The sequence below is a fragment of the Apostichopus japonicus genome, chromosome 11 (genome assembly GCF_037975245.1).
Source record: "Apostichopus japonicus isolate 1M-3 chromosome 11, ASM3797524v1, whole genome shotgun sequence".
NCBI lineage: Eukaryota > Metazoa > Echinodermata > Holothuroidea > Aspidochirotida > Stichopodidae > Apostichopus > Apostichopus japonicus.
Genome location: NC_092571.1, coordinates 19324407 through 19870389, shown reverse-complemented (window position 1 = coordinate 19870389; position 545983 = coordinate 19324407). Strand labels below are relative to the sequence as shown.

The following is a 545983-nucleotide window of genomic DNA, read 5'->3' as shown; positions in this document are numbered from 1 at the left end:
CAACAGCACTTTATTGGTTGTTTACCGTGTGAGAAAAGTGTTAAAAACTAACCATGAGTAAAACGCAAAGAATGGAATTCCTAAGCCCCCCGTTAGTGGTATGAGAATGTCCGAAAAGTATAATAGACTAATTTGAAGTTCTAGTGGAGTGGTTTCTGTAGGTTGCAACTAATTATGTTCCAAACATTTAGCTTATAGAAGCTTAGCAATTGTGGACTACCTTGACAATTCAGGTTTTTTCAATTTTATATTCGGAAATAAAGACTGCACTGAGTTGGACCAGAACGTGAATGAAAGGAACACTGAAATAGCAAAGAGTCTCCGAGCTCATATAGGAACCCTCTCCCACTTAGATTGCTACCCCTCCCCCACACACACCCATTCGGCCCTTCCTGGTTACGCCTATGTCTTTGAATGTCATCTTAAAACACAATACAAAAGATTAAAGTATTTATAAGCGCAATCATGCGTGTAGACCTGACCTTATGTATAGCTTATATACATCAGAATGCATATTGGTCTATGTTTTTTTTCCTTTTTCTTGGGAAGACCCTAGATTCCGCCCCTCCCCTTCCTTCCCCATCACTTACATTCGAGTCGATATCAACGACCCAATGGCCACACACTCCTTTAATAATTCTGAATCCGCCCTTTTCCTAATATGATTAATATAATGTCATAACTGGAGCCTATACCACGATTCACATATTGACATTGCTGTTATTGTTGAAACTTTTCAAGTACCTACGGAAGCGTAGAAGGGACATTGCATTGACGAATTACCAACTTGACAAAACGACAATTATCTGCAAATTGACGAGTTGACGAGATGGTAACGTGACAAAATTCAGAAAATTGACGTTTTGACGAGATAACGGATCTCGTCAATGCATCAATTTTCTGCAAATTGACAAGTTGCACACTTACTACCATCACGACAATATGACAAAATTCAGAAAATTGACGTTTTGACGAGATAACGGATCTCGTCAATGCAGCAACTTTCTGCAAATTGACGAGTTGCACACATACTACCATCTCGACAAGATGACAAAATTCAGAAAATTGTCGTTTTGACGAGATATCGGATCTCGTCAATACATCAGTTTTCTGCAAATTGACGAGTTGCACACTTACCATCACGACAAGATGACAAAATTCAGAAAATTGACGTTTTGACGAGATAACGGATCTCTTCAATGCAGCAATTTTCTGCAAATTGACGAGTTGCACACTTACTACCATCTCGACAAGATGACAAAATTCAGAAAATTGACGTTTTGACGAGATAACGGATCTCGTCAATGAAGCAATTTTCTGCAAATGGACGAGTTGCACACATACTACCATCTCGACAAGATGACAAAATCCAGAAAATTGACGTTTTTGACGAGATAACGGATCTCGTCAATGCAGCAATATTCTGCAAATTGACGAGTTGCACACTTACAACCATCTCGACAAGATGACAAAATTCAGAAAATTGATGCATTGACGAGATCCGTTTTCTCTTTAAAACGTCAATTTTCTGAATTTTGTCACGTTACCATCTCGACAACTCGTCAATTTGCAGATAATTGTCGTTTTTGTCAAGTTGGTAACTCGTCAATGCAATGTCCCTTCTACGCTTCCGTAAGTACCGGTATAGTACAGAGGTTAAGGAACTGTAACAACTAAAGTGCGCCACTAACTTGAGTCTACACATGACGTACACAAAGGCAACGGATGATATTCAACCGTTATTCGTAAACAGCAATTCAAATAAGGAACATCTGTTTGGAAAGAATCGGATTAATAGAAAACGGTTAAAAAAGAATAACTACAAAAATGTCGTCTTCAGTAAGCCCAACTCCTAGTTCCAGCAGTAAGTTGACTTTTGTTCTCTTTTTATTATGCGTTTGACTAATGAGCAGACAATGAGCAGACAATTTAGTCTAAATTAGAAAAAAAAATAAGAAATCTAAAGGTTTACTGTCAACTCCCATATTCTGGCTGTGGTTTACCTTATCTTTAAGAGAAAATATGGAATCAATAACTTTATTCTAAGTTTCATGAAATTCTTAAGGCAAAATGAAGAATTCATAAAGGCCCCGGTGACATATTTCCCTGCGGCCCGACCAGGCTTCAGCGCCCTGCTACCCAGCTATCAGCCTGAATGATGTCACGGTAAAAGAATTAATGTGAAGTACAACAAAATAATTCGAAAATTCGGTTACTTCGAAAAATAATTGATTTTTGTTAGTGATAGAAATCCCCTGCCTTCAATTCCACAAACGTGTTATTTATTTCTTTTCTACGATTGAGGGGATTGGCTTATACGATTTTCTTTTTTGCGTATCGGTCAGAGAATAAACTACCGCAAGGCCTCTGTGTAAATAAATCATTGATATAAAATTGCTAATGTTTGTTGGTATGTTTTGTTCAATATAATATAGCAGTTCGTGTTTAATTAATTATGCAATTTAAAAACTGTGATTATCAAACGCAATAACAAGGCATTTAGCGTACTGAATGAGCTACAACCTTCGATGACAGTCACGAAGGCCTACTTTAGAAGTTTTGTAAGTTCCATAATTTGATGTGATTTTTCTCCAATATTAAGTCTTTCACTTCATTTTGTTTAAATAATTCGCGAGAAAACAATACTATCGGCTAATATGTAGCTAACGATCCTTGATAAAAGTTGTCAACATTTTACAGGTTTGTCTCGGAGGTGTAACTAGATTTCTTTTTGAAATGGGATCCAGTACTTTTCTAGGAGCCAGGGCGAGTACTGCCCGAACTTCTTTGTTTAGAATGACAAAAACTCTGCCAAAAAATATTGGCGGTCTGATGTTTCGTAAACAGTAGCAGCCAATGCTATCAGAAAAAAAATCATATCAAAAGTTAAAAAGCTATATATACACCCCTTAAATGATCAAATAACTAGCTGCAACATATTGTGCTAACGGCGCTCTAAGATTCACACCCTTTGTGCTGATGGGTGGACTATAGTTCAAGATTTTAGAGTACAGGGCACGCTGCATGAATGACATGTTCATCATAGGTCATATAATACCTTGACTTATCTACCTGTTAAACCATGGAGCTATCTGTTTATAGCTCCATGCAGGTTAAACTAACCTGCCTGTGTCTTAGCTTTGCTATAGTTTTCTCGGCAGAGATAATTTTTAGTTAGGACGAGGAACGATACCTCAGTGTAAGCCTTAAACCTCGGTGCGGCGTGGCGCGCCTTGCACTCTGTCAAGTGTTGCATATCATTATGTTAATTGTGTCTATTGGTTCTTCCAGATCACAATAGATTATTTTGCTCAAATCTATGAGACGCCAAGATAAGACCAAAATAGAATCAATGAACGTTGAACTTAGCTTTGCCTAATTGATGCACTCATGCACTCACTATCGGTACACTAGGCATTTGGGGTTGGCCTTATAGCGATTCAAATGTCCCTACGCTTAGCGTTACCGCTGTTATTATAAAGTCATAGCTGAGGTAATGTGAGTTGTAATTTAATGCATGTTTTTTTTTTGGTCTTTTGGATCAACATTATGACTCACATCCTATTTATACGCACATGCACTTTACAATAGATTTAAATAATCGTCTTGTTCACGGAAGAAAATAAAAAACATGTCATTTCAATTCAATTCTCTTATTATCCTATCTTACATAAGATATATGAATCATACTCAAATGGGTGTAACGGATTTAGAAAAGAAGCTTACTTTTGCGCAGTAATGAGCAACACTGCCTCAATTGTGATAAGAAATTTGACTTGAATACAACTGTGTAACAACAAGTAGGCCTACATACGAATGGAGTCAGAAGGGCCCGTGGGGAGGGGGGGGGGTGGATGTGTGGGTTCCGGGTAAGAGTTTGTTTCCCGGAAATGTTACTAAAAGAGCGACCCGTTTGACATCCACAATTGGATACACATGCCAACCCTTCCCCCACCGTCCCCGCCCGCCCTTGCGGCTTGCCTGACATGCGCTACAAAATGTCTTCCAACTTGGAGTGGGTGGGTGATAACGTGAGTATTAGGCTTATACCACAGGTCACCTGAGCCCGTTCATGTTTACTGGCGTTTTTATGAACAGGAAATAGGCTGATAAACGTCTCACCTGGCTACGTGTTTTGTAAAGTTGGATTTGGAGAGAAATATTCTAATGGTGTTTACCAATTTGAACTTCTTTTTACAACTGAGAATCGTCAACTTATCAAGGACCATACCATCTAGACACAACAGACTAACAATTCTTCAAAGTTAACTTATCAAGGAGCATACCATCTAGACACAAACAGGCTAACAATGCTTCGAAGTTAACTTATGCAGGAGCATACCATCTAGACACAGCAGGCTAACAATGCTTCAAAGTTAACTTATCAAGGAGCATATACCATCTAGACACAACAGGCTAACAATGCTTGAAAATTAATGGAGAATATTCTAAATAAAAAGAGATTCGTCGTAAAATATTATATTTCTCGTTTCTTTTAACCTCAAAATTCTTCGCAGTATCGATGGCTTACATTAGCATTTTTTCTATCACTATCATATTTGTTTGGTAGCATTGTAACAAAGGTATAAAAGGTTTTGTTCACTTCATGCTTGGAGTGAGAAACTACATAGCCTATAGGCTATGAACTTAGTCACCTTTACATTATATACAGTGTAAATGTGTTCGTCAACAACTCTGTGTGCGTAGGGATCATATAAAAAGCTATAACTGTGATTCATTGGTATCGGTCTACGTTATACAACAACATGTTGGTGAAGTTTATTTAAACCTATAGAACACCCTGTAGAATATTTAGTTTGGTTTTACAGCATCATATAGTATGAACCATAATACATACGCCTACACGGATGTTAACCTTTTGATCCTTGGAGGGATATGTTTCGATGAGCCATCTCTGTTGTCGTTCCCTTTCCTTCCCTCCCCTCCCTCCCCTCCCTTCCCTCCCCTCCCCTCCTCTTTTAAACGATCGACAGCATTCAACAGCACTATCTAGTAAACGTAACTTCTGGCTAAGACAACGCTATAGATTCTGTTAGAACCAATAGTACATAAAACGAAACCTAACCTTGTCGTGTTTACTTGACAAATATATAGATAATTTTGATAAAACAGGTAGTTTCGTTTTAGTAGAACCACGTGTCCTGTAAACCCGCGCAGTTGGTAAAAGCGCGAATAGGATAAAAGGAAAATGTATGCGAACATTGGTGCCGAAGAGTATTAATTAAACCGAAAGTAACGGTGTATATATATATATATATATATATATATAGTCTATTCATTAAACATTTTTTTCTCAATCATTGACAGAAGACTCAGCATATTAGTCACTCCATGTATCTTTTTATCATTATCATTTTTATTATTATGATCTATATCAAGATAATCGTGAGTCATTCAAAAGTATCACAAAGTCATCAATTCCTTAAAGGGTCACTTTAGGTACGGTATTAATTTTGATATATTGAAGTAGTTACTGATTAAAAGAGTTATTCTGTTATAGATTCAGTGTGTTTTCAATTCGAATATTTTTGAACGTTGGCAAGAACGTACTATAGAACTGTTTCTTTTCAAGGCTTTTTGTGTTGTTTTAGTTTTTGTGATGTTAGGTGGTAACAAATCTGTTTTGCATGCATATGAGATGTTATATTTTGCAACCCAGAAATGATAGTCGAAAGTGTTGAACGGGTTAATAGAACAAAAGTAGAAATGATTAGTAGTACACAATTAATGTTAACCCTATTTTCTTTTTACTTAACGGAAAATTAAGTGTGCCAAAAAGGAAGCATGTTAACATATTTTCCATTGTCCCAGTCTGGGCTGTAGACTCACCTGATCACACGATGTAGACCTAGTTGTAGGCCTATAGACTTTAGCCCAATTGAAACAAAGCATGATTCCATATTACCAATATAGCCTACATTCACGAGTTCTGCTCATGCAGCCAATGTACATAAGAAACACCTTTGCACCTCGTTGCCCAAATCGTACGCTTGCAGTAGTCCAAAATGGCGCGCACACTTATTACTTTACAGACACACCATATCACCTTATCATATATAAATGAGGAAAGCAAGCTACAAAGTCCCGAAATGGTATACAGTTATTTGATATCATAAGTGATTTTAATCATCGTAATTTGATTCTAGTCGATTGTTGCAGTATAAATTATGAAGATCTCGGAGTATCATGACCGACTATACATTCAATCATTAACAGAAATAAAGTACGCAGGTAAAGATAACAGGAGCTAAGTATAGTGTGCTCACATGAATATCATCTTCAACATACACGAACGTTCACGGCGTGCACGTTCTAACCTAACAACTTGTGTATTATTCTTAACGCATATCTCTCCAGTTCATGCTAGGCCTATATCAGTTTGAAGTTATCCATCACGTTCACCAAAAAGTTGTAGACGATTCAGTGACTGAATGTTCCTAACAAAGCAAAGTGACTAGGTTAACGTGTAGCCTACACACACACGACACAACTATGAAGGGCCCTAAGGCGAGCCATGGACCCGACGCCCTATGGAAGAGCGCTTCGCACCCCCGCGGCGCTTTTGGCACCGTTGGGTCATTCCAACCTTAAGCCCCCATGAATATGCTGGGCCCCCGAAATAAAAGTCTAGCTACCTCCCTGAAAGACTCCACCCAAAAAATAATGCGTATATATATATATATATATAAATATATATACATATATATATACGTAGGCTATATATATATATATATATATATATATATATTGTGAGTTTATATTGTGTCCCCCACCCCTTCAGAAAGTGAGGGAACTTGCCCCCCTGTCCCCCATGATTGATGCCCCTGCCAAACACGACAGCACCCCCTCCAAAATAGGAGGCAGTCACCCTCCCCACATAGGGTTCCTATATGAAACCATAACTCGTTTTGACTTTCGCTAAATTCATAATAATGCACCACTTTCATAAAATTTTGCTAAGAAATTGGCCGTGAAAATGAGGATTAGGAAATATACTTTGAAACTGGTATATAACTCCTTGTTATAAAAGATTACGTCGCATTTTGAGCCCAATTTGTATACATGGTCTGTTTTACTAATAGCCTATACCCGACGAACCTCAGCTACAAAACTCACTATCTATGACAAAGTGTGTACTGCATAAAACTTTCTACGTATAGGCCTAACCTACACGGATGTTAGTCATTGCATTTCTCATATTACTAGACAACTTTAAAATTAATAAACTGGAAACCTTTATCCGAACTCCGAATATTTGATCGATAGCGGATTTGGTCCTTTTCGTTGTTCTCTTTTGTTCTCTTTGTAAGTTATTTGCTTTTCTTTGTTGCTTTTCGATAAGAATAGAGCTACTGTGAACAAAGGCTGAAAGTCGAGTCATTCTAAGGGGAGTTTTAAGAAAAAGGTGGAATATTTTATTGACAATACTGAGGTCTCACAAATACTCACAAAACCATGAATCATACTCAGATGCATGCATGGATAATATAATATAACATTATAATATAACATATAATAGAATACTATACCCTTTTAATATCTCGTGATGATTAATATGTAAGATATGAATCTATGGTTCCCAGGTACGCTATTCTTCCAATATTACCAAGTCCATATACGAAAGCTATACGATGTATCCACCATAGTACATAACTCATGTCATTATTGACACACCTCACGTCACCATGGCAACTGAGTAAGCGCGATCGGAGTTAAAACGAAATCAATTGTGTTTCAGTAAAATCTGGTTTAATGAACAGTACAATAGATCATGGCAATATATATATATATATATATATAAATCACATTCATCGCAATTAGAAACACACCTGAATTGCATTTTCCGTAAAAGATAGCTATATTGTGTAAAAAACAAAAAGCATTTATATGTAGCATAAGCAAAAATAGGTAACGGAATCGTGCTCTCTTCAACCAGTTCTAAAACCGAAAGCCGGTGATGCACTAAAGTTAGGTCAGCTAAAGCAAACGTTTGAGTCTTACTCAAGTAAGATTGCACTTGATAAAGCCTAACTAACGCATTAAATATTCTCACAAAGTAAATGTTATTAATGAGCGAGTGATTCTGAATTTTACCGTGGCGTTCCTATAGGCATTTAGTATGTAACTGCTTTTACATCGCATGCTGGAATTTAACAACACACCAGACTTGTAGTCTGCACGGGGCTCGATTGATGACTCAAGAGCCTCTCATGATTTGAGATCTACTGGTGGTAACCTATTTACACTTCTAGCTGATAACGAGGTGTGAGCAAACTCCCGTGTAACCGCAAGGTCAGCTTGACACGTGCATGAGCTTGAACCCTTCAGTTTGACCCCTTTAGAAAGGTACACACATTTACGGACATAAATTTAAATCAATATATCTTGATAGAAATATGTACCAAAGTGAAAAGTGGTTAATTGTTGCAGTTCGGTCACTCCCGAGGAAGTCTCTATTTCCAGCATATTTCATGTTTTCATTCTTACATTGACCTTCATCGTACCAGCTGAAACCTTTCTATATTTCATAAGGATATGATGTAAAGAAATGCTCACAATTGTATATTGATGTTGACTTTTACCATACAGTTTTATTTACAACGAATCGGACCAGAAATGGTGATTCTATTACAATCCGTTTTATGCTACAATAAATTACCACAGACAAATGAAACGGGTTTAATACAATAAATGGGGATGAATACTGTGACGCATTGTTTCATTCCAAAACACCATTGGAAAACTAGCAATTTTTCCAGTGGCAGAGCTATGGGTATTGGTCAGGGGGCGAGAATGGTCGGTAGGGGCGCTTTCGACACTATCTAAGCGGAGCGCCACCACAGGTTGGCGCGGAGCGTACAGAAATTTTTTGAGTAAAGATACTCACTAAATCGCCGGAAATGACCCTTTCCGGGCCTTGCTAATTTGTAGATAATATGACAAATGTCAATAGGTAGATGAGAGCGCAATAAAAAAAGTCAATAATCGCAAATAAGTAAAAAGGGGTAAAAAGCTGAAAAGGGCGACAGCAGTCCATTTGAGTCCGTCAGGGGGGTGGGGGGGGGGCGGATGCCCCCCTGACTGTATGGACGCTCCGCCACTGAATTTTTCAATGATCGCCTACACCCCTCCCACTTGCACCTGCCTCGTTACTGTACTCCATTCCTCTCCTCTCCTTCGCTTCGATCTTAAACTAAGACTGAAATGATTTTCTACGTGTGAGTATGAGCCCCCCACCCCTCCCCCTCCCCCTCCTCCATAATAACCATCCTCAAATTCATTTCAGGAATGGTTAGTTTGTTTACATGCGTAGTACGACACCATATTATATGGTTGCCATGGCACCCGGTTGTCGTAGAGTTATCAGTAGAAAGTGCTAATGGTTTTAAATCGTTATTCGTTCATCGTTATTAATGAACCTGAGGACGAACATGGTAACACACATTTCGGCTGCATGTTGCAGTGAGAATTGTAAAGTTGTATAACTAAATGTGAAGGCAGAGAACGATTAGAAGCGACTGGTGATATGAGGTTATGTTGTGTTTGTTCTGAAAGGGAACGACTGGTGATAGGAGGCTGTATTTTGCTTTGAGAAGAAAACCTGTAAAAGCGAACTGTGAAGAACAGTCAAAACTAAGAACTAAGAACTTTCTACATGATAATTATACAAGAACCAGATGGCCATGACAACAATCTGTGGTTGTTTTGAATAATGCAACAAAGTTTATGTGCTCCTGAGAGGATCGTCACTAAGCACACTAAAATTACTAGTCCTTGAAGTTTAGGCGGGAATCAACCATAAAACATTGACATAACGATGTGTTTGACCATCAGAAGTAATTTGTTTGATTTAATATAAAATCCGAAAGAAGGCAATTGGTCAAAAATAAACAACCTTTACTTGAACTTGACATTTAAAAGTATTGCAATTGTAAATATTTCAAAGGTTAAGAGTTAAAATAAAGGGCAAAAGGTATTTTATAATCTTCTCAACTGTGGCGTATCCAGCAGGTTCTTTATGATTTCTGTGTCTTTCTGAGTTCAGTTTTCTACACGTTAAATTTACTATATAGCATTGTCTAATGATAGTAAAGAGGGATCTACTGCCAATCTTTTAACTACCAAGTATTCAGTTTGTTAACCTTTTGAATACTTCTATTGATATAACGCTAATTTTTTCATACGTTTGCTTTTAGGTGCCGGTATCATGACCACCACAAAAGCTATAACCACTACCCTACGAACTATGACATCAACACCTGGACCCAGTGGAGGTAAAAAATAAGTTAGTTTAATTAATATTCTACAGGTTGTCTTATTAAACATCTGTAGCGGGATCGATATTAGCGAGGGATAAATGTTTGCATATTTTGTCTACTGTGCGAATCATCATCATCGTCATCATCGTCATCATCGTCATCATCGTCATCATCGTCATCATCATCATCATCATCATCATCATCATCATCATCATCATCATCATCATCATCATCATCATCATCATCATCATCATCATCATCATCATCATCATCATCATCATCATCATCATCATCATCATCATCATCATCATCATCATCATCATCATCATCATCATCATCATCATCATCATCATCATCATCATCATCATCATCATCATCATCATCATCATCATCATCATCATCATCATCATCATCATCATCATCATCATCATCATCATCATCATCATCATCATCATCATCATCATCATCATCAACATCACCATCACTATCTTTATCATCACCATCACCGTCATCGTCATAGTCTTCGTCGTCGTCGTCGTCGTCGTCATCATCGTCATCGTCGTCATCATCGTCATCATCATCATCATCATCATCATCATCATCATCATCATCATCATCATCATCATCATCATCATCATCATCATCATCATCATCATCATCATCATCATCATCATCATCATCATCATCATCATGATTATCATCATCATCATCATCATCATCATCATCATCATCATCATCATCATCATCATCATCATCATCATCATCATCATCATCATCATCATCATCATCATCATCATCATCATCATCATCATCAACATCACCATCACTATCTTTATCATCACCATCACCGTCATCGTCATAGTCTTCGTCGTCGTCGTCGTCGTCGTCATCATCGTCATCGTCGTCATCATCGTCATCATCATCATCATCATCATCATCATCATCATCATCATCATCATCATCTCATTATTATTTATACCTTTTGGAAGTGGTGGGCTGGGTGAAGGGAATAGGCGAGGTGGGGGGGGGCGTGGTGTGCCGGACAGGAAAAATCACCTGACAGCGCCTTATAAGAATATATTTAGTTTAGACTTACGTTACATGAATTTGCCTTCAGAGAATTTTTTCATATTTTACTTTATTCAATAAATTTGTTTATAATTAAGGATTATTTTCGTCGTCTGTTGTCTTTACAGGTTTAGACACTTGGGTGATTATCATCATAATTGTAGCTGGTATTGTCGCCATTGTCCTGTGCCTCGCCGTAATCATCAAATGTATGAGAACCAGAGATAGAAACAACAGAGCTCAATTGGCCAGCGGTGGAGAACATTAACCATAAATAATGTTCACACATTTTTAATATGTATTTTTAAATGTTAAGTGTCGTAAATGGATAATCATCTAGCCACTTCCTCAAAGATGCGTTTTGCATAGAATTTGTTACAATTGTTGGCACCTGGAGTAAAACAAATAGTCCACTGAAGTCTGACAATGAATAACAAATTTCAGGCGTCAAGTTCGAAGGATTTTAAGTAAAATGTATCAAACATTACATTAAATTTGTGAGCTTAAATATACTTTATGCTGATTGGACCAAATGGGTAATAACTCGATAATGATAGAAATCTACAAATGTTAATCGCGTAAATCTATTCTCTTGATAGAGAGATACCCAAGTATTTGCAAAGAATACATCATTTGGTCAGACCACTGCAAAATAACAATTTATGTAAAATACAACTTTGGGGTGTACTTTCTAATCTGTTCTTCTTAATCATCATTCTGTGTTCTTCTGTTTTTCTTTTCTGAAGAATAAAATGAAAAAATCATTCATTTTGCGAATTTACTAAAACAAAGATGGTTTAAAACACCAAACATTATCGAACAAGTCAACAAACGGCAAAGGATAAATACCTGTAACCATATCAAGAAACAATTCCGAACCATGGTTTGAACACAAGACACAACCATAATGGGGAGGTTGAAATGTTACATTTCAATATCGACGTCGGTCATATATAACATTCAAGATATTCAAAATCATATATTGGTCGCTCCAAACTATGCTGGGCAGTAGAGGTGGAGGGGTGGAGTGGGGTGTTGGGATTGGTTAGATCGCTTTTAAATCATAGTGTGTTGGCAGGCGTTAGTCTATTCATGTTACTAACCACGATCCTCATTATCTTCAATCATCTCGGGAAGAGTGGAATACCAGCAATTTACTTAAATAAGTTTTGTGAATAAAGTTGGAAGTGCGTATGAATCTTTTGTGTACTTTCAATTTTATGAAATATCGCCAAAAAGTAGCCTACTAATGTGCATGTCCCAGTGTTAACTGTACGCTTCTTTGTATGTAATATATGTAAGCTGTTCAACATAGCGTTAGCCTACATGGTCGCCTAAGAGATGGGAAGGGGGTTGGGGTGTTGGCCTCTAAAAACGAGAGATATTTTCATAAAGATATTTTTCCGGAAAAACTCTTCCCAATGCATTTGGTCAATACTGTTTCAATGTCAATCAAAGAAGATACACGTAACGAGATTACGTACCGATTTTCAAATGTTTTTGACATTTTATTAATCTCTTCTAAAAAAATTGCTTTCCATTCGTATGTTTGTTCTTTTGTCGTTTAACGCTGTTAGAGTTGTTTCCAGATCTGTAGATTAAGTCGCCCAATCCGTGTGATCAGCGGGGACAATTTTGTAATGCAATGACCCACCGCGTATTGCTGCACGGGTGTGAGTGCAACGTTGCAGCTACTACTGACGATCTAAATGTGTATAAATAATGTTATTGAATATACGGTATCATGTACGATCAATGCTGTAGTGACGTAGTCGGCAGACGGCTCGCAAGTCTGGTCAAGTATATAGTTCCATATTTTAGGCCCATGAAAGACAATAATAATGATCGCTAGATTAAATATGCAAATTTAGACAATTAAGACATGATAAAACAACACGTGATCTAGTAGACAAGATGGAATGATATATATACTCCCCGACAACTTGTTCTTTACCTAAATATGCTTGGAACTACCAAAAATGGTCTTACCACTTCAGCGATCCTGCTCTTGACAACAATGGCCCAGGTATTAAAGCCGTTAATAAGCTGACAAGTATCCTACACTCTACTAAATATACCATCTTTATTAATACTGTAGATTTACCCGTTCAATAATATAGTCTGTTGTATCCATCTTACTTTTTTTGATATACGCATGCGTATTGCGCCTGGCATGAGTGAAATAAATGTTCCTTTTTTCTACATATTTTCTCTGTTTGATGATATTGTTTTTTATTCGTGTCTGGTAATCATCCACATACATCCTTTTCTAATTCTACTTATCCTTTCCTTGCTTTCCTTTCTTATAAATATTATGTCCTTTCCATTTTTGTATTCTAAGTTTCCTTAAAGTAGCGTAGAACGGAGAACGACGGCTCCTTCAGTATTGTACTCCACTTATTACATTCCATTTCCATTCGCTGGACAATATTGTAGCGGGCTCCAGCCAAGAAATAACATAGACATCAGATTTGGTTACGGGTTGGTATATTTCTCTAGAAAACCGTCAAAACTGAGAAGAAGAAGTAACAACCTTTAAATTTACAATGTAAGTGATTCGTGTGATTGGTAAACTTACTATACTGATTTAACCTGAAAACCTCAATACATGCAACACAATAAATCATATATATGCAATCAAACTCAAGGACATGTGCAATTAAGGAGTAGGCTAGTTCAATTACAATACAAACGAATAAGATTAAGGTGTTACCACTAAGATTCACTCACACTTGAACCTATACAACATAATATGTAGGCTACGGGACATGACAGTGCGTAAGCACACACAGTAAACAATATGAATATACTTCCACGATAATAAGCTTAGGCCTTAATATATTGGCACACTGAAATCACAGAGAAAGATAGCCTTACACACTGTACTATACATATTAACATGACTAGGAATGCAATACTACGGAGAGCAAGTACACAATTTAGGCCCAAGAAATAATACGAGGAGCCACAGTAAGACGATAATCAAACATTTCTGATCTTAAAGTTTACAATTAATAATATGTTGCAATCATACCTTATGTCTTCCTTCAGGGACTGAACCCACTAAATTTAATGAATGAAATGGTATTGACCATTCGTATACTGTATATATCGTTTTATCGTTAGTAGCTGTAGCAGTAGCATCAGCGTGGTAAACTACATAGCAACAACAAGATAAGTTTATTTGTGTTGGAAAGGAAACAGTGGAACGCCGATAGGGCAGAAAATAGTACATTAATCAACAAACAACTCTAGGGATGGCGACTGTTACACTCCCACCAAATTACTTATTAAAACAATCACACTTACAATGGCAGTAACAAGTTGACCTACAACTTGAGAAAGGAATTTAAACTCAGTCGCCAGGTTAAATACAATATTACAACTTTAGAGTACATACAATGTCCCAACAAGATTTATGGTGACTTAAACAAATAACAAGAACTGGTATGCAAATTAAACCAGAACTCCTACAGAAGTAAGTCAAAAACTAGAAATAATACAATCTTACTAACTCTACCATGAGAACACCCTTTAAGTACAAAATATGTCAATGACAACAACAAACCTTCATACATTATGTCTCATGAGCCAGAGAGAGATCTCTCTCATGTTCCACAAGGAGAACAAGTTTTTGAATAGGACGTTCCAATATGGACAATTTTTTCCTAGGTTGTCCCTTTGAATTTAAATCTCTGGACCCAACCTTAACCCAAGCTCTCCTCACTAGACCATCTTCACTGGCAGTAGTTGATACTATAACACCAAAGGGCCACTTCATGCGTGGAGTGTCATGATCCTTGACAAGGACAACGTCACCGACTCTCAGGTTTCTCCTTGAAAGACTCCATTTTCCTCTCTCTTGCAAGGTTTGGAGGTATTCGCTCTTCCATCGAGACCAAAACTGTTCTGAGAGGAACTGAACTCTACGCCATCTTCTTCTAGCATACAGGTCTTCCTTTACAAAATGTCCTGGAGGTGGCAGGGCAACGGTGGGCTTCATGGTAATCAGATGATTTGGTGTCAGAGGCGGTTCAGCAGAGGGATCTGTCATATTTGCTGGTGTTAATGGTCGGCCATTAATGATTGCCATTGCTTCATACAAAAAACATTTCAGAGAAGCATCATCTAAGCGTCCAGGGTACAAGGCTATGGTAGCGTTGAATACGTTCCGGACTGATCTGATCTGGCGCTCCCATACACCTCCAGCATGACTTGAATAAGGAGCATTGAATACAAAATTACACTGCTTCTGAGTCAGGTAGGCTGTCATTTGGTTAACATCTAACTCTTTCAAGGCAGCTCTCAACTCATTGTCGGCTCCAATAAAGTTGCTTCCATGATCACACCTTATCTGTGTTACTGCACCTCTAATGGCAATAAAGCAACGTAGTGCATTAATAAATGCGTCAGTAGACAGATCTTCCACCATTTCAATGTGAACAGCTCTGGAGCAGAGGCAGGTAAATATCAACCCATAGCGCTTGAATTCCTTGCGGTTCTGTTTTGTGATGAAAGGACCAAAGCAGTCCATACCACAGAAGCTAAAGGGAGGGGATGGCTCAACACGATCCTCTGGCAAATCTGCCATCTTCTGCTCTTCTACAGGTCGTCGAAGCTTTCTGCAAAGAACACACTTTCTAGTGAAGGTAGCTACTGTCTTACTTCCACCAAGGATCCAATACCCTTGTCTTCTGATTTCGTTAATTGTCTGACCTCTTCCCTGGTGTTTGGTCAGACTGTGGCAGTGGGCAATGATCAATTCAGTCATGTGTCCATTTTTAGGCAGTACTACAGGATGTTTCTCATTAAGTGAGAGCATGGACTTTCTCAAACGTCCTCCGACTCTGATCATGCCATCTTGAATGAAAGGGTTGAGGGTGAAAAGTTTGCTCGTCGACGAAACATTCCGTTGCATCTTCAGTGCTTGTAATTCTTCCTTGAAGTGTTCTTGCTGAACAATCTTAACCACAGAGACACAAGCTTGATTGATTTCTTCAACTGTAAGAGACACACTGCCAGTCTCTCTACTAGCAAGTCGTCGAATCCTGGCAACAATCCTAGTAAGTCGGCTCCAGTTGGAGTACTTAGATAGTCTCTCCAATATATCACAGGCTCTTGTGGCTTGAACACTCAGAGATTGGGCTCTTACTTCTGGATCTCCCATGATAAGCATTGGTTCTATTGAGCAATCTGTGACAGGATCAGCACTCCAAAGAAACTCTGGACCAGTGAACCAGTTTGATGAGAGCAGTTCTGAGACACAGAGACCACGTGAAGCGTGATCTGCAGGGTTTTCTCTTGTAGAGATGTAGTGCCACTGGTTAGGTTCCGTATGCTCCTTTATAAACTGTACTCTGTTTGACACAAAAACATGGAACCTCTTCGCATCATTATTGATGTAAGCTAATACAACTTGGGAGTCACACCAAAAATATTCACTGTCGATATGCATGTGTAGTTCTTGCTTCAACTTGATGCTGATCTTTACAGCAACTACGGCAGCTGTAAGTTCCAAACGAGGAACTGTTACAACCTTAGTCGGAGAAACTCTTGCCTTTCCAATCACCAGAGAACAGTAGACATGATCTTCTCGAATGAATCTCAGGTAAGAGCACATTCCGTATCCATCAGTGCTCGCATCGGAGAAATGGTGCAGCTCAACTCGGGTGGCAGGCCCAAAGTCAAGGGGTTTGTAGCATCTAGGAATGTTGGTGTTCTCTAAGTTAAGGATATCACTCTTCCACTTCTCCCACCGTGGACGCAATTCATCAGTGACTGGCTCATCCCATGAAGTGCCCTGTTTACACATCCTTTGCAGAATGGCTTTCCCTTCCAGCACAAATGGCGCAATGAATCCCAGAGGATCATAAATGCTCGCAACTACTGACAAGATTCCACGACGGGTGTCAGGGCGTTCTTTCAAACCAATCTGGAATGTGAACGAGTCATCTTCTATGTTCCAATGTATGCCAAGGGTTCTCTCAACAGGAAGCTTATCTCTGCTTAGGTCAATGTCCTGAACGTCTGTCGCACGTTCACTGAGTGGTATATCTTCGATGACAGAGCGGTCGTTTGAAACAAATTTGTGGAGTCGCAGATTTCCCTTAGAGCACAGTTCACAAGCCTCTTTGATGAGTTCCTTGGCTTCTCTGGCATTCTTCACACTGGTGACCCCATCGTCAACATAGAAGTCCTGACGTAAGAATGGGGCAGCCAAGGAAAATTCTTCTTCAAACATTCTTGAAAGATGCTTCATACCAAAATTGGCACATCCAGGTGATGATGTGGCACCGAACAGGTGGACATTCATTCTGTACTCTAGTGGTTCCTTCTTAGTATCGCCTCCCTTGTACCACAAGAATCTCAGGTAATCTCTATCTTCAGGGCTGACGTGAAACCTATGAAACATCTTCTCTACATCACACATCACTGCTACTGGGTGCCTGCGAAACCTACATAACACTCCAAACAAATTGTTGGTGAGATCAGGACCACACAAAAGATGGTCATTTAGTGAAGATCCTCGATATTTTGCTGAACAATCGAACACAACTCTTAACTTGTTAGGCTTCTTTGGATGGTATACACCATGATGAGGAATGTAGTAGACTTCACCGGGTTTCCCTCTGTCAGCAACCTGTACAGCATCACCATCCTCCAGCATTCCTTCAACAAACTTTACATAGTGTTCCTTGTAGTTGGGATCACCATCAAGACGCCTTTTGAGGTGAGACAGTCTGATTGCAGCTAACTTGTAATTGTTTGGCAGGTATGGCCGCGACTTGAAAGGAAGAGGCATCTCAATGTGGCCTTTCTCATTTACTGCAACACTGCTCTCTAGAATTTGTAAAAACCGTATGTCATCCTGAGAAATGCTGTTACTTTCATGCTTCGAATCATTGAAGTCTGATTCAAACACCTTTAGAATATCCCGAAGAGTAACTGGTGGGGCTTCCTTCAGACTGATGCGATGGCAAAACCCTGTTACCTCTGTTGAATCAACTGGTGCAAGACTTCCTACCACACTCCACCCTAAGTCGGTCTTGACAGCATATGGTTGATCATTCTCACCGGTGATAACTTGGCGTGGAGCAAGGGCAGCAGAACAGTTGTAGCCTATTAACAGCCCTACTTCACAGTCCATTAATGGTGGCATTTCTGATGCAATGGATGCAAGATGATTCCAATTTTTGGCTGTCTCACAAGTGGGAATATGATTCTTGTCTAAAGGGATAAAGTCTGTTGTATACGTAACTGGTAGATCTATGCATTTGCTAGATGTATATCCACGAACTCTGAGACGCTTGGCTCTTTTGCTTACAACTGTGGAGTCCTTGCCTCTCATCGTGGTTAATTCCAGCTTCACTGGATCTGTAGGTACTAACAACTCTTCACAAATGCTTCCATCTATAAAGGTACTGTCACTTTGTGTGTCCAGGAGCGCATAAACCAGCTTCTCTGTTTGAGGACTACTAATGCTAGACACCCACACTGGTAACACATTTGTTGTGCTTGAGTGACCATGATATGTAGTAAGGGCCACAGCAGTATCCGCTTCCTTAGGTTCTCTCTTTACTTCCTGTGTAAATACCCTTTGGATCTTATCATTGTCATGCAAGACGGTGGGATGACGTCCCTTACATTTTTGGCATGAATGACGGGATTTGCACTGCTTGGCAAAGTGGCCGGTACGTAAACAGCTATAACATCTCTTGTGCACCTGGATAAATGAGTTTCTCTCATCTATACTCTTGTCAGCAAACACTGTGCAGGATGATAGGTAGTGCTCTCCGTTGCAAAAGGGGCATGTTTTTGGCTTTTCTACAGGTTTGGCACTGGAGCTGGAATATCCCCCCTTTAAATCATCATTAGGATGTTGAGACCATCTGTTTGGAGACTTTCCAGCATCTGTGACTAGAGCACGTGAAAATTTCCTCTTCTCCACTTGAAATTTACTATCACAGGCTGACTCTGATCTCTTAACTGCCAAAAATGATGCAATTGGGTTGCATACAACTCTTGCTTCCTTCTCAACAAATGATACGAATTGCGTGAATGTAGGATAGTCATGACCCTCATCTAACCCCTCTGTCACTACTCGACTCCAGCGGCTTATCGCCCAGTCAGGAAGCTTTGCTGTCATTTTTTGATTCTCCTTGCAATCGTTAAGAATGCTAAGACCCTTCACATGAGGCATTGCATCACGGCAGCTGTTGAGGAAGTCTGCATATTTCTGCAGTGCAACATTGTCCCTAAGACCAACCTTGGGCCATTTATCCAGTCTGTCACGAAAGGCTTCTTGCACTTTGAAAGGGTGACCATATCTCTTCTCCAATGTCTCCCATGCTCTTTGGTAGTCACTTTCGTTACTTCCATAGAAGCAACCAGCAATAGATTCTCTTGCCTCTCCGGTCACATATTGCTGCAGGTAATAAATCTTTTCTTCTGCACGTGTTCCCTTATTTTCAATGAGCGTCTTGAAACTTCTTTTGAAAGTCACAAATTCAATTGGATTTCCAGAGAAAGCCTTTGGGGTTGGCACGGGTAGACGGCTGCGGTCCATGGCACTTGTCAGAGCCTGTGCCAATGAGGATTCACTAACTGGATTATTTATTGACTCACCACCGAGAGCATGACCAACTGATAACTCCTGATAAGGTTCACCATCATAGTGAGGAACTGGGTTAAAACTAGCAGCCAAGGGATTCAGACGCACAGGTTTATCAAGGCATATGTCTTCTGGGTCCTCAGCAGCTTCTGACAAAACTTCACACTTAGCTTCAGCAATTCTCACAGCTGCATCTGCTTGCATAGCTTCCAACTTCATTTTTTCTTCTTCCAAATTCATTTGCATTTGAAGGAGTTTTGATTTCTGATGTTGCTCCTCCCTTAAGGCCTTTGCAGCAGCTAGTTTCTCAGCTTTCTCTGCATCTGCCTTCGCCTTCATTGATGAAATGGTGGATACTACACTCATTCTAGACTGCACAGATTGGTCACTGATAGACTCGCCAAATACGGACGGGTGAGCACATTTCAATCCTCGTATTTGTTCTCTTTCTTGGTGTGTATCAATCTCTTCAAGCCTACGTTGTGTTAGCACTTCTGTCAGTTCCCTCGAAATGGCACAACAATTGTCGACCTTGGACACAGTGACCTTGTCTGGAACATTAATCCTTCTGAGCTCTTCATAGGAAGTCACTACTGAGTCTTGAAGCTTCTTTATGGTGGATTGGAACTCAAGCAGTTGGTCGAGGGGCTGTATCTTTCTTAGGGCCTTACGAATCTCTGAGGCACGCTGACGCCACTTCTCATATGAGGCCTCTACTCTATAATTACGTTGATGAATTTCTTCATCAAGATTCTGTTGAGCCTTTTCTGTTAGCTTGCGATCTCTAATTCCTCTGCGTACTAAGCTGGCTTCTGAATCATCTTGTGGGTTAGGCTGATTCTCAAGGTGACTCAACTGTGGCTCTAGTTGAGAATCCATAGCCTCTCCCTCAGGCTCATGTTTGTCTTTACCTTGCTCAGACATTGAATTTCACTGATACAACTTCAGCAGATGCCAATCTTAAACTTCGGATAAGTTTTGACTGTAGCGGGCTCCAGCCAAGAAATAACATAGACATCAGATTTGGTTACGGGTTGGTATATTTCTCTAGAAAACCGTCAAAACTGAGAAGAAGAAGTAACAACCTTTAAATTTACAATGTAAGTGATTCGTGTGATTGGTAAACTTACTATACTGATTTAACCTGAAAACCTCAATACATGCAACACAATAAATCATATATATGCAATCAAACTCAAGGACATGTGCAATTAAGGAGTAGGCTAGTTCAATTACAATACAAACGAATAAGATTAAGGTGTTACCACTAAGATTCACTCACACTTGAACCTATACAACATAATATGTAGGCTACGGGACATGACAGTGCGTAAGCACACACAGTAAACAATATGAATATACTTCCACGATAATAAGCTTAGGCCTTAATATATTGGCACACTGAAATCACAGAGAAAGATAGCCTTACACACTGTACTATACATATTAACATGACTAGGAATGCAATACTACGGAGAGCAAGTACACAATTTAGGCCCAAGAAATAATACGAGGAGCCACAGTAAGACGATAATCAAACATTTCTGATCTTAAAGTTTACAATTAATAATATGTTGCAATCATACCTTATGTCTTCCTTCAGGGACTGAACCCACTAAATTTAATGAATGAAATGGTATTGACCATTCGTATACTGTATATATCGTTTTATCGTTAGTAGCTGTAGCAGTAGCATCAGCGTGGTAAACTACATAGCAACAACAAGATAAGTTTATTTGTGTTGGAAAGGAAACAGTGGAACGCCGATAGGGCAGAAAATAGTACATTAATCAACAAACAACTCTAGGGATGGCGACTGTTACAATATTATTCAGACGGTATTTCATTTTAGAGAAATACCACAAAAATTGAGTATATAACCAAGAGGAGCAGGTACGAAAGAACAGCTCCCTGCAGAAGCTTTAATTTTCGTTATAGAAAGAACCACTGAACCACCTGACGTTTCGCCGACTCCCTCCCCACCCCTTCCTATAACCACCCCTTGCGCACCCCTCCCTTTCCCTCCCGATCCTCTCCCCCTTTCCCTCCGAACAGCTGTTTTGACAGTCCATATAATTAAGTTACCATTTTGCAGTCCACCCCCCTTCCTTGCCCTTAAATTTCAAGATAGGTGTGACTCCTACGGGCTGTATGTATGTCTTTCTTATCTGAGGTACAGAAGGCAATGGCATAAGCTTGTTCTCATCTTGATACCACCGATAAATACAGTATATTATCATGTTTCAAAATTAGTTTGTTTACTTTCGTTTTGAGACTTCGAGGTTAAGTCAGGTCAAATGATTGGTTCAGCGCTTTGACTGAACAATTAACAAGAAAGTATAAGAAATTTAAATCAACTACCCTAAATATGTTTCGAAGGAGGTATAGATGTAACATCGAAATTGCTAAATGATGAGTTAGAGAGAACAGCTCCCTTTAACATCTCACCAAAGACAAAGTAAGACAATACATATTTGTTGTCCAGTGACATTGGTTACACATTCACTGCCTTGTTCCGGGAGGCGAGTTTTTTTTATGCAGGTAGGTTCGTACCATTGTGTATATTGAATAGCCAATGACAGCCAATTTCATTTTGACGTCATCAAACATGCACGTGTCACTCGCTCTAAAGCAGTAAGATTTGTAAACAATGTCAATCTGATGCTGTATGATCATTGTGAGTTCGAATCCCACATCTGCCGAAAATTTTTGTTGTTGTCATTAGTTCGTTTTTATCTTTTATTTTCTCCCAAACCAAGCATTTTTTTGTTCAGAAATCTATTTCATTTTTATTACTTCCCAAGTGCAACCTTTACTGTGAACTCAACCAAGAGCCGTTGATACTTTTAAAGGTGGCAGCACCTGTCTCCTCATGGAATATCAAATTGGTACTGCATGGTCCAGTCAACTGCACAGAAAATTTCCTCAGTTTGACAATGCATTTTCTGGTTGACACTAGCTGACAATTTTTGATTTGCCAACTGTCTTACGCACCTATGTTATGATTTACTGTGCGTCTTACCCAAGCTCCGATTGCCTTTCACACACTGGGAAAGACTATGGGGGGCTGCCTTTCTTCTCTTAAGCAAGACACTAGATTTAAGATCTCCAGATTTCCTTTTACCGAGGCCATGCTCATGCTCAGTAGACCGCTTTGTGGGCCTCCCACTAGTGAGACACTTGCGACCACCAACAGACATGTTCTTTCGCCGCGCAACTGCTGTTGGTTGCACCCCAATTCGTTTTAAACCTGACAACCGATTTCTTGTCTTATTCTTTTGCGGAAAGACACCAGAAAGACCTGCATATTTGCCAAAGGTCATGAGGGCTGACACTGTAGCCGAATCAGTCGACAACTTTTCACCATTCTTACCATTCAATGTACACAATGGTACTATAATAGTAATAATACTTTGTGTCAACTGCAAATTTCGCAAAACTACTCCCTGAACAATTCGTATGCACAAAGATACGTTAGGAAGATCACTAAGATAGGAAATTTGTGGCAAAGAATTCTTACCAGGTTTCCAAAATTTTGGAACGAACACAGATTTCATATTAAAAAACTAAAAATGTAGTCGGTGTATGGCTAAAGCTAAAGGAATAGCTTCGCTAGAGATTACTGCAGCATTGTTGTTGCATCAGGCTAGCACGTCAGGTTGAACTTATCGACTTTAAATATTAAGTGCTTCATGCTCAGGCTAGCACGTCAGGTTGAACTTATCGACTTTAAATATTAAGTGTTTCATGCTTTCCTTGTCATATTTGATGACGTCAAAATAAACTTGGCTGTGATTGGCTATTCAATATACACAATAGTACGAACCTACCTGCATAAAAAAAACTCGCTTCCGGGGAGGAGAAGCAAACTGATGCATATCCTATTGTCAGAGTTGTTAACGACTTTACCACTATCAATCAAACATCCAAACAAAATGATCGATGTTAATCACAATTACAGGGGAAATCCACTAGAAGCAAATAAGGTCCATTTTATTTCGTATATTTATTACACTTATAGCAAAATATAGATGATCATGCATGGTTATAAGATAGAACGGACGGGTGGGGGTATATACATTACCCCCCCCCCCCTTCAATATCACACAAAACATAAACGTAGTTATAAGCACAAACTTGCATGTAGGACCAGATTATAGCCACAAGAATGCAACATTACATGTCTAACATTTTCCTAGTTTAAAACCAGCTTCAACGATCCTAGGGCAACACCCCTCCTTTTTTAAAATTCATGGATCCGTCCCCGGTAAAAACAGTAAGTAAAAACAGGTAACCAAGCAGCAAAAATATAGTAACAACTATGACCCAAGTAAAAACAAGTATAACCCAAGTAGAAACAAGTATTAACACTCAAGTATTGAAACAAGTATATCCCAAGTAGAAACACGTATTAACACTCAAGTATTGAAACAAGTATAACCTAAGTAGTAAGAATAAACCAAGTAGTAACAGGTATAACCCAAGTAGTAACAAGTATTAACACTCATGTATAGAAACAAGTATAACCCAAGTATAGAAACAAGTATAACCCAAGTAGAAACAAGTGTTACCCAAGTAGTAACAAGTATAACCCAAGTAGTAACAAGTATTAACACTCATGTATAGAAACAAGTATAACCAAAGTAGAAACAAGTATTATTACCCAAGTAGAAACAAATATAATCCAAATAGTAACAAGTATAACCCAAGTACAGGAACAAGTATTATTACCCAAGAAGAAACAAGTACGAACAGGATAATTGTAGTATATTTTTGGCGTGACGGAAGAATAGTAAGAAACCCTGGTTCGCTTTTGTTTAGACATTCTCTCTCTTAAAACTTCAAAACCAAGACGAGCACACCAGCTGTAGCTTACTCAATAACTGGTCACATTTTCTTTTGTCGAAGTAGCAGTTGTTTACCCATCGGATAAGGAAAGCTATATTAACCATAGTCTTCTCTTACACCAGTTTTTGCCATATTCTTATAGACCCTATTTAGACCTGGCTCATATATTCCTATAACCTTAATACGCACGACACTTCCCCTGTCACCCCTCCCACCACTCCCCTCCCTCCCCACCCCTAAAGAATACTGAAGCATCTGAACTCCTACCCTTTTACATTCTATTACCTGACGCGAGACGTTACACCGGTTAACAATACAGATCAGGTACTGTTCTATATGATAGCACCAATAAACAAAGTCACAGCATGTAAGTTAACATCCAATGCATTCATAGTAATGTTTAACTTTTTTAAAGTACTTTGTAACCGTCTGTGTGTTTGCTTTCGACAGCTGTACATACAATGTTCAGACAAAGACTGAAAGCGTCAGTTCGCTTAGTATAGGTCAAGTACAATTCGGAATTACAACATGTCCATCCTTCAAGAACAAATCTGTCCCATCGTCTGTCCTAACACCAAACCCTAACGTCCACCCCACCAAACGCTCCCATCCTTACCCCAAACTATGGTAAACGTCCTTAAAGGATGTAATGTATTGGTCGTTTCTTAGTGCCCAACCGGCGTTCGTAAAATGGAGTTACAACATGGCGTTATCCATAACCAGTCATTGAAGTGTCACCTCTCCGTTGTTTACTACAATATCGACCATATTACAAAGGATGTCGTATAAGGTCATGAACAAAAAAATTGTTTGATCTTAGAAAAAAATCAAACTTGACTTAGAAGAAGCGTAGTGCAGGGACTGTGTGATCATTTAAAAAAAGCTGGTTTGGGCAGTATGAGTCTCATGTGGCCATAACACCTCTTCGAGTAACATAAATTCACTAAGCTGCAGTAAGCCGACTAATAGGCCTATAGGACCACAGGATGCTGACATTTTGGGTACAGAATTTGGGTCATAATCGTAATTAGGAAAGATTTGACAATTGTATCCTTTCAATGAAACGAGGCGTTGGTTCTCTCTATATAGTAGATTGTTTGATTTTCAAAACTAGGCTTGATAGCCCCTTATTTCCATATCGACAGACTAAGCTAATGCTAAAGTTGTACTAGAAGTTTGTACATCAATTTAGAATTTGCTGTGTTCTGTATATGGTCTTGGGCCGTTACATCAATCACACATAGCAATGTTTAGTGGGTTCAGGTTTCTTGGTCTATTAGCATTATAGTACATCTACCTGCACAGGACAAGGTGAAGTTATTCATATCATGATAACTTCTAGGACAAAATTGAAACTTTGATGTCATGGGATTTGATTAGGCAAGTTTACTGCTAAACATAGTTCTGTTAAAAATTACCGCTAAAACTGACCTCGGATATATAGTGTTCATATATGACCGCCGGTATTTTTTCTTGGCGTATTAACAAAGCGCCACCAATACGCTTTTAGTACACCCGACGGTGCCAAAATCACGGGTATCAACTGAGTTTATTTGTACTAGGGGTTTGAAAGTAGAGGGCAGTCTTGCGTATACTCAAGCAACGCATGGAACACAGCTCAGTGCCTGCTACTTAGATTCGCACCACAACAGTTTGTTGTTTCTGATGGACAGGACTTTGACCAGAGCATGCGCAGTACGGTATTTGAACTTGCTACAAGTATCCAAAATTTAAAGAAAACCCAGAAGTGAGGCAGTAAGATAACATGAAATATCAGCAATAAATAAGTTCAATGAACAGAGAAAACAATTCTATCTGTGGTTTTGTGAATTAGATTTCCCAGCCTTTATATCACAAGATTCACTGTGCCAAACTAGGGATACATTGATCAATAACTAAGGGAGGAGTAGATTGTTTTAGTCATGTAAATAATGCCCACTAATGACCTCAAATGACCTTGAAAAATGCCCGGAAACGTGACGTCATTTATGAATTTTAACTCTTACCAAAACTCATTCCAATTCAGCCATTGAAGCTAGAAAAAGAGTATTTGATGACGTAATACATTCCTGACATTTCTGCCGCTCAAGCACAATTACTTACTGGCCATACTGGCCTGAGCGCGGCTCCATGACAATTTGCATAAGAACCTTCATCATATTCTCTATACTTGCAACAGACCATTCAAATGAAAAGGGTTACCGCCCCTCAAAATGTATAGTTTTATCAATTTAGCTTTGAGAAACTGCGTTCATTACAAGTCATGGGTTCTTTGGACAAAGTTAATGGACATGTCCATTTCACTGAAGGTGAAACCACTCGTGAGCGACACAAGTATCAACATGGGATAAAAGAATGCAGTCTTTGTCAGGAATTCTCAATGAGCGGCCCACGGACCAAATCTGTCCAGCGAAAGTAGTTAGTACGGTCCGTATAAAAAATGGATAAAACAATATCTTGCACTTATTGACTTACGAAGATATTTAACGCCTTAGATTTGCACTCTACCAGCCTAGCCCGTACATTGCTCATTCGCGGTATGTCGATATTTTTATTGTCTCGCTCTTTGTTCCAACCAATGTTTGTTCTGGCTATTGTATTGTAGAGAATTAATTGAGCACCTCTGGTCTATGTAGTAACATGCATACAATGCATCAAACATTCCGCAAGAACATATTTTTTTAGTGTTATTGAAGAAGACCGTAAGTTTATGACATCATCAATTTGATTTGCGTTACTATTCCCGATAGTTACAGTTCTTACTCCCATCCCCGACATACAGTTCGGCGTCATGGAATCATAACAAGTGGAACAGAAAGTCAAGAATTACAAGGAGAAATATGATTGAAATCAACTTTGTTTGCTATTTCCATGAATTGATAAAACAACATTTATTTATTGACAATATATGTCATTTCCGACTTTTATTTATTAAATTATCACAGAAGGGAGAAAACTCTTCGAAAAGAATTTTCCACGGATTTTTGGTTACATTTCGCTCCCGCAATTCCTCCTCCCCCCCCCCCCCTCGTAGTGCACAGGCCTCAATGTTAACCTTGGTCATGTCATTGCACACTAAACCAAGCAAGTGTCACATGTAAACTTCAAACTTGTCGTGAACTTACAACAAGTGTATATAACGAAGATGATTTTTTCTTTCGGTCAATAATTTGCTTCATCATATCTCCAAGTTATCTTTCAAATGATTCTCATATTTCAGGAATAAGGATATGTGTCATAGAGAGATAAATCTTCTTCCTTGCGAAATGCATGATGAATGTATAGATGGGTTGCTATAGATTAAAGGGTTTTGACTTTTTCTTGATGTATATGGTAACTTGATCAGTTTTGCTAATAAATTAACAAAAAAAAATGAAAACAAGAATTATTTTCCTGTAATATGTTAAAGCACACACAAACCCAACCATCATGATCTATGTGATAGAGATAACTGACATGAACAACTCTCTCTCTCCCTCCCGCCCAACCCCCCCCCCCTATTCCTCCCTCCCTCCCTCTCCACCTCCACAGACAGGAGACACAAATCTAACCATCATGATTTATCTATGTGATTGAGATAACTGTCAACAACTCAGGACAATGTTATTCCATTTGGGAGATATCACGTATTTAATGTTTCTTCAAACACGAGGCTGATGACTTGATCAAGCCTAACTCTGACGTCATCGAACCACACGTATGTGTTTAACTCTTCTACGTTTTTCTTTATTAACTTTTCTTTATTTTCTGTAATGGAGAAATGGTTTTCAAATGATGAGTCTATAATATTGAATGTTTTAACATGGCCTAATGGTTACATTGGTTCCAACTTCAAAAATGTTAACATTCTGCCTTGAAACTATGAAAAGAATCACAAAGAGTGGGTAAAAAGTTTCAGATCTTGTAGCCCTATGACATCACAGATTTACAACATGGCAGCTCCCTGACATGACCATTAAACTAGGATATCTTCCAAACGAAGCATGGTTCTTTTTAGTTGTTTGGGGAGTTCCTTCTTCACAAAGATCCATGTTATATAAGACAAAGATAATGAACGGGTGTAATGCCCTATAAACTATTAAGAGGAAGGAAATGTATTAGAAAACTTAGCATGCAACTTCTTACGCCTATTCTTAAAAAGCAAAAACATAAATATATGTCCTTGTTTGAATATGTAGAAGAGGAAAATCATTCGCCGTAGCGTGGAACTCTTGAATTATGGCGGAATAATGTGTTAGTTTCTTCTTTGTCCACATATGGGCGGCATTATCATATTCTCACATGTGTCTACTGCTTACTCTCAAGGACTTAAAGCACGAAAAGTACTTGAACTTTAAACCCATCATGATAGCCTGGTCTCGATCTGTAAATGTTATAAGCAAAATTAACGCAGGCTTGATATACCGACGTGTGCAATTATTCGTATACTTATGACAGATATATCGAAAATATATATCGCATATATATATATATATATAAATGAAAATCATAATGAGTTGGAAAATCAAGAACAGTTGAAAAACTTCCAGCCTCCACCGGGATTCGAACCCGGGCCTCCCGCTTTGTACGCGGACACCCTAACCAACTAGGCCATGGACGCTGGTTGTTGTATTTCCAGAGGTTCGAAACCGGTAAGGAAGGTCGTAATTCCACTGTAGGCGTTTGTCACCTGTATCGAACAATACTAGTTCTGTTTTTGGTGACATATTTTGCCTTACTCTAGAGATCAAACATGATGCTAACCAACTCGAAAATCATCTGTGATTCCTAAAGCCGGATCTCGAAAAAGATACTTTGAACAGACTTTATGTTAATGAAATGGAGGTAAACGGCAAAGGCAAATGAACATATATATATGAAAATCGTAATGAGTTGGAAAATCAAGAACAGTGAAAAAACTTCCAGCCTCCACCGGGATTCGAACCCGGGCCTACCGCTTTGTACGTGGACACCCTAACCAACTTAAGACCCACTTAATATGATTCATTGTTGAATAACATATACAAATGATTGTACATCGTAAGGTAGTTATCCAAATAAACAGCAAGGTTGCGTACCACAGGATTGGTATTTATAACTTAATCCAAGGGCGTAGGAACCGGGGGGGGGGGCTGGGGGCGCCAGCTCCCCCAGTGAAAAATATGGGAGGGCGGAAGTATCATTCCGCCCCCCCGCTCAGCAAGTCAGAAAACCCCTTTTTCATTTTCAAATCAGAAAAATATCTCATTTGGAGCACCAAATTGCATCTAGGGCCAGGTGAAAATGCAAAATTATTTACAAAATGGAGTGGGTGTTGAAGTGTGCTATATTGCACCAAATTGCATCTGAGGCCACCTGGAAATGCAAAAAAAATCCAAAGGGGAGGAGGACACCCCGTCCCCTTAGACCCCCCAGGCCGGCCATCAGTCTTCAGCCCCCCCCCCCCACTCAAAAGTACCTTCCTACGCCAATGACTTAATCACCAATTCGGAGTGAAGGATTCACAGCTTTAACTGAGTCAATTGACGTATACCGACTGGCTTACTTCGATTCCTCGTCATTTCATATAGTAACTGGTTAGAGTTGTAACATGAATTAAACATTAATGAAAAACAAAAACCTTGTTTAAGCTTGCAATTTACGAGTTACTCTGGGCAACTACAGTACATATAGAAGGGTATAATAAATAAGTTAAGATATTGATTTGAACGACGCAACTGACAAACGTTCAACAACAACAAAAAAAGAAGCTCGCTCCCTATCACTGATTGTAATTTAGTTTTCTTTGTTGCTATTATTCTTTATCTTGGCAGTAGCTAATAATTTATATGTCTTATATAGAGTAGGATTAATTGTAGGAAGTAAGTTGTCCACACGGCGGGCCATAATACGTTCATTTTCTTTTGTTGTTGTTCGTCTTTCTTCTGGACTATGACCCTATCATTTGTGAAAGATTAATCAAATCGGCGGGAAATGCTATCGACACCCTGATAAAGATGAAACCAATATATTATGCGACGGTTTTTCACTAAAAGCTGTAATGTTATGCTCAGGCTGGTGAATACCATAACCTATTTGTAAATAGCGCCTTAATCTGCCTTATGAGAGATCCTAGTATACATGCATGTATGGTTGCCTACGCTCCTGTTAAGTCTTTGAGTACACCCTTTACAATCATAAAGATTTTAATCTTTACTACGAAGGAGGAAAGCTTTAATATCTCAGTGAAAAGCCTTAAAAACAATTTGATGACGAGTTAGTTATAATCCACAGGTGGACGCAATATATTATGACCCTTAAAGAAAGGATTAGTTTCTAGAAGCATGTTTTTAGCATGTAGTGCCAAATTATCTAATAATAATAATATGAGGCATTTACCTTGATAAAGATAACAGGAGCCCCTCAGACACGTAGCCACAAGTGGAGGGGGGGGGGGTTACGGGACCCCAAATTGTTTTTGTTTTCAAATTTCTAGCTCAATAAAGAAAGGTAAGGCTGTGTACAAACAGAAACATGGAAAACAAATGTAGGTGGAAAAGATGGAAAGATTGTATCTTTTGGATTCTAAGCCCCCTGAGAAAAGCAACATTTCTGAAAGGGGAAGGAGGGGGGGGGGGTCCTCCTGTAAATGGGGCCAATTTCAAGGTGAAACACTTCCAGGCAGGACATGCCTAATTTACGTTTTCGGGTTTCTCCTGGAATCTTAATATATAGGGAAGAGGGTGGGCACAGGATTTCAAAGGGTTTTTTTTGGGGGGGGGGGGGCGCGAAAATTCAAAATTTCCCTTAAAAGATTATGATGTGGGGTTGACCTTTTATGGAACGGCCAGAGGCCAATGAAGGATTTTATAAAGGCAGGGGCTTCACTGGGGTCCGATCTTATGTAGGGGGTGCTAGAGCCCACCCCCAGAAAAAATTAAAGTCTTCAACGTCAAATGGCGCATTCGGAGACATGAGAGTAGGTCTGTACGCAAGATTGTTCTATAATAATATAATATAATAAGTAGGTAGGGATCTGAATCTTTATGGATGGGCCAGATGTGAATGAACTACTTTATAAAGTAGGGATACTACGGTGGGGTGACTGAAGCCAACTTCAACGTATGGAGTAGTAGGGGAGGGGCTGTCTGCGGGTCCGCTCCCAGAAAACAAGTGAGATATAAAAGTCAAATGGTACATTCTGAGACATATTAAGACAATAATTTCGGTTTTATAAGTAGCTATAAAAGGATGGTTGTGCTAATACATTATAATAAATTCAAAATTTCCCCTGACTGATTAAGGTATGGCCAATGATGGTTTTTATAAAGGCGGAGACTGTACTGAAAGCCGTCTCATATGTTAGGGGTTGGGGATCCTTCCCAGGAAAAAAAAACAATAGATGTCAAATTTAGGTGGATTCTGAGGCATATTTAGACAATAATTATTTCGGTCTATATAGAAGTAACCCTAAACGCAACTTTGTGTAAAGTTGAAAAAAATGGAACGGTTCACTCGTAATAGTCACATATTCCCCGACTGAATTACTCTGCCCGTCTGACGATCCCAAGTGCGGGGGTGGGGGCATATCCCCCAATTGTGAACACTACTGGGGTGGCAATAATGTAGTGACCCTGGTGGGCCTCAAAGGTTGGAAAATATGTAGGACTTTCCCCAATGGATTTGAAATGGGTTTAAAATAACGGATGCAACCCTAAACGTATATAGGTCACTTAATTAGATTCATGAGTACGTTATCCAGTTTAACAGAAATATTTTACTTAGCTTGTTAAGAATGATATAGTGGTACAACCCAAATCAATTGCATGTTGTAATAATATTCATGTTAGCAGTTTATCCGAATCAAAAGTAAAACTAATCTACGTGGTGGACAGCACTCTCTTCTTCCTCCCCGTTACAAGTCTTTCTTTACTGGCACAAAACTTTGAAACAAATAAAAAATTCAATAATATTTACTAAAATAATACAACAGAGAGCTGTCCCAAATAAATAGCCATATTTGGGATTCTTAATATATTGCAGTGAGGTGCACGGGATTATACGGTCAACATATACATGGCGCTGTTTCAAAACAGAAAAAGTATAGTTCTGGACAGCTCGGTAGATCTAAGGCTCTGGTTATAGCAGTATATAATCTCTATACGATTCGATAAAAGAACTCTAGTGCTGAACAGAGCCGTCTATATACGGCTCTGTTGCTGAACAGTTACGTCTTTATATACGGCTCTGGTGCTGAACGTTGCAAAACGCCCTCTATTTTTTAGTTTAAAGTGCAGGTGTTTGGGGAAGTTACAGTGTATATATGATTTTATAACCCTTTCAACAAGTAGCATCACACAGTAGAGAGAGAGAAGGAGAGAAGAAAGAAATAGAGGCAGGGAGTAAGATTGGAGAAAGCGCCAATATTCTTCCATTTTAAACGATAGCTTAGTGGGATTTAGCTTTGTCTAAAGATTTAGCTTTACTAATCTACTAATCCAGCCTGATTTAATCATAGTATATTTGTGGCGTTAGGAGGCCCTGTTCACGTGACGTTAACACAGGAGTACATGAGTTATCTTTCTGTTTATTACGAGTTAGTCTTGACATCTCCGTACCAATGACTGTGTCACTTCACGTCCAGTCCATCCAATGGACGATAGTACGCGTGATCCGGTATCGGACAACTAATTTCACAGGCTACTGATGAAGTTGAAGCGACCAACTCGACCAGGTTCACTGTTGTACTACCATGGACTACGGAGTGGTTTCGAAACCAGCACTCCAAACCAGAAGTGGATTGGCCTGTCGGCAAGCCGGCTCGGAAACGTGTGCGTCACTGCACTGGGTTCGATGACACTAGGGGTTAGGTGGCGGAAACGCTAATTTCCGCTCGGTCACAAAACAGCTAGCTTCGTCCGTGGCGCTGAATGTGCCGGTTGCTTCAGCACCACCTGTTGAATCACTGAGCCGGGGGCAATTGATATTGCAGTCCACCCTGCTCACAGCCAGACCACATGAAAAAAATCCACGGAAGAACTCCACACAGACGAAACCTTGAATAAGTCAAGGTCCTAGTGTTTGTCTGAATATAGAAGCCTGGGAGGGAAGTGGGTGGGGAGGGAGGGGTCTTTCTGCTGCACTACGCCAGTCATTTTCATTATGTTTACCGTGATTACGAATCTCCGTGATAGGCACGGAATGGAAAAATCCATCCCCCTTCCAGCAGCCCCCAACCCTCCAGCTTCCAGTTTGATTTGCTATTGTGGTAAATATCGCCATCACATTCCATACCTTTGATAGCATAATGGTGATAAAAACACTGCATATTTGGTTCCTACGTCCAACATGCACATATAGAATGTATCAACCATCCATTGGTGTTAAGACAGGACCCTCTCGATAGGTCAAGGGTCGCGGTACATCCTTTAGAAAGCCGAAACCAACTATCATTATTGTAAATACATATGCCAACGGTGTGCAATCAATCAGATCCTATAAACTCAATCACACGAAGCCTTGATGGAGGTATATATATAGTAGGTAGATATATTTATGGCTCATCGATGTTGGAAACTTTCTGTGACGTAGAAATATTTGCTATTTCCAGTCGATGCCAGTGAATCATGATAAAGTAATAAGGGCGCACAAATACCTGTCCGAGTCTTCAAAAGTTATAGAACTCAAGAAATGCTATACTACATGTGGGGTATATTGAGACGTATTCTTTTAAGGAGAAGTTATCCACTGTAGAGCCTGTGTACCTAAACTGATCCATCATTATCCCCAGTGTCCGTAGTGATGCCCTCTTATCCCTTGTCACTTTACTGATCCACTCTTATCACCAGTCTCTTTGCTGATCCACTGTTATCCACAGTCACCTTACTGATCCACCTCATATCTTTAGTCTCCTTACTAATACACTCTTACCCCAGTCTCTTTGCTGATCCACTCTTATCCACATTCACCTTACTGATCCACCTCATATCTTTAGTCTCCTTACTGATCCACTCTTACCCCAGTCTCTTTAGTGATCCACTCTTATCCACAATCACCTTACTGATCCACCTCATATCTTTAGTCTCCTTACTGATCCACTGTTATCCCCAGCCACCTTACTGATCTGTTCTTATCCACAGTTACCTCACTGATACGCTCTTATCCCCAGTCTCTTTGCTGATCCACTCTTATCCACAGTCACCTACTGATCCACCTCTTATCTCCAGTCACCTTACCGATCCACTCTTATCTCAAATATCTTTGCTGATCTGTTCTTATCCCCAGTAACCTCACTGATCCGCTCTTATTCCCAGTCTCCTTACTGATCCACTCTTATCCCAGTCTCTTTGCTGATCCACTCTTATCCCTAGTCACCTTACTGATCTACTCATATCTTCAGTCTCCTTACTGATCAGCTCTTATCTTCAGTTATCTTACTGGTCTACTCGTATCTCCAGTCTCTTTACTGATCCACTCTTATCCCCTGTTACCTACCTTACTGATCCACTCATATCTTCAGTCTCCTTACTGATTAGCTCTTATCTTCAGTTATCTTACTGATCCATTCTTATCCCCAGTCTCTTTGCTGATCCACTCTTATCCCCAGTCACCTTACTGATCCACTCTTATCCACAATATCTTTGCTGATCTGTTCTTATCCCAGTTACCTTACTGATCCACTCTTATCTCCATTCTTTTTGCTGATCCACTCTTATACCCAGTCACCTTACTGATCCACCTCATATCTTTAGTCTCCTTACTGATCCACTCTTACCCCAGTCTCTTTGCTGATCCACTCTTATCCACAGTCACCTTACTGATCCACCTCATATCTTTAGTCTTCTTACTGCTCCACTCTTACCCCAGTCTCTTTGCTGATCCACTCTTATCCACAGTCACCTTACTGATCCACCTCATATCTTTAGTCTCCTTACTGATCCACTCTTATCCCCAGCCATCTTACTGATCTGTTCTTATCCACAGTTACCTCACTGATCCGCTCTTATTCCCAGTCTCTTTGCTGATCCACTCTTATCCACAGTCACCTACTGATCCACCTCTTATCTCCAGTCACCTTACCGATCCACTCTTATCTCCAATATCTTTGCTGATCTGTTCTTATCCCCAGTAACCTCACTGATCCGCTCTTATTCCCAGTCTCCTTACTGATCCACTCTTATCCCAGTCTCTTTGCTGATCCACTCTTATTCCTAGTCACCTTACTGATCCACTCATATCTTCAGTCTCCTTACTGATCAGCTCTTATCTTCAGCTATCTTACTGATCTACTCGTATCTCCAGTCTCTTTACTGATCCACTCTTATCCCTAGTCACCTTACTGTACCACTCATATCTTCAGTCTCCTTACTGATTAGCTCTTATCTTCAGTTATCTTACTGATCCATTCTTATCCCCAGTCTCTTTGCTGATCCACTCTTACGCCCAGTCACCTTACTGATCCACTCTTATCCCCAATATCTTTGCTGATCTGTTCTTATCCCAGTTACCTTACTGATCCACTCTTATCTCCATTCTCTTTGCTGATCCACTCTTATCCCCAGCCGCCTTACTGATCTGTTCTTATCCACAGTTACCTCACTGATCCACTCTTATCCACAGTCACCTACTGATCCACCTCTTATCTCCAGTCACCTTACCGATCCACTCTTATCTCCAATATCTTTGATGATCTGTTCTTATCCCCAGTAACCTCACTGATCCGCTCTTATTCCCAGTCTCCTTACTGATCCACTCTTATCCCAGTCTCTTTGCTGATCCATTTTATGTTCAGTCTTATAACTGATCCACTCTTATCCCAGTCTTCTTGCTGATCCACTCTTATCCCTAGTCGCCTTACTGATCCACTCATATCTTCAGTCTCCTTACTGATAAGCTCTTATCTTCAGTTATCTTACTGATCCATTCTTATCCCCAGTCTCTTTGCTGATCCACTCTTATCCCCAGTCACCTTACTGATCCACTCTTATCCCCAATATCTTTGCTGATCTGTTCTTATCCCAGTTACCTTACTGATCCACTCTTATCTCCATTCTCTTTGCTGATCCACTCTTATCCACAGTCACCTACTGATCCACCTCTTATTTCCAGTCACCTTACCGATCCACTCTTATCTCCAATATCTTTGCTGATCTGTTCTTATCCCCAGTAACCTCACTGATCCGCTCTTATTCCCAGTCTCCTTACTGATCCACTCTTATCCCAGACTCTTTGCTGATCCATTTTATGTTCAGTCTTATAACTGATCCACTCTTATCCCAGTCTTCTTGCTGATCCACTCTTATCACTAGTCGCCTTACTGATCCACTCATATCTTCAGTCTCCTTACTGATCAGCTCTTATCTTCAGTTATCTTACCGAACTACTCGTATCTCCAGTCTCTTTACTGATCCACTCTTATCCCTAGTCACCTTACTGATCCACTCATATCTTCAGTCTCCTTACTGATCAGCTCTTATCTTCAGTTATCTTACCGAACTACTCGTATCTCCAGTCTCTTTACTGATCCACACTTATCCCTAGTCACCTTACTGATCCACTCATATCTTCAGTCTCCTTACTGATCAGCTCTTATCTTCAGTTATCTTACTGATCCACTCTTATCTCCATTCTCCTTACTGATCCACTCTTATCCCCAGTCTCTTTGCTGATCTGTTCTTATCCCCAGTTACCTTACTGATCCACTCTTATCCCCAGTCCCCTTACTGATCCACTCTTATCCCCAGTCCCATTACTGATCCACTCTTATCTCCAGTCATGTTACTGATCCACTCTTATCTCCAATATCTTTGCTGATCTGTTCTTATCCCCAGTTACCTTACTGATCCACTCTTATCCCCAGTCCCCTTACTGATCCACTCTTATCCCCAGTCCCATTACTGATCCACTCTTATCTCCAGTCATGTTACTGATCCACTCTTATCTCCATTCTCCCAACTGATCCACTCTTATCTCCATTCTCCTTACTGATCCACTCTTATGACCAGTAACCTTACTGATCCACTCTTATCCCCAGTCGCATTACTGATCCACTCTTATCTCCATTCTCCTTACTGATCCACTCTTATCTGCAGTCCCCTTACTGATCCACTCCCATCTCCAGTCTCCAGTCTCCATACTGAACCTCTCTTATATCCAGTCTCCTTACTGATCCACTCTTATATCCAGTCTCCTTACTGATCCACCCTTATGCCCAGTCTCCTTACTGATCCACTCTTATCCCCAGTCCCATTACTGATCCACTCTTATCTCCATTCTTCTTACTGATCCACTCTTATCTCCAGTAATCTTACTGATCCCTTCTTTTCTCCAGTCATCCTTGATCATATACTTCCCTCTTCTCGTGCAATTTTGACCGGTCTGTTAGGGGTTGAAGGAGGGTTTTTCTATATTGGTTGTTCATATATGAAATTTTGTGCAACATTATGGGTATGTTTGAAGTGAATTTATTATTCAAATTCTGAACAAATAATGGGCTTAAAACCTTGAAAAGTGGGGCTGACGGGTATTGTGGGCCGTTACGTAGTATTACCTACAAAGCAATGATCCACAGGAGATGCGATGAAGTCTTACATGATGTGTGACTGCTGACAATCTTGTAAAAGGTTATGGATGGAAAAAAACCATTGGGAAAAACTTGGTTCTCAGGCAAAAGTGTACATCTGGTTGGTTAATTTCAAGCCCGAGAAGTGCCATTTCCGGTGATCTGGTGGGGGGGGGGCTATCAAAATCAGAAATTTTCTTGTAAGCTGCGCGCCAACCAATGATGGCGCTCCGCTTTGATAGTAATTCGCCCCCCCCCCCCGGGTAAGAAAATGCTACGCATCTGCACCCAAGCAAATGTCCCCCCCCCCCAATATTTCAAACAAATCGCCGCCCCTGGATATACCGATTACTATTAAATATATATATTATTAAACATGTAGATTTATGAAACAATGGGTTATTCAGTAAGAAACTTCTTGTTGAAACACATGCTATCTTTGATCTTTGATTGTGCTTAAACGTAGATTACTGAATTTTAGGTTGTTGAATGGTTGAAGTAAAATTAATTGCTGATTCTGCTATCGATAATTCCAGACTGCCCCCCCCCCCTTCTACAGAATAGAAACCTACTTAATTAAAACCCTGCAAAATCTTTAATAGTGACGTACTTCAATATTATTAAATCCTCCTATTCTTGTATACTTTGAATATTCTTGCCCTCCGCAATTGTGTTTAAGAAATTATGGACATCATTTTCAACTGACTGACTTGTTGCAGTTTTTATAAAAGCTAGCAGAACTTACAACAACTGTTTTGATTTCAATTATAAATGTAAAGTAGAAGACATTTACTAGAAGTTCACTAGACATTTTTCGTTCGTATTGAATAATTCACAGCTGCCACTTGTTAAGGAATATGTGTTTTATATATCAATAGTTTATAAACAACCCTATACGAGTTTGTATTATCATCGTCATCGTCGTAATTGTCGTCATCGTTAATGTCGTCGTAATTATCTTCATCGTCGTCATCGTCGTCATCGTCGTCATCGTGATAGTCATCGTCATCGTCATCATCCTCATCGTCGTCGTCATCATTGTCATCGTCGTCGTCATTTTCGTCATCGTCGTCATCGTGATAGTCATCGTCATCATCATCGTCATCGTCATCGTCATCATCGTTTTCGTCGTCATCGTCGTTATCATCGTCATCGTCATCATCGCTTACATCGTCATCATCATCGTCGTCGTCGTCATCGTCGTCATCGTGATAGTCATCATCGTCGTCGTCGTCATCGTCATCATCGTTTTCGTCGTCATCGTCGTCATCATCGTCATCGTCATCATCGCTTACGTCGTCATCGTCATCGTCGTCATCGTCATCATCAAAAAAAATATAGTAAGGAAAACGAGAGAGAAAGAGGTAATGTAATAACATGTTATCTTTAAGCTTCAAGTTTTATCGAGCTAAGCAAATAAACAAATATTCTTGGTACCAACCAGAACATTTCAAAAGTCTAGATGTACTGAAGATTTCAAAGCAAATTAAGAGAATAAGTTACCAGTTGTATTTACTTCGAGGTTTGAAAGAACATAGAAACATTATTCAATCAACATATGGGGTGTCTTGGGGGGGGGGGGTGAGTTGTTATATTGAAACCCTAACAAACGTGTCTCTTCAACAGATAGCACCAGGCCACGGAATATAAACTGTTTTCAAGTAAGCTGAAGATCATCTTGTAACATGTAGTATTTCAAGTGCTTCTTCATTATTTTCAGCTCAAGGTCATAGATGTATCTCCCAGTTGTCTGGTGGAGCTGAAGTATGTCACTATGAGTTATGACACCCCATTCGATGCTGAATCAGATCCAATATGTAAAATAATAGTTTCGATACCGGTTTAGTATTACTCATAGATAAAAGAGTTTTGTTTTTTAACATTCAGTTCGCACCATCTGCTTACCAACTTTTTTAACAAGGTTGTCTCATTCATGGAACAGTAACGCCTAGTTCTTCTAACGAGGCCTAATAGAAACTTGTCTGCAGTAATAACTGTTCCATACCCCCCCCCCCCTCTCCCTCACCCTTATTTCCCTTACTGTACTTTACCATCCACACACCCATCTGTTTTGAAATAACATTCAATACGCAAAGTTGTGTATATAGTATAAAGTATGCCTTGCTATAACATGCTGAAGTTAAGATTTTTCCTGACATTATTCGTTTTGCGTTTATACTAAACACAATTTAAATCATATTCAATCCAAAATCTCAAGAGAGAGATGAAAGCATTATGAATGACGAGGGTGAGGAGTTGTGTGTGTGTGTGTGTGTGTGTGTGAGGGGGTGGGGTGGGGAGGGGAAGGGGAAGTGGAGGGGGATTTATTTACTTTGATTTTTCAGTTACAATATTGCTCTTATAACTTGTTGAGTTAATGACATGTTTTAAAAACGGGTTTGTTGCAAAGAAGAAAGGGTAGAAAGATAGGCAGATGGATAAATAAATATAAGATCGATAAAGCAGAAAAAAAAAGATATCGAAACCATATCTTTACTTTAATCATGCATGGAATGAAGTCTGCTATATAGTACGGTAAAATACTCGAATCCGACGGCGAATGAAGCCTGACGTCATAATTGTAACCGTCCCATAGTACACCTGTTTAATTGATTGCAGAAGATATTAATGGCTAAACTTGATTCTAAAAGTGGGAATTAAGTCGAGTGACAGCACCCACAAAAATTCCTAGCCAATCGGAACTCACCTTATATGTCCACATATGATAATGTAATACCCATGTTAATTCTAGAGTGTCTACATATGATCGAAGTATATGTCCATGCGGTATGTAATGGTGAATAATTCATATACTTGGTATAACATATATATAAATAATAAAGACCACAAAAAAATGCCAACGTGTTACCAGAAAGCGCCTGATGTTGCGCAAGTACACAGTACGCGTCACCAGGTTTCGCACAACGTTAGTATTAGCAGTACTATAATGATAAGTAAGAAACATATACTTCGAAATTGATACGAGCATTTCGACCTGTCGTACATATTCCTCGTCCCCGTAGATATAATATCGTTTCAAACTCATATTAACATGTATACCTTATATTAGAATAAAGCTGCGTGTATACAGTCCAGTAACATTAAATATAAATATAGGCATATGTCGTCTGGGGAAATTCCAACACTTTGGAATCCGTGCGTAAACTCGTGCGTTACAGCATGGTTCTGTTTTTACCTCCATGGTTACAGGTTATTACCTAACGGTATAGTGTATCAGATATGACAAATTACGCAATGGGTGGACGGAAATGTTTTAGGATTCATTCGCATCTTTGGGTGTATATACCGGGTACACTTCATATATCATAAAGTATGATCACCGGGCGACACCGTAACCATGACCTGATAAGTATCCGTGTCTATGAAACCCGCCCATAATCCACAGTAGGCCTACAGTGTTTTCATATTCCGTCGGCTTAAGTTACATAAACAGTTTCCTTACGTGACCATACTTTGGATGAGCTTATGTGAATGTGGGATACTTTTTTATGGACAAGAATACCATTTTGAAGACAAACTTGAAAGTAAATGGTTTTTTGAACATCGAGATCGGAATACTTTGATAAACTTGGTTACTGTGCGTTTGCTGCTTGTTTATCGGATAACACGTGAATCATTACAACTTTACTACTAAAGACTGCAGTCACACGTGTCGTCGAAAGATATGTAAACGAACATGAATCGGTTGGAATTTTATCTGATTGCGGATACTAACAGTGATTTGAAACCATGGAAATATTTCGTGCCTGCAAATTTAGGCAACTTTCTCAAAAAAGGCTGGGGTTGATCAAATTAGGAATAATATTGACGGCGTTTTGTCTTATGCAGTCATCCGGCAATCAGGGTAAGCATGTTAACTCTTGTATTAGACACACTACACAGTACATAGGAGGCCTATAAATATATACCGGCTAATTCACATGTAGTATGAGAGAAAGATTACGAGTACATATAGAAATTCCTTGGTATGAGTACACGGGTACTAGCTTACACCAGTTCCTATACTACTATTCAAAAAGCCTCGAGTACGAATCCACGAGACGGAGTGCAAGTACATGTATAACTTTGCTAGAATTCGAGTACCAACACAGACTCACTATTAGTCTGGCGGCTGCTACTACACTATTGTGTACCAGCTGTAGGTAAGTCTGTGATGGTGCTTCGTTCCTTGGTAACGGTACAGTCAGACAGTAGTATCACTATTGCATATATACAGCAATGTGTTTCTTAAAGGGAGTCTGTATAGGCCCCGAATTATAGCATGCTATAATTGCTAGAAGTTTACAAAAAGTACTTTCCTGGAGGTCTTTACTATCCAAATTGTTCTCAGACATTTTAAGGAACACACAAATTGACTGAATATCCCAGTGAGGAAAATTTCATCGAAGGTTGTAATAAAAACAGTTTCAGAATTTGGACCAAAGGTGGCCATATTTGAATATCTAGCATATTTGGGGCCAATACAGTTTACATTTAACCCCCTCGCACCCCTAAGAAAACCCGTGTACACCCCTTTACCAGCTGTGGAGGAATCTACTCTTTCTGTTGTTTATGCCTATAGCCCCCCCCCCCTGCGTCCTGCGTTTCACTCAGGGGCGGGGTGTGGTGTGCACCACAGGTTAGGAAAGCCTCACTTTATTTCGGTCATGCAACTGCAACATGGACAAACCGACGATTAGGTTTGTCATGCCACGTACGCCTGCTGCGAAGAAGGGGGGGGGGGTGGTGAGGAGGAAGGCGTTGATTTGCGCAGACAAAAGTATATATAAGCTTTTGTAAAGTTAGATACCGAACAGGGGAAGGGGAGGGGGTATGGATTTCTCATTCACATGTTTTACTTAGGCTTCCCCCACCCCTTTCTACCTACCAAACTCTCATCCCAAACTCAGCGCGGAAAAAATGGTAAAACATTGCTCATTGGCACAAGGAGTAATTACGTAATAGCTCCATTGTCTGAAAGTTTCGTCAATGATCGTTGACTGAAACAGTTTGAGGGCGCGAAACGACAGCTAGATGTGTAGCACCCTGTTCGTCCAAAAACCGGGAGGGGGGGGGGAGCACGGGGACAATTTTTCACAAACCATTCTATCCCACAGATCATCCCAAGTGGTCCCATCCCATATTTAAGATTTCTCGCGCAATGCGAAATACAACCAATCCCGCGAGTCACTGCACTATCGTTCACTTGGAAGTTGAGTTCTTCTAGTAAGATTTATCTTGGAAGTTGAGTTCAACTATATAGTAAGATCATAGGCGTAGGAGCCCAATTTGATTGGGCGGGGTGTGGGGGGGGGGCTGTAACGACTTGCCCGAAAATATAACCAACACTTTTCAACATCTTAATGTGCATATCATATAGGCATGCATCGGTTAGTACATCGCATGCCATTTACATACAATCATTTGCCGTGTTATTACCCTTCCATATTGGTTATAATTATTGGGGAAGTCGTTACAATAAAATGATAATAAATGATGATAATAATATCAGATTAACCATTGAAAACCACATTGCAAATTATTTTTGTTTCAGTAGGTGTCCGAAAAATTCTCATCATATTGCCCGAATTTTCACAAAAAATTCTGGTTGGGGGGCTGCAGCCCCCCCCCCCCCTTTCCAGCCACCCCGCTTCCAACGCCTATGAGTAATATCTATCTTGGAAGTTGAGTTCAACCAAAGTAAGATCTATCTTGGAAGTTGAGTTCTACTAGTAAGAAATATATTGGAAGTTGAGTTCTACTAGTAAGATCTACAGTAAGTAAGAAAACGAACCCAAGGGCTTCTCATTTCCCTTTATGGGATTTTATAACAAAAACAGATCAACCGAGATAAATAGCTTTGGACAGACATACATAAATTAACGATGTACATACATTATAAAGTTTGTCAATTTTGTTAAGAAAATGATATAGGAATACAGAACGTTTAACTGTATATTTATGATGCTGGAATTGGCATATAAAGCTTCTTGGTGTGATTTAGAAGAAAAAAAAAGTTGTTAGATCTTCTCCTAAACCTTTTCTATAACCTCGTAGATTTAGTCCATTCCGTCAAGTTTTACCGGGCCTCGCCCTCGCTAAATTGAGGTATATATATATAGTTCATGACCCAAATCCCTGTTGGTCTCAGTCTAAGACAGATACATTTTTAAGATATTATTCTCGTTACGTGTCTCTTCTCTGTGTGTGTGCGTGTCTTTGTGTGTGTTTGAAGATCAAACTCATCCAATGGCAACTGATGGGAGATGTAACCAGTCATGGGGTAATAAATTTATCAAACGTCTACCTGTTTGACCAACAGAGAGAAAAATTCACACCAAAATCTCCCAAAAGGAAAAAGGTATTCGCAATCTTTGATCTCTCGAGAACGCCATCCATTATACCAATGACCCAGTGTTGACTTCTTAAAGGTAGTGCGCAATTGGCAGGATGTACGATGGGCTATTATCATTCTTAAACAGCATAGAATAGTTCAGGTGATGGATATTTCGAGGTCTTTAAGCAACTACAATCCCTCTTGAGATCTCAACGTACCTACCAAGTCAATGGTCATCTTTGGTCATTTTGGCAACTGTTCGATCATCAACTCCCCTGCCTCCCTCGCTTACCTAGTTGCACCCAAAAAAATAATTGTATGTAATAAAACAACCGCGGCCTGTAATTATATTCTGTAGTTGGGCAACCGGTAAATACTTTTTTAAGAAAAAGTCGCCCAGGAAAGAACCTGGGCACGAAAACCAAACTACCGAACGACTGATCCGCTCTCAACCCCAGTACCCTTGCACCGGGACTGTGACTGTGCGATCATCGTCCGGTGTGCATCACCATTCCCATCGAAAGGGAACAGATACTACACATGATCTAAGATAAAAGGCCGAGAAGCGACCGGTAAATAGCCACGTCTTTACGTCACCTCATGTGGTCCGCTACCCGGCACTACGAGCAGAATATTTGTTATGCATTATTTCTTGAAGTAACTGCGTATTGAATGTTTGTGGGCATACGTCATGATAGTCTTGTATCATTTCATGAATATTCATAAAGGTATGTCACAGTGTAATATAAAGGCTCCTTTACTCAGACGTTGTATCCCACTTCTCCCTTTAAAATGAATATGATGCTCATCTATAAACATTTAAATTTGAAATAAAACAAAAACTGTTGGCAAACTCCTTAACCACTCAAGAGCCTGTGTAAGAGAATGTGTAAAAGTAAGTGGGCCTGACGTTTCGAACCTAACAGGATCCACTAAGCCTCTGAAGAAGATCCTGCTAGGATCGAAACGTCAGGCCCACTTACTTTTATACCAAAATTAAATTTGGTAATGAAATGTGGATCTGCAGAGCAGTGGCGTAACTAGGCTCATTATCGGGGGGGGGGGCTGAAGAGGGGGGGGGGGCGGGTTCGAGTGGGTACTTTTACAATATGCCCCATTCCGAAACATGTGCTTGTAACCATGGTAACGGTACTGTTATGAATGTTTCTTTAGCAAAATTGAACAGTTTATTCCTAATTTATATCCGCTAAATTGTTGAAGGGATAGTCCAATTAATAATATGAACTTGATATATTGTAGAGAAAGTCACTGTACTCTTAGTTGATGACCCTGTATGCTCTGTTCTCATACTGATGACAGTACATACACGTATCTATCACACTTTGTCTACAAAAGCCTACATATATCTTTATGATTGGATGGTTAGTTTTTGCAGTAACATTTGTTAATTGCCGAATAAAATTTAGAATTTGGATAAACTTAAAAATCAACCAGAAAGTCAAATGACTTTGTGATTCCTTGCCAATATGAGAAGAAACTTTCGATACAAGATTTTCCAACGATCTGAATTGCTGAGCAGAGATGGAAAGTCTTACAGAATTGATTCATTCATACCTATGCAAAGAGGGTTGAAGGTCAAACAAACCTTCACTTCAGCATAAACAGACTTATTCTGACTGTAACCTGTAATTGACCTTTGACATCAAGGGAAACTGTAGACATGTATTTAGCAAGGGCTATGTACATACCAAGTTTGAAGTTCAAGCAACTTCTGAAGTTATCGCATTTTCAAATATCTCTGACTTGGACATCTGTTGACCTCAAACGACCTTTGATTTACTTAACAATATCTGATTAACTTCAGACGGTAAATATAACGATGGTATACAGTTATAAACATACACATGATATAACAAACATGGAAGCAGGATATCTCTTTGAGTAGCCCGTGTGTTGAGGGGAGGGGAATGGGAGACCTCTTAGCGGTGACAGAAAGTAAAATAACGATATAATAGTTAACTTTAGACGCAATCGGCTGGTTTTAATTTGAGAATTCCCGCCAATTACGGATTAACGTCAACCGCGAACTGGTTTCACTGAGCCTTTAAATGCATTTTGTAATTTTCGTCAAATAATTTGTTTTGCAAACCAATGTCATTTGGGGGCAAGTGGGGGGTTGTAGATTTTTGACTGGGGGGCTCCCGCCCTTGTCGCCACTGGTTATCCTACTGCTGCAGAGGTGTACTGGATCACTGCCATACAGATTTACAAATAATTTAATTGAGCTCCTTGAAGTAGCCCTACCCCTTACCCTGCCGCCGCTTCTTCGTTATAAAATTCACTTCCATGGCCCTTCCTCCTCCATTAAAACTCTGAACAAACATCGTTTTGAAAGAAAATATAAGCCATGAACACGAAAAATTAAGCGTTATTTCATTGAACTGGACTACTCCCAGTCTCAGCCCTAGTTCCCCTATACAACATAACAGTGTTGATGCCCTGCGAAAGTTTAGTTACCCCTTTGCTCGCGCGAACTCCGTCCGCAAGAATTTCAAACTGTTGACGCTGAAAACATTTCTTCACGTATTATGTGCCAAATGGTGTCGTTAAACATGACGTAATTTACACAGATGCTCAATAGGAAGGTATAGCAAAATTTGCGGGCTGCCAATAAATCTTTCTTCGATTGAGACGGAAACACTGGTATGCCGCTTGATTCGGTCGGGGTGTAACGCACATACATGCACGAACGTAGAAAATATGACGCCAAAACTAAGCAAATTAGACTCATTTCGATATCCAAAGAAAACGGATACATATATTCATCTACATATCTTGTAAGTGAACGGAACGAACCCGGGAAACTACGCTATACCAAACAGTACTATAGTATTGTTCGATATGGGTAGCGAGCCTATGCTATACAGTAGAATGAAGACCACCATTATTCTGATTTATTGGTTTTCGAACCTCGGGGCATAACATCAGCATTCATGGCCCAGTGGGTGAGGACGTCATGCTACATTGAGCGGGTGAACTGGGTAGGGGGGGGGGGTCGATTCCCAGTGAATGCTAGGAAGCGTCATATGGCGTAAAGTCTATGTTTGTAATATATATATATAAACCGTAACTCACTGAAGGGAACTCAAAGTAATAACAGAACACATATTGTTGATATATGTGCATATAAATTTATTTTGTAGCGGGAAGGGTGTTTATTTTAATTTATAATCGATTGGTTACTAAACACTTGGATTCTCGTCATTCTGTCCTTCTTGTAAAGATTGTGGAATTATTTAAAAAAAAAAAACTCTAACTATGGAAGCTGGTGCTAGTGTAGCAATGTGTCTCCATGGAAGACTTGTTAAATTCCTTACACCTAGGATATTAATTTCTCAACCGTCTAATTTAAAGTAATTTAACCCGAAGTGTAAATGTTTTATTTTCGATACGTTGTCATTTTTAAAGAATAAGTCATAACAGTACTTATAATGTTTGACGTAAGCTATAAAATACGGAGAAATGTTCTGACAATAATCATAATATTTATGAAACCCGAACTTCATGCTATGTAAACGGGTCTTCGAACTCGACATGTTCTTTTGTCACGTTGTTACATTAACAGGATTTATCAATGTCAAAATGTGGGTTCGACACGTGAATAACATTCCACGACAGTTCGAACAATTTAAAAGCTTTACAAGACGAAACGCATTCAATCTACAGTAAGAGCCCAGCAACATTTTCAGTAACACAATATTTTGCCCCGTACCCCATCCACACGACCGCCCACCCCACATTGTTGTGTAGTCGAAAAATAACTACACTCGATATACAAGTAAGCGCTATGTTGTATACTCGATACAAGTAAGTGCTTTTAGCATACTCAATACAAGTAAGTGCTTTTAGCATACTCAATACAAGTAAGTGCTTTTAGCATACTCAATACAAGTAAGTGCTTTTAGCATACTCAATACAAGTAAGTGCTTTTAGCATACTCAGTACAAGTAAGTGCTCTGTAGCATACTCAGTACAAGTAAGTGCTCTGTAGCATACTCAGTACAAGTAAGTGCTTGTAGCATACTCGATACAAGTAAGTGCTCTGTATTATATTCGATACAAGTAAGTGCTCTGTCGTATACTTAATACGAGTAAGTGCTTGTAGCATACTCGATACAAGTAAGTGCTCTGTCGTATACTTAATACGAGTAAGTGCTTTTAGCATACTCGATACAAGTAAGTGCTCTGTAGTATACTCGATACAAGTAAGTGATCTGTAGTATACTCAATACAAGTAAGTGCTCTGTAGTATACTCGATACAAGTAAGTGATCTGTAGTATACTCAATACAAGTAAGTGATCTGTAGTATACTCAATACAAGTAAGTGCTCTGTAGTATACTCGATACAAGTAAGTGATCTGTAGTATACTCAATACAAGTAAGTGCTCTGTAGTATACTCAATACAAGTAAGTGCTCTGTAGTATACTCGATACAAGTAAGTGATCTGTAGTATACTCAATACAAGTAAGTGATCTGTAGCATACTCGATGCAAGTACCTGCTCTTGTTACAAGTAAGCGCTCTGTAGTTTTCTTTCTACAAGTAACGCGTGAATACGCCTTAGCAACGAACGAGGTCAAATTGATCCTATAAATAGTTCAACCCATAAACCACTGGCAATGTACAACTGTCGTAAAACTGGTTAGGTGTTAACCCTAGTACCTGCGAAACATTGGTATTTGAAATACCCTATTATGTTTATACACGCATTTATTATGTCCTATCAAGCAACGCACTTTACTGAAGTTATTTGCGGTTTCGAGTAAATGTTAAATAAAATTTGATCACTGTTTATACTTCCGTCATCTCAATGAAATTGGAAATGGCAGGGGGGGGGGGGGGGGTGGAGAGAGAGAGGGCATCGAGGGATTAGGACGTGGGCATCATTACCTACATCATTTCCGTATTTCAAGAGTAAGACATCGGAATGTTATGCCCACCTGTGAACGAATATTTCTCCAATGTTCTAACTACTTCCCTGACTCGTGAGGGCGTTGTGGTCAAGTGGTTAAGGCAGTGGACTTGTGATCTAAGGATTACAGGTTCGAGCCCTGGCCAGATCATTACGTTGTGTCCTTGGGCAAGGCGCTTTATCTCCATTGCCTCTCTTCACCCAGGTGTATAAATGGGGACTTGCGAGGTAACTTGTAAATATAGTTGTTTGCGCCGGTTTGTGGCTGCACCCTATGGGAAGTCCCCGGGGGACACGTGGTTGTGGTGCACTGTGGTGCCCCAGGAGAGATTGATTGGATTGTGCACACATTGGTGTGTAGGTGTGACAAGTTACCAATGACCAGGGTTAAGTTGTAAAGTCGTGTGAGAAGGCCTTGGCCCTGAAACAAGACTGTAAACCTGAAACTTGAACTTGAACTTGACCCAAGCATCTATACCGTACCAAACTCTCCAACTTTCAAACCTCAAACTCTGATTTTTGAAGACGGGACCTGAACCAACTCTACTTGTATGTTTTAATGTTTTGCCCAATGTTCGGGTCAGTCTATGCTTAGATTATTATCTCCAAAGATGCACCTCAAAGCTCTCTTTATCCATCATCCTCTGCTTCTTTCTACCCTCATTCTCTCTACCCTACCCTACCCCGCTCCTGCTCTCTCCTGCACCATCTGTTCCCTATCCCTACCCTTCCCCGCCCCCCACCATTTCATGTTAAGCTGGTATTAAGAAATCTAAATATTTCTGTCAGATAATTTCTCGGCTATACAATACGAAAGACAGATTCAGCCCTCCGGAATTGCCCAGTCTTTGGCAACTTTCCCGAAGTCATGATTGCGATAAAGCCTGTATTTATTTTGTCTGTTATTCAGATCGCGTCTGACAGGTCACACCGGTTGTCATAAATCGCCACCATTTGTCAACCACACCCAAAATGATCACGATTCCGTGACATGTCAACATACTGTCTCGTATCTTTAAAAGAAGGTTTTGCTTTATGTAAGTCAAAGGTCTCTCATCGTAAACACATGCATGCGCCGCCATGTTACTGCTAATATTTCTACGGTAGTGTAGATGTTACATCTCGTCTTATTCTTGACCGTAAAACAGCAGTTACGAATAAAATTGTCGTTTTACATTGAATTTCGTCCAAATTCCAATTTTCGTTTTTTTTTTTTTTTTTTTTTTTTTTGCGAAATCGGGACTGTCTTGTTCTTCAAACAATCGTTTGGAAAAAAATTTTCCGTTTTACCTTCATGTCACTTAGTGCTTCATGCGACAACTCCAAAGCGCGGTATTTTTTCTCTGAATCTCCCCAATCGCCCATTGCATCAGTAGAATGGGGGTTTATATCCCTGTGTAACATGTGTGAACCCCCCCACCCCTCCTCCATTAATTTATTCAAGGTTATGCTACAATAGTGTGAAATAAACGTGTAGTAATAGATGTCTACTTTGTTGCAGTGGAAATTTATAATATAACTAATTATTGCTAAATGCGTTGTACTCCAATTTGTTTCATTACAGAACACGTTTTGGTTGGTGCGGGGAGGGGTGGGGAAGGGGGTGGGGGTGGGGGATCTGCAGTACTGAATTGTTGAAATTACTCAATTTCTAAGTACAAAATATCCTCAAATCTATGTACTTTGATAATCACAGATAAAATTTTAACACTTGTAGAAAATACTAGTTCATGCATGTGTACGCATGTAAGCCTACATATTTAGAGAATCCATGAACAACTCAGCCTACTGAGAGTTTATATTGTCACCCCGGATCATCTGTTCAGATCTCCATGGTTCAAAGAGAACTTTTGTTTATTTGTCCACTTATCCTCGGAATAACATACTAAAAGGCTAAGCATCAAAATGCCAAAGATTGATGCATGACGTCATTGCAGACGGAGGTTACGTATTATGTTTATGGTACTAAGTCGAATATATTTGAAATGATTTTTAATTATTCAATTATAGTGTTTCCTTCTCACTAAACCACCCCATATGCATATATGGTATAGGCCTACCCCAACTTCGGAAACACCATTCCACCTTCACTGATAATCGCACGTCTGAGACACGCTCGTCACTGCCAAATTCTAGATTAAAACTTATTGTATATATCCTAACAACTTGTCGGCAAATACAGGACATTATTTGTGATGTGTCGAATTATGTTATACGTGTTAATGGATACCAGGAAAACTGAAGGGCAGCGTCAATGTTTCCAAACTGCGAATAAGACAGATGGCCAACTCATCAAGAATAAACCCTCAATGGTGCTGGGAAGGTTGATATAGGGACACTCGAGGGCTAAGACTACAAACGTTAATCGCTGGGGAACCGCTTTTGACGATCAGGAATTCGTTTTTCTTTCTGTATATCTATCTCATCGAATCCATCATTATAAGGCTAAAAACAGGATATAGTATTTGTTTTGTTCTTGATTTGCATTTGGCAATTGTTCAAGTTGTTTGTTACTTAGCCATGGCCGGCTAAAGTGAAGTGGGTTTCGCCAATCAATTTCGTCTAAATTGTAAAATATAAAAGTAAAATAAAAATGTTATAAACCAGTCGGTCTCTCATGGTTCTCAAAATCAAGTAAAATAACTGCGTTCCAGGCCGATACTCGTTAATGTATTAAGTATCCATTACGTTTCAGAGAGATGAACATATAGGCCGACATACAAGTGTTCCATTTGAAACCCCCATAGTAGATTTCCACAGAGCCGTCCGTCTCTGGACGTTACAGGACGGCTGAATAAACGGTTCTGGCTTATCCAGTGCAGTGCACCTTAGTTTGTTCCAGCAAAATATGCTTAGCTGATTATAGCATGGAATGCGCGCCTTTAGCTTCTCCTGGGGTGGAGGGGGGGGGGGGAGTTTGCCAATTTCAGACCAGACAATTAGTCTGAGTAACCTGTACATGTTCTACGTGAAGCCCTGTACGCGCACGACGTCTATTGTTTAGTGATCGTACCTGACGATATGCATTTTGACGACAAGTGACTTCAATTCCTTGATCGACTGAAAGGATTCAAAAGTCTGTACGAGACGCCACCTTTAAACTCAGACTGGCAATTCTCTGAAACATGTATTGTGACAGTATAGTTATAAAAGCAATAATCTCACAGGAATTAGAAGGAAAAAAACAGGGATCATCACCGCGGTGAAGGGGCAATGAAAATGACCCGATGGACAAGGGCGTAGGAACCGGGGGGCTGGGGGGGCGCCAGCCCCCCCCAGTGAAAAATATGGGGGGCGGAAGTATCGTTCCGCCCCCCCCCCGCTCCGCAAGTCAGAAAACCCCTTTTTCATTTCCAAATGAGAAAAAAATCTCATTTGGAGCACCAAATTGCATCTAAGGCCAGGTGAAAATGCAAAATTCTTTACAAAATGGAGTGGGTGTTGAAGTGTGCTATATTGCACCAAATTGCATCTGAGGCCACCTGGAAATGCAAAAAAATTCCAAAGGGGAGGGGGACACCCCCTCCCTTTAGACCCCTCCCCCAGGCCGGCCATCAGTCTTCAGCCCCCCACTCAAAAGTACCTTCCTACGCCAATGCCGATGGATAATGAAGTAGATTGTACATCTCTCAGCAGATGAAACCCAAGGACATTCTTCTCTACGGGGGACTTACTGCTGTGGGTCTGTCATCGCCTGTGCGGGGAGTAGGTTCTCCGTTTGAACATATAGATAACATTTAACAGACATTACGGTTACAGCCTTTCACTTTTTCTTATATGGTTTCCAAAGTAGGCCTACACCACACATACTTGTAAACCCACAGCATACATATATTACACCGCAGAAAGGTTTGCATATCGACTTTCAAGGAAGAAGGATGTTTAAACTTGAAATCAATAACTTTAATGGGGGGGGGGGGGTGGAAAGGTTTCTTGGGGGAGGAGTGGGAAGGCGGAGCGGATACCACAAGTCTCGAAACATGTTCCTTTTCGATATTCATGTTTAATTAACCTTAAAATTCGAAGGGTAGTGGGACATGCGAGTTTGATTTGAGGAAGAGAGCCGCAAAATCACATCAAAAGTGGACCCTCTGTGCATTCTGTATGGCAAACGCAGTATTTAAAGCAACAACTCGGTACTTGTTTTACTATATTATTACTTTTCAATTGTACAACAAAATGGTACTTTTCAATAACAGTTGTCTTAAGTCATCGATTATAACAACAGGGCGCTGCATTTTTGTTACGTAAATGGAAGAGTGTACTTATCATTAACTAAATGCATGTCACTTCTATTAATGAAAAGAGCACAAAACGTCCCTTCCACCCTCACTCATGCCTGATTATCAGCCGATGTTAACGGAAGTTGTAGGTTAGAATATAACCACAAAGCAATGAACACTTCAAGCGCAATATGGAAGGACAATAAAATAACAATTAAGTCTAACAGCTAGTCCATGTGCGCCCTCTATTTGTAGAAGTCCGCGTAACTTGACCTACTCGGGCTGGTCCATATCAAGTTTCGTTCGACTTTTCTATTTTAATAAGATCGCCGTCACCTTTGGTCTCGCTTAAATAGTTGCTGGAGGAGCGTAATGAAGGCGAAGGGGTGAAATGTATTTTTTGTTAAGTCCTGTTGACAAGTACATGTACCCATGTTCAGGGACGTAACCATGGGGGGGGGGGTGGGGACACACGCAAAGTTAAATACATGCACTAGCGACCTTCAAACTTGTATGACACAGATGTAGTTTAAATGATATTATAGGGGAAAGGACCCCTTTAGACCCCCCACTCCAGGACGGATATCTGCCAACAATTGAACATTCATGCCCAATCCCAACACAAAAATCGAACCCCTAGTTACGGGCTTTCTTTTGGGCTATACGGCAGTCACTGCTTATCAATTCATCTTATAAAGTGCAAGATACCTTCAAAGTATCGCGAAAAATTCCCACTCGTGTGTTTTATTCGGTAGGATACCTGATGTGGGGTGAGGTTATATACCTTTCCCTCGGGAATGATTTTGCGCGATTACACTAGGGCAGTCGTTTCTTATCGAGTTGAGAATTCTTGCTCCGTAATTTTTTTTATCGTTTCAATGTACACATCAAAGAAATGTGTTAGGCCTATAAATGACACATGGTAAAATGTAATGAAGTTTACTACGGCTCTACATCAGTCAATTGACCTTTGTAGTGTGTATCAACATTTATAAATCCATTCTTGTTCACTGGTTGCTAAGCTACTAAAATGCTCCATAATTATCATGCTGTGACTCCAATGTTCAAAACTTCTAAAGTTATCTAGGAAATGAGCGCCACGAATGACGGTGAGGTCATGAGCGGTCAAAAGCCGTAGTTTGGAACACAAAAGGGCGTTACTGCTACCTGTTCACTGGAAATACGGATGCTTTTTTGTATTCTCTAACCACATACAACATTCCACTCCAAGTTCCACCCTCTGGTTATTCCCATTTCAAATGTTATGATGAAATTGTAGAGCAAATGTGCAACATAAAGGCAGAAAGCCAATAAAACTTTGACGTTATCTGAGAGTCGGGGATGTTGCTTATGTTTGTTGACATTTGACTTAAACTGCAGCTTTTACGGGAATTCCAACCTTTTTGGTGTGAAAAACTGTAATTTATCACACACCCACACTACTGGCGTTATTACACTGGTATGGATTCTGTAGTCCATTGAAATTTGCAATATGATACGAACAAGCAATAAAGAAATTAGAAATAAGAGGAAGATTAGAAAGACCAATAATTTATGTCAGTAATTCAACCCTAATGCTTGGTTCTGGCAAACAAAATCATAATTCCTTATAGCTACAAAGGGAGGGAACGGGAATTTGCATGTTATATACTATTGATGTACCACTAGGTGCTCTAGAGGTGTAATCAGACCCTGTTCCTCTACTGCCCCCCCCCCCCAACCCCTGTAGCTGATGCAAGCAATGCATATTTGTGACTGTGTAAAAATTGTCCCCTCTGATGCTTTCAAATTCCATAAAGTTAACTTAGAGAATTATTGGTATTTACTTGCACAGTTAACTTGCAGGAAATATTTCATATCCATAATCCTTCTCTCATCCTCTGAAAGTCCTGCTCTCACAACTCGTAGATCAAACCATCGAGTGCGGGAGCAAGCTTTTAGCCATGTCACAACGTTGTTGTGGAACAAGTTACAATCAGAAATACGAAGCCTAACCTCTATCAGCACTTTCAGATCAGCGTTAAAGACGTTTTATTTCAAACAAACCTATGGTTAAGTGTATTCAATTGTATATATGTATTTGTTTGGTTAAGCGCATTGAACCCTGGGATTTTGCGCTATATAACCACTGGTGTAATAATAATAATAACTCCAACACTACTAGAGCAAGCAACTAAATACCAACAAACTAGATACTGTAAACTCACTTAAGGCAAAGCTGATGATGGAGAGGGTGTATGGGTGGGTGGGTGTATGGAGACTTGGAGAGGGTGTATGGTATTTAGAAGATGACATAATAATTCACTTTCAAAAAAGAGCAACCAGAAATGAAAATGTTTTAATTCAGTTCACTGTTAATTGTAATAAGAGTAACATAACTGTAACATACCACATGGAAAAAAATTGCCAGTCTCTTAATGATGATTATTAGTAATACATATGGAATTCACTTATCATCAAAGGACTTTCTCAAGACATCAGTGGACTTGTCTGTGTCATCAACAACCTTCCTCAAGTCGTAAGGACGACTTTTGGCACAGAATTTATTTTGATATGATCATTAGTAGACATTAGAAAGACTGCTATCTATTCAGGTTGTTATTAATTGTTAAAATTTTGACCCTTCTCAACATCTGAGGCTCCTCAAGATTCAAACGAACATTAGAATCATGCAATTTATTGTTTATTTATATGACTTATTGCATACCAAGATCAACACGCTGCCTAAATGCATACAGCGATATATTTATCTAAAGGATGGAATTTTCCAGCTGTTCTTATCAGAATTTCTCTCAGCTGTAATCCAAATAAGGCCAAATGTTATGAACAAATGAATAGACAGATCAATCTTTATGAACCTTGTTTACTGCATATAGCAGGGTACGCATTATTCATGTAGCCTGTGGGCCAAATCTGGCCCACAAAATATTTCAAACTGGCCCTCCAAAGGAAAATCAAGCAGAAAACTTTCCCTACATGTGCAGACCTTTCAAGGCCATAAGCACTAGCATGCAATCGGCTGGATACCCTGCGCATTGAACCTGCGCATTGAACCTGCACATTGAACCTGCATATTGAACAATCTACTGTACTGTAGGTATAGTTAAAATTTCACTCTTTCTTGTCGTCTTCTCCAACCAGTTTCTATCTGGTCCTAGCCGAAAATTAATTAACCCTGGTATATGGAATAGCACTGTTCCTGTTATACAATTTTGAGCTTTGTTTTTAAATTACATTTTTTAAACCCTTAACGATTCCTAAAAAAGTAACTTCATGTTACTCCTAACAATTAACATACTCTCACTATAATGTTAATTTAATATTTGCGGAATATTTTTGATTGTAGGTGCATTTTCAATCACTTTAATACTTTTGCTTTAAAACAAGGAATGTGACTTAACCAATGATAGCTGCTCTTCTTGTGATATGTAATGACAGGCAGTGTTACGGTACATCCCCTATTAAGGGATCTTTCAGAACCTCAGAATAATGACACATGCTCAAAACTTCCCAGCAAAGAAAAATAAAGAGCACATTACCGAGGCATGCCTTTTCTTTAAAACACAGGTTCCATAGGATAGCACTCTGCCATTCTTAATAGGATACTGTACATAGATCTTTGCATGTCATGCACACTGTAGCTATACGGATTAATACCCGTAAAAACAATTTGCACAAATAGAGATAATTTACACATAAATCACGCTGATTAAAATGCAACTATTTTTATACCCTCCCTGCCATCCCATCCCAAAACAATTTGGAACCCAAATTGCAGAGTATTTATTATTTTCAAAAACTGTAAAGAAATTCAACCTAAGAACCCAATCATTGCCTTCTGTGATCGGACATCGTCATCATCATCATCACACGCTAACAGGGCTGTAGAGCTAAATAAAAATGATAATCTTCTGAAGGTTCTTGACATTATTCACATAGGGCGTGCCACTTGGATGAAGTCTATGATTTTTCCACTGCAGAAATGATACAGGAGGGATTGGTTAAGATGTTACCATGGTACCAGCTTCTTTGCTCATCACATCACAGGCCTATGTAAGATGCGACCACCTGTGAATCATCCAACGCTTCGATTGCTCTCATTTAAGCCCAAAGTAAACTAAGCAGGTTTGGCTCTGGCATTCCGGGCTCCCCTCCTTTCTTCAGTCCTGCAGAGTAGAAAAAAGAAGAAGAAAAGAAAAACATGAAGATATCACAGGATGATATTAAATCACTCCCAAAGATTCCTTGAATGTTATTAGTACTGTGTGTGCCAGTGGCGGAGAAACAGGGGGGGTTGGGGGGTTTTAACCCCCCCCCCCCGCTTTTTGAAGAGGGGGTTGACCCACACAATCAACCCCCCTAGTTTTTGCCAGTAATGTTCTGTTATAGCCTATTTTATGTGCTCCAAATGGCATAATAAATCAAATTATTAAATTTGAAACTGTTAAAGTCATTTCAACCTTTTACCTGGTAGGCTACATCAACAATTAATGACCGAAAACCGAGTTAGAATTGACCCACACATTATTTCTAGCCCCTTTCCCCCACCTTGCGCATTGGAACTTGTAACTCATAGCGCTACTGTAACTTCACCCCACAACAGACATACAAAATAACGTTTTGTTGCTGTTGAATAGCTTTGGAACTGTATACACTTGCCAACTTCAACGAGGTGAAGGAAGGAAAAGAAAAAGAAGAAAGAGAGAAAAGGATGGAGTAGAAAATACGGCAAGAAAACGGGAAGAGGAACAGTGACAAAATTATTCGAATTTGTAAAGCAAACAGCAGATATCACATCATATCAGTGAGCATGAAATGGCGTTCCACGATAAACAGCCTCCAAACCATGGGCGCAGATCCTGGTGAGGACAGCGGGACGCGTCCCTACCAACTTTTTCAGTAGTGGGGACATGATATACCGTGGCCCCACCAATTTGTCTTGACCAATAGCTGCATTTCAAGTTCCCCTGTATTGAACTTTGGCGCAGTTTGATCCAGCATTGTGCAAATGACATGCAGCAGTTCTCATTTTATTGTATTTTATCCACAGTTGTTAAATATAGGACGGAAATCGCATTTGAGGCAGTCTATATTTGTTTTCTGGGAGAGGACCCCAGACCCATCGTATATACATAAGTCTACTTGGATTATTTGTCCCGATTTTCTTTCTGCAGACGCCCATGTATTTCTCCAAACTAAATTTCTAAGCCATGAGATCTAAAACTTAAGGAGGTTTAGGAGCATCATTAGGTCTGGGAAGTGTTATTTCCGGCGATCTGGGAGGTATATTTGCCCAAAATAAATCCCACGCTACGCGCAAACCCATGGTCGCGCTCCGCTTAGATAGTGTCATAGAACAGACACGCGTCCCCACCATTATCCAAGACTGATCTGCGCCCATGCTCAAAACTGTCGATGTGTGTAGTGTTCGGTTTCGGAAATATCTGGTATATTTTTATTTCCTTCAACAAAATTTTTTAGTAGCTGTCTGAATTTTCGAAAATTCCCTAACCAACATTCTTCATCATACTTCATCATACTTGTGCAATTTTGACCCGTCTGTTAGGGTTTGAAGAAGGTTTTTCTATATCGGTTGTCCATAGATGATATTTTGTGCAACATTATGGGTATGTTTTGAAGTGAATTTATTCACGAGAATTGTGAATTTTCAAATTCTGAACAGTGGGGCTGACGGATATTGTGGGCCGCGATGAAGAATCACCTACAAAAGCAATGATCCACAGGATATGTGATGAAGTCAAACATGATGTGTGACTGGTGACAATCTTCAAAAAGGTTATAGATGAGAAAAAAAGTATTTGGAAAAAACTTGGTTCTCAGGCAAAAGTGTACATATGGTTGGTCAGTTTCAAGCCCGAGAAGTGCCATTTCCGGTGATCTGGGGGTACCAAAACCAGAAATTTGCTTGTACGCTGCGTGCCAACCAATGGTGGCGCTCCGCTTAGATATTAATACGCGCCCCCCCCCCCCCGGGTTAGAAAATCCTGCATACGCCACTGGTTAAATGCAGCTTTTCAAGGCCTGGGCAGTGCCATTTACTGCAATCTGGGAGGCAATATTTGCCAAAAAATTCTTGCGCACTTCACGCCAACTTATGGTGGCGCTCCACTTAGATAGTGAGCCAGCAGTTATGACTTTTTATTTCATCAATGGCCCGCAACCCCCCCACTTCTGACAAGAAATCTCCGCCACTGTGTGTGCTGTAATTTGATGTGTGTGGTAGGTTATGAAAATTGTGTTGTACAAATATTATACAGTATATATAACACCCTTGTTTTACCACACTTAAACTATTGTGCAATTGTCTGGGCTAACTCGCACCCATCTATTGTTAATCGCCTATTCATCCTCCCGAAGCGTGCCGTACGATGTATCAACAATGTTCTGTACCGTGATCACACTGCACCTTTTTTCAAAGACAACCGGATATATACTTAGCATTTTCAACTTATACCACTACCAATTAGGCATCTTTACAGTATGTACAAATTTAATCACAATTTACTTCCACCTAATTTTAGCTCTTTTTTCATCAAGGCAGGCAATGTTCACCATTATGATACATGAAATAGGGACAATTATTTTCATAGATTATGTCGTTCTTCTTCTTATCAAAAGACAATCCGCATCAGTGGCCCCATGTTCTGGAATTCTCTAGATGTCAACTTACGTACCCAACCCTCTTTGACTTCCTTTAAATTGGCTTTAAAAAATCATTTGTTAGATAAGTGCTGTTCCTTTCTTTTTTATTTTTTCTCCCTGCTTCTTTTTATGTGGTGGGGTGGGTGGGATTTACATAAGTTAAAGTTAAGTAATAAGTAAATTAATTAATTAAGTAAAGAGGGTGGCCTGGAATTTATATAAGGGTCAATCCATGCCAAATCAACAGTGGCCTCCACGTCGACCCTCTCAGAATCGCCTGAAATTGATATGGTGTCTTGCCATATGTCTCAAAGGATGAAATTGGGCACAAAAAAAAATCAAAACTTTTTCGTTGCTAGGATACGGCCCCGCCTAGCAACCAAATCCAGATTGCATTTTAAGAGCCCTAAATTTGTGTCAAGTTTGGAGGCATCTTTTGCATATTTTATGTCTGATATTGCAAATATTGTGGAAGACATGTGGCCAGTCTTCGAATTTAGCTAATTTTGAGGAAAATTTTTGGTCTCAATTTTTCGTAACAAGTAATTAAAATTGCAGAAAATGAGATAGGGATCTTTTCTGGCCCTACTTTGAGTGTGCTCTATATTCACAAGCAAAGGCATGTTTGAGTTTTAATTTCCATAGGATCCTTGTCCAGTGGTAGTTGTACGGGAAAAGTGCAAAAAAAAAGTCAAGCGGATCGTACGTTTTACGAACAGCGCCCTCAAACTTAAGAAATCTCACTTCTGGCCCAAATTGGGGGTCCATTTTGGGCCTGTGGGTATTTTTTAATTTTTTTTAAATAGCATTTTTCAGGAGCATATTGACCCTATTTTTAAAAACTCAAGTCAAAAAGTTGTGTATTTTGTGTTATCTACTCAAATTTACGACTCGAAAATTGCGAAAATCACTTCGTTCATATGTATGAAAATGCTTGCACAAGCCGATTTGAGTAATTCAAATGACAACAACTTCTTAGCATTAGCATACAGGTGCTTAACAATTGAGAGGGTGGTCCACTAGCATAAGGACTACAAATAAACTGCATTTTCAGGGTCATATGCCCAACGATGCCTGTGAACAGCGCCCTCAAACATCACATTTTACCAATATTTTGGGCTATTTTGGGCATTTCAAGGTCAAATTTGGTCACAATTAAAAGTTTTATTTTTGGTTTTTAATACAAAACTAGTAAGATATGTATAGTTATGATGCAAAGAATGAGCTAAAACATCTTTTATATTAGTTATTTATGCTCCGATGAGCAGCTTAAAGTGGCGTATATGAGAGTTACATCAGCTCTACAGAAACATGCTTGCGAGGGCAAACAGTGGTAACGATGTATCTTCATTCAAGGAGATTTTAAACAACATTAGAAACTATTGAAATGTACTTATTAAAAGTGTTCTGTCTAATACTCTTTGACTCCCTCTCACCCCCCCCCCACACCTTCCCCATAGTGCACTATGCAGATTTGTATACATACAGTATGTGACTGACTTTTACTGCATAGAGACTGCATAAACATGCATTCAAGATACATACTGAATTTTTTGGTATGGTAATCTTCTGCTTCAAATTGTCTGTATGCATGTAACTCCCCCCTCCCACCCACATCCTCTACCCAACCCTATATCAGAATAGAAAATGAATGTGACCCAGTGCATACATACAGTGTGCACTATATATGTGTGTACATGTTCAGTACAGTGTTATTTTACACCAAGCAAATAAATACACACTGTCCACAATCATGTACAGTACACACTGTGTACTGGTCATTCCTCAATACTGTGCATATTTCAATGTCATTTTAAATATTTGCAATGTAGTGTACATGCTTTTGCTAATTCAATAATTTAAAAGGAATGTTTAACCAGTACATAAATGTGAAGTGTGTATACTGTACATGATTTTGGACAGTGTTTAAATTTTAAAGTGCTTGGTGAAAAATAACAATGTACTGAACATGTACACACATATATAGTGCACACTGCATAGTGCATACTGTGCATATTTCAATGTCTTTTTAAATATTTGCAATGTAGTGTATGCTTTTGCTAATTCACTAAATTAAAAGACTTTTAATAAGTTAAAAGGAATGTTTAACCAGTACATACATGTACAGTGTGTATACTGTACATGATTTTGAACAGTGTGTGTTTAATAGTACTTGGTGTAAAATAACACTGTACTGAACATGTACACACATATATAGTGCACACAAATCTGCATAGTGCACTATGGGGAAGGTGTGGGGGGGGGGGTGAGAGGGAGTCAAAGAGTATTAGACAGAACACTTGTAATAAATACATTTCAATAATTTCTAATGTTGTTTAACATCTCCTTGAATGAAGATACAATGTTACCACTGTTTGCCCTCGCAAGCATGTTTCTGTAGAGCTGATGTAACTCTCATACGCCACTTTAAGCTGCTCATCAGAGCATTAATAACTAATATAAGAGATGTTTTAGCTCATTCTTTGCATCATAACTATACATATCTTACTAGTTTTGTATTAAAAACCCCCAAAAAAACTTTCAATTGTGACCAAATTTGACCTTGAAATGCCCAAAATATTGGTAAAATGTGATGTTTGAGGGCGCTGTTCACAGGCATCGTTGGGCATATGACCCTGAAAATGCAGTTTATTTGTAGTCCTTATGCTAGTGGACCACCCTCCTAATTGTTAAGCACCTGTATGCTAATGCTAAGAAGTTGTTGTCATTTGAATTACTCAAATCGGCTTGTGCAAGCATTTTCATACATATGAACGAAGTGATTTTCGCAATTTTCGAGTCGTAAATTTGAGTAGATAACACAAAATACACAACTTTTTGACTTGAGTTTTTAAAAATAGGGTCAATACGCTCCTGAAAAATGCTATTTAAAAAAAAAATCAAAAATACCCACAGGCCCAAAATGGACCCCCAATTAGGGCCAGAAGTGAGATTTCTTAAGTTTGAGGGCGCTGTTCGTAAAACGTACGACCCGCTTGACTTTTTTTTTGCACTTTTCCCGTACAACTACCACTGGACAAGGATCCTATGGAAATTAAAACTCAAACATGCCTCTGCTTGTGAATATAGAGCACACTCAAAAGTAGGGCCAGAAAAGACCCCTATCTCATTTTCTGCCATTTTAATTGTTACGAAAAATTGAGACCGTAAATTTTCCTCAAAATTAGCTAAATTCGAAGACTGGCCACATGTCTTCCACAATATCTGCAATATCAGACATAAAATACTTTACATTTATGCAAAAAATGCCTCCAAACTTGACACAAATTAAGTGCTCTTAAAATGCAATCTGGATTTGGTTGCTAGGTGGGGCCGTATCCTAGCAACGAAAATTTTTAAAATTTTTTTTTTGCCCAATTTCATCCTTTGAGACATATGGCAAGACACCATATCAATTTCAGGCGATTCTGAGAGGGTCGACGTGGAATCGACCCAAAAATCTGTTGATTTGGCATGGGTTGACCCAATAAGTAAATTAATTAATTAAGTAAAGAGGGTGGCCTGGAATTTATATAAGCATTGCTTCTGCCAGGTCTCCCCCACAGTGATAATTACATTGTAAATAAGATTGTTCTTGTGATGACTGTATGTATGCATACTTCAACATGTTGATGCTTTTGTACTATCTTCTATGTATATTTTGTATTATCATCTTGCGGAAATAAAGAGAGAATAAATAAATAAATGAATAAATGTTCAGTATATCAGACAAGTTTACAAAAAAAAACATAGACCTAGGCACATGCTGATAACAACACAAGTTTACAGAAGTCTACTGCTTCGATAACTTTGGCGTTAAGGTGAAAAGGTGAGCTGCCATAACAATTTGGTCTCGCTAAGTTTCATCCTTTAGGGAGTATCTTTTTCATATAATTTTTAACAATTTTAATACTTTATAGCTAATACTAAATCCTCATTACACGGGCCTCCCTTTGCCTTTCTATGCCGACCGCCACATACTTCTTTACGTAATTCCCTAATTACTCACACCCATGCCTCCAGTAAGTGTGTAGTGACCGAGCAGTAACAGAACAAACTAAAACACATGCAACGGACCAACAAAGAATGACACTAGACAAGTTGACAGCTTGGATGCTGGAGGAGCTCTGGTTTGTATTATCCTCTTGTAACATCATCTCCAATAGGGTTGGGCGATATATCGAAAATTATTATTATCGCGATAATTTTTTTTCCAAGATGATATTTTTAGAGGATTGAACAAATGACAATAATTTCTTGTGAAAGAAATTTAGAAATAAATAAAAAAAAAAAATTCTGTTTTACATGTAAATGTTATTCTAGCATTCCATGGTTAAGAAAGTTGAAAAGAAATAAAGTTTATCAACTTCATTAACTGACTTTTCAAAGTTCTTCTTAAAAACCAGTCCTTTACAACATTGACTGTATAGAGAACATACTTCTGAAAATCAGTAGAGAAATAACCAATTGTGTACAAAAAGTAAGTTGGTACACCTTTCTAATTTTACGAAAGATCGAGCAAAATACTTTCGAAAAATTCACGCGAAACTTGCATATCGTGCTAAATGCAACAAATGTCATGTAAACAAGGCTCCTAGTTCACCCATTTATGAATAAACCAGAAGACCACATCTGGTTTTAAGCGGGGGGAAAAGAAAGTATTTTCTAGAATTTCCAAAAAAAGGAAAAATTAATATCCTACCATAGTTAAGTGTATAGTAAATAGCCTAACCACTTCGTAGGTTGCGGATCTCACGTAACAACAAAAACACAACAAATTGTATTTTGCGAAGTCGACGTTTTCCACAAGGACATGGAAACAAACAATTTTTAGCATTTAAGTTAATCATGCCTAGTGGCCTAAAACATGGGATTAGAAGGTTTACTTTCATAAAGATGGCCATACTGTAGCTATTGGGGCCTTGATATCGTGCTATGTCTGTATGGTATATAGCTAGACTCTGCCTCGTGTATCATGGGGAAAAGATTGTTTTGTTCATGCAGAGGAGTCGGTTGGCTTGAGGTGTGTTTTACTTACCTTAATGTTACGGGAATATTTACTTATACTTTCCTTGAACGCAGGGTTATAGCCACGTCGGCCGGCGGCGGCCGGTGGTAACCACCACTCACGCCTGCCGGCCAGCATTGGAAGTGAATAAACAGTCCACTGGCCGGCACAAAAAAATAGTAAAATGCTTGTGAAATACAACAAAAGTAACAAATTTATCTTTCCCTTGCCGTAAAACATGATAATAACGTCACCTTTTTCTGTTATTTACCAAAATACCCTCGACCCCACCGGGGCGTTGCCCCTGGACCCCACCAGGGGCCCTTAAGCGGGCCCCTGGACCCCCGGCCGTGAGATGCGAGAGCTTCGCTCGCTACGCTTCGCAAATTTATTTAACCAGCACTCACAATCTCCTAGCTATAACCCTGCTTGAACGTCTTAGATAATATTTCGCATAACTTTACCGATCATTTACTGACTGACCTTAATTCTAGAGTGGAGCCAATATAGTTTTCTCCATGAAAAGTTTTTTGGAACCGTGCCAAAAATGTTAACAAACAGGTGTTAGACAGCTGAGACAGGGGGGTTGTTGGGCAAGGTACCTGGGAAAATTTGAAGCACATGTAGCCTACTGTGATATTTAAGTAGGGTAAACACTGCAGTTGTAAACTGATTGCTAGGCCGTCTAACGTAGTTTGTTTCATAATATCGAGAGTTTTGTAAGTTAAACTTTATAAAGGTTGTAAGATAGATTAAATCTCTTTTTATTTAATCACAAAATATAGCTACTCTAACTTGTCATTTTAAAACTTTCATCAGTTTTGTGACAATTTATATTAAAAAAAGTTAGTCAGTATTTTGAATTCTCAATTGCGAATTTTTTATCGCCAGACACGCAAAAATACTTAACTTTTCCGGGGGCCTTCGCCCCCTGGACCCCCACAAGGGATTCACCCTTGACCTCACCGGGGCTCTAAGTGGGCCCCTGGACCCCACGCCAGTATGCTCGGTGTGTTTGATGCGCAAACACACCGATGGAAATCGGCAGTTGTTTTTAGTGTGTTCGCGAACACACTAAAAACAACAAGAAAAAATTATCGAAATATTGCGATGATTTTTGAACTATTTATTGTCACATTAAAAAGCAAATATCGCCCAACCCTAATCTCCAACATACATAACAAATTAACACTAACATAAACCAACACCCTAGTATAATACAATCCTATTGGTAGGTGGAAGACCACTGACACTCCCACTAGGTCATTCCATCTCTCACAAACATCTACACCTGTATAACATGTGATCACACCAGAGTGTGTGCACCTGGGTACTCTTCAATTGACCTGGCTATAACAACTTCCAAACATAACTCAACTTACAGTGTAAACAATAGACAGAATACCAACAATGCCATAGATGGCTATCCTCAGTGGACTAGAACAAACAGTGACCAGAATAGTCTAATTAATGCCAGCAAGTACAATAGACTGGTCAATGATAGGATAAATAAGCTAGGACCCTACAAGTGCTAAGCAGCTTATTAAACTTTCCTGACATGAACTCAGCCTAACCATCCTAATTGGTTTTCTTTGATACTTTCTCAAGCTATTTTCATAATCCTGTATTTGGTATCCTAAAATTGAAGAAAAATATAGTGCACATGTAAGTGGAAAAGAATTTTTTTAGCGGTAAGTACCGTGTGCGGAGAATAACTGAAACCCTGTGACTTAGGCTAGGTCTAGGCGTACATATACTTAGGCCTAGCCTACCGCCAGAAATGTGACTTACCAAGATATAAAATTAGAGGGATGAACCCAAAATGGAAAGATAACTTGGCGACGTTGACAACATTATAGATTCTTCGCTTCGTTTCAGGATTGAATTTCACCATCTTGCGACTAGATAGCACCTTGTAGTATTGAGAAGCTGTAGTAGGCCTACTAAGTTCTTTCCTCGTTCGTTCGTGTTACCAGTACAAAGCATAGGACAGGTTTTGCGGAACCCATACTAATGGTATCCTAACAAATTATGTACTGTTCAATACTGTACACTATTTGCGACATTATGAAGCATGCAGTAAATTACGCCAAAAAAATGAGGTCGCACTTCACATTTACAGTAACTCATCTCAAATCCAAACAACTACAGATCAAGTGACAGCCAGTAGCAGACGACAAACATTAAATTAACAATCACGTGTAAAACGTTACTTTGTAGGGTATGGTATGTAGTGTAAGACTTATACTACATGCCATCTTATTGGTGTTATTGTTATGTGCACTTACCCTTTATTGTTATGCTAATATTTGTATGGTATGCCTTGCAGCTGGTGCACTGCACTGCTTTATACAGTGCAGTGTTGGAGGAAATACAGTTCAGTTCTACACATACAACCAACCTGTCAACATCTCTTCTATTGTGCCTTGTCCATCCATCCAGTACATAGTGTACTCTACAACTTGTAGGCTATACAGTATATGTATCCGTGACACCGACAGGTGCGCTCATTGTTCATTAATAAGGAATGGTAAGCCAGCATATATACCTTTCGATGAAAGGCGCTTCTTGATTCACTGTCATTAGGTAGCGGTTTGTTTCAAGTGCACCTTTGTCACTTTTCCCATCTTCTACATTATTAATTAAAGGTAAGGATCATTGACAGAGAACAAAATTAGTAACTCACACTTCACAGTAGGCCTAAGCAGTCACAGTAAAACTTAGTACCTGGAATGCACTGATCACCGTAAGTGACAAAATAAACCCCATAAATTTGAAACCAATTCCTGTGTCAATGGGCAACAGTGAACTTGTTTGCTCTCTCGTCATTACAACCAGAGTTTGGTTTAAAGATGAGATAAACATACCACATGTTTTTCATCACTATAACAGTAGCAAAAACTATGAAAGACCATAAAATACTTCCCTAAAATACCCCCCACCAGAATTAGGCCTATCCAATAAACTCATTGTAAGTGTCTGAACGTCTATGCGATTTCTATGAGAGGTAGCTCTCCTCTTCCCTGTTGGTTTCTTTCTTTCTTCTCTCCATCCCTTGTCTACTAATCCCCTTACATCTATCTCTTTGTTTTCACCATGCTCATTAACCTGTCTGTATCTGTGCGTGTTTTTGTCATTTAGCCTTTGAAGATGGTACGTCCTGCTAGGATCGAAAAGTCAGGCCAACTTCCCTTACACAGTCTCTCTAGTGGATAAGCAGTTTGCTAACAGTTTTATTTTGAAATATATAGATACCTGTAGCTAATGTTGTATTTACCTGCATATTTATACATAGTGTCTTTTTTCCTTATTCAGCTTTGTTAATGTATGGAAAGATTCACTAACAAATATAATCTCAGCTCACGCTTCCAAACTTGTAAACCAAATGTCCAATCAAGATGCAGTAATGGTCACACCAGACGGAAATGAGTGGAGCAGGGGATGGAGTTTGCTCCCACAATTCCCCTCCCCTGTCCACTCCTTCAGAAACCTTGTGATACCGCAAAACCTCCTAATTGTGCCAAAACCCAAGTGATATGAATTCTGCTGGCCCTGTAAGAAGTTAGCCCATTTAAACTTATCAGAAAACGCAAGTCTGTGTTAGAGAAACTTAAAAAGTCATTTCCACTTTTTTCCAATCACAGGATTTTGAAACCGCAAGTCAATTTTTGGAATAGCATGATCTGTCTTTGAGTCAAGACTGTGAACGTTAGGTTGCCACACCCAAGAGCGTAGGAACCGGGGGTGGGGGGGGGGGCTTTGTTAATGTATGTGAAAAATATGGGGGGCGGAACTTCCGCCGAAGCAGGCTTGGGTAATCGTAATCAGTAATTGTAATAGATTACAATCGATTACACTTTTTGAAGTAATCGTATTAATCGTAATCGATTACTTTTGTGAAAATTACGTAATCGTAATCGATTACAAGGGCAAAGTAATCGTAATCGTATTACATTAATGATTACAGTGAAATTTGAATGAGAAGGGCAAAATTAGTAGAATGATTAAAACTAGTTCATACTATTGGCTTTTAGTGTGACCAAAGAAGTGTTCCTGCTTCTAGAATTCTCTAGCACAATAAACTTATACTAAGAAGTACTGGGGATGTGATCGCCATATTCAAGGATTTTTTATCACCTGAATTATTCTGTTCAATACTGCCTCTCAGCGTTCACAATCCTTTTGCATACACAACTGGTTGTCTGTTTAATTTGTCTGTTTAAATTGTATTTGTTACTGGACTTGTAGATATACTTCCACAATTTTGTCCGTATTTACTGTAAATGCCCTTCCTTTGCCCTATTCCATTGCCCTATTTCCCAGCAGAGAGTTATATTAAACAGATATGCAGAGGATTGTGCAAGTATCCACAATGTAATCGTGATTGTAATCACGATTACATTACAATGTAATCGTAATCTTCAACTTTAGGCTGTAATCGTAATCATAATCATACATTCTCAAGTAATCGTAATTGTAATCGATTACATTCAGTTGTAATTGCCCCAAGCCTGGGCGGAAGTATCATTCCGCCTCCCCCCTACCTCCCTCCCCGAGTCAGAAAACCCCTTTTTCATTTCCAAATGAGAAAAAAATCTCATTTGGAGCACCAAATTGCATTTAAGGCCAGGTGAAAATGCAAAATTATTTACAAAATGGAGTGGATGTTGAAGTGTGCTCTATTGCACCAAATTGCATCTGAGGCCACCTGGAAATGCAAAAAATTCCAGAGGGGAGGGGGATACCCCCTCCCCTTAGACCCCCAGGCCGGCCATCAGTCTGCAGCCCCCCCCCATCCTTCCTACGCCACTGGCCACACCCCTATTAATTTGGCCACTAATATATCATACAGACAGTGATGTTTGCCAATCATTGCCATGTCAACATAATGGAACATGTATTTCTCATAATGGCTCTTACACATGTCATTGTGTGTTGGGATGGACTAGTAAGGACTGTGCTATAGGTAAAGTATATACTAGTAGAGTATAGTTGCAATTAGAAGAATAGTTATGTCAGTATTCAATACTGTACCATCCCATATATTTCAAAGACAGTTAATACTCAATTTATTAGGCCTATAATGCTTGTGAATATTGAAGGGAATGTCAGTAAATGAACACTGGTACAATGAAAAGTTTAATGCAAAAGTTTCCTTGAATAACCATTGCAGAATTGAGAGGTAGGAGTACAGTATATGCAGATAATGGCACATCCTGAAAGTTACAGAAGTGCCACAAAGTGACTAGAACAGCATTTCATGTGTTTCATATTGAAGTGATCACTAACAAGAAAGTTGCTGATTGTATACAGTAGTTGTGAATTTTTAAATACAGATCTGTTTAAAGATTACACATAATGTTAGGCATGTTGTGAGGACAGTTACTTCTATATTACAGATATAATCATTCTTTATTACATTTAAATCTAAATTCTAAGTAATGCTTAATTGATATTTTAATGTTATGTTCTGACATATTTACTGGGAGTAATTTTGCAAAGCAGCTTAAAAATTGCATAATTTTAACCAACTTGCATTTAAGATGCCAGTGGTTTAGTGAAATTTACTGGCTCAAATCAATTCCTAGGACACTGCCATTTTACTAAATTGATCAATTTAGGCTTTTGAAAGCAGCCCAATAATATTTGCTGATAATAAGCAGTATTAAAGCAGCATTTTGCGTCCCTTTCTATGATTTTTCTCAACCTCACTGACTCCACTATGCCATAACGACATGCATAACTAGCTTATCTATTTATATTTTACTTCAAATGGTGGCATGAAAGTCGAAAAAATTGCAACTTTCAACTTTGTTTTTCTCCAAGATATTTTCGTTGGGAACCCAATAAACCTCGCCCATAATATGAATATTTAACCACTACGAACGTCATTGACAGATACGTAATATAACACCACGCTTGATTTGTGTACAGTCTACGTATATGGCAGTTGTACCAGGGAGTTGCATAACAACTCCCTGGTTCACCAACGCAAAGTCTTGAATCTATTTTTAGCAACGGCTCATAACTAAAACTGCATCTCTGATTGGTTGAATTCAAACTAGTGGGTTTGAGAACTGAATGCGATTAATTTTGTATGTGGAATACTCGCCAATTAACGTTTTTGACAGGGAAAACTTGTCTAATATCTTAATTTGCTGTGAAGTGATTTGATGTATGTAAAAAACTTGATGGACATGTCAAAAAAGTAGAACCAAGCGACCAAATGCAAAATGCTCATGAATAAACATACTATTCACTGATTGGTGGAATTCAAACTAGTGGATTTGGAGATATGAAAACTTTGTCGAGGACACTTTTACTCGTTATCGACATAAATCGTTAATTACTCGCTAATTAACGCTCTTGGCAGGGTGAAACTTGGATGGTATCTTATTTTGCTGTTTATGATTGATACATGTAAAAAAATCGATGCACATGCTAAAATGGTGGAAAAAGCGACCCAACGCAAAATGCTGCTTTAAGAGACCTGTTTTCGGGACAGACATCTTGCAGATCCTTTGACTATAATGACTGTTAACCAACTGGAAAAAAAAATGAAATGTAATGAAACTTAATTGAATGCATCCTATACAATAAACTACTCCTTTGTAATACTTTCATATCATCAAAGTTGTTGTGATGTAGAGTGATTTTCTAGTGATGTTTTTACTACTGGGATTTCAGCAAGTTCAGAAGTAACCACTCGGGAACATTCCACTGCAACAGAAAGGACTGTTACAGAGTCATCTGCAGTAGGTACTACAGTTCATCCCACTACTGATGGAACAATATCTCCGTTACCAAAAATAACTCAGGAGGTGGCTTCCAGTACCGAAGGGATCATCACCACTGAGACAAAATCCTCTTCTGCAGGAAGTACTGATGAAGGTACTCTTAATTCATCAACAAGTGAAGGAAGTTCCACCAAAGTGGAAATAGAGACTGATGCATCACCCAAACCAACAACAACTGTAGTAACTTTGGAAGAAACAACACCTGAATCAACATCAGAGGTTATAACTAGTGATGTTTTTACTACTGGGATTTCAGCAAGTTCAGAAGTAACCACTCAGGAACATTCCACAGCAACAGAAAGTACTGTTACAGAGTCATCTACAGTAGGTACTACAGTTCATCCCACTTCTGATGGTACAATATCTCCTTTACCAAAGATAAGTCAGGAGGTGGCCCGCAGTACCGAAGGGATCATCACCACTGAGACAACATCCTCTTCTACAGGAAGTACTGATGAAGGTACTCTAATTTCATCAACAAGTGAAGGAAGTTCCACCAAAGTGGAAATAGAAACTGATGCATCAACCAAACCAACAACAACTGTAGTAACTTTGGAAGAAGCAACACCTGAATTAACATCAGAGGTTATAACTAGTGATGTTTATGCTACTGGGATTTCAGCAAGTTCAGAAGTAACCACTCAGGAGCATTCCACAGCAACAGAAAGTACTGTTACAGAGTCATCTGCCGTGGGTACTTCAGTTCATCCCACTACTGATGGTACAATATCTCCTTTACCAAAAATAAGTCAGGAAGTGTCCTCCAGTGCCGAAGGGATCATCACCACTGAGACAAAATCCTCTTCTGCAGGAAGTACTGATGAAGGTACTCTAATGTCAACAAGAAGAGAAGAAAGTTCCACCAAAGTGGAAATAGAGACAGATGCATCAAGTGTACCAACACTAGCAACTTTGGAAGAAACAACATCTGAATCTACATCAGAGGTTGTAACTAGTGATGTGTTTCCTACTGGGATTTCAGCAAGTTCAGAAGTAACCACTCAGGAACATTCCACAGCAACAGAAAGTACTGCTACAGAGTCATCTACAGTAGGTACTACAGTTCATCCCACTTCTGATGGTACAATATCTCCGTTACCAAAAATAACTCAGGAGGTGGCTTCCAGTACCGAAGGGATCATCATTATTGAGACAAAATCCTCTTCTGCAAGAAGGACTGATGAAGGTACTCTTATTTCATCAACAAGTGAAGGAAGTTCCACCAAAGTGGAAATAGAGACTGATGCATCAACCAAACCAACAACAACTGTAGTAACTTTGGAAGAAACAACACCTGAATCAACATCAGAGGTTATAAGTAGTGATGTTTTTAATACTGGGATTTCAGCAAGTTCAGAAGTAACCACTCAGGAACATTCCACTGCAACAGAAAGTACTGTTACAGAGTCATCTACAGTAGGTACTACAGTTCATCCCACTACTGATGGTACAATATCTCCTTTACCAAAAATAAGTCAGGAGGTGGCTTCTAGTACCAAAATCATCACCATTGAGACAACATCCTCTTCTGCAGGAAGGACTAATGAAGGTACTCTAATTTCATCAACAAGTGAAGGAAGTTCCACCAAAGTGGAAATAGAGACTGATGCATCAACCAAACCAGCAACAACTGTAGTAACTTTGGAAGAAACAACAACTGAATCAACATCAGAGGTTATAACTAGTGATGTGTATGCTACTGGGATTTCAGCAAGTTCAGAAGTTACCACTCAGGAACATTCCACTGCAACAGAAAGTACTCTTACAGAGTCATCTACAGTAGGTACTACAGTTCATCCCACTACTGATGGAACAACATCTCCGTTACCAATAATAAGTCAGGAGGTTGCCTCCAGTACCGAAGAAATCGTCACCACTGAGACACCATCCTCTTCTGCAGAAAGTACTGAACAAGGTACTCTCATTTCATCAACAAGTGAAGGAAGTTCCACCAAAGTGGAAATAGAGACAGATGCATCAACCATACCAACAACAACTGTAGTAACTTTGGAAGAAACAACACCTGAATCAACATCAGAGGTTATACCTAGTGATGTGTTTTCTACTGGGATTTCAGCAAGTTCAGAAGTAACCACTCAGGAACATTCCACTGCAACAGAAAGTACTGTTACAGAGTCATCTACAGCAGCTACTACCTTTCATTCCACTACTGATAGTACAATATCTCCTTTTACAAACATAAGTCAGGAGGTTGCCTCCAGTACCAAAGGAATCATCACCACTGAGACACCATCCTCTTCTGCAGAAAGTACTGAACAAGGTACTCTCATTTCATCAACAAGTCAAGGAAGTTCCACCAAAGTGGAAATAGAGACAGATGCATCAACCATACCAACAACAACTGTAGTAACTTTGGAAGAAACAACACCTGAATCAACATCAGAGGTTATAACTAGTGATGTGTTTTCTACTGGGATTTCAGCAAGTTCAGAAGTTACCACTCAGGAACATTCCACTGCAACAGAAAGTACTGTTACAGAGTCATCTACAGTAGGTACTACAGTTCATCCCACTTCTGATGGTACAATATCTCCTTTACCAAAGATAAGTCAGGAGGTGGCCCGCAGTACCGAAGGGATCATCACCACTGAGACAACATCCTCTTCTACAGGAAGTACTGACGAAGGTACTCTAATTTCATCAACAAGTGAAGGAAGTTCCACCAAAGTGGAAATAGAAACTGATGCATCAACCAAACCAACAACAACTGTAGTAACTTTGGAAGAAGCAACACCTGAATCAACATCAGAGGTTATAACTAGTGATGTTTATGCTACTGGGATTTCAGCAAGTTCAGAAGTAACCACTCAGGAGCATTCCACAGCAACAGAAAGTACTGTTACAGAGTCATCTGCCGTGGGTACTACAGTTCATCCCACTACTGATGGTACAATATCTCCTTTACCAAAGATAAGTCAGGAAGTGTCCTCCAGTGCCGAAGGGATCATCACCACTGAGACAACATCCTCTTCTGCAGGAAGTACTGATGAAGGTACTCTAATGTCAACAAGAAGAGAAGAAAGTTCCACCAAAGTGGAAATAGAGACAGATGCATCAAGTGTACCAACACTAGCAACTTTGGAAGAAACAACATCTGAATCTACATCAGAGGTTGTAACTAGTGATGTGTTTCCTACTGGGATTTCAGCAAGTTCAGAAGTAACCACTCAGAAACATTCCACAGCAACAGAAAGTACTGCTACAGAGTCATCTACAGTAGGTACTACAGTTCATCCCACTTCTGATGGTACAATATCTCCGTTACCAAAAATAACTCAGGAGGTGGCTTCCAGTACCGAAGGGATCATCATTATTGAGACAAAATCCTCTTCTGCAAGAAGGACTGATGAAGGTACTCTTATTTCATCAACAAGTGAAGGAAGTTCCACCAAAGTGGAAATAGAGACTGATGCATCAACCAAACCAACAACAACTGTAGTAACTTTGGAAGAAACAACACCTGAATCAACATCAGAGGTTATAAGTAGTGATGTTTTTACTACTGGGATTTCAGCAAGTTCAGAAGTAACCACTCAGGAACATTCCACTGCAACAGAAAGTACTGTTACAGAGTCATCTACAGTAGGTACTACAGTTCATCCCACTACTGATGGTACAATATCTCCTTTACCAAAAATAAGTCAGGAGGTGGCTTCTAGTACCAAAATCATCACCATTGAGACAACATCCTCTTCTGCAGGAAGGACTAATGAAGGTACTCTAATTTCATCAACAAGTGAAGGAAGTTCCACCAAAGTGGAAATAGAGACTGATGCATCAAACAAACCAGCAACAACTGTAGTAACTTTGGAAGAAACAACAACTGAATCAACATCAGAGGTTATAACTAGTGATGTGTATGCTACTGGGATTTCAGCAAGTTCAGAAGTTACCACTCAGGAACATTCCACTGCAACAGAAAGTACTGTTACAGAGTCATCTACAGTAGGTACTACAGTTCATCCCACTACTGATGGAACAACATCTCCGTTACCAATAATAAGTCAGGAGGTTGCCTCCAGTACCGAAGGAATCATCACCACTGAGACACCATCCTCTTCTGCAGAAAGTACTGAACAAGGTACTCTCATTTCATCAACAAGTGAAGGAAGTTCCACCAAAGTGGAAATAGAGACAGATGCATCAACCATACCAACAACAACTGTAGTAACTTTGGAAGAAACAACACCTGAATCAACATCAGAGGTTATAACTAGTGATGTGTTTTCTACTGGGATTTCAGCAAGTTCAGAAGTAACCACTCAGGAACATTCCACTGCAACAGAAAGTACTGTTACAGAGTCATCTACAGCAGCTACTACCTTTCATTCCACTACTGATGGTACAATATCTCCTTTTACAAACATAAGTCAGGAGGTTGCCTCCAGTACCAAAGGAATAATCACCACTGAGACACCATCCTCTTCTACAGAAAGTACTGAACGAGGTACTCTCATTTCATCAAGAAGTGAAGGAAGTTCCACCAAAGTGGAAATAGAGACAGATGCATCAACCAAACCAACAACAACTGTAGTAACTTTGGAAGAAACAACACCTGAATCAACATCAGAGGTTATAACTAGTGATGTGTTTTCTACTGGGATTTCAGCAAGTTCAGAAGTAACCACTCAGGAACATTCCACTGCAACAGAAAGTACTGTTACAGAGTCATCTACAGCAGCTACTACCTTTCATTCCACTACTGATGGTACAATATCTCCTTTTACAAACATAAGTCAGGAGATTGCCTCCAGTATGAAAAGAATCATCACCACTGAGACACCATCCTCTTCTGCAGAAGGTACTGAACAAGGTACTCTCATTTCATCAACAAGTGAAGGAAGTTTCACCAAAGTTGAAATAGAGACAGATGCATCAACCAATCCAACAAAAACTATAGTAACTTTGGAAGAAAAAACAACTGAATCAACATCAGAGGTTATAACTAGTGATGTGTTTTCTACTGGGATTTCAGCAAGTTCAGAAGTAACCACTCAGGAACATTCCACTGCAACAGAAAGTACTGTTACAGAGTCATCTACAGCAGCTACTACCTTTCATTCCACTACTGATGGTACAATATCTCCTTTTACAAACATAAGTCAGGAGGTTGCCTCTAGTACCAAAGGAATCATCACCACTGAGACACCATCCTCTTCTGCAGAAAGTACTGAACAAGGTACTCTAATTTCATCAACAAGTCAAGGAAGTTCCACCAAAGTGGAAATAGAGACAGATGCATCAACTAATCCAACAACAGCTATAGTAACTTTGGAAGAAAAAACAACTGAATCAACATCAGAGGTTATAACTAGTGATGTGTTTTCTACTGGGATTTCAGCAAGTTCAGAAGTAACCACTCAGGAACATTCCACTGCAACAGAAAGTACTGTTACAGAGTCATCTACAGCAGCTACTACCTTTCATTCCACTACTGATGGTACAATATCTCCTTTTACAAACATAAGTCAGGAGGTTGCCTCCAGTATGAAAAGAATCATCACCACTGAGACACCATCCTCTTCTGCAGAAGATACTGAACAAGGTACTCTCATTTCATCAACAAGTGAAGGAAGTTCCACCAAAGTTGAAATAGAGACAGATGCATCAACCAATCCAACAACAACTGTAGTAACTTTGGAAGAAAAAACAACTGAATCAACATCAGAGGTTATAACTAGTGATGTGTTTTCTACTGGGATTTCAGCAAGTTCAGAAGTAACCACTCAGGAACATTCCACTGCAACAGAAAGTACTGTTACAGAGTCATCTACAGCAGCTACTACCTTTCATTCCACTACTGATGGTACAATATCTCCTTTTACAAACATAAGTCAGGAGGTTGCCTCCAGTACCAAAGGAATCATCACCACTGAGACACCATCCTCTTCTGCAGAAAGTACTGAACAAGGTACTCTCATTTCATCAACAAGTCAAGGAAGTTCCACCAAAGTTGAAATAGAGACAGATGCATCAACCAATCCAACAACAACTATAGTAACTTTGGAAGAAAAAACAACTGAATCAACATCAGAGGTTATAACTAGTGATGTGATTTCTACTGGGATTTCAGCAAGTTCAGAAGTAACCACTCAGGAACATTCCACTGCAACAGAAAGTACTGTTACAGAGTCATCTACAGCAGCTACTACCTTTCATTCCACTACTGATGGTACAATATCTCCTTTTACAAACATAAGTCAGGAGGTTGCCTCCAGTACCGAAGGAATCGTCACCACTGAGACACCATCCTCTTCTGCAGAAAGTACTGAACAAGGTACTCTCATTTCATCAACAAGTGAAGGACGTTCCACCAAAGTGGAAATAGAGACAGATGCATCAACCATACCAACAACAACTGTAGTAACTTTGGAAGAAACAACACCTGAATCAACATCAGAGGTTATAACTAGTGATGTGTTTTCTACTGGGATTTCAGCAAGTTCAGAAGTAACCACTCAGGAACATTCCACTGCAACAGAAAGTACTGTTACAGAGTCATCTACAGCAGCTACTACCTTTCATTCCACTACTGATGGTACAATATCTCCTTTTACAAACATAAGTCAGGAGGTTGCCTCCAGTATGAAAAGAATCATCACCACTGAGACACCATCCTCTTCTGCAGAAAGTACTGAACAAGGTACTCTCATTTCATCAACAAGTGAAGGAAGTTCCACCAAAGTGGAAATAGAGACAGATGCATCAACCATACCAACAACAACTGTTGTAACTTTGGAAGAAACAACACCTGAATCAACATCAGAGGTTATAACTAGTGATGTGTTTTCTACTGGGATTTCAGCAAGTTCAGAAGTAACCACTCAGGAACATTCCACTGCAACAGAAAGTACTGTTACAGAGTCATCTACAGCAGCTACTACCTTTCATTCCACTACTGATGGTACAATATCTCCTTTTACAAACATAAGTCAGGAGGTTGCCTCCAGTACCAAAGGAATCATCACCACTGAGACACCATCCTCTTCTGCAGAAAGTACTGAACAAGGTACTCTCATTTCATCAACAAGTCAAGGAAGTTCCACCAAACTTGAAATAGAGACAGATGCATCAACCAATCCAACAACAACTATAGTAACTTTGGAAGAAAAAACAACTGAAACAACATCAGAGGTCATAACTAGTGATGTGTTTTCTACTGGGATTTCAGCAAGTTCAGAAGTAACCACTCAGGAACATTCCACTGCAACAGAAAGTACTGTTACAGAGTCATCTACAGCAGCTACTACCTTTCATTCCACTACTGATGGTACAATATCTCCTTTTACAAACATAAGTCAGGAGGTTGCCTCCAGTACCAAAGGAATCATCACCACTGAGACACCATCCTCTTCTGCAGAAAGTACTGAACAAGGTACTCTCATTTCATCAACAAGTCAAGGAAGTTCCACCAAAGTGGAAATAGAGACAGATGCATCAACCATACCAACAACAGCTATAGTAACTTTGGAAGAAAAAACAACTGAATCAACATCAGAGGTTATAACTAGTGATGTGTTTTCTACTGGGATTTCAGCAAGTTCAGAAGTAACCACTCAGGAACATTCCACTGCAACAGAGAGTACTGTTACAGAGTCATCTACAGCAGCTACTACCTTTCATTCCACTACTGATGGTACAATATCTCCTTTTACAAACATAAGTCAGGAGGTTGCCTCCAGTACCAAAGGAATCATCACCACTGAGACACCATCCTCTTCTGCAGAAAGTACTGAACAAGGTACTCTAATTTCATCAACAAGTCAAGGAAGTTCCACCAAAGTGGAAATAGAGACAGATGCATCAACCAATCCAACAAAAACTGTAGTAACTTTGGAAGAAACAACACCTGAATCAACATCAGAGGTTATAACTAGTGATGTGATTTCTACTGGGATTTCAGCAAGGTCAGAAGTAACCACTCAGGAACATTCCACTGCAACAGAAAGAACTGTTACAGAGTCATCTACAGCAGCTACTACCTTTCATTCCACTACTGATGGTACAATATCTCCTTTTACAAACATAAGTCAGGAGGTTGCCTCCAGTACCGAAGGAATCGTCACCACTGAGACACCATCCTCTTCTGCAGAAAGTACTGAACAAGGTACTCTCATTTCATCAACAAGTGAAGGACGTTCCACCAAAGTGGAAATAGAGACAGATGCATCAACCATACCAACAACAACTGTAGTAACTTTGGAAGAAACAACACCTGAATCAACATCAGAGGTTATAACTAGTGATGTGTTTTCTACTGGGATTTCAGCAAGTTCAGAAGTAACCACTCAGGAACATTCCACTGCAACAGAAAGTACTGTTACAGAGTCATCTACAGCAGCTACTACCTTTCATTCCACTACTGATGGTACAATATCTCCTTTTACAAACATAAGTCAGGAGGTTGCCTCCAGTATGAAAAGAATCATCACCACTGAGACACCATCCTCTTCTGCAGAAAGTACTGAACAAGGTACTCTCATTTCATCAACAAGTGAAGGAAGTTCCACCAAAGTGGAAATAGAGACAGATGCATCAACCATACCAACAACAACTGTAGTAACTTTGGAAGAAACAACACCTGAATCAACATCAGAGGTTATAACTAGTGATGTGTTTTCTACTGGGATTTCAGCAAGTTCAGAAGTAACCACTCAGGAACATTCCACTGCAACAGAAAGTACTGTTACAGAGTCATCTACAGCAGCTACTACCTTTCATTCCACTACTGATGGTACAATATCTCCTTTTACAAAGATAAGTCAGGAGGTTGCCTCCAGTACCAAAGGAATCATCACCACTGAGACACCATCCTCTTCTGCAGAAAGTACTGAACAAGGTACTCTCATTTCATCAACAAGTGAAGGAAGTTCCACCAAACTTGAAATAGAGACAGATGCATCAACCAATCCAACAACAACTATAGTAACTTTGGAAGAAAAAACACCTGAATCAACATCAGAGGTTATAACTAGTGATGTGTTTTCTACTGGGATTTCAGCAAGTTCAGAAGTAACCACTCAGGAACATTCCACTGCAACAGAAAGTACTGTTACAGAGTCATCTACAGCAGCTACTACCTTTCATTCCACTACTGATGGTACAATATCTCCTTTTACAAACATAAGTCAGGAGATTGCCTCCAGTATGAAAAGAATCATCACCACTGAGACACCATCCTCTTCTGCAGAAAGTACTGAACAAGGTACTCTCATTTCATCAACAAGTCAAGGAAGTTCCACCAAAGTTGAAATAGAGACAGATGCATCAACCAATCCAACAACAACTATAGTAACTTTGGAAGAAAAAACAACTGAATCAACATCAGAGGTTATAACTAGTGATGTGTTTTCTACTGGGATTTCAGCAAGTTCAGAAGTAACCACTCAGGAACATTCCACTGCAACAGAAAGTACTGTTACAGAGTCATCTACAGCAGCTACTACCTTTCATTCCACTACTGATGGTACAATATCTCCTTTTAGAAACATAAGTCAGGAGATTGCCTCCAGTATGAAAAGAATCATCACCACTGAGACACCATCCTCTTCTGCAGAAAGTACTGAACAAGGTATTCTCATTTCATCAACAAGTGAAGGAAGTTCCACCAAAGTTGAAATAGAGACAGATGCATCAACCAATCCAACAACAACTATAGTAACTTTGGAAGAAAAAACAACTGAATCAACATCAGAGGTTATAACTAGTGATGTGTTTTCTACTGGGATTTCAGCAAGTTCAGAAGTAACCACTCAGGAACATTCCACTGCAACAGAAAGTACTGTTACAGAGTCATCTACAGCAGCTACTACCTTTCATTCCACTACTGATGGTACAATATCTCCTTTTACAAACATAAGTCAGGAGGTTGCCTCTAGTACCAAAGGAATCATCACCACTGAGACACCATCCTCTTCTACAGAAAGTACTGAACAAGGTACTCTAATTTCATCAACAAGTCAAGGAAGTTCCACCAAAGTGGAAATAGAGACAGATGCATCAACCAATCCAACAACAGCTATATTAACTTTGGAAGAAAAAACAACTGAATCAACATCAGAGGTTATAACTAGTGATGTGTTTTCTACTGGGATTTCAGCAAGTTCAGAAGTAACCACTCAGGAACATTCCACTGCAACAGAGAGTACTGTTACAGAGTCATCTACAGCAGCTACTACCTTTCATTCCACTACTGATGGTACAATATCTCCTTTTACAAACATAAGTCAGGAGGTTGCCTCCAGTATGAAAAGAATCATCACCACTGAGACACCATCCTCTTCTGCAGAAAGTACTGAACAAGGTACTCTCATTTCATCAACAAGTGAAGGAAGTTCCACCAAGGTTGAAATAGAGACAGATGCATCAACCATACCAACAACAACTGTAGTAACTTTGGAAGAAACAACACCTGAATCAACATCAGAGGTTATAACTAGTGATGTGTTTTCTACTGGGATTTCAGCAAGTTCAGAAGTAACCACTCAGGAACATTCCACTGCAACAGAAAGTACTGTTACAGAGTCATCTACAGCAGCTACTACCTTTCATTCCACTACTGATGGTACAATATCTCCTTTTACAAACATAAGTCAGGAGGTTGCCTCCAGTATGAAAAGAATCATCACCACTGAGACACCATCCTCTTCTGCAGAAAGTACTGAACAAGGTACTCTCATTTCATCAACAAGTCAAGGAAGTTCCACCAAGGTTGAAATAGAGACAGATGCATCAACCATACCAACAACAACTGTAGTCACTTTGGAAGAAACAACACCTGAATCAACATCAGAGGTTATAACTAGTGATGTGTTTTCTACTGGGATTTCAGCAAGTTCAGAAGTAACCACTCAGGAACATTCCACTGCAACAGAAAGTACTGTTACAGAGTCATCTACAGCAGCTACTACCTTTCATTCCACTACTGATGGTACAATATCTCCTTTTACAAACATAAGTCAGGAGGTTGCCTCCAGTACCAAAGGAATCATCACCACTGAGACAACATCCTCTTCTGCAGAAAGTACTGAACAAGGTACTCTCATTTCATCAACAAGTCAAGGAAGTTCCACCAAAGTTGAAATAGAGACAGATGCATCAACCAATCCAACAACAACTATAGAAACTTTGGAAGAAAAAACAACTGAATCAACATCAGAGGTTATAACTAGTGATGTGTTTTCTACTGGGATTTCAGCAAGTTCAGAAGTAACCACTCAGGAACATTCCACTGCAACAGAAAGTACTGTTACAGAGTCATCTACAGCAGCTACTACCTTTCATTCCACTACTGATGGTACAATATCTCCTTTTACAAACATAAGTCAGGAGGTTGCCTCCAGTACCAAAGGAATCATCACCACTGAGACACCATCCTCTTCTGCAGAAAGTACTGAACAAGGTACTCTCATTTCATCAACAAGTCAAGGAAGTTCCACCAAAGTGGAAATAGAGACAGATGCATCAACCATACCAACAAAAACTGTAGTAACTTTGGAAGAAAAAACAACTGAATCAACATCAGAGGTTATAACTAGTGATGTGTTTTCTACTGGGATTTCAGCAAGTTCAGAAGTAACCACTCAGGAACATTCCACTGCAACAGAAAGTACTGTTACAGAGTCATCTACAGCAGCTACTACCTTTCATTCCACTACTGATGGTACAATATCTCCTTTTACAAACATAAGTCAGGAGGTTGCCTCCAGTATGAAAAGAATCATCACCACTGAGACACCATCCTCTTCTGCAGAAAGTACTGAACAAGGTTCTCTCATTTCATCAACAAGTGAAGGAAGTTCCACCAAAGTTGAAATAGAGACAGATGCATCAACCAATCCAACAACAACTATAGTAACTTTGGAAGAAAAAACAACTGAATCAACATCAGAGGTTATAACTAGTGATGTGTTTTCTACTGGGATTTCAGCAAGTTCAGAAGTAACCACTCAGGAACATTCCACTGCAACAGAAAGTACTGTTACAGAGTCATCTACAGCAGCTACTACCTTTCATTCCACTACTGATGGTACAATATCTCCTTTTACAAACATAAGTCAGGAGGTTGCCTCCAGTACCAAAGGAATCATCACCACTGAGACAACATCCTCTTCTGCAGAAAGTACTGAACAAGGTACTCTCATTTCATCAACATGTGAAGGAAGTTCCACCAAAGTTGAAATAGAGACAGATGCATCAACCAATCCAACAACAACTATAGTAACTTTGGAAGAAAAAACAACTGAATCAACATCAGAGGTTATAACTAGTGATGTGTTTTCTACTGGGATTTCAGCAAGTTCAGAAGTAACCACTCAGGAACATTCCACTGTAACAGAAAGTACTGTTACAGAGTCATCTACAGCAGCTACTACCTTTCATTCCACTACTGATGGTACAATATCTCCTTTTACAAACATAAGTCAGGAGGTTGCCTCCAGTACCAAAGGAATCATCACCACTGAGACACCATCCTCTTCTGCAGAAAGTACTGAACAAGGTACTCTCATTTCATCAACAAGTCAAGGAAGTTCCACCAAAGTGGAAAAAGAGACAGATGCATCAACCATACCAACAAAAACTGTAGTAACTTTGGAAGAAACAACACCTGAATCAACATCAGAGGTTATAACTAGTGATGTGTTTTCTACTGGGATTTCAGCAAGTTCAGAAGTAACCACTCAGGAACATTCCACTGCAACAGAAAGTACTGTTACAGAGTCATCTACAGCAGCTACTACCTTTCATTCCACTACTGATGGTACAATATCTCCTTTTACAAACATAAGTCAGGAGGTTGCCTCCAGTACCAAAGGAATCATCACCACTGAGACACCATCCTCTTCTGCAGAAAGTACTGAACAAGGTACTCTCATTTCATCAACAAGTCAAGGAAGTTCCACCAAAGTGGAAATAGAGACAGATGCATCAACCAATCCAACAACAGCTATAGTAACTTTGGAAGAAAAAACAACTGAATCAACATCAGAGGTTATAACTAGTGATGTGTTTTCTACTGGGATTTCAGCAAGTTCAGAAGTAACCACTCAGGAACATTCCACTGCAACAGAAAGTACTGTTACAGAGTCATCTACAGCAGCTACTACCTTTCATTCCACTACTGATGGTACAATATCTCCTTTTACAAACATAAGTCAGGAGGTTGCCTCCAGTATGAAAAGAATCATCACCACTGAGACACCATCCTCTTCTGCAGAAAGTACTGAACAAGGTTCTCTCATTTCATCAACAAGTGAAGGAAGTTCCACCAAAGTTGAAATAGAGACAGATGCATCAACTAATCCAACAACAACTATAGTAACTTTGGAAGAAAAAACAACTGAATCAACATCAGAGGTTATAACTAGTGATGTGTTTTCTACTGGGATTTCAGCAAGTTCAGAAGTAACCACTCAGGAACATTCCACTGCAACAGAAAGTACTGTTACAGAGTCATCTACAGCAGCTACTACCTTTCATTCCACTACTGATGGTACAATATCTCCTTTTACAAACATAAGTCAGGAGGTTGCCTCCAGTACCAAAGGAATCATCACCACTGAGACAACATCCTCTTCTGCAGAAAGTACTGAACAAGGTACTCTCATTTCATCAACATGTGAAGGAAGTTCCACCAAAGTTGAAATAGAGACAGATGCATCAACCAATCCAACAACAACTATAGTAACTTTGGAAGAAAAAACAACTGAATCAACATCAGAGGTTATAACTAGTGATGTGTTTTCTACTGGGATTTCAGCAAGTTCAGAAGTAACCACTCAGGAACATTCCACTGTAACAGAAAGTACTGTTACAGAGTCATCTACAGCAGCTACTACCTTTCATTCCACTACTGATGGTACAATATCTCCTTTTACAAACATAAGTCAGGAGGTTGCCTCCAGTACCAAAGGAATCATCACCACTGAGACACCATCCTCTTCTGCAGAAAGTACTGAACAAGGTACTCTCATTTCATCAACAAGTGAAGGAAGTTCCACCAAAGTGGAAAAAGAGACAGATGCATCAACCATACCAACAAAAACTGTAGTAACTTTGGAAGAAACAACACCTGAATCAACATCAGAGGTTATAACTAGTGATGTGTTTTCTACTGGGATTTCAGCAAGTTCAGAAGTAACCACTCAGGAACATTCCACTGCAACAGAAAGTACTGTTACAGAGTCATCTACAGCAGCTACTACCTTTCATTCCACTACTGATGGTACAATATCTCCTTTTACAAACATAAGTCAGGAGGTTGCCTCCAGTACCAAAGGAATCATCACCACTGAGACACCATCCTCTTCTGCAGAAAGTACTGAACAAGGTACTCTCATTTCATCAACAAGTGAAGGAAGTTCCACCAAAGTGGAAAAAGAGACAGATGCATCAACCATACCAACAAAAACTGTAGTAACTTTGGAAGAAACAACACCTGAATCAACATCAGAGGTTATAACTAGTGATGTGTTTTCTACTGGGATTTCAGCAAGTTCAGAAGTAACCACTCAGGAACATTCCACTGCAACAGAAAGTACTGTTACAGAGTCATCTACAGCAGCTACTACCTTTCATTCCACTACTGATGGTACAATATCTCCTTTTACAAACATAAGTCAGGAGGTTGCCTCCAGTACCAAAGGAATCATCACCACTGAGACACCATCCTCTTCTGCAGAAAGTACTGAACAAGGTACTCTCATTTCATCAACAAGTCAAGGAAGTTCCACCAAAGTGGAAATAGAGACAGATGCATCAACCAATCCAACAACAGCTATAGTAACTTTGGAAGAAAAAACAACTGAATCAACATCAGAGGTTATAACTAGTGATGTGTTTTCTACTGGGATTTCAGCAAGTTCAGAAGTAACCACTCAGGAACATTCCACTGCAACAGAGAGTACTGTTACAGAGTCATCTACAGCAGCTACTACCTTTCATTCCACTACTGATGGTACAATATCTCCTTTTACAAAGATAAGTCAGGAGGTTGCCTCCAGTACCAAAGGAATCATCACCACTGAGACACCATCCTCTTCTGCAGAAAGTACTGAACAAGGTACTCTCATTTCATCAACAAGTGAAGGAAGTTCCACCAAAGTGGAAATAGAGACAGATGCATCAACCATACCAACAAAAACTGTAGTAACTTTGGAAGAAACAACACCTGAATCAACATCAGAGGTTATAACTAGTGATGTGTTTTCTACTGGGATTTCAGCAAGTTCAGAAGTAACCTCTCAGGAACATTCCACTGCAACAGAAAGTACTGTTAAAGAGCCATCTACAGCAGCTACTACCTTTCATTCCACTGCTGATGGTACAATATCTCCTTTTACAAACATAAGTCAGGAGGTTGCCTCCAGTACCAAAGGAATCATCACCACTGAGACACCATCCTCTTCTGCAGAAAGTACTGAACAAGGTACTCTCATTTCATCAACAAGTGAAGGACGTTCCACCAAAGTGGAAATAGAGACAGATGCACCAACCATACCAACAACAACTGTAGTAACTTTGGAAGAAACAACAACTGAATCAACATCAGAGGTTATAACTAGTGATGTGTTTTCTACTGGGATTTCAGCAAGTTCAGAAGTAACCACTCAGGAACATTCCACTGCAACAGAAAGTACTGTTACAGAGTCATCTACAGCAGCTACTACCTTTCATTCCACTACTGATGGTACAATATCTCCTTTTACAAACATAAGTCAGGAGGTTGCCTCCAGTATGAAAAGAATCATCACCACTGAGACACCATCCTCTTCTGCAGAAAGTACTGAACAAGGTACTCTCATTTCATCAACAAGTCAAGGAAGTTCCACCAAAGTTGAAATAGAGACAGATGCATCAACCAATCCAACAACAACTATAGTAACTTTGGAAGAAAAAACAACTGAATCAACATCAGAGGTTATAACTAGTGATGTGTTTTCTACTGGGATTTCAGCAAGTTCAGAAGTAACCACTCAGGAACATTCCACTGTAACAGAAAGTACTGTTACAGAGTCATCTACAGCAGCTACTACCTTTCATTCCACTACTGATGGTACAATATCTCCTTTTACAAACATAAGTCAGGAGGTTGCCTCCAGTACCAAAGGAATCATCACCACTGAGACACCATCCTCTTCTGCAGAAAGTACTGAACAAGGTACTCTCATTTCATCAACAAGTGAAGGAAGTTCCACCAAAGTGGAAAAAGAGACAGATGCATCAACCATACCAACAAAAACTGTAGTAACTTTGGAAGAAACAACACCTGAATCAACATCAGAGGTTATAACTAGTGATGTGTTTTCTACTGGGATTTCAGCAAGTTCAGAAGTAACCACTCAGGAACATTCCACTGCAACAGAAAGTACTGTTACAGAGTCATCTACAGCAGCTACTACCTTTCATTCCACTACTGATGGTACAATATCTCCTTTTACAAACATAAGTCAGGAGGTTGCCTCCAGTACCAAAGGAATCATCACCACTGAGACACCATCCTCTTCTGCAGAAAGTACTGAACAAGGTACTCTCATTTCATCAACAAGTGAAGGAAGTTCCACCAAAGTGGAAAAAGAGACAGATGCATCAACCATACCAACAAAAACTGTAGTAACTTTGGAAGAAACAACACCTGAATCAACATCAGAGGTTATAACTAGTGATGTGTTTTCTACTGGGATTTCAGCAAGTTCAGAAGTAACCACTCAGGAACATTCCACTGCAACAGAAAGTACTGTTACAGAGTCATCTACAGCAGCTACTACCTTTCATTCCACTACTGATGGTACAATATCTCCTTTTACAAACATAAGTCAGGAGGTTGCCTCCAGTACCAAAGGAATCATCACCACTGAGACACCATCCTCTTCTGCAGAAAGTACTGAACAAGGTACTCTCATTTCATCAACAAGTGAAGGAAGTTCCACCAAAGTGGAAATAGAGACAGATGCATCAACCATACCAACAAAAACTGTAGTAACTTTGGAAGAAACAACACCTGAATCAACATCAGAGGTTATAACTAGTGATGTGTTTTCTACTGGGATTTCAGCAAGTTCAGAAGTAACCTCTCAGGAACATTCCACTGCAACAGAAAGTACTGTTAAAGAGCCATCTACAGCAGCTACTACCTTTCATTCCACTGCTGATGGTACAATATCTCCTTTTACAAACATAAGTCAGGAGGTTGCCTCCAGTACCAAAGGAATCATCACCACTGAGACACCATCCTCTTCTGCAGAAAGTACTGAACAAGGTACTCTCATTTCATCAACAAGTGAAGGACGTTCCACCAAAGTGGAAATAGAGACAGATGCACCAACCATACCAACAACAACTGTAGTAACTTTGGAAGAAACAACAACTGAATCAACATCAGAGGTTATAACTAGTGATGTGTTTTCTACTGGGATTTCAGCAAGTTCAGAAGTAACCACTCAGGAACATTCCACTGCAACAGAAAGTACTGTTACAGAGTCATCTACAGCAGCTACTACCTTTCATTCCACTACTGATGGTACAATATCTCCTTTTACAAACATAAGTCAGGAGGTTGCCTCCAGTATGAAAAGAATCATCACCACTGAGACACCATCCTCTTCTGCAGAAAGTACTGAACAAGGTACTCTCATTTCATCAACAAGTGAAGGAAGTTCCACCAAAGTGGAAATAGAGACAGATGCATCAACCATACCAACAACAACTGTAGTAACTTTGGAAGAAACAACAACTGAATCAACATCAGAGGTTATAACTAGTGATGTGTTTTCTACTGGGATTTCAGCAAGTTCAGAAGTAACCACTCAGGAACATTCCACTGCAACAGAAAGTACTGTTACAGAGTCATCTACAGCAGCTACTACCTTTCATTCCACTACTGATGGTACAATATCTCCTTTTACAAACATAAGTCAGGAGATTGCCTCCAGTATGAAAAGAATCATTACCACTGAGACACCATCCTCTTCTGCAGAAAGTACTGAACAAGGTACTCTCATTTCATCAACAAGTGAAGGAAGTTCCACCAAAGTTGAAATAGAGACAGATGCATCAACCAATCCAACAACAACTATAGTAACTTTGGAAGAAAAAACAACTGAATCAACATCAGAGGTTATAACTAGTGATGTGTTTTCTACTGGGATTTCAGCAAGTTCAGAAGTAACCACTCAGGAACATTCCACTGCAACAGAAAGTACTGTTACAGAGTCATCTACAGCAGCTACTACCTTTCATTCCACTACTGATGGTACAATATCTCCTTTTACAAACATAAGTCAGGAGGTTGCCTCTAGTACCAAAGGAATCATCACCACCGAGACACCATCCTCTTCTGCACAAAGTACTGAACAAGGTACTCTCATTTCATCAACAAGTCAAGGAAGTTCCACCAAAGTGGAAATAGAGACAGATGCATCAACCAATCCAACAACAGCTATAGTAACTTTGGAAGAAAAAACAACTGAATCAACATCAGAGGTTATAACTAGTGATGTGTTTTCTACTGGGATTTCAGCAAGTTCAGAAGTAACCACTCAGGAACATTCCACTGCAACAGAGAGTACTGTTACAGAGTCATCTACAGCAGCTACTACCTTTCATTCCACTACTGATGGTACAATATCTCCTTTTACAAACATAAGTCAGGAGGTTGCCTCCAGTATGAAAAGAATCATCACCACTGAGACACCATCCTCTTCTGCAGAAAGTACTGAACAAGGTACTCTCATTTCATCAACAAGTGAAGGAAGTTCCACCAAGGTTGAAATAAAGACAGATGCATCAACCATACCAACAACAACTGTAGTAACTTTGGAAGAAACAACACCTGAATCAACATCAGAGGTTATAACTAGTGATGTGTTTTCTACTGGGATTTCAGCAAGTTCAGAAGTAACCACTCAGGAACATTCCACTGCAACAGAAAGTACTGTTACAGAGTCATCTACAGCAGCTACTACCTTTCATTCCACTACTGATGGTACAATATCTCCTTTTACAAACATAAGTCAGGAGGTTGCCTCCAGTACCAAAGGAATCATCACCACTGAGACACCATCCTCTTCTGCAGAAAGTACTGAACAAGGTATTCTCATTTCATCAACAAGTGAAGGAAGTTCCACCAAAGTTGAAATAGAGACAGATGCATCAACCAATCCAACAACAACTAAAGTAACTTTGGAAGAAAAAACAACTGAATCAACATCAGAGGTTATAACTAGTGATGTGTTTTCTACTGGGATTTCAGCAAGTTCAGAAGTAACCACTCAGGAACATTCCACTGCAACAGAAAGTACTGTTACAGAGTCATCTACAGCAGCTACTACCTTTCATTCCACTACTGATGGTACAATATCTCCTTTTACAAACATAAGTCAGGAGGTTGCCTCCAGTATGAAAAGAATCATCACCACTGAGACACCATCCTCTTCTGCAGAAAGAACTGAACAAGGTACTATCATTTCATCAACAAGTGAAGGAAGTTCCACCAAGGTTGAAATAGAGACAGATGCATCAACCATACCAACAACAACTGTAGTAACTTTGGAAGAAACAACACCTGAATCAACATCAGAGGTTATAACTAGTGATGTGTTTTCTACTGGGATTTCAGCAAGTTCAGAAGTAACCACTCAGGAACATTCCACTGCAACAGAAAGTACTGTTACAGAGTCATCTACAGCAGCTACTACCTTTCATTCCACTACTGATGGTACAATATCTCCTTTTACAAACATAAGTCAGGAGGTTGCCTCCAGTACCAAAGGAATCATCACCACTGAGACACCATCCTCTTCTGCAGAAAGTACTGAACAAGGTATTCTCATTTCATCAACAAGTGAAGGAAGTTCCCCCAAAGTTGAAATAGAGACAGATGCATCAACCAATCCAACAACAACTATAGTAACTTTGGAAGAAAAAACAACTGAATCAACATCAGAGGTTATAACTAGTGATGTGTTTTCTACTGGGATTTCAGCAAGTTCAGAAGTAACCACTCAGGAACATTCCACTGCAACAGAAAGTACTGTTACAGAGTCATCTACAGCAGCTACTACCTTTCATTCCACTACTGATGGTACAATATCTCCTTTTACAAACATAAGTCAGGAGGTTGCCTCCAGTACCAAAGGAATCATCACCACTGAGACACCATCCTCTTCTGCAGAAAGTACTGAACAAGGTATTCTCATTTCATCAACAAGTGAAGGAAGTTCCACCAAAGTGGAAATAGAGACAGATGCATCAACCAATCCAACAACAACTATAGTAACTTTGGAAGAAAAAACAACTGAATCAACATCAGAGGTTATAACTAGTGATGTGTTTTCTACTGGGATTTCAGCAAGTTCAGAAGTAACCACTCAGGAACATTCCACTGCAACAGAAAGTACTGTTACAGAGTCATCTACAGCAGCTACTACCTTTCATTCCACTACTGATGGTACAATATCTCCTTTTACAAACATAAGTCAGGAGGTTGCCTCCAGTACCAAAGGAATCATCACCACTGAGACACCATCCTCTTCTGCAGAAAGTACTGAACAAGGTATTCTCATTTCATCAACAAGTGAAGGAAGTTCCACCAAAGTTGAAATAGAGACAGATGCATCAACCAATCCAACAACAACTGTAGTAACTTTGGAAGAAAAAACAACTGAATCAACATCAGAGGTTATAACTAGTGATGTGTTTTCTACTGGGATTTCAGCAAGTTCAGAAGTAACCACTCAGGAACATTCCACTGCAACAGAAAGTACTGTTACAGAGTCATCTACAGCAGCTACTACCTTTCATTCCACTACTGATGGTACAATATCTCCTTTTACAAACATAAGTCAGGAGGTTGCCTCCAGTATGAAAAGAATCATCACCACTGAGACACCATCCTCTTCTGCAGAAAGTACTGAACAAGGTACTCTCATTTCATCAACAAGTGAAGGAAGTTCCACCAAGGTTGAAATAGAGACAGATGCATCAACCATACCAACAACAACTGTAGTAACTTTGGAAGAAACAACACCTGAATCAACATCAGAGGTTATAACTAGTGATGTGTTTTCTACTGGGATTTCAGCAAGTTCAGAAGTAACCACTCAGGAACATTCCACTGCAACAGAAAGTACTGTTACAGAGTCATCTACAGCAGCTACTACCTTTCATTCCACTACTGATGGTACAATATCTCCTTTTACAAACATAAGTCAGGAGGTTGCCTCCAATACCAAAGGAATCATCACCACTGAGACACCATCCTCTTCTGCAGAAAGTACTGAACAAGGTACTCTCATTTCATCAACAAGTGAAGGAAGTTCCACCAAAGTTGAAATAGAGACAGATGCATCAACCAATCCAACAACAACTATAGTAACTTTGGAAGGAAAAACAACTGAATCAACATCAGAGGTTATAACTAGTGATGTGTTTTCTACTGGGATTTCAGCAAGGTCAGAAGTAACCACTCAGGAACATTCCACTGCAACAGAAAGTACTGTTACAGAGTCATCTACAGCAGCTACTACCTTTCATTCCACTACTGATGGTACAATATCTCCTTTTACAAACATAAGTCAGGAGGTTGCCTCCAGTACCAAAGGAATCATCACCACTGAGACACCATCCTCTTCTGCAGAAAGTACTGAACAAGGTATTCTCATTTCATCAACAAGTGAAGGAAGTTCCACCAAAGTGGAAATGGAGACAGATGCATCAACCAATCCAACAACAACTATAGTAACTTTGGAAGAAAAAACAACTGAATCAACATCAGAGGTTATAACTAGTGATGTGTTTTCTACTGGGATTTCAGCAAGTTCAGAAGTAACCACTCAGGAACATTCCACTGCAACAGAAAGTACTGTTACAGAGTCATCTACAGCAGCTACTACCTTTCATTCCACTACTGATGGTACAATATCTCCTTTTACAAACATAAGTCAGGAGGTTGCCTCCAGTACCAAAGGAATCATCACCACTGAGACACCATCCTCTTCTGCAGAAAGTACTGAACAAGGTATTCTCATTTCATCAACAAGTGAAGGAAGTTCCACCAAAGTGGAAATAGAGACAGATGCATCAACCAATCCAACAACAACTATAGTAACTTTGGAAGAAAAAACAACTGAATCAACATCAGAGGTTATAACTAGTGATGTGTTTTCTACTGGGATTTCAGCAAGTTCAGAAGTAACCACTCAGGAACATTCCACTGCAACAGAAAGTACTGTTACAGAGTCATCTACAGCAGCTACTACCTTTCATTCCACTACTGATGGTACAATATCTCCTTTTACAAACATAAGTCAGGAGGTTGCCTCCAGTACCAAAGGAATCACCACCACTGAGACACCATCCTCTTCTGCAGAAAGTACTGAACAAGGTATTCTCATTTCATCAACAAGTGAAGGAAGTTCCACCAAAGTTGAAATAGAGACAGATGCATCAACCATACCAACAACAACTGTAGTAACTTTGGAAGAAACAACACCTGAATCAACATCAGAGGTTATAACTAGTGATGTGTTTTCTACTGGGATTTCAGCAAGTTCAGAAGTAACCACTCAGGAACATTCCACTGCAACAGAAAGTACTGTTACAGAGTCATCTACAGCAGCTACTACCTTTCATTCCACTACTGATGGTACAATATCTCCTTTTACAAACATAAGTCAGGAGGTTGCCTCCAATACCAAAGGAATCATCACCACTGAGACACCATCCTCTTCTGCAGAAAGTACTGAACAAGGTATTCTCATTTCATCAACAAGTCAAGGAAGTTCCACCAAAGTTGAAATAGAGACAGATGCATCAACCAATCCAACAACAACTATAGTAACTTTGGAAGAAAAAACAACTGAATCAACATCAGAGGTTATAACTAGTGATGTGTTTTCTACTGGGATTTCAGCAAGTTCAGAAGTAACCACTCAGGAACATTCCACTGCAACAGAAAGTACTGTTACAGAGTCATCTACAGCAGCTACTACCTTTCATTCCACTACTGATGGTACAATATCTCCTTTTACAAACATAAGTCAGGAGATTGCCTCCAGTATGAAAAGAATCATCACCACTGAGACACCATCCTCTTCTGCAGAAAGTACTGAACAAGGTACTCTCATTTCATCAACAAGTGAAGGAAGTTCCACCAAGGTTGAAATAGAGACAGATGCATCAACCATACCAACAACAACTGTAGTAACTTTGGAAGAAACAACACCTGAATCAACATCAGAGGTTATAACTAGTGATGTGTTTTCTACTGGGATTTCAGCAAGTTCAGAAGTAACCACTCAGGAACATTCCACTGCAACAGAAAGTACTGTTACAGAGTCATCTACAGCAGCTACTACCTTTCATTCCACTACTGATGGTACAATATCTCCTTTTACAAACATAAGTCAGGAGGTTGCCTCCAGTACCAAAGGAATCATCACCACTGAGACACCATCCTCTTCTGCAGAAAGTACTGAACAAGGTATTCTCATTTCATCAACAAGTGAAGGAAGTTCCACCAAAGTTGAAATAGAGACAGATGCATCAACCAATCCAACAACAACTATAGTAACTTTGGAAGAAACAACAACTGAATCAACATCAGAGGTTATAACTAGTGATGTGTTTTCTACTGGGATTTCAGCAAGTTCAGAAGTAACCACTCAGGAACATTCCACTGCAACAGAAAGTACTGTTACAGAGTCATCTACAGCAGCTACTACCTTTCATTCCACTACTGATGGTACAATATCTCCTTTTACAAACATAAGTCAGGAGGTTGCCTCCAATACCAAAGGAATCATCACCACTGAGACACCATCTTCTTCTGCAGAAAGTACTGAACAAGGTATTCTCATTTCATCAACAAGTGAAGGAAGTTCCACCAAAGTTGAAATAGAGACAGATGCATCAACCAATCCAACAACAACTATAGTAACTTTGGAAGAAACAACACCTGAATCAACATCAGAGGTTATAACTAGTGATGTGTTTTCTACTGGGATTTCAGCAAGTTCAGAAGTAAGCACTCAGGAACATTCCACTGCAACAGAAAGTACTGTTACAGAGTCATCTACAGCAGCTACTACCTTTCATTCCACTACTGATGGTACAATATCTCCTTTTACAAACATAAGTCAGGAGGTTGCCTCCAGTACCAAAGGAATCATCACCACTGAGACACCATCCTCTTCTGCAGAAAGTACTGAACAAGGTATTCTCATTTCATCAACAAGTGAAGGAAGTTCCACCAAAGTTGAAATAGAGACAGATGCATCAACCAATCCAACAACAACTATAGTAACTTTGGAAGAAAAAACAACTGAATCAACATCAGAGGTTATAACTAGTGATGTGTTTTCTACTGGGATTTCAGCAAGTTCAGAAGTAACCACTCAGGAACATTCCACTGCAACAGAAAGTACTGTTACAGAGTCATCTACAGCAGCTACTACCTTTCATTCCACTACTGATGGTACAATATCTCCTTTTACAAACATAAGTCAGGAGGTTGCCTCCAGTACCAAAGGAATCATCACCACTGAGACACCATCCTCTTCTGCAGAAAGTACTGAACAAGGTATTCTCATTTCATCAACAAGTGAAGGAAGTTCCACCAAAGTTGAAATAGAGACAGATGCATCAACCAATCCAACAACAACTATAGTAACTTTGGAAGAAAAAACAACTGAATCAACATCAGAGGTTATAACTAGTGATGTGTTTTCTACTGGGATTTCAGCAAGTTCAGAAGTAACCACTCAGGAACATTCCACTGCAACAGAAAGTACTGTTACAGAGTCATCTACAGCAGCTACTACCTTTCATTCCACTACTGATGGTACAATATCTCCTTTTACAAACATAAGTCAGGAGGTTGCCTCCAGTACCAAAGGAATCATCACCACTGAGACACCATCCTCTTCTGCAGAAAGTACTGAACAAGGTATTCTCATTTCATCAACAAGTCAAGGAAGTTCCACCAAAGTTGAAATAGAGACAGATGCATCAACCAATCCAACAACAACTATAGTAACTTTGGAAGAAAAAACAACTGAATCAACATCAGAGGTTATAACTAGTGATGTGTTTTCTACTGGGATTTCAGCAAGTTCAGAAGTAACCACTCAGGAACATTCCACTGCAACAGAAAGTACTGTTACAGAGTCATCTACAGCATCTACTACCTTTCATTCCACTACTGATGGTACAATATCTCCTTTTACAAACATAAGTCAGGAGGTTGCCTCCAGTACCAAAGGAATCATCACCACTGAGACACCATCCTCTTCTGCAGAAAGTACTGAACAAGGTATTCTCATTTCATCAACAAGTCAAGGAAGTTCCACCAAAGTTGAAATAGAGACAGATGCATCAACCAATCCAACAACAACTACAGTAACTTTGGAAGAAAAAACAACTGAATCAACATCAGAGGTTATAACTAGTGATGTGTTTTCTACTGGGATTTCAGCAAGTTCAGAAGTATCCACTCAGGAACATTCCACTGCAACAGAAAGTACTGTTACAGAGTCATCTACAGCAGCTACTACCTTTCATTCCACTACTGATGGTACAATATCTCCTTTTACAAACATAAGTCAGGAGGTTGCCTCCAGTACCAAAGGAATCATCACCACTGAGACACCATCCTCTTCTGCAGAAAGTACTGAACAAGGTATTCTCATTTCATCAACAAGTCAAGGAAGTTCCACCAAAGTTGAAATAGAGACAGATGCATCAACCAATCCAACAACAACTGTAGTAACTTTGGAAGAAAAAACAACTGAATCAACATCAGAGGTTATAACTAGTGATGTGTTTTCTACTGGGATTTCAGCAAGTTCAGAAGTAACCACTCAGGAACATTCCACTGCAACAGAAAGTACTGTTACAGAGTCATCTACAGCAGCTACTACCTTTCATTCCACTACTGATGGTACAATATCTCCTTTTACAAACATAAGTCAGGAGGTTGCCTCCAGTACCAAAGGAATCATCACCACTGAGACACCATCCTCTTCTGCAGAAAGTACTGAACAAGGTATTCTCATTTCATCAACAAGTCAAGGAAGTTCCACCAAAGTTGAAATAGAGACAGATGCATCAACCAATCCAACAACAACTATAGTAACTTTGGAAGAAAAAACAACTGAATCAACATCAGAGGTTATAACTAGTGATGTGTTTTCTACTGGGATTTCAGCAAGTTCAGAAGTATCCACTCAGGAACATTCCACTGCAACAGAAAGTACTGTTACAGAGTCATCTACAGCAGCTACTACCTTTCATTCCACTACTGATGGTACAATATCTCCTTTTACAAACATAAGTCAGGAGGTTGCCTCCAGTACCAAAGGAATCATCACCACTGAGACACCATCCTCTTCTGCAGAAAGTACTGAACAAGGTATTCTCATTTCATCAACAAGTGAAGGAAGTTCCACCAAAGTTGAAATAGAGACAGATGCATCAACCAATCCAACAACAACTGTAGTAACTTTGGAAGAAAAAACAACTGAATCAACATCAGAGGTTATAACTAGTGATGTGTTTTCTACTGGGATTTCAGCAAGTTCAGAAGTAACCACTCAGGAACATTCCACTGCAACAGAAAGTACTGTTACAGAGTCATCTACAGCAGCTACTACCTTTCATTCCACTACTGATGGTACAATATCTCCTTTTACAAACATAAGTCAGGAGGTTGCCTCCAGTATGAAAAGAATCATCACCACTGAGACACCATCCTCTTCTGCAGAAAGTACTGAACAAGGTACTCTCATTTCATCAACAAGTGAAGGAAGTTCCACCAAAGTTGAAATAGAGACAGATGCATCAACCAATCCAACAACAACTATAGTAACTTTGGAAGAAAAAACAACTGAATCAACATCAGAGGTTATAACTAGTGATGTGTTTTCTACTGGGATTTCAGCAAGTTCAGAAGTATCCACTCAGGAACATTCCACTGCAACAGAAAGTACTGTTACAGAGTCATCTACAGCAGCTACTACCTTTCATTCCACTACTGATGGTACAATATCTCCTTTTACAAACATAAGTCAGGAGGTTGCCTCCAGTACCAAAGGAATCATCACCACTGAGACACCATCCTCTTCTGCAGAAAGTACTGAACAAGGTATTCTCATTTCATCAACAAGTGAAGGAAGTTCCACCAAAGTTGAAATAGAGACAGATGCATCAACCAATCCAACAACAACTGTAGTAACTTTGGAAGAAAAAACAACTGAATCAACATCAGAGGTTATAACTAGTGATGTGTTTTCTACTGGGATTTCAGCAAGTTCAGAAGTAACCACTCAGGAACATTCCACTGCAACAGAAAGTACTGTTACAGAGTCATCTACAGCAGCTACTACCTTTCATTCCACTACTGATGGTACAATATCTCCTTTTACAAACATAAGTCAGGAGGTTGCCTCCAGTACCAAAGGAATCATCACCACTGAGACACCATCCTCTTCTGCAGAAAGTACTGAACAAGGTATTCTCATTTCATCAACAAGTCAAGGAAGTTCCACCAAAGTTGAAATAGAGACAGATGCATCAACCAATCCAACAACAACTATAGTAACTTTGGAAGAAAAAACAACTGAATCAACATCAGAGGTTATAACTAGTGATGTGTTTTCTACTGGGATTTCAGCAAGTTCAGAAGTATCCACTCAGGAACATTCCACTGCAACAGAAAGTACTGTTACAGAGTCATCTACAGCAGCTACTACCTTTCATTCCACTACTGATGGTACAATATCTCCTTTTACAAACATAAGTCAGGAGGTTGCCTCCAGTACCAAAGGAATCATCACCACTGAGACACCATCCTCTTCTGCAGAAAGTACTGAACAAGGTATTCTCATTTCATCAACAAGTCAAGGAAGTTCCACCAAAGTTGAAATAGAGACAGATGCATCAACCAATCCAACAACAACTGTAGTAACTTTGGAAGAAAAAACAACTGAATCAACATCAGAGGTTATAACTAGTGATGTGTTTTCTACTGGGATTTCAGCAAGTTCAGAAGTAACCACTCAGGAACATTCCACTGCAACAGAAAGTACTGTTACAGAGTCATCTACAGCAGCTACTACCTTTCATTCCACTACTGATGGTACAATATCTCCTTTTACAAACATAAGTCAGGAGGTTGCCTCCAGTACCAAAGGAATCATCACCACTGAGACACCATCCTCTTCTGCAGAAAGTACTGAACAAGGTATTCTCATTTCATCAACAAGTCAAGGAAGTTCCACCAAAGTTGAAATAGAGACAGATGCATCAACCAATCCAACAACAACTATAGTAACTTTGGAAGAAAAAACAACTGAATCAACATCAGAGGTTATAACTAGTGATGTGTTTTCTACTGGGATTTCAGCAAGTTCAGAAGTATCCACTCAGGAACATTCCACTGCAACAGAAAGTACTGTTACAGAGTCATCTACAGCAGCTACTACCTTTCATTCCACTACTGATGGTACAATATCTCCTTTTACAAACATAAGTCAGGAGGTTGCCTCCAGTACCAAAGGAATCATCACCACTGAGACACCATCCTCTTCTGCAGAAAGTACTGAACAAGGTATTCTCATTTCATCAACAAGTCAAGGAAGTTCCACCAAAGTTGAAATAGAGACAGATGCATCAACCAATCCAACAACAACTATAGTAACTTTGGAAGAAAAAACAACTGAATCAACATCAGAGGTTATAACTAGTGATGTGTTTTCTACTGGGATTTCAGCAAGTTCAGAAGTATCCACTCAGGAACATTCCACTGCAACAGAAAGTACTGTTACAGAGTCATCTACAGCAGCTACTACCTTTCATTCCACTACTGATGGTACAATATCTCCTTTTACAAACATAAGTCAGGAGGTTGCCTCCAGTACCAAAGGAATCATCACCACTGAGACACCATCCTCTTCTGCAGAAAGTACTGAACAAGGTATTCTCATTTCATCAACAAGTCAAGGAAGTTCCACCAAAGTTGAAATAGAGACAGATGCATCAACCAATCCAACAACAACTGTAGTAACTTTGGAAGAAAAAACAACTGAATCAACATCAGAGGTTATAACTAGTGATGTGTTTTCTACTGGGATTTCAGCAAGTTCAGAAGTAACCACTCAGGAACATTCCACTGCAACAGAAAGTACTGTTACAGAGTCATCTACAGCAGCTACTACCTTTCATTCCACTACTGATGGTACAATATCTCCTTTTACAAACATAAGTCAGGAGGTTGCCTCCAGTACCAAAGGAATCATCACCACTGAGACACCATCCTCTTCTGCAGAAAGTACTGAACAAGGTATTCTCATTTCATCAACAAGTCAAGGAAGTTCCACCAAAGTTGAAATAGAGACAGATGCATCAACCAATCCAACAACAACTATAGTAACTTTGGAAGAAAAAACAACTGAATCAACATCAGAGGTTATAACTAGTGATGTGTTTTCTACTGGGATTTCAGCAAGTTCAGAAGTATCCACTCAGGAACATTCCACTGCAACAGAAAGTACTGTTACAGAGTCATCTACAGCAGCTACTACCTTTCATTCCACTACTGATGGTACAATATCTCCTTTTACAAACATAAGTCAGGAGGTTGCCTCCAGTACCAAAGGAATCATCACCACTGAGACACCATCCTCTTCTGCAGAAAGTACTGAACAAGGTATTCTCATTTCATCAACAAGTCAAGGAAGTTCCACCAAAGTTGAAATAGAGACAGATGCATCAACCAATCCAACAACAACTGTAGTAACTTTGGAAGAAAAAACAACTGAATCAACATCAGAGGTTATAACTAGTGATGTGTTTTCTACTGGGATTTCAGCAAGTTCAGAAGTAACCACTCAGGAACATTCCACTGCAACAGAAAGTACTGTTACAGAGTCATCTACAGCATCTACTACCTTTCATTCCACTACTGATGGTACAATATCTCCTTTTACAAACATAAGTCAGGAGGTTGCCTCCAGTACCAAAGGAATCATCACCACTGAGACACCATCCTCTTCTGCAGAAAGTACTGAACAAGGTATTCTCATTTCATCAACAAGTCAAGGAAGTTCCACCAAAGTTGAAATAGAGACAGATGCATCAACCAATCCAACAACAACTATAGTAACTTTGGAAGAAAAAACAACTGAATCAACATCAGAGGTTATAACTAGTGATGTGTTTTCTACTGGGATTTCAGCAAGTTCAGAAGTATCCACTCAGGAACATTCCACTGCAACAGAAAGTACTGTTACAGAGTCATCTACAGCAGCTACTACCTTTCATTCCACTACTGATGGTACAATATCTCCTTTTACAAACATAAGTCAGGAGGTTGCCTCCAGTACCAAAGGAATCATCACCACTGAGACACCATCCTCTTCTGCAGAAAGTACTGAACAAGGTATTCTCATTTCATCAACAAGTCAAGGAAGTTCCACCAAAGTTGAAATAGAGACAGATGCATCAACCAATCCAACAACAACTGTAGTAACTTTGGAAGAAAAAACAACTGAATCAACATCAGAGGTTATAACTAGTGATGTGTTTTCTACTGGGATTTCAGCAAGTTCAGAAGTAACCACTCAGGAACATTCCACTGCAACAGAAAGTACTGTTACAGAGTCATCTACAGCAGCTACTACCTTTCATTCCACTACTGATGGTACAATATCTCCTTTTACAAACATAAGTCAGGAGGTTGCCTCCAGTACCAAAGGAATCATCACCACTGAGACACCATCCTCTTCTGCAGAAAGTACTGAACAAGGTATTCTCATTTCATCAACAAGTCAAGGAAGTTCCACCAAAGTTGAAATAGAGACAGATGCATCAACCAATCCAACAACAACTATAGTAACTTTGGAAGAAAAAACAACTGAATCAACATCAGAGGTTATAACTAGTGATGTGTTTTCTACTGGGATTTCAGCAAGTTCAGAAGTATCCACTCAGGAACATTCCACTGCAACAGAAAGTACTGTTACAGAGTCATCTACAGCAGCTACTACCTTTCATTCCACTACTGATGGTACAATATCTCCTTTTACAAACATAAGTCAGGAGGTTGCCTCCAGTACCAAAGGAATCATCACCACTGAGACACCATCCTCTTCTGCAGAAAGTACTGAACAAGGTATTCTCATTTCATCAACAAGTGAAGGAAGTTCCACCAAAGTTGAAATAGAGACAGATGCATCAACCAATCCAACAACAACTGTAGTAACTTTGGAAGAAAAAACAACTGAATCAACATCAGAGGTTATAACTAGTGATGTGTTTTCTACTGGGATTTCAGCAAGTTCAGAAGTAACCACTCAGGAACATTCCACTGCAACAGAAAGTACTGTTACAGAGTCATCTACAGCAGCTACTACCTTTCATTCCACTACTGATGGTACAATATCTCCTTTTACAAACATAAGTCAGGAGGTTGCCTCCAGTATGAAAAGAATCATCACCACTGAGACACCATCCTCTTCTGCAGAAAGTACTGAACAAGGTACTCTCATTTCATCAACAAGTGAAGGAAGTTCCACCAAAGTTGAAATAGAGACAGATGCATCAACCAATCCAACAACAACTATAGTAACTTTGGAAGAAAAAACAACTGAATCAACATCAGAGGTTATAACTAGTGATGTGTTTTCTACTGGGATTTCAGCAAGTTCAGAAGTATCCACTCAGGAACATTCCACTGAAACAGAAAGTACTGTTACAGAGTCATCTACAGCAGCTACTACCTTTCATTCCACTACTGATGGTACAATATCTCCTTTTACAAACATAAGTCAGGAGGTTGCCTCCAGTACCAAAGGAATCATCACCACTGAGACACCATCCTCTTCTGCAGAAAGTACTGAACAAGGTATTCTCATTTCATCAACAAGTGAAGGAAGTTCCACCAAAGTTGAAATAGAGACAGATGCATCAACCAATCCAACAACAACTGTAGTAACTTTGGAAGAAAAAACAACTGAATCAACATCAGAGGTTATAACTAGTGATGTGTTTTCTACTGGGATTTCAGCAAGTTCAGAAGTAACCACTCAGGAACATTCCACTGCAACAGAAAGTACTGTTACAGAGTCATCTACAGCAGCTACTACCTTTCATTCCACTACTGATGGTACAATATCTCCTTTTACAAACATAAGTCAGGAGGTTGCCTCCAGTACCAAAGGAATCATCACCACTGAGACACCATCCTCTTCTGCAGAAAGTACTGAACAAGGTATTCTCATTTCATCAACAAGTCAAGGAAGTTCCACCAAAGTTGAAATAGAGACAGATGCATCAACCAATCCAACAACAACTATAGTAACTTTGGAAGAAAAAACAACTGAATCAACATCAGAGGTTATAACTAGTGATGTGTTTTCTACTGGGATTTCAGCAAGTTCAGAAGTATCCACTCAGGAACATTCCACTGCAACAGAAAGTACTGTTACAGAGTCATCTACAGCAGCTACTACCTTTCATTCCACTACTGATGGTACAATATCTCCTTTTACAAACATAAGTCAGGAGGTTGCCTCCAGTACCAAAGGAATCATCACCACTGAGACACCATCCTCTTCTGCAGAAAGTACTGAACAAGGTATTCTCATTTCATCAACAAGTCAAGGAAGTTCCACCAAAGTTGAAATAGAGACAGATGCATCAACCAATCCAACAACAACTGTAGTAACTTTGGAAGAAAAAACAACTGAATCAACATCAGAGGTTATAACTAGTGATGTGTTTTCTACTGGGATTTCAGCAAGTTCAGAAGTAACCACTCAGGAACATTCCACTGCAACAGAAAGTACTGTTACAGAGTCATCTACAGCAGCTACTACCTTTCATTCCACTACTGATGGTACAATATCTCCTTTTACAAACATAAGTCAGGAGGTTGCCTCCAGTACCAAAGGAATCATCACCACTGAGACACCATCCTCTTCTGCAGAAAGTACTGAACAAGGTATTCTCATTTCATCAACAAGTCAAGGAAGTTCCACCAAAGTTGAAATAGAGACAGATGCATCAACCAATCCAACAACAACTATAGTAACTTTGGAAGAAAAAACAACTGAATCAACATCAGAGGTTATAACTAGTGATGTGTTTTCTACTGGGATTTCAGCAAGTTCAGAAGTATCCACTCAGGAACATTCCACTGCAACAGAAAGTACTGTTACAGAGTCATCTACAGCAGCTACTACCTTTCATTCCACTACTGATGGTACAATATCTCCTTTTACAAACATAAGTCAGGAGGTTGCCTCCAGTACCAAAGGAATCATCACCACTGAGACACCATCCTCTTCTGCAGAAAGTACTGAACAAGGTATTCTCATTTCATCAACAAGTGAAGGAAGTTCCACCAAAGTTGAAATAGAGACAGATGCATCAACCAATCCAACAACAACTGTAGTAACTTTGGAAGAAAAAACAACTGAATCAACATCAGAGGTTATAACTAGTGATGTGTTTTCTACTGGGATTTCAGCAAGTTCAGAAGTAACCACTCAGGAACATTCCACTGCAACAGAAAGTACTGTTACAGAGTCATCTACAGCAGCTACTACCTTTCATTCCACTACTGATGGTACAATATCTCCTTTTACAAACATAAGTCAGGAGGTTGCCTCCAGTATGAAAAGAATCATCACCACTGAGACACCATCCTCTTCTGCAGAAAGTACTGAACAAGGTACTCTCATTTCATCAACAAGTGAAGGAAGTTCCACCAAGGTTGAAATAGAGACAGATGCATCAACCATACCAACAACAACTGTAGTAACTTTGGAAGAAACAACACCTGAATCAACATCAGAGGTTATAACTAGTGATGTGTTTTCTACTGGGATTTCAGCAAGTTCAGAAGTAACCACTCAGGAACATTCCACTGCAACAGAAAGTACTGTTACAGAGTCATCTACAGCAGCTACTACCTTTCATTCCACTACTGATGGTACAATATCTCCTTTTACAAACATAAGTCAGGAGGTTGCCTCCAATACCAAAGGAATCATCACCACTGAGACACCATCCTCTTCTGCAGAAAGTACTGAACAAGGTATTCTCATTTCATTAACAAGTCAAGGAAGTTCCACCAAAGTTGAAATAGAGACAGATGCATCAACCAATCCAACAACAACTATAGTAACTTTGGAAGAAAAAACAACTGAATCAACATCAGAGGTTATAACTAGTGATGTGTTTTCTACTGGGATTTCAGCAAGTTCAGAAGTAACCACTCAGGAACATTCCACTGCAACAGAAAGTACTGTTACAGAGTCATCTACAGCAGCTACTACCTTTCATTCCACTACTGATGGTACAATATCTCCTTTTACAAACATAAGTCAGGAGGTTGCCTCCAATACCAAAGGAATCATCACCACTGAGACACCATCTTCTTCTGCAGAAAGTACTGAACAAGGTATTCTCATTTCATCAACAAGTGAAGGAAGTTCCACCAAAGTTGAAATAGAGACAGATGCATCAACCAATCCAACAACAACTATAGTAACTTTGGAAGAAACAACACCTGAATCAACATCAGAGGTTATAACTAGTGATGTGTTTTCTACTGGGATTTCAGCAAGTTCAGAAGTAAGCACTCAGGAACATTCCACTGCAACAGAAAGTACTGTTACAGAGTCATCTACAGCAGCTACTACCTTTCATTCCACTACTGATGGTACAATATCTCCTTTTACAAACATAAGTCAGGAGGTTGCCTCCAGTACCAAAGGAATCATCACCACTGAGACACCATCCTCTTCTGCAGAAAGTACTGAACAAGGTATTCTCATTTCATCAACAAGTGAAGGAAGTTCCACCAAAGTTGAAATAGAGACAGATGCATCAACCAATCCAACAACAACTATAGTAACTTTGGAAGAAAAAACAACTGAATCAACATCAGAGGTTATAACTAGTGATGTGTTTTCTACTGGGATTTCAGCAAGTTCAGAAGTAACCACTCAGGAACATTCCACTGCAACAGAAAGTACTGTTACAGAGTCATCTACAGCAGCTACTACCTTTCATTCCACTACTGATGGTACAATATCTCCTTTTACAAACATAAGTCAGGAGGTTGCCTCCAGTACCAAAGGAATCATCACCACTGAGACACCATCCTCTTCTGCAGAAAGTACTGAACAAGGTATTCTCATTTCATCAACAAGTGAAGGAAGTTCCACCAAAGTTGAAATAGAGACAGATGCATCAACCAATCCAACAACAACTATAGTAACTTTGGAAGAAAAAACAACTGAATCAACATCAGAGGTTATAACTAGTGATGTGTTTTCTACTGGGATTTCAGCAAGTTCAGAAGTAACCACTCAGGAACATTCCACTGCAACAGAAAGTACTGTTACAGAGTCATCTACAGCAGCTACTACCTTTCATTCCACTACTGATGGTACAATATCTCCTTTTACAAACATAAGTCAGGAGGTTGCCTCCAGTACCAAAGGAATCATCACCACTGAGACACCATCCTCTTCTGCAGAAAGTACTGAACAAGGTATTCTCATTTCATCAACAAGTGAAGGAAGTTCCACCAAAGTTGAAATAGAGACAGATGCATCAACCAATCCAACAACAACTATAGTAACTTTGGAAGAAAAAACAACTGAATCAACATCAGAGGTTATAACTAGTGATGTGTTTTCTACTGGGATTTCAGCAAGTTCAGAAGTAACCACTCAGGAACATTCCACTGCAACAGAAAGTACTGTTACAGAGTCATCTACAGCAGCTACTACCTTTCATTCCACTACTGATGGTACAATATCTCCTTTTACAAACATAAGTCAGGAGGTTGCCTCCAGTATGAAAATGATCATCACCACTGAGACACCATCCTCTTCTGCAGAAAGTACTGAACAAGGTACTCTCATTTCATCAACAAGTGAAGGAAGTTCCACCAAGGTTGAAATAGAGACAGATGCATCAACCAATCCAACAACAACTGTAGTAACTTTGGAAGAAACAACACCTGAATCAACATCAGAGGTTATAACTAGTGATGTGTTTTCTACTGGGATTTCAGCAAGTTCAGAAGTAAGCACTCAGGAACATTCCACTGCAACAGAAAGTACTGTTACAGAGTCATCTACAGCAGCTACTACCTTTCATTCCACTACTGATGGTACAATATCTCCTTTTACAAACATAAGTCAGGAGGTTGCCTCCAATACCAAAGGAATCATCACCACTGAGACACCATCCTCTTCTGCAGAAAGTACTGAACAAGGTACTCTCATTTCATCAACAAGTGAAGGAAGTTCCACCAAAGTTGAAATAGAGACAGATGCATCAACCAATCCAACAACAACTATAGTAACTTTGGAAGAAAAAACAACTGAATCAACATCAGAGGTTATAACTAGTGATGTGTTTTCTACTGGGATTTCAGCAAGTTCAGAAGTAACCACTCAGGAACATTCCACTGCAACAGAAAGTACTGTTACAGAGTCATCTACAGCAGCTACTACCTTTCATTCCACTACTGATGGTACAATATCTCCTTTTACAAAGATAAGTCAGGAGGTTGCCTCCAGTACCAAAGGAATCATCACCACTGAGACACCATCCTCTTCTGCAGAAAGTACTGAACAAGGTATTCTCATTTCATCAACAAGTGAAGGAAGTTCCACCAAAGTTGAAATAGAGACAGATGCATCAACCAATCCAACAACAACTATAGTAACTTTGGAAGAAAAAACAACTGAATCAACATCAGAGGTTATAACTAGTGATGTGTTTTCTACTGGGATTTCAGCAAGTTCAGAAGTAACCACTCAGGAACATTCCACTGCAACAGAAAGTACTGTTACAGAGTCATCTACAGCAGCTACTACCTTTCATTCCACTACTGATGGTACAATATCTCCTTTTACAAACATAAGTCAGGAGGTTGCCTCCAGTATGAAAAGAATCATCACCACTGAGACACCATCCTCTTCTGCAGAAAGTACTGAACAAGGTACTCTCATTTCATCAACAAGTGAAGGAAGTTCCACCAAGGTTGAAATAGAGACAGATGCATCAACCATACCAACAACAACTGTAGTAACTTTGGAAGAAACAACACCTGAATCAACATCAGAGGTTATAACTAGTGATGTGTTTTCTACTGGGATTTCAGCAAGTTCAGAAGTAACCACTCAGGAACATTCCACTGCAACAGAAAGTACTGTTACAGAGTCATCTACAGCAGCTACTACCTTTCATTCCACTACTGATGGTACAATATCTCCTTTTACAAAGATAAGTCAGGAGGTTGCCTCCAGTACCAAAGGAATCATCACCACTGAGACACCATCCTCTTCTGCAGAAAGTACTGAACAAGGTATTCTCATTTCATCAACAAGTGAAGGAAGTTCCACCAAAGTTGAAATAGAGACAGATGCATCAACCAATCCAACAACAACTATAGTAACTTTGGAAGAAAAAACAACTGAATCAACATCAGAGGTTATAACTAGTGATGTGTTTTCTACTGGGATTTCAGCAAGTTCAGAAGTAACCACTCGGGAACATTCCACTGCAACAGAAAGTACTGTTACAGAGTCATCTACAGCAGCTACTACCTTTCATTCCACTACTGATGGTACAATATCTCCTTTTACAGACATAAGTCAGGAGGTTGCCTCCAGTACCAAAGGAATCATCACCACTGAGACACCATCCTCTTCTGCAGAAAGTACTGAACAAGGTATTCTCATTTCATCAACAAGTGAAGGAAGTTCCACCAAAGTTGAAATAGAGACAGATGCATCAACCAATCCAACAACAACTATAGTAACTTTGGAAGAAAAAACAACTGAATCAACATCAGAGGTTATAACTAGTGATGTGTTTTCTACTGGGATTTCAGCAAGTTCAGAAGTAACCACTCAGGAACATTCCACTGCAACAGAAAGTACTGTTACAGAGTCATCTACAGCAGCTACTACCTTTCATTCCACTACTGATGGTACAATATCTCCTTTTACAAACATAAGTCAGGAGGTTGCCTCCAGTATGAAAAGAATCATCACCACTGAGACACCATCCTCTTCTGCAGAAAGTACTGAACAAGGTATTCTCATTTCATCAACAAGTGAAGGAAGTTCCCCCAAAGTTGAAATAGAGACAGATGCATCAACCAATCCAACAACAACTATAGTAACTTTGGAAGAAAAAACAACTGAATCAACATCAGAGGTTATAACTAGTGATGTGTTTTCTACTGGGATTTCAGCAAGTTCAGAAGTAAGCACTCAGGAACATTCCACTGCAACAGAAAGTACTGTTACAGAGTCATCTACAGCAGCTACTACCTTTCATTCCACTACTGATGGTACAATATCTCCTTTTACAGACATAAGTCAGGAGGTTGCCTCCAGTACCAAAGGAATCATCACCACTGAGACACCATCCTCTTCTGCAGAAAGTACTGAACAAGGTATTCTCATTTCATCAACAAGTGAAGGAAGTTCCACCAAAGTTGAAATAGAGACAGATGCATCAACCAATCCAACAACAACTATAGTAACTTTGGAAGAAAAAACAACTGAATCAACATCAGAGGTTATAACTAGTGATGTGTTTTCTACTGGGATTTCAGCAAGTTCAGAAGTAACCACTCAGGAACATTCCACTGCAACAGAAAGTACTGTTACAGAGTCATCTACAGCAGCTACTACCTTTCATTCCACTACTGATGGTACAATATCTCCTTTTACAAACATAAGTCAGGAGGTTGCCTCCAGTATGAAAAGAATCATCACCACTGAGACACCATCCTCTTCTGCAGAAAGTACTGAACAAGGTACTCTCATTTCATCAACAAGTGAAGGAAGTTCCACCAAGGTTGAAATAGAGACAGATGCATCAACCATACCAACAACAACTGTAGTAACTTTGGAAGAAACAACACCTGAATCAACATCAGAGGTTATAACTAGTGATGTGTTTTCTACTGGGATTTCAGCAAGTTCAGAAGTAACCACTCAGGAACATTCCACTGCAACAGAAAGTACTGTTACAGAGTCATCTACAGCAGCTACTACCTTTCATTCCACTACTGATGGTACAATATCTCCTTTTACAAACATACGTCAGGAGGTTGCCTCCAGTACCAAAGGAATCATCACCACTGAGACACCATCCTCTTCTGCAGAAAGTACTGAACAAGGTATTCTCATTTCATCAACAAGTGAAGGAAGTTCCCCCAAAGTTGAAATAGAGACAGTTGCATCAACCAATCCAACAACAACTATAGTAACTTTGGAAGAAAAAACAACTGAATCAACATCAGAGGTTATAACTAGTGATGTGTTTTCTACTGGGATTTCAGCAAGTTCAGAAGTAAGCACTCAGGAACATTCCACTGCAACAGAAAGTACTGTTACAGAGTCATCTACAGCAGCTACTACCTTTCATTCCACTACTGATGGTACAATATCTCCTTTTACAAACATAAGTCAGGAGGTTGCCTCCAGTACCAAAGGAATCATCACCACTGAGACACCATCCTCTTCTGCAGAAAGTACTGAACAAGGTATTCTCATTTCATCAACAAGTGAAGGAAGTTCCCCCAAAGTTGAAATAGAGACAGATGCATCAACCAATCCAACAACAACTATAGTAACTTTGGAAGAAAAAACAACTGAATCAACATCAGAGGTTATAACTAGTGATGTGTTTTCTACTGGGATTTCAGCAAGTTCAGAAGTAAGCACTCAGGAACATTCCACTGCAACAGAAAGTACTGTTACAGAGTCATCTACAGCAGCTACTACCTTTCATTCCACTACTGATGGTACAATATCTCCTTTTACAAACATAAGTCAGGAGGTTGCCTCCAGTACCAAAGGAATCATCACCACTGAGACACCATCCTCTTCTGCAGAAAGTACTGAACAAGGTATTCTCATTTCATCAACAAGTGAAGGAAGTTCCACCAAAGTGGAAATAGAGACAGATGCATCAACCAATCCAACAACAACTATAGTAACTTTGGAAGAAAAAACAACTGAATCAACATCAGAGGTTATAACTAGTGATGTGTTTTCTACTGGGATTTCAGCAAGTTCAGAAGTAACCACTCAGGAACATTCCACTGCAACAGAAAGTACTGTTACAGAGTCATCTACAGCAGCTACTACCTTTCATTCCACTACTGATGGTACAATATCTCCTTTTACAAACATAAGTCAGGAGGTTGCCTCCAGTATGAAAAGAATCATCACCACTGAGACACCATCCTCTTCTGCAGAAAGTACTGAACAAGGTACTCTCATTTCATCAACAAGTGAAGGAAGTTCCACCAAAGTGGAAATAGAGACAGATGCATCAACCATACCAACAACAACTGTAGTAACTTTGGAAGAAACAACACCTGAATCAACATCAGAGGTTATAACTAGTGATGTGTTTTCTACTGGGATTTCAGCAAGTTCAGAAGTAACCACTCAGGAACATTCCACTGCAACAGAAAGTACTGTTACAGAGTCATCTACAGCAGCTACTACCTTTCATTCCACTACTGATGGTACAATATCTCCTTTTACAAACATAAGTCAGGAGGTTGCCTCCAATACCAAAGGAATCATCACCACTGAGACACCATCCTCTTCTGCAGAAAGTACTGAACAAGGTACTCTCATTTCATCAACAAGTGAAGGAAGTTCCACCAAAGTTGAAATAGAGACAGATGCATCAACCAATCCAACAACAACTATAGTAACTTTGGAAGAAAAAACAACTGAATCAACATCAGAGGTTATAACTAGTGATGTGTTTTCTACTGGGATTTCAGCAAGGTCAGAAGTAACCACTCAGGAACATTCCACTGCAACAGAAAGTACTGTTACAGAGTCATCTACAGCAGCTACTACCTTTCATTCCACTACTGATGGTACAATATCTCCTTTTACAAACATAAGTCAGGAGGTTGCCTCCAGTACCAAAGGAATCATCACCACTGAGACACCATCCTCTTCTGCAGAAAGTACTGAACAAGGTATTCTCATTTCATCAACAAGTGAAGGAAGTTCCACCAAAGTTGAAATAGAGACAGATGCATCAACCAATCCAACAACAACTATAGTAACTTTGGAAGAAAAAACAACTGAATCAACATCAGAGGTTATAACTAGTGATGTGTTTTCTACTGGGATTTCAGCAAGTTCAGAAGTAACCACTCAGGAACATTCCACTGCAACAGAAAGTACTGTTACAGAGTCATCTACAGCAGCTACTACCTTTCATTCCACTACTGATGGTACAATATCTCCTTTTACAAACATAAGTCAGGAGGTTGCCTCCAGTATGAAAAGAATCATCACCACTGAGACACCATCCTCTTCTGCAGAAAGTACTGAACAAGGTACTCTCATTTCATCAACAAGTGAAGGAAGTTCCACCAAAGTGGAAATAGAGACAGATGCATCAACCATACCAACAACAACTGTAGTAACTTTGGAAGAAACAACACCTGAATCAACATCAGAGGTTATAACTAGTGATGTGTTTTCTACTGGGATTTCAGCAAGTTCAGAAGTAACCACTCAGGAACATTCCACTGCAACAGAAAGTACTGTTACAGAGTCATCTACAGCAGCTACTACCTTTCATTCCACTACTGATGGTACAATATCTCCTTTTACAAACATAAGTCAGGAGGTTGCCTCCAATACCAAAGGAATCATCACCACTGAGACACCATCCTCTTCTGCAGAAAGTACTGAACAAGGTACTCTCATTTCATCAACAAGTGAAGGAAGTTCCACCAAAGTTGAAATAGAGACAGATGCATCAACCAATCCAACAACAACTATAGTAACTTTGGAAGAAAAAACAACTGAATCAACATCAGAGGTTATAACTAGTGATGTGTTTTCTACTGGGATTTCAGCAAGGTCAGAAGTAACCACTCAGGAACATTCCACTGCAACAGAAAGTACTGTTACAGAGTCATCTACAGCAGCTACTACCTTTCATTCCACTACTGATGGTACAATATCTCCTTTTACAAACATAAGTCAGGAGGTTGCCTCCAGTACCAAAGGAATCATCACCACTGAGACACCATCCTCTTCTGCAGAAAGTACTGAACAAGGTATTCTCATTTCATCAACAAGTGAAGGAAGTTCCACCAAAGTTGAAATAGAGACAGATGCATCAACCAATCCAACAACAACTATAGTAACTTTGGAAGAAAAAACACCTGAATCAACATCAGAGGTTATAACTAGTGATGTGTTTTCTACTGGGATTTCAGCAAGTTCAGAAGTAACCACTCAGGAACATTCCACTGCAACAGAAAGTACTGTTACAGAGTCATCTACAGCAGCTACTACCTTTCATTCCACTACTGATGGTACAATATCTCCTTTTACAAACATAAGTCAGGAGATTGTCTCCAGTATGAAAAGAATCATCACCACTGAGACACCATCCTCTTCTGCAGAAAGTACTGAACAAGGTACTCTCATTTCATCAACAAGTGAAGGAAGTTCCACCAAAGTGGAAATAGAGACAGATGCATCAACCAATCCAACAACAACTATAGTAACTTTGGAAGAAAAAACAACTGAATCAACATCAGAGGTTATAACTAGTGATGTGTTTTCTACTGGGATTTCAGCAAGTTCAGAAGTAACCACTCAGGAACATTCCACAGCAACAGAAAGTACTGTTACAGAGTCATCTACAGCAGCTACTACCTTTCATTCCACTACTGATGGTACAATATCTCCTTTTACAAACATAAGTCAGGAGGTTGCCTCCAGTATGAAAAGAATCATCACCACTGAGACACCATCCTCTTCTGCAGAAAGTACTGAACAAGGTACTCTCATTTCATCAACAAGTGAAGGAAGTTCCACCAAAGTTGAAATAGAGACAGATGCATCAACCAATCCAACAACAACTATAGTAACTTTGGAAGAAAAAACAACTGAATCAACATCAGAGGTTATAACTAGTGATGTGTTTTCTACTGTGATTTCAGCAAGTTCAGAAGTAACCACTCAGGAACATTCCACTGCAACAGAAAGTACTGTTACAGAGTCATCTACAGCAGCTACTACCTTTCATTCCACTACTGATGGTACAATATCTCCTTTTACAAACATAAGTCAGGAGGTTGCCTCCAGTACCAAAGGAATCATCACCACTGAGACACCATCCTCTTCTGCAGAAAGTACTGAACAAGGTACTCTCATTTCATCAACAAGTGAAGGAAGTTCCACCAAAGTGGAAATAGAGACAGATGCATCAACCAATCCAACAACAACTATAGTAACTTTGGAAGAAAAAACAACTGAATCAACATCAGAGGTTATAACTAGTGATGTGTTTTCTACTGGGATTTCAGCAAGTTCAGAAGTAACCACTCAGGAACATTCCACTGCAACAGAAAGTACTGTTACAGAGTCATCTACAGCAGCTACTACCTTTCATTCCACTACTGATGGTACAATATCTCCTTTTACAAACATAAGTCAGGAGGTTGCCTCCAGTACCAAAGGAATCATCACCACTGAGACACCATCCTCTTCTGCAGAAAGTACTGAACAAGGTATTCTCATTTCATCAACAAGTGAAGGAAGTTCCACCAAAGTTGAAATAGAGACAGATGCATCAACCAATCCAACAACAACTATAGTAACTTTGGAAGAAAAAACAACTGAATCAACATCAGAGGTTATAACTAGTGATGTGTTTTCTACTGGGATTTCAGCAAGTTCAGAAGTAACCACTAAGGAACATTCCACTGCAACAGAAAGTACTGTTACAGAGTCATCTACAGCAGCTACTACCTTTCATTCCACTACTGATGGTACAATATCTCCTTTTACAAACATAAGTCAGGAGGTTGCCTCCAGTATGAAAAGAATCATCACCACTGAGACACCATCCTCTTCTGCAGAAAGTACTGAACAAGGTACTCTCATTTCATCAACAAGTGAAGGAAGTTCCACCAAGGTTGAAATAGAGACAGATGCATCAACCATACCAACAACAACTGTAGTAACTTTGGAAGAAACAACACCTGAATCAACATCAGAGGTTATAACTAGTGATGTGTTTTCTACTGGGATTTCAGCAAGTTCAGAAGTAACCACTCAGGAACATTCCACTGCAACAGAAAGTACTGTTACAGAGTCATCTACAGCAGCTACTACCTTTCATTCCACTACTGATGGTACAATATCTCCTTTTACAAAGATAAGTCAGGAGGTTGCCTCCAGTACCAAAGGAATCATCACCACTGAGACACCATCCTCTTCTGCAGAAAGTACTGAACAAGGTATTCTCATTTCATCAACAAGTGAAGGAAGTTCCACCAAAGTTGAAATAGAGACAGATGCATCAACCAATCCAACAACAACTATAGTAACTTTGGAAGAAAAAACAACTGAATCAACATCAGAGGTTATAACTAGTGATGTGTTTTCTACTGGGATTTCAGCAAGTTCAGAAGTAACCACTCGGGAACATTCCACTGCAACAGAAAGTACTGTTACAGAGTCATCTACAGCAGCTACTACCTTTCATTCCACTACTGATGGTACAATATCTCCTTTTACAGACATAAGTCAGGAGGTTGCCTCCAGTACCAAAGGAATCATCACCACTGAGACACCATCCTCTTCTGCAGAAAGTACTGAACAAGGTATTCTCATTTCATCAACAAGTGAAGGAAGTTCCACCAAAGTTGAAATAGAGACAGATGCATCAACCAATCCAACAACAACTATAGTAACTTTGGAAGAAAAAACAACTGAATCAACATCAGAGGTTATAACTAGTGATGTGTTTTCTACTGGGATTTCAGCAAGTTTAGAAGTAACCACTCAGGAACATTCCACTGCAACAGAAAGTACTGTTACAGAGTCATCTACAGCAGCTACTACCTTTCATTCCACTACTGATGGTACAATATCTCCTTTTACAAACATAAGTCAGGAGGTTGCCTCCAGTATGAAAAGAATCATCACCACTGAGACACCATCCTCTTCTGCAGAAAGTACTGAACAAGGTATTCTCATTTCATCAACAAGTGAAGGAAGTTCCACCAAAGTTGAAATAGAGACAGATGCATCAACCAATCCAACAACAACTATAGTAACTTTGGAAGAAAAAACAACTGAATCAACATCAGAGGTTATAACTAGTGATGTGTTTTCTACTGGGATTTCAGCAAGTTCAGAAGTAACCACTCAGGAACATTCCACTGCAACAGAAAGTACTGTTACAGAGTCATCTACAGCAGCTACTACCTTTCATTCCACTACTGATGGTACAATATCTCCTTTTACAGACATAAGTCAGGAGGTTGCCTCCAGTACCAAAGGAATCATCACCACTGAGACACCATCCTCTTCTGCAGAAAGTACTGAACAAGGTATTCTCATTTCATCAACAAGTGAAGGAAGTTCCACCAAAGTTGAAATAGAGACAGATGCATCAACCAATCCAACAACAACTATAGTAACTTTGGAAGAAAAAACAACTGAATCAACATCAGAGGTTATAACTAGTGATGTGTTTTCTACTGGGATTTCAGCAAGTTCAGAAGTAACCACTCAGGAACATTCCACTGCAACAGAAAGTACTGTTACAGAGTCATCTACAGCAGCTACTACCTTTCATTCCACTACTGATGGTACAATATCTCCTTTTACAAACATAAGTCAGGAGGTTGCCTCCAGTATGAAAAGAATCATCACCACTGAGACACCATCCTCTTCTGCAGAAAGTACTGAACAAGGTACTCTCATTTCATCAACAAGTGAAGGAAGTTCCACCAAGGTTGAAATAGAGACAGATGCATCAACCATACCAACAACAACTGTAGTAACTTTGGAAGAAACAACACCTGAATCAACATCAGAGGTTATAACTAGTGATGTGTTTTCTACTGGGATTTCAGCAAGTTCAGAAGTAAGCACTCAGGAACATTCCACTGCAACAGAAAGTACTGTTACAGAGTCATCTACAGCAGCTACTACCTTTCATTCCACTACTGATGGTACAATATCTCCTTTTACAAACATAAGTCAGGAGGTTGCCTCCAGTACCAAAGGAATCATCACCACTGAGACACCATCCTCTTCTGCAGAAAGTACTGAACAAGGTATTCTCATTTCATCAACAAGTGAAGGAAGTTCCCCCAAAGTTGAAATAGAGACAGTTGCATCAACCAATCCAACAACAACTATAGTAACTTTGGAAGAAAAAACAACTGAATCAACATCAGAGGTTATAACTAGTGATGTGTTTTCTACTGGGATTTCAGCAAGTTCAGAAGTAACCACTCAGGAACATTCCACTGCAACAGAAAGTACTGTTACAGAGTCATCTACAGCAGCTACTACCTTTCATTCCACTACTGATGGTACAATATCTCCTTTTACAAACATAAGTCAGGAGGTTGCCTCCAGTACCAAAGGAATCATCACCACTGAGACACCATCCTCTTCTGCAGAAAGTACTGAACAAGGTATTCTCATTTCATCAACAAGTGAAGGAAGTTCCACCAAAGTTGAAATAGAGACAGATGCATCAACCAATCCAACAACAACTATAGTAACTTTGGAAGAAAAAACAACTGAATCAACATCAGAGGTTATAACTAGTGATGTGTTTTCTACTGGGATTTCAGCAAGTTCAGAAGTAACCACTCAGGAACATTCCACTGTAACAGAAAGTACTGTTACAGAGTCATCTACAGCAGCTACTACCTTTCATTCCACTACTGATGGTACAATATCTCCTTTTACAAACATAAGTCAGGAGGTTGCCTCCAGTACCAAAGGAATCATCACCACTGAGACACCATCCTCTTCTGCAGAAAGTACTGAACAAGGTATTCTCATTTCATCAACAAGTGAAGGAAGTTCCACCAAAGTGGAAATAGAGACAGATGCATCAACCAATCCAACAACAACTATAGTAACTTTGGAAGAAAAAACAACTGAATCAACATCAGAGGTTATAACTAGTGATGTGTTTTCTACTGGGATTTCAGCAAGTTCAGAAGTAACCACTCAGGAACATTCCACTGCAACAGAAAGTACTGTTACAGAGTCATCTACAGCAGCTACTACCTTTCATTCCACTACTGATGGTACAATATCTCCTTTTACATATATAAGTCAGGAGGTTGCCTCCAGTACCAAAGGAATCATCACCACTGAGACACCATCCTCTTCTGCAGAAAGTACTGAACAAGGTACTCTCAATTCATCAACAAGTGAAGGAAGTTCCACCAAAGTGGAAATAGAGACAGATGCATCAACCAATCCAACAACAACTATAGTAACTTTGGAAGAAAAAACAACTGAATCAACATCAGAGGTTATAACTAGTGATGTGTTTTCTACTGGGATTTCAGCAAGTTCAGGAGTAACCACTCAGGAACATTCCACTGCAACAGAAAGTACTGTTACAGAGTCATCTACAGCAGCTACTACCTTTCATTCCACTACTGATGGTACAATATCTCCTTTTACAAACATAAGTCAGGAGGTTGCCTCCAGTACCAAAGGAATCATCACCACTGAGACACCATCCTCTTCTGCAGAAAGTACTGAACAAGGTATTCTCATTTCATCAACAAGTGAAGGAAGTTCCACCAAAGTTGAAATAGAGACAGATGCATCAACCAATCCAACAACAACTATAGTAACTTTGGAAGAAAAAACAACTGAACCAACATCAGAGGTTATAACTAGTGATGTGTTTTCTACTGGGATTTCAGCAAGTTCAGAAGTAACCACTCAGGAACATTCCACTGCAACAGAAAGTACTGTTACAGAGTCATCTACAGCAGCTACTACCTTTCATTCCACTACTGATGGTACAATATCTCCTTTTACAAACATAAGTCAGGAGGTTGCCTCCAGTATGAAAAGAATCATCACCACTGAGACACCATCCTCTTCTGCAGAAAGTACTGAACAAGGTACTCTCATTTCATCAACAAGTGAAGGAAGTTCCACCAAAGTTGAAATAGAGACAGATGCATCAACCAATCCAACAACAACTATAGTAACTTTGGAAGAAAAAACAAGTGAATCAACATCAGAGGTTATAACTAGTGATGTGTTTTCTACTGGGATTTCAGCAAGTTCAGAAGTAACCACTCAGGAACATTCCACTGCAACAGAAAGTACTGTTACAGAGTCATCTACAGCAGCTACTACCTTTCATTCCACTACTGATGGTACAATATCTCCTTTTACAAACATAAGTCAGGAGGTTGCCTCCAATACCAAAGGAATCATCACCACTGAGACACCATCCTCTTCTGCAGAAAGTACTGAACAAGGTATTCTCATTTCATCAACAAGTGAAGGAAGTTCCACCAAAGTGGAAATAGAGACAGATGCATCAACCAATCCAACAACAACTATAGTAACTTTGGAAGAAAAAACAACTGAATCAACATCAGAGGTTATAACTAGTGATGTGTTTTCTACTGGGATTTCAGCAAGTTCAGAAGTAACCACTCAGGAACATTCCACTGCAACAGAAAGTACTGTTACAGAGTCATCTACAGCAGCTACTACCTTTCATTCCACTACTGATGGTACAATATCTCCTTTTACATATATAAGTCAGGAGGTTGCCTCCAGTACCAAAGGAATCATCACCACTGAGACACCATCCTCTTCTGCAGAAAGTACTGAACAAGGTACTCTCATTTCATCAACAAGTGAAGGAAGTTCCACCAAAGTGGAAATAGAGACAGATGCATCAACCAATCCAACAACAACTATAGTAACTTTGGAAGAAAAAACAACTGAATCAACATCAGAGGTTATAACTAGTGATGTGTTTTCTACTGGGATTTCAGCAAGTTCAGGAGTAACCACTCAGGAACATTCCACTGCAACAGAAAGTACTGTTACAGAGTCATCTACAGCAGCTACTACCTTTCATTCCACTACTGATGGTACAATATCTCCTTTTACAAACATAAGTCAGGAGGTTGCCTCCAGTACCAAAGGAATCATCACCACTGAGACACCATCCTCTTCTGCAGAAAGTACTGAACAAGGTATTCTCATTTCATCAACAAGTGAAGGAAGTTCCACCAAAGTTGAAATAGAGACAGATGCATCAACCAATCCAACAACAACTATAGTAACTTTGGAAGAAAAAACAACTGAACCAACATCAGAGGTTATAACTAGTGATGTGTTTTCTACTGGGATTTCAGCAAGTTCAGAAGTAACCACTCAGGAACATTCCACTGCAACAGAAAGTACTGTTACAGAGTCATCTACAGCAGCTACTACCTTTCATTCCACTACTGATGGTACAATATCTCCTTTTACAAACATAAGTCAGGAGGTTGCCTCCAGTATGAAAAGAATCATCACCACTGAGACACCATCCTCTTCTGCAGAAAGTACTGAACAAGGTACTCTCATTTCATCAACAAGTGAAGGAAGTTCCACCAAAGTTGAAATAGAGACAGATGCATCAACCAATCCAACAACAACTATAGTAACTTTGGAAGAAAAAACAAGTGAATCAACATCAGAGGTTATAACTAGTGATGTGTTTTCTACTGGGATTTCAGCAAGTTCAGAAGTAACCACTCAGGAACATTCCACTGCAACAGAAAGTACTGTTACAGAGTCATCTACAGCAGCTACTACCTTTCATTCCACTACTGATGGTACAATATCTCCTTTTACAAACATAAGTCAGGAGGTTGCCTCCAATACCAAAGGAATCATCACCACTGAGACACCATCCTCTTCTGCAGAAAGTACTGAACAAGGTATTCTCATTTCATCAACAAGTGAAGGAAGTTCCACCAAAGTTGAAATAGAGACAGATGCATCAACCAATCCAACAACAACTATAGTAACTTTGGAAGAAAAAACAACTGAATCAACATCAGAGGTTATAACTAGTGATGTGTTTTCTACTGGGATTTCAGCAAGTTCAGAAGTAACCACTCAGGAACATTCCACTGCAACAGAAAGTACTGTTACAGAGTCATCTACAGCAGCTACTACCTTTCATTCCACTACTGATGGTACAATATCTCCTTTTACAAAGATAAGTCAGGAGGTTGCCTCCAGTACCAAAGGAATCATCACCACTGAGACACCATCCTCTTCTGCAGAAAGTACTGAACAAGGTATTCTCATTTCATCAACAAGTGAAGGAAGTTCCACCAAAGTTGAAATAGAGACAGATGCATCAACCAATCCAACAACAACTATAGTAACTTTGGAAGAAAAAACAACTGAATCAACATCAGAGGTTATAACTAGTGATGTGTTTTCTACTGGGATTTCAGCAAGTTCAGAAGTAACCACTCGGGAACATTCCACTGCAACAGAAAGTACTGTTACAGAGTCATCTACAGCAGCTACTACCTTTCATTCCACTACTGATGGTACAATATCTCCTTTTACAAACATAAGTCAGGAGGTTGCCTCCAGTACCAAAGGAATCATCACCACTGAGACACCATCCTCTTCTGCAGAAAGTACTGAACAAGGTATTCTCATTTCATCAACAAGTGAAGGAAGTTCCACCAAAGTTGAAATAGAGACAGATGCATCAACCAATCCAACAACAACTATAGTAACTTTGGAAGAAAAAACAACTGAATCAACATCAGAGGTTATAACTAGTGATGTGTTTTCTACTGGGATTTCAGCAAGTTCAGAAGTAACCACTCAGGAACATTCCACTGCAACAGAAAGTACTGTTACAGAGTCATCTACAGCAGCAACTACCTTTCATTCCACTACTGATGGTACAATATCTCCTTTTACAAACATAAGTCAGGAGGTTGCCTCCAGTATGAAAAGAATCATCACCACTGAGACACCATCCTCTTCTGCAGAAAGTACTGAACAAGGTACTCTCATTTCATCAACAAGTGAAGGAAGTTCCACCAAAGTTGAAATAGAGACAGATGCATCAACCAATCCAACAACAACTATAGTAACTTTGGAAGAAAAAACAAGTGAATCAACATCAGAGGTTATAACTAGTGATGTGTTTTCTACTGGGATTTCAGCAAGTTCAGAAGTAACCACTCAGGAACATTCCACTGCAACAGAAAGTACTGTTACAGAGTCATCTACAGCAGCTACTACCTTTCATTCCACTACTGATGGTACAATATCTCCTTTTACAAACATAAGTCAGGAGGTTGCCTCCAATACCAAAGGAATCATCACCACTGAGACACCATCCTCTTCTGCAGAAAGTACTGAACAAGGTATTCTCATTTCATCAACAAGTGAAGGAAGTTCCACCAAGGTTGAAATAGAGACAGATGCATCAACCATACCAACAACAACTGTAGTAACTTTGGAAGAAACAACACCTGAATCAACATCAGAGGTTATAACTAGTGATGTGTTTTCTACTGGGATTTCAGCAAGTTCAGAAGTAACCACTCAGGAACATTCCACTGCAACAGAAAGTACTGTTACAGAGTCATCTACAGCAGCTACTACCTTTCATTCCACTACTGATGGTACAATATCTCCTTTTACAAACATAAGTCAGGAGGTTGCCTCCAATACCAAAGGAATCATCACCACTGAGACACCATCCTCTTCTGCAGAAAGTACTGAACAAGGTATTCTCATTTCATCAACAAGTGAAGGAAGTTCCACCAAGGTTGAAATAGAGACAGATGCATCAACCATACCAACAACAACTATAGTAACTTTGGAAGAAACAACACCTGAATCAACATCAGAGGTTATAACTAGTGATGTGTTTTCTACTGGGATTTCAGCAAGTTCAGAAGTAACCACTCAGGAACATTCCACTGCAACAGAAAGTACTGTTACAGAGTCATCTACAGCAGCTACTACCTTTCATTCCACTACTGATGGTACAATATCTCCTTTTACAAACATAAGTCAGGAGGTTGCCTCCAGTACCAAAGGAATCATCACCACTGAGACACCATCCTCTTCTGCAGAAAGTACTGAACAAGGTACTCTCATTTCATCAACAAGTGAAGGAAGTTCCACCAAAGTTGAAATAGAGACAGATGCATCAACCAATCCAACAACAACTATAGTAACTTTGGAAGAAAAAACAAGTGAATCAACATCAGAGGTTATAACTAGTGATGTGTTTTCTACTGGGATTTCAGCAAGTTCAGAAGTAACCACTCAGGAACATTCCACTGCAACAGAAAGTACTGTTACAGAGTCATCTACAGCAGCTACTACCTTTCATTCCACTACTGATGGTACAATATCTCCTTTTACAAACATAAGTCAGGAGGTTGCCTCCAGTATGAAAAGAATCATCACCACTGAGACACCATCCTCTTCTGCAGAAAGTACTGAACAAGGTACTCTCATTTCATCAACAAGTGAAGGAAGTTCCACCAAAGTTGAAATAGAGACAGATGCATCAACCATACCAACAACAACTGTAGTAACTTTGGAAGAAACAACACCTGAATCAACATCAGAGGTTATAACTAGTGATGTGTTGTCTACTGGGATTTCAGCAAGTTCAGAAGTAACCACTCAGGAACATTCCACTGCAACAGAAAGTACTGTTACAGAGTCATCTACAGCAGCTACTACCTTTCATTCCACTACTGATGGTACAATATCTCCTTTTACAAACATAAGTCAGGAGGTTGCCTCCAGTACCAAAGGAATCATCACCACTGAGACACCATCCTCTTCTGCAGAAAGTACTGAACAAGGTATTCTCATTTCATTAACAAGTGAAGGAAGTTCCACCAAAGTTGAAATAGAGACAGATGCATCAACCAATCCAACAACAACTATAGTAACTTTGGAAGAAAAAACAAGTGAATCAACATCAGAGGTTATAACTAGTGATGTGTTTTCTACTAGGATTTCAGCAAGTTCAGAAGTAACCACTCAGGAACATTCCACTGCAACAGAAAGTACTGTTACAGAGTCATCTACAGCAGCTACTACCTTTCATTCCACTACTGATGGTACAATATCTCCTTTTACAAACATAAGTCAGGAGGTTGCCTCCAGTACCAAAGGAATCATCACCACTGAGACACCATCCTCTTCTGCAGAAAGTACTGAACAAGGTATTCTCATTTCATCAACAAGTGAAGGAAGTTCCACCAAAGTTGAAATAGAGACAGATGCATCAACCAATCCAACAACAACTATAGTAACTTTGGAAGAAAAAACAAGTGAATCAACATCAGAGGTTATAACTAGTGATGTGTTTTCTACTGGGATTTCAGCAAGTTCAGAAGTAACCACTCAGGAACATTCCACTGCAACAGAAAGTACTGTTACAGAGTCATCTACAGCAGCTACTACCTTTCATTCCACTACTGATGGTACAATATCTCCTTTTACAAACATAAGTCAGGAGGTTGCCTCCAGTACCAAAGGAATCATCACCACTGAGACACCATCCTATTCTGCAGAAAGTACTGAACAAGGTATTCTCATTTCATCAACAAGTGAAGGAAGTTCCACCAAAGTTGAAATAGAGACAGATGCATCAACCAATCCAACAACAACTATAGTAACTTTGGAAGAAAAAACAACTGAATCAACATCAGAGGTTATAACTAGTGATGTGTTTTCTACTGGGATTTCAGCAAGTTCAGAAGTAACCACTCAGGAACATTCCACTGCAACAGAAAGTACTGTTACAGAGTCATCTACAGCAGCTACTACCTTTCATTCCACTACTGATGGTACAATATCTCCTTTTACAAACATAAGTCAGGAGGTTGCCTCTAGTACCAAAGGAATCATCACCACTGAGACACCATCCTCTTCTGCAGAAAGTACTGAACAAGGTATTCTCATTTCATCAACAAGTGAAGGAAGTTCCACCAAAGTTGAAATAGAGACAGATGCATCAACCAATCCAACAACAACTATAGTAACTTTGGAAGAAAAAACAACTGAATCAACATCAGAGGTTATAACTAGTGATGTGTTTTCTACTGGGATTTCAGCAAGTTCAGAAGTAACCACTCAGGAACATTCCACTGCAACAGAAAGTACTGTTACAGAGTCATCTACAGCAGCTACTACCTTTCATTCCACTACTGATGGTACAATATCTCCTTTTACAAACATAAGTCAGGAGGTTGCCTCCAGTATGAAAAGAATCATCACCACTGAGACACCATCCTCTTCTGCAGAAAGTACTGAACAAGGTACTCTCATTTCATCAACAAGTGAAGGAAGTTCCACCAAGGTTGAAATAGAGACAGATGCATCAACCATACCAACAACAACTGTAGTAACTTTGGAAGAAACAACACCTGAATCAACATCAGAGGTTATAACTAGTGATGTGTTTTCTACTGGGATTTCAGCAAGTTCAGAAGTAACCACTCAGGAACATTCCACTGCAACAGAAAGTACTGTTACAGAGTCATCTACAGCAGCTACTACCTTTCATTCCACTACTGATGGTACAATATCTCCTTTTACAAACATAAGTCAGGAGGTTGCCTCCAATACCAAAGGAATCATCACCACTGAGACACCATCCTCTTCTGCAGAAAGTACTGAACAAGGTATTCTCATTTCATTAACAAGTGAAGGAAGTTCCACCAAAGTTGAAATAGAGACAGATGCATCAACCAATCCAACAACAACTATAGTAACTTTGGAAGAAAAAACAAGTGAATCAACATCAGAGGTTATAACTAGTGATGTGTTTTCTACTAGGATTTCAGCAAGTTCAGAAGTAACCACTCAGGAACATTCCACTGCAACAGAAAGTACTGTTACAGAGTCATCTACAGCAGCTACTACCTTTCATTCCACTACTGATGGTACAATATCTCCTTTTACAAACATAAGTCAGGAGGTTGCCTCCAATACCAAAGGAATCATCACCACTGAGACACCATCCTCTTCTGCAGAAAGTACTGAACAAGGTATTCTCATTTCATCAACAAGTGAAGGAAGTTCCACCAAGGTTGAAATAGAGACAGATGCATCAACCATACCAACAACAACTGTAGTAACTTTGGAAGAAACAACACCTGAATCAACATCAGAGGTTATAACTAGTGATGTGTTTTCTACTGGGATTTCAGCAAGTTCAGAAGTAACCACTCAGGAACATTCCACTGCAACAGAAAGTACTGTTACAGAGTCATCTACAGCAGCTACTACCTTTCATTCCACTACTGATGGTACAATATCTCCTTTTACAAACATAAGTCAGGAGGTTGCCTCCAATACCAAAGGAATCATCACCACTGAGACACCATCCTCTTCTGCAGAAAGTACTGAACAAGGTATTCTCATTTCATCAACAAGTGAAGGAAGTTCCACCAAGGTTGAAATAGAGACAGATGCATCAACCATACCAACAACAACTGTAGTAACTTTGGAAGAAACAACACCTGAATCAACATCAGAGGTTATAACTAGTGATGTGTTTTCTACTGGGATTTCAGCAAGTTCAGAAGTAACCACTCAGGAACATTCCACTGCAACAGAAAGTACTGTTACAGAGTCATCTACAGCAGCTACTACCTTTCATTCCACTACTGATGGTACAATATCTCCTTTTACAAACATAAGTCAGGAGGTTGCCTCCAGTACCAAAGGAATCATCACCACTGAGACACCATCCTCTTCTGCAGAAAGTACTGAACAAGGTACTCTCATTTCATCAACAAGTGAAGGAAGTTCCACCAAAGTTGAAATAGAGACAGATGCATCAACCAATCCAACAACAACTATAGTAACTTTGGAAGAAAAAACAACTGAATCAACATCAGAGGTTATAACTAGTGATGTGTTTTCTACTGGGATTTCAGCAAGTTCAGAAGTAACCACTCAGGAACATTCCACTGCAACAGAAAGTACTGTTACAGAGTCATCTACAGCAGCTACTACCTTTCATTCCACTACTGATGGTACAATATCTCCTTTTACAAACATAAGTCAGGAGGTTGCCTCCAGTATGAAAAGAATCATCACCACTGAGACACCATCCTCTTCTGCAGAAAGTACTGAACAAGGTACTCTCATTTCATCAACAAGTGAAGGAAGTTCCACCAAAGTTGAAATAGAGACAGATGCATCAACCATACCAACAACAACTGTAGTAACTTTGGAAGAAACAACACCTGAATCAACATCAGAGGTTATAACTAGTGATGTGTTGTCTACTGGGATTTCAGCAAGTTCAGAAGTAACCACTCAGGAACATTCCACTGCAACAGAAAGTACTGTTACAGAGTCATCTACAGCAGCTACTACCTTTCATTCCACTACTGATGGTACAATATCTCCTTTTACAAACATAAGTCAGGAGGTTGCCTCCAGTACCAAAGGAATCATCACCACTGAGACACCATCCTCTTCTGCAGAAAGTACTGAACAAGGTATTCTCATTTCATTAACAAGTGAAGGAAGTTCCACCAAAGTTGAAATAGAGACAGATGCATCAACCAATCCAACAACAACTATAGTAACTTTGGAAGAAAAAACAAGTGAATCAACATCAGAGGTTATAACTAGTGATGTGTTTTCTACTAGGATTTCAGCAAGTTCAGAAGTAACCACTCAGGAACATTCCACTGCAACAGAAAGTACTGTTACAGAGTCATCTACAGCAGCTACTACCTTTCATTCCACTACTGATGGTACAATATCTCCTTTTACAAACATAAGTCAGGAGGTTGCCTCCAGTACCAAAGGAATCATCACCACTGAGACACCATCCTCTTCTGCAGAAAGTACTGAACAAGGTATTCTCATTTCATCAACAAGTGAAGGAAGTTCCACCAAAGTTGAAATAGAGACAGATGCATCAACCAATCCAACAACAACTATAGTAACTTTGGAAGAAAAAACAAGTGAATCAACATCAGAGGTTATAACTAGTGATGTGTTTTCTACTGGGATTTCAGCAAGTTCAGAAGTAACCACTCAGGAACATTCCACTGCAACAGAAAGTACTGTTACAGAGTCATCTACAGCAGCTACTACCTTTCATTCCACTACTGATGGTACAATATCTCCTTTTACAAACATAAGTCAGGAGGTTGCCTCCAGTACCAAAGGAATCATCACCACTGAGACACCATCCTATTCTGCAGAAAGTACTGAACAAGGTATTCTCATTTCATCAACAAGTGAAGGAAGTTCCACCAAAGTTGAAATAGAGACAGATGCATCAACCAATCCAACAACAACTATAGTAACTTTGGAAGAAAAAACAACTGAATCAACATCAGAGGTTATAACTAGTGATGTGTTTTCTACTGGGATTTCAGCAAGTTCAGAAGTAACCACTCAGGAACATTCCACTGCAACAGAAAGTACTGTTACAGAGTCATCTACAGCAGCTACTACCTTTCATTCCACTACTGATGGTACAATATCTCCTTTTACAAACATAAGTCAGGAGGTTGCCTCTAGTACCAAAGGAATCATCACCACTGAGACACCATCCTCTTCTGCAGAAAGTACTGAACAAGGTATTCTCATTTCATCAACAAGTGAAGGAAGTTCCACCAAAGTTGAAATAGAGACAGATGCATCAACCAATCCAACAACAACTATAGTAACTTTGGAAGAAAAAACAACTGAATCAACATCAGAGGTTATAACTAGTGATGTGTTTTCTACTGGGATTTCAGCAAGTTCAGAAGTAACCACTCAGGAACATTCCACTGCAACAGAAAGTACTGTTACAGAGTCATCTACAGCAGCTACTACCTTTCATTCCACTACTGATGGTACAATATCTCCTTTTACAAACATAAGTCAGGAGGTTGCCTCCAGTATGAAAAGAATCATCACCACTGAGACACCATCCTCTTCTGCAGAAAGTACTGAACAAGGTACTCTCATTTCATCAACAAGTGAAGGAAGTTCCACCAAGGTTGAAATAGAGACAGATGCATCAACCATACCAACAACAACTGTAGTAACTTTGGAAGAAACAACACCTGAATCAACATCAGAGGTTATAACTAGTGATGTGTTTTCTACTGGGATTTCAGCAAGTTCAGAAGTAACCACTCAGGAACATTCCACTGCAACAGAAAGTACTGTTACAGAGTCATCTACAGCAGCTACTACCTTTCATTCCACTACTGATGGTACAATATCTCCTTTTACAAACATAAGTCAGGAGGTTGCCTCCAATACCAAAGGAATCATCACCACTGAGACACCATCCTCTTCTGCAGAAAGTACTGAACAAGGTATTCTCATTTCATTAACAAGTGAAGGAAGTTCCACCAAAGTTGAAATAGAGACAGATGCATCAACCAATCCAACAACAACTATAGTAACTTTGGAAGAAAAAACAAGTGAATCAACATCAGAGGTTATAACTAGTGATGTGTTTTCTACTAGGATTTCAGCAAGTTCAGAAGTAACCACTCAGGAACATTCCACTGCAACAGAAAGTACTGTTACAGAGTCATCTACAGCAGCTACTACCTTTCATTCCACTACTGATGGTACAATATCTCCTTTTACAAACATAAGTCAGGAGGTTGCCTCCAGTATGAAAAGAATCATCACCACTGAGACACCATCCTCTTCTGCAGAAAGTACTGAACAAGGTACTCTCATTTCATCAACAAGTGAAGGAAGTTCCACCAAAGTTGAAATAGAGACAGATGCATCAACCATACCAACAACAACTATAGTAACTTTGGAAGAAACAACACCTGAATCAACATCAGAGGTTATAACTAGTGATGTGTTTTCTACTGGGATTTCAGCAAGTTCAGAAGTAACCACTCAGGAACATTCCACTGCAACAGAAAGTACTGTTACAGAGTCATCTACAGCAGCTACTACCTTTCATTCCACTACTGATGGTACAATATCTCCTTTTACAAACATAAGTCAGGAGGTTGCCTCCAGTATGAAAAGAATCATCACCACTGAGACACCATCCTCTTCTGCAGAAAGTACTGAACAAGGTATTCTCATTTCATCAACAAGTGAAGGAAGTTCCACCAAAGTTGAAATAGAGACAGATGCATCAACCAATCCAACAACAACTATAGTAACTTTGGAAGAAAAAACAACTGAATCAACATCAGAGGTTATAACTAGTGATGTGTTTTCTACTGGGATTTCAGCAAGTTCAGAAGTAACCACTCAGGAACATTCCACTGCAACAGAAAGTACTGTTACAGAGTCATCTACAGCAGCTACTACCTTTCATTCCACTACTGATGGTACAATATCTCCTTTTACAAACATAAGTCAGGAGGTTGCCTCCAGTACCAAAGGAATCATCACCACTGAGACACCATCCTCTTCTGCAGAAAGTACTGAACAAGGTATTCTCATTTCATCAACAAGTGAAGGAAGTTCCACCAAAGTTGAAATAGAGACAGATGCATCAACCAATCCAACAACAACTATAGTAACTTTGGAAGAAAAAACAAGTGAATCAACATCAGAGGTTATAACTAGTGATGTGTTTTCTACTGGGATTTCAGCAAGTTCAGAAGTAACCACTCAGGAACATTCCACTGCAACAGAAAGTACTGTTACAGAGTCATCTACAGCAGCTACTACCTTTCATTCCACTACTGATGGTACAATATCTCCTTTTACAAACATAAGTCAGGAGGTTGCCTCCAGTACCAAAGGAATCATCACCACTGAGACACCATCCTATTCTGCAGAAAGTACTGAACAAGGTATTCTCATTTCATCAACAAGTGAAGGAAGTTCCACCAAAGTTGAAATAGAGACAGATGCATCAACCAATCCAACAACAACTATAGTAACTTTGGAAGAAAAAACAACTGAATCAACATCAGAGGTTATAACTAGTGATGTGTTTTCTACTGGGATTTCAGCAAGTTCAGAAGTAACCACTCAGGAACATTCCACTGCAACAGAAAGTACTGTTACAGAGTCATCTACAGCAGCTACTACCTTTCATTCCACTACTGATGGTACAATATCTCCTTTTACAAACATAAGTCAGGAGGTTGCCTCCAGTATGAAAAGAATCATCACCACTGAGACACCATCCTCTTCTGCAGAAAGTACTGAACAAGGTATTCTCATTTCATCAACAAGTGAAGGAAGTTCCACCAAAGTTGAAATAGAGACAGATGCATCAACCAATCCAACAACAACTATAGTAACTTTGGAAGAAAAAACAACTGAATCAACATCAGAGGTTATAACTAGTGATGTGTTTTCTACTGGGATTTCAGCAAGTTCAGAAGTAACCACTCAGGAACATTCCACTGCAACAGAAAGTACTGTTACAGAGTCATCTACAGCAGCTACTACCTTTCATTCCACTACTGATGGTACAATATCTCCTTTTACAAACATAAGTCAGGAGGTTGCCTCCAGTACCAAAGGAATCATCACCACTGAGACACCATCCTCTTCTGCAGAAAGTACTGAACAAGGTATTCTCATTTCATCAACAAGTGAAGGAAGTTCCACCAAAGTTGAAATAGAGACAGATGCATCAACCAATCCAACAACAACTATAGTAACTTTGGAAGAAAAAACAACTGAATCAACATCAGAGGTTATAACTAGTGATGTGTTTTCTACTGGGATTTCAGCAAGTTCAGAAGTAACCACTCAGGAACATTCCACTGCAACAGAAAGTACTGTTACAGAGTCATCTACAGCAGCTACTACCTTTCATTCCACTACTGATGGTACAATATCTCCTTTTACAAACATAAGTCAGGAGGTTGCCTCCAGTACCAAAGGAATCATCACCACTGAGACACCATCCTCTTCTGCAGAAAGTACTGAACAAGGTACTCTCATTTCATCAACAAGTGAAGGAAGTTCCACCAAAGTTGAAATAGAGACAGATGCATCAACCAATCCAACAACAACTATAGTAACTTTGGAAGAAAAAACAACTGAATCAACATCAGAGGTTATAACTAGTGATGTGTTTTCTACTGGGATTTCAGCAAGTTCAGAAGTAACCACTCAGGAACATTCCACTGCAACAGAAAGTACTGTTACAGAGTCATCTACAGCAGCTACTACCTTTCATTCCACTACTGATGGTACAATATCTCCTTTTACAAACATAAGTCAGGAGGTTGCCTCCAGTACCAAAGGAATCATCACCACTGAGACACCATCCTCTTCTGCAGAAAGTACTGAACAAGGTATTCTCATTTCATCAACAAGTGAAGGAAGTTCCACCAAAGTTGAAATAGAGACAGATGCATCAACCAATCCAACAACAACTATAGTAACTTTGGAAGAAAAAACAACTGAATCAACATCAGAGGTTATAACTAGTGATGTGTTTTCTACTGGGATTTCAGCAAGTTCAGAAGTAACCCCTCAGGAACATTCCACTGCAACAGAAAGTACTGTTACAGAGTCATCTACAGCAGCTACTACCTTTCATTCCACTACTGATGGTACAATATCTCCTTTTACAAACATAAGTCAGGAGGTTGCCTCCAGTATGAAAAGAATCATCACCACTGAGACACCATCCTCTTCTGCAGAAAGTACTGAACAAGGTACTCTCATTTCATCAACAAGTGAAGGAAGTTCCACCAAAGTTGAAATAGAGACAGATGCATCAACCATACCAACAACAACTGTAGTAACTTTGGAAGAAACAACACCTGAATCAACATCAGAGGTTATAACTAGTGATGTGTTTTCTACTGGGATTTCAGCAAGTTCAGAAGTAACCACTCAGGAACATTCCACTGCAACAGAAAGTACTGTTACAGAGTCATCTACAGCAGCTACTACCTTTCATTCCACTACTGATGGTACAATATCTCCTTTTACAAACATAAGTCAGGAGGTTGCCTCCAGTATGAAAAGAATCATCACCACTGACACACCATCCTCTTCTGCAGAAAGTACTGAACAAGGTACTCTCATTTCATCAACAAGTCAAGGAAGTTCCACCAAAGTGGAAATAGAGACAGATGCATCAACCATACCAACAACAACTGTAGTAACTTTGGAAGAAACAACACCTGAATCAACATCAGAGGTTATAACTAGTGATGTGTTTTCTACTGGGATTTCAGCAAGTTCAGAAGTAACCACTCAGGAACATTCCACTGCAACAGAAAGTACTGTTACAGAGTCATCTACAGCAGCTACTACCTTTCATTCCACTACTGATGGTACAATATCTCCTTTTACAAACATAAGTCAGGAGGTTGCCTCCAATACCAAAGGCATCATCACCACTGAGACACCATCCTCTTCTGCAGAAAGTACTGAACAAGGTATTCTCATTTCATCAACAAGTGAAGGAAGTTCCACCAAAGTTGAAATAGAGACAGATGCATCAACCAATCCAACAACAACTATAGTAACTTTGGAAGAAAAAACAAGTGAATCAACATCAGAGGTTATAACTAGTGATGTGTTTTCTACTGGGATTTCAGCAAGTTCAGAAGTAACCCCTCAGGAACATTCCACTGCAACAGAAAGTACTGTTACAGAGTCATCTACAGCAGCTACTACCTTTCATTCCACTACTGATGGTACAATATCTCCTTTTACAAACATAAGTCAGGAGGTTGCCTCCAGTATGAAAAGAATCATCACCACTGAGACACCATCCTCTTCTGCAGAAAGTACTGAACAAGGTACTCTCATTTCATCAACAAGTGAAGGAAGTTCCACCAAAGTTGAAATAGAGACAGATGCATCAACCATACCAACAACAACTGTAGTAACTTTGGAAGAAACAACACCTGAATCAACATCAGAGGTTATAACTAGTGATGTGTTTTCTACTGGGATTTCAGCAAGTTCAGAAGTAACCACTCAGGAACATTCCACTGCAACAGAAAGTACTGTTACAGAGTCATCTACAGCAGCTACTACCTTTCATTCCACTACTGATGGTACAATATCTCCTTTTACAAACATAAGTCAGGAGGTTGCCTCCAGTATGAAAAGAATCATCACCACTGAGACACCATCCTCTTCTGCAGAAAGTACTGAACAAGGTACTCTCATTTCATTAACAAGTGAAGGAAGTTCCACCAAGGTTGAAATAGAGACAGATGCATCAACCATACCAACAACAACTGTAGTAACCTTGGAAGAAACAACACCTGAATCAACATCAGAGGTTATAACTAGTGATGTGTTTTCTACTGGGATTTCAGCAAGTTCAGAAGTAACCACTCAGGAACATTCCACTGCAACAGAAAGTACTGTTACAGAGTCATCTACAGCAGCTACTACCTTTCATTCCACTACTGATGGTACAATATCTCCTTTTACAAACATAAGTCAGGAGGTTGCCTCCAGTACCAAAGGAATCATCACCACTGAGACACCATCCTCTTCTGCAGAAAGTACTGAACAAGGTACTCTCATTTCATCAACAAGTCAAGGAAGTTCCACCAAGGTTGAAATAGAGACAGATGCATCAACCAATCCAACAACAACTATAGTAACTTTGGAAGAAAAAACAACTGAATCAACATCAGAGGTTATAACTAGTGATGTGTTTTCTACTGGGATTTCAGCAAGTTCAGAAGTAACCACTCAGGAACATTCCACTGCAACAGAAAGTACTGTTACAGAGTCATCTACAGCAGCTACTACCTTTCATTCCACTGCTGATGGTACAATATCTCCTTTTACAAACATAAGTCAGGAGGTTGCCTCTAGTACCAAAGGAATCATCACCACTGAGACACCATCCTCTTCTGCAGAAAGTACTGAACAAGGTACTCTAATTTCATCAACAAGTCAAGGAAGTTCCACCAAAGTGGAAATAGAGACAGATGCATCAACCATACCAACAACAACTGTAGTAACTTTGGAAGAAACAACACCTGAATCAACATCAGAGGTTATAACTAGTGATGTGTTTTCTACTGGGATTTCAGCAAGTTCAGAAGTAACCACTCAGGAACATTCCACTGCAACAGAAAGTACTGTTACAGAGTCATCTACAGCAGCTACTACCTTTCATTCCACTACTGATGGTACAATATCTTCTTTTACAAACATAAGTCAGGAGGTTGCCTCTAGTACCAAAGGAATCATCACCACTGAGACACCATCCTCTTCTGCAGAAAGTACTGAACAAGGTACTCTAATTTCATCAACAAGTCAAGGAAGTTCCACCAAAGTGGAAATAGAGACAGATGCATCAACCATACCAACAACAACTGTAGTAACTTTGGAAGAAACAACACCTGAATCAACATCAGAGGTTATAACTAGTGATGTGTTTTCTACTGGGATTTCAGCAAGTTCAGAAGTAACCACTCAGGAACATTCCACTGCAACAGAAAGTACTGTTACAGAGTCATCTACAGCAGCTACTACCTTTCATTCCACTACTGATGGTACAATATCTCCTTTTACAAACATAAGTCAGGAGGTTGCCTCCAGTATGAAAAGAATCATCACCACTGAGACACCATCCTCTTCTGCAGAAAGTACTGAACAAGGTACTCTCATTTCATCAACAAGTGAAGGAAGTTCCACCAAAGTTGAAATAGAGACAGATGCATCAACCATACCAACAACAACTGTAGTAACTTTGGAAGAAACAACACCTGAATCAACATCAGAGGTTATAACTAGTGATGTGTTTTCTACTGGGATTTCAGCAAGTTCAGAAGTAACCACTCAGGAACATTCCACTGCAACAGAAAGTACTGTTACAGAGTCATCTACAGCAGCTACTACCTTTCATTCCACTACTGATGTTACAATATCTCCTTTTACAAACATAAGTCAGGAGGTTGCCTCCAGTATGAAAAGAATCATCACCACTGAGACACCATCCTCTTCTGCAGAAAGTACTGAACAAGGTATTCTCATTTCATCAACAAGTGAAGGAAGTTCCACCAAAGTTGAAATAGAGACAGATGCATCAACCAATCCAACAACAACTATAGAAACTTTGGAAGAAAAAACAACTGAATCAACATCAGAGGTTATAACTAGTGATGTGTTTTCTACTGGGATTTCAGCAAGTTCAGAAGTAACCACTCAGGAACATTCCACTGCAACAGAAAGTACTGTTACAGAGTCATCTACAGCAGCTACTACCTTTCATTCCACTACTGATGGTACAATATCTCCTTTTACAAACATAAGTCAGGAGGTTGCCTACAGTACCAAAGGAATCATCACCACTGAGACACCATCCTCTTCTGCAGAAAGTACTGAACAAGGTATTCTCATTTCATCAACAAGTGAAGGAAGTTCCACCAAAGTTGAAATAGAGACAGATGCATCAACCAATCCAACAACAACTATAGTAACTTTGGAAGAAAAAACAACTGAATCAACATCAGAGGTTATAACTAGTGATGTGTTTTCTACTGGGATTTCAGCAAGTTCAGAAGTAACCACTCAGGAACATTCCACTGAAACAGAAAGTACTGTTACAGAGTCATCTACAGCAGCTACTACCTTTCATTCCACTACTGATGGTACAATATCTCCTTTTACAAACATAAGTCAGGAGGTTGCCTCCAGTATGAAAAGAATCATCACCACTGAGACACCATCCTCTTCTGCAGAAAGTACTGAACAAGGTACTCTCATTTCATCAACAAGTGAAGGAAGTTCCACCAAGGTTGAAATAGAGACAGATGCATCAACCATACCAACAACAACTGTAGTAACTTTGGAAGAAACAACACCTGAATCAACATCAGAGGTTATAACTAGTGATGTGTTTTCTACTGGGATTTCAGCAAGTTCAGAAGTAACCACTCAGGAACATTCCACTGCAACAGAAAGTACTGTTACAGAGTCATCTACAGCAGCTACTACCTTTCATTCCACTACTGATGGTACAATATCTCCTTTTACAAACATAAGTCAGGAGGTTGCCTCCAGTATGAAAAGAATCATCACCACTGAGACACCATCCTCTTCTGCAGAAAGTACTGAACAAGGTACTCTCATTTCATCAACAAGTGAAGGAAGTTCCACCAAGGTTGAAATAGAGACAGATGCATCAACCATACCAACAACAACTGTAGTAACTTTGGAAGAAACAACACCTGAATCAACATCAGAGGTTATAACTAGTGATGTGTTTTCTACTGGGATTTCAGCAAGTTCAGAAGTAACCACTCAGGAACATTCCACTGCAACAGAAAGTACTGTTACAGAGTCATCTACAGCAGCTACTACCTTTCATTCCACTACTGATGGTACAATATCTCCTTTTACAAACATAAGTCAGGAGGTTGCCTCCAGTACCAAAGGAATCATCACCACTGAGACACCATCCTCTTCTGCAGAAAGTACTGAACAAGGTACTCTCATTTCATCAACAAGTGAAGGAAGTTCCACCAAAGTTGAAATAGAGACAGATGCATCAACCAATCCAACAACAACTATAGTAACTTTGGAAGAAAAAACAACTGAATCAACATCAGAGGTTATAACTAGTGATGTGTTTTCTACTGGGATTTCAGCAAGTTCAGAACTAACCATTCAGGAACATTCCACTGCAACAGAAAGTACTGTTACAGAGTCATCTACAGCAGCTACTACCTTTCATTCCACTACTGATGGTACAATATCTCCTTTTACAAACATAAGTCAGGAGGTTGCCTCCAGTATGAAAAGAATCATCACCACTGAGACACCATCCTCTTCTGCAGAAAGTACTGAACAAGGTACTCTCATTTCATCAACAAGTGAAGGAAGTTCCACCAAGGTTGAAATAGAGACAGATGCATCAACCATACCAACAACAACTGTAGTAACTTTGGAAGAAACAACACCTGAATCAACATCAGAGGTTATAACTAGTGATGTGTTTTCTACTGGGATTTCAGCAAGTTCAGAAGTAACCACTCAGGAACATTCCACTGCAACAGAAAGTACTGTTACAGAGTCATCTACAGCAGCTACTACCTTTCATTCCACTACTGATGGTACAATATCTCCTTTTACAAACATAAGTCAGGAGGTTGCCTCCAATACCAAAGGAATCATCACCACTGAGACACCATCCTCTTCTGCAGAAAGTACTGAACAAGGTATTCTCATTTCATCAACAAGTGAAGGAAGTTCCACCAAAGTTGAAATAGAGACAGATGCATCAACCAATCCAACAACAACTATAGTAACTTTGGAAGAAAAAACAACTGAATCAACATCAGAGGTTATAACTAGTGATGTGTTTTCTACTAGGATTTCAGCAAGTTCAGAAGTAACCACTCAGGAACATTCCACTGCAACAGAAAGTACTGTTACAGAGTCATCTACAGCAGCTACTACCTTTCATTCCACTACTGATGGTACAATATCTCCTTTTACAAACAGAAGTCAGGAGGTTGCCTCCAGTATGAAAAGAATCATCACCACTGAGACACCATCCTCTTCTGCAGAAAGTACTGAACAAGGTATTCTCATTTCATCAACAAGTGAAGGAAGTTCCACCAAAGTTGAAATAGAGACAGATGCATCAACCAATCCAACAACAACTATAGTAACTTTGGAAGAAAAAACAACTGAATCAACATCAGAGGTTATAACTAGTGATGTGTTTTCTACTAGGATTTCAGCAAGTTCAGAAGTAACCACTCAGGAACATTCCACTGCAACAGAAAGTACTGTTACGGAGTCATCTACAGCAGCTACTACCTTTCATTCCACTACTGATGGTACAATATCTCCTTTTACAAACATAAGTCAGGAGGTTGCCTCCAGTACCAAAGGAATCATCACCACTGAGACACCATCCTCTTTTGCAGAAAGTACTGAACAAGGTATTATCATTTCATTAACAAGTGAAGGAAGTTCCACCAAAGTTGAAATAGAGACAGATGCATCAACCAATCCAACAACAACTATAGTAACTTTGGAAGAAAAAACAACTGAATCAACATCAGAGGTTATAACTAGTGATGTGTTTTCTACTGGGATTTCAGCAAGTTCAGAAGTAACCACTCAGGAACATTCCACTGCAACAGAAAGTACTGTTACAGAGTCATCTACAGCAGCTACTACCTTTCATTCCACTACTGATGGTACAATATCTCCTTTTACAAACATAAGTCAGGAGGTTGCCTCCAGTATGAAAAGAATCATCACCACTGAGACACCATCCTCTTCTGCAGAAAGTACTGAACAAGGTACTCTCATTTCATCAACAAGTGAAGGAAGTTCCACCAAGGTTGAAATAGAGACAGATGCATCAACCATACCAACAACAACTGTAGTAACTTTGGAAGAAACAACACCTGAATCAACATCAGAGGTTATAACTAGTGATGTGTTTTCTACTGGGATTTCAGCAAGTTCAGAAGTAACCACTCAGGAACATTCCACTGCAACAGAAAGTACTGTTACAGAGTCATCTACAGCAGCTACTACCTTTCATTCCACTACTGATGGTACAATATCTCCTTTTACAAACATAAGTCAGGAGGTTGCCTCCAGTACCAAAGGAATCATCACCACTGAGACACCATCCTCTTCTGCAGAAAGTACTGAACAAGGTATTCTCATTTCATCAACAAGTGAAGGAAGTTCCACCAAAGTTGAAATAGAGACAGATGCATCAACCAATCCAACAACAACTATAGTAACTTTGGAAGAAAAAACAACTGAATCAACATCAGAGGTTATAACTAGTGATGTGTTTTCTACTGGGATTTCAGCAAGTTCAGAAGTAACCACTCAGGAACATTCCACTGCAACAGAAAGTACTGTTACAGAGTCATCTACAGCAGCTACTACCTTTCATTCCACTACTGATGGTACAATATCTCCTTTTACAAACATAAGTCAGGAGGTTGCCTCCAGTACCAAAGGAATCATCACCACTGAGACACCATCCTCTTCTGCAGAAAGTACTGAACAAGGTATTCTCATTTCATCAACAAGTGAAGGAAGTTCCACCAAAGTTGAAATAGAGACAGATGCATCAACCAATCCAACAACAACTATAGTAACTTTGGAAGAAAAAACAACTGAATCAACATCAGAGGTTATAACTAGTGATGTGTTTTCTACTGGGATTTCAGCAAGTTCAGAAGTAACCACTCAGGAACATTCCACTGCAACAGAAAGTACTGTTACAGAGTCATCTACAGCAGCTACTACCTTTCATTCCACTACTGATGGTACAATATCTCCTTTTACAAACATAAGTCAGGAGGTTGCCTCCAGTACCAAAGGAATCATCACCACTGAGACACCATCCTCTTCTGCAGAAAGTACTGAACAAGGTATTCTCATTTCATCAACAAGTGAAGGAAGTTCCACCAAAGTTGAAATAGAGACAGATGCATCAACCAATCCAACAACAACTATAGTAACTTTGGAAGAAAAAACAACTGAATCAACATCAGAGGTTATAACTAGTGATGTGTTCTCTACTGGGATTTCAGCAAGTTCAGAAGTAACCACTCAGGAACATTCCACTGCAACAGAAAGTACTGTTACAGAGTCATCTACAGCAGCTACTACCTTTCATTCCACTACTGATGGTACAATATCTCCTTTTACAAAGATAAGTCAGGAGGTTGCCTCCAGTACCAAAGGAATCATCACCACTGAGACACCATCCTCTTCTGCAGAAAGTACTGAACAAGGTACTCTCATTTCATCAACAAGTGAAGGAAGTTCCACCAAAGTTGAAATAGAGACAGATGCATCAACCAATCCAACAACAACTATAGTAACTTTGGAAGAAAAAACAACTGAATCAACATCAGAGGTTATAACTAGTGATGTGTTTTCTACTGGGATTTCAGCAAGTTCAGAAGTAACCACTCAGGAACATTCCACTGCAACAGAAAGTACTGTTACAGAGTCATCTACAGCAGCTACTACCTTTCATTCCACTACTGATGGTACAATATCTCCTTTTACAAATATAAGTCAGGAGGTTGCCTCCAGTACCAAAGGAATCATCACCACTGAGACACCATCCTCTTATGCAGAAAGTACTGAACAAGGTACTCTCATTTCATCAACAAGTGAAGGAAGTTCCACCAAAGTTGAAATAGAGACAGATGCATCAACCAATCCAACAACAACTATAGTAACTTTGGAAGAAAAAACAACTGAATCAACATCAGAGGTTATAACTAGTGATGTGTTTTCTACTGGGATTTCAGCAAGTTCAGAGGGAACCACTCAGGAACATTCCACTGCAACAGAAAGTACTGTTACAGAGTCATCTACAGCAGCTACTACCTTTCATTCCACTACTGATGGTAAAATATCTCCTTTTACAAACATAAGTCAGGAGGTTGCCTCCAGTATGAAAAGAATCATCACCACTGAGACACCATCCTCTTCTGCAGAAAGTACTGAACAAGGTATTCTCATTTCATCAACAAGTCAAGGAAGTTCCACCAAAGTTGAAATAGAGACAGATGCATCAACCAATCCAACAACAACTATAGTAACTTTGGAAGAAAAAACAACTGAATCAACATCAGAGGTTATAACTAGTGATGTGTTTTCTACTGGGATTTCAGCAAGTTCAGAAGTAACCACTCAGGAACATTCCACTGAAACAGAAAGTACTGTTACAGAGTCATCTACAGCAGCTACTACCTTTCATTCCACTACTGATGGTACAATATCTCCTTTTACAAACATAAGTCAGGAGGTTGCCTCCAGTATGAAAAGAATCATCACCACTGAGACACCATCCTCTTCTGCAGAAAGTACTGAACAAGGTACTCTCATTTCATCAACAAGTGAAGGAAGTTCCACCAAAGTTGAAATAGAGACAGATGCATCAACCAATCCAACAACAACTATAGTAACTTTGGAAGAAAAAACAACTGAATCAACATCAGAGGTTATAACTAGTGATGTGTTTTCTACTAGGATTTCAGCAAGTTCAGAAGTAACCACTCAGGAACATTCCACTGCAACAGAAAGTACTGTTACAGAGTCATCTACAGCAGCTACTACCTTTCATTCCACTACTGATGGTACAATATCTCCTTTTACAAACATAAGTCAGGAGGTTGCCTCCAGTATGAAAAGAATCATCACCACTGAGACACCATCCTCTTCTGCAGAAAGTACTGAACAAGGTATTCTCATTTCATCAACAAGTGAAGGAAGTTCCACCAAAGTTGAAATAGAGACAGATGCATCAACCAATCCAACAACAACTATAGTAACTTTGGAAGAAAAAACAACTGAATCAACATCAGAGGTTATAACTAGTGATGTGTTTTCTACTGGGATTTCAGCAAGTTCAGAAGTAACCACTCAGGAACATTCCACTGCAACAGAAAGTACTGTTACAGAGTCATCTACAGCAGCTACTACCTTTCATTCCACTACTGATGGTACAATATCTCCTTTTACAAACATAAGTCAGGAGGTTGCCTCCAGTACCAAAGGAATCATCACCACTGAGACACCATCCTCTTCTGCAGAAAGTACTGAACAAGGTATTATCATTTCATTAACAAGTGAAGGAAGTTCCACCAAAGTTGAAATAGAGACAGATGCATCAACCAATCCAACAACAACTATAGTAACTTTGGAAGAAAAAACAACTGAATCAACATCAGAGGTTATAACTAGTGATGTGTTTTCTACTGGGATTTCAGCAAGTTCAGAAGTAACCACTCAGGAACATTCCACTGCAACAGAAAGTACTGTTACAGAGTCATCTACAGCAGCTACTACCTTTCATTCCACTACTGATGGTACAATATCTCCTTTTACAAACATAAGTCAGGAGGTTGCCTCCAGTATGAAAAGAATCATCACCACTGAGACACCATCCTCTTCTGCAGAAAGTACTGAACAAGGTACTCTCATTTCATCAACAAGTGAAGGAAGTTCCACCAAGGTTGAAATAGAGACAGATGCATCAACCATACCAACAACAACTGTAGTAACTTTGGAAGAAACAACACCTGAATCAACATCAGAGGTTATAACTAGTGATGTGTTTTCTACTGGGATTTCAGCAAGTTCAGAAGTAACCACTCAGGAACATTCCACTGCAACAGAAAGTACTGTTACAGAGTCATCTACAGCAGCTACTACCTTTCATTCCACTACTGATGGTACAATATCTCCTTTTACAAACATAAGTCAGGAGGTTGCCTCCAGTACCAAAGGAATCATCACCACTGAGACACCATCCTCTTCTGCAGAAAGTACTGAACAAGGTATTCTCATTTCATCAACAAGTGAAGGAAGTTCCACCAAAGTTGAAATAGAGACAGATGCATCAACCAATCCAACAACAACTATAGTAACTTTGGAAGAAAAAACAACTGAATCAACATCAGAGGTTATAACTAGTGATGTGTTTTCTACTGGGATTTCAGCAAGTTCAGAAGTAACCACTCAGGAACATTCCACTGCAACAGAAAGTACTGTTACAGAGTCATCTACAGCAGCTACTACCTTTCATTCCACTACTGATGGTACAATATCTCCTTTTACAAACATAAGTCAGGAGGTTGCCTCCAGTACCAAAGGAATCATCACCACTGAGACACCATCCTCTTCTGCAGAAAGTACTGAACAAGGTATTCTCATTTCATCAACAAGTGAAGGAAGTTCCACCAAAGTTGAAATAGAGACAGATGCATCAACCAATCCAACAACAACTATAGTAACTTTGGAAGAAAAAACAACTGAATCAACATCAGAGGTTATAACTAGTGATGTGTTCTCTACTGGGATTTCAGCAAGTTCAGAAGTAACCACTCAGGAACATTCCACTGCAACAGAAAGTACTGTTACAGAGTCATCTACAGCAGCTACTACCTTTCATTCCACTACTGATGGTACAATATCTCCTTTTACAAAGATAAGTCAGGAGGTTGCCTCCAGTACCAAAGGAATCATCACCACTGAGACACCATCCTCTTCTGCAGAAAGTACTGAACAAGGTACTCTCATTTCATCAACAAGTGAAGGAAGTTCCACCAAAGTTGAAATAGAGACAGATGCATCAACCAATCCAACAACAACTATAGTAACTTTGGAAGAAAAAACAACTGAATCAACATCAGAGGTTATAACTAGTGATGTGTTTTCTACTGGGATTTCAGCAAGTTCAGAAGTAACCACTCAGGAACATTCCACTGCAACAGAAAGTACTGTTACAGAGTCATCTACAGCAGCTACTACCTTTCATTCCACTACTGATGGTACAATATCTCCTTTTACAAACATAAGTCAGGAGGTTGCCTCCAGTACCAAAGGAATGATCACCACTGAGACACCATCCTCTTCTGCAGAAAGTACTGAACAAGGTACTCTCATTTCATCAACAAGTGAAGGAAGTTCCACCAAAGTTGAAATAGAGACAGATGCATCAACCAATCCAACAACAACTATAGTAACTTTGGAAGAAAAAACAACTGAATCAACATCAGAGGTTATAACTAGTGATGTGTTTTCTACTGGGATTTCAGCAAGTTCAGAGGGAACCACTCAGGAACATTCCACTGCAACAGAAAGTACTGTTACAGAGTCATCTACAGCAGCTACTACCTTTCATTCCACTACTGATGGTAAAATATCTCCTTTTACAAACATAAGTCAGGAGGTTGCCTCCAGTATGAAAAGAATCATCACCACTGAGACACCATCCTCTTCTGCAGAAAGTACTGAACAAGGTACTCTCATTTCATCAACAAGTCAAGGAAGTTCCACCAAAGTTGAAATAGAGACAGATGCATCACACAATCCAACAACAACTATAGTAACTTTGGAAGAAAAAACAACTGAATCAACATCAGAGGTTATAACTAGTGATGTGTTTAATACTGGGATTTCAGCAAGTTCAGAAGTAACCACTCAGGAACATTCCACTGCAACAGAAAGTACTGTTACAGAGTCATCTACAGCAGCTACTACCTTTCATTCCACTACTGATGATAAAATATCTCCTTTTACAAACATAAGTCAGGAGGTTGCCTCCAGTACCAAAGGAATCATCACCACTGAGACACCATCCTCTTCTGCAGAAAGTACTGAACAAGGTACTCTCATTTCATCAACAAGTGAAGGAAGTTCCACCAAAGTTGAAATAGAGACAGATGCATCAACCAATCCAACAACAACTATAGTAACTTTGGAAGAAAAAACAACTGAATCAACATCAGAGGTTATAACTAGTGATGTGTTTTCTACTGGGATTTCAGCAAGTTCAGAAGTAACCACTCAGGAACATTCCACTGCAACAGAAAGTACTGTTACAGAGTCATCTACAGCAGCTACTACCTTTCATTCCACTACTGATGGTACAATATCTCCTTTTACAAACATAAGTCAGGAGGTTGCCTCCAGTACCAAAGGAATGATCACCACTGAGACACCATCCTCTTCTGCAGAAAGTACTGAACAAGGTACTCTCATTTCATCAACAAGTGAAGGAAGTTCCACCAAAGTTGAAATAGAGACAGATGCATCAACCAATCCAACAACAACTATAGTAACTTTGGAAGAAAAAACAACTGAATCAACATCAGAGGTTATAACTAGTGATGTGTTTTCTACTGGGATTTCAGCAAGTTCAGAAGTAACCACTCAGGAACATTACACTGCAACAGAAAGTACTGTTACAGAGTCATCTACAGCAGCTACTACCTTTCATTCCACTACTGATGGTACAATATCTACTTTTACAAACATAAGTCAGGAGGTTGCCTCCAGTACCAAAGGAATCATCACCACTGAGACACCATCCTCTTCTGCAGAAAGTACTGAACAAGGTACTCTCATTTCATCAACAAGTGAAGGAAGTTCCACCAAAGTTGAAATAGAGACAGATGCATCAACCAATCCAACAACAACTATAGTAACTTTGGAAGAAAAAACAAGTGAATCAACATCAGAGGTTATAACTATTGATGTGTTCTCTACTGGGATTTCAGCAAGTTCAGAAGTAACCACTCAGGAACATTCCACTGCAACAGAAAGTACTGTTACAGAGTCATCTACAGCAGCTACTACCTTTCATTCCACTACTGATGGTACAATATCTCCTTTTACAAAGATAAGTCAGGAGGTTGCCTCCAGTACCAAAGGAATCATCACCACTGAGACACCATCCTCTTCTGCAGAAAGTACTGAACAAGGTACTCTCATTTCATCAACAAGTGAAGGAAGTTCCACCAAAGTTGAAATAGAGACAGATGCATCAACCAATCCAACAACAACTATAGTAACTTTGGAAGAAAAAACAACTGAATCAACATCAGAGGTTATAACTAGTGATGTGTTTTCTACTGGGATTTCAGCAAGTTCAGAAGTAACCACTCAGGAACATTCCACTGCAACAGAAAGTACTGTTACAGAGTCATCTACAGCAGCTACTACCTTTCATTCCACTACTGATGGTACAATATCTCCTTTTACAAACATAAGTCAGGAGGTTGCCTCCAGTACCAAAGGAATCATCACCACTGAGACACCATCCTCTTCTGCAGAAAGTACTGAACAAGGTACTCTCATTTCATCAACAAGTGAAGGAAGTTCCACCAAAGTTGAAATAGAGACAGATGCATCAACCAATCCAACAACAACTATAGTAACTTTGGAAGAAAAAACAACTGAATCAACATCAGAGGTTATAACTATTGATGTGTTTTCTACTGGGATTTCAGCAAGTTCAGAAGTAACCACTCAGGAACATTCCACTGCAACAGAAAGTACTGTTACAGAGTCATCTACAGCAGCTACTACCTTTCATTCCACTACTGATGGTACAATATCTCCTTTTACAAACATAAGTCAGGAGGTTGCCTCCAGTACCAAAGGAATGATCACCACTGAGACACCATCCTCTTCTGCAGAAAGTACTGAACAAGGTACTCTCATTTCATCAACAAGTGAAGGAAGTTCCACCAAAGTTGAAATAGAGACAGATGCATCAACCAATCCAACAACAACTATAGTAACTTTGGAAGAAAAAACAACTGAATCAACATCAGAGGTTATAACTAGTGATGTGTTTTCTACTGGGATTTCAGCAAGTTCAGAAGTAACCACTCAGGAACATTACACTGCAACAGAAAGTACTGTTACAGAGTCATCTACAGCAGCTACTACCTTTCATTCCACTACTGATGGTACAATATCTACTTTTACAAACATAAGTCAGGAGGTTGCCTCCAGTACCAAAGGAATCATCACCACTGAGACACCATCCTCTTCTGCAGAAAGTACTGAACAAGGTACTCTCATTTCATCAACAAGTGAAGGAAGTTCCACCAAAGTTGAAATAGAGACAGATGCATCAACCAATCCAACAACAACTATAGTAACTTTGGAAGAAAAAACAACTGAATCAACATCAGAGGTTATAACTATTGATGTGTTCTCTACTGGGATTTCAGCAAGTTCAGAAGTAACCACTCAGGAACATTCCACTGCAACAGAAAGTACTGTTACAGAGTCATCTACAGCAGCTACTACCTTTCATTCCACTACTGATGGTACAATATCTCCTTTTATAAACATAAGTAAGGGGGTTGCCTCCAGTACCAAAGGAATGATCACCACTGAGACACCATCCTCTTCTGCAGAAAGTACTGAACAAGGTACTCTCATTTCATCAACAAGTGAAGGAAGTTCCACCAAAGTTGAAATAGAGACAGATGCATCAACCAATCCAACAACAACTATAGTAACTTTGGAAGAAAAAACAACTGAATCAACATCAGAGGTTATAACTAGTGATGTGTTTTCTACTGGGATTTCAGCAAGTTCAGAAGTAACCACTCAGGAACATTCCACTGCAACAGAAAGTACTGTTACAGAGTCATCTACAGCAGCTACTACCTTTCATTCCACTACTGATGGTACAATATCTACTTTTACAAACATAAGTCAGGAGGTTGCCTCCAGTACCAAAGGAATCATCACCACTGAGACACCATCCTCTTCTGCAGAAAGTACTGAACAAGGTATTCTCATTTCATCAACAAGTGAAGGAAGTTCCACCAAAGTTGAAATAGAGACAGATGCATCAACCAATCCAACAAAAACTATAGTAACTTTGGAAGAAAAAACAACTGAATCAACATCAGAGGTTATAACTATTGATGTGTTCTCTACTGGGATTTCAGCAAGTTCAGAAGTAACCACTCAGGAACATTCCACTGCAACAGAAAGTACTGTTACAGAGTCATCTACAGCAGCTACTACCTTTCATTCCACTACTGATGGTAAAATATCTCCTTTTACAAACATAAGTCAGGAGGTTGCCTCCAGTACCAAAGGAATCATCACCACTGAGACACCATCCTCTTCTGCAGAAAGTACTGAACAAGGTACTCTCATTTCATCAACAAGTGAAGGAAGTTCCACCAAAGTTGAAATAGAGACAGATGCATCAATTGAACCAGCAACAACTGTAGTAACTTTGGAAGAAACAGGTTAGACAGTGACATTTTCCACTTTTCATTCCACTACTGATGTTGCATCATCATGTTTGCTAAGACGTCTACAGTAGTATCTCAAATTATATTTTTATTTCACAGACCTGAAGCATATTTTCATATTTGATTGTGATGTTTCAAATCTTTTTGAATTGTGTTAAACTGACTTGTGAGAATGGTAACTCAAAATCTTTAAGGCTAATTTTGTGCATTTGATGTAAACATGTTAAGCTCTAGACTGGAAGCTTGGATGAACTTAATAATTTGTTGGTGGTTTTACTGTAGTGAGAGTAAGAACCTGCCCTTTCATTTTTATTGGGAGGTCAATGTCATTTTGGTCACTACTATCCAAAGTCTGAATACAATGGCCACATAACTCAGGGAGTAAACTTGGATTTATTTCTTGAGAGCAAAGTCATTGATGTCAACAGACATCACAGTTTAGAAACTTTATAAAGTATTCCAAAAGCAAAGCTCGAATGAACTTCATTCCAGTAATGTGAATCCATCTTAGCCAGTGCAAAAACCCTATGGGCTTTTTAAATTTTTGTTTCATTTTAAGGGGGGGGGGGGGGGAGTTAAATGTCATTTGATGTCAACAAATGTTAGAGTTTTGCACTCCAAGTTTTATTTTTGGTATTAACATGTTCACAACATTGTCAGATTTTGACCTCTGAAAATAATACTTCACCTATTAGATAAAGAGTAGTCTTGTGGACTCACATAAAATTATGTTGACTTGTCAGTATCATAAATACAATTCAGAAACTATACAAACCATTTACAAACTTTTCAATCTACATACCATGTAAAACTTTCGATGCTTCATTTCTTATGAGTGTGACTATGTGGTTTACTATGACACCTCCATGACACCAAAAGTGGTGTTCTACTGGCAAATGTGGGAATCCAAAGTATGCAGTTCAACCAAGCTTTAATTTTGTTTAATTAACACCCTAAGTGACCTCCCCCAGAATCAATACCAATCTTGAACTCAATATGGTATATGCTTTTGCTGTAGTTGATGAGGCAAATATTCATTTACTGAACAGGCTGTATATTGAGTCAAGTCACATGGTATGTGCACATTGATATTTTAGGTCTTAACAAATCATATGGTTTCTTTAGATATGGTATGTGCACTTATCGTACACTTATCGTACGGTATATCTTTACATATGGTATGTGGATATATAGTACTTATTGTATGGGATATCTTCACATATGGTATGTGGATATAAAGAACACTTATCATATGGTATATCTTCACATATATTATGTGGACATATAGTACACTTATCGTACAGTATATCTTCACATATGGTATGTGGATATATAGTACACTTATCATATGGTATCTCTTCACATATGTTATGTGGACATATAGTACACTTATCAAATAGCATATCTTCAGATATGGTATGTGCACTTATCATATGGGTATATTTTCACATATATGGTATATACCTATTGATATATATGAGTATATTAACCTATAATGGATTTCTCTTTAGCACTTATTTTATTTTTTATTAATTTTATTCAGGCAAAAGATTGATAGATACCTGACATTTCTGTCATCTATCCATGTTTTACCGGAAATTGGAATTCTGCCGTTTATACTACAGTATTTCAATTTGTAAAGAAGATTCTTAAAATATGTATAGCATCCATGTTTGTTAATGATCTTTGCTTTAACTGCTTTCCAGTTCAAATTGGAAGCAATATATGTGGCTTATTGAAATTATTTGTGATCTACTTTGATTTCATGAAATTGCAGGTCAGTGTCAAGTCACTTTGCCAAATGTACATGCTTACCACATATCTGCAAACAGTAGAGTCCAGAGGGAGTTTTATCACCCTGGTGAAACTATCTATTACGATTGCATCAATGGCTATGTATTGCCAGAAAGAGGCATTCGCAAGACAGAGTGTTGTGGAGGCAAACTAACCCCCGATCTTTTACCAGAATGTAAAGGTACGTGTGTGTTACTAGAAATTAGTTACTGATATTTGAAATATTTCAAATTAAGTCTAAGAATTATAAGTTTTAAGATTGTTGATAACTAAAAATATGTTAATTTAAATTTGAAATAACTTACTGAAAATAGACTTCTTTAATATTCAAAATCCTTATGCACAGTTTCGCAGAGCTGGATAATGTTTCAGCAGATTGTCAAGATATGAAAGATGCATTTTTGTTAGGTTTGACAGGTCTCTTCACTTCTGTTGAGTTGATTACTGTACGGCACCACTCTTTTTGGACTGATGATTTCCTTACCTCTATTACCTATTCTTATGACGATTAAAATGTTCCCACATGAGCGGTATAGAATTGCAGTCAGACTTTTAAAATGTAGCTCCAAAAGTAATTGACAAAACAGTTGTGACATTGAAGTAGCTGTTAGCGGTACATGGAGCAGAAAATTATTTACAAAATAAATCAGGCATGAGCTTTTTCTGCGAATTCGCGGAATATCTGTGATTTCTTTTCCGGTGACAAAATTATTATCCTAACACACTGTAGCATACGCAATGTGGAGCCTATACCGCAATTTTTGCAAAGTTCTGTGATTTTTGTTTTTACCCTAGGCTCATCCCTGATAAATAGAACTGAGTAACAGCTGTATAAATGCTACAGTGGCATCAATAACCCCATGCACTGATCAAATGAAGGCACATGTCACGAAAGTGTCCATTAGCTATAGGTATATGCATCCAAAAACCCGTACTGAGCGGCAGGTTTTTTCCAGTTGGTTAGCTGAGTGATCAGTCTCATCTTTTCGCAGATTAGTTGAGCTGCCTATTCGTCTATTATGCAACTCATCAAACAGCTAGTAGCCAAATCACTATCAAATTAAGGCAGACATGGCAAGGTGTGAACAAATCAACACTTCCAAAGTAACCAGTTTGTTTGCAGAAGAGATCGAGTTTCAGTAAGAGGTCAAGAGAGCTGAAAAGTGCAACCTATGGTTAATGGACTAATTCTCATTATGGCACTTTTTACCATTAACAAGTCATGTGACTAATGGATCTTTAGTCTAACCACCATGCAGCCACCTTGCCTTGTTCCTTAAGTTGATAAAAGTCACAATCAAAATGACAAATAACCATGATGTGCAACTTTGATTTATAAGAGATATAACTCTGAAGGTTATATCTTATTGCATTTTCAGGATTTTCCAAGTTTTAACTTTTGTAAATCTTGTCCGGTTAGTGTCCTGACAAGTTTCAAATACTGTTTTATGTAAATTTTTGCTGTTTTGGAGCCTTGGGAGTCTTCATTGTTGATTGGTAGTTTTACTGTGTCCGGATGGCATAAATTAGAACCACAACGTTTATCTTCTTTCCAGAGGTTGGTCATTCTACGAGTGTCCGGAAGTCATCATCATCTTTGACTGGAAGGAGCACAACTGTCTTTATTATAATGACTTGATATACTGTATATATTGTAACGCTGGCCGACCGTGTCGTGTCGTGCGGGAGCGTGTGAGCGTTTGGTAACGCTGGGGCTTTGTTTTGAGACACCCGAGCCGGCTGTGCGCACGTGGATCACTATGTTAGGCTTTGTCCCCATGGGGAGGAACTTCCGCCAGGTGTAGCCGAGTGTTGCATTCGTGGCGGCGGTTGTTTTCTCTCCATGGTGACAGGCGCCATTGTATGCTCTCTTATCCCTATGTATCTGAATGGGAGCCGTGGGATAATCTCTATTGAATGGTAACGATTTCACATGTATACCCTGTCAATAGGGTTTAGCGGTTTACATGAATGCCCCAGGCATTCCAACCCATTGTTCGGGGGCATAGTTAAAAGGAGGAACGATGTACACGTCGGACAGTAGAGAGTTGTAGTTTGAGTAGTGAGGTTATGTTGTTTTTAGGAGTAGGTTGTTTCGTTGGTTAGATGTTAATTTGTAGTTGTGTTAGTTCAAGTTTTTTTTATATGGTTTGCTTTTGATACAGTCGACTGTAGCTCTGTACTCGGAAGGCTAATAAGAGATTTCCAGAACGTTAAAATACGTGTTGTGTCTTCTGTCGTGTCGCTCGTCTTCTTCATTAGCTGTGTTATTCGTGGCCTATCAAAATATGACATCTACGGCCAAGGATCCCGACCTGACGGCCCACCCTACCTTGGAAAGAATAATCGTTACAATATCATGTATTTCATGGATTTGCTCAAAAGTAAAATATGACATCCAGAATGTACAATGAGTCAGTTATTTTCTCAGTTTTTTAAAAGTGTGATAAATTTCTTATGCACATGTCAAATCTTGTCTGGATTTGTTAAGTAATTTTTAACTCAATTTCTTTTACATTTCTTTTTGCTGAGCAGAATGCAATTTAGAATGTGGACCACGGAGGAGGTGTGACATTGTCAACGGCCAACCAGCGTGTGTTTGTGACAAAGGCTTCTGGCTGGATGGAGAATGCCGAGGTATTTTTTATTGTATCCAAATTACTCTATTTGGAATTTTGAAATGGAACTTCAGTTTTCAGTTTTGCTATCCATTTAATTACAGAGAATATTAACTTTGCACTTTCCTCAAGTTAGTTCATCAGAATATACTTCAAGACATTCATTCATTGCATTCAAAATGTTTACTTAATGTAATAATCCTATATATTTGCAACCCTCATGAAGCATTCATTTGTTGGGGGTGGGTGGGAGAGGGGGACTATGAGTTTTAGAACTTAACATGTTGTGTCTTGTTTCCTTCAAATGTCAATAAACTTTGCTCATTGCATATCATTGCAAAACCTTTAAACACGATAACTCAAAAAATCCATCTTTGTGAAGTTCATACCTGGTATGTAGATTCTCTTGTTGAGTATAGGCTACACTATTTAAAGTGATGAGATTTAACTTTATTTTTGCCATCAAAATTGGTAAAGGTCTGAAAACCTTGTAAAAATGATAACTCAAAAGTACCTCCAGGTTGAACTTTATAATTGGTATGAAGATTAAGCTCGATGATTACAAGAACCACATTCAAATGTTTAGAGGGCAAAGGTCATTTGAGGTCAACAGAGATCAAATTGTGAAAACTCTGTAAACACGATAACTCGAAAGTGCTGCTTGGTTGCAGTTCATACTTTGTGGTATGTAGCTCCCTCTTGGTCAGTACAATTGAGTATCTTATTGATATCTATCAAAAATGTGGCAATTAAGGAATAACTAAGCCAACTGGCTTTCTGGGTTAATTAGCATATTTTAGCCAAACCAAGTACATATCCAGATAGGGAATGGGCTTGCTGACTGGTTAGCAGATTTCGGTATGAGGTAAGGTACCCCAAATTCTCCATGAAAAAATGGTATCAACAAAATTGTTTGGCTCATGAAATATTTATATTTCTTAAATAGGAATGTGAGCTATCTTGTTTATAAGGGGGCTGGTGTAAGAGTATATGCAGAATAGAAGTTGATGATAAGAATTGTCACATTTTCAGAAGCATTTTTAAGAATCAGCAAATGTAGCAAAAGTATGAATGAACTTAAATTGCAATGTACTCCCCCCCCCCCCTCCATCACAAAAAAAAAAAATTAGAGATGAATATATATGTCATAGTTTGATCTTAATTTTCTGAATATTTTCACAGAAACATATCATCTGAAAGGTTTCTTCATCATCCTGTTAGAGGACAAGTTGCCGGCTCATCTGGTCTCACAGTGTGATGTCAATGGCCCGGATAAGTTAGAAAAGCTTATAAATGAAATTCAAAGAGGGGTATTTATGAATGTACTTTTACATTATCTAAAACATCAAGCAACATTTAGGCCTAGCGTTATGCAGATAATCCCACTGCAGATTACATCTAATTTGTAAATCTCAATTACTTGATGTACATAGCTGCATGGTTCAATTGCTTCAATTAGGGAATGGTGTATCCTTTCACCCTACCCTACCCCGCCCCCCCCCCCTCCTCACTTCCCCTGGCCCCACACATCAGGGCAGTTCAACACCTTTGATCAAACACTTTACAGAGATAGCCATCTTTTATGTCATTTTTGTAATAATTTAAAGTTAGCCTTTGTTTTGCTCTTTCTATAGTGCTAAATTTAATTTTCTTTTTGATCAAATTTCTCATATTAACTTTCATTAAATTTCGACATTGCATGATTATCACTTAATGCTTAAATTTACCACACATACTATTAATTTCAAGCACACAAAACAAAAAGATAGAAACATTATGGAAGGTATCGTATTATACCATACACATGTCATATATGGAATGTAACTGACATTAAATCAAGGATACAACTGCAACCGTTGAATTATTTAAATGATCAAGCAATAAGGAAAGATTTTGATATGCTACTAATATGTCAACTTTTAGAATATCTGTTTAACACAAGTTACATTTTGCTTATTATTTGATTATAATTGTATATATGTATAACCTATGTTATTTATTAATACTAATAGTTATAATAATATTTTTATTATAATTATTAAATGTTTATAATTTTTATTATATAATAAAAATTATAAACATTTAATAATTATAATAAAAATATTAATAAAAATAATAATAATTATTATTATAATAATATGTAACATATTACTATTTGTGTATGTGTATTTGTGCGAGAGGGGAAAATACTCAGTTCGGAAACATTTTTCTCATTATGTAAATAGTTCCTTTGTAACATTGAGCTGATATAACAATGTAGTAATCAGAATTGTAAATAATGTAAAAATTGTAATTGTAATAATAATTTAAACAAGTGTGTACCATATGTTATGATACTTTTGAATAAATGAGATGGGAAAAAAAAAGGAAAGATTTTGTGCTGAACGTTTCTGTTTCTTTTTGTCCTTTGTAGATTGAAACAGCAATGAGGAATCATTTCTTAACCTCTCTAATCTACATTGGTAACCAGGTACTTCAGTTGAGGGAAGGAAGTATACATGTCGACTATCTTCTCACTTTAAAGAATGATGCAGTCGATGCGTCCACAGTCAACCAAATTATCATCAATGAAACAAGAGCGAATGGAATTTTGAATACCTTACCAAATACAAATCTGACCATTGATATACAGTCTTTTTCAATGAATGGTATGTAGTATAAACATGTGCCCTTATATTTGATCATGCTAATGGTATGTAATATATACATGCACACTCATATTTGATCATGCTAATAGTATGTAATATATTCATGAGCACTTATATTTGATCATGCTAATAGAATGTAAATATTCATGAGCACTTATATTTGATCATGCTAATAGTATGTAATATATTCATGAGCACTTATATTTGATCATGCTAATGGTATGTAATACATACATGCACACTTATCCTAGATCATACTAATGGTATGTAATATATTCATGAGCACTTATATTTGATCATGCTAATAGAATGTAAATATTCATGAGCACTTATATTTGATCATGCTAATAGTATGTAAATATTCATGAGCACTTATATTTGATCATGCTAATGGTATGTAATATATACATGCGCACTTATCCTAGATCATACTATGGTATGTAGTATATACATGCGCACTTATAGTTTATCATGCTAATAGTATGTAATATATTCATGAGCACTTATATTTGATCATTCCAATGGTATGTAAAATATACATGCGCACTTATCCTAGATCATACTATGGTATGTATGCGCACTTATAGTTGATCATGCTAATAGTATGTAATATATTCATGAGCACTTATATTTGATCATTCCAATGGTATAAATATACATGCGCACTTATCCTAGATCATACTATGGTATGTAGTATATACATGTGCACTTATAGTTTATCATGCTAATAGTATGTAATATACAGTATTCATTAGCACTTATATTTGATCATGCTAATGGTATGTAGTATATACATGCGCACTTATCCTAGATCATACTATGGTATGTACAGTAGTATATACATGCGCACTTATAGTTTATCATGCTAATAGTATGTAATATATTCATGAGCACTTATATTTGATCATTCCAATGGTATGTGAAATATACATGCGCACTTATTGTTGATCTTGCTAATAGTATGTGATATATACATTCACGCTTATATTTGATCATGTAATATATACATGTGCCCTTATTTTTGATCATGCTCATTCTATAAAACTGTCAGTAAATGTTAAAATAGTGATAATTAATGAAATCATCCAGTTATTATACGATAAAACAAACCATAGTTTTGAAAACAATCAATCTTACATAATGGTGAGGAGGAATGGTAAAACAAAAATAAAGGGGGAAAAATATCAAACTATAGCTATGTAATTATATTTAATTTGTTTTCATATTTATATGTGAATGAATAAACCAGTCATTTACATCTTTGTTTGTAGTCTAATTGTTTTGTAGTATTTTTTTCATATGTGCATGTTGGTGGAGGTTAAGGGTCAAGGGTCAGCAGTGCTTAAATAAAAGCATCATAGCCTAAGCTATCCTAATTAAGTAAGGAAATCTTGCACAACCACATGCATATGTCATATATCAAACACAATCATGTATTTTCTGTGTTGGTAATCCAATGTATGGATGACCCTGTGTCACAATAAAACCCATATTTAGATTTACAGTAATGCCACCTATACATGGAGTATCCATTGTGCAGACATGTTGTTTACTATAAACAAATATTCAGGGTTTTATAGTGTTTTACACGGGTACCAAAAATTGGGAACTGGGTACCCGAGGCTGTTACCCGTCGGGTATCCACGTACCCAGAAATTTGTCTATTTACCTTCTGGTATAGCTATTTTCAAAATATTGCAAATTGAATGCTATAATATATCAAGTGTATTTTTCTCTGGCAATGTGTCCATGTTCATACATTTTCGTTAATTTCAATTTGGAATTGTTTCTTTCAATTAACCTGTTATCAATAAAAATTTGTAGTTTTCGAAACATTTTTAAACTTCTTAAAAAGTAAAAGAAAAGGAATATAAACATTCAATAAACACATTTAAAGGATTCGGGTAACAAATTAGGAACCGGGTAGTAGAGCATTGGGTGGGTACCCCGGATAACTTGTGCAACCACCGGGGTTTTAAAAGCATTACATATGTGTAATTTTCTTCGTTCTGTACCATCAATATCAATCTTTTGAACTCACTCTATTCATGAAAGCATGATTTATAAGTCTATTATTTATCATCTGATTTGAGTCATTATTGTAAAATTCACTTCGTTTTTGTTTATCTTGTCATTCATTGACTTATTCAGACACAGCAAACTTGGATTGGTGTGGTTTCCATATTGACACATGTTCTGTATTGGCAACATGTCAAAATGATGGTTATCGTTATACGTGTGAATGCATCAATGGTACGGAAGACTTTTCTCCGGATGGATCGAGAGGCAGGGACTGCAGATTTGTTCAGAAACCAGGTAAGGCCAAATATTATGTATAGAAAACTGGAAGGAGTTAATGGTGTCTGGTGAAGATGCTATAGATCAGTTTTACATGCAGACAGCTCTAATGCATAACTTTGCTCAGTATTAAACGTAGTAAAACTTAAAATAAAATGAAACCAAGTTCAATGAAGTTCTGTTGAATGCTTTCAAATGAAATTCAACTTGAAATTGGTGAAGTTTACATCGAGAATAAAAATAAAATATTTTACATATTTGCACCTAATGAGGGAAAGTTATTGCATAATGCAATATGTGCTTCACCACCTTTTTGGCGTTACTGTCGCTATTATTTGGTCATTCATTTGGGTTTAAATATATTTTTGTTCTTTTTCTGTTTTTCTTTGGGAGGGGGGGGGGGAGGGGCTGGTGGGTGTGTAGAGGGGTGGGTAGGTTGTTAAGCACTATCCATGGAAAGCACCATAAAAGAATAAGATAATTATGCTTAACTTGTGACATCAGACAAAAAGCTGTTAACACATTAAGCTGATGTCTATCCTATGCTAACTGCTGTGTGGTAGGCTTTTACCTTATAATTCAAACAGTGTATGCATGTGACGTTAGCATTATCGATGCTCTATAGGTCCTTGTAAGATCAAGGACTGGATGGAAGAGTGGATGCAAGGGCCATCTACCGTCCTATGAAGGGTGTTTAACACTTTCTCCCTGAAATGTTGTTGTACAACCTATCTATTTCAACTAACGCCACCGAAACTAGCATTGCCAATAGCTATGTTCTACTGCATAATATACAGAATTAGCAAAGTCACTCCATTGATGATGGTATCCTTGCTGTGCTCTCGCATGGACCATCGGTTGTAGCTGAAATCTATTGAAGGCTTTAAGATCAGTTTTCATCTTACTTATTCACAGATATTGCTTTTTTTTTCTTCTTCTTTTCTTTTTTAAATAGTATGTGTAGGTGGGACAAGTTGTCCTGAACCCTCAAAGAAGAAGTGTGTAATGCACTGAATGTTAACAGACTAGAAGTTATAGTGTTTGCAAGCTTGCTTTAAACTTGTTTAAAAGTGTTGAATATTTATTAATTTTCTTATTCTCCTTCTTACAGCACCTTTCTGGAAGCTTGTATTAGCTATTACTTTATGTGCAGTATTTTTGCCCATACTCCTGATCCTGATTTGTCTGTTCCTGCTTCTGGCCTGCTGTAAGAAAACAGAGAGATCGGAGACATATACTCCAAATGACCACCCCAGTGTCTACCTATTGAATTATAAACGTCAGACGACGGAGGAAGCTAAGAAAGATCCGGAAATACCTCTCTTCTTTGAACAAGATATCCTGGACGGAGAAGTTGCCGCTAGTGTGGGAAGTGATACGAGCAGTTCCTCCTACAATAGTGAAGATGATGATAGACTACAAAGTCTCCTGGAGTATCTACAACGAGCACTGCCTGTGGTATGAATCTCAGTATGTTTGCTTGTGTTTAGTATCTACAACGAGCACTGCCTGTGGTATGAATATCAGTATGTTTGCTTGTGTTTAGTATCTACAACGAGCACTGCCTGTGGTATGATTATCAGTATGTTTGCTTGTGTTTAGTATCTACAACGAGCACTGCCTGTGGTATGATTATCAGTATGTTTGCTTGTGTTTAGTATCTACAACGAGCACTGCCTGTGGTATGAATATCAGTATGTTTGCTTGTGTTTAGTATCTACAACGAGCACTGCCTGTGGTATGAATATCAGTATGTTTGCTTGTGTTTAGTATCTACAACGAGCACTGCCTGTGGTATGAATATCAGTATGTTTGCTTGTGTTTAGTATCTACAACGAGCACTGCCTGTGGTATGAATATCAGTATGTTTGCTTGTGTTTAGTATCTACAACGAGCACTGCCTGTGGTATGAATATCAGTATGTTTGCTTGTGTTTAGTATCTACAACGAGCACTGCCTGTGGTATGAATATCAGTATGTTTGCTTGTGTTTAGTATCTACAACGAGCACTGCCTGTGGTATGAATATCAGTATGTTTGCTTGTGTTTAGTATCTACAACGAGCACTGCCTGTGGTATGATTATCAGTATGTTTGCTTGTGTTTAGTATCTACAACGAGCACTGCCTGTGGTATGAATATCAGTATGTTTGCTTGTGTTTAGTATGTACAACGAGCACTGCCTGTGGTATGAATATCAGTATGTTTGCTTGTGTTTAGTATCTACAACGAGCACTGCCTGTGGTATGAATATCAGTATGTTTGCTTGTGTTTAGTATCTACAACGAGCACTGCCTGTGGTATGAATATCAGTATATTTGCTTGTGTTTAGTATCTACAACGAGCACTGCCTGTGGTATGAATATCAGTATGTTTGCTTGTGTTTAGTATCTACAACGAGCACTGCCTGTGGTATGAATATCAGTATGTTTGCTTGTGTTTAGTATCTACAACAAGCACTGCCTGTGGTATGAATATCAGTATGTTTGCTTGTGTTTAGGATTTCAGAAGAGGACAGTAAACATTTCTATGTGAGATGGTTATTGGTTTAAACAGAATCACATTTATCTAACACAAGCCAAAGAAAATCACAGTTAAAATTATTAATTTGATTACAGTTATCTCGTGGTAGCAACAAAAGTATCCTTATCATTATCTTGTTCTAATTTATCTACTTCAGGAGAAATCACTTTGTGTCTGTTTTATTTTGATTGTTTTCGTGAGGCAGACACTGTAATAATGTGAAAGCACTCCAAATTTTTCAACTTTTCAAATCTATTAATGGCTACTAAGTTAGCAACAACATCGACAGATACATAAATGTGACCAATCATGCCAATTAGGAGACACGCAAGAAACACTACCAACCATGGAGGAGGGTCATGTGACATGCTCCCTGTAGCAATCAACTCTTATTGCGCTCCATGCATTTGCAAAATAAATGTCTCAATCATATTGCTGATGAAACAAAGCAAACACAGACCTTTAGCAAAGGGATGCATATATTAATGTTTACCAAACTTATAATTGTCCAAAGTTGCTTTTTCTTTCAAACACAGTCAAAGTGCAGATGGGCTGCATATGATATATCAGGGCTAAAGGCAATGTACACAGACATAACCAGCAGACTACAGGATTTGCTGTTCCTTAGCAACACAAGCCTTCTTGTTGTATGTGCTCGTAGCAAGTGCGTAAATATGATACAACTCTATAAGACTCTGACAGTATGTGTTCAAATAATAACAGGGGTCCATGCAGGTCAAAACTATTCCAACACAGGGAAAGTAAAAACTCAACATCATATCATCCAGCAGTAATTTCAAAGTTATCGTAAATGCCCAATTAGAGTGGCATTTGTTTGTCTACCAAACTCTTTATCACTTCAAACTGACAAAGGGGTTGAATATGTTAGTTGCAGCTGGGAGCATGCCACATGGCCCTCCCATGGTTGGTACATTTCCCTGCCATATTATGCATGTACTTTGACGAGCAACGAGGCATGGTGGGTGCACCATGCCAAAGCATTTGTCATTCCATGATGGCTTATAGAGCCTATACTTGTGAAACTATATATTCATGGAAATATTGTATTCTCCAGATGGCCTAACAGACTTGTCTTTAAATCAATGTTAATATCCTCAGAGGAAACTATTACTAGTCTGGTATAATCAAATCCCACAATTTACACAAATAAATATTATATCAAACAGATGTTAATAAACTATCCTTATATTCATATATACAAAATAGATAATTCACATGAAAATCAATGACTCATGAAAATCTTTAAATTTCAAGTGTGAATAAGTAAAAATAAAAACGGTATCGACTTAAAAGAACTACGCTCGTCAAACTGCTCATGATATCCTAAAATATTTTGTATAACCACCACTATATGTGGTACAAGTGTTTTTTAAACTTTTTTACATACTACTTTTTTTTATCTACCGAACACAATTTCAAATTTTAGAGGAATAAGACCCAGGAATGTTTTTTCTTTCTTTTTTATCTAAAATTTCTAAAATCAATTTGACATTTTCCCAAATGAAGCCCCATTTTTAAACAACAAATTGAATGTAACTGATTACAAAATTTACGGTTATAATAATCAGTGTTGAACGAGGAGGTTATCTACCTCTTTCTTAGGATTTTCTTCACTTTTCAATTTCCTTTCAAATTCAGAAAAAATTAAGTTATTGAGCAAGTAACTATAGAATTACATCACACATACACCTTAAAACACAGTTTGGTAGAAGAAACTTTGTTATTCTTGGCTGTTGACTTCACGATTTGAAATGGAAGTTAACTAATTAAAAACGAATGATATAACTTTTTCTAAGTATAAGTAAATTGACAACGGAATGGTCACTGGGAAAATTATAAACAATGGAAAAGAACTCCAACCAATGTTTTGTTGCGAACTTGATTCTTACCAGAGTTCTCAGGGTTACAAAGAGTTTTAGATAACGATACAGATGTAAGCATCCAGTGGCTGGTTTAATAAACAGTTTGTGTCTGCAGTGATCTTAGAGGTGGGATTGGATGCTCAACTAATTTATGAGGGGATCCAGTATCTTGTGAAACTATAGCACACGGGAAGATGCAACTGCACAGTTTCTGTTAATGTGTGTAATATCATATGTGATAATATATGTGATAACCTACGAGATAATATATGTGATAACCTACGAGATAATATATGTGATAACCTACGAGATAATATATGTGATAACCTACGAGACAATATTTGTGATAACCTACGAGATAATATATGTGATAACCTACGAGACAATATTTGTGATAACATACGAGACAATATATGTGATAACATACGAGACAATATGTGATAACATACGATACTATAATTTGATAACATACGTGATAATATGTGTGATAACATACGTGATAATATGTGTGATAACATACGTGATAATATGTGTGATAACATACGAGATAATATATGTGATAACCTACGAGATAAAGTATGTGATAACCTACGAGATAATATATGTGATAACCTACGAGACAATATTTGTGATAACATAGGAGACAATATATGTGATAACATACGAGACAATATGTGATAACATACGATACTATAACTTGATAACATACGTGATAATATGTGTGATAACATACGTGATAATATGTGTGATAACATACGTGATAATATGTGTGATAACATACGTGATAATATGTGTGATAACATACGTGATAATATGTGTGATAACATACGTGATAATATATGTGATAACATACGTAATAATACACGTGATATAATACGAAATAATATATGTGATATAATACGAGATAATGTATGTGATATAATACGAGATAATATACGTGATAACGTACGTGATAATAAATGTGAGAACATACAAGATATTAATGTGATAAGATACGTGATAATATATGTGATATTATTTGTGATAACATACAGTATGTGATAATATATTAACTTATTTCATAAATTAATTTCATAAATCTTTCATGCCATGAACCAGAATCTGACTTATCTGTTCTCTTCATTGTTATAGGATTATCACTCCACCTTATCAAGTGCTGGTTCTAAGGAATCTAGCACTCCTGAATGTGATCATAGCAGTGAAGAGGCAGCAGAAGTTATACCCGATAATGAAAGACCATTAAGACAGAGGATGTCGTATTACCTGCCTCAAGAGGAACGCAGAGGCAGATCATCGGCAGCAATCCCTGCTGGAAGAAGAGAAGGAATTAGACAGAGGCCAACTAAACCCACTGCTCATAGAACATCGAGAGCTGATCATCAGGGAATTGATAATTTGTATTATATCTATGAGGATGATTATGGAAGGAGACCACCACCAATTCTGGAACCAGCAGACACTGATGATATAGATATAAGGATACAGGAGAGAGATGTTCATGGCCAGGGAACCATTGGTCCTGGCTTAGTTGAAGAAAGAATCCAAAGAAAACCTCTCGATGAGAAAGTGCGAAAGGTTTATTGTCCTCATCATAAATCTTCACGAAGTGATTGTTGTCTTACATATAGTTTGAATGATTGTGCCTCATCTTCTGGTCAAACTGACCACAATTTGGTGAGTTAATTTGTTGGAAGATTGCCATTTCAGTACTAGCATATGACAAAAGGTGCTCTTAAAATAAATTAATTTTGATATATTTGACACAATTTTTGAAGTGAAATCCAGGACTTACCAAAAGCATCTGAAATGACCCGTATAGTAACATGCCAAAGGTGACCCCATCATACACAGCCCCATGACATTGCAGGGCAGGTTTGTGAGGGCGCTATTCATGGTAGCATTGTTGTGTTAGGGAGAATTATCTGCGATGAAGATGAAAAGAACTTTTATTTTCGTTAGAGCCAAGAAGATGGCAACAATAAAAATATCAAAATGTTGCAATTAGATATTCAAATTAGTCAGCATGTCCACCCCCCCCCCCATTCCCCTTGCTTGAACAGAAATCATGATATATCTACTGTATGTATTATGTACACCATCAGGCTAGCATATGCACTCTTGTTAAGTAGAATCAAATAGTAAAGCCTTCATTGGTAACCTACCATCATAGATATTTCTGATGATATCACTGGGTGAGCTAGACTACATTAAATCCATCTACCTGCACTTTAATGTTAAATTCCTCATTTCCTTTTCCAATTCAAACCATAAGAAAATCCAATAAAAAAGTCATATCACCAACTTTTTCTATATTTGAAACTTACCACTTTATTTCAGAATTTTCATGTTAATTTCCAGAAAATACCCCAAACAGAACTGTGATATATACCGGACCGGACCAGGCCAAACAAGACTTTACTCCAAACAGATGAGTGAGGTGTATCAGACCAGTCTATCAAAGGTCTTGCAGACTGAATTATTAATAGAACTACAAGGTGTACCAGACCAGTTTGAATGTTGCAGATAGTACCCGAAACAGAACTGTGAATTATACCGGACCAGGCCGAACTAGACTTTACTCCAAACAGATGTGTGAGGTGTATCAGACCAGTCTATCAAAGGTTTTGTAGACTGAACTATTAATAGAACTACGAAGTGTACCAGACCAGTTTGAATGTATTGCAGATAATACCCGAAACAGAACTGTGAATTATACCGGACCAGGCCGAACTAGACTTTACTCCAAACAGATGTGTGAGGTGTATCAGACCAGTCTATCAAAGGTTTTGTAGACTGAACTATTAATAGAACTACGAAGTGTACCAGACCAGTTTGAATGTGTTGCAGATAATACCCGAAACAGAACTGTGAATTATACCGGACCAGGCCGAACTAGACTTTACTCCAAACAGATGTGTGAGGTGTATCAGACCAGTCTCTCAAAGGTCTTGTAGACTGAACTATTAATAGAACTACGAAGTGTACCAGACCAGTTTGAAAGTGTTGCAGATAGTACCCGAAACAGAACAGTGAGTTATACTGGACTAGACCGAACTAGTATGAAACAACTTCTTGTTGGACCAGTATAAAGAGACCAAATACTTTGTCAAGATAAGCAATAATCCAAAAATTGTTATCAAAGAACTCTGTTCAAAGATGCCAAATTGTTTTTGATTGAATTTTTTGTTTATATAGTGATGCATATTTCAATATATTTTTTTATCATGTCTTATTTTTAATACAATGTAGCCTAAATTGTTTGAATGACATTTGTAGTACACAGAGAACCTGTTCTGGACATCCCTAAATACTTAGCATTACTGCATAGCATAAAAATCTTATTGTATATTGGTAAGGGTTAGTAAACATGAGGTACTCCTAGTATTTTGTGGCATAGATTTAATGTACTTAAACGACAACAGTACTACATTACTAAAACAGTGACATACTTGCCTATTATACTTTGTATTTTTGGATTCAAGATAATTCTATGGTCACACTACCATTCCTGAAATCCACGAAAATATGATGGATTTCGTAGAATAGTATGTTGGAAATTTACCAGCAGAAACTTGACTAGCTCTTTCACAAAATGTGGTGTTTGTATCATACATGTGGGGAAACTTCTTCTGCCACTCACATACCCAAATATTAATAATTTAGAGTTAAAATTTACAGTATTGTAGATAATGACTCCAAGTTGATCTTAACTCCCCACACCCTATCACAACCGGGTATAAAAAAAAACAAAAAACACAAAGATATTAAAAATAAGGAAAATCAGTGGACTCATTGTGGTTGCAGTATATTAAAGATTGGTGCATGAGGCCCAGGGGTGGTAGAGGGGGTTGGTTTGAGGGAGGGGGAGGAAGAAGGGAGTGGTAGGAGATGGAAGAAAATAGAGATACTTCATTGATTTACCAAAACAGATAAATCACATAAATATCAGAAAGCATCCAAACTGTACCAAAACTATTATCTGATAATTAAATAAGAATCTTTGTCATTTTATGCGAGTAATATTAAGGGTCCACTCCTGAAGTTTGTGCACTTACCTTGTTTTTGTACCTTCTGTAAATTCCGTGTGATGCATAAGACAGAATAAGCAATAGGTAGTCAAAGCAAAGGCTTTTGAAAATCCAAACGAATTGGCAGGAAAAGTTACACTTTGTATTCCATGTGTATTTATATAGGACAATAGGAAAACTGTTTTCGCTACTACTATTAGATGGCATGGCCGCAGGGATATGGTGACCGATTTGTGTTTGCTTGTCTTTATTATTATGCAACTGTTTTTCTGATGATAATGAATTTGGTATTATCCCATCAAATGTGGCTTTTAACTGATAGTTAAATGGTTTATATTTAATGTTTTTGTGTGTATTCTAAAGAATTATTTGGTCATCACAGCAATACATGTAGACACTATGTATATGCAATAAACGACGGTTTGGAGAAATAAGCGAATGGAGGAGGAGGGGGGGGGGGGGGAGACATGTTTTCTTTGCTATGATTTGATTAATCTCAACAATAGATTCCTTACAACCTTCAACGTATGTCAGTAAATGAATAATGGAAAACTTACTTGGACATTTTAATAATTGGAAAAGAGCATTATATTCATGGCTAAGACATAATTCGAACTAACCCTTAGTTGGTGGCGCTCCCGATATAACCATTTCTCTGCTAAGGATGCCAGTCAGAAGCCACAGTAACCTTGCATAGTGTAACCACGGATCAAGCCTTAGTTTCATTTGATACAACCCAGAATGCAGCAGGGAAGAGATTTCATGAGAAATTCAGCTTTGCATTTAAAATTATATAAGTAAATGAATAATGGAACAGTGACTGGTAAACATTAAAATGACTGATAACATTGGAACAATGGAAGGGTATACTCTAGCTGATAGCTGCGCTAAGGTAGTCAAGTATGTTTCATAACCATGTTGAACTACTCACAAAACGTCAATGGACTTACGACCAACATGTTCTATATATACGAACTCTGTGAGGTCTGTTAGCTTATTCACATGGGTGTAACAAGCTGTTAATTAACCTCAACGCTCGGTAAATGATAACTTCCAGTTTGTGTATCGGTAAAATAGGTAAGGTGTATGTACAACATACACATGGTAGATCTAAACTAAGTATCTTCTTCTTTTTCAATAGTGTAATATTTTGTTGGTGTAGTAATGGATCGAACAGAACCAGCTGCTAACCTTAAAACGATTCATTATAAATAGATGAAGGAATAAAGCTGGCTGGTGATCTTCATAAACATGGGACGGCCTTCTTGGGAGAGGGGAAATTCAGCTGGCGTTTATGGTCGTGGCTAAATCGTGTTCTTGTAGAAGGGTTTTGGGCATAGGTCCAAATTTTTCGGGCACCTACTGAAAGAAAAATAAATTGCAATGTGTTCTTCAATGGTTAAACTTATATTATTATCATTTTGATTGTGATTTTTATGGTCGTGGCTAAATTGTGTTCTTGTAGAAGGGTTTTGGGCATATATGCGTAGGAGGGCTGGGGGACTGCTGCCCCGCTCCCCTAACCAAATATTTTGTGAAAATTCGGGCAATATGCTGAGAATTTTTCGGGCACCTACTGAAACAAAAATAAATTGCAATGTGTTTTTCAATGGTTAAACTTATATGATTATTATCATTATGATTGTAACAACATCCCGAAAAATTATTACCAATGCGGAAGGGTAATAACACAGCAAATGATTGTATGTAATTGGCATGCGATGTATAACCGATGCATGCCTATATGATATGTACATATAAATTTTGGTTATTTTTTTGAGCAAGTCTTTACAGCCCCCCCAAATAAAATTGGGCTCTTACACCTATGGTTTTGGTCTAGCCCCTCTCTTGCAGTCGACAACCTCAAAATGGTGTCATAGAAGCTGCAAATGTTAGTGGTAGCCTACACTGATCACATTGCTTGGATAACTAATTCATCGAATACCGACAGTTTTTAGTAGCTAACTTTCCCTGTTGGGGGGGGGGGGGACATGATATTAGCAATGCCAGATTATCTAATAAACATATGTGGCAAATGCCTAGGGGTGGTGGAACGGCTGGGAACATTTTCGGGCAAGATATTCCACATTTCTATTTTATTAGGATGTGCCTCCTAACATGGGGGGGGGGGCGGGTAAGGGGTGGAAGCCTATGGTGTCTTATTGCTAAAGATTGTGCTATAAATCTGTCAATGGGTACAGGTATAGAATATTGTTTTTCAGTGAATATCTCTGATTTATTCTATTTTTCGTTAAGTTTGTCTGGGGTCCTGGCGATGTGATCCGTTTCTGCACAGTGATTTCATTCGTTTTAATGTCTTTTCCATGATATCCATGACTGTATGAATATTATTACTACGTTAAGTGAAACGTTACATGTTAAGTCTGAGCATGACACCCTAAAGTAAAAGATTTATGACTTAAGCAGCTTCTTACGAAACAGCTACTCATCTGCCAAGAAGGAAGGATTCTGAAGTTATGGAGGAAAATCGTACTGAAAACATATTCAGAATTGATTAAAATAACTAATTAATTGTTAATCTGCTAACTAATCGACAAATGTAATTAGTCACATACTTATATTTATATTTTTTGACCAAATTTGACGTCCGAACGTAAAGAGCTGCTTTTGAAGAAAAGACAATGAAAGAAATAGATACGGTTCTGTAGGTAGATAATGTACAGTTTTATAAGCGTCGTGGTTTTGTAAAATAATATATAATTATATTCATTATGTCATGCGTCTTACTTTGTGCTTTCTTTATTATTCACTTCTCATATTAAATAAATATTCATGCAACAATTCTTTATCTCTGTTTTTGTTATTTTTAGCATTCTGTTACAAGTCCAGTTGCAAATTTCACACTTTTTCGTACTCCCCCCCACACCCACCCCCTCCCTGCCCATCATTATCATTTTCAGAATTGGCTATGTCACTTGGTGTATGACAAGTACGTTTCCTGAAAAGATGCCAAATTGTAAGCAAATATGAGTGTTTACTCTTATGCTAAGACATGAAAGCCTTTCCAGCAGGCTAGTCTTATTAATTGCTGCCCATCACCCCCTCCCTGCCTGCCCACCACCCCGTCCCTGCCCACCACCCCTCCCTTCCCACCACCCCCTCCCTGCCCACCACCCCCTCCCTGCCCACCACTTTTCGGACAGACGCACATTTAAGTTGCTTAGTACGTATTATCGTATGTACTATGACATAAGGTTTAAGATAAAAGACTGCTGAGTGCACTGCAAATTTTGCTTTGCGTTAATCCTCCTTATAGCCAGGTGGCTTAGCAACTTTAACGTTACCGGCCGGACAAAAGTACCAAATTTGGCATGGAGTTTCTTTTCGACCTATCTATCGATTTTATCCGTGGAACCCACTTAATCGTCTCCGATTTTTCAAGATGGCGGCCAAAATCCAAGATGGCCGCCAGAAAAAAGGAAATGTCATATATCTGGCTGTAAAAATCAGAAAAGAACAAATGAGGGGTCAATTCAGGTGTTTCCTAGGTTCACTGAGACATATGATGGTCATGGCATGTTGCTTGGGCAACCTATTTCCAAGATGGCGGCCAAAATTCAAGATGGCTGCCAGAAAAAAAGGAAATGTCATATATCTGGCTGTAAAAATCAGAAATGAACAAATGAGGGTTCAATTCAGGTGTTTCCGGGGTCACTGAAACAGATGATGGTAATGACACGTTGCTTGGGTCAACCATTTCCAAGATGGCGGCCAATATAACAGAAAATGCACTTGTTGTCACTGTTAAAGGTCAGTGGAAGTGTAGACTTGACTTTGAAGATTCTGATTCCTTCTGATTAGTATTGAAAATCCAACCACCAGACTGACTTTAAGTCGATGCAGTGTGAAAATTAGACAGATTTACTATTACGTAATGTTTTTGTGACGTCGAGGGGGGAAGCAAAGGATAATGCAAAATTACATTTTCAAAACTCTGCCACTTAAGAACGGCGAATCTGATTTGAATGAAAAGTTACAGAATTTTGAAGAATATATAGATGCAAGCATTCATTGACTTTGAAGCAAACATTAACTTGAACTTTTCACCTATGGAGGAAGAAAAATCAGCAATTACTGTGTAAACTCAATAGCGACATTCATTTCGTCCCCTCTTGACGTCAACGGACCCGGATATTTAATTTAGGTAACACAAAAACGAAATGAGTTTGAAACTCAAAATTCGATATTTGGGGTTATGAAATACACTCTTTTCATCTACGTAAGTTTCAAATTAATACGCTGCACTTAAAGTGACCTTCAAATATGTAAGTTTACACTTCCACTGACCTTTAAGTACATACTGGAAGTATTCGGGAATTCTGTCTACAATGTTTCAATACGATGTTTCTTTACCAGACAGTTCACAGTCGATGTACACTATTTGGATGAACATGTGCATCGACAAAGAGATGTGCAAGGCATCTGGCCCACCCTCCTCTTTGATTCTACGAAGTGAGTTACCAATCTGAGTATACACCCCCGAAGGGCGTGTCGCCTTTGGCAGGATATTGGAAAAGGATCCGGGCCAGTGGTGGCGAAAAAGAAACCCACCCAGAACCTAACAAAAAAGGCAAAGGGAAACAAAGGATTCTCAAACGCAACGAAAACACCTTTCAAAGGAGAAAGCGCAGTTTAGATGGAAGATGGACCAAACCAAGCCCACCGCTCAAGGGTATCTTTTACAGAACGGACCTTTTGACAAGGTTTGGTTTGCGCTTTCCCCAAATGAAATCAAAAATGATCCTTTCCAATCTCACCAAGGCATGATCCGGTGCAGCGATCACCGTACTGTACCAGGATACCAAAGGAGAGGAACAATAAAACGATTAACAACTGTAACCTTCCCAGGGAGGGAGAGCCACCTCCGACTGAATGTGTCGAGCCTTGCCTCCACCTGATCAGCCTTCTCGGCCCAAATGGTGGCCTCCGGGGCACCATATACCTAGCCAGATGCCATTTACCCTGATCATGACATCTGACCAAGTAGCATCGAATGGGAGGGATTGGGCGCGCCAACCTCCTTAACGCAGCCTTTTGGTCTTGGACTTGTTAAGTCTGGCACCAGTAGCCTCTTGGAAGGTGGCCAAAACCTTCGATAAAGACTTGAAGGAGGCGAGGTCCTACACAATACAAGTGACGTCATCGGCATATTGAACGCTTGTAACTCTAGCCCCACCCGGTACATTGAAGGGTTGAAAACCCAAGCATCTGTCCAGCGAGGTACTGAGCGTTTCGCTGAAGAGAACATACAACAACGGGGAGAGGGGACAACCCTGACGGACTCCCCTTCGAACCGGGAAGGGACCAGAAGTTAATCCGTTAACATTGACCATGCTCGAGACGTCCTTATATAGTAACGAGACCCAACGAATAAACACTGAGTTCAATCCGAAGGACTCTAAGGTTCTGAACAGAAAGTCGTGATCTACCATGTCAAAGGCCTTCTCCTGGTCCAAGCAGACCAGTGCCAGTCTCTCATCAACCAGAGTTTATGTTGAATACACTTGCCTCGCACAGCACAAGTCTGGAGAGGACCTACAATATCCGGCATCACATCCGCTAAGCGATTTCCTAATGCTTTGGCCAGGATTTTGTAGTCCACAGTTGACAGCGTTATTGGATGCCTATTCGGGTCCAAAGGGTCTCCCGACTTTAGGAGGAGAACAATATTTCCAACCCGCTGTGTTTGGCTCATGTAATTCAACTGGAAAGAGGTAGCGAACACGTCTCTCAAGTCCCCACCGAGAACCTCCCAGAAGGTCCTATATAACTCAGCAGGGAGGCCATCGGGACCGGGGGACTTTCCCTTCTTCATCGCTGCTACCGCTGTCCTGAGCTCACCAACGGAGAGATTCGAACCCAAGCTATCGTTTTTACTCGGGGGGGGGGGGGCTTGTCTATACCAGACAACAAGTTTTCCTGGAGATCCTCGCTAACAGCAGCCCTGGAGTACAGGTTCGAAAAGAACGACCTAAATACCTCAGATGACTAGTGACCTGACTTAGCGTGTGTTGTTCGCAGAATTGACGTTGTGTTTATGAAGGGTGCACAATCGTACAAAATCTCCCAATGAGTCGGTATTCACATCTGGTCCGTTTTCCCTCAAGTTACCCTATTATATAGTTGACTCAATGTAATCAGTCTTACATGACACTCGTAACTCCCATATTATAACGGGCTTTGCGACAGTGTCTGTCCACGGTCGATCACACCTCAAAGTTCCCAAATAAGTCCTAAGTGGCTTCCTGAGCCAAAGTGACACAATTAGAATACCAGCCATAACATATAGTCAGGGTGCTAGCCCGGTTTCATTTACACGTTTGAGGACGGAAGGTTTGATGGTCCCGATCAGTAAAGGGCACAGGGGGTCTGGGGAATGAATATATATGAAATTTCCTTTTTTTCCAGGCGGCCATCTTAGATTCTGGCCGCCATCTTGGAAATGGGTGACCCAAGCAAAGTGTCATGACCATCATCTGTTTAAGTGACCCCGGAAACACCTGAATGGACCCCTCATTTGTTCATTTCTGATTTTTACAGCCAGATATATGACATTTCCTTTTCTTCTGGCGGCCATCTTGGATTTTGGCCGCCATCTTGGAAAATCGGAGCCGATCAAGTGGGTTCCACGGATAAAATCAATAGATAGGTCGAAAAGAAACTCCATGCCAAATTTGGTACTTTTGTCCGGCCGGTAACGTTAATCCTAAAAATTGTTGCTAAGCCACCTGACTATTAGAGGAGACATCAAGTCAAAGTAATCTTGGTATTATTACCTTTTTTTTTTCTTTATTTTTAAACAACAGTGTAATGTCTGCTCACGTAGCGAGTGGTTTGTAGGTCAGCATCTTTGCAATTTACAAAATGGGGTCAGATTCGTAATGTTCTTGAAACAGTAATCTACTAAACAAAAATGTTCGGTCTCCCAACCTGTGAAATCAGCAAACTCTAACATAGTCTGCTGATCGTTTAATTACTACGACAAAACGACACGATTCGATTACTCCAATTTTGAGATTACTGCATTGGCTGCCAATTCAACAGCCAATCATTTTCAACTAATTTTATGCTTTTTTCAAAATTCAATATGGCAAGGCACCGACCCACCAGAGTGAATTATAACTTGGTGTTTTAGTGGGCGCATTATTCGCTCTAACATCCCGGCACTTCACCAACCATTGCGTAAATATTAATTTGATGGTGATCTAATATTTTTGCATTTTTCTATGGAACGCCGTCTTTAACCCATATTTGATTGCTTTGCTCCCAACATAAAACTTTTTTTTTTTATCAGGTACTTTAAAGACTGATCTTGTTTTTATTTGTCTTAACCACGTTTATATTATTTTTTTTTTTTAAGCTAGTTTGCTTTGACTACTTCACTCTTATATATATTATATTTGTACTATTTAAGATTTTGATCCAGTCCCATGTAAAGTGCTTTGAAATATGATTTATTGTAAAGCGGTATACAAGTAAATAGATATTTTTATCATTATCTTTATTATTTAAAGTTAGACATTGAAGAAAGCAAGCACTATACCCACGTTCCATTAACATACTTTTCTCATGTGTAAACATAAAATATTAATGCAGAAGCATTATAGCCAGAGTTGCAATGACTGTTTGTTGCTTGCCCCTCTGGTTCCTGGAATGTACACAGGATATCACTACGAGTTGATTAAAGGCATTGAAGACTCGCCCCAAACCGCGTGCGGCCATCTGAAAAAGTTAACTTTCTGTTGCTTGCAAGTGACGTTTTGTTCGTGTCGCCACAAATTGCAGACAGTAATGAAACGTGATACCTTGTTATCTTTAGCTGGACCTGACATGACCATCGCTGTATCGTTTGTATATGTGCTGTGGGTATATTGACCGCAGCTGTATGTACTGACTGTAAACTAGTGTCTAATTACCGACGGTAGCAAGCTGTGTGTGTATTTTCTGAGATCGAAGGTGGTGTTTAACACTTCTGTTACACCTCTTTGAAACTAGGTCAAATTACCGGCATTAGACGTTTCTTTTTGCGCGAGTCTTCCCACCCTTTATTGATCCATTGGTTGCAATTATAATAATAAGTATATAATATGTACATCGAGATACGCAACCAGGTAATAAAGCTTCTGGATACCCAAATATTAAAGAGGAGCTAAAAATTACAGCAATTTACAGCCCTAACACAGAAATGGGCCACTCCAGCTTCCCCCCCCCCCCACCCTTCCCAATATTCCATGTGAAGATTGAACATTAAGAGAAAACTACAAACTACTAAAAACGTTGCTAACTTTGTACACATGCAGACACACAAAAGAATTTGCCATTCGCCATCATCGGAAATGTCTCTCTCCTCTCTGTCCTCTAAAAGATTTCTTTCCTCTTCAAGAAATCTTGTTGTCTTTCTGTCCTCTGTGAGACATCTTCTTGTTGTTTCTACTATGTATCATAATATATCTTTTGTTTTCTTGCTTTTTTAAAAATTTTTATTAAAGACCTTTATTTTCACTTCGTTCTCCAAAACAACAACATGTCTTTCTTCTGTCTTCTAAACAATATGTTGTCCGGACCTCTGTATCACTTGAACGGACATCTTACTCATTAGTAGACATCTTGTTGTCATTTGTCATTTAATAGAAGTCTTTCTCTCTTCTCTGTCCACTGAGAGACATGTTTTTTTCCCTCTGTCCTCTGAGAGACATGTTTTTTTCCCTCTGTTCTCTGAGAAACATGTTTTTTTTTCCTCTGTCCAGGCTCTGAGAGACATGTCTTCTCTAAAAGCGATAGTTCCCCGGGAGTAATCCGCTTTTACTCCCTTTGTTAGGGCGTCGTCATAACCATTCATCTTGAGAGAACCCCTCAGAGAGATCTGTGAGTAGCTAAAGTAAACACTCATGCATTTTCTTCTTGTAGATCTACCTTCACCTCCACCAATCTTACGTCGTCTTCAGTGAACTCCTCAGCCTTCGCCAAAGGTGCTGCACTTAAACTTGTCCGACCTGTGTTTATACAACTATCTTTTGAATTCTTCACAATAATCACACGCGAAAGGTTACGCGGCTTTCGTCTACGGAAACCAACAAATCGCTCCTTAAATGTCACGGCATTGCCAATCTTATTGACCTGACGAACACACATAGTAATAGTCGCCATCCAACCAATAAGCAACAGGCTGACCAGGAAGCCCTCGGACATGCTAACCCCTTTAGGCTCATATTCTGTAGAAAAAAAAGCATTAGGTTGCCGTGGTAAGAATGCATTCATCTTTTTGAAATATAGGGTAATACTGTAGTAAACAAATTGGAAGAATGGCTTCCTCTTACACTTCTGAAACTCCAAGCAAACCCCACCCCTTGCTGATGCATAAATATTATTGGAAACAAGGCTAACTTTATCCAACTCATTTAACCAAGATTATCCCTTCAGACTTGTGAATGTACGTATGGTGTCCATTTCAAAGAGTTCTTTAATTACAATTACAGAAAATTATCACATAAGATCACATGTAATATTTACTTATTTATTTAATACCATATTCGGTCAATACTAATCTTTACATAGTCTCTAAAAGCGTAGCGTTGTCAGAACAGCACCCTGCACTTAGCTTTACATATCAGTGGACATGGTGCAGGTGGTGTACATTAGTCTACTAGAGTAAATTAAAACTGTTGCACAATTTATTAAATTCCTGCATCGCCATCATACGGAAGGTGTACACACCGGCACCTAATGCATGACTATAATGTGCAACTATCTATGGATATCAGGCAAAACGTCATATTATAGTCGTCAAATGAAACATTCTCAGTACACCAAAGCCATGACGTCATATTATAGTGGTCACATGAAACATTTTGAGTAAACCAAAGCCATGACGTCATATTATAGTGGTCACATGAAACATTCTGAGTACACCAAAGCCATGACGTCTTATTATAGTCCTCACATGAAACATTCTGAGAAACCAAAGCCATGACGTCATATTATAGTGGTAACATGACACATTCTGAGTAAACCAAAGCCATGTTGTCATATTATAGTGGTCACATGAAACATTCTGAGTAAACCAAAGCCATGACGTCATATTATAGTGGTCACATGAAACATTCTGAGTACAGCAAAGCCATGACGTCATATTATAGTGGTCACATGACACATGCTGAGTACAACAATGGCAGATGTGAATTATTGCAAAGTGATAACGGTGCGTGGAATGAAAACAAGCCTCAACTAATTTAGAAAAAATTTAAATAGAAAATAATTTATTTTTATAATTAAGGTACTCTGTAAAACCTTGTCGAGACTTGTTGAGACTTTCAACAATAAAATATCATAACCACTTAATACGCCACCTGGTTCTATGGGAAGGCTATATGGATTTTTCAATCTCACATAATACGTGCTTACTAATGATGGTTGTTAAGCTTTAACATTGAATGACAATCACAAAATGTTGACAATAATGTAACATTTCAATTTCAAGAAGGAAAACATTCATTTTTCACTGTTCTGGATTTTACAACTCATGTACAGTATGTATGTATATATGTATATGTACATGTATATATATATATATATATATATATATATATATATTTATATATATATATATATATATATAGATATATATGTATATATATATCTATATATATATATACCTAGTTTTTAGTTTCCCAATCATGCAAAATATTTGGTTAGTGTTGCATCAACACGTGTACCTTATATGACCATTTACTATTGAACACACCCACATTCAATTACGCTACACGTCCTGCATGGTTTAATTAAGCACACATACGTCATAGCAGAACTTAAAAGAAAAGCAGGGGAATGCCTTCATTGCACCCATGGTCCTTTTCTAACCCCTGTCTGACCCCCTCCCCCACACCACCTCACTCTTAGAATCAAATCAATACTCATGACCACAGAACTTGTAAAAAGTGAAACAATTTGAAGGTTCCTAATCTTGAAAATCGAATACCAAATAAAAGTCCAAACTATATTAAATTTTGTAATGATTGACCCGTTTGAACTGTTGATTATGCAATAGAAATTGTCTAAAGTTACATAGTGTGGTCAATTACAAGAAGTAATCTGCATGTACTATGTATTTGTATGTGATATGAAGCGTTTCCACTGTGGTTTATCAAAGGTCAAGGATATTAAGTGCATTACTGTGAACATTTTGATTGCGTCGCTCTTCAACCTTAAAACCATGATTTTAACAGCAGGCTGATGAAATTTCACATTAAATGCGCTTCTCTTCACATTAGATCTATTGCTGTGTTAAAGTGAGCTGCTGTACTCTTTATGTGTTTCACGTACAATGTACAAAAAAATTGGCAAAAGGTTAACAAAAAGACTTACGCACACATACACACACATCTCATCCATCTCAGGCTTTAAAATGATATGAGTATCCTAAATATTGCAATAGTATGTGTTGATAAGAAAGAAAAGAGTTTGAACCCATCACCTCAACATGGTTCCTCCCGCAGTACCCTCTATGTCCTGCAGTAGGAGGGACCAGACGATGAAGGAATGTCATTTATGGTGGGTGTGTCTTCGGGAATAATGGTATGCAAATCATTGAAAGAGCGGGAAAGGTGAGACTTGGATGAGCAGTGGAGGTTGGATCCACTGGATTGATGAGAGAGTTCTGGAGTGTAAGAATTTGACCGTTGAGTATGCAAGTAGGTATATGAATTAGAATGGCATGGTTCCATGACCTCATACGGTGACCTAGGGTTAGAGCTGACGTCGTAGGTCGGCCGTAAGGTCATCTTCTTGCGCCAGGTGCGAAGAAAGTGCAAAATGGCCAACACCCAAAGAAGCATCACAATGGAAAGAATGAACCACTTCCCGACAGGAACATCTTTTAAAGGAAGAATGAAAATCGTCTGGTAAATGATTCATGCATATTCAAATATTATATATGAATATTAAGCAATATAGGCTGGAAAGTGAATGTCATGAACATACAGTATATTAGTATCTCTCTTAGAGCCCGGGTAAATATGTAAAGTCAATAGAGCACATGCAAGATAGCACTGATAACGTATTGAGCAAATGTTAAGTTTAGAACTCTCAAAAACTCTAAACAGAGCTATTTTTCTTTTATTTGTGCACGTATCAGACTATATTCAACCGCTCTATAAGGTTGATAGCCATTAGGTTATTATAGGAAGGAGAGTGCAAATGAATTCATTGTAGAAAAAAGCAGGTAATCGATATATAACATGATTCATATCTTAATTATGTGAATGTGGGACCAAACTGATCCAAACTATACGTACATGTAGATATACACATATATAGACAGTTGTCTGTTTGTCTGACAGTTGACAGCTGTCTGATGATCGCTCAACGCCTGAAACTCTGAGTAACAACTACTAGTGTTCCACTAGTCTCAACATATATAAACATATATATACATGTATGTATGTGTGTGTTTGATTTTCTATCTGACCGAGGACTTGAACAAAAGAATTCCCGGTCCTCGGTTGTGATTTCTAAAGAATCACCACGTCCTCAGAAGAATTCTATTGTATGGGGTATTGTTAACGTCAGGGTACGTGGATTTGAACAATGGAAAATACAATGGGGTCCTCGGTCTGAATGTAATACAAACATGCGTGTGTGAGTGTGAGCCATTAAATACAGTACCGGTATATGGATTCGTTACCTTTGCCGGTGTTTAGTATAATAGTATTCGATATAAGATCCGGTCCATTAAGTCGATGGGCTGACATGATAACCATGTAGTTTTCCTCTGGTTCTACTTCGTCAATTTCATAAGCGTTCCACTCAGTACGTATTAACGTTATTACTGTTTGCCTGTTTGGTCTACTGTATTCGATATCCTTTCGTTTACTGTACTTGATAACGAATGACGTAATTAAAGACGCATTCCACGAGTCTTCGTGCACCGGTTTCCAGCTTAGAGTAAACCGAGTTCCATATAGTGCTATGCATGTTAGATTTATTGCTGTGGCTTTGGTTATCTCTCCGTGCGAAACGTAACTCCCTGAATTCAAAATAATAGGAAGAAAACAATATAAATTTTAACAGATGAGAAAGAGAATATTTGTTATATCCTATTTTAACTACAGTATCGTATCACACGTTATTCGTTAACACAGTAATACTACAGTAATAGAAATTAATTAGTAGTTTGCCACTTTCAGGGCATTAATACTTCTGTAGTGTGCACGGTGAGTGTATTAATGTTCTGGCTCTACGTCATCAATGACGTAAGCATTTCAATTACAATGTGGTAACGTTACTGCTTGTTTGTTCGGCAAATCATATAAGATGGATTCCAAAGCTCTTAGTGCACAGGAGGACTTTCATTACATTAATACTTACTACAGTACTTAGTATAACACATTAATACTACTGTAGTAATAGTATGAAGTCAGAAGTATGCATCTTTGGTACATTACTGTAATACTACTGCAGTAAGTCTCGTTCAGTATACAGTAACACTGAAGTTCTCCAGTAGAAGAATATTAACAACCTCGTAAGACGGATGAGTTATGTTCATTTTAGTATTAATATTTGAAAGAAAGGCATTATGTTAGAATTTTATTGACCAGCGAATCAGGACAACATGGACTGGTTCATTGAATGCTGGTATATTATACAAAGACTAATACAAGTCTCAGGAGTCAAAGACACTATAGATATCAGACGCATATCAGGCATGTCTCATTAGTGCTACACTGTTATTGATTGGGGAGGGGGAGGTGTGTAGGGGCCACAAAGGAGGGAGATCCCTGATTTGGTTCAAGAGAGGAGGCCACAGAAAGCTGAACCATTTTCCGATATTCTTTTTACCGTGTAGTGACTTTCGAGCCCAAAATTCAATACTTGTCAGAAAGGGGGGGTTGTCAGAAAGGGGGGGGGGGTGGGTCGGAACGGTATTCAACCCCTAACTAACATAACTTAATTATTTGCCACATTGACAATGAACTACTCCATGGACGTAACCTCGTGGGACAGCATGAGCTATATATCACATGTATGCAATCTGTATATCCGTTCGGAAAAGATGTGAAATTAGTAAAAGTATCAAATCAAACTTAAGCTTAGTTGGGTACTCTTTCCAGCTTAACATTGATGAGCCATGGTAATTAATCGGTAAATCCACCAACCTTAGCTGGGTAATCTTTCCAGCTTAGGACTAATGAGCGAGGGTAATTAATCTGTAAATCCCCTTAGTCCCATTCATTCCCCGGTTTCTTTTCATTGTTGTTTAAAATCTTCTGTTTCTTATTAGTTTGAAATGTTTAAATTTTTTTTGTCTGCCAAGACTTACCCCTTAATTATACTTCAACCAGGGATGTTGTGTTAATAACACATCCCGGCTTCAACACAAGCTATTATCTTTTTGTCCAAACTACATGTCGTTGTACCCTTTCACTTCAATGTTTATATTGGTTTTTGTATACTGTATGCAATCCGTATAGATCTTGTGCAGTGTAACCTGGACTTCATCATCTCCATTATATCACTTTAATTTCAATATCACATGAGGCAATGTGACAGGGAGGCCTAAAAGGGGGCTATTTTGACTTACACAAGCAGAAGATCTGACGTCTCCTCTGTGCACGTGTACGGATCCCTCGCTCATTCAATTTACATGCCTTCTCACTCCCACAATTTAATTACTTCCGATTTTGTGATGCAATAGCCCCTCGTCTATGGAGGTACTCAGAATTATTCCTTCATATCCCACAAGCCACAGGGAGCTTGTACAGTATTCATACAGAATAAGAGTAAACAAATACACATGATCTTGCTTAAACATAGTAAGCTTGTGCGATATTTTAAGCTGCTAAATTCCCGGCGAACAATTTTAATAATTGAAAAGAAGGAAGCCTTCTTCAGTAAACTGACGTGCAATAATAGATCGGAAAATTTGTCTTCAACTTGAACCGAAATTTTGAAGGTCACACATGCTCAATCAGATGTATAATATGAATATTCAATGGGACGAAGTATGAATGACTTAAAATAAGGTAATTCTGTGTTTTTTTTTATCTGATACTTTCATCAGTTCAATGTTAGCAGAAATTAATCGATGATTATATCTGCGCGAGAAGAAACAATTCGTTTATCCATCTGTTATCAATCTATATTTAAATGGAAAATGGAAATTTACTCAAAAATTATCAAGTGCAGTGCCACCAATGTTCCAATTGAGAGGGCATACTATCACTTAAGAAAACATATCAGATTGTGTGGAGTATGCGACTTGCCTTTACAAAAGGTGCCATCTATAAACTGAACCTTGAGTAAATATTATATCAATCAGAGCGGTTACCTGATAAAATGATTCAAAGTATAATATTTTGATTAATTTTTGGTACAGAGAATCAACGGTTTAAACAATCTAAGGGTGAATTATGTCATGAAGGTTGTATCAGATATAAACAATATCAGGGGAACTTGGCACCATCCACCCTCACCCCCCCCCCCCTCCGAGGTCATTCATTGGCGTAGGATGTTTGGATTCGTATAGAAGTGCAAGTAAGCATTTGGGTTTGAGTGCAGCATTTCTTTAAAAAGTGAAAACATAAAATATGACATGAAACGTAAATGTATGAAGTAAAAGTAAACGTAAATGTATAACGTAAAACGTATAAAATATGACGTAAACCGTAGAATATGACACAATATGAGGTCAGCATTTAGCTTGGGTGCCTCATCACAAAAAAGTCCTGCATAAAATCCTGCAGGATCCTGCAGGATTTTATGCAGGATCCTGCAGGATTTATGCCAGGATTTGGCCACATCCTGCATGCTTATGAAGGATTCCTGTACATGCATCATGGAATCCTGTATGCATACAGTATGAAGGATTCTTGTACGTTTGGAAGGAATCCTGTTCCATATACAGGAATCCTATGGGACTTTTTTGTATGGGATGTGCAGCAAAGACAATCAAAGACACATGTTCTTCTTGAAGGACGACTTCTTCATCTGAAACATGTAGTGGTGACTTTCATTACCCTCTTGAAAAAGACGTCATCATTTCTGTTTTTTTATGTGACGCATGTTGAACTAATCGTTGTACTACTATATTTAGTAACATGTATAGTTCAGAGCTTTCACAGATTGGCCCCTTCTAATCTGGTCTCTTATATATAACAAGGTTTTTACATTCAACTTAGGACTGCTGTCATTGGTTATTCAACAGTTTTGTCTCACGTGATGAGAACATCCTTGTGAACACATATTCTTAGTTCCGTGAACAAAATTAAGTGAGCAATGTGAACACTATTCTTAGTTACGGATGTGATATCTCGATTGACTCTAATTGCTAATGTCTTATCCAAGCAAAAGTGATACAATTTTTATCCACAATGCCGTTATAATTTTTGCAGCAAAAGCCCTCATAACTTGATGAGAACGTCCTGATTAACTTCCATAAACATAGTTCTTCTGCAGTCATTCATGTGAACGAGGTTTTCATGTCTCCTCTGATTATCAATTTTGATACTTATCTTGAGAAACTCTACCAAAGTGCTATTTCATCGTACAATTTTTGTCCTTCATTAGACATTACATGGCTGCAATTGAGTGTACATCATGTTCTTAGTCTTGCACAAAAGACGTTGATCAACATATGTTAACTTGTTGGCAATAATTGATAGTCTTATCGGTAATACTGTCACTTGCTATATATATGTTGTCATGTATGTTGTGATTTTTCATACATGCTGCTGCTTTATTTGATTTATATTTACATTGTATTATATTGTTATTATCGCTCCCAACAGACGTTGTTATTTTATGCATGTTGTTTATTCCAACACATTCAGAAAGATATTTTGTTGACAGGATTCATTAAAAAGCAAAATTGGAAGCTAATATGAGAAGCCTGTTCAAACATGCTTTAATGAGTACATACTATACCTGAATATTGTCCAAATCGACCACTGGATTCACAGCGGGAACAAAACAAGGCAAGAAATACACCAAGGGTGCACGTAACCCAATTCTCCATAACTACTGTTTGATACTGTACGTTGATGAAAGGACTGGTTGTGTAGTTATCTGCTGTCTTCTTTAATATGTCTGTTGTATATAAAATATAAAAAACACATGATTATATCCTCAATTCCTTCCGATTCACGTACCTCATCATTAACACAGCTAACATCTTCTGTAGTATTTTCTAGTCTTCAACAATTGACTTGTTGACAAATATAACGCTATGAAATTTTTTTTATGATTAATGAAAATACAGAAGTCTAACATTTTCAGAACTCATGCTTTTTTCTTTCTTGATACAGCTTAGTTTGCTTTTACCGTTTCCATGGGTTACCTTTATTCTGCTATGGTCTTTAACATCCTTATCATCAACAATTTACGAGTATGTAGAAAAAAACAGACAATTTTTCAATTGTGTGCCATTCCTGTTTCATTAACATTAAGCCACACTAAAATAAAAATGAAAGTCAACACGTTAAGATGAATATACACGTCACATAACGTCATAATACCTCAGGAGTCATATATATATGTAAAATGCATTCATCATACGGTTAGCATTCTCCTCACCCATGACTGACTTTTTAACGTCTCTGATGTAACGTTCTGTCAGAGGTGCGTCGCACAAGGATGCACATTTCATTAATACTACGGTAATATCTAACATATTCATCATGTAACAGTACCTGTATTCATCGCCTAACCAGGTTTTGTAGGTGTAATTACTCAACCATTTGGCACTTGTGAATGATTGTTAATAAAACAGCTACATACTCCCTTTCAACATGTGTAGTGGAATAATGAGTGTTAGGGTTTCCATACGGAAATATTTGGCCTCTCTTTTATTTAGAAAGAATGAGGATGGGAGAGTAAACCTGTCTCTCCCGATACCTCTACGAATGCCTGCTCTTCCAGCTAAGCTTCCATTTCCTCTCTAATACCAAGCTCTGGGCGGGATCTGTGGGTGTTAGTGTTACCCTTCCTCCATCCCCGAAAGACGGACTGGAGGTAAATACTATCTTGTATCCCTCGGATACCTTTCTCATCACCTACTGATCCACGCCCATAATTGCCAATTGCTGAGGGTAGTCTGTTAATCTCTCACCCCCCCCCCCCATCACCTGTGATTTTGGCGAGGCGATGTGGGCACCCGTAGGACCAGGCGGTGATCGTCGCTCTCGTTGAGGAGCGGGCACTGTCCCGTCTTGTCGGGTTTGCACCTCCTCTATTGCCTATTCCTCTGGATCCTCCCCATGGTTTCGATCCGGGACCAGCTCTTCCTCTGGCCCTGCTTAGGAGATACCCTCTTGACACGCTTCTCTGAAGCATCCCTCTGCCTCCTCTGGAAGGTCGGTATTCTCTAGGTCAATATGGACCTTTCTATACCTCTGTTGCTCTGAACTCTGAAGTATCCAAAGTCACTCTTCAAGAAAACTCCTCCTGAAGCTGCTGCTGTAAGTTTCCCTGAAAAAGATCCTCACCGAGGAACGCCAAAGCCAGCATCCTTGACTTCTCCTAAAAAGACGGCCACCGAATGGATAACACCACATTCTCTCTCCTTGACCCCATAGATTCTGTACCGCTTCATTTCTCGAAACCTGAGCCTCATCCTCCGGCAGCTGTTGGTGGTGTCAGCCAAAAGTATGAAAACGGACGTAAATTTCATCACTGTCGGGCTGCCACATCTAAATCCACTATGATCTGCTCCAACTTTCTCTGAGCTGAATCTTTAAAAATACCGCGAAGATGATGAACCCTGTTCCACTTGGAGTTACTGCTTCCCTTTCTGGGGATAGCTGGGCACCTAGATAGGAATGTCGGGTACTCTGATGGCCCTGTCTGCCTTCGCTGGGAAGGCTGTCTACCTTCTTTTCACGGAGATGTCCTCAAATCTATCATACCAGGATACGTCCACGGGCATCGTCGACTTTTGTCGAGCCACGCTTTCTCCTGTAGTGGTCAGTTTGGAAACTCGGACCGGGTTCGATGCTTGCTCTTGAGGCTCTGGTTCTGGTACTACGGTCCGACTGGATGTAGATGGTCCTGTCTGTGTCAGGGCCATTCTCGGTCACGTGTGTGACGGAAAAATGGGGAGATTTGCACTTTACCACTAAGTAACTACTTTTAGGTAAAGAAATTGTATTGTAGTACTTAAGTATGCACTAGGGGACTCTTTTAGAAAACCATATAGCTTAGCCAAAATCAGAACATTCATGTGCTGGTAGAGGTCATATAAAGGTCGGTCACATGTGTGACTTGAAATGAAACTGGCTTTATTGCACAAAAAAACATTGGCAAATTCCTCAGTTTCTAACAGGGCTGAATAACCCTAATTTCTCATGTTTCTACCTGAATGTGTTTCCATTCTAACAAGACATTTCACCTCAATATTTCACTTCTTAAAATTAGCATAATACTATATAAGCTAAAAAAATCCGGTCACGTGTGTGACATTGTTGGGTCACGTGTGACCACAGAACAGCACTGATGTTGATATTCCATAGGAATTACTTTAAAACAGTTTTACTGCCATGATTTGGAGGGTCACGTGTGTGACATTGTTGGGTCACGTGTGTGACATTCTGCATTTTCATGAATAAATGTCACACACGTGACCATCGGTCACGTGTGTGACGACTAATTAGAGACTATTAAGTAATCGTAGGAATAATTATTTGACTGGATATTTTGCAGAACTAACAGTCTGTACCAAGAACGGTTGCATATCAAGTGTGGACATCATTAGGCACATCAGTTACTTTTTAATGAAAACTTTTGCGTTATTTTGGTCACGTGTGTGACAGCAAAATTATGCTAATTAGCACCCATTATTAACGAAGAATTGAAGATCAGGAACCTCCGCTTTAGGAATGAAATAAATGAACCCATGTATAACTGCCTCCATGTGATAGTTGATAACTGAAATATTGTTTCTAGATACTCATGTAGAAAAAACAAATATACAGTTAAAAACTACAAATTTTGGCTAAAACTTACAATAATGCAAATTTATGCAAATTTGTAAGTTATGGTTGTAATTTTAATGAAAAAAATATGAAACAGAAAACTTGAGGTATCCCCCTAAAACAAAAAGTATAACATTTGGTCCTGATGAACACTTTAGTTTTTTCATGCCAGTTTCATTTTCCAGAGAATGGCCCATCTCTCTTTCCCTATGCTCTTGCCACTGACTAGGCTAACACTGGATGAACACACACCAGGCAAAGATCCCTTCTAGCCCGGCATTTTGGACATAATTGTGGCCATACCATGCTCTACCGGGACTGAATAGTGAACAATTGAGACCCTTGCGTTTACTGCGTGAAGACATTGCTGAACCCAGATTTACGGAAAATAACAATTGTAAATAATGTCTAACAATTAAAAAAGGGAGAATAGCTCAGGGGAAGGAACGTAAGGTAACAAAGAAGTCTAACAATACGTGAGAAGAGTAACCTAACAACGTGCTTTGGCTTAAAATAATAGCTCGCGGCTTACAAGAGTAGTAACAATCTGACCCAAAATACAACCAAATTATTCATTGTACTACTGGTTACCAAACTTAATGGATCCCATGAGTATGTGGAAATGTTAAGGTGCCATCGGAGTGTTCACCTTTTTGTAAATATAGTAGCTGTTTTCAACAAAATGATTTAAAATTGTCCGGTTTTAAATATCCTATATTGTACAAACTGTAACAAAATTACTTCAATCTAATAAGTGAGGAAATGCCACATTGTGCTGCAACATGATCAAATAATTACCAACAAAAATCGTGATAAAATGAAACATTAAAACATTTTGCAGCAAAATGATGAATGGCTGCAAAATTGTAGAAAAAGATCTTAGCATTTTCAAGGCAATTTTAACGTTTTCATGCATGATATTTTGGTCTCTCTTGTTTATCTTTGCGGTTCATTTTCATCACCAGGCTGTATGACAGTGAATGATTAGGTGTGATAAGCCAACGTAATTCTAACACCTTGCGGTCTTTGGTTATTTTCAGCTCATTGAAACAGAGAATTGGGTGTTACCTTCAAGGCAGCAAAAACTAACGGTGTTCCAGGATATAAAATACAGATTCTTATTTTGTCTGCATAACGACATAGTTCTCTCTTCTCTTGAGCGAGCAAAGTCCCCTGTACTACAAAACTAACAAACTTAATGAAGACTCTTTAGTGTCTTAGGGACTCAGAGGTAATCAATACAAATATTTTCTTCATACAAGTTCAAGATTGTTTTGGGGTGTTGTTTGTTTGAGTTTTGGTGATAAACTTTACACTGATATGATTAAATTATGTGAGTGAAGTATATTAAACTAAGAAAGATGAGCCTAAACGCTATACTATGGAAGCCAAGATTTAATCTATCAGAGCAATTATACCTAGAAGTAAATACGGACACATCCTTTAAGGGTAGTTAGTGATAAATACTGTAAGTTAATAAATAATTATCAACAGTGAGAAATTCGAAACAGTTGATCTGTTGATAGTACATGTAGGTATGACAGAAGTTATGGAGAATATGGACAGAGTGAAGTCTTTTCTCTCATACAGGTATGTTCAACTAAACAATGCAACTTGTCGGGTAGTGAAATGTCACTTACCCAAGTTGACTACATTTAATTGTAATGCTCCGTCTTGATTCGTCAACTAAGTAATGCTCATGGGAATATTTCCCATTTACTGTTCCTTTCGACTCAAATAGATATTTGACGGATAAATATTGGCATTTCTTTTTAGATCTTTGGGGAGATAGTCAGGTGGCTTAGCAACAATTTTCAGGCTTAACGTTACCGGCCGAACAAAAGTACCAAATTTGGCATGGAGTTTCTTTTCGATCTATCTTTCGATTTTATCCGTGGAACCCACTTTATCGGTTCCGATTTTTCAAGATGGCGGCCAAAATCCAAGATGACCGCCAGAAAAAAAGGAAATGTCATATATCTGGCTGTAAAAATCGGAGATGAACAAATGAGGGGTCAATTCAGGTGTTTCCGGGGTCACTAAAACAGATGATGATCATGGCATGTTGCTTGAGTAGCCCACTTCCAAGATGGCGGCCAAAATCCAAGATGGCCGCCAGAAAAGAAAGGAAATGTCATATATCTGGCTGTAAAAATCGGAGATGAACAAATGAGGGGTCAATTAAGGTGTTTCCGAGCTCACTGAAACAGATGATGGTCATGGTATGTTGCTTGGGCCACCCACTTCCAAGATGGCGGCCAGAATCCAAAATGGCCCCCTGGAAAAAAAAGAAAATTTCATGTATATTCATTCCCCAGACCCCCTGTGCCCTTTTCTGATCGGGACCATCAAACCTTCCGTCCTCAAACGTGTAAATGAAACCGGGCTAGCACACTGACTGTATGTTATGGCTGGTATTCTAATTGTGTCACTTTGGCTCAGGAAGCCACTTAGGACTTATTGGGGAACTTTGAGGTGTGATCGACCGTGGATAGTACTTTATTGGGGTTTCTAACGTATAAAACGCCTGAGACAGGCTTTTACCAGAGCTGCCTAATGTAAAAATAAATTTCTATGAATAATTTAACTAAATTTAATAAAATCGAACCAAGCAAGACACCACCCAAATTTGTGTACACAAATTAAAGGGCACCGGGAAATACATCAAGTGGTTGAATATTACACTTTTATGTTAGTATGCGGCAATATTTGCTGCGGGCAGGTTGACTGAGTTGTAGAATTTTACCTTTTAAATGCACTCGACTTACTCGTCTAGTTTAAGCCATCAAGATCAATTCCTGCTTCGAAGTGGCCTCCCTTTCTACTTCCAGAACTGTTGAATTTGTGGTTCAATCAGGTCTCAATCTCCAAATGTACTTCCCTAATTGTCCCAAAATGTAATACCTTCTTGCCACTCATTAAAAATCTTGTAGATACCACGATAAAGTTCTGTTATATATAAAAGCTACTGCACTTGATGTATCTATAGGCTATAGACTGCAATATACATTGATAGTGTTCATCATAAACACAGGGAGAGCATACCATCGGTTCGTACTTGTATAATGATGAACACTATCACATAGGGATACACTACCAGCAAGATGTTTAATATATTATACTAGTTGTATTCAAATGGTAAGATTCAAAACACACCTGTGGGTATACAATTTGTCAGTGCGAAACCTTTAGTAATATGTTTATGGCTTTGGAAATTGCACAGCTGGCTGCTATATAGCGGCCAGATTTGATCTAATAAACTATAACAGTAGATGTCAATTACTCTGCTTTAGTCATATCTGTTCTCTTTCCAGTTTGTTAAGTGTATTTTAACCACATAAGAATTCACTTGACGTAACACAGACATTCTTGCATGATTACAGTCTCCCAGTGATGGAAGACTGTGGTTTACAATGGATAATTATTCTTTTCATTCTCATTTTCATTTCTCAATGCATTAAACTCACACAAGGTACCTACGCTTCTAATCCTGGAGTTTCTATAATTGTAGCCTACATGGACTTCTGTGTTGTTTTGTTGTTTTTTTGCATAAGTTTGTATAAAACTCAAACCTCTGAAAGAAGGTAATGACATATAATCATTGTGTTAATGAGCAAAATGACAGGTTACTTTACAGTCCAAGAGATATAAAACTAACGACCCAACTAGGTATACATCTATACGAAAGCTATTTTGTAAAGGGAACGAAGGGTAACTTCAGCATCATTTTGTTACCTCGTGCAAAGCAATGCCCTTTTAAAACATGCTGTATAGAAAATAATCTCAAATTCATACTTAAATACAGCCAATTTGACAAACTCAAGTGTCATATTTCACGTCTTCCAAACTGACACGTATGTGCTGTATGTACTTGACACTTGGTACCAGTAGCGTAGACAGGATTTTTTCAGTGGGGTGGGGCGCTGGGGGGGCTAGACCATTTTCTGGGAGGGCGTCTTGTTACTATCTAAGCGGAGCGCCACCATGAGTTGGCGCGCAGCGTACCCAAAATTTTTAGCTAAAAAGGCCTCCTAGATCGTTGGAAATGACACTTCCCAGGCCTTGTAAGCTGCTGTAAAGTTTTCTCAACATCCTTTATTTTGAGATCCCATGTCTTGATATGGTCATCAAATAGTTTAGTGAAATAGAAAGAAAAAACAGTCTGGTAAGTTACTTTGAAATACCATGACATATCTTTTGTGAGTTTGACACCGGCATTGACATTTTTCGACAAATCTGCAAATTGTGCGTGGAAAATAAGGAAAGATTGACTGGGCTTTCAGGCAAGTAACATACTGAAATGACCGAACTATATGTAAAACTGACATCAAAGATTGCGTCTGAAAATTTATTAGGGTGATAGACTGATTGGCCGGTAGTTCTCAGCGATAGTATTGTCTTGCAAATTTGTTTTTTTCAGCGGTTTTAAGAGCATCAGGGCACATTCCAGAAGTGAAAACCCGATTGAAATTGTAACAGAAACTTATCGAGGCAATGAAGCGAGCAATGATGTGAGAAACCTGTAGGATGTCAGCATTTTTACCTTTTAACATCATCTTTGGAATTCCAGTACCTGGAAACCACCTTTCTATAAGGGTATAGTATAGCTCACTAGCTTGTTTGATCAGTTAATGTGCACTGGTTACATGATCCTGGTTGGCTGTTTGTATTAGTATTTATTCAGGCGCGTACAGAGAGGGATTTTCGAAGGGAGGGCGAACCTGTAGGCAAATTAACAAAGCCGTAGATTTGGCATTGGAAACTATCAGAGCCGTATATAGAGAGAGTTTGGCCAACCATGTAACCGATTTGGATTGGTCGAGAGGGACAACGCCCACACAGGGTGGTAAAATAGGTCCACTTGAAAACTTTATAGCAGGCGACACGCATACTCACAGTGTATAGACTATCGTTTGTGTACACGAAAAAAGTAAGAAATTATGAAAAAAATGGTGCCGGGGATGCTGCAATCGGTCAAAACATGGATATTGTTGTTTGATTTTCCGACTGACCATGAAAGAAGAGGAATTTTTTGGAAGTAGAAAGAACAAGATGGAGATCTAATGAAAATAGTCTGTGTAGCCTAGGCCCATGCCATAGTGTAATATGAGTAATGTACAAGCAATGCGAGAATTTTACGTTCAGACTGGTTTTTAAATTTGTAATTACATTCATGGCTATTCTCTCTCGTTTTACGATCCACAAATTCGACTTCTAATTATGCCAGCTCTCCTAATCATATGCATGGCAGTTTCAGTCGCACATATAGCTATCCTAATTCCTAGTTATTGTATGCCTAGGCTATGCCTAGCCTAAAAAGTATAACTTTTAGTTTAGGGTGGGCTAGGCATAACGTAAAGCCATAATCCTAAGTTAAGCCCGAAGCATAAGTTAAGCCTGGGCTTAGTTAGACCTGGACCATTCTTGCTATTACTACAACTGTTATAGCACATTACATAATATGGCACAGTATAAGGCCAAATTATACTAGGCCTAAGGAAAACAAATAGCCTAGGCCTAAACTAGTTAGGCTAGGTCTATACTAATTGGCAACTTGTGGGTTGTGTACACATACAGGCCTAATCATATAGACCCTTTTAGTATGCCATAAACAAGTGCCCAAATGGTTAAATGATCTTGGTTTGTGTTAATTGTCAGCATTGGCCTAGCTTTTTTAGGCTAACATGAATTCAGCCTAATTTTTTCTTCTTCAAAAGTATAGCCTAGGCCTTGGTTTAATTTGGATGCAGTCAACTATCATTTATCAAAGTAGCAGGGGCCTAGGCTACATTTCAAAGATCACTAGGCCAAGGCTAATTATGGTACTGGTACTGGTAGCCTAGCCTTAGTTATGCTTATTGCAAAGACTACCCTACACTCTTGTCTTGGTCACTGAATTATCTTAAGAGCCCTGTCACCATATGTTGATAAAGAAATGTTCAAAATATTGCGTAGGCCTAGCTTGGGCAATGCACGGTTTCATTTGACTGTTTTAAAGCAAGACTTGAACTGATTTGAAAATTCAGTGTTAACTGGCATTCATTAAAAAGCAAAACTGTCTGTGCATTCCGACAGAGTGCAAATTAAGAGGGGGGGGGGGTTGGGGGATGCAGTATGATACACCTTTCAAGTTTTAACACATTATAAATGCACTTATGCCAGAAACTCATTGCATCACTGTCAGTAACTCCTTATTCCCCTAATTGACACCCACATTGACGATTGAAGTTAAAAAAAATCTTTCAAAATTATCTTTAGACAGTAAATTACAACTCCCTGAATTTCAGGACTTTTTTTACAAATCAAAGGTGACGTGTGCTCTGTAGAAAAAACTCCTAACATGAAAAGCCACAGTTAGCAGACTGTGATAAAGACGAACCTGGTGAGTGACTATTAGACTGAAATCCAGTTCCTGCAACCACAGCAATAAAGTCTTTGTTTTAATCAATGCACTTGTGTGTTTGAAACTTTCAAATGGACACTCAATGGCAGTTGGTTAAGATATAAGGTTTTACCTTCATCATGGAGAGTTGAAGGGAATCTGCCTCATCATCTGAATAATGGACTCAAGGATAGCATCAAATCATGATTGGATAATAATTTTGAGCAAGTAAATATCTGGCAATTTGAAAGTTTGTATTATTTTTTTACATATTATTTAAGCTGTTTAGCTCACACATAAGCAAATGATCAAGTGACAACAACCGATGCAGTATATTTAAAGGCATTGAAGACTCGCCCTAAACCGTGTGTCACGCTCTGAAAGAGTTTACTTTCCGTTGCTTGCAAGTGAAGTTTTTTTTCGTGTCGCTACAAAATGCAGACAGTAATGAAACCTGATACCTTGTTATCTTTTATCTAGACCTGAGATGTCCACGCTGCTATGTGCACTGTGTTGTGGGTATTGACCGTGATGTTTGTATTGACTGTACACTAATGTCTATTTACAGATGGTAGCAAGCTGTGTGTGTATTTTCTGGGATCAATGGTGGTGTCTAACACTTCTGTTACACCTCATTCGAAACTAGGTCAGATAACGGGCATGAGACGTTTCTTTGTGCGGGAGTCTTCACACCCTTTAAGGAGAAGTATTTATATCCCATTAACAGAGAAAGAATTATGTTTCAATTGGTAGCATGCAACTTTAAATTTTGCAAACATTAGATACAATCAAACAAATGACAAGGTTCATTTACAAGGTAATCTACTGCCCTATATTTCACATTAATCTGTCACATCAGAAGGTCACAGCTTTCAATAATTATACAAACAAAATCCCTTGATGGGTGCTTCGTTAGATTCCTGCAATTTTCAAGTTTTTCAATGCAATACAGTAAGTTCTGAATGTGGCAATGTGGAGAAGCTTTGGGATAATCTGTGGATAAGACTGCCAGACTATCAACAAGATTCCACATCCATGCAACTCCAACGGCTTCCTGCACCTTCTTGCAGATGTACCACATGTCCAAAAAAAGTCAGCATTGGTTAATGTAATTAAAATCTGGCTTCCTCCTGAGCTGGCAAATACACATGAATTGTCAAGTGCAAAGGTCAGTGTGAAACCACTGAAAGATCGTCTCAGCTTTCAAGAAAACAAAGACTTGAAGCCAAATAAACAGAGGCCACACTTACACCATCCCACTCTCATAAGATGAAGGTATCACACACTTCAATTTGCTTCTGCGATGCAGTGCCTCCCTTACCGAAATCCCAGATCTGGGCCAGATATAAAAATCCAGATCTGGCCCAGATCTGGAATTTCAATCTGGGCCAGATCTGCTGCAGATCTGGAATTTATATCTGGCCAGATAAAAAATTGGGCAGATATAACTTGATATTAAATAAAGTTTTATATGGCCCATATAAAATTTGATCTGGTTAAATTTTATTACATCCATATCTGGGCCAGATAAAATTTTATCTGGTTGATATAAAGAAAATCCAGATAAAGTTTTATATGGCCCATATAAAATTTGATCTGGTTAAATTTTATTGCATCCATATCTGGGCCAGATAAAACTTTATCTGGTTGATATAAAGAAAATCCAGATAAACTTTTATATGGCCCATATAAAATTTGATCTGGCTAAATGTTATTGCATCCATATCTGGGCCAGATACAACTTTATCTGGTTGATATAAAGAAAATCCATATAAACTTTTATATGGCCCATATAAAAGTTTATCTGGCTAATTTTTTTGCCATCCATATCTGGGCCAGATACAACTTTATCTGGTTGATATAAAGAAAATCCAGATAAACTTTTATATGACCGATATAAAAAAATATATCTGGCTAAAATGTCAATCAAATAGGAAATAAGTGGCCAAAACTGGACTAGCATTGATATTAACTTTCCAGCGTGATCAGTTATCTCTGTTCTGGTACGGAGACCCATGCAGAGAGCAAGACACACACAAAATATAAACACAGCTGTGTTCTAGAACTCAACTGGATTGGAACAAAGTGGAAATATGTAATCTGCAAGCTCCTTGCTGTTACCTAATCCGACTGCTATGGTCATAAAATGACTGCTGTTCAAAAATAATAATTGAAGGTTGAGTTCTTTATTCGTCTGTGGTCCTGTAGATGTTGATACTAAATTGCGTTGTGCTATTCTTTTATTTAATATATTTGCTTTAATAAATAAGTTCCAGGAGGGCGATATATGTTCCATTCAGTATCGAAGTTCAGTCCCAAAATATATTCCTTGTTGCCATCCGTTCCAAAAACTTCTTCCTTACTTCTGACTGTTCAGTTTACTATAGAAACCTTTGCCAATGTCCTGACATCAATAGGATATTATTTATGAATCTCCATCACCTTTTCTTAATGTACCAATCCTTTCTGTTAAACTTCCTTCTTCTCTTTACTCCTACCATGTGGACACTAGTGTACACATAGCTCCCTTTCCTATCTCACTCCTAGAGTATCAAAACACATATGTCCATTGTTCAAAAGTGGCCTTCACACTTAATCAACCTCTGAGTCATCCTGTTTCAAGCTAAGACCCTGTGGTTGCCTAGCAACCCAGATAGAGATAGATATTCCCCCTTTGACTTAGTGTATACACTGTAAGTGATTTACTATTGAAATATATATGCAAAGTGCAGTACCACAATATAGTGCAATGTAAATCTCTATGAAAATACACTATGTAAGAGCATACAGTCTTAAAGTTTTATCTGTCAATATAAAGTCAAGTATAACTGGATAAACATGATGTATATCCAGTTATACCTGACTTTATATTGACAGATAAAACTTTATCTGCATATCTGGATTGACTCTATATCCAGTTATATCTGGCTTTATATGGCCAGATAAAACTTGATCTGCATATCTGGATTGACTCTATATCCAGTCATATCTGGCTTTATATGGCCAGATAAAACTTTATCTACATATCTGGATCAACTCTGTATCCAGTTATATCTGGCTTTATATGGCCAGATAAAACTTTATCTGCATATCTGGATTGGCTCTTTATCCAGTTATATCTGGCTTTATGTGGCCAGATAAAACTTTATCTGCATATCTGGATTGACTCTATATCCAGTTATATCTGGCTTTATGTGGCCAGATAAAACTTTATCTGCATATCTGGATTGGCTCTATATCCAGTTATATCTGGCTTTATGTGGCCAGATAAAACTTTATCTGCATATCTGGATTGACTCTGTATCCAGTTATATCTGGCTTTATATGGCCAGATAAAACTTTATCTGCATATCTGGATTGACTCTATATCCAGTTATATCTGGCTTTATATGGCCAGATAAAACTTTATCTGCATATCTGGATTGGCTCTATATCCAGTTATATCTGGCTTTATATGGCCAGATAAAACTTTATCTGCATATCTGGATTGACTCTATATCCAGTTATATCTGGCTTTATATGGCCAGATAAAACTTGATATGCATATCTGGATTGGCTCTATATCCAGTTATATCTGGCTTTATATGGCCAGATAAAACTTTATCTGCATATCTGGATCGACTCTATATCCAGTTATATCTGGCTTTATATGGCCAGATAAAACTTGATCTGCATATCTGGATTGGCTCTTTATCCAGTCATATCTGGCTTTATATGGCCAGATAAAACTTTATCTGCATATCTGGATTGACTCTATATCCAGTTATATCTGGCTTTATATGGCCAGATAAAACTTGATCTGGCCAGATTAAACCAGATATAAAGCCAGATCTGGCATTTCGGTAAGGGCTGGTAGACTGTGCGGGTCGCCCAATGGATGTTTTAACAACTGCCTGGTTTATAGAGCTCTGCAACAGATAAGAACTGACAAGTAGGCATACTATGTCAGTGTGATCCATGAAACCTTATTAAGGACACGACCGTATAGTTTATATGTTAATGGAAAATACAAAAGCTACAACATACACCAGTATTCAGTTGTTGCAGGGTTTTTTTTTCTCGACAGACCCATTCAATCTATTGCACCTACTATAGCCTAGTACTACATTCCTGAGAAATTAACACCACAATATCAGTCCTAGGTTTGCCCACAGACTCCCAACTATTGCTAACTCCTACACTCAAGTATATAGTTTAGTTTAGTAGAAAAAAGGACCAGGAGGGACACTCAAGTCCCCATTAAGGACCCTAAGGCTATATGAGAGGAATAAAACCGAGGACACAAATGTCATACCCAATTACAATGCTTAATGTACTCATCCAAAGCATTCTTAAACCCATTCACACTACTTGCAATTCAGCCTTCTCAGTCAAACCATTCCATCCATTCACAACCCTTGTATTAGACTTATAGAGAAAAAGTTATGCCGAATATTAATCCTACTTTGTAACTTCTGGAGTTTAAGACAATGACCTCTGGTCAACTACTTTTGGCAAACCTGAAAAGATCAGTGAAGCATAAATTGTCATTTTATGTGTAGGCCTACTCTATTTAATTGAAGGATCTATTAATGTAAGCCTGATGCTATAGTTGTGCGTCTGTAATCTAGCCTAGCCAGGACTGTGATGTGTGCTTTTCGTTTGTACGACTAAAGTAGGACTCGTAGTATGAGGCGTAAAATAAACAAGTGTAATGACAGGTTTTCAGCTAGTTTTCTATGCATTTCAGGTGTGAAGATAAACGTAAATGTCATTAACTAACGCATACTCTAATTCATTACCTGATATCCATTTTGTTCCTCGTATGCCTCTCAAAATCTGACATTCTGAGTCGCTTCGTTTGTTCGCAACGAGCACAGTGTGCAAAGCTGATATACTATCGTGTGTGATGTTTTTCGTGTTTCGCGCAACTGGTAACGACATCTGGACCTATTTTGATCCCCATGGTTTGCGTGTGACGTCACAAATCGCCAGTTGGCCAAACTCTCTCTATATACGGCTCTGGTGCTGAACAGAGCCGTATATAGAGAGAGTTTGGCCAACTGGCGATTTTTGACGTCACACGCAAACCATGGGCATCAAAATAGGTCCAGTTGTCGTTACCAGTTGCGCGAAACACGAAAAACACCACACACAATATATAGCAGCTTTGCACACTGTACTCGTTGCGAACAAACGAAGCGACTCAGAATGTCAGATTTTGACAGGCATACGAGGAACAAAATGGATATCAGGTAATGAATTAGAGTATGCGTTAGTTAATGACATTTACGTTTATCTTCACACCTGAAATGCACAGAAAACTAGCTGAAAACCTGTCATTACACTTTTACGCCTCATACTACTAGTACTAGTCCTACTTTAGTCATACTAACGAAAAGCACACATCACAGTCCTGGCTAGGCTAGATTACAGACGCACAACTATAGCATCAGGCCTACATTAATAGATCCTTCAATTAAATAGAGTAGGTAGGCCTACACATAAAATGACAATTTATGCTTCACTGATCTTTTCAGGTTTGCCAAAAGTAGTTGACCAGAGGTCATTGTATTAAACTCCAGAAGTTACATAGTAGGATTAATATTCGGCATAACTTTTTCTCTAAAGTCCAATACAACTTATACAAGGGTTGTGAATGGATGGAATGGTTTGCCTGAGAAGGTTGAATTGCAAGTAGTGTGAATGGGTTTAAGAATACTTTGGATGAGTACATTAAGCATTGTAATTGGGTATGACATTTGATGTCCTCGGTTTTATTCCTCTCATATAGCCTTAGGGTCCTTAATGGGGACTTGAATGTCTCTCCTGGTCTTTTTTTTTCTACTAAACTAAACTATATACTTGAGTGTAGGAGTTAGCAATAGTTGGGAGTCTGTGGGCAAACCTAAGACTGATATTGTGGTGTTAATTTCTCAGGAATGTAGTACTAGGCTATAGTAGGTGCAACAGATTGAATGGGTCTGTCGAGAAAAAAAAAACCTGCAACAAAAACTGAATACTGGTGTATGTTGTAGCTTATGTATTTTCCATTAACATATATACTATACGGTCATGTCCTTAATAAGGTTTCATGGATCACACTGACATAGTGTGCCTACTTGTCAGTGTTGTCAACTGAGCACAGGGCTGATGACATCATTCAGTTTGTTATTATGCAGACAGCAAATGGCCATAATGATAATTATTAATTGTTAATTATTCTTCATACTGCCCTTACTGGCCTTACCTGAACAGTGATGTATAAAAATGCAAGAAGTCGTTAAGCTTTTCATTTAAGAATCGTTTCAGCCTGTCCTATTTCAAACATATGATTGGCAGGTTTCCACGTTACATAGCTTATCAAAATGGAGCTGTTCTGTAAAGCAAGAAAATCACACATATGCATGCATACAAACACACTCATATAAGCTAAACAGCTTAAATAATATGTAAAAAAATAATACAAACTTTCAAATTGCCAGATATTTACTTGCTCAAAATTTTTATCAAATCATGATTTGTTGCTATCCTTGAGTCCATTATTCAGATGATGGGGCAGATTTCCCTCAACTCTCCATGATGAAGGTAAAACCTTATATCTTAACCAACTGCAACTGAGTGTCCATTTGAAAGTTTCAAACACACAAGTGCATTGATTAAAACAAAGACTTAATTGCTGTGGTTGCAGGAACTGGATATTAGTCTAATAGTCACTCACCAGGTTCGTCTTTATCACAGTCTTCTAACTGTGACTTTTATGTGATAGGGAAGCATATTGGTGGTCAATGAGCAGCATTTGCTTCCTTGATTCCAATTGAACCTTATCAAGGACCATGCTTCTATCCTTTGGGGCTCTTCGCTTTTTGGGGTTAGGCCTGTCCATGAAATGGTTGGTACTGCCCCTTTTCTCAATTTCTTCATCCCAGTAGCTTGATCAGTGTTAAATATATCTTTGATTATACCTTTGATTTGTAAACAAAGTCCTGAAATTTTCAGGGAGTTGTAATTTACTGTCTAAAGATTTCTTTTAACTTCAATGGTCAATGTGGGTGTCAATTAGTGGAGTAAGGAGTTACTGACAGTAATGCAATGAGTTTCTGTCATAAGTGCATTTATAATGTGTTCAAAGGTGTATCATACCCCCCCCCCCCCCCTCTTAATTTGCATTTCATTGGAATGCACAGAAAGTTTTGCTTTTTAATAAAATACCAGTTAACACTGAATTTTCAAATCGGATCAAGTCTTGCTTTTTTACAGTCAACCGAAACCGTGCATTGCCCAGGCTAGGCCTACGCAATATTTTGAACATTTCTTTATCAACATGTGGTGACAGGGCTCTTAAGACAGTTCAGTGACCAAGACAAGAGTGTAGGGTAGTCTTTGCAATAAGCATAACTAAGGCTAGGCTACCAGTACCATAGCCTTGGCCTAGTGATCTTTGAAATGTAGCCTAGGCCCCCTGCTACTATGATAAAGGATAGTTGACTGCATCCAAATTAAACCAAGGCCTAGAAGGAGAAAAAATTAGGCTGAATTCATGTTAGCCTAAATAGGCTAGGCCAATGCTGACAATTTACATTTCAAACCAAGACCGTTTAACCAATATTAACAAAGCCCATTTGGGCACTTGTTTATGGCATACTAAAAGGGTCTATATAATTAGGCCTGTATGTGTACACAACCCACAAGTAGCCAATGAGTATAGTCCTAGCCTAACTAGTTTAGGCCTAGGCTACTTTGTTTTCCTTAGGCCTAGTTTAATTGGGCCTTATACTGTGCCATATTATGCTATGTGCTATAACAGTTGTAGTAATAGCAAGAATGGTCCAGGCCTAACTAAGCCCAGGCCTAACCTATACTTCGGGCTTAACTTAGGATTAGGGCTTTACGTTATGCCTAGCCCACCCTTTTACATTAAACTAAAAGTTATACATTTTAGGCTAGGCATACAATAGCTAGGAATTAGGATAGCTATTTATGCGACTGAAACTGCCATGCATATGATTAGGAGAGCTGGCAAAATGAAATCGAATTTGTGAATCGTAAAACGAGAGAGAATAACCATGAAAGTAATGACAAATTTAAAAACCAGTCTGAACGTAAAATTCTCGCATTGCTTGTACATTACTCGTATTATACTAGTACTACTATGGCTATGGGCCTAGGCTACACAGATTTTTTCATTAGATCTCCATCTTGTTCTTTCTACTTCCAAAAATTCTTCTTTCATGGTCAGTCGGAAAAGCAAACAACAAAATCCATGTTCTGACCGATTGCAGCATCCCCAGCACCATTTCTTACATAATTTCGTACTTTTTCGTGTACACAGACGATCGTCTATACACTGTGAGTATGCGTGTCGCCTGCTATAAAGTTTTCAAGTGGACCTATTTTACCACCCTGTGTGGGCGTTGTCCCTCTCGACCAATCCAAATCGGTTACATGGTTGGCCAAACTCTCGCTATATACGGCTCTGGTGCTGAACAGAGCCGTATATAGAGAGAGTTTGGCCAACCATGTAACCGATTTGGATTGGTCGAGAGGGAAAACGCCCACACAGGGTGGTAAAATAGGTCCACTTGAAAACTTTATAGCAGACGACACGCATACTCACAGTGTATAGACTATCGTTTTGTACACGAAAAAAGTACGAAATTATGAAAGAAATGGTGCTGGGGATGCTGCAATCGGTCAGAACATGGATATTGTTGTTTGATTATCCGACTGACCATAAAAGAAGAGGAATTTTTTGGAAGTAGAAAGAACAAGATGGAGATCTAATGAAAAAAAAGTCTGTAGCCTAGGCCCATACTAGCCATAGGCCCTAGTGTAATACGAGTAATGTACAAGCAATGCGAGAATTTTACGTTCAGACTGGTTTCTGTAATTACATGCATGGCTATTCTCTCTCGTTTTACGATCCACAAATTCGATTTCATTATGCCAGCTCTTCTAATCATAGGCATGGCAGTTTCAGTCGCACATATAGTTATCCTAATTCCTAGTTATTGTATGCCTAGCCTAAAAAAGTATCACTTTTAGTTCTATGTAAAAGGGTGGGCTAGCCATCACGTAAAGCCCTAATCCTTAGTTAAGCCCGAAGCATAAGTTAAGCCTGGGCTTAGTTAGACCTGGACCATTCTTGCTATTACTACAACTGTTATAGCACATTACATAATATGGCACAGTATAAGGCCCAATTAAACTAGGTCTAAGGAAAACAAAGTAGCCTAGGCCTAAACTAGTTAGGCTAGGTCTATACTCATTGGCAACTTGTGGGTTGTGTACACATACAGGCCTAATTATATAGACCCTTTTAGTATGTCATAAACAAGTGCCCAAATGGTTAAATGATCTTGGTTTGTGTTAATTGTCAGCATTGGCCTAGCCTTTTTGGGCTAACATGAATTCAGCCTACTTTTTTCTTCTTCAAAAGTATAGCCTAGGCCTTGGTTTAATTTGGATGCAGTCAACTATCATTTATCAAAGTTGCATCAGTACCTCCTTATTCCCTTAATTGACACCCACATTGACGATTGAAGTTAAAAAAAAACCTTTTTAAATTATCTTTAGACAGTAAATTTTAACTCCCTGAACTTCAGGACTTTTTTTACAAATCAAAGGTGACATGTGCTCTGAAGAAAAACTCCTAGCATAAAAAGCCACAGTTAGCAGACTGTGATAATGACAAACCTGGTGAGTGACTTCTAGACTGAAGTCCAGTTCCTGCAACCACAGCAATAAAGTCTTTGTTTTAATCAATGCACTTGTGTGTTTGAAACTTTCAAATGGACACTCAATGGCAGTTGGTTTAGATATAAGGTTTTACCTTCATCATGGAGAGTCGAAGGGAATCTGCCTCATCATCTGAATAATGGACTCAAGGATAGCAACAAATCATGATTGGATGATTTTGAGCAAGTAAATATCTGGCAATTTGAAAGTTTGTATTATTTTTTTACATATTATTTAAGCTGTTTAGCTCACACACAAGCAAATGATCAAGTGACAACAACCGATGCAGTATATTTAAAGGTATTGAAGACTTGCCCTAAACCGCATGCCGCGCTCTGAAAAAGTTTACTTTCCGTTGCTTGCAAGTGAAGTTTTTTTGGTGTCGCTACAAAATGCAGACAGTAATGAAACCCGATACCTTGTTATCTTTTATCTAGACCTGAGATGTCCATGCTGCTATGTGCACTGTGTTGTGGGTATTGACTGTGATGTTTGTATTGACTGTACACTAATGTCTATTTACAGATGGTAGCAAGCTGTATGTGTATTTTCTGGGATCAATGGTGGTGTCTAACACTTCTGTTACACCGCATTCGAATCTAGGTCAGATAACCGGCATGAGACGTTTCTTTGTGCGGGAGTCTCCACACCCTTTAAGGAGAAGTATTTATATCCTATTAATAGAGAAAGAATTATGTTTCAATTGGTAGCATGCAACTTAAAATTTTGCAAACATTAGATACAATCAAACAATAACAAGGTTCATTTACAAGGTAATCTACTGCCCTTTATTTCACATTAGTCTGTCACATCAGAAGGTCACAGCTTTCAATAATTATACAAACAAATTCCCTTGATGGGTGCTTCGTTAGATTCCTGCAATTTTCAAGTTTATCAATGTAATAAGTTCTGAATGTGGCAATGTGGAGAAGCTTTGGGATAATCTGTGGATAAGACTGCCAGACTATCAACAAGATTCCACATCCATGCAACTCCAACTGCTTCCTTCACCTCCTTGCAGATGTACCACATGTCCAAAAAAAAGTCAGCATTGGTTAATGTAATTAAAATCTGGCTTCCTCCTGAGCTGGCAAATACACATGAATTGTCAAGTACATAGGTCAGTGTGAAACCACTGAAAGATCTTCTCAGCTCTCAAGAAAACAAAGACTTGAAGCCAAATTGACAGAGGCCACACTGATACCATTCCACTCTCATAAGATGAAGGTATCACACACACTTCATTTTGCTTCTGCGATGCAGTGCCTGGTAGACTGTGAGGGTCACCCAATGGATGTTTTAACACCTGCCTGGTTTATAGAGCTCTACAACAGATAATTCATCCTAATGTCTAGTCGTCATCCTGTCATGGCCTTGAGCAAGTTGAACCCACTTCAACACAAAGCAGCTATTGAATTCTTGTCTAGGTACTGTCAAATCCACATCACCATCATTGCTGGTTCCAGCTACTGTACGCTGACCATGATAAAAGAGTACAATGAGGGTTTTTTACTTCACCCAACAGAGCTTGCATTCCAGTACCATTGGGCAGCTGAAAAGATATTCAGAAATTGTTATATATGAGTGTGTTTGTATGCATGCATATGTGTGATTTTCTTGCTTTACAGAACAGCTCCATTTTGATAAGCTACAGTATGTAACGTGTAAACCTGCCAATCATATGTTTGAAATAGGACAGGCTGAGACGATTCTTAAATGAAAAGCTTAACGACTTCTTGCATTTTTATACATCACTGTTCAGGTAAGGCCAGTAAGGGCAGTATGAAGAATAAGTAACAATTAATAATTATCATTATGGCCATTTGCTGTCTGCATAATAACAAACTGAATGATGTCATCAGCCCTATGCTCAGTTGACAACACTGACAAGTAGGCACACTATGTCAGTGTGATCCATGAAACCTCATTAAGGACATGACCGTATAGTATATATGTTAATGGAAAATACATAAGCTACAACATACACCAGTATTCAGTTGTTGCAGGGTTTTTTTTTCTCGACAGACCCATTCAATCTGTTGCACCTACTATAGCCTAGTACTACATTCCTGAGAAATTAACACCACAATATCAGTCTTAGGTTTGCCCACAGACTCCCAACTATTGCTAACTCCTACACTCAAGTATATAGTTTAGTTTAGTAGAAAAAAAGACCAGGAGAGACATTCAAGTCCCCATTAAGGACCCTAAGGCTATATGAGAGGAATAAAACCGAGGACATCAAATGTCATACCCAATTACAATGCTTAATGTACTCATCCAAAGTATTCTTAAACCCATACACACTAGTTGCAATTCAACCTTCTCAGGCAAACCATTCAATCCATTCACAACCCTTGTATAAGTTGTATTAGACTTTAGAGAAAAAGTTATGCCGAATATTAATCCTACTATGTAACTTCTGGAGTTTAATACAATGACCTCTGGTACAACTACTTTTTGGCAAACCTGAAAGATCAGTGAAGCATAAATTGTCATTTTATGTGTAGGCCTACTTTATTTAATTGAAGGATCTATTAATGTAGGCCTGATGCTATAGTTGGACTAAAGTAGGACTAGTAGTATGAGGCGTAAAATAAAACAAGTGTAATGACAGGTTTTCAGCTAGTATTCTATGCATTTCAGGTGTGAAGATAAACGTAAATGTCATTAACTAACGCATACTCTAATTCATTACCTGATATCCATTTTGTTCCTCGTATGCCTGTCAAAATCTGACATTCTGAGTCGCTTCGTTTGTTCGCAACGAGCACAGTGTGCAAAGCTGCTATATATTGTGTGTGGTGTTTTTCGTGTTTCGCGCAACTGGTAACGACAACTGGACCTATTTTGATGCCCATGGTTTGCGTGTGACGTCACAAATCGCCAGTTGGCCAAACTCTCTCTATATACGGCTCTGGTGCTGAACATTGCAAAACGCCCTCTATTTATAGTTTAAAGTGTTGGTGTTTGGGGTCGTTACAGTTTATATATGATTTTATAACCCTTTCAACAAGTAGCATCACACAGTAGAGAGAGGGAAGGGGAGAAGAAAGAAATAGAGGCAGGGAGTAAGAATGGAGAAAGTGCAAATATTCTTCCATTTTAAACGATAGCTTAGTGGGATTTGGCTTTGTCTAAAGATTTAGCTTTACTAATCTACTAATCCAACCTGATTTAATCATAGTATATTTGTGGCGTTAGGAGGCACTGTTCACGTGACGTTAACACAGGAGTACATGAGTTATCTTTCTGTTTATTACGAGTTAGTCTTGACATCTCCGTACCAATGACTGTGTCACTTCACGTCCAGTCCATCCAATGGACGATAGTACGCGTGATCCGGTATCGGACAACTAATTTCACAGGCTACTGATGAAGTTGAAGCGACCAACGCGGCCAGGTTCACTGTTGTACTACCATGGACTACGTAGTGGTCTCGAAACCAGACTTCTAAACCAGAAGTGGATTGGCCTATGCGCAAGCCGGCTCGGAAACGTGTGCGTCACTGCACTGGGTTCGATGACACTAGGGGTTAGGTGGCGGAAACGCTAATTTCCTGCTCGGTCACAAAACAGCTAGCTTCGCCCGTGGCGCTGAATGTGCCGGTTGCTTCAGCACCACCTGTTGAACCACTGAGCCAGGAGCAATTGATACTGCAGTCCACCCTGCTCACAGCCAGACCACATGAAAAAAATCCACGGAAGAACTCCACACAGACGAAACCTTGAATAAGTCAAGGTCCTAGTGTTTGTCTGAATATAGAAGCCTGGGAGGGAAGTGGGTGGGGAGGGAGGGGTCTTTCTGCTGCACTACGCCAGTCATTTTCATTATTTTTACCGTGATTACGGATCTCCGTGATAGGCACGGAATGGAAAAATCCATCCCCCTTCCCCCAGCCCCAGCCCCAACCCTCCAGCTTCCAGTTTGATTTGCTATTGTGTTAAATATCGCCATCACATTCCACACCTTTGGTAGCACAATGGTGATAAAAACACTGCATATTTGGTTCCTACGTCCAACATGCACATATAGAATGTATCAACCATCCATTGGTGTTAAGACAGGGCCCTCTCGATAGGTCAAGGGTCGCGGTACCTCCTTTAGAAAGCCGAAACCAACTATCATTATTGTAAATACATATGCCAACGGTGTGCAATCTATCAGATCTTATAAACTCAATCACACGAAGTCTTGATGGAGGTATATATATATAGTAGGTAGATATATTTATGGCTCATCGATGTTGGAAACTTTCTGTGACGTAGAAATATTTGCTATTTCCAGTCGATACCAGTGAATCATGATAAAGAAATGAGGGCGCACAAATACCTGTCCGAGTCTTCAAAGGTTATAGAACTCAAGAAATGCTATACTACATGTGGGGTATATTGAGACGTATTCTTTTAAGGAGAAGTTACCCACTGTAGAGCCTATGTACCTAAAATGATCCATCATTATCCCCAGTGTCCGTAGTGATGCCCCCTTATCCCTTGTCACCTTACTGATCCACTCTTATCTCCATTCTCTTTGCTGATCCACTCTTATCCACAGTCACCTTACTGATCCACCTCATATCTTTAGTCTCCTTACTGATCCGCTCTTATTCCCAGTCTCCTTACTGATCTACTCTTATCCCAGTCTCTTTGCTGATCCACTCTTATCCCTAGTCACCTTACTGATCCACTCATATCTTCAGTTTCCTTACTGATCAGCTCTTATCTTCAGTTATCTTACTGATCCATTCTTATCCCCAGTCTCTTTGCTGATCCACTCTTATCCCCAGCCACCTTACTGATCCACTCTTATCCCCAATATCTTTGCTGATCTGTTTTTATCCCAGTTACCTTACTGATCCACTCTTATCTCCATTCTCTTTGCTGATCCACTCTTATCCCCAGTCACCTTACTGATCCACCTAATATCTTTAGTCTCCTTACTGATCCACTCTTATCCCCAACCACCTTACTGATCTGTTCTTATCCACAGTCTCTTTGCTGATCCACTCTTATCCACAGTCACCTTACTGATCCACCTCTTATCTCCAGTCACCTTACCGATCTACTCTTATCTCCAATATCCTTGCTGATCCGCTCTTATTCCCAGTCTCCTTAATGATCTACTCGTATCTCCAGTCTCTTTGCTGATCCACTCTTATCCCTAGTCACCTTACTGATCCACTCATATCTTCAGTCTCCTTACTGATCAGCTCTTATCTTCAGTTATCTTACTGATCCACTCTTATCCCCAGTCACCTTACTGATCCACTCTTATCCCCAATATCTTTGCTGGTCTGTTCTTATCCCAGTTACCTTACTGATCCACTCTTATCTCCATTCTCTTTGCTGATCCACTCTTATCCGCAGTCACCTTACTGATCCACCTCATATCTTTAGTCTCCTCACTGATCCACTTTTATCCACAGTCACCTACTGATCCACCTCTTATCTCCAGTCACTTTACCGATCCACTCTTATCTCCAATATCTTTGCTGATCTGTTCTTATCCACAGTAACCTCACTGATCCACTCATATCTTCAGTTTCCTTACTGATCAGCTCTTATCATCAGTTATCTTACTGATCCATTCTTATCCCCAGTCTCTTTGCTGATCCACTCTTATCCCAGTCTTCTTGCTGATCCACTCTTATCTCTAGTCGCCTTACTGATCCAATCATATCTTCAGTCTCCTTACTGATCAGCTCTTATCTTCAGTTATCTTACTGATCCACTCTTATCTCCATTCTTCTTACTGATCCACTCTTATCCCTAGTCACCTTACTGATCCACTCATATCTTCAGTCTCCTTACTGATCAGCTCTTATCTTCAGTTATCTTACTGATCCACTCTTATCTCCATTATCCTTACTGATCCACTCTTATCCCCAGTCTCTTTGCTGATCCAATTTTATCCCCTGTCACCTTACTGATCCACTCTTATCCCCAATATCTTTGCTGATCTGTTCTTATCCCCAGTTACCTTACTGATCCACTCTTATCCCCAGTCCCCTTACTGATCCACTCTTATCCCCAGTCACCTTACTGATTCACTCTTATCTCCATTCTCCTTACTGATCCACTCTTATCTCCAGTCATCTTTCTGATCCACTCTTATCTCCATTCTCCTTCTGATCCACTCTTATCTCCATTCTCCTTACTGATCCACTCTTATGGCCAGTTACCTTACTGATCCACTCTTAACCCCAGTCGCATTACTGATCCACTCTTATCTTCATTCTCCTTACTGATCCACTCTTATCTGCAGTCCCCTTACTGATACACTCCCATCTCCAGTCTCCATACTGATCCAGTCTTATCTCCAGTAATCTTACTGATCCCTTCTTTTCTCCAGTCCCCTTACTGATCCACTCTTATATCCAGACCTTACTGATCCACTCCTATATCCAGTCCCCTTACTGATCCACTCTTATCCCCAGTCTCCTTACTGATCCACTCTTATATCCAGACCTTACTGATCCACTTCTATATCCAGTCCCCTTACTGATCCACTCTTATCCCCAGTCTCCTTACTGATCCACCATTATTACCAGTCTCCTTACTGATTCACTCTTATCTCCAGTCCCCTTACATAGATGTCTGACCGTGTTAGCATGACGATGTTTACGTCAATTGTGTATCACGAGTCACTCGGAAATGTATAAATACCTTCATCAGTGTTATCACTAACGATTGTTTTCACTCGTAAAACCCCTTAACGCGTTGAACATTGTTACATCGGGGGAGTTATAACTGACTGTTACAACTCCCTGGTTATTCTTCGGTAGAACTGTGAACCTGTTAAATCGCTGTTGAATATATGTATAGCTGCTGATTAGTTCACCCAGTTGGGACAATTTTTCTATACTGTAGTGTCATGACCCGCTTTCAGAGCCCTCGTATTGTCAGTACGAGCAGTATGAATAATCATGTTTCTATCAGATCAAGGTTAGGAACTGTTTGTTCTGTCAATACCAGTGCTTTGAGAGAATGATAGTGGTGAACAGTTTAGAGAGGTATTAGCATTAGGAAATTGTCCTAACTGGCTGATTAGTTAGCTTTCTGTTGAATGTGTAGATTTTTGCCCTGCCGAGTCTGTAGATTTGTGTTTATGAATGTAGATCGGTGACGAAATATGCTGATTACTGTTGAATCTGTAGATCATTGACGAGTCTATATATTTTATCACCCAATTATCCATATTCCCGATATCAAATAGGCTATTCATAGTAAATGTAAATGTTGTGAAGGATTATGCAAAGGAAGGATATTCATTTGTTCATGGAAATACATTTCCTGTCGAATGTACCCTTACAATAAACCTGTGCTAATCAGATAATTCTTCTGATGGATATACCCATGGGCGGCGATCATGGGGGACGGGGGGGGGGGACATACCCCCCAAATATTTTAGGTGGGGGATATAGTATCCAATATCCCCCCAATATTTGGTGGCACAGTTTTTTTGTGTGGCTATGAAGAGAAAATAATGCGTGAGATTATTCATCCAAATCATATTTGGCGGTGGCTAAAACTTCATCCAACACATGCTGCATGAGGTAAATGACTCTTCGTGGTCGTTTCTGTGACCTGTGACCGTATATCATGTTGTCACTCATGATTATTATCATGTCTGTACATCTCTTGTGTGTGAGTGTAAGTACGTACAATCATATATATGATCCACATCGATATGGGTTCACTGGGTTTCCATTTGGCCTTTTTCCTACAAGATTTCTAACCGCAGGCGCGTAGCCAAGGGGAGGGGGGAAGGGGGAGACCGCCCCCACCTCGAGCAATTTTTTTTGTATTTTTTATGATATCGAAGTTTTATAGTAGCCGTTATAAGAGGTTTTAATATTTGTACACCAATAAATTAACTATGTCTGAATTTTCGAAAATTCCATGACCAACATCCTTCATTATACTTCCCTCTACTCGTGCAATTTTGACTGGTCTGTTAGGGGTTGAAAGGGGTTTTTCTATATTGGTTGTCCATAGATGAAATTTTGTGCAACATTATGGGTATGTTTGAAGTGAGGTTATTATTCAAATTCTGAACAAATAATGGGCTTAAAACCTTAAAAAGTGGGGCTGACGGGTATTGTGGGCCGTTACGTAGAGTATTACCTACAAAAGCAATGATCCACAGGAGATGCGATGAAGTCGAACATGACATGTGACTGGTGACAATCTTGTAAAAGGTTATGGTTGGAAAAAAAACCATTGGGAAAAACTTGGTTCTCAGGCAAAAGTGTACATCTGGTTGGTTAATTTCAAGCCCGAGAAGTGCCATTTCCGATGATCTGGGGGGGGGGGGGAGGGGGCTATCAAAACCAGAAATTTTCTTGTACGCTGCGCGCCAACCAATGGTGGCGCTCCACTTTGATAGTAATTCGCCCCCCCCCCCCGGGGTAAGAAAATCCTTAAGTTGATACGCATATGCACCCAATCAAATGCCCCCCCCCCCCCCAATATTTCAAACAAATCGCCGCCCCTGGATATACCGATTACTATTAAATATATATATTATTAAACTTGTAGATTTCTGAAACAATGGGTTATTCAGTAAGAAACTTCTTGTTGAAACACATGCTATCTTTGATCTTTGATTGTGCTTAAACGTAGATTACTGAAATTTAAGTTGTTGAATGGTTGAAGTAAAATTAATTGCTGATTCTGCTATCGATAATTCCAGACTGCCCCCCCCCCTTCTACAGAATAGAAACCTACTTAATTAAAACCCTGCAAAATCTTTAACAGTGACGTACTTCAATATTATTAAATCCTTCTATTCTTGTATACTTTGAATATTCTTGCCCTCCGCAATTGTTTTTAAGAAATTATGAACATCATTTTCAACTGACTGACTTGTTGCAGTTTTTATAAAAGCTAGCAGAACTTACAACAACTGTTTTGATTTCAATTATAAATGTTAAGTAGAAGACATTTATTAGAAGTTCACTAGACATTTTTCGTTCGTATTGAATAATTCACAGCTGCCACTTGTTAAGGAATATGTGTTTTATATATCAATAGTTTATAAACAACCCTATGCGAGTTTGTATTATCATCGTAATCGTCGTCATCGTCGTAATTGTCGTCATGGTCGTCGTCGTCGTAATTATCTTCATCGTCGTCATCGTGATAGTCATCGTCATCGTCATCGTCATCATCATCCTCCTCATCGTCGTCGTCATCATTGTCATCGTCGTCGTCATTTTCGTCATCGTCGTCATCGTCACCGTGATAGTCATCGTCGTCATCATCGTCATCATCATCGTCGTCATCGTCGTCATCGTGATAGTCATCATCGTCGTCGTCGTCATCATCATCATCGTTTTCGTCGTCATCGTCATTGTCGTCATCCTCGTCATCGTCATCCTCGCTTACGTCGTCATCGTCATCGTCGTCATCCTCGTGATCGTCATCATCAAATAAATATAGTAAGGCAAACGAGAGAGAAAGAGATAATGTAATAGCATGTTAGCTTTAAGCTTCAAGTTTTATCGAGCTAAGCAAATAAACTAATATTCTTGGTACCAACCAGAACATTTCAAAAGATATACTGAAGATTTCAAAGCAAATTAAGTGAATAAGTTACCAGTTGTGTTTACTTCGAGGTTTGAAAGAACATAGAAACATTATTCAATGAACATATGGGTGTCTTGTGGGGGGGGGGGGGTGAGTTGTTATATTGAAACCCTGACAAACGTTTCTCTTCAACAGATAGCACCAGGTCACGGAATATAAACTGTTTTCAAGTAAGCTGAAGATCATCTTGTAACATGTAGTATTTCAAGTGCTTCTTCATTATTTTCAGCTCAAGGTCATAGATGTATCTCCCAGTTGTCGGGTGGAGCTGAAGTATGTCACTATGAGTTATGACACCCCATTCGATGCTGAATCAGATCCAATATGTAAAATAATAGTTTCGATACCGGTTTAGTATTACTCATAGATAAAAGAGTTTTGTTTTTTAACATTCAGTTCGCACCATCTGCTTACCAACTTTTTTAACAAGGTTGTCTCATTCATGGAACAGTAACGCCTAGTTCTTCTAACGAGGCCTAATAGAAACTTGTCTGCAGTAATAACTGTAATAACTGTTCCATATCCCCCCCCCCCCTCTCCCTCAACCTTATTTCCCTTACTGTACTCTACCATCCACACACGTGTCTGTTTTGGAATAACATTCAATACGCAAAGTTGTGTATATAGTATAAAGTATGCATTGCTATAACATGCTGAAGTTAAGATTTTTCCTGACATTATTCGTTTTGCGTTTATACTATACACAATTTAAATCATATTCAATCCACAATCTCAAGAGAGAGATGAAAGCATTATGAATGACGAGGGTGAGGAGTTGTGTGTGTGTGTGTGTGAGGGGGTGCAGGTGGGGAGGGGAAGAGGAAGTGGAGGGGGATTTATTTATTTTGATTTTTCAGTTACAATATTGCTCTTATAACTTGTTGAGTTAATAACATGTTTTACAAATGGGTTTGTTGCAAAGAAGAAGGGTAGAAGGATAGACAGATGTGTAAATAAATATAAGATCGATAAAGCAGAAAAAAAAGATATCGAAACCATATCTTTACTTTAATCATGCATGGAATGAAGTCTGCTATATAGTACGGTAAAATACTCGAAATCCGACGGCGAATGAAGCCTGACGTCATAAATGTAACCGTCCCATAGTACACCTGTTTAATTGATTGCAGAAGATATTAATGGCTAATATATCACTTTAGAAATAGGTTATATTTGACTACATAAACTTGATTCTAAAAGTGGGAATTAAGTCGAGTGACAGCACCCACATAAATTCCTAGCCAATAGGAACTCACATTATATGTCCACATATGATAATGTAATACCCATGTTAATTCTTGAGTGTCTACATATGATCGAAGTATATGTCCATGCGGTATGTAACGGTGAATAATTCATATACTTGGTATAACATTAACATATATATATAAATAATGAAGACCACAAAAAAATGCCAACGTGTTACCAGAAAGCGCCTGATGTTACGCAAGTACACAGTACGCGTCACCAGGTTTCGCACAACGTTAGTATTTGCAGTACTATAATGATAATTAAGAAACAATACTTCGAAATTGATACGAGCATTTCGACCTGTCGTACATATTCCTCGTCCCCGTAGATATAATATCGTTTCAAACTCATATTAACATGTATACCTTATATTAGAATAAAGCTGCGTGTATACAGTCCAGTAACATTAAATATAAATATAGGCATATGTCGTCTGGGGTAATTCCAACACTTTGGAATCCGTGCGTAAACTCGTGCGTTACAGCATGGTTCTCTTTTCAACTCCATGGTTACAGGTTATTACCTAACGGTATAGTGTATCAGATATGACAAATTACGCAATGGGTGGACGAAAATGTTTTAGGATTCATTCGCATCTTTGGGTGTATATACCGGTTACACTTCATATATCATCAACTATGATCACCGGGCGACACCGTAACCATGACCTGAAAAGGAACCCGTGTCTATGAAATCCGCCCATAATACCACGGTGTTTTCATATTCCCGTCTGGCTTAGGTTACATAAACAGTTTCCTTACGTGACCATACTTTGGATGAGCTTATGTGAATGTGGGATACTTTTTTATGGACAAGAATACCATTTTGAAGACAAGCTTGAAAGTAAATGGTTTTTGGAACATCGAGATCGGAATACTTTGATAAACTTGGTTACTGTGCGTTGCTGCTTGTTTATCGAATAACACGTGAATCATTACAACTTTACTACTAAAGACTGCAGTCACACGTGACGCCGAAATATATGTAAACGAACATGAATCGGTTGGAATTTTATCTGATTGCGGATACTAACAGTGATTTGAAACCATGAAAATATTTTGTGCCTGCAAATTTAGGCAACTTTCTCAAAGAAGGCTGGGGTTGATCAAATTAGGAATAATATTGACGGCGTTTTGTCTTATGCAGTCATCCGGCAATCAGGGTAAGCATGTTAACTCTTGTATTAGACACACTACACAGTACAAAGGAGGCCTATAAATATATACCGGCTAATTCACATGTAGTGTGAGAGAAAGATTACGAGTGCATATAGAAGTTCCTTGGTATGAGTACACGGGTACTAGTTTACACCAGTTCCTATAAACTACTATTCAAAAAGCCTCGAGTACGAATCCACGAGACGGAGTGCAAGTACATGTATAACTTTGCTAGAATTCGAGTACCAACACAGACTCACTATTAGTCTGGCGGCTGCTACTACACTATTGTGTACCAGCTGTAGGTAAGTCTGTGATGGTGCTTCGTTCCTTGGTAACGGTACAGTCAGACAGTAGTATCACTATTGCATATATACAGCAATGTGTTTCTTAAAGGTAGTCTGTATAGGCCCCAAATTATAGCACGCTTTAATTGCTAGAAGTTTACAAAAAGTACTTTCCTGGAGGTCTTTACTATCCAAAATGTTCTCAGACATTTTTAAGGAACACACAAATTGACTGAATGTCCCAGTGAGAAAAATTTCATCGAAGCTTGGTTGTAATAAAAACAGTTTAAGAATTTTGACCAAAGGTGACCATATTTGAATATCTAGCATATTTGGGGCCAATACAGTTTACATTTAACCTCCTCGCACCCCTAAGAAAACCCGTGTACACCCCTTTACCAGCTGTGGAGGAATCTACTCTTTCTGCAAATTTGTTGTTTATGCCTATAGCCCCCCCCCCCCCGAATCCTGCGTTTCACTATTAGACGGGTTGGAAACGCCACACTTTATCATGGAGGAACAAGATTGGTGCGCAGCAGATTTCGGTCATGCAACTGCAACATGGACAAACCGACGATTAGGTTTGTCATGCCACGTACGCCGGCTGCGAAAGGGGGGGGGGGTGAGGAGGAGGAAGGCGTTGATTTGCTCAGACAAAAGAATATATAAGCATTTGTAAAGTTAGATACCGAAGAGGGGAAGAGGGGGGGGGGAGATTTCTCATTCACATGTTTTACTTAGGCTTCCCCCACCCCTTCCTATACCTACCAAACTCTCATACCAAACTAAATTAATTGCTCAATACACGGAGAAATTACGTAATAGCTCCATTGTCTGAAAGTTTCGTCAATGATGGTTGACTCAAACAGTTTAAGGGCGCGAGAATACAGCTAACTGTGTAGCACCCTGTTCGTCCAAACCGGGAGGAGGGGGGGGGGCACGGGGACACTTTCACAAACCATTCTATCCCACAGATCATTCCAAGTGGTCCCATCCCATATTTAAGACTTCTTGCGCAAAACGAAATACCACCAATCCCGCGAGTCACTGCACTCTCGTTCCCTTGGAAGTTGAGTTCTACTAGAAAAATCTATCTTGGAAGTTGAGTTCAACTAGTTAAATCTATCTTGGAAGTTGAGTTCAACTAGTTAAATCTATCTTGGAAGTTGAGTTCAACTATAGTAAGATCTATCTTGGAAGTTGAGTTCTACTAGTAAGATCTATCTTGGAAATTGAGTTCTACTAGTAAGATCTATCTTGGAAGTTGAGTTCAACTAGTTAGATCTATCTTGGAAGTTGAGTTCAACTATAGTAAGATCTATCTTGGAAATTGAGTTCTACTAGTAAGATCTATCTTGGAAATTGAGTTCAACTAGTTAGATCTATCTTGGAAATTGAGTTCAACTATAGTAAGATCTATCTTGGAAGTTGAGTTCTACTAGTAAGATCTATCTTGGAAGTTGAGTTCTACTAGTAAGATCTATCTTGGAAATTGAGTTCTACTAGTAAGATCTATCTTGGAAGTTGAGTTCAACTAGTTAGATCTATCTTGGAAGTTGAGTTCAACTATAGTAAGATCTATCTTGGAAGTTGAGTTTTACTAGTAAGATCTATCTTGGAAATTGAGTTCTACTAGTAAGATCTATCTTGTAAGTTGAGTTCAACTATAGTAAGATCTATCTTGGAAATTGAGTTCAACTATAGTAAGATCTATCTTGTAAGTTGAGTTCAACTATAGTAAGATCTATATTGGAAATTGAGTTCTACTAGTAAGATATATGTTGTAAGTTGAGTTCAACTATAGTAAGATCTCTCTTGGAAGTTGAGTTCAACTATAGTTCGATCTATCTTGGAAGTTGGGTTCAACTAGTAAGATCTATCTTGGAAGTTGAGTTTTACTAGTAAGATCTATCTTGGAAATTTGAGTTCTACTAGTAAGATCTATCTTGGAAGTTGAGTTCAACTATAGTAAGATCTATCTTGGAATTTGAGTTCTACTAGTAAGATCTATCTTGTAAGTTGAGTTCAACTATAGTAAGATCTATCTTGGAAATTGAGTTCTACTAGTAAGATATATGTTGTAAGTTGAGTTCAACTATAATAAGATTTGGTAAGATAGATTGGAAATTGAGTTCTACTAGTAAGATATATGTTGTAAGTTGAGTTCAACTATAGTAAGATCTATCTTGGAAGTTGAGTTCAACTATAGTTCGATCTATCTTGGAAGTTGGGTTCAACTAGTAAGATCTATCTTGGAAGTTGAGTTCAAGTATAGTTCGATCTATCTTGGAAGTTGGGTTCAACTAGTAAGATCTATCTTGGAAGTTGAGTTTTACTAGTAAGATCTATCTTGGAAATTTGAGTTCTACTAGTAAGATCTATCTTGTAAGTTGAGTTCAACTATAGTAAGATCTATCTTGGAAATTGAGTTCTACTAGTAAGATATATGTTGTAAGTTGAGTTCAACTATAGTAAGATCTATCTTGGAAGTTGAGTTCAACTATAGTTCGATCTATCTTGGAAGTTGGGTTCAACTAGTAAGATCTATCTTGGAAGTTGAGTTCTACTAGTAAGATCTATATTGGAAGTAAAGTCCTACTAGTAAGATCTATCTTGGAAGTTGAGTTCAACTAGTTGGATCTATCTTGGAATTTGAGTTCTACTAGTAAGATCTATATTGGAAGTTGAGTTCTACTAGTAAGATCTACAGTAAGTAAAGATAACTAACTCTCATTTCACTTTATGGGATTTTATAACAAAAACAAATCAACCGACATAATTAGTTTTGGACAGACATACATAAATTAACAATGTACATACATTATAAAGTTTGTCAATTTTGTTAAGAAAATGATATAGGAATACAGAACGTTGAACTGTATATTTATGATGCTGGAATTGGCATATAAAGCTTCTTGGTGTGATTTAGAAGAAAAAAAGTGTTAGTTCTTCCCCTAAACCTTTTCTATAACCTCGTGGATTTAGTCCTTTCCGTCAAGTTTTACCGGGCTTCCGTCTCGCTAAATTAAGGTATAGTTCATGACCCAAATCCCTGTTGGTCTCAGTCTAAGACAGATAAATTTTTACGATATTATTCTCGCTACGTGTCTCTTCTCTGTGTGTGCGAGTTTGTGAGTGTGTGTGTGTTTGAAGATCAAACTCATCCAAAGGCAACTGATGGGAGATGTAACCAGTCATGGGGTAATACATTTATCATACGTCTACCTGTTTGACCAACAGAGAAAAATTCACACCAAATCTCCCAAAAGGAAAAAGGTATTCGCAATATTTGCTCTCTCGAGAACGCCATCCATTATACCAATGACCCAGTATTGACTTCTTAAAGGTAGTGCGCCATTGGCTGGATGTACGATAGGCTATTATCATTCAAAAACAGCATAGAATAGTTCAGGTGATGGATATTTTAAGATGTCTTTAAGCAACTACAATCCCTCTTGAGATCTCAACGTACCTACCAAGCCAATGGTCATCTTTGGTCATTTTGGCAACTGTTTGATTATCAACTCCCCTGCCTCTCTCGCTTACATTGTTTCCACCGAAAATGTAAATTGTGTGCAATAAAAAAATCGCGGCCTGTAATTATATTCTGTAGTTGGGCAACCGGTAAATAGCCGCATCTTTACGTCACGTCATGTGGTCCGCTACCCGGCACAACGAGCAGAATATTTGTTATGCATTATTTCTTGAAGTAAATGCGTATTGAATGTATGTGGGCATACGTCATGATAGTCGTGTTTCATCTCATGAATATTCATAATGGTATGTCACAAATGTAATATAAAGGCCCCTTTACTCAGACGTTGTATCCCTCTTCTCACTTTAAAATGCATGTGATGCTCATCTATAAAAAATTAAATTGAAATAAAACAAAAGCTGTTGGCAAACTGCTTAACCACTAAATCGCCTGTGTAAGAGAATGTGTAAAAGTAAGTGGGCCTGACGTTTCGATCCTAGAAGGATCCATTCCGCCTCTGAAGAAGATCCTGCTAGGATCGAAACGTCATGCCCACTTACTTTTAAACCAAATTAAATTTGGTAATGAAATGTGGATCTGCAGAGCAGTGGCGTAATAAGACTCATTTTATCGGGGAGGGGGCTGAGGAGGTGGGAGGGGGCGGGGCGGGTTCGAGTAGGTACTTTTGCAATATGGCCCGTTCCCAAACACTTGTAAACATGGTAACGGTACTGTTATGAATGTTTCTTTAGCCAAATTGAACAGTTTATTCCTAATTTCTATCCCCTAAATTGTTGAAGGGATAGTCCAATTAATAAGATGAATTTGATATATTGTAGAGAAAGTCACTATACTCTTAGCTGATAACCCTGTGTGCTCTGTTCTCATGCTGTTTACAGTACATAAACGTATCTTTCACACTTTGTCTACAGAAGCCTACATTTTTTTATGATTGGATGATTTGTTTTTGCAGTAAAACTTGTTAATTGCCGAATAAAATTTAGAATTCTGGATAAACTTATAAAAATGAACCAGAAAGTCAAATGACTTAGTGATTCCTTGCCAATATGAGAAGAAACTTTCGATACAAGATTTTCCAACGATCTGAATTGCTGAATTGATTTATTCATACCTATGCAAAGAGGGTTGAAGGTCAAACAAACCGTCACTTCAGCATAATCAGACATATTCCGACTGTAACCTGAACTTGACGGATGACCTTTGACCTGAAGGGAAATTGTAGGCATGTATTTAGCAAGGGCTATGTGCGTACCAAGTTAGAAGTTCAAGCAACTTCTGAAATTATCGCATTTTCAAATTTCTCTGACTTGGACATGTTCACCTCAAACGACCTGATTAACTTAACAATATCTGATTAACTTCAGACGGTAAATATAACGATGGTATACAGTTATAAACATACACATGATATAACAAACATGGAAGCAGGATATCTCGTTGAGTAGCCCGTGTGTTGAGGGGAGGGGAATGGGAGACCTCTTAGCGATGCTAGAAAGTAAAATAACAAGATAATAGTTAACTTGAGACGCAATTGGCTGGTTTTAATTTGAGAATTCCCGCCAATTACGGATTAACGTCAACCGCGAACTGGTTTAACTGAACCTTAAAATGCATTTGCAATTCTCGTCCAATAATTTGTTTTGCACACCAATGTCATTTGGGGGCAAGCGAGGGGGGGGGGGAAGACTTTGGACTTGGGGGGGGGGGCTTCCGTCCTTGCCGCCACTGGTTATCCTACTCCTACTGCTACAGGTGTAATGGATCACTGCCATACAGATTTACAAATAATTTAGCTCCTTGAAGTAGCCCTACCCCTTACCCCTGCCCCGCTTCTTATTCTCGTTATGAAATTCACTTCCATGGCCCTACCTCCTCCATTAAAACTCTGAACAAACATCGTTTTCAAAGAAAATATAAGCTATGAACACGAATAATGAAGCGTTATTTCATTGAACTGGACTACTCCCAGTCTCAGCCCTAGTTCCCCTACAACATAACAGTGTTGATGCCCTGCGAAAGTTTAGTTACCCCTTTGCTCGCGCGACCTCCGTCCGCAAGAATTTCGAATTGTTCGGGATGCGTTTTTTTTTTTACTGTTGACGCTAAAAGTTTTAAATAAAACATTTCTTCACGTATTATGTGCCACATGGTGTCATTAAACATGACGTAATTTACATAGATGATCAATAGGAAGGTATAGCAAAATTTGCGGTCTGCCAATAAATTTTTCTTCGATTGAGACGGAAAACATTGGTATGCCGCTTGATTCGGTCGGGGTGTAACGCACATACATGCACGCACGAACGTAGAAAATGTGACGCGGAAACTAAGCAAATTAGACTTATTTCGATTTCCAAAGAAAACGGATACATATGTTCCTCTACATGTCTTGTCAGTGAACGGAACGAACCCGGGAAACTACATTATACCAAACAGTAATATAGTATTGTTCGATATGGGCAGCGAGTCTACACAGTAGAATAAAGACCACCATTAGTCTGATTTATTGGTATCGAACCTCGGGGCATAACATCAGCATCCAAAGTCCAGTTGGTGGGGACGTCATGCTACATTGAGCGGGGGAACTGGGTAGGGATGGGGGAGGGGTGGGGTTGGATTCCCAGTGAATGCTAGGAAGCGTCATATGGCGTAAAGTCTATGTTTGTAATATATATATAAACCGTAACACATTGAAGGGAACTCAAAGTAATAACAGAACACATATTGTTGATATATGTGCATATAAATTTATTTTGTAGCGGGAAGGGTGTTTATTTTAATTTATAATCGATTGGTTACTAAACGCTTGGATTCCCGTCATGCTGTCCTTCTTGTAACGATTGTGGAATTATTTAAAAAAAAAAAATAACTCTAACTATGGAAGCTGGTGCTAGTGTAGCCATGTGTCTCCATGGAAGACTTGTTAAATTCCTTACACCTAGGATATTCATTTCTCAACCGTCTAATTTAAAGTAATTTAACCCGGAGTGTATATGTTTGTTTTTTGATACGTTGTCATTGTTAAAGAATAAGTCATAACAGTACTTATAATGTTTGACGTAAGCTATAAAATACGGAGAAATGTTCTGACAATAATCATAATATTTATGAAACCCGAACTGATTTTACGGATGAAGATAAAGATCCCTTCATGCTATGTACAACGGGTCTTCGAACTCGAAATGTTCTTTTGTCACATCTACGTTGTTACATTAACAGGATTTGTCAATGTCAAAATGTGTGGGTTCGACACGTGAATAGCATTCCACGACAGTTCGAACAATTTAAAACCTTTACAAGACGAAACACATTCAATCTACATTAAGAGTCCAGCAACATTTTCAGTAACACAATATTTTGCTCCGTACCCCATCCCTACGACCCACCTCACCCCATGACCTTCAGAGCGGAGCTGTCATGTAATTATAGTTAACTAGATTTAAAGGTAGCCGGTCTATAGGGGAATGGGAGACCTCTTAGCTATATAACTAAATACAGCTGAATGTTCCAAAGTGAACAACAACTTAAAGGTGAACTCAATGTAAATAACTTTTGTGTAGAATAGTCGAAAAATACATACACTTGATATACAAGTTGGTGCCTGTAGCATACTCGATACAAGTAAGTGCTCTGTAGTTTTCTCAATACAAGTAAGTGCTCTGTAGCATACCCAATAGAGTAAGTGCTCTGTCGTATAATCAACAGAAGTAAGTGCCTGTAGCAAACTCAACAAGTAAGTTCCTTGTAGCATACTCGATATACAAGTAAATGATGTGACGTATACTCATAACAGTAAGTGACCTGTAGTATACTTAATACAAGTAAGTACTTGTAGCATACTCAATATAAGTAAGTGCTCTGTATGATACTCAATACAAGTGAGTGCTCTGTATTATACTCGATACAAGTAAGTGCTCTGTATTATACTCAATACAAGTGAGTGCTCTGTATTATACTCGATACAAGTAAGTGCTCTGTAATTTGCTCAATTAAAGTAAGTGCTCTGGATGTACTCTACGGCAGTCCTAAATCATTCAGCTGGATCTTTGCATTAACAACCAAAGTGCCAGGCATTAAAATAACTGTCTCGTTTTGTACACGTGATAAACCCTTGAATTTGTATTTGTTTTCTCGAACTTTCGGCAACCAGAAAATAGTCGGAACCCGAAAATTTCGACGGATAGTGGAAACTCGAAATGATTTTTGCGATAAACTAAGCCCAATATTCCCGGTATGGAATGTCAAAATTCGAAGAAAACAAAAAAGTTGTCGAGATTGATGTTATATAGTCGGAATATGTAAAGAAAATGTAGATTCGAAGATAAAATTCGGAATTCCTAATTTCCTATCTTGGCCACCGTAGCATCTACAAATCTAAAATTCGTCTGGAGAAGACTCCAAAATCCTCAACGCCCTCCCCCCGCCTTCCCCCGTCCATCACATCTTACTAGCCTCAAACGCAGCTAACGTTGGAAAATTGGAATGGATGGAATAACATAAACAGGAATATATGATGAGTGTGTAAGGAACACCGGCATGCTGCTTAACCAATTATTATTTTGATTTCAAATTATCCCCTACCCCCTTTCTCAATCGGAAAACTTCATACAGTATATGGCTTTGCCACTTGGGTAAAGTAAGGTGGAGTTCATGTACAAGTAACGCATAAATACGCCTTAGCAACGAACGAGGTCAAATTGATCCTGGAAATAGTTCTATCCATAAACCACGGGCAATGTACAACTGTCGTAAAACTGGTTAGGTGTTAACCCTAGTACGTGCGAAAACATTGGTATTTGAAATAACCTATTATGTTCATACACCCATGTATTATGTCGTATCAAGCAACGCACTTTACTGAAGTTATTTGCGGTTTCGAATAAATGTTAAATAAAATTTTATCACTGTTTATACTTCCGTCATCTCAATGAAATTGGAAATCGCAGGGGGGGGGGGTGGGGTGGAGAGAGAGAGGGGATCGAGGGATTAGGACGTAGGCATCATTACCTACATCATTTCCGTATTTCAAGAGTAAGACATCGGAATGTTATGCCCACCTGTGGACGAATATTTCCCCAATGTTCTGACTACTTCCCTGACCCAAGCATCAATACCCTACCAAACTCTCCAACTTTCAAACCTCAAACTCTGATTTTTGAAGACGGGACCTGAACCAACTCTACTTGTATGTTTTAATGTTTTGCCCAATGTTCGGGTCAGTCTATGCTAAGATTATTATCTCCAAAGATGCACCTCAAAGCTCTCTTTATCCATCATCCTCTGCTTCTTTCTACCGTATTTCCTGTTCCATACCCCTCTTCTTCTTCTTTTGGTACCCTCATTTTCCCTACCCTACCCTACCCTACCCTACCCTACCCCGCTCCTGCTCTCTCCTGCACCATCCCATATTCTGTTCCCTATCCCTACCCCTCCCCGCCCCCACCATTTCATGTTAAGCCGGTATTAAGAACTCTAAATATTTCTGTCAGATAATTTCTCGGCTATACAATACGAAAGACAGATTCAGCCCTCCGGATTTCCCCAGTCTTTGGCAACTTTCGAAGTCATGATTGCGATAAAGCCTGTATTTATTTTGCCTGTTATTCAGATCGCGTCTAACAGGTCACACCGGTTGTCATAAATCGCCACCATTTGTCAACCACACCCAAAATGATCACGATTCCGTGACATGTCAACATACTGTCTCGTATCTTTAAAAGAAGGTTTTGCTTTAGGTAAGTCAAAGGTCTCTCATTGTAAACACATGCATGCGCCATGTTACTGCTAATATTTCTACGGTAGTGTAGATGTTACATCTCGTCTTATTCTTGAACGTAAAACAGCAGTTACTACTAAAATTGTCTTTTTACATTGAATTTCGTCCAAATTCCAATTTTCGTTTCCTTTTTTTTTGGCGAAATCGGGACTGTCTTGTTCTTCAAACAACCGTTTGGAGAAAATTTTCCGTTTTACCTTCATGTCACTTAGTGCTTCATGCGACAACTCCAAAGCACCGTATTTTTCTCTCTGAATCTCCCCAATCGCCCATTGCATCAGTAGAATGGGGGTTTATATCCCTGTGTAACATGTGTGAACCCCCCCCCCCACCCCTCCTCCATTAATTTATTCAAGGTTATGCTACAATAGTGTGAAATAAACGTGTAGTAATAGATGTCTACATAGCTTTGTTGCAGTGGAAATTTATAACTAACTATTGCTAAGGGCGTTGTAATCCCATATGTTTCATTACAGAACACGTTTGGTTGGTGCGGGGAGGGGTGGGGAAGGGGGTGGGGAAGGGGGTGGGGGATCTGCAGTACTAATTTGTTGAAATAACTCAATTTCTAAGTACAAAATATCCTCAAATCTATGTACTTTGATAATCACAGATAAAATTCCTCCTTTATTTCTCCCATATACTTATTTGCTGGGAATTTTAACACTTGTAGAAAATACTAGTTCATGCATGTCTACGCATGTAAGCCTACATATTTAGAGAATCCATGAACAAAATCAGCCAACTGAGAGTTAATACTATCACCCCGGATCATCTGTTCAGATCTCCATGGTTGAAAGAGAACTTTTGTTTATTTGTCCACTTATCCTTGGAATAATATACTAAAAGACTAAGCATCAAAATGCCAAAATTTGATGCATGACGTCATCGCAGACGGAGGTTACGTATTGTGCTTATGGTACTAAGTCGAATATATTTGAAATGATTTTTAATTATTCAATTATGGTGTTTCCTTCTCACTAAACCACCCCATATATATATATAAGTGGTATAGGCCTACCCCAACTTTGGAATCACCATTCCCTCTTCACTGATAATCGCACGTCTTAAACACGCTCGTCACTGCCAAATTCTAGATTAAAACTTATTGTATATAGTCTAACAACTTGTCGGCAAATACAGGGACAATTATTGTGATGTGTCCAATTATGTTATACGTGTTAATGGATACCAGGAAAACTGAGGGTAGCGTCAATGTTTCCAAACTGCGAATAACTCAAGAATAAACCCTAAATGGTGCTGCTGGGAAGGTTGATATAGGGACACTCGAGGGCAGGGCTAAGACTACAAACATTAATCGCTGGGGAACCGCTTTTGACGATCAGGAATTCGTTTTTCTTTCTGTATAACTATCTCATCGAATCCATCATTATAAGGCTAAAAAACCGGATTTTGTATTTGTTTTGTCCTTGATTTGCATTTGGCAATCGTTCAAGTTGTTTGTTAGCCATCACAGGCTAAAGTGAAGTGGGTTTCGCCAATCAATATCGTCTAAATTGTAAAATATAAAAGTAAAATAAAACTGTTATAAACCAGTCGGTGTCTCCTGGTTCTCAAAATCAAGTAAAATAACTACGTTCCAGGCCGATACTCGTTAATGTATTAAGTATCCATCACGTTTCAGGGAGATGAACATATAGTCCGACATACAAGTGTTCCATTTGAAACCCCATAGCAGGTTTCCACAGAGCCGTACGTCTCTGGACGTTACCGGACGGCTGAATAAACGGTTCTGGCTTATCCAGTGCAGTGCAACTTAGTTTGTTCCAGCAAAATATGCTTAGCTGATTTTAGCATGGAATGCGCGCCTTTAGCTTCTCCTGGGGTGGAGGGGGGGGGGGAGTTTGCCAATTTCAGACCAGAAACTAGTCTGAGTAAGCAGTACATGTTCTACGTGAAGCCCTGTACGCGCACGACGTCTATTGTTTAGTGATCGCGTACCTGACGATATGCATTTTGACGACAAGTGACTTCAATTCCTTGATCGACTGAAAGGATTCAAAAGTCCGTACGAGACGCCACCTTTAAACTCAGACTGGCAATTCTCTGAAACATGTATTGTGACAGTATAGTTATAAAAGCAATAATCTCACAGGAATTAGAAGGAAAAAAACAGGGATCATCACCGCGGTGAAGGGGCAATGAAAATGACCCGATGGATAATGAAGTAGATTGTACATCTCTCAGCAGATGAAACCCAAGGACATTCTTCTCTACGGGGGACTTACTGCAGTGGTCTGTCATCGCCTGTGCGAGGAGTAGGTTCTCCGCTTGAACATAAAGATAACATTTAACATACATTACGGTTACAGCTTTTCACTTTTTCTTATATGGTTTCCAAAGTAGGCCTACACCACACATACTTGTAAACCCACAGCATACATATATTACACCGCAGAAAGGTTTGCGGTGTATGATGTTTAAATCAATAACTATAATGGGGGGGGGGGTGGAAAGGTTTTTTGGGGGAGGGGGTGGGAAAGCGGAGCGGATACCACAAGTCTCGAAACATGTTCCATTTCGATATTCATGTTTAATTAACCTTAAAATTCGAAGGGTAGTGGGACATGCGAGTTTGATTTGAGGAAGAAAGCCGCAAAATCACATCAAAAGTGGACCCTCTGTGCATTCTGTATGGCAAATCCAGTATTTAAAGTAACAACTCGGCACTTGTTTTACTATTTTATTACTTTTCAATTGTACAACAAAATGGTACTTTTCAATAACAGTTGTCTTAAGTCATCGATTGCTTTAGATAACAACAGGGCGCTGCATTTTTGTTACATAAATGGAAGAGTGTACTTATCGTTAACTAAATGCATGTCACTTCTATTTATGAAAAGAGCACAAAACGTCCCTTCCACTCTCACTCCTGCCTGATTATCAGCCGATGTTAACGGAAGTTGTAGGTTAGAATATAACCCCAAAGCAATGAACACTTTTAGCTCAATATGGAAGGACAATAAAATAACAATAAGTCTTAAAGCTAGTACATGTGCGCCCTATATTTGTAGAAGTCCGCGTAACTTGACTCACTCGGGCTGGTCCATATCAAGTTTCGTTCGACTTTTCTATTTTAATAAGATCGCCGTCACCTTTGGTCTCGCTTAAATAGTTACTGGAGGAGCGTAATGAAGGCGAAGGGGTGAAATGTATTTTTTGTTAAGTCCTGTTGACAAGTACATGTACCCATGTTCAGGGACGTTACCATGGGGGGGGGTGGGGACACGCAAAGTTGTATACATGCACTAACGACCTTCAAACTTGTATGACACAGATGTAGTTTAAATGATATTATAGGGGAAAGGACCCATTTAGACCCCCCACTCCAGGACGGATATCTGCCAACAAGTGAACATTCATGCCCAATCCCAACACAAAAATCGAACCCCTAGTTACGGGCTTTCTTCTGGGCTATACGGCAGTCACTGCTTATCAATTCATCTTATAAAGTGCAAGATACCTTCAAAGTATCGCGAAAAATTCCCACTCGTGTGTTTTATTCGGTAGGATACCTGATGTGGGGTGAGGTTATATACCTTTCCCTCGGGAATGATTTTGCGCGATTACACTATGGCACAGTGGCGGAGAAACAGGGGGGGTTGGGGGGTTTTAACCCCCCACTTTTTGAAGAGGGGGGTTGGCCCACACAATCAACCCCCCCCCCCCCTAGTTTTTGCCAGTAATGTTCTGTTATAGCCTATGTTATGTGCTCCAAATGGCATAATAAATCAAATTATTAATTTGAAATTGTTAAAGTCATTTCAACCTTTTACCTGGTAGGCTACATCAACAATTAACGACCGAAAACCGAGTTAGAATTGACCCACACATTATTTCTAGCCCCTTTCCCCCACCTTGCGCATTGGAACTTGTAGCTCATAGCGCTAACTTCACCCCACAACAGACATACACAAAATAACGTTTTGTTGCTGTTGAATAGCTTTGGAACTGTATACACTTGCCAACTTTAACGAGGTGAAGGAAGGAAAAGAAAAAGAAGAAAAAAGAAGAAAGAGAGAAAAGGAGAAAAGGATGGAGTAGAAAATACGGCAAGAAAACGGGAAGAGGAAGAGGAACAGTGACAAAATTATTCGAATTTGTAAAGCAAACAGCAGATATCACATCATATCAGTGAGCATGAAATGGCGTTCCACGATAAGCAGCCTCCAAACCATGGGCGCAGATCCTGGTGAGGACAGCGGGACGCGTCCCTACCAACTTTTTCAGTAGTGGGGACATGATATACCGTGGCCCCACCAATTTGTCTTGACCAATAGCTGCATTTCAAGTTCCCCTGTATTGAACTTTGGCGCAGTTTGATCCAGCATTGTGCAAATGACATGCAGCAGTTCTCATTTTATTGTATTTTATCCACAGTTGTTAAATATAGGACGGAAATCGCATTTGCGGCAGTCTATATTTGTTTTCTGGGAGAGGACCCCAGACCCATCGTATATACAAAAGTCTACTTGGATTATTTGTCCCTGATTTTCTTTCTGCAGACGCCCATGTATTTCTCCAAACTAAATTTCTAAGCCATGAGATCTAAAACTTAAGGAGGTTTAGGAGCATCATTAGGTCTGGGAAGTGTTATTTCCGGCGATCTGGGAGGTATATTTGCCCAAAAAAATCCCACGCTACGCGCGAACCCATGGTCGCGCTCCGCTTAGATAGTGTCATAGAACAGACACGCGTCCCCACCATTATCCAAGACTGATCTGCGCCCATGCTCAAAACTGTCGATGTGTGTAGTGTTCGGTCTCGGAAATATCTGGTATATTTTTATTTCCTTCAACAAAATGTTTTAGTAGCCGTCTGAATTTTCGAAAATTCCCTAACCAACATTCTTCATCATACTTCATCATAATCGTGCAATTTTGACCCATCTGTTAGGGTTTGAAGGAGGTTTTTCTATATCGGTTGTCCATAGATGATATTTTGTGCAACATTATGGGGATGTTTTGAAGTGAATTTATTCACGAGAATTGTGAATTTTCAAATTCTGAACAGTGTGGCTGACGGATATTGTGGGCCGCGATGAAGAATCACCTACAAAAGCAATGATCCACAGGATATGTGATGAAGTCGAACGTGATGTGTGACTGGTGACAATCTTCAAAAAGGTTAGATGAGAAAAAAGTATTTGGAAAAAACTTGGTTCTCAGGCAAAGTGTACATATGGTTGGTCAGTTTCAAGCCCGAGAAGTGCCATTTCCGGTGATCTGGGGGTACCAAAACCAGAAATTTGCTTGTACGCTGCGTGCCAACCAATGGTGGCGCTCCGCTTAGATAGTAATACGCGCCCCCCGGATTAGAAAATCCTGCATACGCCCCTGGTTAAATGCAGCTTTTCAAGGCCTGGGCAGTGCCATTTACTGCAATCTGGGAGGCAATATTTGCCAAAAATTCTTGTGCACTTCGCGCCAACTTATGGTGGCGCTCCACTTAGATAGTGAGCCAGCAGTTATGACTTTTTATTTCATCAATGGCCTGCAACCCCCCCCCCCCCCCCACTTCTGACAAGAAATCTCCGCCACTGCTAGGGCAGTCGTTTCTTATCGAGTTGAGAATTCTTGCTTCGTAATTTTTTTTATCGTTTCAATGTACACATAAAAGAAATGTGTTAGGCCTATAAATGACACATGGTAAAATGTAATGAAGTTTACTACGGCTCTACATCAGTCAATTGACCTTTGTAGTGTGTATTAACATTTATAAATCCATTCTTGTTCACTGGTTGCTAAGCTACTAAAATGCTCCATAATTATCATGCTGTGACTCCAATGTTCAAAACTTCTAGTTATCTAGGAAATGAGCGCCACGAATAACGGTGAGGTCATGAGCGGTCAAAAGCCGTAGTTTGTAACACAAAAGGGCGTTACTGCTACCTGTTCACTGGAAATACGGATGCTTTTTTTTATTCTCTAACCACATACAACATTCCACTCCAAGTTCCACCCTCTGGTTATTCCCATTTCAAATGTTATGATGAAATTGTAGAGCAAATGTGCAACATAAAGGCAGAAAGCCAATAAAACTTTGACGTTATCTGAGAATCGGGAATGTTGCTTATGTTTGTTGACATTTGACTTGAACTGCAGCTTTTACGGGAATTCCAACCTTTTTGGTGTGAAAAACTGTAATTTATCACATACCCACACTACTGGCGTTATTACACTAGTATGGATTCTGTAGTCCATTGAAATTTGCAATATGATACGAACAAGCAATAAAGAAATTAGAAATAAGAGGAAGATTAGAAAGACCAATAATTTATGTCAGTAATTCAACCCTAATGCTTGGTTCTGGCAAACAAAATCATAATTCCTTAAAGCTACAAAGGGAGGGAACGGGAATTTGTATGTTATATACTATTGATGTACCACTAGGTGCTCTAGAGGTGTAATCAGACCCTGTTCCTCTACTGCCCCCCCCCCCCCTCCCAACCTCTGTAGCTGATGCAACAATGCATATTTGTGACTGTGTCAAAATTTTCCCCTCTGATGCTTTCAAATTCCATAAATTTAACTTAACGAATTAATGGTATTTACAGTACTTGCCCAGTTAACTTGCAGGAAATAATCCATACACACAAGCCTTCTCGCATCCTTCGGTCATCCTCTGAAAGTCCTGCTCTCACAACTCGTAGATCAAACAAGCGAGTGCGGGAGCAAGCTTTTAGCCATGTCGCAACGTTGTTGTGGAAAAAGTTACAATCATAAATACGAAGCCTAACCTTTATCAGCACTTTCAGATCAGCGTTAAAGACGTTTTATTTCAAACAAACCTATGGTTAAGTGTATTCAATTGTATATTTGTATTTTTAAGCGCACTGAACCCTGGGTTTTTTCGCTACATAACCACTGGTGTAATAATAATAATAATAACTCCAACACTACTAGAGCAAGCAACTTAATACCAACGAACTAGATACTGTATACACACTTAAGGCAAAGCTGATGATGGAGAGGGTGTATGGGTGGGTGTATGGAGACTTGGTGAGGATGTATGGTATTTAGAAGATGACATAATAATTCAATGTCAAAAAAAGCAGCCACAAATGAAAATGTTTTAATTCAGTTCACGTTTAATTGTAATAAGAGTAACATAACTGTAACATACCACATGGAAAAAAAATTGCCAGTCTCTTAATGATGATTATCAGTAATATATATGGAATTCACTTATCATCAAAGGACTTTCTCAAGACATCAGTGGACTTGTCTGTGTCATCAACAACCTTCCTCAAGTCGTAAGGACGACTTTTGGCACAGAATTTATTTTGATATGATCATTGTAGACATTAGAAAGACTGCTATCTATTCAGGTTGTTATTAATTGTTAAAATTTTGACCCTTCTCAACATCTGAGGCTCCTCAAGATTCAAATAAACATTAGAATCATGCAATTTATTTTTTATTTATATGACTTATTGCATACCAAGATCAACCAATGCCTAAATGCATACAGCGATATATTTATCATAAGGATGGAATTTTCTAACTGTTCTTATCAGAATTTCTCTCAGCTGTAATCCAAATAAGCCCAAATGTTATGGAACAAATGTATAGACATATAAATCTTTATGATTCTTGTTTACTGCATATAGCAGGGTATGCATTACTCAAGTAGCCTGTGGACCAAATCTGGCCCACGAAAGATTTCAAACTGGCCCTCCAAAGGAAAATCAAGCAGAATACTTTCACTACGTATGCAGACCTTTTCAAGGCCATAAGCACTAGCATGCAATCGAGCTTCATACCCTGCGCATTGAACCTGCACATTGAACCTGCATATTGCACCTGCATATTGCACCTGCACATTGAACAATATACTGTAGGTTTAGTCAGATTTAATTCTTTCTTGTCGTCTTCTCCAACCAGTTTCTCTCTGGTCCTAGCGGAAAATTAATTAACCCTGGTATATAGAATAGCACTGTTCCTGTTATACAATTTTGAGCTATTTTTTTAAATAACATTTTTTAAACCCTTAACGATTCCTAAAAAAGTAACTTCATGTTACTCCTAACAATTATCACTATCATGTTAATTGAATATTTTCGGAATATTTTTGCTTGTAGGTGTATTTTCAATCAACTGTATACTTCTGGTTTTAAATAAGGAACCTGACTTTACCAATGATAGCTGCTCTTCTTCTGATATGTAATGACAGGCAGTATTACATCCCCTATTAAGGGATCGTTCAGAACCACAGAATAATGATACATGCTCAAAACTTCCCAGCAAAGAAAAATATAGAGCACATTACCGAGGCATACCGTTTCTCTAAAACACAGGATAGCACTCTGCCATCTTAATAGGATACCGTAGATTGATACATGTCATGCACACTGTAGCTATACGGATTACTCTTTACCCCTTAAAAACAATTTGCACAAATAGAGATAATTTACACATAAACCACGCTGATTAAAATGCAACTATTTTTATACCCTCCCTGCCATCCCATCCCAAAACAATTTGGAACCCAAATTGCAGAGTATTTATTATTTTCAAAAACTGTAAAGGAATTCAACCTAAGAACCCAATCATTGCCTTCTGTGATAGGACATCGTCATCATCATCATCACACGCTAACAGGGCTGTAGAGCTAAATGAAAATGATAATCTTCTGAAGGTTCTTGACATTATTCACATAGGGCGTGCCACTTGGATGAAGTCTATGATTTTTCCACTGCAGAAATGATACAGGAGGGATTGGTTAAGATGTTACCATGGTACCAGCTTCTTTGCTCATCACATCACAGGCCTATGTAAGATGTGACCACCTGTGAATCATCCATCGCTTCGAGTGCTCTCATTTAAGCCCAAAGTAAACTAAGCAGGTTTGGCTCTGGCATTCCGGGCTCCCCTCCTTTCTTCAGTCCTGCAGAGTAGAAAAAAGAAGAAGAAAAGAAAAACATGAAGATATCACAGGATGATATTAAATCACTCCCAAAGATTCCTTGAATGTTATTAGTACTGTGTGTGCCAGTGGCGGAGAAACAGGGGGGGTTGGTTTTTTTTAACCCCCCCACTTTTTGAAGAGGGGGGTTGGCCCACACAATCAACCCCCCCCCCCTAGTTTTTGCCAGTAATGTTCTGTTATAGCCTATGTTATGTGCTCCAAATGGCATAATAAATCAAATTATTAAATTTGAAACTGTTAAAGTCATTTCAACCTTTTACCTGGTAGGCTAAATCAACAATTAACGACCGAAAACCGAGTTAGAATTGACCCACACATTATTTCTAGCCCCTTTCCCCCACCTTGCGCATTGGAACTTGTAACTCATAGCGCTACTGTAACTTCACCCCACAACAGACATGTACACAAAATAACGTTTTGTTGCTGTTGAATAGCTTTGGAACTGTATACACTTGCCAACTTCAACGAGGTGAAGGAAGGAAAAGAAAAAGAAGAAAGAGAGAAAAGGAGAAAAGGATGGAGTAGAAAATACGGCAAGAAAACGGGAAGAGAAAGAGGAACAGTGACAAAATTATTCGAATTTGTAAAGCAAACAGCAGAATAGCAGATGTCACATCATATCAGTGAGCATGAAAATGGCGTTCCACGATAAACAGCCTCCAAACCATGGGCGCAGATCCTGGTGAGGACAGCGGGACGCGTCCCCACCAACTTTTTCAGTAGTGGGGACATGATATACCGTGTCCCCACCAATTTGTCTTGACCAATAGCTGCATTTCAAGTTCCCCTGTATTGAACTTTGGCGCAGTTTGATCCAGCATTGTGCAAATGACATGCAGCAGTTCTCATTTTATTGTATTTTATCCACAGTTGTTAAATATAGGGCGGAAATCGCATTTGCGGCAGTCTATATTTGTTTTCTGGGAGAGGACCCCAGACCCATCGTATATACAAAAGTCTACTTGGATTATTTGTCCCCTGATTTTCTTTCTGCAGACGCCCATGTATTTCTCCAAACTAAATTTCTAAGCCATGACATCTAAAACTTAAGGAGGTTTAGGAGCATCATTAGGTCTGGGAAGTGTTATTTCCAGCAATCTGGGAGGTATATTTGCCCAAAAAAATCATACGCTACGCGCGAACCCATGGTCGCGCTCCGCTTAGATAGTGTCATAGAACAGACACGTGTCCTCACTATTATCCAAGACTGATCTGCGCCCATGCTCAAAACTGTTGATGTGTGTAGTGTTCGGTTTCGGAAATATCTGGTATATTTTTATTTCCTTCAACGAAATTTTTTAGTAGCCGTCTGAATTTTCGAAAATTCCCTAACCAACATTCTTCATCATACTTCATCATACTCGTGCAATTTTGACCCGTCTGTTAGGGTTTGAAGGAGGTTTTTCTATATCGGTTGTCCATAGATGATATTTTGTGCAACATTATGGGTATGTTTTGAAGTGAATTTATTCACGAGAATTGTGAATTTTCAAATTCTGAACAGTGGGGCTGACGGATATTGTGGGCCGCGATGAAGAATCACCTACAAAAGCAATGATCCACAGGATATGTGATGAAGTCAAACATGATGTGTGACTGGTGACAATCTTCAAAAAGGTTATAGATGAGAAAAAAAGTATTTGGAAAAAACTTGGTTCTCAGGCAAAAGTGTACATATGGTTGGTCAGTTTCAAGCCCGAGAAGTGCCATTTCCGGTGATCTTGGGGTACCAAAACCAGAAATTTGCTTGTACGCTGCGTGCCAACCAATGGTGGCGCTCCGCTTAGATATTAATACGCGCCCCCCCCCCCCGGGTTAGAAAATCCTGCATACGCCACTGGTTAAATGCAGCTTTTCAAGGCCTGGGCAGTGCCATTTACTGAGCCATTTACCACACGCTAAGCATTGCTTCTGCCAGGTCTCCCCCGCAGTGATAATTACATTGTAAATAAGATTGTTCTTGTGATGACTGTATGTATACTTCAACATTTTGATGCTTTTGTACTATCTTCTATGTATTTTTTGTATTATCATCTTGCGGAAATAAGGAGAGAATAAATAAATAAATAAATGTTCAGTATGTCAGACAAGTTTACAAAAAAAACATAGACCTAGGCACATGCTGATAACAACACAAGTTTACAGAAGTCTATTGCTTCGATAGCTTTGGCGTTAAGGTGAAAAAGGTGAGCTGCCATAACAATTTGGTCTCGCTAAGTTTCATCCTTTAGAGAGTATCTTTTTCATATAATTTTTAAATTTTTTAATACTTTGTAGTTTATACTAAATCCTCATTACACGGGCCTCCCTTTGCCTTCCTATGCCGACCGCCACGTACTTCTTTACGTAATTCCCTAATTACTCACACCCATGCCTCCAGGCTCCAGTAAGTTATAAGCAGCTTATTAAATTTCCTTGACATGAACTTAGCCTAACCATCCTAATTGATTTTCTTTGATTTTCTTTGATACTTTCTCAAGCTATTTTCATAATCCTGGATTTGGTATCCTAAAATTGAAGAAAAATATAGTGGAAAAGAATTTTATTAGCGGTATGCACCGTATGCGGAGAATAACTGAACAAAGTGGCTATTCTTACGACCAGTCGTAAGAATAAGTTCGACTACGCATGAGCAGTTGCTATTTTTATGACCAGGAGTACTATTCTTACGACGAGGAGCTACAATAATTTTCGGTTAATAGGGTAAGAGCAGGGTTGTCCAACCTACGGCCCGCGGGCCACAGTCCGGCCCGCCGCAGGGTTGCGTCCGGCCCGCCAGAGATGCTTGTACGGTACGAACTTTTAGTGAGCAGATTTATTGATAACAATTTGAAGCTATATAATCAATCATTCGAACCTTCTGGGTCCAAAAAACTGCATACAGGTCAGTTAATTTGTGTGACACTCTCAGCGGAGGGGAGGGGGGGGCGGTTGTACTTTATTCATCTGTTTTATCAGGAAGGAAAATAAATCAGTGCGCTCCGCACGCAGTGCTCACATTTTGTTGCCTTGGGCTTCGGGCAAAATAAATCGAAAAATCGAGCGTAGGGTTCATGCGGCCCTCTCCTTCATCATAATCATTACATGTGGCCCTCATCTGCAAAAGGTTGGACAACCCTGGGTTAGAGTTAGGATTGAGGTTTAGGGTTAGGATTGAGGTTTAGGGTTAGGGTTACCCCTACTACATGCGCAGTTGCTTTATTTACTTTACTGCGCTTGAATTCGCCTTTGTCGTAAGAATAGTTTATAAATAATTGTTACAACTAGTCGTAAGAATGGCCACGGCCATAACTGAAACCCTGTGACTTAGGCTAGGTCTAGGCGTACATATACTTAGGCCTAGCCTAGGCCTACCGCCAGAAATGTGACTTACCAAGATATAAAATTAGAGGGATGAACCCAAAATGGAAAGATAACTTGGCGACGTTGACAACATTATAGATTCTTCGCTTCGTCTCAGGATTGACTTTCACCATCTTGCGACTAGATAGCACCTTGTAGTATTGAGAAGCTGTAGTAGGACTACTAAGTTCTTTCCTCGTTCGTTCGTGTTACCAGTACAAAGCATAGGACAGGTTTTGCGGAACCCATAATAATGGTATCCTAACAAATTATGTACTGTTCAATACTGTACACTATTTGCGACATTATGAAGCATGCAGAAAATTATGCCCAAAAAAAAATGAGGTCGCACTTCACATTTACAGTAACTCATCTCAACTCCAAACAACTACAGATCAAGTGACAGCCAGTAGCAGACGACAAACATTAAATTACAATCACGTGTAAAACGTTACTTGTAGGCTATACAGTACATGTATTCGTGACACGGACAGGGGCGCTCGATTGTTAACAAATAAGGAATGGTAAGCCAGCATATATACCTTTCGATAAAAGGCGCTTCTTGATTTACTGTCATTAGGTAACGGTTTGTTTCAAGTGCACTTTTGTCACTTCTCCCATCTTCTACATTATTAATTTAAGGTAAGGATCACTGACAGAAAAGCAACTCACACTTCACAGTACTGTAGGCCTAAGCAGTCACAGTAAAACTTTTAGTACCTGGAATGCACGGATCACCGTATGTGACAAAAAGAACCCCATAAATTTGAAACCAATTCCTGTGTCAATGGGCAGTTTACTTGTTTGCTCTCTCGTCACTACAACCCGTGTTTGGTTTAAAGATGACCACACGTTTTCATCACTATAACAGTAGCAAAAACTATGAAAGACCATAAAATACTTCCACAAAATTTCCCCACCAGAATTAGGCCTATCCAATAAGCTCACTCTAAAGTGTCAGAATACTACACAGTCTATGCTGAAATATATAGACAGCTCATGTTGTATTTACCTGTATATTTATATATAGTGTCTTCTTTTGCCTCATTCAGTTGGATATTGAATCTTGAAAGAGTAATATCAGTAGCCTGTCATATTTTCCCTTTTGTGGCTGGGTTTACAAGATTTAAAGGCCTACTTTTGCATTGTGATGGTCTCAACTTTGTTCTTTTCTGTACTATTGTGTAGTAAATAATCACACAATTAAAGGCATTGAAGACTCCCCCCAAACCGCGTGCGGCCATCTAATAAAGTTAACTTTCTGTTGCTTGCAAGTGACGTTTTGTTTGTGTCGCTACAACATGCCACGAAAGTGTCCATTAGCTATAGGTTGCATATAAAAACCCGCCGTTTGTACTGAACGGCAGGTTTTTCCAGTTGGTTTAGCTGAGTGATCAGTCCATCTTTTCACACCTCAGTTGAACTGCCTATTCGCCTATTATGCAACTCTTCACACAGCTAGTAGCCAAATCACTATCAAGTCAAGGCAGACATGGCAAGGTGTGAACAAATCAACTCTTCTAAACTAATCAGTCTGTTTGCAGAAGAGATAAAGTTTCATTTAGTTGAGGTCAAGAGAGCTGAAAAATGCAACATATGGCTAATGGACTAAGTCTTGTCATGAAATGCAGACAGTACAGTATTGAAACTTGATACCTTGTTATCTTTAGCTGGACCTGAGATGTCCCTGCATTAATTGTTTGTACACTGTGATGTGGGTATTGACCACAGCTGTAAATACTGACTGTACACTAGTGTCTAATTACCGATGGTAGCAAGACGTGTGTGTATTTTCTCGGATCGATGGTGGTGTCTAACACTTCTGTTACACCTCATTCGAAACTAGGTCAGATAACCTGCATTAGAGGTTTCTTTTTGCGTGAGTCTTCACACCTTTTAAGATGATGTAAATTTTGTCAGAACTTTGGGGTATTGGCAGATTGAGCAAATGAAAATATCGAACCAAAACCACAATGTTCCGTTCGTTGTTCTCGTTTCTGTTGAGATGAAAACATTAATTGGATGCATGCTTTCATTTTGACCAAAACAATAACAGACTTAATTGTTCTAAGGAATGTCATGGTGGAAAAGCTGCATCATATGTATTTTAGGTTGCTATAGTAGGGCATGCTAGAAGTACATTGGAGTAACACACAGTGTCTTTATTGCTGGTACATAGAGTATATAGATAATGTCTATAGCATGGCTCTTGGCCACTTCAGCTTTGTTAATGTATGGAAAGATTCACTAACAAATATAATCTCGCTTCCAAACTTGTAAACCGAATGTCCAATCAAGATGCAGTTATGGTCACACCAAACGGAAATGAGTGGAGCAGGGATGGAGTTTGCTCTCACAATTCCCCTCCCCCGTCCACTCCTTCAGAAACCTCTTGATACCGCAAAACCTCTTAATTGTGCCAAAACCCAAGTGATATGAATTCTGCTGGCCCTGTAAGAAGTTAGCCCCTTTAAACTTATCAGAAAACGCAAGTCTGTGTTAAAGAAACTTTAAAAGTCATGGCACTTTTTTCCAATCACAGGATTTGAAACCGAAAGTCAATTTTTGGAATAGCATGATCTGTCTTTGAGTCAAGACTGTGACCGTTAGGTTGCCACACCCAAGGGCGTAGGAACCGGGGGGCTGGAGGGGGGGCGCCAGCTCCCCAGTGAAAAATATGGGGGCGAAAGTATCATTCCGCCCCCCCACCCCCCTCCGCGAGTCAGAAAACCCCTTTTTCATTTCCAAATGAGAAAAAAAAAAATCTCATTTGGAGCACCAAATTGCATCTAAGGCCAGGTGAAAATGCAAAATTATTTACAAAATGGAGTGGGTGTTGAAGTGTGCTATATTGCACCAAATTGCATCTGAGGCCACCTGGAAATGCCAAAAAAAACCCAGACCGGCCATCAGTCTTCAGCCCCCCCCCCCCACTCAAAAGTACCTTCCTACGCCACTGGCCACACCCCTTTTACTTTGGCCACTAATATATCATTTGTTTGCTTCTCTTACAGACAGTGATGTTTGCCAATCATTGCCATGTCAACATAATGGAACATGTATTTCCAATAATGGCTCTTATACATGTCATTGTGCGTCGGGATGGACTAGTAAGGACTGTGCTATAGGTAAAGTATATACTAGTAGAGTATAGTTGCAATTAGAAGAATAGTTACAGTATTCAACCATCCCATATATTTCAAAGACAGTTAATACTCAATTTATTAGGCCTATACCTGTAATGCTTGTGAATATTGAAGGGAATGTCAGTAAATGAACACTGGTACAATGAAAAGTTTTATGCAAAAGTTTCCTTGAAGAACCTTTGCAGAATTGAGAGGTAGGAGTACAGTATATGCAGATAATGGCACATCCTGAAAGTTACAGAAGTGCCACAAAGTGACTAGGACAGCATTTCATGTGTTTCATATTGAAGTGATCACTAACAAGAAAGTTGCTGACTGTATGCAGTAGTTGTGAATTTTTAAAAACAGATCTGTTTTGAGATTACACATAACATTAAGCATGTTGTGAGGATAGTTACAGAACTATATTACAGATATAATCATTCTTTATTTCATTTAAATGTAAAATTTGTAATGCTCAATTGATATTCCAATGTTATGTTCTGACATATTTACTGGGAGTAATTTTTCAAAGCAGGTTAAGAATTGCATAATTTTAGCCAACTTGCATTAAGATGCCAGTGGTTTAGAGAAATTTACTGGCTCAAGTCAATTCCTAGAACACTGCCATTTTACTAGATTGATCAATTTAGGCTTTTGAAAGCAGCCCAATAATATTTGCTGATAATAAGCAGTATTAAGAGACCTGTTTTCGGGACAGACATCTTGCAGATCCTTTGACTATAATGACTGTTAACCAACTGGAAAAAATAAATGAAATGAAACTTAATTGAATGCATCCTATAAAATAAACTACTCTTTTGTAATACTTTCATGCTTAATATCATCAAAGTTGTTGACATAACAATCCTTTCCTCTGCTGCTGGATTATTCATGTAGACATTGATGAATGCCTGAGCTTTCCTTGTGGAAACAACGGAGATTGTCACAACTATGGCGGTGGCTACAATTGCTCCTGTGATGAGGGATGGTCTGGAACTAATTGTGATGAAGGTGAGACCCTTCTTTATATGGAAGTGAAATAAAGAGATGTCACACAGTAGTACTGATGTTGAGTATAATTGTGATGATGGGGAGACCCTTCTTTATATAAAAGTGGAATAAACAGCAAGTTATAAGATGGAGATGTCAAACAGTAGCACTGATGTTGAGTATAATTGTGATGATGGGGAGCTGACCCTTCTTTATATGGAAGTGAAATAAACGGCAAGTAATAAGATCTTGAACACTTACGTCAGTGATTTTTGGTTGTCTCGGAAGATTGACGACCCTTAAATTTGAGCCCTGATGTCACACAGCAGCAGCAGTGATGTTAAGTTTGAATATTAAACAGCCTTGTGACAATTTGACATAAATCAAATACTGATTTACATACTGTAGGACTGGTTTAAAAACAACACCCATGCTCCTAGCTCAAAGATCAGTAATTATCACCTTAATTAATGAACTATTCAGATTTAGACTTTTCATGTTTTTGTTTATTTCTTAGATAGTGTGTATCAATGAAGAGCACTTAAAATGCAGTTTAACTTTTGTTGTAACTTTGCTGTATATTGACACAATCAGTCATTCTTCAATCAAAATCAAATGATCTATCTAAGTACTGCATATCGAAAGTTGTGGGTTCCAGACAATTTAGTGTAATTTCTTTTGCAGATTTTTGATGTTTATGTAAATTTTGAACAGTTTCTGTTACCAATTAGATAGGATAGATCTATGGATTTAAAAGATTAATATAGCTATCACTCCTTTCTTGTTGAATGAATAACCCTCAGATTGTGACAACAGTAAGTCAAACTTGCTGCTTAAATCAGAAGGGATTAAAGTTTAAAACAAAATCCCAACAAAATTCAGGAAATAATATCCCATACTCTGTCTTTAGGGTTGCTTTACTGAATGGGCAGAGAAGATCAATTTAACGTAAAAATGACTTTCAAAGATTTTTTTCCACAAGAGCTTTAATCTCTCTGTTTCATTTTGACGTAGACATCGATGAGTGTATTAATTTTCCCTGTGCAAACAATGGAACTTGCCACAATTTTGGAGGTGGTTACAAATGCTTTTGCACAGAGGGTTGGACCAGAGAAAACTGTGAACAAGGTTAGACATCTTCATATGTATTATGATACTGTATATCCAATGAAAATAGCTAAGAGGTGTTTGTGGTATACAGTATTTATCCATTCCTTCCCCCTCCTAACCTGCCCCCCCCCCCCGGCTTCAATATAAATAGCGATCTCCTAGAATGACCTAAATCAATGATAACGCAAGTAAAACCAACACATTAAAAAAGCTTTAAAAAGTATTAATAAAGATAGGAAGAATTTCACCATATATGGGTTCAAGTTTGACTCACCTGATTTCATATTGTCCTGTTTCTCAATATGCCACAGATTTGGATGAATGCAACCGCTGGCCTTGTGAGCACAATGGGGTCTGTCAGAACTTTGACGGTAACTTTAAGTGCATTTGTGTAGATGGTTGGAGTGGAGACATCTGTGACGAAGGTGAAATATCAACAGTATTAAAGTAACTTATCCTTCATATTCGATATTAATTCATTGAACAATACTCTCAAAATTAGTTCCAAACTTGAAAAATGATTGTTTTTTGTGGGTTGCCAGCAAACTATTATTGTTGTTTTTGTCCCATGGTGTGTAACGTCCCAAAGGACTGTAGTGCCCAGAGAGAGAAAGACAAAAATGTCAACAAACGGTGTATCTACTGCAAAAACCTGCATCAGTACTAAATGCATAAAAGTAAGAGTGCCTGACCATCCTGACACTGTGATCCTGGCACATGTTCTTCTGATGTGAACTTTTAATCTAGTAGATCAACTGGACTGAAGCCTAAGATGGTATTAAGGACCGTCTGGGCTATGCTGTCTTACCCATAAGCTTTCAGTTTTCATCTCCATTTAATTTATCAGGGAATAACTTATTGTTTAAAGTTTTTTGTAGCAGTTTTGGAAGGTTCTGAATATTGTCTCTTATCTGTCTCAAAACTGTAATGCATCTTTGCACTTGTATATCAATTTGTCCATTTTCTGTATATAGCATTTTGGGATGTAATACCGGCAAAATTATTACCTGTTTATAGCAGAGAGATAAACTGAAATGTTCTACTTGAGGGTGGTCTATGTAGGCATATATGTCTTGTGTACCCTCACAACATGTAAGTAGTAAATCGTATACAGTAGCTATATGCCAGTGTCCCGAAAAGAAAGTGTTGAGAGATTCTTATAAACTTCAATGTTAAAGGTATAAGTCATTTAACCTTTGCTATGTCAGGTGAACTGAATTGTACCTGCAGTAGTGCAGTGTAATTAGAGAAAATGCAGAATAATGGAAAAACAGGAAAATTAATCAATGTTTCCATCTTGACCAAGACCATAACAAAGAACCGAAAGAGCGTACACCCTGTTTTGGTTTGACTTATGCATGTGCTCAATCTCTGCAAAATGAGCCAAGATTTTGGCCAAAGATTAAACCTTGTTATGATTGTGTGCTCATTTACTACACAATAGTACAATAGTACCGAAAAATAGTCTATAGCACGCTAAGATCAATGCATAATGGTGCTTCTTTAATGGGTTATTATAAGTACTTGTGTCTTCTTGAAAATTTTACATACTCTTCTAGTGTATACTGCCTTGGAGATTTGATAAACTTTCTCATTAAAACACATACATGTACACTATCTTTTGTTTGAATGTAGACACTGACGAATGCATAGACTCACCTTGCGGAAAGAATGGAGTTTGTCAGAATTTCGCAGGTGGTTACAGGTGTGGCTGTGTCGACGGATGGGATGGGGAAGACTGTGATGAAGGTGAAATATACCTTATACCTGTATAGAACATTCCAGAGGTTTTTTTTTTATTATCTAGGAATACTCATACCCATACTGCATTTTCGGATATGCTATTACAGGTATGAAGACTAAATTGTGCTACTTAAAGTGAAGGCTTTCTAAACTATATTATACTACACTTATGTGGAATCTACGCTGTGAGTAGTATAATGTATCCAGCTTTTTTGGTTCCAAGATAACATAATGGTTCTTGAGTGAAGAGGTCTCTGGTGCAGCCCTCATATCTTTTACTTGGACAAATTACAGAGGGAGGGGGTCTTGCCATTTAATTTTGTTGTATATATTTTATCCATTTCTACTTTCTATGATCTTTGTATTCTTGCCCTACACCATATGAAAGCCTTTGAATTGATTTTTCAATATTCCTTTTCCCATTTTGTCTGTTATTTACCTGACGAAGATATTGATGAATGCAGTACTTGGCCTTGCGAAAATGATGGGGCTTGTCTCAATTCAGATGGTAGCTACAGTTGCACCTGTGTAGAGGGTTGGACTGGCATTAACTGTGATAAAGGTGAGATATTAAAGCACACAAACGCAAATAACCATCATCATCATTGGTCTTTGTAATAGAGATTATTGCTATGCAGATTACAGCTATGCAAAATCTGATTCCGTTTGGGAGATATAATAGATTTAATATAATTCACACAAAAGGGGAAGACTCAATCAAGTCAAAACGATACAATGACAATAAAGTTGCTATGTAAAGTAATATGTTAAATTTGATTTCTTAATGTTTCTTGTACTAATTCATATAGACCAAGATGAATGCGAAAGCTTTCCCTGCCTACACAATGGAACCTGTCAGAATTTTGAAGGTGGACATAGGTGTACCTGCGAAGAGGGTTGGACTGGAGAAAATTGTAATAAAGGTGAGCTGGGAGCTATTGAGCTGAATGCAAAATTAAGGAAGTTCTTGGGATACCTCTTCCTACTTTACGTTGAACTAGCACACCCACACACATTCACAAGCGACTGTTGAGCTGACATAAGCAACCTAGCATATAGGTATTTTTTTAGTGATGATTTGGACCTTGTTTTGCTGACTTTCATCAGCTTTGACTTCATTGTTGTGAAAAGTACATTAAAAGAACTGCTAGTAATTATCAAGTGGCAAGTAGCACAAGCAGCAATTAATGCATAACAGGTATCACTACAGGAGAGCTCCAAGACTATACAGTTAAAGTTCTCTAATGACAATCCCTAATATTTTGGTCAGTGGTTTTGTGCCACATTCACTGAAACCTAAGCCGTTGCACTCAACCAAAACAGTTAAATGGTGTCGTGTACAGTGAATAACTTATCTGGTAAATCGCATCACAAAATGCTATGCAAAATGTGCAAATTGTTGCACAAGTGCAAAGATGTACAACAGATTTAGTACACAGGAACTATAGCATTTCATATTTTAAGACCAAGTTCAAAACTTGAACATGAAATTATTCCCAGGTGTAAAGTCGGGTAGTGCAAAATGGTGACAGCTTGTTACAGGTTCAGAATATGTGATTCTGGGAGTGTCAGAATAATGCTACTTGTCAAGATTGACAAACTTTAGCTAGCAACCCCAGAAATGAACTTGCACATTTTCATGGTAACATGAAAATTATGACAATAACTAAAATTTTAGTACAAGTGTGTTGTCATAGATATGTTTCAATGTTGTCTTGTATTTTGACATGCAGACATAGATGAATGCACTACCTATCCTTGTTACAATGAGGCACAATGTCAGAATTTTGATGGAGGATTCAGATGTGTTTGTGAAGAAGGTTGGATAGGAGAAAACTGTGATGAAGGTGAGCTAATTATATTTGGTTTCTGTTTGATTGTGTCGACGTAGCTGCATGGTATTGCTTCAATTTCATTTGTCCCCAAGCAACATCCAATTTCAATGGAGAAAGGTATGAGAGAGGAATGTGTTACAAAAATATGAGCAATGCTGACTTGATTTTATTAGAAGAACTAAAAGAAAGAAGTTAAAAATGATATGTACATTTGACTATCAGTTATTGAAACAATTATCTTTCGTTAATATGGAGTGTCTCCTATGGTAAGCAAATATTGGTAGTCTACTTTATCTGTCTTCATTTTGGGTCTTACTTCGACATAGACATTGATGAATGTAGCAGCTTTCCGTGCTTCAACAATGGACAATGTGTAAATTTTGACTCTGGATACTTGTGTAGCTGTCAGTTGGGTTGGGATGGACAAAACTGTAATCAAGGTAATGGAAATTTATATCATTCTTATCATGTATTATTATCATTGTTTAATGTCCATATTAGGGCATCAAAATTCTGTGGTATACTGGATAAAGATGACACAATTTGCAATGATGAAATCAAGTAAGAAGTGATGACTTCAATATATAACAAATCAGCTTAAAGTAGATTCTCTGGAAGAACAACAAATGGTAGAAAAGATACTGAATGATTCTTTTAAAAATGTCTAGTGTTTCCAAAATGGGCTAAAGTGTTGACATGGGACACCACTTGATGAAAAACTATAGCTATTAGTAAGGTGGCTCTCCAATTGACAAATTGCAGTCTCTGACTGCAGATCATAATGGTGTAGAGACTTTGTCACTAACAGCATATCCAATTTCATTCATTATGATTGAAGAGATATTTTTTCGAAGTTTCAAGCCAAACTAACTGTTTTAAGCAGCTTAACTTTCCATTGCCCCCTTTTTTCCTTCCGGCTAAACTTCACAAGTGGAACATTGAACTAGTCAATCACACAGCCTATCTGCATGCAAGTTCATCCAGCATTCATGCGAGCACTTTCACAAGATCTAAACAATTGTGGGTGTTATCATAGCATCTAAGCAACCTGTAAAAAATTTAAAACAATTTTCGGGAACATTTTATGCCCAACCATATCCTTGGACTGATGGGTCTAGTATAAGAGCCACAAATATCAACATAAGCGGTGTGTCATTTGAAAGATTGCCAATGTTTAAAGGAATAGTCTCGGTCAAAATTTCAATTCTATGTACCATTTTTGAGATATTGACAGTTGAAGTTATCTGATATTCTTCCAAAAGTGAACTTGAAGCAAACAGGGGTGATGTCTTTGTTGCACACTGAAAAATAATGTTTTTTTTTCTTCATTTTTTTTTCAGTCTATTGATTTGACCTTAGATTGGATAGGGTGTCAAGTTTGTCTAAAGGGGATGTAAAGTTTATAAAATACCAATGCCTATGGTACATTCACATTATGGATGCATCCTCTTGTGGAGTTTAAAATTAGACTTAAATTTTGAAAGAAAACAAACATGATGTGCAACAATGATGTCACACCTGTTTGCTCCAAGTTCACTTTTGGTACGAAAGGTGGCAACTTCAACTGTCAATATCTTAAAACTGGTACATAGGAATTGAATTCAAATTTCACCAGAACGCTTAGATTATGTTCCTCTTTAACAATTTTGACCTGGACTATTCTTTTAACAAATGTCAGTTATGATCACCAAATCTGGTTGTCTGAATTTAAGGGAAATATTACTTCCTTCATTGCTGTACTTTAGGTACAGCACATATTACATGAATGCAAAGGTTCAGCAAGAGAGCATTTGTCAGTTTAATGTGATGCTGTAGGAAATATGACACTGTTCTCTGTTAATCAAGGCTCTTTGACACAAGAAAGTTGCAGCCTAAACTTTTTGCTGAATAAACTATTTTGGATGATCCAGTTTTGCTATACTGCTATATTTTCAAACAGACATTGATGAATGCAGGACCTGGCCTTGTGTAAACAATGGGCTGTGTGAGAATGTAGATGGTAGCTACAACTGCACATGTGAAGAGGGTTGGACTGGAAAGGACTGCGATGAAAGTGAAATGTCTATGCCTTATATTAGAGTTTTAAAATGTGTTTGTCCTACTTAGCATGTCATTGAGTGAACAGTGTATTCTGCATCACCAAAACACTGTAAATAAAATAACTTTTTACATTGGTAAAAGTCTGTTGTCAAACATCAACACAGAGTCAAGGCCTTCTGCACTCTAAAAGCAGAATATGTACATTAAGATCTTCCCTACCTATAGCAAATACCACTTGAATCCCCTGTTGTTGGCCAAGAATAGGGGAGATTGAATATCTACGTGAATGGTTATGCTAGCCATACTGAACACTCCTCTGCATAAATTGATGATGAAACTCAGTGTACTCTTTCAGGGATCAAGCCAAATTTGTCTTCACACAGGAAAGTAGTGCTGGCCATTAGAGCACTTGTTTTTACAATCAGGTGGCTGCTCAATTAATTAGTTGTGGTCAAGGATGAATCCTTATGGCAGTACATGGGGTAGTTTATGCTAGCAAGAAACAAATTATTAATGCCCGAGTGAATTTGGGAGTACTGTTTTTCTATAGGCAGAATTGACCGTCATGAAAATGGATAAGTTTGATTAAAGTCAGATTACTAAGCACAGAAAATGCAAAAAATGTGTATCTTTTAGCAATGTACAGGTGGTTGCAATTAAATCATTATATCCCATACGCCACCTGATTGTTATGTTCGTTGAAAGCAGTTCAATGAATGCTCTATGTGAGTGAAGTATGAACTAGTGGTGCCCTGTCCCATTTCCATTTATTTTTGGTTTTTGTTAGCTGTAACACTCTTCCTTTGATGGTTTGTATGTGACATCATCAGGTACCACCTTTCTATCAACCATTGATAGAAAGTATAGAAGTATCTATGGAGGTACAAGTTCGGAAAGAACCACTGAGGAACATTTCAAATCAACAGAAAGTACTGTTACAGAGTCATCTACAGCAGGTACTATATTTCATTCCACTACTGATGATACAATACCTCCTTCGCCAAAAATAAGTCAGGAGGTTGCCTCTAGTACAGAAGGGATCATCACCACTGAGAAACCATCCTCTTCTGCAGGAAGTACTGATGAAAGTACTCTAATTTCATCAACAAGTGAAGGAAGTTCCACCAAAGTGGAAATAGAGACTGATGCATCAACCATACCAACAACAACTGTAGTAACTTTGGAAGAAACAACACCTGAATCAACATCAGAGGTTATAACTAGTGATGTGTTTTCTACTGAGATTTTAGCAAGTTCCGAAGTAACCACTCAGGAATATTCCACTGCAACAGAAAGTACTGTTACAGAGTCATCTACAGCAGCTACTACCTTTCATTCCACTACTGATGGTACAATATCTCCTTTTACAAAGATAAGTCAGGAGGTTGCCTCCAGTACCAAAGGAATCATCACCACTGAGACACCATCCTCTTCTGCAGAAAGTACTGAACAAGGTACTCTAATTTCATCAACAAGTGAAGGAAGTTCCACCAAAGTGGAAATAGAGACAGATGCATCAACCAATCCAACAACAACTATAGTAACTTTGGAAGAAAAAACAACTGAATCAACATCAGAGGTTATAACTAGTGATGTGTTTTCTACTGGGATTTTAGCAAGTTCAGAAGTAACCACTCAGGAATATTCCACTGCAACAGAAAGTACTGTTACAGAGTCATCTACAGCAGCTACTACCTTTCATTCCACTACTGATGGTACAATATCTCCTTTTACAAAGATAAGTCAGGAGGTTGCCTCCAGTACCAAAGGAATCATCACCACTGAGACACCATCCTCTTCTGCAGAAAGTACTGAACAAGGTATTTTCATTTCATCAACAAGTGAAGGAAGTTCCACCAAAGTTGAAATAGAGACAGATGCATCAACCATACCAACAAGAACTATAGTATCCTTTGAAGAAAAAACAACTGAATCAACATCAGAGGTCATAACTAGTGATGTGTTTTCTACTGGGATTTTAGCAAGTTCAGAAGTAACCACTCAGGAACATTCAACTGCAACAGAAAGTACTGTTACAGAGTCATCTAAAGCAGCTACTACCTTTCATTCCACTACTGATGGTACAATATCTCCTTTTACAAAGATAAGTCAGGATGTTGCCTCCAGTACCAAAGGAATCATCACCACTGAGACACCATCCTCTTCTGCAGAAAGTACTGAACAAGGTACTCTCATTTCATCAACAAGTGAAGGAAGTTCCACCAAAGTTGAAATAGAGACAGATGCATCAACCATACCAACAACAACTGTAGTAACTTTGGAAGAAACAACACCTGTATCAACATCAGAGGTTATATCTAGTGATGTGTTTTCTACTGGGATTTCAGCAAGTTCAGAAGTAACCTCTCAGGAACATTCCACTGCAACAGAAAGTACTGTTACTGAGTCATCTATAGCAGCTACTACCTTTTATTCCACTACTGATGGTACAATATCTCCTTTTACAAAGATAAGTCAGGAGGTTGCCTCCAGTACCAAAGGAATCATCACCACTGAGACACCATCCTCTTCTGCAGAAAGTACTGAACAAGGTACTCTCATTTCATCAACAAGTGAAGGAAGTTCCACCAAAGTGGAAATAGAGACAGATGCATCAACCATACCAACAACAACTGTAGTAACTTTGGAAGAAAAAACAACTGAATCAACATCAGAGGTTATAACTAGTGATGTGTTTTCTACTGGGATTTCAGCAAGTTCAGAAGTAACCACTCAGGAACATTCCACTGCAACAGAAAGTACTGTTACAGAGTCATCTACAGCAGCTACTACCTTTCATTCCACTACTGATGGTACAATATCTCCTTTTACAAAGATAAGTCAGGAGGTTGCCTCCAGTACCAAAGGAATCATCACCACTGAGACACCATCCTCTCCTGCAGAAAGTACTGAACAAGGTACTCTCATTTCATCAACAAGTGAACGAAGTTCCACCAAAGTTGAAATAGAGACAGATGCATCAACCATACCAACAACAACTGTAGTAACTTTGGAAGAAACAACACCTGTATCAACATCAGAGGTTATATCTAGTGATGTGTTTTCTACTGGGATTTCAGCAAGTTCAGAAGTAACCACTCAGGAACATTCCACTGCAACAGAAAGTACTGTTACTGAGTCATCTACAGCAGCTACTACCTTTTATTCCACTACTGATGGTACAATATCTCCTTTTACAAAGATAAGTCAGGAGGTTGCCTCCAGTACCAAAGGAATCATCACCACTGAGACACCGTCCTCTTCTGCAGAAAGTACTGAACAAGGTACTCTAATTTCATCAACAAGTGAAGGAAGTTCCACCAAAGTGGAAATAGAGACAGATGCATCAACCATACCAACAACTGTAGTAACTTTGGAACAAAAAACACCTGAATCAACATCAGAGGTTATAACTAGTGATGTGTTTTCTACTGGGATTTCAGCAAGTTCAGAAGTAACCACTCAGGAACATTCCACTGCAACAGAAAGTACTGTTACAGAGTCATCTACAGCAGCTACTACCTTTCATTCCACTACTGATGGTACAATATCTCCTTTTACAAAGATAAGTCAGGAGGTTGCCTCCAGTACCAAAGGAATCATCACCACTGAGACACCATCCTCTTCTGCAGAAAGTACTGAACAAGGTACTCTCATTTCATCAACAACTGAAGGAAGTTCCACCAAAGTTGAAATAGAGACAGATGCATCAACCACTCCAGCAAGAACTATAGTAACTTTGGAAGAAAAAACAACTGAATCAACATCAGAGGTTATAACTAGTGATGTGTTTTCTACTGGGATTTCAGCAAGTTCAGAAGTAACCACTCAGGAACATTCCACTGCAACAGAAAGTACTGTTACAGAGTCATCTACAGCAGCTACTACCTTTCATTCCACTGCTGATGGTACAATATCTCCTTTTACAAAGATAAGTCAGGAGGTTGCCTCCAGTACCAAAGGAATCGTCACCACTGAGACACCATCCTCTTCTGCAGAAAGTACTGAACAAGGTACTCTCATTTCATCAACAAGTGAAGGAAGTTCCACCAAAGTGGAAATAGAGACAGATGCATCAACCATACCAACAACAACTGTAGTAACTTTGGAAGAAAAAACAACTGAATCAACATCAGAGGTTATAACTAGTGATGTGTTTTCTACTGGGATTTCAGCAAGTTCAGAAGTAACCACTCAGGAACATTCCACTGCAACAGAAAGTACTGTTACAGAGTCATCTACAGCAGCTACTACCTTTCATTCCACTACTGATGGTACAATATCTCCTTTTACAAAGATAAGTCAGGAGGTTGCCTCCAGTACCAAAGGAATCATCACCACTGAGACACCATCCTCTCCTGCAGAAAGTACTGAACAAGGTACTCTCATTTCATCAACAAGTGAACGAAGTTCCACCAAAGTTGAAATAGAGACAGATGCATCAACCATACCAACAACAACTGTAGTAACTTTGGAAGAAACAACACCTGTATCAACATCAGAGGTTATATCTAGTGATGTGTTTTCTACTGGGATTTCAGCAAGTTCAGAAGTAACCACTCAGGAACATTCCACTGCAACAGAAAGTACTGTTACTGAGTCATCTACAGCAGCTACTACCTTTTATTCCACTACTGATGGTACAATATCTCCTTTTACAAAGATAAGTCAGGAGGTTGCCTCCAGTACCAAAGGAATCATCACCACTGAGACACCGTCCTCTTCTGCAGAAAGTACTGAACAAGGTACTCTAATTTCATCAACAAGTGAAGGAAGTTCCACCAAAGTGGAAATAGAGACAGATGCATCAACCATACCAACAACTGTAGTAACTTTGGAACAAAAAACACCTGAATCAACATCAGAGGTTATAACTAGTGATGTGTTTTCTACTGGGATTTCAGCAAGTTCAGAAGTAACCACTCAGGAACATTCCACTGCAACAGAAAGTACTGTTACAGAGTCATCTACAGCAGCTACTACCTTTCATTCCACTACTGATGGTACAATATCTCCTTTTACAAAGATAAGTCAGGAGGTTGCCTCCAGTACCAAAGGAATCATCACCACTGAGACACCATCCTCTTCTGCAGAAAGTACTGAACAAGGTACTCTCATTTCATCAACAAGTGAAGGAAGTTCCACCAAAGTTGAAATAGAGACAGATGCATCAACCACTCCAGCAAGAACTATAGTAACTTTGGAAGAAAAAACAACTGAATCAACATCAGAGGTTATAACTAGTGATGTGTTTTCTACTGGGATTTCAGCAAGTTCAGAAGTAACCACTCAGGAACATTCCACTGCAACAGAAAGTACTGTTACAGAGTCATCTACAGCAGCTACTACCTTTCATTCCACTACTGATGGTACAATATCTCCTTTTACAAAGATAAGTCAGGAGGTTGCCTCCAGTACCAAAGGAATCATCACCACTGAGACACCATCCTCTTCTGCAGAAAGTACTGAACAAGGTACTCTCATTTCATCAACAAGTGAAGGAAGTTCCACCATAGTGGAAATAGAGACAGATGCATCAACCATACCAACAACAACTGCATTAACTTTGGAAGAAAAAACAACTGAATCAACATCAGAGGTTATAACTAGTGATGTGTTTTCTACTGGGATTTCATCAAGTTCAGAAGTAACCACTCAGGAACATTCCACTGCAACAGAAAGTACTGTTACAGAGTCATCTACAGCAGCTACTACCTTTCATTCCACTACTGATGGTACAATATCTCCTTTTACAAAGATAAGTCAGGAGGTTGCCTCCAGTACCAAAGGAATCATCACCACTGAGACACCATCCTCTTCTGCAGAAAGTACTGAACAAGGTACTGTCATTTCATCAACAAGTGAAGGAAGTTCCACCATAGTGGAAATAGAGACAGATGCATCAACCATACCAACAACAACTGCATTAACTTTGGAAGAAAAAACAACTGAATCAACATCAGAGGTTATAACTAGTGATGTGTTTTCTACTGGGATTTCATCAAGTTCAGAAGTAACCACTCAGGAACATTCCACTGCAACAGAAAGTACTGTTACAGAGTCATCTACAGCAGCTGCTACCTTTCATTCCACTACTGATGGTACAATATCTCCTTTTACAAAGATAAGCCAGGAGGTTGCCTCCAGTACCAAAGGAATCATCACCACTGAGACACCATCCTCTTCTGCAGAAAGTACTGAACAAGGTACTGTCATTTCATCAACAAGTGAAGGAAGTTCCACCATAGTGGAAATAGAGACAGATGCATCAACCATACCAACAACAACTGCATTAACTTTGGAAGAAAGAACAACTGAATCAACATCACAGGTTATAACTTGTGATGTGCTTTCTACTGGGATTTCATCAAGTTCAGAAGTAACCACTCAGGAACATTCCACTGCAACAGAAAGTACTGTTACAGAGTCATCTAAAGCAGCTACTACCTTTCATTCCACTACTGATGGTACAATATCTCCTTTTACAAAGATAAGTCAGGAGGTTGCCTCCAGTACCAAAGGAATCGTCACCACTGAGACACCATCCTCTTCTGCAGAAAGTACTGAACAAGGTACTGTCATTTCATCAACAAGTGAAGGAGGTTCCACCAGAGTTGAAATAGAGACAGATGCATCAACCAATCCAACAACAACTGCATTAACTTTGGAAGAAAAAACAACTGAATCAACATCAGAGGTTATAACTAGTGATGTGTTTTCTACTGGGATTTCAGCAAGTTCAGAAGTAACCACTCAGGAACATTCCACTGCAACAGAAAGTACTGTTACAGAGTCATCTACAGCAGCTACTACCTTTCATTCCACTACTGATGGTACAATATCTCCTTTTACAAAGATAAGTCAGGAGGTTGCCTCCAGTACCAAAGGAATCATCACCACTGAGACACCATCCTCTTCTGCAGAAAGTACTGAACAAGGTACTGTCATTTCATCAACAAGTGAAGGAGGTTCCACCAAAGTTGAAATAGAGACAGATGCATCAACCAATCCAACAACAACTGCAGTAACTTTGGAAGAAAAAACAACTGAATCAACATCAGAGGTTATAACTAGTGATGTGTTTTCTACTGGGATTTCAGCAAGTTCAGAAGTAACCACTCAGGAACATTCCACTGCAACAGAAAGTACTGTTACAGAGTCATCTAAAGCAGCTACTACCTTTCATTCCACTACTGATGGTACAATATCTCCTTTTACAAAGATAAGTCAGGAGGTTGCCTCCAGTACCAAAGGAATCATCACCACTGAGACACCATCCTCTTCTGCAGAAAGTACTGAACAAGTTACTGTCATTTCATCAACAAGTGAAGGAGGTTCCACCAAAGTTGAAATAGAGACAGATGCATCAACCAATCCAACAACAACTGCAGTAACTTTGGAAGAAAAAACAACTGAATCAACATCAGAGGTTATAACTAGTGATGTGTTTACTACTGGGATTTCAGCAAGTTCAGAAGTAACCACCCAGGAACATTCCACTGCAACAGAAAGTACTGTTACAGAGTCATCTAAAGCAGCTACTACCTTTCATTCCACTACTGATGGTACAATATCTCCTTTTACAAAGATAAGTCAGGAGGTTGCCTCCAGTACCAAAGGAATCATCACCACTGAGACACCATCCTCTTCTGCAGAAAGTACTGAACAAGGTACTCTCATTTCATCAACAAGTGAAGGAAGTTCCACCATAGTGGAAATAGAGACAGATGCATCAACCATACCAACAACAACTGCATTAACTTTGGAAGAAAAAACAACTGAATCAACATCAGGGGTTATAACTAGTGATGTGTTTTCTACTGGGATATCAGCAAGTTCAGAAGTAACCACTCAGGAACATTCCACTGCAACAGAAAGTACTGTTACAGAGTCATCTACAGCAGCTACTACCTTTCATTCCACTGCTGATGGTACAATATCTCCTTTTACAAAGATAAGTCAGGAGGTTGCCTCCAGTACCAAAGGAATCGTCACCACTGAGACACCATCCTCTTCTGCAGAAAGTACTGAACAAGGTACTCTCATTTCATCAACAAGTGAAGGAAGTTCCACCAAAGTGGAAATAGAGACAGATGCATCAACCATACCAACAACAACTGCATTAACTTTGGAAGAAAAAACAACTGAATCAACATCAGAGGTTATAACTAGTGATGTGTTTTCTACTGGGATTTCAGCAAGTTCAGAAGTAACCACTCAGGAACATTCCACTGCAACAGAAAGTACCGTTACAGAGTCATCTACAGCAGCTACTACCTTTCATTCCACTGCTGATGGTACAATATCGCCTTTTACAAAGATAAGTCAGGAGGTTGCCTCCAGTACCAAAGGAATCATCACCACTGAGACACCATCCTCTTCTGCAGAAAGTACTGAACAAGGTACTGTCATTTCATCAACAAGTGAAGGAGGTTCCACCAAAGTTGAAATAGAGACAGATGCATCAACCAATCCAACAACAACTGCAGTAACTTTGGAAGAAAAAACAACTGAATCAACATCAGAGGTTATAACTAGTGATGTGTTTTCTACTGGGATTTCAGCAAGTTCAGAAGTAACCACTCAGGAACATTCCACTGCAACAGAAAGTACTGTTACAGAGTCATCTAAAGCAGCTACTACCTTTCATTCCACTACTGATGGTACAATATCTCCTTTTACAAAGATAAGTCAGGAGGTTGCCTCCAGTACCAAAGGAATCGTCACCACTGAGACACCATCCTCTTCTGCAGAAAGTACTGAACAAGGTACTCTCATTTCATCAACAAGTGAAGGAAGTTCCACCAAAGTGGAAATAGAGACAGATGCATCAACCATACCAACAACAACTGCATTAACTTTGGAAGAAAAAACAACTGAATCAACATCAGAGGTTATAACTAGTGATGTGTTTTCTACTGGGATTTCAGCAAGTTCAGAAGTAACCACTCAGGAACATTCCACTGCAACAGAAAGTACCGTTACAGAGTCATCTACAGCAGCTACTACCTTTCATTCCACTGCTGATGGTACAATATCTCCTTTTACAAAGATAAGTCAGGAGGTTGCCTCCAGTACCAAAGGAATCATCACCACTGAGACACCATCCTCTTCTGCAGAAAGTACTGAACAAGGTACTGTCATTTCATCAACAAGTGAAGGAGGTTCCACCAAAGTTGAAATAGAGACAGATGCATCAACCAATCCAACAACAACTGCAGTAACTTTGGAAGAAAAAACAACTGAATCAACATCAGAGGTTATAACTAGTGATGTGTTTTCTACTGGGATTTCAGCAAGTTCAGAAGTAACCACTCAGGAACATTCCACTGCAACAGAAAGTACTGTTACAGAGTCATCTAAAGCAGCTACTACCTTTCATTCCACTACTGATGGTACAATATCTCCTTTTACAAAGATAAGTCAGGAGGTTGCCTCCAGTACCAAAGGAATCATCACCACTGAGACACCATCCTCTACTGCAGAAAGTACTGAACAAGGTACTGTCATTTCATCAACAAGTGAAGGAGGTTCCACCAAAGTTGAAATAGAGACAGATGCATCAACCAATCCAACAACAACTGCAGTAACTTTGGAAGAAAAAACAACTGAATCAACATCAGAGGTTATAACTAGTGATGTGTTTTCTACTGGGATTTCAGCAAGTTCAGAAGTAACCACTCAGGAACATTCCACTGCAACAGAAAGTACTGTTACAGAGTCATCTAAAGCAGCTACTACCTTTCATTCCACTACTGATGGTACAATATCTCCTTTTACAAAGATAAGTCAGGAGGTTGCCTCCAGTACCAAAGGAATCATCACCACTGAGACACCATCCTCTTCTGCAGAAAGTACTGAACAAGGTACTGTCATTTCATCAACAAGTGAAGGAGGTTCCACCAAAGTTGAAATAGAGACAGATGCATCAACCAATCCAACAACAACTGCAGTAACTTTGGAAGAAAAAACAACTGAATCAACATCAGAGGTTATAACTAGTGATGTGTTTACTACTGGGATTTCAGCAAGTTCAGAAGTAACCACTCAGGAACATTCCACTGCAACAGAAAGTACTGTTACAGAGTCATCTAAAGCAGCTACTACCTTTCATTCCACTACTGATGGTACAATATCTCCTTTTACAAAGATAAGTCAGGAGGTTGCCTCCAGCACCAAAGGAATCATCACCACTGAGACACCATCCTCTTCTGCAGAAAGTACTGAACAAGGTACTGTCATTTCATCAACAAGTGAAGGAAGTTCCACCAAAGTGGAAATAGAGACAGATGCATCAACCATACCAACAACAACTGCATTAACTTTGGAAGAAAAAACAACTGAATCAACATCAGAGGTTATAACTAGTGATGTGTTTTCTACTGGGATATCAGCAAGTTCAGAAGTAACCACTCAGGAACATTCCACTGCAACAGAAAGTACTGTTACAGAGTCATCTACAGCAGCTACTACCTTTCATTCCACTGCTGATGGTACAATATCTCCTTTTACAAAGATAAGTCAGGAGGTTGCCTCCAGTACCAAAGGAATCATCACCACTGAGACACCATCCTCTTCTGCAGAAAGTACTGAACAAGGTACTGTCATTTCATCAACAAGTGAAGGAGGTTCCACCAAAGTTGAAATAGAGACAGATGCATCAACCAATCCAACAACAACTGCAGTAACTTTGGAAGAAAAAACAACTGAATCAACATCAGAGGTTATAACTAGTGATGTGTTTTCTACTGGGATTTCAGCAAGTTCAGAAGTAACCACTCAGGAACATTCCACTGCAACAGAAAGTACTGTTACAGAGTCATCTAAAGCAGCTACTACCTTTCATTCCACTACTGATGGTACAATATCTCCTTTTACAAAGATAAGTCAGGAGGTTGCCTCCAGTACCAAAGGAATCGTCACCACTGAGACACCATCCTCTTCTGCAGAAAGTACTGAACAAGGTACTCTCATTTCATCAACAAGTGAAGGAAGTTCCACCAAAGTGGAAATAGAGACAGATGCATCAACCATACCAACAACAACTGCATTAACTTTGGAAGAAAAAACAACTGAATCAACATCAGAGGTTATAACTAGTGATGTGTTTTCTACTGGGATTTCAGCAAGTTCAGAAGTAACCACTCAGGAACATTCCACTGCAACAGAAAGTACCGTTACAGAGTCATCTACAGCAGCTACTACCTTTCATTCCACTGCTGATGGTACAATATCTCCTTTTACAAAGATAAGTCAGGAGGTTGCCTCCAGTACCAAAGGAATCATCACCACTGAGACACCATCCTCTTCTGCAGAAAGTACTGAACAAGGTACTGTCATTTCATCAACAAGTGAAGGAGGTTCCACCGAAGTTGAAATAGAGACAGATGCATCAACCAATCCAACAACAACTGCAGTAACTTTGGAAGAAAAAACAACTGAATCAACATCAGAGGTTATAACTAGTGATGTGTTTTCTACTGGGATTTCAGCAAGTTCAGAAGTAACCACTCAGGAACATTCCACTGCAACAGAAAGTACTGTTACAGAGTCATCTAAAGCAGCTACTACCTTTCATTCCACTACTGATGGTACAATATCTCCTTTTACAAAGATAAGTCAGGAGGTTGCCTCCAGTACCAAAGGAATCATCACCACTGAGACACCATCCTCTTCTGCAGAAAGTACTGAACAAGGTACTGTCATTTCATCAACAAGTGAAGGAGGTTCCACCAAAGTTGAAATAGAGACAGATGCATCAACCAATCCAACAACAACTGCAGTAACTTTGGAAGAAAAAACAACTGAATCAACATCAGAGGTTATAACTAGTGATGTGTTTACTGCTGGGATTTCATCAAGTTCAGAAGTAACCACTCAGGAACATTCCACTGCAACAGAAAGTACCGTTACAGAGTCATCTACAGCAGCTACTACCTTTCATTCCACTGCTGATGGTACAATATCTCCTTTTACAAAGATAAGTCAGGAGGTTGCCTCCAGTACCAAAGGAATCATCACCACTGAGACACCATCCTCTTCTGTAGAAAGTACTGAACAAGGTACTGTCATTTCATCAACAAGTGAAGGAGGTTCCACCAAAGTTGAAATAGAGACAGATGCATCAACCAATCCAACAACAACTGCAGTAACTTTGGAAGAAAAAACAACTGAATCAACATCAGAGGTTATAACTAGTGATGTGTTTACTACTGGGATTTCAGCAAGTTCAGAAGTAACCACTCAGGAACATTCCACTGCAACAGAAAGTACTGTTACAGAGTCATCTAAAGCAGCTACTACCTTTCATTCCACTACTGATGGTACAATGTCTCCTTTTACAAAGATAAGTCAGGAGGTTGCCTCCAGTACCAAAGGAATCATCACCACTGAGACACCATCCTCTTCTGCAGAAAGTACTGAACAAGGTACTGTCATTTCATCAACAAGTGAAGGAGGTTCCACCAGAGTTGAAATAGAGACAGATGCATCAACCAATCCAACAACAACTGCAGTAACTTTGGAAGAAAAAACAACTGAATCAACATCAGAGGTTATAACTAGTGATGTGTTTTCTACTGGGATTTCAGCAAGTTCAGAAGTAACCACTCAGGAACATTCCACTGCAACAGAAAGTACTGTTACAGAGTCATCTAAAGCAGCTACTACCTTTCATTCCACTACTGATGGTACAATATCTCCTTTTACAAAGATAAGTCAGGAGGTTGCCTCCAGTACCAAAGGAATCATCACCACTGAGACACCATCCTCTTCTGCAGAAAGTACTGAACAAGGTACTGTCATTTCATCAACAAGTGAAGGAAGTTCCACCAAAGTGGAAATAGAGACAGATGCATCAACCATACCAACAACAACTGCATTAACTTTGGAAGAAAAAACAACTGAATCAACATCAGAGGTTATAACTAGTGATGTGTTTTCTACTGGGATATCAGCAAGTTCAGAAGTAACCACTCAGGAACATTCCACTGCAACAGAAAGTACTGTTACAGAGTCATCTACAGCAGCTACTACCTTTCATTCCACTGCTGATGGTACAATATCTCCTTTTACAAAGATAAGTCAGGAGGTTGCCTCCAGTACCAAAGGAATCATCACCACTGAGACACCATCCTCTTCTGCAGAAAGTACTGAACAAGGTACTGTCATTTCATCAACAAGTGAAGGAGGTTCCACCAAAGTTGAAATAGAGACAGATGCATCAACCAATCCAACAACAACTGCAGTAACTTTGGAAGAAAAAACAACTGAATCAACATCAGAGGTTATAACTAGTGATGTGTTTTCTACTGGGATTTCAGCAAGTTCAGAAGTAACCACTCAGGAACATTCCACTGCAACAGAAAGTACTGTTACAGAGTCATCTAAAGCAGCTACTACCTTTCATTCCACTACTGATGGTACAATATCTCCTTTTACAAAGATAAGTCAGGAGGTTGCCTCCAGTACCAAAGGAATCGTCACCACTGAGACACCATCCTCTTCTGCAGAAAGTACTGAACAAGGTACTCTCATTTCATCAACAAGTGAAGGAAGTTCCACCAAAGTGGAAATAGAGACAGATGCATCAACCATACCAACAACAACTGCATTAACTTTGGAAGAAAAAACAACTGAATCAACATCAGAGGTTATAACTAGTGATGTGTTTTCTACTGGGATTTCAGCACGTTCAGAAGTAACCACTCAGGAACATTCCACTGCAACAGAAAGTACTGTTACAGAGTCATCTACAGCAGCTACTACCTTTCATTCCACTGCTGATGGTACAATATCTCCTTTTACAAAGATAAGTCAGGAGGTTGCCTCCAGTACCAAAGGAATCATCACCACTGAGACACCATCCTCTTCTGCAGAAAGTACTGAACAAGGTACTGTCATTTCATCAACAAGTGAAGGAGGTTCCACCGAAGTTGAAATAGAGACAGATGCATCAACCAATCCAACAACAACTGCAGTAACTTTGGAAGAAAAAACAACTGAATCAACATCAGAGGTTATAACTAGTGATGTGTTTTCTACTGGGATTTCAGCAAGTTCAGAAGTAACCACTCAGGAACATTCCACTGCAACAGAAAGTACTGTTACAGAGTCATCTAAAGCAGCTACTACCTTTCATTCCACTACTGATGGTACAATATCTCCTTTTACAAAGATAAGTCAGGAGGTTGCCTCCAGTACCAAAGGAATCATCACCACTGAGACACCATCCTCTTCTGCAGAAAGTACTGAACAAGGTACTGTCATTTCATCAACAAGTGAAGGAGGTTCCACCAAAGTGGAAATAGAGACAGATGCATCAACCAATCCAACAACAACTGCAGTAACTTTGGAAGAAAAAACAACTGAATCAACATCAGAGGTTATAACTAGTGATGTGTTTACTGCTGGGATTTCATCAAGTTCAGAAGTAACCACTCAGGAACATTCCACTGCAACAGAAAGTACCGTTACAGAGTCATCTACAGCAGCTACTACCTTTCATTCCACTGCTGATGGTACAATATCTCCTTTTACAAAGATAAGTCAGGAGGTTGCCTCCAGTACCAAAGGAATCATCACCACTGAGACACCATCCTCTTCTGTAGAAAGTACTGAACAAGGTACTGTCATTTCATCAACAAGTGAAGGAGGTTCCACCAAAGTTGAAATAGAGACAGATGCATCAACCAATCCAACAACAACTGCAGTAACTTTGGAAGAAAAAACAACTGAATCAACATCAGAGGTTATAACTAGTGATGTGTTTACTACTGGGATTTCAGCAAGTTCAGAAGTAACCACTCAGGAACATTCCACTGCAACAGAAAGTACTGTTACAGAGTCATCTAAAGCAGCTACTACCTTTCATTCCACTACTGATGGTACAATATCTCCTTTTACAAAGATAAGTCAGGAGGTTGCCTCCAGTACCAAAGGAATCATCACCACTGAGACACCATCCTCTTCTGCAGAAAGTACTGAACAAGGTACTGTCATTTCATCAACAAGTGAAGGAGGTTCCACCAGAGTTGAAATAGAGACAGATGCATCAACCAATCCAACAACAACTGCAGTAACTTTGGAAGAAAAAACAACTGAATCAACATCAGAGGTTATAACTAGTGATGTGTTTTCTACTGGGATTTCAGCAAGTTCAGAAGTAACCACTCAGGAACATTCCACTGCAACAGAAAGTACTGTTACAGAGTCATCTAAAGCAGCTACTACCTTTCATTCCACTACTGATGGTACAATATCTCCTTTTACAAAGATAAGTCAGGAGGTTGCCTCCAGTACCAAAGGAATCGTCACCACTGAGACACCATCCTCTTCTGCAGAAAGTACTGAACAAGGTACTGTCATTTCATCAACAAGTGAAGGAGGTTCCACCAGAGTTGAAATAGAGACAGATGCATCAACCAATCCAACAACAACTGCATTAACTTTGGAAGAAAAAACAACTGAATCAACATCAGAGGTTATAACTAGTGATGTGTTTTCTACTGGGATTTCAGCAAGTTCAGAAGTAACCACTCAGGAACATTCCACTGCAACAGAAAGTACTGTTACAGAGTCATCTAAAGCAGCTACTACCTTTCATTCCACTACTGATGGTACAATATCTCCTTTTACAAAGATAAGTCAGGAGGTTGCCTCCAGTACCAAAGGAATCATCACCACTGAGACACCATCCTCTTCTGCAGAAAGTACTGAACAAGGTACTGTCATTTCATCAACAAGTGAAGGAGGTTCCACCAGAGTTGAAATAGAGACAGATGCATCAACCATACCAACAACAACTGCATTAACTTTGGAAGAAAAAACAACTGAATCAACATCAGAGGTTATAACTAGTGATGTGTTTTCTACTGGGATTTCAGCAAGTTCAGAAGTAACCACTCAGGAACATTCCACTGCAACAGAAAGTACTGTTACAGAGTCATCTAAAGCAGCTACTACCTTTCATTCCACTACTGATGGTACAATATCTCCTTTTACAAAGATAAGTCAGGAGGTTGCCTCCAGTACCAAAGGAATCGTCACCACTGAGACACCATCCTCTTCTGCAGAAAGTACTGAACAAGGTACTCTCATTTCATCAACAAGTGAAGGAAGTTCCACCAAAGTGGAAATAGAGACAGATGCATCAACCATACCAACAACAACTGCATTAACTTTGGAAGAAAAAACAACTGAATCAACATCAGAGGTTATAACTAGTGATGTGTTTTCTACTGGGATTTCAGCAAGTTCAGAAGTAACCACTCAGGAACATTCCACTGCAACAGAAAGTACCGTTACAGAGTCATCTACAGCAGCTACTACCTTTCATTCCACTGCTGATGGTACAATATCTCCTTTTACAAAGATAAGTCAGGAGGTTGCCTCCAGTACCAAAGGAATCATCACCACTGAGACACCATCCTCTCCTGCAGAAAGTACTGAACAAGGTACTCTCATTTCATCAACAAGTGAAGGAAGTTCCACCAAAGTTGAAATAGAGACAGATGCATCAATTGAACCAGCAACAACTGTAGTAACTTTGGAAGAAACAGGTTAGACAGTGACATGTTCCACTTTTCATTCCACTACTGATGTTGCATCACCATGTTTGCTAAGACGTCTACTATAGTATCTCAAATTATATTTTTATTTCACAGACCTGAAGCATATTTTCATATTTGATTGTGATGTTTCAAATCTTTTTGAATTGTGTTAAACTGACTTGTGAGAATGGTAACTCAAAATCTACATGGTACTAATAACCTTCATAATCAATATGTCTGCACTATTGGTGAACTTTAAGGCTAATTTTGTGCATTTGATGTAAACATGTTAAGCTCTAGACTGGAAGCTTGGATGAACTTAATAATTTGTTGGTGGTTTTACTGTAGTGAGAGTAAGAACCTGCCCTTTCATTTTTATTGGGAGGTCAATGTCATTTTGGTCACTACTATCCAAAGTCTGAATACCATGGCCACATAACTCAGGGAGTAAACTTGGATTTATTTCTTGAGAGCAAAGTCATTGATGTCAACAGACATCACAGTTTAGAAACTTTATAAAGTATTCCAAAAGCAAAGCTCGAATGAACTTCATTCCAGGAATGTGAATCCATCTTAGCCAGTGCAAAAACCCTATGGGCTTTTTAAATTTTTGTTTCATTTTAAGGGGGGGGAGAGTTAAATGTCATTTGATGTCAACAAATGTTAGAGTTTTGCACTCCAAGTTTTATTTTTGGTATTAACATGCTCACAACATTGTCAGATTTTGACCTCTGAAAATAATACTTCACCCATTAGATAAAGAGTAGGCATCTTGTGGACTCACATAAAATTATGTTGACTTGTCAGTATCATAAATACAATTCAGAAACTATACAAACCATTTACAAACTTTTCAATCTACAAACTTTCCATGCTTCATTTCTTATGAGTGTGACTATGTGGTTTACTATGACACCTCCATGACACCAAAAGTGGTGTTCTACTGGCAAATGTGGGAATCCAAAGTATGCAGTTCAACCAAGCTTTAATTTTGTTTAACACCCTAAGTTCCCTCCCCCAGAATCAATACCAATCTTGAACTCAATATGGTATATGCTTTTGCTGTAGTTGATGAGGCAAATATTCATTTACTGAACAGGCTGTATATTGAGTCAAGTCACATGGTATGTGCACATTGATATTTTAGGTCTTAACAAATCATATGGTTTCTTCAGATATGGTATGTGCACTTATCGTACGGTATATCTTTACATATGGTATGTGGATATATAGTACTTATCATATGGGATATCTTCACATATGGTATGTGGATATAAAGAACACTTATCATATGGTATATCTTCACATATGTTATGTGGACATATAGTACACTTATCGTACAGTATATCTTCACATATGGTATGTGGATATATAGTACACTTATCATATGGTATCTCTTCACATATGTTATGTGGACATATAGTACACTTATCAAATAGCATATCTTCAGATATGGTATGTGCACTTATCATATGGGTATATTTTCACATATATGGTATATACCTATTGATATATATGAGTATATTAACCTATAATGGAGTTCTCTTTAGCACTTATTTTATTTTTTATTAATTTTATTCAGGCAAAAGATTGATAGATACCTGACATTTCTGTCATCTATTCATGTTTTACCGGAAATTGGAAGCTGCCGTTTATACTACAGTATTTCAATTTGTAAAGAAGATTCTTAAAATATGTATAGCATCCATATTTGTTAATGATCTTTGCTTTAACTGCTTTCCAGTTCAAATTGGAAGCAATATATGTGGCTTATTGAAATTATTTGTGATCTACTTTGATTTCATGAAATTGCAGGTCAGTGTCAAGTCACTTTGCCAAATGAATATGCTTACCACATATCTGCAAACAGTAGAGTCCAGAGGGAGTTTTATGACCATAATGAAACTATCCATTACGGTTGCATCAATGGCTATGTATTGTCAGAAAGCAGCATTCACAAGACAGTGTGTTGTGGAGGCAAACTGACTCCTGATCGTTTACCAGAATGTCAAGGTACGTGTGTGTTACTAGAAATTAGTTGCTGATATTTGAAATATTTCAAATGATATCTTAGTACTATAAGTTTTAAGATTGTTGATAACTAAAAAAACGTTAATTTAAATTTGAAAATTACTTGCTGAAAATAGACTTATTTAATATTCAAAATCCTTATGCACAGTTTTGCAGAGCTGGATGATGTTTCAGCAGATTGTCAAAAGATGAAAATATTATCCTAACACACTGTAGCATACACAAAGTGGAGCCTATACCGCAATTTTTGTTAAGTTACATGATTTTTTTTTTACCCTAGGCTCATCCCTGATAAATAGAACTGAGTAACAGCTGTATTAATGCTACAGTGGCATCAATAACCCCATGCACTGATCAAATGAAGGCACTTTTTACCATTAACAAGTCATGTGACTAATGGATCTTTAGTCTTACCATATGCAGCCACATGGCAGTGTCTTGTTGCGTAAGATGATAAAAGTCACAATCAAAATGAAAAATAACCATGATGTGTAAATTTGATTGATATGGGATATAGCTCTGAAAGGTACTTGTTACGTCTTATTGCGTTTTCAGGATTTCCAAAGTTTTAACTTTTGTAAATCTTGTCCGGTTAGTGTCCTGACAAGTTTCAAACACTGTTTTATGTAACTTTTTGCTGTTTTGGAGCCTTGGGAGTCTTCATTGTTGATTGAAAGTTTTACTGTGTCCGGATGGCATAAATAGGACCACAATGTTTATCTTCTTTCCGGAGTTTGGTCATTCTAGGAGTGTCCGGAAGTCATGATCTTTGACTGGAAGGAGCACAACTGTCTTTATTATGATGACTTATTATGATATATATATATCATGTATTTCATGGATTTGCTCAAAAGTAAAAAATGACATCCAGAATGAACAATGAGTCAGTTATTTTCTCAGTTTTTTTAAAAGTGTGATCAATTTCTCATGCCCATGTCAAATCTTATCTGGGTTTGTTGATATTTTTTAGTTTCTTTTACATTTTCTTTTGCTGAGCAGAATGCAATTTAGAATGTGGACCACGGAGGAGGTGTGACATTATCAACGGCCAACCAGCGTGTGTTTGTGACAAACGCTTCTGGCTGGATGAAGAATGCCGAGGTATTTTTTATTGTATCCAAAATACTCTATTTGGAAGTTTGAAATTGAACTTCAGTTTTCAGTTTTGCTATCCATTTAATTACAGATTATATTAACTTTGCACTTTCCTCAAGTTAGTTCATCAGAATATACTTCAAGACAATCATTCATTGCATTCAAAATGTGTACTTAATGTAATAATCCTATTTTTGCAACCCTCATGAAGCATTCATATGTTAGGGGTGGGTGGGGGAGGGGACAATGAGTTTTGGAACTTAACATGTTGTGTCTTGTTTCCTTCAAATGCCAATAAACTTTGCTCATTGCATATCATTGCCAAATCTTTAAACACGATAACTCAAAACTTCCATCTTTGTGAAGTTCATACCTGGTATGTAGATCCTCTTGGTTAGTAGACTACACTATTTTGAGTGATGGGGTCTATCTTCATTTGCAGTCAAATTTGGTAAAGGTCTAAAAACCTTGTAAAAATGATAACTCAAAAGTACCTCGAGGTTGATTTTTATAATTGGTACGAAGATTAAGCTTGATGAGTACAAGAACCCCATTGAAATGTTTAGAGGGCAAAGGTCATTTGAGGTCAACAGAGATCAAAGTGTGAAAACTCTGTAAACACGATAACTCAAAAAGTGCTGCTTGGTTGCAATTCATACTTTGTGGTATGAAGCTCCCTCTTGGTCAGTAGAATTAAGTATCTTATTGACATCTATCAAAAATGTGGCAATTAAGGAATAACTAAGCCAACCGGCTTTCTGGGTTAATTAGCATATTTTAGCCAAACCGAGTACATATCCAGATAGGGAATGGGCTTGCTGACTGGTTAGCAGATTTCGGTATGAGGTAAGGTACCCCAAATTCTCCATGAAAAAATGGTATCAACAAAATTGTTTGGCTCATGAAATATTTATATTTCTTAAATAGGAATGTGAGCTATCTTGTTTATAAGGGGGCTAGTGTAAGAGTATATGCACAATAGAAGTTGATGATAAGAATTGTCACATTTTCAGAAGCATATTTAAGAATCAGCAAATGTAGCAAAAGTATGAATGAACTTAAGTTGCAATGTACTCCCCCCCCCCCCCCTCCATCACAAAAAAAAAAAAAAATTAGAGATGAATATATATATCATAGTTTGATCTTACTTTTCTGAATATTTTCACAGAAACATATCATCTGAAAGGTTCCTTCATCATCCTGTTAGAGGACACGTTGCCGGCTCATCTGGACTCACAGTGTGATGTCAATGGCCCGGATAAAGTAGAAAAGCTGACAAATGAGATTCGAAGAGGGGTATTATGAATGTACTCTTACATTATCTAAAACATCAAGCAACATTTAGGCCTAACATTCGGCAGATAATCCCACTGCAGATTACATCTAATTTGTAAATCTCAATTACTCGATGTACATAGCTGCATGGTTCAATTGCTTCAATTAGGGAATGGTATATCCTTTCACCCTACCCTACCCCACCCCCCCCCCCTCACTTCCCCTGGCTACACACATCAGGACAGTTCAACACCTTTGATCAAACACTTTACAGAGCTGGCCATCTTTTATGTCATTTTTGTAATAATTTAAAGTTAGCCTTTGTTTTGCTCTTTCTATAGTGCTAAATTTAATTTTCTTTTTGATAAAATTTCTCATATTAACTTTCATTAAATTTCGACATTGCATGATTATCACTTAATGCTTAAATTTACCACACATACTATTAATTTCAAGCACACAAAACAAAAAGATTGAAACATTATGGAAGGTCTCGTATTATACTATACACATGTCATATATGGAATGTAACTGACATTAAATCAAGGATACAACTGCAACCGTTGAATTATTTAAATGATCAAGCAATAAGGAAAGATTTTGTGCTGAACTTTTCTGTTTCTTTTTGTCCTTTGTAGATTGAAACAGCAGTGAGGAATCATTCCTTAACCTCCCAAACCTACATTCGTAATGAGGTACTTCAGTTGAGGGAAGGAAGTATACATGTCGACTATCTTCTCACTTTAAAGAATGATGCAGTCAATGCGTCCACAGTCAACCAAATTATCATCAATGAAACAAGAGCGAATGGAATTTTGAATACCTTACCAAGTACAAATCTGACCATTGATATACAATCTTTTTCAATGAATGGTATGTAGTATATACATGTGCACTTATATTTGATCATGCTAATAGTATGTAATATATTCATGAGCACAATATTTGATCATGCTAATAGTATGTAAATATTCATGAGCACTTATATTTGATCATGCTAATAGTATGTAAATATCCATGAGCACTTATATTTGATCATGCTAATAGTATGTAAATATACATGAGCACTTATCTTTGATCATGCTAATGGTATGTAATATATACATGCGCACTTATCTTTGATCATGCTAATGTAATATATACATGAGCACTTATCTTTGATCATGCTAATGTAATATATACATGAGCACTTATATTTGATCATGCTAATGTAATATATACATGCGCACTTATCTTTGATCATGCTAATGGTATGTAATATATACATGAGCACTTATATTTGATCATGCTAATGGTATGTTATATATACATGCACGCTTATAGTTGATCATGCTAATGTAATATATACATGCGCACTTATCTTTGATCATGCTAATCCTAAAAAAACTGTCACTAAATGTTAAAATAGTGATAATTAAACCATCCAGTTATTATACGGTAAATTAACCATAGTTTTGAAACTTCAGAAAGTGGGAGAAAACAATCAATCTTACATAACATCTTTCCTTGTGGTTACTTGGGGGGGGGGGGTATTGATGTGGGGATTAATGGGGATTAGGGGAGATGTTGAAAGGTGAGGAGGAATGGTAAAATAAAAATAAAGGGAAGCAAATATCAAACTAGCTCTGTTATTAACTTTAATTTGTTTTCATATTTATATGTGAATGATTAAACCAGTTATTTACATCTTTGTTTGTAGTCTAATTGTTTTGTAGGTGTAGTATTTTTTTCATTTGTGCATGTTGGTGGAGGTTAAGGGTCAAGGGTCAGCAGTGCTTAAATAAAAGCATCATAGCCTAAGCTATCCTAATTAAGTAAGGAAATCTTGCACAACCACATGCATATGTCATATATATCAAACACACTCATGTATTTTCTGTGTTGGTAATCCAATGTATGGATGACCCTGTGTCACAATAAAACCCATATTTAGATTTACAGTAATGCCACCTATACATGGAGTATCCATTGTACAGACATGTTGTTTACTATAAACAAATATTCAGGGTTTTATAGTGTTTTACACGGGTACCAAAAATTGGGAACTGGGTACCCGAGGCTCTTACCCGTCGGGTATCCACGTACCCAGAAATTTGTCTATTTACCTTCTGGTATAGCTATTTTCAATATATTGCAAATTGAATGCTATAATATATCAAGTGTATTTTTCTCTGACAATGTGTCCATGTTCATACATTTTCGTTAATTTCAATTTGGAATTGTTTCTTTCAATTAACCTGTTATCAATAAAAATTTGTAGTTTTCGAAACATTTTTAAACTTCTTAAAAAGTAAAAGAAAAGGAATATAAACATTCAATAAACACATTTAAAGGATTCGGGTAACAAATTAGGAACCGGGTAGTAGAGCATTGGGTGGGTACCCCGGATAACCTGTGCAACCACCGGGGTTTTAAAAGCATACATATGTGTAATTTTCTTCGTTCTGTACCATCAATATCAATCTTTTGAACTCACTCTATTCATGAAAGCATGATTTATAAGTCTATTATTTATCATCTGATTTGAGTCATTATTGTAAAATTCACTTCGTTTTTGTTTATCTTGTCATTCATTGACTTATTCAGACACAGCAAACTTGGATTGGTGTGGTTTCCATATTGACACATGTTCTGTATTGGCAACATGTCAAAATGATGGTTATCGTTATACGTGTGAATGCATCAATGGTACAGAAGACTTTTCTCCGGATGGATCGAGAGGCAGGGACTGCAGATTTGTTCAGAAACCAGGTAAGGCCAAATATTATGTATAGAAAACTGGAAGGAGTTAATGGTGTCTGGTGAAGATAGTATAGATCAGTTTTACATGCAGACAGCTCTAATGCATAACTTTGCTCAGTATTAAACTTAGTAAAACTTAAAATAAAATGAAACCAAGTTCAATGAAGTTCTGTTGAATGCTTTCAAATGAAATTCAACTTGAAATTGGTGAAGTTTACATCGAGAATAAAAATAAAATATTTTACATATTTGCACCTAATGAGGGAAAGTTATTGCATAATGCAATATGTGCTTCACCACCTTTTTGGCCTTAATGTCGCTATTATTTGGTCATTCATTTGGTTTTAAATATATTTTTGTTCTTTTTCTGTTTTTCTTTGGGGGGGGGCTGGTGGGTGTGTAGAGGGGTGGGTAGGTTGTTCAGCACTATCCATGGAAAGCACCATAAAAGAATAAGATAATTATGCTTAACTTGTTACATCAGACAAAAAGCTGTTAACACATTAAGCTGATGTTTATCCTATGCTAACTGCTGTCTGGTAGGCTTTAACCTTATATAATTCAAACAGTGTATGCATGTGACGTTAGCATTATCGATGCTCTAAAGGTCCTTGTAAGATCAAGAACTGCAGATGGAAGAGTGGATGCAAGGGCCATCTACGGTCCTATGAAGGGTGTTTTACACTTTCTCCCTGAAACGTTGTTGTACAACCTATCCTCTTCAACTAACACCACCAAAACTAGCATGGCCAATAGCTATGTTCTACTGCATAATATACAGAATTAGCAAAGTCACTCCATTGATGATGGTATCCGTGCTGTACTCTCGCATGGACAGTGGGTAATAGCTGAAATCAATTGAAGGCTTTAAGATCAATTTTCATCTTACTTATTCACAGATATTGCTTCGTTTTTTTTTTAAATAGTATGTGTAGGTGGGACAAGTTGTCCTGAACCCTCAAAGAAGAAGTGTTTAATGCACTGAATGTTAACAGACTAGAAGTTATAGTGTTTGCAAGCTTGCTTAAACTTGTTTAAAAGTGTTGAATATTTATTAATTTTCTTATTCTCCTTCTTACAGCACCTTTCTGGAAGCCTGTATTAGCTATTACTTTATGTGCAGTATTTTTGCCCATACTCCTAATCCTGATTTGTCTGTACGTGCTTCTTGCCTGCTGTAAGACACCAGAGAGATCAGAGACCTATACTCCAAATGACCACCCCAGTGTCTACCTTTTAAATTATAAACGTCAGACGACAGAAGAAGCTAAGAAAGATCCGGAAATACCTCTCTTCTTTGAACAAGATATCCTGGACGGAGAAGTTGCCGCTAGTGTGGGAAGTGATTCCAGCAGTTCCTCCTACAATAGTGAAGATGATGATAGACTACAGAGTCTCCTGGAGTATCTACAACGAGCACTGCCTGTGGTATGAATCTCAGTATGTTTGCTAGTGTTTAGGATTGCAGAAGAGGACAGTAAAAAACATTTATATGTGAGATGTTTATTGGTTTAAACAGAATCACATTTATGTAACCCAGGCCAAAGAAAATCACAGTTAAAATTATTAATTTGATTACAGTCATCTCGTGATAGCAACAAAGTATCCTTATTATTATCTTGGTCTAATTTTTCTACTCCAGAAGAAAACGCTTATAATATATGTGATAATATACGTGATAATGTATATGATAACATATGTGGTAATAATGTGACATAATATGTGGTAATATATGTGACATAATACGAGATAATATATGTGATATAAGACGAGATAATATATGTGATGTATATAATACAAGATAATATTGGTGAGAACATACAAGATATTAATGTGATAATATATTGATAATATTTGTGATAACATATGTGATAATATATTAACTGATTTCACAAATTAATTTCATAAATCTTTCATGCCATTAACCAGAATCTGACTTATCTGTTCTCTTCATTGTTAATAGGATTATCACTCCACCTTATCAATTGCTGGTTCTAAGGAATCTTCCACTCCTGAACGTGATCATAGCAGTGAAGAGGCAGCAGAAGTTATACCTGATAATGATAGATCATTGGGACAGAGGATGTCGTATTACCTGCCTCAAGAGGAACGCAGAGGTGGATCATCGGCAGCAATCCCTGCTGGAAGAAGAGAAGGAATTAGACAGAGGCCAACTAAACCCACTGCTCATAGAACATCGAGAGCTGATCATCAGGGAATTGATAATTTGTATTATATCTATGAGGATGATTATGGAAGGAGACCACCATCAATTCTGGAACCAGCAGACACTGATGATATAGATATTAGGATACAAGAGAGAGATGTTCATGACATAGATGAAGAAAGAAGCCAAAGAAAACCTCTCGATGAGAAAGTGCGAAAGGTTTATTGTCCTCATCATAAATCTTCACGGAGTGATTGTTGTCTTACATATAATTTAAATGATTCTGCCTCGTCTTCTGGTCAAACTGACCACAATTTGGTGAGTTAATTTGTTGGAAGATTGCCATTTCAGTACTAGCATATGACAATAGGTGCTCTCAAAATAAATTAATTTTGATATATTTGACACAATTTTTGAAGTGAAATCCAGGACTTACCAAAAGCATCTGAAACGACCCGTATAGTAACATGCCAAAGGTGACCCCATACACAGCCCCATCACATTGCAGGACAGGTTTGTGAGGGCGCTATTCATGGTAGCATTGTTGTGTTAGGGAGAATTATCTGCGATGAAGATGAAAAGAATTTTTATTTTCGTTAGAGCCAAGAAGATGGCAACAATAAAAATATCAAAATGTTGCAATTAGATATTCAAATTAGTCAGCATGTCCACCCCCCCCCCCCATTCCCCTTGCTTGAACAGAAATCATGATGTATCTACTGTATGTATTATGTACACCATCAGGCTAGCATATGCAATCTTGTTAAGTAGAATCAAAAAGTAAAGCCTTCATTGGTAACCTACCATCATAGATATTGCTGATGATATCACTGGGTGAGCTAGACTACATTAAATCCATCTACCTGCACTTTAATGTTAAATTCCTCATTTCCTTTTCCAATTCAAACCATAAGAAAATCCAATAAAAAAGTCATATCACCAACTTTTTCTATGTTTGAAACTTACCACTTTATTTGAAATTTTTCATGTTCTTTTGCAGAAAATACCCCAAACAGAATTGTGATATATACCTGACCGGACCATGCCAAACAAGACTTTACTCCAAACAGATGAGTGAGGTGTATCAGACCAGTCTATCAAAGGTCTTGCAGACTGAATTATTAATAGAACTACGAGGTGTACCAGACCAGTTTGAATGTTGCAGATAGTACCCGAAACAGAACTGTGAATTATACCGGACCAGGCCGAACTAAACTTCACTCCATACAGATGTGTGAGGTGTCTCAGACCAGTCTATCAAAGGTCTTGCAGACTTACCTATTAATAGAACTACGAGGTGTACCAGACCAGTTTGAAAGTGTTGCAGATAATACCCGAAACAGAACAGTGAGTTATACTGGACCAGGCCGAACTAGACTTTACTCCAAACAGATGTGTGAGGTGTATCAGACCAGTCTATCAAAGGTTTTGTAGACTGAACTATTAATAGAACTACGAAGTGTACCAGACCAGTTTGAAAGTGTTGCAGATAATACCCGAAACAGAACTGTGAATTATACCGGACCAGGCCGAACTAGACTTTACTCCAAACAGATGTGTGAGGTGTATCAGACCAGTCTATCAAAGGTCTTGTAGACTGAACTATTAATAGAACTACGAAGTGTACCAGACCAGTTTGAAAGTGTTGCAGATAGTACCCGAAACAGAACAGTGAGTTATACTGGACTAGACCGAACTAGTATGAAACAACTTCTTGTTGGACCAGTATAAAGAGACCAAATACTTTGTCAAGATAAGCAATAATCCAAAAAATGTTATCAAAAGAACTCTGTTCAAAGATGCCAAATTGTTTTTGATTGAATTTTTTGTTTATATAGTGATGCATATTTCCATATATTTTTTTATCATGTCTTGTTTTTAATACAATGTAGCCTAAATTGTTTGAATGACATTTGTAGTACACAAAGAACCTGTACTGGACACCCCTAAATACTTAGCATTACTGCATAGCATAAAAATCTTATTGTATATTGGTAAGGGTTAGTAAACATGAGGTACTCCTAGTATTAAGTGGCATAGATTTAATGTACTTAAACGACAACAGTACTGCATTACTACACCAGTGACATACTTGCCTATTATACTTTGTATTTTTGGATTCAAGATAATTCTATGGTCACACTACCATTCCTGAAATCCACGAAAATATGATGGATTTCGTAGAATAGTATGTTGGAAATTTACCAGCAGAAACTTGACTAGCTCTTTCACAAAATGTGGTGTTTGTATCATACATGTGGGGAAACTTCTTCTGCCACTCACATACCCAAATATTAATAATTTAGAGTTAAAATTTACAGTATTGTAGATAATGACTCCAAGTTGATCTTAACTCCCCACACCCTATCACAACTGGGTTGAAAAAAACACAAAAAAAAAACACAGAGATATTAAAAATAATGAAAATCAGTGGACTCATTGTGGTTGCAGTATATTAAAGATTGGTGCATGAGGCCCAGGGTGGTAGAGGGGGTTGGTTTGAGGGAGGGGGAGGAAGAAGGGAGTGGTAGAAGATGGAAGAAAATAGAGATACTTCATTGATTTACCAAAACAGATAAATCACATAAATATCAGAAAGCATCCAAACTGTACCAAAACTATTATCTGATAAATAAATAAGAATCTTTGTCATTTTATGCGAGTAGTATTAAGGGTCCACTCCTGAAGTTTGTGCACTTACCTTGTTTTTTGTACCTTCTGTAAATTCCGTGTGATGCATAAGACAGAATAAGCAATAGGTAGTCAAAGCAAAGGCTTTTGAAAATCCAAACGAATTTGGCGGGAAAAGTTACACTTTGTATTCCATGTGTATTTATACAGGACAATAGGAAAACTGTTTTCGCTACTACTATTAGATGGCATGGCTGTAGGGATATGGTGATCGATTTGTGTTTGCTTGTCTTTATTATTATGCAACTGTTTTTCTGATCATAATAAATTTGGTATTATCCCATCAAATGTGGCTTTTAACTGATAGTTAAATGGTTTATATTTAATGTTTTTGTGTGTATTCTAAAGAATTATTTGGTGCAATTACAGATGTCATCACAGCAATACATGTAACCAAGATGTATTTGTAATAAACGACAGTTTGGAGAAATAAGCGTGTGGAGAAGGAGGGGGGAGACATGTTTTCTTTGCTATGATTTGATTATTCTCAACAATAGTTTCCTTACCACCTTCAACGTATGTAAGTAAATTAATAATGGAAAAACTTACTTGGAAATTTTTAATCATTGGAAAAGACCATTATATTAATGGCTAGAACATGATTCGAACCAAGGGTCACAAACTCAACATTCTATCCAGTACCCCTTAGTTGGTGGCGCTCCCTATATAACCATTTCTCTGCTAAGGATGCCAGTCAGAAGCCACAGTAACCTTGCATACCAGGTAACCATAGATCAAGTCTCAGTTTCGTAGAAGTGTTAGCTCAGTGATTAACGCCGGTGCCTTTCAATCATAAGGTCCCGAGTTCGAGTCACTCCAAGATTAATGTACGTCGTCCAGTTACAGAGTTGTTGACAATTCATAACAATGGACGTTAAACATGAATCTAATTAGAGACTGACTTCGGTCAGCTTGCGGCTTTGATAAGCCAATGAGGCTTCTTCACAAGTTCCTGCTTGCAGGAGGATCTGGAATGCAGTTTCATTTGATATCAGAATGCGGCAGGGAAGAGATTTCAAGAGAAATTCAGCTTTGTATATATAATTATATAAGTAAATGAATAATGGAACAGTGACTGGTAAACATTAAAACACAAGAGTTCTCTGATCTTTTCCAGCTTACAAAATGACTGATAACATTGGGACAATGGAAGGGTAGTCACAGGCTGATAATTACGCTAAGGTAGTCGAGTATGTTTCATAACCATGTTGAACTACTCACAAAACGTTAATGGAATTATGACCAGCACGTTCTATATACGAACTCTGTGAGGTCTGTTAGCTTATTCACATGGGTGCAACAAGCTGTTAATTAACCTCAACGCTCAGTAAATGATAACTTCCAGTTTGTGTATGCAAAATAGGTAAGGTGAATGTACAAGATACACATGGTAGATCTAAACTGAGTATTGGCATCTTCTTCAATAGTGTAACATTTTGTTGGTGTAGTAATGGATCGAACAGAACCAGGAATAAAGCTGGCTGGTGATCTTCATAAACATGGGACAACGGACAACGCTCTTGGGGAGAAGGGAAATACAGCTGGCGTTTATGGTCCTGGCTAAATCGTGTTCTGGTAGAAGGGTTTTGGGCAGAGGCGGCTAGGGGGTCTACAGACCCCCCCCCCCCCCCCCCCCAACCAAATATTTTTGTGAAAATTCGGGCAATATGCTGAGAATTTTTCGGGCACCTACTGAAACAAAAATAAATTGCAATGTGTTTTTCAATGGTTAAACTTATATGATTATTATCATTATGATTGTAACAACATCCCGAAAAATTATTACCAATGTGGAAGGGTAATAACACAGCAAATGATTGTATGTAATTGGCATGCGATGTATAACCGATGCATGCCTATATGATATGTACATATAAATTTTGGTTATTTTTTTGAGCAAGTCGTTACAGCCCCCCCCCCCCAAATAAAATTGGGCTCTTACACCTATGGTTTTGGGCTAGCCCCTCTCTTTTTGAAGAAAAAGAGTATCTTGCAGTCGAAAACCTCAAAATGGTGTCATAGAAGCTGCAAATGTTAGTGGTAGCCTACACTGATCACATTGCTTGGATAACTAAGTCATCGAATACCGACAGTTTTTAGTAGCTAACTTTCCCTGTGGGGGGGGGGGGAACAAGATATTAGCAATGCCAGATTATCTAATAAACATATGTGGCAAATGCCTAGGGGTGGTGGAACGGCTGGGAACATTTTCGGGCAAGATATTCCACATTTCTATTTTATTAGGATGTGCCTCCTAACATGGGGGGGGGGGGCGGGTAAGGGGTGGAAGCCTATGGTGTCTTATTGCTAAAGATTGTGCTATAAATCTGTCAATGGGTACAGGTATAGAATATTGTTTTTCATTGAATATATCTGATTTATTCTATTTTTCGTTAAGTTTAAACATTGAGTTTGTATGGGGTCCTGGCGATGTGATCCATTTTTGCACGGTGATTTCATTCGTTTTTAATGTCTTTTCCATGATATCCATGACTGTATGAATATTATTACTACGTTAAGTGAAACGTTACATGTTAAGTCTGAGCATGACACCCTAAAGTAAAAGATTTATTATTTAAGCAGCTTCTTACGAAACGGCTACTCATCTGCCAAGAAGGAAGGATTCTGAAGTTATGGAGGAAAATCGTACTGAAAACATATTCAGAATTGATTAAAATAACTAATTAATTGTTAATCTGCTAACTAATCGACAAATGGAATTAATCACATACTTATATTTATCTTTCGACCAAATTTTACGTCCAAAAGTAAAGAGCTGCTTTTGAAGTAAAGACAATGAAAGAAGTATATACAGTTCTGTAGGTAGATAATGTACAGTTTAATAAGCGTCGTGGTTTTGTAAAATAATATATATAATTATATTCATTATATTCATTATGTCATGCGGCTTACTTTGTGCTTTCTTTATTATTCACTTCTCATATTATATAAATATTCATGCAACAATTCTTTTTCTCTGTGTTTTTGTTATTTTTAGTATTCTGTTACAAGTCCAGTTGCAAATTTCACACTTTTTCGTACTCCCCCCTCCCCCCTTCCCTCCCTGTCACTTGGTGTATGACAAATACGTTTCCTGAAAAGTTGCCAAATTGAAAGCAAATTTGAGCGTTTACACTTACAGTATGCTAAGACATGAAAGCCTTTCCAGCAGGCTCGTCTTATTAAGTCTTTGAGTGCACTTTTTACAATCATGAAGATTTTAATCGAATCTACGAAAGCTTTAATATCTCAGTGAAAAGCCATAAAAACAATTTGATGACGAGTTACAGTAGACAGGTGGACGCAATATTATTACCCTTAAAGAAAGGATTAGTTTATAGAAGCATAATTTTGTTTTGCATCTAGTGCCCAATTGTCCAATAATCATATGAGGCCGACACCTTGGTAAAGATAACGGGGGCCCCTCAGACACGTAGCCACAATGGGGGGGGGGGAGGTTACGGGACCCCAAATTGTGTTTGTTTTCAAAATTTCTAGCTCAATAAATAAAGGTAAGGCTGTGTACAAAACAGAAATATGGAAAACAAATGTAGGTGGAAAAGATGGAAAACATTGCACCTTTTGGATTCTAAGCCCCCTGAGAAAATCTAAATTCTGAAAGGGGAGGGAGGGGCGGTCCTCCTGCGTTGATGTCCCCCACCCCCCCCCCCAATCGGTTACTCTGGCTACTGGCCTGAAAATGGGGCCAAGGTCAAGGGCTTCGTGAAACACTTCCAGGCAGGACATGCCTAATTTACGTTTTCGAATTTTTCTCCTGGAATCTTAATAGGGAAAAGGGTGGGCACAGGATTTCAAAGGTGGGTGGGTGTGGGGGGGGGGGCGAATATTCAAAATTTCCCTCGAAAGATTATGGTATGGGGTAGAACTTTTGAGGAACGGCCAGAGGCCAATGAAGGATTTTATAAAGGCAGGGGCAAAGGCAGAGTCCACCCCCAGAAAAAAAATCTTCAACGTCAAATGATGCATTCGAAAACATGAAAGTAGGTCTATGCGCAAGATTGTTCTATAAATATTAATAAAATTAAAAATTCTCACAGCTGAGTGTAGGTAGGGATCTGAATCTTTATGGATGGGCCAGATGTGAATGAACTACTTTATAAAGTTGGGGTACTACCATGGGCGGCGATCATGGGAGGACGGGGGACATGTCCCCCCCCCCCAATATTTTAGGTAGGGGATATAGTATCTAATATCCCCCCAATATTTGGTGGCATAATTTTTTATTATGTGGGTATAAATAGAAAATAATGCGTGAGATTATTTATCCAAATCATATTTGGCGGCGGCGGCGCCACAGGCGTAGGAGCCGAATTTGATTTGGGGGGCTGTAACGACTTGCCCGAAAATTATAACTAAAATGTTAATGTGCATATCATATAGGCATTCATCGGTTATTACATCACATTCCAATAACATACAATCATTTTCCGTGTTATAACCCATCCCTATTGGTTAGAATTATTGGGAAGTCGCTACAATAATAATGATAATAATAATATAAGTTTAACCATTAAAAAACACATTGCAAAATTAATATTCTTTCAGTAGGTGCCCGAAAAAATTCTCAGCATATTGCCCGAATTTTCACAAAAACTTTTGGGCTGCAGCCCCCGCCTCCTACGCCTATGACGACCGCCCCCTCCCTCGGGTATATATATATTTTTTATGATATCGCTAGTAATTTCAAAATAGAAAATGCTTAGATGCAACACAGTCCTTGGAAGTGCCATTTCCAGCGATCTGGGAGGCATTTTCGGCCAAAATTTTCTTTTACGCTTCGGGCCAACACGTGGTGGCGCTATACGCTTAGATAGTTTGCCTACCATCTTCGCACCTCCATTGGCAAATTCCTCGCTACGCGCCTGTCTAACCATGTCAAAATTACTAAATTTCACCAAAAAAACGTCACAGACTGAAAGTAGATTTGCCTTTTTCCAAATGAATTAGCTAGACGGACCGCATCCGTAATGAAATTTGGTTTGCCGATAAAGAAGGAAAATAGGGCTATTGCAACCAGTAACCATATATATATATATATATATATATATATATGTTGATACTAGATGAGACTAGTGGAACACTAGTAGTTGTAACTCGGAGTTTCACGCTTTGTAGCGATCTTCAGACAACTGGTAGCTTCAAGTTATGCTCCATGAATATATAGGATCCTCGTCGGGATTACCGGGGATTATGCGGTTGTTGGTGTATTGTTCTGCCGGGGTATTCTCTTTCGCGTCCGTTCTGTTTGTGGGTTTGTAAGACTTTCTTCGGTGTTCGGCTGTTGGTGTATTCTCTTTTGCGTCCGATCTGTTGTTGGGGTTTTTTGCCTTCCTTCGGTGCTCGCTCCTTAGTTGTGTGTGGTTCTCTTGACGGTGTTTGGTGGTTGGACTGGAGTTGTTTATGTAGAACTTGTTTTCGTGGCGACACTTCGATATGAGCTCTGGGCGTTTGTTCAGGAGGGTCCGTTTGTCTGTGTTGATAATGATGAGTTTTTCAGTGAGACAGAGGTTGCACCGCTTCGACTCGTTGCTGTAGGCTTTGGCTCTGCTGGCGATCGACCAATTGATAGTGAATGGCTGGTTGTTCTGTTTCAGCTGCCAGATGTGCTTCGAGAGTTCCGTTGCGTTTTGGTGTTTTTCGTGGTTGAGCGACATCTTGTGGTTACCGTATCTGAGCTTGAAGGGGGGTTCTGTTAGGCCGATGTATGTCTTGCAGTTGTCGATGGTTTTCACTTCGGCCTTGTATATGATGTTAGATGCCTGGCAGTTTCCATTTAGTGGGCATGTGTCCTTTTTTCGGCAGTTGCAGGCTTCCTTTTCTTTCGCTGTGTGGGTGGCTGCTATACGTTTGTTGTGTCCTTTGATGATGCTGGCGATGTTGGGCATGCAACTGTAACTGACTTTCACGGTGTTTCTGTTGAAAATCTTGTGTAGTTTCGATGTCTTCGGGAAGTGTTTGTTGATAAGTTTCAGGAATGTGCCTCCTATGTTCGTGGCCACGTTGCTGCTAAAAGGTGGGTTGAACCAGATGATGTTGCGCTTTCTGTTTCGGTTGTTCTTGGTAGGTTGGTGGGCGATGTATGAGAGACCCTCGGTGTAATTACTTGACTTGAGTGCTTCCTCGTAGGCTGGTGCGGCTTTCTTAAAGATCACCTCGTCGTGGGAGATGGCGGAGATACGTCTGCTGATTGAGGCTGGCAGGGACCTGATGATGTTTGGTGGGTGGTTGGAATTCCTGTGGATGTACACTGGGTGGTCGTTGGGCTTCCTGTAAGGGTAGTGTTTTCCGGTGTTGAGGTTGAATGTTACGTCGAGGAAGTTGGTGATCTTCAGGTTGCAATCGATGGTGATGTTGAGCCCCAGTTCTTTGAATAAGCTGATCATGTGTTTTCTTATCCGGTCTGCTTTACTTCCGTTGGTGTTTTTGAAGGCTGCTAGGCCGTCGTCCCTGTATAGCCCGATGTATTCCTTCCCATATTCTCTTGCTAGTGTGTTTAGGATGTAGAGTCCTACAAGCTCGCATACCTCGGCCCCATCGTAGCTGCCCATTGTGACATCAAAGAGGTCATTGTGTCCTTTCTTCATCCAGGGTGTGCCGTTGTCGAAAAGGAGTGACTTCCTGGAGTGCATTATGATTTGTACGTCTTGGTTGGAGATGTGGGTGTGATCCTTAGCCATGGTTAAGGCCTTTTCCAGTAGGCTTCTTGTTATGGAGGGGTAGAATTCAACGATGTCGAAGCTGATGAAGGTGTATTTCTCTTTGTCTTGAATGTATGTCAACATATATTCCGCTCTGTCCAATGGACATAGAGCACTCTGCGCCAAGATAGACGCCAACCTACTCTACTCTATATATATATATATATATATATATATATATATAAATATATATATATATATATATATATATATATATATATATATATATATATATATATATATATATATATATATAAATATATATAAAATATCACGATGCGCGCGAACAAATTTGGGGCTGAAAGTTGCTATAATCCTGCACCCAAGCAAATGTCCCCCAATATTTGAAACAAATCGCCGCCCCTGGTGGGGTGACTGAAGCCAACTTCAACGTATGGGGGGGTTGGGGGGGTTGTCCGGGGGTCATCTCCCAGGAAACAAGTGAAATATAAAAGTCAAATGGTACATTCTGAGGCATATTAAGACTATAATTTCGGTTTTATAAGTAGCTCTAAAAGGATGGTTGTACTAATAAATTCAAAATTTCCCCTGACTGATTAAGGTATGGCGTTGAGGCCAATGATGGATTTAATAAAGGCGAGGACTGCACTAAAAGCCGTCTCCTATGATAGGGGTTGGGGGTCCTACCTAGGAATAAAACAATAGATGTCAAATTTAGGTGGATTCTGAGGCATATTTAGACAATATATTTTGGTCTATATAGAAGTAACCTTAAAGTTGAAAAAGGGGAACGGTACACCCTTAATAGTCATTACTCTCCCTCCGACGATCGCAAGTGCGGGGGAGGGGGGGGGGAGGGCATCTCCCTTTATGAACGCCACTGGAGTGTCAATAATGTAGTGCCCTTGGTGGGCCACAAAGGTTGGAAAATATGTAGGATATGTAGGTGTTTCCCCAATGGATTTGAAATGGGTTTAAAATAACGGATGCAACCCTATAGGTATATAGGTCACTTTATGAGATTCTTGAGTACGTTTTCCAGTTTAACAGGGATATTACTTACAGCTTGTTAAGGATGATACATTGTTACAACCCAAATCAATTGCATGTTGTTATAATATTTATGTTAGCAGTTTATCCGCATCAAAATTCAAACTAATCTACGTGGGACTGCACTCTCTTTTTTTCTCCCGTTACAAGTCATTCTTTACTGGCACAAAACTTTAAATCAAAACAAAAAATAAATAATATTTATTAAAATAATACAACAGAAAGCTGTCAAATAGCAATATTTTGGATTCTTAATATATTGCAGTGAGGTGCACGTGATTATACGGTCAACATATACATGGCGCTGTTTCAAAACAGAAAAAGTATAGTTCTAGACAGCTCGGTAGATCTAAGGCTCTGGTTATAGCAGTATATAATCTCTATACGATTCGATAAAAGAACTCTAGTGCTGAACAGAGCCGTCTATATACGGCTCTGTTGCTGAACAGAGCCGTCTTTATTAACGGCTCTGGTGCTCAGAGCCGTATATAGAGAGAGTTTGGCCAACTGGCGATTTGTGACGTCACACGCAAACCATGGGCATCAAAATAGGTCCAGTTGTCGTTACCAGTTGCGCGAAACACGAAAAACACCACACACAATATATAGCAGCTTTGCACACTGTGCTCGTTGCGAACAAACGAAGCGACTCAGAATGTCAGATTTTGACAGGCATACGAGGAACAAAATGGATATCAGGTAATGAATTAGAGTATGCGTTAGTTAATGACATTTACGTTTATCTTCACACCTGAAATGCATAGAAAACTAGCTGACAACCTGTCATTACACTTGTTTCATTTTACGCCTCATACTACTAGTCCTACTTTAGTCATACAAACGAAAAGCACACATTACAGTCCTGGCTAGGCTAGATTACAGACGCACAACTATATCATCAGGCCTACATTAATAGATCCTTCAATTAAATAAAGTAGGCCTACACATAAAATGACAATTTATGCTTCACTGATCTTTTCAGGTTTGCCAAAAGTAGTTGTACCAGAGGTCATTGTATTAACTCCAGAAGTTACATAGTAGGATTAATATTCGGCATAACTTTTTCTCTAAAGTCTAATACAACTTATACAAGGGTTGTGAATGGATGGAATGGTTTGCCTTAGAAGGTTGAATTGCAAGTAGTGTGAATGGGTTTAATAATACTTTGGATGAGTACATTAAGCATTGTAAATGGGTATGACATTTGATGTCCTCAGTTTTATTCCTCTCATATAGCCTTAGGGTCCTTAATGGGGACTTGAATGTCTCTCCTGGACTTGTTTTCTACTAAACTAAACTATATACTTGAGTGTAGGAGTTAGCAATAGTTGGGAGTCTATTGGCAAACCTAAGACTGATATTGTGGTGTTAATTTCTCAGGAATGTAGTACTAGGCTATAGTAGGTGCAACAGATTGAATGGGTCTGTCGAGAAAACAAAAGCTGCAACAACTGAATACTGGTGTATCTTGTAGCTTATGTATTTTCCATTAACATGTATACTATACGGTCATGTCCTTAATAAGGTTTCATGGATCACACTGACATAGTGTGCCTACTTGTCAGTGTTGTCAACTGAGCACAGGGCTGATGACATCATTCAGTCTGTTATTATGCAGACAGCAAATGGCCATAATGATAATTATTAATTGTTACTTATTCTTCATACTGGCCTTACCTGAACAGTGATGTATAAAAATGCAATAAGTCGTTAAGCCTTTCATTTAAGAATCGTTTCAGCCTGTCCTATTTCAAACATATGATTGGCAGGTTTCCACGTTACATAGCTTATCAAAATGGAGCTGTTCTGTAAAGCAAGAAAACTGTCACACATATGCATGCATACAAACACACTCATATAACAATTTCTGAACATCTTTTCAGCTGCCCAAAGGTACTGGAATGCAAGCTCTGTTGGGTGAATTAAACAACCCTCATTGTACTCTTTTATTATGGTCAGCTTAGCTGGAACCAGCAATGATGGTGATGTGGATTTGACAGTACCTAGACAATAATTCAATAGCTGCTTTGTGTTGAAGTGGGTTCAACTTGCTCAAGGCCATGACAGGATGACGACTAGACATCAGGATGAATTATCTGTTGCAGAGCTCTATAAACCAGGCAGTTGTTAAAACATCCATTGTGTGACCCTCACAGTCTACCAGGCACTGCATCGCAGAAGCAAAATGAAGTGTGTGTGATACCTTCATCTTATGAGAGTGGAATGGTATCAGTGTGGCCTCTGTCAATTTGGCTTCAAGTCTTTGTTTTCTTGAAAGCTGAGAAGATCTTTCAGTGGTTTCACACTGACCTCTGTACTTGACAATTCATGTGTATTTGCCAGCTCAGGAGGAAGCCAGATTTTAATTACATTAACCAATGCTGACTTTTTTTTGGACATGTGGTACATCTGCAAGGAGGTGAAGGAAGCAGTTGGAGTTGCATGGATGTGGAATCTTGTTGATAGTCTGGCAGTCTTATCCACAGATTATCCCAAAGCTTCTCCACATTGCCACATTCAGAACTTATTACATTGATAAACTTGAAAATTGCAGGAATCTAACGAAGCACCCATCAAGGGAATTTGTTTGTATCATTATTGAAAGCTGTGACCTTCTGATGTGACAGACTAATGTGAAATAAAGGGCAGTAGATTACCTTGTAAATGAACCTTGTTATTGTTTGATTGTATCTAATGTTTGCAAAATTTTAAGTTGCATGCTACCAATTGAAACATAATTCTTTCTCTATTAATGGGATATAAATACTTCTCCTTGAAGGGTGTGAAGACTGCCGCACAAAGAAACGTCTCATGCCGGTAATCTGACCTAGTTTCGAATGCGGTGTAACAGAAGTGTTAGACACCACCATTGATCCCAGTCATCCCACTAAAAACACACACAGCTTGCTACCATCTGTAAATAGACATTAGTGTACAGTCAATACAAACATCACGGTCAATACCCACAACACAGTGCACATAGCAGCGTGGACATCTCAGGTCTAGATAAAAGATAACAACGTATCAGGTTTCATTACTGTCTCCATTTTGTAGCGACACAAAAAAACTTCACTTGCAAGCAACGGAAAGTAAACTTTTTCAGAGCGTGGCATGCGGTTTAGGGCGAGTCTTCAATACCTTTAAATATACTGCATCGGTTCTTGTCACTTGATCATTTGCTTGTGTGTGAGCTAAACAGCTTAAATAATATGTAAAAAAATAATACAAACTTTCAAATTGCCAGATATTTACTTGCTCAAAATCATTATCCAATCATGATTTGTTGCTATCCTTGAGTCCATTATTCAGATGATGAGGCAGATTCCCTTCAACTCTCCATGATGAAGGTAAAACCTTATATCTTAACCAACTGCCATTGAGTGTCCATTTGAAAGTTTCAAACACACAAGTGCATTGATTAAAACAAAGACTTTATTGCTGTGGTTGCAGGAAGTGGATTTCAGTCTAGTAGTCACTCACCAGGTTCGTCTTTATCACAGTCTGCTAACTGTGGCTTTTTATGTTAGGAGTTTTTCTTCAGAGCACATGTCACCTTTGATTTGTAAAAAAAGTCCTGAAATTCAGGGAGTTAAAATTTACAGTTTAAAGATAATTTAAAAAGATTTTTTTTTAACTTCAATCATCAATGTGGGTGTCAATTAAGGGAATAAGGAGTTACTGATGCAATGACTTTCTGGCATAAGTGCATTTATAATGTGTTAAAACTTGAAAGGTGTATCATACTGCATCCCCCCCCCCTCTTAATTTGCACTCCGTTGGAATGCACAGGCAGTTTTGCTTATTAATGAAATACCAGTTAACACTAAATTTTCAAGTCTTCCTTTAAAACAGTCAAACGAAACCGTGCATTGCCTAAACTAGGCCTACGCAATAGTTTGAACATTTCTTTATCAACATGTGGTGACAGGGCTCTTAAGATAATTCAGTGACCAAGACAAGAGTGTAGGGTAGTCTTTGCAATAAGCATGACTAAGGCTAGGCTACCAATACCATAATTAGCCTTGGCCTAGTGGTCTTTGAAATGTAGCCTAGGCCCCTGCTACTTTGATAAATGATAGTTGACTGCATCCAAATTAAACCAAGGCCTAGGCTATACTTTTGAAGAAGAAAAAATTAGGCTGAATTCATGTTAGCCTAAAAAGGCTAGGCCAATGCTGACAATTAACACAAACCAAGATCATTTAACCATTTGGGCACTTGTTTATGGCATACTAAAAGGGTCTATATAATTAGGCCTGTATGTGTACACAACCCACAAGTTGCCAATGAGTATAGACCTAGCCTAACTAGTTTAGGCCTAGGCTACTTTGTTTTCCTTAGGCCTAGTTTAATTGGGCCTTATACTGTGCCATATTATGTAATGTGCTATAAGTTGTAGTAATAGCAAGAATGGTCCAGGTCTAACTAAGCCCAGGCTTAACTTATGCTTCGGGCTTAACTAAGGATTAGGGCTTTACGTGATGCTTAGAGGCTAGCCCACCCTTTTACATTAAACTAAAAGTGATACTTTTTTAGGCTAGGCATAGCCTAGACATACAATAACTAAGAATTAGGATAAAGTTGTGCGACTGAAACTGCCATGCCTATGATTAGGAGAGCTGGCATAATGAAATCGAAATTTTGGATCGTAAAACGAGAGAGAATAGCCATGAATGTAATTACAGAAACCAGTCTGAACGTAAAATTCTCGCATTGCTTGTACATTACTCGTATTACACTAGGGCCTATGGCTAATATGGGCCTAGGCTACACAGACTTTTTTTTCATTAGATCTCCATCTTGTTCTTTCTACTTCCACAAAATTCCTCTTCTTTTATGGTCAGTCGGAAAATCAAACAACAATATCCATGTTCTGACCGATTGCAGCATCCCCAGCACCATTTCTTTCATAATTTCGTACTTTTTTCGTGTACACAAACGATAGTCATACACTGTGAGTACGCGTGTCGCCTGCTATAAAGTTTTCAAGTGGACCTATTTTAGCACCCTGTGTGGGCGTTTTCCCTCTCGACCAATCCAAATCGGTTACATGGTTGGCCAAACTCTCTCTATATACGGCTCTGGTGCTGAACGTTGCAAAACGCCCTCTATTTATAGTTTAAAGTGCTGGTGTTTGGGGTCGTTACAGTTTATATATGATTTTATAACCCTTTCAACAAGTAGCATCACACAGTAGAGAGAGAGAGAAGGAGAGAAGAAAGAAATAGAGGCAGGGAGTAAGAATGGAGAGAGCATCGACATTCTTCCATTTTAAACGATAGCTTAGTGGGATTTAGCTTTGTCTAAAGATTTAGCTTTACTAATCTACTAATCCAACCTGATTTAATCATAGTATATTTGTGGCGTTAGGAGGCCCTGTTCACGTGACGTTAACACAGGAGTACATGAGTTATCTTTCTGTTTATTACGAGTTAGTCTTGACATCTCCGTACCAATGACTGTGTCACTTCACGTCCAGTCCATCCAATGGACGATAGTACGTGTGAACCAGTATCGGACAACCAATTTGGTACAGGCTACTGATGAAGTTGAAGCGACCAAATCGACCAGGTTAACTGTTATACTATGGACTACGGAGTAGTTTCGAAACCAGCACTCCAAACCAGAAGAGGATTGGCCTGTCGGCAAGCCGGCTCGGAAACGTGTGCGTCACTGCACTGGGTTCGATGACACTAGGGGTTAGGTGGCGGAAACGCTCATTTCCTCTCGGTCACAAAACATGCTAGCTTCGTCCGTGGCGCTGAATGTGCCGGTTGCTTCAGCACCACCTGTTGAATCATTGAGTCGGGGGCAATTGATATTGCAATCCACCCTGCTCACAGCCAGACCACATGAAAAATCCACGGAAGAACTCCACACAGACGAAACCTTGAATAAGTCAAGGTCCTAGTGTTTGTCTGAATATAGAAGCCTGGGAGGGAAGTGGGTGGGGAAGGAGGGGTCTTTCGGCTGCACTACGCCAGTCATTTTCATTATTTTTACCGTGATTACGGATCGCCGTGATAGGCACGGAATGGAAATATCCAGCCCTCTTCCCCCCCCCCCCCAATCCTCTAGCTTCCAGTTTGATTTGCTATTGTGTTAAATATCGCCATCACATTCCATACCTTTGATAGCACAATGGTGATAAAAACACTGCATATTTGGTTCCTACGTCCAACATGCACATATAGAATGTATCAACCATCCATTGGTGTTAAGACAGGGCCCTCTCGATAGGTCAAGGGTCGCGGTACCTCCTTTAGAAAGCCGAAACCAACTATCATTATTGTAAATACATATGCCAACGGTGTGCAATCAATCAGATCTTATAAACTCAATCACACGAAGTCTTGATGGAGGTATATATATATAGTAGGTCGATATATTTATGGCTCATCGATGTTGGAAACTTTCTGTGACGTAGAAATATTTGCTATTTCCAGTCGATACCAGTGAATCATGATAAAGTAATGAGGGCGCACAAATACCTGTCCGAGTCTTCAAAAGTTACAGAACTCAAGAAATGCTATACTACATGTGGGTTATATTGAGACGTATTCTTTTAAGGAGAAGTTACCCACTGTAGAGCCTGTGTACCTAAACTGATCCATCCTTATCCCCAGTGTCCTTAGTGATGCCCTCTTATCCCTTGTTACCTTACTGATCCAATCTTATCTCCAGTCTCTTTGCTGATCCACTCTTATCCACAGTTACCTCACTGACCCGCCTCATATCTTTAGTCTCCTTACTGATCCACTCTTATCCCCAGCCACCTTACTGATCTCTTCTTATCCACAGTTACCTCACTGATCCGCTCTTATCCCCAGTCTCCTTACTGATCCACTTTTATCTCCAGTCTCTTTGCTGATCCACTCTTATCCACAGTCACCTTACTGATCCACTCTTATCTCCAGTCTCTTTGCTGATCCACTCTTATCCACAGTCACCTTACTGATCCACCTCATATCTTTAGTCTCCTTACTGATCCACTCTTATCCCCAGCCACCTTACTGATCTCTTCTTATCCACAGTTACCTCACTGATCCGCTCTTATCCCCAGTCTCCTTACTGATCCACTTTTATCTCCAGTCTCTTTGCTGATCCACTCTTATCCACAGTCACCTTACTGATCCACCTCATATCTTTAGTCTCCTTACTGATCCACTCTTATCCCCAGCCACCTTACTTATCTCTTCTTATCCACAGTTACCTCACTGATCCGCTCTTATCCCCAGTCTCCTTACTGATCCACTTTTATCTCCAGTCTCTTTGCTGATCCACTCTTATCCCCAGCCACCTTATTGATCTCTTCTTATCCACAGTTGCCTCACTGATCCGCTCTTATCTCCAGTCTCCTTACTGATCCACGTTTATCTCCAGTCTCTTTGCTGATCCACTCTTATCCCCAGTCACCTTACTGATCTGTTCTTATCCACAGTCCCCTTACTGATCCACTCTTATCCCCAGTCACCTTACTGATCTGTTCTTATCCCCAGTTACCTCACTCATCCGCTTTTGTCCCCAGTCACCTTACTGATCCACCTCTTATCTCCAGTCCCCTTACTGATCCGCTCTTATCCCAGTCACCTTACTGATCTGTTCTTATACCCAGTTACCTCACTGATCCGCTTTTGTCCCCAGTCACCTTACTGATCCACCTCTTATCTCCAGTCCCCTTACTGATCCGCTCTTATCTCCAGTCACCTTACCGATCCACTCTTATCTCCAATATCTTTGCTGATCTATTCTTATCCCCAGTTACCTCACTGATCCGCTCTTATTCCCAGTCTCCTTACTGATCCACTCTTATCCCAGTCTCTTTGCTGATCCATTTTATCTTCAGTCTTATAACTGATCCACTCTTATCTCCAGTCTCGTTACTGATCCACTCTTATCCCCAGTCCCCTTACTGCTCCACTCTTATCCCCAGTCCCCTTACTGATCCACTCTTATCCCCAGTCCCATTACTGATCCACTCTTATCCCCAGTCCCCTTACTGATCCACTCTTATCCCCAGTCACCTTACTGATCCACTCTTATCCCCAGTTACCTCACTCATCCGCTTTTGTCCCCAGTCACCTTACTGATCCACCTCTTATCTCCAGTCCCCTTACTGATCCGCTCTTATCTCCAGTCCCCTTACTGATCCGCTCTTATCTCCAGTCCCCTTACTGATGCACTCCTATCTCCAGTCTCCTTACTGATCCGCTCTTATTCCCATTCTCCATACTGATCCACCCTTATCCCAAGTCCCATTACTGATCCACTCTTAACCCCAGTCTCTTTGTTGACCCTGGGTTTCCATTTGGCCTGTTTCCTACAAGATTTCTAACCGCAGGCGCGTAGCCAAGGGGGAGGGGCGAAGGGGGAGACCCCCCCGCCTCGAGCAATTTTTTTGTATATTTATGATATCGAAGTTTTATAGTAGCCGTTATAAGAGGTTTTAATATTTGTACCAGTGGCGTAGGAAGGTACTTTTGAGTGGGGGGGCTGACGATTGATGGCCGGCCTCGGGGAGGGGTCAAGGGGAGGGGGTGTCCCCTCCCCTTTGGATTTTTTTTTGCATTTCCAGGTGGCCTAAGATGCAATTTGGTGCAATATAGCACACTTCAACACCCACTCCATTTTGTAAACTTAATTTTGTATTTCACCTGGCCTTAGATGCAATTTGGTGCTCCAAAAATGAGATTTTTTTTCTCATTTGGAAATGAAAAAGGGGTTTTCTGACTTGCGAAGCGGGGGGGGGGGGCGGAATGATACTTCTGCCCCTCCACATTTTTCACTGGGGGGGCTGGCGCCCCCCAGCCCCCCCGGTTCCTACGCCCTTAATTTGTACACCAATAAATTAACTGTGTCTGAATTTTCGAAAATTCCCTGACCAACATCCTTCATCATACTTCCCTCTACTCGTGCAATTTTGACCGGTCTGTTAGGGGTTGAAGGAGGGTTTTTCTATATTGGTTGTTCATAGATGAAATTTTGTGCAACATTATTATGGGTATGTTTGAAGTGAATTTATTATTCAAATTCTGAACAAATAATGGGCTTAAAACCTTGAAAAGTGGGGCTGACGGGTATTGTGGGCCGTTACGTAGAATCACCTACAAAAAGCAATGATCCACAGGAGATACGATGAGGTCGAACATGATATGTGACTGCTGACAATCTTGTAAAAGGTTATGGATGGAAAAAAACCATTGGGAAAAACTTGGTTCTCAGGCAAAAGTGTACATCTGGTTGGTTAATTTCAAGCCCGAGAAGTGCCATTTCCGGTGATCTGGTGGGGGGGGGGGGCTATCAAAACCAGAAATTTTCTTGTACGCTGCGCGCCAACCAATGGTGGCGCTCCGCTTTGATAGTAATTCGCCCCCCCCCCCCCGGGTGAGAAAATCCTTAAGTTGCTACGTATCTGCACCCAAGCAAATGTCCCCCGCCCCAATATTTCAAACAAATCGCCGCCCCTGGATATACCGATTACTATTAAATATATATATTATTAAACTTGTAGATTTCCGAAACAATGGGTTATTCAGTAAGAAACCTCTTGTTGAAACACATGCTATCTTTGATCTTTGATTGTGCTTAAAGGTAGATTACTGAATTTTAAGTTGTTGAATGGTTGAAGTAAAATTAATTGCTGATTCTGCTATCGATAATTCCAGACTGCCCCCCCCCTTCTACAGTCATCATTGTCATCGTCGTCGTCATTTTCGTCATCGTCGTCATCGTCACCGTGATAGTCATCGTCATCATCATCATCATCGTCATCATCATCATCATCATCATCATCATCATCATCATCATCATCATCATCATCATCATCATCATCATCATCATCATCATCATCATCATCATCATCATCATCATCATCATCATCATCATCATCATCATCATCATCATCATCATCATCATCATCATCATCATCATCATCATCATCATCATCATCATCATCGTCATCGTCATCATCATCGTCATCGTCGTCATCGTCGTCATCGTGATAGTCGTCATCGTCGTCGTCATCATCGTTTTCGTCGTCGTCGTCGTCATCGTCATCGTCGTCATCCTCGTCATCGTCATCGTCGTCATCCTCGTCATCGTCATCATCAAATAAATATAGTAAGGAAAACGAGAGAGAAAGAGGTAATGTAATAACATGTTAGCTTTAAGCTTCAAGTTTTATCGAGCTAAGCAAATAAACAAATATTCTTGGTACCAACCAGAACATTTCAAAAGATATACTGAAGATTTCAAAGCAAATTAAGTGAATAAGTTACCAGTTTAGTATTACTCATAGATAAAAGAGTTTTGTTTTTAAACATTCACTTCGCACCATCTGCTTATCAACTTTTTTAACGAGGTTGTCTCATTCATCGAACAGTAACGCCTAGTTCTTCTAACGAGGCCTAATAGAAACTTGTCTGCAGTAATAACTGTAATAACTGTTCCATATCCCCCCCCCTCTCCCTCACCCTGATTTCCCTTACTGTACTCCACCATCCACGTCACACACCCATCTGTTTTGGAATAACATTCAATACGCAAAGTTGTGTATATAGTATAAAGTATGCCTTGCTATAACATGCTGAAGTTAAAGATTTTTCCTGACATTATTCGTTTTGCGTTTATACTAAACACAATTTAAATCATATTCAATCCAAAATCTCAAGAGAGAGATGAAAGCATTATGAATGACGAGGATGAGGAGTTGTGTGTGTGAGGGGGTGGGGTGGGGAGGGGAAGGGGAAGTGGAGGGGGATTTATTTATTTTGATTTTTCAGTTACAATATTGCTCTTATAACTTGTTGAGTTAATAACATGTTTTACAAATGGGTTTGTTGCAAAGAAGAAGGGTAGAAGGATAGACAGAGGTGTAAATAAATATAAGATCGATAAAGCAGAAAAAAAGATATCGAAACCATATCTTTACTTTAATCATGCATAGAATGAAGTCTGCTATATAGTACGGTAAAATACTCGAATCCGACGGCGAATGAAGCCTGACGTCATAACATGTAACCGTCCCATAGTGCACCTGTTTAATTGATTGCAGAAGATATTAATGGCTAAACTTGATTCTAAATGTGGGAATTAAGTCGAGTGACAGCACCCACATACATTCCTAGCCAATCGGAGCTCACCTTATATGTCCACATATGATAATGTAATACCCATATTAATTCTAGAATATCTACTACATATGATCGAATTATATTATGTCCATGCGGTATGTAACGGTGAATAATTCATATACTTGGTATAACATATATATAAATAATAAAGACCACAAAAAAATGCCAACGTGTTACCAGAAAGCGCCTTATGTTACGCAAATACACAGTACGCGTCACCAGGTTTCGCACAACGTTAGTATTTGCAGTACTATAATGATAATTAAGAAACAATACTTCGAAATTGATACGAGCATTTCGACCTGTCGTACATATTCCTCGTCCCCGTAGATATAATATCGTTTCAAACTCATATTAACATGTATACCTTATATTAGAATAAAGCTGCGTGTCCAGTAACATTAAATATAAATATAGGCATATGTCGTCTGGGGAAATTCCAACACTTTGGAATCCGTGCGTAAACTCGTGCGTTACAGCATGGTTCTTTTTTCACCTCCATGGTTACAGGTTATTACCTAACGGTATAGTGTATCAGATATGACAAATTACGCAATGGGTGGACGAAAATGTTTTAGGGTTCATTCGCATCTTTGGGTGTATATACCGGTTACACTTCATATATCATCAACTATGATCACCGGGCGACACCGTATATAACCATGACCTGCAAAGTACCCGTGTCTATGAAATCCGCCCATAATACCACGGTGTTTTGATATTCCCGTCTGGCTAAGGTTACATAAACAGTTTCCTTACGTGACCATACTTTGGATGAGCTTATGTGAATGTGGGATACTTTTTTATGGACAAGAATACCATTTTGAAGACAAGCTTGAAAGTAAATGGTTTTTGGAACATCGAGATCGGAATACTTTGATAAACTTGGTTACTGTGCGTTGCTGCTTGTTTATCGAATAACACGTGAATCATTACAACTTTACTACTAAAGACTGCAGTCACACGTGTCGTCGAAAGATATGTAAACGAACATGAATCGGTTGGAATTTTATCTGATTGCGGATACTAACAGTGATTTGAAACCATGGAAATATTTCGTGCCTGCAAATTTAGGCAACTTTCTCAAAGAAGGCTGGGGTTGATCAAATTAGGAATAATATTGACGGCGTTTTGTCTTATGCAGTCATCCGGCAATCAGGGTAAGCATGTTAAATCTTGTATTAGACACACTACACAGTACATAGGAGGTCTATAAATATATACCGGCTAATTCACATGTAGTATGAGAGAAAGATTACGAGTACATATAGAAATTCCTTGGTATGAGTACACGGGTACTAGTTTACACCAGTTCCTATAAACTACTATTCAAAAAGCCTCGAGTACGAATCCACGAGACGGAGTGCAAGTACATGTATAACTTTGCTAGAATTCGAGTACCAACACAGACCCACTATTAGTCTGGCGGCTGCTACTACACTATTGTGTAACAGCTGTAGGTAAGTCTGTGATGGTGCTTCGTTCCTTGGTAACGGTACAGTCAGACAGTAGTATCATTATTGCATATATACAGCAATTTGTTTCTTAAAAGTAGTCTGTATAGGCCCCAAATTATAGCACGCTATAATTGCTAGAAGTTTTCAATAAGTACTTTCCTGGAGGTCTTTACTATCCAAATTGTTCTCAGACATTTTTAAGGAACACACAAATTGACTGAATGTCCCAGTGAGAAAAATTTCATCGAAGGTTGTAATAAAAACAGTTTCAGAATTTGGACCAAAGGTGACCATATTTGAATATCTAGCATATTTGGGGCCAATACAGTTTACATTTAACCCCCTCGCACCCCTAAGAAAACCCGTGTACACCCCTTTACCAGCTGTGGAGGAATCTACTCTTTCTGTTGTTTATGCCTATAGCCCCCCCCCCCCCTGCGTCCTGCGTTTCACTCAGGGGCGGGGCAGGGACGTAGCTAAGGCCTGATGATTGGGGGGGTGTAGTGGCTGAAATTCCAACTGGATGGGTTTTGGAGTCAGAAAATTCCGACTGCTGCCTTGTACCCCCCCCCCCCCGCACTCATCGTCAACGATACGGTCAGTGTCAGTCAGACACCCCATCTTTCGCGACTGCACTTTTGTTCCGAACTTTTTTCAATACATTTGTACCTTATGGGGCAAAGTTTTTGCTTATGTTGATGGCACTTTTAAACTTCCGTAGATTAGCATTGAGTGTTTTAATTGTATACCATAGGGACAATGTATATATATCCCAACGTCGTAGCCAGGAATTTGAAAGGGGAAGCACTTTTTGCGATTGATATGGGGGAGGGGTCTAAGGGGAGGGGGTGTCCCCCTCCCCTTTGAGATTTTTTTTGAACAATTGAAGGTCCTTAGATGCGATCTGGTGCAATTTGTTGCCAGTTTCATCATTATCATATGATATCATATTATCAGCAGATTTTGTTTCCTGTTTGAATTCTTTTACATGTTCTTTTACATAATATATCAGAGAGACAAACATAGTGCTCTTTTACAATTTTTCCAGAAGGATGATTCTTGTTTATTGTCCAAGTCTGGACTTAAATACATTTGACGAACTTAATTGATGGACAATATAAACTTTCATATTTTGTAAGACAGCCAAATTTGCCGTGGCCTAAAAAATATCGTTATCTCCGTGTATTAACAGTGTAATAATTATTTATAGGAAGTGCGTATCACGTACGATTGCTAGCTTAGTTGCATAACATGCTGTTCGTGCAACGACTTAGGACGAATCATAGAACGGATGAGAACGAACTTGTCGTCGTCGTTGTGCATACGGTTCGTGACATTCCATCGAGTGAGGTTAGGTAGGCAATATGTATTTTATTACGCAGTGGCCAACTGTAGGTTTGAAATAGGCTATAGGCTAAATTTATCTAATTGCATCTGCCAAACTAAGTAAGTAGTTGAATCAGTAGGCCTGCATGTTATTACGATTATAATCGAGTTAACGGAGCTGACGAGTATTCAAGATCAAAAGAGCACTGACAAAATACCATGCTAAAAAAACAACAGTTTTTAAACATTTTTTTCGACACTCAAAGGGGGGAGCAGTCGCTCCCCTGCTCCCCCTGGCTACGTCCCTGGTATATCCTGAACTTACTTTAAGCTAGCGAACAGGGTCGACCCACCCAATAGCAAAATTAATACATAAATTTTCCGAATTGAAGCTGGCGAACGTTGTATTTTTTTTAGAGTATTCAAAATCATACGAAGTTTTGTATGGTGGAGTATAAGGATCGCGAGATACAATTTCTCAATGTGACGAGGAAAACGTGGTAAATATGACTGATTAAAGGTCAATTTTGATAAAAAAAAATTATGTCACTCACAAATTACAAGAAACATATGAAAATAAGAGTGCGACAGTCAGGAAAATTAGAGTGCGACAGTCGGAAATTCCGAATTGAAGCTGGCGACAGTCGGAAATTCCGACAGTCGGAAATTCCGACTGTCGCACTAAAATTTTCCAACTATCGTCATTTTTACCAAGATTGGGGGGGTGAGACACCCCCCCACACCCCCCCTCTAGCGACGTCCATGGGGCGGGGTGTGGTGTGCACCACAGGTTAGGAAAAAGCCTCACTTTATTTCGGTCATGCAACTGCAACATGGACAAACCGACGATTAGGTTTGTCATGCCACGTACGCCTGCTGCGAAGAAGGGGGGGGGGGGTGGTGAGGAGGAAGGCGTTGATTTGCGCAGACAAAAGTATATATAAGCTTTTGTAAAGTTAGATACCAAAGAGGGGAAGGGGGGTATGGATTTCTCATTCACATGTTTTACTTAGGCTTCCCCCACCCCTTTCTACCTACCAAACTCTCATCCCAAACTCAGTGCGGAAAAAATGGTAAAACATTGCTCATTGCACAAGGAGCAATTACGTAATAGCTCCATTGTCTGAAAGTTTCGTCAATGATCGTTGACTGAAACAGTTTGAGGGCGCGAAACGACAGCTAGATGTATAGCACCCTGTTCGTCCAAAAACCGGGAGGGGAAGGGGGGGGGAGCACGGGGACAATTTTTCACAAACCATTCTATCCCACAGATCATCCCAAGTGGTCCCATCCCATATTTAAGATTTCTCGCGCAATGCGAAATACAACCAATCCCGCAAGACACTGCACTATCGTTCACTTGGAAGTTGAGTTCTTCTAGTAAGATTTATCTTGGAAGTTGAGTTCAACTATAGTAAGATCATAGGCGTAGGAGCCCAATTTGATTGGGGGGGGGGGGGTGGGGGCTGTAACGACTTGCCCGAAAAATATAACCAACACTTTTCAACATCTTAATGTGCATATCATATAGGCATGCATCGGTTATTACATCGCATGCCATTTACATACAATCATTTGCCGTGTTATTACCCTTCCATATTGGTTATAATTATTGGGGAAGTCGTTACAATAAAATGATAATAAATGATGATAATAATATCAGATTAACCATTGAAAACCACATTGCAAATTATTTTTGTTTCAGTAGGTGTCCGACAAAATTCTCATCATATTGCCCGAATTTTCACAAAAAATTCTGGTTGGGGGCTGCAGCCGCCCCCCCCCCTTCCAGCCACCCCGCTTCCAACGCCTATGAGTAACAATCTATCTTAGAAGTTGAGTTCTACTAGTAAGAAATATATTGGAAGTTGAGTTCTACTAGTAAGATCTACAGTAAGTAAGAAAACGAACCCAAGGGCTTTTCATTTCCATTTATGGGATTTTATAACAAAAACAGATCAACCGACATAAATAGCTTTGGACAGACATACATAAATTAACAATGTACATACATTATAAAGTTTGTCAATTTTGTTAATGAAATGATATAGGAATACAGAACGTTTAACTGTGTATTTATGATGCTGGAATTGGCATATAAAGCTTCTTCGTGTAATTTTGAAGAAAAAAAAAATGTTAGTTCTTCCCCTAAACCTTTTGTATAACCTGGTAGATTTAGTCCTTTTCGTCAAGTTTTACCGGGCCTCCCTCTCGCTAAATTGAGGTATATATAGTTCATGACCCAAATCCCTGTTGGTCTCAGTCTAAGACAGATAAATTTTTACGATATTATTCTCGCTACGTGTCTCTCTCTCTCTATGTGTGTGTCTGTGTGTGTGTTTGAAGATCAAACTCATCCAATGGCAACTGATGGGAGATGTAACCAGTCATGGGGTAATAAATTTATCAAACGTCTACCTGTTTGACCAACAGAGAGAAAAATTCACACCAAATCTCCCAAAAGGAATAAGGTATTCGCAATCTTTGCTCTCTCGAGAACGCCATCCATTATACCAATGACACAGTATTGACTTCTTAAAGGTATAATGCGCAATTGGCTTGATGTACGAAAGGCTATTATCATTCTAAAACAGCATAGAATAGTTCAGGTGATGGATATTTTAAGATGTCTTTAAGCAACTACAATCCCTCTTGAGATCTCAACGTACCTACCAAGTCAATGGTCATCTTTGGTCATTTTGGCAATTGTTTGATCATCAACTCCCCTGCCTCCCTCGCTTACCTAGTTGCACTCAAAAAATTAATTGTGTGTAATAAAACAACCGCGGCCTGTAATTATATTCTGTAGTTGGCAACCGGTAAATACTATTTAAGAAAAAGTCGCCCAGGAAAGAACCTGGGCACGAAAATCAAACTACCGAACGACTGATCCGCTCTCAACCCCAGTCCCCTTGCATCAGAACTGTGACTGTGCGATCATCGTCGGGTGTGCATCACCATTCCCCTCGAAAGGGAACAGATATATACACATGATCTTAGCCAAAAGGCCGAGAAGCGACCGGTAAATAGCTACGTCTTTACGTCACCTCATGTGGTCCGCTACCCGGCACTACGAGCAGAATATTGTTATTCATTATTTCATGAAGTAACTGCGTATTGAATGTTTGTGGGCATACGTCATGATAGTCTTGTATCATTTCATGAATATTCATAAAGGTATGTCACAGTGTAATATAAAGGCTCCTTTACTCAGACGTTGTATCCCACTTCTCCCTTTAAAATGAATATGATGCTCTTCTATAAACATTTAAATTTGAAATAAAACAAAAACTGTTGGCAAACTCCTTAACCACTCAAGAGCCTACGTAAGAGAATGTGTAAAAGTAAGTGGGCCTGACGTTTCGAACCAGGATCCATTCAGCCTCTGAAGAAGATCCTGCTAGGATCGAAACGTCAGGCCCACTTACTTTTATACCAAAATTAAATTTGGTAATGAAATGTGGATCTGCAGTGGCATAACCAGACTCATTATCGGGGGTGGGGGCTTAGGGGGGCGGATTCGAGTAGGTACTTTTGCAATATGGCCCATTCTCAAACACTTGTAACCATGGTAACGGTACTGTTATGAATGCTTCTTTAGCCAAATTGAACAGTTTATTCCCTAATTTCTATCCGCTAAATTTTTGAAGGGATAGTCCAATTAATAATATGAACTTGATGTATTGTAGAGAAAGTCACTATACTTTTAGCTGATAACCCTGTGTGCTCTGTTCTCATGCTATTTACAGTCGTATCTTTCACACTTTGTCTACAAAAGCCTACACATTTTTTTATGATTGGATGATTCGTTTTTGCAGTACAATTTGTTAATTGCCGAATTAAATTTAGAATGTGGATAAACTTAAAAAATCAACCAGAAAGTCAAATGACTTAGTGATTCCTTGTCAATGTGAGAACTAACTTCCGATACAAGATTTCCCAACGATCTGAATTGCTGAGCAGAGATGGAAAGTCTTACAGAATTGATTCATTCATACCTATGCAAAGAGGGTTGAAGGTCAAACAAACTGCACTTCAGCATAATCAGACTTATTTCGATTGTAACCTGTATTTGACGGTTGACCTTTGACCTGAAGGGAATTTGCATAGATATATTTAGCAAGGGCTATGTACATACCAAGTTTGAAATTCAAGCAACTTCTGAAGTTATCGCATTTTCAAATTTCTCTGACTTTGACATCTGTTGACCTCAAACGACCTTTGATTAACTTAACAATATCTGATTAATTTCAGACGGTCAATATAACGATGGTATAAAGTTATAAACATACACATGATATAACAAGCATGGTAGCAGGATATCTCGTTGAGTAGCCCGTGTGTTGAGGGGAGGGGGTGGGGATCGGAGACCTCTTAGCGATGACAGAAAGTAAAATAACAAGATAATAGTTAACTTGAGACGCAATTGGCTGGTTTTAATTTGAGAATGCTAGTCAATTACGGATTAACGTCAACCGCGAACTGGTTTAACTGAGCCTTTAAATGCATTTTGTAATTTACGTCCAATAATTTGTGTCTTGCAAACTAATGTCATTGGGGGGGCGAGGGGGTGGACTTTGGACTTGGGGGGGCTCCAGCCTTTGCCGCCACTGGTTATCCTACTGCTGCAGAGGTGTAATGGATCACTGCTATGCAGCTTTACAAACTATCTAGCTCCTTGAAGTAGCCCTACCCCTTACCCCTGCCGCCGCTTCTTCGTTATAAAATTCACTTCCATGGCCCTTCCTCCTCCATTAAAACTCTGAACAAACATCGTTTTGAAAGAAAATATAAGCTATGAACACGAATAATGAAGCGTTATTTCATTGAACTGGACTACTCCCAGTCTCAGCCCTAGTTCCCCTACAACATAACAGTGTTAATGCCCTGCGAAAGTTTAGTTACCCCTTTGCTCGCGCGACCTCCGTCCGCAAGAATTTCGAATTTTTCGGGTTGCGTTCTTTCTTTTTACCGTCCCTGATACTGAAAGTTTTAAATAAAAACATTTCTTCACGTATTATGTGCCACATGGTGTCATTAAACATGACGTAATTTACACAGATGATCAATAGGAAGGTATAGCCAAATTTGCGGTCTACCAATAAATCTTTCTTCCATTGAGACGGAAACATTGGTATGCCGCTTGATGCGGTCGAACGTAGAAAATGTGACGCCAAAACTAAGCAAATTAGACACATTTCGATATCCAAGGAAAACGGATACATATATTCATCTACATATCTTGTCAGTGAACGGAACGAACCCGGCAAACTACGTTATACCAAACAGTACTATAGTATTGTTCGATATGGGTAGCGAGCCTATCATAGGCGTAGGAGGCGGGGGGGAGGGCTGGGGGCTGCAGCCCCCCAACCAATTTTTCTGGTGATTATTCGGGCAATATGCTGAGAATTTTTCGGGCACCTACTGGAAGAATAATAATTTGCAATGTGTTTTTCATTTTTTGGGGGGTGAAAATTCGGCAATATGCTGAGAATTATTCGGGCATCTACTGAAAGAATAATAATTTGCAATGTGTTTTTTAATTTTTTGGTGAAAATTCGGGCATTATGCTGAGAATTTTTCGAGCACCTACTGAAAGAAGAATAATTTGCAATGTGTTTTTCAAATATTTTGGTGAAAATTCGGGCAATATGCTGAGAATTTTGCGGGCACCTACCAGTGGCGGAGCACTACAGTCAGAGGGGGCGGATGCCCCCCTGACGGACTCAAATGGACTGCTGGCGCCCTTTTCAGCTTTTTACCACTTTTTACTTATTCGCGATTATTGACTTTTTTATTGCGCTCTCAAATACCTATTGACATTTGTCACATTTTGTTGGTGCAATTTTCTGACAAATGGCGATGACACCTATTTATTCTTCGTTTATCTGCAAATTAGCAAGGCCCGGAAAGGGTCATTTCCGGCGATCTAGGGAGTATCTTTACTCAAAAAATTTCTGTACGCTCAGCGCCAACCTGTGGTTGCGCTCCACTTAGATAGTGTCAAAAGTGCCCCTACAGACCATTCTCTCCCCCCCCCCCCTCCTGACCAATACCCCTAGCTCCTACTGAAAGAAGAAGAATTTGCAATGTGTTTTTCATTGGTTAAACTTATAGTATTATTATTATCATTATTGTTGTAACGACTTCCCCAATATTTCTAACCAATATGGAAGGGTAATAACCCGGAAAATGATTTTATGTTATTGGCAGGTGATGTAATAACTGATGGATGCCTATATGATATGCACATTAACATGTGGAACGCGCGCGGAGCGCGCGAAAAAAATTTTGGTTATATTTTTCAGGCAAGTCGTTACAGCCCCCCCCCCCCCCCAAATCAAATGAGGCTCCTACGCCTATGGAGCCTATACAGTAGAATAATGACCACCATTAATCTGATTTATTGGTTTTCGAACCTCTGGATATAACATCAGCATCCATGACCCAGTGGGTGAGGACATCATGCTACATTGAGCGGGGGAACTTGGTTCGATACCCAGTGAATGCAGGGAAGCGTCATATGGCGTAAAGTCTATGTTTGAAATATATGTAGAACATAACTCAATGAAGTGAACCAACAGAACACATATTGTTGATATATGTGCATATAAATTTATTTTGTAGTGGGAAGGGTGTTTATTTTATTTCATCATCGATTGGTTACTAAACACTTGGATTCCCGTCATTCTGTCCTGATTGCAAAGATTGCGGAATTATTTAAAAAAAAAAATAACTTCAACTATGGAAGCTGGTACTAGTGTAGCATGTGTCTCCATAGTAGACTTGTAAAATTCCTTACACCTAGGATATTAATTTCTCAACCGTCTAATTTAAAGTAATTTAACCCGAAGTGTAAATGTTTTATTTTCGATACGTTGTCATTTTTAAAGAATAAGTCATAACAGTACTTATAATGTTTGACGTAAGCTATAAAATACGGAGAAATGTCCTGACAATAATCATAAAATTTATGAAACCCGAACTTCATGCTATGTAAACAGGTCTTCGAACTCGACATGTTCTTTTGTCACATCTACGTTGTTACATTAACAGGATTTATCAATGTCAAAATGTGTGGGTTCAACACGTGAATGGCATTCCACGACAGTTCGAAAAATTTAAAACCTATACATGACGAAACGCATTCATTCTACAGTAAGAGCCCAGCAACATTTTCAGTAACACAATATTTTGCCCGTACCCATCCCTACGACCCGCCCCATCCCACATTGTTGTGTAGTCGAAAAATAACTATATACACTCGATATACAAATAAGCGCTATGTTGTATACACGATACAAGTAAGTGCTCTGTAGTATACTCGATACAAGTAAGTGCTCTGTAGCATACTCAATACAAGTAAGTGCCTTTAGCATACTCAATACAAGTAAGTGCTATGTAGCATACTCAGAACAAGTAAGTGCTTGTAGCATACTCAATACAAGTAAGTGCTCTGTATTATATTCGATACAAGTAAGTGCACTGTCGTATACTTAATACAAGTAAGTGCTTTTAGCATACTCGATACAAGTAAGTGCTCTGTAGCATACTTAGTACAAGTAAGTGCTTGTAGCATACTTGATACAAGTAAGTGCTCTGTATTATATTCGATACAAGTAAGTGCTCTGTCGTATACTTAATACAAGTAAGTTTTCTGTAGCATAACAAGTACAAGTAAGTGCTCTGTATTATACTCGATACAAGTAAGTGCTCTGTAGTAGTATACTCGATGCAAGTAACTTATCAAAAGTGCACTCAAAATAGGCCAACTGGGATCTACTTCTTCATCATTTCGATATGCGAGTAACTGCTACTTTGGATACTCGATACAAAGAACTAATATTTAAAGTTCACACTACTAAAATGAACAATTGTATGATATACTCAATACAAATATGGTTACGCAAATGGTGAATTCTCCTGCATACTAAGGCTAAAAATTCGATCTTTCATTAGGTCTACACGCACCGTTTTTGTATTGGGTCGAAAATGGTGGGGTTAGGGTTTTGGATGTGGGAGGGGGAGGGGGGAGCACACTCCAAGCCCTGGATCCGCGTCTGGATGTACTCTACGGCAGTCCTAAATCATTCAGCTGGATCTTTGCATTAACAACCAAAGTTCCAGGCATTAAAATAACTGTCTCGTTTCGTACACGTGATAAACCCTTGGATTTTCTATTTGTTTTCTCGAACTTTCAGCAACCAGAAAATAGTCGAAATTTGAAGATATGAAGTCAAAATTTCTAGGGATAGTGGAAACTCGAAATGATTAATTATTTTGCGATAAAATTAGCCCGATATTCACGGTATGGAATGTCAAAATTCGAAGACAACAAAACAGCTGTCGAGATTGATGTTATTATATAGTCGGAATGTGTAAAAGAAAATGTAGATTCGAAGATAAAATGATCGGAATTCCTAATTTCCTATCTTGGCCACCGTAGCATTTATAAATCTAAAATTCGTCTGGAGAAAACTCCCTAATCCTCAACCCCCCCCCCCCGCCTCCCCCTGCTCTCACATCTTACTTGCCTCAAAAGTACGCCATTATAACGTTGGAAAATTGGAATGGATGGAATAACATAAACAGGAATATATGATGAGTGTGTAACTAACACCAGCATGCTGCTTAACCAATTATTATTTTGATTTCAAATTATCCCCTACCCTCTTTCTCAATCGGAAAACTTCATACAGTATATGGCTTTGCCACTTGGGTAAAGTAAGGTGGAGGAGTTCATGTACAAGTAACGCATAAATACGCCTTAGCAACGAACGAGGTCAAATTGATCCTGGAAATAGTTCCATCCATAAACCACGGGCAATGTACAACTGTCGTAAAACTGGTTAGGTGTTAACCCTAGTACCTGCGAAAACATTGGTATTTGAAATTCCCTATTATGTTTATACACGCACTTATTATGTCCTATCAAGCAACGTACTTTACTGAAGTTATTTGTGGTTTCAAATAAATGTTAAATAAAATATGATCTCTGTTTATACTTCCGTCATCTCAATGAAATTGGAAATCGCAGGGGGGGGGGGGGTGGAGAGAGAGAGGGGATCGAGGGATTAGGACGTAGGCATCATTACCTACATCATTTCCGTATTTCAAGAGTAAGACATCGGAATGTTATGCCCACCTGTGAACGAATATTTCCCCAATGTTCTGACTACTTCCCTGACCCAAGCATCAATACCCTACCAAACTCTCCAACTTTCAAACCTCAAACTCTGATTTTTGAAGACGGGACCTGAACCAACTCTTCTTGTATGTTTTAATGTTTTGCCCAATGTTCGGGTCAGTCTATGCTTAGATTATTATCTCCAAAGATGTACCTCAAAGCTCTCCTCATCCATCATCCTCTGCTTCTTTCTACCCTCATTCTCTCTACCCTACCCTACCCCGCTCCTGCTCTCTCCTGCACCATCCCATATTCTGTTCCCTATCCCTACCCTACCCCGCCTCCCCACCATTTCATGTTAAGCCGGTATTAAGAAATCTAAATATTTCTGTCAGATAATTTCTCGGCTATGCAATACGAAAGACAGATTCAGCCTTCCGGAATTCCCCAGTCTTTGGCAACTTTCGAAGTCATGATTGCGATAAAGCCTGTATTTATTTTGTCTGTTATTCAGATCTCGTCTGACAGGTCACACCGGTTGTCATAAATCGCCACCATTTGTCAACCACACCCAAAATGATCACGATTCCGTGACATGTCAACATACTGTCTCGTATATTTAAAAGAAGGTTTTGCGTTAGGTAAGTCAAAGGTCTCTCATCGTAAACACATGCATGCGCCGCCATATTACTGCTAATATTTCTACGGTAGTGTAAATGTTACATCTCGTCTAATTCTTAACCGTAAAACAGCAGTTACTACTAAAATGGTCGTTTTACATTGAATTTCGTCCAAATTCCAATTTTCGTTTTTTTTTTTTTTTTTTTGGCGAAATCGGGACTGTCTTGTTCTTCAAACAACCGTTTGGAGAAAATTTTCCGTTTTACCTTCATGTCACTTAGTGCTTCATGCGACAACTCCAAAGCACCGTATTTTTTTTCTCTGAATCTCCCCAATCGCCCATTGCATCAGTAGAATGGGGGTTTATATCCCTGTGTAACATGTGTGAACCCCCCCCCACCCCTCCTCCATTAATTTATTCAAGGTTATGCTACAATAGTGTGAAATAAACGTGTAGTAATAGATGTCTACATAGCTTTGTTGCAGTGGAAATTTATAATATAACTAACTATTGCTAAGGGCGTTGTAATCCCATATGTTTCATTACAGAACACGTTTTGGTTGGTGCGGGGAGGGGTGGGGAAGGGGGTGGGGATCTGCAGTACGAATTTGTTGAAATAACTAAATTTCTAAGTACAAAATATCCTCAAATCTATTTACTTTGATAATCACAGATAAAATTCCCCCTTTGTTTCTCCCATATACTTATATTTGCTGGGAATTTTAACACTTGTAGAAAATACTAGTTCATGCATGTGTACGCATGTAAGCCTACATGTTTAGAGAATCCATGAACAACTCATCCTACTGAGAGTTTATATTGTCACCCCGGATCATCTGTTCAGATCTCCATGGTTCAAAGAGAACTTTTGTTTATTTGTCCACTTATCCTCGGAATATCATACTAAAAGGCTAAGCATCAAAATGCCAAAGATTGATGCATGACGTCATTGCAGACGGAGGTTACGTATTATGTTTATGGTACTAAGTCGAATATATTCGAAATGATTTTTAATTATTCAATTATGGTGTTTCCTTCTCACTAAACCACCCCATATACATATATGGTATAGGCCTACCCCAACTTCGGAAACACCATTCCACCTTGACTGATAATCGCACGTCTGAGACACGCTCGTCACTGCCAAATTCTAGATTAAAACTTATTGTATATATCCTAACAACTTGTCGGCAAATACAGGACATTATTTGTGATGTGTCGAATTATGTTATACGTGTTAATGGATACCAGGAAAACTGAGGGGTAGCGTCAATGTTTCCAAACTGCGAATAAGACAGATGGCAAACCCATCAAGAATAAACCCTAAATGGTACTGGGAAGGTTGATATAGGGACACTCGAGGGCTAAGATTACAAACGTTAATCGCTGGGGAATCGCTTTTGACGATCAGGAATTCGTTTTTCTTTCTGTATATCTATCTCATCGAATCCATCATTATAAGGCTAAAAACAGGATATAGTATTTGTTTTGTCCTTGATTTGCATTTGGCAATTGTTCAAGTTGTTTGTTACTTAGCCATGGCCGGCTAAAGTAAAGTGGGTTTCGCCAATCAATATCGTCTAAATTGTAAAATATAAAAGTAAAATAAAACTGTTATAAACCAGTCGGTCTCTCCTGGTTCTCAAAATCAAGTAAAATAACTGCGTTCCAGGCCGATACTCGTTAATGTATTAAGTATCCATTACGTTTCAGGGAGATGAACATATAGGCCGACATACAAGTGTTCCATTTGAAACCCCCATAGTAGATTTCCACAGAGCCGTCCGTCTCTGGACGTTACCGGACGGCTGAATAAACGGTTCTGGCTTATCCAGTGCAGTGCACCTTAGTTTGTTCCAGCAAAATATGCTTAGCTGATTATAGCACGGAATGCGCGCCGTTAGCTTCTCCTGGGGTGGAGAGGGGGGGGGGAGTTTGCCAATTTCAGACCAGACAATTAGTCTGAGTAAGCTGTACATGTTCTACGTGAAGCCCTGTACGCGCACGACGTCTATTGTTTAGTGATCGTACCTGACGATATGCATTTTGACGACAAGTGACTTCAATTCCTTGATCGCCTGAAAGGATTCAAAAGTCTGTACGAGACGCCACCTTTAAACTCAGACTGGCAATTCTCTGATACATATATTGTGACAGTAGTTATAAATAATCTCACAGGAATTAGAAGAAAAAAAAAACAGGGATCATCACCGCGGTGAAGGGGCAATGAAAATGACCCGATGGATAATGAAGTAGATTGTACATCTCTCAGCAGATGAAACCCAAGGACATTCTTCTCTACGGGGGACTTACTGCAGTGGTCTGTCATCGCCTGTGCGGGGAGTAGGTTCTCCGTTTGAACATATAGATAACATTTAACAGACATTACGGTTACAGCTTTTCACTTTTTCTTATATGGTTTCCAAAGTAGGCCTACACCACACATACTTGTAAACCCACAGCATACATATATTACACCGCAGAAAGGTTTGCATATCGACTTTCAAGGAAGAAGGATGTTTAACTTGAAATCAATAACTCTAATGGGGGGGGGGGGGGGGAGGGTAGTGGGACATGCGAGTTTGATTTGAGGAAGAAAGCCGCAAAATCACATCAAAAGTGGACCCTCTGTGCATTCTGTATGGCAAACCCAGTATTTAAAGCAACAACTCGGCACTTGTTTTACTATTTTATTACTTTTCAATTGTACAACAAAATGGTACTTTTCAATAACAGTTGTCTTAAGTCATCGATTGCTTTAAATAACAACAGGGCGCTGCATTTTTGTTACATAAATGGAAGAGTGTACTTATCGTTAACTAAATGCATGTCACTTCTATTTATGAAAAGAGCACAAAACGTCCCTTCCACCCTCACTCCTGCCTGATTATCAGCCGATGTTAACGGAAGTTGTAGGTTAGAATATAACCCCAAAGCAATGAACACTTCTAGCGCAATATGGAAGGACAATAAAATAACAATTAAGTCTAACAGCTAGTCCATGTGCGCCCTCTATTTGTAGAAGTCCGCGTAACTTGACCTACTCGGGCTGGTCCATATCAAGTTTCGTTCGACTTTTCTATTTTAATAAGATCGCCGTCACCTTTGGTCTCGCTTAAATAGTTGCTGGAGGAGCGTAATGAAGGCGAAGGGGTGAAATGTATTTTTTGTTAAGTCCTGTTGACAAGTACATGTACCCATTTTCAGGGACGTAACCTTGGGGGGGGGGGGTGGGGACACACGCAAAGTTGTATACATGCACTAGCGACCTTCAAACTTGTATGACACAGATGTGGTTTAAATGATATTATAGGGGAAAGGACCCCTTTAGACCCCCCACTCCAGGACGGATATCTGCCAACAATTGAACATTCATGCCCAATCCCAACACAAAAATCGAACCCCTAGTTACGGGCTTTCTTTTGGGCTATACGGCAGCCACTGCTTATCAATTCATCTTATAAAGTGCAAGATACCTTCAAAGTATCGCGAAAAATTCCCACTCGTGTGTTTTATTCGGTAGGATACCTGATGTGGGGTGAGGTTATATACCTTTCCCTCGGGAATGATTTTTCGCGATTACACTAGGGCAGTCGTTTCTTATCGAGTTGAGAATTCTTGCTTCGTAATTTTTTTTATCGTTTCAATGTACACATCAAAGAAATGTGTTAGGCCTATAAATGACACATGGTAAAATGTAATGAAGTTTACTACGGCTCTACATCAGTCAATTGACCTTTGTAGTGTGTATCAACATTTATAAATCCATTCTTGTTCACTGGTTGCTAAGCTACTAAAATGCTCCATAATTATCATGCTGTGACTCCAATGTTCAAAACTTCTAAAGTTATCTAGGAAATGAGCGCCACGAATGACGGTGAGGTCATGAGCGGTCAAAAGCCGTAGTTTGTAACACAAAAGGGCGTTACTGCTACCTGTTCACTGGAAATACGGATGCTTTTTTTTAATTCTCTAACCACATACAACATTCCACTCCAAGTTCCACCCTCTGGTTATTCCCATTTCAAATGTTATGATGAAATTGTAGAGCAAATGTGCAACATAAAGGCAGAAAGCCAATAAAACTTTGACGTTATCTGAGAATCGGGGATGTTGCTTATGTTTGTTGACATTTGACTTAAACTGCAGCTTTTACGGGAATTCCAACCTTTTTGGTGTGAAAAACTGTAATTTATCACACACCCACACTACTGGCGTTATTACACTGGTATGGATTCTGTAGTCCATTGAAATTTGCAATATGATACGAACAAGCAATAAAGAAATTAGAAATAAGAGGAAGATTAGAAAGACCAATAATTTATGTCAGTGATTCAACCCTAATGCTTGGTTCTGGCAAACAAAATCATAATTCCTTAAAGCTACAAAGGGAGGGAACGGGAATTTGCATGTTGCATACTATTGATGTACCACTAGGTGCTCTAGAGGTGTAATCAGACCCTGTTCCTCTACTGCCCCCCCCCCCCCAACCCCTGTAGCTGATGCAAGCAATGCATATTTGTGACTGTGTAAAAATTGTCCCCTCTGATGCTTTCAAATTCCATAAAGTTAACTTAGAGAATTATTGGTATTTACTTGCACAGTTAACTTGCAGGAAATATTTCATATCCATAATCCTTCTCTCATCCTCTGAAAGTCCTGCTCTCACAACTCGTAGATCAAACCATCGAGTGCGGGAGCAAGCTTTTAGCCATGTCACAACGTTGTTGTGGAACAAGTTACAATCAGAAATACGAAGCCTAACCTCTATCAGCACTTTCAGATCAGCGTTAAAGACGTTTTATTTCAAACAAACCTATGGTTAAGTGTATTCAATTGTATATTTGTATTTGTTTGGTTAAGCGCATTGAACCCTGGGATTTTGCGCTATATAACCACTGGTGTAATAATAATAATAACTCCAACACTACTAGAGCAAGCAACTAAATACCAACAAACTAGATACTGTATACTCACTTAAGGCAAAGCTGATGATGGAGAGGGTGTATGGGTGGGTGGGTGTATGGAGACTTGGAGAGGGTGTATGGTATTTAGAAGATGACATAATAATTCACTTTCAAAAAAGAGCAACCAGAAATGAAAATGTTTTAATTCAGTTCACTGTTAATTGTAATAAGAGTAACATAACTGTAACATACCACATGGAAAAAAATTGCCAGTCTCTTAATGATGATTATTAGTAATACATATGGAATTCACTTATCATCAAAGGACTTTCTCAAGACATCAGTGGACTTGTCTGTGTCATCAACAACCTTCCTCAAGTCGTAAGGACGACTTTTGGCACAGAATTTATTTTGATATGATCATTGTAGACATTAGAAAGACTGCTATCTATTCAGGTTGTTATTAATTGTTAAAATTTTGACCCTTCTCAACATCTGAGGCTCCTCAAGATTCAAACGAACATTAGATTCATGCAATTTATTGTTTATTTATATGACTTATTGCATACCAAGATCAACCAATGCCTAAATGCATACAGCGATATATTTATCTAAAGGATGGAATTTTCCAGCTGTTCTTATCAGAATTTCTCTCAGCTGTAATCCAAATAAGGCCAAATGTTATGAACAAATGAATAGACAGATCAATCTTTATGAACCTTGTTTACTGCATATAGCAGGGTACGCATTATTCATGTAGCCTGTGGGCCAAATCTGGCCCACAAAATATTTCAAACTGGCCCTCCAAAGGAAAATCAAGCAGAAAACTTTCCCTACATGTGCAGACCTTTCAAGGCCATAAGCACTAGCATGCAATCGGCTGGATACCCTGCGCATTGAACCTGCGCATTGAACCTGCACATTGAACCTGCATATTGAACAATCTACTGTACTGTAGGTATAGTTAAAATTTCACTCTTTCTTGTCGTCTTCTCCAACCAGTTTCTATCTGGTCCTAGCCGAAAATTAATTAACCCTGGTATATGGAATAGCACTGTTCCTGTTATACAATTTTGAGCTTTGTTTTTAAATTACATTTTTTAAACCCTTAACGATTCCTAAAAAAGTAACTTCATGTTACTCCTAACAATTAACATACTCTCACTATCATGTTAATTTAATAATGCGGAATATTTTTGATTGTAGGTGCATTTTCAATCAACTTAATACTTTGGCTTTTAAACAAGGAATGTGACTTAACCAATGATAGCTGCTCTTCTTGTGATATGTAATGACAGGCAGTGTTACGGTACATCCCCTATTAAGGGATCGTTCAGAACCTCCAAATAATGACACATGCTCAAAACTTCGCAGCAAAGAAAAATATAGAGCACATTACCGAGGCATACCGTTTCTCTAAAACACAGGATAGCACTCTACCATCTTAATACAGTAGGATACCGTAGATCGATACATGTCATGCACACTGTAGCTATACGGATTACTCTTTACCCCTTAAAAACAATTTGCACAAATAGAGATAATTTACACATAAATCACGCTGATTAAAATGCAGCTATTTTTATACCCTCCCTGCCATCCCATCCCAAAACAATTTGGAACCCAAATTGCAGAGTATTTATTGTTTTCAAAAACTGTAAAGAAATTCAACCTAAGAACCCAATCATTGCCTTCTGTGATCGGACATCGTCGTCATCATCATCACACGCTAACAGGGCTGTAGAGCTAAATGAAAATGATAATCTTCTGAAGGTTCTTGACATTATTCACATAGGGCGTGCCACTTGAATGAAGTCTATGATTTTTCCACTGCAGAAATGATACAGGAGGGATTGGTTAAGATGTTACCATGGTACCAGCTTCTTTGCTCATCGCATCACAGGCCTATGTAAGATGCGACCACCTGTGAATCATCCATCGCTTCGATTGCTCTCATTTAAGCCCAAAGTAAACTAAGCAGGTTTGGCTCTGGCATTCCGGGCTCCCCTCCTTTCTTCAGTCCTGCAGAGCAGAAAAAAAAGAAGAAAAGAAAAACATGAAGATATCACAGGATGATATTAAATTACTCCCAAAGATTCCTTGAATGTTAATAGTACTGTGTGTGCCAGTGGCGGAGAAACAGGGGGGGTTGGGGGGTTTTAACCCCCCACTTTTTGAAGAGGGGGGTTGGCCCACACAATCAACCCCCCTAGTTTTTGCCAGTAATGTTCTGTTATAGCCTATGTTATGTGCTCCAAATGGCATAATAAATCAAATTATTAAATTTGAAACTGTTAAAGTCATTTCAATCTTTTACCTGGTAGGCTACATCAACAATTAACGACCGAAAACCGAGTTAGAATTGACCCACACATTATTTCTAGCCCCTTTCCCCTACCTTGCGCATTGGAACTTGTAACTCATAGCGCTACTGTAACTTCACCCCACAACAGACATACAAAATAACGTTTTGTTGCTGTTGAATAGCTTTGGAACTGTATACACTTGCCAACTTCAACGAGGTGAAGGAAGGAAAAGAAAAAGAAGAAAGAGAGAAAAGGATGGAGTAGAAAATACGGCAAGAAAACGGGAAGAGGAACAGTGACAAAATTATTCGAATTTGTAAAGCAAACAGCAGATATCACATCATATCAGTGAGCATGAAATGGCGTTCCACGATAAACAGCCTCCAAACCATGGGCGCAGATCCTGGTGAGGACAGCGGGACGCGTCCCTACCAACTTTTTCAGTAGTGGGGACATGATATACCGTGGCCCCACCAATTTGTCTTGACCAATAGCTGCATTTCAAGTTCCCCTGTATTGAACTTTGGTGCAGTTTGATCCAGCATTGTGCAAATGACATGCAGCAGTTCTCATTTTATTGTATTTTATCCACAGTTGTTAAATATAGGACGGAAATCGCATTTGAGGCAGTCTATATTTGTTTTCTGGGAAAGGACCCCAGACCCATCGTATATACATAAGTCTACTTGGATTATTTGTCCCTGATTTTCTTTCTGCAGATGCCCATGTATTTCTCCAAACTAAATTTCTAAGCCATGAGATCTAAAACTTAAGGAGGTTTAGGAGCATCATTAGGTCTGGGAAGTGTTATTTCCGGCGATCTGGGAGGCATATTTGCCCAAAAAAAATCCCACGCTACGCGCAAACCCATGGTCGCGCTCCGCTTAGATAGTGTCATAGAACAGACACGCGTACCCACCATTATCCAAGACTGATCTGCGCCCATGCTCAAAACTGTCGATGTGTGTAGTGTTCGGTTTCGGAAATATCTGGTATATTTTTATTTCCTTCAACAAAATTTTTTAGTAGCTGTCTGAATTTTCGAAAATTCCCTAACCAACATTCTTCATCATACTTCATCATACTCGTGCAATTTTGACCCGTCTGTTAGGGTTTGAAGGAGGTTTTTCTATATCGGTTGTCCATAGATGATATTTTGTGCAACATTATGGGTATGTTTTGAAGTGAATTTATTCACAAGAATTGTGAATTTTCAAATTCTGAACAGTAGGGCTGACGGATATTGTGGGCCGCGATGAAGAATCACCTACAAAAGCAATGATCCACAGGATATGTGATGAAGTCAAACATGATGTGTGACTGGTGACAATCTTCAAAAAGGTTATAGATGAGAAAAAAAGTATTTGGAAAAAACTTGGTTCTCAGGCAAAAGTGTACATATGGTTGGTCAGTTTCAAGCCCGAGAAGTGCCATTTCCGGTGATCTGGGGGTACCAAAACCAGAAATTTGCTTGTACGCTGCGTGCCAACCAATGGTGGCGCTCCGCTTAGATATTAATACGCGCCCCCCCCGGGTTAGAAAATCCTGCATACGCCACTGGTTAAATGCAGCTTTTCAAGGCCTGGGCAGTGCCATTTACTGCAATCTGGGAGGCAATATTTGCCAAAAAATTCTTGTGCACTTCACGCCAACTTATGGTGGCGCTCCACTTAGATAGTGAGCCAGCAGTTATGACTTTTTATTTCATCAATGGCCCGCAACCCCCCCCCCCCCCCACTTCTGACAAGAAATCTCTGCCACTGGTGTGTGCTGTAATTTGATGTGTGTGGTAGGTTATGAAAATTGTGTTGTACAAATATTATACAGTATATATAACACCCTTGTTTTACCACACTTAAACTATTGTGCAATTGTCTGGGCTAACTCGCACCCATCTATTGTTAATCGCCTATTCATCCTCCCGAAGCGTGCCGTACGATGTATCAACAATGTTCTGTACCGTGATCACACTGCACCTTTTTTCAAAGACAACCGGATATATACTTAGCATTTTCGACTTATACCACTACCAATTAGGCATCTTTACAGTATGTACAAATTTAATCACAATTTACTTCCACCTAATTTTAGCTCTTTTTTCATCAAGGCAGGCAATGTTCACCATTATGATACATGAAATAGGGACAATTATTTTCATAGATTATGTCGTTCTTCTTCTTATCAAAAGACAATCCGCATCAGTGGCCCCACGTTCTGGAATTCTCTAGATGTCAACTTACGTACCCAACCCTCTTTGACTTCCTTTAAATTGGCTTTAAAAAATCATTTGTTAGATAAGTGCTGTTCCTTTCTTTTTTATTTTTTCTCCCTGCTTCTTTTTATGTGGTGGGGTGGGTGGGATTAACATAAGTTAAAGTTAAGTAATAAGTAAATTAATTAATTAAGTAAAGAGGGTGGCCTGGAATTTATATAAGGGTCAATCCATGCCAAATCAACAGTGGCCTCCACGTCGACCCTCTCAGAATCGCCTGAAATTGATATGGTGTCTTGCCATATGTCTCAAAGGATGAAATTGGGCAAAAAAAAGATTCAAAACTTTTTCGTTGCTAGGATACGGCCCCGCCTAGCAACCAAATCCAGATTGCATTTTAAGAGCCCTAAATTTGTGTCAAGTTTGGAGGCATCTTTTGCATGTCAAGTATTTTATGTCTGATATTGCAAATATTGTGGAAGACATGTGGCCAGTCTTCGAATTTAGCTAATTTTGAGGGAAATTTTTGGTCTCAATTTTTCGTAACAAGTAATTAAATTTGCAGAAAATGAGATAGGGGCCTTTTCTGGCCCTACTTTGAGTGTGCTCTATATTCACAAGCAAAGGCATGTTTGAGTTTTAATTTCCATAGGATCCTTGTCCAGTGGTAGTTGTACGGGAAAAGTGCAAAAAAAAAGTCAAGCGGGTCGTACGTTTTACGAACAGCGCCCTCAAACTTAAGAAATCTCACTTCTGGCCCAAATTGGGGGTCCATTTTGGGCCTGTGGGTATTTTTTAATTTTTTTTTAAATAGCATTTTTCAGGAGCATATTGACCCTTTTTTTAAAAACTCAAGTCAAAAAGTTGTGTATTTTGTGCTATCTACTCAAATTTACGACTCGAAAATTGCGAAAATCACTTCGTTCATATGTATGAAAATGCTTGCACAAGCCGATTTGAGTAATTCAAATGACAACAACTTCATAGCATTAGCATACAGGTGCTTAACAATTGAGAGGGTGGTCCACTAGCATAAGGACTACAAATAAACTGCATTTTCAGGGTCATATGCCCAACGATGCCTGTGAACAGCGCCCTCAAACATCACATTTTACCAATATTTTGGGCTATTTTGGGCAATTCAAGGTCAAATTTGGTCACAATTAAAAGTTTTCTTTTTGGTTTTTAATACAAAACTAGTAAGATATGTATAGTTATGATGCAAAGAATGAGCTGAAACATCTTTTATATTAGTTATTTATGCTCCGATGAGCAGCTTAAAGTGGCGTATATGAGAGTTACATCAGCTCTACAGAAACATGCTTGCGAGGGCAAACAGTGGTAACGATGTATCTTCATTCAAGGAGATTTTAAACAACATTAGAAACTAGACAGCTTGGATGCTGGAGGAGCTCTGGTTTGTATTATCCTCTTGTAACATCATCTCCAATAGGGTTGGGCGATATATCGAAAATTATTATTATCGCCATAATTTTTTTTCAAGACGATATTTTTTGAGGATTGAACAAATGACAATAATTTCTTGTGAAAGAAATTTCGAAATAAATTTTAAAAAAATTTCCGTTTTATGTGTAAATGTTATTCTAGCATTCCATGGTTAAGAAAGTTGAAAAGAAATAAAGTTTATCAACTTCATTAACTGACTTTTCAAAGTTCTTCTTAAAAACCAGTCCTTTACAACATTGACTGTATAGAGAACATACTTCTGAAAATCAGTAGAGAAATAACCAATTGTGTACAAAAGGTAAGTTGGTACACCTTTCTAATTTTACGAAAGATCGAGCAAAATACTTTCCAAAAATTCACGTGAAACTTGCATATCGTGCTAAATGCAACAAATGTCATGTAAACAAGGCTCCTAGTTCACCCATTTATGAATAAACCAGAAGACCACATCTGGTTTTAAGCGGGGGGAAAAGAAAGTATTTTCTAGAATTTCCAAAAAAAGGAAAAATTAATATCCTACCATAGTTAAGTGTATAGTAAATAGCCTAACCACTTCGTAGGTTGCGGATCTCACGTAACAACAAAAACACAACAAATTGTATTTTGCGAAGTCGACGTTTTCCACAAGGACATGGAAACAAACAATTTTTAGCATTAAGTTAATCATGCCTAGTGGCCTAAAACATGGGATTAGAAGGTTTACTTTCATAAAGATGGCCATACTGTACTGTAGCTATTGGGGCCTTGATATCGTGCTATGTCTGTATGGTATATAGCTAGACTCTGCCTCGTGTATCATGGGGAAAAGATTGTTTTGTTCATGCAGAGGAGTCGGTTGGCTTGAGGTGTGTTTTACTTACCTTAATGTTACGGGAATATTTACTTATACTTTCCTTGAACGCAGGGTTATAGCCACGTCGGCCGGCGGCGACCGGTGGTAACCACCACTCACGCCTGCCGGCCAGCATTGGAAGTGAATAAACAGTCCACTGGCCGGCACAAAAAAATAGTAAAATGCTTGTGAAATACAACAAAAGTAACAAATTTATCTTTCCCTTGCCGTAAAACATGATAATAACGTCACCTTTTTCTGTTATTTACCAAAATACCCTCGACCCCCACCGGGGCGTTGCCCCTGGACCCCACCAGGGGCCCTTAAGCGGGCCCCTGGACCCCCGGCCGTGAGATGCGAGAGCTTCGCTCGCTACGCTTCGCAAATTTATTTAACCAGCACTCACAATCTCCTAGCTATAACCCTGCTTGAACGTCTTAGATAATATTTCGCATAACTTTACCGATCATTTACTGACTGACCTAATTAATTCTAGAGTGGAGCCAATATAGTTTTCTCCATGAAAAGTTTTTTTGGAACCGTGCCAAAAATGTTAACAAACAGGTGTTAGACAGGGGGGTTGTTGAGCAAGGTACCTGGGAAAATTTGAAGCACATGTAGCCTACTGTGATATTTAAGTAGGGTAAACACTGCAGTTGTAAACTGATTGCTAGGCCGTCTAACGTAGTTTGTTTCATAATATCGAGAGTTTTGTAAGTTAAACTTTATAAAGATTGTAAGATAGATTAAATCTCTTTTTATTTAATCACAAAATATAGCTACTCTAACTTGTCATTTTAAAACTTTCATCAGTTTTGTGACAATTTATATTAAAAAAAGTTAGTCAGTATTTTGAATTCTCAATTGCGAATTTTTTATCGCCAGACACGCGAAAATACTTAACTTTTCCGGGGGCCTTCGCCCCCTGGACCCCCACAAGAGATTCACCCTTGACCTCACCGGGGCTCTAAGTGGGCCCCTGGACCCCACGCCATTATGCTCGGTGTGTTTGATGCGCAAACACACTGATGGAAATCGGCAGTTGTTTTTAGTGTGTTCGCGAACACACTAAAAACAACAAGAAAAAATTATCGAAATATTGCGATGATTTTTGAACTATTTATTGTCACATTAAAAAGCAAATATCGCCCAACCCTAATCTCCAACATACATAACAAATTAACACTAACATAAACCAACACCCTAGTATAATACAATCCTATTGGTAGGTGGAAGACCACTGACACTCCCACTAGGCCATTTCTCAACTGAAATATTATCTGCGTAAACAGGTTCTTAACTAGATGTTACAACACTGACAAGATCGGATCCTATAGTCTTTTTCGGCGGGTAGAGTGTTGAATGAAACGGCACGCGATAGAAATGACAGCCTAAATTAGGAGACTAGGTCACCTAATTAAGCCATATTCTTGCTACGTTCATTTCAATAGTTATTCCTGTCTAGACTCTTAAACTCGTCCAGCAAGCTTATGGATTTGAAATATGGGTGTTTTTTAAAAAAGATAACTTGGCCAAAAAAAGTGTAGGCCCGGGCCCACAGTGCTACATACTGGCTACGCCCGTGATCATATGATATCATATTATCAGCAGATTTTGTTTCCTGCTTGAATTCTTTTACATGTTCTTTTACATAATATATCAGAAAGACAAACATAGTGCTCTTTTACAATTTTTCAAGTAGGATGATTCTTGTTTATTGTCCAATGTCTGGACTTTAATACATTTGACCAACTTAACTGATGGACAAAATAAACTTTCATATTTTGGAATATAGCCAGATATGCAGTGGCCTAAAAACAAATATCGTTATCGCAGTGTATTAGCAGTGTAATAATTATTTATAGGAAGTGCGTATCACGTACGATTGCTAGCTTAGCTTCATAACATGCTGTTCGTGCAACAACTTAGGACGAATCATAGAAAGGATGAGAACGAACGTTGTCGACGTTGTTGTGCATACGGTTCGTGACATTCCATAGAGTGCGGTTAGGTAGGCAATATGTATTTTATTACGCAGTGGCCAACTGTAGGCTTGTAATAGGCTATAGGCTAAATTTAGCTAATTGCATCTGCCAAAATAAGTAAGTAGTTGAATCAGTAGGCGTGAATGTTACTACGATTATAATTGAGTTAACGGAGCTGACGAGTATTCAAGATCAAATGAGCACTGACAAAATACCATGCTAAAAGAACAACAGTTTTTAAACATTTTTTTCGACACTGAAAGGGGGGGAGCGGTCGCTCCCCCTGCTCCCCCCTGGCTACGTCCCTGCAGTAGGCCTAAGCAGTCACAGTAAAACTTAGTACCTGGAATGCACTGATCACCGTAAGTGACAAAATAAACCCCATAAATTTGAAACCAATTCCTGTGTCAATGGGCAACAGTGAACTTGTTTGCTCTCTCGTCATTACAACCAGAGTTTGGTTTAAAGATGAGATAAACATACCACATGTTTTTCATCACTATAACAGTAGCAAAAACTATGAAAGACCATAAAATACTTCCCTAAAATACCCCCCACCAGAATTAGGCCTATCCAATAAACTCATTGTAAGTGTCTGAACGTCTATGCGATTTCTATGAGAGGTAGCTCTCCTCTTCCCCTGTTGGTTTCTTTCTTTCTTCTCTCCATCCCTTGTCTACTAATCCCCTTACATCTATCTCTTTGTTTTCACCATGCTCATTAACCTGTCTGTATCTGTGCGTGTTTTTGTCATTTAGCCTTTGAAGATGGTACGTCCTGCTAGGATCGAAAAGTCAGGCCAACTTCTCTTATGCAGTCTCTCTAGTGGATAAGCAGTTTGCTAACAGTTTTATTTTGAAATATATAGATACCTGTAGCTAATGTTGTATTTACCTGCATATTTATACATAGTGTTTTTTTTCCTTATTCAGCTTTGTTAATGTATGGAAAGATTCACTAACAAATATAATCTCAGCTCACGCTTCCAAACTTGTAAACCAAATGTCCAATCGAGATGCAGTAATGGTCACACCAAACGGAAATGAGTGGAGCAGGGGATGGAGTTTGCTCCCACAATTCCCCTCCCCTGTCCACTCCTTCAGAAACCTTGTGATACCGCAAAACCTCCTAATTGTGCCAAAACCCAAGTGATATGAATTCTGCTGGCCCTGTAAGAAGTTAGTCCGTTTAAACTTATCAGAAAACGCAAGTCTGTGTTAGAGAAGCTTAAAAAGTCATTTCCACTTTTTTCCAATCACAGGATTTTGAAACCGCAAGTCAATTTTTGGAATAGCATGATCTGTCTTTGAGTCAAGACTGTGAACGTTAGGTTGCCACACCCAAGAGCGTAGGAACCGGGGTGGGGGGGGGGGCTTTGTTAATGTATGTGAAAAATATGGGGGGCGGAACTTCCGCCGAAGCAGGCTTGGGTAATCGTAATCAGTAATTGTAATAGATTACAATCGATTACATTTTTTGAAGTAATCGTATTAATCGTAATCGATTACTTTTGTGAAAATTACGTAATCGTAATCGATTACAAGGGCAAAGTAATCGTAATCGTATTACATTAATGATTACAGTGAAATTTGAATCAGAAGGGCAAAATTAGTACAATGATTAAAACTAATTCTTACTATTGGCTTTTAGTGTGACCAAAGAAGTGTTCCTGCTTCTAGAATTCTCTAGCACAATAAACTTATACTAAGAAGTACTGGGGATTTGATCGCCATATTCAAGGATTTTTTATCACCTGAATTGTTCTGTTCAATACTGCCTCTCAGCGTTCACAATCCTTTTGCATACACAACTGGTTGTCTGTTTAATTGTCTGTTTAAATTGTATTTGTTACTGGACTTGTAGATATACTTCCACAATTTTGTCCGTATATACTGTCAATGCCCTTCCTTTGCCCTATTTCATTGCCCTATTTCCCGGCAGAGAGTTATATTAAACAGATATGCAGAGGATTGTGCAAGTAACCACAATCTAATCGTGATTGTAATCACGATTACATTACAATGTAATCGTAATCTTCAACTTTAGGCTGTAATCGTAATCGTAATCATACATTCTCAAGTAATCGTAATTGTAATCGATTACATTCAGATGTAATTGCCCCAAGCCTGGGCGGAAGTATCATTCCGCCTCCCCCTACCCCCCTCCCCGAGTCAGAAAACCCCTTTTTCATTTCCAAATGAGAAAAAAATCTCATTTGGAGCACCAAATTGCATCTAAGGCCAGGTGAAAATGCAAAATTATTTACAAAATGGAGTGGATGTTGAAGTGTGCTATATTGCATCTGAGGCCACCTGGAAATGCAAAAAATTCCAGAGGGGAGGGGGACACCCCCTCCCCTTAGACCCCCAGTCCGGCCATCAGTCTTCAGCCCCCATCCTTCCTACGCCACTGGCCACACCCCTATTAATTTGGCCACTAATATATCATTTGTTTGCTTCTCTTACAGACAGTGATGTTTGCCAATCATTGCCATGTCAACATAATGGAACATGTATTTCTCATAATGGCTCTTACACATGTCATTGTGTGTCGGGATGGACTAGTAAGGACTGTGCTATAGGTAAAGTATATACTAGTAGAGTATAGTTGCAATTAGAAGAATAGTTATGTCATTATTCAATACTGTACCATCCCATATATTTCAAAGACAGTTAATACTCAATTTATTAGGCCTATAATGCTTGTGAATATTGAAGGGAATGTCAGTAAATGAACATTGGTACAATGAAAAGTTTAATGCAAAAGTTTCCTTGAAGAACCATTGCAGAATTGAGAGGTAGGAGTACAGTATATGCAGATAGTGGCACATCCTGAAAGTTACAGAAGTGCCACAAAGTGACTACAACAGCATTTCATGTGTTTCATATTGAAGTGATCACTAACAAGAAAGTTGCTGATTGTATACAGTAGTTGTGAATTTTTAAATACAGATCTGTTTAAAGATTACACATAATGTTAGGCATGTTGTGAGGACAGTTACTTCTATATTACAGATATAATCATTCTTTATTACATTTAAATCTAAATTCTAAGTAATGCTTAATTGATATTTTAATGTTATGTTCTGACATATTTACTGGGAGTAATTTTGCAAAGCAGCTTAAGAATTGCATAATTTTAACCAACTTGCATATAAGATGCCAGTGGTTTAGTGAAATTTACTGGTTCAAATCAATTCCTAGGACACTGCCATTTTACTAAATTGATCAATTTAGGCTTTTGAAAGCAGCCCAATAATATTTGCTGATAATAAGCAGTATTAAAGCAGCATTTTGCGTCCCTTTCTATGATTTTTCTCAACCTCACTGACTCCACTATGCCATAACGACATACATAACTAGCTTATCTATTTATATTTTACTTCAAATGGTGGCATGAAAGTCGAAAAAATTGCAACTTTCAACTTTGTTGTTCTCCAAGATATTTTCGTTGGGAACCCAATAAACCTCGCCCATAATATGAATATTTAACCACTACGAACGTCATTGACAGATACGTAATATAACACCACGCTTGATTTGTGTACAGTCTACGTATATGGCAGTTGTACCAGGGAGTTGCATAACAACTCCCTGGTTCACCAACGCAAAGTCTTGAATCTATTTTTAGCAACGGCTCATAACTAAAACTGCATCTCTGATTGGTTGAATTCAAACTAGTGGGTTTGAGAACTGAATGCGATTAATTTTGTATGTGGAATACTCGCCAATTAACGTTTTTGACAGGGAAAACTTGTCTAATATCTTAATTTGCTGTGAAGTGATTTGATGTATGTAAAAAACTTGATGGACATGTCAAAAAAGTAGAACCAAGCGACCAAATGCAAAATGCTCATGAATAAACATACTATTCACTGATTGGTGGAATTCAAACTAGTGGATTTGGAGATATGAAAACTTTGTCCAGGACACTTTTACTCGTTATCGACATAAATCGTTAATTACTCGTTAATTAACGCTCTTGGCAGGGTGAAACTTGGATGGTATCTTATTTTGCTGTTTATGATTGATACATGTAAAAAAATCGATGCACATGCTAAAAAGGTGGAAAAAAGCGACCCAACGCAAAATGCTGTTTTCGGGACAGACATCTTGCAGATCCTTTGACTATAATGACTGTTAACCAACTGGAAAAATAAATGAAATGTAATGAAACTTAATTGAATGCATCCTATACAATAAACTACTCTTTTGTAATACTTTCATATCATCAAAGTTGTTGTGATGTAGAGTGATTTTCTAGTGATGTTTTTACTACTGGGATTTCAGCAAGTTCAGAAGTAACCACTCGGGAACATTCCACTGCAACAGAAAGGACTGTTACAGAGTCATCTACAGTAGGTACTACAGTTCATCCCACTACTGATGGAACAATATCTCCGTTACCAAAAATAACTCAGGAGGTGGCTTCCAGTACCGAAGGTATCATCACCACTGAGACAACATCCTCTTCTGCGGGAAGTACTGATGAAGGTACTCTTAATTCATCAACAAGTGAAGGAAGTTCCACCAAAGTGGAAATAGAGACTGATGCATCACCCAAACCAACAACAACTGTAGTAACTTTGGAAGAAACAACATCTGAATCAACATCAGAGGTTATAACTAGTGATGTTTTTACTACTGGGATTTCAGCAAGTTCAGAAGTAACCACTCAGGAACATTCCACAGCAACAAAAAGTACTGCTACAGAGTCATCTACAGTAGGTACTACAGTTCATCCCACTTCTGATGGTACAATATCTCCTTTACCAAAGATAAGTCAGGAGGTGGCCCGCAGTACCGAGGGGATCATCACCACTGAGACAACATCCTCTTCTATAGGAAGTACTGATGAAGGTACTCTAATTTCATCAACAAGTGAAGGAAGTTCCACCAAAGTGGAAATAGAAACTGATGCATCAACCAAACCAACAACAACTGTAGTAACTTTGGAAGAAGCAACACCTGAATCAACATCAGAGGTTATAACCAGTGATGTTTATGCTACTGGGATTTCAGCAAGTTTAGAAGTAACCACTCAGGAACATTCCACAGCAACAGAAAGTACTGTTACAGAGTCATCTGCCGTGGGTACTACAGTTCATCCCACTACTGATGGTACAATATCTCCTTTACCAAAAATAAGTCAGGAAGTGTCCTCCAGTGCCGAAGGGATCATCACCACTGAGACAACATCCTCTTCTGCAGGAAGTACTGATGAAGGTACTCTAATGTCAACAAGAAGAGAAGAAAGTTCCACCAAAGTGGAAATAGAGACAGATGCATCAAGTGTACCAGTATCAACACTAGCAACTTTGGAAGAAACAACATCTGAATCTACATCAGAGGTTGTAACTAGTGATGTGTTTCCTACTGGGATTTCAGCAAGTTCAGAAGTAACCACTCAGGAACATTCCACAGCAACAGAAAGTACTGTTACAGAGTCATCTACAGTAGGTACTACAGTTCATCCCACTTCTGATGGTACAATATCTCCTTTACCAAAAATAAGTCAGGAGGTGGCTTCTAGTACCAAAATCATCACCATTGAGACAACATCCTCTTCTGCAGGAAGGACTAATGAAGGTACTCTAATTTCATCAACAAGTGAAGGAAGTTCCACCAAAGTGGAAATAGAGACTGATGCATCAACCAAACCAGCAACAACTGTAGTAACTTTGGAAGAAACAACAACTGAATCAACATCAGAGGTTATAACTAGTGATGTGCATGCTACTGGGATTTCAGCAAGTTTAGAAGTTACCACTCAGGAACATTCCACTGCAACAGAAAGTACTGTTACAGAGTCATCTACAGTAGGTACTACAGTTCATCCCACTACTGATGGAACAACATCTCCGTTACCAATAATAAGTCAGGAGGTAGCCTCCAGTACCGAAGGGATCATCACCAATGAGACAACAACCTCTTATGCAGAGAGTACTGATGAAGGTACTCTTATTTCATCAACAAGTGAAGGACGTTCCACCAAAGTGGAAATAGAGACTGATGCATCAACCAAACCAACAACAACTGTAGTAACTTTGGAAGAAACAACAACTGAATCAACATCAGAGGTTATAACTAGTGATGTGTATGCTACTGGGATTTCAGCAAGTTCAGAAGTTACCACTCAGGAACATTCCACTGCAACAGAAAGTACTGTTACAGAGTCATCTACAGTAGGTACTACAGTTCATCCCACTACTGATGGAACAACATCTCCGTTACCAATAATAAGTCAGGAGGTAGCCTCCAGTACCGAAGGGATCATGACCAATGAGACAACATCCTCTTATGCGGGAAGTACTGATGAAGGTACTCTTATTTCATCAACAAGTGAAGGAAGTTCCACCAAAGTTGAAATAGAGACAGATGCATCAACCAATCCAACAACAACTGTAGTAACTTTGGAAGAAAAAACAACTGAATCAACATCAGAGGTTATAACTAGTGATGTGTTTTCTACTGGGATTTCAGCAAGTTCAGAAGTAACCACTCAGGAACGTTCCACTGCAACAGAAAGTACTGTTACAGAGTCATCTACAGCAGCTACTACCTTTCATTCCACTACTGATGGTACAATATCTCCTTTTACAAACATAAGTCAGGAGGTTGACTCCAGTACCAAAGGAATCATCACCACTGAGACACCATCCTCTTCTGCAGAAAGTACTGAACAAGGTATTCTCATTTCATCAACAAGTGAAGGAAGTTCCACCAAAGTTGAAATAGAGACAGATGCATCAACCAATCCAACAACAACTGTAGTAACTTTGGAAGAAAAAACAACTGAATCAACATCAGAGGTTATAACTAGTGATGTGTTTTCTACTGGGATTTCAGCAAGTTCAGAAGTAACCACTCAGGAACGTTCCACTGCAACAGAAAGTACTGTTACAGAGTCATCTACAGCAGCTACTACCTTTCATTCCACTACTGATGGTACAATATCTCCTTTTACAAACATAAGTCAGGAGGTTGCCTCCAGTACCAAAGGAATCATCACCACTGAGACACCATCCTCTTCTGCAGAAAGTACTGAACAAGGTATTCTCATTTCATCAACAAGTGAAGGAAGTTCCACCAAAGTTGAAATAGAGACACCCACCATACCAACAACAACTGTAGTAACTTTGGAAGAAACAACACCTGAATCAACATCAGAGGTTATAACTAGTGATATGTTTTCTACTGGGATTTCAGCAAGTTCAGAACTAATCACTCAGGAACATTCCACTGCAACAGAAAGTACTGTTACAGAGTCATCTACAGCAGCTACTACCTTTCATTCCACTACTGATGGTACAATATCTCCTTTTACAAACATAAGTCAGGAGGTTGCCTCCAGTACCAAAGGAATCATCACCACTGAGACACCATCCTCTTCTGCAGAAAGTACTGAACAAGGAACTCTCAAATCATCAACAAGTGAAGGAAGTTCCACCAAAGTTGAAATAGGGACAGATGCATCAACCAATCCAACAACAACTATAGTAACTTTGGAAGAAAAAACAACTGAATCAACATCAGAGGTTATAACTAGTGATGTGTTTTCTACTGGGATTTCAGCAAGTTCAGAAGTAATCACTCAGGAACATTCCACTGCAACAGAAAGTACTGTTACAGAGTCATCTACAGCAGCTACTACCTTTCATTCCACTACTGATGGTACAATATCTCCTTTTACAAACATAAGTCAGGAGGTTGACTCCAGTACCAAAGGAATCATCACCACTGAGACACCATCCTCTTCTGCAGAAAGTACTGAACAAGGTATTCTCATTTCATCAACAAGTGAAGGAAGTTCCACCAAAGTTGAAATAGAGACAGATGCATCAACCAATCCAACAACAACTGTAGTAACTTTGGAAGAAAAAACAACTGAATCAACATCAGAGGTTATAACTAGTGATGTGTTTTCTACTGGGATTTCAGCAAGTTCAGAAGTAACCACTCAGGAACATTCCACTGCAACAGAAAGTACTGTTACAGAGTCATCTACAGCAGCTACTACCTTTCATTCCACTACTGATGGTACAATATCTCCTTTTACAAACATAAGTCAGGAGGTTGCCTCCAGTACCAAAGGAATCATCACCACTGAGACACCATCCTCTTCTGCAGAAAGTACTGAACAAGGTATTCTCATTTCATCAACAAGTGAAGGAAGTTCCACCAAAGTTGAAATAGAGACACCAACCATACCAACAACAACTGTAGTAACTTTGGAAGAAACAACACCTGAATCAACATCAGAGGTTATAACTAGTGATATGTTTTCTACTGGGATTTCAGCAAGTTCAGAACTAATCACTCAGGAACATTCCACTGCAACAGAAAGTACTGTTACAGAGTCATCTACAGCAGCTACTACCTTTCATTCCACTACTGATGGTACAATATCTCCTTTTACAAACATAAGTCAGGAGGTTGCCTCCAGTACCAAAGGAATCATCACCACTGAGACACCATCCTCTTCTGCAGAAAGTACTGAACAAGGTACTCTCATTTCATCAACAAGTGAAGGAAGTTCCACCAAAGTTGAAATAGGGACAGATGCATCAACCAATCCAACAACAACTATAGTAACTTTGGAAGAAAAAACAACTGAATCAACATCAGAGGTTATAACTAGTGATGTGTTTTCTACTGGGATTTCAGCAAGTTCAGAAGTAATCACTCAGGAACATTCCACTGCAACAGAAAGTACTGTTACAGAGTCATCTACAGCAGCTACTACCTTTCATTCCACTACTGATGGTACAATATCTCCTTTTACAAACATAAGTCAGGAGGTTGCCTCCAGTACCAAAGGAATCATCACCACTGAGACACCATCCTCTTCTGCAGAAAGTACTGAACAAGGTACTCTCATTTCATCAACAAGTGAAGGAAGTTCCACCAAAGTTGAAATAGAGACAGATGCATCAACCAATCCAACAACAACTATAGTAACTTTGGAAGAAAAAACAACTGAATCAACATCAGAGGTTATAACTAGTGATGTGTTTTCTACTGGGATTTCAGCAAGTTCAGAAGTAACCACTCAGGAACATTCCACTGCAACAGAAAGTACTGTTACAGAGTCATCTACAGCAGCTACTACCTTTCATTCCACTACTGATGGTACAATATCTCCTTTTACAAACATAAGTCAGGAGGTTGCCTCCAGTACCAAAGGAATCATCACCACTGAGACACCATCCTCTTCTGCAGAAAGTACTGAACAAGGTATTCTCATTTCATCAACAAGTGAAGGAAGTTCCACCAAAGTTGAAATAGAGACAGATGCATCAACCAATCCAACAACAACTATAGTAACTTTGGAAGAAAAAACAACTGAATCAAAATCAGAGGTTATAACTAGTGATGTGTTTTCTACTGGGATTTCAGCAAGTTCAGAAGTAACCACTCAGGAACGTTCCACTGCAACAGAAAGTACTTTTACAGAGTCATCTACAGCAGCTACTACCTTTCATTCCACTACTGATGGTACAATATCTCCTTTTACAAACATAAGTCAGGAGGTTGCCTCCAGTACCAAAGGAATCATCACCACTGAGACACCATCCTCTTCTGCAGAAAGTACTGAACAAGGTATTCTCATTTCATCAACAAGTGAAGGAAGTTCCACCAAAGTTGAAATAGAGACAGATGCATCAACCAATCCAACAACAACTATAGTAACTTTGGAAGAAAAAACAACTGAATCAACATCAGAGGTTATAACTAGTGATATGTTTTCTACTGGGATTTCAGCAAGTTCAGAAGTAACCACTCAGGAACATTCCACTGCAACAGAAAGTACTGTTACAGAGTCATCTACAGCAGCTACTACCTTTCATTCCACTACTGATGGTACAATATCTCCTTTTACAAACATAAGTCAGGAGGTTGCCTCCAGTACCAAAGGAATCATCACCACTGAGACACCATCCTCTTCTGCAGAAAGTACTGAACAAGGTACTCTCATTTCATCAACAAGTGAAGGAAGTTCCACCAAAGTTGAAATAGAGACACCAACCATACCAACAACAACTGTAGTAACTTTGGAAGAAAAAACACCTGAATCAACATCAGAGGTTATAACTAGTGATATGTTTTCTACTGGGATTTCAGCAAGTTCAGAACTAATCACTCAGGAACATTCCACTGCAACAGAAAGTACTGTTACAGAGTCATCTACAGCAGCTACTACCTTTCATTCCACTACTGATGGTACAATATCTCCTTTTACAAACATAAGTCAGGAGGTTGCCTCCAGTACCAAAGGAATAATCACCACTGAGACACCATCCTCTTCTGCAGAAAGTACTGAACAAGGTACTCTCATTTCATCAACAAGTGAAGGAATTTCCACCAAAGTTGAAATAGAGACAGATGCATCAACCAATCCAACAACAACTATAGTAACTTTGGAAGAAAAAACAACTGAATCAAAATCAGAGGTTATAACTAGTGATGTGTTTTCTACTGGGATTTCAGCAAGTTCAGAAGTAACCACTCAGGAACGTTCCACTGCAACAGAAAGTACTGTTACAGAGTCATCTACAGCAGCTACTACCTTTCATTCCACTACTGATGGTACAATATCTCCTTTTACAAACATAAGTCAGGAGGTTGCCTCCAGTACCAAAGGAATCATCACCACTGAGACACCATCCTCTTCTGCAGAAAGTACTGAACAAGGTATTCTCATTTCATCAACAAGTGAAGGAAGTTCCACCAAAGTTGAAATAGAGACAGATGCATCAACCAATCCAACAACAACTGTAGTAACTTTGGAAGAAAAAACAACTGAATCAACATCAGAGGTTATAACTAGTGATATGTTTTCTACTGGGATTTCAGCAAGTTCAGAAGTAACCACTCAGGAACATTCCACTGCAACAGAAAGTACTGTTACAGAGTCATCTACAGCAGCTACTACCTTTCATTCCACTACTGATGGTACAATATCTCCTTTTACAAACATAAGTCAGGAGGTTGCCTCCAGTACCAAAGGAATCATCACCACTGAGACACCATCCTCTTCTGCAGAAAGTACTGAACAAGGTACTCTCATTTCATCAACAAGTGAAGGAAGTTCCACCAAAGTTGAAATAGAGACACCAACCATACCAACAACAACTGTAGTAACTTTGGAAGAAACAACACCTGAATCAACATCAGAGGTTATAACTAGTGATATGTTTTCTACTGGGATTTCAGCAAGTTCAGAACTAATCACTCAGGAACATTCCACTGCAACAGAAAGTACTGTTACAGAGTCATCTACAGCAGCTACTACCTTTCATTCCACTACTGATGGTACAATATCTCCTTTTACAAACATAAGTCAGGAGGTTGCCTCCAGTACCAAAGGAATCATCACCACTGAGACACCATCCTCTTCTGCAGAAAGTACTGAACAAGGTATTCTCATTTCATCAACAAGTGAAGGAAGTTCCACCAAAGTTGAAATAGAGACAGATGCATCAACCAATCCAACAACAACTATAGTAACTTTGGAAGAAAAAACAACTGAATCAACATCAGAGGTTATAACTAGTGATATGTTTTCTACTGGGATTTCAGCAAGTTCAGAAGTAACCACTCAGGAACATTCCACTGCAACAGAAAGTACTGTTACAGAGTCATCTACAGCAGCTACTACCTTTCATTCCACTACTGATGGTACAATATCTCCTTTTACAAACATAAGTCAGGAGGTTGCCTCCAGTACCAAAGGAATCATCACCACTGAGACACCATCCTCTTCTGCAGAAAGTACTGAACAAGGTACTCTCATTTCATCAACAAGTGAAGGAAGTTCCACCAAAGTTGAAATAGAGACACCAACCATACCAACAACAACTGTAGTAACTTTGGAAGAAACAACACCTGAATCAACATCAGAGGTTATAACTAGTGATATGTTTTCTACTGGGATTTCAGCAAGTTCAGAACTAATCACTCAGGAACATTCCACTGCAACAGAAAGTACTGTTACAGAGTCATCTACAGCAGCTACTACCTTTCATTCCACTACTGATGGTACAATATCTCCTTTTACAAACATAAGTCAGGAGGTTGCCTCCAGTACCAAAGGAATCATCACCACTGAGACACCATCCTCTTCTGCAGAAAGTACTGAACAAGGTACTCTCATTTCATCAACAAGTGAAGGAAGTTCCACCAAAGTTGAAATAGGGACAGATGCATCAACCAATCCAACAACAACTGTAGTAACTTTGGAAGAAAAAACAACTGAATCAACATCAGAGGTTATAACTAGTGATGTGTTTTCTACTGGGATTTCAGCAAGTTCAGAAGTAATCACTCAGGAACATTCCACTGCAACAGAAAGTACTGTTACAGAGTCATCTACAGCAGCTACTACCTTTCATTCCACTACTGATGGTACAATATCTCCTTTTACAAACATAAGTCAGGAGGTTGCCTCCAGTACCAAAGGAATCATCACCACTGAGACACCATCCTCTTCTGCAGAAAGTACTGAACAAGGTACTCTCATTTCATCAACAAGTGAAGGAAGTTCCACCAAAGTTGAAATAGAGACAGATGCATCAACCAATCCAACAACAACTATAGTAACTTTGGAAGAAAAAACAACTGAATCAACATCAGAAAATATAACTAGTGATGTGTTTTCTACTGGGATTTCAGCAAGTTCAGAAGTAACCACTCAGGAACATTCCACTGCAACAGAAAGTACTGTTACAGAGTCATCTACAGCAGCTACTACCTTTCATTCCACTACTGATGGTACAATATCTCCTTTTACAAACATAAGTCAGGAGGTTGCCTCCAGTACCAAAGGAATCATCACCACTGAGACACCATCCTCTTCTGCAGAAAGTACTGAACAAGGTATTCTCATTTCATCAACAAGTGAAGGAAGTTCCACCAAAGTTGAAATAGAGACAGATGCATCAACCAATCCAACAACAACTATAGTAACTTTGGAAGAAAAAACAACTGAATCAAAATCAGAGGTTATAACTAGTGATGTGTTTTCTACTGGGATTTCAGCAAGTTCAGAAGTAACCACTCAGGAACGTTCCACTGCAACAGAAAGTAATTTTACAGAGTCATCTACAGCAGCTACTACCTTTCATTCCACTACTGATGGTACAATATCTCCTTTTACAAACATAAGTCAGGAGGTTGCCTCCAGTACCAAAGGAATCATCACCACTGAGACACCATCCTCTTCTGCAGAAAGTACTGAACAAGGTATTCTCATTTCATCAACAAGTGAAGGAAGTTCCACCAAAGTTGAAATAGAGACAGATGCATCAACCAATCCAACAACAACTATAGTAACTTTGGAAGAAAAAACAACTGAATCAACATCAGAGGTTATAACTAGTGATATGTTTTCTACTGGGATTTCAGCAAGTTCAGAAGTAACCACTCAGGAACATTCCACTGCAACAGAAAGTACTGTTACAGAGTCATCTACAGCAGCTACTACCTTTCATTCCACTACTGATGGTACAATATCTCCTTTTACAAACATAAGTCAGGAGGTTGCCTCCAGTACCAAAGGAATCATCACCACTGAGACACCATCCTCTTCTGCAGAAAGTACTGAACAAGGTACTCTCATTTCATCAACAAGTGAAGGAAGTTCCACCAAAGTTGAAATAGAGACACCAACCATACCAACAACAACTGTAGTAACTTTGGAAGAAAAAACACCTGAATCAACATCAGAGGTTATAACTAGTGATATGTTTTCTACTGGGATTTCAGCAAGTTCAGAACTAATCACTCAGGAACATTCCACTGCAACAGAAAGTACTGTTACAGAGTCATCTACAGCAGCTACTACCTTTCATTCCACTACTGATGGTACAATATCTCCTTTTACAAACATAAGTCAGGAGGTTGCCTCCAGTACCAAAGGAATAATCACCACTGAGACACCATCCTCTTCTGCAGAAAGTACTGAACAAGGTACTCTCATTTCATCAACAAGTGAAGGAATTTCCACCAAAGTTGAAATAGAGACAGATGCATCAACCAATCCAACAACAACTATAGTAACTTTGGAAGAAAAAACAACTGAATCAAAATCAGAGGTTATAACTAGTGATGTGTTTTCTACTGGGATTTCAGCAAGTTCAGAAGTAACCACTCAGGAACGTTCCACTGCAACAGAAAGTACTGTTACAGAGTCATCTACAGCAGCTACTACCTTTCATTCCACTACTGATGGTACAATATCTCCTTTTACAAACATAAGTCAGGAGGTTGCCTCCAGTACCAAAGGAATCATCACCACTGAGACACCATCCTCTTCTGCAGAAAGTACTGAACAAGGTATTCTCATTTCATCAACAAGTGAAGGAAGTTCCACCAAAGTTGAAATAGAGACAGATGCATCAACCAATCCAACAACAACTATAGTAACTTTGGAAGAAAAAACAACTGAATCAAAATCAGAGGTTATAACTAGTGATGTGTTTTCTACTGGGATTTCAGCAAGTTCAGAAGTAACCACTCAGGAACGTTCCACTGCAACAGAAAGTAATTTTACAGAGTCATCTACAGCAGCTACTACCTTTCATTCCACTACTGATGGTACAATATCTCCTTTTACAAACATAAGTCAGGAGGTTGCCTCCAGTACCAAAGGAATCATCACCACTGAGACACCATCCTCTTCTGCAGAAAGTACTGAACAAGGTATTCTCATTTCATCAACAAGTGAAGGAAGTTCCACCAAAGTTGAAATAGAGACAGATGCATCAACCAATCCAACAACAACTATAGTAACTTTGGAAGAAAAAACAACTGAATCAACATCAGAGGTTATAACTAGTGATATGTTTTCTACTGGGATTTCAGCAAGTTCAGAAGTAACCACTCAGGAACATTCCACTGCAACAGAAAGTACTGTTACAGAGTCATCTACAGCAGCTACTACCTTTCATTCCACTACTGATGGTACAATATCTCCTTTTACAAACATAAGTCAGGAGGTTGCCTCCAGTACCAAAGGAATCATCACCACTGAGACACCATCCTCTTCTGCAGAAAGTACTGAACAAGGTACTCTCATTTCATCAACAAGTGAAGGAAGTTCCACCAAAGTTGAAATAGAGACACCAACCATACCAACAACAACTGTAGTAACTTTGGAAGAAAAAACACCTGAATCAACATCAGAGGTTATAACTAGTGATATGTTTTCTACTGGGATTTCAGCAAGTTCAGAACTAATCACTCAGGAACATTCCACTGCAACAGAAAGTACTGTTACAGAGTCATCTACAGCAGCTACTACCTTTCATTCCACTACTGATGGTACAATATCTCCTTTTACAAACATAAGTCAGGAGGTTGCCTCCAGTACCAAAGGAATAATCACCACTGAGACACCATCCTCTTCTGCAGAAAGTACTGAACAAGGTACTCTCATTTCATCAACAAGTGAAGGAATTTCCACCAAAGTTGAAATAGAGACAGATGCATCAACCAATCCAACAACAACTATAGTAACTTTGGAAGAAAAAACAACTGAATCAAAATCAGAGGTTATAACTAGTGATGTGTTTTCTACTGGGATTTCAGCAAGTTCAGAAGTAACCACTCAGGAACGTTCCACTGCAACAGAAAGTACTGTTACAGAGTCATCTACAGCAGCTACTACCTTTCATTCCACTACTGATGGTACAATATCTCCTTTTACAAACATAAGTCAGGAGGTTGCCTCCAGTACCAAAGGAATAATCACCACTGAGACACCATCCTCTTCTGCAGAAAGTACTGAACAAGGTATTCTCATTTCATCAACAAGTGAAGGAAGTTCCACCAAAGTTGAAATAGAGACAGATGCATCAACCAATCCAACAACAACTGTAGTAACTTTGGAAGAAAAAACAACTGAATCAACATCAGAGGTTATAACTAGTGATGTGTTTTCTACTGGGATTTCAGCAAGTTCAGAAGTAACCACTCAGGAACGTTCCACTGCAACAGAAAGTACTGTTACAGAGTCATCTACAGCAGCTACTACCTTTCATTCCACTACTGATGGTACAATATCTCCTTTTACAAACATAAGTCAGGAGGTTGCCTCCAGTACCAAAGGAATCATCACCACTGAGACACCATCCTCTTCTGCAGAAAGTACTGAACAAGGTATTCTCATTTCATCAACAAGTGAAGGAAGTTCCACCAAAGTTGAAATAGAGACACCAACCATACCAACAACAACTGTAGTAACTTTGGAAGAAACAACACCTGAATCAACATCAGAGGTTATAACTAGTGATATGTTTTCTACTGGGATTTCAGCAAGTTCAGAACTAATCACTCAGGAACATTCCACTGCAACAGAAAGTACTGTTACAGAGTCATCTACAGCAGCTACTACCTTTCATTCCACTACTGATGGTACAATATCTCCTTTTACAAACATAAGTCAGGAGGTTGCCTCCAGTACCAAAGGAATCATCACCACTGAGACACCATCCTCTTCTGCAGAAAGTACTGAACAAGGTACTCTCATTTCATCAACAAGTGAAGGAAGTTCCACCAAAGTTGAAATAGAGACAGATGCATCAACCAATCCAACAACAACTGTAGTAACTTTGGAAGAAAAAACAACTGAATCAACATCAGAGGTTATAACTAGTGATGTGTTTTCTACTGGGATTTCAGCAAGTTCAGAAGTAACCACTCAGGAACGTTCCACTGCAACAGAAAGTACTGTTACAGAGTCATCTACAGCAGCTACTACCTTTCATTCCACTACTGATGGTACAATATCTCCTTTTACAAACATAAGTCAGGAGGTTGCCTCCAGTACCAAAGGAATCATCACCACTGAGACACCATCCTCTTCTGCAGAAAGTACTGAACAAGGTATTCTCATTTCATCAACAAGTGAAGGAAGTTCCACCAAAGTTGAAATAGAGACACCAACCATACCAACAACAACTGTAGTAACTTTGGAAGAAACAACACCTGAATCAACATCAGAGGTTATAACTAGTGATATGTTTTCTACTGGGATTTCAGCAAGTTCAGAACTAATCACTCAGGAACATTCCACTGCAACAGAAAGTACTGTTACAGAGTCATCTACAGCAGCTACTACCTTTCATTCCACTACTGATGGTACAATATCTCCTTTTACAAACATAAGTCAGGAGGTTGCCTCCAGTACCAAAGGAATCATCACCACTGAGACACCATCCTCTTCTGCAGAAAGTACTGAACAAGGTACTCTCATTTCATCAACAAGTGAAGGAAGTTCCACCAAAGTTGAAATAGAGACAGATGCATCAACCAATCCAACAACAACTATAGTAACTTTGGAAGAAAAAACAACTGAATCAACATCAGAGGTTATAACTAGTGATGTGTTTTCTACTGGGATTTCAGCAAGTTCAGAAGTAATCACTCAGGAACATTCCACTGCAACAGAAAGTACTGTTACAGAGTCATCTACAGCAGCTACTACCTTTCATTCCACTACTGATGGTACAATATCTCCTTTTACAAACATAAGTCAGGAGGTTGCCTCCAGTACCAAAGGAATAATCACCACTGAGACACCATCCTCTTCTGCAGAAAGTACTGAACAAGGTACTCTCATTTCATCAACAAGTGAAGGAAGTTCCACCAAAGTTGAAATAGAGACAGATGCATCAACCAATCCAACAACAACTATAGTAACTTTGGAAGAAAAAACAACTGAATCAACATCAGAGGTTATAACTAGTGATGTGTTTTCTACTGGGATTTCAGCAAGTTCAGAAGTAACCACTCAGGAACATTCCACTGCAACAGAAAGTACTGTTACAGAGTCATCTACAGCAGCTACTACCTTTCATTCCACTACTGATGGTACAATATCTCCTTTTACAAACATAAGTCAGGAGGTTGCCTCCAGTACCAAAGGAATCATCACCACTGAGACACAATCCTCTTCTGCAGAAAGTACTGAACAAGGTACTCTCATTTCATCAACAAGTGAAGGAAGTTCCACCAAAGTTGAAATAGAGACAGATGCATCAACCAATCCAACAACAACTATAGTAACTTTGGAAGAAAAAACAACTGAATCAAAATCAGAGGTTATAACTAGTGATGTGTTTTCTACTGGGATTTCAGCAAGTTCAGAAGTAACCACTCAGGAACGTTCCACTGCAACAGAAAGTACTTTTACAGAGTCATCTACAGCAGCTACTACCTTTCATTCCACTACTGATGGTACAATATCTCCTTTTACAAACATAAGTCAGGAGGTTGCCTCCAGTATGAAAAGAATCATCACCACTGAGACACCATCCTCTTCTGCAGAAAGTACTGAACAAGGTACTCTCATTTCATCAACAAGTGAAGGAAGTTCCACCAAAGTTGAAATAGAGACAGATGCATCAACCAATCCAACAACAACTATAGTAACTTTGGAAGAAAAAACAAGTGAATCAACATCAGAGGTTATAACTAGTGATGTGTTTTCTACTGGGATTTCAGCAAGTTCAGAAGTAACCACTCAGGAACATTCCACTGCAACAGAAAGTACTGTTACAGAGTCATCTACAGCAGCTACTACCTTTCATTCCACTACTGATGGTACAATATCTTCTTTTACAAACATAAGTCAGGAGGTTGCCTCTAGTACCAAAGGAATCATCACCACTGAGACACCATCCTCTTCTGCAGAAAGTACTGAACAAGGTACTCTAATTTCATCAACAAGTCAAGGAAGTTCCACCAAAGTGGAAATAGAGACAGATGCATCAACCATACCAACAACAACTGTAGTAACTTTGGAAGAAACAACACCTGAATCAACATCAGAGGTTATAACTAGTGATGTGTTTTCTACTGGGATTTCAGCAAGTTCAGAAGTAACCACTCAGGAACATTCCACTGCAACAGAAAGTACTGTTACAGAGTCATCTACAGCAGCTACTACCTTTCATTCCACTACTGATGGTACAATATCTCCTTTTACAAACATAAGTCAGGAGGTTGCCTCCAGTATGAAAAGAATCATCACCACTGAGACACCATCCTCTTCTGCAGAAAGTACTGAACAAGGTACTCTCATTTCATCAACAAGTGAAGGAAGTTCCACCAAAGTTGAAATAGAGACACCAACCATACCAACAACAACTGTAGTAACTTTGGAAGAAACAACACCTGAATCAACATCAGAGGTTATAACTAGTGATATGTTTTCTACTGGGATTTCAGCAAGTTCAGAACTAATCACTCAGGAACATTCCACTGCAACAGAAAGTACTGTTACAGAGTCATCTACAGCAGCTACTACCTTTCATTCCACTACTGATGGTACAATATCTCCTTTTACAAACATAAGTCAGGAGGTTGCCTCCAGTACCAAAGGAATCATCACCACTGAGACACCATCCTCTTCTGCAGAAAGGACTGAACAAGGTATTCTCATTTCATCAACAAGTGAAGGAAGTTCCACCAAAGTTGAAATAGAGACAGATGCATCAACCAATCCAACAACAACTATAGTAACTTTGGAAGAAAAAACAACTGAATCAACATCAGAGGTTATAACTAGTGATATGTTTTCTACTGGGATTTCAGCAAGTTCAGAAGTAACCACTCAGGAACATTCCACTGCAACAGAAAGTACTGTTACAGAGTCATCTACAGCAGCTACTACCTTTCATTCCACTACTGATGGTACAATATCTCCTTTTACAAACATAAGTCAGGAGGTTGCCTCCAGTACCAAAGGAATCATCACCACTGAGACACCATCCTCTTCTGCAGAAAGTACTGAACAAGGTACTCTCATTTCATCAACAAGTGAAGGAAGTTCCACCAAAGTTGAAATAGAGACACCAACCATACCAACAACAACTGTAGTAACTTTGGAAGAAACAACACCTGAATCAACATCAGAGGTTATAACTAGTGATATGTTTTCTACTGGGATTTCAGCAAGTTCAGAACTAATCACTCAGGAACATTCCACTGCAACAGAAAGTACTGTTACAGAGTCATCTACAGCAGCTACTACCTTTCATTCCACTACTGATGGTACAATATCTCCTTTTACAAACATAAGTCAGGAGGTTGCCTCCAGTACCAAAGGAATCATCACCACTGAGACACCATCCTCTTCTGCAGAAAGTACTGAACAAGGTACTCTCATTTCATCAACAAGTGAAGGAAGTTCCACCAAAGTTGAAATAGAGACAGATGCATCAACCAATCCAACAACAACTATAGTAACTTTGGAAGAAAAAACAACTGAATCAACATCAGAGGTTATAACTAGTGATGTGTTTTCTACTGGGATTTCAGCAAGTTCAGAAGTAATCACTCAGGAACATTCCACTGCAACAGAAAGTACTGTTACAGAGTCATCTACAGCAGCTACTACCTTTCATTCCACTACTGATGGTACAATATCTCCTTTTACAAACATAAGTCAGGAGGTTGCCTCCAGTACCAAAGGAATAATCACCACTGAGACACCATCCTCTTCTGCAGAAAGTACTGAACAAGGTACTCTCATTTCATCAACAAGTGAAGGAAGTTCCACCAAAGTTGAAATAGAGACAGATGCATCAACCAATCCAACAACAACTATAGTAACTTTGGAAGAAAAAACAACTGAATCAACATCAGAGGTTATAACTAGTGATGTGTTTTCTACTGGGATTTCAGCAAGTTCAGAAGTAACCACTCAGGAACATTCCACTGCAACAGAAAGTACTGTTACAGAGTCATCTACAGCAGCTACTACCTTTCATTCCACTACTGATGGTACAATATCTCCTTTTACAAACATAAGTCAGGAGGTTGCCTCCAGTACCAAAGGAATCATCACCACTGAGACACCATCCTCTTCTGCAGAAAGTACTGAACAAGGTACTCTCATTTCATCAACAAGTGAAGGAAGTTCCACCAAAGTTGAAATAGAGACAGATGCATCAACCAATCCAACAACAACTATAGTAACTTTGGAAGAAAAAACAACTGAATCAAAATCAGAGGTTATAACTAGTGATGTGTTTTCTACTGGGATTTCAGCAAGTTCAGAAGTAACCACTCAGGAACGTTCCACTGCAACAGAAAGTACTTTTACAGAGTCATCTACAGCAGCTACTACCTTTCATTCCACTACTGATGGTACAATATCTCCTTTTACAAACATAAGTCAGGAGGTTGCCTCCAGTACCAAAGGAATCATCACCACTGAGACACCATCCTCTTCTGCAGAAAGTACTGAACAAGGTATTCTCATTTCATCAACAAGTGAAGGAAGTTCCACCAAAGTTGAAATAGAGACAGATGCATCAACCAATCCAACAACAACTATAGTAACTTTGGAAGAAAAAACAACTGAATCAACATCAGAGGTTATAACTAGTGATATGTTTTCTACTGGGATTTCAGCAAGTTCAGAAGTAACCACTCAGGAACATTCCACTGCAACAGAAAGTACTGTTACAGAGTCATCTACAGCAGCTACTACCTTTCATTCCACTACTGATGGTACAATATCTCCTTTTACAAACATAAGTCAGGAGGTTGCCTCCAGTACCAAAGGAATCATCACCACTGAGACACCATCCTCTTCTGCAGAAAGTACTGAACAAGGTACTCTCATTTCATCAACAAGTGAAGGAAGTTCCACCAAAGTTGAAATAGAGACACCAACCATACCAACAACAACTGTAGTAACTTTGGAAGAAACAACACCTGAATCAACATCAGAGGTTATAACTAGTGATATGTTTTCTACTGGGATTTCAGCAAGTTCAGAACTAATCACTCAGGAACATTCCACTGCAACAGAAAGTACTGTTACAGAGTCATCTACAGCAGCTACTACCTTTCATTCCACTACTGATGGTACAATATCTCCTTTTACAAACATAAGTCAGGAGGTTGCCTCCAGTACCAAAGGAATCATCACCACTGAGACACCATCCTCTTCTGCAGAAAGGACTGAACAAGGTATTCTCATTTCATCAACAAGTGAAGGAAGTTCCACCAAAGTTGAAATAGAGACAGATGCATCAACCAATCCAACAACAACTATAGTAACTTTGGAAGAAAAAACAACTGAATCAACATCAGAGGTTATAACTAGTGATATGTTTTCTACTGGGATTTCAGCAAGTTCAGAAGTAACCACTCAGGAACATTCCACTGCAACAGAAAGTACTGTTACAGAGTCATCTACAGCAGCTACTACCTTTCATTCCACTACTGATGGTACAATATCTCCTTTTACAAACATAAGTCAGGAGGTTGCCTCCAGTACCAAAGGAATCATCACCACTGAGACACCATCCTCTTCTGCAGAAAGTACTGAACAAGGTACTCTCATTTCATCAACAAGTGAAGGAAGTTCCACCAAAGTTGAAATAGAGACACCAACCATACCAACAACAACTGTAGTAACTTTGGAAGAAACAACACCTGAATCAACATCAGAGGTTATAACTAGTGATATGTTTTCTACTGGGATTTCAGCAAGTTCAGAACTAATCACTCAGGAACATTCCACTGCAACAGAAAGTACTGTTACAGAGTCATCTACAGCAGCTACTACCTTTCATTCCACTACTGATGGTACAATATCTCCTTTTACAAACATAAGTCAGGAGGTTGCCTCCAGTACCAAAGGAATCATCACCACTGAGACACCATCCTCTTCTGCAGAAAGTACTGAACAAGGTACTCTCATTTCATCAACAAGTGAAGGAAGTTCCACCAAAGTTGAAATAGGGACAGATGCATCAACCAATCCAACAACAACTATAGTAACTTTGGAAGAAAAAACACCTGAATCAACATCAGAGGTTGTAACTAGTGATGTGTTTTCTACTGGGGTTTCAGCAAGTTCAGAAGTAACCACTCAGGAACATTCCACTGCAACAGAAAGTACTGTTACAGAGTCATCTACAGCAGCTACTACCTTTCATTCCACTACTGATGGTACAATATCTCCTTTTACAAACATAAGTCAGGAGGTTGCCTCCAGTACCAAAGGAATCATCACCACTGAGACACCATCCTCTTCTGCAGAAAGTACTGAACAAGGTACTCTCATTTCATCAACAAGTGATGGAAGTTCCACCAAAGTGGAAATAGAGACAGATGCATCAACCAATCCAACAACAACTGTAGTAACTTTGGAAGAAACAACACCTGAATCAACATCAGAGGTTATAACTAGTGATGTGTTTTCTACTGGGATTTCAGCAAGTTCAGAAATAACCTCTCATGAACATTCCACTGCAACAGAAAGTACTGTTACAGAGCCATCTACAGCAGCTACTACCTTTCATTCCACTGCTGATGGTACAATATCTCCTTCTACAAACATAAGTCAGGAGGTTGCCTCCAGTACCAAAGGAATCATCACCACTGAGACACCATCCTCTTCTGCAGAAAGTACTGAACAAGGTATTCTCATTTCATCAACAAGTGAAGGAAGTTCCACCAAGGTTGAAATAGGGACAGATGCATCAACCAATCCAACAACAACTATAGTAACTTTGGAAGAAAAAACAACTGAATCAACATCAGAGGTTATAACTAGTGATGTGTTTTCCACTGGGATTTCAGCAAGTTCAGAAGTAACCACTCAGGAACATTCCACTGCAACAGAAAGTACTGTTACAGAGTCATCTACAGCAGCTACTACCTTTCATTCCACTACTGATGGTACAATATCTCCTTTTACAAACATAAGTCAGGAGGTTGCCTCCAGTACCAAAGGAATCATCACCACTGAGACACCATCCTCTTCTGCAGAAAGTACTGAACAAGGTACTCTCATTTCATCAACAAGTGAAGGAAGTTCCACCAAAGTTGAAATAGAGACAGATGCATCAACCAATCCAACAACAAGTATAGTAACTTTGGAAGAAAAAACAACTGAATCAACATCAGAGGTTATAACTAGTGATATGTTTTCTACTGGGATTTCAGCAAGTTCAGAAGTAACCACTCAGGAACATTCCACTGCAACAGAAAGTACTGTTACAGAGTCATCTACAGCAGCTACTACCTTTCATTCCACTACTGATGGTACAATATCTCCTTTTACAAACATAAGTCAGGAGGTTGCCTCCAGTACCAAAGGAATCATCACCACTGAGACACCATCCTCTTCTGCAGAAAGTACTGAACAAGGTACTCTCATTTCATCAACAAGTGAAGGAAGTTCCACCAAAGTTGAAATAGAGACACCAACCATACCAACAACAACTGTAGTAACTTTGGAAGAAACAACACCTGAATCAACATCAGAGGTTATAACTAGTGATATGTTTTCTACTGGGATTTCAGCAAGTTCAGAACTAATCACTCAGGAACATTCCACTGCAACAGAAAGTACTGTTACAGAGTCATCTACAGCAGCTACTACCTTTCATTCCACTACTGATGGTACAATATCTCCTTTTACAAACATAAGTCAGGAGGTTGCCTCCAGTACCAAAGGAATCATCACCACTGAGACACCATCCTCTTCTGCAGAAAGTACTGAACAAGGTATTCTCATTTCATCAACAAGTGAAGGAAGTTCCACCAAAGTTGAAATAGAGACAGATGCATCAACCATACCAACAACAACTATAGTAACTTTGGAAGAAAAAACAACTGAATCAACATCAGAGGTTATAACTAGTGATATGTTTTCTACTGGGATTTCAGCAAGTTCAGAAGTAACCACTCAGGAACATTCCACTGCAACAGAAAGTACTGTTACAGAGTCATCTACAGCAGCTACTACCTTTCATTCCACTACTGATGGTACAATATCTCCTTTTACAAACATAAGTCAGGAGGTTGCCTCCAGTACCAAAGGAATCATCACCACTGAGACACCATCCTCTTCTGCAGAAAGTACTGAACAAGGTACTCTCATTTCATCAACAAGTGAAGGAAGTTCCACCAAAGTTGAAATAGAGACAGATGCATCAACCAATCCAACAACAACTATAGTAACTTTGGAAGAAAAAACACCTGAATCAACATCAGAGGTTATAACTAGTGATGTGTTTTCTACTGGGGTTTCAGCAAGTTCAGAAGTAACCACTCAGGAACATTCCACTGCAACAGAAAGTACTGTTACAGAGTCATCTACAGCAGCTACTACCTTTCATTCCACTACTGATGGTACAATATCTCCTTTTACAAACATAAGTCAGGAGGTTGCCTCCAGTACCAAAGGAATCATCACCACTGAGACACCATCCTCTTCTGCAGAAAGTACTGAACAAGGTACTCTCATTTCATCAACAAGTGAAGGAAGTTCCACCAAGGTTGAAATAGGGACAGATGCATCAACCAATCCAACAACAACTATAGTAACTTTGGAAGAAAAAACAACTGAATCAACATCAGAGGTTATAACTAGTGATGTGTTTTCCACTGGGATTTCAGCAAGTTCAGAAGTAACCACTCAGGAACATTCCACTGCAACAGAAAGTACTGTTACAGAGTCATCTACAGCAGCTACTACCTTTCATTCCACTACTGATGGTACAATATCTCCTTTTACAAACATAAGTCAGGAGGTTGCCTCCAGTACCAAAGGAATCATCACCACTGAGACACCATCCTCTTCTGCAGAAAGTACTGAACAAGGTACTCTCATTTCATCAACAAGTGAAGGAAGTTCCACCAAAGTTGAAATAGGGACAGATGCATCAACCAATCCAACAACAACTATAGTAACTTTGGAAGAAAAAACAACTGAATCAACATCAGAGGTTATAACTAGTGATGTGTTTTCTACTGGGATTTCAGCAAGTTCAGAAGTAACCACTCAGGAACATTCCACTGCAACAGAAAGTACTGTTACAGAGTCATCTACAGCAGCTACTAACTTTCATTCCACTACTGATGGTACAATATCTCCTTTTACAAACATAAGTCAGGAGGTTGCCTCCAGTACCAAAGGAATCATCACCACTGAGACACCATCCTCTTCTGCAGAAAGTACTGAACAAGGTACTCTCATTTCATCAACAAGTGAAGGAAGTTCCACCAAGGTTGAAATAGGGACAGATGCATCAACCAATCCAACAACAACTATAGTAACTTTGGAAGAAAAAACAACTGAATCAACATCAGAGGTTATAACTAGTGATGTGTTTTCTACTGGGATTTCAGCAAGTTCAGAAGTAACCACTCAGGAACATTCCACTGCAACAGAAAGTACTGTTACAGAGTCATCTACAGCAGCTACTACCTTTCATTCCACTACTGATGGTACAATATCTCCTTTTACAAACATAAGTCAGGAGGTTGCCTCCAGTACCAAAGGAATCATCACCACTGAGACACCATCCTCTTCTGCAGAAAGTACTGAACAAGGTACTCTCATTTCATCAACAAGTGAAGGAAATTCCACCAAAGTTGAAATAGGGACAGATGCATCAACCAATCCAAAAACAACTATAGTAACTTTGGAAGAAAAAACAACTGAATCAACATCAGAGGTTATAACTAGTGATGTGTTTTCTACTGGGATTTCAGCAAGTTCAGAAGTAACCACTCAGGAACATTCCACTGCAACAGAAAGTACTGTTACAGAGTCATCTACAGCAGCTACTACCTTTCATTTCACTACTGATGGTACAATATCTCCTTTTACAAACATAAGTCAGGAGGTTGCCTCCAGTACCAAAGGAATCATCACCACTGAGACACCATCCTCTTCTGCAGAAAGTACTGAACAAGGTACTCTCATTTCATCAACAAGTGAAGGAAGTTCCACCAAAGTGGAAATAGAGACAGATGCATCAACCATACCAACAACAACTGTAGTAACTTTGGAAGAAACAACACCTGAATCAACATCAGAGGTTATAACTAGTGATGTGTTTTCTACTGGGATTTCAGCATGTTCAGAAGTAACCACTCAGGAACATTCCACTGCAACAGAAAGTACTGTTACAGAGTCATCTACAGCAGCTACTAACTTTCATTCCACTACTGATGGTACAATATCTCCTTTTACAAACATAAGTCAGGAGGTTGCCTCCAGTATGAAAAGAATCATCACCACTGAGACACCATCCTCTTCTGCAGAAAGTACTGAACAAGGTACTCTCATTTCATCAACAAGTGAAGGAAGTTCCACAAAAGTGGAAATAGAGACAGATGCATCAACCAATCCAACAACAACTATAGTAACTTTGGAAGAAAAAACAACTGAATCAACATCAGAGGTTATAACTAGTGATGTGTTTTCTACTGGGATTTCAGCAAGTTCAGAAGTAACCACTCAGGAACATTCCACTGCAACAGAAAGTACTGTTACAGAGTCATCTACAGCAGCTACTACCTTTCATTCCACTACTGATGGTACAATATCTCCTTTTACAAACATAAGTCAGGAGGTTGCCTCCAGTACCAAAGGAATCATCACCACTGAGACACCATCCTCTTCTGCAGAAAGTACTGAACAAGGTACTCTCATTTCATCAACAAGTGAAGGAAGTTCCACCAAAGTTGAAATAGAGACAGATGCATCAACCAATCCAACAACAACTGTAGTAACTTTGGAAGAAAAAACAACTGAATCAACATCAGAGGTTATAACTAGTGATATGTTTTCTACTGGGATTTCAGCAAGTTCAGAAGTAACCACTCAGGAACATTCCACTGCAACAGAAAGTACTGTTACAGAGTCATCTACAGCAGCTACTACCTTTCATTCCACTACTGATGGTACAATATCTCCTTTTACAAACATAAGTCAGGAGGTTGCCTCCAGTACCAAAGGAATCATCACCACTGAGACACTATCCTCTTCTGCAGAAAGTACTGAACAAGGTACTCTCATTTCATCAACAAGTGAAGGAAGTTCCACCAAAGTGGAAATAGAGACAGATGCATCAACCAATCCAACAACAACTATAGTAACTTTGGAAGAAATAACAACTGAATCAACATCAGAGGTTATAACTAGTGATGTGTTTTTAACTGGGATTTCAGCAAGTTCAGAAGTAACCACTCAGGAACATTCCACTGCAACAGAGAGTACTGTTACAGAGTCATCTATAGCAGCTACTACCTTTCATTCCACTACTGATGGTACAATATCTCCTTTTACAAACATAAGTCAGGAGGTTGCCTCCAGTACCAAAGGAATCATCACCACTGAGACACCATCCTCTTCTGCAGAAAGTACTGAACAAGGTACTCTCATTTCATCAACAAGTGAAGGAAGTTCCACCAAAGTGGAAATAGAGACAGATGCATCAACCAATCCAACAACAACTGTAGTAACTTTGGAAGAAACAACACCTGAATCAACATCAGAGGTTATAACTAGTGATGTGTTTTCTACTGGGATTTCAGCAAGTTCAGAAGTAACCACTCAGGAACATTCCACTGCAACAGAAAGTACTGTTACAGAGTCATCTACAGCAGCTACTACCTTTCATTCCACTACTGATGGTACAATATCTCCTTTTACAAACATAAGTCAGGAGGTTGCCTCCAGTACCAAAGGAATCATCACCACTGAGACACCATCCTCTTCTGCAGAAAGTACTGAACAAGGTACTCTCATTTCATCAACAAGTGAAGGAAGTTCCACCAAAGTTGAAATAGAGACAGATGCATCAGCCATACCAACAACAATTGTAGTAACTTTGGAAGAAACAACACCTGAATCAACATCAGAGGTTATAACTAGTGATGTGTTTTCTACTGGGATTTCAGCAAGTTCAGAAGTAACCACTCAGGAACATTCCACTGCAACAGAAAGTACTGTTACAGAGTCATCTACAGCAGCTACTAACTTTCATTCCACTACTGATGGTACAATATCTCCTTTTACAAACATAAGTCAGGAGGTTGCCTCCAGTACCAAAGGAATCATCACCACTGAGACACTATCCTCTTCTGCAGAAAGTACTGAACAAGGTACTCTTATTTCATCAACAAGTGAAGGAAGTTCCACCAAAGTGGAAATAGAGACAGATGCATCAACCAATCCAACAACAACTATAGTAACTTTGGAAGAAATAACAACTGAATCAACATCAGCGGTTATAACTAGTGATGTGTTTTTAACTGGGATTTCAGCAAGTTCAGAAGTAACCACTCAGGAACATTCCACTGCAACAGAGAGTACTGTTACAGAGTCATCTATAGCAGCTACTACCTTTCATTCCACTACTGATGGTACAATATCTCCTTTTACAAACATAAGTCAGGAGGTTGCCTCCAGTACCAAAGGAATCATCACCACTGAGACACCATCCTCTTCTGCAGAAAGTACTGAACAAGGTACTCTCATTTCATCAACAAGTGAAGGAAGTTCCACCAAAGTGGAAATAGAGACAGATGCATCAACCAATCCAACAACAACTGTAGTAACTTTGGAAGAAACAACACCTGAATCAACATCAGAGGTTATAACTAGTGATGTGTTTTCTACTGGGATTTCAGCAAGTTCAGAAGTAACCACTCAGGAACATTCCACTGCAACAGAAAGTACTGTTACAGAGTCATCTACAGCAGCTACTACCTTTCATTCCACTACTGATGGTACAATATCTCCTTTTACAAACATAAGTCAGGAGGTTGCCTCCAGTACCAAAGGAATCATCACCACTGAGACACCATCCTCTTCTGCAGAAAGTACTGAACAAGGTACTCTCATTTCATCAACAAGTGAAGGAAGTTCCACCAAAGTGGAAATAGAGACAGATGCATCAACCAATCCAACAACAACTGTAGTAACTTTGGAAGAAACAACACCTGAATCAACATCAGAGGTTATAACTAGTGATGTGTTTTCTACTGGGATTTCAGCAAGTTCAGAAGTAACCACTCAGGAACATTCCACTGCAACAGAAAGTACTGTTACAGAGTCATCTACAGCAGCTACTACCTTTCATTCCACTACTGATGGTACAATATCTCCTTTTACAAACATAAGTCAGGAGGTTGCCTCCAGTACCAAAGGAATCATCACCACTGAGACACCATCCTCTTCTGCAGAAAGTACTGAACAAGGTACTCTCATTTCATCAACAAGTGAAGGAAGTTCCACCAAAGTTGAAATAGAGACAGATGCATCAGCCATACCAACAACAATTGTAGTAACTTTGGAAGAAACAACACCTGAATCAACATCAGAGGTTATAACTAGTGATGTGTTTTCTACTGGGATTTCAGCAAGTTCAGAAGTAACCACTCAGGAACATTCCACTGCAACAGAAAGTACTGTTACAGAGTCATCTACAGCAGCTACTAACTTTCATTCCACTACTGATGGTACAATATCTCCTTTTACAAACATAAGTCAGGAGGTTGCCTCCAGTATGAAAAGAATCATCACCACTGAGACACCATCCTCTTCTGCAGAAAGTACTGAACAAGGTACTCTCATTTCATCAACAAGTGAAGGAAGTTCCACCAAAGTGGAAATAGAGACAGATGCATCAACCAATCCAACAACAACTATAGTAACTTTGGAAGAAAAAACAACTGAATCAACATCAGAGGTTATAACTAGTGATGTGTTTTCTACTGGGATTTCAGCAAGTTCAGAAGTAACCACTCAGGAACATTCCACTGCAACAGAAAGTACTGTTACAGAGTCATCTACAGCAGCTACTACCTTTCATTCCACTACTGATGGTACAATATCTCCTTTTACAAACATAAGTCAGGAGGTTGCCTCCAGTACCAAAGGAATCATCACCACTGAGACACCATCCTCTTCTGCAGAAAGTACTGAACAAGGTACTCTCATTTCATCAACAAGTGAAGGAAGTTCCACCAAAGTTGAAATAGAGACAGATGCATCAACCAATCCAACAACAACTGTAGTAACTTTGGAAGAAAAAACAACTGAATCAACATCAGAGGTTATAACTAGTGATATGTTTTCTACTGGGATTTCAGCAAGTTCAGAAGTAACCACTCAGGAACATTCCACTGCAACAGAAAGTACTGTTACAGAGTCATCTACAGCAGCTACTACCTTTCATTCCACTACTGATGGTACAATATCTCCTTTTACAAACATAAGTCAGGAGGTTGCCTCCAGTACCAAAGGAATCATCACCACTGAGACACCATCCTCTTCTGCAGAAAGTACTGAACAAGGTACTCTCATTTCATCAACAAGTGAAGGAAGTTCCACCAAAGTGGAAATAGAGACAGATGCATCAACCAATCCAACAACAACTATAGTAACTTTGGAAGAAAAAACAACTGAATCAACATTAGAGGTTATAACTAGTGATGTGTTTTTAACTGGGATTTCAGCAAGTTCAGAAGTAACCACTCAGGAACATTCCACTGCAACAGAGAGTACTGTTACAGAGTCATCTATAGCAGCTACTACCTTTCATTCCACTACTGATGGTACAATATCTCCTTTTACAAACATAAGTCAGGAGGTTGCCTCCAGTACCAAAGGAATCATCACCACTGAGACACCATCCTCTTCTGCAGAAAGTACTGAACAAGGTACTCTCATTTCATCAACAAGTGAAGGAAGTTCCACCAAAGTGGAAATAGAGACAGATGCATCAACCAATCCAACAACAACTGTAGTAACTTTGGAAGAAACAACACCTGAATCAACATCAGAGGTTATAACTAGTGATGTGTTTTCTACTGGGATTTCAGCAAGTTCAGAAATAACCTCTCATGAACATTCCACTGCAACAGAAAGTACTGTTACAGAGCCATCTACAGCAGCTACTACCTTTCATTCCACTGCTGATGGTACAATATCTCCTTCTACAAACATAAGTCAGGAGGTTGCCTCCAGTACCAAAGGAATCATCACCACTGAGACACCATCCTCTTCTGCAGAAAGTACTGAACAAGGTATTCTCATTTCATCAACAAGTGAAGGAAGTTCCACCAAAGTTGAAATAGAGACAGATGCATCAACCAATCCAACAACAACTGCAGTAACTTTGGAAGAAAAAACAACTGAATCAACATCAGAGGTTATAACTAGTGATGTGTTTTCTACTGGGATTTCAGCAAGTTCAGAAGTAACCACTCAGGAACATTCCACTGCAACAGAAAGTACTGTTACAGAGTCATCTACAGCAGCTACTACCTTTCATTCCACTACTGATGGTACAATATCTCCTTTTACAAACATAAGTCAGGAGGTTGCCTCCAGTATGAAAAGAATCATCACCACTGAGACACCATCCTCTTCTGCAGAAAGTACTGAACAAGGTACTCTCATTTCATCAAAAAGTGAAGGAAGTTCCACCAAAGTGGAAATAGAGACAGATGCATCAACCATACCAACAACAACTGTAGTAACTTTGGAAGAAACAACACCTGAATCAACATCAGAGGTTATAACTAGTGATATGTTTTCTACTGGGATTTCAGCAAGTTCAGAACTAATTACTCAGGAACATTCCACTGCAACAGAAAGTACTGTTACAGAGTCATCTACAGCAGCTACTACCTTTCATTCCACTACTGATGGTACAATATCTCCTTTTACAAACATAAGTCAGGAGGTTGCCTCCAGTACCAAAGGAATCATCACCACTGAGACACCATCCTCTTCTGCAGAAAGTACTGAACAAGGTACTCTCATTTCATCAACAAGTGAAGGAAGTTCCACCAAAGTGGAAATAGAGACAGATGCATCAGCCATACCAACAACAACTGTAGTAACTTTGGAAGAAACAACACCTGAATCAACATCAGAGGTTATAACTAGTGATGTGTTTTCTACTGGGATTTCAGCAAGTTCAGAAGTAACCACTCAGGAACATTCCACTGCAACAGAAAGTACTGTTACAGAGTCATCTACAGCAGCTACTACCTTTCATTCCACTACTGATGGTACAATATCTCCTTTTACAAACATAAGTCAGGAGGTTGCCTCCAGTACCAAAGGAATCATCACCACTGAGACACCATCCTCTTCTGCAGAAAGTACTGAACAAGGTACTCTCATTTCATCAACAAGTGAAGGAAGTTCCACCAAAGTTGAAATAGAGACAGATGCATCAGCCATACCAACAACAACTGTAGTAACTTTGGAAGAAACAACAACTGAATCAACATCAGAGGTTATAACTAGTGATGTGTTTTCTACTGGGATTTCAGCAAGTTCAGAAGTAACCACTCAGGAACATTCCACTGCAACAGAAAGTACTGTTACAGAGTCATCTACAGCAGCTACTACCTTTCATTCCACTACTGATGGTACAATATCTCCTTTTACAAACATAAGTCAGGAGGTTGCCTCCAGTATGAAAAGAATCATCACCACTGAGACACCATCCTCTTCTGCAGAAAGTACTGAACAAGGTACTCTCATTTCATCAAAAAGTGAAGGAAGTTCCACCAAAGTGGAAATAGAGACAGATGCATCAACCATACCAACAACAACTGTAGTAACTTTGGAAGAAACAACACCTGAATCAACATCAGAGGTTATAACTAGTGATATGTTTTCTACTGGGATTTCAGCAAGTTCAGAACTAATTACTCAGGAACATTCCACTGCAACAGAAAGTACTGTTACAGAGTCATCTACAGCAGCTACTACCTTTCATTCCACTACTGATGGTACAATATCTCCTTTTACAAACATAAGTCAGGAGGTTGCCTCCAGTACCAAAGGAATCATCACCACTGAGACACCATCCTCTTCTGCAGAAAGTACTGAACAAGGTACTCTCATTTCATCAACAAGTGAAGGAAGTTCCACCAAAGTGGAAATAGAGACAGATGCATCAGCCATACCAACAACAACTGTAGTAACTTTGGAAGAAACAACACCTGAATCAACATCAGAGGTTATAACTAGTGATGTGTTTTCTACTGGGATTTCAGCAAGTTCAGAAGTAACCACTCAGGAACATTCCACTGCAACAGAAAGTACTGTTACAGAGTCATCTACAGCAGCTACTACCTTTCATTCCACTACTGATGGTACAATATCTCCTTTTACAAACATAAGTCAGGAGGTTGCCTCCAGTACCAAAGGAATCATCACCACTGAGACACCATCCTCTTCTGCAGAAAGTACTGAACAAGGTACTCTCATTTCATCAACAAGTGAAGGAAGTTCCACCAAAGTTGAAATAGAGACAGATGCATCAGCCATACCAACAACAACTGTAGTAACTTTGGAAGAAACAACAACTGAATCAACATCAGAGGTTATAACTAGTGATGTGTTTTCTACTGGGATTTCAGCAAGTTCAGAAGTAAACACTCAGGAACATTCCACTGCAACAGAAAGTACTGTTACAGAGTCATCTACAGCAGCTACTACCTTTCATTCCACTACTGATGGTACAATATCTCCTTTTACAAACATAAGTCAGGAGGTTGCCTCCAGTATGAAAAGAATCATCACCACTGAGACACCATCCTCTTCTGCAGAAAGTACTGAACAAGGTACTCTCATTTCATCAACAAGTGAAGGAAGTTCCACCAAAGTGGAAATAGAGACAGATGCATCAACCATACCAACAACAACTGTAGTAACTTTGGAAGAAACAACACCTGAATCAACATCAGAGGTTATAACTAGTGATATGTTTTCTACTGGGATTTCAGCAAGTTCAGAACTAATTACTCAGGAACATTCCACTGCAACAGAAAGTACTGTTACAGAGTCATCTACAGCAGCTACTACCTTTCATTCCACTACTGATGGTACAATATCTCCTTTTACAAACATAAGTCAGGAGGTTGCCTCCAGTACCAAAGGAATCATCACCACTGAGACACCATCCTCTTCTGCAGAAAGTACTGAACAAGGTACTCTCATTTCATCAACAAGTGAAGGAAGTTCCACCAAAGTGGAAATAGAGACAGATGCATCAGCCATACCAACAACAACTGTAGTAACTTTGGAAGAAACAACACCTGAATCAACATCAGAGGTTATAACTAGTGATGTGTTTTCTACTGGGATTTCAGCAAGTTCAGAAGTAACCACTCAGGAACATTCCACTGCAACAGAAAGTACTGTTACAGAGTCATCTACAGCAGCTACTACCTTTCATTCCACTACTGATGGTACAATATCTCCTTTTACAAACATAAGTCAGGAGGTTGCCTCCAGTACCAAAGGAATCATCACCACTGAGACACCATCCTCTTCTGCAGAAAGTACTGAACAAGGAACTCTCATTTCATCAACAAGTGAAGGAAGTTCCACCAAAGTTGAAATAGGGACAGATGCATCAACCAATCCAACAACAACTATAGTAACTTTGGAAGAAAAAACAACTGAATCAACATCAGAGGTTATAACTAGTGATGTGTTTTCTACTGGGATTTCAGCAAGTTCAGAAGTAACCACTCAGGAACATTCCACTGCAACAGAAAGTACTGTTACAGAGTCATCTACAGCAGCTACTACCTTTCATTCCACTACTGATGGTACAATATCTCCTTTTACAAACATAAGTCAGGAGGTTGCCTCCAGTATGAAAAGAATCATCACCACTGAGACACCATCCTCTTCTGCAGAAAGTACTGAACAAGGTACTCTCATTTCATCAACAAGTGAAGGAAGTTCCACCAAAGTGGAAATAGAGACAGATGCATCAACCATACCAACAAAAACTGTAGTAACTTTGGAAGAAACAACACCTGCATCAACATCAGAGGTTATAACTAGTGATGTGTTTTCTACTGGGATTTCAGCATGTTCAGAAGTAACCACTCAGGAACATTCCACTGCAACAGAAAGTACTGTTACAGAGTCATCTACAGCAGCTACTAACTTTCATTCCACTACTGATGGTACAATATCTCCTTTTACAAACATAAGTCAGGAGGTTGCCTCCAGTATGAAAAGAATCATCACCACTGAGACACCATCCTCTTCTGCAGAAAGTACTGAACAAGGTACTCTCATTTCATCAACAAGTGAAGGAAGTTCCACCAAAGTGGAAATAGAGACAGATGCATCAACCAATCCAACAACAACTATAGTAACTTTGGAAGAAAAAACAACTGAATCAACATCAGAGGTTATAACTAGTGATGTGTTTTCTACTGGGATTTCAGCAAGTTCAGAAGTAACCACTCAGGAACATTCCACTGCAACAGAAAGTACTGTTACAGAGTCATCTACAGCAGCTACTACCTTTCATTCCACTACTGATGGTACAATATCTCCTTTTACAAACATAAGTCAGGAGGTTGCCTCCAGTACCAAAGGAATCATCACCACTGAGACACCATCCTCTTCTGCAGAAAGTACTGAACAAGGTACTCTCATTTCATCAACAAGTGAAGGAAGTTCCACCAAAGTGGAAATAGAGACAGATGCATCAACCATACCAACAACAACTGTAGTAACTTTGGAAGAAAAAACAACTGAATCAACATCAGAGGTTATAACTAGTAATGTGTTTTCTACTGGGATTTCAGCAAGTTCAGAAGTAACCACTCAGGAACATTCCACTGCAACAGAAAGTACTGTTACAGAGTCATCTACAGCAGCTACTACCTTTCATTCCACTACTGATGGTACAATATCTCCTTTTACAAACATAAGTCAGGAGGTTGCCTCCAGTATGAAAAGAATCATCACCACTGAGACACCATCCTCTTCTGCAGAAAGTACTGAACAAGGTACTCTCATTTCATCAACAAGTGAAGGAAGTTCCACCAAAGTGGAAATAGAGACAGATGCATCAACCATACCAACAACAACTGTAGTAACTTTGGAAGAAACAACACCTGAATCAACATCAGAGGTTATAACTAGTGATATGTTTTCTACTGGGATTTCAGCAAGTTCAGAAGTAACCACTCAGGAACATTCCACTGCAACAGAAAGTACTGTTACAGAGTCATCTACAGCAGCTACTACCTTTCATTCCACTACTGATGGTACAATATCTCCTTTTACAAACATAAGTCAGGAGGTTGCCTCCAGTTCCAAAGGAATCATCACCACTCAGACACCATCCTCTTCTGCAGAAAGTACTGAACAAGGTACTCTCATTTCATCAACAAGTGAAGGAAGTTCCACCAAAGTGGAAATAGAGACAGATGCATCAACCATACCAACAACAACTGTAGTAACTTTGGAAGAAAAAACACCTGAATCAACATCAGAGGTTATAACTAGTGATGTGTTTTCTACTGGGATTTCAGCAAGTTCAGAAATAACCTCTCATGAACATTCCACTGCAACAGAAAGTACTGTTACAGAGCCATCTACAGCAGCTACTACCTTTCATTCCACTGCTGATGGTACAATATCTCCTTCTACAAACATAAGTCAGGAGGTTGCCTCCAGTACCAAAGGAATCATCACCACTCAGACACCATCCTCTTCTGCAGAAAGTACTGAACAAGGTACTCTCATTTCATCAACAAGTGAAGGAAGTTCCACCAAAGTTGAAATAGAGACAGATGCATCAACCAATCCAACAACAACTGTAGTAACTTTGGAAGAAAAAACAACACCTGAATCAACATCAGAGGTTATAACTAGTAATGTGTTTTCTACTGGGATTTCAGCAAGTTCAGAAGTAACCACTCAGGAACATTCCACTGCAACAGAAAGTACTGTTACAGAGTCATCTACAGCAGCTACTACCTTTCATTCCACTACTGATGGTACAATATCTCCTTTTACAAACATAAGTCAGGAGGTTGCCTCCAGTATGAAAAGAATCATCACCACTGAGACACCATCCTCTTCTGCAGAAAGTACTGAACAAGGTACTCTCATTTCATCAACAAGTGAAGGAAGTTCCACCAAAGTGGAAATAGAGACAGATGCATCAACCATACCAACAACAACTGTAGTAACTTTGGAAGAAACAACACCTGAATCAACATCAGAGGTTATAACTAGTGATATGTTTTCTACTGGGATTTCAGCAAGTTCAGAAGTAACCACTCAGGAACATTCCACTGCAACAGAAAGTACTGTTACAGAGTCATCTACAGCAGCTACTACCTTTCATTCCACTACTGATGGTACAATATCTCCTTTTACAAACATAAGTCAGGAGGTTGCCTCCAGTACCAAAGGAATCATCACCACTCAGACACCATCCTCTTCTGCAGAAAGTACTGAACAAGGTACTCTCATTTCATCAACAAGTGAAGGAAGTTCCACCAAAGTTGAAATAGAGACAGATGCATCAACCAATCTAACAACAACTATAGTAACTTTGGAAGAAAAAACAACTGAATCAACATCAGAGGTTATAACTAGTGATATGTTTTCTGCTGGGATTTCAGCAAGTTCAGAAGTAACCACTCAGGAACATTCCACTGCAACAGAAAGTACTGTTACAGAGTCATCTACAGCAGCTACTACCTTTCATTCCACTACTGATGGTACAATATCTCCTTTTACAAACATAAGTCAGGAGGTTGCCTCCAGTACCAAAGGAATCATCACCACTGAGACACCATCCTCTTCTGCAGAAAGTACTGAACAAGGTACTCTCATTTCATCAACAAGTGAAGGAAGTTCCACCAAAGTTGAAATAGAGACAGATGCATCAACCAATCCAACAACAACTATAGTAACTTTGGAAGAAAAAACAACTGAATCAACATCAGAGGTTATAACTAGTGATGTGTTTTCTACTGGGATTTCAGCAAGTTCAGAAGTAACCACTCAGGAACATTCCACTGCAACAGAAAGTACTGTTACAGAGTCATCTACAGCAGCTACTACCTTTCATTCCACTACTGATGGTACAATATCTCCTTTTACAAACATAAGTCAGGAGGTTGCCTCCAGTACCAAAGGAATCATCACCACTGAGACACCATCCTCTTCTGCAGAAAGTACTGAACAAGGTACTCTCATTTCATCAACAAGTGAAGGAAGTTCCACCAAAGTTGAAATAGAGACAGATGCATCAACCATACCAACAACAACTGCAGTTACTTTGGAAGAAACAACACCTGAATCAACATCAGAGGTTATAACTAGTGATATGTTTTCTACTGGGATTTCAGCAAGTTCAGAAGTAACCACTCAGGAACATTCCACTGCAACAGAAAGTACTGTTACAGAGTCATCTACAGCAGCTACTACCTTTCATTCCACTACTGATGGTACAATATCTCCTTTTACAAACATAAGTCAGGAGGTTGCCTCCAGTACCAAAGGAATCATCACCACTGAGACACCATCCTCTTCTGTGGAAAGTACTGAACAAGGTACTCTCATTTCATCAACAAGTGAAGGAAGTTCCACCAAAGTGGAAATAGAGACAGATGCATCAACCAATCCAACAACAACTGTAGTAACTTTGGAAGAAACAACACCTGAATCAACATCAGAGGTTAAAACTAGTGATGTGTTTTCTACTGGGATTTCAGCAAGTTCAGAAGTAACCACTCAGGAACATTCCACTGCAACAGAAAGTACTGTTACAGAGTCATCTACAGCAGCTACTACCTTTCATTCCACTACTGATGGTACAATATCTCCTTTTACAAACATAAGTCAGGAGGTTGCCTCCAGTATGAAAAGAATCATCACCACTGAGACACCATCCTCTTCTGCAGAAAGTACTGAACAAGGTACTCTCAATTCATCAACAAGTGAAGGAAGTTCCACCAAAGTTGAAATAGAGACAGATGCATCAACCATACCAACAACAACTGTAGTAACTTTGGAAGAAACAACACCTGAATCAACATCAGAGGTTATAACTAGTGATATGTTTTCTACTGGGATTTCAGCAAGTTCAGAAGTAACCACTCAGGAACATTCCACTGCAACAGAAAGTACTGTTACAGAGTCATCTACAGCAGCTACTACCTTTCATTCCACTACTGATGGTACAATATCTCCTTTTACAAACATAAGTCAGGAGGTTGCCTCCAGTACCAAAGGAATCATCACCACTGAGACACCATCCTCTTCTGCAGAAAGTACTGAACAAGGTACTCTCATTTCATCAACAAGTGAAGGAAGTTCCACCAAAGTTGAAATAGAGACAGATGCATCAACCAATCCAACAACAACTGTAGTAACTTTGGAAGAAAAAACAACTGAATCAACATCAGAGGTTATAACTAGTGATATGTTTTCTACTGGGATTTCAGCAAGTTCAGAAGTAACCACTCAGGAACATTCCACTGCAACAGAAAGTACTGTTACAGAGTCATCTACAGCAGCTACTACCTTTCATTCCACTACTGATGGTACAATATCTCCTTTTACAAACATAAGTCAGGAGGTTGCCTCCAGTACCAAAGGAATCATCACCACTGAGACACCATCCTCTTCTGCAGAAAGTACTGAACAAGGTACTCTCATTTCATCAACAAGTGAAGGAAGTTCCACCAAAGTTGAAATAGAGACAGATGCATCAACCAATCCAACAACAACTATAGTAACTTTGGAAGAAAAAACAACTGAATCAACATCAGAGGTTATAACTAGTGATGTGTTTTTAACTGGGATTTCAGCAAGTTCAGAAGTAACCACTCAGGAACATTCCACTGCAACAGAAAGTACTGTTACAGAGTCATCTACAGCAGCTACAACCTTTCATTCCACTACTGATGGTACAATATCTCCTTTTACAAACATAAGTCAGGAGGTTGCCTCCAGCACTAAAGGAATCATCACCACTGAGACACCATCCTCTTCTGCAGAAAGTACTGAACAAGGTACTCTAATTTCATCAACAAGTGAAGGAAGTTCCACCAAAGTTGAAATAGAGACAGATGCATCAACCATACCAACAACAACTGCAGTTACTTTGGAAGAAACAACACCTGAATCAACATCAGAGGTTATAACTAGTGATGTGTTTTCTACTGGGATTTCAGCAAGTTCAGAAGTAACCACTCAGGAACGTTCCACTGCAACAGAAAGTACTGTTACAGAGTCATCTACAGCAGCTACTTCCTTTCATTCCACTACTGATGGTACAATATCTCCTTTTACAAACATAAGTCAGGAGGTTGCCTCCAGTATGAAAAGAATCATCACCACTGAGACACCATCCTCTTCTGCAGAAAGTACTGAACAAGGTACTCTCATTTCATCAACAAGTGAAGGAAGTTCCACCAAAGTGGAAATAGAGACAGATGCATCAACCATACCAACAACAACTGTAGTAACTTTGGAAGAAACAACACCTGAATCAACATCAGAGGTTATAACTAGTGATATGTTTTCTACTGGGATTTCAGCAAGTTCAGAAGTAACCACTCAGGAACATTCCACTGCAACAGAAAGTACTGTTACAGAGTCATCTACAGCAGCTACTACCTTTCATTCCACTACTGATGGTACAATATCTCCTTTTACAAACATAAGTCAGGAGGTTGCCTCCAGTACCAAAGGAATCATCACCACTCAGACACCATCCTCTTCTGCAGAAAGTACTGAACAAAGTACTCTCATTTCATCAACAAGTGAAGGAAGTTCCACCAAAGTTGAAATAGAGACAGATGCATCAACCAATCCAACAACAACTGTAGTAACTTTGGAAGAAAAAACAACTGAATCAACATCAGAGGTTATAACTAGTGATATGTTTTCTACTGGGATTTCAGCAAGTTCAGAAGTAACCACTCAGGAACATTCCACTGCAACAGAAAGTACTGTTACAGAGTCATCTACAGCAGCTACAACCTTTCATTCCACTACTGATGGTACAATATCTCCTTTTACAAACATAAGTCAGGAGGTTGCCTCCAGTACCAAAGGAATCATCACCACTCAGACACCATCCTCTTCTGCAGAAAGTACTGAACAAGGTACTCTCATTTCATCAACAAGTGAAGGAAGTTCCACCAAAGTTGAAATAGAGACAGATGCATCAACCAATCCAACAACAACTATAGTAACTTTGGAAGAAAAAACAACTGAATCAACATCAGAGGTTATAACTAGTGATATGTTTTCTACTGGGATTTCAGCAAGTTCAGAAGTAACCACTCAGGAACATTCCACTGCAACAGAAAGTACTGTTACAGAGTCATCTACAGCAGCTACTACCTTTCATTCCACTACTGATGGTACAATATCTCCTTTTACAAACATAAGTCAGGAGGTTGCCTCCAGTACCAAAGGAATCATCACCACTGAGACACCATCCTCTTCTGCAGAAAGTACTGAACAAGGTACTCTCATTTCATCAACAAGTGAAGGAAGTTCCACCAAAGTTGAAATAGAGACAGATGCATCAACCAATCCAACAACAACTATAGTAACTTTGGAAGAAAAAACAACTGAATCAACATCAGAGGTTATAACTAGTGATGTGTTTTTAACTGGGATTTCAGCAAGTTCAGAAGTAACCACTCAGGAACATTCCACTGCAACAGAAAGTACTGTTACAGAGTCATCTACAGCAGCTACAACCTTTCATTCCACTACTGATGGTACAATATCTCCTTTTACAAACATAAGTCAGGAGGTTGCCTCCAGCACTAAAGGAATCATCACCACTGAGACACCATCCTCTTCTGCAGAAAGTACTGAACAAGGTACTCTAATTTCATCAACAAGTGAAGGAAGTTCCACCAAAGTTGAAATAGAGACAGATGCATCAACCATACCAACAACAACTGCAGTTACTTTGGAAGAAACAACACCTGAATCAACATCAGAGGTTATAACTAGTGATGTGTTTTCTACTGGGATTTCAGCAAGTTCAGAAGTAACCACTCAGGAACGTTCCACTGCAACAGAAAGTACTGTTACAGAGTCATCTACAGCAGCTACTTCCTTTCATTCCACTACTGATGGTACAATATCTCCTTTTACAAACATAAGTCAGGAGGTTGCCTCCAGTATGAAAAGAATCATCACCACTGAGACACCATCCTCTTCTGCAGAAAGTACTGAACAAGGTACTCTCATTTCATCAACAAGTGAAGGAAGTTCCACCAAAGTGGAAATAGAGACAGATGCATCAACCATACCAACAACAACTGTAGTAACTTTGGAAGAAACAACACCTGAATCAACATCAGAGGTTATAACTAGTGATATGTTTTCTACTGGGATTTCAGCAAGTTCAGAAGTAACCACTCAGGAACATTCCACTGCAACAGAAAGTACTGTTACAGAGTCATCTACAGCAGCTACTACCTTTCATTCCACTACTGATGGTACAATATCTCCTTTTACAAACATAAGTCAGGAGGTTGCCTCCAGTACCAAAGGAATCATCACCACTCAGACACCATCCTCTTCTGCAGAAAGTACTGAACAAGGTACTCTCATTTCATCAACAAGTGAAGGAAGTTCCACCAAAGTGGAAATAGAGACAGATGCATCAACCATACCAACAACAACTGTAGTAACTTTGGAAGAAACAACACCTGAATCAACATCAGAGGTTATAACTAGTGATATGTTTTCTACTGGGATTTCAGCAAGTTCAGAAGTAACCACTCAGGAACATTCCACTGCAACAGAAAGTACTGTTACAGAGTCATCTACAGCAGCTACTACCTTTCATTCCACTACTGATGGTACAATATCTCCTTTTACAAACATAAGTCAGGAGGTTGCCTCCAGTACCAAAGGAATCATCACCACTCAGACACCATCCTCTTCTGCAGAAAGTACTGAACAAGGTACTCTCATTTCATCAACAAGTGAAGGAAGTTCCACCAAAGTTGAAATAGAGACAGATGCATCAACCAATCCAACAACAACTGTAGTAACTTTGGAAGAAAAAACAACTGAATCAACATCAGAGGTTATAACTAGTGATATGTTTTCTACTGGGATTTCAGCAAGTTCAGAAGTAACCACTCAGGAACATTCCACTGCAACAGAAAGTACTGTTACAGAGTCATCTACAGCAGCTACAACCTTTCATTCCACTACTGATGGTACAATATCTCCTTTTACAAACATAAGTCAGGAGGTTGCCTCCAGTACCAAAGGAATCATCACCACTCAGACACCATCCTCTTCTGCAGAAAGTACTGAACAAGGTACTCTCATTTCATCAACAAGTGAAGGAAGTTCCACCAAAGTTGAAATAGAGACAGATGCATCAACCAATCCAACAACAACTATAGTAACTTTGGAAGAAAAAACAACTGAATCAACATCAGAGGTTATAACTAGTGATATGTTTTCTACTGGGATTTCAGCAAGTTCAGAAGTAACCACTCAGGAACATTCCACTGCAACAGAAAGTACTGTTACAGAGTCATCTACAGCAGCTACTACCTTTCATTCCACTACTGATGGTACAATATCTCCTTTTACAAACATAAGTCAGGAGGTTGCCTCCAGTACCAAAGGAATCATCACCACTGAGACACCATCCTCTTCTGCAGAAAGTACTGAACAAGGTACTCTCATTTCATCAACAAGTGAAGGAAGTTCCACCAAAGTTGAAATAGAGACAGATGCATCAACCAATCCAACAACAACTATAGTAACTTTGGAAGAAAAAACAACTGAATCAACATCAGAGGTTATAACTAGTGATGTGTTTTTAACTGGGATTTCAGCAAGTTCAGAAGTAACCACTCAGGAACATTCCACTGCAACAGAAAGTACTGTTACAGAGTCATCTACAGCAGCTACAACCTTTCATTCCACTACTGATGGTACAATATCTCCTTTTACAAACATAAGTCAGGAGGTTGCCTCCAGCACTAAAGGAATCATCACCACTGAGACACCATCCTCTTCTGCAGAAAGTACTGAACAAGGTACTCTAATTTCATCAACAAGTGAAGGAAGTTCCACCAAAGTTGAAATAGAGACAGATGCATCAACCATACCAACAACAACTGCAGTTACTTTGGAAGAAACAACACCTGAATCAACATCAGAGGTTATAACTAGTGATGTGTTTTCTACTGGGATTTCAGCAAGTTCAGAAGTAACCACTCAGGAACGTTCCACTGCAACAGAAAGTACTGTTACAGAGTCATCTACAGCAGCTACTTCCTTTCATTCCACTACTGATGGTACAATATCTCCTTTTACAAACATAAGTCAGGAGGTTGCCTCCAGTATGAAAAGAATCATCACCACTGAGACACCATCCTCTTCTGCAGAAAGTACTGAACAAGGTACTCTCATTTCATCAACAAGTGAAGGAAGTTCCACCAAAGTGGAAATAGAGACAGATGCATCAACCATACCAACAACAACTGTAGTAACTTTGGAAGAAACAACACCTGAATCAACATCAGAGGTTATAACTAGTGATATGTTTTCTACTGGGATTTCAGCAAGTTCAGAAGTAACCACTCAGGAACATTCCACTGCAACAGAAAGTACTGTTACAGAGTCATCTACAGCAGCTACTACCTTTCATTCCACTACTGATGGTACAATATCTCCTTTTACAAACATAAGTCAGGAGGTTGCCTCCAGTACCAAAGGAATCATCACCACTCAGACACCATCCTCTTCTGCAGAAAGTACTGAACAAGGTACTCTCATTTCATCAACAAGTGAAGGAAGTTCCACCAAAGTGGAAATAGAGACAGATGCATCAACCATACCAACAACAACTGTAGTAACTTTGGAAGAAACAACACCTGAATCAACATCAGAGGTTATAACTAGTGATATGTTTTCTACTGGGATTTCAGCAAGTTCAGAAGTAACCACTCAGGAACATTCCACTGCAACAGAAAGTACTGTTACAGAGTCATCTACAGCAGCTACTACCTTTCATTCCACTACTGATGGTACAATATCTCCTTTTACAAACATAAGTCAGGAGGTTGCCTCCAGTACCAAAGGAATCATCACCACTCAGACACCATCCTCTTCTGCAGAAAGTACTGAACAAGGTACTCTCATTTCATCAACAAGTGAAGGAAGTTCCACCAAAGTTGAAATAGAGACAGATGCATCAACCAATCCAACAACAACTGTAGTAACTTTGGAAGAAAAAACAACTGAATCAACATCAGAGGTTATAACTAGTGATATGTTTTCTACTGGGATTTCAGCAAGTTCAGAAGTAACCACTCAGGAACATTCCACTGCAACAGAAAGTACTGTTACAGAGTCATCTACAGCAGCTACAACCTTTCATTCCACTACTGATGGTACAATATCTCCTTTTACAAACATAAGTCAGGAGGTTGCCTCCAGTACCAAAGGAATCATCACCACTCAGACACCATCCTCTTCTGCAGAAAGTACTGAACAAGGTACTCTCATTTCATCAACAAGTGAAGGAAGTTCCACCAAAGTTGAAATAGAGACAGATGCATCAACCAATCCAACAACAACTATAGTAACTTTGGAAGAAAAAACAACTGAATCAACATCAGAGGTTATAACTAGTGATATGTTTTCTACTGGGATTTCAGCAAGTTCAGAAGTAACCACTCAGGAACATTCCACTGCAACAGAAAGTACTGTTACAGAGTCATCTACAGCAGCTACTACCTTTCATTCCACTACTGATGGTACAATATCTCCTTTTACAAACATAAGTCAGGAGGTTGCCTCCAGTACCAAAGGAATCATCACCACTGAGACACCATCCTCTTCTGCAGAAAGTACTGAACAAGGTACTCTCATTTCATCAACAAGTGAAGGAAGTTCCACCAAAGTTGAAATAGAGACAGATGCATCAACCAATCCAACAACAACTATAGTAACTTTGGAAGAAAAAACAACTGAATCAACATCAGAGGTTATAACTAGTGATGTGTTTTTAACTGGGATTTCAGCAAGTTCAGAAGTAACCACTCAGGAACATTCCACTGCAACAGAAAGTACTGTTACAGAGTCATCTACAGCAGCTACAACCTTTCATTCCACTACTGATGGTACAATATCTCCTTTTACAAACATAAGTCAGGAGGTTGCCTCCAGCACTAAAGGAATCATCACCACTGAGACACCATCCTCTTCTGCAGAAAGTACTGAACAAGGTACTCTAATTTCATCAACAAGTGAAGGAAGTTCCACCAAAGTTGAAATAGAGACAGATGCATCAACCATACCAACAACAACTGCAGTTACTTTGGAAGAAACAACACCTGAATCAACATCAGAGGTTATAACTAGTGATGTGTTTTCTACTGGGATTTCAGCAAGTTCAGAAGTAACCACTCAGGAACGTTCCACTGCAACAGAAAGTTGTGTTACAGAGTCATCTACAGCAGCTACTTCCTTTCATTCCACTACTGATGGTACAATATCTCCTTTTACAAACATAAGTCAGGAGGTTGCCTCCAGTATGAAAAGAATCATCACCACTGAGACACCATCCTCTTCTGCAGAAAGTACTGAACAAGGTACTCTCATTTCATCAACAAGTGAAGGAAGTTCCACCAAAGTGGAAATAGAGACAGATGCATCAACCATACCAACAACAACTGTAGTAACTTTGGAAGAAACAACACCTGAATCAACATCAGAGGTTATAACTAGTGATATGTTTTCTACTGGGATTTCAGCAAGTTCAGAAGTAACCACTCAGGAACATTCCACTGCAACAGAAAGTACTGTTACAGAGTCATCTACAGCAGCTACTACCTTTCATTCCACTACTGATGGTACAATATCTCCTTTTACAAACATAAGTCAGGAGGTTGCCTCCAGTACCAAAGGAATCATCACCACTCAGACACCATCCTCTTCTGCAGAAAGTACTGAACAAGGTACTCTCATTTCATCAACAAGTGAAGGAAGTTCCACCAAAGTTGAAATAGAGACAGATGCATCAACCAATCCAACAACAACTGTAGTAACTTTGGAAGAAAAAACAACTGAATCAACATCAGAGGTTATAACTAGTGATATGTTTTCTACTGGGATTTCAGCAAGTTCAGAAGTAACCACTCAGGAACATTCCACTGCAACAGAAAGTACTGTTACAGAGTCATCTACAGCAGCTACAACCTTTCATTCCACTACTGATGGTACAATATCTCCTTTTACAAACATAAGTCAGGAGGTTGCCTCCAGTACCAAAGGAATCATCACCACTGAGACACCATCCTCTTCTGCAGAAAGTACTGAACAAGGTACTCTCATTTCATCAACAAGTGAAGGAAGTTCCACCAAAGTTGAAATAGAGACAGATGCATCAACCAATCCAACAACAACTATAGTAACTTTGGAAGAAAAAACAACTGAATCAACATCAGAGGTTATAACTAGTGATGTGTTTTTAACTGGGATTTCAGCAAGTTCAGAAGTAACCACTCAGGAACATTCCACTGCAACAGAAAGTACTGTTACAGAGTCATCTACAGCAGCTACAACCTTTCATTCCACTACTGATGGTACAATATCTCCTTTTACAAACATAAGTCAGGAGGTTGCCTCCAGTACTAAAGGAATCATCACCACTGAGACACCATCCTCTTCTGCAGAAAGTACTGAACAAGGTACTCTAATTTCATCAACAAGTGAAGGAAGTTCCACCAAAGTTGAAATAGAGACAGATGCATCAACCATACCAACAACAACTGCAGTTACTTTGGAAGAAACAACACCTGAATCAACATCAGAGGTTATAACTAGTGATATGTTTTCTACTGGGATTTCAGCAAGTTCAGAAGTAACCACTCAGGAACATTCCACTGCAACAGAAAGTACTGTTACAGAGTCATCTACAGCAGCTACTACCTTTCATTCCACTACTGATGGTACAATATCTCCTTTTACAAACATAAGTCAGGAGGTTGCCTCCAGTACCAAAGGAATCATCACCACTGAGACACCATCCTCTTCTGTGGAAAGTACTGAACAAGGTACTCTCATTTCATCAACAAGTGAAGGAAGTTCCACCAAAGTGGAAATAGAGACAGATGCATCAACCATACCAACAACAACTGTAGTAACTTTGGAAGAAACAACAACTGAATCAACATCAGAGGTTATAACTAGTGATGTGTTTTCTACTGGGATTTCAGCAAGTTCAGAAGTAACCACTCAGGAACATTCCACTGCAACAGAAAGTACTGTTACAGAGTCATCTACAGCAGCTACTACCTTTCATTCCACTACTGATGGTACAATATCTCCTTTTACAAACATAAGTCAGGAGGTTGCCTCCAGTACCAAAGGAATCATCACCACTGAGACACCATCCTCTTCTGCAGAAAGTACTGAACAAGGTATTCTCATTTCATCAACAAGTGAAGGAAGTTCCACCAAAGTTGAAATAGAGACAGATGCATCAACCAATCCAACAACAACTATAGTAACTTTGGAAGAAAAAACAACTGAATCAACATCAGAGGTTATAACTAGTGATGTGTTTTCTACTGGGATTTCAGCAAGTTCAGAAGTAACCACTCAGGAACATTCCACTGCAACAGAAAGTACTGTTACAGAGTCATCTACAGCAGCTACTACCTTTCATTCCACTACTGATGGTACAATATCTCCTTTTACAAACATAAGTCAGGAGGTTGCCTCCAGTACCAAAGGAATCATCACCACTCAGACACCATCCTCTTCTGCAGAAAGTACTGAACAAGGTACTCTCATTTCATCAACAAGTGAAGGAAGTTCCACCAAAGTTGAAATAGAGACAGATGCATCAACCAAACCAACAACAACTTTAGAAACTTTGGAAGAAAAAACAACTGAATCAACATCAGAGGTTATAACTAGTGATGTGTTTTCTACTGGGATTTCAGCAAGTTCAGAAGTAACCACTCAGGAACATTCCACTGCAACAGAAAGTACTGTTACAGAGTCATCTACAGCAGCTACTACCTTTCATTCCACTACTGATGGTACAATATCTCCTTTTACAAACATAAGTCAGGAGGTTGCCTCCAGTATGAAAAGAATCATCACCACTGAGACACCATCCTCTTCTGCAGAAAGTACTGAACAAGGTACTCTCATTTCATCAACAAGTGAAGGAAGTTCCACCAAAGTTGAAATAGAGACAGATGCATCAATTAATCCAACAACAACTTTAGTAACTTTGGAAGAAAAAACAACTGAATCAACATCAGAGGTTATAACTAGTGATGTGTTTTCTACTGGGATTTCAGCAAGTTCAGAAGTAACCACTCAGGAACATTCCACTGCAACAGAAAGTACTGTTACAGAGTCATCTACAGCAGCTACTACCTTTCATTCCACTACTGATGGTACAATATCTCCTTTTACAAACATAAGTCAGGAGGTTGCCTCCAGTACCAAAGGAATCATCACCACTGAGACACCATCCTCTTCTGCAGAAAGTACTGAACAAGGTATTCTCATTTCATCAACAAGTGAAGGAAGTTCCACCAAAGTTGAAATAGAGACAGATGTATCAACCAATCCAACAACAACTATAGTAACTTTGGAAGAAAAAACAACTGAATCAACATCAGAGGTTATAACTAGTGATGTGTTTTCTACTGGGATTTCAGCAAGTTCAGAAGTAACCACTCAGGAACATTCCACTGCAACAGAAAGTACTGTTACAGAGTCATCTACAGCAGCTACTACCTTTCATTCCACTACTGATGGTACAATATCTCCTTTTACAAACATAAGTCAGGAGGTTGCCTCCAGTCCCAAAGGAATCATCACCACTGAGACACCATCCTCTTCTGCAGAAAGTACTGAACAAGGTATTCTCATTTCATCAACAAGTGAAGGAAGTTCCACCAAAGTTGAAATAGAAACAGATGCATCAACCAATCCAACAACAACTATAGTAACTTTGGAAGAAAAAACAACTGAATCAACATCAGAGGTTATAACTAGTGATGTGTTTTCTACTGGGATTTCAGCAAGTTCAGAAGTAACCACTCAGGAACATTCCACTGCAACAGAAAGTACTGTTACAGAGTCATCTACAGCAGCTACTACCTTTCATTCCACTACTGATGGTACAATATCTCCTTTTACAAACATAAGTCAGGAGGTTGCCTCCAGTACCAAAGGAATCATCACCACTGAGACACCATCCTCTTCTGCAGAAAGTACTGAACAAGGTATTCTCATTTCATCAACAAGTGAAGGAAGTTCCACCAAAGTTGAAATAGAGACAGATGCATCAACCAATCCAACAACAACTATAGTAACTTTGGAAGAAAAAACAACTGAATCAACATCAGAGGTTATAACTAGTGATGTGTTTTCTACTGGGATTTCAGCAAGTTCAGAAGTAACCACTCAGGAACATTCCACTGCAACAGAAAGTACTGTTACAGAGTCATCTACAGCAGCTACTACCTTTCATTCCACTACTGATGGTACAATATCTCCTTTTACAAACATAAGTCAGGAGGTTGCCTCCAGTACCAAAGGAATCATCACCACTGAGACACCATCCTCTTCTGCAGAAAGTACTGAACAAGGTATTCTCATTTCATCAACAAGTGAAGGAAGTTCCACCAAAGTGGAAATAGAGACAGATGCATCAACCAAACCAACAACAACTATAGTAACTTTGGAAGAAACAACACCTGAATCAACATCAGAGGTTATAACTAGTGATGTGTTTTCTACTGGGATTTCAGCAAGTTCAGAAGTAACCACTCAGGAACATTCCACTGCAACAGAAAGTACTGTTACAGAGTCATCTACAGCAGCTACTACCTTTCATTCCACTACTGATGGTACAATATCTCCTTTTACAAACATAAGTCAGGAGGTTGCCTCCAGTACCAAAGGAATCATCACCACTGAGACACCATCCTCTTCTGCAGAAAGTACTGAACAAGGTATTCTCATTTCATCAACAAGTGAAGGAAGTTCCACCAAAGTTGAAATAGAGACAGATGCATCAACCAATCCAACAACAACTATAGTAACTTTGGAAGAAAAAACAACTGAATCAACATCAGAGGTTATAACTAGTGATGTGTTTTATACTGGGATTTCAGCAAGTTCAGAAGTAACCACTCAGGAACATTCCACTGCAACAGAAAGTACTGTTACAGAGTCATCTACAGCAGCTACTACCTTTCATTCCACTACTGATGGTACAATATCTCCTTTTACAAACATAAGTCAGGAGGTTGCCTCCAGTACCAAAGGAATCATCACCACTCAGACACCATCCTCTTCTGCAGAAAGTACTGAACAAGGTATTCTCATTTCATCAACAAGTGAAGGAAGTTCCACCAAAGTTGAAATAGAGACAGATGCATCAACCAAACCAACAACAACTATAGTAACTTTGGAAGAAACAACAACTGAATCAACATCAGAGGTTATAACTAGTGATATGTTTTCTACTGGGATTTCAGCAAGTTCAGAAGTAACCACTCAGGAACATTCCACTGCAACAGAAAGTACTGTTACAGAGTCATCTACAGCAGCTACTTCCTTTCATTCCACTACTGATGGTACAATATCTCCTTTTACAAACATAAGTCAGGAGGTTGCCTCCAGTACCAAAGGAATCATCACCACTCAGACACCATCCTCTTCTGCAGAAAGTACTGAACAAGGTACTCTCATTTCATCAACAAGTGAAGGAAGTTCCACCAAAGTTGAAATAGAGACAGATGCATCAACCAATCCAACAACAACTGTAGTAACTTTGGAAGAAAAAACAACTGAATCAACATCAGAGGTTATAACTAGTGATATGTTTTCTACTGGGATTTCAGCAAGTTCAGAAGTAACCACTCAGGAACATTCCACTGCAACAGAAAGTACTGTTACAGAGTCATCTACAGCAGCTACAACCTTTCATTCCACTACTGATGGTACAATATCTCCTTTTACAAACATAAGTCAGGAGGTTGCCTCCAGTACTAAAGGAATCATCACCACTGAGACACCATCCTCTTCTGCAGAAAGTACTGAACAAGGTACTCTAATTTCATCAACAAGTGAAGGAAGTTCCACCAAAGTTGAAATAGAGACAGATGCATCAACCATACCAACAACAACTGCAGTTACTTTGGAAGAAACAACACCTGAATCAACATCAGAGGTTATAACTAGTGATATGTTTTCTACTGGGATTTCAGCAAGTTCAGAAGTAACCACTCAGGAACATTCCACTGCAACAGAAAGTACTGTTACAGAGTCATCTACAGCAGCTACTACCTTTCATTCCACTACTGATGGTACAATATCTCCTTTTACAAACATAAGTCAGGAGGTTGCCTCCAGTACCAAAGGAATCATCACCACTGAGACACCATCCTCTTCTGTGGAAAGTACTGAACAAGGTACTCTCATTTCATCAACAAGTGAAGGAAGTTCCACCAAAGTGGAAATAGAGACAGATGCATCAACCATACCAACAACAACTGTAGTAACTTTGGAAGAAACAACACCTGAATCAACATCAGAGGTTATAACTAGTGATGTGTTTTCTACTGGGATTTCAGCAAGTTCAGAAGTAACCACTCAGGAACATTCCACTGCAACAGAAAGTACTGTTACAGAGTCATCTACAGCAGCTACTACCTTTCATTCCACTACTGATGGTACAATATCTCCTTTTACAAACATAAGTCAGGAGGTTGCCTCCAGTACCAAAGGAATCATCACCACTGAGACACCATCCTCTTCTGCAGAAAGTACTGAACAAGGTATTCTCATTTCATCAACAAGTGAAGGAAGTTCCACCAAAGTTGAAATAGAGACAGATGCATCAACCAATCCAACAACAACTATAGTAACTTTGGAAGAAAAAACAACTGAATCAACATCAGAGGTTATAACTAGTGATGTGTTTTCTACTGGGATTTCAGCAAGTTCAGAAGTAACCACTCAGGAACATTCCACTGCAACAGAAAGTACTGTTACAGAGTCATCTACAGCAGCTACTACCTTTCATTCCACTACTGATGGTACAATATCTCCTTTTACAAACATAAGTCAGGAGGTTGCCTCCAGTACCAAAGGAATCATCACCACTGAGACACCATCCTCTTCTGCAGAAAGTACTGAACAAGGTACTCTCATTTCATCAACAAGTGAAGGAAATTCCACCAAAGTTGAAATAGAGACAGATGCATCAACCAAACCAACAACAACTTTAGAAACTTTGGAAGAAAAAACAACTGAATCAACATCAGAGGTTATAACTAGTGATGTGTTTTCTACTGGGATTTCAGCAAGTTCAGAAGTAACCACTCAGGAACATTCCACTGCAACAGAAAGTACTGTTACAGAGTCATCTACAGCAGCTACTTCCTTTCATTCCACTACTGATGGTACAATATCTCCTTTTACAAACATAAGTCAGGAGGTTGCCTCCAGTATGAAAAGAATCATCACCACTGAGACACCATCCTCTTCTGCAGAAAGTACTGAACAAGGTATTCTCATTTCATCAACAAGTGAAGGAAGTTCCACCAAAGTTGAAATAGAGACAGATGCATCAATTAATCCAACAACAACTTTAGTAACTTTGGAAGAAAAAACAACTGAATCAACATCAGAGGTTATAACTAGTGATGTGTTTTCTACTGGGATTTCAGCAAGTTCAGAAGTAACCACTCAGGAACATTCCACTGCAACAGAAAGTACTGTTACAGAGTCATCTACAGCAGCTACTACCTTTCATTCCACTACTGATGGTACAATATCTCCTTTTACAAACATAAGTCAGGAGGTTGCCTCCAGTACCAAAGGAATCATCACCACTGAGACACCATCCTCTTCTGCAGAAAGTACTGAACAAGGTATTCTCATTTCATCAACAAGTGAAGGAAGTTCCACCAAAGTTGAAATAGAGACAGATGTATCAACCAATCCAACAACAACTATAGTAACTTTGGAAGAAAAAACAACTGAATCAACATCAGAGGTTATAACTAGTGATGTGTTTTCTACTGGGATTTCAGCAAGTTCAGAAGTAACCACTCAGGAACATTCCACTGCAACAGAAAGTACTGTTACAGAGTCATCTACAGCAGCTACTACCTTTCATTCCACTACTGATGGTACAATATCTCCTTTTACAAACATAAGTCAAGAGGTTGCCTCCAGTATGAAAAGAATCATCACCACTGAGACACCATCCTCTTCTGCAGAAAGTACTGAACAAGGTATTCTCATTTCATCAACAAGTGAAGGAAGTTCCACCAAAGTTGAAATAGAGACAGATGCATCAACCATACCAACAACAACTGCAGTTACTTTGGAAGAAAAAACAACTGAATCAAAATCAGAGGTTATAACTAGTGATGTGTTTTCTACTGGGATTTCAGCAAGTTCAGAAGTAACCACTCAGGAACATTCCACTGCAACAGAAAGTACTGTTACAGAGTCATCTACAGCAGCTACTACCTTTCATTCCACTACTGATGGTACAATATCTCCTTTTACAAACATAAGTCAGGAGGTTGCCTCCAGTACCAAAGGAATCATCACCACTGAGACACCATCCTCTTCTGCAGAAAGTACTGAACAAGGTATTCTCATTTCATCAACAAGTGAAGGAAGTTCCACCAAAGTTGAAATAGAGACAGATGCATCAACCAATCCAACAACAACTATAGTAACTTTGGAAGAAAAAACAACTGAATCAAAATCAGAGGTTATAACTAGTGATGTGTTTTCTACTGGGATTTCAGCAAGTTCAGAAGTAACCACTCAGGAACATTCCACTGCAACAGAAAGTACTGTTACAGAGTCATCTACAGCAGCTACTACCTTTCATTCCACTACTGATGGTACAATATCTCCTTTTACAAACATAAGTCAGGAGGTTGCTTCCAGTACCAAAGGAATCATCACCACTGAGACACCATCCTCTTCTGCAGAAAGTACTGAACAAGGTATTCTCATTTCATCAACAAGTGAAGGAAGTTCCACCAAAGTTGAAATAGAGACAGATGCATCAACCAATCCAACAACAACTATAGTAACTTTGGAAGAGAAAACAACTGAATCAACATCAGAGGTTATAACTAGTGATGTGTTTTCTACTGGGATTTCAGCAAGTTCAGAAGTAACCACTCAGGAACATTCCACTGCAACAGAAAGTACTGTTACAGAGTCATCTACAGCAGCAACTACCTTTCATTCCACTACTGATGGTACAATATCTCCTTTTACAAATATAAGTCAGGAGGTTGCCTCGAGTATGAAAAGAATCATCACCACTGAGACACCATCCTCTTCTGCAGAAAGTACTGAACAAGGTATTCTCATTTTATCAACAAGTGAAGGAAGTTTCACCAAAGTTGAAATAGAGACAGATGCATCAACCATACCAACAACAACTATAGTAACTTTGGAAGAAAAAACACCTGAATCAACATCAGAGGTTATAACTAGTGATGTGTTTTCTACTGGGATTTCAGCAAGTTCAGAAGTAACCACTCAGGAACATTCCACTGCAACAGAAAGTACTGTTACAGAGTCATCTACAGCAGCTACTACCTTTCATTCCACTACTGATGGTACAATATCTCCTTTTACAAACATAAGTCAGGAGGTTGCCTCCAGTACCAAAGGAATCATCACCACTGAGACACCATCCTCTTCTGCAGAAAGTACTGAACAACGTATTCTCATTTCATCAACAAGTGAAGGAAGTTCCACCAAAGTTGAAAGAGAGACAGATGCATCAACCAATCCAACAACAACTATAGTAACTTTGGAAGAAAAAACAACTGAATCAACATCAGAGGTTATAACTAGTGATGTGTTTTCTACTGGGATTTCAGCAAGTTCAGAAGTAACCACTCAGGAACATTCCACTGCAACAGAAAGTACTGTTACAGAGTCATCTACAGCAGCAACTACCTTTCATTCCACTACTGATGGTACAATATCTCCTTTCACAAACATAAGTCAAGAGGTTGCCTCCAGTATGAAAAGAATCATCACCACTGAGACACCATCCTCTTCTGCAGAAAGCACTGAAGAAGGTATTCTCATTTCATCAACAAGTGAAGGAAGTTCCACCAAAGTTGAAATAGAGACAGATGCATCAACCAATCCAACAACAACTATAGTAACTTTGGAAGAAAAAACAACTGAATCAACATCAGAGGTTATAACTAGTGATGTGTTTTCTACTGGGATTTCAGCAAGTTCAGAAGTAACCACTCAGGAACATTCCACTGCAACAGAAAGTACTGTTACAGAGTCATCTACAGCAGCAACTACCTTTCATTCCACTACTGATGGTACAATATCTCCTTTTACAAACATAAGTCAAGAGGTTGCCTCCAGTATGAAAAGAATCATCACCACTGAGACACCATCCTATTCTGCAGAAAGTACTGAACAAGGTATTCTCATTTCATCAACAAGTGAAGGAAGTTCCACCAAAGTTGAAATAGAGACAGATGCATCAACCAATCCAACAACAACTATAGTAACTTTGGAAGAGAAAACAACTGAATCAACATCAGAGGTTATAACTAGTGATGTGTTTTCTACTGGGATTTCAGCAAGTTCAGAAGTAACCACTCAGGAACATTCCACTGCAACAGAAAGTACTGTTACAGAGTCATCTACAGCAGCAACTACCTTTCATTCCACTACTGATGGTACATTATCTCCTTTTACAAACATAAGTCAGGAGGTTGCCTCGAGTATGAAAAGAATCATCACCACTGAGACACCATCCTCTTCTGCAGAAAGTACTGAACAAGGTATTCTCATTTCATCAACAAGTGAAGGAAGTTCCACCAAAGTTGAAATAGAGACAGATGCATCAACCATACCAACAACAACTATAGTAACTTTGGAAGAAAAAACACCTGAATCAACATCAGAGGTTATAACTAGTGATGTGTTTTCTACTGGGATTTCAGCAAGTTCAGAAGTAACCACTCAGGAACATTCCACTGCAACAGAAAGTACTGTTACAGAGTCATCTACAGCAGCAACTACCTTTCATTCCACTACTGATGGTACAATATCTCCTTTTACAAACATAAGTCAAGAGGTTGCCTCCAGTATGAAAAGAATCATCACCACTGAGACACCATCCTCTTCTGCAGAAAGTACTGAACAAGGTACTCTCATTTCATCAACAAGTGAAGGAAATTCCACCAAAGTTGAAATAGAGACAGATGCATCAACCAATCCAACAACAACTATAGTAACTTTGGAAGAAAAAACAACTGAATCAACATCAGAGGTTATAACTAGTGATGTGTTTTCTACTGGGATTTCAGCAAGTTCAGAAGTAACCACTCAGGAACATTCCACTGCAACAGAAAGTACTGTTACAGAGTCATCTACAGCAGCTACTACCTTTCATTCCACTACTGATGGTACAATATCTCCTTTTACAAACATAAGTCAGGAGGTTGCCTCCAGTACCAAAGGAATCATCACCACTGAGACACCATCCTCTTCTGCAGAAAGTACTGAACAAGGTATTCTCATTTCATCAACAAGTGAAGGAAGTTCCACCAAAGTTGAAATAGAGACAGATGCATCAACCAATCCAACAACAACTATAGTAACTTTGGAAGAAAAAACAACTGAATCAAAATCAGAGGTTATAACTAGTGATGTGTTTTCTACTGGGATTTCAGCAAGTTCAGAAGTAACCACTCAGGAACATTCCACTGCAACAGAAAGTACTGTTACAGAGTCATCTACAGCAGCTACTACCTTTCATTCCACTACTGATGGTACAATATCTCCTTTTACAAACATAAGTCAGGAGGTTGCCTCCAGTACCAAAGGAATCATCACCACTGAGACACCATCCTCTTCTGCAGAAAGTACTGAACAACGTATTCTCATTTCATCAACAAGTGAAGGAAGTTCCACCAAAGTTGAAATAGAGACAGATGCATCAACCAATCCAACAACAACTATAGTAACTTTGGAAGAGAAAACAACTGAATCAACATCAGAGGTTATAACTAGTGATGTGTTTTCTACTGGGATTTCAGCAAGTTCAGAAGTAACCACTCAGGAACATTCCACTGCAACAGAAAGTACTGTTACAGAGTCATCTACAGCAGCTACTACCTTTCATTCCACTACTGATGGTACAATATCTCCTTTTACAAACATAAGTCAGGAGGTTGCCTCCAGTACCAAAGGAATCATCACCACTGAGACACCATCCTCTTCTGCAGAAAGTACTGAACAAGGTATTCTCATTTCATCAACAAGTGAAGGAAGTTCCACCAAAGTTGAAATAGAGGCAGATGCATCAACCAATCCAACAACAACTATAGTAACTTTGGAAGAGAAAACAACTGAATCAACATCAGAGGTTATAACTAGTGATGTGTTTTCTACTGGGATTTCAGCAAGTTCAGAAGTAACCACTCAGGAACATTCCACTGCAACAGAAAGTACTGTTACAGAGTCATCTACAGCAGCAACTACCTTTCATTCCACTACTGATGGTACAATATCTCCTTTTACAAACATAAGTCAGGAGGTTGCTTCCAGTACCAAAGGAATCATCACCACTGAGACACCATCCTATTCTGCAGAAAGTACTGAACAAGGTATTCTCATTTCATCAACAAGTGAAGGAAGTTCCACCAAAGTTGAAATAGAGACAGATGCATCAACCAATCCAACAACAACTATAGTAACTTTGGAAGAGAAAACAACTGAATCAACATCAGAGGTTATAACTAGTGATATGTTTTCTACTGGGATTTCAGCAAGTTCAGAAGTAACCACTCAGGAACATTCCACTGCAACAGAAAGTACTGTTACAGAGTCATCTACAGCAGCTACTACCTTTCATTCCACTACTGATGGTACAATATCTCCTTTTACAAACATAAGTCAGGAGGTTGCTTCCAGTACCAAAGGAATCATCACCACTGAGACACCATCCTCTTCTGCAGAAAGTACTGAACAAGGTACTCTCATTTCATCAACAAGTGAAGGAATTTCCACCAAAGTTGATATAGAGACAGATGCATCAACCATACCAACAACAACTATAGTAACTTTGGAAGAAAAAACACCTGAATCAACATCAGAGGTTATAACTAGTGATGTGTTTTCTACTGGGATTTCAGCAAGTTCAGAAGTAACCACTCAGGAACATTCCACTGCAACAGAAAGTACTGTTACAGAGTCATCTACAGCAGCAACTACATTTCATTCCACTACTGATGGTACAATATCTCCTTTTACAAACATAAGTCAAGAGGTTGCCTCCAGTATGAAAAGAATCATCACCACTGAGACACCATCCTCTTCTGCAGAAAGTACTGAACAAGGTATTCTCATTTCATCAACAAGTGAAGGAAGTTCCACCAAAGTTGAAATAGAGACAGATGCATCAACCAATCCAACAACAACTATAGTAACTTTGGAAGAAAAAACAACTGAATCAACATCAGAGGTTATAACTAGTGATGTGTTTTCTACTGGGATTTCAGCAAGTTCAGAAGTAACCACTCAGGAACATTCCACTGCAACAGAAAGTACTGTTACAGAGTCATCTACAGCAGCTACTACCTTTCATTCCACTACTGATGGTACAATATCTCCTTTTACAAACATAAGTCAGGAGGTTGCCTCCAGTACCAAAGGAATCATCACCACTGAGACACCATCCTATTCTGCAGAAAGTACTGAACAAGGTATTCTCATTTCATCAACAAGTGAAGGAAGTTCCACCAAAGTTGAAATAGAGACAGATGCATCAACCAATCCAACAACAACTATAGTAACTTTGGAAGAAAAAACAACTGAATCAAAATCAGAGGTTATAACTAGTGATGTGTTTTCTACTGGGATTTCAGCAAGTTCAGAAGTAACCACTCAGGAACATTCCACTGCAACAGAAAGTACTGTTACAGAGTCATCTACAGCAGCTACTACCTTTCATTCCACTACTGATGGTACAATATCTCCTTTTACAAACATAAGTCAGGAGGTTGCCTCCAGTACCAAAGGAATCATCACCACTGAGACACCATCCTATTCTGCAGAAAGTACTGAACAAGGTATTCTCATTTCATCAACAAGTGAAGGAAGTTCCACCAAAGTTGAAATAGAGACAGATGCATCAACCAATCCAACAACAACTATAGTAACTTTGGAAGAGAAAACAACTGAATCAACATCAGAGGTTATAACTAGTGATGTGTTTTCTACTGGGATTTCAGCAAGTTCAGAAGTAACCACTCAGGAACATTCCACTGCAACAGAAAGTACTGTTACAGAGTCATCTACAGCAGCTACTACCTTTCATTCCACTACTGATGGTACAATATCTCCTTTTACAAACATAAGTCAGGAGGTTGCCTCGAGTATGAAAAGAATCATCACCACTGAGACACCATCCTCTTCTGCAGAAAGTACTGAACAAGGTATTCTCATTTCATCAACAAGTGAAGGAAGTTCCACCAAAGTTGAAATAGAGACAGATGCATCAACCAATCCAACAACAACTATAGTAACTTTGGAAGAAAAAACACCTGAATCAACATCAGAGGTTATAACTAGTGATGTGTTTTCTACTGGGATTTCAGCAAGTTCAGAAGTAACCACTCAGGAACATTCCACTGCAACAGAAAGTACTGTTACAGAGTCATCTACAGCAGCAACTACCTTTCATTCCACTACTGATGGTACAATATCTCCTTTTACAAACATAAGTCAAGAGGTTGCCTCCAGTATGAAAAGAATCATCACCACTGAGACACCATCCTCTTCTGCAGAAAGTACTGAACAAGGTACTCTCATTTCATCAACAAGTGAAGGAAGTTCCACCAAAGTTGAAATAGAGACAGATGCATCAACCAATCCAACAACAACTATAGTAACTTTGGAAGAAAAAACAACTGAATCAACATCAGAGGTTATAACTAGTGATGTGTTTTCTACTGGGATTTCAGCAAGTTCAGAAGTAACCACTCAGGAACATTCCACTGCAACAGAAAGTACTGTTACAGAGTCATCTACAGCAGCTACTACCTTTCATTCCACTACTGATGGTACAATATCTCCTTTTACAAACATAAGTCAGGAGGTTGCCTCCAGTACCAAAGGAATCATCACCACTGAGACACCATCCTATTCTGCAGAAAGTACTGAACAAGGTATTCTCATTTCATCAACAAGTGAAGGAAGTTCCACCAAAGTTGAAATAGAGACAGATGCATCAACCATACCAACAACAACTATAGTAACTTTGGAAGAAAAAACACCTGAATCAAAATCAGAGGTTATAACTAGTGATGTGTTTTCTACTGGGATTTCAGCAAGTTCAGAAGTAACCACTCAGGAACATTCCACTGCAACAGAAAGTACTGTTACAGAGTCATCTACAGCAGCAACTACCTTTCATTCCACTACTGATGGTACAATATCTCCTTTTACAAACATAAGTCAAGAGGTTGCCTCCAGTATGAAAAGAATCATCACCACTGAGACACCATCCTCTTCTGCAGAAAGTACTGAACAAGGTACTCTCATTTCATCAACAAGTGAAGGAAGTTCCACCAAAGTTGAAATAGAGACAGATGCATCAACCAATCCAACAACAATTATAGTAACTTTGGAAGAAAAAACAACTGAATCAACATCAGAGGTTATAACTAGTGATGTGTTTTCTACTGGGATTTCAGCAAGTTCAGAAGTAACCACTCAGGAACATTCCACTGCAACAGAAAGTACTGTTACAGAGTCATCTACAGCAGCTACTACCTTTCATTCCACTACTGATGGTACAATATCTCCTTTTACAAACATAAGTCAGGAGGTTGCCTCCAGTACCAAAGGAATCATCACCACTGAGACACCATCCTATTCTGCAGAAAGTACTGAACAAGGTATTCTCATTTCATCAACAAGTGAAGGAAGTTCCACCAAAGTTGAAATAGAGACAGATGCATCAACCAATCCAACAACAACTATAGTAACTTTGGAAGAAAAAACAACTGAATCAAAATCAGAGGTTATAACTAGTGATGTGTTTTCTACTGGGATTTCAGCAAGTTCAGAAGTAACCACTCAGGAACATTCCACTGCAACAGAAAGTACTGTTACAGAGTCATCTACAGCAGCTACTACCTTTCATTCCACTACTGATGGTACAATATCTCCTTTTACAAACATAAGTCAGGAGGTTGCCTCCAGTACCAAAGGAATCATCACCACTGAGACACCATCCTATTCTGCAGAAAGTACTGAACAAGGTATTCTCATTTCATCAACAAGTGAAGGAAGTTCCACCAAAGTTGAAATAGAGACAGATGCATCAACCAATCCAACAACAACTATAGTAACTTTGGAAGAGAAAACAACTGAATCAACATCAGAGGTTATAACTAGTGATGTGTTTTCTACTGGGATTTCAGCAAGTTCAGAAGTAACCACTCAGGAACATTCCACTGCAACAGAAAGTACTGTTACAGAGTCATCTACAGCAGCTACTACCTTTCATTCCACTACTGATGGTACAATATCTCCTTTTACAAACATAAGTCAGGAGGTTGCCTCGAGTATGAAAAGAATCATCACCACTGAGACACCATCCTCTTCTGCAGAAAGTACTGAACAAGGTATTCTCATTTCATCAACAAGTGAAGGAAGTTCCACCAAAGTTGAAATAGAGACAGATGCATCAACCAATCCAACAACAACTATAGTAACTTTGGAAGAAAAAACACCTGAATCAACATCAGAGGTTATAACTAGTGATGTGTTTTCTACTGGGATTTCAGCAAGTTCAGAAGTAACCACTCAGGAACATTCCACTGCAACAGAAAGTACTGTTACAGAGTCATCTACAGCAGCAACTACCTTTCATTCCACTACTGATGGTACAATATCTCCTTTTACAAACATAAGTCAAGAGGTTGCCTCCAGTATGAAAAGAATCATCACCACTGAGACACCATCCTCTTCTGCAGAAAGTACTGAACAAGGTACTCTCATTTCATCAACAAGTGAAGGAAGTTCCACCAAAGTTGAAATAGAGACAGATGCATCAACCAATCCAACAACAATTATAGTAACTTTGGAAGAAAAAACAACTGAATCAACATCAGAGGTTATAACTAGTGATGTGTTTTCTACTGGGATTTCAGCAAGTTCAGAAGTAACCACTCAGGAACATTCCACTGCAACAGAAAGTACTGTTACAGAGTCATCTACAGCAGCTACTACCTTTCATTCCACTACTGATGGTACAATATCTCCTTTTACAAACATAAGTCAGGAGGTTGCCTCCAGTACCAAAGGAATCATCACCACTGAGACACCATCCTATTCTGCAGAAAGTACTGAACAAGGTATTCTCATTTCATCAACAAGTGAAGGAAGTTCCACCAAAGTTGAAATAGAGACAGATGCATCAACCAATCCAACAACAACTATAGTAACTTTGGAAGAAAAAACAACTGAATCAAAATCAGAGGTTATAACTAGTGATGTGTTTTCTACTGGGATTTCAGCAAGTTCAGAAGTAACCACTCAGGAACATTCCACTGCAACAGAAAGTACTGTTACAGAGTCATCTACAGCAGCTACTACCTTTCATTCCACTACTGATGGTACAATATCTCCTTTTACAAACATAAGTCAGGAGGTTGCCTCCAGTACCAAAGGAATCATCACCACTGAGACACCATCCTATTCTGCAGAAAGTACTGAACAAGGTATTCTCATTTCATCAACAAGTGAAGGAAGTTCCACCAAAGTTGAAATAGAGACAGATGCATCAACCAATCCAACAACAACTATAGTAACTTTGGAAGAGAAAACAACTGAATCAACATCAGAGGTTATAACTAGTGATGTGTTTTCTACTGGGATTTCAGCAAGTTCAGAAGTAACCACTCAGGAACATTCCACTGCAACAGAAAGTACTGTTACAGAGTCATCTACAGCAGCTACTACCTTTCATTCCACTACTGATGGTACAATATCTCCTTTTACAAACATAAGTCAGGAGGTTGCCTCGAGTATGAAAAGAATCATCACCACTGAGACACCATCCTCTTCTGCAGAAAGTACTGAACAAGGTATTCTCATTTCATCAACAAGTGAAGGAAGTTCCACCAAAGTTGAAATAGAGACAGATGCATCAACCAATCCAACAACAACTATAGTAACTTTGGAAGAAAAAACACCTGAATCAACATCAGAGGTTATAACTAGTGATGTGTTTTCTACTGGGATTTCAGCAAGTTCAGAAGTAACCACTCAGGAACATTCCACTGCAACAGAAAGTACTGTTACAGAGTCATCTACAGCAGCAACTACCTTTCATTCCACTACTGATGGTACAATATCTCCTTTTACAAACATAAGTCAAGAGGTTGCCTCCAGTATGAAAAGAATCATCACCACTGAGACACCATCCTCTTCTGCAGAAAGTACTGAACAAGGTACTCTCATTTCATCAACAAGTGAAGGAAGTTCCACCAAAGTTGAAATAGAGACAGATGCATCAACCAATCCAACAACAACTATAGTAACTTTGGAAGAAAAAACAACTGAATCAACATCAGAGGTTATAACTAGTGATGTGTTTTCTACTGGGATTTCAGCAAGTTCAGAAGTAACCACTCAGGAACATTCCACTGCAACAGAAAGTACTGTTACAGAGTCATCTACAGCAGCTACTACCTTTCATTCCACTACTGATGGTACAATATCTCCTTTTACAAACATAAGTCAGGAGGTTGCCTCCAGTACCAAAGGAATCATCACCACTGAGACACCATCCTATTCTGCAGAAAGTACTGAACAAGGTATTCTCATTTCATCAACAAGTGAAGGAAGTTCCACCAAAGTTGAAATAGAGACAGATGCATCAACCATACCAACAACAACTATAGTAACTTTGGAAGAAAAAACACCTGAATCAAAATCAGAGGTTATAACTAGTGATGTGTTTTCTACTGGGATTTCAGCAAGTTCAGAAGTAACCACTCAGGAACATTCCACTGCAACAGAAAGTACTGTTACAGAGTCATCTACAGCAGCAACTACCTTTCATTCCACTACTGATGGTACAATATCTCCTTTTACAAACATAAGTCAAGAGGTTGCCTCCAGTATGAAAAGAATCATCACCACTGAGACACCATCCTCTTCTGCAGAAAGTACTGAACAAGGTACTCTCATTTCATCAACAAGTGAAGGAAGTTCCACCAAAGTTGAAATAGAGACAGATGCATCAACCAATCCAACAACAATTATAGTAACTTTGGAAGAAAAAACAACTGAATCAACATCAGAGGTTATAACTAGTGATGTGTTTTCTACTGGGATTTCAGCAAGTTCAGAAGTAACCACTCAGGAACATTCCACTGCAACAGAAAGTACTGTTACAGAGTCATCTACAGCAGCTACTACCTTTCATTCCACTACTGATGGTACAATATCTCCTTTTACAAACATAAGTCAGGAGGTTGCCTCCAGTACCAAAGGAATCATCACCACTGAGACACCATCCTATTCTGCAGAAAGTACTGAACAAGGTATTCTCATTTCATCAACAAGTGAAGGAAGTTCCACCAAAGTTGAAATAGAGACAGATGCATCAACCAATCCAACAACAACTATAGTAACTTTGGAAGAAAAAACAACTGAATCAAAATCAGAGGTTATAACTAGTGATGTGTTTTCTACTGGGATTTCAGCAAGTTCAGAAGTAACCACTCAGGAACATTCCACTGCAACAGAAAGTACTGTTACAGAGTCATCTACAGCAGCTACTACCTTTCATTCCACTACTGATGGTACAATATCTCCTTTTACAAACATAAGTCAGGAGGTTGCCTCCAGTACCAAAGGAATCATCACCACTGAGACACCATCCTCTTCTGCAGAAAGTACTGAACAAGGTATTCTCATTTCATCAACAAGTGAAGGAAGTTCCACCAAAGTTGAAATAGAGACAGATGCATCAACCAATCCAACAACAACTATAGTAACTTTGGAAGAGAAAACAACTGAATCAACATCAGAGGTTATAACTAGTGATGTGTTTTCTACTGGGATTTCAGCAAGTTCAGAAGTAACCACTCAGGAACATTCCACTGCAACAGAAAGTACTGTTACAGAGTCATCTACAGCAGCAACTACCTTTCATTCCACTACTGATGGTACAATATCTCCTTTTACAAACATAAGTCAAGAGGTTGCCTCCAGTATGAAAAGAATCATCACCACTGAGACACCATCCTCTTCTGCCGAAAGTACTGAACAAGGTACTCTCATTTCATCAACAAGTGAAGGAAGTTCCACCAAAGTTGAAATAGAGACAGATGCATCAACCAATCCAACAACAACTATAGTAACTTTGGAAGAAAAAACAACTGAATCAACATCAGAGGTTATAACTAGTGATGTGTTTTCTACTGGGATTTCAGCAAGTTCAGAAGTAACCACTCAGGAACATTCCACTGCAACAGAAAGTACTGTTACAGAGTCATCTACAGCAGCAACTACCTTTCATTCCACTACTGATGGTACAATATCTCCTTTTACAAACATAAGTCAGGAGGTTGCTTCGAGTATGAAAAGAATCATCACCACTGAGACACCATCCTCTTCTGCAGAAAGTACTGAACAAGGTACTCTCATTTCATCAACAAGTGAAGGAAGTTCCACCAAAGTTGAAATAGAGACAGATGCATCAACCAATCCAACAACAACTATAGTAACTTTGGAAGAAAAAACAACTGAATCAACATCAGAGGTTATAACTAGTGATGTGTTTTCTACTGGGATTTCAGCAAGTTCAGAAGTAACCACTCAGGAACATTCCACTGCAACAGAAAGTACTGTTACAGAGTCATCTACAGCAGCTACTACCTTTCATTCCACTACTGATGGTACAATATCTCCTTTTACAAACATAAGTCAGGAGGTTGCCTCCAGTACCAAAGGAATCATCACCACTGAGACACCATCCTCTTCTGCAGAAAGTACTGAACAAGGTATTCTCATTTCATCAACAAGTGAAGGAAGTTCCACCAAAGTTGAAATAGAGACAGATGCATCAACCAATCCAACAACAACTATAGTAACTTTGGAAGAAAAAACAACTGAATCAACATCAGAGGTTATAACTAGTGATGTGTTTTCTACTGGGATTTCAGCAAGTTCAGAAGTAACCACTCAGGAACATTCCACTGCAACAGAAAGTACTGTTACAGAGTCATCTACAGCAGCAACTACCTTTCATTCCACTACTGATGGTACAATATCTCCTTTTACAAACATAAGTCAAGAGGTTGCCTCCAGTATGAAAAGAATCATCACCACTGAGACACCATCCTCTTCTGCCGAAAGTACTGAACAAGGTACTCTCATTTCATCAACAAGTGAAGGAAGTTCCACCAAAGTTGAAATAGAGACAGATGCATCAACCAATCCAACAACAACTATAGTAACTTTGGAAGAAAAAACAACTGAATCAACATCAGAGGTTATAACTAGTGATGTGTTTTCTACTGGGATTTCAGCAAGTTCAGAAGTAACCACTCAGGAACATTCCACTGCAACAGAAAGTACTGTTACAGAGTCATCTACAGCAGCTACTACCTTTCATTCCACTACTGATGGTACAATATCTCCTTTTACAAACATAAGTCAGGAGGTTGCTTCGAGTATGAAAAGAATCATCACCACTGAGACACCATCCTCTTCTGCAGAAAGTACTGAACAAGGTACTCTCATTTCATCAACAAGTGAAGGAAGTTCCACCAAAGTTGAAATAGAGACAGATGCATCAACCAATCCAACAACAACTATAGTAACTTTGGAAGAAAAAACAACTGAATCAACATCAGAGGTTATAACTAGTGATGTGTTTTCTACTGGGATTTCAGCAAGTTCAGAAGTAACCACTCAGGAACATTCCACTGCAACAGAAAGTACTGTTACAGAGTCATCTACAGCAGCTACTACCTTTCATTCCACTACTGATGGTACAATATCTCCTTTTACAAACATAAGTCAGGAGGTTGCCTCCAGTACCAAAGGAATCATCACCACTGAGACACCATCCTCTTCTGCAGAAAGTACTGAACAAGGTATTCTCATTTCATCAACAAGTGAAGGAAGTTCCACCAAAGTTGAAATAGAGACAGATGCATCAACCAATCCAACAACAACTATAGTAACTTTGGAAGAAAAAACAACTGAATCAACATCAGAGGTTATAACTAGTGATGTGTTTTCTACTGGGATTTCAGCAAGTTCAGAAGTAACCACTCAGGAACATTCCACTGCAACAGAAAGTACTGTTACAGAGTCATCTACAGCAGCTACTACCTTTCATTCCACTACTGATGGTACAATATCTCCTTTTACAAACATAAGTCAGGAGGTTGCCTCGAGTATGAAAGGAATCATCACCACTGAGACACCATCCTCTTCTGCAGAAAGTACTGAACAAGGTATTCTCATTTCATCAACAAGTGAAGGAAGTTCCACCAAAGTTGAAATAGAGACAGACGCATCAACCAATCCAACAACAACTATAGTAACTTTGGAAGGAAAAACAACTGAATCAACATCAGAGGTTATAACTATTGATGTGTTCTCTACTGGGATTTCAGCAAGTTCAGAAGTAACCACTCAGGAACATTCCACTGCAACAGAAAGTACTGTTACAGAGCCATCTACAGCAGCTAGTACCTTTCATTCCACTACTGATGGTAAAATATCTCCTTTTACAAACATAAGTCAGGAGGTTGCCTCCAGTACCAAAGGAATCATCACCACTGAGACACCATCCTCTCCTGCAGAAAGTACTGAACAAGGTACTCTCATTTCATCAACAAGTGAAGGAAGTTCCACCAAAGTTGAAATAGAGACAGATGCATCAATTGAACCAGCAACAACTGTAGTAACTTTGGAAGAAACAGGTTAGACAGTGACATGTTCCACTTTTCATTCCACTACTGATGTTGCATCACCATGTTTGCTAAGACGTCTACTATAGTATCTCAAATTATATTTTTATTTCACAGACCTGAAGCATATTTTCATATTTGATTGTGATGTTTCAAATCTTTTTGAATTGTGTTAAACTGACTTGTGAGAATGGTAACTCAAAATCTACATGGTACTAATAACCTTCATAATCAATATGTCTGCACTATTGGTGAACTTTAAGGCTAATTTTGTGCATTTGATGTAAACATGTTAAGCTCTAGACTGGAAGCTTGGATGAACTTAATAATTTGTTGGTGGTTTTACTGTAGTGAGAGTAAGAACCTGCCCTTTCATTTTTATTGGGAGGTCAATGTCATTTTGGTCACTACTATCCAAAGTCTGAATACCATGGCCACATAACTCAGGGAGTAAACTTGGATTTATTTCTTGAGAGCAAAGTCATTGATGTCAACAGACATCACAGTTTAGAAACTTTATAAAGTATTCCAAAAGCAAAGCTCGAATGAACTTCATTCCAGGAATGTGAATCCATCTTAGCCAGTGCAAAAACCCTATGGGCTTTTTAAATTTTTGTTTCATTTTAAGGGGGGGAGAGTTAAATGTCATTTGATGTCAACAAATGTTAGAGTTTTGCACTCCAAGTTTTATTTTTGGTATTAACATGCTCACAACATTGTCAGATTTTGACCTCTGAAAATAATACTTCACCCATTAGATAAAGAGTAGGCATCTTGTGGACTCACATAAAATTATGTTGACTTGTCAGTATCATAAATACAATTCAGAAACTATACAAACCATTTACAAACTTTTCAATCTACAAACTTTCCATGCTTCATTTCTTATGAGTGTGACTATGTGGTTTACTATGACACCTCCATGACACCAAAAGTGGTGTTCTACTGGCAAATGTGGGAATCCAAAGTATGCAGTTCAACCAAGCTTTAATTTTGTTTAACACCCTAAGTTCCCTCCCCCAGAATCAATACCAATCTTGAACTCAATATGGTATATGCTTTTGCTGTAGTTGATGAGGCAAATATTCATTTACTGAACAGGCTGTATATTGAGTCAAGTCACATGGTATGTGCACATTGATATTTTAGGTCTTAACAAATCATATGGTTTCTTCAGATATGGTATGTGCACTTATCGTACGGTATATCTTTACATATGGTATGTGGATATATAGTACTTATCATATGGGATATCTTCACATATGGTATGTGGATATAAAGAACACTTATCATATGGTATATCTTCACATATGTTATGTGGACATATAGTACACTTATCGTACAGTATATCTTCACATATGGTATGTGGATATATAGTACACTTATCATATGGTATCTCTTCACATATGTTATGTGGACATATAGTACACTTATCAAATAGCATATCTTCAGATATGGTATGTGCACTTATCATATGGGTATATTTTCACATATATGGTATATACCTATTGATATATATGAGTATATTAACCTATAATGGATTTCTCTTTAGCACTTATTTTATTTTTTATTAATTTTATTCAGGCAAAAGATTGATAGATACCTGACATTTCTGTCATCTATTCATGTTTTACCGGAAATTGGAAGCTGCCGTTTATACTACAGTATTTCAATTTGTAAAGAAGATTCTTAAAATATGTATAGCATCCATATTTGTTAATGATCTTTGCTTTAACTGCTTTCCAGTTCAAATTGGAAGCAATATATGTGGCTTATTGAAATTATTTGTGATCTACTTTGATTTCATGAAATTGCAGGTCAGTGTCAAGTCACTTTGCCAAATGAATATGCTTACCACATATCTGCAAACAGTAGAGTCCAGAGGGAGTTTTATGACCATAATGAAACTATCCATTACGGTTGCATCAATGGCTATGTATTGTCAGAAAGCAGCATTCACAAGACAGTGTGTTGTGGAGGCAAACTGACTCCTGATCGTTTACCAGAATGTCAAGGTACGTGTGTGTTACTAGAAATTAGTTGCTGATATTTGAAATATTTCAAATGATATCTTAGTACTATAAGTTTTAAGATTGTTGATAACTAAAAAAACGTTAATTTAAATTTGAAAATTACTTGCTGAAAATAGACTTATTTAATATTCAAAATCCTTATGCACAGTTTTGCAGAGCTGGATGATGTTTCAGCAGATTGTCAAAAGATGAAAATATTATCCTAACACACTGTAGCATACACAAAGTGGAGCCTATACCGCAATTTTTGTTAAGTTACATGATTTTTTTTTTACCCTAGGCTCATCCCTGATAAATAGAACTGAGTAACAGCTGTATTAATGCTACAGTGGCATCAATAACCCCATGCACTGATCAAATGAAGGCACTTTTTACCATTAACAAGTCATGTGACTAATGGATCTTTAGTCTTACCATATGCAGCCACATGGCAGTGTCTTGTTGCGTAAGATGATAAAAGTCACAATCAAAATGAAAAATAACCATGATGTGTAAATTTGATTGATATGGGATATAGCTCTGAAAGGTACTTGTTACGTCTTATTGCGTTTTCAGGATTTCCAAAGTTTTAACTTTTGTAAATCTTGTCCGGTTAGTGTCCTGACAAGTTTCAAACACTGTTTTATGTAACTTTTTGCTGTTTTGGAGCCTTGGGAGTCTTCATTGTTGATTGAAAGTTTTACTGTGTCCGGATGGCATAAATAGGACCACAATGTTTATCTTCTTTCCGGAGTTTGGTCATTCTAGGAGTGTCCGGAAGTCATGATCTTTGACTGGAAGGAGCACAACTGTCTTTATTATGATGACTTATTATGATATATATATATCATGTATTTCATGGATTTGCTCAAAAGTAAAAAATGACATCCAGAATGAACAATGAGTCAGTTATTTTCTCAGTTTTTTTAAAAGTGTGATCAATTTCTCATGCCCATGTCAAATCTTATCTGGGTTTGTTGATATTTTTTAGTTTCTTTTACATTTTCTTTTGCTGAGCAGAATGCAATTTAGAATGTGGACCACGGAGGAGGTGTGACATTATCAACGGCCAACCAGCGTGTGTTTGTGACAAACGCTTCTGGCTGGATGAAGAATGCCGAGGTATTTTTTATTGTATCCAAAATACTCTATTTGGAAGTTTGAAATTGAACTTCAGTTTTCAGTTTTGCTATCCATTTAATTACAGATTATATTAACTTTGCACTTTCCTCAAGTTAGTTCATCAGAATATACTTCAAGACAATCATTCATTGCATTCAAAATGTGTACTTAATGTAATAATCCTATTTTTGCAACCCTCATGAAGCATTCATATGTTAGGGGTGGGTGGGGGAGGGGACAATGAGTTTTGGAACTTAACATGTTGTGTCTTGTTTCCTTCAAATGCCAATAAACTTTGCTCATTGCATATCATTGCCAAATCTTTAAACACGATAACTCAAAACTTCCATCTTTGTGAAGTTCATACCTGGTATGTAGATCCTCTTGGTTAGTAGACTACACTATTTTGAGTGATGGGGTCTATCTTCATTTGCAGTCAAATTTGGTAAAGGTCTAAAAACCTTGTAAAAATGATAACTCAAAAGTACCTCGAGGTTGATTTTTATAATTGGTACGAAGATTAAGCTTGATGAGTACAAGAACCCCATTGAAATGTTTAGAGGGCAAAGGTCATTTGAGGTCAACAGAGATCAAAGTGTGAAAACTCTGTAAACACGATAACTCAAAAAGTGCTGCTTGGTTGCAATTCATACTTTGTGGTATGAAGCTCCCTCTTGGTCAGTAGAATTAAGTATCTTATTGACATCTATCAAAAATGTGGCAATTAAGGAATAACTAAGCCAACCGGCTTTCTGGGTTAATTAGCATATTTTAGCCAAACCGAGTACATATCCAGATAGGGAATGGGCTTGCTGACTGGTTAGCAGATTTCGGTATGAGGTAAGGTACCCCAAATTCTCCATGAAAAAATGGTATCAACAAAATTGTTTGGCTCATGAAATATTTATATTTCTTAAATAGGAATGTGAGCTATCTTGTTTATAAGGGGGCTAGTGTAAGAGTATATGCACAATAGAAGTTGATGATAAGAATTGTCACATTTTCAGAAGCATATTTAAGAATCAGCAAATGTAGCAAAAGTATGAATGAACTTAAGTTGCAATGTACTCCCCCCCCCCCCCCTCCATCACAAAAAAAAAAAAAAATTAGAGATGAATATATATATCATAGTTTGATCTTACTTTTCTGAATATTTTCACAGAAACATATCATCTGAAAGGTTCCTTCATCATCCTGTTAGAGGACACGTTGCCGGCTCATCTGGACTCACAGTGTGATGTCAATGGCCCGGATAAAGTAGAAAAGCTGACAAATGAGATTCGAAGAGGGGTATTATGAATGTACTCTTACATTATCTAAAACATCAAGCAACATTTAGGCCTAACATTCGGCAGATAATCCCACTGCAGATTACATCTAATTTGTAAATCTCAATTACTCGATGTACATAGCTGCATGGTTCAATTGCTTCAATTAGGGAATGGTATATCCTTTCACCCTACCCTACCCCACCCCCCCCCCCTCACTTCCCCTGGCTACACACATCAGGACAGTTCAACACCTTTGATCAAACACTTTACAGAGCTGGCCATCTTTTATGTCATTTTTGTAATAATTTAAAGTTAGCCTTTGTTTTGCTCTTTCTATAGTGCTAAATTTAATTTTCTTTTTGATAAAATTTCTCATATTAACTTTCATTAAATTTCGACATTGCATGATTATCACTTAATGCTTAAATTTACCACACATACTATTAATTTCAAGCACACAAAACAAAAAGATTGAAACATTATGGAAGGTCTCGTATTATACTATACACATGTCATATATGGAATGTAACTGACATTAAATCAAGGATACAACTGCAACCGTTGAATTATTTAAATGATCAAGCAATAAGGAAAGATTTTGTGCTGAACTTTTCTGTTTCTTTTTGTCCTTTGTAGATTGAAACAGCAGTGAGGAATCATTCCTTAACCTCCCAAACCTACATTCGTAATGAGGTACTTCAGTTGAGGGAAGGAAGTATACATGTCGACTATCTTCTCACTTTAAAGAATGATGCAGTCAATGCGTCCACAGTCAACCAAATTATCATCAATGAAACAAGAGCGAATGGAATTTTGAATACCTTACCAAGTACAAATCTGACCATTGATATACAATCTTTTTCAATGAATGGTATGTAGTATATACATGTGCACTTATATTTGATCATGCTAATAGTATGTAATATATTCATGAGCACAATATTTGATCATGCTAATAGTATGTAAATATTCATGAGCACTTATATTTGATCATGCTAATAGTATGTAAATATCCATGAGCACTTATATTTGATCATGCTAATAGTATGTAAATATACATGAGCACTTATCTTTGATCATGCTAATGGTATGTAATATATACATGCGCACTTATCTTTGATCATGCTAATGTAATATATACATGAGCACTTATCTTTGATCATGCTAATGTAATATATACATGAGCACTTATATTTGATCATGCTAATGTAATATATACATGCGCACTTATCTTTGATCATGCTAATGGTATGTAATATATACATGAGCACTTATATTTGATCATGCTAATGGTATGTTATATATACATGCACGCTTATAGTTGATCATGCTAATGTAATATATACATGCGCACTTATCTTTGATCATGCTAATCCTAAAAAAACTGTCACTAAATGTTAAAATAGTGATAATTAAACCATCCAGTTATTATACGGTAAATTAACCATAGTTTTGAAACTTCAGAAAGTGGGAGAAAACAATCAATCTTACATAACATCTTTCCTTGTGGTTACTTGGGGGGGGGGGGGTATTGATGTGGGGATTAATGGGGATTAGGGGAGATGTTGAAAGGTGAGGAGGAATGGTAAAATAAAAATAAAGGGAAGCAAATATCAAACTAGCTCTGTTATTAACTTTAATTTGTTTTCATATTTATATGTGAATGATTAAACCAGTTATTTACATCTTTGTTTGTAGTCTAATTGTTTTGTAGGTGTAGTATTTTTTTCATTTGTGCATGTTGGTGGAGGTTAAAGGTCAAGGGTCAGCAGTGCTTAAATAAAAGCATCATAGCCTAAGCTATCCTAATTAAGTAAGGAAATCTTGCACAACCACATGCATATGTCATATATATCAAACACACTCATGTATTTTCTGTGTTGGTAATCCAATGTATGGATGACCCTGTGTCACAATAAAACCCATATTTAGATTTACAGTAATGCCACCTATACATGGAGTATCCATTGTACAGACATGTTGTTTACTATAAACAAATATTCAGGGTTTTATAGTGTTTTACACGGGTACCAAAAATTGGGAACTGGGTACCCGAGGCTCTTACCCGTCGGGTATCCACGTACCCAGAAATTTGTCTATTTACCTTCTGGTATAGCTATTTTCAATATATTGCAAATTGAATGCTATAATATATCAAGTGTATTTTTCTCTGACAATGTGTCCATGTTCATACATTTTCGTTAATTTCAATTTGGAATTGTTTCTTTCAATTAACCTGTTATCAATAAAAATTTGTAGTTTTCGAAACATTTTTAAACTTCTTAAAAAGTAAAAGAAAAGGAATATAAACATTCAATAAACACATTTAAAGGATTCGGGTAACAAATTAGGAACCGGGTAGTAGAGCATTGGGTGGGTACCCCGGATAACCTGTGCAACCACCGGGGTTTTAAAAGCATACATATGTGTAATTTTCTTCGTTCTGTACCATCAATATCAATCTTTTGAACTCACTCTATTCATGAAAGCATGATTTATAAGTCTATTATTTATCATCTGATTTGAGTCATTATTGTAAAATTCACTTCGTTTTTGTTTATCTTGTCATTCATTGACTTATTCAGACACAGCAAACTTGGATTGGTGTGGTTTCCATATTGACACATGTTCTGTATTGGCAACATGTCAAAATGATGGTTATCGTTATACGTGTGAATGCATCAATGGTACAGAAGACTTTTCTCCGGATGGATCGAGAGGCAGGGACTGCAGATTTGTTCAGAAACCAGGTAAGGCCAAATATTATGTATAGAAAACTGGAAGGAGTTAATGGTGTCTGGTGAAGATAGTATAGATCAGTTTTACATGCAGACAGCTCTAATGCATAACTTTGCTCAGTATTAAACTTAGTAAAACTTAAAATAAAATGAAACCAAGTTCAATGAAGTTCTGTTGAATGCTTTCAAATGAAATTCAACTTGAAATTGGTGAAGTTTACATCGAGAATAAAAATAAAATATTTTACATATTTGCACCTAATGAGGGAAAGTTATTGCATAATGCAATATGTGCTTCACCACCTTTTTGGCCTTAATGTCGCTATTATTTGGTCATTCATTTGGTTTTAAATATATTTTTGTTCTTTTTCTGTTTTTCTTTGGGGGGGGGCTGGTGGGTGTGTAGAGGGGTGGGTAGGTTGTTCAGCACTATCCATGGAAAGCACCATAAAAGAATAAGATAATTATGCTTAACTTGTTACATCAGACAAAAAGCTGTTAACACATTAAGCTGATGTTTATCCTATGCTAACTGCTGTCTGGTAGGCTTTAACCTTATATAATTCAAACAGTGTATGCATGTGACGTTAGCATTATCGATGCTCTAAAGGTCCTTGTAAGATCAAGAACTGCAGATGGAAGAGTGGATGCAAGGGCCATCTACGGTCCTATGAAGGGTGTTTTACACTTTCTCCCTGAAACGTTGTTGTACAACCTATCCTCTTCAACTAACACCACCAAAACTAGCATGGCCAATAGCTATGTTCTACTGCATAATATACAGAATTAGCAAAGTCACTCCATTGATGATGGTATCCGTGCTGTACTCTCGCATGGACAGTGGGTAATAGCTGAAATCAATTGAAGGCTTTAAGATCAATTTTCATCTTACTTATTCACAGATATTGCTTCGTTTTTTTTTTAAATAGTATGTGTAGGTGGGACAAGTTGTCCTGAACCCTCAAAGAAGAAGTGTTTAATGCACTGAATGTTAACAGACTAGAAGTTATAGTGTTTGCAAGCTTGCTTAAACTTGTTTAAAAGTGTTGAATATTTATTAATTTTCTTATTCTCCTTCTTACAGCACCTTTCTGGAAGCCTGTATTAGCTATTACTTTATGTGCAGTATTTTTGCCCATACTCCTAATCCTGATTTGTCTGTACGTGCTTCTTGCCTGCTGTAAGACACCAGAGAGATCAGAGACCTATACTCCAAATGACCACCCCAGTGTCTACCTTTTAAATTATAAACGTCAGACGACAGAAGAAGCTAAGAAAGATCCGGAAATACCTCTCTTCTTTGAACAAGATATCCTGGACGGAGAAGTTGCCGCTAGTGTGGGAAGTGATTCCAGCAGTTCCTCCTACAATAGTGAAGATGATGATAGACTACAGAGTCTCCTGGAGTATCTACAACGAGCACTGCCTGTGGTATGAATCTCAGTATGTTTGCTAGTGTTTAGGATTGCAGAAGAGGACAGTAAAAAACATTTATATGTGAGATGTTTATTGGTTTAAACAGAATCACATTTATGTAACCCAGGCCAAAGAAAATCACAGTTAAAATTATTAATTTGATTACAGTCATCTCGTGATAGCAACAAAGTATCCTTATTATTATCTTGGTCTAATTTTTCTACTCCAGAAGAAAACGCTTATAATATATGTGATAATATACGTGATAATGTATATGATAACATATGTGGTAATAATGTGACATAATATGTGGTAATATATGTGACATAATACGAGATAATATATGTGATATAAGACGAGATAATATATGTGATATATATAATACAAGATAATATTGGTGAGAACATACAAGATATTAATGTGATAATATATTGATAATATTTGTGATAACATATGTGATAATATATTAACTGATTTCACAAATTAATTTCATAAATCTTTCATGCCATTAACCAGAATCTGACTTATCTGTTCTCTTCATTGTTAATAGGATTATCACTCCACCTTATCAATTGCTGGTTCTAAGGAATCTTCCACTCCTGAACGTGATCATAGCAGTGAAGAGGCAGCAGAAGTTATACCTGATAATGATAGATCATTGGGACAGAGGATGTCGTATTACCTGCCTCAAGAGGAACGCAGAGGTGGATCATCGGCAGCAATCCCTGCTGGAAGAAGAGAAGGAATTAGACAGAGGCCAACTAAACCCACTGCTCATAGAACATCGAGAGCTGATCATCAGGGAATTGATAATTTGTATTATATCTATGAGGATGATTATGGAAGGAGACCACCATCAATTCTGGAACCAGCAGACACTGATGATATAGATATTAGGATACAAGAGAGAGATGTTCATGACATAGATGAAGAAAGAAGCCAAAGAAAACCTCTCGATGAGAAAGTGCGAAAGGTTTATTGTCCTCATCATAAATCTTCACGGAGTGATTGTTGTCTTACATATAATTTAAATGATTCTGCCTCGTCTTCTGGTCAAACTGACCACAATTTGGTGAGTTAATTTGTTGGAAGATTGCCATTTCAGTACTAGCATATGACAATAGGTGCTCTCAAAATAAATTAATTTTGATATATTTGACACAATTTTTGAAGTGAAATCCAGGACTTACCAAAAGCATCTGAAACGACCCGTATAGTAACATGCCAAAGGTGACCCCATACACAGCCCCATCACATTGCAGGACAGGTTTGTGAGGGCGCTATTCATGGTAGCATTGTTGTGTTAGGGAGAATTATCTGCGATGAAGATGAAAAGAATTTTTATTTTCGTTAGAGCCAAGAAGATGGCAACAATAAAAATATCAAAATGTTGCAATTAGATATTCAAATTAGTCAGCATGTCCACCCCCCCCCCCCATTCCCCTTGCTTGAACAGAAATCATGATGTATCTACTGTATGTATTATGTACACCATCAGGCTAGCATATGCAATCTTGTTAAGTAGAATCAAAAAGTAAAGCCTTCATTGGTAACCTACCATCATAGATATTGCTGATGATATCACTGGGTGAGCTAGACTACATTAAATCCATCTACCTGCACTTTAATGTTAAATTCCTCATTTCCTTTTCCAATTCAAACCATAAGAAAATCCAATAAAAAAGTCATATCACCAACTTTTTCTATGTTTGAAACTTACCACTTTATTTGAAATTTTTCATGTTCTTTTGCAGAAAATACCCCAAACAGAATTGTGATATATACCTGACCGGACCATGCCAAACAAGACTTTACTCCAAACAGATGAGTGAGGTGTATCAGACCAGTCTATCAAAGGTCTTGCAGACTGAATTATTAATAGAACTACGAGGTGTACCAGACCAGTTTGAATGTTGCAGATAGTACCCGAAACAGAACTGTGAATTATACCGGACCAGGCCGAACTAAACTTCACTCCATACAGATGTGTGAGGTGTCTCAGACCAGTCTATCAAAGGTCTTGCAGACTTACCTATTAATAGAACTACGAGGTGTACCAGACCAGTTTGAAAGTGTTGCAGATAATACCCGAAACAGAACAGTGAGTTATACTGGACCAGGCCGAACTAGACTTTACTCCAAACAGATGTGTGAGGTGTATCAGACCAGTCTATCAAAGGTTTTGTAGACTGAACTATTAATAGAACTACGAAGTGTACCAGACCAGTTTGAAAGTGTTGCAGATAATACCCGAAACAGAACTGTGAATTATACCGGACCAGGCCGAACTAGACTTTACTCCAAACAGATGTGTGAGGTGTATCAGACCAGTCTATCAAAGGTCTTGTAGACTGAACTATTAATAGAACTACGAAGTGTACCAGACCAGTTTGAAAGTGTTGCAGATAGTACCCGAAACAGAACAGTGAGTTATACTGGACTAGACCGAACTAGTATGAAACAACTTCTTGTTGGACCAGTATAAAGAGACCAAATACTTTGTCAAGATAAGCAATAATCCAAAAAATGTTATCAAAAGAACTCTGTTCAAAGATGCCAAATTGTTTTTGATTGAATTTTTTGTTTATATAGTGATGCATATTTCAATATAGTTTTTTATCATGTCTTGTTTTTAATACAATGTAGCCTAAATTGTTTGAATGACATTTGTAGTACACAAAGAACCTGTACTGGACACCCCTAAATACTTAGCATTACTGCATAGCATAAAAATCTTATTGTATATTGGTAAGGGTTAGTAAACATCAGGTACTCCTAGTATTAAGTGGCATAGATTTAATGTACTTAAACGACAACAGTACTGCATTACTACAACAGTGACATACTTGCCTATTATACTTTGTATTTTTGGATTCAAGATAATTCTATGGTCACACTACCATTCCTGAAATCCACGAAAATATGATGGATTTCGTAGAATAGTATGTTGGAAATTTACCAGCAGAAACTTGACTAGCTCTTTCACAAAATGTGGTGTTTGTATCATACATGTGGGGAAACTTCTTCTGCCACTCACATACCCAAATATTAATAATTTAGAGTTAAAATTTACAGTATTGTAGATAATGACTCCAAGTTGATCTTAACTCCCCACACCCTATCACAACTGGGTTGAAAAAAACACAAAAAAAAAAACACAGAGATATTAAAAATAATGAAAATCAGTGGACTCATTGTGGTTGCAGTATATTAAAGATTGGTGCATGAGGCCCAGGGGTGGTAGAGGGGGTTGGTTTGAGGGAGGGGGAGGAAGAAGGGAGTGGTAGAAGATGGAAGAAAATAGAGATACTTCATTGATTTACCAAAACAGATAAATCACATAAATATCAGAAAGCATCCAAACTGTACCAAAACTATTATCTGATAAATAAATAAGAATCTTTGTCATTTTATGCGAGTAATATTAAGGGTCCACTCCTGAAGTTTGTGCACTTACCTTGTTTTTTGTACCTTCTGTAAATTCCGTGTGATGCATAAGACAGAATAAGCAATAGGTAGTCAAAGCAAAGGCTTTTGAAAATCCAAACGAATTTGGCGGGAAAAGTTACACTTTGTATTCCATGTGTATTTATATAGGACAATAGGAAAACTGTTTTCGCTACTACTATTAGATGGCATGGCTGTAGGGATATGGTGATCGATTTGTGTTTGCTTGTCTTTATTATTATGCAACTGTTTTTCTGATCATAATAAATTTGGTATTATCCCATCAAATGTGACTTTTAACTGATAGTTAAATGGTTTATATTTAATGTTTTTGTGTGTATTCTAAAGAATTATTTGGTCATCACAGCAACACATGCAGTGGCGTAGGAAGGTACTTTTGAGTGGGGGGGGGCTGAAGACTGATGGCCGGCCTGGGGGAGGGGTCTAAGGGGAGGGGGTGTCCCCCTCCCCTTTGGATTTTTTTTTGCATTTCCAGGTGGCCTCAGATGCAATTTGGAGCAATATAGCACACTTCAACTCCCACTCCATTTTGTAAAGAATTTTGCATTTCACCTGGCCTTAAATGCAATTTGGTGCTCCAAATGAGATTTTTTTCTCATTTGGAAATGAAAAAGGGGTTTTTTGACTTGCGGAGCGGGGGGCGGAATGATACTTCCGCCCCCCCATATTTTTCACTGGGGGGTTGGCGCCCCCAGCCCCCCGGTTCCTACGCCCTTGAATACATGTAGACACTATGTACAGTATATGCAATAAACGACGGGTTGGAGAAATACACGTGTGGAGGAGGATGGGGGGGGAGAACATGTTTTCTTTGCTATGATTTGATTATTCTCAACAATAGTTTCCTTACAACCTTCAACGTATGACAGTAAATGAATAATGGAAAACTTTCTTGGACATTTTAATCATTGGAAAAGAGCATTATATTCATGACTAGAACATGATTCCAACCAAGGATCACAAACTCAACATTCTACCAGTAACCCTTAGTTGGTGGCGCTCCCTATATAACCATTTCTCTGTTGGAGATGTCAGTCAGAAGCCAAAGTAACTTTGTATACCATGTAACCATGGATCTAGTCTCAGTTTCGTAAGAGTGTTAGCTCAGTGGTTAACGCCAGTGCCTTTCAATCATAAGGTCCCGAGTTCGAGTCACTCCAAGATTAATGTTTGTCCTCCAGTTACAGAGTTGTTGACAATTCATAATCATGGACGTTAAATATGAATATAAGAGACTGACTTCAGTCAGCTTGCGGCTTTGATAAGCCAGTGATGGCTTCTTCGAGAGTTCCTGCTTGCAGGAGGATCTGGAATACAGTCCCAGAATGCGGCAGGGAAGAGATTTCATGATAAATTCAGCTTTGTATATATAATCATATAAGTAAAGGAATAATGGAACAGTGACTGGTAAACATTAAAACACACAGAGTTCTTTGATCTTTTCCAGCTTACAAAATGATTGATAACACTGGGACAATGGAAGGGTAGTCTCAGGCTGATAACTACGCTAAGGTAGTTGAGTATGTTCCATAAACATGTTGAAGTACTCACAAAATGTCAATGGACTTATGACCAACATGTTCTATATACAAAACTCTGTGAGGTCTATAAGCCTATTCACATGGGTGCAACAAGCTGTTAATTAACCTCAATGCTCGGTAAATGATAACTTCCAGTTTGTGAATCGGTAAAATAGGTAAGGTGCATGGTAGATCTAAACTGAGTATTGGCATCTTCTTCTTCTTCAATAGTGTAATATTTTGTTGGTGTAGTAATGGATCAAACAGAACCAGCTGCTAACTTTAAAACGATTCATTGTAACTAGATGAAGTAATAAAGCTGGCTGGTGATCTTCATAAAAATGGGACAACATTCTTGGGGAGAGGGGAAATTCAGCTGGAGTTTATGGTCGTGGCTAAATCGTGTTCTTGTAGAAGAATTTTGGGCATAGGTGTAGGAGGCGAGGGGCTGGGGGACTGCAGCCCCCCCCCCCAACCAAATATTTTTGGAAATTCGGGCAATATGCTGAGCATTTTTCGGGCTCCTACTGAAAGAAAAATAAATTGCAATGTGTTTTTCAATGGTTAAACTTCTATTATTATTATCATTATGATTGTAACAACTTCCTAAAAAATTATTACCAATATGGAAGGGTAATAACACGGCAAATGATTGTTGGCATGCAATGTATTAACGATGTATGCCTTTATGATATGTACATTCAAATTTTGGTTAATTTTTTGAGCAAGTCGTTATAGCCCCCCCCCCCCAAATCAAATTGGGCTCCTCAGCCTATGGTTTTGGGCAGGCGCGTAGCCAGGGGGGGCGAAGGGGGCAGCCGCCTCCCCCCTTTAGCATATTTTTTACAAAATTTTTTAAGGTTTTTATGATATCGCTAGTATTTTCAAAAGAGAAAATGCTAAGATGCAACTAACAAGGCATGGGAAGGTTTCATTTCCGGCGATCTGGGAGGCATTTACAGCCAAAATTTTCTTGTACGCTTCGCGCCAACCATGGTGGCGCTACGCTTAGATAGTTTGCAATACAGAATCTACAGTTTCACCCCTCCCTTGGCAAATTCCTGGCTACGCACCTGGTTTTGGGCTGCCCCTCTCTTTTTGAAGAAAATAGTATCTTGCGGTCGACAACCTCAAAATGGTGTCATAGAAGCTGCAAATGTTAGTGGTAACCTACACTGATCACATTGCTTGGATAACTAAGTCATCGAATACTGACAGTTTTTAGTAGCTAACTTTCCCAGTGGGGGGGGGGGGGGAACAAGATATTAGCAATGCCAGATTATCTAATAAACATATGTGGCAAATGCCTAGGGGTGGTGGAACGGCTGGGAATATTTTCGGGCAAGATATTCCACATTTCTATTTTATTAGGATGTGCCTCCTAACATGGGGGGGGGGCAGGTAAGGGGTGGAAGCCTATGGTGTCTTATTGCTAAAGATTGTGCTATAAATCTGTCAAGGTGTACAGGTATAGAATATTGTGTTTCATTGAATATCTGATTTATTCTATTTTTTCGTTAAGTTTAAACATTGAGTTTGTCTGGGGTCCTGGTGATGTGATCCGTTTTTGCACGGTGATTTCATTCGTTTTTAATGTCTTTTCCATGATATCCATGACTGTATGAATATTATTACTTCGTTAAGTGAAACGTTACATGTTAAGTCTGAGCATGACACCCTAAAGTAAAAGATTTATTATTTAAGCAGCTTCTTACGAAACGGCTACTCATCTGCCAAGAAGGAAGGATTCTGAAGTTATGGAGGAAATTTGTACTGAAAACATATTTAGAACTGATTAAAATAACTAATTGATTGTTAATCTGCTAACTAATTGACAAATGTAATTAGTCAAATACTTATATTTATCTTTCAACCAAATTTTACATCCAAAAGTAAAGAGCTGCTTTTGAAGTAAAGACAATGAAAGAAGTATATACAGTTCTGTAGGTAGATAATGTACAGTTTAATAAGCGTCGTGGTTTTGTAAAATAATATATATAATTATATTCATTATGTCATGCGACTTACTTTGTGCTTTCTTTATTATTCACTTCTCATATTAAATAAATATTCATGCAACAATTCTTTTTATCTCTATTTTTGTTATTTTTAGCATTCTGCTACAAGTCCAGTTGCAAATTTCACACTTTTTCATACTCCCCCCCCCCACACCCACCCCCTCCCTGCCCATCATTGTCATTTTCAGAATTGGCTATGTCACTTGGTGTATGACAAGTACGTTTCCTGAAAAGATGCCAAATTGTAAGCAAATATGAGTGTTTACTCTTATGCTAAGACATGAAAGCCTTTCCAGCAGGCTAGTCTTATTAATTGCTGCCCACCACCCCCTCCCTGCCCACCACCCCCTCCCTACCCACCACCCCTCCCTACCCACCACCCCTCCCTGCCCACCACCCCCTCCCGGCCCACCACCCCCTCCCGGCTCACCCCTCCCTGCCCACCACCCCCTCCCTGCCCACCACCCCCTCCCTGCCCACCACCCCCTACCTGCCCACCACCCCCTACCTGCCCACCACCCCCTACCTGCCCACCACCCCCTACCTGCCCACCACCCCCTACCTGCCCACCACTTTTCGGACAAACAGACGCACATTTAAGTCGCTTAGTACGTATTATCGTATGTACTATGACAAGGTTTAAGAAAAAAGACTGCTGAGTGCACTGCAAATTTCGCTTTGCGTTAATCCTCCTTAGAGGAGACATCAAGTCAAAGTAATCTTGGTATAATTACCTTTTTTTTTTTTTTTAAACAACAGTGTAATGTCTGCTCACGTAGCGGGTGGTTTGTAGGTCAGCATCTTTGCAATTTACAAAATGGGGTCAGATTCGTAATGTTCTTGAAACAGTAATCTGCTAAACAAAATTTTCGGTCTCCCAACCTGTCAAATCAACAAACTCTAACATAGTCTGCTGATCGTTTAATTACCACGACAAAACGACACGATTCGATTACTCCAATATTGAGATTACTGCATTGGCTGCCAATTCAACAGCGAATCATTTTCAACTAATTTTATGCTTTTTTCTTCAAAGTTCTAAATGGCAAGGCACCATCCCACCAGAGTGAATTATTAACTTGGCGATTTAGTGGGCGCATTATTCGCTCTAACACCCTGGCAGTTCACCAACCATTGCGTAAATATTAGTTTGATGGTGATCGGGGCTTCTCATATTTTTGCATCGCGTCAAAGGAACGCCGTCTTTAACACATATTTGATTGTTTTGCTTCCAACATAAAACTTAACTTTTTATTATAAGGTACTATAATGACTGATCTTGCTTTTATTTGTCTAAACCACATTTATATTAATTTCATTTTTTTAATTTTTTTTTAGGCGAGTTTGCTTTGACTACTTCACTCTTACATATATTATATTTGCTCCAGTCTCATGTAAAGTGCCTTGAGATATGATTTATTGTAAAGCGGTATACAAGTAAATAGATATTTTTATCATTATCTTTATTATTTAAAGTTAGACATTGAAGAAAGCAAGCACTATACCCTCGTTCCATTTACATATTTTTCTCATGTGTAAAAATAAAATATTAATGCGGAAGCATTATAGGGACAGTTGCAATGACTGTTTGTTGCTTGCCCCCTCTGGTTCCTGGAATGTACACAGGATATCACTATGAGTTGATAAATGATCCATTGGTTGCAATTATCATATAATAATAAGCATATAATATGTACATCAAGATACGCAACCAGGTACTAAAGCTTCTAGAAACCCGAATATTAAAGAGGAGCTAAAAATAACAGCAATTTACAGCCCTAAAACAGAAACGGGCCACCCCCCCTCCCACCCCCCAAATATCCTCTAACATAACAGCAAAAAGTCATATATTTCAATTCCATGTGAAGATTGAACATTAAGAGTAAACTACAAACTACTAAAAATGTTGCCAACTCTGTACACAAACAGACACACAAAAGAATTTGCCATTTGTCTTCATCAGAAATGTCTCCTCTCTGTCCTCTAAAAGATTTCTTTCCTCTTCAAGAAATCCTGTTGTCTTTCTGTCCTCTGTGACTACTGTACTATGTTCCATAATATATCTTTTGGTTTCTTGCTCTTTTAAAACTTTTATTAAAGACCTTTGTTTTCCCTTCGTTCTCTAAAACAACAACAACACCTTTTTCCTGTCTTCTAAACAATATGTTGTCCGGACCTCTGTATCACTTAAACGGACATCTTACTCATTAGTAGACATCTTGTTGTCATTTAATAGAAGTCTTACTCTCTTCTCTGTCCTCTGAGAGACATGTTTTTTTTGCCTCTGTCCTCTGAGAGACATGTTTTTTTCCCTGTGTCCTCTGAGAGACATGTTTTTTTTCCCTCTGTCCTCTGCGAGACATGTTTTTTTCCCTCTGTCCTCTGAGAGACATGTTTTTTTTCCCTCTGTCCAGGCTCTGAGAGACATGTCTTCTTTAAAAGCGATAGTTCCCCGGGAGTAATCCGCTTTTACTCCCTTTGTTAGGGCGTCGTCATAACCATTCGTCTTGAGAGAACCCCTCAGAGAGATCTGTGAGTAGCTAAAGTAAACACTCATGCAATTTCTTCTTGTAGATCTACCTTCACCTCCACCAATCTTATGTCGTCTTCAGTGAACTCCTCAGCCTTCGCCAAAGGTGCTGCACTTAAACTCGTCCGACCTGTGTTTATACAGCTATCTTTTGAATTCTTCACAATAATCACACGCGAAAGGTTACGCGGCTTTCGTCTACGGAAACCAACAAATCGCTCCTTAAATGTCACAGCATTGCCAATCTTATTGACTTGACGAACACACATTGTAATAGTCGCCATCCAACCGATAAGCAAAAGGCTGACCAGCAAGCCCTCCGATATGCTAACCCCTTTAGGCTCATATTCTGTAGAAAAAAAAATGAAAGCATTAGATTGCAATGGTAAGAACGCATATTAACTTTTTGAAACAATATACAGTAGGGTGATACCGTAGTAAACAAATTACACTTCAGAAACTCCATGCAAACCCCACCCCTTGATGCAGCATAAATATTGTTGGAAACAAGGCTAACTTTATCCAACTCTTTATCCCTTCAGACTTGTGAACGCACGCATGGTGTCCATTTCAAAGAGGTCTTTATTTACAATTACAGAAAATTATCACATAAGAGGTAATATTTACTTATTTATTTAACACCATATTCGGTCAATACTAATCTTTACATAGTCTCTAAAAGCATAGTGTTGTCAGAACAACACCCTAACCAAAGCTGTACGTTACATCTCAGTAGACATGGTGCAGGTGGTGTACATTAGTCTACTAGAGTAAGATGAAACTGTTGCACAATTTATTAAATTCCAGCATCGCCATCATACCGAAGGTGTACACACTGGCACCTAATGCATGACTATAACGTGCAACTATCTATGGATATCGGGCCATGACGTCATATTATAGTGGTCACATGAAACATTCTGAGAAACCAAAGTCATGACGTCATATTATGGTGGTCACATGAAACATTCTGAGTAAAGCATGACGTCATATTATAGTGGTCACATGAAATATTCTGAGAAACCAAAGCCATGACGCCATAATATAGTTGTCACATGAAACATTCTGAGTACAGCAAAGCCCTGACGTCATATTATAGTCATCACATGAAACATTCTGAGAAACCAAAGCCCTGGTGTCATATTATAGTGGTCACATGAAACATTCTGAGAAACCAAAGTCATGACGTCATATTATAGTGGTCACATGAAACATTCTGAGTAAACCAAAACCATGACGTCATATTATAGTGGTCACATGAAACATTCTGAGTACACCAAATCCATGACGTCATATTATAGTCGTCACATGAAACATTCTGAGAAACCAAAGCCATGACGTCACATTATAGTCGTCACATGAAACATTTTGAGTAAACCAAAGCCATGTCATATTATAGTGGTCACATGAAACATTCTGAGAAACCAAAGCCATAACGTCATACTATAGTCGTCACATGAAACATTCTGAGTAAACCAAAACCATGACGTCATATTATAGTGGTCACATGAAACATTCTGAGAAACCAAAGCCATGACGTCATATTATAGTCGTCACATGAAACATTCTGAGAAACAAAGGCCATGACATCATATTATAGTGGTCACATGAAACATTCTGAGTAAACCATGACGTCATATTATAGTAGTCACATGAAATATTCTGAGAAACCAAAGCCATGACGCCATATTATAGTTGTCACATGAAACGTTCTCAGTACACCAAAGCCATTTCGTCATATTATAGTCATCACATGAAACATTCTGAGAAACCAAAGCCCTGACGTCATATTATAGTGGTCACATGAAACATTCTGAGAAACCAAAGCCATGACGACATATTATAGTTGTCACATGAAACATTCTCAGTACACCAAAGCCATTTCGTCATATTATAGTCGTCACATGAAACATTTTGAGTAAACCAAAGCCATGACGTCACATTATAGTGGTCACATAAAACATTCTGAGTACAGCAAAGCCATGACGTCATATTATAGTAGTCACATGAAACATTCTGAGAAACCAAAGCCATGACGCCATATTATAGTTGTCACATGAAACATTCTGAGTACAGCAAAGCCCTGACGTCATATTATAGTCGTCACATGAAACATTCTCAGAAATCAAAGCCATGATGTCATATTATAGTGGTCACATGAAACATTCTGAGTACAGCAAAGCCATGACGTCATATTATAGTAGTCACATGAAACATTCTCAGTAAACCATGACGTCATATTAGAGTGGTCACATGAAACATTCTGAGTACAGCAAAGCCATGACGTCATATTATAGTCGTCACATGAAACGTTCTGAGAAACCAAAGCCATGACTTCATATTATAGTCGTCACATGAAATATTCTGCGTACACCAAAGCCATGACGTCATATTATAGTAGTCACATGAAACATTCTCAGTAAACCATGACGTCATATTAGAGTGGTCACATGAAACATTCTGAGAAACCAAAGTCTTGACGTCATATTATGGTGGTCACATGAAACATTCTGAGTAAAGCATGACGTCATATTATAGTGGTCACATGAAATATTCTGAGAAAGGGCAGGTCCAAGCTATTGTATCCCTAGAAGCCAAATTTCAAACTTTACTGAAGCACCCTAAATGTGGTGTCATGTTAAAGCTGAATTATTGAAGTTTCAGATTTTCATAAATTTTTTTAATTGTTTTGCCTATTCGAACAATTACAGCCGGCTAATTTGCATAAATTCAAATTGCAGCGTGACGTACGGGACATTTGGAATCCTATTTCCCTGCCAGCAATATGAACTTATTGAATATAAGTTATGTGGGACATGATACACCCTTCCTTCCAATAATTTTGACATATTATGTTTGGGGGTTCATCAATTAATTATGCTAATTAGCTAGTGTCCAAATACTGATGTCCCGTACGTCACAATTTTCAGCACTTTTTTTCAAGTTTTGATATGGACGAACAATTTTTTTTGGTGATATTCTGTAAAGTTCTAATTAAGAACATTGTTCAACAAAATCCATCCCAAAAAAATTGAAAAAATATTCATAGCAAATCTAATTATCAAAATTAAAAATGTGACGTACGGGACAAAATGTGACGTACGGGACATAGTGTGGGGGAAACCCTGTATTTATACATAATAAACATGCATGGGCTCCAATGGGGACCTCTACTGGAAACCTTCCAATGCTTACAAATTTATTTTGTTGAAAGATGGTAGTTGCAACTTATAATCCCTGCATGCCTGAAGAGCACAACATGGCACCAAAGAAACTATTGACTGATGACCACCAACAGCCCAGGTGTTGTTCAATATACTATCGGGAAGTCAATTGTGTGTGTGTGTGGGATACAGAATCATCTACAATGCTATTCAACATTGACATTGAATGAGGACAACTTCAAGAATGTTGAGTTTGCATTTCAACATTTCGTAGGCCTATTGTGAAGTGTGACTATCATGACTGTGCAACAATGTTCTTGTGTCCTGCACTTAGATAGTAGACATTGAGATATTTAGTTACAAGTGTAGAGTTTTGCTCGCCCAATTTTTGCAGAGGACAAACACTCATGAGTTTGTTCAATAATCAGTATTAGGTCTATAGAGTTTTCTTTGTTGTACTAGTTTCATAGATGGACATTACATTGACGTTACTGTGGACATTTTGATATGTTTTGAATGGGATGGATCATATTTCAACTTGAGTGTTAATAGTGGGGAATATGATACAGTGTTGTACAGTATATACAGGAAACAGTTTTGCACCAAAACTTTGCATCTTGAATCATTTGTGGTCTAACAAAGCTAGAATTGATGTTATGACTATTTGGTCTGGTAACCAGTATCAGGTCTATAGAGTTTTCTTTGTTGTACTAGTTTCATAGATGGACATTATGTGGACGTTACTGTGGACATTTTGATATGTTTTGAATGGGATGGATCATATTTCAACTTGAGGGTCAATAGTGGGGAGTATGATACAGTGTTGTACAGTACAGTATATACCAAAACAATTTTGCACCAAAACTTTGCATCTTGAATCATTTGTGGTCTAACAAAGCTAGAATTGATGTTATGAGTATTTGGTCTGGTAACCAGTATTAGGTCTATAGAGTTTTCTTTGTTGTACTAGTTTCATAGATGGACATTACGTGGACGTTACTGTGGACATTTTGGTATGTTTTGAATGGGATGGATCATATTTCAACTTGAGGGTCAATAGTGGGGAGTATGATACAGTGATGTACAGTATATACCGGAAACAGGTTTGCACCAAAACTTGCATCTTGAATCATTTGTGGTCTAACAAAGCTAGAATTGATGTTATGAGTATTTGGTCTGGTAACCAGTATCAGGTCTATAGAGTTTTCTTTGTTGTACTAGTTTCATTGATGGACATTATGTGGACGTTACTGTGGACATTTTGGTAGAATATGATGGATCATATTTCAACTTGAGGGTCAATAGTGGGGAGTATGATACAGTGTTGTACAGTATATATACCGAAACAGTTTTGCACCAAAACTTTGCATCTTGAATCATTTGTGGTCTAACAAAGCTAGAATTGATGTAATGAGTATTTGGTCTGGTAACCAGTATTAGGTCAATAGAGTTTTCTTTGTTGTACTAGTTTCATAGATGGACATTATGTGGATGTTACTGTGGACATTTTGGTATGTTTTGAATGGGATGGATCATATTTCAACTTGAGGGTCAATAGTGGGGAGTATGATACAGTGTTGTACAGTATATACCGAGACAGTTTTGCACCAAAACTTGCATCTTGGATCATTTGTGGTCTAACAAAGCTAGAATTGATATTATGCGTATTTGATGTATGTGTAGAGTAGATTAATACTTTACGCATTCCATGTTTTATGTAGTGGAATGAACTCACAAGTACAGTCACTGCTCTTTTCGATCCCCGCAAGAAGGAAATATGGCATTAAATTACAAATGACATTGTTCTGACATATCCAAATGAATGTTTTTATGTAGAAATCAGCTTGTTATGGTTTATTCAGGAATAAAAATATGAGTTTTCATAGTCAATTTTTATTTGGACAAATTGTCCCGTACGTCACATGTCCCGTACGTCACAGGACAATTTTCATTTGTGTAATCACTGAACTGGAATGGCTTCATATTTTTTTCTAATATGTTACAGCTTAGCCCTTGGAAGGTTAGGCTATTCACTAGTTATAACAGCTTGATCACTGCCCTCCTAATTTCAGAGCGATTTCAGCTTTGCTCCTTAGCAAAAAAAACACAAAATTCTCTGGTCCCGTACGTCACACTGTACATTAATTAAGATGGGACCTAATTAAAGCAAGTGTAGGAAATCTTCATAAGTTTGTAATAAAGTAGCAGCAATAACAAATATGAAAACCTGAAAAAGTTTCTGGAAAATAGATTTTTTATAACTTTTAGACACATTTAAGTCTCTGAAATGTCCCGTACGTCACAGTGCAAATAGCTTGGACCTGCCCGAAACCAAAGCCATGACGCCATAATATAGTTGTCACATGAAACATTCTGAGTACAGCAAAGCCCTGACGTCATATTATAGTCATCACATGAAACATTCTGAGAAACCAAAGCCCTGGTGTCATATTATAGTGGTCACATGAAACATTCTGAGAAACCAAAGTCATGACATCATATTATAGTGGTCACATGAAACATTCTGAGTAAACCAAAACCATGACGTCATAGTATAGTGGTCACATGAAACATTCTGAGTACACCAAATCCATGACGTCATATTATAGTCGTCACATGAAACATTCTGAGAAACCAAAGCCATGACGTCACATTATAGTCGTCACATGAAACATTTTGAGTAAACCAAAGCCATGTCATATTATAGTGGTCACATGAAACATTCTGAGAAACCAAAGCCATAACGTCATACTATAGTCGTCACATGAAACATTCTGAGTACACCAAATCCAGGACGTCATATTAGAGTGGTCACATGAAACATACTGAGAAACCAAAGCCATGACGTCATATTATAGTCGTCACATGAAATATTCTGAGAAACCAAAGCCATGACATCATATTATAGTTGTCGCATGAAACATTCTGAGTAAAGCAAATCCATGACGTCATATTATAGTCGTCACATGACACATTCTGAGTACAACAATGGCAGATGTGAATTATTGCAAAGTGATAACCATGCGTGGAATGAAAACAAGCCTCAACTAATTTAGAAAAAAAATTAAATAGAAAATAATTTATTTTTATAATTAAGGTACTCTGTAAAACCTTGTCGAGACTTGTTGAGACTTTCAACGATAAAATATCATAACCACTTAATACGCCACCTGGTTCTATGGGGAGGGGGGGTGGCTTTATGGATTTTTCAATCTCACACAATACATGCTAACTAATGATGGTTGTTAAGCTTTAACATTGAATGACAATAACAAACTGTTAACAATAACGTAGCATTTCAATTTCAAGAGGAAAACATTCATTTTTCACTGTTCTGGATTATACAACTCATGTATATATGTATATATATATATATATATATATCTAGTTTTTAGTTTCCCAATCGTGCAAAATATAGGTAAGTGTTGCATCAACACATGTACCCTATATGACCATTTACTATTGAACACACCCACACTCAATTATGCTACACATCCTGTATGGCTTAATTTAGCACACATACATCATAGCAGAACTTAAAAGAAAAGCAGGGGAATGCCTTCATTGCACCCATGGTCCTTTTCTTACCCCTGTCTGACCCCCTCCCCCACACCACCTCACTCTTAGAATCAAATCAATACTCATGACCACAGAACTTGTAAAAAGTGAAACAATTTGAAGGTTCCTAATCTTGAAAATCGAGTACCAAATAGAAGTCCAAACTATATTAAATTTTGTAATGATTGACCCGTTTGAACTGTTGATTATGCAATAGAAATTGTTTAAAGTTACGTAGCGTGGTCAATTACAAGAAATAATCTGCATGTATTATGTACTGTACAGTATGCGTACACAATATGAAGCGTTTCCACTGTGGTTTATAAAAGGTCAAGGATACTTTGATTGCGCCGCTGTTCAACCTTAAAACCATGATTTTAACAGAAGGCTGATGAAATTTCACATTAAATGCGCTTCTCTTCACATTAGATCTATTGCTGTGTTAAAGTGAGCTGCTGTACTCTTTATGTGTTTCACGTACTAATGTACAAAAAAAATTGGCAAAAGGTTAACAAAAAGACTTACGCACATATATATATACACGCATACACACACATCTCATCCATCTCAGGCTTAAAAATGATATGAGTATCCTAAATATTGCAATAGTATATGGTGATAAGAAAAGAAAAAGAGTTTGAACCCACCACCTCAATATGGTTTCTCCCACAGTACCCTCTATGTCCTGCAGTAGGAGGGACCAGACGATGAAGGAATGTCATTTATGGTGGGCATGTCTTCAGGAATAATGGTATGCAAATCATTGAAAGAGCGGGAAAGGTGAGACTTGGATGAGCAGTGGAGGTTGGATCCACTGGATTGGTGAGAGAGTTCTGGAGTGTAAGAATTTGACCGTTGAGTATGCAAGTAGGTATATGAATTAGAATGGCATGGTTCCATGACCTCATACGGTGACCTAGGGTTAGAGCTGACGTCGTAGGTCGGCCGTAAGGTCATCTTCTTGCGCCAGGTGCGAAGAAAGTGCAAAATGGCCAACACCCAAAGAAGCATCACAATGGAAAGAATGAACCACTTCCCGACAGGAACATCTTTTAAAGGAAGAATGAAAATCGTCTGGCAAATGATTCATGCATATTCAAATATTATATATGAATATTAAGCAATATAGGCTGGAAAGTGAATGTCATGAACATACAGTATATTAGTATCTCTCTTAGAGCCCGGGTAAATATGTAAAGTCAATAGAGCACATGCAAGATAGCACTGATAACTCTAAACAGAGCTTTTTTCTTTTATTTGTGCACGTATCAGACTATATTCAACCGCTCTATAAGGTTGATAGCCATTAGGTTATTATAGGAAGGACAGTGCAAATGAATTCATTGTAGAAGAAAGCAGGTAATCGATATATAACATGATTCATATCTTAATTATGTGAATTTGGGACCAAACTGATCCAAACTATACTGCTTTGGGATTTAGAGTATTTTAACTTCTACTGGAACTGCAGGATCCGCATGGTAGTGAGAAGAAACCCATGTCTCCATGTATGTATACGTACATATACATACGTACATGTATATATATCTATATATATATATATCTATATATATATATCTATATGTATATACGTACATGTAGATATATATATATATAGATATATCATATATATATACATATATATACATATATATATATACGTACATATACATATATAGACAGTTGTCTGTTTGTCTGACAGTTGACAGTTGTCTGATGATCGCTCAACGCCTGAAACTCTGAGTAACAACTACTAGTCTTCCACTAGTCTCAACATATATAAACATATACATGTATGTGTGTGTGCATTAGATTTTCTATCTGACCGAGGACTTGAACAAAAGAATTCCAGGTCCTCGGTTGTGATTTCTAAAGAATCACCACGTCCTCAGAAGAATTCTATTGTATGGGGTATTGTTAAGGTTAGGGTACGTGGATTTGAACAATGGAAAATACAATGGGGTCCTCGGTCTGAATGTAATACAAACATGCGTGTGTGTGTGTGAGCCATTAAATACAGTACCGGTATATGGATTCGTTACCTTTGCCGGTGTTTAGTATAATAGTATTCGATATAAGATCCGGTCCATTAAGTCGAGTGGCTGACATGATGACCATGTAGTTTTCCTCTGGTTCTACTTCGTCAATTTCATAAGCGTTCCACTCAGTACGTATTAACGTTATTACTGTTTGCCTGTTTGGTCTACTGTATTCGATATCCTTTCGTTTACTGTACTTGATAACGAATGACGTAATTAAAGACGCATTCCACGAGTCTTCGTGCACCGGTTTCCAGCTTAGAGTAAACCGAGTTCCATATAGTGCTATGCATGTTAGATTTATTGCTGTGGCTTTGGTTATCTCTCCGTGCGAAACGTAACTCCCTGAATTCAAAATAATAGGAAGAAAACAATATAAATTTTAACAGATGAGAAAGAGAATATTTGTTATATCCTATTTTAACTACAGTATCGTATCACACGTTATTCGTTAACACAGTAATACTACAGTAATAGAAATTAATTAGTAGTTTGCCACCTTCAGGGCATTAATACTTCTATAGTGTGCACGGTGAGTGTATTAATGTTCTGACTCTACGTCATCAATGACGTAAGCATTCCAATTACAATGTGGTAACGTTACTGCTTGCTTGTTCGGCAAATCATTTTGATCACGAATGACGTAATATGATTCCACAGCTCTTCGTGTACAGGAGGACTTTCATTACATTAATACTTACTACAGTAGTATAACACAGTAGTACTACTGTAGTAATAGTATGAAGTCAGAAGTATGCATCTTTGGTACATGTATACTACTGCAGTAAGTCTCGTTCAGTATACAGTAACACTGAAGTTCTCTGCATCCAGCAGAAGAATATTAACAACCTCGTAAGAGATGAGTTATGTTCATTTTAGTATTAATATTTTAAAGAAAGACTTTATGTTAGAATTTTATTGACCAGTGAATCAGGACAACATGGACTGGTTCATTGAATGCTGGTACTGTATATTATACAAAGACTATAAATCTCAGGAGTCAAAGACGCGTTAGATATCAGACGCATATCAGGCATTTTTCATTAGTGCTACACTGTTGTTGATTGGGAAGGGGGAGGGGTGTAGGGGCCACAAAGGAGGGAGATCCCTGATTGGGTTCAAGAGAGGAGGCCACAGAAAGCTGAACCATTTTCCGATATTCTTTTTACCGTGTAGTGACTTTCGAGCCCAAAATTCAATACTTGTCAGAAAGGGGGGTTGTCAGAAAGGGGGGGGGGTGTGGGTCGGAACGGTATTCAACCGCTAACTAACATAACTTAATTATTTGCCACATTGACAATGAACTACTCCATGGACGTAACCTCGTGGGACAGCATGAGCTATATATCACATGTATGCAATCTGTATATCCGTCCGGAAAAGATGTGAAATTAGTAAAAGTATCAAATCAAACTTAAGCTTAGTTGGGTACTCTTTCCAGCTTAACATTGATGAGCCATGGTAATTAATCAGTAAATCCACTAACCTTAGCTGGGTAATCTTTCCAGCTTAGGACTAATGAGCGAGGGAAATTAATCTGTAAATCCCTTAGTCCCATTCATTCCCCGGTTTCTTTTCATTGTTGTTTAAAATCTTCTGTTTCTTATTAGTTTGAAGTGTTTAAATTTCTTTTGTCTGCCAAGAGTTACCCCTTAATTATACTTCAACCAGGGATGTTGTGTTAATTAATAACACATCCCGGCTTCAACACAAGATATTATCTTTAACCCAAACTGCAAACGCATCTTGTTTCTACCCTTTCACATCAATGTTTATATTGGTTTTTGTATACTGTATGCAATCCGTATAGATCTTGTGCAGTGTAACCTGGACTTCATCATCTCCATGATATCACTTTAATTTCAATATCACATGAGGCAATGTGACAGGGAGGCCTAAAAGGGGGCTATTTTGACTTACACAAGCAGAAGATCTGTCGTCTCCTCTGTGCACGTGTACGGATCCCTCGCTCATTTCATTTACATGCCTTCTCACTCCCACAACTTAATTACTTCCGATTTCGTGATGCAATAGCCCCTCGTCTATGGAGGTACTCAGAATTATTCCTTCATATCCCACAAGCCTTAGGGAGCTTGTACAGTATTCATACAGTATAAATAAGAGTAAACAAATACACATGATCTTGCTTAAACATAGTAAGCTTGTGCAATATTTCAAGCTGCTAAATTCCCGGCGAACAATTTTAATAATTGAAAAGAAGGAAGCCTTCTTCAGTAAACTGACGTGCATTAATAGATTGGAAATTTTGTCTTCAACTTCGACCAAAATTTTGAAGGTCACATGAGCTCAATCAGACGTATAATATGAATATTCAATGGGACGAAGCATGAATGACTTAATATTAATTCTGTGGGGTTTTTTTTATCTGATGCTTTCATCAGTTAAATGTTAGCAGAAATTAATCGATGATTATATCTGCGCGAGAAGAAACAATTCGTTCATCTATCTGTTATCAATCTATATTTAAATGGAAAATGGAAATTTACTCAAAATTTTATCAAGTGCAGTGCCACCAATGTTCCAATTGAGAGGGCATACTATCACTTAAGAAAACATATCAGATTGTGTGGAGTATGCGACTTGCCTTTACAAAAGGTGCCATCTATAAACTGAACCTTGAGTAAATATTATATCAATCAGAGCGGTTACCTGATAAAATGATTCAAAGTATAATATTTTGATTAATTTTTGGTACAGAGAATCAACGGTTTAAACAATCTAAGGGTGAATTATGTCATGAAGGTTGTATCAGATATAAACAATATCAGGGGAACGTGGCACCATCCACCCCCACCCCCCCCCTCCGAGGTCATTCATTGGCGTAGGATGTTTGGATTCGTATAGAAGTGCAAGTAAGCATTTGGGTTTGAGTGCAGCATTTCTTTAAAAAGTGAAAACATAAAATATGACATGAAACGTAAATGTATGAAGTAAAAGTAAACGTAAATGTATAACGTAAAACGTATAAAATATGACGTAAACCGTAGAATATGACACAATACTGTATGAGGTCAGCATTTAGCTTGGGTGCCTCATCCCATACAAAAAAGTCCTGCATAAAATCCTGCAGGATCCTGCAGGATTTTATGCAGGATCCTGCATGATTTATGCCAGGATTTGGCCACATCCTGCATGCTTATGAAGGATTCCTGTACATGCATCATGGAATCCTGTATGCATACAGTATGAAGGATTCTTGTACGTTTGGAAGGAATCCTGTTCCATATACAGGAATCCTATAGGACTTTTTTGTATGGGATGTGCAGCAAAGACAATCAAAGACACATGTTCTTCTTGAAGGATGACTCCTTCATCTGAAACATGTAGTGGTGACTTTCATTACCCTCTTGAAAAAGACGTCATCATTTCTGTTTTTTATGTGACGCATGTTGGACTAATCATTGTACTACTATATTTAGTAACATGTATAGTTCAGAGCTTTCACAGATTGGCCCCTTCTAATCTGGTCTCTTATATAACACAAGGTTTTTACATTCAACTTAGGACTGCTGTCATTGGTTATTCAACAGTTTTGTCTCACGTGATGAGAACATCCTTGTGAACACATACTCTTAGTTCCGTGAACAAAATTAAGTGAGCAATGTGAACACTATTCTTAGTTACGGATGTGATATCTCGATTGACTCTAATTGCTAATGTCTTATCCAAGCAAAAGTGATACAATTTTTATCCACAATGCCGTTATATTTTTTGCAGCAAAAGCCCTCATAACTTGATGAGAACGTCCTGATTAACTTCCATAAACATAGTTCTTCTGCAGTCATTCATGTGAACGAGGTTTTCATGTCTCCTCTGATTATCAATTTTGATACTTATCTTGAGAAACTCTACCAAAGTGCTATTTCATCGTACAATTTTTGTCCTTCATTAGACATTACATGGCTGCAATTGAGTGTACATCATGTTCTTAGTCTCGCACAAAAGACGTTGATCAACATACGTTAACTTGTTAATGGCAATAATTCCTAGTCCTCTCGGTAATACTGTCACTCGCTACATATGTTGTCATGTATATGTTGTGATTTTTCATACATGTTGCTGCTTTATTTGATTTATATTTACATTGTATTATATTGTTATTATCGCTCCCAACAGACGTTATTTCATGCATGTTGTTCATTCCAACACATTCAGAAAGATATTTTGTTGACAGGATTCATTAAAAAGCAAAATTGGAAGCTAATATGAGAAGCCTGTTCAAACATGCTTTAATGAGTACATACTATACCTGAATATTGTCCAAATCGCCCACTGGATTCACAGCGGGAACAAAACAAGGCAAGAAATACACCAAGGGTGCACGTAACCCAATTCTCCATAACTACTGTTTGATACTGGACGTTGATGAAAGGACTGGTTGTGTAGTTATCTGCTGTCTTCTTTAATATGTCTGTTGTATATAAAATATAAAAAACACATGATTATATCCTCAATTCCTTCCGATTCACGTACCTCATCATTAACACAGCTACTGTAACATCTTCTGTAGTATTTTCTAGTCTTCAACAATTGACTTCCTGACAAATATAACGCTATGAAATTTTTTTTATGATTAATGAAAATACAGAAGTCTAACATTTTCAGAACTCATGCTTTTTTCTTTCTTGATACAGCTTGGTTTGCTTTTACCGTTTCCACGGGTGACCTTTTTTCTGCTATGGTCTTTAACATCCTTATCATCAACAATTTACGAGTATGCAGAAAAAAACAGACAATTTTTCAATTGTATGCCATTCATTTTTCATTAACATTAAGCCACACTAAAATAAAAATGAAAGTCAACACGTTAAGATGAATATACACGTCACATAACGTCATAATACCTCAGGAGTCATATATATATGTAAAATGCATTCATCATACGGTTAGCATTCTCCTCACCCATGACTGACTTTTTAACGTCTCTGATGTAACGTTCTGTCAGAGGTGCGTCGCACAAGGATGCACATTTCATTAATACTACGGTAATATCTAACATATTCATCATGTAACAGTAACCAGGTTTTGTAGGTGTAATTACTCAACCATTTGGCACTTGTGAATGATTGTTAATAAAACAGCTACCCTGTACATACTCCCTTTTAACCTGTGTAGTGGAATAATGAGTGTTAGGGTTTCCATACGGAAATATTTGGCCTCTCTTTTATTTAGGAAGAATGAGGATGGGAGAGGTGTCTCCCCCGACACCTCTACGAATGCCTGCTCTTCCAGCTAAGCTTCCATTTCCTCTCTAATACCAAGCTCTGGGCGGGATCTGTGGGTGTTAGTGTTACCCTTCCTCCATCCCCGAAAGACGGACTGGAGGTAAATACTATCTTGTATCCCTCGGATACCTTTCTCATCACCTACTGATCCACGCCCATAATTGCCAATTGCTGAGGGTAGTCTGTTAATCTCTCACCCCCCCCCCATCACCTGTGATTTTGGCGAGGCGATGTGGGCACCCATAGGACCAGGCGGTGAACGTCGCTCTCGTTGAGGAGCGGGCACTGTCCTATTCCTCCTATTCCTCTGGATCCTCCCCATGGTTTCGATCCGGGACCAGCTCTTCCTCTGGCCCTGCTTAGGAGATACCCTCTTGACACGCTTCTCTGAAGCATCCCTCTGCCTCCTCTGGAAGGTCGGTATTCTCTAGGTCAATATGGACCTTTCTATACCTCTGTTGCTCTGAACTCTGAAGTATCCAAAGTCACTCTTCAAGAAAACTCCTCCTGAAGCTGCTGCTGTAAGTTTCCCTGAAAAAGATCCTCACCGAGGAACGCCAAAGCCAGCATCCTTGACTTCTCCTAAAAAGACGGCCACCGAATGGATAACACCACATTCTCTCTCCTTGACCCCATAGATTCTGTACCGCTTTATTACTCAAAACCTGAGCCACATCCTCCGGCAGCTGTTGGTGGTGTCAGCCAAAAGTATGAAAACGGACGTAAATTTCATCACTGTCGGGCTGCCACATCTAAATCCACTATGATTTGCTCCAACTTTCTCTGAGCTGAATCTTTAAAAATACCGCGAAGATGATGAACCCACTCGGAGTTACTGCTTCCATTTCTGGGGATAGCTGGGCACCTAGATAGGAATGTCCAGGCTTCATCGGGTACTCTGATGGCCCTGTCTGCCTTCACTGGGAAGGCTGTCTACCTTCTTTTCACGGAGATGTCCTCAAATCTATCATACCAGGATACGTCCACGGGCATCGTCGACTTTTGTCGAGCCACGCTTTCTCCTGTAGTGGTCAGTTTGGAAACTCGGACCGGGTTCGGTGCTTGCTCTTGAGGCTCTGGTTCCGGTACTACGGTCGGACTGGATGTAGATGGTCCTGTCTGTATCAGGGCCATTCTCGGTCACGTGTGTGACGGAAAAATGGGGAGATTTGCACTTTACCACTAAGTAACTACTTTTAGGTAAAGAAATTGTATTGTAGTACTTAAGTATGCACTAGGGTACTCTTTTAGAAAACCATATAGCTTAGCCAAAATCAGAACATTCATGTGCTGGTAGAGGTCATATAAAGGTCGGTCACGTGTGTGACTTGAAATGAAACTGGCTTTTTTGCACAAAAAAACATTGGCAAATTTCTAACAGGGCTGGATAACCCTAATTTCTCATGTTTCTACTGTACATTAATGTGTTTCCATTCTAACAAGACATTTTACCTCAATATTTCACTTCTTAAAATTAGCATAATACTACATAAGCTAAAAAAATCCGGTCACGGGTGTGACATTTTTGGGGCACGTGTGTGACATTCTGAATTTTCAGTCCATAGTATGCAATTTTTGCAGTGCAAATGTTGACTCTAGTAATGACCACAGAACAGCACTGATGTTGATATTCCATAGGAATTACTTTAAAACAGTTTTACTGCCATGATTTGGAGGGTCACGTGTGTGACATTGTTGGGTCACGTGTGTGACATTCTGCATTTTCATGGATAAATGTCACACACGTGACCATCGGTCACGTGTGTGACGACTAATTAGAGACTATTAAGTAATCGTAGGAATAATTATTTGACTGGATATTTTGCAGAACTAACAGTCTGTACTAAGAACGGTTGCATATCAAGTGTGGACATCATTAGGCACATCAGTTACTTTTTTATGAAAACTTTTGCGTTATTTTGGTCACGTGTGTGACAGCAAAATTATGCTAATTAGCACCCATTATTAACAAAGAATTGAAGATCAGGAACCTCCGCTTTAGGAATGAAATAAATGAACCCATGTATAACTGCCTCCATGTGATAGTTGATAACTGAAATATTGTTTCTAGATACTCATGTAGAAAAAACAAACAGTTAAAAACTACAAATTTTGGCTAAAACTTACAATAATGCAAATTTATGCAAATTAGTAAGTTTTATAGTGGTTGTAATTTTAATGAAAAAAATATGAAACAGAAAACTTGAGGTATCCCCCTAAAACAAAAAGTTTAACATTTGGTCCTGATGAACACTTTAGTTTTTTCATGCCAGTTTCATTTTCCAGAGAATGGCCCATCTCTCTTTCCCTATGCTCTTGCCACTGACTAGGCTAACACTGGATGAACACACACCAGGCAAAGATCCCTTCTAGCCCGGCATTTTGGACATAATTGTGGCCTTACCATGCTATACCGGGACAGAATAGTGAACAATTGAGACCCTTGCATTTACTGCGTGAAGACATTGCTGAACCCAGATTTAAGGAAAATAACAATTGTAAATAATGTCTAACAATTAAAAAAAGGGAGAATAGCTCACAGGGGAAGGAACGTAAGCTAACAAAGAAGTCTAACAATACGTGAGAAGAGTAACCTAACAACGTGCTTTGGCTTAAAATAATAGCACGCGGCTTTTACAAGAGTAGTAACAATCTGACCCAAAATACAACCAAATTATTCATTGTACTACTGGTTACCAAACTTAATGGATCCCATGAGTATGTGGAAATGTTAAGGTGCCATCGGAGTGTTCACCTTTTTGTAAATATAGTAGCTGTTTTCAACAAAATGATTTAAAATTGTCCAGTTAATATCCTATATTAAACAAACTGTAACAAAATTCTAATACTGTAAGTGAGGAATGCCACATTGTGCTGCAACATGATCAAATAATTACCCAAAAAATTGTGATAAAATGAAACATTAAAACATTTTGCAGCAAAATGATGAATGGCTGCAAAATTGTAGAAAAAGATCTTAGCATTTTCAAGGCAATTTTAACGTTTTCATGCATGATATTTTGGTCTCTCTTGTTTATCTTTGCGGTTCATTTTCATCACCAGGCTGTATGACAGTGAAGGATTACTGTAGGTGTCATAAGCCAACGTAATTCTAACACCTTGCGGTCTTTGGTTATTTGCAGCTCATTGAAACAGAGAATTGGGTGTTACCTTCAAGGGAGCAAAAACCACAGATACAGTACGGTGGTCCAGGATGTAATATACCGATTCTTATTTCGTCTGCATAACAAAATAGTTCTCTCTTCTCTTGAACGAGCAAAGTACCCTGTATTACAAAACTAACAAACTTAATGAAGACTCCTTAGTATCTTAGGGATTCAGAGGTAATCAATACAAACATTTTCTTCATACAAGTTCAAGATTGTTTTGGGGCATTGTTTGTTTGAGTTTTTTGGTGATAAATTTTACACTGGTATTTTTACACCGTTTTGATTCGTCAACTAAGTAATGCTCATAGGAATATTTCCCATTTACTGTTCCTTTCAACTCAAATAGATATTTGACGGATAAATATTGCCATTTCTTTTTAGACCATAGCTTAATCAACGCAATGCACACACAAACCCCATTGAAAACATCATACTGTGAGAATTTTTTTTAGATGAATGTCAATTCTTTCCTATCTATTTAGATTGAAGTTCTGCTTTTCTGTTTGAACTTTAAGAAATGCGCAGAATTATTACAAGACGAATGATTTATTTTATCATTTACCTTGTACGTTTTCTTAAATTCCCGACGGCTATTATATAAGCTGTATTCAAGAAGGCCTGTACTGTGTATGACAGTTCTCATGAAAATTAATGTGGTAAATGTGTGTATGAATAATTCTTTTCCTCTTTCTCTCTGCTTAGAATAAGTAAAGCGATTCACTGCATCACCTCTGGTGTACCCCCAACAACTGACAGACGAACGGAGTACATTACATGTAGCAATGTTTTCGCCAGTAATGCCACTGTGTGACTATATATATACCTATATATATCTCTATATATATCTGTATATATACAGTATAGTACAAAATATCAATATCTACATTTTAACACTAAATATGAACAGTGAATTTTCCTTGGATAGTTCATTGCATATCTTTATTTAGCTGGGAAGTAAAGCATTTGTTATGCATAGGACATGAATGTTTTTACCTAATTTGTGGGTTATAAAACAACTTTTTGAAACATTTTGCCTCCACCATTGCGTCCTTGGTTAATGCTGTTTCTTACATATAAACTTCTTAATTTGCAATAATAGAAAAAGGAATATCTAAATAAAAAAGACACTAGCATACAAATTAGTGTATTATTATATATATATATATATATATATATATATATATATATATATATATATATATAAGCGGTAAAAGTGTAGCTTTGAGCCCCCTTGTTTGATAGAACTGATGAAATGTGTGTGGACATAACATATTAAAAAACATGAATAAATCTGTCAATCATGGAAACCATGGACAGTAAAATATATCCATCTCAATCTATGAATTAATTCGTCAACCATGGCAACCATTCCGTTTCCTTCCATTTCTTATCACTTGGACGAATGGGTATCTATTTAACGAAGGATGGCCATCTTTTCGTCTATGGGATAATCTTCAACTAAGGACTAGCCAAAGTACCATATATATAATTTTAAGCGAAGACCTACACGGGTGGCGCTACAACTCACCCTAGGGCCCTATGTAAACATAACCATTTGTCCTAAGTCATTTGAACCTTGTTAATAACTCCAAAGTCTTGTCAGGTTCCCCCCCCCCCCCCCCTTGAAAGGTGCTTAAACATAACTATCTGCTCTCAACGATTTGCCGTCGAAGGTACATTACCCTTTAATTGAACTTGTAAATATATACAATGTCTTGTCAGGTTTCTCCCTGTACTCTAGTCTTCTTAAACCATGTAATACTATTATGGAAACCTGATTCATTCAATACTAAACGCTTATTGGGATAATGAAATTGTGCTAATTATGCATATTATGATGATTCACAGGTTATGTTACAAATGCCGGAAACTATGACTGGTAGAATTATCCCAGAGGCAGGTTTAATTTTAGCTATATCTATCAGATAGGAGGTATAATGTTTTTGCTGATACAACTTTATTAGGGTTTATAACGTACAAAACGCCTAATGTATAAATAAATTTCTATGAATAATTTAACTACATTTAATAAAATCGAGCCAAGCAAGACACCACCCAACTTTGTGTGCACAAATTGAGGGGCACCGGGAAATACATCAAGTGGTTACAAGTATATATCATGCTTTTATGTTAAAACGCGGCAATATTTGCTGCGGGCAGGTGGACTGAGTTGTAGAATTTTACCTTTTAAATGCACTCGACTTACTCATCTAGTTTAAGCCATCAAGATCAATTCCTGCTTCTGAGTGGCCTCCCTTTCTACTTCCAGAACTGTTGAATTTGTGGTTCAATCAGGTCTCAATCTCCAAATGTACTCCTCTAATTTTCCTAAACGTAATACCTTCTTGCCACTCATTAAAAATCTTGTAGATACCACGATAAAGTTCTGTTATATATAAAAGCTACTGCACTCTACGTATAGGCTATAGACTGCAATACACATTGATAGTGTTCATCATATACACAGTGAGAGCTTACCATCGGTTCGTACTTGTATAATGATGAACACTATCACATAGGGATACACTACCAGCAAGATGTTTAATATATTATACTAGTTGCATTCTAATGGTAAGATTCCAAAACACCTGTGGGTATACGATTTGTCAGTGCGAAACCTTAAGTGATATGTTTAATGGCATTGGAATTTGCACAGCTGGCTGCTATATAGCGGCCAGATTTGAACTAATAAACTATAACAGCAGATGTCAATTACTCTGCTTTAGTCATATCTGTTCTCTTTTCAGTTTTTTAAGTGCATTTTAACCACGTGAAGAGTTCACTTGACGTAACACAGACATTCTTGCATGATTACAGTCCTAGTGATAGAAGACTGGGGTTTACAATGGATAATTATTCTTTTCATTCTCATTTTCATTTCTCAATGCATTAAACTCACACAAGGTACCTATGCTTCTAATCCTGGAGTTTTCTATAATTGTAGCCTACATGGACTTCTGTGTTGTTTTGTTGTTTTTTTGCATAAGTTTGTATAAAACTCAAACCTCTGAAAGAAGGTAACATTGACATATAATCATTGCGTTAATGAGCAAAATGACAGATAACTGTACAGTCCAAGAGATATAAAACTAACGACCCAACTAGGTATACATCTATACGGAAGCTGATTTGTAAAGGGAACGAAGGGTAACTTCAGCATCATTTTGTTACCTCGTGCAAAGCAATGCCTTTGTAAAACATAGGAAATAATCTCGAATTCATACTTAAATACAGCCAATTTGACAAACTCAATTGTCATATTTCACGTCTTCCAGACTGACACGTATGTGCTGTATGTACTTGACACTTGGTACCAGTAGCATAACCAGGATTTTTTCAGTGGGGGGGGCGCTGGGGGGGCTAGACCATTTCCTGGGAGGGCGTCTTGTTACTATCTAAGCGGAGCGCCACCATGTGTTGGCGCGCAGCGTACCCAAAATTTTTAGCTAAAAAGGCCTCCTAGATCCTTGGAAATGACACTTCCCAGGCCTTGTAAGCTGCTGTAAAGTTTTCTCAACATCCTTTATTTTGAGATCCCATGTCTTGATATGGTCATCAAATAGTTTAGTGAAATAGAAAGAAAAAACAGTTTGGTAAGTTACTTTGAAATACCATGACATATCTTTTGTGAGTTTGACACCGGCATTGACATTTTTCGACGAATCTGCAAATTGCGCGTGGAAAATAAGGAAAGATTGACTGGGCTTTCAGGCAAGTAACATACTGAAATGACCAAACTATATGTAAAACTGACATCAAAGATTGCGTCTGAAAATTTATTAGGGTGATAGACTGATTGGCCGGTAGTTCTCAGCGATAGTATTGTCTTGCAAATTTGTTTTTTCAGCGGTTTTAAGAGCATCAGGACACATTCCAGAAGTGGAAACCCGATTGAAATTGTAACAGAAACTTATCGAGGCAATGAAGCGAGCAATGATGTGAGAAACCTGTATGATGTCAGCCTTTTTTTACCTTTTAACATCTTCTTTGGCATTCCAGTACCTGGAAACCACCTTTCTATAAGGGTATAGTATAGCTCACTAGCTTGTTTGATCAGTTAATGTGCACTGGTTACATGATCCTGGTTGGCTGTTTGTATTAGTATTTATTCAGGCGCGTATAGAGAGGGATTTTCGAAGGGAGGGCGAACCTGTAGGCAAATTATCAAAGCCGTAGACTTGGCATTGGAAACTATCTAAGCAGAAAATTTTGGCCGAAAATGTCTCCCAGATCGCTGGAAATATGCTCACGGGGGGGGGGGGGGGGAGAGGAGCGGTCTCCCCCTTCGCCCCCCTGGCTACGCACCTGTATTTATTAGAGCAGGAATTATGTAATTCGACCGTCGTTAACATGCGTTTTCAGTACAGTGCGACTACTGTAGATGTCTTCTCGACCTATGGGCTACTGTATGTCACGTCAGGTTTTTTCAGCAACTATAGCCTACTGCCTGTCCACGGTCGAAGGGTCGTTCATGAGTGGTCATCATGGAGATTCGAGACCACTCAGACCAATGATATATTTTTCGCACATGTAATTTATTTTCAACACCCAAAATCCCAGTGGGGGGCAACTGGGGGGCGACAAGCTTTCAAAGGGGGGCTGTCGCCCACCATGCCCCCCTCCCCCCCCCCCCCCGTAGCTACGCCACTGCTTGGTACAGTACATTACAACGCCTACACAGACATGTGTCGACACTTGCAGGACAGTATGCTTAGCATGAAGGGGAGTTTCGCAGATCTCTTCAAAGAATGAGACTTGACTGGTATGAAGTAAATACATGTATCGTTTGGACAGTAGCTAACAATGAATACAACTCTGCTGGTATTTCAGGACAGAATTCTGGACAGGTGATATTTCTTGAAAACAAAGGTAATTTTCCATAACAAAAGAGGTGGGGGACACTAAATGGAAATGAAATAAACCCTCACTGCATTGAGACAGTGGTTCATAGATGAGTATATAACCCTCTCCGTATTACATTAAGAAAATCATTTTGCCAATTAGGCCTGCGCCCCCTCCCCTCTCTTTCTTCAGATTATAGTGAAATAGTATCACGGTTAGGCTCGTTTAGTTGCACTGTGTAGAATTGCAGTCGGTAAGATCACATCATCATCATATTATACTAAGTTAGTAATCTACGGAAGTCGACAACATTGTGGCATTTGTGGAAACTGCATGTATAGCCTAGCTATAGACCTTGCCCTATGCTATTCAGATATATCTATTCGGATATTGAGTAACACGATTAACGAATCAAATCTGGTTTGAGATAATCACAATGTTTTAAGTTAACATGCATGTTATACAATAGTTACATCAAGTATTCCTTATGCATTACTTGTTCAGTTATTTATCAACAACGGCCTTCATTCATTATAAACGAATTTATCCACCTGTAGACTTAGGCTAGCATTATAATATTCAAGTCGACCTTTCGAGAAACGATGACCGAGCATTGGGAATAATTCCTAATCACTCTTAGGCAAGTCCGGTGTGTCTCGACATACTTTCATCATCTGCCATATGTCTATATTCGTAAAAGACATCACAACACATCCGGTCTTTTATCTACCTTGTTAGATCTTTCTAAATACCTGCAATCTCCCATTACATTTCCTTAACATCACATGGAATAAATTTGCTGTATTATTACTTACATCTCTCAAGCTGTCAACAGAGCCACGTAAGCCTACGGTTACTATAGGATAGCGGTCTGCTATGGCGTCCATTTCATTGTACTGTATATGGAATGTGCGTATTTATCCAGTACTAATCGGCCTGTACCCTCGGAACACGATCACTGAATTTAATTACACCTCCGCTATGCATAACAGCGACTGCAATGAGTAGCCACAACCAATAGGAGAGCATAGTCACTTTTGTGAGAAAACCTGGGTTGCTAAGCAACCTATAGGAAATATTGTTCTCGGTGTATAGCAGTATCGTCAGTAGATGAGTCTATTAGAAATAACGTGCAATGAGCGTTAAACAATGAGCTAACACTCGCATGTAACAAGTGGATATGAACAGATATAGTGTTGGCTATATGCTTGCCTGTGTGTTTGGCTGTAAATTTACAATAACATCCGAACTGATGACTATGCTAATCATTGATCAATGGTGCACAGGAGTGGGGGGGGGTAGGGGGGAGGGGTAGGGGCTCGGAATGGGAAGGGAGGAAGTGATAACCTAATGCAAAATGTTTTCTTTGGTAAAATGTTCTATTACCTAAGCAAACGTGTATATACGAATTGTTGTTATAATGTTTATAAACACCGATCACGGTCATTTGACACCAAAACTCAATAAAATTGTCGGTAACGACACGGTATGCACACTTAGAGACAACACGAAACGATTATTTTATTGTCCTGTTTAAAGTTGATGCAGTTAGTGCTTTGCCTTTAAAATGAGCATCTGGTATTGTTTGTGACGTCATGTCTGAACTGTTTCCAACGCAGTTAACAATACTGTCATGCAGACGAACAGGCGAACGGACGGACGGACGGACGGACGAACGGACAAACGGACGAACCCAGCAAACACAAAACGTTATCATAACATTTTTAAAAGAGCCTCTAAAATATGTTTTTATAACGTTAAATGTGGTGTTATAACGGACGAACGTACGAACGGACGAACGTACGAACGGACGAACGGGCGAATTAATGCATTAATGAAGAAGCATAATTGTGGCTAGGTAAAACTTGCTCAATTCTTCGTGTGTCGAATACGTAGCAGCATTTAAAACATATCTCCAAAAGAGTTAATTTTTCTGACCTGTTTTGGGTTAGTTAAATGTTCATCGGAAACATCTCGTCCGGTAAGTTGATGAAGGTGGTTGTTTATTCAAACTTGAAAGACGTAACACTCTATTCAAAGAGGATAATAATTTTCCAATGCAGATTGCTTAATACGCGTCATGGTGACGTAACCAATTATCTAGTACAGTTCTGCATTGGTAAAAGACAATTATCAACAAACAAAGACAATTAGCTGAGAGATTTGAATCGAAATGAAACATTTTTAATCTTCTACATGCTAGTCTGTTTAAATAAAGTTGATAGTCTAGACATGAACGCAATATCCAACCTTTCGTAGAACCTCTGTAACGCGTGATACAGTTAAATTAATGTTGGGAGCTAGGACTTGTTACGTACTATAATATTCGCTCAAACGGATGCATAAAACCATAACAACCAATATAAAGTGTAGCTACACACCTGGCATATAAGTACACCTGTTATTAGTCTACCAAATAATCTAGCAAACACAAAAACGTTTTTATTATTGAAACGTTTCTTCTTTCGGTTTGATAACGTTATTTGTGGTGTAATAAATATGTCACGAAAACGTTTTCAGGCTTTTATTTCAAAACATTTTTTCGTTCAATTATTAATACAATAATATAACATTAATATCTCATAAAAACGTTATGCCGACGTTTTTATAACACCACATTTAACAGGGGCGTATCCAGGATTTTCTAACCCGGGGGCGCGAATTACTATCTAAGCGGAGCGCCACCATCGGTTGGCGCGCAGCGTACAAGAAAATTTCTGGTTTTGAAACCCCCCAGATCACCGGAAATGGCACTTCTCGGGCTTAAAAATGACCAACCAGATGTACACTTTTGCCTGAGAACCTAGTATTTCCCAATAGTTTTTTTCCCATCCATAACCTTTTTCAAGATTGTCACCAGTCACACATCATGTTCGACCTCATCGCATGTCGTGTGGATCATTGCTTTTGTATACCCGACAGCCCCACTTTTGAAGGTTTTAAGCCCATTATTTGTTCAGAATTTGAAAATTCACATTTCTCGTGAATAAACTCAATTCAAAACATACCCATAATGTTGCAAAAAAATGTCATCTATGGACTACCAATATAGATAAACCTCCTTCAACCCCTAACAGACCGGTCAAAATTGCACGAAAGGAGGGAAGTATGATGAAGAATGTTGGTCAGGAAATTTTCGAAAGTTCAGACACAGTTAATTTATTGGTGTACAAATATTAAAACCTCTTATAACGGCTATTATAAAACTTCGTTGAAGGAAATGAAAAAAATACCAGATTTTTCCGAAACCGAACACTACACACATAGGCGTAGGAGGAGGGGGGCGGGGGCTGCAACCCCCAACCAAATATTTTTTTCTGAAATTTCGGGCAGTATGCTGAGAATGTTTCGGACACCTACTGAAAGAAAAATAAATTGCAATGATGTAGCTAAAGGAAATGAATAGTTCAAAAATTATCTCCTTGGTAATTAAAATAAATTCTAAGCTTGGCCGACTAATCCGCCATTACTAATGTAAAAGAGAGTTTTGACATAATTAGACCTCTAGGCCTATGCTTTTTCTCCATCTACATAAGATATTTCGTTGTTTACATGAGCATCTCGCGGTATACTGCGCAGCTTTCACGGACTGTACACGGCACACGATGTCATGCGATGTAATAAGTGATCATTATATTATATTGACAATAAACATCTTGAACGTGCGCGGAGCGCGCGAAAAATTTGGTTACATGTTTCGGGCAAGTCGTTACAGCTCCCCCAAATCAAATTGGGCTCCTACGCCTTTGACTACAGACATAGACACTTTTGAGGCTGTTCATCCTGGAACGCCATTTTTATGCTCACTGATATGATGTGATATCTGCTGTTTACTCTACAAATTCGAACAGGCGCGTAGCGAGGAATTTGCCATGGGAGGGGCGAAGCCTGTAGGCAAACTATCTAAGCGTAGCGCCACCATGAGTTGGCGCGAAGCGTTCAAGAAAATTTTGGCCGAAATGCCTCCCAGATGGCTGGAAATGGCACTACCCAGGACTATGGTTCAAGGGGTTGGCGCGAAGCGTACAAGAACATTTGGCCGAAAATGCCTCCAAGATCGCTGGAAATGACACTTCCCAGGCCTTGTTAGTTGCATCTAAGCAATTTCTAGTTTAAAATCATTAGCGATATCATAAAAAAAATATATGCTCGGGGGGGGGGGGCGGTCGCCCTTCCCGAAATGCGTCATGTTCCCCGACGACTCGGTCGAGTTCGAGACCAGCCACAGTTGGTTTCATTGTACAATTGTTTAAGGCGTTCATACACACAAACGCGTTATGATAGACCACTATAGTTTACATAGATACAATAGTGAGAGAGGAAAAATGGAAACATCAAAAATGGAGTTGTCGGTGTAAGGGGTAGGGTGAGGCGCACGTCCCTTCCGAAATCCTCCATCCGTCACTGGCTACCCTGTGTATATAAAAGGGAGCAGCGTTGTAATGATGTCACTGTTCCTCGTTCTATTCCCGGTGTCTTGGCGTTTTTCTTCTACTCCCTCCTTTTCTCCTTTTTCTCTCTTTCTTCTCTTTTTGTCCTTTCCTTCCTCTCTCCTCTTTTTTCCCTCTTCTCTCCCTTTTCTCTTCTCTTTTTTTTTCTCTCCTCCTTTTCTTACCCGGGGGGCGCGCGCCCCCAACGTCCCCCTGGATACGCGCCTGTTTAACGTTATAAAAAACATGTTTTAGAGGCTCCTTTAAAAATGTTATGAAAACGTTTTCTGCTTGCTGGGATATACCCAAAACCGTGATTCCTGTCTCTAGAGCAAGCAAGATGTGTTTTGAATTCAGTAAATGATCTACAAAATATCATTATGAGGTTAGTTAACACATGGACCAAGTATAATAATAATAATAATAATAATAATATAAGAATTTTTAAAGCGCTTTTATCCAGTTAAAACAAAACTGCTCAGAAGCGCTACAGGAGCAAAGTACACAAAATGGGCACAACAAACATTGTAAAGATACCTGCTCTAGAGCAAGCAAGATGTTTTTTTAATTCAGTAAATGATCTACAAAATATCATTACTGTGAGGTTAGTATAGAGGCCTCCCGTGTGATAACAGTATCAGAAACTAGAGCACCAACGCTGTTAAACTCACAGGTATCAATTGAATCTATTTGTAACGTAAACATGCAACAGAGTTTGTACGAGTAAGAAACAATTGGATGTGTTAACATGATTTTTTTCCCATATATATGCCATCAGTTATCATGCATGCAACTTATTTTCTATTACGCCTTCTATCGATACTATATACTTAAAAAAGAAGAATTGCTAACAGTACAAATCGATACACTTTAATCAGGGTGTTTCTCCATAACAACTCCCTGCTGTAATCATGTTTGGGCACATTGGCAAAAGTTTGATAGAGGGGGAGCATCTTTTGTGAATTTCAAAGACGCATTCTTTTGACCACAAATGACCTGGAAAGAAACCGAGACATTTTGTCATTAATGTCCATATATAAACTGCACACTTTCATCACCTTTCCCTTCCAAAATGCTTAAGATGAGATATGAGAGTATTTAATAATCATGACTTAACAACAGAAATCCGGTCTTCCAACGCCAATGACTCACTGTCCATTCTTGCCTGTCAGTCGATGAAAGTGGGTTTCGTTATATTTGAGTCTAGCGCCACGATTCTTATACTGTCAACTCCTTGGTAATGTCTTAATCCAAACTGGATATTTACTTCCACACCCGTAATAGAAATAATAAAGAATAAGTTAATAAATGTATAGAAGGAAGCAAGCATTTCAAAGTTTACGATTGAATATTTTACAAAAGTGGAAGAAACTTGACAAAAGCGATGCGGTCAAGCCACTAAGGAAAAAGCAAAAATTGAAAGATATAGAGACTGGAGTTAAAAATTATTTTAAACTTGATTAGGTGTTTCTTGTTGATTTTGTTGACGGCACGCATGTAGGCGGCGCTTACTTGGAAATTGTAGACCTCTCCAACTATAAAGATAACGATGACGATGACGATTACAATAACAATAACAATAACAATAACGATAGCGTTAGCGATAACGATAATAACACAATAACGATGGCGATGGCGATGACGATAACAATAAGCAGTTATTTTAACGACGCTTAAGCGACCACAAATGTGGGAGAAATCCGCAAGGACTTATGGATTATAACTTACACGTCGGGTGGCTTCCAATTCAACATTTTAACTCAACTTTGGAATCTTTTTAATGTAGAAAGTCATCTCAGATGGGAAAACTGTAGTTTCCTGTTGGATGTAAAACCAACCATATACTATGACCTGGCCGGGAATCGAACCCGGAACCTTCGTTGCTTCAAATGCCACCGCCTTCATCCTCTCTGCCACAGCATCATGTTTGAGCCAGATACACGCGAAGATTATGGTTTGTCTGGTTCAGTTAATGACGAAGAAGAGAGAATGCTTCGCGACAGAAAATGGCAAGTTACTGGCATAGCTTAGGCCTAAGCCTAAGTTAGGCGCGATAGGCTAGATCGATTTAGCAAAGAAACGCAAATTTCGCCACAGGATGGCCTGTGCTCAATTTTCAGCCTTAATTTGTGGAGGATCCTCGGCCCTTTAGTATGTAGTATTGTAAATACAGAGCTGAAAACACGTCCAGCAAACTGTTTTTCACTTACATATTCGTAGAACACGACACGTGTTTGCTACTCTAAACAAAAGTTAGCATATTAGGTACATCACTTTCTGGTCAAAAATCTAGTACCACTTTGGCGCCAGGACCGGAGGCAGAACAGCTTATAAATACAACAGAAAAGAAAGATTGAGTTCTCATATTTGAAAACGAATATTCTGCAACGAATTACTGTGGCTTGACCTTGAATGGTCTGCGATGTAAGTAATGTATTTGGTTTAAAGTAATCGATTCACTGAGAATTTGCATTTTCTTTTATTATTATTATATTTAATATATTATTCCAACTCTTTCAGAAAAGGAATTAAAGATATTTTCAATGGCATTATCATAAATGGAAGAGGTTAAAGTTAAATGTAAAAAAGCATAACCGAAGCCTACCTAAATCTCATTCAGCCGGTGGAGAATAATTAAACACAGTCAGAGGATTTCCATCCTCTAGAGGCAAAAGAATGAGCAAAGTTGGCTTTTACATTTTGCAGAATTATGCAGAATAAATAGTAAGAAGGATGAAGCCATATGCAAGATTACTGAAATTATTAATGACGTGAAGTGTGGGTGTCATTATACAGTCGATATATACTTAAATACGCTAAACACATATTTAGTTAGGCTGGCGAAACAGAGTAATAGTGAGAAGGATGAAGCCATATGCAAGATTACTGAAATTGCTAATAACGTGAAGTGTGGGTGTAAATACATTATACAGTCGATATGTACTTAAATACGATAAACACATCGTTAGTTAGGCTGGCGAAACAGAATACTAGTGAGAAGGATGAAGCCATATGCAAGATTAGTGGAGTTATTAATGATGTGAAGTGTGGGTGTAAATAAAACATAAAATAACTATGGAAATATTGATCATTATGATCATTGGTTACTCTGGTGTAGGTGTTCGTCATAAATTGGAGCATTTCAATTAAAACTTTAAAACCACTGGCTAGTTTTTCATTAATTTTATCTCTTAAGATTCACATCAATCCACTCTTTATGATACGAACGCTATTTTATAACCATTCAGGCAAAATTATTAATATAATGGCTTAATATTAAGTCTATTAATCACTACACGCCACTACAAAATATACTCTGTAGATTTTATTAAACGCATAGAAAGAATCGTTCATACCTTTTTTTGAACATACCAAAACCTTTGTTAAAACGTTTTAGAGTTTCAGAGATAAGTTCATTCACGTATAAGAAAGGAATTTAATGTTTTAATTCTTGCTTTTATTTCGGCATACTGTATTTGAGTTCCGTTCGCTTGAAATATATTGGCCTTAGCCGAAAGTAGCATTGAGACGAAGAATATGTCATAGACACACACGCATGTTTGTATTACATTCAGACCGAGGACCCCATTGTATTTTCCATTGTTCAAATCCACGTACCCTAACCTTAACAATACCCCATACAATAGAATTCTTCCGAGGATGTGGTGATTCTTTAGAAATCACAGCCGAGGACCTGAAATTCTTTGTTCAAGTCCTCGGTCAGAATACAAAACAAACGCACACACACACACACACACACAAATAAGAAAAAATGTTTCGTTTTTCTTAAACATTTGAAAAGAACTTCAACTATAATTGTGGACGCTTCAGGTTATGTATACCTACAACTCCTATATAGTGGGAACCACACCCAGACCAAGGTTAAACATTAGATTGAAACATGGCCTGTATAGGATATGTCAACAGTTACAAAACATTTTGATAATATAAATAAGTATAAATAAAGCAAATAAAACTATAAATATCAGTATCTTGATTTCACCACCCCTAATGTTACGCTGTAAACGGTTATTTTATATAATATATTAATTCAAAAGGTCAGTTATTGACCTCATCATGTTTGCTATCACTCATGTTGGAGAAACAAATATGTTACATTTCACTGGTAAGAATGTTCATTATGGGTTCTTTTTTGCGTTCCTTTTAGACCTCGATACAACAAGGCGTTCAAACGACGTGTCCTCGTTGGAGAGTTCCGTACGTTAGTTAGTTTAGTTTAGTAGAAAAAAGGATCAGGAGGAACATTTAAGTCCCCATCAAGGACCCTATAGAGAGAGGAAAAAAACTGAAGACACAAACACTCAGACCCGATTACAATGCTTAAAGCATTCTTAAACCCATTGACACTACTTGCAAGTACAACTTTCTCAGGCAAACCATTCCACTCATTCACAACCCTATTAGAAAAAAGTTATGCCGAATATTAATCCTACTATGCGACATTTGGAGTTTAAGACAATGGCCTCTAGTACAACCACTGTTAGCAAACATGAAAAAGTCGGTAAAGGATAAATTGTCGAAACCATACACAATCTTGAAAACCTGGATCAAGTCCCCACGTAACCTCTTAAGCTCCAGTGTGGTGAGATTCAACAGTTGTAACCGCCTATAATAAGGAACCCTCTTTAAGGAACTAATCATCCTAGTAGCCCTCCTCTGGACCTTTTCAAGTACTTCCTTATCCTTAGCAAAATAAGGGTTCCAAGCCTGCACAGCATACTCCAGATGAGGCCTAACCAACTGCTTATAAAGCCTAACTACGATGTCCTCTTTCAGAAAACTGAAGTTCCTCTTTATCATACCTAAAACCCTATTACCTCTTTTAGCAGCTTTTAGCAAGACAATGTTTAGAAGGTTGCAGAGATGAGTCAATGTAGATACCTAGGTCTCTTTCAACAGAGACCTCCTGTAACTCCACACAATTAAGATTGTATGTAAACTTTTGGTTACTACTACCAATGTGCATTGGTAGTAGTAACCAAATTTTTATACATTTTCTGGCACACAAGTTTATGTAGACGGAAAGACAGATTTATCGTTGATTTTCTGTGAAAAGACATCGAATCTATATTACCCGTAGAACAAGGATTTAAATTCAAGTTACCATGCAGTGGAATTAAACGTTATTTCACCTCTTCCCCTGTACACTAATCTTAAGAGTTGAAATTAACATATGACTGTTGTTGAGTGCCCTCGTGCGTGTTACAGGTGAATTGTTATTATGCAAAGAATGCAAAAGGAAAAATAAAAACATTTCTAATAAATATTCATGAATTGGCAATTATTCTGCAAATGGAACAACCCCCATCCCCTAAAAAACGGGAGAGAAAACTCAATCTGAGCGTCCAGGATGCAGATTCTAACACAAATTTTTATGTCAAATTGTATCGTCGATTTTAATCAAATGTATAATTTAAACTTTAAAAGTTTGTCGCCAATACCATGGTTGCACGATTGCTTCAGGACAGGAACATATCAGGTAAAATGATTTATTTACGGAAACGATGAATTATTATTTTAAGGTGGGAATAGATGCCTGGAAATCCTCCCCTCCTAGGTGTTTGCCAGTACATTTAAAAGCTATGAAAAATTCAACAAGATTACATCCGGAATATTTATTCTTGAAAACATAGAAGAAACGTAGAGGAGACAGCCACTTAGCGATATGAACTTGGAAAGCTTTTATTTCAGATGTCTTCAAATTTCTCTTGTCGAGTCAAGTGGCAGGATGTCCTTCTGTCCAACTTTCTGAAGAGTATTGATATATGCATTTCTCAATTACAGAAGTGCATATCCAAAATGTCAACCAGGATTGATATACAATATCTCTAAACACTTGAAAAAGACATCAACCAAAACGTAACGGTAACATACATTGCATAGGCATTATATAGAAAACAAACGATATCAGATACCTGCAGAAACACTTCAATCAAACAATTTTTTATTTCTGGATCATGATTTTCAAAACTATCTTTACTTGAAGTAGTTTTTAATGTGAAGTTTTTATAGCATTTCCTTAAAGGATAATGGTACTCTTAGATCTATGGTCTTTCTTCGTTAGTCTGTTTAGGGTGACGTCACATATGCATAATCAAATGCACTCCCATTCCCTGCTTCCCAAATAGGGAGTGCACAGGTAAAATTTAGTGCAGAGAAGTATGTCCGACCAGCAACTTTTCATTATGCTAACACCTCACGAGTTGATAATAGTAAACTTGCCATATTCAATGATGATACCCGGCTCTATATACCTTCGAAGTGTTCAGCTAGGTGTTAAATATCATTATTACTTTGATACGACTTATGGATTTCGATGGTGTCATTGTTTATAGTATTGAGAAATGAGATACACAGCGTGAAATGCATGATGAAACCATGTTCCTTTCAGTTGAACGTCATGTAAACAATGATACACCATCTTCCAAAATTAGGATGGACGTTGTTGAAAGGCGATCTGAGAAGTAATGGTATAATTATAAAAACAAACATTTCCTTTAGAAAAGTTTTCACTTGCCTAGTTCTCAAAATTAGAACATTGATTTCAAAATCTTCCTTGTTTTTTCACTTATATCATTTGGGAACGGGGTCTTAGTATTCAATACCATTCAATAAAGATGCACTATGTGTCATATGGTATGCATTATAATTATTGTTCATCGTTATTAACACAAAATTTAAAGCGTTTAACCAAAAACAAATGAATAAAACGTAACAACACCGTATAATAGAAATTGAATAGAACGCAGAAATGAATGTCAAAAATAAGATAAGAAAAACACTTTTTTTTCATATAAAATATTTCCTGCATGTGAACTATGTATCAAGGTCATATACCCCCCCCCCCCCCCCATCCAAATCTCTCACAGGAAGCCAAACTGGTTGGTTTCAAGAAACTTGTAATTAATTTTTACTCTCAATCCTCGCGTCTATTAGAAAGTGTGAAGAGTTACCCTGTGTGGTTTGAAAAACGATCTATATCTTTACATCCGCCAAAAAAGGTCTTGCTCCCTTAAAATCTCGCAAAAAACAAATAAGATACCAACTAAAATAGAAACCTTATTATCGGGTAAATGCATGTTACAAGTAACATTTGAACAATGATATCATGGCCGATAAAGCCGGTCTTGTACATACTTTATGACGCAATGTCTTTCGCTCAGAATGCGCAAACTAATCAACTGTGCGTATATCAGTTGGGGCAATCTATGTGTTGTAAAAATAATCTGTCAATTTATGCAGTCTGGTAATAAGGCTATTAAATGTCCTTTTGATCTGTACTATTGGGTATTCTTTGTGTAACCGCCAAGATACTGGAAGGATTACAATCTATGTATGTATGTATTTTAGATCCTCCTGCAAGCAGGAACTCGCGAAGAAGCCTCATTGGCTTATCAAAGCCGCAAGCTGACCGAAGTCAGTCTCTTAGATTCATATTTAACGTCCATGATTATGAATTGTCAACAACTCTGTAACTGGACGACATAGATTAATATTGCAGTGACTCGAACCGGGGACATTATGATTGGAAGACACCGGCGTAAACCACTGAGCTATAGCACTCCACATATATATTTATTTAATATATACTCACATATATATTTAAAATTAAAAAATTGGTTTGGCAGGTACTATTTTTTTGTTTTTGCTAATTCAATGGATCGAGCTACAATATTCAGCAAATAAAGCAAAATGGGAGCATGAACGTGCAACTCTCTCCTGAGATCAAGAATCATCGTTGAGGCTCGCTTGGAAGTACCTTATTTAGTTTAGTTAGTAGTTTATTTATTTCTACCATTGCACAACATACAAAAACATAAAGCAAACAAAAAACTAAACTAACTATTAATTACTGAATTCAGCTCTATGTTGTTGACATAGTTTTGCCTATTTGGTGCAGTTAAAAATTAATACAATGAAGCGCTGTGCATATATGGCTCAAAACGAACCTTCCGAAATAATAACTAAAATTCCAAACATTTTTGAATCATCGGATATCACAAGATCCACTTTAATTAAATTGGGAGTAAATAAACAACCAGCAGAGAGAATTATTTCTTTTTACTTTGTATGTGAATTTCACGAACGCCCTCTATTAACATCAAATAAAGAAGACTACCTCATTTCAGAAATGACTCTATTGACTGCTCAGTTTCATTACACTTCAATCCCAAAATGATTTTAAAAAATGGTAAATGGGAGCATTTTAACAATGCTGACTACAAAGGTATCCCCTCGATGACAATACAGGTGTATGATATGAAACTTGCTGAAGTTCAGGGTATAATGAAATACTTAAGATTTAAATCGAGATCATTACCACACTTTCAGGTGAAAGCAGCTTCTTCAGAGCGGTTTGTTGTGATAGCAACACCATCTACACTTCCTTAAATACTCTTTGATTCATGGAAGATGACCCAAGCAAACCAGAATCACATAAGTATATGGTAAGAGTTTTGTAAATGGACTTCATAAGAAACACCATCACGAGCCTATAAACGCGTGCGCCAGGGTCCTTATAAGTACTAGTACTATGAACAGAATATATTTTAGCAGATCACTGATCCCTTTCCCCTTCCCCTCCCCCTACTTCTCACCCAACCTCCGTGCACATACCGTGAAATAAAGTTTGGATCTCCGAAAATGTTCGCTAAAGTGGAAACTTAATTGTCTGATAATTTCCACCTACGAGAAATAGGAACTACCCTTTTACACTGAGTTGAGTTGAGTTGAACTGATTAGAACGTATCTTATGAACGAATTAGTGTCTTCTATTCGTGTCGTACATCTTATTCTAAGAATTATCTAAGTCAATACACATCGACGTTTTGTTCCAGGTAAACTGCAATTGCTAAGGTTTGTTAATTTAACCTGGTTCCGAAATAATTCAACAAATTATGACACATCTCTTGCATTTGTTTGATAAAAAATATTGAAGCGAAATGCGAAACACGGATCGGAAACTGCATGGTAATGCGGGTTAAAACAACTGTTTCCGATTTCCAAGCAAAAAAGAAAACTCCTAAACTAACCGCAAATCGAAATTGTCCCCGTGATCATATTTCCAAATACAAAAACCACTCAATTTTATTCTCAGAAAAGCTCAAGCCGTGTTTTATTCTTTTACTTAATCTGATTTGAATTTAAACCGTCATTCTGTCGGAAGAGAAGACTTGCATAAATTTAATTTTAAGCTACTCCAAGGATAAACTGTACAGTAGTTTCGTAACGTGCTTCATGCCCTTGTAGGTTTGTACTTTCCGTTGATATAGGGTTATGTTCAGGTCGGCACTTGAGATGACGTTTTGAGGTAACTTCGTTATGTAGATGTTGTTATATTAAAAGGCGTTTTTTATGTTTAGTTTCCTGCCATATTTTTAAAAATAAATTGTTGTTGTTGTTGTTGTTACTTTGCTGTCGGATAAAAACGTTTTGTTTGTTTGGGGCGTTTATGTCTTTGGTTTATGTAGTGTTGTTCTTGTTTGTGTCTATTAACTTAGTTAAATATTGTGAATATGATAATCTTATATACGTAATTCACACAGATAGTGTATTTTCACCGGAAACAAGTTCACACATGATTTTAGTCAAGATTTTAAAGTACAGGAGCAGCCCCCAACAATTATCCTAAGCTTATATATCATAGAGTTATTTGATATGAACAAAAACACATAAATATCGAATAAAAATCTCCCTCCTTTTAGGGGCAGGGAGGGGGGTATCATGGTTTGAAATGGTTTAAGTGGCTAACATGTTGTCATGCTGTGCGCTACCATAGTGTCAAGAAGTGATAACACTTATTTAACTTCTATATGTTTTCAAAGTGAATGTAAACATGTTTTGACTCTGAAATCAATGCAAGTATTAAATCATGTTAAGAATTCATTGCTTGAAGCACTAATTTGCCCTCCCCCCCTTTCCCCCTCGATTGCATACATTTCTAACATGGCTAATTCTTCTTATATTAAGTTTTTATGAGAATGAATACCCATCATGTATAAAATCACGCGAATATACGATATAATGTGCAAGTGTACACGTTGCACTTGTATAAAATCACGCGAATATACGATATAATGTGCAAGTGTTCACGTTGCACTTTCACAAAACATAGGCCAATATAGAAAAGTCTTTTTACAAAGAAATGTTGCTCAAATATATGTATATTAACAAGAGCACTTATTCAGACACTTGACACTTTTAGCCACTTGGCACTTTCGTTAATCTTCTCAAGATGTGGTTATATCTTTCGGGCAAGTCGTGACAGCCCCCCCCCCCCCAAATCCGCTCCTACGCCTATGTATGCAAACATGTTTCTCATTACACGCCGCAAATGTTTCGCAGGCCGCTCTTTCAGCGTCGCTGGCCCCAGACTTTGGAACGCTCTCCCCGTCGACACAAGAAATTCGAAGACCATCAGAACTTTTAAAGTTGCTTTGAAGACTCACTTATTTAAGAAATCGTTTTAATAATTGTATTGTTGTTCAGCGCCATTGAGTGTTTTAACAGTAATGTGCGCTTTACCAAGTGTTACCACCTTAACCTTAACCTTATTACAGTTTGAAATATTAAATTGCATGTGATTAATGATAGTAACGTATTCTAATTAAATTGTGTAACACTTACATCAGTGGCGTTATCAGTGCCTGGTCAGTGCCGTGTAATCAGAACAAAATGGGTAAATAAAGGATAGTTATCAAATTTTAATTTTATCAAATTTTAAATTAGTTATCCAGTTTTAATATTATCCAATTTTGAATCAAGTCGTCGTTGTCTCATTACAATATTATACTATTAGGAATATTGCTCAGCTAATATTGTTTTATTTCTTTCCTTTACTCAAAATAAGTTTATTACGTCATGTAGAGAAAGGCAAATTGATGTTCAACCTAAAATTACAAACAGTGCTGTTCCAAATCAAATTATTCGTTACATATATATTACTCTACAAGAGATATTCATTATGATAGCGACAACACATGCAATGATGATAATGTTTCCAACTGGTGACACAAACAAATTTAAGGAAATCTTTACCATGATAAACGTCCGTGTAAGAATATTTCTGTAAATGTAAACAAAGCAACAACTGGGCTTCAAGTCAAGTATATTATCTATTATCGTAAATATTATTGGTTCGAACGTATTCAAACAAGCCCCTCTTGAGCTAATAAGGTAAATTTCCTTTTATTTTCGGAAAATACTCGTGGCAATCAGTGACAATCTGATAGTCAATAGGTTAATTAATATTCATGACAGTCATCGCTTATGGTTTGTTTACAACAACAACAAAACCCCCAAACGTACTAGCCCTTCACCTTGTGATTCTTTCAACAGTTTTTGCTTCTTTTTTTTTGGTCGCAATGGATCTATCTTGAATGGCATAAGACTGCTGTATCAAGCTGTCATAGGGATTAGATATATAACAACCTTATATCTCAATGCCCGAGAGCCAGTCTTGTCAATTTAATACTTTGAACTGAAGATTTCCATGTTGCATCCTCCCTTGGACCTTTTGATTATATCGTTGTATGTCTTCTGTATATGATTCATCATCTAGTCGTGTTCACTATATATATACACACATGCAGAACGTAGATCGTGAAAAGGAAGAACGTCTCATAGACCAAAAACATTCAACAAAGTTTTCATCACCACCTCACCACGCAGACTATAGTTAGATAAATACAGCAAATGAATATTCATGAAATGACGTAGGGATTAGATTTCTCACTCACACCGTAGTGTAAGATCCATCTATCTATATATATATATATATATTTGAATTTAAGGTTTGTTGTTAATAAAACAAGGAGACATATACGGAAGTTGTCGATTGCCAATCTGGTAAAAAAAGTTCGTTCTTTTTAACTTTCACTGAATGGATGTCGACTGGTGTATGTAGACTGCTGTCGTTAATCTGCCCTCGTATGTGCTTCAACACGGTTATCAATATCAAGTAGGTAGGAATCGCTTCCAATTTATTTCTTCATTCTTATTTCTTTTGTATTGCGTTTTCGTTTTTCGGCGAGGTAGGTTAATCGTTGGTATTTTTTTTTTATATGTTACGTTTAAGGTTTTGTTTATGTAGTATTGATCTGTTGCAATTTTCCTTGTGTATTTGTAAATCAAAATTTTAATTAAATGTGCTACAAAGGTGTCAACATTTTTCATATTGTTAACAAACGTTGGGTTTTATTTGTATTTAATTTTTAGGAGTTTTCTTTCTAATTTTAGCTGATCTATAATTTGTTACTACAAATGTTATTTCATTCGTCTTTATTTCATTTGTTTTGTTTATGGATTAAGAATAGGTTTGGCAGATATGATTAGAATTCTTATCTCGTTTTTGGGGGATAAAAATAGCTCTTGCTAGACATTTTGGAACGATTTATGAATACGAATGATTGTTGTTTGAGTATAATAACTTACTGAGTGTAATATCTTATATATGTTATTTCGTTGACACTTTGCGACAAGCTTAATTTATCGAAGAAATTTTCTAAGAACGTATCAAAGTAGCCTTATCTCTTACATTGGGTTGTTATAGAAATTGAGATATGGGAATGAAGATTTGACAATGGTGTTGCGGCTTTGAATCACCTTTCTTAATTATCCATTGTTGTGAACGAATCATATTCTGCTATATAAATTGTGAACACGTGAGGAAATCTTACCTTTAAAAAACAAAAATGCTAGCTATTACACAACATTATTATACACTGTTATAGGTTTGTGTTGACAAAATGACAGTGCTGTAAACAAAAGCAGTTTTTCTGATCATTCAAAACCTCTTCAATCCATCATTTCTTAACAGAATGTACATTCTGCCGGTTTCAGAGACCGTGTTACAGAATGATATTTTTTTTTTATTATGAAAAAGAAAGCCGGAAAGGAAATATTATATTTACATAGTGTAGAAAGATGCAATTACCATAAGTGTATACGATACAGTGAAAAGAATGATCCGAGCATTAGGACGTTTGTCAAAATCCTAAACGTTTGACATGCATGGCCTTCGTTTTAAAGGTTACACAATCTTAGTTTATGGGCAAGGTGGGAGCATTTATGACAGGGCTTGATTAGAAGCATATATTACCAGCATAGATTTACTCCTTTTTTTTTCAATATTAGAATTATAAACTTTACCTTTTGTAGATCGCCAGGTATGGTAATAACTGAAGGTTTGACGTAATGTATATAAAAAAAATGGAAAGAATCCATGTTTGACTGAAGAATAGATTTTTGGTAAAACAGTGTTGAAAAGTCGAAGTGCAAATTGCCGAATTGACCTTGTAAACGATCCGTGACAAGTTCCCACCCGATTTTCGTGATTTTCCCGTCACATTGGTACAAATCCTAGTATACTTTCAGTTAAACTTGAATCAGATAGTGAATCATTTCCATTGAACTATTTGAAAGGTTTTCGCAACTTCTGATTATCGTTGATTGTGTTAGAATCATTGATGAAACAAGAAAAACAATTCTGGAGAGACATTTCAAAAGACAGTGACTTAATGAACAGACCAGTCGATGTTCCGTTTTAAACTTGTAATATGTTAGTTGGGTTGGTGCGTAAATAGTCAAGTATTATATAGGTTCTTGACCTTTGCCCTTACGATATACTATAAAGATATGTATTTCACTTACCCCTCTTAGATAGTGTCCTAGCGGAAATAAAGACCGTCTCTGGTATTCAATACTAGGTTATAAGTAAAGTACAATTGACTTGTTTCGCGATGGTTTTACCTTGTAGCACTATCCAGGCAAGTTATTATCGTTAAATCATATTTCAACCACATATGACTATGGCATACAAAAAGGTTGCTTATACAGCACTGCGGACTCATATCTAAAAATCTTCATGTTTGCTTCCTTTTTGGTCCATGAATTGATATATATATATATATATATATATATCAGTCATAAATATATTATAGCAAAATTTACATCTGACAAGTTATTAGACTTATTTATTAGACTTATAAATTAAGTAAGAGTATATCTTTTTAACATCCGGGTGTAACTTAGGCCCTTTATCATGATTAATAAACTTTGCACACAAGATTAAATCATCTTATTATACAGATTTCTACAACATACACACACATGGTATCACATATAGCCATATTAACGAATTTTTTAGTGGGTGAGCCTTTTCCTAAACGGACCATTTTGACACTATCTAAGCGGAGCTCCACCACCAGTTGGCGCGTAGCTTAAGGAGAAAATGTTTGCAAAAAAAGCTTCCCAGATTACCCGAAATGGCAATTCCAAGGCCTTGTAAGTTGCATCTCAACATTCTTAATTTGCGATTTTCATGTTTCAGAAATTAGCACTTCGAAACTAGAAAAAAAATCATTTGGTAAAATCAGTTTGTAGGGGAAACCTAGGATTTACGTTACTTCATTAGCTCTGGTTTATACATTGTTTTGCACAGGTAATCACAGATATAAAAGCACGCTAGGGCATTCTGGTGGTAGACGTAGCTTTTATCTGCTGAGGGGAAGCCATATGGGGAATTTATGTGTAAATTGATTGTTAGGTTTGTGTTATCATTAGTTGTTTTACATACCAAAAAAGGACATAGTGGAGGGAGGGGGGTGCAAATGAGCTGAGTGGGTGAGCCGTGTAGGGGACTGTGCCTCAATATTCTTAGTCAAAACATTGGGGCACTGATATAGGGGCTAACAATGAAACTGGTAGGCCTATATCAAACATATAGACGTAACAAATATCTATGACCCGTAGTTTCACATGAGACTGCTGCACTGTTCACGCAGGTTAAATCTTATCTCTACGTTTATTGCATGTTATTCTAACAAAACTCTCGAAAAACAAAAACAAACGCACAGTCATCGCAGCGGCAATCGTGCATACACGTGAGATGAGCGGTTAAAATAAACATTGTGTAATTTTTGAACGCCATTTCCTATAATACGTGCCTAGAAGTTTGAGGTTGCAACACTACGGTACTTAATAATTAAATCAGAAGAAATCATATGATCATTTTGCTACAACTAACTGACATAGCGCATTCTGTCTAGGCGTTCAAATTATCGTAGGCCTACTTTCATTTAGGATGTGGAAATCTCACTGGGACCCCTCCCCTCCCCTCCCCTCCCCTTCCCCCTCCCCGCAGGCTATAAGCCTAAAACACAGAGAGGATCCTAATACATCTCTATACGTAGAGCTCTTTAATCGTAGCATACATTTATCACACGTTATCATACGAATAATACTTTACGATGCGTATTAAACGTTGTCATACGCATTAAACGTTAAACCATATTCAACCATAGGTCATTACACATAGAGGTTCATAACACATCACTTTATGTAGCGCTTTCAAACACGGTATACATTAAAACATTCAAGCAAAAGCCCAGGGCCTCATCTTTCTACATTAACTAAAAAAAACATAATGATTTATTCAGCATAATTCGATGGAGGAGAAGAAATGATGAATAAACAATTAGCATGCATGCCGATATTGGTTTGAATTGGTTATTGTGCCAGCGTACGGACCACACAGTGTCCTACCACTGGTATAACGATTAACGTGCAAGTTTATATATTAAAAAAGGAAACATATTAATAATTGGGGAAATTATTGTCACAATAAAATATCTGCAATTCTAGCCAAAATAATAATTGCTTCTCCCACGGACTAATCTCAAATGATTTATTTTCTTATTTCTCTCCCCATCCCTTTACCTCTCCATGTCCACCCACATCGAAGATAATCTGTTTAAGTTTTGCCTATGCGTTCCTCGTTTTGTTTATAAAAATGCCTTACTTAGTTTGTATCGATTCCATATTTAACTACAATTCTATACTCAGGGAAACCTTATCACCGAAAACTACATACGTGTTATCTGATTAAGCGTCATCCCGCCCAACTCAATCAAAATTGATTCTGATAAAGATCATTAAGAACAACTCCTTATGGAGTTGGTGACAATGACAAAGGTTATCAAAGCTTACATCGTTATAATCAATGAATGCTTACATAATGATATATAGTTCCCTATCGAAGGTTCGTCAAGTTTTAGCCTCGATATAAACAAGACAAACGCCTCTGCTGAAACACCGATGTAACAAAGATAGGCGATTTATGTTTCGTGTTTAATTTTCTGTTGTGATAACATAAAATCATGTTCATCGTTTCTCTATACCTGCCCTCAATTCAGATATGGTTAAAGGTGACGGATTATTGGTGTGGGGGGTTCTTCTCAGAGAAATCCTCCATTTTTTGAGGAATTGGAGCATATATCTCACTGCGTTTTGTCGACATTTTATCTCGAAATTGTAAACTTTCGATTTATGATTTTATACCGGAAGGGGAGGACAGAGGGGATGTTTTACTCATGTAAAAATAAACTATTAGACGCATTAAATTCTATGAATTTTCGTATTGTAGTGTCAGCGTGTGCGTCGTATCGCGTGGGTGTCGTTGTTGTTGTTGTGGAAGTTATGTTTTTGTTGGGAATATGGGAGTTGCGGAACTTTCTGTCGAAGCATTCGTATACGATGTCGGATAAAGTGTTAGCATCCGCAAGGGCGTCTTTTTCTTATTTGGAGGGGAAGGGGTGGTTTAGTGTTTTAGCAGTCGATATCAATATATTTCGTCTACAAATCCACCCCTCTGCTCTCCCCCTTTGGTCTGGAACCCTTAATAGATGGTCTCAAAAAAGCTCTTTTGGTCGCCGCTGATATTTTATCAATAACCTACATTTTTCATTACATCTTTTCAAATTACACAATCACTCTTTTCGCGACTCCGCCAAGCTTCATCTGTTTCTACCTCATAATGTGTACATTCTGACTTCCTATTTAGGTAAATTAAACTCTTTCACACTATCTGTGACGGTTTTATGATAACCACCACGAGGCTTGAAATTACCAAACCAAAACAAACTGTATTTAGCGATCTTGTATTCTTGCCGGAATCACAAACGTTAACGATTCTACAAATGTTCTACAATATGATAATTTCATAATCACCTGACAACAAGGAAGTGTTATAATAAAATACACCCACACGGCAATTCGAATGTATCTGTGATAAATACAGGAAATACAACCAAAGAAAAAGTTATCGATAAAGTATCTCTAGTTCGTCTTTAAACCACCATAAAAAGAAGATATGATTTCCCTTCGGTGTGACTACAGGCACTCGATAGTTTGTAATTACCTCTGATCCGGAAGTTAAAAACTCACGCCAAAAGCAGACTGTGGTTTCTCTCTCTTGACTTTGTTTCACGAGCGGAACAACATTCTATATATAATTATATGATTCAGATCTTTCATATTGACTTATGAGCCAAATTAAACGGATTTTTAAGGGAACAAAACCAATGGAAAGATTTTTATCCCCTCAAGGCTCTCTTCCTGTAAAGAATTTACCTCTTCTTGAAATTCTCAAAAGTCAAGTAAAACGTTGTCTTCCGATGACGTGATATAGATGACCAAATATGGCAAGCGTGACGTAGTGGTAAAGATCATTATTTGGTAAGATAACACCCCCAACACGATACATAATCTAATTAAGATTAGAAAAGTCTGAAATGTTACGGCTAGAGGATGGAATCACGCATCTAGAGATGCATGAAATGACTCCCACGGAGAAAATCAAAACAAGACACAATTATTTAAGTGTAATTCCCAATTGAATGTATACCAACTCACCGAGAATACCTGACAGGGTAACTATGGTCAAATGCAATATAGGTTTCCGACTCAAATAAAATTTAACCATCAACAATATTTTGAGTTTTTTTATTTGATGGTTTTCGTTGATAGACTATTAAACAATAAATAATAGTGTTTTCCTTTCATTTAAGTGCTGGGAAATTGTTGATTAGAAATTTATGAAATAACATTCACTGTAACCTGTTTCCCGGCTTAGACTGCATCCTTCAATGTTTCATGAATAGCAAGTAGGTAGTATTTTCGCTTTATAAGTGACCACATTCCGTTGAATGTAAAAAAAAATCAAAACAGCCAATTTCATTTTAATTTAATCATTATTTCAAATGAAAATTGTGAATTGAATAATCATGGCAAGGAATAAACTTAAGTATCGTATTGATCAATCTTTTTTTTTTATACAAACAGCAACTGAACACTAGCTTCTTGAAAGACATTATTTCATAAATAAATTGCCTAACGCAGCGCTTGATCGTTCATTACCGTGCAACAACATTACACACCTGTTGGTCGACAATCTAATGATTTCCCAATAATAAAGGAGTTGTTTGTCCCCGGATTATCAAAATAGGGTAATGAATACAGGACTAGAAACATTATATACAGCACTTAAATATTTGAGTGACAGATAGTCAATCGGATACACTTGCTGATGAGTCCTCAGGGTACGAGAAACCTAAATAACTCTTTGATATGATCCACTCCACGGATGCTTGAATGAAGGACCGTCAACTTGGAAGCACAGCCTCGTAACCTCTGCCATTCAATAGAAACTCTAATATGACGTGGCGAAATGTCAATATAGAGCACTCAAGAAGGAGTGATACAGTATATATAAGTCTTCATCTTGATATATAAATATATATACGTCTCACAAAGACATGATCCCATCTCCATAACGCAACGACAGGATATCTCACCATTCTAAAAAAATCGCACTTTATCACTCAAACTGCTTCTATGAAAATAGTTACTGTTGTGCACGTGACAAGAAGTCAAATGAGTTATCGAAATTATTTCAAAGTTCTAAAAATGTTGAAAGGGTGATGTCACGCCAGTTGGTAGAGATACGTATTCACATGCTAGATTTTTAGTAGCTTATCGATATAGATAAATTACAATAAAGTAAAGATGTCACTTTATGGCTACACATTTCTCTTTTCATGTGGCTCCACTGCCTGAACCTATAAGACAAGTTTCATTCGAAAGCCGAATTTTTAGTTATATATTTTTTATCAAACAGAACCTGAGAATGTTTTTAAAACTTTGTATTAATTGTAAACTGTAAATGAGATCACTAGTTTATCATATGATTAGTGAAATAACAATGACTATTCTACTCCGGATAGTCTGCTATAACGATATGATTTTCCTTCACATGTTGGCATCTGTACGACAAGCCTTCTATCTTACTTTCTCATGTCGCATTAATAAACGTCAATTATTGCACTGTTATTATTTATTAAAGATATCTTTTTTTCCAAGGTGAGGACATGGCAACTTTTACTCTACACTGGCGATACTGTCAAGTGCTTCTCTTTATATTGTGGTTCATACATCGAACTCATTCCATCTCCGCTAAACCTCTGGTGATGTCATCCTCCCTAAACGATTATCTATTTCCCAATACCGATTGGCCTGCCTTTCATGACAAAGAGAATCCCTACCTCTCAGAGATGAAAAGAAGAGGAGAAACTACGAATGAGAGGACAATAGACCCATCCGAATCTATCTCAAGATTTCTGCAAAATGTCTATGATACCCGTTACTCGGTGAGTATAAACACACACGATACCAAAATGGAATGATCAATTTCCTTTCGTCTTAGTGTATTGTTGAAAATAATAATTTCGGGCTGTTAATGACGTCAGTAGAACACGACCCACTTGCCATGCATCCAGACTAAAAGTTTGGTTTAGTATTTACTTTGGTCCAGTATATTATTTCTTGCAGGGAAAAGGGAACTTTTATACGTGCGAAAAGAATTGTTAGAAATCTAGAAATCTTGGAGACATCGATTAACACGTTGTTTTCTCACTTTAGTGACCCCAAATTAGGTTATAAATGTGATTGGTTGGTAAGGCATATCAAATACGCCCCTCTTGCCTACTTAATCGTATATTACTGAACAACTATACATGCACTTCCAGGTTTCTTGTAGAACTGTTAATGTAACCTACATACAGAACGGAAAACCAAGACTAACCTCCATAGTAAAAAACACGGAACTAATTTGATGATGAAAATATTTCAAAATAAAACAAAACTGTTAGCAAACTGCTTATAAAGAAGCCTGTGTAAGAGAATGTGTAAAAGTAAAGAGGGCCTGACGTTTCGATCCTAGCAGGATCTTCTTCAGAGGCTGAATGACAAGCTGAATGAAAGTATTTATCAGAATTTTCCTTTCTTAATTTCTACGTCAGATTTAACAGACACGTGTTTTGTTTAATGAATAATGAAGTTTATTGATGGTAATTGATCAAAATAGTTGAATAATGTTGTACCATTACAAAGAAATGCTATAAATCGTATACATTTATTATTTATAGAAAATCTAAACGATCAAAATGTTCTAACCAATCTGTGATTATTAACACTAATACCGCATTATGTTTGGAAGTAAATGTTCGTCAAATGACTTAAACTTTGGAAGAACAAATTCCGCAAGTCATTGTTCCTTTTTAAAGCTGTTCGTTGCAACAAAGAAGCAACATATATTCGCTCGATTATTCCTATAGCAATACAAACAATGTAAAAACGGAAAATCATATGACATTAATTTATACAATTTGTACAGTCAACTGATCTAAATACATAGATAACATCAACGTAGCTATTCACGTAATAATAACACGTTACTAATTACATGTGCTTGATTAATGCATCATATCATATTATACCTGCGTTTAAGCTTACTCTTAGCAGGATGTAAAGTCATTTATTTTGCGCTTCAAAGATTCATAATCGTGCATGAAATGTCGATGACGTTTGGTACTGCGATGCATTTTAGGTTCTCTTTTATGTGTTATGATGACACAATTATCTTTCTATAGAAACAGAACAATGGCGTATGAAACGATCACTCGTAAATGGGATTTGTTTGTTTATCAGTGTATCAAGTGAGATCTTTGAATTAACGTCAGTTCAAAATGAAATAAAATGCGTCATAATTTCGCACGAGTTGAAATCAATCGGACAGGTTGAATAAGAATCTTTTGAGATAAGCTATGAGGATTCTTGAAAGATATAAATCCCTTTTTGTTTCCTACCTGAGATCTAATGTACGGTGCGTGTCTTTATTTGTAGCACTTATATCGACAAGAGCTGGAGTCTATCATTAAGGATTAAGCACTTTATTAAGGATTAAGAAGTAAGGATTAAGCTCTTATTCAGCCAATTTCATTTATAGGAGGGAGAGTTTCTCCGCTTTTAAATAATATTTTTAGGTAAAAGGTAATAATAGTATTTTGGATAAACTTTAACAACAAACTGAATCCGTCCAGCGTCCAGAAATTGATGTTTTACCCCTTTTCAGGTGTAATACAAACGGACTAACTTTGACCTAATGAACATCGTTCACTCTGTTGTTTTGAGATGCATATAAAAGATCTCTCCAAAGTATCATATCTTCGTGATACAAACTTCTCTAAGTGTGTGGTTCCGGGCAACCTAAAGATATGAACGTGGACCATCGGAATATATGTTTAAGTTGACACAATTATTCTACCCAACTTTTGCTATTAGGTGAAACAATGATCAGGAAACACAATAAAACGGTTTTGAAGTTTCTTAGAGCTACTTTGAACAATGAACTTCTAACCTTTCATGTGACCACGATTTCTCTTCTGATTGTGATTGAGTATGTCTTAAGGGGTAAACTTAACAGCATTGTCCACATCAGTAGTTCACATAAAAATTGTATTTATTTGAGGTTTACTGCCAAAGTTAAGAAACGAATATAAACAATTACTTACAGCAACAGTCCAGATGGGGCCCTTGAATATGTTATGGGCGTATGTTAACAACGATAAACAGACCACATCAAATTATTATATTTTACCTTCTATAATCGATTGTTTATTCCAATTTTCTACAGTAAGGATTTGAAGGGAACGGGTTTGGTTTAGTTTTATTGATATGATAATTGAAATTTATTCCACTCCATTAGACCTACCTCAAAGAGTCGCAATTTTCGCAAATGTTTTAAATGGAGAAATATATTTGCAACGTCGTTTCATCTAATTTCATATCTAATAGACAATTTAGTAGTCTCATTTAAAGAAAGTACTTTCTTCTTGCCAAATGTAAGTGAACGCCTTTAGAGAAGTTTCCTAAAGCGCATTTCTCTATAATTGCCTATCTGTCTTTCAAAGTACTCATTTCCTCTACGAAATTAAACGTGACTAGAAGATATATATATATATATATATATATATATATATATATATATATATTTGTCAGCTTTACTGACACAACATCTGAACTCAGTCCATTTATTTCTGTAGATAAACTTCTTCACCCAGTTTTGTAATAGTTTGTTGCCTTACCTATCACCCCGCCCCTCCCCACCCCACCCCTTTCTCTATTTGTCTCTTTCTATATCCACATCTCTCCCTCTTTTCGTTGCCAGCAGCATGAGCTTGATCAAGATTTCAAGCACAGGTTACATACACTTATACAGGACATTGCTAATTTGGTACGTACTACTTCAAAGCAATACAGACAAAGGCAGAGGAAAAACGCAAAACTGGGAGAATATATACGTAAGTAGCACTTATAGTTTCTATAGAAATGTAAAATCAAACTTTATGAAATATAGTACTGTGTCCCAGTGGCGGCGGAACCGGGGGGGCTTGGGGGGGCTCAGCCCCCCAATGAAAAAGTTGAGGGGGCAAATGCATGATAAGCCCCCCCCCCCCCAATATTTACCAAGGCTCCGAAACGTGCATCTGCCCATTTTTTAATGCATACTTGTCGATCTGTCCGATGCACACGTATACTATATAGGTGTAATAATTAAATATGATAATTGATTGTCTGTATCATGCCTCATCGAATATTATTGTTTTAAATAAGAGGGTAATAAGCTAAACGCTACACTCATCAACATTTGCGATTACACTACGAGTACACGCAAGGCGTGGAACATGGCTTTATTTTTAAACGCAATCAATTATTAAACAAACAAAAACACAATATTAGCATTTCACCTGTACTGTATAGGGTACATGCATTCATGACATGATGACAGTGCTAGGTCATAGAAATTTGTTGGCAACTGCACATGGTTTTGGAATTACCCATTTGTTGACATTAAGGAATGCTTTCTGTTTTTTCTTATGACATTTATTTAATTCAGGGGCGTCGGAGCCGTTACGGGCAGGTCCGGCGAACGCCGGACCAATATTCACGACGCAAAAAAAAAAAAGTAGGACTAAAAAATGGGGAAAAAATATCTCGGAGGTATATGTTTCAATAATTTTCAATAATGATGACGGCAAGTAGGCTAAATGTGACTACTCTGGCATGGCAGGGGTCTTGTTTTCAAGCTCGGGAAGTGCCATTTCCTGCAATCTGGGAGGCATATTTTCAAAATTTTCTCCATTACGCTACGCGACAACCATGGTGGCGCGTAGCGTAGTTTGACCTACCAAACGTCCCCCCGATAATTATGATAGTTGGCCACACTCTGAACCGCCGTACCAATCAAAAATAGCTTCCGACGCCCTTGTAATTATTGCATTTAATTGCAAGTAGTAATTTACTACACTCAAAAACGTCTTTGCGAGTACACGTCGAGTAATAGCTACTCTCTTAAAACACCATCGAATATACAAATTACAATGTTTTTACAGATTTTTACGTGCAATCTGATAAATTGCAGGCTTGAGACCCATGTTTTAGGGCTAGGTATTCGCAGCATGAAACACTCGGGAAGTGCCGTTTCCGGCCATCTGGGGGGTTTGAAAAACCCAAAATTTTCTTGTACGCTCCGCGCCAACCGATGGTGGCGCTCCGCTTAGATAGTCTCCACATATTAGCCCCCCTCCCAATAATTTTCCCGTTCCGCCGCGCCTGCTGTGTCCCATGAAATAATGATGTAATTCTGGTTACGTAATGATATAATCAGAATATACATTATCAAAACAAACTTCAAAATGCTCTGCGTTTTTTTTAGCACCGCATCTGTATAGTCTACAGCTGCCAAAGTGTTGTTTGGTAATGTATACAATTGCAAGAATGAACTTGGTCCGACCTAGTTATACAGAAACAGACCTTTGGCTAAGTTTTGTCGCCATACAGAGTAGTCAACTTGGTTCATACTTAGTTCATACTAAGTTCATCCTAGGGTCATACTAGGTTCATACTAGGGTCATGCTAGGGTCATGCTAGGGTCATACTAGGGTCATACTAGGTTCATACTATAGGCTCAGAACAGTTGTTATAAATTTGCCACTCTTTGTTTTATAACAACTTCATTTCTTCATGTTATATTTTTCGTATTAATTTATTTCCTATAATGTTCCTATTTTTAAATATGTTAAAATTTAAACTGGAAAATTCTGAAACGTACCAACGCCTCAATGGGTTCATGAAGTCAGAAAATGCATACACCTTCTTTGTTATGTGTTTTCAAAAAAAAAATCTTGATTGCAAACTTTTATTATTTATTTTCCGTTCATTTCCTCATTATGTCGTGTACCCTGCAAAGTCATTGCATAGTGCATCTCAATTTATGTCAATTTTCTTCTCTTTGACATAACAACGATCAACTTGTAAATATTGAAGTATTCCTGTTCGTTGGATTAGCTGTCGCTTAAACATTTGTTTGTTTGTTTTGCTTGATTATTTATTTGTTTTATCACCAAAAAATTACAATGTGAAAGGAAGTATTCTATAAAGCCTGAATTGGCTTAACAGAGTAGAAGACTCCCTGGTAAAGAAGAAAATATAGTACAAGTTGAATGAGCAGAATGATACAGATACTTTAAGGAATAATAACTAGACATTAAACGAGACTGAGCCCTTAAGATATGCAAGTGGAGGTTAATAACTATATTAGTTAGATTATGAAAAGTTTCGTCCTATTTGTTATTTGGTGTCTTTCCTTGTGTTACTTATTCATCTTCGCCACCACGTCATTGCGATAAAGGGATAAATTTGACCTCATCGGTAAATACTAAAATGAATCTATGAATAAGGTATTCTGTAGGAATATGTCACCGTGCCTTCATTCCTACCAAATCTAAGTCACCAGTTGTAACCTTAAGTTCTTTGCCTCAGTTTCACTAAAGGTGTAGTTTCAAGGAAAAAAAACAAACAAATTTAACGTTCATAGTTTGTTTTATTCCTTTTCCTTTTAATGTTGAATCGTTAAATAACGAATTGTTTAAATATTGCATACGTGTTCTGTTTGTTTAATCAATTACATATGGAATCTCATGTGACAAAAAAAAAAGAATTTCATGATTTGAAATAAAGTAAAACATCAAATTTACGTATTTCTGTAGGTGGATCGTTTCAGTGATTTCAACATGTTTTGCTCGATATATAAGTTGATTCTTCTCCCACACAACGTGATGTGCATAGTTTGGCTTCTATTACGTCATAATGACGTCATCATGACGGCCAGGGAAGTCTGTTTGCTGATATCATATATCTTTGTCAAAATGAATATATAAGGGTGCTTCTCTTACCTTATCAAGGGCGATTTGTATAATGAATAATTTGTGACTTTTTAATGGTCTTTTATCAACTGTTTATTATCCAGCATATGCGGCTTACATCATTGCCATTGTTAACCATTCTGTTGAATCCGAAGTCTTCTAGGCATTGCCGTCAATGCAAGCCATTTATTATTACGTTAACAAATTTAATTTAACCAAGATATTTGACAGAAAACTAACAAAGTCTCATCATTCATAGTGAAATCTTCGACCGAAACAATCTAACAGAACTGCTGTGCTTGTTTTATCCAGGTGATAGTTATAGCTTTCAGTGATGTAACATATAAAGTAAATCCATAAAGTTTGGTATTGACTCAGACCAAAATCAGGTCACACAACGAAATCATTTCTTGGAAACGATTCTCAAAAGAATAAAGGGAGTCAACAATAAGTGAATTGAAAGATGATAGGATATTCATTGACTAGGGTATATGACTCTCACGTGTTACTAAGAGCAGGTTCCATGTGTTTAATAATATCTTATACAGCGAAATATAACATGATTTGTGTAACAATGCCCTGCATCCGAATGTCTTAATCCGTATAATATACAATACGCAGAGAAATGCCGCCAACGAAGGAGGCAAAAATCGCCTGCAGGCTCGTGTTCTAAAATGGCTAATTATAAAACATGGTTATGCAATTTCTGCTCGTTTGAAAAACTTGAGTTGAAACCTCCCCGGGATGCTCTTTATGTCTGACATTGGGTGTTGCTCCAACAGATACAGAAACATATCTCATGCATATTACTTAATGGTAACACATTAATAACACACAAAAAACACAAAAAAGCCAACAGGTGTCTTGTAACACAAATATCTTAATAGCACGATTCGTGGATATTAGCCTACTTTGTTTTATAGTGAGAACAGAAACTAGATGACAACGTTTTGTGTTTTTAAACTTGAAGACATTTTGTCGGAATAACTCTTATATATTTTTGATGCATGTGATATGTACCATGCATTTAAATTATTTTGTCAACAATAGCTAGCTGTTGCAGCTACCTTTAATAATTCTATTTGGTTTTCGTCTTCATGCTTCCTTTCTTTTATCCTTTATTTTGTTTCCTCCGGAAGCAAAACTAACTTCCTCGATAATGATGACTTTTAAGAATAGCTTGTCAATTAATTTTTTTACAATTCCGTGATGTTTTAGAGTTTCTACTGATAAACACAAAGTGTGCTTGTCTAACTATGAGGCCAATTGAAGTGCGTAGTTTCTCACTTTCGACATTATCATTTTTTTCTATGTATCACTGAGCGGGCACATAGTTTGTTTTCATTCTTCAATTTATCGTCTTTATCATTGTAGCTAGTATACTTAATTGTTGTATTACAGCAGGTAGTCATAGCACTACGCATAAATGTACAACTCCTGAAATATTTTTCGTTGTGTCCACAACTTCCATTACTCTAATTGACTAAGTAATTCAATATCATTTTGAACGAACGCACTTGCTGCTGTCCAAAAGACGTTTTCCAACTTTCAATTCCGTTGACAAATTCTTACAATTCCCTATGAATAGAATAACATAGATTGACACAAAGTGGAACCTTGCTTCCATTAAGTTGACACAAATGTGACAATTCAAGGTCCAAATTGCCAGATTACAAAAGTATAGTTAAATCTATGAATGACGCAATTGACACCATGAAATTTGAAGACAACGTAGTGTGCTTTCTCGAAAGTGAATCATTTATAGTTCTCTGAGGTCACAAGGTATAATTATGTTCATTGTATAACACTTTTCGGCCATAAACATTACATTTCGCATTCATTATAGTTCTAAACAACGTAGTAACTGTAGAACACGTTCATTCAATTCCATTGGAAACTTCGAATGCACTTTGAATTAGAACGAGATCCCAGTCTTGTGTAATAAATATGGAGGTAATGTCGTACAACAACTACTGGTCTCCATCAGGCACGGTTGTCCCCCAATGTATGTCCTCCACAAAGAGCACCCATCCTCAAAGGACTTCCTCCATTTATTACCACCCCCCCCCCTTCCCTCCACAAAGCCCCTCACAGAATATTCCTCTGCACCAATCACTTAGTCCCAGCACTACCCTCTACTAGTAACTTTCGAAACCACAACTCTCCTGCCATTACTTGTCCTCTACAAAAGTCCCCCTTGCCCAATTACTGTTCGCCACCCAGCACTGTCCGCTAAATGATTGATAAATGATTGTCTCTCGTATACTAATGTCCTCTCACAATTGCTGTACCCCACACAGCAAGCATTATCTACCTTCACTAAAACATATCACCCGTCAATAATCTCCTCCACCAGTATTGGTCTTCGCTCTGCATTGTCCTTTACCAATTAATGCCCCTACCCCCTTCCCATCACTCTACTTCACAAATTCCTGTTCTCAAAAATGTTCACTCCTTCAATACGACAAGCCACCACCACGTGATTATTTATTTACTCTATCTTTGATAAGAGCGAACGTTTTAATATGCAACATTTAATTAAAAGCAATACCACTTTCATTCCAAGATACATTTTCATTAAACAAAACTGCTCCCTTTCTCTATTTAGGAGATAACTCGGCAAAGAAATTGCGATTGCCAACGAATTCTGGAATAGAAGAACCTTATAGATCTGAACCTAGTACTCCGAAACATGAGGTAAATGTTTCAAAGTATACTTTTTTTATTTCAATCAGATTTTGTAATTGACTTTATCACATTTATGTTACTTAGATCTGAAAAAATAACTTAGTTCATTAACTCACCTGTCAAGTTTCATATTATGAAATCAAGTTCAAAGAGAACCGCACGTTTTAATTCAATATGAAAACGAAAGTAACACTCGTATCATTATTATTACAGAGAGTCTTAGTGTGTTAACTTGCTTTGAATAACTTTATATTATAACTATTATAACTTTGTGTTATAGTTAGTTCTTACAACCACCGAAATTGCTGACCAAACACACGACAATGCGCAATGACATTTTCGTAACTCCATCACGTCATTAAAGTTGACTTATAGTTGTCAGAATGAGGGGGAAAAAAAGGCAATAATTTTCCAAATATCCACCTCACTCTGTCCTTGGGATTACAACTCAACTCGAAACTTATTAGAGTGATCAATATATCATAAAAAGTGACAAACATTTAATTAAACATTTCATTTTCTTCATTCTAATATTGCAAAGTTCCCAACCAACGATCAGCTACCTTCAACTCAGACTTTACCATATCAGCCTCGAAACTCACCATCGAAGCAACTACCATTCGACAGCTTACCTCCAGAGCAGCCCCGGGGAGACCGAATCTTACCTCGACATTTACAAGCATCCCTGGATCATACCGGTGAAAGGGCATCTCCTAGTGCAATATCTTCACTACCAACCATGGAGTTTACGCCCTCAGATATCACATCATTTCCGGTATGGCAAGGGTCAGAACCACCACCGGTGAGTAAGACAATTATTATGCTTTAGTTCTATAAATAACTTATAATACTGTGAGATGCTCAGCATTACTCGTAGTTACTTTCAGTAACCACAAAGCACTTTCAGTTACACCATATTACCCCGGTAACAATCAGTGACGTCACTGTGCTCAGAGTGACATTTGCACTTATTATGATCTATACGATTTTTGTGGTTGGTATAGTTAAAAAGATGCTCCAACAGTCGAATTAGAGTAATAAATCTAACTTCATAAAAGATAATATAGAAAAAGCGTGTAATTCCACTGTAGGCGTTTTTCACCTGTATCGAACAATACTAGTTCTGTTTTGGTGACATATTTGCCTTACTCTAGAGATCAAACATGATGCTAACCAACTAGAAATCATTTGTGATTCGTAAAGCCGGATCTCGAAAGAGATACTTTGAACAGACTTTGTTAATGAAATGGAGGTAAACGACAAAGGCACATGATTGAAATTGTAGTATATATACGAAGTTCTTGGAAGACTCCTTTTATTATAAAATTTTGCAATTTTGTAATCCGTTACTTTGTCTTCTTTTTTCTTTAGTCAATCACGGTCCAAGTGATTGATGCTAACTTCAGGGAAATATATGACATAGAGCCCTCACCAAACTATCACTTAATGAATCTTCTAACCGACTTATTGTCTCGGGTACGTAAGTATAAAAGCACATCAGTAATAAATCGAGACAGACTTATGTGATATTCCTACTGCTAAGCAAATATTTAAATATTGTCTTAGAATATCTATCAACAAGATACAATCCTTTATATTTAATTGTGTAAATACATTTTTTACAATATGTGACGCTTGTGAACCACCAGCCCCCTCGCCCCTCCACCCTGGTGGTAGGGTTTTATGTTTAAGGAGAATGGAAGCCTGATGTGTGCAACTTCATTCTCCCCCCACCCCCTCACCCCCCCCACCTTCCTTCTAGGCGTTAGGGTTTTATGTTTAAGGAGAATGGACACCTGATGTCAGACCCATTCAAAGTAATAGGTTTATTTCTTTCATCATCATGTCTGTATAGGTAATGTTGATTTAATACTAAATTGACAAAAATGTTCTTGCTGTAGCTGTTAATAATGGTTATTTTGTTTTCGTATTTCAAGGCCTCTGGGAAGAGTTTGTTCTTCCTTACACGTAATCCCTTGTGACAGGTTATTAGATGGGAAAGGTTATAATTGAGGAAAAAAGTCCTAAACGAACATTTTCCCTTTGGGACTTTTAGGGGGACGCTGGGAGCATAGATTTTGAGGCATTCATTGTACGGCTACGTAGGAACAACCTGACCATGTTAATATTTTATAGCATAATACCAACAAGAAAATACTTAAACGTGTGCTGTCACCTGATAAAGATCTTCTAACATCCAAATAATGGCTGACGGGGACATGGTAGCTTGTTGAATAACCTAACAGAACAGTTATGAAGCAGTCAATCTTGAATTTTGTATCATTCCTATGAGTTAAATGGGAACGTTTTAGGAAGCTCAAGATATTTATTCGTATATTTTATCCAACTCATTTACCGTTTCAAATATATATATATATATATATATATATATATATATATATATATATATGTATAAATAAGTGTGTGTGTATGTTTATTGTATCATAAGTACTCTCATTTTGACCAGTTGTTTTCTTTTGAATATTTTCTTTACAACGATTTCATTACTGGCTCAAAAACGTAAGAATATTAAATTAGAAGAGAAACCTAATATACCATCTTCGTGGATATATGTTGATGGATATATATCTTTTTGACCTTTCAACCTTCTGAATTGTGGGGGGGGGGGGGGAAACGAACAAACGTAGTCTGCAGTAATATAATGTCTAGGTTGTTACTTCATGATTTGATTTGGGGAGATAATTAGCTATTTTGTGGGTCCACTACAGGTGACTGCCTGCCAGTGTCCTTATGTGAATGGAATAAACAACACTATAACGAGTAAATACGAATCAATAGAATAATGTCTCTGTTTACTTATTGTTCTTCATCACTGCAGCAAACACGTCCTTTAGATATACGGCTTAACAAGACCGACAGTTGTCTCTTCATTGAAACTATTGATGGACTTGGTCAAGTCGACTCTACATTTGAATGGAGAATTCTGGTTAATAACAGACAAGAAGAGGTAACTATTCTAACAAGTTTTTTTTTTCATTTCCAGAATAAGTTCACTTCTGATACTCCGAAAGCCCATCTTTCACTGACACCCACATCTGATGATCTGAGAGACAAGGAACATTGGTCTTTTTACTGAACACCGACAATAATCTCTAATGATAACCCATGTAAAACGTAATTGACCTTTCATCCAGAACTAATCCTCTTAATGACCCATACATCTAGCCCCCTCACTGACCCTATTACTGGCCCCCTTACTGATCAACACAACACACCTCATTGGTTCTCTACACAAACATGGACATCAACCGTCTGGTTCCCATCGCTAACCCTTACCGCACCCACTCATACAAACAGCAATTATAGTTCTCATTAACTCGTTAAAACGAGAAAGTCATCTGCTATTGATGTTTGGAGAGAGACTTCAACAAAAGGGGCCAACTTATCGTTGCTTTCTATTACAACCGTGATCTCCTTTTCATAAGCTAGCACAGTTTTGATAGATGACCAACCCTTTGAAATAACACTTAATACCATACTAGTACTCAACTTTATATTATTCAAAGACTTACTGATCCTATTTAATTAGTACAAACCCCATGATCTAACATTATTTTCGTCAAGGCAAGAAAGAGTTTGTATTCCTAATGTAGAGTACCTCAGATTATGTTCTGACCACACGTCAAACTTTATAGACACGGCCTCTTGGGGGAGACAAACCTACGTCAACATGATATCTTAAGTCTCACTCGTGACCAAAATAGTCTTCCGTTCCATAAGAACATGTCCCGTAAGTAAACATTCTAAACTAATGCTTCCAACTATTTTCAAAATTAAAAGAAGCTGGTCACGTGATTTCCATTTCAAATAAGGTTATTAATCTTAGATTTAAATAATCTAATCATTTGTCAACTCGAAAATTGAATTGAGTTTGGGATGAAATTTCAAACATGATAGTCGCGGATATAGGCCATCTTGCGCCCTGTTGTTGTAAGCTGTCTATAGGGACTCAGATTCTTCCCCAGTATAAGATATTAAAGGCCATTGTCAAAATGAATTATACATTGAAGGAGCATAAACGTTTTTGTTTTTAGAGAGTTTATGCAATACCGTACCTATTTCCGATGACATTGCGTCCTATACTGGATGTCCAAGGTACTTTATTATAAGTTTTGATATCCCTCTAATGTGAATCATGAACAGTACGTTTTATTAAATCTGTGGTTCATTATTAAACTTATTTTGAGCACTTCTTCATAACATCGCTATTTATAACAAGCATGCATGCAATCTTAAAAAAAAACCTTTTTTTGTTTATTGTATGATACATTGGCATCAAGAGCGTCCCCAAGTGTGAAACCTATTTTAAGAAGTTTTATAGTATATTCCTCCAAGCAGGACAAGACTCTTTCTTGTTTCATAATTCTAGAGCAAAAACGAATTTGAATCGTTCCATGAGGAACAATAAATCGTTGAAATGTTTCTGTTCTACTACACATATTTCTGTGACGTATTTCACTTGCAAATTTCATATTCCAACTGTTTTATTATAAACGTAATTGTCGTTAAGTACTTTGAAAGTATTCAAATGTTTTTTTTTTTTTAAATCTCTATAGGGCAGGGGTTCCCTAACTGGGGTGCATGAACCCCCAGGGGATGCGTGAGTCCATCCCAGCTAGGGGGTTGTGAGACGTTTCTGAAAGTCAAAACTAGAGTACTTTTTGTACTTTATAATTTAGTAATGTATAAAAGTCGTACCTATCGACAAACTCTTTTCGCGTTCCATACGCATATGTTGTCATAGTAATACCGTACCGTGCATGTGATAAATAACTGAATTATGAAACAGACACAGACCGCATGACTTTGGTGAATTTGATGTACGCATGACAGTACGTCGTGAAGATAAAGAGCTGATCTGATCTTGAAGTTTCCAAATAAATATTTGTTCATCACTTGTTTTTTTTTTTTTTGTCATTTCAATATTACACTATGAACTTGATCTTTTACGAAGCACTGTTATGCGTATTATAGTATAATAATGACTCAGATCGTGTCTCGAAAAGTTGGGGCTTCGTGGACAACTCTGACAACCACAGGGGGTTCTTGGGGGGTTAAAGTTAGGGAAACCCTGCTATAGGGTTTCCTTCGTTATCAGTTTTGGAGAATATTAAAGTTACTTATATAATCTGTCTGCCTACTGAAAAAAAAACATTTGTATGTTCATTTCTCTAAGATGATTAATTGTTCTAAATATGGTTAAATCAATAATAAATTGTTTTACTGGTGGCGAACTTCCCATCGGTGTTTACTTTTCAGTTTTCTATCAATAAATAAAAACAAATACCCACAGTAAAGTCGTCTGTACGATAATGGGTACGTTGTACTGATTTTCTTTTAGGAGGATGGAGTTTACCTTTTTTTGAGAAGTTAGTATTAAAGGTACATTTATTCGCCCGAGTGAGATTCAAACCTGAATCAATTTTATCAGAGAGATTATTACCTTTTGTAATATGGATAACTCTGAAACAAAAATTGCAAAACAATAAAATTCATCTTAACATGCAGATTTATTCAATGTGCATTTATATGTCACGAACCTGTTTGCTGCGAGAGTTCTGACAAGTTTAAGATCTGTTAAGTATTTCAGTAAACGAACAAAAGGTTACTCACTGGGAAATTGAAATCAAAGACATTTCTTTCTTTGCTCAATTTCATTTTGATAAAATTTGACAACTTCGACTATCAACGTCATGGAAATGTCATGTAGAAAGTGACCGTGGTAGAGTATTTTCGCATTTCACAGTTGCAAATATGCACGCGATACACACAGAGAACACAGTTACTACTGTAAATTGTAAAGTTTTGTACCAAAAGTAAAAACACTGAATCGTGCTATAAATCGGTAGCATGTGCTATTTGGATTTCAGTAAGAATTGATGATATGTATCATTCCAACAAATCCAGTTATTGGGATTTGTTGGAATTTACACATATCCTCAGTTCTTACTGTAAACCTAACATCACATGCTACCGATTTATCAGATTTGTCAGCACAATCCAGTTTTAACTGAAATATATAACTCATTCTGAAATATATAATTCATTTTGAAATATATAACTCATTCTGAAATATGTAACTCATTTTTAAATATATAACTCATTCTGAAATATATAACTCATTCTGAAATATATAACTCATTCGTTTCAGTTGTGAACGTCTTTTCTATAATATAACATCTCTTTTCTTTTCCAACTGTAGGAAATATGGAACAGCCAATGTATGCCTCCTGAAACATTGAAATTACGCTTTGGGTATGATGTGATATTCACCTACGTCATGAGATATGGCCTACCCGAAAGAAACGAGTATTCTCATGATACCGCTGAAAACAGATTTGAGGACAGGCTTAACGATTTGCTGTAATATCAAACTTCACAGTAAAATAACAAATTAAATATCCCAGAAAATCTGCAAGAGCTACGAATTAGAGGTTATAACAAATATGATGTCCTTTGTCGGTCCAAATCCTTTTAGATCTGTGAGATCTTCAAAACAATATATCGGTTATTTCTCGTTTTAGTAAAACTACTTGAAAACTGACGGGCTTCGGTTGGGTATACTTTTGTTTTTTCTTCCTTTCATCTTCGTATCGTTCTTACTTTTAGAATACTATGTAGGCAGTGATTTTATTGTTAGTACTTTAGAGATAATTTCTTGTATCATCTTCGATGTTGATATGGTTAGTGATCATATTATGTTATGATCAAGAGGAACTTCAGTTTTCTGAAAGAGGCCATAGTTGTTAGGCTTTATAAGCAGTTGGTTAGGCCTCATCTGGAGTATGCTGTGCAGATTTGGAACCCATACTTTGCTAGGGATAAGGAAGTACTTGAAAAGGTCCAGAGGAGGGCTACTAGGATGATTAGTTCCTTAAAGGGTGTCCTTATTATAGGCGGTTACAACTGTTGAATCTCACCACACTGGAACTTAGGAGGTTACGTGGTGACTTGATTCAGCTTTTTTATGTTTGCTAATAATAGTTGTACCAGAGGTCATTGTCTTAAAAATCCAAAAATCACAAAGTAGGATTAATATTTTGCATAACTTTTGTTCTAATAGGGTTGTGAATGAGTGGAATGATTTGCCTGAGAAAGTTGTACTTGCAAGTAGTGTGAATGGGTTTAAGTATGCTTTGGACAAGCACTTTAAGCATTGTAATCGGGTCTGAGTGTTTGTGTCTTCATTTGTTTTCTCCTCTATGCTCCTTGATAGGGCATTGAGTGTCCCTCTCGATCCATTTTTTTTATACTATACTAAACTAAACTATATTCAATGCTAAATCACATAATACTACTACTACTAATAATAAAAGTTATAATAGTAATGATAATTAGAATAATTATAAAATACCAATTGAACTTGACATGTTACGCAGGATTCATTTCAGAGTATAAAGTTAAACGACCAAAACTGTGAAACTCGACTTTTTTTGTTTGTACATGTGATTGGCATTAAATGTAAAACATCACAGATGTAGGAACACTGGGTTTGACTCGGCAGCTTCCCCTCACCTAGAAAATGGGGGGAGCAGCAGTAGCACGTTTTCTGCCCTCTCACATTTCAAACTAGAGATGCACTCCACAGCTTTAATGGATAATTCAGCTGGAACCATATTATTAGTAACAAGAGAGCCAGACAATCAAATGCGGATCGATTTTAGCTTCATATACCTCATAATCAGTTGAAATATCGACATCAAATTCCAAATTGTTGACAAAAATGTTGATCTTTTGAGATGAAACATTTGAACCTGTTAGCTACAAAAGTGAAATTTCCAAATATCCCGTGTTGATTGCTGTGGCATCTACAGAAGTGTATACACTTCTGTAGATGCCACAGTGGACCCCAAATTTGCTAACTCTGTAACTTTAACGGAAATTTCTTGTTTTATTTACCTTGTTTGTTTTGTTTTATGTCTTTATTTCCTTTTTCCTCGAACATTTTTCAAATTTTACATGTTTATGATATTCATTTATTCTTATTTATTTTAAATTATGTATAACCTAACCATTTATCATATACGTTTATTATCGTTTATTTAACATATAATTCTTATAAGTGGTTTTTATCCACGAAAGTATCTTCGTTAATTGAACTTCTTAGAGATATAAGTGAATATTATTTAATATGCTCCAGACAAAAGTTTGTATTCCAAAGTAAAAGTACGACAGCTATAACAATGACGAAAATATATACCATCTGTCACATTAATTTCTATATTTTCTAACGTTATTTCATGTCTGCTTCCTCTTGACTATTTTCCTCTTTCGCGTATGGGGTTAGGCATTAAACCTGTAGGGTTTATTCATTAAAGTCATTCTGACAAATAAGGGTATATTTGTAAGGCAACATTTACATTGACAAAAAGGTGAGAAATCTGAGAATCCAATATCCCGGACTTTTTATGATGATACTTTCATGCGAATAGGCAAATTTGTCCGTCAGTTTGATTTGTTAGGGATGGTTTCCAAAAACAATACAATCGTTATTTTGTGAATTTCTACAGCAAAGTTTCATTCTACTTGAATAGATCTTTCAAACGATACCATATTTTCCACAATTGGTCAAACTGTTCACTAAAAGGGACAAACGGTTTATTATAAATCCGCAGTTTTACCTATATCAGTTATTTGACGCGATACTGCAACCCTAGTGAAAACAAGGGATATAGTCGAACATTTCACTAGTAAAACTTACGTGACCTCAAATAATAACGAGTCCACTGGGAAACAAATTTACGACGTGTGGGGAGGATGAAAAAGAATTATGTGTTACTGTTGTGACCGAGCTGAAAGTTGTTCCACGTAAATAGAGGTCTGAACACATGACAACTTTTAGGTTATACCAACCCTTCTGTGACGTTTTGTGGGATTTGTACTATTGTGTGTGTTCATGGAAGTTATTAAAACCTGTGATTTAACGTTTTTATCAAATATCGGGATGTAATCGAATGGAGTGATATATATTGAGCAAATTCTTTCAAGGATAATGTCAAGTACTGTAATATCGTATATTTCATACACGTCCCCGTGGAATCTCAGGGAACGACTTCTCAAAAAGACTTTGCAAATGTCCTTCAGGTTAAGCTATAGTTAACTCTAAACTTATCACGATAGGATAGGAAGATCCGATCCAAGATGATTAACACGACAAGCTGATGAAGTGTGAGCAGACTAGGATCGACTTATCACGATAGGGTAGGAAGGTCTAATACAAGATGATTAAAACCACAAGCTGACGAGGTGATAGCAGACTGGGGTCATAAAATTGTTCCACGACAGGATATTAAGATTCTTTCGTCCTGATTATGTAATCAACTAGGTTAACGACGATTAAGGAATCAATTAGATTAACGAGGATTAAACTTGAGAAATTAAGCAGATCCGTTACTTGATATGTAGACCTCTTGGGAAAAGTTAATTGATTATTACTAATAAATGAAATAATTATTTCATAACATGCTTGAATAAAGACTTTTTTTTGGTTGAAAATGTGAAGTTTGAATACTGCATCAAACAACCATTAACGACTTGCAAGCTACAAAAGGGCGTTAAGAGCGATAATATATGGTGAATGACAAAACAAAACAAAATCATGTATTATTGCATGCAAGTGTTTATACTAAACCATATATACGATAAGCATGGGTGGCATGCAGCTATTTCAAGTTAAGTATAGAATTAACACGAGTGGTTTGTTTCTCTTCTTATTGAACTCCCACGTGCTTCACGAGTTTGTCTAGTTTTCATTAATCTCACCAAAGGTTGAAGAAGCCAACTCAATTAAAAGTTTGAATAATTTGGAACACAGTGGTCCTTCAGGGCATTAAATTGAGTTTAAGTTAAAAAGCGGTCGTTAAGTCATTTACTTCCCTTTCATTTAACGAGAGGCTTCAAGAACTAAATTTAGTCACAGCTCAGCTATTAGTGTGTGGCTTAATGTAGGAAGGCGTCGGGTGCCTTGATAAGAAGAGAAAGGGGATTACCTAAGGATAGCAACACAGCGGGAGAGGTTTAGAATTCAGAAATATCTTAATAACGTGATTTAATGAGGTATATATATATATATGTAAGTATTGAGAATATTATCAACCCAATAGCGTTCAGTTTATGTAAATAAAGTACGTGCACTTATAAGGTGCCAAAAATCAGCAGCTATTTTGTTCTGGTTAATGGTAATTAAGTTGCTTTTTTTATAACCAAGTGATACATTTTTCGAATATACAGCTATTTTTAGTAAATTGTGTAGTACGGAACGATTTAGAAAGATTTCAAAATTGTAAACTATAACTTTTGATTGAACAAATCTATTCAAATACTGGAATATCTTTGTAGTTTCAAAATTGTAAACTATAACTTTTGATTAAACGTATCTATTCAAAATACTGGAATATCTTTGTAGTTTTGTGCATCAAATATAAAAGTGAATAGTGGATGTCACTTGCATAAAAGTTGTGTTAGCTTTGAAAAACTAAACACTTTAAACTATGTGAGCAAGAAAATTAAACCTTTAGTCGGGGACGTATTTGACCACTCTTCCTGGCCGAGGAGGCCCTGAGACGCGGATCCATAGAGGCTCTTAAATTTGTAAAAGACACACGACCATTCAACAGTAGATATTACAATAAACTTGAATTAAGACGGAAGTATAGAGCTTATCACACAGCTATCAGCTATCAGCACTACAATTCTTCCAAACGTCTTCATATGATAGTGACCGTGTTGTTTTTACAGCTGAGTTAAAACGACAGCTAACCATTTACAAACAAATTGTACGTTAGACCAGTGGCGTAGCCACGGGAACCTAGTCCCCACCCTAAATATCTGCCACCCCCCGCCTCCATCCCAAAGAAATATAATTGTCACAAGTTTGTTTGTAAAATATACGTCCTGCCTCCCGTTAAAAAAAAATTGGGCTCACTTAGACACAAATGTCTACAGGCGTCTACACTACGACCGATATTTACTGCTGTGAAATAATGTAAAGCGAATCTTTCAAACAAGAAATTGAGTTTTTTGAAATCCCGTTTAGCTCAACAAACATTTACTTGAAACTTTCCAATAGCAAAAAATGTGTACCAAAAGTTTAATGTGTTCCAGAACGATCTAAGGCTTATTAAAAGTGAGGTCGCTCTTAAAGGGTATAAAATCACATCCGTGTATTGAGCGCTGTCTATAAACTAATAATATAAGATTCAGTATCTATGTAAAAACTTACAGAGTTTGTCATTAAATGTATCTAGTTTGCTAATACCGTTCCCCTGTTGATTTACCACTCTTCTTAAGAGGGTCTCTCATCTACATTAAGAGGCCCAAGGGAGTAATTTGGGGAGAAGAAAAACCTAAATACAAGCACCGAGGGGTTTTTCTTCACAGTTTGTAACAGGCCTACGTAAATGATAGCAAGCCTATTTTCAAATCAAATCCCGCCGTCTTTTCGCCTGCTATAGCTAGATATGTCAATATGCATAAACTGCACAATGACGTATCTGGTGACGTCATCTATTGGTCTCCTGAGTAACATTTTTGGTTTGATAGTTACAAGGAGCAGTTCAGCTCCTTTAATAGGTTAGTGTTCTCCATAAGGAAGCCGTGTGACCGCAATATCATAATAAAAACACCGCTTACAACTTTGAAATATCAATAATTTTGCGAAGCTGTCAAATTGGGATCCATCCTGTGCGTTTTTCTATTATTATTTTATTTATTTATTTATATTTTTAATTTATTATTTATTTAGTTGATTAAAGTCTTTTCTTATTTTGTAAAGAAGAGTAATATGTAAGAATGTGAAGGTATATATATGCGTGGTCAATGCATTAACGTAAAAGCAAATTCACAGAGCTAATGCTTGAAGTTGGCTTGTATCATTAAGTGTAGATGTTTTAGTGTGGGCCCATATGTAATTTCATTCCTGTGTGTCCTGCATGTATAGGCAAAAAGCATATCAGTAGATAACTCATGGAAATAACGAATTTGTTTATTAAATGAGTATATAATTCCACAGGTATGATTATGCTTACTATAACACAATGTCATCTGATTTTCTTTTTATTTCTTATTATATATTTCTTTTATAGCATTGTATAGCATGTGGTTCACACGTTATAAAAGCTACTTCTAACCCGAAAGCTGACACGTTGACCATTCAAAGACCCCACACTAATTGCTCGTATAATGATATTGTGTAAAGAGTTCTTACGCTGCTCTTCACAACTTAGGCATAAAATATCCTAAACTTACTTTATTTTGCCCTTAGGTTTGTCCCACAGAGGCGTTTAGTTGATTAATTCATGTTTACATTCAAATCACATAACTACATAGCGTCTTATATAACAGGATGCCCCCATACACCCCACCCCCTACCCAATTTGCCTTTCCCCACTCATGCGGATTGATATCAACTTTAATGGAGAATGGCAACTGAGTGTCATGAAAAGATATTTAAAAACGCACTAAAATAGCGCCCTCGGTTTCACGGATTATTCACAAATTGTATTTAGATATTTTGCTGATTTGTAATTGACTACGTGTTCGTGTATTTGGAGTTCAATTATTTTGCAGGAAAAGGAAAGGTTTATTAACCATGAATTTTGAGTGAATGGTTGCTATTGTTTGATTTTTTAGGTCGACATTCTTCGAACCCACAACCAAGAGGGCAGGTCTGTTTGACCGATGTTCATATTATTGTAGTTACCTTTTCAGAGGGAGCAAGTCTAAGACAAAGTCACGGCAGGTCTGTTTGGCCGATGAACATATTATGGTAGTTCTCGATTCAAAGGATGTAAGTCCACGGCAAGGAATTCAGCAAGCAAAATCACTGTATCTTAGATTGCTATTTGATATTTCATGGCCTTGTTTTGGTGGAGGGGGTTGGGGCGAGGGACTTTTTTGAGAGCTACGTTTTATTTGTCTGACGGTAAACGTTAAATTTAGCCTTGAAGATCGCGATTTGGTCGAATCTGGTCCTACACCGTCAACACATTCAAAGGAAAGAACATCAAGGGTGGATACAAATTGAATTCTAAATTTTAAATTCTAAAAAAAAAAAATTTTTAAAGGCGATTTTTTTTTTAAACAATTAAGTAGCTTCAAGAAAAATCTCTTTTAGAATTTGATCTTGTACAAAAGACAATACCATTTACCGTTTATAGACATTTGACTCATCATAATGAGACATTATAATCTGGCAACCTGCATATAGAGTTTGATCCGTTGTGGTTGATCAAGATCCTTAAGTTACCTATCACAGTTAATAAAGCTTAATTTACGGGCCTACACACAGCTTACCACTGCAGTTGACAATAAGAAAAAGTTCCTTTCATGAAACGCTCCACAGCACTTGTACAATGTGAATATCTTGTTTCTATTAGATCGCCGCTCTGATATTGTCAGCCTTCGAATATATCTATATTTTTCGGTCCCTGCCGACGGAGACTGATTAAGTTATTAAAAATTAATATCAAGTTCATAGTTCAGGAAAGCGCCTTCAGAACATCGACCTATGAGGAGTTGGGAGGGGGATTATGGTGGGTCGTTGCTAAGTCCTCATTGGAGGCCCTCGCTCGTGAGACTTATGTATAGTTTGCGGACCGCTGTATTAGAAAAATATTCTTACTGAAAGTATAATTGCTTTGAAGCATGACATGAAAATACAATAGACAGTGCAGGAACTAGCATTAGGAAATTGTCTGAACTGGCCGCTCCAACCAGATAGCTGCATTTTGACCATTTGGCTATTAAGTTTACGATGATTTACTAAAGTACGGTTGCATATTGATCAAAGTAAGATATCCGCCTGGATTTCGTCATCAATGAATATTAATGAGGAGATTATGAAGGACTCCTTATTTATCACAGTGAGGCTTAATATAAGGAAACATCTGACAGGAAATGGGTTTCTCACATATCCTTTACAGAGAAGTTTTTTTTAATGATAATTAGGTGTTACGGAATTCGATTTTGTCTCTGATTTATGTTTTTGCTATTAATCACAAAGTAATAAGCAAAATCATAATTTCAAATTTCGAGTTTGAGTTCATTATTTGAAATATAAGTTGTCTGGTCAAACTTAATAAACTACATCATTAGATAATGTTAGTATCGTAAAAGAATCGAAAAGGCAAAATTAACTCATAAACATCTGAATACAGTATATATAGAAGTTCTATGAATGCAGTATCCGACTAATAAACGAAGACTCACGGGGGTATAACCCTCTCGCTGGATGAACTTGCCCTACGGCCTCGTGTATATCGTGCATCGCTTGAGTTATACCCCCCCCCCCACACCCCCTGTTCGTGCATTCTCAGGATAAGGCAAAGGTAGACCGTTTATCACCCCATAAATATCATATTATTCAGCTCATCTGTTTTATACGCAAATATTTCTCCTCTCACATCAGTGACGCTATGAAGCTATTTTTCGAACGTTTATTCATGGAGTACCACGTTTATTAACAAGACAAAGCCCCTGGAAAAAATGTAAGAAAAGAAAATGATGTCACACAAACAACCTTCCCTGTCTTAACTTAATAAATTAGGCCTAACTAATCTGCCGTCCTTAATTTCTATAGGAAAAACGTCATATTTAATGGAACACACAAACACACTGGCGTTCGCAAAGAGTGTACCCCCCCCCCCACCCACTTCTATCGTATGTGAAAAAGAATGATTAGTCGGGGTAATTTTAACATTCAGTCTGAGAATAATTAGAACACACTGTCGGGTCCAGTTTATAGTGTAAATATGCCTCAGGATGTGCCACTTGTGGTCTAAACTTCCATTTGTCGGTGGGGGGGGGGGATGCCTTCTACATGGGAGTCACTGTACACATACTTATAAATCACCGGACGCGCCTCTGGTCTTTCCAGAAGGATCATGTACCTAATTAATTCAGCCGGGGAAATCCCCATCCCCATATACTCACACCATTGAAATTATGTGCACGTCTGTGTTTCATATACCTGTATTTCAACTACCTACCTCCCGCCCCCCCCAACCATCACCACCCCCTATTCATTAACAGTACATTTCAGTTGTTTGATCATGAAATTTGCACAGGGTTCGTATGTATGGCCTTCATTCAGGCTCTTAGTTCAATACAATAGTTGAAGCATAACGTTTTAGTGGGTGTCCTGAAATACAGCAGATTGCACTTCTGATCCGATCCGATCATTTAAAATCAGAAGAGCGCCGTTTGTTACTTAAAGAGGGCGATATATCACTTCAGTTTTTCGATGCGTGTAGTAAGGCGGACTCTTCTACATAATCAGTTACGTTTTATTCTTCAAGACGTTGTGTAACTTCAAAACGAGATACATTGGCAATTTGGCATAACAAAATATTGTTTCATTGAAAAACTAGAAATATGGTATATTAGCCTATGCCATGTATGGAAACATGGTAACCTACACAATATATATATTGAAACAAGGTGACATACACACTATATACACACTGAAACATGGTAGCCTATACTTTATTTGGAAGCATTCACTGAAATTAAAACTGCAGTTTCTGCTGTTCATATCCCTTGGCTTCCCCGGCCCCCTCCTTACTTTCCCCGTCACCCAATTTTGACCCCTGGCCTACAGGGTGGTTCCCCCTGACCAGTCCTTCTTCTCTGGTCAAGCTTGGGCATAACCTTTTCTTTTTTTGTCCAATACAACAACAACAGTTGTCCCAGAATTCTAATAGAGCGATTCATTTATATTTCAAGCATGTCCAGTTTATGCTTCATTTAATCGTCCAGTGTGACACTATCACATTGCAAAAATTAAACACAAAACACAGATATTAGTTCAAACTGGGATATTACTAAGATGTTACATGTTATCTTCTCATCTTCTATCTGTTACTTTCGTCTTCAATTTTGCCATAAATGTTTAGCCTGCCTAAATTGCTAAAATCTTCCAAATTTTCTTTCCTGGAGATTTGACTTTTTTAAAATTTATTCCCAGACATTTGGGGATGTCCAATTAGATATTTAAATATCTCATTGAGGTAAAATGCTTTAATGTTTGCAGTAGCAATGCTTGTTGAAATCTCAGACTCGGTGATCATTTTCTGAATTTATATTATATTTTGGGGTATTACTTATGACCTTCAAGAACTATTTAATAAAGTCGGAACGGTAGCACTATACAATGACAAAGAATATAATTCTTTACTTCTTTGATAGATAAAAGAGATTATTCGAAGTCCTTATTTTTGTTTTATAACTGAATTTTATAATTTTATAACTGAAACATGTCAGAAGAAGTATAATCATTAACTAATTGCTATAACAACAGAAGAGAAAATCACAAGCACTAATACATTATTTATTGTTAAATTGAAACATTGTTTATTGTCTACGATTTTTAATTAACACGAACATAAATTATTCGTTCTTTACCGGCTAAAACGTGACGAATGTAAGGGTAAATGTCTTCAAGATTTATTTCTTATTAAAAAATGTACAAAAGAATTATTAAATATATATATATTGAACCTTTGTACAGATTAATAAGTAATAGCACGATAAAGTGTTTAATACTTCACTCTTCAAGAAAATGTTCATCGTCTCTGACGTAAGAGTTGGGTATGAAAGTTATTGTTCAGAGTATGACAATGTATATTTAAATCCAAATATTGGCAAAAAGTTGATATCATATAGTTGCATTGTGCAGTCTGTTTTTGAACAATTATCGATTCTTTGATCAACTATCAACAAGTAACACAAACTTTGAATTGATTTATTGATCTTGGATTAACAATTATAAGTTATTGTTTAGGAAGTTTCTTAAATCATGTGGCTCACCTTTTCAAAATCGCTTTGCCTAATCTCGCTTTGTTTTGCCTCGCCTTACCTCGCTTTGTTTCACATTGCTACGTCATGTGTCGATCGTCTTGCCCCACCCGCTCCACCTGCCCCCCTTACCGTAGTAAAATACGGCTTGTAACCAACGTTAAAGTCAAAGTCGCATGTATTCGTTGTGCTACGATAGGCCTACTGTAGGCCTACTTGTTGCTTGCGTTACATTCCTAAAATTATGCAACATTGGTATTCGTCCGCTACCAAGACTCATGGGCACAGCTTGACTTCTTTTTGGAGGGCCCGATGCTTTCCTTGTGGGGCAGGTCGAACTTATTTAATAACAAATAGGATTTTTGGGGGTTACCATGGGAGATAAATAATTGGTGGGGCCTAGTCCTCTCGTTCCCCACCCCCTTCCCCGCGGCTGCGCTACTGCCATGAATAAACACGTTTTGCCCTATAAGTAACTAAATAGTAATATCTCATATATGAGTATATGATAATTGGTAATCACGCAATCAAGTGTTATTGTTCTAATCATTCATGACTATTATAACTAAGTGAAGGTATACCGTTGTTGTTAGGCCTAGATTAATATAATTGCTAATCAATGAATCCTTACCTTACTTACACTGCATAAACAGTCACTGGTTGGTATTAGCTGGAGGTAGAGGTCACCGGTGGCAGCGCATGCGTGAAGGCAAGTCCACGTGCAGTTGTGTAGCCTCCTGGTATACCTACAGTATCCGTTGCGCGTCGAGTTGGCAGGACTGACGTCATGATGTGGTGGATGATGTGACTTCATTAATGACACCAAAAATGACACTTAGACTACCAGTCCTCCATATTGTTTTGCCGTGCGATGTGATAACTGCGTGTGCAGTTCGATAATATAAGGAACCTGTTATTTGATATAAATTAGTAAAACTATTTTAATACGTATCCAACATCACTGTTGGTCAATGTAGCGATATTAATTATGTCATTTTTGCTGTGTAGTACTTTTGCATTGAATTAATGAGGGCGCTGCCGTAATACACCTGCTGCTTGTATTATAACTACTTCGATTGTCATTAAATGTCATGAGAACGAAAGAATAAAGTCTCTTATATTCCGTCATTTTATGAATAATTTTTTTTTTACCGGGTTAAATTACTTAATTAATTCATGAGAATTGTTACTTTCTCTGTTTTCCTGTAGTATTTTTGCATTGACTCTCGATGAGGTCCCTGTGTGAAAACGCCTGTCTGCTGGCATCTAGAACCACAAAAAACCACGAAACGAAGGAATCATGACTCATACATTCGTTTATAATGGTCATTTAATGGTACAACATGATTTTTCAGGGGGTTAAATCAAGCAATAAATGGAAGTTGCCATTTTTATTTATTTATTTATTTATTTTTTTTTGCTGTTCTTCTTGTTTCGTATGGTACATTGGTTTTGAATCAGTCGAGGGAATTCCCCTTCCCCACGATTGCAACCCTTTGTACACCACTCTTGAGAATGGCAATTTTAATTGTTTGCACAAATCAAGGCATATGTTAAAATAGCAGAAACGTTAACGCGGGACTCTTCTAAGTATCATTGCAATACTTTATATTACCCACTTTGTTCATTCCCGCAATTCCCGCATATTGCCCGCATTAGGCTGATGCATGCGGTGACCGCATTATACCTACTTTTGAGTATAATTTGCTGTTTGCTAGCTCTGCCTGCCAGGTTCAGTCCAGTCCCAAGGGCAGTGCCGGGTTTACGGCGGGGCCCACCGGGAAAAAATGGAGGCATAAGATGCCTTTCCGTCCGTCCGTCCGTCCGTCGATGGTCAACATGTAAAATACGGACCTTTGTTCGAAACTCCACACTGAACAAAAGTTGTCTTTCCATAAATACATGGGGCCTATAGGGATGCGTGGTCTTTATTCTACGGCATTTGCGTAACTTGTCACCCATGTGACACCACAAAGTTAGCCCATAGATTCAGTGTTTACAAATGTAAATTGTATCGTTTTTGCTAAACAATTGGCATCCCTATAGATATTTGGATGACGTTCTAGCTATCAACCACCGATCATGTGATTCCTATGGAAACGGAACATTGATTCCTGGGGGGGGGGCATTAGAAAAAACAACGTAAAAAAAGTGCCATTTCCAGCGATCTGGGAAGCATTTTCTGCCAAAATTTTCGTGCACGCTACGAGCCAACCTATGGTGGCGCTCCGCTTAGATAGTGGGCCTAATCGTGTAAGGGCCCCAAACTATTCTGGCCCCGGACCCCCCACAAGCTAAACCCGGCCCTGCCCAAGAGACTATAGTAATACTTACTTCCACGTGACATCGTCAGGATCATACGGTTACAGTCTCGTTGTAAGTTGTTTCATTTTTGCCAAGCTCTATATTAGTTGAATTTCTATATATTATACCACTTATTCGCCATATACTACCCGAAGCACTGTCTGCGGTGTACAGCTATATACGAGGCAGGGAAACCACACTGTATATGAGTCGCTGTTGACACTATAGTACAACAACACACGTACGTGTTAAACTAATACTTACGGCATGCAGATGTTTTATTAAAAGAATTCGGATCCATTGTATTTATCACGCTTTAATTGCGTCACTAAGTTCTGATTGAGACTGTATTGTTACATAAACCTGTTTTCACTGACGTCACTGCCGCTATAAATGAGAAAATTCGATATGAATATTCAGTGAATTCCATGAGCTACATGTGGCGCTCTAAGTACAACACCGTACATGTAGATTCCACATTATTACAGAGCAGCCATATTTCTTTATTTTTGAACATTTCAGAACTGAATTTCAAATGTCTTTGTCCACGTGACGTTGTTTCTTTTGAACTGATTTAGCTTACGTCATGCCTTTCTTTTACTTTTCCTCTTGTTTAATTTGCTTTCATCTATTCACAGTCGAAAAGTACACAGAGTCTGTATATCAATAAGTATCTTAATGCATGTAGTTATGCAACTAAACATTGCACTCCACGTTTAGCTATAAGACCATGTGATCGCTTCTCGGCCTTTTGGCTAAGATCATGTGTAGTATCTGTTCCCTTAGGGAATGGTGATACACACCTGACGATGATCACACAGTCACAGTCCCAATGCAAGGGGACTGGGGCTGAGAGCGGATCAGTCGTTTGGTAGTTTGGTTTTCGTGCCCAGGTTCTTTCCTGGGTGACTTTTTCTTAAAAAGTATCACACAGTCACAGTCTCGATGCAAGGGGACTGGGGTTGAGAGCGGATCAGTCGTTCGGCAGTTTCAGGGTTTTCGTGTCCAGGTTCTTTACTGTGTGACTTTTTCTTAAAACCTATATCACACATTCACAATCTTGATGAAAGTGGGTCGGGGGTGGGGGGGGGTGAGAGTGGTTCAGTTAAGTAGGTTGGGTTTCGTGCCCAGCTTTTATCTTGGCTGACTTTTATTAAAAAGAAAGCCATTTTCTAATCGTTTGGTCCCAAATTCGACTTGTTGTTCCTTCATTTAAGAATCCCGATACTGATATGTTGACAGTACAGTCGTTATGGATCACGTGGTTATTACACTGATGAAAGGGGGCTGTGGTTGCGCGTGAAATCAAGTTGTTTGGTGTTCATGTCCATGTTTTATCCTGGGAGAAATGATCTTAATTACTTACTTCTAACACTGAGAAAAGGGAGTTGGCAAATTGTGACGTACTTATCACGGTCAAATAAAACAATAAGAATTCGAAAAATAAATTTAATAGGTAAAATGGCGCATTGGAATATATAATATAATATAACAGAAGAACCTGAATACTGGGAATCGATCTACAAACTGGATCAACTAGGCTTTGGAGAGACAGACCATTATATGGTTTAAAGATCTAAATACCAATGGTCATCTAGTCATCAAGTCATGAACTAGATTATGTCAAGATTAATATAAACAAAAGAAAAGATAATTAACTTAATTGGATCTATTTTCCAGAATTGATCAAAATGTCTTTAACTGTTGGATTTGATTATTTTTAATATTTCCCTCTATAAATTAAGATTAATGTGTACCTCGGGTAATATCTCTATATGTATACATTCTTCTAATTTAATTGGATTATTTCATAAGACAATGCTATGTAAATTATTACTCAAACCCCTGGGGTATTGTTGAGGAGGGGAGGAAATCTAGGAATTGCAAAGAACGGTTAAGCCCTACATTACGTATTAAGGACACTTAAAAAACTTATCTGTTAATAATTTGTTTTATTAGGAACAGCGAATAGTTTTTTACCGCAAATTTATTCCAGCTATAGATGTGTTATTGGGTATAAAATCATTTAACATTTGTACATTTTAAAGCAAACTGTAGTTTTGATTTTGAAGTTTCCATGAGAATTATAGAAGACTTGTCTTATATTTCTCGGGGAAATATTAAACGATTCCAGTAATTATGATTATAATAAAACCTGGTGAGGTACTTCGATGACAACAGCTGCAACGCTAATCCCTAATTGTTTCAAACACGCCAAACTGCTCTCAAATTGTAAAATAAATTAGATACTTTCACATTCAACGGTTGCTATTTACTTAGAAAATCTTAATTTACTTAACTTTATATCTGGATTCCGGTAAACTTAGCCTGAGGTCAATCGGTGAACTTCAAACATGTAGTTATACCGGCTTGGTCACGCCATCAGTCTGTTATATAGTTACTGTATTAGAGGATTTCATGTGAATACCGTGCCGATTGCAAGTTTTGCAACACGAAGTTAAAAACTGCATCGAAAAAAATAATACAATACAGTATAAATGTGTCATCCCCATACAGTGGTTCGACCAATATAATTTGTAATTCGTATCTGCGTATGCACGTGGGTGTACATGTGCGTTTACGCTTGTGCGCCTTCGTGTGTTTCAGTCAGTGGTATATGTTACAGCGCCGAAGGTGCTCTACACAAACTCATTGGTTTCAGCATAAAGCTTAAAGGTTGCGTTCAACCACCGTCAAACCATACAACCGATTCAAATTTCCTTCCAGATTCATCAGGGTTTTTTTTTTCAATGATATGGTTAAATGCTAATTGCTCAGGCATGAAAATGTCAGATAAAAACAAAGTGTTTGCTATTTCTGTTCGTAGGATGGCGAAATATGAAGAGAACACATTGACATAAATCCTACACATGTTCCAGACAAATTACTCAATGTGAATTGTTTGGACTTACTCAAGTCTCTGCTACACCATTATGTCAGGTAATGACCAGAACATTTCACGACATATAAAGCTAGATAATGTTGACCTCGGTAACTACATGAATGTTATTTATAGACTCACTGAAAGTCTCTTTCCGTGTTTCTTTTCAATTTTCGAACTTCATTCAAATTAAACAATTAATCGTAACCGTGAATGCATTCTACAGTTGTGCGACGGTTTCAAGGATTTTGAGACTTTTTTGGAAGAAATGAAAAGAAAAATCAAGTTGAGGAAATCAAACAATGAAAGATGACGTAGATTCTACACGTCATGGTTTCCTTGACAATATATGTTCATTATCTATCATGGGCAGACATACCATTATCCGTTTCTCTTTTGTTGTTTATATACCTGAATACGTCATTAATACCGAACTTGATAGATTTTACCCAAACGAAAGAAATATAATTATCACTATTTATAATATGTTTACCATATTTAATTGATTAAGAAAGAAAGCAAAAATATCGCGTTACGTGAGATGGCTGTAACCCTTCTCAAACATCTCAATTTTCCCTGTATCAATGCGTTTGTTTTGAAGTAAATAAATCAAAAGCTTTTTTTTTAATTTCTCTCAGAGAAACATGTAAATTTTGCCTCATTTTTGACGAGATTTTCTGTTACTAGGATTAACTGAAGCCGTGGTTAGGGCCTATCTACAGTTCTTCACTAATTGTTCTTCTTGTGGTCGTAAATTTACCAGAAATGACCGATAAATCATCTTTTCTGCCTCGTATTGGGAACTTCTTTGTTGATGGAAATACTTGTTGAAACAATTTAGTTATTCTATAATTAAATTAATCATCGTTGTAATATAGCGGTACTATAGTTCTTGAAAAGATCATAGGTCTCATTCTTGACAACTAAGCAGCACTTAAGATGGCCGTTTGCTTGTAGTTGCCGTGGTTATATTTTTCTATTGGAAAAGCTCTTATCCCCTTCAATAAATATTAGTTTTAATTTAACAGCTTGAATTCTTTACAAAAGGAAAAACAAGGGCGTGTGGTTGGGAAATTCTGCTGGTTTTCAAACAAAAAGTAGAAAAAGGTAAAAAGGTCAGTCAATTTCAACTTCTCCGATAGATGACGTCATTTCGTATTGTTCATATATATATATATATATATATATATATGTGTGTATGTATGTATGTATATATATATATATATATATATATATGTGTGTGTGTGTTGAATTATCATACAATAACTGTCGCCAGATAGATTCAGAATAATTCATCACAATTTATCTTCTATGTTTTCGTTATAAAGCTGCCGGATGTCGTTTTCAGATTATAAGCTGTTTATGTAAAATTGTAAAAGAAAAAAATCTCCTCCGGAATATTCGTTAAACGATTACGGTTCTCTAATGTAAGTCGTTAGTATAAATGTAACCAAAAAACAAAATGAAAATATGTATGCCAGTCAAATATATATATTTTTGTCTAAGTATTTCAGTTATTCCCTTTTAAAACTTTGTTATGCAGTTGTGTTTCTTTGGCTGAGCTGATCTATTGGGTTATGATAAGCCTTAAGGATCTGTTATGTAGTTGTGTTTCTTCGGCTGAGCTGATCTATTGTGTTATTTTAAGCCATAAAGATCTGATCTGTTATGCAGTTGTGTTTCTTCGGCTGAGCTGTTGATGTGTTTTCTAGCCGTAACAATCCATTAATGAGTAACTGCTGATACAAGGGGTACTGATATACATATATATATACATATTACAGTGGTGGCTAGCGCTCTACAACATCAGAATTCATTGTGTGCCTTCAGCCGTTCTTGAAGTTATTTCTCGATCAAGGACAAATAGTGAATGCAAATCCAGACAACTTCTTACCAGTGACGTGCACAGGATTACCAGTTGGGGTTAAAATTCTTAATCCCCCTCCCTCTTCCATGTAGTGGGGGCCGGGGCTGAAAAAAAATGGCCGTTTAGGCGTCAAATGTGTAATTCTAGGTCATATTCAGACTATAAATTAGGTTTATCTTTAGGTAGAAACTCACGTTTGTGCTGATAATACTCTTGTATGTTTGCGTGAGGTTGAAAGGAGGTGGTGGTGTGCACCCGGGAGAGTGGTCTAATTCTTCCCCTACAGAAGATAACAATCGCCTGGTTGAACCATCCCCCCCCCCCACCGACGATGGAGGTGGGGATTCAGCCCCTCTTTGCACACGGCACTGCTCCACATGTTTGTATTATTCTGATATCCAATGTAAGCAACCAATCCTTATTATCTTTGGCTTTGACCGTAGCTTAGAACGGTGGGTGTATATTTGAGGTTATACATGAGTTCTGAGTAGAACAGAATCTCCCCTCCCCCACTTCCCGTGCCCTCCCTCGTTCCCTCTCCTTTCCCTGATTATTTTTAGTAACAATCACCTTAGGTATATATTTAAAGGTATGGTATATAGACCACAACTATAGCACGCTATCATGAAAAATTTCTTGAGATCACGTAATCGACCTGCCTTGGACGTAAAATGACCTCTTTTTACCAATTGGTCTGCAACGCCTGCCACATATTTTTTTCTTGTATGAGGATCTTTGTGTGAACGCTGTATGATTACTTATACACTGTAGACATGAACATATTTGTACACAGTGTTTACACAAAGAGCCTAATAGTAATAAGAAGCTATGCAGGCTAATCTTAGAGCCTGGGGTGGATTTACGGCCGTGGCAGGTCGATTACGTAATCACAAAACTTTCCTCTCTATAGCGTATGTATGTATGTATTTTAGATCTTCCTGCAAGCAGGAACTCGCGAAGAAGCCTCATTGGTTATCAGAGCCGCAAGCTGACCGAGGTCAGTCTCTTACGTTCATATTTAACGTCCATGATTATGAATTGTCAACAACTCTGTAACTGGACGACATACATTAATCTGGGAGTGACTCGAACCGGGGCCTTATGATTGGAAGGCACCGGCGTTAACCACTGAGCTAACACTCCACTAGCGTGCTATAATTGGAGCCAATACAACAGACTTTCAAGGATATTTCCAATAGAAAGTGAATTTCCATACACAGAAGTGCATATGTACGTCCATGAGTTACATCCCTCAAGAAGAAGAACATTTCCTACGGAAATTTCCTAGCGATGATGTGGATAATTAGGTGCAAGAATCAAGACCTCAATGAATATTCATAGTTCACATAGAAAGTTCCAGTGTACACATATAATGTATTGGCTCTGCTGTTAAAATAACATCAAAGGAGATTAACAATAATTAATTTGTTGGCAAGTGATCGACTACTGAATCTATGTTTCTTCGTTTCTATTTTTTCTTCTAATTTCTACTTCCTTAAATCGTAAATTAAGAATACAGCCACTTGCGAAATATTCCTAATATCGTAATAGATTTGCTAGTAATATACACTACAATAAATGAATAAACTGTATCATTACGTCAATTCAGTTATAACGTTACCGACAGTTCTATGCAATTTCACTCTCTATCAAGATGATCCATAAATGTCCTTAAAATCCAGGAAACGAAAGACCATACTACCCCCCCCCCCTCCCCCTTTCCACCATCCTCCCAGAAAGAAGAAATAGCGAGGTTTCGCAAAAGATCTGTTTGGGTAGCAAACATGAGATAAACTTTTCCATTCTATTCCAAGGAAGGTCGAAGCCTTTAGTGTGTACCATTGGTGAATTTCAACACTTCTGGCCCTTGAATTGTCAGTGTTCATAAGCAATTATACCGAGACGCTATGATCTAATGTTGCAAACGGTTACAATACTATTCGCACACGTATGCAAATGACCTTATTTAGAGGGCCTGTCACATGATCATGAATCTCATCAAAATTAAAGTACAAGAAGGGTGAATATTTCAACGTTATCCCAATGTCCTTTCCCACCCTCCCACCCCTTTCACACCCCCTCCACACCATCCATCGTACCAACTGTCCGCATTACACTACAGTAATAATAAATAATACTGTAAGCCTAATTACATGAATTGATTTCGTCTAAGGATGAAAAGTTATATCTTTGGCATTTCAGTTCTCCTGTAGTCTGTCAAACTACCGCTTAAAATAACGAAAACTTGAACAGAAATATTCATAAACGTAAAATGTTAAATATATGAATAATCATCTGTAAATAATCATGTGAGTAAACTTTACATGTACTATCGTCATTCTTTGTGAGAAAACGATGACATATTAGCTTATGGAAAGAAAAATATATAACCTAGCTATGAATTTGAAAATCAAATTTGAAACGCTCAAATTTTCCGTGCACAGATAATAAAAATGTTCAAAAAAGGAAACCTATATGAAATTATCAACCAGATTTCAGAAGAGATGGGAATGAATGTATCATTTTTCTGTCTACAGGCTGGAATATACTATTCCAGTGTAACCAGTCAGTAGACATACACAGGGAAATGTACTTTAAGAATTAATTTCATATTGTCATAAATTCGAAACCAGCATTTCAGTGCAAAATGAAGATGAAGGTGAGCCTAGTTAATCTAAATTTCCATATGAGAGATAAAGTTGATTTATTTTTCGCTGTCGTTGGTCTGCTACTTAGAGAGATAATTAGCAGTAACTTTTCCCAGCATAACTGTGATATATGTTCCATAAGTATGATATATGTCTCTTGACAATGCTATGTGTCCTGCGACTATGATATATGTGTCACTAACCATGATATCTCATATCTTTGATATTTGTCTGGAAGTTTAAATTTGACCGAACTTTATTTTTTGTCCTTATGATTTGTGATTAAAGGTGATTATAGTTCTTGTAAACAGAATGGCGTCTACAAACGAGGAGAAAGACGAAGGCCAATGAGATTATCCTACCAGTTGACGGCAACAGTTTGTTCTAAGAACAGCAGTCTAAGATCAAGAAAGTAGGCTACCTTATCCTTCAAGTTGAATGAAGGAATTTCATATAGGGGATATAAAAGAAGATTACGGGATATATCCTACACGTTGACTAATAGAGATTGAAATAGACAAAAGACTAAGACAAAAGAACGGTGTCGGCTTTGTTCCAAAATAGATGAAACTATTAACAGATTACTCAACTTTCAAAGAAATTTAGCTATTATTAGCATAGTAAATGCATCTAATTAACCCCAATAGAATAATCTTGATGAAGTGGCTTTGACAACTAAGTAAATTAATACCATTTTCTGATTTGTAAGAATTTGTTACATTGCATCGAACTTGACATAACCTTTAAAAAAAAATTGTGTTGCAATAAATTTTCTCGTTTGAATTATGAACATGACAGTAATAGGCGGGTAAGACTAACCTAAGTTGCTTTGTAATCATGTTATTTCGTTACGATAATAGTTACAACGTATTCTTGAAGTAATGGCATTGTTTACAATTTATGTGAATTTGATGAATTTATGAATTTGCGATAGTAGCGTCAAAGATGACGATATTAACATACCCTACGCGTTATTTACCCAGTATACTATGATGTGTCATCCTACTGCGGTATCGGTTAACCGACATACAGTCCATTCTTATATAAAGGGGAATCGCATGTTATCTATTCCTATAGCTGTATTAAGTAACATATATTTCCTGTTGAAACATACCACGTGACTATATCAAACAAAAGCTACCGAATGAAACCTCTCTTTTCTCCAAAAAAATAGATGTCATTCCGTTTCCATGTCATCCCAAAATACTTAATTAAAGACAGGAAGGCCGATCCCTGCTATTATTGAAACGGCTGCAAAGAGACCATTGCATTAGAGCCGCTTGTGTGCCCTTCCACTTCGTAGTCATTTCGACTGGTTATAGTGAAATCACTTTCCTCCCTTTGACGGTGGCATCAGTATCCCCGTCCTCCAGAATAGGTGACCTGTGTAAACAAAAACAAAAGTAAAATAAAATGAAATAACTTATAACATGTATCAGGATATCACCACTAGTACTAGGTAAATATGATTCGTATACGCATACGTACGTATATGTCTATGTATATGTGAATGCATATGTCTATGAATATGTATACGTATGTGTGTGTACGTATACGTACACGTACACGTATATGGATTTGGATATGTATATGTATGTATGTACGTGTACGTGTACGTATATGTATATGGATATGGATATGTGTATGTGTATGTATGTATGTATGTGTACGTATACGTATACGTACATGGCTATGGATATGGATATGCATATTTATATGTACACGTTTATGTATATGTTTATGTACATGTACATGTATATGTAAATGAAACTGTATATGGATATGTATATGTGTATGTATATGTATACGTATATATATATATAAGTAGATATAAATGTCCGTAAATGTTGCGCACCTTGTCATCAGTCATTAAGTATATATAGTTGCGTTTCACTTTCCATTTTACACTAACCTTTTCAAAGGACTAAAACAATTTAGAAGAATCTTACTCTACTAAAAAACTCGCTGCAATTTTGTTTCATTCAGATACCAAGAGAAAACAAATCTACCGACAAATTTGTGACCTAAATCTTCGGGTGGAAGTTTGCTCTCGGCGTTTTTCTTTTCCAACAAAGGGAATCTAACTTCATAATTGACTCTGTGTTATGATTATTCAACGTTACAAATACGATCTACGTTTGACCTCCTGTAAATAATTAAATTATTGTTTTTTATCTGAGTGGATATTGTCGTGTCGTGTCAAAGTATTTAAACACATGTATATGAAATCTGTAGTGCATTAAATCATGTATGCTTTACTGCACACATTGAACAAACAGACAATAGACGCATACAAAATGTCCAACTGACATTATTCCAAACCTATTTCTAATGGTTTCTTAATATCTTGTGTCTTTATTATGGAAATTGACGATGATATATAAATTTAAATGCTTCGACCATTGAAAGAAAATTTTAAATGTCACCTAGTTTTTGTTTGTCTGGTTTAAGGTTAATAATTATTCAAGAAAATAGATCTTTCAATTCTCTAAGGAAATACTGCTAGGATATTTCTATTCTTGCTCAACTGCATGGACTTATTATTCGTCCTACGTGGACAAAAGATGTTTATTGAAACCTAAAGACCTTCCTCAAAAATATCTTCTCTCTCTCTGACTTGTAATTTACTTCTCATTGTGATTCTTAAGTTACAAAATTGCGAAGGGGAAATTATATTCATAGTGAAATAAAAAAAAATAGATGAGAAAATATCTCTATGCCTAAATATTTTTCTTGATGTCTTTCATGGGGTTCAATTCTTTTACGTCCAATATCGTCAGACATAATTAATGTGTTTGTTTGTGATCATCGTTTGTGAGTAAGAGGTGAAAACAATTTCAGATTTGAACTAGATTCAAAATCTTTCTGGAGGATTTTAATTGTTCACTCGAGGGTGTGGATCGGAAGGGGTTTTAATCATAAAGTTTATGTAACGTGTTCATCATACAATTTATGTACAATAAATATGTTTCAATTGTTACTTGAGTTGTTACGTTGTTATTTAAAAATATTAAATAGTTAGCTTACAACGTAACATTTATTTTAAAGATAAGTATTTTTGAAGGTAAAGACTTAAACCATAAACTCTTGATTGTAATTTATTATTATTATTATTATTATTATCCTTTCTTGATTTGCAGATGGTTGAATTAATTCCTTGAATATGCTCCCCCCCCCCCCCCGCAGTCCATTCTCAAGAATCCCAAGTGACGTATTGCCGAAGCTGTTATTTTCCAATCCTTCTTTGTTTGAATTATTCTTAATTATTTTGTTATGTTTCAAAACATAAAAATCACATTTTGTTATTTCGTTGGCAGAACTTATACTAAATGGCGCGGGTTTCTTATTCGTCATATTTCTCTGTTATTATATTTTCTTGAAGACAATAAATATATTAATGTAATTCGAAACAAGTTATAAAAAAAACCTATGAATTAAGTGATACATTGCCCAGAGCTATCTCCTTGTATGCTTCATAGTTGGTTATCCTCAGTTAATTAAAATATATTTATAGATCGGACGATATCAGCAAAAGAACTCTTGTTGACCAAACTGACCATTCCACCTTGCCGACCTGGTCATCGACAGATCACAAGAGCACCGCTTAGCTTGAAACGTTTCAGTTTAATCCTCCTAAATCTACGGTCATCTATACTTACTTGTTAACTTACTTTACTGAACTTCATCATTTTCCTTCATGGCTTTAACTACAAATCAATCCTGGCCTAATAAAATGGACTGATATACTTCTTCGCCATACCGTATAGTGCAGCACTGTACTACGGTCAATCTCATCTTATGGAAGGAGACCATTATACAACAACATAAATACGCTATATAAATTAATCATTAAGTTCGCAAGTATATAGCCTTTGATATTATTTATTTTGTTATTTCTCATCTGAATACATTGACCCGGTAACGTGTTCTTTACGATATTTGTAATAATTAAAACTCAATCGATATCGAGGTGAGCTTCTTCTATTTTAACAAGACCTTTTCATAACAGGAAGTTTGATATTATGATAGGAGCAAACTGAAGTATAGATTATCAGTGACCACGTGACACATACAATAGGTGTTGTTAGCTTACATTCTGGTGAACGATAAAGCAGACTATATGGTACTGTGAGTAAAGACAGTTTGATTGTGCAAGGATGAATCGTAGCCGCGGCCATCAAAACCTCACTTTTTTGTTTTTCATCTCTCAAGACAAGTTATAATTTGGCAAGTTCCATTGCTTCAAGAAGTAAGGTATTGCATGATACTACATGTGATGTAGTACTCCTCGGGTTAGGGTTAGGTTTAACCCTAGGGTTAACCCTAACCAAAGGGTTTTCCCGGTCCATAAGATATGTCATTCATTGGGCTGTATCCTGCATGATTGCTCGACATATTAAACTGTGTACAAAACAGTTTTCTTGAGAAATACTGTCACGTGAGGATTGCCTGTAGCCGCCACCATTGTTAGCAAACTGTCTATTCTGAATAAAAGATTAACAGACATTGAACAGATGTCTAACTAGATAAGAGTTATTAAACACTTCCCAGGCTGGAAAATTTGTCTAGTTTTAGAGATTAATCGTTTTGAAACTCTGATTTATAACAAGAAGCAGAAAACCCCCCAAAAAGAACAAGCTAAATGAGCTAATGAATGTTTGTTTCATAGTAAATAAAGAACCGCAGACCAATTCTTCTTTAAGATATGAATATGTTATCTTGATAGAGTTGTCATCTTTTATGAAGTAGAGGAAATTCGCACGAACTCTGGCATTGTAATGTATTGAAAGCAAATAATGATTTCAGAAGCTGACATCTTCAAAAATGTTTCTTGACGCGTCATAGCTAGTAATCGATCTACGTTCATAACAGTCACGTGATAATTATGATGTCTGCAATCTATTAATAAGATTTAGTCTTTGGATGTAAATCGTGGCAAAATGAAGTGGTTAGAAAAAGGGGTTGAAGGCGTTCTTATTTGCAAAAATATTGTAAACCAATAAACTTTCGGCTAGATTATGTGGGCTCATGGGTATGTGAAATAAAATTATCTCCGTGCCTAACAATATATCTTCCATTTCATGTTTTATAGCAGAGATAAATGACAATTAACTGGTCAAAGCTTTCAAATTGAACCCGATGTGGTGTCATTTTATACACCATACCGATTTTAAAGTACAAATATATAACGCGTTAATTTATATATCATTCCTTTCACATATCAAAGGATCAATATCTTTTTCGTTTTTTTTTGTTACAATTTAATGTATTTTAAATAGAAACGCAAACATTTCATATCACTACATATAATGTCATAATATGACTCAAGGACAAAGAGATTAAACGTATCAAAACGTCAATCAATTCTGATCTTTAATGTCAATTTCATGTTTACTTTGCCCTTTTATCTCCCTCTCTTGTAAGAATCATGACGTAATGTCCATGAAATTTATCAGATCAAAGACTATATTTAAAAAAAATAATAACTGGTATGAGGTTAACGCAAACTTCAAATTTCTCAGCAAATCGATGGGTTAAGAAAACATGCACAGGTTTTGAATAAACAATTGAAGCTATAAGTTACAAATAGAAGCGGTTTTACTTTCATTCATTAAGAAAGTCGACCTTTCTTCTTCTCCTAGTTTCAAATTTTAATATCCAACTTTTATTGATAACTTAAGCGATTCGTTTCATGGTCAATAACATCTTCCATAAATTAAACAGCCCTAGTTGTTTTTCATCCTCTGTTAGATAAAGAACTAGTTTTCTTCTGGTCAGTGGGGCCCATCAAAAGAAAAATATAGAAAGAGATATTCCGATCGCTGAGGTTCGTTGTATAAAACAAATTATCTGCATCTGGAAATTATCGGCATATTTAGGTCAAATTATGTTTGGCTAAGATATGATTTTTTTTTTGTGTAAATTTTATCAACATTTTTCGAAGACATCTGGCAACAGCAGGGCAGATGATGCCATCATTGAAATTGAGCTGAAAATGATGTGATGATGAATAGCTTTTTTAACTATTATTATATATATTTTAACTATCGAGAATATTGAGTGCTAAGCAAACATTCCAAATTTATCACATTTTTAAATGAAACCAACAGAGCGGTGTTATAATATACTATTAAAGAACATTTGCCCTGATGACATGATAGATCACTCACTGTGATCCGCTTCATGGAGTGCGTTAATCAGTCAAATGTGCCACATTCTAGTAACTGTATCCGAGTTATAGGGACAAGATTTTCACAACTAACAAATTAGAATAGTGTTACATTATCTGCTACCTCGTTTGAATACCACAAATAACGTATGGAATGCAGCTCTGTATAGTCTGTGTTATGCACACGTCTGCGTAAGCTGTGCTGCTTCCACTAATTAACACCGTTTACATTCTCTGATATATGCAGACACCTACCACGTGATGTCCTTGGTGGTAGGACGTCCTCTGTTTTTGTAACTTTCTCGGGACAAGCATCAAGTTCAGTGCAGAGTTGCCAATACGTCTTTAAGAGTAAAGTTCTTCGTAACATGGTTTCTACTGGGTCGTCGCCATCGTCATGTGGATAGCCAAAATTTGTATCTAAGTCATTAATTAAAGCTGTTCCACCATCGATATCTCTCCCTGTAAAAAATTATGAAAGAAACAAATATAAAAAGAAATAAATGAATGACGATGATGATGAAATATTTTGGGGAAAAATGGACTGCATCTTAAGATACACCTACATTCTGATGGTCACGTATGTCATGTTAGGTTACAATGTTAGCTATATTTTATAGTTTTGGTTATGTTTGCAAACGTTTCGTTACATCTGTACATTAGTTTCTTTAAAAACGAGAATAATTCGGGGATCATTACATAGGTTTGACATAGATGAGATGGGAGGGAGTAACAGAGGTCATACCAATGTTTAATAGGTTCATCGATGGAAATTGGCGCCTGTGGTTGCAGCATGCCCGTGAGAAAGTCAATAGTTCGGATCATTAAGGTAGAGCATATTTTTGTTATACTCCCATTCCCAATCCCAGAATCTCCTCATCCAACTAACGAGACAAATATCTGATCAGTTAGCAAATATAGAGAACAGTGTAGCTATAGGACGAAGTTGTTAAATAAGATATGACCACATTCACAGCAAACATAACAGGAGTATTCAAATCAATGGAAGATACGTCACTATACCACTGCGCGGTAGTCATCACGAAAAACAACAAGCATGGCCGATCGTTGGGGTTTAACCAATTCTTATTGGATAGGCCTTTTCAACCTCTATAACACGTTTTCACCATTGTTAATAATGTAGTAAAACAATAAACTATACTAATACAACTTGAAATGCACACAACTGATTAATACATTTAAAAAAAGTTTTAATAGTACGAAAATATGTTGTATAAAACAATTCCTCCGCCCTATCCTCCGTTTAGAAACATTTGACATTAACCTGTCGATACAAATAGCAGTTTTGTCTCCGTCATCTTTAGAAATGAAACGAATTGCGACATTATTATTTATTGGCCTCATGACAAACGCACTAGTTCTTTATTGTGATGCTATTGAATGAAGGTCTGAATGATTCTTTTTAAATGTGTCACATTTTCATTTAGGATTATTTCATGTCGTCCCCCGCAGTATCGTAACCTTTTATCCAGAATAAACCAACAAGCTTTCTCATCTGAAATTAGTGAGTTCCCCTTTTTAATGTATCTGACAAAGTCTCAGTTTTTGTTGTATTAAGACTTTGGTTTCTCATATCTTTGTTAATATCCTTCCATTAGATTTGTCGATCTTTTTGACATTTAAAACAATGTCGATCTAGTATGTATTTACGTAAAACTAACCGAGTCAATGGAGGTGTGGATGCGTTTGATAGCCTAACATTGTTTGCTGGCCTCTCTTTATGTCGTTTATTCCAGCCTAACCAATAAACAGATCCCCGAGGATGTTAACTATGTTAAGTTCATAGCTATAGTATTATGGGATATTTTAACTAACAGAACGTCCCTGGTGAATACCATGATGAAAATAGGTTACAATGCATGTAACCTTTTCTTTCCATACAGGGTATTTTAGCTTATCTTTGCTCTTCAATCTTGAATGGAAGAATATTTACAAGACAGTACAGGAGCCCTCATAATCGATTCTCTGTTTCAAATGAACTGATAAAGGTTGCAATACAAGTAGATTTGGTAGTTCAAATAATATATAATATCAAAAACTAGGTTACTGTGTTTGCACTATTCATATAAATGGTACTTTTCCTAAAACGATAAAAATTGGTTTAAATTTGATATAAATAACAATCTCCTTCATTATGTATGACTTTGAAACCACTATACAAAAGTCAAGATATTTTCAAATTTATATTTTTATCTTGATTGTGTTCTTGAGGAGTTGCATATCAACATTTCACATACTAAACAATTAATAGTTAGGTATATATCAGCAAATTCCCTGTGAAATAATATATTTTTTGTGCTAAATTTACAAAGACACTGCTCGCTAATTGAAGTGAAAGCAGTGTATTTCTGACAAAACTCTTCGCATTTCAGAGATGGGATTAATTTAGAATATTTCGATTTCAGCATCTGGAGAACTTTGTAAATCTACAAACACATAAACCCTGCCAACTGAATTGTTGAAAATGAATCATTTCTTTTTATTACTTCAGTAGTTAAGATCCGGATTACTGCAACGATTTGTCAATATTTCGATTTGTTTTAGATGTAAAATGTTTGCTTATTCTGTAGAGTGACCATATTGACTACATTTGAATGATGTCAAGAGTTCGCGCTTGTAATATGCAAACAGTGCCCTCCATGAGAGGCGCAATAAATGATTCATGCTCACGTGGGCATTTATAAGATTAAGTTTTGATAAATAATTCGCTATGAATAACTTCATGTGATTTTCTGATGTTGCTATCTTGGTAATTACGATCGGTGACATAAATTAATTAAACTAATTAGACCTTTGTCACAACCAAAGTATTATCCCATTTATTTGATAAATTATACATAAGATGAAACTTTCTCTGCTTAAAGATTTTAATTGAAAACCATCTTCATCAACCAAATTGTATTAATTTATATGATACCTGCAAGAGATTTCCGATCTTCACGTTTCATATCACAATCATGGCATTTCCCATAACTACTCTGAGGTTTTAAGACTTGCGGATTTCCGTTACTGGGAACTTTCTCCCTAAGAATTACGATTTTGCTTTTACCCCATTCGAGTTAGTAAAAATCGATAGGAAATGTCTGTTTTCCTGTTAAATCAAGCTTGAGAAAACAAAAGGACAAATATGATAAAAAAAGATTCAATTTCATGTTTTACAGCTTATCAACCATGTAAGAGAAACTACTAGAAACGAATCGTGCGCACATCTTGCGTGGGTTATTGAAATCGTCCTATTTTTAATATAATCAAATATGATAATGATAGAGCAAGGTCACTTGTTAGAATGGTAAAATAATTAAAACGCGGTTTAATTTGATTTCAGCGTTCTTTCTCATGATATATTGATGGATAACAAAAAGTATTCTCAATCGTTTTGTAAATAGTACACACATGTCTTAGTATTAATTCAAATGTCAAAAGTTTAAAGTTAACTTTTAGTGTCTTATATATAAAATCGAGTTGTTGAATGGCATTAGAACACAGGACAGTATATATATATTATATATATTATATATATATATATATATATATATATATACATATATATATATTTATATATATGTATACGACACATATCACATCATTACACATGGCATAAATCATGACGTCACAATATAAACCAGCTGGCATTATATTATCATAATATCACATGCCATGACATCGTATAGCAATACAGCGTATGGAATAACATCACATCACATGGCAATATATGTTATGCTATAACACCCGTTATACTTTACATCACATATAGATTACGTTAACTATGAAACCACAAGTCGTGGTATCATGTCATCATAGGACAACAGAGATGATATCACATAACAGGACATCGTATGACATAAGATAAAATCATGCGACGTCATTACGGTGAAATTGAGAAAACCGATTCCATTACAAGTTATTTCTAGGAAAAATCAGTTGCCTTCCGTTCCCGTTTCTCCGTTTTCTGTTTTTACTATTTTCTTGCTTTGTTTTCTGTTTCTTTGTTTAATTCAGTACACTTCCGCTACCGCATATACTAACTCTAACAATATCTTACCAATATAAGTTCCGTCTCTTAAACACACTTTCCATACCCTTATCAAATTGCTTGAGGCAAAAAGTTTTAATTAAATTGACTTAAATCTGACACCGCCGTAACAATGTAGTTTCCTTGTAAATCTATTTAAAATACATCATACGTAGAAATAGATAGTGATTATAACAGTATCTTCCCTTTTGACAAAGATTTAAATGCGACGAATCTTGGGTAATTCTTTGCCAATAGAACTGTCATTTTTTCTTGAAAGTCACTGTGAAGGAAAGATGTCGGTCAACTTGGACGACTTTTTCGTCCCAGGTGACAATTGGCACTTAACACCTTTAATTACTTTTTTAGTGGAACCTGTCAAATCGCAGATGCGATTAACATAAATGGCGTGCACTGGTTTTAGTTTTTTTCTTTCTTTTTTTTTCATTTCACCATTACATTCTACCCGCCAGATTACGAGAAGAAAAATAAAACACTGGTAGTCGACGAGATTAGATAAATGATAAGACAATTGAAATTGTTCGTATAGCAGGCACCGACTGTTGTGCAACCCCCTCCCCACTCCCCCCCCCCCATCCCCGCATCCCAAGTAAACATCATGTACTGCAAGTATTTGATACTGGGAAATCACACTCAATTACTAAATAGCGACATGTCAATTTACCTAATCTGATATGTTGACCTTTGAAAGCCCTTTTAATTATCCCCAAAGCTAAGCCATATGCCCTGTGGGCCTGAGACAAGAACAACGTTGTAATACAAAAGAAGAAGGGAGAGCGTTGTTGTATTACGTATGTCATTATACTTACTACATAGAAAGGACTTGAATACTTGATATGTTCTCACGCACTGTTATTGCACTATTCCAAGTAAGCTTAGTGGCGAAGACGAAAATCTGACTAATTTATTCAATCAGCTGATAAAGTAGTGAATTCAAATTATGTAAAATCACTTCAGCTTAACATAACCGTCAGAAAACTTCCGGTTTCAAATATAAATATACCGCCCTCCCAGCCCCCCCCCCAAAAAAAAAATAATAATAACCACCAACTTCTGAACTACCAGTTCTGCATACTCGCGATAAATTTAAATTTGAGAGAATAAGTATGAATTCTATCTTCATGGGCGGGTGGGGAGGGGGAGTTGTCTCTGTGTAAAAATGTTTCAACCTTTTTCTAAGGCCATCACGTGACCTTTCAGCGCCAAAATGTAAAATGCAAGGCTCATATTGTCGAAATTTTGAAACTATCCTATTTTACAGCTCTCTTAAAACCAACAAGTGTGATTTTATTAAAATTAAGCTCATTACACTACTTGGGTTGACATCAAAGTCGTATAGCTTACAGCTTGATTTCCTACTCACGAAATTTCATTTTCTTTTATTTTCACTCAACATCTTCCATTGAAGCTGCAATTGAAGCTGTTTGGAAGTTTATTCCGTTGCCATAACAAATTTTATCTCTTTTTATAGGTTTTATCTTTGTAAATTTATACCTTAATAATACTAAAAATAATCCTAATATTACATAGAAACTAGATAACCCGAGAAGGTTAATTTTGACATATAAGGCAGAGATGAAATATACAGGTAACGTGTCGGTGAAATGTTCACTAATAAATTTATAAACTTGTCATAGACATGTGTGTCAGTAGTAAAATATTTATATCAGTCAGCGATAAATGGGAGGAAAGTGAGATGCTCCATTGTAAAAAGAGCTAATTATTAGAAAAAAACTTATAACATTAGTCACTTTAATGGCAGAGGGATGAAGAGAAGAAGGAGGAGGAAGAGGAGAAGGAGGAGGAGTAACGTCTTAAAAACTTAGTTTCTGTTGGTGTCGACTGGGTGTGTCTGTTTGGATATGTTTTGATTTTCTTCAGATTGTCCTGTACTGGGGATAGGGGGGGGGGGAAGAGGATGAGTTACAGTATTGAAAGTTACTAATGATGTTATTTTTCAGAATTCTAGTTTCTGCATTTTTTCGACATGAAACAAATTATTTCGTGTTTTTTATGCGTTTTGTTTTCCTTTTTGGGGGTCTTATTTAATCCAGCGCCATAAATCGTTGGTTACAGTGACGTCATACATGATTTGTCGATCGGCTTTTGGTATTTCCTGACAAGAGATGATTCTTAGAAACATGTACTTCCTCGGCAAGCTTAATGACATTGGTTATGCGTCACGTGATCAACAATATCGAATGATATGCTAGCTCATCTGGTAAAGTGCTCGCTTGACCTTCAAGTTGGATAAGAGTTAACACGACACCGATCTTAAACTAAATGTCCATGTTCATTATTGATGATTTGATGAGTTGTTAGAGTTTCACCTTGAATAGTATTAGGTTACATGATATCATTTCATATCACGACAGATCTGCAGACAAATTAAGTAGGTTATAGTTTAAAATTTAAAAATTAAAAGTAATAACAAACATATTTTTTTCGTCGAATAATAGTCTCTAAGCGTCTATGATCCTTGAAATATGTTTAATGGACGCCGAACCGATCGTTAAGTTTGATATGTGTTTAAACAAAATCAAACAAATTAATCAGTTGTATACTTCAAATGATAAATGAATATTTCATGATAACTCAAGGTGATACTTAAGAGCGTAACAATATTGATGTGAATGGTCGGTGAGTACACCACAAGAAGACGAGTAGCCTTGAGCATTAAATGAAAATATGGTTTGAAAACAGAACAAGATATCTAACGAAAACCAACCGTGAACTCTATCTTCATATATGATATCAATCTGGTTGATACAAAACACAGATTGTATCCTGGACACTTTGCATTTTGAACAGCTCGGATGTGTGGATGCACTCTTAATACCGTGTTTGCCTACTGGGCATATATATATATACACATATCAATGTTATATTAATATTCTCATTTCTGTAATTTTTTACGTTTTCTATTATATCCTCACACAAAGTTTACAATGCATGCTTGCAGTATAGTTAGATTAACATTTTGTCACTTATTTCGTGAAACTTGAAACAGCTGTAGATATCTTCATGAAGAATATGTTTATAAATGTTCTATTTACTCGAACAGTCATCTTGATCATTTAAATAAAGTAAGATGAAAATTAGGATAAATGATTTGCGTGATTATTATCTTTGGATTTCATTTGATTATTTCCTTCTTTTTTGCCAGAAAAGCAGAGTTTCATTTCTTTGAGTTAAATTATATATTAATACAATTTATAAATACGTAACAGTTATTCTGAAGTACACTGTTGAAAAAAGAAAATGGTTGCCACCAATATAAGTTGGAAACAACACTATATGATAGGCAGATTTTTTTTTTTTTTATTCTTCTATATTTTATCACAGAGCTATAAACAATTGAATAAAACTGGTTATACTCCTCTTCATCAACAATTCTAGCAATAAAATACAAATTTGACGACTGGGCTGGGTATAGCAAACCGCAAGTTGCAGTCGTAAATAACATCGGGTACATATGACAATCAACTTAAACCTTACAATAGTTTTAACTTTTCGTGACATTTTCAAGCAAGTGCCTTGAACCGCTTTCCTTTCATTAATTACAACATCTGAAATGTCAAGAAAGTATACAAACGATTGATATACAACACAGATTTTGCATTAATGACCATTTACTTAACCTGCGAGAGCTGCTAAGGGTTTCACTGTTAATTACTTCAAGATACCTTTGTATAAAAAAAAACAAATTGAATAAATAGTTAAAGGTAGCTTTGTAGAAGTAGAACGGTAAATTAAGTTTTAAGTTTCAGTGAAATCACTTTTTTAAATGTTCACTCGTAATTATCAACCTGCAAAGATTGAACCTCAGCGATACTATTGAAAATGTAGATTATAAATAATAATGAATCCCAACGCAGAATGGAGACGTTAGGGATCATGTTACCTCACATTCAGCAGTATGGAGCCCTAAGGGATCCTGTTACCCTTTAGAGATAAGTATTAGGCGATATATATTATATATATATATATATATATATATATATATATCATAATGGATCCCTAAGTATTCATGTTACCTCATATAAACAGATATGGAGACGTTGGGGATCATTTCACCTCATAGACAACAGTGTGGAGGATCCAGATATCTTATAAATAGAATTACGGAAGAAATTCCGTGCTACATCAGGTATGTTGTTAATTTACTGCTCCTGTTATGTTAGTACGACAGCTGAAATTTATCTAGCCGAGACCAAATGTTTCAAATGCGATACAATACAAGAACAAGTTAAAAGTGATTGTAATACAGGAGGTTCATATAGGCGTGAATGTTTTCACGCCTATCCAAGAATGAAGTACGTTTCTTAAACAATTCTTAATATTGTTTCATTGTAAGAAAATATATTATAAATATCTTAATCCGTTTAACAGTATTTTTCTAAACTGTACTCAAGCAAGGCGTGTGAAGCTTTCATTAATAAAACGACTTCTAGCACGATTATGTAATCCTTTAAATTAAACACGAAATTCAGAGTTGTCCAGACTACACTTTGACAGAAACGAAATCTAACCATACATCTTCTTATAACATAATATATCATGGACTGCTGAGGTCATTTAACGACAAAGTTTTTCACGAAGCTTTATAAGAACTTCAGACCTTCTCGATGCATATTTTCAAGGTTCTTATATTTTTCACCTTGAAGCCTTAATTGTCATCCTTTGCATATCAAATAAAAAGATGGCTAAATAAAATGGCCTCATATTCAAGTTTCTATACTTTTAACATCCTCGGGGGTTCTGTTACTATGTAAAAGATTGTACTAATTGTTTCAAATATTAAAAAAACTGCTATTCAACTGAGCATGCGCATATTGTTTTTATGATATATCTCTGTTTTTTTCGGTACAAATTCGAACCGCTATAATTCTTGAATATTGGAACTGACTCCCTCAGCAACAACTATATCATTTCAACTCAAGTCTCGTCAGCGTCTCAATTTGAGGTCCTTTAAAATGAACATCAGGTATCGGGTGTACATGCTTCTATCAATTAGAGGCCTAGTGTTATAGTATTCATTATTATTTCATTAGCTTGTATACATTTCTTTGCAGTAGATCAATGGAGCTGGCCTATAGTGTTCATGTAATACTTTATATAACACAGAATGTAGGAGATTGGGATCTTACTTCCTTTCGTCAAAGTTACTGTATTGTTGCAATGATGTATATAGCCTATACCTTATTCACATGCATGGTAGGCTAACAAACAACACAATAATAACTGACAACAGAACGTTATATTGAATAAGCTTCCTTCATCTAATTACAATTGCGTTAGATCTGCTTCATGCATCACTGTTTTTTTACCCTTGTAAAGGTAATAACTTGAAGGATTTTTACAGAAATAACTTCAACAACAAAACAAGATAAAAGAAAGACAAGAAACGTGGTATATCATGAAGGTTTATATCCATTTGGCATAAGTAATTTGATAATACGACGAAACAGGACAAATGTACTGACACATCAGGACGAAAGTAAATACATAAGGAAGTAGGCAAAACAACAGAGAGTTTGACAGAGGCAAACGTAAACCGACAAATGACAATGAAATTAATTGATATTCAGATGTAAGCCTATGGGATTTTAAACACTAACTCAATATGAACATTATCACTAAAGATTCGCGCAACTGATACACAACTTATATCGATATATTGATGAGGTCTAGAGATATTTTTGTCTGCCGATGTGTATGTTCTTATTTTGAAATTAATTTCATGCGAGTATTCCCAGTTCTCCACATATTTCTTTCTTCAACGGAAGAGCGGTATCCATTTTCAACTGTTGTATTAATATCCTTCCTCGTTAATTTCTTTGTCTTAAGATATTGATAAAATTGTCAGTTTTACGCATTTATTCGAAAAGGATCTTTTCTTATTCATGTTCTCTCTTTTCTGTTGCAAAATCACAAACAAGTTTAATCCGAAGTTTAACGTACAAAAGCCGACGTAAAAGTTATTTGCCAAACTTTACTTGAACTTTATCTGAAGTAACCGATCTCTCATATTGCACCATTTTCATCCTTTATGATTTACAAAAATATACACTGATTGGATTAAGTGAAATTTACACGGTAATAGGAATGCTCAAATTCAATAATTACTTTGCTATATTCCTCTCTGTCAAGTATTCGGTTTCTTGTTTGAAATTCTAAACAAATAGCACTGTTGTATGTCACTAACCTACACTGAATTAAGCAACATAAATTATCAACTTGTTGCGTACACATTATACAGTTACGTACGTTACTTAAGGTTATATTTAGTTTATGACTTTAATTATCATCTGTTAATATTTCTCAGAAGTCCAAAATCAGACATTCTTCAGATGTCGTTCTCAAGATAACGTTACATATCCCTTGACAATAATCTCATCTTGAGAATTATTACATGAAACTGATTAACATACAATCTATAATATATATTGAGGTATTCCATTACCTTGGTATGTCATGTGAAGTACGGTAATGTCGCTCTTATACATCTCAAAGTGGAATAATTTCCATGAGAGACGATTATTATTATTGTTATTTGCATTATTATGTTGGCACATGACATATTGTCTATCCAAACAGCTTTATCATGAAGATGTATGGATCAAAACGAACATCAGTCAGTATTTGGAAAGAAAATATGGGTTTTGCGATGTGTCGCTTGTTTGCAGAAAATTTGGAGTTCTAAGTTCTTTCTGAGCGCTCACGTGTCTCTCTGAGTTCTGTCTTTCTGAAGTCTTTCTGAATTCTGATACCTCTATTGAAAAGTGTATATTTTTAATTATAAACAAAGACGCCCCACGGAATAAACTAGACAACACTAGTCTAGTCCTCGGCATACATTTCAAGGGTTGTTAATTATGACCCAAAATGTTCGATGAATTCTGATTCGCTGTATAGTAAGGTATATGGAGTCCAGTCAGACTATTTGATGAGCCAACTTTACTGATTAATTACCAAATTAACTGACGCAATTGAAAGTAATTGAGTGTAATAAAATATGTGCAGAAAGTCAGCCATCAATCAAAATGTACGCAGAAAGTTTAAAATCTTTGATTGATAACAGATCTACGCTAGTAATTCCGAAGATTAAAAATTTTCTCTTTTAAATTTCTCAGGATGACTACTCATTTGATCTGAGACTGAATCATACACAGATTCATGAGACGGAAATCCTACAAATTTTGTTCCAAGTAATGTGAAAAACTCTGTGTTTTTTTTATATACGGGCATACAGTTACTTTCGGCGTTAGTGTCCCCTCCTGATTTTGAGTGGAATTCAGTAAACCAAAGAGTGGTAACCATGAACACCCTTAAAGAGTGAATTCCAGTGGATTTTCTAATGTAACGATATTTATGTTGGTAGGTTCTGTTCATTACTCTAACATTGTATCCTATTCGCCCCGCTTCGTCCGAGTACGATTGCTTCCCTAAATCATCCATTCTTGTCCCACAACAATCCCTCCCCCCCCCCACCCCATTCACCATCACCTTTGACGGGAACCTTTATGTCTCGTAGGAGGTTGACTTATCTTTCAGAAGCCATTCAGAATCCTGATATGTATATATCGTACGCAATATATTATTACTGCAAACTAACAGCTAATATACATATAGTGAACATTATTAAACTGCTCGCCTTCACAGATTCTTCTGCACATAATATATTTATGGCCTCCATAAGTGTATAACATCGTTATTAATATTTCCTAAAAATTAATATATCTCGGATGGTACGTCACAGTTGTGAAGGATGTGTTACTTGATGCATACAATAGTGTACTTAGTCTGACCTAATGTACTTTAGCTTCTCACGAAGCCAGCCATTCATGCGAAGCCGGAAAAAAACTAGGCATAAAGGTCAGTATCAACAAAAACGGTAGGGAAGCCCACCTTCTTCACCATCAAGGACCACAAAGGCAGGTTCCAAACGAATGCAAACTAATTAACACAAAGAAAACCGGAAGTGGGCCACGTAAGTAAGATAATGCTTGGCGGAATCAATAACGTAATAAGAACTAAAACTTGTATACAGCGGTGGAGAAATATTACCTCAGTGTTGGAATGGTTCAACAATCTAACTGAGAAGAACAAGAACACTTTCCTAACTTTTGATATCGTAGACTTTTATCCGTTAATATCAGGGGAGCTTCTAACCAAGTATTTGACATGGGCCAGCAACCTCACCCATATTCGAAACATTGATTTCAATACCATTGTGCATGCTGGAAAGACCCTCCGCTAAGGTCGAAAAAGGACGCCAACAACCAATTCGACATAAGGGCGCAGCAGATGGAGCGTAAATATGTGAATTAGTGGGCCTGTATATCCTGTGCAAACTTGAGAAGGAAGTAGATGTCACCAGCGTGGGTCTCTACAGGGATGACGGCAAAGTGGTCATGAATGTCCTGCTCTGGCAGCCAAGCCGACCGGACAAAGAAAACACTAATTAAGGTTTTAAAATCTCGTTGACTGAGTATTACCGTACAAATTAATCTAAAGGTAGTAGATTTTCTTGATGTAATCCTAGATCAAGGCACTGACACATTCCAACCACACAGACAACAAAATGACCAACCTGTGTACATTAACCGCCTTTCAAACCACCCCGGTCAATATTAAACAACATCCTCCAAGCCATTGAGGAAAGAATCTACTCCCTATATATCCTCCAACAATGATAGCTTTAACAAGGCCACCCCCGCATATGAAGAAGCGCTAATATCAGCCGGGTGCACCCACAATCTCGAATACCCGACGGCGATATCGCAAAGCACAACCAACCAATGCAAAGAAACAACCGATAAAGAAAATTAAATTGGTTCAACCCCCCCTCCCCCCGCCCCCTTTTTTTAGTAGAAACGCCAAACTAACGTCGGCGGTATTTTTCTCAAGCTCATTAGTCAGTACTTCCCGCCGGGACACACCATACACAAGATCTTCAATACGAACACTAGGAAGAGTACTAACGGCTGCATGAAAAACTCGCAGCAGATACTAAAATTCCATCATACAAAACCTTAGAAAGGGCCATCCACAAAAGAGACGAAAATGTAACTGAAGACAAATAGATCGTTGCCCTCTACCCTGAAATTACTTGGCCAGTGACGTTGTATAGAAAGCAACGATAACTGCAGAAAACAAACCAACGTCGTACATAAGGCTTGCAGGGGCGCCTTCAAACCATATACTACTACAACACCAAATCCTTTAGAAATCATTGATTGTCTAAACACATATGGGGACTTAAGAGAAGCAGAAAAACTACACGGTATCCTGGGCAATCCTAAACATGTCGAACACAAGGAAGCGCGTAACCAAATCCACGTGTAACTCGAACAATACCGTACTAGTTCTGTATATAACTTTATCTATATTTATGTGTATATAAAACTATATCTATATCTATATATATCTACATCTACATCTGTATCTATGTACACATATCTACATCTATATCTACATCTACATCTACATCTACATCTATATCTACATCTACATCTACATCTATATCTATATCTATATCTATATATCTATATATCTATATCTATATATATACATATATATAGATATATATGGGTGTGTCTGTGTGTGTGTGTATGTACGTATGTTTATTTATTTATAGCGTATGTAGCGTAACAGCGTTAAGAGCCTTTAAATTCCCAGTTTAAACTAAAATTGATTCAATGTCCCTTTCAGGAAATGGCCCCTTCCGTATTGACTTACTTAATTGTCTCCTAAACCAGGGACTATGTCACTAACAGTGCGTGTCTCTTAATGTTTGCGATACCATACATTTGATGAATTGCTTGTAATTAATCCAGATCATGATAGATCTATTTTGCGTTTCATTGTGACAGATTATACCTTTAGAATAAACTGTTGATTTTTTAGGTAACGGTGACAAATGAAGTTCGTGTTCAACTCCCCAGTCGTGGTTCAACTAAAACCAACTCATAAATTCATACTGAATTCAGGTATTTGTACCTGTTGAGTTCAATGAAGATAAACATGGTGTTTCATAGTAAAGCTGAGTTCTATGAAGTAGATATAATACATAATATGTAATATATACTATATACTAATATATATATATATATATATATATATATATATGTATCTATATGTATATGTATCTATATATATATATGTATCTATATGTATCTATCTCTATATATATATATATATATATATGTATATATATATATATATATGTATATATATATATATATATATATATGTATATATATATATACATATCTATACATATCTACATATACATATACATATACATATATACATATATATATATATATATATATATATATATATATAGTTACGCGTTTACCATCCACTACTAGAGGAAAATGAAATTTACTCCGTGTCCATATAACTATTGTTTATACATTCTTTGAACACTCGCTGTATAGAACTAAGAGTACTATATACCGCTTTAAATGCGTGGCTCGTATATAGAGTCCATGGATGGTTTTATCGGTAAGTGTATATAGCTATGATATACTTGCAACGTGCCTTTCATGAGATTAAGATGATGCTAACCATAAGGTAAGCTAGTATCACATTTGTCACGGGAGCAAGAGCACAACATGGCCAGTATAACGCAAATCTGGATTCGGCTAGTTTAGTAAACCATCTAATTATGTACCTTTATATAATTAATCAATGTACTTTATTGTTATAATTGGATACATGAACAGATTTCAAAAAGCATTTTTGAGCGCATGTGTGATCATTGAGAATTGTCCAAGTTGCTAATGTGGTCTTAAAACGTAATTAAATGAATTATTAGAATTATTGGAATTATTCCGGTGGTAGGTCGTGAAGTTCAGGTAGCATACGCGATAGCGCCTTACATCGAAACTTACTTAAAATATCAATAAAGTGGAAGGGACACTCCTTCCCATTAGACCCAGCCCCCATGGTCGCTTCGCGCATAATTACATTTTTTATTGAACCACTTTTGGTATCATATGCCACCTCGCTCCCACCCCCTACCCCTCCTCGCTCCCACCCCTACCCCCTCCTCCTTTTGGGAAATCCTGGATCCACAACTGCTTCTAATCCAGCTTATATCAAAACCATCAATGCACTTAGTTGTAACTCATCTAACAAACGTATCACGACCATTATTGTGGCGTTTATACGGAAAACTATAACGACCCTGCCTTACAATATCAAACTGATATTTGGGATTCGTTTAGTGTACCGGTGATATTAATATCTGACTAAACAGTGGTAAAATAATCTCCATGAACCTTATTCAACTTCATTTATGATAAATATCCCGTTATAAATATTGTTATCTGTGTTATGTCGGTCGTTGAAGTCGTTGGCGTCTTCGCATCCCCTTCCCTCTACAACAACCTTGCGCTAAAATAAGGTAGATATTAATCTTCAGCTAACAATGACTGCTATGAGTACAGAGGTTGAGCCTCAATGCCCATGGCAAAAAGCATTTGTGAAGTTTTACGTGCGAATAGTCCGTTCTATCAAAATAAGCAAAATAGATGTATTGTATTTCATCTCATATATGTATTTTTTTCTTCTTCTTATGTGTGGTGTGAGAAGAAGAGAATCAAGTAGATTTGTTTTTGTCTCTTGTCCGTCGTGAAACAAATCTCACCTATAGTTTGTTTGATTTTCAATTCATTTTTAGTATAAGTTATTTCAGAAGATTGCTTTCATTTTTGGATGGATTATTTACATTTTTATGAATTATTCTCAATGTTTGGTATATATGCCTCTTAGCGGGATCCTTCAAACTGAATAAAACCTTGGATGATTCTTTGAAGGTGTTAAGAATATTTCCTCGTTTGACATTCTCAATGTGTGAACGCCTCTTAGTAGTGTGCCCCTTACAGCGGCATTAAAGGAGCTTAGAATATATTCTTCTTCTATATGGTGACTTTTACGTATGTCTGCTACCACGATAAATGAAACTCTGAATTCAACCTTGAATGCGGTTTTAATGTTTACACATCCAATATCCATCCTTTGGCAGGGCTCACAAAGAAAGCCTTAAATAAATAATACATTTTATATAACTCTTTAAAATCTCTTTCTTCGTAAATGGAGTCGTCAAGAATAAATCCTAATCCATTTATCCGCTGCTTTTCTAAGATATCATTCATTTAATCTTTACCTTTCGTTACCATCTCAACCATGTTTCAGTAATTCTTCCTCTTAGACACATGTCAAACGCAGTAACAACCGAAACTGTATTTCCTGGCGAAAGATATGGACAGTTCATGACTACATGAGGTAACATCTTTTATCAGTGTTACCTTGCTTATGCATGGGTCCCCGGAGACACTCTGACCCAGTTATGCGAAATAAATATTCCCTTAAACTTAATTTTCACGTTGTTTGGTTAGCTGCAACACATTATCATGAAACTTTACGGATATAGACAAATTTCGACACTTAATAAGAATGTTGGGACAGTTCCGTAAGTCTTAACTTGATCGTATCGTTCCACTTTTGACAGTAATGTCTCGTTTAATGCAAATGAGATTGCTTATTTCAGCTTAATCACCAACAAGAAAGTACAAAGATGGTTATGTAAACATGATTGCATGATCAATGATCTGATTTGAGTACATTACATCAACGATTAGTTACATGATTATTCTCTATTAGCTTATTTTAATTGTTCTTTTCTTATCGCTGAAAAGTTGGTGCAAAGTACTTTTTTTCAGTATAAGATATACTTGATTTGTTTATTTTTCCTCATTCACATGGAGAGGAACTCTTTTGTCAAAATGTGTATCTATTTGAAAAGAAGCATGTTTTGTGTAACCGTAGAGACCTAAGATGGGCTGACATCCTGTGTCGTCATAGATGGAAGCACCTATAAATACACAAATAACAGTAAATAATCGAACATAAACTACTACAGGTAAAAATATAAATAAATAACAGCTGGATTTACAGAGCAAATGATCAAAGTGATATAGGCCTAATATACCTCGTACGTTCCTAAACAATGACCATGCATAGACAGAGGTCCATTTCATGGGTCGATGGGTGAACAACACATTTTGTGTTAACTTAATCTGTAGAAATATCGCATACCTCGACATGTTCACCATGAGAGAAGTATCGGATCTACTGGGGTTTAACTCTGAGATAGGATAGTCTAATCCACGGAATGACAAAGAATGAATGAATGTATGTTTGACAGCCTGTGAATTAGCGTCATCCTTTCTAATGCTTCTCAACATATATAAACATACTATTTGCAGATAGCCTAACCGAATTACAAGGACGCATATCAGTGCTTCTCCGAGGTCGCCTTAAAAACAATCCCAATATTAACAATGTTGAAACAATGCAAGAATTCATTCTCATTTCATAGTTTCGCAGTCACTTGAAAACCAGGTAGCTTGACGGTCGTATGGATTTGGACACAGTATACAGTAATAAGGTAACTACTAAACAGTGTATGCGTTAATTAAGCATCACTCTCCACAGATATACCGCATATTCTCACAGCCTTGACTTTTCGCTAAACTACTCGCTTGACTATTTTGATTGACTGGTTTATTAAATCAGTTACTCCTCTGAGATGTGGTTATTTCCTATTCGCACTTAGTTCAAGAGACAAACAAAATTATACTAACTTGTCTATTTAAAGACAAAAGCAACGGAAGTTCTCCCGTGGGTGACAGACACTTTTCTTCCAAGTAGGTTAAAACGTTGCCTTGAGTTTTAACTAAATAAAATAAATTAGTTGTAGAATTCGACACGATGTGTATGAAGTGTTTCAAGTGAAGAATAATAAAAGTTACGAGTATTTTTTGAGCTTTGGTATCAGTGTCAAGATTTTTAACATATATTCGTGTCACTGTTTTGAAGGATTTAACGAATTTTTCCAACACCTTGATCTTTTCTTCTAAGAATAATGTTACATTAATCCTTTACATGGATGCGATCGTGTAAAATGATTTCTTGATCTTTCTTAACCTCATAGGTGAAAGCGTCACTTATTCTGAGAATTAATTAACGTGTGTCTTTCTTATGTTATTGTATATGAATAGCGTGTCCCGGTACTTCCCAATGGAGGCTGAAAGTGTTTTCACAGTTCTGGATATGCAATGGGGTTATTGGTTGGGAGGATGGTGTTCATCACGTGACCGTTACGTAAATGAATACGGTGAAGAGTTTGCGGTGGAGAATGAGCTCCTATACAACTTGTTTCCTTAGTCAGGGACTTGCTACTGATGAGTATATGTCCATGTTCCCGGCTCAGAGAATGAATGTGTATGCACCACACATCTTATCTACCTGAAGAGTTCATTTTAGTTTGGTCAGCATCTACTACGGTGTGCGCATGTGCAGAAAACTGTCATTGAAAATCAGCACATGCTCTACAAAGAATGGATAAGGACTCTTTTTATTGCGCGACTGTTGATATAACGTTCTACTTTGCGCAAGCCACCCCAACAATTCATCTGTTCATGATAAAATAATTCTTAGAAAGCCACCTTCTTAAGCCAAACTAACAATCGTTTTAATAACGACTGAAAATTCCAGGGATCACCTTTAAGAGGTTTCTTATTTATTTTAACCTTCGCGTTAATCTTTATTCCTAGCTAACGGAATATCGAAGCAGTCCATTTCTCTTTCATTTCCAAAGTATCGACATGCCAACCTTTTAAAGTAGCAACATGGATTATTCTGTATCTGGTCAAATCGTGTAGTTTCTAGTAGAAACCTTTCAATGATCAATTTATATCAGATACTTTTTGTTGTTTTAGTAAAGACCCTGTTTATTTTTGAAATAACCTAAGTACAGATCTCCGTAATATTCTTGTGAAACTTTTATCTAACTTAGCTTGTAAATAAACAGTGACATGGGCAGATATCCATGGAGAGGGTTTATACACTGAGATATGTTTGGTGAGAGGAAAGCGTTATTGACCAAAAACAAAATATATTAAGGTTTAGACTTAAACTATCCCTTCCGTCCACTTCCTCTCACAACCTATAATCCTTCCAACCTCTTGCTGTTTTATTTAGATGAACCCCGGAGGGGGAAGGGAGGAAAGGGGGTATTATCGGAGTTTTGAAAATGAGTAAATCACATTCTTGTTCTTTTCTATGAATGCCTTAATATCGTTTTCTTTCTCGCTAACTCTATAAGTCTGTTGGTTGAAGACCACAGTTGCATCGTTTCAAATCAAAGTTTTTACATCAGAAGCAGCATATGAATTATTCAATTTCTTCATGTTTGTTGGCAAATATTTTACTAGTCACCACTGTTTGAGAATTAATCTCTTTTTAATATAACAAAATGCTGTATCAACCAAACATTTTATCTCTAATATTCGTCACAGTACTTATATTTTATATATTTTGTTCTCTTAACCGTTGTTTATATATTTTGTTGTTTACTTTTTATTGTTTTATTGTACACATCTTTATCTAGATAATTTCCCTGTGGATGTACTTTAACTTTCAAAGTTCACCCCGACATTGAAGCAACCTACTTTTCCTTATTATCTTATTATTTTAATATAACAATATCCCTAACACGCATATATATTTATGTCGTATAAAAATCAATAAATTTCCATTATTAATCAGGTGAATTTTTATCGTTTTTTTTTCTTCGTGTATTTTTTTTTTTTTATTGTCTTCGGTATTTTGTGAAATTGATATACACAAGAAACAATGCACGAAAGATAACTTCATCGACCAGAATTACTTGGAAGTCGGAACGTTAAATATAGACTTCATTGATGTTCGCAAGAATTAATAAGGTTACATGTATAGATAATTGAGACTTTTTTGTGATGCATTTTACGTGCTTAAATTAACATCTTACATCATCAGAAATGTCCAGTTAAAGGTCATTGATCGATAATTTGAGACAATCTGGAACGCGTATATGCATCTCATGTCGATTAAGTAGGCTATATAGATTTAGTATCAAAATGATAATTCAATTTTCAAAAAAGGAAGATTAAAGAGAAATAAAGATTAAGAAGCATTCAAGATATGCAATAAATTCTCCACAATAGACGCTGAACTCCTTTTATGGAAACGAAAAAGCCAGCTGAAAACACTTCAACCTTTTTATTGGCCCTCCCTTTTAGTTAGCCTACACATCGGTGACGGGGTCTCTGTCAGATTAAAATCAAGGGTGAACAATTGGTTTCAGACAGTTAGAAAAACAAACCCTTTTACAAAAAACTTCCAAACATCGTAAGTGTTCGAGCCGGAAATAAATGAAATATTCCTCTCTTAGGAGAAATGATTAAAACTAACAATATCTGTCGATCGGAACGAAGAAAGGTAGAGTGTCTTGGCTTCATTTTAATAGATTCTTGAGGGAAAAGTAATCGTTAAGTGGTTTTTCGCCGTTGGCATGAACTGTAGACATCATTGTAAAGTTGCTGTAGATGTTTCTTTTACTTTTAAAAGAGGCGCTCACTGCCTATCTAAGTTCTAAAATTCTAGCTAATGTATATATGTGGAAACCTATATCATTCAACGTAAACCATCACGAAGGTCCATAATCAATAAAAAAAAATTATATGAATATATTTCTTTTTCATTCTGAACAGATTGAAAACATTTCAAATAGGAAGTGTTGATCAACTAGGAAACCATATCAGATTGAAGCCGAATGGTATAGATTGAAAGGTGATTGGTGCTTTGCAATCACGTGATACTCCAACTTTATGGTTATATATACTGTATGCAGGTCCTACTACATGCTTATATTTCAATACATTGAGGTGAATGCAGATTTAAGATTCCAGATGAGGAATAAATTAAGAAAACTTTGTTTGTAGTATTCAATAACATTGCATGCGGCATATAATATGCTAGAAGTATCACCGCAATAAGTTACTTAGCAACACTGACAGCACCACGTGACTTGTTTGCTCCGACAGTATCATCATGATATTATGTAACAATAGAGTTCTGCTTAGAATGTATTTCACCAGTATAATGGGCGGTGTATATAATGGATCATAGATATTGTTGTCCAATAGCAACGACGATATATTGCATACTGCAGTTATAACAACCTTTAGTTATCATCAGTGTATCGCGTACGGGTAATTATATGTAAAGGTATCGTATTTTAAGTATCCATTGAAATGCTGAACACATACATCATTAAATGTATCTCACATATCGTTCAGGGTGTAGTGTACTACCATGGAGATATCTTCAGATACACATAATGTTGCCCAGTATCATTGTATATCATTAATGTCCATTAATTAGATATAGGTCAGCTAGATTCTTGGTCACATAAATGAGCCGCACTTTATATCGACTCATACATATATAGGCAACGGTATAACATAATACCATTTATAGCTATAGTTATTTATAGCGGTGACGTAATCCATCAATCTGCTGGTACGGTGATTGTACATTAACTTATTATGACTACTACGAAACGATTGATTCATTTTCTTTCTTACGGTTGTTTTCTCTTACAGATTTTTGGCTTCCTTGCGATATTGTCACTTAACACATCTTTCAGGAACTAGAAGTTACCTTAACTTGCTATTATTTATGGGTGTTTATTCACAGCTACAGTTACCGTGGTGACATCCTGAGCCGTCAAGTAAATAGCTGATAGAGGCCATTGGCGACAGCCAAAAGGTCAGCAAACAATTTTTCCGTTTAGACTCCATACTCTGACGTCATCATTTGTTGCAGGGAGCACTGAATTAATATGACACCCGATGACCGCGAGACATGAAGGTCAGCTAACCAAGTTGAATGCATAGACGAGACAACCAAAGTCTTAAGATGATAACATCACCAGAAATGAACAAAAATATGAAAATGAATCATTTATCTTAAATATCGTTCCTTCGGCAAATTCTATTCTTTTTCTCTAAAGTATGATTTTCTTTCTTGACGCAATGAATAGCAGACACTGTTAACAAATAACACTATATTTCATTTGTCATAAATAAATCATAAGTTAATTCCCAGGGTCATGTTAAGGAGCACATCATATCGACAAATACAATCTAAAAACGGCGCCAAATTTAGCTTACCAAATATCACCGATTTGATGATAACCTGAAAATGTATCCATTCTGGTGAACCATATGCAAATCATCCAGAGATTGAACGAGGGCCTCCTCCAGCGAATGTCAGAGCTGAGCATATTCGAAGGTTACGATTTAAAACGAAATATAGCTAGCTAGAGATAGTCGACGAAGTTCCGAACTCTAAAGCTTGGACAATGCAGTTATTTACACTACCAGAATACAACATTTTATACAGATTCCTGCACGACAAAGGTCACATGTGCAGGACAAGTACAAAAAGAATAAGTCTAAAAACTGACATAGCGCGGCATTCGTGGACAGGAAGTGACGTCAAAGACGATGTCCGTTTCACTAACAGCAGTTTTAATGGCAACGAGGATACATATGTCGTGTTCACCACATTAACAACGCCAGTGGCGGAGCTAGGGGTATTGGTCAGGAGGGGCGAGAATGGTCTGCAGGGGCGCTTTCGACACTATCTAAGCGGAGCGCCACCCCAGGTTGGCGCGTATAGCGTACAGAAATTTTTTGAGTAAAGATACTCCCTAGATTGCCCGAAATGACCTTTCCGGGCCTGGCTAATTTGCAGATAAACGAAGAATAAATAGGTTTCATCGCCAAATTACACCAACAAAATGTGACAAATGTCAATAGGTAGATGAGAGCGCAATAAAAAAGTCAATAATTGCGTATAAGTTAAATGTGGTAAAGGGCTGAAAAGGGCGCCAGCAGTCTATTTGACTCCGTCAGGGGGGCATCCGCCCCCCTGACTGTATGGACGCTCCGCCACTGAGCAACGCCTGTATCCCTAACAAGTGTAAGACCAACACGTTCTTAGAGACTGTATACCGTCTTGAGACGAAATATGAAACCTATTTGACAAGGGTAAATATGAAAAGTATGAAGGTTAATATGAAAACCTCAACGCAATGATCACGCCCGAATTTGCCTTTCGGGTAATTCAGTGAGCTTCCAGCTGCTGTCGCAACCGAAAAGGAACTAGAATAACTTAACAACAGGGAAGCAATACGAAAGGAATGCATTTACTTGATTCTTCTTGAATTTACTAAGTGATATGCATAACAGTATAAATGCACAAGACTGACTGACAATTACCTCTTACATGTCAGTGGGTAGAACAATGTAATTACAAACTCACCTCGTTAGTTTTGGTCATTTACAGCAGTAATCTCTATAACGTTAATAGTTCCTATCATAATTAACACCACTAAATAGTTCATTAGCGATGAGGATTTTACCATCCTTATATGCTTTTAACGACGATACATTTTTCATGCATGTCATATATGCAAGATTCATCATGTTTCATTTGCATAACAGTTCTCCCCTACCTCCCTTCCCACCTGCCTTTGTTTCTATACACGTGGGCTACATGTGGGCTACTGACCCACATATCCAGACCTTTAAAAACTTTTATATATCTTTGATTCAACAGTTACCTGATGCTTATCAACACGTTATAGCCTCTTTAGCCCCAAAATTTAAACAATACTCGAGTAGCGAAAGGTCGCTCATTACTTCTCCAAGCATTATTTTACCATAGATAAGAAACGTGTTTTTTTTTTATGAAAATATCAAAGCGAAATCTTTTCGTACTTTTTCATTTCATTGATGACCAAAAAGATAAACTTAAAAGCAATGGGAATATTCTATTCATATGAGAATTGCAGTTGTTATCATCGACCAATAATACAGTAAGATATACGGAATTGTAACAGAAACGTTCCATATATATGCTTCTGGTCAACTTTAAAATATTACCTCAATCCCTCTTTCTGCCAAAAGTTTGTTCAGCTTCGTTCAATACACGTAGATTAATTTTCCATAGTATTATCACTGTTCTTGATCGCCCGTCAGAAGGGGACCCGCAAGGTACAAGGTATTTCGAATCAAAGATATAAAACCTACAATAAGGTGGCCTATTATGAAAATAGAAATAGTTTCATACGTCAAATCTTTTGACACTTTAGAATAAATCAAGAAAAGCATTGGAAAGCAAAGTAAATACATTCTAGCTTTTATTTTTCATAGTTGATCTTCGCTATGGGAATTAACTTGGTGAAAACGTTTTACAGTATTTCTCCGTGCAAGCAATACTTGGATTCAATTGAACAATTTCAGCTCTGCGTCATCCGCCAAACATAATTATTTTCATTTTAAGAGAAAGAGGTAGAAAGCGGCATCTCAGAGACAACAACCCAAGAATCTTGAGGACATTTAACTGTAAATATCATAAGGACGCTCTAGTTCTACAGATGTATTTTTCCCCTTTCAATTACGATAAAAGCACACCCTACAGGTCAACTTCAAACTTTTTATTTTTTCAGGGACTATTTTCCCTTTTCGAGTCTCCTGCCGATTGCCGTGTATATCAAATACCTTTACAGGGGGCTGGAAATAACTGTTCTCGATTTCCTGTAGCTCTCACAAGATACAGGAACGACATCATCACATGGCATGAAATTGTGAGGTACACTCAAAGCTATATAGCCTATTTATCAGTATGTTGTACTTGAACATAAATATTATTCAATGGTTTGTCCATATCTCAATGCACTCGTTTAGATCAAACTGTCATTAAAGTTAGTCACTAATTATTATTATTTCTTTGAGGGATTGGGTGCATTTTAATTGGTGACTGTTATGAGCAGCTATATGTTTAATAAATGATACTGCCAGGGCGAGAAGTGAGTAATAATGGAAGCGAAACAGTAATAGCTCGAGATCTTGCCATCTTTGGCATTGTATTCCATTGTCTTATATATCATCTTCCATTGTTATTTAAAGTGTTCTTTTTGTATTGTGTTGTTAGACAGTGTCAGCTATTGAGATTTCTGTTATTTACACTGTCTTTGGTTACCTTCAGTCGTCTTTCATTGTCTTCTGTTAACTTACGTTGTCTTCAAATGAATTGAAACCGCTACTTTGTCTTGCGTTTATTATTACAATTTTCTAGTTTAATAGAATTGCCGGAGTTACACTTTCTTTCGTTTTCGTACATTGACTTCCAAAGTCAATCATCATTTAACATTGCTAAAGGCGCGCCATGTAATTCACAATATCGACTTGTGACACATTAATAATAGGTACGATACGTTCAAGGCGCTTCAACAGAGAACCAAGTTTTTACTTATGATATATTTTTCGGTTTATTGTAAGTAAATGCAATCTTTACGAGTTTGTGTGATATGGCAACTGATAAACCTTGACAGAGTAGTACCTTTCTTAGAAAACTGTTTATTACACTCTTAAAGAGTATATTTCACTCGAGTATAGTTCACTCTTTGAAAGTATAGTTCACTCTTTAAGAGTGTAATTCACTCTTTCAAAGTATATTTCATTCTTTGAGAGTTTTACTCTATCTTTAAAAAATATAGTTCCCCTTTTGAGAGTGTAATTCACTCTTTAAAAATATAATTCACACTTTGAGAGTTTAATTCTCTCTTTTAAAGTATAGTATATTCCTTGATAGTATAGTTTACTTTTTAAAAGTGTAATTCACTCTCTGAGAGTATAGTTCACTCTTTGACAGTGTAATTCACTCTTTCAAAGTATATTTCATTCTTTGAGAGTTTTATTCTCTCTTTAAAAGTATAGTTCCCTTTTTGAAAGTGTAATTCACTCCTTAAATATATAATTCACACTTTGAGAGTTTAATTCTCTCTTTTAAAGTATAGTTCACTCTTTGATAATATATAGTATACTTTTTGAAAGTGTAAATCACTCTTTGAGAGTATAATCCACTTTTTTTTATAATATAATTCTCTCTTTAAAAGTATAGTTTACTCTTTGATAGTATAGTTCACTATTTGAGAGAGTATTACATTTTTTGAGAGTATAATGCTTTATTTAAAAGTATACTTCACTCTTTGAGAGTTTAATTTACTTTTTGAGAGTATAATTCTCTATTTAAAAGTATAGTTCACTCTTTGAGAGTGTAATTCTCTCTTGGCAAGTATCGATCCTTTTTTGAGAGTGTCATTCACTCTTTCGGTGTATAGTTCACTCTTTGAGGGTATACTTACCCTGTGAGAATTAATACTTACTTGTACTATATATTTAGTTATATGAAAATGTTATCTAAGAAAAAAGACACAAAAAAGTTATCGTAAACACTTCATCAGTTGCCAAGACAATATATCAATTAACTTTGACATATTGTTGAACTGATAACGTCACTCCTTGCTCTGTTTCCGTCATTCTTGATTTCTGTTTCAACGAAAAGGAATTGCTTTTTAAAGTCTGCTTCTCAACGTCTCTACTTATTTAGTCCAAAGAGATAAAAAAAAATTAGGAAATAATTCTAGGAATAACATAAACAATTGCGGACATTTTGTCCTATATGTGACACACTTTAATTGGAGAGTACTGTGATTTGTCACGCTCAAAAATTTCTGAAAGAAATGTTACCAGACCGGAAAACAAGTATAGTCGTATTTGAGTTTTATGGGTTGTATTTAATTCTCTCTCAATTCTACTGTCTTTGTAAAACACGTTTTCTCAAAAAGCGTTACTCTGTTTCACTCCAAGATTCAAATCTGATTAGTGGTATATTTGTTACTGTTTGCTATCCGTTTGAAGTTAAATTTCGCTAAATGAAGTTAACTATCCGTTGAATGTAGGTTTCCGCTTTCAAACCCTGATACTCATGATTTGCCACTGGAATGTTGCATGAGGTCAAGACATTGTGTACAATCATGTGTTAATCAGCGAACTGAAACAAACCATTGATAAAACCTACACATTGAATCCTACTCATTTGACCTCAAAGGAAACCTTTTTAACTGACAAATTTCAGTCCTTACTAAACTAGTTTAAATTCTCAACCGACATCGACATCTGCCAATTCTGACACCGCGATGTTCATGTATTAAACAGTTAGTGTGTTGTTCTTGTAATGTCTATTGTCTCACATATCCTCATATCTATTGTTTTAATTTTCGCAATTAACAATACCTCTTAGTTCCGGTTATTGTTCCTTTCATCAGTAATGTAATTGTCATTGTTGAATACGACAGTATTCCTCATATAAGTATACATAAATCTATGCTTTCAGCTAGAAATATTTGAAATAACGCCAGAAAAGATGAATAGTTCTTCTGATCTCCCGCATAATGTATAATGATTGTTGTTTCTAATGAATCGTATTAAAATTGCAATTTTCTTTACAATTTTTATTAGTGTAGACAGGGTAGGGTGAACAATTCATTTATGGAATTGTAAGAAAACAACTTTTAATTATTTCGCACTCTGCAGAACAAATTAATAATCGTAAAAATGGGGACGAGGATAACACATCACAACCTATATTTTGGCAATCTTAGAGGCAAGAGACATACTTCATAAAAATATAAGATGTTATTGCACAGGCAATTAACAGAGATTGATCGTTACCAGGGGATACCGTGAAAACGCATTAATCTCACCAGAATTCCGGGGGGTTGGCTCTTTGTATAAAAAGGTCACATCGAGCGAAGAGCAAGGACAAGGGTTTGTCTGGTTAGAGCAAGAATATAAGTTTAGTCGCTAATTTCTGCCTGTCTAATTGGAAGAGAAGTAACAACTTTGCAACGATTAATACACAATTCACGGTTAAGATACTTCGATCAAATCAGCAACGTTCGACATTGCACGCTACTCATGAGAGTAGTGCAAATGGATACAGACCTGTGCAATGTGCGCAGTTGTTTGATATGGTACTTGAAAGAACAAAATTAAAATTCTGAAGATACCTGTTTGAAGTGATATGCAAGCTTAGGCTAGGTCTACTCGTGCGTGGTATGAAGTGTGTGGTAGGGTTAGTCTATATCTTATCACATGTTAGTAACAACTATTATTATCCTGTGCGCGTGTATTGAGTGCAGAGGACAATAACCTTTGCAAACACAAGACATGGTTTGAAATAGCATTAATTATTTTAATAAAGATTCTTTGTTAATTTGTGAATCATCTTTTGTTTTCATTTCTACAAACATATACTTGACAAGATGATATCAACTTAATAACAACGAAGCAATGGTTGTTGGTTGTCAGAAATATGAAAATTAGGCATCGGTAGGAATTAGCTTGATTCATATTTGCTAAACGGCGTTCCTTTAATCGGTAACTATTTTTTTATCCGCCATTAAGTAAACGAGGCACATGGAAACATCTTTTCAACATGTCCTTATTCAAATTATTGTCTTTTATATCATTCCATGAGAAAGAAGGTCAACCGATACTTGATTGCTAGACTAGCCCGGAAAACCAGTTTTATTTTCAGTAAGCGCAAACATATGGAATCTTCTCCCTTGCAGGTTTGACTTGACAATTTAGCCTCTGATACGTATAGGGCAAATTGTTCGCTAAGAGAGCGAAGATAGAAACGTGAGATAAAACACACAGTTCATTGATCTCTGTATTGACAGCGGTGCTGAAGTCAGTAAGAACAAAATATGTGTTTCCCTTTTACCTTCTTCTTCCTTTTCTCTCGGTTCTTCTGTTTTTTAATTTCTTTCATGGAGACACAGAATTCGTGACATACGCAATCCACAGAAATAAACCAGCACGCTTGAAATTACCCGGGGTAATAATAGACAAACTCCAATGACGGGTTTCAAACCTAAATCATTATGTCCTGAACTCCAAGGCAATCTCATACCAGCCTGTAAATTATTTAGCACGGTTTGCTTAAAGCAAGAATTGGAATTCAGGCTTCTGATACGGTTGATCGCTTCTTTAGCCTTCATTTTCTTTATAATGTGCAATAATATGTGAGATAGGTTATACGGTAGAATGTAAGTTAGAATGTTTGAGTGTCTGGAAATTGAATTCTTGCATATAGCTTTTATGTTTTATATGTATAGTGAAATTATTGAAATATTCTCGAAATTTCTAAATCTGGCTTTTGCTAAGTCTGGACATTGAAATGTTAAAATCGAATAGGATGGTTGACAACTTACTATAAACGAAGGTCATTTTGGGGTCAATTTCAATCTCATTTTGAGTAATTTTTAGTCCGAAATGGTATATCTTTATGTCATAAATTAATGATTGAAATGTATAACAATGCGCGGAGAATCGTTCAATGATTTCACGCTCCAACATGGATAAAAGGAGGAAGAATTTTGAGGTATACAAACCAAAGTAGATGCATCAACCAGTCAAATTTAAATACCCTGATTTTCTACTGCACATGTCCTTGTCGAGATTCGAGTCTGATATAATACAAACATACAGATACACACACGCACACGCACACATACGACACCTTTACATTTACACCTAACCGTGTAACAACGGAAAAGTTTTTTTCGTACAGTCTAATTTTGATGAGTGGTTTACTATGAATTGTATTTTCATGTATCGACTGCTACATTACCTTAATCATTAAAAGTTATTCACTCCCATACCTATGCCTCAGGTAACGACTTCATTTTAGGTCACGCATGCGCACATGGTATCCTTCAACAGTTCTGCGTCACGCGTACTAACTATTGATAGGTTTATTTTGCCAGTGTTTACTTGCTTATTTGACTTGATATACACGACCAAACTCTTCAATCAAACTAATTGACAGCAATTAAACTTGAAATAGAGTTTTTATTCTATACGATTCGAGTAATACAATCCTTTTGCTGATAGTGTCACACCTCCCATATAAAGCACTCTTTGGGGTACCAAAGCATTCATCGTATATGGATATTATACATCTCTTCTTTACGATGATTTCATGAAGAAGCTATAAAGGTACAACTGTATATTTGTGAGTGATCTGTAACGATAATCGCAAACGTTACCGATGTCACCTGAGAAACAAAACGAGCTGATAATTCCACGACGATGAAAGACAAAGGCCGATAAAATTATCACGTGATGTCGAGTAATGTATCAACTCTATGTCCATACAGTGTTTCATCAGAGAGCTATACCTTGTTCCTATGTCCGTGATATGTCGTCTACATAGACCCTAGTTCCGTTCATTACCACCACCACCCACCCCCCCCCCCCCCGTCTCCTCCTCCTTTATACCTCCGAGGACCAGGGACCCTGTATAACCCGTTGAATCGCAGTCACTGATTTCATGACTTACAAGCATGCCCGTTTTCTCTTTGTTTGTAAGAATACAATGAACGACAAATATTCACAATAAAAGTAGTTAAAGAAAATAGGCATGGATATAGGCATAAACCCCAAATGCTATATTATTTCATATACAAAAATACATATATATATATATCTTTGAAATGATACAGTGGAACACATTGTTTTAATCCTCTATTTGGTACTTGAATTAGTTATTACGGTACCATTGGGGGAGGGGGAGGAGGGAGGATCTGCAGAGGGGTGTTTTATAAATAGTAAAGACACCGTAAACCCAGTCTATGTCAAAATTTATTTTATTTTAATTTTATAGATGGAATTGATTTTATATCCCGAAACAACTTCAGGAAAACTATTTTTGTAACTAAAAAGACGGTAATAGCTTCACCGTCGGTAAGAATTACCATATCAGTCAATAACTTTGTCACAACTAAAATGATATTGAAACTAAAGATAGATCGATCTACGTTAAATACGTCCAATTGTCAAGTTAAAATACATATTCTGAAGTAGGGTCAATTTCTGTATGCTCTTTTGTCCTTTTGAAAGGTTTAAGACCTTTCATCTTGTACGAAGAATGGATAAAATATATATTTAAAAGTATGCCGTTCCTGATCGATGCAGAGTCCAGAAACTAGGACCATGTAATTTTACAAACGAGTTCAGAGTCCAGAAACTAGGACCATGTAATTTGACAAACGAGTTCAGAGTCCAGAAACTAGGGCCATGTAATTCGACAAACGAGTTCAGAGTCCAGAAACTAGGAACATGTAATTTGGTAAACGAGTTTACCTTTCTTTAGATTTGACATTTCGTATGAGTATCAATCCTACCATACAATGGACAAGATATCATAAGAAAAGTATCAAAAAACACAATCAGAAAAACTTGAGAACAAAGCAAATTGCTTATCATTTTGAACTTTGCAGAGGGTGAAGCGATTTTTGGTTAAATTGGAAAACTGTCATCATATAACATTACTAGAAGAAGTATGTTCTCTCTTCCTTGTTCTATTTTTATATTTGATTATGTGTTTGTTTACTTTTTTGATTGTTTTTATAACATATGGTAAACAAATGGAAATCAAGTGGAAATGTTAAGTTTTATCCAAACGAAACAATTGCTTCCGGTTACTTGAATACTGTTCAATGCATAATGTTTGGTTTAATTTAATTGTTTTCAATCATGCTTGACCTCAAATTCTGTGGTCCTATTCTATCCTAGCTGTCTAAATGGATGGTGTGGGGCGGGGAGGGGAGAGATATGTTGAAACCAATCATATAACCACCGTGGGTGTTTTCCTCAAAATGTTTCCCCTTGAAAAAGATTGCGTTAATTAAAAGTCGATAATTTAACAAATTCGTGTCTTGTCTAAGTTTCAAAATAAGGGATAAATATGTTCACTTTCAAATGATTACTCGGAGACGCAAGGACGCGTCTGACGCAGCCTAACCGAAAGCTATCAAACATGTAACTCACTGCACACCAAACATTACACAAACCTTTTACTCGTGTTTCGTCTAAAATGTGAAATATAGGGGGAAACCCAACTATATAACAGAAAGAAAGATGTCTGTTTTTACTCATCCTCTCTGTATTTCCCCTTCGGATTTAATCCGGGGTCCAAACTCCGTGTCAGGAGTTTGACATAACCAATACTGTGAACTTTTGAATGTCTTGACACTTACATTCATTCTGCTAACACTGATCATATGATTATTCGTTTGTAAAACATTTCTAACTGTTGTTTTTGCTTTATTATTGATTTCATCTTTATTCAATGTTGTATTCGAAGAATTCAATTTACTGCATCGTTATATCTTTGGTTAACGTCGTAATTCCGCAAAACATTAAGTTCAGAATGTGTTTAATGTTATTCTTGTTCTACATATATACTAAATCAAATTTAAACGATTATTAATCCGTTCTCAAACGGAAGATTTCTGTATTGGAACAACTTCAACGTGAAAACTTATATATTTAACAGGACTTTCGCATGTAACCAACATCAGCCATCCTTGAAATTAGAAACGTAAGATGAGAAAAAATATGTAATGCCGAAAAAGAATAAATCAGAAATTTTTGATTTAATCAATCCTCATTTTATGTTTATGACGTAATGCCAGAGGCGTCTTTCCTTCAGACAAACATAAGTGAATTTCTAAAATGGAATTTTTCTCTTAAAAATGATCTTTTTCAGCTGCTGAGAATGGTAACCGAAAACGATTTCTGAATGACGGACAATCATTTCATCTCTTTGGCCTTGAATTGAGGAAAAAGAAACACGACACGCCGTATTGGCATTTGCTGATGTACTATATACGTTTTACTGTTTAAAGTAGTGTATAGTCAATATTGAAAAGATATAGGCAACGTAGCGCCAGCGTTATGGTTAAGATATATTTATTATTTATATACGAATTTGGGTCAATTGATTTTGCTATATATAAATCCCTGCTTAGTAATATTATTATTAATATAAAGTTTATTTATATCATCTGTACGTCATTCTGATGAATTTGAGAAAAACGTTATTAAAATCGTAAAAACAAATTGTTTACCCTTATTTTATTTTAAGACATTTTGTCCACTCTCGAATCAAAATCTTTTTGTTCATTGAGGGTTTCTTTAAAATTTAGCATTTAGCAATTTCAATAATGGAAAATATTGTTTCAAATTCTGCAGCAATTCTCTGGTATTGTATGTTTCGATGACGATATAACGACTTATAAATAGATTGGGAAATAAGGGCAACAAGAAAACTTTTTTATATTTTTATTATTTTTCATATTGTTTCAAGGAATGATCTTTTGAAGAAAGATCTTTTTCAAGGAAGATCTTTTGAAGGGTACCATAAGAAATGGGATTTAGAATATAAGATATTTATACTAATGTTGAATTATTGTATTAGTACATCTGTAGTACAATCAACAGATAATCAGCTGATCATAACATTATTTAACACTTTAACTTGCGTTACCTCCTGCCTCTGGTTGGATTTTTTTTTAAATAAATCTTGAACAAGGGTTTTATAACTATTAAGATGAAAAGAAAAGTTGATGGGATTACCTTAGCTGAAAATAAAAACTAAAAGAAGGTAAATCATCCACCTTGCTAACTTGTGTATTCAGTATTAATCTGTGTATGTAATATTAATTATGGATGCTAAGTCCTGACCTAGGATTACAAGCTATACCGGCTCTAACAATTGACTTATCAAGCCCTAGTTGATGCACGGCGATAGCTACATATCCATTTCTTGGCTAGGGTTGGGGGAGGGGGAAGTCTCACAAACCGCAGCATCTCGGATACCATGTAACCCGGGATCGCACCCCACTTTCCATTATAATACAGTCAAACAATTCAAAATGACGTTTGGCCGCTGCGAGATATGAATGTGATCACGCAATTGTTGCTGACAATCGCAACGAAGGATGGCGCAATCCCCAGCACTCTAATTATGAAAGAAAAAGAGTGCCTGTTGCTAGATATTTTCAAACATGTGATTCGATATGAATATCTCCATCTTTCCTTCCATCCTCTCTCTTTATTTCCAAAGATAATGAACGGTGTGAAGTAATACTTACATTAACCGATATTACGTATTGATAGATTGATCAGGTATATAATAGAGCGTAGACAAACTGAACCTCGTGATAGAAACTGTCAAGTTTAGAGATTGATTGATCAATACCCTATAATCAATAAATGGGTTTCGTCTTCTATAAAGAGAACTCCCAAGTTTCACTTTTACTATTTTCTGCTTCTTGTAAATCGTGAGGAAATACAAAAAAAAAACTTACACATGTCCGAAGTTAAGACGAATAACGAGTCCAACAGTTTCCAGACCAAGATAAATTTTATTTAAACCGAGGGCCAAAAAGGGGGTAAAAGAATAGTTTGAAATGTTCTCAAATTTATCACATAGGCTATGGTTAAACAGTTCTTCTCTCTGTCAGGTGAAACATTTTGTAAAGGTGAAAATGTTTGATTTGTGGAGTAGTAAGTTTAGTAGTAGACTTTTAACATTGGCTATAAACAACAACTTTGAAAGAATAGTTTTGAAAGTACTTGAACAATCGGATGAAATTAAACACGTTTCTCTTCTCCGGTTCCTCCCTAAATCTTCCATCCCTCTTTCTCTTAATTCTTGTAGGAAGCAGGAAATGTCATCAACTAGAATTTCAGAACTTTTCTTCAGATGTATCTTTTAAATATCAAGAAAAACATAAGGCAGATATGAATACACTTGTTGTTACTCTTTTAAGTTGAAAGTAAAATATCAGCAAAATATTTGCAGTGCCGTTCAGGTAAAAAGGTAAAAAAAGGTAAAATACAAAATCATATTTTCTTTTTCTTGAGTTGATAACTCCGTTTCTATCGATTTATCAAAACTATAAAAAGTTTTCTTAAGGATTTCTTTTAGACTTATTTGGTTGGTCAAATAAGTGTAAACTCTGAGACAAATTTAGAGTTAAAACATCGAGGTTTGCATGTAATTGTCCATTTCCAGCAGTTTCATCAAATCGACAGAGTTTAATTGAAAATGAGATGAATAAGAATAAACCCTTAGAGAGTTTAATGTGTAAAAGAATACCAAAAATTGAAAAATAAATATGCCAGCTTTTGAGCTATGCCACACATGAAATGTCTCTCAAATTGAATAATGTTAAAGTGATGTTATCTTTCATTTCTGGTTTTTTTTTTCAATTATTGTATCTCACCTGTCCTTGCCATTTTATTTCAAAAATTGTTCGTCGTTCCATTCACTTCATTAATTTTCTATTTTCTTTGAAACGAAAATGTGAATTTGCGCAAAAGTTGCCTGTGGCACATCTGTTAACTTTCACGGTTGACCGAAGGGACTTTTGACCTTTTGTCCGATACAATGGGTACATTACCATTAGTGTTGTATTTCAAGCCTCTCAAAAGCCTCTAAAATTAAATTGCAATAGAATCAGAAATAATGCTAAAGCTTGAATAATGGTCACTTATAAACCAAACTTTGACAATCCTATTAAAATATCGACAAGTTTAAAGGTCAGGAGTATTGACCTCAAATTTAACATGCAAAAATGTTGGTAAAACGTCTTTTTTAAATACTCAACGGAAGGTTGTGACTCTCGTAATTATTCACAGACAGAGGAGCATCAATGTAATAAATGTCTAAGAGAGTGACAAATGCTCTTTTTGACAGTAAAATCCTTTTTGAAGTTTGAACATGGGTGATCATAACTGTGACTTTCTAGCGTTTTTGGGGATACTACTGATGACATTTAACGTTACCTTTGCAAAAAAGGCAGTTTTAGTTTACATGAAGTTTAGATTAAGTATCTTTTTTCTAATATCAATGATAAAAAAGGAAGCTTCCTTAGAAAATAATAACTAAATATAAACCACGACACCTAAACTGGTTCACTTCCTAATCCCACTTATCCAAAAAGAAAAGAAAATACATTTGCCAGAGCGACGGAAGTTTATATCTTTTGAAATTTATGACAGGAAGAGAAGAAAACCTCGTCATAGATTATGACCCATAATGGTTTAAAACCCGCACCAATTACTGAGAACGAACCCAAGTATGATTGGCGAATATTCCTGAACAAATACCTCTCATCAGAGGCAATCTGGTTTACTTCACAGTTTATCTATACCAAGTCAAAATACATTATTATTTGTCCTTTCTAAACTTAGCCTCTGTCAGACGCATCTGCCGGTTCTCTCAAAATTTCATCAATCCTAATCAAAGCGACAAACGAGTTAGATGACTTTAACCAATAATTTTGACAGTTGCCTGAAAATTGAACAAAATGAATCTACCCGTCTTGTCTTGTGTATTATTGAAAAGCATTACAGAAATCTAAACATGAGTATTCATTAACCTAGTCTAAGACATAAAATGGTGAGGGGGGACGGGGGACGGGGGACGGGGGGGACGAGGGGCGGGGGGAAGAGATCATCCATTTCCTGTACCTTGAAGATATATTTATTTATTTGTGAATCTAAAATTAGAACCACGTTCTTCCTTTTGCCTGGATTTTTATATCCTTATTATTTTTTGGTTTTGGTGTTTTTATTACATTCTAATTTTAGTGTTTGTCATTTTTATGTTAGTATTTCAAGAAGTAAAGCAGATTTTCCTGGCTCCTTGATTATTCTATAAAGATGGTTCCTGGTTCAAGTGTTTTCTTTTTAAACTGCAAAACATCAACGACTAAATCGTTTCCACTGACGTTAATTGCAGTTATTGTTTTTCTCTTTCAGTTTTCTTTCTACGTAATCCGAACAATAATTAATGAAGCTGATGTCCATTCTTACCATTACCTTTCGCAAATAACGAATCTAAGGCAGTCGAGTATATGTTTGGGGCAATTAGAATGCTCGGCTACTAGAAGACCCGCTTAATGGGGCAAAATGCAACTTATGTGGGTTATTAAGTTTAACCAATGTCATCTGTGTTGGAACATGATGAACAAATAATAACACGTAACAAGATAACATAACGACATAACAACTATCAAAATTTCAGACAAAGTGTTGTAGGAAATGACCGGAGAGGTATATAGGTTTGGTCTGTCATTATGTGTTCTCAAATTTACGTTTCGCAACACACTTAATGTTACCAAAAGAGACATAAGAAGTTATAGTTAATTCTTCATGAGCTGATAAGAACGATTGGGTTGACTCCTGGCTATACAAGGAGTGCATTTAAAATATCACGTAGGGCCCTTTGTTGGCTTCCGAGCTGAGGAACACCATTCGTAGTTTGACGAATGGGCCGAGGTGGTCGCTATGGTAACGACTAGAGGCATACGGTTCGAGATAAGCTTTGGATTGTGCAGGAGAAGACGATCCATGATAGTTTTTGAGACCTTCGTCTTCATTTACTAAAGTGTTCATTCGTTCATGTTCATTGTTCATGTTCACGTTCATGTTCATTCGTTCGTGTTCATTCACTGAAGTGTTCATTCACTAAAGTGTTCATCGTCTTCATTCACTAAAGTGTAAAGAGTATTGATCCATGATTAGATTATAGGTCTATACTCCTAAACAAAATAAGATCCAGAACAAATACGCTTGTGACCAAAAACTATCGAATCTTTGACATGAAGAGAAAGTAGCTATTGAACTCCATATATGGGTGTCAGTCGGTAGAGACCAGGGGAGATGGAAGACAATTAATCTCACTATAGAGGAAGTGTGAAGTGTAGAGGATTAGCGTATAAAGAGGTTGGATTTATTCCCGTTAACAGACACAGTGGTATCAAGGAAGCAAATCCTAAAATTAAGATTTATTTGCAACGTCACTTTGATGGAAGGTTGAAGATTGCTGCGCTTTTCGTCACAAACGTGTCTAGAACTGTTCTCATGTTCTCAGATAAGGCAACTGACATTAATCTGTTAAACGTACATATCTATATATATATCTATATCTATATATATATATATATATATATATCTCTCTCTATATATATATATATATATATATATATATATATATATATACAGTTAAGGGTTTCCTGGCGTACGTATTGTACTGTTAGTACTGCTGCAATATGTTTATCGTATTAGGATGTAAGACTAGTCTACTAACTACATAACCACGTATGATTTCTAATACAAAGTCTGAAGAATGATGAAAAGAAATAGTCATCATAATGACTCTGTCAATGCCAAAATACATCATAGTTCAGCGAGAGTTAAGCTCTACTCTGAAGTCCTCGGGGTAACGGATTGGACACTCGAAGCCGAAAAAATAAAACACTCCGAAACCTCCAAAAACAGCTGCATCTTCCACTCACCAACAACAACGACGACGACGACAATACCAACAAAAACAACAACATACGTCAACAACTGGATCAGTGCAACATTTGTGTTACTTTCATGTACAAACTGCCCTATCGTACCAAATAGTACACAGCCACCTCATAACGAAGTCCTGGATGTACATCTAAATCAAACGGCTTTGACAAAGTCATGTCAAATTAAACCACTGAGCATATTTACACAGATAGCAAATAATTTCATTTAAAACGATCGCGTTTCCGCTGGCTCTGTCTGTTCAAAAGTATCCTATCAATTTTTGTATCCAATCTTTACAGGTATTTTCTTGCTCCCTCCCCCCCCCCTTCCCTCCCTCTGTCTCTCTTTGAGTCTATCTCAAGTTCGTTGCCTTTCCATATTCCAATCACTGCCTTTGGTTATTGCTGTGCCGTCCAGTGTTGGGCATGAGAGCGTTAAAGATTCCCTGTGGTCAATCGATTTTTACTTTCCATGTTCGAATGTATTCTATGAGTGTTTTCAACTGTCAAAGTACTACAAGGTTCTTATTTCAAGCACTTCTGTATATTACATGGACCCAGTGCACCGTGCTGATCTTTGCACTGTCCTTTCTGGTTTAGAACACATTCCAGTCATTTCTGTGGATATACCTTAGTTTAGTTTCCTTCCTGCGCATGACCGCTGTTTATCATTTTTTTTTCACAATAATTTAAAACTGCATATTGTGTAAAAGTCTATGGCTAATTTGGTAATGTATCTTTAACATTAACATGTGCGTTATTATCACTATGACCGAAGTAAAACAAATAACTTCCTTGACTTATTTTTATATTTACACCAAACATGATCGAACATGCACTAGTTATTGCAAGAAGTCATAGCCGCATAAAGCCCTCTTTTCTTGCCATATTTTAAATTATACTTAAATACAGTCTCATGTTTATTCATGTTTGATTACTTAATCAATTAGTGGATTTCAAGGGCCAGTCCAAACAATCAACACATCACTTTCTTATACAAGTTGACAAATTCTAGTAAATGATTTGTTTAAGAATATGTCATTAGCAGCTAGAGTTGGCCCTGATCTAAAACAAACATGTGAAAATAGGATTCCCCTTTATGTTTCACTCTTCTGACAGTGAGGCCTTATTTACCAGTTTTCCATTAAATCTCTCATTAAAACGAGGCAATTGTTTACACTAATGTCCGTATCCCTCCGACATATCAGCAAATTTTTGGCGGCAATGTTTATCTGGCACCTATTGTAGTACTATTAGCAAGAGATGAAGTGCCGAATCATGTGTGTAACGTATTTGTACGATAGAATGAGAAACCAACCCCTTAGGTTTTGCCAAATTAATCTTCAAACGGCCTTTAAGGAAACTGATTTGATTCAGGGTATTACCGGAATGTGTTAGTCTGCGCACTATAGAAGCTTAATATTTGCACTTATTAATTGAGTTGTCTTGATCACGTATCTCTACGAAGGATCACCTCCGAGGAAGTTGGTGTTAAATGAAACTCGCCGATAGGTGTAGACATCTTGTCACAAGGCCATCTGGATGATAAATGAACTAAGGTATTGCGTGTCTTATCTGTAGGGACATTTCAGTATATGTATGTGTAAGTCAAGCCTAGGTAGAAGTGTAATCAGAGCACATTAATGTGACAATGCATAATGTACATTCATCATTTCTCTGGTATACCATTAATTACCTGCAATAGCAACAACACAAGCGTAGAAATCCTTGAAGCGTTTTACGCGTATAATATTGTAATAATGTCGCAAAGTAACCAAGAACTGGCGGAAGAAAGTTCAATCGGACGGGGGAATGGAGACGGGAACCCTTCCCCCTCCCCCTCCACCAAACCAAATTCCGAATGGGATATGTTACTTTGACCAAGCGGTAAGACACATTGACACGTCCCGTAAAAAAATATGCCCGGATTGGAATGTTCTCCAACAAAACGTCATTTTTTAATTATTCGCTTTAACAATTTAATTTCTCAACAAAAGGTCACTTTTTAAATTAAAAACAAGGCACCTTTCCATTACAAAAATCGAAAAACGGTACTTTCAATTAAAAAAAACGTGCCCTTCTTGTTTAAAGTTGTTCATCCGGGGCACTAGGGACCCCCCACTCCCCGCCCCCCAACCCCGGCTCCGCAGTCCCTCTAGTTGGCCTGTCATCATCATCATCCGTGCTTGAATATATTATGAATAAGCTATATGCACTAGAAATAACACAAGCGTAGAATTCCTTGAAGCGCTCGACTCATTAATTTTGTGCTTATAATTGAAGTTTATCACAACATACATCTGATGACGTCATAGTTAAGGTCAGGGTAACCAATGGCTTGTGCGTCCTTTTTGCCAAACAAAGCACAATACTGCGATCGGGTCAAGTCAATTTACAATGTTTTGATAGTATAGTCAATAATTGTCTATTTTTATACCTTGTTCGTTTGAGATGGATTCTGTAGAACGGATGGGTTGTTTACGACAACGAAAATATCAATTTTTTACAACAATTTTTTTAAGTGATACTGGGTAAAATTTCTTACACATCTCACACATGTAGTTATATAAGGGTAATCATCTTTGAATGTTACATCGAATGTTGATTGGGCATTTATGGTGAATATTTAGAATGAAGAATGATTCAGATTTGAACAACAATTGAAAGGAAAATGAAAATGAAAGGAAAATAATAAAATCATATTAATTAAATTGTTGAACTAATCTCCGAAAATTACGTTACTGATGCAAACTACAAACATTGCTGAAATGAAAGCAAGATACAGTTTAACAAATTTCTGCAGACATGCTCATTGAAGACCACTCTAAAACTTGCGTAATTTTATTCCATAAAAAGCAAAGAAAAAAAACTAGTTTTGGCCGTCTGCTTGGACCAAGATTATGGGAATGAAAAGCCGTAGAATGGAATAGATGAAACAGCCGACTTAAGGAAGAAAGAAAGTTATATTTCATCCCTTTCTGCAACATTTCGTTTTTTCATTTATCTCAATTTTCATTCATAAACAGGGTCATTTTCGTGGAAGTATTTTGCTAACGCTTTTAACAAAGAAATTAGCGATCCATTACATTTATCGATTTTGGATTCGAGGCTGTTCTCATTGATTTCGTTCGCTTTGACTTTCTATCACCCAGAACGTTTTCGCCCAAAAAAAAATTAATATATTACTATTGTGATCAATTTTCGGGTCAAGTGACGGGGGTGAAAAAGGAGATGTAATTTAAGCTAGCTCACGTTCGGGGAACAAAATATTGACCTACAAATGGCTGCATCAGTCAATCAGTAATATATGCTGATATTACACATCACATGCCTATAAGGCTGTACTTGTTCTCTAGTGCATCGCCAAGAGACTGGTCACTTGTTTTATTCTGTTTTTCTTCTGTATTTGTGTGCTAACACAATTTATTCTCTTCGACTGTTACTTATTGTTTTTTTCTCTTGCAAAATTACGACATAGATCTTGAAACAAAGAGTTGATGATTGACAGAATGTTGCTGTTGATAAGTATTCTTATGACTGATATACATATAATATATATATATATATATATATATATATATATATATATCACTTTTATTAGAAAGAACAGGAACCAAAATACAAATGAGTTTTAGAATTGTTGAACTGAAGTAACTAAAGTATTAGTTGCACTGACGTTGTTTCCTTATAGTAATTAACATGTCTCAGGAAATTAACTAAAATTAGTTCACGTAGTTCTAATTACTGAAACCCATAGACTGGGATCGTCTTTCAAGTCCTATCCAAGAGCTTTACCTCTATATAAAAACTCACACCAGGACCGAGAAATTCAGGGTATAAAATGTGGAGATTTGCGAAGGAAGGAGACAACTTAATTTTATTATGGATATTCTTATTCTAGATAATGTATTAAATATCACTACATAGGCTATTACAGTAACGGTCTTTGGACATCTTAAGTGGATATTACATGCCCTGCGCGGAATCACGCAAAGTTCCCACAGAATCCCAATAGTTAGATTGTCAACAAGAATCTAGAAATGACGTCAGAGTAAGCAAGCAGTTACGTCATCGGTGGAAACGTTCTGACCTTTAGACGGAAGGATATCTGAAATGGATCATCTAGAAATAAATTAAGACTTTAAGAGAAAGGCGCAACATTGAATATTAAAATGTATTTAAATAAGACAATAGTTACTTTCCTGAAGCAAAAGTCATTTATTGAATTCAAACTTTGCTTTGATTTTTTGTCGACTGAAATCTTATTTTCAAATTTGTTAACGAGAATAACGGTTAAAAAATATTAAATTTTTTATTGCTGACGTCATAAGTCGTATAGAACACAGACCACATCCATTTAACCATGCAGTAAACAAATAAATCACAGTGCAATGAATTATTTTAGGAGATAAGATTTGTTGAAATGATCATGACTCTTAAACAGGACGTGAATCTTCACTTCCGCTTCCGGTTTATCCAAAAAGAAAAGAGGAAAATATAACGGTCAACAAGAAGTGTGGGTTATTTCATACAAACTAGATAACAAATGCAGTTTGCCCTTGGAAGTCTTCTTAAGGATTCAGTGATAATACAGACTATTGTAGGTTTTAAAGCAAATGTTTATTTATAGTCACCTTTACAAAGTTGGGGCTTTATTTGATGACATTTAGGTGTTTTCAGCAACCCCTTTTTTATCATCGGCCTTTGGATATCACCACTCTCATACTTCACTTTACGTTCGCTTTTTTTCTTTTTTATAAAAGGAACCTTCGAATAACTCGTTAAATGTACTAATGGCTGGAGGTGATCCATAAAGCGAAACCCACAATTAAGGTTCATGCTAAATCACTTCAACAGAGGCAATTTGTGATTTCGAGGGTGGTGGATTTCTTCAAGTTGCGTGAGAAAGGATCATTCGTTGTAATTCTTGCCTAGTATTTACTTAACTGTACATCTTAGCTAACTGCTTCTATGAAACTGCCGTATATATATTTATATACATGTATATGTAGAAAATAGAAAAGACATTTGTACTTTTAATGAAAGCCAGCATGGTAACAAGTTGATCTTAAAGCAGCATTTTGCGTCCTTTTCTATGATTTTTCTCAACCTCACTGACTCCACTATGCCATATTGACATACATAACTACTGTAGCTTATCTATTTAAATCTTACTTCAAATGGTGGCATTAAAGTCGAAAAATTTGCCACTTTCAACTTTGTTTTTCTCCAAGATATTTTCCGTTGGGATCCCAATAAACCTCGCCCATAACATGAATATTTAAACACTACGAACGTCATTGACCAATACGTAATACAACACCATCTTGATTTGTGTACAGCTTATATGGCAGTCGTACCAGGGAGTTCCATAACAACTCCATGGTTGTACCAACGCAAAGTCTTGAATCTATTTTTAGCAACGGCTCATAACTAAACCTGCATCTCTGATTGGTTGAATTCAAACTAGTGGGTTTGGGGGAACTGTATATATGCGATTAATTTTAAATGTGAAATTTGACGTGGACACTTTTCTCATTATCTGCAAATATCCTTAATTACTCGCCAATTAACGATGCTGGCAGGGAAAAACTTGGCTAATATCTTAGTTTGCTGTTTTGTGATTGATATATGTAAAAAACTCGATGGACATGTCAAAAAAGTGGAAAACGGCGACCAAACGCAAAATGCTGCTTTAAGTACATGTTTAATTGTTGGTAGTAGAGTTGATACCCGGAAAGGCCCACGGTTATCTGAACTTAGTATGAACGTTTCGCCCGTTGGATATTATATTCGCGATGCAAAATGTTAATCCGTTCTAAGGTGCAAGCAACCTTGGTAGCCACGCCGCCTGCCGTAATATAATAATAATAAAAATGTATACGTTAATACATTAGAGTTACTAGGTATCATTGGAGGTAAACTGAAGACAAGAGACATGACCATATCATCGTTCAAATATATACACTCCATGCAGCTTCCTGTGACGATCAAACAATCTATATGTTTCCAGTTATTCCCAAAAGATGAACTTGCAGAAATTAGAATCTAATTGTATTTATCATCTGTTCTACGCACTTCACTGTTCAAGGTTTTGATACGTGAGTATGGTATTTAACAGTTTATACTCAAACCAAATTTCCTGTTGAATTGCGTCAATATTTTACATCGTGTTTTTAAAGGAGATATTATGGTTACATATTTGTAACGTAGTTCAAGGTTAGCTAAACATATCCTGTAAACGTTCCTCTACCTTAAAATGAAAACAACAACCGTTTCTTACTGATGAAGACAAATGCCAAAAGAGTATCGCATTAGATGACCTTGAAATGACCGAGAGAGGTTTAATTCCACCAGGAACTTAAGACACACTGTTATAGCCACACAGGAAAGAAATTCCAAACTAAACAGGTGAGGCTAAGAATGAACAAAACATAGAGTTAATGGCTAAACATTTCACAAAGTATCGGCTGCTTAAAGGGATATATGCTGATAGCAGAGAATGGAGCATCCACATTAAAGATAAACATATATTCTATAGAATAACCATATCAGTATCTTGTTCTTAGCTCTACATGCCGCACTCGGCCAATGTGACTCTGGGGGAGGGTGAGGGTGGGGTGACGGGGAGGCCGGGTGATGTCGGGATGAGGCAGTTATTGTAACACAGGATCTTCATTTGCCATTTGTATAATATTGCTGTTATACACAATATATCTCCAGTTTCTGGCAAAGGATTTCAAAGATGGTGTTAGAGGTCACATTTTAATATGAGTTTTTGGGGCGTACAAACCTAGCAGTGGTCTAATTAATCCCTGCTGAGTGTAAACATTCCCTCCACTGGCGATGGATGCCCCCCCCCCTTGCGCACGCCACTATATATCCTCTTTGCTCCCTGGAACCATATATGTTGCTTCCTTATAACATTTACAATGTTGACTTGTACCAAACGTTATTATCGTCTTAATATCAATATCTGCCTAGAGTAATATCTGCCTAGAGTAATATCTGCCTAGAGTATATCTGCCTAGAGTAATATCTGCCTAGAGTAATATCTGCTTACAGTTATTTCAACAACAAAAAATCCCTCCTTTGATTCTTGACTTTCAAGAATGTTGCTGTCGTCTTAGATGTAATTACGCCTTGTTGTAGATACAGCCATGAATGTTCATTGCATTTCAACATTCATACATTGATGTTGCTCCTTCACTTAATATAATGTTTTGAAATTAATGTTCCTTCGTGGTATATTGTAATGTTCTCTCACAATAAACATGTTTTCTTTGTTATTTTCGAGTTAGTGTTACAGATGCTAAAATCTTTGCTTGTATTATTGCTGTTAATTTTCAATGTCTACTTGAACCATTTATAGACGATCCATATAACGTTTATTGTTTGTCTCATTTACTCTATTAGCTTTACAAATAAATGACTTTCGTGATTGCTTTTGAAAATTGTTGACTTTAAGTTGTCTCAAACATCTAAATATGGATAAAAACAACTTGGGCATTGATTTTGAAAATGAATGGGTGGTCTCAGATGTTTTAATACAAAGCAATTATACAGTGAAAACAACGGTCACAAATGAGAGAATACAGTAAACTATATATTTTCTTTGTTATGTTCGATTTAGTGTTAGAGATGCTATAATTTTTAGTTGTATTGTTTCTGTTAATTTGAAACTGTCTTATTGAATTGAACGTCAATATAGTATTTATTGTTTTTCTCATTTACTTTATCAGCCTTACCATAAAATGACTTTCGTGGTGGCTTTTTTGGAAATGGTGAAATTAAATTGTCTCAAACATCTACATGGATAACAAAACTTGGCATTTTTGCGTCTTTTTTGGTCCACATTGCTTTAGCGACTGCAGCTAAATATGGTGCAATTATGGTTTGCCAATTGGTTTAATAATAAAAGATATAGCTTTCTGAATTCAGGGAATTGCTTCTGCTATAGGGAAAGTATTCACTATAGGTATTAATCTGACGTTGTGAATAATATCATCAATTGATCAAAAATTTATCAATAATCGATTGTTTTATTATTATCGACATGATATCATAAACATTACCGCAATGGTATCAAAACGTAAAGGAACTTAAAATCCTTCCGGCGATGAAGTATGCATGTTTACTGCCATTTCGCTTTCATATGAACTAATAATGTAAAACCAGTATACAATCACGATATTGGAAATGAATGGGTCGGTCTCAAAGCAATTATACAGTGGACGCAGCAATCACTTTAATGAGAGGGTTCAGCTGAGCTTTTGATCAAACTTACCACACACACTGTAAGCTCTTTACCAGTGCCATGCTGAAGGTCAGTAATTTAGAAACAACAAATGTTTCATAATAAGGCACAATGTTTATCTTAAAACAAAACAACTGGAAAATTGAAACCTATTAGATTGGCAGCAGATATATGTCAAAAGTACCCTGCCGATCAATATACATATGATGTGTGCCTAAGCCACCCGCCTTGTAAAGTTAATGTTCGTTTTTGTGTTTACTTTTAAGCACCGTTTTTCTTGGTTGTTTACTTTCAATCAATATTCATTACAACTAATTAAACTCAAACATCAGTCTGCATATTTCTACAATTTCTTTTCGCTGAACTAATATTAATTAACCAAGTAATTAATGAATATGTTAATGATTCTGTATCGCTCAATGCTCAAAACATAAGTTTTCAATTATAAGCGCATGCGATTTAAGAATCGACATTTTGCAAAGTTTTGCCATTTTCCTCCTTGATATTTGGAGAATAAAGCCGTGACTAGTAAAGCTAATGTAATGACTCATTGCTTGATTTCTATATCGGATTATGTCGATATTTGTTTTTTAAATCAACGTAAACTGGTCCTTTGATTTGGAATACACAACCCACAATTTTTTAAACGTGTAAATACATGTAAATCACGACCATGGGTACAAAAGTGTATAATCCCAATATACTTGCTACCTTTATTGTTTTATTTGAAAAGGGTATTGTTGAAACGTTTCCCTAACACACGCAGCATCCCCCTCTCCATCCCTCTCCATTATACGTCACATACACGCCTTCCGTCAGTACTCCAACTACTCAAGTCTTCTTCAATTCTTGTTTTGATTCCTTTTCTTCTCATTGATAATTTTAACCATACCCCTTCCCCCAACCCTACCAATCTCTACTGAGGTACTCGCTGTCAAGATTAGTATGTAAGCGATTCAAGTACAGAACTTCTGTTCGTTGTATATACCTTCCTTCACCTCTACCAGTCGGAACTGATCTAACCCCACCCACCCCACTACTGACGTAATCCCCACTCTCATTCCTACCCTCTAGACTTCAACCCACCCCACCCTCCCCCACCTCTGCTAATTCCAACTGTCAGGCTTAGTCTAGATAAATAACGAACATTGCGATACAGTTGTCACTTTATCATGGTATTTGCTCGTTATACAAAATACAAGGATGTTTACAATGTATAATGAAATTTATATAATTGCAGCGACAGCCGCAACAAGGCACAGACGAGAATTGTACGTTATTGGTTTATCTGTTGTGCCCTTTAAAGTCCTGAATATTTAGTCTGAAATGATCAATACGTCTTACCATCAATCACCTTCAATGGTAACAGGAAAAAATCAAATAAATAGTGATTGTGCAGTATAGAAGAATACATTATCTTTTAAACTCCATTTCGTTTGGTATTTTGCGTGACAAAAGAATATTTAGCAACGTAAGCCAGGTATCACACTTCTGAATACAACAGGATATTATCAACTTGACACAAACATACATACACACACATATATATCTATATACACACGCATACATCCGACCAAAGACATACACAGAAACGAACACACATAAATATTCTTTAAATCGTAAACCAAACATAACGAAAAAGGGGTAAAATGGGCCATAAGTTTAAGCAAGCTAACCAGCTTACTTAGTACAACATTGTACATAAATCGGTTGTACTTAGTTTTGCCCGTGTGTATACGTAAGGGAAGTCGCACAAATATTTGTAAAACATGATCGAAAAAACATTAAAACGAGACGTCTTTTACTAAAACAAAAAAGAGGTAAAACCAATTTTACATTTGTGAATGAATTAAACAATTGACTTACTTGATATCCTCCTCTGGGAAAGCTCTCCCTGTGTTGAGGCTACGATTAAACATACAAGTAAAGATGTTGCTAAAACCATAATTTTTGAGCCAAATTCCATGGCTTACTTAATTCGCGTCTGGTGCCCTTCAAATGATTCCAATTGCGTTTGGTTTAGTTTTTTCTTTCTTTTGTTTCTTACTCCTTTTGTTTTTTTAACTCCTTTTGTTTTGTCACCTCCAAAAGAAATAATCTTTTCTCTGTAAAAGCCTCTCTGGAATTGCTCCCGGTTGTATTAGCCTGAGACGCTTTTATATACTAGCCACGATACGACAGCTTTCCCGCCTTTGAAGTTTGTGGAGAAAAGTTTGCAGGAAGTCGCTAGAAATGGTGATAGAATTTCACAAAAAGGGCGAGAGGTCGCCCTTATTAGTCACTAACGGTAGTACTCAACTACGGACCATTCGCATTCGTAATGATTTGAACAGGACACGATCCATTTACGATACTAACGAGCATGAGGTGAACTCGAAATGAGAATACATTGGCGATGTCGTCTGCTTTTCAACAAGGCGGGAAGTGCTTCTCAACGTAACAGCAAAAGGGAAGTATATAGAGCAGATAGTTCCAAGTGTTTTGGGGGAGTCCTACCTATCTTCATTTTGACTTCTCTGTTACCGGAACGATGTATACTTCATTCTTAATGCTCTGGTAAAATTCTTCGATTGACGTCACAGAAGGACGGTCAGAAGGAATGCTTGTCTATCACGGAACTGCGTGCCCTCTTTTTCTATACAGAAACGCAGGTGCAACATTCTTTTATTTTCCTTTTTAATTCTCCTTTCAGTTTAATCGCTTAGTCATGTTTCACTCAAGTTATACATTCAAAGAGGAGAGGAAAAAGTGTTTCTTCAGCTTACCTTCAAAGGTAACTATGACATCAAAACACACCAAAA

The 545983-nt window shown here is 38.1% G+C and overlaps 8 protein-coding genes, 1 non-coding gene and 1 pseudogene across 30 annotated transcripts; 5 read left to right on the top strand and 5 right to left on the bottom strand.

Moving 5' to 3' along the window:
- Nucleotides 1–13774: 13774 nt before the first annotated feature.
- LOC139975833 (uncharacterized) lies at nt 13775–21783 on the bottom strand. Its single transcript, XM_071984054.1, has 3 exons — nt 21546–21783; nt 14383–21023; nt 13775–13860 (listed from the first exon to the last, which is right to left on the bottom strand). The coding sequence occupies exon 2, from the start codon at nt 20881–20883 to the stop codon at nt 14926–14928; it is 5958 nt and encodes a 1985-aa protein (XP_071840155.1). The 5' UTR covers nt 20884–21023; nt 21546–21783; the 3' UTR covers nt 13775–13860; nt 14383–14925.
- Nucleotides 21784–29334: 7551 nt separating this feature from the next.
- On the bottom strand, nt 29335–29407 carry Trnac-aca (transfer RNA cysteine (anticodon ACA)). Its single transcript has one exon. It is a non-coding gene; the product is annotated as a tRNA-Cys (tRNA).
- A 118670-nt stretch (nt 29408–148077) lies between these two features.
- LOC139976407 (uncharacterized) lies at nt 148078–170295 on the top strand. Its single transcript, XM_071985118.1, has 9 exons — nt 148078–149695; nt 151479–151676; nt 154031–154132; nt 155296–155423; nt 156527–156761; nt 158913–159077; nt 160171–160517; nt 164595–165137; nt 165822–170295. The coding sequence occupies exons 1-9, from the start codon at nt 148078–148080 to the stop codon at nt 165843–165845; spliced, it is 3360 nt and encodes a 1119-aa protein (XP_071841219.1). The 3' UTR covers nt 165846–170295.
- A 5694-nt stretch (nt 170296–175989) lies between these two features.
- LOC139976172 (uncharacterized) lies at nt 175990–206488 on the bottom strand. Of its 6 annotated transcripts, none has more exons than XM_071984674.1 (5): nt 206271–206488; nt 184430–184591; nt 180192–180533; nt 178983–179381; nt 175990–176724 (listed from the first exon to the last, which is right to left on the bottom strand). In XM_071984674.1, the coding sequence occupies exons 1-4, from the start codon at nt 206431–206433 to the stop codon at nt 179011–179013; spliced, it is 1038 nt and encodes a 345-aa protein (XP_071840775.1). In that variant the 5' UTR covers nt 206434–206488; the 3' UTR covers nt 175990–176724; nt 178983–179010. The 6 variants fall into 6 exon arrangements, with proteins under 6 accessions (XP_071840775.1, XP_071840776.1, XP_071840778.1 ...); XM_071984675.1 differs by lacking the exon at nt 206271–206488 and adding an exon at nt 198637–198991; XM_071984677.1 differs by lacking the exon at nt 206271–206488 and adding an exon at nt 195106–195161.
- Nucleotides 206489–215062: 8574 nt separating this feature from the next.
- LOC139976171 (uncharacterized) lies at nt 215063–407207 on the top strand. Of its 11 annotated transcripts, none has more exons than XM_071984665.1 (27): nt 215063–215575; nt 240438–240551; nt 241449–241562; nt 242556–242669; nt 242963–243076; nt 244287–244400; nt 244843–244956; nt 245204–245317; nt 246128–246241; nt 246556–246669; nt 248169–248282; nt 249100–252212; nt 252579–262557; nt 262924–264828; nt 266635–266832; nt 267850–267951; nt 269114–269241; nt 269859–270093; nt 271807–271971; nt 393394–393591; nt 394609–394710; nt 395873–396000; nt 396618–396852; nt 398567–398731; nt 399804–400150; nt 400686–401207; nt 401890–407207. In XM_071984665.1, exons 1-27 carry the CDS (start codon nt 215461–215463, stop codon nt 401911–401913), a joined length of 18801 nt encoding a protein of 6266 aa, XP_071840766.1. In that variant the 5' UTR covers nt 215063–215460; the 3' UTR covers nt 401914–407207. The 11 variants fall into 11 exon arrangements, with proteins under 11 accessions (XP_071840766.1, XP_071840772.1, XP_071840767.1 ...); XM_071984671.1 differs by having other exon boundaries at nt 249100–255503; nt 256236–262557; XM_071984666.1 differs by having other exon boundaries at nt 249100–255869; nt 256236–262557.
- LOC139976355 (uncharacterized) lies at nt 296268–393183 on the top strand. The gene is made up of 4 exons (XM_071985048.1): nt 296268–296842; nt 324394–324507; nt 326216–329965; nt 393161–393183. Exons 1-4 carry the CDS (start codon nt 296728–296730, stop codon nt 393181–393183), a joined length of 4002 nt encoding a protein of 1333 aa, XP_071841149.1. The 5' UTR covers nt 296268–296727.
- Nucleotides 407208–408587: 1380 nt separating the features above from the next.
- LOC139976170 (uncharacterized) lies at nt 408588–483513 on the bottom strand. Of its 7 annotated transcripts, none has more exons than XM_071984654.1 (6): nt 483358–483513; nt 481664–481933; nt 422703–422864; nt 418436–418777; nt 417041–417442; nt 408588–410020 (listed from the first exon to the last, which is right to left on the bottom strand). In XM_071984654.1, the coding sequence occupies exons 2-5, from the start codon at nt 481668–481670 to the stop codon at nt 417072–417074; spliced, it is 882 nt and encodes a 293-aa protein (XP_071840755.1). In that variant the 5' UTR covers nt 481671–481933; nt 483358–483513; the 3' UTR covers nt 408588–410020; nt 417041–417071. The 7 variants fall into 7 exon arrangements, with proteins under 7 accessions (XP_071840755.1, XP_071840756.1, XP_071840761.1 ...); XM_071984655.1 differs by having other exon boundaries at nt 417044–417442; XM_071984660.1 differs by having other exon boundaries at nt 481655–481933; nt 483358–483512.
- LOC139976044 (uncharacterized) lies at nt 458494–472969 on the top strand. The gene is made up of 6 exons (XM_071984441.1): nt 458494–458616; nt 464129–464217; nt 464750–465010; nt 465580–465684; nt 467048–467176; nt 470432–472969. Exons 3-6 carry the CDS (start codon nt 464948–464950, stop codon nt 470594–470596), a joined length of 462 nt encoding a protein of 153 aa, XP_071840542.1. The 5' UTR covers nt 458494–458616; nt 464129–464217; nt 464750–464947; the 3' UTR covers nt 470597–472969.
- Nucleotides 483514–484062: 549 nt separating the features above from the next.
- On the top strand, nt 484063–484135 carry LOC139976528 (U2 spliceosomal RNA; annotated as a pseudogene).
- A 7114-nt stretch (nt 484136–491249) lies between these two features.
- Nucleotides 491250–545699, bottom strand: LOC139976092 (uncharacterized). The gene is made up of 3 exons (XM_071984528.1): nt 545049–545699; nt 497148–497354; nt 491250–492106 (listed from the first exon to the last, which is right to left on the bottom strand). The coding sequence occupies exons 1-3, from the start codon at nt 545146–545148 to the stop codon at nt 492051–492053; spliced, it is 363 nt and encodes a 120-aa protein (XP_071840629.1). The 5' UTR covers nt 545149–545699; the 3' UTR covers nt 491250–492050.
- Between the last annotated feature and the right edge of the window lie 284 nt (nt 545700–545983).

What these genes read in the sequence shown, in the direction of transcription:
- LOC139975833 (XM_071984054.1), bottom strand. Translation starts at nt 20,883, where the DNA reads ATGTCTGAGCAAGGTAAAGACAAACATGAGCCTGAGGGAGAGGCTATG.
- LOC139976407 (XM_071985118.1), top strand. Translation starts at nt 148,078, where the DNA reads ATGATCACCACTGAGACACCATCCTCTTCTGCAGAAAGTACTGAACAA. An exon ending in TAAATGAAATTCAAAGAGGG is followed by an intron (nt 155,424 to 156,526) that starts GTATTTATGAAT and finishes TGTCCTTTGTAG; the next exon opens with ATTGAAACAGCAATGAGGAA. An exon ending in CAGATTTGTTCAGAAACCAG is followed by an intron (nt 159,078 to 160,170) that starts GTAAGGCCAAAT and finishes TCCTTCTTACAG; the next exon opens with CACCTTTCTGGAAGCTTGTA.
- LOC139976172 (XM_071984674.1), bottom strand. Translation starts at nt 206,433, where the DNA reads ATGGGCATCAAAATAGGTCCAGTTGTCGTTACCAGTTGCGCGAAACAC. An exon ending in AGGAACAAAATGGATATCAG is followed by an intron (nt 184,592 to 206,270) that starts GTAATGAATTAG and finishes TATATACAACAG; the next exon opens with ACATATTAAAGAAGACAGCA. An exon ending in TCGATTTGGACAATATTCAG is followed by an intron (nt 180,534 to 184,429) that starts GTATAGTATGTA and finishes TTTTGAATTCAG; the next exon opens with GGAGTTACGTTTCGCACGGA.
- LOC139976171 (XM_071984662.1), top strand. Translation starts at nt 215,461, where the DNA reads ATGAAAATATTTTGTGCCTGCAAATTTAGGCAACTTTCTCAAAGAAGG. An exon ending in CAGAGAAAACTGTGAACAAG is followed by an intron (nt 242,670 to 242,962) that starts GTTAGACATCTT and finishes AATATGCCACAG; the next exon opens with ATTTGGATGAATGCAACCGC. An exon ending in GTCAAACTGACCACAATTTG is followed by an intron (nt 401,208 to 401,889) that starts GTGAGTTAATTT and finishes GTTCTTTTGCAG; the next exon opens with AAAATACCCCAAACAGAATT.
- LOC139976355 (XM_071985048.1), top strand. Translation starts at nt 296,728, where the DNA reads ATGGAAATATTTCGTGCCTGCAAATTTAGGCAACTTTCTCAAAGAAGG. An exon ending in GCAGTCATCCGGCAATCAGG is followed by an intron (nt 296,843 to 324,393) that starts GTAAGCATGTTA and finishes CTTCTCTTACAG; the next exon opens with ACAGTGATGTTTGCCAATCA. An exon ending in CTTTCATTCCACTACTGATG is followed by an intron (nt 329,966 to 393,160) that starts GTACAATATCTC and finishes AATTTTATTCAG; the next exon opens with GCAAAAGATTGATAGATACC.
- LOC139976044 (XM_071984441.1), top strand. Translation starts at nt 464,948, where the DNA reads ATGGAGTTTACGCCCTCAGATATCACATCATTTCCGGTATGGCAAGGG. An exon ending in AAGGGTCAGAACCACCACCG is followed by an intron (nt 465,011 to 465,579) that starts GTGAGTAAGACA and finishes TTTTTTCTTTAG; the next exon opens with TCAATCACGGTCCAAGTGAT. An exon ending in TAACCGACTTATTGTCTCGG is followed by an intron (nt 465,685 to 467,047) that starts GTACGTAAGTAT and finishes TCATCACTGCAG; the next exon opens with CAAACACGTCCTTTAGATAT.
- LOC139976170 (XM_071984654.1), bottom strand. An exon ending in GCGATTTGGACAATATTCAG is followed by an intron (nt 418,778 to 422,702) that starts GTATAGTATGTA and finishes TTTTGAATTCAG; the next exon opens with GGAGTTACGTTTCGCACGGA. An exon ending in TATACTAAACACCGGCAAAG is followed by an intron (nt 417,443 to 418,435) that starts GTAACGAATCCA and finishes TTCCTTTAAAAG; the next exon opens with ATGTTCCTGTCGGGAAGTGG.
- LOC139976092 (XM_071984528.1), bottom strand. Translation starts at nt 545,148, where the DNA reads ATGGAATTTGGCTCAAAAATTATGGTTTTAGCAACATCTTTACTTGTA. An exon ending in TTCCCAGAGGAGGATATCAA is followed by an intron (nt 497,355 to 545,048) that starts GTAAGTCAATTG and finishes AATTTTTTACAG; the next exon opens with GGAGAGATATCGATGGTGGA. An exon ending in ACCACCAAGGACATCACGTG is followed by an intron (nt 492,107 to 497,147) that starts GTAGGTGTCTGC and finishes TTGTTTACACAG; the next exon opens with GTCACCTATTCTGGAGGACG.